This window comes from Caretta caretta, chromosome 9 (assembly GCF_965140235.1).
Source record: "Caretta caretta isolate rCarCar2 chromosome 9, rCarCar1.hap1, whole genome shotgun sequence".
Classification (NCBI taxonomy): Eukaryota; Metazoa; Chordata; order Testudines; family Cheloniidae; genus Caretta; species Caretta caretta.
Genome location: NC_134214.1, coordinates 5,589,795 through 6,093,096, shown reverse-complemented (window position 1 = coordinate 6,093,096; position 503,302 = coordinate 5,589,795). Strand labels below are relative to the sequence as shown.

Genomic DNA, 503,302 nt, shown 5'->3' with positions numbered 1-503,302 from the left:
ACTTTTGGCAATCACAGCATCCCCTGGCGAGGAGGTCCATAGGTTAGTTGCGCACAGTGTGAAAAAGAGTGGAAGGAAAATTCTGCTTTGGGCATCAGAAGCCAGCTGACAATAGAGAAAAGTCCTCTTGCCCCGGAATCCTGAGCCCCTCAGACACTGGGAGGAGGAAGAGAGAATGAGAAATGAACAGCACAACCAACTGCACACAGTACATCAACCCTCTTCCTGCTGTGAATCCTGCCCTGATAACTAACTGAGCGACCCCCAGGGTTTGTTAGTATTATTATAGTAAAGCTGCTAGAAGCTTCAGTCACGGACCAGGACCCCATTGTGCTAGGCGCTGTACCAACTCAGAAGGCAAAGATAGTCCCTGCCCCAAGGAGCTTGCAATCAAGTATAAAGGATGGATTCAGGCAAATGGGGCAACAGAAGGAGAGAGGCGGTGGTCACAACACACCAGCAGCCTAACTGCTGTCAAAGCTTTTTGTAGGCCTCCTGGCCTCACAGCAAAGGGGAGTTTTGAGGGATTTGAAGGTGGAGTGCAACTGATACAACCTGACAAGGTGCAGGAGAAAGACTCCTGCGTGTGGGTGTGATGGGACTGGAGGGCAAAGAGGAACATACCTGACAGAAGAAAGGCGAAGTGCATTAGTTCATCCAGTTGGTACTATAATATATAGTACACATATATAGTTCATGCCACAACCTTTGTTTGAAAGGAATTAAGGTTAGGTGAGTGGGACATCCTCCTAGCCAAAAGCCTTAAAAGCAATGACTTGCCAAGTTACAGGAGACCTTCTAACTGTACCGTACCACCCACACAGCTACCCACACAGCTTCGGTCCACAAACACTGACAGACTATGCAGCCTCCTCACAAGCCACTCCAACAGTGCCATAAACACACAACACATTAATCCCCCTCCTGTAGAATGCAAACTCTTACTCACAGGGTCGGCAGCATTAGCAAATGTTCAGTACTAACCCAGGTGCACACACCAAGCGTGCGGGGAGGGAGGGGGAGGGGAAGTACCACATCTAAGTGGAGGTTTTGTGTTACCAAATATAAAGCCCCAGTTGTGAGTGGTGAAATAACTGTAGTGGACCTTGGCCGTGACGGTTGCAGAGGCGAGCTCACTGTGATCACTAAGCATACAAAGAAGTCCTATTCACATGAACGGACATCAAGTGACACACAGCCAGGGGAGAACATACCCTGAAGTTTGCAAAATGGACAAATGTGTGTCAGCTGGGCTGGGAAGCTGCATGGATCAGCATCAAGGCAGATGGGATTCTCATGCTGCTTTTCCTTGATAAACAGGGCCACTCACAGTCCTAAGAGAGCCCCCGGCAGAAGGTGCAATGCTAATAATTTACAGGGCTTCCAGTTGACGGGCTGACACCCAACACTGTATGTTTAATGAGCCACATCTGATTTGCAAAGAAATTGGAATCTATTTAGCCACCAGTGGCTATGTGCAGTCCTCTTTAACATTACAGAGACAGGAAATAATGGGAGGGTGGAGCATTTACTTTCACTCCACAATGATAGTCCAGCCAGACACAGACAAGCTAAGAGGAAGAGTCAGGGCAGGGGTGCTCAAGCTGGGGATGAAGGTCCCAACCACCCTGCCATTCCCTGTTGCTAAATGGGAAGGCGGGGCGGAGGATGTCCCAGTATAGACACGGAGGTCATGCTAGGGAAGAGGTTGAGAACCATTCAGTTAGGGGACTAGGTTACATTCTCTCCCTACCAATGACTGGTGCCAGGGAAGCCCACAGCGAGTGTGGTTTGATGATGTGGCTAACTGGATGGGATGTGGTGTCACCCTTCTCTGGGATGTGTGAAGACAGCAAAACATGGAGAAAGATCACTGGCCAATGACTCGCCTGGGTTGTGTTCACTGTGATGTGACTTTATGGTGCTTTGCACTCTGAGAATAATAAAAAAATACATACATTCCTTACATCAGGCTGGCAAAGTCCCAAACTTTATAAGGTACTGTTCCACCTCAAAGGCCTGCCCAAGATGTGAAAGAATCAGTGGTTTAAACATTAGGCATGAAAGCTCTCAGGTCACAGGAATCACCAGTTTGGGGTGTGGCAATGACGTCACCCCTTCCTTCCTCCAGTGGAGTTCCATGACATTTACAGAAGGGCTGTAACATTTATGGCTGCTTGTACACCCTGACCAGCACCATTTCAGTTTGCAAGCATGCTGGCTGCAGGGCCCCTGCTAAAACAAGGGTTGTGAGCTGTGACAGGTTGGATCACAGAAACCCCCTTGGAAACTACCACCTGATGTGTCTAGACTACCTCTAAGCCTGTTTTCCCTGCCAGCTTGGGACTTCAGTCCCTTGCCTGATTTTAGCCAGACAAACTTGCCTGCTACAAACACAGACCCAAGTCTGAACCATGTCCCCCACAAACTGCAGACTTAACTGAAAACAGCTTAAGAAGTGTTCCTATCTCCAGCACTCAGATACCCAACTCCCAATGGGGTCCAAATCCCAAACAAACCCATTTTACCCTGTATAAAGCTTATACAGGGTAAACTCATAAATTGTTCACCCTCTATAACACTGATAGAGAGAGTTGCACAGCTGTTTACCCCTCTCCCCCCCTGGTATTAATACATACTCTGGGCTAATAAGTAAAAGGTGATTTTATTAAATGCAAAAAGTAGGATTTAAGTGGTTCCAAGTAATAACAGACAGAACAAGTAAATTACCAAGCAAAATAAAATAAAACACGCAAGTCTAAGCCTAACACAGTAAGACAATGATTACAGATGAAATCTCATCCTCAGAGATGTTCCAATAAGCTTCTTTTACAGATTAGTCTCCTTCTAGTCTGGGTCCAGCAATCACTCATGCCCCAGTAGTTACTGTCCTTTGTTCCAGTTTCTTTCACGTATCCTTTGGGAGTGGAGAGGCTACCTCTTGAGCCAGCTGAAGACAAAATGGAGGGTTTTCCCAGGAGCTTATATAGTTTCTCTCTTGTGGGTGGAAACCCCTCTCTCCCCCTGTGTAGAATCCAGCTACAAAATGGAGTTTTGGAGTCACCTGGGCAAGTCACAGGTCCATGCTTGACTCAGTTTTCTGCAGGACGTTCCCAGGAAAGCTCAGATGTGGGTTGGTGCCTATCAAAGTCCATTGTTAACCAAGTACTCCCAATTACTTGAATAACCCCTTCACTCTATGTTGACCACATCTCCCTTAGGTGTTTTCTACAGCAAACACTTTAAATACAAGCTATGCCAATGCTCATAACTTCAGATATAAAAATCATACATGCATACGAATAGGATGAATACATGCAGAAAAACATAACCTTTGCAGAGATATGTTACATGGCATATCTAGCATAAAACATATTCCAGTTATGTCATATTTACACTCATAAGCATATTTCTATAAAGCATTATGGGGTGCAACATCACATGAGTACTTTGCACCATCACAACCCTGCTCCAAGCATACTTTCTTCCACAGGGGCTTGCCCCCTGAGTTAGACCAGAAAGAGCTGGCTTAGCCCAGGTGAGTCATAGGCAAGTGACTCGTGAAAGTAACTTAATAATTGACAAACACTGATAAAGAGGGGAGAATCTTAACTAGGGATCACATTCTGCTGTCATAAGACCATATGTTGACCTACTTCATTGACAGCAAGGTAACCCACTTCTGAAAAGAATGGGCCCTGTACTAAAGCTATACAGGTTTCAGAGTAACAGCCGTGTTAGTCTGTATTCATAAAAAGAAAAGGAGTACTTGTGGCACCTTAGAGACTAACCAATTTGTTTGAGCATAAGCTTTCGTGAGCTACAGCTCACTTCATCGGATGCATAACGTGGAAAGTATAGAAGATCTTTTTATACACACAAAGCATGAAAAAATGGGTGTTTTCCACTACAAAAGGGGTAAACACCCATTTTTTCATGCTTTGTGTGTACAAAAAGATCTTCTATACTTTCCACAGTATGCATCCGATGAAGTGAGCTGTAGCTCACGAAAGCTTATGCTCAAATAAATTGGTTAGTCGCTAAGGTGCCACAAGTCCTCCTTTTCTTAAAGCTATACAATGAGATACAATCTAAAAGACAGGAATGGCCTTTATTTAGAGTTTGTGTAAGGATTTGTTTTCATTTATTTCAAGTCTTGTCAATCACCCTTTATCTAATCTGGTGTAGATACAGTACATTCTGTATCTAATACTACAGACTTTTAAAACAACAGGGAACAATCATAGGGAACAGCCACATAGCTGGGGCCCCCTGGATTTCACTTTTTATTGCTAGATTCCAGGAACTCCATACCCAATACCTAATTTATTATAGTTTTCCTTTCGCTGAAGCAGATAATGGGGCAGGAAGGAGATTGACTCTATTTAGGGATGAAGCTGGGGGAAATGTATTCTTTCCCTCCACTCCCCCACTCCATAGCACCGAGGGAGGTGCTGTGGGAAGCTGGGATCTTATTCCAGCAGTGAGTCAGGAAGGAAAGATCTCTAGAAAGAGCCCTGTTGCTGAGAAGAGAACCAGCGGTAAGGTCTTCTTCTTTGCTCTCCAGCCCCGGCAGGAGAGAACCATGCTTTACTGTTTTGCTTTGGATTTTGACTGATGAAAGCCCTTCTCTATTGAAGTTTGGGCCTTAAAGGGGCAGGGCATTATTTATGCCGACTGATGACAAAGCCCCCTACCACGCAAAGGTGTTTAAATTGTGCCTGAGTATGCAAAATAGTTTCTTGTGCCATTCGAGTTGGCTCACATGAAGCTAAAAGAATAATCCTTATCTGGAGTATGAACAATAATACCTAGCTCCTATGCAGCTTTTCAAATAGTAGCGTCCAAACCCTGACCTGTTCTGGGACAATAACCCCTCCAGTTGGAAGCTCTATGGTTAATGTAGGTACATCCTAGACATAAAAGGCAAAAGAATCCATACTTAAATTGGATGAGCATCACTAATTATTTTTGCTTGGCAACAGATACCTGGTTTATCTGAATAAAAAAAAAACCACTTTTCAAAATGAAAGTGTCTGTAAAGCTCCAGTTCTTTTTTTATGCTCAGCTGTAATTCCACAACTCATTTTGTTTAGATGTTCCGTTGTCACTATGTTCATAGGAAATGTGAACATAATCCACCATATCCAAACAACTGTGTTTACATTTCTCTATTCATTAACAAAGGTAAGCTCTAATTGCCAATGCAGTTTTCTCTTCCTACTCATTGTTTTTAAAGAGACAGAACTAGCTCCTAACAAACAGAGTTTAAAACAGGTACCGATTTAGTGGTACATTGCAAGTGACTTCCATGTAGCTCAAACTAAATCTTTTCAGTGGTAGGACCCAAGCAACCATATCAAGGGTGCTTCTGAGGCCAGGAAGTTGTAGACAACACTGGTCTTTTCCCAACTTGTTAGCAATTGGAAGTGAGGTCCTGACTAAAGCTAGACACTGAACTAAAGAGATATGATCTGCACTGTTATTCCCATCCTGGATCTCTCCTGAGGAGGGAAAGTTAATCTGACCAAGAAGTCCTTGGTTCCAGTTCAGGTTTATGGACCATATGAAAGTAGGTTTGTTAGCTCTTCTCCTAGGTCCTGCTGTACTAAATTAGTTGGAATATATGGACTAAAGGTGTTAACACCCAATCACTGTCCAATATTTAAACAGTGTTAAACTAGGATCCACTGTTTGGTATGCAGAGAACTCAGCCTGCTTAGTGCCATGGCAAATATATAATTCAATTCATGCCAAAGGGCAGAAGTTTATTGATTGAAACACACAAAAGGAAAATAATCCAGAGGAGGTAAAGAGCACTGCCACTGAAATTAATAGTTTATGCAAAACAAACAATCAAAACCTAGCAAAGTCCCTTTTTGGAGACAGCGGATATTGGTTAAAGTCTCTTATTCAATCCGTCAAACAGTGCTTCTTGGTGGGGAAGAAAGGTTTAGTGCTTGTTGTTCAGTTTTGAATAGGGAATAATCATCACTTTCCTGCTTTAGAGAAATCGAGGACACAGACAGGGAGAGAAGACATAGGAGAGTAAGGCTGGGGGAAATTCAGCTTTTGTTGATGTTCTTGGAATACAGAGTGGCTGGTCGGGCACAGATGGATGCTGGCAGGTTGGCCATGACAGCTGTTGCTCTGGACCCTGGCTCACCTCCTGGGTCAGGGGCATCATCTGGTTGGTCTGTTCAGTTCCTCTCATTCACTGGTCCTTCTCAGGTTGGGCAATGCTGGATGGGCTGTCTCGTCTCACCAACCTGGTGCCGGGCAGTACAGCTGATTTCAGGATCAGGTGAAAAGCCGAGAGAGATAACACAGAAGGAAGATGGGGGGCAAACAGAAGTACACAAGGGAGGGGAAGACAGAGCAGGATCTCACATTTATCAGTTTGAGGTCCTCGCTTTTGCAGCACTGATGGTCAAGTGTCCCTACTGGAGTATCCGTGTGTCCCTACTGGAGTATCCGTGTGTGGTATCAGGCAACAATCCTTCCACTGCAGCTGCGGTGATGTCAGTAAGGTTTATTCTCCCCTCTAAAGTCTCTTTAAGGGCCCCCAAAGAGGCGATGGGTGGAATAATCCATCCACTCATTATTTTGTCCACCAAGCAGGCCTAATTTCCAACACACCGATTTTGGTTCATTGATTTCCAATCCTCTGCTCCTCTTGTTCACCAGTCATGACCTTAACACGGTCCTTCCGTGGGATCGGACGATCATTTCTGTTTAAATTAATTCAGTCAGTCTATCTCCTTCTCCTATCTTTTTTAAACATTTATATCAAAGGTCATTGTAACAATTCATAAACCTTTACCTACTTTTCAGCAGTTAGGCTAACAATTAACAAAGACATGGTCTCGGCATATCTGGCTGTGGGCTTGATTCAGTCCCATTGATCTCAATGGACAGTCTTTCCATGACTGTCGCTGAACACAGAATCTGGTCCTAATGACTCTGCTATTCTTCCTTCTCCTTCACAAACAAGCTAACACGCAGGTTCTAAGAAAATCACAGCGACTGCTTTACTCTCCATTTGTACAATAGGATTCCGAAAGCTGAACAGAATTTTCTCCCTGACATTCCATGTGGAGCCGAATGAAAGTCTGATATTCCTTGTCACCTTTGTTTTGCTACTGAAGAGGAGTAAAGTCTTTATCAAGGTGAAAATCCGATCAAGAGGAATGAGCTGGGACTATGCCCTATGTCCACAAGCAGAGAGAAAGAGGGGACCATGTAGTCATAAAAATGGAACAAACTGAATTCTTAAAATGAAAAGGATCCTGTGATTAATCAGATCCTAGTGCTATGTGTTGTTGGATTCCACAGCTGTTTATTGTGTCCAAACCCACTTTGTATATCACTACCCACAGCACAAAATCCCCTAAATCCTGCAGTCTCATAGGCTTCAAAAACTCATTGAGTTGTGGAAACAGTTTGTTCCCTTGGAGAACACAGGATATGCATGCAGCTGTTGCAGGCATGCTGAGCATGAATGAGAAAATCTAACATCAAAACATGAAACAGAAAGAGAGAAACCCATGTGGGGTTGAGGGAGGCACACGGGGATCAGATCCAGAAGAAGGAGCCCACATAGAGGAATCCATATGCTAGGCAGAGCATTGTGAAAAGGACTTTGATGTCAATTTTATTCCAGGAACGGAATTCTGCAAGGAGAGATTTTATTTTATACTGCAGAGGTGCCTGCTGTAAAAATCTAAAAACACACCACCACCCATAGCCCTCATCAGCTGGTGGTAGCAAGGGCCCATCACCCTGCTACCAAAATGGAAAGCAACCCACTGTCACCGGCTTAGACTGTGCACCTTGTATGTAATTTAATGCAAACACAGCAGAAAGGCTTCAGATGTTCTCTCCCTCCTGACCGAAGGACTACATTGTTATACGCCCTTCATACCAGTCTGTACTCCCAGGTCATGTTGTACCTAACCAGCTCAGAAGGTCCTTCAGGGGCCACAGATGGGATCCAGACAGATTAGGGGTTGCCAGGGGTTAGCTATCAAAAACTAGTGGATATTCTGAAAGTCACCAGGCACCAATGACTTTAGCCCCTAATGAGCTCCTCTCCTTCCCACTAGACACCAGCCACATAGCCCACACCATCTGCGCTCACTGGACGCAATCACATTCAACGTAGGAAATCCATTTCAGTTAGAGCCATATAAGGCCCTGGAAAAATCATGCTAAACTCATAGTCTTAGTCCATATCGGCGGTTATGGACCAGCCAGGCTGCTTCCAAAAGGACCAGTCATTTCTGCACAGCAGCCAAACCCCACAGCATAGAGCTCTCCCCTCTCCCACAGCTTCTCTTTTGCTCTGTGTGTGGCCACAATTCTTCGCCCATGGCCATGTCTTCCCCCAGAATCATGGTACTTCTGCTAATGCCCTGAAAAGCAGGCCATAACCCAACTTGTGAGGGGAATTCATTTTATAGCTGAACAGTTGAGTAATAAACTCAGGTGTCCTCACAGGGCAAAGCCTTACTTTTATTAGGGTCATGCAGTGGTTTCAGAGCATGGGCTCCCTTCACTTAACGTAGGCCTTTCGCCTCATAGGTGTTGACAGAGTGGTCAACACTCGCAATTTTATGGTGAAATTCATGATACCGTGAATAAGAGACTTTAACCAATATCCTTGACAGCAAGGTTTGAAGCCTGGCCTATCAGACCCCTAGCTTAGGCCTCCTGAGTTCAGCAACTAAAGGAGGACTCAACACACTGCTTCAGAGGGTGACACAACTGTGCTAGATGCCAGGATCACCACGGACATCAGGAATCCTGGTCTGGGGAGAAAACACAACACCACACTTAGCCTTGGTTTGGGGAGAAGAGGGTAGCTTATTGGTTTGAGGCAGAACGTGCTTTTATCATCCTATCTGAAAGGCAGTGTGATGGCACAGCTAAGAATTGGATCTCTTATGTTACCATGAGTCTGGGTTCTGATTCCCAACCGCGCTTGCGGTGTAATCACTCTGTTAACTGTGAAATGAAACTGTAGCTCATACTTGGATGCCTAGCCTTGATTAATAAGGGTAGAAGGGAACACAAACCAGTCGGCAGAGGTGAGATCTGAACTCATGGCTATTGCCTCCCCCAGTTCAGGGAACTTCCCCATAGCTTACCTGGGTATTTGGTGGAGGAGACTAGTGTCTCTCTGCCTCCTCCAACAGAGGCTTTATACCTGCGGGTGTGTTACATCATCAGTACTAAATGCAACTACTCCCATCCCCCAAGCACCTACACGGAGCTTCTGCTGTCTTCCTGGAGAATCTGATTGGTTTGCAGTCTCCACCACTGACTCCCAGTGAGCCCATCCCTGGTGAATGGGATAAGCTGTGATGGAGTTTGGCTGTGACCAAATAGCGCCCCTGTCCCACTTGTACTTGCATTGCCTCTGGCCTGCGGAGAAAGCCAGAACTCCAGGCTGTCGGAACAGGAAGCTGTTCACCTTAAAGAACGCAGACTCCTTAGCCATACAGGATGTGGGAGCAGCCCAGCACTGGTGCCGTCAATGGGACCAAGGCTGAGAGAACTCCCTGAAAACGTTCCTGTCTGGGGCACTATATGAAAAGGCCAAGGGGTGAATGGACCTTGCCCCGTCGTGTCAGTACACAGTGCTGGATCGATGGGGAGAGGGATTTGGCAAGGTTTTGTTTGGAGGCAGATAAAGCTGGAGCTGCTTAGAGTCCTGGGCACGGGCCCCTTTTTGATCCACGTTAGGAGGTTAACAGGTCAGCGAAACCTAGCAGGGTGATTGTGCCTGAACGGAGCAGCGAGCCCTCCTGTTCCCTTGGGACGGTGCAGCCTTCGCCAGGGTACGTTGAGAGGGTGGAGCAGCCTGATCCCAGCATTCAGAAAATTGTGCTTTGAAGGAATCCTAAAAGTTAGAGGGAAGAGCCCTATTAGCTCTCCTCTAGTCCATCACCAGCTGCACCCCCTTTCTCTCCGGCCTCCCAGACACGCACATGCCCCCCGCCGGTTCACACAAAATGCTGCTACAGTTTGAACCCCCCCCCCCGGCTCCCCCTCTGCTACCACATCATATTCAAGCTTCTCCTCACCGCCTGCAAAGCTCGGCAGAACTGTGCCTCACCCTGCTTACCCAGATCCTCACCATTGCCACCTCTGCTCTGGCAGCAACGCCAGCGTCATCCGCCCACACGGGTCAGCTTCTCTCAGACATCTCCGTGCCTTCTTCCACACTGCCCCCTGCGGCTGGTCCAGCCTCTGTGACCTCCTCCTCTCTGGATTTAAAACCCTCTTGCAAACCCCCTTCTGCTGTGCTACTCAAGGAACTGAGCTGAACTCAGACCATGAAGCCCAGGACACTGGGAAGGGTGACCTTTCTCTGTCAGCGGCCTGCAGGGTGACCTTGGACAGCAGTTCCTGTTTTTTAAAATTTCATGATTTTTTGGAGCTTGACTTGTGAGCTATGAATGCTTGGAGCTGGTGATATTAGCTGGCACTCAACACCCTCCCATACCTACAGAGATTCAATTCCTTTCAAATTCAAACCAACCATAAGAAATGAAACGTGGGAAGCAAATGACAAGATGCGCCACTTCAGGCCAGAGAGTTTCCTCCAGAATAATCAGGGCTGCTTTTGTGTGACTCCCAGAACCGTGCTAGGTGCATTACAAAACATACAAAGGTATGTCTACATTGCAAAAAAAACCCAAAAACCCCACAGCAGCAAGTCTCACAGCCTAGATCAGCTGACTCCGGCTTGTGCTCTGGAGCTGAACACAGCAGTGTGGACGCTCCGCCTGAGCTGGGCTTTGCAACCTGGAAAGCGGGGAGGGTCTCGGAGCCTGGGCTCCAGCCCGAGCAGAAACGTCTACACTGCTATTTTTAGCCCCGTAGCTCAAGCCCAAGTCAGTTGATCCAGGCTCCAGACTCACTCCCATTGGTTTGTTGTTGCTGTGTAGACGTAGATTCCAGACTGAAGAGTTCATGAGTTTAAAATAGACCCAGATAATGATACAACTAAACAAGAAATCACGTTTTTTGGCTGTGAAATATTTTAAAAAATATTTAATGTTTGATGTTAAGGGTTTAAAATAAATATTTAAGCAGCTGTAAATATAAAGAAGAGTCCACTGTCATTACATAATTCCTCACATGAAAACTGTCCCAGGACATTTTGTCTGCCCTGCTGTAAGTGATAAATGGTTTGAAGTTTATACATACACACAGGCATGCAAACAGAGAATAAACTCCAAATTTTAATGTGTGGGGTTTTTTTGTTGTGTAGTTTTTTTGTTTTTGGTTTTTTATTTTGGTGGCAGTTCAGATCTTAGCTGGATACAGGAGCTGTAAAAAAAAAAGAGAGAGAGAGAGACAAACATTAAGTCTCTAATGCAAAAATGCATAATTTGTAACAACATTTGTATAACTGCAGCACCTAGGAACCCAGGTATGGGCCCGGATCCCACTGAGCTTGGTGATGTACAAACTCTGAACAAACAGACTCTCCCTGCTCCCAAAGGGATTATAATCTAAGTATAAAACAGAGAGGACAGATGGACACAGACAGAAAAGGGAGACAAGGAAACAGTGAGACACTATTAGTCAGCATGATAGGCGGAGGTGTCAGTCCACCAGCAGTCCAACTGTTGTCAAGTTAATCAATTAATCATAATTAGAGCTGGTTGGGAATTTTTCAATTAATTTTTTTTAAAGTGTTCACAAAAAACCCCACCCTGAGATCCCAGAACAGTCAATAGGCTGGGGTTCGGGCACTCAGCTGAGATTGGGGAACCCAGATACAGGTCCCCGTTCTATCTAATTCAGAGCAAAGACTGGAACATGAGTTCCCCATCCCAGGTGAGTGCCCCAAACCTCAGACTACTACTGGCTATTTTGGGGTGGGAAGGGGTGTTTATGTAGGTTTTTTCCCTCCCTCTTTTTGTGTGTGAAAACTTTCAAAAGGTCTCAGTTTTGTCCCAGTGCAGAATGGGAAAATGTCTGGAATCTCAACATTTTATGGGGAAAGGAAAAGTTTCCCAGCCAGCATTAATCATAACCTCTACAATACACCAGTGAGGATGCAACTATTCAATGGGGTTACTTGATATTAGATTCAAATCACCTACCTCCCACAGTGCCTCTTCCCTCCCCCTGGAAAAAAAAAAATCTAAATACCTCCCAGGGACATTCTCCATCAGATTATACCAAACCGTAGGCAAGTTGCATCACTCCTAGTGTCTATTTAACATGATCATTGTACACATGGTGAAATCAGTTTCTTTCTATGGAGATAAACTCCACAGAGGGGGTAGTGTGTACTTGAATGTGCTAAACACAGTCCATTTTACTTGGAGCAGGGAGTTCACAAACCTGCACTGTAGGTACTCCACGTTACACAGGAACCTAGCGAAACTGATTCACACAAAGCCACATATCAAGATGCAAGATCTCTCTAGACCAGCTAGAGCACCCAATCACCATAGATACAGCCGTACCAAATTCAGGTCCGCTTTGGTCATGGGATTTTTAAAATCGTAAATGTCATGGTTTCGGATCTTTAAATCTGAAATTTCACAGGGTTGTAACCATGGGGTCCCAACCATGGGGGGCGGGGGAGGCGGGGGTGTCACAAGGCTATCGTCGGAGGGTTGCAGTCTTGCCACCCTTACTCCTGTGCTTCAGAGCTGGGCATCTGGCCAACATCCATGGAGCTTCCTGAAGCCAGGGGAAGATCCCCGAGGTGGGTCTGAGCTGGCCCTGAGAGTGGCCTGTGCCGGGGAAGAGAGAGTCCTGTCCCTCCCCCGCCTGTCCGGGACTAGCAGTTGGAGCTCAGTGCACAGTCGCAGCCCCCAGCTCTGCCTCTCCCTGACTCCAGGCCCCGTGCTCAGGAGTTAAAGGGGCCACTGGCTGGCTGGCTGGCTGGGTGTGTGTGTTAAAGGGGCCTCGGGCTGGCTGTGTGTGGGTGTGACCACGGGGCCCTGGGCCGCCGCCCACTTGCCCACCTGTAAGGCTGGGCCTCCCTCCCTGCCCCCCAACTTGACAACCCCCCCATACCATGCCACCTTTACTTCCGCGCTGCTGCTGGCAGCGATGCTGCCCTCAGAGGTGAGCTCCCTCCCGGCCAGCAGCCGCTGCTCTTCAGCTGACCAGCTCTGTGAACTCTAGTCTCCTCTAAAATAGCCAGATTTCCTGGGGGCGACCAGATTTCATGGTCCGTAATGTGTTTTTCATGACGGTGAATTTGGTAGGACCCTAACCATTTATGCTGCTACTTTGCCACAACTTTTCAGAGCTCTGCCTCCCCCCTGACTTCTCACGGCAGCTGCACCATGCAAATCAAAATTCTGCTGATGCACAGGGATGGAGGGGACCTAGGAAGCTGATGCAAAGTCCTCTAAAGTCCCTGGAGGACTTGCCATTGATTTCAGAGGGGGTCGGATCAGGCCCCTAGCATGCAGTGTAACAAACAGGGCTTGGCTTGTCGTCGTCTACCGGTGGCCCTGAGTATTGGTGTGGAGGACAGCCTGGTAAATGCCACCCTGCCAAGGGTTAATGGCAACAGAAATACTGTAAGGTGAACTAAAGGGAAGAAAGGGACTGTTGCTGGATTGCTGGAGCAGCAGCTCTCCCTGCTGACAACAGCATGCTCAGAATCTAGCTGCTAGCACGAGTTTTGTTATCCCATCGAGGGGAGCATATATGGCACCCCAGGGATTTGCGCAGCATTGCAGGACTGTGCGCGTGGCCTGGGGAGGAAGGGGGTGTCCTATAAAGATCTGTCTGGCCTAGGGTTTTCTATAGCACCATTACCACAGTATCTAAGCCCCCCCCGCTCCCCTCCCACTGCTCTCCCCATCCTCCTTCCCCCAGCCCAGCACAGCCTGCTTGCAGTCCCAGGCAGGGCGGAAGGGGAATTTCCAAACTTCTGCCAGGGGAGAGTTGTGGGAGTGGGGAAGGCATCTCAGGCAAAAGTATCTGCAGGAGTTGGCCTGCCTGGGAGCACTCCTCCAACAAGTATGCTAGGAGCAGCCGGTGAAACGGGTTTGCTCGTGCAGTAGCAGCATGTGGATGTTGCTATGAAGGGACGGGCTGAGATGCACCCACCTTCCAGGCACATTGCAATGCGGCCTAAGGGAGCCTGTCCTCATACCGTCTTTCATATCCTGTGTTGCACACACCCAAGCTGAGTCGGATGGTAACTGGATCCTGGGGAGTCATTTCTGGGGGGAGGGGAGGAACACAGTGTAAATGCCGCTGGCTTGGGGAGCATCAGCCGCAAGGTTGGGGCTGGGCCGAGCATGAACCACTGAGCAGAGGAGCCTGCGACACGCCTTTGCAGAAGAGCCACACCACCGTGCAGCCTCTCCCACCTGTTCTTCCTCCCAGCGCATGCTGTCGCCAGCAATCCCAGCTTCTCAAGTGGATCACAGAGGGGATCCAGCCAGGCTAAGGGATCAGAAGGGACTCGCTGGCACCTATGTGAGGACTCTCCGGTCTCGAACCCAGGCCCCCAGACAATCCTCAGATGGCGACCTGCACCCAGCAGCTTGCTGGTCCCAGAGTGTAGGCTGGTGGACCCTCGCTCACCATAGGCCCCACCCACGAAGCTCCCAACGGTAGGAGACGTCCAGCCTCTCAGATTGGCGCAGACTCACTATTTAAGGCAGGAGGTGGCACAGGAAGTTGTCCAAGCAACAAGGTGAATCCCTGGCATGCAACAGGACCCTGCCTTCTCCACTACCTTCGGAGCCCTGCCTTGCTCCTGTCCTCTAGCCTCGACCCAGATCCCTGCTGCTACACTCCCCCCCCACCACCACACCCCCCAGCTTGATTCCTGACTCAAGCCAAGGGTCAGAGCTAGACTCCCCATTCTGTCCCCGCCTCTGACCTCCGCTTTCTGGCTCACGATTGCCAGCGCTGACCGCCTACGTCCCAGTTTATGACAGCACCCAGCTCTCTCCGACCTGCTGGGCAATGACTGAACGTCCCCCCCCAAACCCTACTCAAACAGAGCCCGACCTACAATCCTCCTCGGCACTGATTTAACATGCCCCCTGCCCTCACACCAAGTAGGGCTGGTGGACTGGGGCAGGTTGCCCCTATGTAAAAGGCCCAGACATTTATTGACACCACCACATAGTTCCCCAAAAACCCACGGACACCGACTGGATAGCCCCTGAACCAAGACTTTTTCCTCAGAGCTCTCACACACATGCAAGATGCCTCCTCTCCCATCTCCTACTCAAGCTCTGTCTAGCACATGAGCTCAGCTTCCCAGAGCTGCTTCCTCCTGTCAGTTAGCAACAAGGAGCAGCAAATCTACAGGGCTCCGAGCCATGCAGCTCGAAAGAGCAGCTCCTGATGTACTTTCTTGAAGGCTCTCCTCAGGCCCTGCAGCACCATGGGTTGCTGAAAGGGATACGGCGGTTCCCCTTCCCCAGTCTAGTTTCCAGCTCATGTGCCCCCCATGCCCATCCCAGCCTCCCAAATACCGCCTTGCTCAGCTCCACCCTGGATGCCCACATCCCTGATTTTCATGTCTCTCTGGCGTGTCTCTTCACTCCTAACTCTGCTTTGATCTCTGCTTCCCCTCTGCACCCAGCTCAGACTTCCACATTTCCTTCCACCCACCTAGCTCTTTGTCTCTCCTCCCCAGCAAGACCTGCTCTTAAGTCCCCCTTCACATGATGCCTAGCCCTGTGTGACCTCCGACCCCTCCAGTACCTTCTTGGCCCTTCAGAACTTCTCTCAGGGCTCTGCAGGCAGCTCTCTTGACCTCCAGGGTCCCGTCTGGCTGGCCTGGGCTATAAACAGCTGCTTCCACCACCAGTTCCTGGAAGCCACCATCTAGCAAGCACTGCATTCTCCTTAGCGCCCCTGCCGCCCGTTCTGATTCCACCTGCTGGTGCTGCAGGTCTGGCTGGATCATCACCAGTACCAGAGCAGCTGGCATGCAGGGAAAAAGATTCCTTAAGTTCCAGAGTGTTTCATCCAGGTGTTCCCACTGCATGAGCTGCCTCAGCGTGGCCGATTGCCAGAGCATGAAGACCAGCTGTGGTTGCATCTCCTGCTCTTCCTCCTTGATTTCCTCCTTCCGGTGGAGTTTGGCCTCTAGGTCAATCCCTCTGAAGAGCGCCTGGGCAAAGTCCATCTGCACAAGCGGGACTGCCTCATGTACATCGTCCATCTCCATCACTAGCACCTGGCCGTTCCGCCTGCCCACAGTGTCCAGCAGAGTCAGGAACTGCCCATGCACTGGCTCTGCCGGGGAGCACACAGGCATCTCCCCTAGCAGCTCCGACTCCATATCTTCCTCTCAGACTACAGCGTCACTAGAATGGCAAGTGGCTTGTTACAGGGAGCGTAAGGCAAGCCTATGCCAATGTTTCTGTGGGAGTGGAAAGTGTGTGCAGAGAACAGCTAAGGCTCTGTGGGTCCCAGGCCAGGTAGACAGCTCACCCTAGTTCAAGCAGAGCACATAAAAACAGCAGTGTGAACATTACAGCATGGGCTAGCTGCCCTAGCCCAAGCCTGCCCAGCTAGCCCAAGTCACAACATCTACAGTGATTTTTAGCATGCTAACTCTGCTTGAAGTAGCCTGAGTCTCTTTACCTGGGCTGGGAGACTTGCTCTCAGCTGCGGTGTAGACATGAACTGCTCACAAAGAAGCAGGTTAGATATTGTGGGTTTATTCGACAAGGGATCAGAATTCTTGCAAAGCGAAGAGGAAAAATAAGAACAAATGGGACCTTTCACTACAGGAGGATCCAAAATTGGTGTCATTGGCCATTTTTGCAGTGAGCAACCCAGGCCGTTGGAGGTGCAATGCATACTGTATACTGTATACACATCCTCCCTGGGAGGCAGAACAAAGAGGAATTGCCAGTCCAGTTCAGACAGGAGCTTATCCAGCACAGTATGTGATCACCAACAGCGTCCAGGAACAAATACTGCAGCAGAATAGGCTAGAATCCAGGTGATATGAAAATATGGAATAACTCAACCACTGGGAAGTTTCTTACTAACTTCTTATGGCTGGAAGCATAACAATCTCTCCTCCCCGGCCCTCCCAATCTAATGGGGCTTGCTCATGTCATCCATATATCAGATCCTGGTAAACTCTTGGACTCTGGTATCTTGTGGGAGAGAATTGCACAGGTTGTGTTTTGCTTAAAAGAAAAACTATCGGTTTTAAAATTGTTGCCTTTCAGCTTCCTTAAATGTCCCGTTCTCAGAGTAAGAGAGGCCCGCCAGGGAGAGCAGATTTTACCTTCTCTGCATCTCTACGTCCCCTCCTCCTCTTTGTTGCCTCTATAAAGATCTTAAACTTCTCACTCTCCCCTCACAGGCCACACATCTAAACATGATTTGTCACCTCTGACCAGCTTTAATTTCTGCTGTATCTTTTAAAAGAGATTACATTTAAATAGCTTGAGACACAATGAAGAGCCCAGAAGTTCTTGCTTCAGGGCCTCAGACAAGGTGAAAACTGGCTATTGTATACACTATGCTACCCTGCCTCCAGAGGCAAAGGAGGGGAAGAGAACATGAAAGACTTTCCCCTAACAAGGGAGGTTGGGAGAGACAAACTCATACTTCTCACACCAGAAATAGACCAGAAGGTGAATTATACACATTGTGTCACTCACCAGGAAAAAGACATATAATCGATATTTAATAGATTAGCAACAGTTCCACTGCCAGATTAAAAAGTCCCTGATTCCACAAGCATGAACAGAGGGCTACATTTCACTAACACAATGTGACTGAGTATCAATTTTCAGCATCTTAAACAGGATTAATGTACCTGTTACCTATGGCCAGTTCTAAGGTAACTTACCTGTGTTACCATCTAGAGAGGAAAGCTTTTTCTAAGAGTCTTGTAATCAAACTGTTTGCAGTAGGCAAATTTGCTGCTCAACTGTATGTGGATTGGCCAGGTGATCTCTGATGTCACAATCCCACCCTTTCCCAAAATGACCTGTTACTCTTGAAATCAAACTTAAATTATTTAACATCTGTATTATGATTAATGCCTAGTGGTCCTGACTTGGGGCCCTATTGTGCTAGGCACTTTACAGTGACAGCTTCTGCCCCAAAGAACTTACAATCGGTTTTCTTCCCTGCATGTTTAACAAACCCAGTCCTAAACATACATGAAGTAAAGTAAATGCAGTATATTGATTTTAAGCCAGTTTTCAGAAGGGAGAGAGGTAAATAGTGGTGTCTCCCAGGGGTCTGTACTGAGACAAGTCCTATTCAACATATTCATAAACGACCTGGAAAAAGGGGTAAACAGCGAGGTGGCAAAATTTGCAGACGATACAAAACTACTCAAGATAATTAAATCCAATGCAGACTGCGTAGAGCTGAAGGGATCTCACGGAACAGGGTGACTGGGCAACAAGATAGCAGATTAAATTCAGTGTTGATAAATGCAAAGTAATGCACACCAGAAAACATCTCAGCTATACATATAAAATGATGGTGTAAATTATGTTACCACTCAAGAAAGAGATCTTGGAGTCACTCTCTCAAAACATCCACTCAATGTGCAGTTTTCAGAGTAGCAGCCGTGTTAGTCTGTATCCACAAAGAGAAAAGGAGGACTTGTGGCACGAGACTAACACATTTATTTGAGCGTAAGCTTTCGTGAGCTACAGCTCACCTCATTGGATGCATACGGTGGAAAAATAGTGGGGAGATTTTATATACACAGAACTTGAAACAATGGGTGTTACCATACTGTGATCAGGTAAGGTGAACTATTACCAGCAGGAGAGAAAAAAGCCTTTTGTAGTGACAATCAAGGCAGGCCATTTCCAGCAGTTGACAAGAACGTGTGAGGAACAGTTGGGGGGAGGGGGGAATAAACACAGGGAAATAGTTTTACTTTGTGTAATGACACATCCACTCCCAGTCTTTATTCAAGCCTAAGTTAATTGTGTCCAGTTTGCAAATGTCATTACACATTACGGTGTGTATGGTAACACCCATTGTTTCATGTTCTCTGTGTATACAAAATCTCCCCCCTGTATTTTCCACTGCATGCATCTGATGAAGTGAGCTGTAGCTCACAAAAGCTTATGCCCAAATAAATTTGTTAGTCTCTAAGGTGCTACAAGTCCTCCTTTTCAATGTGCAGCGGCAGTCAAAAAAGCTAATGATGTTGGAAATCATCAAGAAAGGGATGGATACTAAAAGAGAAAAATCCATGGTACACCCATACCTTAAATACTGTGTGCAGATGTGGTCGCCCCATCTCAAAAAAATATATTGGAATTGGAAAACGTACAGAAAAGGGCAACAAAAATGATTGGGGGATGGAACGGCTTCCATATGAGGAGAGATTAATAAGACTGGGACTTTTCTGCTTGGAAAAGAGACGACTAAGGGGGGATATGATAGAGGTCTATAATAGGCAGCAAGTTTAAAAACAAAAAGTATTTCTTCACACAACGCACAGTCAACCTGTGGAACTCCTTGCCAGAGGAAGTTGTGAAGGCCAAGACTACAACAGGGTTAAAAAAAGAACCAGAAACCCAGTATGGCCCTTATGTTCTTAAATAAGAATTTTTTCTTGTTAAAAGTCTAGCGGATAACCAATATCTCACAATCCTGGAAAACAGCAAGTCAAGACTTGTGCAGAGGAAACATGCATTGTGGTGATGGAGAATGAAGGGATTTCAAACAGGTGTGTAACTAAACTACATAAAGTGGAAGTAAGTTAAGAGGTAGGTGAGAACCAAAGAGGATTGTTCAGGGGTGCTAAAGTCCTGTTCTTCGTGAGTATCTCAAGAAGCCACTACATCTTTAAATGTGAGTTGAACCAATCTGAATCTTGGCAAATAAACTGAGTTCTGTATTACACGTGAAATTACAAACTGTAACTGTACAGAACTGTATTATCTACATCGATTTGTCAGAAGAATCATCAACCAGTGCAAGAGAAACAAAACTTTGAGCTTTCATTTTAGTAAGCAGGCAAAGTGTTTTTCAAATACTGTATGTAAGTTGCATTTGTTTTCAGTTTACATGCACAATTTTGAGATGTTAAACTTTTATTGAAGAGCACTTAGATACCATGATGGGAGTTACAGGAAAAAAGCCACAGGTAGATAACAGCCATTCATTGTGATCTATTTTCATTTAAGAGGTAATTTTCTCTTTTGATGCTTTGGTCAGTAACAAATCCAATTCCTCCCTTTATCATCTGCTATTACTAGGCCATTGTCCTGTTTTGTGGATTATGTAACACTTGTAGAAACAACTGAAAGTGAACTAGTTATCCCCCACACCAGCTGAAGGTCATAAGAAATCATTAAAAACAAAATATACAAAAAGGAACAATTTCTGAATTTTATTTTTAGTAAAAATTTAGATCCTAGATGGATACAGCATCTGAAAAACAAAAACATCAGGTTAGATCTTGTTACTAAACTAAAATGTTAACACACATTTCTAATTAATCATTCTCTAAATACCCATGCAGATAGCTAGGAGTCTGCATAGAGAATTCTTTGACAGGTTACTGGTCTAGTGGATGGAGGGAAGCGGTAGGTGTGCTATCTTGATTTTAGTAAGGCTTCTGATACGGTGCCACCTGACATTCTCATTAGCAAAGGAGAAAAATGAGGTCTATACAAAATTACTGTAAGCTGGTGCACAACTGGCTGAGACCATTCTCAAAGAGTAGTTACCAATGGTTCATTATCAAACAGGGATGTGGTATTTGGGGGTGGGGTCACGCAGGGGCCTGGTACTAGTCAATATTTTCATTAATGATTTGGATAATAGATTACCCAAATAAATATGCTTATATAATTTGCAGGTGACTCCAAGATCTAACTATAATGGTAGATAAGCTCCGGAATAGGCTTACAAGGCAGGATGTGGAAGCCGCACCATTGGAGGCTTTTAAAACAGGTTGGCCAAACACCTGTTAGGAATGGTCTAAATTCTCTTGGTTCTGCCAGAGCAGGGGGCTGGACTAGATGACCTCTCAAGATTCCTTCCAGCCCTACATTTCCTGAAGTAGTGATGATTCCACATCAGGGGTGGGCAAATGTTTTGGCCCGAGGGCCACATCTGGGAATAAAAATTGTATGGCGGGCCATGAATGCTCACGAAATTGGGGCTGGGGTGTGGGAGGGGGTGAGGGCTCTGGCTGGGGTTGGGGCCAGAAATGAGGAGTTCAGGGTGCAGGAGGGTGCTCTGAGCTGGGGAGGGTGAGTGGGAAGGGGTGCAGGCTCCATCTGGGGGTGCAGGCTCTGGGGGGGGGCTAGGGATGAGGGGTTTGGCGTGCAGTAGGGTGCTCTGGAGGGGGATATGGGCTGGGGAGTGGGAAGAGGCTCAGGGGTGCAGGCTCCGAGCAGTGCTTACCTCAAGTGGCTTCCGGAAGTGGCGGCATGTCCCTTCTCTGACTTCTAGGTGGAAGCGCTGCCCCATCCGCAGGCACCACCCCTGCAGCTCCCATTGGCTGTGGTTCCTGGCCAATGGGAACTGCAGGGCGGCACTTGGGGTGGGGGCAGCTTGCAGGCCCATGGCTGCCCCTAAGGGTAAGGGCTGGAGGTAGGCAATGCCGCTGCTTCCGGGAGCCGTGTGGAGCGGCCTGACGCTGCTCCCTGGGGCAGGCAAGCCCCAGACCCTGCTACCCAGTGGGAGCTCAAGGGCTGAATTAAAATGGCTGGCGGGCCGGATTTGGCCTGTGGGCTGTAGTTTGCCCACCCCTGTTCTACATGGAAGAATGAAAGAGCACAGAACATGGCTCAGTCTTTGGCAAGTGCTCTTTGCAGGGGTAGCCCATGCACAATCTTCGAACCTAGCTGGGGGAATGAGAGGATAACTGCTCTCTTTTGCCCAGCTGCAATGAAGGATAGTACTTGTGCTCCTCCTACAGTGGTTTTTCTACAGGATAATGAAAGCTGAGCAGGGTCACATCTCACTCTGATACTGTTCTTGACAATATCATTAGGATGACAGTGTGTACAGGAGCAACAGTTTGAGTGGTGAGAGACAGCCAGCCAAGGAGGAGGTTATCCTGGAGGTGCATGGGTAACAGCACATGTGAGTTTTGGGTCCATGACTGGACTTGGGAGAGATTCATTTAGTCCTCAGCCAGAAGCAGGGCTGATATGGTGAGGGCATTTGGGGAAGATAAGGGAAAGAAAAATAAAGACCCCAGAACACCCTGACCCAAATAAAAGGGAGAGTGGACCAGGAGACTCGGGAGAGAGGAGAAGAAAGAATTAGATGTACAAAGTTTGAGGGAGAGGGAAAAGAAAGCAAGAGTAAATAATCTTTGAGGGGTGATTACAGTGAAGTTAAACCTTTCCCATTGCCAGAGTACAGGTCCCAACATGCACCTATGACAGGCCCTGTGGAAGATGCACACTGGAAACAGGGGAAAGGGAATTTTTGTATATTTCCCCTCCACCAATGTAACATTTTCTCAGTGTTCTTTGAAAATCTTATATCCCAAAAGGTATAATTTAGTTAAAATAAAATTATCACTATAGGTTCAAAGCTGTTAGGAAAAACTACTCACCACTCTGATTCTGTGCCCAATGGCCTTGGCAGGAAGGTTGGACCGGAACTTGGCACGAACCATGCCACTGTTTCCATGGGCACGTGTTACTTTCCCCCAGATCACTCGTGTTCTGTTGGGCTTCCCACCAGGAGTCACGGTATTGCTAACAAACAGAAGACTGTTAACTCCTGGGCATTCCACTCCAAACCAAGTGACGGTCTACTTAAAGCAACAGTGGCAGGTTAAAAACATCATCTTTTAAAAGAAGTTTCATTCCCTCTATTGTCATGGCTCCCTTGGAACGGTCAAACTCAAAGTTTAGAAACATTTATTTGATCACTCATAATGCAGATTTGCTTTCATCCACGCTGGGAGAAACGCACATTTTGAAGAGATTTTTTGGTGATCTCATTAGCGTGAGGTTGTGATGTTTGGATTGCAAATACAGTAGGGCAATGGGTTTAAACCCAAATATAAAAGCACGAAAACATGTCTGTACATTTGCCCCATCAAGTTGTGGGCGAACCTAACAGTGTCCCTTTACAAAACATCCTTCAAGCAACAGTATTCTACCTGGCTTATATGAAGTCAGTAATTTACAGAATTAAATCAAACTAAATAGATATAAGCCAGTTGGCAAACTTGTTGAGTTGTGTCCACACAGAGATTTGCACCAGTTTAAACTAAATCAATTAGTTAAACCAGTGCAAGTTTTGTGTGTAGATTAGCCTCCTATCTTAGATTTACCTTTCAGAACTGCTATGTCTGGGATTTGCAGGCTTCAATCACTCCCCCCTGATCCATTCCAAACACTGTATCTATTTCCAGTACTGGTACTAACTGGGGAAAGTATTCTGCCTAGTGATTTATTGGATGATTTGCAAATAACTAGAATATATATTCACGCAAACAATATTACACATTAGAATTCTTGATTATCACTACAAAAGGTTTTTTTCCTCTTCTGCTGGTAATAGCTCACCTTAACTGATGACTTTCGTTAGTGTGTACAACACCACCCATTGTTTCATGTTCTCTGTGTGTGTATATATATATATATCTATCTTCCTACTGACAGGTTTCAGAGGAACAGCCGTGTTAGTCTGTATTCGCAAAAAGAAAAGGAGTACTTGTGGCACCTTAGAGACTAACCAATTTATTTGAGCATGAGCTTTCGTGAGCTACAGCTCACTTCATCAGATGTTGAAGTGAGCTGTAGCTCACGAAAGCTCATGCTCAAATAAATTGGTTAGTCTCTAAGGTGCCACAAGTACTCCTTATCTTCCTACTGTATTTTCCACTGCATGCATCCGATGAAGTGGGTTTTAGCCCACGAAAGCTTATGCTCAAATAAATGGGTTAGTCTCTAAGGTGCCACAAGTACTCCTTTTCTTTTTGCAGATACAGACTAACACGGCTGCTATCAATAACCTTAGTGTTCACTAGCTTTAAATTCACATATTAACAATCTAAACCACTGGGAGCACAGCTTAAAGCCATATGCAACGGTAATTACAATTCACATCATGTAATAAGACTCTAACCTATCCCCAGACCACCGGCAAGAAAAATCAAAACCCTCACATGGTCCAACCCACTTCTGTTAAAACACAAGAAGAGAAATGCTTCACTCTGTGTGTCTGGCAAACTATCAAAGGGGAGAAGAGGGCTTCCCACTAAGCATGCCCTGATTCCCTCAATCCTTTTAGATGTATTAATGTAGAAGTTATCAGTTTGAGTGACTCCTGTGACTTTAACTGTAGAGGAAAAGGAGAGGTTTCTAAGATGTCCAGGTCCAAATCAGAACCTTGAATTGCACTCAGAAACATAATAAAAGCCAGAATGGTCTCTGGAGCACAGGGAAAAAGCACTCGCTGTTTGAAATATTCTAAATGGGAAACCACATTCTGCACTAGCTGTGCCTTAAACCAGTGGTTTCAACCTTTTTTCATTTATGGACCCCCCTAAAAAATTGCAAATGGAGGTGTAGACCCCTTTGGAAATCTTAGACATAGTCTGTGGACTCCCAGGGGTCCGTGGGACCACAGATTGAAAACCACAGTTCTATGGTAACACCTTTTTGTGGACCCCTCACACATAGTCTGCAGACCCTCAGGGGTTCGAGCACAGGATGAAAATCACTGCCTTAAAGTAATCTAATCAGGAAATAACAAAAGCACAGATATCTGCATCAAGGTCCACATCAATAGAAAAATTCAACCTGCTATGCAAGTAGAGAAGGGAATAACCACAAATGTATCAAACCTACAGTACTTCTGGGGCATCCATCAGCATAGTAACAGCAGCAGCAATGATGGTGATCAGTTATATGCACTCCCAGAAGCAGATGAGGATTGATTAAATCCCTTCAGGTTACAAAGCAAACCCTCACTGAAGGGGATGATATTAATTCTGTCACTTAAAGCACTGAAGTACAACAGTGAAGGACACTTCAGTCCAGTCCATTACTGATTTGACTTCAGTTCACACCAGTATCCTGGAGGCGAGAAGACTCATGTCCAACCCATCACTCTTACCAGAACCATTAGTCTTCTAACCCAGCATTTCTACAAGAGCAATCATACTGATGTTTAACACATTATCATTTAATAACTGAATTAATTTGGTACCTAGAATTGTGAAAGTGAAAACTAAATCCCCAAAACTGAACCCTGTCTTGCACGATTCTACTTGGCCATTTTGTTTGTTTCACCATTATCATGGCAACAGGTATGCAAATACATTTATTGTGGCCTGATCAATTTTTAAGACAATTTTTACAAGTCCTATTTGGCATAACAACAAGGAGTTCAGCTACTTACTTTTTAGCTTTGTATACATAGGCGCATCTCTTGCCCAAGTAGAATTCAGTCTCATCACGGGCATAAACTCCATCAATTTTCAGAAGGGCAGTGTGCTCCCTCTGATTTCGGAGGCCACGCTTATAGCCAGCAAAAATGGCTTTGGACCACAGTCTAGGAAATATTGAGCACATTAATGAATCACCAACCACTAAAGCGTACTGCAAGTGAATACGTTTTCTGAACAAAACTTTCTGAAATAATTAGATATCATGCTAGTAGAAAGCATACAGGGGAAAAAGGAACAGTGCTTCACTTGAGCAAATACCCCCACATTCACAAAGTGCAGCTTCTTTAGCACAAGACATCAATTATAAAAATCCTGCACTAGCCTTCTCCTTCCTTCCTTTTTTGTACTAGAACCATTTCTAAAAAACGTTATTTTCATTTTTTTAAACACACAAACACTTGTTCCAACATCCCAAAGGGATAGACAGTATATTCCATACATGGAGAAATAGATTAAGAACTTGGGGCCTGCTATCCCACAAAAGTCACCATGTCAAATAACTTAGTTAAAATGTTCTCTTTCAACATGGTTAAATCATAACTGCATCCCAGCATCAACGGGTGGGAGAGAACATAATCGTGTCCGCTGTGACCAGTCCAAGTCTTTAGCACAATTCAGGACACTTAAAATATGTTTAAGGTCTTCAATATTGATAAATGCAATAATACACATTGGAAAACATAACCCCAACTATCATATAAGATGGGGTCAAAATTTGCTGGAACCACTCAAGGAATAGATCTTGGAGTCATTGTGGATAGTTCTCTGAAAACATCCACTCAATGTGCAGCAGCAGTCAAAAAAGCAAAATGTTGGGAATCATTAGGAAAGGGACAGATAGTAAGACAGAAAATATCACATTTCCTCTATATAAAACCATGATAAGCCCACATCTTGAATGCTGTGTGCAGATCTGGTCACCCCATCTCAAAAGGTATATATATTGGAATTGGAAAATGTACAGAAAAAAGCAACAAAAATGATTGGGGGATGGAACAGCTGAGGAGAGACTAACAAAACAGGATTTTTCAGCTTGGAAAAGAGATGACTAAGGGGGGGATATGATAGAGGTCTATAAAATTGTGATTGGTGTGGAAAAATTAAATAAGGAAGTGTTATTTACTCCTCCTCATGACACAAGAGCTAGGGGTCACCAAATGAAATTAATAGGTAGCAAGTTTAAAACAAACAAAGGGAAAACAAAGGTTCTTTACACAACCTGTGGAACTCTTTGCCAGAGGATGTTGTAAAGGCCAAAATTTATAACAGGATCTCAAAAAAGGAACTACCTAAGTTCATGGAGGATAGGTCCATCAATGGCTATTAGCCAAGATGGGCAAAGATGCAAAACCATGCTCTGAAGCGTCCAGTCTGTTTGCCACAAGCTGGGAATGGGAGACACAGGATGGATCACTTGATGATTACCTGTTCTGTTCATTCCTTCTGAAGCTCTTGGTATCAGCCACTGTCAAAAGACAGGATACTGGGCTAGACAGACCATTGGTCTGATCCAGTATGGTCGGTTTTATGTTGAGAAACTATGTTTAAGCAATTATACTATAAAGGGGTTTCTTAACTTAGTTACTTTTAAAGTAGAGATATGTCCAGGCTACACTTAACTCCATAACCAAACTGTAACACAGGTAATTGCATATGCAGTTTGCATCCATGAACAAGACAAGTAGTTTCCAACTGTAACACAATCAGCAGGTTGCAATCAGATTCTAACAACTCTTGACGCACAGACAGGCCCAATTACTATGTCCGTGTGACCTAATTATCCAGTCCTTCTTCCTCGGTCTGTGCAGAGCACTCTGCGAACTGCAGTGCGCTGTGCAGCAGCATGGGATAAGCGTCAAGATGTCTAAGAACATACTGATCCAGACACAACTGTGCAGTGTAACAGGCCGGGCAAGATTTTCTAGCTGACAGATGTTTGGGACGGGAAGAATAGTATCGATCATGACAACCACATCACAACGGAGGGTCAGAGCTTAGTGAGGTTTAACACAACACGCTCTACAGCTGAGATGGGGCTAGGGAGAGGAAATGTGTGTGATTTATGAAGCCCGCCCCCCCAGCCAGTGTAACGTGTCCAGCGACAATGAAGGAAGTTTTCAGAGCCCATCGCTCACCTTCCAGACATGGTGTCGTCCTGAAGTCCTGCTCCCAGCAGGCCTGCGAAGCACAAAAAGACTTTAGCCGCCACACTCGGGAATTTAGCACCAAGCGGCTGTATGACCCCCCCCCCGCGGCGGCCGGCACGTCCCTCGGGATCCCAGGCTCCCCCACTAGGCGGCTGGAGAGGGGAGCAGCACCAGGGGCCCCCAGCTAGAGCCCGGCCAGTTGAGGGGGGAACCCAGCTCTGCACCGGCCGCCTACGTTAGCCAGGCCAGGCCCCCACCCCGCGGGCCTTATCAGGGCAGCAGCCCCGCGACGTCCAGTCAAGCCCCCCGGGCCCCTCTCGGGCGAGTGAGAGCCGGGAGGCGCCGGGTTCGGAGCCGGCTCAGCCCAGGGCCTAGCACCATCCGCCCCGCATCGGCTTCATCCCGCCGCCTGCCCGCTCCACGCGCCCCCCGCTCCACAGCCCGGCCCCCGCCACACCTGCCCCCGCCCCACGGTGGAGGGAGAAGGCCGCTTCACCAGCCGCGGGACCTCCGCTCCCGGACTCACCCCCGCGCCCCCGACCCAAGATGGCGGCGAAAGGGAGAGCGGCCGCCAAGCACGCCGGGATATGAAATCGCAAGGACCCTTTAGGCGACCCTAATACTGCCTGACTAGAAAACGCTCGGTGGAAGGGTGACTAGACTCCAGCGACGGCCCCTCCATCCCTCTCTGCCCCTTTCTCCATAGGCAAAAACCCTGCGAGGGCGTGGTTGAGCGGCTATGCCTGACAGGCACCCGCTAAAAAACAATCTGGAGGATAGGCCCCCTGAGTTTGGTGGTTGCTATGGAGACCAGCTCTGTCCAGCCTGAGGCCTCTGTGTGAGTCTCTCCTGATTGTCGCTGATAATAGACCCCCCCAGTGGGGGGAGGGGAGAGAGCATCCCAGTGCAGGGCCCCCCCGGGTGGAGGGCTGTGGGGCCCCTGGAGCTAGAGAGCGGGCAGCCCACCGGGAGCATGTCGAAGCCCCTTGCGGGGGGGGGGGGGGGGCATGGGGTCCCCCATGCTGCCCCTGGCCCCAGGGAGCACAAAGGCCTGTAGACCTCAGGCTCAGACCAGCCAAGCCGACCCCTCCTGTTGAGTGCCCACGCGGGCAGTCGTTTCTCCCCCGCCCTGGGGCTGCCCATGCCACGGCCATGGTGGGTGCAACTCCCACTCCCCCGCCGTTAAACACAGCCTGGAAACCTCGGGGATGGGTTAACAACGTACAGAAACCAGGCACCAGTAATGGAATGAACTGGAAAGGGGGCAAAGTGCAGCCGAGCCGAGGCAGTCCCAGCCGCGGGCAGGCCACGGTTACGATGGACAAACGGGCAACCGCGGAGGATTAAACCCCAACTGGCCGGTTTTAAAAAGAGGCCTTTAACCCAGCGAAGAGAAGCAACTAACAGCGGCTGGGTTGAGGGGCAGCTGGGGGGTGTAATACAAACAAGTGCAATAAGATGTGCATGAGCCATCACGCTGATCACTCTGCTTGTGTGTTGTGCCCGCAGCCCTACCTCTGTGTTTGGTCTTTTTTTTTGGCGGTGAGCTCTTTGGAGAAGAGACTGTGTCTTCCTATGCACTGGGACAGCCCCTGGTGCTTCTTCAATGCTACTGTAATAGTAAATAACTTTAAAATTTACTTTTAATCCTTTGTTTAGATCTGGATTGAGGATTTGGGATTCATTGGAACAAAAGGTTTCAGAGTAACAGCCGTGTTAGTCTGTATTCGCAAAAAGAAAATCATCGGATGAAGTGAGCTGTAGCTCACGAAAGCTCATGCTCAAATAAATTGGTTAGTCTCTAAGGTGCCACAAGTCCTCCTTTTCTTATTGGAACAAAAGCACATTCTTAAGTGTTTTCCTGAATAGGAATGGACTTAAGCATGTGCTCAGCTGTTTTCTAGAATCAGGGCCTTGTCTCTGACATCTATCATTTCCCCCATGCAGCTAATGCTATTGTATTAGTGTAAAATTATGAATTCGTGTAAAATTTTGAAAAGTGCCATAAGTGACTTAGCAGCCTAAACTCCATTTTCAGAAGTGACTTTTGCTGAAAGTTTGGCTCCTAAGTGACTAAGTCACTTTTGAAAATTTGATTTAGGCTCCCAAGTAGCTCACATGCTTTGAAAATGTTAACCAACTCTATGATAGACCCCTCACTCCTGGGGGCTGAGGGTTCAATCTGAGAAGGTGCTGAGCCCTCTGGCTTTGATGCAGTAAAGTACTTAAACACTCAGCACTTTGCAAGATTTAGCACTATTAATGACATTTTAAAAAAAAGCACTGGAGGAACTGTTTCAGGCATCTGATAATATGATGTACTGTAGAGCACATTTGCCAGCTTTGACTGTGTTCACAACTGCTCCCACATAGGGAACATGAAAATCAGTGATGTTCCCTTTGCCAAATCCTACTTATTTTGTCAGCATCAGTAGGTTGAGCCCTAGAACCACTGTATCTTGGAGAGGATCCAGTGTGGTGAGGTCCAACTATGCTGAAAATGCTTGCCTCTGTGTTAGCATGCCCTGATAATATGATTCCTGCAAGAGTTCGCAGCCACTGAACTCCAGGTCAGCTGCTGCTCCTGGATTCCCTTCACAGGGTTCTATATTAGAGATGGAGCAAGGAAGTTAATGCTGAAGGAATTTGTATTAATTATTCTTATTTTAACAGCACCAAAAAGCATGCTAGATTCCTCTCTGTACAGCCAAAGGATGTGATCCCTGCCTTTACAAACTTAACTTACCTGAAAAATCCCACAGGTTTCCAAGGGGGTTGGTGCCACAGAGAGTGGCTGTCCCTGAAGTCCTGTCTTCACCTATGCTATGCAGGCTAAACTCTATGTAGGAACTTCTGCAAAGGGGGCTCTTCCATGCTCCCCCCCCTCAATTCCACTAGGTTCTCATCCCCTCCAGCCATGTATCAATATTTATTTTTTAAAATCAGCAACTTGCTTTCTGACACTTGTAGTGCTAGTCAGGGTGCTGTACAGCCATTGGCCAATAAAAGCGAGGGCTTTTCTTATTTAAGCCTCAGCTGCTATGTGAACTCACCAGTCTGACTCTGCCAATATGCTGGCAAAACACAGTGAATTAGGGGTCAAGTGGCAGCCCCTGCTTTGAATTTCCTCACTGGTACCCATGATTATCATCACTTCTTAATCGGCTGAAAGGAGCATTTCAGAGTGATGCAAGGTGTTTCCTGAGTTTCCCACCCCTGCAGCTGTATCAATCTACCAGGTGGCAGGATGGAGAAAGACATGACTACAAGGCTCTCACCTAGCAATGTGTGGGCTGTAATCCCCAAAGGGGTACCGGGCCAAACCATTTATATTGTTTTTTTTTAATTATTTCCAAACTTCCCCTCCCTTTAGGACAGAAGGGAGAGCATATGATAGTTTGCTCATCACCCCAAAATCTTGGGGGAAGCTCTGAGTCTCTTCACATACCTTGTCTTTTCTTGTAATTAAGATTTGATCAAGGAGTTCGGTTGAGTACAATAATTAGTGTTGATGCCAGTGACTGAATCAGGATTGTCTTTTCTGTGTGTATAGCTTTAAAAGTTGACTTCAACTAGAGGAGCTCCTTATTTGTAATATTTCTCAGTACACCAGACAGTGGTTTCCTCTACATCTATAATAGAACATAAACCCTGGCAGAGCTTACTGGTTTGGCACCAACATTTGCTGAGTATATGGATATACGAGGAAGCATACAGGAGGAACAAAGACAACATTAGGCTTTAGAGAAACATTACATTCCAGCTTTAAGTTTTCTTAAAAGGCATTAATATCTTGAATTAATTATCTCCTGGATAGAAGTTGCTGATGGGGAGGAGGTGAAGCTATTAAATTCTGCCTTTGTATCAAAAGAAGTCAGTTTTTCCTACAAGAACCTTCAACTATTTTATTCTTCTTTTAAAATTGCTGGCATAATAATCTGTCACAGCTCTTTCACAGAGAATCTTTTGAACCGTATTGTCATCTTTGTGGCTGCACACTTTATATAAACCAGATGCAAAGGGACTCGTCTCATGTAGTTTAGACCCAAAATTTCTGAATATGAATATAAATATGAATATGAATAAAACACATTTTTAATTTAAAATATATCTCTACCACAACATTGTACTAGTGCACGTTAATCCAAAGGGAAACTATCTAAGGCATTTATAACAAGCAAAATTCAGTCAGAGGGACTTGTATTTTCCACTTCTTCCTTGGATTACTAGTTTCTGAGTATAAGAAAAAAAAAATTTTTTTTTACACTAACTTGATTTACTAGACTAATTTCACTGTCAGAGTTAAATGAAAAGAATAAACAAACATCATTAATGATGACAAGTAGAAATCAGAGTAGCAGCCGTGTTAGTCTGTATTCGCAAAAAGAAAAGGAGTACTAGTGGCACCTTAGAGACTAACTAATTTATTTGAGCATAAGCTTGTGAGCTATCGCTCACAAAAGCTTATGCTAAAATAAATTGGTTACTCTCTAAGGTGCCACTAGTACTGCTTTTCTTTTTGACAAGTAGGAAGTATTTTGACATTCTTTGTTTTAACAATCTAGGTCATATCAGTAACAGTTGTAAAGGCATTTTTTAAAATGTGATTTCTTTTGACAGTGTTCATTTAAGAGACAAAGCTGAAACAATCTTGGAACCGTTAGTGATTATCTTTGAGATCTCCTGGAGGATGGATGAGGTACAGAGGATTGGAGAAGGGCAAACATAGTGCCTGTCTTTAAAAAGGGGAACAAAGAGGACCTGGGGAATTATATAGTAGTCAGCCTAACGTTGATACCTGGAAAGATGCTGGAACAAATTATTAAATAATCTGTTTGTAAGCACCTAGAGAATAATAGGATAATAAATAATAGCCAAATGCCAAACCAACCTAATTTCATTCTTGGATAGGGTTACTGGCCTAGTGGATGGGGGTAAACAGTAGACATGACATACCTTGATTTTAGTAAGGCTTTTGACACATCCCACATGATATTCTCATAAGCATACTAGAGGAATATGGTCCAGAGCAGTGGTTCCCAAACTTTAACAACCTGTGAACCCCTTTCACTAAAATGTCAAGTCTCGCGAACCCCCTTCTAAAAATGAATATTTCCAGGGATTTTCTCCTTTACCTGAATATAAATTATAAAAGCATTGATCTTGCAAATATAAAATTTGTTTTTATGACACGCTTATTATACACTATTTATTATTATTTATCATTACAGTATTTTTATTACATTATGAAAACGGCAACACTCTTCCAAGATCTCACTTTCATAGCTTGTATCACTTGAATAAGTCTGTTATAAGACAAGGCTCCTAGGTTTCATCAAGGAGTATCAGATGTGAAACAGCAGGAAGGGATTTAAGAAGCCAACTCAGAGTTCCTCCTACACAAGCGTTCAGGTCTTGCGCAGTCCTGGCAAACAACGCACGGTACAACAAAGCTTAAACTTGTTCTTCATCGTAATTTTAAAAACAACACTAGCTGCCTATTTAATTTTAAAAACAGCAAAACATATCCACCTCCCTTTCCATTTCTTCTAAGGAGTCTTGATAAATCTCCTCAGTGTGATAGATATGCTTGCTTTGATCTGCTTAGCTCTTGGAAGTCCAGGGGCTCCAGGCTGCTGGCCCCGTACTGCCCAGGGTCCCTAGGGACAGCGCTGTCCACCATTATGGAATTTTTTCCCGAGAACCCCCTGTAACATTTCACGAACCCCAGTTTGGGAACCACTGGTCTAGAGCAGTAGTTCTCAAAGCCGGTCCGCCACTTGTTCAGGGAAAGCCCCTGACGGGACGGGCCAGTTTGTTTACCTGCCGTGTCCGCGGGTTCGGCCGATCACGGCTCCCACTGGCCGCTGTTTGCTGCTCTAGGCCAATGGGGTCTGCAGGAAGGGCGGCCAGCACGTCCCTTGTCCCGCACTGCTTTCTGCAGCCCCCATTGGCCTGGAGCGGTGAACCGTGGCCAGTGGAAGCCACAATCGGCCAAACCCGCAGATGCGGCAGGTAAACAAACCAGCCCGGCCTGCCAGGGACTTTCCCTGAAAAAGCAGCAGACTGGCTTTGAGAACCACTGGTCTAGAGGAAATTACTATAAGGTGACAAAAAGAAAAGGAGTACTTGTGGCACCTTAGAGACTAACCAATTTATTTGAGCATGAGCTTTCGTGAGCCACAGCTCACTTCATCAGATGTTTACCGTGGAAACTGCAGCAGACTTTATATACACACAGAAATCATGAAACAATACCTCCTCCCACCCCACTGTCCTGCTGGTAATAGCTTATCTAAAGTGATCAACAGGTGGGCAGAAAAGGAGTACTTGTGGCACCTTAGAGACTAACCAATTTATTTGAGCATGAGCTTTCGTGAGCCACAGCTCACTTCATCAGATGTTTACCGTGGAAACTGCAGCAGACTTTATATACACACAGAAATCATGAAACAATACCTCCTCATGATTTCTGTGTGTATATAAAGTCTGCTGCAGTTTCCACGGTAAACATCTGATGAAGTGAGCTGTGGCTCACGAAAGCTCATGCTCAAATAAATTGGTTAGTCTCTAAGGTGCCACAAGTACTCCTTTTCTTTTTGCGAATACAGACTAACACGGCTGTTCCTCTGAAACCTATAAGGTGACAGGTTTCAGAGTAACAGCCGTGTTAGTCTGTATTCGCAAAAAGAAAAGGAGTACTTGTGGCACCTTAGAGACTAACCAATTTATTTGAGCATGAGCTTTCGTGAGCTACAGCTCACTTCATCAGATGTATACCGTGGAAACTGCAGCAGACTTTATATACACACAGAGAATATGAAACAATACCTCCTCCCACCCCACTGTCCTGCTGGTAATAGCTTATCTAAAGTGATCATCAGGTGGGCCATTTCCAGCACAAATCCAGGTTTTCTCACCCTCCACCCCCCCACACAAATTCACTCTCCTGCTGGTGCTAGCCCATCCAAAGTGACAACTCTTTACATAATCAAGTCGGGCTATTTCCTGCATAAATCCAGGTTTTCTCACATCCCCCCCACCCCCATACACACACAAACTCACTCTCCTGCTGGCAATAGCTCATCTAAACTGACCACTCTCCAAGTTTAAATCCAAGTTAAACCAGAACATCTGGGGGGGGGGGTAGGAAAAAACAAGAGGAAACAGGCTACCTTGCATAATGACTTAGCCACTCCCAGTCTCTATTTAAGCCTAAATTAATAGTATCCAATTTGCAAATGAATTCCAATTCAGCAGTTTCTCGCTGGAGTCTGGATTTGAAGTTTTTTTGTTTTAAGATAGCGACCTTCATGTCCGTGATTGCGTGACCAGAGAGATTGAAGTGTTCTCCGACTGGTTTATGAATGTTATAATTCTTGACATCTGATTTGTGTCCATTTATTCTTTTACGTAGAGACTGTCCAGTTTGACCAATGTACATGGCAGAGGGGCATTGCTGGCACATGATGGCATATATCACATTGGTGGATGTGCAGGTGAACGAGCCTCTGATAGTGTGGCTGATGTTATTAGGCCCTGTGATGGTGTCCCCTGAATAGATATGTGGGCACAATTGGCAACGGGCTTTGTTGCAAGGATAAGTTCCTGGGTTAGTGGTTCTGTTGTGTGGTATGTGGTTGTTGGTGAGTATTTGGACACAAATCAGATGTCAAGAATTATAACATTCATAAACCAGTCGGAGAACACTTCAATCTCTCTGGTCACGCAATCACAGACATGAAGGTCGCTATCTTAAAACAAAAAAACTTCAAATCCAGACTCCAGCGAGAAACTGCTGAATTGGAATTCATTTGCAAATTGGATACTATTAATTTAGGCTTAAATAGAGACTGGGAGTGGCTAAGTCATTATGCAAGGTAGCCTGTTTCCTCTTGTTTTTTCCTACCCCCCCCCCCCAGATGTTCTGGTTTAACTTGGATTTAAACTTGGAGAGTGGTCAGTTTAGATGAGCTATTGCCAGCAGGAGAGTGAGTTTGTGTGTGTATGGGGGTGGGGGGGATGTGAGAAAACCTGGATTTATGCAGGAAATAGCCCGACTTGATTATGTAAAGAGTTGTCACTTTGGATGGGCTAGCACCAGCAGGAGAGTGAATTTGTGTGGGGGGGTGGAGGGTGAGAAAACCTGGATTTGTGCTGGAAATGGCCCACCTGATGATCACTTTAGATAAGCTATTACCAGCAGGACAGTGGGGTGGGAGGAGGTATTGTTTCATATTCTCTGTGTGTATATAAAGTCTGCTGCAGTTTCCACGGTATACATCTGATGAAGTGAGCTGTAGCTCACGAAAGCTCATGCTCAAATAAATTGGTTAGTCTCTAAGGTGCCACAAGTACTCCTTTACTATAAGGTGAGTGCACAACTGGTTCAAAGGCTGTGATCAAAGAGTAATCAATGGTTCACTGTCAAACTGGGAGGGCACATCTAGTGGAGTCCTAAAAGGGTCAGCCCTGGGTCTCTTACTAGTCAATATTTTCATTAATGACTTGGATAATGGAGTGGAGAGTGTGCTTATATAATTTGCAGATGACACCAAACTGTGAGGGGTTGCAAGTACTTTGGAGGACAGGATTAGAATTTAAAACTACCTTGACAAACCGGTGAATTGGTTTGAATCCAAGAAGCTGAAATTCAATAAAGACAAGTGCAAAGTACTTCGCTTTGGAAGGAAATATCAAATGCACAGATACAAAATGGGAAATTACTAGCTAGGCAGTAGTTCTGCAGAAAATAATCTGGGGGTTTTAGTGAATCACTAGTTGAATATGAGCCAACAATGTGCTGCACTTGCAAAAAAGGTTAATATAATTCTGGGATGTTGTGCTGAGACAGGTCCCCACCCCCATCAGCAAATAATTAAAGAGCTTCTCAGGGCACAATCTGCTTCAACCAAGTACACCTGTGAGGCTTGCAAAGCCTAGATATGGGTGGGTTCTTTAAAAAGGAAGATGCCAGGTCACTGTAGGGTGGATAATAATATATGGGGAAAAGGACTGCTGCCAGTAGAACAGAAACAAGCATTGGTGATGCCAGTTAAGAAACCAGGCAAGGTACATATAAGACCTGATGCTTATAAACCTATTGCTCGCACATCCCATGTGGGGTAAAAACATGGGGAAAAGTGTAAATGTAAGACTAGTGGAATACTTGGAGAAAAATGATATTCCTGTCTAACTGAGGTACAAAGTGGTTTCAGAAAAGGAAGATGCAGAGTTGACCATATCATGAGACTAGAAACTGCTTAAAAAAGCATAAGGACTTTGAACTTTGTGATAACAGTCTTCCTGGACATTGAATAAGCATTTGGCATACTAGAGGGAAGACGTCCTATATAAACTAGCCAAAATTGGAATAAAAGGGGAAATGGTTTGATGGATAAGGGAGGGCATTTTTTAGTTAAAATGGGAACAGCTTTATCAAAAACCTACAAGCTTACAAATGGAACTCCACAAAGGCGTATTTACAGCCTTGTTTTGTTTTCCCTTATGATAAATGACTTCCCAGAAAGCATGCAGATGTCTGTGCTATATAGACTAAGCATAATACACTTAAATTAGATGGGAAAAGACAAATGAGGTACTCCAAAGAATTTCTAAGTGGGGAAATGATCGGGGATTTAAATTCTTACTTGCAAAAATTAAGGGAATGCCTTTAACCAGAAAGAAAATTAGAGAAGTTTGGAACTTATTTCTTTACGGTGAAAAAATTCAGATCGTTCAAAAGGTTGTGGTCCTAGGAGTAGTGTTTGATAATAAATTAACTTGTACAGGTCACAGACAATATCATACAAAAGTGTAAAAGTAGGATGAACTTACTCAAAAGCGTAGCTGGAAACAAATGGGGTGCAGATAAAGAAGGTATTGATGATGATAATGATGTACAGAGCATTGATCAGATCAGTTTTAGACTATGGATGCCAAGCTTTAGGTTCAGTCTCAAAAACAACTCTTAGGCCAGATCTACACTAAAAAGTTAAGTTGACCCAGCTACATTGCTCAGCGGTGTGAAAAATCCACAAAGTAGTTAACCCTCAACCTAATCCTTGGTGTAGACAGTGCTAGGTTGACGGAAGACTTCTTCTGTCGACCTAGCTACAGTGTCTCGGGGAGGTGGATTAACTATTACAGTGATGGGAAAACCTCTCCTGTCTCTGTAGTAAGTGGCTACCCTGAAGCACTACAGCAGCACAGCTGAACAGCTATTCCCCCATTTGTGGATTTGGAACTGCATGAAAAAACACTTATGACCAATAACATTTCTGAATTTATTTATGAAAAATGGGACCAGCTTTGCAAAGTCTATACAGATGGATCAGAAGATGACAGCACGAGTAGAGTGGGAACAGCCTTCTGTGTTTCTAGTTTTGGAATCCAGAAATCTAAAAGACTGTTGAATTATGTGACCACACTGATGGCTGAACTAATAAGGATAATGTTGGCACTAACCTGGGTAAAAGATGTGCGACTGAACTGCACTTGAACCTGTCAGGCATTATGACAATCGGAATTTGGAAAGCAGAAATGACATAAGTGAAATAATGTTCCTAACTACAGAAATAATGCAAGCAGGTATCTGTGTAACAATAGCATGGATTCTGGTATATATCGGAATATCTGGACATGAGAGGGCTGACAAAGCAGCAAAACAAGCTCTGAAAAAATGAGGAGGTAGATATTAAGATACCTTTAAATAGACAAGAATTCAAAAGTGTGGTAACAAAGGAGCTTGCGAAGGAATGGAAAGAACTATGGACTAACGGGGAAAAAAAGGACTTAAGGTTTTAGAATGTATGATCAAAAATTGAAGATAATACCATGCTCCACAGTCATGTTAGGAAAAATGACATAGTCCTTTTTAAAGGGCTAACAGGTCATTGTGCCTTGAATAATAAGTTAAACGTATTAAAAAGAAATAAAGATGGGCTGTGTAATGTGTGCAAAGCCAAGGAACCTGTCGATAATGTTCTATGGCATGATCTCCAATATTTTTATGCACAAGATCGCTTTTTGAATTTAAGTGCAACCCAGGATCTACCCCATTCCTTCCCCGAAGCCCTGGCCTGCTCACTCCATTCCCCCCCCCCCCCCGTCACTCACTCTCCCCCACCGTCACTCACTTTCCCTGGGCTGTGGCAGGGAGTTGAGGTTCGGGAGAGGGTGCAGGCTCTGGGCTAGGGCCAAGGGGTTTGGAGTGTGAGAGGGGGCTCTGGGCTCAGCCTTGGGCAGGGGATTGGGGTACAGAAGGGGGTATGGGGTGCTGGCTCTAGGAGGGGGCTTAGGGCTGGGGTGCAGGCTCCCGCCAGGCGGCACTTATTTCAGGCGGCTCCCAGTCGGCGCCACAGCGGGGCTAAGGCAGGCTCCCTGCCTGCCCCGGCCCCACGCCACTCTCAGAAGTGACTAGCATGCATGCCCCTGAAGCTCTGTGTGCTGCTCCTGCCTGCAAACACCACGCCTGCAGCTCCCATCACGCAGTTCCCCGTTCCCAGCCAATGGGACTTGTTGGGGGCAATGCTTGCAGGCAGGAGCAGCGCACGGAGACCTCTGCCCCTCCCCTTCGGGACCTCGGGGGCGTGCTGACCTCTTCTGGGAGCAGCACATGGCCAGGGCAGACAGTGAGCCTGTCTTAGCCCTTATGCTGCCAGACTTTTAGTGGCCGGAGATCGCAATCGACTGGCAGAGGCTCCAGGATCGACCAGTCGATTGCGATCTACGGGATGGTGACCACTGTTGTATGGCATTGTGGAAAATATTCTATAGAAAGTAAGTTTCTGGATGAAAAATTGAGTCAGCCCAGAATCAAAGATTTTTCCCTACAGGGACTAGTGAGAATGTCAGGGAAATGCAATAGTGCAAAAAAGCCTTGCTGTAGAAGGATATTTAAAAAACCAAAACTTGGCTAAAAATGAATGAAGAAGGTGGTGGTCAGAGCTTCATATGAGGAGGCTGCTGTGTCAAAACACTAAAGACAAAGTGCAGGGTGGTACTTTGTAGAAGCAGGACTGCAACTCAGAGCTTCCTGGCAGCGGGGGTAACTGACTGGGGAAATGGGTTGGCTTCCCAGGTCCTCTCAGAAAGGAGAAGGGCTGGTACTTTCCTTTGACTTCCCAAAGGCCTAGGACGCTGGTTTTTGTGGGCTGTGGAAGCAAACAGACTTTTTGTTTGGATTCCTTTAGCTCCCCTCTCCCCTGCAATTTGCCTTGAACAGCACAGCTGGAGGCCTGAGCCTAGACTGAAAGGCAGGGGCAGTGCCCACCCTCTCCCCAAGGGGGTGCTAGAAAGGTATAGCCTACTACAAGTGTATAAACAGGAGCGTGCTAAGACATGAGAGAGAATTGTTTCACTCTTCTCGGCATTGGTAAGGCTTCAGCTAGAGTAGCGTGTCCAGTTCTGGGCACCACACTTTAGGAAAGATGTGGAAAAACTAGAGAGTCCAGAGGAGAGCAACAAAAATGCTTAAAAGTTTAGAAAACCTGACCTATGCAGAAAGGTTAAAAAAACTGGACGTTTAGCCTTGAGAAAAGATGACCAAAGGGGGACCTGATAAGTCTTCAACTACATTAGGAATTGTTATAAAGAGAACTGTGATCAATTGTTCTCCAAGTCCACTGAAAGTAGGATAAGAAGCCATCCACTTAATGAGCAGCAAGGGATATTTAGGTTACATATTAGGAACAACTTTCTAACTCTAAGGGAAGTTAAGCTCTGGAATAGGCTTCCAAGGAAGGTTGTGGAATACCCATCATTGGAGGTTTTTAAGAACATGTTGGACAAACACCTGTCAAGGATGGTCTAGATCAATGGTTCTCAAAATAGGGAAACTTGTTCAAGGAAAGCCCCTGGCGGGACACACTGGTTTGTTTACCTGCGGGAAGGGCAGCCAGCGCGTCCCTTGGCCTGTGCTGCTTTCTGCAGCCCCCATTGGCCTGGAACGGCGAACCATGGCCAGTGGGAGCCAAGATCGGCCGAACCTGCAGACGCAGCAGGTAAACAAACCGGCGTGGCCCGCTAGATGCTCTCTCTAAACAAGCGGCGCCCCTAGTTTGAGAACCACTGGTCTAGGTATTGTTGGTCCTGCGTCAATACTGGGAGATGGACTAAATGACCTCTTGAGGTCCCTTCTAGCCCTGCAGTTCTATGATTCTGTAGAGTCAAACTGAAGATGCCATCAGGGGCTAGTTAAACCTCCTGGAAAGGATTAATATCTTCAAGGAACATACTCCATGAAACAGAATGTCAAGAAACAGACAAATTAAAAATAGAGGGTCCTTTTACTGCACCCCACCTTTTGTGACGCTGAAAATGTGGTAGGCCTGAGCTAACAAATTATATTCATCTTCTGCCTATTTGAAACTAATTTCACATTCTAAAATTATTACAGTTTCTTCAAGACAGGAAGTTGCTGAAGAAAGTAACTCACTCTAACTCCAGTGCAGATACAGAGTATGGCTGAATCTAAACCTCTTTAGAATTCATAGAGCATAACAGTGCCTCAACCCTATTAATCACAGGTCTGATCCATTTCCAGAGTGTGCTTGCAGACTGGGATTATAATGTTCTGCAGACTTTGAGTGTTTGTTCAAGAGATTTTAAACATGGCCCAAGTCCAACAGCAGACAGAGAAGGACTAGTGGAGACTTCTATTATTAGACTTTATTGTAATACCCAGAAGGCCCAATCAGAATCAGGGTCCTATTGTGCTAGGTTGCTGTACAAACAATCTCTTTTGTGTGTGCGCGCATGCATGGTGGGGGTTTGTGGGGGTGGGAAAGAGGGTTGTAACATGGACCAGAAGCTTCTATTCAAATACCAAATAATAATTCTGGAAACTTACTTAGCAAAAATAAAGTTTGCATAAGATCTTGACTGGCATTTGTTCCTTTTTCTTTAAAAATAACCTGCACAAATTAATAGTTTAAATTCTATGAGAATCTCAGCACAATCATGTTTATTTTGCCTTTTAAAAAACCCACTGGCTGCAAAAAGCTAAATCTAAGACACATTCCTCCTGTTTTATTGTTAAAAGGGATAGCGTGATTAAAAATCCTGTGTATGTACAATAAAAATGTCTTTACCTATGTTACAGTTTAGATGACAAAGTCAAAACTGAAATCGCTACTTTTCAAGCTACTAACATACTTTTCTCACTGTTTATGGTGATGTTTACTTATGTATTTTGCTCAGCTTGGACAAAGAAAATAGGCTGGTCAATTTCCATTTAGCTTCAGTGTAGTCTAATGCTGTGTTGTTTGATTTGCAAACGTGGCATGGGAATGCTGATTTGTATATGAACATACTTTTTCCATTTGAATTGAAATAAACTTGTTCAAGATTTCAAAAATAGGAGGTGAAAGTTAATTTCCTCAGTCCATACGTAGGCTCTTGCCCTGATTTTCAAAAAGTGCTGAGCTCCCAGCAGCTTGTACTGAGGTCAATGGGATGAACCAAAAATATTCCAGGTAATGATGAGGAACAGTTTAAAGCATAAGTTGGCAAAAGTGCAGCCTATAGAGTTCAACATAGCTAGCAGGCACCTTCATTTTGAATATGGATGGGGAGTCTACAAATCTCAGCACTAAATGCTCCAATCTGAGCTGGGGGGGGCCAGGCCACTTGACCCAATTTGGAGCATTGCGCTGTAGGATTCAGGCTGCCCAAACATAACTAAGATGAGGGTGGCTGTGAAACTATTTTGTTAATGTGAGTTAAGGCTCCCACTATGTTCAAATGCAGCCCTTAGGGGAGCATGATTTCTGGGGTAATGAGTGCAGGATAGGCTATACAAAAAATAGAAAAGAGATGAAAGGCTGCAGATTTAAGGCTATTTCAGTATCTACTATTACTTAAACTGCTGTTACGAACTCCACGCTGTCTCTCATTGTCGTCACATGCTGTGCTTGTTCCTTTTAGCAAGAACATGGCAAATAAAAAGATGGAAATATTCTCCCCTCTGGAAGCTGTGCAAATCTGTGCTGTGCTGGAGGACTGTCTTGATCAGCTTGCTATTCTTGGATATATTATGCCAGTTTCCTATGAGGGCAGGACAGACATCAGCAATGTAGGTGCCTCAATTTTTTTAAATGCTCTGATTTTCCTTCCTGTCTTTATGCTACAACTTCTTACCTTCTTTTGACTCCTCTTAAAAATAAATGTTGATATATTTTCATTGTAAAGTGCCCCACAGCCCGTGAGAGAAGGAACATTCTGTTTGCCAGAAGCTGGGAAAGGACGACAGGGAATGGATCACTTGATGACTACCTGTTCTGTTCATTGCCTCTGGGGCACCTGGCACTGGCCACTGTCAGAAGACAGGATACTGGGCTAGATGGACCTTTGGTCTGACCCAGTATGGCTGTTATTATAAATGCATCATCTTGTTGTTCAGCTGTAGACTGATTTTAATACTTATATTTCAGTAGCACGCAGAGGCCCTAATAAGGATTGGGGTCCCATTCAGCTAGGCACTGCACGAACATAAACAAAAACATGATTCCTATGCCAAAGAACTTACAATCTAAGATAAAAGTCAAGATGCAAAGGAGTAGGGAAAGGAAAACGATCAAGCATAGCTAAGTTGTATATACCTATATGCATTCTCTTTTTAAAAAGCAAAGAAGAACAGGATTTTCAAAAACACTCAGTTCTGATGTAATTCTGCTCCCATAGAAGTCACTAATGAAACTCCCATTGACTTTAGGGGGAACAGAGTTGGGCCAACACTGAACATTTTTGAAAATTCCACCCTAGATCTATAACTAACCAACTGCCCCTCAGTCTAGAGTCATTAACTGGCTGATTTCATATTAGGCATCACAGCATAAGTGGGTCTTGAGGGGAGATTTGAAAGAGAGGGCAGCTCAGAGGGGTGTTCCATGCATTAGAGGCAACCTAGTGGAAGTGCTGAGATGTTTTTGGAGAAGGAGGCAGTTGCAGGGGATGGTAGAGTGGCGAATGAGGTGATAGGACACAAGAGTGGGCCTAACCACCTTGAGAGGCAAATAGTTTTCATATCTGCTATCACCTCAAGAATCTGAACATTTACTGAAGGCAGCAGCCAATTTCCAGGCTGAGCAGTTATGAAACTTTTCCTTATGAGTAAGGAACTCAAAATAATTGAAGCATTATGACTGAGGTGGCATAAACTACTGGAACTTAGTTTATCTGGTCTAATGCTGCTTCATTTTATTCTACTCACTATGCCTAAAGTATCAGCAGAGAAAGAAAGAGGAAGAGTAAAGTAAAATTTAATTTTGTATAGCAGTCCTTTGTCTCTTATCTGTTTTCAAGAACAAGAAGTCTATTATATGGTGACAGAGAATACTCAGGTTTCAGAGTAGCAGCCGTGTTAGTCTGTATCCGCAAAAAGAAAAGGAGGACTTGTGGCACCTTAGAGACTACCATATTTATTTGAGCATAAGCTTTCGTGAGCTACAGCTCACTTCATCGGATGCATTGAAGGAGCTGTAGCTCATGAAAGCTTATGCTCAAATAAATTTGTTAGTCTCTAAGGTGCCACAGGTCCTCCTTTTCTTTTTAGAGAATACTCAGAATCTGAAGTGTGTACTAGATTCAGAGCCTGACTAATGCTTAAGCCATACAGTAGAGGGCACTCCTTCCCTGAAAAGAGATCTATGGACTAGATCCACCTGTTCCCAGATATGAATTCTCATTCACTGAATAGCGTGAGGAAAGCTTCTGATGTATTAGCAGTGAACGCCCACAGAGAAAACACATTCCTAAGGATTCTAGGGGGTTTTCTCCTCCTGACACACACGTTCAGTTTGTGATTGTGTCAATGAAAGTCACGCCCAATATAGAGAACAGCGATGTGCTAATTCCATTGCTCTGTGATTTTGTCACTGTATCCCATCCTCTATTTTTCAGTTGTAAATTGTCAGTTTCATTTCAAGGGACCCTATCTTCTGCCTAGCACTTAGGCATGCTATTGCAGCTGTAGAAGTCAATCATAGTTATGACATTTTATATAACACTAATCACAGTGTCAGCTGATAATTCATTAACTTTCTCAGTCAATGACTAGGGCGCACTGCTCCATTTCATGTGTCCCCCCAGACGAATGGAGTGTTTCCATTTGCTGAATTTAGTGCAGTTGCCTCCTACACTGTGCCACAAAAATAAACTTCTAGCTGACTGAACAAAAGGCACCTCATGCACTTTACAAATTCTCCATCCTTTAGTAATTGAACTATCCCAGGGATTTTAAGGTACCTGTCAAAGTGCCTGTAGATACTACATTACATTAAAGCAGTTTCTTTGCCACACTCAGGTTTTTCTGGAGTTCAGTCACTTAAGAGATTGAGATTCAAGCTATTTTAATATTGTTAATTTAAAGTAATTTTTTTTATTTGCACCTGTCTGTATACATTTAGTGTATACAATTTATATACCTATTCACACAAATACACATACACACCTCAGCTGGTTAACTGCCCTAACTCAATGGAGCTATGATAATTTACATCAGCAGGGGATCTCTGTTTGTTTTCCAACTCACACCTTAGGCTGCCCTAAAATATCCAAAATGTTTCCATATAGCTTGTTACGAAGGTAGCGGCCAATATTTTGAATTTCCCCTCCTGATTCTTGTTGTATTTACTCCACCACACAAAACCGCTAAACAAACACATTCACCCAGCACTTACACTTCTATTAAGAAGGCAGCACAACGCACAGTGATTGATATAGAAATAAGGCAGGCAGGCAAGCTCTAGGTGATGCTGGTGGCAATTAAATGAGAAATAGACGACAGGGTGACCCTTCCTCTCTCCTCAGTCTTCACCTTGGTCCTTGTCCTGCACCAGCCTTTGCACATGCTTAATTTTACACACTTTGAATAGTCCCATTGACCTCAATGGGCCTATGCTCCTGTGCTTAAAGTTAAGGAGGGATAAAGGTCTTTGCAAAATCAAGCATACATTATAACTAAGTAAAGATTGCATTATTTTGGATATCAGACTCCCGTCTCTTTGGTGTGTAATTTAATACACTCTATCAATGGCTGTAGGCATGATTCTAATCTAGTTTACTGTTTAATCAACTTTTTCCTCTTCTGTTACATAACATTGCAGAGTTTTTCATTTCTCTTCTGTCCCTTATGCACATAAATCTCTTTTGTTCCCTTGTAGATTGATGCCCAAGAAATTAGTGAAATCACCAAGAGCCAGAAGGAGTTGGGGGTTAAGTTTGAACAGCTCATGTCAGCAAAGTCAGAGAACAGGCCAACAGTTCCCTCTGAGTCACTGAAGTTCACAGAACTGGGGCAGCAGCTGCAGGAGACAAGTGGAGATCTAAAAAGGGCCAATCATCTTTTTAGTAGGGCTGCAAAACAGAGTGCTGTGTCCTCCGATAACCTCAGAAAAGTTCAAGCTGATAGGTGAGTGATCAGAGAGGACTGTGGCTTTTAATGAGAGGTGGCAGATGACAGACCTGAAGACTGTGAAGTCCTTCATTTCTCTCCAGAACAGATAGCAGCAGTATACGCTTCCCTTCTCCTCCTTGCTAATGTACTTCAACCCTAACCTGGAGGGAATAGGGAGTTTAGTCTTCAAGACCCTGGCTTCTGCTTAGACTGACAGCAAGGAGGCCATTTACTGTGGTTTGGGAACTAGGATACCTATCCATCAGGGAATGGACTGACACTACCAACTAATTTCTCAAAGGTTTGCAAAGTATGGCCTAGCGTTAATGACTTTTGGTCACTTTAATAGAATCCAAACTGATGACCTTTCAATAATTCATCCCTGGAGCCATCCAGTACTGGTGTTTGAATGTTTGGAATCAAGGTTTCTCTAGCAAATATTAGTTTATTAGTGAAATTAGTTTAACAGGCTGAGCATTGTCTCTTGAGCTCAGTCAATTAATGTCTCGTCTGATGTCACTGTAGCACTGTTACTACTGTGCACTCGATCCTGCTTTACAGAACAGCTAATGAACACCAAGGCCAAGATTTTCTTAAAAAAGGGAAGATGATAATAGCCCATATTTTAGGCTCCTAAGTAGATGGCTTGATTTGAAAGAGTGCTGAGCACATAGCAGCTCATTGATTTAAGGAGTCTAACATTAGGTGCATATATTAGAAAATCTTGGCCTGTATAATTAAGCAGCAAAGTCAAATGAATGAGTTCAAGGAAATTCAATGCAAAAAAATTCCCAAATGAATGCAAAATTGCCACTGAGAATGTAATCACATATTCATCAGGAAATTCTACATGCTGGTAAATTGTAAGCTCTTCAGGGCAGGGACCATGTTTGTGTAAATTTCTGTACAGCACCTAGCACAATGGGTTTCCATCTTGAGTGGGGCCTCTTAGTGCTACTGTAATATAAAAGTTAAATGATAACTCAACCACACTGTATGTTCTTAAGGCATAAACGTAACTCCTCCACCATTCTACACAATATTCCAGATGCACAAGTGGGAGTTATAGTGGGAAACCTAACTCTGTCTACACCAAAGGTTTTGCTGGCATGGGTAAGGGGAGTGATTTTTTTCGCACTCCTAGCCATTATAGCTATGCCAGCAAAACTTTGTAGTGTCGACGAAAAGCCTTGGATTTGGTGTAAGAACCTGAACAGAAGAGAAGCAGGACATTACGTTACTGTAACTTTTTTAGCAGTGAACAATAACAGGGTCTGTATGTTTGAGCCAGGGATTGAATTGCCAGAAAATAACATCTTTGTCTAAGCTGCTGTTGTGTTCCTCGTTCTTGTCGGCAGGCAGTATGCGAGCGATGTGATTGCAGACACTTTGCAGGAAATGCAGACTTCAGGAACGTTTCAGAGCCTGTTGCAAGCTGTGCAGAGAGAAGAGGAGAAGAAGTTTAACTTCTACACCACCATCATCAGGTTAGGGTTGTGTTAGGCATTTTCCCAGCTTCAATCACCACTGCTCCCGAGTACATGTTCTCATTTACAGTATACAAGAGAACACAGCTTTTTCCATCTGAGCATTGCTGTGTACTTCATAAACATTTACTACATTATATTTAGGGAGAGAAGTCACTTCTGGGCCTACTGCCCTGTCTACAGTGAGAATGCCCCCTCCTGCCCATGTCCTGCCACCAGAATGCTACTGACATGCCCCCTGCCTCCTCTTATGCTACTGGGGACTGGGAGCACAGAGATGGCAGAGCTGCCTCCATCAGCAGAGAGTTACCTTAGACAAGGAATTGGCACACAAAATTGCAAGCCCATTAGCAAGAACTTATAATGAATCTGTAAACTCAGGGGTTGTACCGTATGATTGGAGAATTGCTAACATAGTTCCTATTTTTAAGAAAGGAAAAAAACGTGATCCGGGTAACTACAGGCCTGTTAGTTTCAAATCTGTGGTATGCAAGGTTGTGGAAAAAATTTTGAAGGAGAAAGTAGTTAAGGACATTGAAGTCAATGATAAATGGGACAAAATACAACATGGTTTTACAAAAGGTAGATCGGGCCAAACCAACCTGATCTCCTTCTTTGAGAAAGTAACAGATTTTTTAGACAAAGGAAACGCAGTGGATCTAATTTACCTAGATTTCAGTAAGGCGTTTGATACCGTGCCACATGGGGAATTATTAGTTAAATTGGAAAAGATGGGGATCAATATGAAAATTGAAAGGTGGATAAGGAATCGGTTAACAGGGAGACTACAGCAGGTCCTACTGAAAGGTGAACTGTCAGGTTGGAGGGAGGTTACCAGTAGGGTTCCTCAGGGATCAGTTTTGGGACCAATCTTATTTAATCTTTTCATTACTGACCTTGGCACAAAAAGGGGAGTGTGCTAATAAAGTTTGCAAATGATACAAAGCTGGGAGGTTTTGCCAATTTAGAGAAGGACCGGGAAATCATACAGGAAGATTTGGATGACCTTGTAAACTGGAGTAATAGTAATAGGATGAAATTTAATAGTGAGAAGTGTAAGGTTATGCATTTAGGGATTAATAACAAGAATTTTAGTTATAAACTGGGGATGCATCAATTAGAAGTAACAGATGAGGAGAAGGACCTTGGAGTATTGGTTGATCATAGGATGACTATGAGCCGCCAATTTGATATGGCTGTGAAAAAAGCTAATGCAGTCTTGGGATGCATCAGGAGAGGTATTTCCAGTAGGGATGAGGAGGTTTTAGTACCGTTATACAAGGCACTGGTGAGACCTCACCTGGAATACCGTGTGCAGTTCTGGTCTCCCATGTTTAAGAAGGATGAATTCAAACTGGAACAGGTACAGAGAAGGGCTACTAGGATGATCCGAGGAATGGAAAACCTGTCTTATGAAAGGAGACTCAAGGAGCTTGGCTTGTTTAGCCTAACTAAAAGAAGGTTGAGGGGAGATATGATTTTGCTCTCTATAAATATATCAGAGGGATAAATACCGGAGAGGAAGAGGAATTATTTAAGCTCAGTACCAATGTGGACACAAGAACAAATGGATATAAACTGGTCATTGGGAAGTTTAGACTTGAAATTAGACAAAGGTTTCTAACCATCAGAGGAGTGAAGTTTTGGAATAGCCTTCCAAGGGAAGCAGTGGGGGCAAAAGATCTATCTGTCTTTAAGATTAAACTCGATAAGTTTATGGAGGAGATGGTATGATGGGATAACATGATTTTGGCAATTAATTGATCTTTAAATATTCATGGTAAATAGGCCCAATGGCCTGTGATGGGATGTTAGATGGGGTGGGATCTGAGTTACTACAGAAAATTCTTTCCTGGGTATCTGGCTGGTGAATCTTGCCCACATGCTCAGGGTTTAGCTGATCCCCATATTTGGGGTCAGGAAGGAATTTTCCTCCAGGGCAGACAGGAAGAGGCCCTGGAGGTTTTTCGCCTTCCTCTGTAGCATGGGGCACGGGTCACTTGCTGGAGGATTCTCTGCTCCTTGAAGTCTTTAAACCACAATTTGAGGACTTCAGTAGCTCAGACATAGGTGAGAGGTTTTTCGCAGGAGTGGGTGGATGGGGTTCTGTGGCCTGCATTGTGCAGGAGGTCGGACTACATGATCATAATGGTCCCTTCTGACCTTGGTATCTATGAATAAGTGTAATCCACTGGTGAGTGTGTTACAGGTTCCCCTCTGTAGTGATCTTCAGCAAATAGGAGTCTGTTACAGCCCCAAGTACAGAGCTTTAGCTCAAGCTGTAGGTCGTGCTTTTTGGCTCTGGAGGTCCTCAGTTCAATCCCACGTGTATCAGCCAAGCTGGCAGCTCTCACTTGATGGGAATTCACCACCAGCATTTTCCACTGTTTTAAGGCCACTTTGCTCTGTGTAGCAAACAGGAGGCAATGCTGCGATTTGCATGGGTGAAGCTTACCTTGATTTCAAGCAAATGTAAGCACCAGTCGTGCACACCGTGGCTTTAAGCAGCTACAGTGGTGGTCACCAACAGCTGTGATCAAGGCAAATCCCCAGTGCAGAAGAGGCCTACGTGTGAAGTGTCTAATTTCCTCAAATGGATACTTGCTGCATACAACAGTTGTCCCCTATCTAAAACTAGAGGGATCTATTCTGCTTCCCCATGCAGTGGGCAGAAGAAAAATGAGTGGTGATTGTCTGTGGAATAACCATCAGATATTTCAAGCAGAAAATGGACAAATTACTACACCTGAAAATGGCATCTCAGTTTATTCTCCACCCATTAGACGTGTCTAATCAGTGCTAAGGGTTCACCTTCCTTTGCGCTTTTTTGGAGTGAGCCCTATATGTCTTCCAGTAGAACATGGCTTCTGGTTTTTGGTTTTGTCCAATCGATAAAAACATCCCAACACCAATAAACCCCAGAAATGGTTACATGTATCTAAGGGTTTGTCTAAACCCTTAGTAATGTGGACTAAAGAGGTGTGATTTCTAAAGCGCACCAATAAGTTGTGGATTAATCGGTCTGTGTAGACACTAAGGGTTCCTTAGTGCGCTTTAAGGTAGTGCTGTTTGAAACAGTACTATATTAAAGAGGACTAGGGAATGTTACAAAGAGATTATTTATTACAGTATATACAAAAGCCCTGAACCCCCCGGATTTCTGGACATCTACAGAGAAATCTAAGTTTGATTTTTAACTGTCAACGTGTGCGTCTAAAAGTAGTCTTATGGAATGTATGTTGGAGTGTAAGCTCTTCAGGGCAGGGACTTGCCAAATTGCTTAATGAATAAAGTGCCATATGCACCCATGGCCCTGTATGGATATTAGATTATAAGCATAAAACCTTAGGAAAAAATCGGAGTGACAAGAGCCACGGTAACACAAGCTGGAAAGCTACCGGCTATACATGTTAAGGCACAGATTCTGTTTTTTTCTTCTTTTGTGAAGGGAAAGTGGGAAGCTTGTGCAAATAAAAAAAAATTCAAATTGCCCATCAATAACAGAATGTATGCCTGCACCAAAGATGACCGTGATTTTGTTTTAAAATGTAAACATCTTTGTCAATTTTGGTGTCCATACATCTCCCCTTACTGATTTGAGAATTTGAACAGGTTTGTTTTTTAAAATATACTTTTCAGTTCACCCTTAACAAAAATAGTCTTATAGAAAAACTGAAGCCCGTGTAATCTGGAAATGGGCAGTGATTAGGGACATGACCCTACATTGAAATTTGTGGGATTTTAGTATAAAAGCTGTCCCCAAATAGTAAGATTCTTTCCTCCATCCTCTCAACCAAATAAATCAAGTCTTTGTGGAATCTGTACAGGCTTCTGTTGGAAGAATTCTACATTTCTTGCTTCATTCTCCCAATCAGTCCCACCTGTCTGGCTCAGCAGTGGTACGTGAGCTATGCATACATCACTGCACTGTGGATTTATTTACCATGTCATCAGCTCTACAATCACATCCCAGTTTGACTTTCAGATACATAGCCTCCCTGAAGCTTAAAATGGACAGAAAATTGCCTATTTGCCAACCAACCAAGGAAAGATGGCTCACCCTATGGTACTGCAAAGTCCTGGGGAGCTTTCCAACCTACAAGCTCTCAGGGCAAGCAGGAGGAGCAGGGCTGTGTTTTGTAAGCTGCAACACTGCATCAGAAGGGAGGAAGTTCCCTTCCTGGGGAAAGCTAACTCTACTTTCTCATTCTGTGTTCAAGGAATGTAGGTTTTCCCTCTTGCTTTTTCCTCTAGGGAGGAGGAAGGAAGGAAGGAGATAAAGTCCCTCCAGAAACAGCTACAAGATGTCAAGAAAGAAAAGGATTTAGAACTTCAGGTAAGAATATTTGAGATGGGCAGCATGCTAAAGAGGAAATGTTTTACTGAGCATGCCCAGACTGGGACCTCTCCTTCCTAGGAGGTTCACAGTCTCCGATGAAAGGGTGTGAGCACACATGTAACATTCTCTCATTTGGGGGCAGGCAGGAAAAATATAAAGAAAACAAGAGCGAGTATAGCTACATCACCAGTGTTCTGGGTGTTGAATGATCGTTAATTACTGTTAAAGCACCAATCAGTGCTGTAGAGCTATAATAGTCTCTTCCTCAGGAAGTTTACAATCTAAGAGAGACACAGATCAGATCTGAATGCAGTGGGAAACCCAGAGGATGGTGTTAATTGGGATCGGGATGGCATAATAATCACAGGGATTGGTATTTGAAGGCCTAGTAGAATAAGTAGGTTCTAAGGAAGGAGTTAATGAAGATGGTGGGGACATAATATTCTGTGATAAAGGGTTGATCCAGGCATAAGGGAGAAAGCATGAAGAGGAGAGAGTGAGAAGGAAATGAAGGGAGTGATGCTGCTGCACACTGATGGAGTGAGGGGTGTGCGAAAAGAAACCAGCAGAGATAGAGGCAGAGCCATGCAGGGCCTTGAAGGCAAGGACAAGAATCTGACACTGTGAGGAGGAGGTAGCAGAGAATCTGTATAAAAGAGTGATCTGGTTGAGTGGCAAATGAGGGTCATTTTATCGACAGTATTCTTGATGGACTAGAGGTGAGCGAGATGGAAAACAGGGAGTCCAGAGGGGAGGACTTAGCAGTAGTTGATCCAGGAGATTACTTGGGTGTGGAAGAACATTTGAAGTTGAAGGCGCATTGAGGAAGGGCTTCTTTTTATAAAAGTTGAAGAGGAAGAAGCAGCAGGACTTGGTGAGAGCCTAGATGCGCATGGAAGAGCAAGAGCCACTGAAAAATGCCCCCATGGTTGCAAGTCTGACAAGGATGGTATTGGTATAGGAGAAGAGAAGGTTTGGGAGGAAAGACGAGGAGCTCAGATATAACTGTGTACAGTATGGGGAAACAGCAGAAACTTCAAACGTGATATCAATGAGACAGGAAGAAATGTTGAAGTGAAAAGTAGATTTGAGAGTCATCAACATAGAGGTGCTAGAAGAGACAAATGGGGGCAGATGAAATAAATAAGTGTAGGAGGAAGAAAAGGAGGCGACAAAAAGAACCCAGGTGAACCTTGTAGAAAGGAGGAACCACTGAAGGCAATATTGAAGGAACAAATGGTTACAAGGTAGGTAGTGAACCAAGGAAGGACAGACACAGGAGGTCAAAGGTTTTCCAGGAGAAATGGAGAGTGAGGATTACTTTTCTAGAGGATTTCAGTGTCTTCAGTTTGGCACTACGTCTAAAGGAATCTGAGGTCAGAGACTAGTCTGCAAAAGATAGATATTTCTAGATATAGAATTTTTATAGAATAGATATTTCTTTTCTGTTGCTGAAACTGGGACTCAAGCCTATATCCAGGCCCTAAGGGGGAAAACGGAACAGCTTAAAAGAAATGTTGACCTCTGTTTGGCAGTTAAAAGAAATAAATTAGTTGTTTCATTTGGCCTCAGGCAGTGTGGCAGTCACCTGAAGATTATATTTTGTCCATTTCTTAGCACATGTTGTCTCCTCCCATTCCAATTCAGGACCCCCATCGGGTAATGCTCTCCATGCACTCTACCAACATAAGGAGCAGAGCTGGTGCCAAAGTCAGTGCTCTAGAAGCCCAACTTACGCATGCTGTTCTGTTTTAATGTAGTTTCCACAGCTCTTTCCAGCGCTAGGAAAAGCGCATCACCCGCTGGAGCTTTCTTTGGCCTCAGCTTTGTTAAACTTTTTTGCGTTTGGTGTAGGTGATGATCCTCTGTTTTTCAGCCTTTACCTTCTGATCTTTGAGTACCTCCCTTCCGTCTTTGCGATCAGCCTCACAAAGTGTGGCCTGCAGTCATTTTATTTCCAGCTTAAAGTCCTCTTACTGGGTTTCCTTATAGCTTGATCCTTGATAACAAATCAAGCTGAAGCTACTTTCAAATCCTGCTTTCCTCCCATTGCTAAAAAATGACCTGCTCTGATTAGGTCTCCTGGGAGAATGATTTCAATTCATTTCATTGATGAATTTCTGACAGGCAGCTTTAACTGAGACTTTAATGATTTGGCACATTGCCAACTAATTAAAAAAAAAAAGCATATTGATTATGGAACATTTTGAGCAGCGACAATAGATGGAGGTAGGGCCTAAAGCCCCCCCTGGCAGTCTCCAGTCTTTGGACTGAGTGTGAAAGAGAAAACAGAAGCAAGCAGGTACACTCATGGATTTAGAAAACAAAATTCATTGTTCTGAGTGTGTTCCTTGTATGTTCTTCTTTTGAGCTGTGTTAGCTCTTAACAAGACACTAATTAATAACTCACAGGGCTATTTTGCTGTTTTTCTCTCCTAATTCTCTGTAATGAGTCTCAAATATTCTTCCCCACTGATTTTGTCCTTTTGGCAAACATTGATTCCTCATTCACCTGTATTTCTAATAGAGCTGAAATTAACAAGGCTCTTTTTGTTCTTTCCCTTTTCTTTGTGCACCGGCATCATTAATAACTTTAGTTCAGCTCTAGGAATAAGATTTATTCATTTAGCTATAGCTGCTGCAGTGGTCACTTATATTTTGTAGCTTTTTTTTTTTAATTTTTCATTGATGAAGTGGTGATATTCTATACAGATTATGATGATTAATTATTGAATGCCAAAAACTGTGCTTATGTAACCTTAAGGTTGCACAGTCAGTATCCAAAAGTCAGGCAATGAAAACTTTTAAGTTCCAGCAGCGCTATTTACACATCCTGTAGATTTTACGGTATACATTTTGCAGCAATCAGTAATATAGTAGACTACATACCTTTAGCAGAAAAACAATAATATAATGTTTTGTGTGCAGGAGAGTAGGTTAACATTTTGATTGGGTACTTAGCTTTTATTCATTCTTTTCTGTATAGGTTCTTATACCATGCTCAGCACCTTAATATTAATGCAGCACTAGAAAGTGCCCAAAGTAGCATGACCAACATTTGTCACGTTTGTTCTCTCATCCTCTTGCAGGGAAGAGAAGTGTGTGCAGTGTAGTAGTTTGTTTCAGAAATTTTTACAACCCCCACCCCCATGTGTTTACCATAGAGCAGCCAGGTCATGGTAACTTGCCTCGAACTTGGAGTGGAAGGTGGTGAGGTTTGTGATGGTCCTTAGTTCCTATGGGAGTTCACGCCACAATCTTGGTCTGGACCCTGAGAAAGCTCTGTCCCCTGTTCTGCAACTCCTCATTCCTTGTGGTTATAGCCTTAATGTTACCTTAACCATTTCTTGGATTTAATTTCCTAATGCTTTTTAAAAAGGAAAAGAAACGATCCAGACTGACGTGTCTTACAGACTTCACAAGCTCTGCTGGCTTTGCTTTAGGAGTTTGCAATTTCCTTAAAACAAGTATGCATTTAAATAATGGCACACACAAGCACAGTATTCCTCTATCTACGTATACACCTGTATAGAGTTAAGGAAATTTCCTACTATGCATGCTCAGCATGGGCCCAGTCCAGAGCTCATTTAAGTCAATGGACAGGCTATTATTGACTTTGTTGGGCTGTGTTGGCCATTTTCGCAGGGCTGTCTCTTTGGTAAATCAAAACAAGTTTCTTTCAAACCATAGAATGACCCTAATCTTCAAGGAAAGCCTGATCCATGGCATGTTTCAAACTTCAACCCTTTTTGGTATAGTCCTGTTCTATAGAAGAGTAGTTAGAATGTGTATATAATTACAGTGGGGCAAGTATGTGTTTCAATTCAATGTGTCGGTTTTAATCCATAAGGCCTTAAAATGGTTTGAGGGCTGCTTACCATAGTGAACCCAACTCTCTGTGTGATCCTGCTGCAGTTGCTATCAGTGGAAGGGTTCGAGCTGGACTTCCATTCCAAATGTTTTAGGGGTCTGCAAAAGGAAAAAAGGTTGAAAGCCACTGATAATGCAGCTATGTGACAAGCTCCCTCTTCTGTCTGCTGGAAGCACAACAACGCCCCCACCAGCTGCATTGTTTCATACGGAAGAAAATACAAGCCATTACCAGATAACCTTGGTATATTATGGAGCATAAATAGGTCCTGTCTCTGCTTGTTATAAAGTCATTTGTCTCAAGTCATATGACAGCATTTGGGCTGTAAAATGATCTTTGGCCTGAGAAACCTTAAACAATTATGGATGCATGACTTTAACACACACACAAACCTCAGCCAAGGGCCCTAATTATCTTGAGCCTTATATCACAGTTTGCTTTCCCTCGCTATATCTGATGGGAGGGTGTGCGTGCACACTTTCCCTTTGAGTGTTCCAAACTCTTCTGAAAAGGGACTCTCTTCAAATGACTCATGCGGCACTGGCCTTTAAACACAGTGCTATGGAGCAAGCTGTTTTCTGGGGGATCTTCCCCTGTTTACACAGTTAGGGAATGCGGTGGTGCTTGAGAGACAAGATGGGAGCCTTCAAATCACTTAAATAATACCAGCACTTCGGTGTTTCAGCTTCACCTGATGAATGTTGAATCCACTGTAACATGACAGCAAGCAAACAGGAAGAATCTGGTTGAGTAATCAAAGGCACGTGGCACAAGAAGTAGAACCAGATGCATTAAGCTCAGTCTTACGTAACTGCAAACTAGTCTGTTATGACCTTTTGATTCTTAGCACGTCTTGTGCTTTTCATATTAAAGAGAATTCTCCTTTAGTTACGATCCTGCGTTTCTAATCTTCACGGGTTACTCCGAGAAACCAAGTAAAACTAAAAAGCCCAATCCTAAACTGAATCATTCTTCAATTCCCCAGTGCGTTCAAACATCTTGAAACACACTCAGCCACAGACGTCAGCTCAGTACCTTTCAACTCCGGAGTCCCTTCTGCCAGGGGACGCGCTCAGACACAACTTGCAGCTGAAAATCTCAGCTCTCCATTGTAGTGAGAGTGCGCAGGGAAGGGATGATAGCACATAGCCTGCTACTTTTCCTCAGCACTCCTTACTCACCCAGCGACCATGTGCCTTTTAACAAAAGTTATACTGTGCGTCCTGATCAGCTTTCAAAGAAGTAGTGGCCCATATGAACAGAGCAAGAGTCAATTTTCACCTGTTCTTAAATTTGCTTTGCAATTGTTTAGTTTTTCAGGTTACATGAAAACTTCCATGCAAGGAGCCCAATATGCTGTGCAACTAAAGAATTAAACCGTAGCACTCTCACAACCGAGATGTCATTTTTTTTTTTTATAGATGGGAAACCGAGGTACAGAGGTTGTGACTTGTCCAAGCTCACACAGTGGGTCTGTGGCAGAGCCAGATATAGACCCCAGTTCAGGAAACTACTTAAGCGTATGCCTCATGTTAAGCCATTGAAATCAATGGAACTACTGAAAGTTATGCAAGTGCTTAAATACCTTCCTGAATCAGGGCTCTAGAGGCCAGGTGTCCTGGTGACTTGTCTGTCACTGCAACCTCTAGATAGATAATCACCCTTCCCTCTTTGTTTGCTGCCTTCTATACGGTTGGTTAAAAATTAGGTTTCTCTTTGAAGCTCATGTTGAACTTGGACATCGCTCTGGGGGAGAGTGAAGCCTTCAGCCCTATGATTTTGAAACATGTGAGGTGGGACACAGGTGAGTTTACCTGGAGTAGTGGGCACAAGAAATGGGGAGGTGACTTGCATTTTGAAGCTTGCTTTTGTGCCCCCCCCATATGCCCCTCCCTCCCGCCTATTCCTCAGAACCGGAATGAGATGATTGCATACCTCAAAGATCAGCTTCAAGAGATGAAGGCCAAGACAGACATGGAGAGCCGCTATGTGAAGAAAGACACAGAGCTCCAGATCTACCAGACCCAGAAAAAGTGCAGCAACGCAGAGAGTGACCTATTAAATGAAATTGAGGTAAGCACTGTCTTTAGGCCTGTTTGTAAAGCATCTCCAGCTAGCAAGGCGAGAGCTGGCTGCCTGCAGATTGCATTGCCACCAAACAGCCAACATGTAACTCACCATGCAAAGAGAGGTTTGTGTTTTACATACGGGTGGCACAAGTGTCTCCGTCTCACCCACCACCTTGACTCCTGAAGTTAACAATAAGACAGAACTGGGACTCGGTGGGCAGCGCAGAGCTGCCGAGTGCAGCCTCACACTCTCATGGCTCTGGCAATGTCGTGATTGTACTACCTCATCGTTAGGTCATGTTTTCCTCCTATTCTCTAAAACCATGTGGTGGTGTTCTCTGTAATTACAGGACAAGGACAAAGCTGGTCAGCTGCAGGTTTCCACTGTTGATGACCTCAAACAACCAGCCACTTCTAGTCAGCTGTGTAGGGAGGGGACAGGCCAGAGGCTGCTCATTATTTTACCAAGCTCACAACAAATAATGGGGCTGATGGGATGGCTGTAACCATTAGCACTGGTAGGTGGCTGCTATGCGTGCCCCCTGACAGGAGAACTCTACCACAGGAAGAAGTGTCTGGTTGGAAGGATCCCCCATTCCAAGAACCCATCCCAAGGGTGCAGGTTGCAGAGATCACCCAGCAGTAGAATTGCTGCAAGGATTTAATGATTTCTGGATGAGTCCTCAGGCAGGGTCTCTATGCACATGTATACACAGTGTGTGGCATGCCCATACACACTCCTCCATTAGAGGAGGCTTGCAACTGGAAAAAAATGGCCTCCTGGCTTTGTCTGCCTCCTGATGGATAAGAGGTCTGGGTGGTTTTTAAAGATAAAAGGGATTTCTTTTCCATTCATTTTTTTAAATGAGATGTTCAGGTCCTGTCTAGGCTGGAAGGTTCTATGGTGCCTGGACAACTAGTGAAATGATGACACGACAAGAAGCAAGCATGAAAGTTGAACATTTGAGAGGGGAAGGAGTTTTTAGATAAACAGATGTTAACAAAAAACAGTCTATCTTCAGTGCCTAATGAACACTCAGGAGAAAGGATGAATCTTGAAGAGACAGCACGCCAGCCCCTTCAGTTCAGGTGTGAGAGCTAACAGTATACTGCATCTTCAAGTCAAGTGCGATATACATATATATTTTTACCCCTCGATGCCTCATCTCCCTCCCCTCAGCTTTTGGTTTTCTGCACCCAGAACGGAGTACAAAGGAGAGAGCAGCGCAGAGTGCATGGGGAGAAGGGCTGACTCAGGCTATGTCTACACTACAGACCGCACAGCTGTACCGCTGGAAGGTCTCTATGGTGGTAGGATAGAGCTCTCCCGCCGGCATAATTAAACCACCCCCAACGAGCAGCAGTAGCTATGTCGGCAGGAGAGCCTCTCCCTCTGACATAACACTGTTCACACTGGGGCTTGTGTCAGTCCGGGGGTGTTTTTTTCACACCGCTGACTGACGAAAGGGCTAGTGTAGACAAAGCCTTAGTTCTGGGCTCCCAGTGGTAGTCGCTAATGAAGGGATGCAAGTGGAAGAGCGGCTAAGGTTTTGTCTACACTAGCACTTTTATTGGTAAAACTTCCTTTTGGTCAGTGTTGGGGGGAAAAAAGACCCCCCCTGACTGACAGAAGTGCCGGTGTGGGCAGCGCTATGTCAGCAGGAGATGCCCTCCTGCCAACATAGCTACTGCCGCTCGTTAGGAGTGGTTTAATTATGCTGGCGGGAGAGAGCGGCTACACGGGAGACCTTACAGCGTCACGGCTGCAGTGGTATAGCTGTGCCACGGTCAGCTCTGTAGTGTAGACATAGCCTTAGATCCTCAGAGCTGGCCGCACTATCGCTGCTGAGTCTTGTGAGCTGTGCTACTGGGCTCTGCAGTGCTGGGCTCCGCCCATGCCACCGGTGTGATTCGGCTTTCTGGAACTCCGCCCCAGGGCCATAGCCCTAGGAAAAGGAGAGGCGAGTGAACCCAGCACCAATGCTGCGATAGGTGCTGGAGGATGGAGAGCAGTATGGAAGGCAGAGGGTGAGGGGAGAATATGATGGGGTGCACCAGCGAATGGGAAAAGGACTTGACTTGCTGATCGCAGGTGTAGGAGGCTAGTAAATGTGTTTTCCCAGGGCATCAATACAAGCCCAGGGCTGGCTCCGAGGAGAGGGGGCTGATTGTGATGTATGCACAGTACAGGTGCGCCCCTCTTCCATGATGCTGGACATGCCTTAGTGCAGGTATCTGTGCACTTCTAGGGCTGGGGAAGCTCTGGGCCAATGCTCCCATCTCCATGCCATGTCACTTCCCTCAACAGCCAATACCACATCACCATTTTGATGCTGCTAATCAGCTCCCCGACCCGTTCGTTCCTGGAGTTCACTCTCTTACATAGAACTGGCTTTTTACTGACACTGCAGCGCAAGGGCCTGTCACTTTCAGAAGTGCTGTCCATTCACCACTACAAGCAGTCGCTCACCGGCGCACCTCCTCGCAAGGTATGCGTACATGCCTGCCAAGATAGCCTCTGACCCGTTCTGTCTTTATTGATCACAGATGCTGAGGATCAAAACTGATGAGGAGATTAGAGTCCACATGGAGATAGAAAATTTCCTCAGGCAGCAACAGATGGTGGGTGACTCAAATGTTTTCAATTAGCACTTAAGGCAGCAACTTACAAAACATCACATGAGCTTATTCCTATGGTAGCAATTAGTGTCTTAAGGAAAACAGCTAATGTCCATCTACTCCTCAACCAGCTTCAAGACTGTTATTGGAATTACCATTTGCCCTAAAAACATAACACTGGTTACCTGAATTTTGGATTATTTTAAATCAAAACTGAGATAGGACAGATTTGTTCATCCAAACAAATAATTTTTGTTTCTCCCCGCACCACAAGATGTTCAGGTGATTGGGCTTTAAGTTGAAGTACATTCATTGCAAACAGGTCAGACGTCCAGCAGCATCATGAGCTGGCGTTAATACATGCAGTATAACTACAGCTTCACAGGCCCAGGTATTGCACGTGTAAAGTAGGACACAGGGGACAAGGAAAGACATTATAGAAATCATCAATCTGTTTTTGCTTTATCCTAGCCTAGGTAGGATAAATGTCAATTCACAACTCTTTTGATAGACTCAGGTAGCACACAATCCATAATGTCTATTATATTAATTCAGGTTGCCCACGATCCATAATGTCTGTTGTATTACTTTATACAGAAGAAAGGACCCAAAGAGTCAAAGGTGTTAACACGACCCTGAAACTGTTTAACATTAAACAGCATTGGACAAGGTTCAGGGTTTGCTCTATAGAGACTTCAGCCTGCTTAGTACCATGGCAAACATGCCATTAAAATCCTTTATAACCTTTTATTAAAGATACAGAAAAAGGAGGAAAAGCAGTTAAAGCATTTGAAATGTAAGGTATTAAGTAAGGTTTTAATTTTAGCATCCCTTGTTCCCTTCCTTTAAGCTGTAGAGAGTCTTTAGAAGATTTGCAAAAAGAAAAGGAGTACTTGTAGCACCTTAGAGACTAACCAATTTATTTGAGCATAAGCTTTCGTGAGCTACAGCTCACTTCATCGGATGCATACTGTGGAAACTGCAGAAGACATTATATACACAGAGACCATGAAACAATACCTCCTCCCACCCCACTCTCCTGCTGGTAATAGCTTATCTAAAGTGACCACTCTCCTTACAATGTGTATGATAATCAAGTTGGGCAATTTCCAGCACAGATCCAGGTTTTCTCACCCTCCGCCCCCCCCCCCCCCCCCCAAACTCACTCTCCTGCTGGTAATAGCCCATCCAAAGTGACCGACCACTCTCTTTATAATGTGTATGGTAATCAAGGTAGGCCATTTCCAGCACAAATCCAGGTTTTCTCACTTGGATTTGTGCTAGAAATGGCCCACCTTGATTATCATACACATTGTAAAGAGAGTGGTCACTTTGGATGGGCTATTACCAGCAGGAGAGTGGGGTGGGAGGAGGTATTGTTTCATGGTCTCTGTGTATATAATGTCTTCTGCAGTTTCCACAGTATGCATCCGATGAAGTGAGCTGTAGCTCACGAAAGCTCATGCTCAAATAAATTGGTTAGTCTCTAAGGTGCCACAAGTCCTCCTTTTCTTTTTGCGAATACAGACTAACACGGCTGTTACTCTGAAACCTGTCATTTTAGAAGATTTGTTTCCAATAGAGATAAGGAGGTGTTAGTACCGTTATACAAGGATCTGGTGAGAGCTCATCTGGAATATTGCGTGTAGTTCTGGTCTCCCATGTTTAAGAAGGATGAATTCAAACTGGAACAGATACAGAGAAGGGTTATTAGAATGATCCAAGGAATGGAAAACTTGTCTTATGAAAGGAGACTCAAAGAGCTTGGCTTGTTTATCCTAACCAAAAGAAGGCTGAGGGGAGATATGATTGCTCTCTATAAATATATCAGAGATAAATACCAGGCAGGGAGAGGAATTATTTATGATCAGTACCAATGTGGACACAAGAACAAATGGATATAAACTGGCCATCAGGAAGTTTAGACTTGAAATTAGACGAAGGTTTCTAACCATCAGAGGAGTGAAGTTCTGGAATAGCATTCCAAAGGGAGCAGTGAACGCAAAAGGCTTCAAGAGTAAGCTTGATATGTTTATGGAGGGGATGGTATGATGGAATAGCCTAATTTTGGCAATTAATTGATCTTTGACTATTAGCAGTAAATATGCCCAGGGGCCTGTGATGGGATACTAGATAGGGTGGGATCTGAGTTACTACAAGGAATTCTTTCCTGGGTGTCTGGCTGGTGAGTCTTGCCCACATGCTCAGGGTTTAGCTGATCACCATCTCTCGTTCAAAATGATCCCACCACTACCACCATGTCAGGGTTCCTTCCCCACTCTGAACTCTGGGGTACAGATATGGGGACTCGCATGAAAGATCCCCTAAGCTTATTCTTACCAGCTTAGGTTAAAAACTTCCCCAAGGTACAAACTTTGCCTTGTCCTTGAACAGTATGCTGCCACCACCAAGTGTTTTAAACAAAGAACAGGGAAAGAGACCACTTGGAAACGTCTTTCCCCCAAAATATCCCCCGGGGCTGGAGCACTCATGGGGAAAAATTGGTGGATGCTCTGCAGCCACCAGCAGCTCCCCATCCGGCCCCCTCACCCCAGCTCACTTCTGCCCCGCCTCTTCCCCAAGCGCGCAGTGTCCCCGCTTCTCCCCCTAGCTCCCAGTGCTTGCCGCTGTGAAACAGCTGTTTTGCGGTGGCAAGTGCTGGGAAGGGGTAAGAGGGGGAACGCGCTCAGGGAAGGAGTCTAATAGGGGGAGGGACTTTGGGGAAGGGGTTGGAATGTGGGCGGGCAGGGGTGGAGTCGGGGCAGGGTGGGTTGAGCACCCACTGGTGCTGGGAGAAGTTGGCGCCTATGCTGCAGACCACGAGTGGCTCAACACTAGCTCCAGGATTTTGGCTCTTTGAAGGGTTGGGGTATGCTGAGGAATTGCTGTGCTGTGTAACGTCAATGTTACTCTTACAGAAAGACGGCAGACTGAGCAGACGATAGAAAGTTTTCAGTAGCATTACTAATCCTTCCTGGTGCATTCTGTCCGCTGTGCTAAATGTCAGTCTGTCTCCCAAACAGAAGTTGGAAGAGAAGCTAGAATACTGGATGGAGAAGTATGAAAAGGACACGGAATCTAAACAACAAGAACTGAACACTCTAAAAGCATCCAAGGCAAATGATTTAGCAGCACTGCAGGAACTTGCCAAGCAGGTATGAGATCAGCAGTGGACTAAAGGATTCAGTGAACCAGCATGTCACTGCCCAGGCAGCATCCCAAAAGCTGGGCCCTGGGCACTTCCCCACCCTCACTCTTTTCATTCACCCAGAACAAGGGAAGAGAACTATGGGGAAGAAAAGATTGAGTAACCATGGAACTGTTCAATTGAACGGGCAGGAACAACCCAGCAAGTGGTGTCCGGAGGGAGCCACAGGGGGCATAAATCCTCTGTTCTCTACAGGTGACTTTGGTCAAGAAATGCCATTGTTTGTTGTTTTTCCTATGGCCGTTTTGGATGTAAGAGAGTGGCAAGTAATTGAATGGCTATTGTGAGGGGCAAGGGAGGACAAACTCCCTTCCCAATGTGTGCCTCATCTTGGGTCACACAAGCCATTGCTAGGCCAGGGGAGAGGGGCTTCGTGGAATTTTAACACGCTTGCTTTCATTGCCGGCGACCGCTGGCTGCTGCAGACTAAGGGCTCTCTCTGAGAGCTTGTTGGCTGTCCTACAGTTCGGACTATGGGGGCAGGAAAAGCAGAGGCACCGAAGCGCTCGCGTAATTCCCTCCTGTGGGCGTTAACTAAAAGGTTCCTAGTTCTAATCAAATCACTAGAAAGGACATATTGTCGGTGTTGTAATGATGCTCACTCTGAACCATGGTAACACCCTGTTAAACAGAAAGCGCTGATGACAATATTCCTGCAGAATCTCTCTCAACAAAAGCTCACTGTGGAAATGATTGTTCTGTTTCCAATATTTACATGGCAAGGATTTGTAAACATGTAAAAACTTCCTAAATAAGTAGTTAAAAAAAGGTTCCTAGTTCACATTAACATAGTCCTGTTGAAGAGGGTTACACTAGTGCACACTATTTGTCCCCACCCCGGTAGTCAGAACTGCGGGGCAGCGTGCACATAGCTTAAGTTTACTGAGTTCTAAGCGCCTGCTTGTGGAGTTAGAGGACACTCAACTCCTTGCCCCATCGAGCAACTCCTCTTCCATTCTGCATGTAAAACTTAGGTCAGTTGTCATCCCTATGTCCCAATCATTCTACCACATCCCCATGTGCTTGGGGTGACTTCCTACCAACACCTGTTCCACGAGAAGCCGCACAAGACACACTTTCTGCAGCATAACATCAGGGGGTTCGATAAGTTCAGGCAATGAAAGGTTTCAGTTAATGGGGCAACTTACTGCTTTACGATGGGGAACACAGTTATACGCAGCATTTGCACTGCAGAGCTGGGACAGCTCACAGGGAAAGGAACCGAGGGAGAAAGGCCCGTGGTTTGCACATCAGCCCCCATGGAGTAGCTGTGAGGGACAAGCCTTGTACAGGGAGCTCCAGAATTCAAAGTCATCATGATGCCCTCAGTCCATTTCTAAGCGAAGCATGTTCTAGAGCGTCTCTGTGCATTTCTGCAGTGCCGGTTATTCGAACAAGTCATGATTGAGGATCGGGTGGAAAAGGAGGCAGCAAGAAGAAAGGTAGAACAGGATGCGTTGGAATTAAAGAGCGTCAAGAAGGTAAAAGGGAAAGTGCTACCAGTGACATGGCTCATTAATGATCTGTATGCGAAGTGGCTCCTTTCAGTCAGCAACACGTAATAAAGGGTTTGGCCAGCGTGGCCTGGGATTAGCAAGTGCTTCCATTGCGTGAGGAGAAGAGAGGTGTCTGCTGCATGTCCAAGCTGCTGTTTGTTCTCCCCACCCTTCCAGTCCCTCCCTGGGTAGAACAGCCACACAGTTAATAGCCACCGACCGAATCAGGAAGGAAATAAAGGGGAAAAGTCTTGGCTCCCAGCGTGAAGATTCGGGGGCCTTTTGTCCATCACACCATGTGTGCAGCAAGGATGATGCCACAGAGGGAGGGCTGCAATGTAATCCCTGCCCTCAGTGCAAGAACCTCACCCCACAAATGCTCTGTGCGTGCTCAGCACACAGACTATCCCATAACCTAGTGACTACGCAGGCCAGGAAGTGCAAGGGAGGAGCCCAGCCTGCTACAGCTTAGGACATTGGTCCCTTTACAGCAGGTGCCACAGTCTACAGCGTACCTGGCAACCTTCTTGCTTTCAAGCTGCCTCACACTGGCCTTTCACGGGGTTTGTTGCAGGGTCACTGGTGCTGGGTTTTTTTAATGTGGCTAAGGAAAGTAGCATTGAAGTACTTGCTGAGAACAAGTACGGGCATGTCGGACACAGTGGGGGCTGGGAGTACCAATTACACGTGCAGTCCCAGCCTAGGTGGGCAACTGCGTGTGCACATGGGACTTTTTGAAAATGCGGCCCCAAGAGCTAATGAGAGACGAATATTTAACCATGACCTGCAAAAGGAAGGCAGGTGGAGTTGGACCCATTGTTAGCTTCTTTAGGACAGGTTGGGTTTTAAGCATTTCTAATATAAGGCAGACAAAATCCGGAACACTGAGTCTGGCCTTTTCTGCTTTTGCTGGAAGGACTCACTGGGGTCTCCTCTGCTCTAGCCTTTTACTTGAATAACACACTGAGCTAGCAGCTGAACCGGGTGCAGCCCGTAAGCTAGCGTACGAAGCAGCTAGTCTATAGTCTAGACTGCGTGGAAGTCTATCGAGGGGTTTTCTGTAGCGCCCATCACCTTAGTAGCTAAGCACTTACAGTTGGAATGTTTCCAGGGCAAAGGGTTGGTGCACATGGAGCCCGCTCCAATAGCTCTATGCTGAGGATAACGCTGGCAGCTGACACCGGGCTGCTGGCCTAGGAGAAGCTGGCGGACAGCAGACTTAGGGTGGGATCCAGGTTCAGACACTCCCAGTGGGTGCCTCTGGAGTAGGCTGGAGATCAGAACGTGTTGCAGAGCAGTATTCCCTGGCACTCTCAAGTTCACAATTTGGATTTTCTTGTAATTTTCTTACATAAACATATCAGAAAGCCCGTCCCTTTTCCCACAGCACTGAGCCGATGGGGCGGCATGTTGCGATGGCAGCTGACTTCCCCAAGACCAGCTGCTCTGAACAGGGAAGTGTCTGACTTGCTTTGGAAAACTAACTCTCCCTCTTTCCTGTTTCCAGCTACAGGCCTGGTGGAGAGGCACAATGGTTCGCCACAACATCGGCCCCTATAAGGCCATCAAGAAGCCTAAAGAGGACGAGACAAATGGCAAAGACAAAGGGAAAAAGGGAAAAGCTGGAGCTAAGAAAAAGTGATGGCCATAGAATCCTGCTCTCGTTAGACTCACAGGGCCCTGGAAGCTTTGGACTCTCATCAGGGAGGAGCACTGGCTTGTGTACACAGAGTAAGAAATAAAGCATTCAGCAGAGTTCAGGGCCAGGGCTCTGGGCCAGGCTCGAGTTTGTTTTCTTGACAGGAAGGAGTTTAAGATGAAGTTTCTTGCACAAAGGTCTGACCTCTCCAGCTCAAGGTAACTCTAGAGCTTAGCAACCAGCTACTAAGATTTTTAACCTGCACTGTGCTATGCACACACGTTATTCCCCTGAGAGCACAGGAAGCTGGAACAATATGGCCCTCAAGATTTTTTGCAGCCTTAAACTAATTAGTCATCTGGGTATAATTCACACTGTTCACAGGCTTGAAAATGCAGCTGTTTTAGAGGCACTCTGCACTCAGAACATTCACCACTTCTCCCCGTCACTGCGCTGGCAGCCGTCCAAGTGCTAGCATCATCTGGGGGCACGCGTCCTTCACCACCGTTTTGGCTAATGCGGCTCAGAGCAGGTCTAGACGGCTTGGGGGCAGTCACTCACATCTGGTCTTGGGTGGCGCTTCCATTCTTAATGCCAGTGCTAGAGCAATGGTGGCAGAACTGCTGAAGAGTCTCAGTGTAGAGGGAGCCTTGTTCACGGAGTGTTTGTGTTTCCATTCTCACAGTCCTCCTGCCAGAAGTCACTATAGCCCTGCAGGAGGTAAGGAAAGAATCATGCCCTAGTGAGGGTGGTAATGGAATGTCCTTGGTACAGAGCAAGACATCCTTTGGCATCTGGTGCCCAAGAGCTGCTGCTCTCAAACCCCAGAGTGCAGTGAAGTGATGACAGCCTGGCTGTTACCTTGAAAGAACTGGGGGTCGGGGGAAGGTGGAGTTCTGCTCTGTTATCCGAGAGTCCTCTCCCCGCTGTGGGTCGCGTCCTTTTAAATGAGATTGTACTGCAATCAGTGTACACAGTGGAAACAGCCACGAGCGCTATCTACACAGTGTAAAACCGCTGAGGGGGGTCGGGATTTTTGAATACTCCCACACTTTGAAAGACACGGATCAGAGCACACAGAATCGGAATGAGGCTGTTTTCACTCTGAGACCATTTAAGAGCTGTATCAGGAGCGTGTGTAGCTGTCCAAATTCATTCATATCGAAGAGTCAAGCTGTGCCAAAAGTTCTCTTAAGATCAAGCAAAATTACTTCAACTGCAAGTGGCAAAGCTGTTTGGCTTTGAATTCTGAGAGCTCAGTGGTGGCTGGAGCCTGTAGTTTATTCTGCCTTAATAGATCATGGAAGTGACTGTCCGTAGCTTTCCAAAAATTCACACACTCCAGGCAAGCTGGAGTTACAATCATTGGCATCATTACTCTTTCAGTTTATCAGGAAGAACTCCCTTTTCAGTCACTGATCCCAAATGAGTCTTCCTTACTCCACACTGGGGTAGGAATGGGCACCACTCTTGTATGATGTTTACGTCACACGTCTGCAGCAGGCGCCTCATAGCAACCACTGCAGTTAAGTTTAATTTTATCTCCCCCTTTCCACGCGCTGAGAACATTTTGAAACATTTCATTTTGAGGCTAAAATTTTCCAGGCTTGGTATGTGCTGACAGGTGATTTTTTTGTGAAGTTTGAGCAAAATCCCTTCAGACATTTGAGTTCTAGAAAAGGAGGGGAAATGCACTTTTCCTGTTGTAAAAAAAATCCTAGCCACACGTTTAGACACAGCTACAGCACAAACAGCTGACGTTTGAAACACAGCATGGGCAGAATGTTGAGTCAGGATCAGCGCCTTCGCTTGCTTTGGGGCAACAGCACATGAAAATAACGTTGAGTGAAAAATCACTTCTCATTCTAAGGACATTGTCTGTTCCGAAGCTTCACTTCTGGGTTCCGGTTCCTTAGCATGAATCCAGTGGAACTGCCCTGGCTCTTGCAAGGTTTTTGATCCTTGAGGATTACTGTAGTGGGGTATACTGCAAGCCAGTGATATCACATGCCAGGTGCTAGATGTAAATTACATCCAAAGACGCCATTTGTGTGACCCAGCTGCAGTGAATTATGATGCAAACTGGAAATGAGCAGTAATGATGGTTATGAAATTATCCAGTTATCACTTTTAGTGAAATGGTTCTGACTATCTCTCAAAAGGGAAAACATGCATAAATACCAGAATCCACTCAAATTATAACAGTTTGTTTCTGAAATTAGGAGGAAATTTTACATGTCAGTTAAAGGAACAACAACATTGGGTTCATGTTCATTTATGGCGGGTAAATGGACCCTGAATGGTTTTCATCAAAAAAGCATCCATCCTCTCCCCACACTTTGCTGTTTCTTATCAAACATACCCTAGGAGACTCCACGGTAACTGGAAAACTAATACAATTGAAGAGTGAAAATTAAGCAAATGAGAGGAGAAAGGGTCTTCAGTCAGACTGCTTAGAAGTTGGAGTTTTACCCTTGTTAGCATTTATAAATCAAACACACTTGATTTTGTTAACAACACTCCTGCCTCTCAGCTGAGCGTAAGAGCTCACAATACACAAGGAGCTGCAAGAGGTCCACCAAAAGCAGGGGAGATCAGCCTTTACATTCATATTTTTCTAATGTTTCTAATGTAAAAATGGAAAATTTTGAGAAAGTTCAGACCTCCTCTGTACATTTAAAGGACATAAATCTGATCAAGCATCTCTTCCAGTTAGCCAAATGCTTAGCAGCCCCCCAGGGCGGCTGCCTACCCATTCTCCACTGTTTGGAAGGTAGAACTGGGACAGGCTGTGGCAGAGAGGGCTGAAACACTGTCATAGGGCTGTAGGGGGAGGTGACTGTCATCCAGGTCTCACAGGAGAGGAACAGAGCTCAAGCTCCGACAGGGCTTCTTACAAATTCCCTCAAAGCAGCTGCCTTCCCAGCTTCAGAGATGATATCCTGCTGGGAAACAGACCCAGAGGAAAGTCAAATGGGCAAGTGGACGAGTTGAGGTGCCCAGAAATGTAGCCATGTAGCATCGGAACCTGGAGGTGCGCGCAGCTTGGCAAAAAGCAAGCTCGAAGCACCCGAGGGCCGCCAGGTGCCACGAATACGAGTGGATGTTCTGGTGGCTGCACACTTGCGTTACACACAGGCCTGGACTTTGGAAACTTCCCAGTCATTTGGAGGGGAGGAAGTTCTGGGTCTGAGGGTTAATATTAGTGAGGCGGGTTTGTGGAATGATTCCAACGAAGCTCCATATTTGGAAGATTTGCCTCAAGGTAGATTTGTGGGGACTTAACAGCGTCAGTTCCCTCACGGTGACTGTCTGATATGTCAGAGTGAATCTCCTTAGGGGAAGCTAAGGTTTCCCTCAAGCGTCAAAGCCAAATGTTGCTAGGTTATAACTCCAGCAAAGAAGGTTCAAAACCAAAACGACCCCTCCAATTTCTGCTGGAAAAAATTCCAACCCTGTAATTTTAATTGGAGAGATGAAAGGAATGCTGCTGCTTTATGGCTCAACGGACCAGCGAGCCCAAGTATCACCAATGGAGAGCAAATGAAGCAGTGTAGCTCTTTGAACTGGGGGGAAGTATATACTGCATCAGAGCAGAAAGGATATGCTGACTCGGCTAAAAGACTGTTTCGCCTCTAAGCATCGATAGCGACTAAAGGTGCTTAATTAAATACTGTAGTCAGGGGAGCTTGGAAGATATAACGAGCTTCTCCATGATCCGTAAACAAACCCATATGCTTTACAGCCATTAGGTGCCTTGTGCCACGAAACAGCTGCAGAGTCAAGCTGTTTGCGTCCATACCATAGCTATTTAACAATTGTTGGCCTCTGCACTCTCATGTACCTATCTGCTGTGCACAGAACATGCTGCTTTCTCTGGTGACTGTCTTCCATTGACAAAGATGTTAATAAGCTTAACACCCAATTCCCACACAAACTAAAAGGCAGGAATTAAGATTGCAGGCACATATTAGTGATTTGAATTAGGGCTGTCAAGCGACTAAAAAAAATTAATTGTGATGAATCGCACTGTTAAATAATAATATAATACCATTTATATAAATATTTTTGGATGTTTTCCACATTTTCAAATATATTGATTTCAGTTACAACACAGAATATAAAGTGTACAGTGCTCACTTTATATTTATTAGATTTGCACTGTAAAAATAAAACAGAGTTTAAAAATACAACAACGGTTAGAAACCCGGGAAATGAACGGATAAGGCTGCATGTATCTCAGAAAGCAGCCAGTAATTTTGTTGCTATTAAATTATTATTACACAGGTGGATTCTGGAAACAGAATCCACATCAGAATCGGTGACTGGGGCAGACGACTGAGGTCAGGAAATCCCTTAATTTCTAAGTTCTTTACTGAGATGGGTATTACCCACTTTTTTCAGACGTGAAACCTGAAGCCCAGTGAAGCGGCTTAACCAACGTCATACAGCAAAGTAGTGGCTGAATGGCTCAGGATGGTATTAATCATGGGACAACACGCAGTGTCATTTTTAGGCTTCTTGATCAAATTCAGCCTACTTTAGTAAGTAGCTGCAAGTTACCATACAATGACTTTTAGGCGACCTATATAAAATGACATGGAAGGTCTCCATGTAGTTTTCAGCAGACAGGTATCTACGGCACAAAACCACCACCACACGGCAGCCATCCAGACTGTTACAACTCAGCAGAGACCTCAAGGACTAAACGAAGGGTCCACTACTGTATTCTCTCAGCCCAGCAATGGCTCCCCAGGTTCAAGTGAAGAACAGGACACGGAGAGGAAGATTACACAACTGCTTACCTGCAATACTCATCTGTAGATAAAAATGGAGAACTTCACTCTTCAGGGCTGCCAATTCTGTTGCTTTACTCAGCATTAAAGTTCATCAAAAAATTAAAAGGTTTTAAAAGAAATGAAGCCGAGAAGTTCTTGGTGCAAGGAGAGGAAGACTTCCTATTGCTGGGAAAAGGTTATCAACGCTTCACCTAGAACAATCTAGAACTGGTGCATCCCTGTGTCTTTAATTTATAGCCAACTCTGCCTGTGAACTCTAAGGGACCGCTTCTCCACCACTTGTCTACATCCCCAACAATAAGATGGATGCTAGATGGACAGAAGATAAAGCACCTGCCTTGAAAGTCTTACAATCTTACATGTAAAAATGGAAGGAAATACAGTGCAACAAAGAGCTGCAAGAGTGAAAGATGGAGTCCAGCATGGTTCTTAGTAGAGTCACCATTTTTGTTTGGATTTAGCAGGGGAAGATCAGGCATCCAAACCTAAAACTTCTCCTTGTGGAAGACTAGGGGGAATAGACCTTCTGGAGGAAGTATGTTTTAAGGAGGCACACAGAGCAACAGGTGCAGGCCTCATAGGGCAGTCAAGAAGAGATGCCAGGGATAGAGGGCCAGAGACAGCATGGAGAATGGACTGTGGTATAGGAGGTCAAATTAGATGATCTGGTGGGTAGTCCCTTCTGGCCTTAAGCTCTATGACTGACTGACAGAGAAGATCACACAAGGGGTGATTAAGTCATGAGGATGGGGCAGAGCAGACGGAGGTCGGACCTAAGCAGTACAGGGTCTTGAAGGTGAAAACACGGAGCCTGAAAACCGATGCAAAAGTCAAGAGGGAGTTGGTCAAGGGATCAAAAGAATGGACCTGGAGTGGGGGACACAGCTGATGTGGTAGCATTGTGGACCAACTGGAGATGGAGTGGGAGGGAGAGCAGCATGTATGAAGCAAGGCAGGAAGTTCTGTGGCTGCTAGCAACTTTTAGGCCTCTCGCTTGTTTGCTGTAAACTCTAGTTATGAGGGAGGAAAGGAGGAACAAACATTTTGTGCCATCAGAAAAACTTTCCTATTATTGAGGGGAATACTGGTGCAAACTTCACAGAATTTAAAACTAGACAGGATAAATAACACGAGAACGTAATACAGAGAGCAACTGTGCACTGGCTGTGGCTCACAGCCCACGTGACCTAAAAGTCTTCTGCAGTTTCCACAGTATGCATCTGATGAAGTGAGCTGTAGCTCACGAAAGCTTATGCTCAAATAAATTGGTTAGTCTCTAAGGTGCCACAAGTACTCCTTTTCTTTTTCCACCACTAACCTCTAAGAATGAATAGGGCAGCTGATTCTGAGGAACACTAGTTACCCTCAGGGGGAGGGGCTAGAAAAGCTGCAGAGAAACAGGTTCTGATTACATCTGCTGAAAGAAACGTACTGAGTGCAAACATACGCAGTCTCCTACTCTGGCCCGGAGGTTGTTCGTTATGCTGAAAGAACAATTTTTCCTATACCAGGCTCCTAAGATGACCAGAAAAAAATTCCGTCCTCTTAATAAATATGACAATTCAGAAAGTAAATCCACACTTGATACACAGGAATTGACAATCACTGATTCAAATATAAAAATATAAGGAGGAAGAAATATTTCAGTTCATGTAGGTTTTAAAACTTTATTTCAAATTACCCAAGTATTTGGTTTTATATTATCAGTGTGTTAGAAGTTCACACAACTAACAGCATACAGGCAATTTAAAATAAAGTACACAATATTCTGGCATATTTATACTTAACAGTCTTAGAAATTATGGAATGTATTTACAGACATACAAGTATAGGTGGGAGCTTTAAAAATCCTTTACTCTATTAATTACACGTTTACAAGGTTTTCAGAAACAAAATTAGATTGTAAAACAGAATATCTATACAAAGATTTTTTTAAATGTTTAAATCCACCTTAGAATTCCTCTGCTTCTAAAACAAAAATGTCAAAGAACCATTTAAAGTCATAAAAGGGTAAAAAAATCACCAGTTACCACGTTACTGCTAAGAGCAACAGAATAGTTCTCAGTGCTGTAAAATGTTGTCTAGAAATTAATAACCCAGCAAGGAAGGGGCTTTCCTAACCAGTTTCCCCTGTCACTAGCTCCCAAGAAGGAGAAATCAAAATCCCCTATTTCCTGACCAGATCATTCCAACACCGTCAAGGACCATTAAGTGCCAGAGCCATTTCAATTTCTATTTCGTAACATTATCGATCCTCAGTTTTCTTCAGTGCTTAACAAGGCTTGTGTAAGGAACAAACATACTAGCAAGTGCTTAACTCTGAAATGGATTTTTCCCCACCACCAACGCCCCAAAAGGGAAAGACTACAATTGATACTAGCTTTAGCACACCAAATGAAATCCAATGTGTTTTCTTTAAAATATTTTTTAACTGGCTATAACAAAAAGTGCACATAAATATACCAAAAAAATCCCATCCCATTTCATTACAACAGAAACCAGAAGTGTTTTTTGGTATAATCCATCAAGAATAAACCATATCTTGAAATTTCAGATTTGGATTTTCATCCTCAATGTCTGGTCAACGTTTAGTGTTTGCCAGCATGAAAACACAAAATTAAAGAGTCAAACTAACATGACCACACAAATGTGTACTTGCTAGAGTGAAATGTTTGTTTAGAACTGTAAAGGAAATAGGAGCATACACCTGACCAGGCATACAAGCATAGTTGCTGATGTAAAATTCGGCTACACACACGGTGTGTGCAACAGTGGCTGATTTTACAACACACACTGAGAAGTGGCCATTTACTGAAAGTCAGACTCAAACTCCAAATTGTTAGTTTTCCAAAAATTAACATTTATGAAATGTCCAACTTCTACCAACATGAATGCTGTTACAGTCAGTTTCCGTAAGTCCGGGAAGCTGGGCTGGAGCAAATAACAGACTCTCACAATTCCACATTAAGTTTAACAGATTTCTTACAGTGAATAAATCTAAATATTGCATCCTCCTTTCGATCTATTAAACAAAACCTAATACCCAGGTACAGAGAATAAAAAGTATCTAGTACTGAGAAGTCAGATTAATTTGTTACTCCCCTTTAACAATGACTTGTAGACAACCCATAAGGAAACATTTATGGTCTATGGCAGAATTGTCTATATCAGAGTTTCCCAAACTGGGGGTCAAAACCCACAGGGGGTTGCAATATTTTGAGCCATCAGGGAAGAGGGGTAAGGAGCAGCGTGAGGGAGGCAGGGGCTCTGGAGGGGACATGCGTGGCATCCAGTCCCGCTCTGCCTGCTGGGCCCTCCAGCAAGAACCCATAGCATCTCCACTTGGCATTGCTGGAAGCCTCGAGCCAGCAGGGAGGGGAGGCAGGGAAGCTGCTCATGGTCCCATCCTGGGGTGCATGGAGCTGGCTGTAGAGAGGCTAGTCTCTGCTGCTGGCAGAAGAATCCAAGGAGTGGTGGTGCTGAAATGAGCCCCCCAGCCTGGCAGGGAGCTGCAGCACCAAGGAGGGACGGGGAGTCTGTGCTACCACCAGTGATGGGGCAGGGTGCCCAGTCCGTGTGCTCTGCCTGCTCCACACTGCAATGACAACTCCCTCCCAGGTACCCTGGGGAGTGGGCGGCGGGGGAGAGTAGGGCTGGCTGTGGGGCAACCCAGGGTTGAAAAAATGTGCCCTCCTCCCAAGAAATATCTGAACTGGCACCACTGCTTCAGGAGATGGGGGCGGGGGAGGTCAGGAAAAAGTTTGGGAACCACTAGTCTATAATGTCAGCGGTGAGATGCCAGAAATCTACATCCCCCATTCAACAAATGGCAGAGACTGCAGTAAAAAAAATTCTCCTTTCACTGCCACATAATCCTTCAAGGACCAGTTCTGTCCGTTGCAAGCCTTCCCTTGGAACACGGTACTGTGAAACACAGTCTACACCATTTGCTGGGGGAAGGTGTACCTGTAGAGAGCTGCTCTCTTCCTTTTTATGATGCACGTTACTGGCATACTCAGATCTTCCAGAAACCAAGACAGCCACTTACACATTATGAAAATATTTTCCCTTATCAACCGTACGACTCTAGTTTTAAATATCCTTCATGTGTTTTTCTAGACCTATGGTGTGATCAGTGGTGTCAACACCAATATGAAACAAAATACGTCCTTATGCGAAATCATTGGGACAACAGTTACCACAAGCTACCCATGAAATAATTATTAGGCAAACAAATCAGAGTGAGAATGGAATGACAAATCCAAAGGGAAAATTCAGCTAAGCCCAGACTTCTGTGCTTAAGTGTTCCCATGACCAGGCTTATTACAGCAAAGAAAACTTTTAACTAACCTTTTTTCCATTTCTTCTGCCCACTTCATCCCTTCTGAAAACCTCTTGGTATTACTGGTTCACTAACAATACCCCAGAATGGAACACCACAAATACCAGAAGTCTCATTCACACCCTGTGCAATCCATGATAATGGCAGAGGTGTCTTCTGGGATTACCCCAGGAAATATCAAGAGGATTTCACTGTGGGAGAAAAGGATTTTTAAAACATTACTATATATAAAAGTTACTGCAGAGCTGAATGTGACCCAGCCTCATCAGGGGGGCCAAGGCAGCACAGAAGTCTGGACTTTGTCAGTCACCTTTAAAGTAACATGCAAACCTTATTTTCAGTTTCCTGTTCACATATTTTGAATGTCCACTTTTTGGGGAAAAGGAGGTAGGCAGAAGGAACAAAAGGCAGTTTATACCACTGAATGAACTACAAGAAAACATACTTTATTAACACATTCTGTCAAACCCACCCACAGAAATTTCCTTTTGCAAAAGACTGCCACTTTGAAAGCAGAGCTAACACACAGAACCACTCTGGGAATTCAATAATCTCATTCTTTCCTACAATAATTTGTTCCTACATAACTGGAGTCTTCATTGGTGTAAGGGGGTGGCTGTGTGTTGTTTTCAATTGAAAACAGAATTGGATAACAGATCTCTAATGGATGGTTTCATAGCTCATGATTATTTGCAGTGGAATGAAAATAGGTACATGATTCTTCATAGGAAAATCTTCAATCATTATTTGCAGCAATTCGAGCCATAGACCAATTTAACATTACTGTTTAGTAACCGAGTCCCCATGATGGGTAGGAGAGGGCATGAAGGGTGGTAAGATGTTTTCCACTGAAGTGGGAAAGATTCCAATACAAAGATAGATTTATAACCAACCGAAGCTTAAAGCCAGCAAATATTTTGATTTAATAACAATATTTGAACAGGGTTAGGGCTTAGTATCTCTCACTGCCATGTCTGTTCCTTAGGGAGGTAACAAGCAGTATGGGTATCCCTGGGAAAAAACCAACAGCACTATATAGTTATATTTTAATATTGAGGACATGCCAACCCAGAGTAAAAAATCCATTTCAGTCTTGCTTTGAGAAACTGAGTATCATCAGCTTCAAAACACAGTCTTAACCTGTGATCTTTATATGCAATGGAAAGAGCTGGCGTTTCTTAGAAGCAGGGAAAACTCTCTCTGGGACTCATGGGGAGGACAAGCAGTCTCCATCACTGTGTCGCAATGGATACATCCCCTTTGGAAATACATCCTAGTAGGAATCTTACAGCTTTTCAGACTGTATATATAAATCCCCTGAATCTACATAGTCAGTTTTAACAGATGCTTCTCAACAACCAGAGAAAGGAATTTCCCCCAAGAAAAAACCTCACTTTATAAAGGGGAAAAAATATTGGTAAAAAATTAAATGGAAACTGGTGTGATCTCCAAAAAAAGTGGAGAAATGAAGCAAAACATTCCTGTCAGGAATCACAGAAGCTAATTTCCTTCTTAGAGCAGAGCTCTGTGTGTTTGGATACACTGCACCAGCAGTAAAGTCTTCATGTTCTTCTGCTTAGCCAAGGGAAACCAAAAGGTCCTGGAGATCTTTACGCAGCAGACAAGTGGTGATGCTGCTGCTTTGGGGGTGCAAGCTCCAGAAGTGCGTGGACTGTCACTGCTACCTGTGTCAAACCTTTCTCTTCTAAAATATGCAGAGGCAAACATAATCGCTCCTAAATGGGACAAACACAACAAAAAGACAAAAACAAAGAAAAGGGATGAAAACCACTTAACTGAAAAGAAAAAAAATGCAAATTAAACAAGCGGAAAGAGACTGAAATATGGAATGGTATGGACACCTAAACAAAAATATCTATGGAAGTAAATCTTTACCTATGGATAAGCCAGCTGTAAATGTAACAAAAGTACAAGGTAACAAACCAGCAAACTCTTGGACAATCATTTTGTTAGTTTATTCATCAGCACTCATGAAAAATATATGTACAAATAAGGACAGTTTTCGGGGACAGGTGAGAAGAGGGAAACCGCACATTTGCCCTTACCCCACTCAAATGATATCACTTGATGAAATCAGAATTGGACTGACTCTGGGGAGTGGGGCCTTTATTTCAATCTGGTAAACATGATCACAGATCAAGAGTACAACAGGAATGGTGTTTACATTTCCGTAACACAACAGGGATGTGGGGAATCCTCACAACACTGTCGTGTTCAGCTACCAGATGTGAATACGCAAACACACTTTTTAAAGCTTTTAACAAATACTGAGATACTAGCATGTGCTTTGGAAATATTGTGCAATAAATCTGGGAAGTATCCACATGCTTAATAGCAGTTCTTCTCAACAGCAAGAGATATATTATCTGCACGAAAACCCTCTTAAAACAACACACCACACATTTGGTCTGATATTTCCTACTAGACACACAGCAGAAAGCCATGCGAAAGAAGAAAACAGAAGAGCACACAAGTTGTTTTATGGCAAAATAGGGTCCTGTTTATATGCATGATTGATTGGCCTTCAAAAAGGATTAGGGCTGTCAATTAACCACAGTTAACTCATGCGATTAACTCAAAAAAATTAATCGCGATTAATCACACTTATAACAATAGAATACCAATTGAAGTTTATTAAATATTTGTGGATTTTTTCTACATTTTCAATATTGATTTCAATTACAACACAGAATACAAAGTGCACAGTGCTCACTTTATATTATTTTTGATTACAAATATATGCACTGTAAAAATTATAAACAAAAGAAATAATATTTTTCAATTCACCTCATACAAGTATTGTAGTGCAATCTCTTTATCGTGAAAGTGTAACTTACAAATGCAGATTTTTTTTTGGTTACATAACTGCACTCAAAAACAAAACAGTGTAAAACTTTAGAGCCTACAAGTCCACTCAGTCCTACTTCTTATTCTGCCAATCGCTAAGACAAACAAGTTTGTTTACATTGACGGCTTCGTATTTACAATGTCATCAGAAAGTGAGAACAGGTGTTCGCATGGCACTTTTGTAGCCAGTATTGCAAGGTATTTACCTGCTGGATATGCTAAACATTTGTATGCCCCTTCATGCTTCGACCACCATTCCAGAGAACATGCTTCCATGCTGATGATGCTTGTTAAAAAAATTAAATTTGTGACTGAACTTCTTGAGGGGAGAATTGTATGTCCCCTGCTCTGTTTTACCCACATTCTGCCATATATTTCATGTTACAGCAGTCTCGGGTGATGACCCAGCACATGTTCGTTTTAAGAACACTTTCACAGCAGATTTGACAAAACGCAAAGAAGGTACCAATGTGAGATTTCTAGCTACAGCACTCGACCCAAGGTTTAAGAATCTGAAGTGCTGTCCAAAATCTGAGAGGGATGAGGTGTGGAGCATGCTTTTAGAAGTCTTAAAACAGCACCACTCTGATGTGGAAACTACAGAACCCAAATCACCAAAAAAGAAAATCAACCTTCTGCTGGTGGCATCTGACTCAGATGATGAAAATGAACGTGCATCAGTCCGCACTGCTTTGGATCGTTATCGAGCAGATCCCATCATCAGCATGGAAGCATGTCCTCTGGAATGGTGGTTGAAGCATGAAGGGACATATAATCTTTAGCGCATCTGGCACGTAAATATCTTGCAACGCCAGCTACAACAGTGCCATGCAAACACCTGTTCTCACTTTCAGGCGACGTAAACAATAAGCACGCAGCATTATCTCCTAAACATTTTAACCAACCTTGTTTGTCTGAGTTACTGGCTGACCAAGAAGTAGGAGTGAGTGGACTTGTAGGCTCTAAAGTTTTACATTGTTTTATTTTTGAATGCAGGTTTTTTTTTTTACATTATTATGAAAGTTGAACTTACAAATGTAGAATTAAGAGATTGCACTACAGTACTTGTAGGAAGTGAACTGAAAAATAATTTGTTTTTTACAAGTGCAAATATTCGTAATAAATAAATAAATGTATTCTGTGTTGTAACTGAAATTAATAAATTTGAAAATGTAGTAAACAACCAAAATTTTTTAAAATAAATGGTATACTATTGTTGTTTAACAGTGCGATTAAATGCAATTAATTTTTTTAATCACTTGACAGCCCTAAAAAGGATACCTGTTAAAAGTGCTGTTCTTACTGTTAAAAATAATACAATGAAGAATTACCAAGAATATTTTAAAGGCAAATATCCTCAATATAGGAATAAAAAAGGGTCGTTCTTGAGCCATCAGTTATTCATCTTTCAGACACTCTTTTTTAATAGAAGTCACCTCAGAAAAGCACCCTTATTAAGTCGTAGTATTTAAAAATATCTAGTGTGGAATGAGCTTTCAAGGCATTTACGGAATTGTATTGTTGTGTGTATAATCTGAGTTTAGGGCCTGATCTTGCAACCAACTCCACAGAGGCTCTCTGCCTGTGCTCAGGCAGAATCCCACTGACTTCAGTGAGGCTTCATGCAGGGGTCCAACCATGTAGAGTCAAATGCAGAATCAGGTCCTTGCATTTCTACTTAAAAAAAAAAAAACTGATACCCCATATTTGGTCACTCTATAAACCCCTGGAGAATCTTTATACATTTCTGTACATATGCACATGGCAAGCTGTTTTTCTACACTGCTTGCATCTTCTGTGAAGACTTAAAAAAAAAAATCTTCAAATTCTTGGCAATGTGTGAGTGATCAGAGCCTGGACTCCTCATGTGGAGACCTTGAGTGCAACCCTGAAATTCTTGAGGTAAGACAGGTACCAGACTGACACCTTTAAAGTTCCAATAAACAAGAGACTAGAAAGAAGTACAATTACCAATAAAATATCTGTGGATTTCAGCCTTTTAAAAATATATAAACACAGGGAAACGATTTGGAATGAATCCATACCACAGAGATAGACAAAAAGGCTTAAAACTGGAAGGCACCGTTATTGTGAACCCTTTCAGTTTTTAATCACAGTGTTCATTAAGAGAAGTTATTATAGGCAATTGAGTTAGTTTTAGTCCATACCAGTAAACAGTGCAAAAACAGCTCCAACGGTCAATTTTTTAAAATAACTGTAATCCTGCCTTTTGTGGGGGAAAACAAGCACGTTCTCCTCAGGCAGAATTCCCAGACAGGAATGTTCTGTGTCAAATCACAATGTGATCTGAAAAGGAGGCAGGCAACTCCCATTAACCTACTCTTAGGTTTGTTAGCCCAACTTTTATTACAAGGCTCAGCAGACCATGCATATTAAAAAAACATTTTCAATGGCAATTACAGCATTTGCAACTCAGCTATGTATGATGCAGTGCTTCAGACTTACTACTGTGTTACTACTGCTGAAACACTGGACTGCAGCAGCTAAGATGGGTTTAAGAACGGTTGACCATATTTTCTTAGGATTAAGAAGAATTCATTGAAACACATTCAGAAAAGGACATCTACACTGGGGAGACATGGTCTCTTGCACACAGCGTCAAGAGTGCCCTGAAGCTTGAAGACATTTTGGAACTCTGACTTGAATCAAGTGGGAGGGTAAAATGGGAACTCAGTCTAAACATTCAATAATTTAGCAGGAGAGATGTGCCAAATCTGGATTAAAAACTAGTCTAATGGGTTCCAGCCTTTGTGGGTAACAATCCATGTACTGGGCTAGGACTGCAGCTGAACTGATCATTGCCACTACTGTGGTTGGTCTAACCTGGAACAGAGCTTATGCGGCTCCAAATGCCACTCTTGCCAACATGACACTGATTTTTAAAGGAGTCCAAGCTTCACAGGAAATAATAACTCCCTTCCCCACATGGATGCATGGCAGGGGTGCACTGGCACCCAGCACGGAAGCTCTTCATCTAGTTCGGGAAGAGGCAGGTTGAGTACAAGTTACAGAAATTTGAAGGACGACTGATTGAGAAGCACCAGGCTAGGTAACAGTGCCCAGAAGAAAAAGTAAGGAGTGAGCTCCATGTAGCGGCTCTGCAAATAATGGAACAGAATGGATCAGTGTCTAACTACTTTTGTTGACAAACCCTGAAGGAAATGGGGCTCTAATATAGAGTTCACGTGACAGTCCCATTAAAACAATAGCAAACAACAGAAAAAGGCAGATAATTGGTTTGGTGTCCAAAGAAAAAGTTGGATGGACTTTCTCTGCTCCTTTTAACATCCGATTTATGGATCACAGTCTCCCTGAGAATGCATGAAAGCAAAAGAATGCAGTGTGCAGCCGAAAAATTCTGAAAACTACCTGAGTTTTGCAAACCAATGAAGAGTGAATATGTTATTAGAGCTTTTAGCCCACAATTCTATGATGCAAAGATTCTGATCATGAGGAGGAGGAAGAGACTTATGGAATAAGGTTGAGTTTGAGCTCACACCAATCAAGTGGCTGCTCCAGAAGTTTGCTATGAGGACCACAGTAATATCCCATGATAGCTCATCTTCTACCAGGAACCAGATTTTTCCCAGTGTGCATGAAAAAGTTCAACTCCTCTCCAAACTCCAGGCTTGATGTATTAGGCTGTGTGTCCACTGTGTCGCTGCAGCTGTGCCATTGTCAGGTGCGCTGTGTGGCTGCTCTTTTTCGCTGGGAGAGAGCTCCTCCAAAGAGGGGCAGCAGCTTCATCCCACCAACGAAGCGCTGCCAAGCCAGTGCTTTTCATCGTTAAAACTTTTAGTCATTTGGGGTGTGTTTTTTTACACCCCTGAGCAGCAAAAGTTTTAACGAGGCAAATGCCAGCGTAGACAAAGCCTTGGTAAGGTGAAGCGGCTCAGGATTCACGGTCAGCCTAAGTGCCTATTTTTAGGCTTTGTCTACACTACACTACTACACTATATTTGGTTGGTCAGGGGTGTGAAAAAAACCACACCTCCTGACTGACATAAGTGTCACCGGCAAAAGTGCTGGTGTGGACAGAGCTATGTCGGCAGGAGACGCTGGTTGGGGGTGGATTAATTACGCTGGCAGAAGGGCTCTCTCCTGCCGGCAAAGAGCGGCTACACGGGAGACCTTACAGTGGCACTGCTGTAGCGGTATAGCTGTGCCTCTGTACGCTCTGTAGTGTAGACAGCGCCTTAGTCAAATGAGATGCTATTCAGAACCTAACAAGACAGGAAATCCAAGACTTTAGCAAAAAGGGTTAAGGAAACAGGCTTGTAAAAAAACACTCTAGTCCTGATAAAAAGAATCATGGGCCACGTCTCCTAAGACACTAAGCTATAACAAGGCACAGTGACATGTAAAGAAAAAACAATACTTTGCACATGTAGAGATCACTTTTCATCAGAGGAACTCGAAGCTCTTTATAAATGCGGGTGGTATTCCCATTTTACAACTGTGGAAACTGAGGTACAGTGGAGCTGTGATTTTCCCATGTTACACAGCCATTCAAGAGAGTTGTGACTAGAACCCAGTGCACTAAATCCTAGTCCCTTACTCTAGCCACTGGACAATAATGCCTCCCCTTGTAAGCAGAATGCTTGCTAAACATCACACAAATACAAACTTGTAACAATGTCACAGATTGTCAGGTGGGTGTACCAAAGAGCATTTTTACATTGTACATGTCAACTCTGACTGGTTATCAGAAAGAATGCACTGCACTTATCCAAACAGTTCTTGACAAAAACAAAGCCTTTACCAATCGCTGAAGTGATGTAGCAACTCAGCAGCACCACTGTCCTTCAGCTAGAGGAAAAAGACCCAGCGATAGAACATACAGAGTGTTAGCATTAGAGTACAGTAAAATGCCGCAAAGCCCCCAAGCTGGATGGGAAGAGAGACAAGAGTGGATTCTTCTGACTCTGTCCCCAGGGAAAGAAGAGTTTCAACTGTCCTTTTAACGCTGAGGTTTAGCTGAAGAATGTCAGAAGGGGAACAAAGATTGTCCTGTCCAAAGTGTGTGAGCAGGAAGGGAAAACAGACAGAAAAACAGAATCAGTTGATCAACCGTGTAAGTATCCATGAAGCAGTCAGTCATCTGATATCTCAAATACATCCAACAATTTCAAAGAGTAAAATGCAACTGGTTAATTCACACAAAGGAATATGCAAGACTCCTGTTCTAAAGAACTGCCTCCTTATATGCATTTTGCATTCAGTAGTGTGTCAATCTGTCTAGTTTAAATATATAATAAAATCTCTTCAATAAAACAGCTAACAGTTGTCATAAGTCTTAGTTCAAAACAGTTCTATCTTGGAAGTCAGAAATAAATTGGATAAGGTATTCTTAAACTACCACTGGCTGTATATGAGTCTTCACGTTCTACATACTTAATCCATACTTTTTAATTAGTGAAATGATTCAAAACGGCACAAACAGAGCAGATTATTTACCTGTAATTGATCTCTGAATGTAGTATTCTGCATAGATACCGAATATTTGATCACATGGCTTAAGTGTTCTAAAATTATCAACATTTCCGGACCTTTCACCTCCCTTCAACATAGGCATCAACTGTAAGCAATGATGGATAGGTGCGAATATAGCATATCATAGTGTCCAACTGTCAGTTTCTTTTGATCCAAGACCGCTAAGTCACACAGTCTTTTGTAACTATTCCACTGGAATACTGGAATATGAGTGTGGCTCTACGCAAGATACTACCTTTAGAGAACAATAATTACAGGTAACTAGTTTGCCCTCTTAAAAGGTAAGTATTTCTACATAGGTCCATACTTGGAGACATCCTTCTAGTTCTGTAATCTCAGAATTTAAATGAAAGGAGGCACACACAGGCATTTTTTCAATAATGGTAACTAGACTGGCATTCTCATGCAGACATCCTACCTTCTCTGCTCAGGGGCAGAGGAGACATGTGAGGGTAAGTTAAGAGTTCAGGTGGGGAGTCACTCAGCTAAGTATTCACAAAGGCCTTGTTCTTCAGGAACTCTAATTTGAAGCTCAATGCAGGAGAAATGAGAACATAATAAGATTCTAGGTAGGTCAGTCTTGTCTGCCTCTGTGCACCTGCATGTACCAAGGCAGATCTAGCATAATAGAGTCCATACCATAGACTTGCATTCAGTGCACAGACTTGAACAGTGTAGTAGATATGACCTACTATTTCACTTGTCCTCTCCCGTTAACTCCATGGAATGTGAACTCACTCTGAGTGAGACTGACCAAGTGAGTGATTCTGGTTTACTTCAGGACACCTAGTTAGTGCAGCACTCCAAAGTAACAGTGGGTCCCTCACTGCAGGGGTCCAACCTCATGCACTAATGAGCCTTAAGAGATTAAGGGCAGCTAAATAAGGTTTTTATCCTACATTTTTGATGGCTCAAGGCAATCAGCTGTAATACATCTTGGAAGTGAAGCTATCAATGACTTAATCCAGGCAAATACTGCTTTAGCAGTGACTGTCCAGGAATCACTTTTAGAAGTAGTTATGAGTCCTTGGGTCCATTTTTCCCTTTCAGAGAAGTCTTTCCAAAAGCAAACAGGATAAAAAAAACATGAAGCAAAACTGCAACATGAGTTCTATCACTTACTTTGTAATGTAAGGAAACATAGCAATTAATGCAACAGAGAGAAAAACAGCAGCAAAACAGAGCAAGTAGCTATTAAAACATTAAAGTAACCTTTGCACTGAGATCAGCTGGTGTTAGAAGTGAAGTGGGGAAGGAGGGAAAGAGAAAGAAAAGACAGTTGGACTATGATGTGCTATATTGTATATATATATTTCCATCTCTTCGCTCTTGCCCCAAGAGCAAATGTGCAGTGTTTTGGAAGGTGAAGAGGAATTCCAGAAGGTACTAGAGCTTGAGAGCAAGAACATATAACACAAGGAGTGGAGATCTATGCACAGATGACTACCCAGCAGAGAACAGACCAATATCATGGTTTCTTCTTAGACAATCAGAGTGGTCACATAAAATAACGGAGCAGTAGGCTTTGCTCTGAAGGCAGAACAGAAACCTTGGTACTTGGGGAAAAAACACTCAAAACTATATCTTTTAAAAAAAATTTTAAAGCCTCTTGGATTAACACCCAACATATGGTCTCAAGAAACCTGAATGACGTTTTTTCAAAAAGAAAAGGAGTACTTGTGGCACCTTAGAGACTAACCAATTTATTTGAGCATGAGCTTTCGTGAGCTACAGCTCACTTCATCAGATGTTTACCGTGGAAACTGCAGCAGACTTTATATACACACAGAAATCATGAAACAATACCTCCTCCCACCCCACTGTCCTGCTGGTAATAGCTTATCTAAAGTGATCAACAGGTGGGCCATTTCCAGCACAAATCCAGGTTTTCTCACCCTCCACCCCCCCACACAAATTCACTCTCCTGCTGGTGCTAGCCCATCCAAAGTGACAACTCTTTACATAATCAAGTCGGGCTATTTCCTGCATAGATCAAGGTTTTCTCACATCCCCCCCACCCCCATACACACACAAACTCACTCTCCTGCTGGTAATAGCTCATCTAAACTGACCACTCTCCAGGTTTAAATCCAAGTTAAACCAGAACATCTGGGGGGGGGGGTAGGAAAAAACAAGAGGAAACAGGCTACCTTGCATAATGACTTAGCCACTCCCAGTCTCTATTTAAGCCTAAATTAATAGTATCCAATTTGCAAATGAATTCCAATTCAGCAGTTTCTCGCTGGAGTCTGGATTTGAAGTTTTTTTGTTTTAAGATAGCGACCTTCATGTCTGTGATTGCGTGACCAGAGAGACTGAAGTGTTCTCCGACTGGTTTATGAATGTTATAATTCTTGACATCTGATTTGTGTCCATTTATTCTTTTACGTAGAGACTGTCCAGTTTGACCAATGTACATGGCAGAGGGGCATTGCTGGCACATGATGGCATATATCACATTGGTGGATGTGCAGGTGAACGAGCCTCTGATAGTGTGGCTGATGTTATTAGGCCCTGTGATGGTGTCCCCTGAATAGATATGTGGGCACAATTGGCAACGGGCTTTGTTGCAAGGATAAGTTCCTGGGTTAGTGGTTCTGTTGTGTGGTATGTGGTTGTTGGTGAGTATTTGCTTCAGGTTGCGGGGCTGTCTGTAGGCAAGGACTGGCCTGTCTCCCAAGACTTGTGAGAGTGTTGGGTCATCCTTTAGGATAGGTTGTAGATCCTTAATAATGCGTTGGAGGGGTTTTAGTTGGGGGCTGAAGATGACCGCTAGTGGCGTTCTGTTATTTTCTTTGTTAGGCCTGTCCTGTAGTAGGTAACTTCTGGGAACTCTTCTGGCTCTATCAATCTGTTTCTTTACTTCTGCAGGTGGGTATTGTAGTTGTAAGAAAGCTTGACAGAGATCTTGTAGGTGTTTGTCTCTGTCTGAGGGGTTGGAGCAAATGCGGTTGTATCGCAGAGCTTGGCTGTAGACGATGGATCGTGTGGTGTGGTCAGGGTGAAAGCTGGAGGCATGCAGGTAGGAATAGCGGTCAGTAGGTTTCCGGTATAGGGTGGTGTTTATGTGGCCATTGTTTATTAGCACTGTAGTGTCCAGGAAGTGGATCTCTTGTGTGGACTGGACCAGGCTGAGGTTGGTGGTGGGATGGAAATTGTTGAAATCATGGTGGAATTCCTCAAGGGCTTCTTTTCCATGGGTCCAGATGATGAAGATGTCATCAATATAGCGCAAGTAGAGTAGGGGCTTTAGGGGACGAGAGCTGAGGAAGCGTTGTTCTAAATCAGCCATAAAAATGTTGGCATACTGTGGGGCCATGCGGGTACCCATAGCAGTGCCGCTGATCTGAAGGAATACATTGTCCCCAAATGTGAAATAGTTATGGGTAAGGACAAAGTCACAAAGTTCAGCCACCAGGTTAGCCGTGACATTATCGGGGATAGTGTTCTTGACAGCTTGTAGTCCATCTTTGTGTGGAATGTTGGTGTAGAGGGCTTCTACATCCATAGTAGCCAGGATGGTGTTATCAGGAAGATCACCGATGGATTGAAGTTTCCTCAGGAAGTCAGTGGTGTCTCGAAGGTAGCTGGGAGTGCTGGTAGCGTAGGGCCTGAGGAGGGAGTCTACATAGCCAGACAATCCTGCTGTCAGGGTGCCAATGCCTGAGATGATGGGGCGCCCAGGATTTCCAGGTTTATGGATCTTGGGTAGTAGATAGAATATCCCAGGTCGGGGTTCCAGGGGTGTGTCTGTGCAGATTTGATCTTGTGCTTTTTCAGGAAGTTTCTTGAGCAAATGCTGTAGTTGCTTTTGGTAACTCTCAGTGGGATCATAGGGTAATGGCTTGTAGAAACTCGTGTTGGAGAGCTGCCGAGCAGCCTCTTGTTCATATTCCGACCTATTCATGATGACAACAGCACCTCCTTTGTCAGCCTTTTTGATTATGATGTCAGAGTTGTTTCTGAGGCTGTGGATGGCATTGCGTTCCGCATGGCTGAGGTTATGGGGCAAGTGATGCTGCTTTTCCACAATTTCAGCCCGTGCACGTCGGCGGAAGCACTCTATGTAGAAGTCCAGTCTGCTGTTTCGACCTTCAGGAGGAGTCCATCTAGAATCCCTCTTTCTGTAGTGTTGGCAGGGAGACCTCTGTGGATTAGTATGTTGTTCAGAGGTATTTTGGAAATATTCCTTGAGACGGAGACGTCGAAAATAGGATTCTAGGTCACCACAGAACTGTATCATGTTCGTGGGGGTGGAGGGGCAGAAGGAGAGGCCCCAAGATAGAACACTCTGGATGACCCAACACTCTCACAAGTCTTGGGAGACAGGCCAGTCCTTGCCTACAGACAGCCCCGCAACCTGAAGCAAATACTCACCAACAACCACATACCACACAACAGAACCACTAACCCAGGAACTTATCCTTGCAACAAAGCCCGTTGCCAATTGTGCCCACATATCTATTCAGGGGACACCATCACAGGGCCTAATAACATCAGCCACACTATCAGAGGCTCGTTCACCTGCACATCCACCAATGTGATATATGCCATCATGTGCCAGCAATGCCCCTCTGCCATGTACATTGGTCAAACTGGACAGTCTCTACGTAAAAGAATAAATGGACACAAATCAGATGTCAAGAATTATAACATTCATAAACCAGTCGGAGAACACTTCAATCTCTCTGGTCACGCAATCACAGACATGAAGGTCGCTATCTTAAAACAAAAAAACTTCAAATCCAGACTCCAGCGAGAAACTGCTGAATTGGAATTCATTTGCAAATTGGATACTATTAATTTAGGCTTAAATAGAGACTGGGAGTGGCTAAGTCATTATGCAAGGTAGCCTGTTTCCTCTTGTTTTTTCCTACCCCCCCCCCCCCAGATGTTCTGGTTTAACTTGGATTTAAACCTGGAGAGTGGTCAGTTTAGATGAGCTATTACCAGCAGGAGAGTGAGTTTGTGTGTGTATGGGGGTGGGGGGGATGTGAGAAAACCTTGATCTATGCAGGAAATAGCCCGACTTGATTATGTAAAGAGTTGTCACTTTGGATGGGCTAGCACCAGCAGGAGAGTGAATTTGTGTGGGGGGGTGGAGGGTGAGAAAACCTGGATTTGTGCTGGAAATGGCCCACCTGTTGATCACTTTAGATAAGCTATTACCAGCAGGACAGTGGGGTGGGAGGAGGTATTGTTTCATGATTTCTGTGTGTATATAAAGTCTGCTGCAGTTTCCACGGTAAACATCTGATGAAGTGAGCTGTAGCTCACGAAAGCTCATGCTCAAATAAATTGGTTAGTCTCTAAGGTGCCACAAGTACTCCTTTTCTTTTTGCGAATACAGACTAACACGGCTGTTCCTCTGAAACCTGTTTTTTCAAAACTAGATTCTTAATGCACCTCCTCATTCTGCTTGACAGAATCAGAGTGAATCCAACTATATGAACTTTATCTCAATCACAGTAAGTGAAACGTACTCTTTGCAAACCATTATTGTGACTTTATTTTGCTTCCTGAAACAATGCAAAATCAAATCAGCTCTTCATAGTTATATGTACCTTACATGTGAACCTACAGTACTAAACTTGACACATTTGCATTGTCCCCAAAGGTTTCAGAAAGATCTCTTTTGTAAAGTAGTATACAATACAGTATACCTCACAATACAGGAATAGGAGGGGATTTACCTGAGGCACACCAATCTTTCTGCAAGCTTCCAGGAAATTCTCCACATTTCGTCTGCATTTTGCCATTGTTAGCTTAGGCTGCAAAGAAACAGGAGAAGAAGGCATACAAAGTTTTTAATTGGCAGGATTTTTAAAAATAAAGCTTTTGGGTTAAATAAACGACTAATATAGCTGCAGTCCAAAAACACATTATGATGACATAAGCTTATCTAACTTAAAACAGAGCTCAACATTTCCTTAGAAAGGCAGGCATGAAGTGAAAAGCTAACTCGTGAAGTGCTGAGATGAACATTTTAATGGAAAGAGTATTTTGATCTGTGCAAAATATACACACAAAGTGTTATAAAATAGGCTGCACATTTGGTGTCTATTTTGAGTGGCTGCAATAACCTAATCTTAAAAATACATTTAGAATAAAACATCCATCCATCGCTCCAGTACGGTGACCTTTGAATTTCAGAGTAATTTTATGATGTGAACCAACCTGGAGCCTATTCTGAGTTATTAAGTTATATACAGGTTTAAAATGTATTTCAGTTAAAGAGGTACAAAAAGAGCCAGATGAAACCAGAGAAAATGGAAACTGCTGCCTAAGTTCCTTACAAGTGTGTTTCATGTGGTTAACAGCAGAGTTCTAAATTATATTTATCAGATTCTTCTTGAATAATGGGTATTTTCTGGTAAACTTCAACACTTTTACACAGACCTTAACTACTGGAAAAAAAATAGACTAGACAAACAGAAACAAGACATAAGATGCCCCTTTTCTCCCTTGTGCTGGCTACCCACATTGTGGGTAACAGCGGACCGGGCAGCTTCTGTGAGGCTAATATTCCCCCCTCTAAGCAGGTGGGTGGTAAGCTGGTGGAGCTTCGGCTCCACACCCTCAATGTGCCAGACAGCACAGCTGAGCTGGTACAGAGGGGTAAATAATCTGTGCCAGGTTGAGGGTTGATGTAGATTTCCCTCTACTAGAGTAATGAGGAAAAACAGAGAGCATATTATGGCTGAGTCACAATATAACCCCATTCCACTCTCAGGCCACTGCAACTATATGCTGCCTCTTACTCAGGGCTTGTGGCAACGCCATGATTTAGCTCACAATGTAGACTTGGAACCATCCAATTCCACAGAGGACAGGGCACAGAGAATATCTTCATTATGAAGTGAGTTTACTGAATAGCAGCTATAGACATCCATTTTTCGAGGATTCTGTCATCTGCCTAAAATGCCATCATATCTGTTTAGTCTGTTATCTAAACTATGGGGACATCTGCATGATCAAACAAGGCCACAGGAGACAAGCCGTAATGATATGGTACGCAGTGCTGTAAGTGCCAGTTCGAGTTTTAACACAAGTACTGTCTCCAAAATAAGTCAAAGCAAAACTTAACATACATTTTTCAACATTTTCCCCAGTGACTCCCTTTGGTTTTCTTTCTTTATTTATATGGTCATTCACCTTGTTTTAAAACTGTAACAAGCACAAAATCTGCCTTTATGAGAGCAAAATGCACATTATATATTCAAAATACACTTGTATATTTCAAGTAGGCAAGAGCCCACAGGGGGTGGTGTCTTGTATAGCCCTGTTGGAATCTAACTTATGAAGCACACCTGTGGGTTTGCTACAAGCAGTAAGGGAAGGCAGACAATTTCCCATGCTCCACTGATCTTCAAGTTGTCCTTTAGGTTGCCTAAAAAGACTCCAACGAAATGAACAAACTTGCCACAACAACAGGATCAATACTGTAAGTGACTCCTCTTCATTTCCTGATTCTCATATCTTCTCTAGCCACATGTGGTATTTTGGTGGTACACATTTTTAGTTGCCGTTGATGAAGTTATAGATACAGGTACTTTTCCTGCATTACTTTCCAAAACTTCTAAAGCACTGTCCAAAATGTTGCAGTCAGGCAACACAGAAGTATCTTCTTAAGCAATTTCTATTGCTGGGTGTACTTCCTGCTACAAACACTCCCAGAATACACAAAGATTAAGTTCCTGTCCTACTGTTCCCACAAGTGTGTGTCTGGGCTTCTATGCGTTGTGCTCCAGGGACTTTGAACAATCTGATCAATATGCCCTATCAAAATTCCTAAGAGAAAGAGTTGATGGTAATTTAAGTGGATCCAGGAATGGGAGTCTATTCACGTCAATTGAGATGGAATTCCGATTCCCTATTTCTTTCTTATGTTTTCTGTATTGTGTTGCCACACATCCATTTAAATGCTATATATCCCAGCTATCTGTCCTTTTCTGTTTCTAAGACCTTTTGACCCTCTGAAATACCCTGTTTTGGTTCTCATATTGAATCCTGCCTTTTGTTTTACTAAAATATAAAGTTCTCAAGTCCTATAAGTAGTTCAAATAATAAAATATGTGTTAGAAGTAACTATTTAAAATAGACAAACACAAATGTCACTAGTTTTTTATGACTTTGTTACACATTCTGCTTAGGCAAAGGAGACTGGTATTTTGTTATCTCTGCCCAACATCAGAAAGAGATGTTACATGTAGTCCTCACATGGACTATGAAACACTATGATGGGACCCAGACAACTACAACACACTGTTACATCTTTGTATACTTACTACAGCAGGAGAGGGGACATGGATGCTGGGAACAGATCGAGGCCACACATGATTGGCTAAGTGGCAGAGAACAACTCCATCAGTAAGAGCTGCTCCAAGATCACTGGGCAAAGACACTTTTAACCGTGACTCAATATTCTACAAAAGAATGAAAATTATGTATCACACAAAGCAAATAAGAATACAATTAAATGATTAAATACAGCTGCTCTTCTCAACCTTATTTATTCTGCAGCACATTTCACAAGAGCAGAACCTCTCATGGATCAACAACCCTCTTAATTCTCTGGGGCTTGGTTCTCAAAAGGTTTCATTCTGTGGACCACCAGGATTCACAACTGACCACAGTTTGAAAGCTACTGAGCTAAAAGACAAATGGAGTTTTCACAGTGCAGCACATGGAATTAAAATCCAGCAACGGAGATAAAAAGAACGTTACTCAAAATCGATGAAAACCACAAATCCCAGGGTGAGTAATCAAGGTCCAAGAAATATATTCCACATCCTCCAGGTACTCAGAGAGTAGATGTACTATGAAAATAGTTGTCTTAAAGTGTAGGAGTGGAATGTAGTCACCAGAGGCAAGAGATAATATTTTCCCTGCAAAGGAAAACTGAACTACTACATTTAATCAGTTTAAGTTATCTTAAGCAGGAAAAGGCAATGAAGTGTAGTGGTTACACGAGAAGAGAACAGGGTTCCAATTCACGGGTTCTATTCTGGTCTCATTCAATATATCATTTGCAGTCAAGCTGTAGCGGTGTTGGTCCCAGGATATTAGCGAGACAAGGTGGGAGAAGTAATAGCTTTTATTGGACCAACTTCTGTTCGTGAAAGAGACAAGCTTTCGAGCTACACAAAGCTTAGAGCCTGCCTATTTCATTCAGTGTATGACCCTTGGCAAATCACTCTTCTGTATTTCAGTTTATATATCTGCAAAATGAGTTTGGTTTTACACTTAAAACTAGGAAGTAGGTTGTGAGGCTCAAAATATGCAAAGTCCTTTCAGATCAACAGATCAAAGGAGCTAGAGCTACACATCAGTACAAAATATTATTTAGAGAACATGCTGGGTTATGGTTTCCTTTAAGTCAGGGCTGGGCAAACTACAGCCCGTGGGCCGGATCCAGCCCGCAAGCCGTTTTAAGCCGGCCCGCGAGCCGCACCTCACAGCTCGGCCCCGCTCCGGCCAGGGCGCTGGGTCAGGGCCAGACCATGCAGCTTGGCCCCGCTCCGGCAGTCCGGCCGGGGCGCTGGGTTGGGGGGCCGCACCAGCGGATAGGCTGCGTTCCAGCCAGGGCGCTGGGTTGGGGGCTGCACCAGCAGCTGGGCCCCGCTTCATCACTGGGTTGGGGCCGGACCACGCGGCTCGGCCCTGTTCCGGCCTGGACGCTGGGTCAGGGCTGGACCATGCAGCTCTTCCCTGCTCTGGTGCTCCAGCCAGGATGCTGGGTCGGGGCCCCATCATGTGGGTTGGACCCACTCCGGCACTCCAGCTGGGGTGCTGGGTTGGTGCCGCACCACGCGGCTCAGCCCCACTCTGGTGCTCCAGCCAGGGCACAAGGCTGGGGGCTGCACCATGCAGCTCCCGGAAGCCACGGCATAGCCCTACTCTGGCTCCTACGCGCTCCAATGGGAGCTGCAGGGGCAGTGCCTGCGGATGGGGCAGCCGCCTGGCCGTGTCTCCGTGTAGGAGCCGGAGAAGGGACATGCCACTGCTTCCAGGAGCAGCTTGAGGTAAGTGCCACTCAGAGCCTGCACCCCCCTGAGCCTCTCCCCACACCCCAACCCCCTGCCCCAGCCCTGATCCCCCTCCCGTTCTCCAAACCCCTTGATCCCAGCCCGGAGCACCCTCCTGCACCTCAAACCTCTCATCCCCAGCCGGAACCCGCACCCCTGCCTCAGCTCTGATCCCCCTCCTGCCCTCCAAACCCCTCGGTCCCAGCCCAGAGCACCCTCCTACACCCCAAACTCCTCATCCCCAGCCCCACCCCAGAGCCCAAACCCCAATCCCAATTTTGTGAGCATTCATGACCCGCCATACAATTTCTATTCCCCAAAGTGGCCCTTGGGCCAAAAAGTTTGCCCACCCCTGCTTTAAGTTCATGAGTGGAAGAAAAAAATCCATTCCGGTGAAGTGCTTATATTCACTACTGTATTAGAATCAGCATTTACGGAATGGGTAAGAAGTCTTATTCCTTGACAAAGTCTCAAACAATTACAACGATAACTTACATTTTTAGGTTTCAGAGTAGAAGCTGTGTTAGTCTGTATCTGTAAAAAGAAAAGGAGTATTTGTGGCACCTTAGAGACTAACAAATTTATTAGAGCATAAGCTTTCATGAGCTACAGCTCACTAGTCTCTAAGGTGTCACAAGTATTCCTTTTCTTTTTACATTTCTAGGTAGCTTTCATCCCAAAACATTCCAAACCACTTTACAGACACTTCTAAGAGTCACTTCCTGCACTACAGAAATGCAGCCATTGCTGGGGTGAAACACCGCAGCAGCATAACAGACCATAGCATTTTTATTATTTATTATGTGTACTGTGGTTGTGTAGTGCCAGTCATGGACCACAACTCCACTGTGCTAATTTCTGTACAAACACAGAACAAAAAGACAGTCCCTGCTCCTTAGGGCTTACCCTCTAAGGGCTTGTCTTCACTACCAGGGTAAATTGACCAAAGTTACGTTATTCCAGCTACGTGAATAAGGTAGCTGGAGTCGACGTAGCTTAGGTCAACTTACCCTGGTGTCTTCACTGTGCTGCGTCGACAGGAGACACTCTCCTGTCGATTTAGCAGGTCTTCACTAGACCCGTTAAATCGACACCCGCTGCATCGATTGCAGCAGCATCGATCTACCTGGTAGTGAAGACAAGCCCTCAGTATAAGACAGGAGACAATAGGTGGATACCGACAGATGGGTAGTAAAACGAAACATGATATTAGGTAGCAGTCGTCTGAGCATACCAACTGCCTAACCATTACCAAGCTTTTTGTAGGCATCATGGCAAAGGAAAGTTTTAAGAAGGGATTTGAAAGAGGACAATGAGGTGGCTTTACGGATGTTTACAGGGAGTTCCTCCCAACTGGGAGGGGCAGCCTGGGAGAAAGCACAAAGATGCTCTTTAAGTCTTCAAACAAATGGGTGATGAACGCTGGCTTCATTGGCAATCAGGTGGGAGTGGACAACTTGACAGTGTATAAGGAGTGACATTACACAACAGGATGAAGATGAAGACTACTGTATCCAACTGGATTTTTAGATTGTGAAGTTACTAACATTTAATCTATCCAAAACACTATGGTTGGCACTGGTTAAATGAAGCAAGTCCAAAATAACGAAGAAACATTTGTCGCATACTTGCAGTGAATTTGCTAAAATGCTTGTACACTAGTTACTGCTAGTACACACCTTCCGCAGTTGCTCTGTTAGTTCCAACTCTTCCTCACGTTGCTTGGAGTTCTGCCTTGCTCTAGGGTCTGTAGAATCATTAGGAGGACATGAGGCAGAAGAGGGAGATGAAGCAACAACTAGAAAAACCAGCATGAAGGAAAGTGACAAACTGAGTTTGATTGGGAGGTATTCCTTTAATGCAGTATTACACATGCACAGTACGCAAGTTTGGGTATAGTACATTGCTATTCACAAATTGATTTCCTTCATTTGATTATTAATCTAAGCAAGGCTTAGATGCTGTTAATTTTCTTTTGCCCAATAAACACTTGCATAAAAAGGATTAATTTTAGATAGCTGAAATGTAGCTTTGTACAACTTTCATCAATCTTACTACAAAGGTATGAATTCTGGTATGTACTACAGTACAATGCAAAGTCTATAAAGCTGCCTTTGTCACTATCAAGGGGCTTAATAAATAGCATTACAATAGCCTCTGTATAGGTGAAAGTATAAATCCAGGAGAGCACAACACTAATCTCCCCACACACACACTCCACAAATTTGCACACCATATTCTTTGATATTTGCTAAATTTATTTATTACCAAGACAAAAATACAACTTATTACAAATCGACTTATTACAAATAGGACTATAATGGCTTATTCTAAGAAAGTTTAGCGACTGGTGTCCACAGATAGGTCTCTAAAGCTAATTTCCTGAGAATAAAGCTACTGCCGCCAAGATAATTCAATTGTGCACAAAGTGGTTAACATGGAAGTTAATATAACTTTGTAACAGTCCAGCTTCTCTAGCTCTATAACCTACCTTTGTTAATTTCATCCCTTACAGCTGCTCGGAAAAGGAAACTCTCAGGTCGCTGGGAAGGGTTTCTATAGGAAGGAGGAGCAGCAGGGCCAGGATACAGAGAGGAAAGATGGACTGAACAAATGTGGAAAGGCACAGGAAAGGAGAGGAGGAGAAAGAAGTAAAAAGGTTACGAGTTTAATAGGAAATGGATTCAGCACTGTAATAATTAAAAGAACAAAATAAAATTATAACCTAATGACAAGATGAATTACAGCCATGCATGATAAAAGCATAGGGCAGAAAGAGGCATCTTCAAGAACACTTGCATGCTAAGCACATTCCATGCACTTTTACCAACAAATTGTTCCATTTTGTATTTAATGTGTCATTAGGGCAACGCCAATGCCAGAGCCTGGAAAATGTGGAGCCCCACCACTTCCCACAGAAGGTGCCAACAGCTCTGTGCTCTATTTACTTCTGTGACTCAAGAGAGAACTTAACAACAAATCAGACCCACAGACAGAGCAGTCCAGCTTATGGATAGGAATGACATCCTTAACAGTCTACTTATGCAAGCAAGCAATTTAACCTATTTTAGCCCTTCTTTTTAGACTTTTTGCACCTCTCTCCTGTTACCTGTTTGAGTAGTAGGTGAACCTGGTGATATAGTAGATCTGTCATCACTCTGTGGACAAATAAGTAAAACAGCATTAATGATCCTTATTGAGACAGGCTACGACTAGCTTTTCAGAAGTTACCATCCACCTAGACACATTTCAGAAAAAAAAAAAATAAGGGAAAAAACAGCCTATTGTTAAAAAAAGATGTACAATAGGCACTTATTTTGCAGAACTGATGGAAGTCGTCTTCTTCAAGGAATAAAATAGTGAAAGAGGTATTGCTTCCAGAAAGGACAGCGGCAGTGCTGTGTTTGAATATTTTTCAGGGTGGGAACAGGGACATTACCTGTTTTTCAATTAAATATCATGCAAAACATGCAAGACAGCAGCTTTGATCCGAATACACAGCCCACTCTAAATCTCTGCAGGAGCAAAATTAGTATTAATTGAATTTCACTCTCCTGCCCACCCTCGGAGTAATATTGTAGTTAGAACTAATGAAAGTGCTGATTAAAGATGAGTTAATGATGGATTAATGATTTCTTGTGATTAAGATTTTTTCTGTTCAATATAATAAAGTTTCTATAGCAGATGACGATGTACAGGATAATCATGATTTATGGTAAGAGTAAACTTGTAAAGAAAAAAAGCAATGACATTTCCAGTAAGCTACAAGTCAGTAGATGTCTTAAGGGGAGATAAAATAGAAGAAATGGTGACAAGCAACAAGAATCTAAGAATCAGTCCATACAGGGATTGAAACCCTGCTAGCTACTGACATGTTTGCATGGTTTAGGCTCACTGAAGACAGGACCAAAAGCTAAAGGAACGTAAAACTTACTGCAGTTTAATCAGGTTAGTCAAGTTCATAACCTCTGAATTTCAGATTAGAAGCTGACAGACTAACACATATTAAAACAGAATTGTGGATTGAGTTTTTTTTGTTGGCTTTACTGGTGAATAATAGCTAGAGATACCTTGACAGATCTGAAGGCATTAGGCAGGGTGGTAGCATAGCCCTCTTGATTCAACCCTGACAGCGACTGAACACAGAAAGAAAGAAGGCAGTACCAACGTTAGCGAACAGTTGACAGGATGTGCCCGGGCAAAATGCACCAGTAAGATTAAAAAGTGCAGGTACTTACAAATGTTCAAGTGTTGCAAAGGTATTAGTGGGAAGAGATAAAAATGCCAGAAAATTTATTTGATAAATCTAAAATACAATTAAAATGTTCTATCCTCAAAAATATTAGTCCATTAATTTGAAAGATGGGATGTTTCATTTAAAACAAGAACACAATCACATCAAAAGCAGAACTAAGAACAATCATACTGGTAGAAAGCTCTTCAGTCATATACTGCACTGGTTACCACACTAACTGACACAGAAGCCACTAATCAGAAGGAACAGATTTTTGTACACTTTCAAAATACAAACTTCATGTTGACTTGAATAGGTTGTTTTCCTATTAACTTCATGAATGTGCAGAAAACAACATCACCTGATTGGCTCCAAGGCACAAGAACAGTACTGTGCCTATAAGGAAACACACACCAACATCTGATTATTTTCACAATGAAAAATTTAAAAAGTGATATTTGTGAGTTAAAAGCAAGCAAGGTAAATAAAATCCTAGAGACAGAAACTAAGCTATCAGAGAAGATGTCCGAAATGAAGCTTTTCAATGCTTTAGTGAGAAAATTGCCATAATATTTTAATAGATGTCAAAGAGGCAGAAGATGAACTACGCTTCATGTTTACACAGTGGTTCTTGCTTTTTCCTGGTAGAAGTTTTTAAACCAACAGGTGCAGCTTGGGGACCAAAGTCTCGAAAAGCAATATTTGGTGCCCTTATGCTGGCTAGCTATGGATCCCTCAGCTGTTACGACTGCTCTCAAATATGTGCAATGAGTGTGATGAAAAGGCTATGGCCTACATCATCTGCTAGAAAACAAAGGAGAGTCGACATAAAGACACACTGACTATACACCCTGACTGCTAAGTCTTGCCCATGATTCAACACACAATGGACCTGTAGCGTGTCAACACAGCAAGTTATAGGGGAGTCTGGATCAGGCACAACAGTTTCACTGTGGTTCTACCCAGTCCTACATTTTCCTGCACACATGAAATGCAAACTCAGAACTGTGCCCTCAGATTTTAAGTGGCACGAACTAGACTATATTCTTCAAGTTATTAGAGAGTATACTCAAAGCAGCACAGTTCAGGAGCTGGATGAGAAAAGAAGGGACCAGTACTTTCCAAAACTGCTTTCAAATAATACTTGAACATATACAAAACAACAAAAGGTTACTACCTCCAACAACCATCTAGGTGTAATGCACACATACTTGTTTGTTGAAATCTTAACATGACTTACCACACTGCCCCTTTCGAAAAAGAGACAGTAAAAAGTCATCTCTTACAGAAGGTATTTGCAGGACCAGCCTTAAGCACAAGTATCTTGGTAGCCTTAGGGGCTCACAAAACAACTCCCTCACCACATTAATATAGTGTGGGGAGGAGAAGGGGTGTTGTGAAGCCTGGTTCTTGCCTGGGGCACAGTTGACAAAACAAGTAAAGAACCCACAGGCTTTTAAATAATGCCTAAAGAAAGGGATTTCCGCAGGCCCACAACATTAACTTAACACTTTGTTTCTATAAGAAAAGATCAAGTCATCCCTGACACAGGCTAACAGAAGGGCTTATACACAAATCACACACCCATCAGCAGGCAAGAGGGAGGAAACAGTGGTACACAAAAGGATAAGACAGCCACAACAGTAACACACTGCATGCTCTTCACCTGTTTGAGAGTCCCCGGCCTTCTTTTAATGGTAGCGGTGTTATTGTCAATCTCAAACACAAAGAGAGGCTCAAAGCCATTCTGTCAGGGATAGCAGAGGAAAGAGAGAGGAAAAAGAGGAGGAAGTAAAGTGAGACGAAGAACCATCTTGAGATTCAAAGACAAAGGAACCAGGATACTGGTCTTGGTGACAGGCTCAACAATTCATTCCTAAAATATACTGCTGTAAACTTTTCACTTGGCCTCCATGCTCAACTCTTATTACTGAAATCACAAGAACTTCCCCTCACTAGGACTAATTGCAGCATATAGGGATTGTACAGAGCAGATTCAAAAGAAGAACTGTGCCCTAGATGAATCAGGATATTACAATTTAATGTCTGTATTATGGGTGAATTCAATAATTAAGTATTTAAATACTGAAAAGGACACCCTCTGTCTGATAGTTAGAAAAATCAAAAATACAAGTTACGATATGGCTAAATCCTGCTCACTTTACTCACACAATTATTACTGCACTGCCGTAGTGCTTACAGGTCCTAATTGTGGATCATGGCCCCAACGTACTAGGTGCTGTACACGCAATGAAAAGATGGTCCCTGACCCAAAGAGCATATGATCCAAGTATAAGATGAGACATGACAGGTGAATACAACAAACAGGGTGAGGGCCCAGGCAACCGTGAGAGGACAAATACAGTAAAAAGCAGCGGTCACAGAACAGGTTGAGACCTTGGTATTGTCAATGCAAGTAACCTCAGTTACAGTCAATGGGACTACTTTTGTGAGTAAGGCAAGCAGGATTTGTTTCTACTGTACAATTGACACATGGATAACAACCCCCTTTGACCCCACTCAGAGAACACCGATTTCTCACTCTCATATTTTAGCAAACTTTTAGTCGGTCTAGCTGAAATGAATCAGCAAGATTGAAATTCATCACAGTGTGCACATTTCCGATACTATGGCCTAACTCCACTTGTCATGGAGTCACCTTAATTCACACACATTTAGAAGAAATATACAACTTATCTGTACTACTGTAAGTGCTTACAGGAATAGTATGTGTATCTGTGCATTGTGAGGACAACAGACCTTTATAAAAGGAGAGTGTACAAACAAAATAAAGAACTACAGCTGAAAGTCTACAGCTTTTCACAGATCACAAAATTATGCAAAGTTTATCTTTACAGCAACCATTCTCATGAAGGGCAACATTTACAAAGAGGCCCAAGGAATATATGGTGTGAGACTTCAAAAGAAAGCTGCAAACTTAAGTACCTTTTTCGTTACCACTTTCTGCACATGCAAGAAGAGCATAAAGGGGGGAAAAGCAAACAAACAAAGTTTTCCAATCAACCTGTAGGCATAGGTATGATCATTCTCAGTTCCTTACAAGCAGCTGAAACCATTATTTAGAGCAGCGGTTCTCAGACTGTGGGACAGGACCACAAAGTGGGTCGGAACCCTGTTTTAATGGGGTTACCAAAGCTGGTGTTAGATTTGCTGGGGCCTGTGGCTGAAGCCGACACCTGAGCCCCACCACCCAGGGTGGAAGACCACACCTAGGGGCTTGAGTCCCGAGCAGCGGGGCTCAGCTTACAGGCCTACACCCATCACCCCGCTCGGGGCGCTGGGGCTTGGGTGTGCTCAGGCTTCAGTCCACCCTCCTGAGGTTGTGTAGTAATTTTTGTTGTCAGAAGGGGGTCATGGTGCAATGAAGTTTGAGAACTGCTGGTTTAGAACAAAAGAAAAGCAACGTCTCAGTTTGCAGAGCTCTGACGTAATGAGGGAAATGCCAAACAAAAGGCCTTTATTATAGTTCTACATAAAACTCCATTGTGTTTAAAATAGAACACTAATCCCATAAAGCAAGAGTAATTGTTAGAGTCTCCACTAGAATAAAATTATGTACTTTCAAATAAAATTTATCTGCAAGTTCAGAAGTGCACAATAATTACTTAGGTCAAATTCACTAAGATCCATATAATCATGCATAGTTTTTTAAAGCAGAGAAAATAAAAGTAATGTTTATTCTTCCCAAGTCCACCTAGACACAGTTCAGGAAATAAATATAAAGGAAAGAACAGCTATCAAGAAGTGGGAATGAAGCATGTAATGCTCTCTGCATATCAGTGGAAGAAGTATGGAATGTACAAAAGCTAGCTGTGAAAGAAAAATAAATTTGCATTTCCAATCCCTAAAGCGGGTGAAAGTGACAGATGAAGCCTAACTAGAGTTAAAGTAGTTTTAACTCCAATGACAAACAACTCTTCTGGAGCAGACTGATAACTTGCCCAATAGCAAATATCTATTCTTTTTTAGAAACAGTACTGTTTTATAAATGTACATGCTACATTTTATGAAATTTCCATGGCTCAATGTTTCAATTACTCATTAGAAAAAGTTTTCCTGGTTTATATAATCAAAAGGCATAGGTATGATCATTCTCAGTACAAAACAATCTGCAGAACATGATGAACAGTTCATCAGAACTGGTATTTTCAGGCAAAGAGTACTGAATTATTATAATTTAATAATTCTGCAAAATAGTAAAAGAAACAGAATGGGGAAACCAATTGATTTAAAAAATTCCCTATTAGCCTGCCTGTTACTTGGTGACATATACAGATGTGAACATGAGTGAAGATATTAAAAGAAGTCCACAGTGATGAAAGTCCCATTTCTGAAATCTCCATGTGGTTATGTACAGCATATAAAATATAGTAGATTAATTTAATACCTCACCAATAGAACAACAACATCAAATAGAAAAGATTCCCTACAATATGCCTTATAAATATATTCCAAACACCTGAAGTTCACAAAAACTGAATATCAACAACTGAAGAAAAATAACCTTTTCTGTTTAGTCCCGTCCCCCGATTATACAAGAATAAGTAAATAAGTAAAATATATTCTACTATCAAGTTTCAATTCTCCTGAGCTGCACTTGATAACCTTGCTGTACGCAGGAAAACTCAGGCAGAGAACTGAAGGATATGTAATAAAAAAATTAATCTGAGGCATGCAGTCATGCAATGGCAGGCAGATCTGATGCATTTTCTGTAGGCGATGAAAGGAGAAAACTACTGCATTAACTCAACTCTTTAGTTACTATGAATCTCTCTAAGGTACTATGAAAGGAATAGCATAAAACATGAATGAAGTAGCTCTATTGTTTAAACTTTTTTAAAACATCAAGAACTGGTGATTTTATACACACTTCCACCAATAAACAGTGAAACAGAAACAAAGAATAATCTGTGACTTGTGAACTTCCTCTTCTGTTACCATAGTCTATGATGACTAAGACCCTATATCCAACAAATCAGACAATGATTGGTAGGCAAACAAGATAAGGCAGGAGGACACATCTCCAAGCTTTATATTAATGTTGTGAAACTAAGTGTTACGTAACGTGCAGGTGAGCCAAATAGAAGGATGTACTAAAGTTGGACTGGTTTCAGAGTAACAGCCGTGTTAGTCTGTATTCGCAAAAAGAAAAGGAGTACTTGTGGCACCTTAGAGACTAACCAATTTATTTGAGCATGAGCTTGGACTGTTGGACTGTTAATGAGGTAACACAAGAGACAAAGGAGTGAGGTAATATTTTTATTGGACTAACTTCTGTTGGCGAGAGAGACAAGCTTTTAATTTTACAATGAGCTCTTCTTCAGGTAACACTGCATTTTAGAAACTGTTCTCCAGCAACAGTTATATCATTACACTCTTATTAAAATGTTTAGCTTTTGCAAACATGGGAAAATTTCAGGGTAATAACACTGGATGTATAGCAGCTGGAAGGCAGTGCAAATGTGAATTCAGTAGTATCAGAGTTCATAACAAAATCACTTTGCAGAGAAGATCATCATGTTTTATGCTATTCAGATTAGCTCTAACAAATCTACCTAATCTGAGTGAATCATAACATCATGCTAACTCTATGTTCTAGTTTCTGTCACATAAACAGGCCATTTCGTGCAGGGTTCTTACCACTAACAAGGCACTATCATCAGTGTGCTGAGACCTTCTGGATGGAAAAGGACACTGAGGAGGTGGGAGAGATGGAGGAATGTCAGAAACATACAAACACAATGACATAATATACAAACTCACACAAACATTCTGGAATATGGTGAGTTCCTTTATCTTGATAGCATTTTGGGGCAATTTTGCTATACTGTTTACAACGCAATATAGTATGTGTAACTAAACAATAGAAAATGCATTAATATGTAGTCACATGATCTGTGGATTAGAATGTGTTCGTACCAATTCAAGAACGAATTATTTTATTTTCTGTTGCTGTTCTTTTCCTTACTATGGAATTGCAAGGGAATCCTTAGAAAATACTAAAAATCAGAAGATCAAGTAAGAAAGGAGGAAAAACTATTTAAAACAGTCCAGTTTGCATAATTTTCACATGAAATAGTCAATTGGAAAATGCTTCTCAACTAATTTTTTGCATACTGTAGTCATTACAGCTTCCGATCAGATTAATACTGCCAACTAAAATTATCTTTCAATAGGACAAAAAGCTATTTTATTACTCTGCAGAACTTTGATGTGGAAAAATGAACAAATGCCATTAGATCAGGTCTGCTTTTAAGCCAGGATCTGTGTCAGCACAGTGTGAGACCATTTGAAAAAAAAACCCAAAAACTCAAGTATAATTTAGTTATTAGAATTTAGGTAATAAGAAGAGCAAAACCAAAGCTGGTATTATTTACTGGTAACACAAAAAGTTCTGATGCTTCATTTTCAGGGGGTAATTAGTAATCTAACGATAATGAAATATGTAAAGAAACGGAAGAGAAGACACTAGGACAGAAATGACTGTAACACAGAACAAGTAAGTGCTTATGTTAGTACTTCCAATAGAAAGTTAATTAACCTGCCGCACTGCTTCAAGAAGAATCTTAAATGTAACATGAAGTGTATTATATATAAACACGAAAAGCACCCAAAAGCAACACAACAAAACACACAGAGCACAGAGGAATCATACATGAAAAGGAAGGGAAAATATTCCACAATAAGCAACAAAAAGAAGAATTGTTGTTGTTTAGCTCCTGCACAGTTTTCTTTAAACTAACCACTGACGGTTACATCACAAGCAACAAACCGTTTCAACAGAGGGTTCTAAAAATCAGTGATAAAGTCAGCCCACACATTAATACATTTTGCTGCTCTTACCTCACTATCCAGAGGACTTTGCTTCTGAGGACTCTGGGATGCCTTTTGCTGCAGAACAATCAAAGGAATGAGTTAATAGGAGTTGATAGGCAAGCATAAATTAGATAACAGGAATAAAAGAGCAGTATTTAGAGGTGTTTTAAAACACTGGAAGCCTTAATTTTAAATAAAATAGGCACTGAGGAACTTTCAAGTTTTCACTAAACTAAACTTAGTGAATATTCTCAATCTAAAACTTCTACTTCATTTTTAAAACATTTTAATATTCAAGTTATACAAAAAGCCCAAAATATTTTCCCGAACAGGAAGTACTTAGCTGAAGATATCTAATTGCTCATGAACAACAATGTTTTCATTCAGTTCTCTTTAAGTCTAGCAACGATTGTTCTATGAGAGTCAATTGTTTTGGGCACTTGTGTAAGCTCTTTAAACAGTTGTAATGACATGACATTGTTAACAATCATATATGCTACAATTCTGTGGAATTTTAGCACAAAAGCATGGATATGAAATACATCAAGTCTGAAAGGGAGCGGGGCTTGCATCTTTAACAAAGACAGCTCTTCTCCCAAGTGTTGCAAAGAGTCTGAGCTAAACAGGTTTTAACAGAAACCAGAGTTTTGAACGGTCCACTAAAATCCCTTCCTTAAAGTAGCTTCATACAGTACAAAGACACAAAATGACAATCTTCTTCGCTTGCAGGTCATCCCTAATCATAAAGTATAACTGTAGCATTTTCTTTGTGATAGCTAGAGCTGAATGTGGATCATAACAGCAGTGGGTTGAGCTAATCAAGGACACAAAAATAGATCTAAGGTGCGGAAATTGGTTAGACCACAGTCCCCTCTCATCTGTACAACCACGTCCTCATCTTCCAAATCTCTCCTCAAAGCCTACTTCTTTCTACAATTTCTCCAACAAGGCTAACCTTATCAAATCTAAATTAGTGAGAAAAGTGATGAACATAATGCACCCTCTGTGAAAACAAGACATTTCGTAACTGTAAACCTCCCTCTCCTCATTTCCTTAATATCATCTCTCCCTGCATCAAGCTATAGTTAAAACTTAGATTGGAAGTTTCCAGGAGCAGAGACTATTTCTTTGTTCTCTCTGTAAAACACACTTATGGCGTGATATACCAATGTTAAATAATAATTAGAACTCTGTCTCTGTCATGGAGGTCGCAGAAGTCACGGATTCTGTGACCTCCATGATTTCTACAGCGGCCAGCTGCTCAGGTGGCCCTGGGGACAGCCACACCGGCCGCTGCTTGGACGGCCCTGGGCAGCTGGCCCCAGGGACTGCTTGAGCAGCAGCCGGTTCAGCTGGCCCTGGAGCCACCTAAGCAATGGTCCTGGGGACAGCGGGAGCAGCCACAGCTCGGTGGCCTCAGGCAGTGGTCCCAGGGGCGGCTGGAGCAGTGACGGGGATGTGGCCTTCTTGGGGGCAGCCAGAGAGGCTACTGCTCAGCACCCCCTTCCTCCCCCTGCCACCGAGCAGCGGCTCCTCCCGGCCTGCCTCTATAGCCGTCTCTTCCTCAGAGCAGAGGCTCCCCCCAGCACCCCCTAGCTAAGATTGAGTCACGGGTATTTTTAATACAAGTCATGGACAGCTCACAGGCAATAAAGAAAAATTCACAGCCCCGTGACCTGTCCATGACATTTATTAAAAATACCCATGACTAAATGGCAGCCTTAATAATAAGCCACACAATTCAATTTGTGGAGGATCCAGGAAAGGTACATATTAGACATCAAGTAAATACTAAAATGACTTACTTTGACAAAGTCAAGCACAGCATCCCTCTGGATCTGTTTCGTCCTCATCCTGTCCTCCTCATACTGAAGTGCTGCAAGCTGGGCTTCTCTCCGAGTGCGCTCCACTACGTGCTCTCGCCTTCGGTGAAGTTCAGCATCTGTATGAGAGATCTGGAACAAAATAATTATCCACTGCATAACAAAAGAAATGCATTAAGCTGCAAGACTGAAGATAGGTGCAAAGGGAGCAGTGGGGAGATTACAGAGCTGCAACACATGTTTCTGTGGATCAAGTGGGTAAAAGCAAGTTAGTTTGTCAAAAAAGAGAAACACACTCAAAAGAATAAAGCAAAGGTGTACAGTGTATTACCTGATTGTGGTTGCTGGACAGAGACAGAAGGTAAGATGAATCAGCTGGGGCTCTGATAAACAAAAAGACAGCCATACAGAGAATAAGTATACTTCTCTCATTAAATTAAATCATTCTTCACACACCAACGGTCAACAATGATAAGATATCCTAATCAACACTGGATAAATAACTATGTTTTGTAAATTAACACACAAGTTGTTAAATCCAACTGCAGCAATAACGATCCTATATCTAATAATTTCTTATTATATCACAGACAATGGACAGTAGTTTGTGTCACAGTTCCAGTGCAAAACCAAAGTCCTTTTACAGCTGAAAGTGTATTGACAATAGTGTGAAATTTGGCTTATCTCAGAACTATATTCAGAACTTAATAACCACTATCTGACAGCTTTCAGTAAGTTACTTATTTAACTGTCTTTAAGACCTTTTTAGTTCAACCCCATATCAAGAAGCAATTATCAGGCCTATTATTGAGGAGATACTTGATTTTAAAACAGAAATCACATGCTTCTTTTCACTACCTCTCTGCCTTGTCCACATAACTCCTTTGTCCTTGGTGTCGCTCTCTGTCCTGCATCAAGCTTAGTGTTTCTGGTCTTCGTAATTCATCAGTATCCCTGAAAGTAAACACAGATTGGGAGGTTGGTTATTGATGCATAGAAATGGCAAACAAATGTAACTTTTTTTCTAATTATCAGCTGCTTATAAAAGTAAATGACTAAACAGGTAACTTCCGATAACATTCAAGACTAAATTTAAAGATGACCAAAGCAAGGAAGTTCAGATTTAAGGCTAGGCTAACAACTGTTGTAATATATATATAAAAGCACTCTAGTAATATCACTATTGAGTGCAATGATTTTAAAAGGTGCAAAAAGATGGAATTTCTGTTTTAACGCTGACTTCTTGGGTTTTGGAGTGTAGCTAACTCTGGGAAGAGCATTAGTTAAAAAAAAAGTCAGTGAGGAACTTCATTATTCTCTCTCACACTTTTAGAACAAATGTGTTCAGTTCCTTGATCAAAAGATTATTTTTTAACAGTCAGTGTTGCAAACTCCATCTGAGTCCTTTCTGTCTCATATACAAACACAGAAACAGACATCTGTAAAGACCTTAGCTAATAATTTGTTTGCTTGTAAGTGAGGGAGAACAGAACACAACTTGAAACGAATCAATTAAATTAAGTGTCCAGTAACAGTGTCAGTAACAAAAGAAGGTATAAGCAAAAAGCATCTGAGTTTTCACTATGAATTGTTCTCTGGTTTAAAACATAAGGCAAAAGATTTTTTAAAACAGGCACTTAAGTAATATACGCAAGACATACCTCCTCAGGTACAAACAAAACTGAGCACGCAAAATATGCAGTTGCATGGGCAAAACAGGTAACTGCATTCAAATGGGTAACTGTACATGTTCCACAAGGATGTATTTTGTGTACACAACTTAAGATGCCTATTTTTAAAATTAAGCTCTATATGTAGGATACTATACGTGATGCACCCATTACTGTGTTGGCTGGCAGGAAGAGCACTGTGTCAAGCGAGCAACAAAACGCAAACTCCATATGCAGATCTAAGTAGCACATAGCACTGCTGAATCAGGAACTTTTTACAGACTGCACGCTTGTGCAAGCTATATTTAACTAGCTACTCTTAAGATGAAGTCTGAATTACGTCTAGCTTTACAAGGGCTTTAATGGCTCCAGTGTGCTTGGGGGGGGGGAGGCTTCTTGCCAAGGCATTTACAGAAAATTGTTGTGGGAGCTTACATGGTTGGCACAAGCAAAATATTCCAGTACTATGAACTTCATTATACAAAAAAAAATATTGATTAATTTTGCATGGTGATTTTTCCTTAATTTTGGAAGCAACAACAATATGGTCTGTTTTTTTAGTATCTTATTAAGAATTCTATTTCACAGCAGTGTAATGAGAATGTGCTGTAATTTAGTTAGATGCTGGATTACAAGCCTCTGCTTAAAAATCGGCTGCCGCCCCGAGTTAAACTTTGAAATCATCTGAACCCTATTGAACTATATAATTTCCTTTATTGTCATTGCAGACTGCCAAGATTTGTATACGTAAATAGAAGGTCTCTCCTGTCTAACTAGACTTGTCTTGTCCTATTTTCTTCAGCTGTGTCATGCAGTCCAATGTTTGTGAAGTCTCATAAGTTATTTCCATGTAAAACACAAATCAAAAGGCGGGTAAAAAGAGTCTTTCAGACCAAGTCATCATTTGTGGAGAAGATGGCAGGCTGCTCTATTATTCAGAGTTTACTGGTGGACACTACAGGGTAAGGAATGCTGACACATGCTGAATTAGTTACCATCTATGATGTCAGTACAGCTGACCCACTAATTGAACATGCACACTAACCGCATGAATCAAAATTCCTTAGAAAAATCTATGAAGGGTAGTTCCTTCCCATGTACATTAACAGCTTTTGAAAAAAAATCTCTTGTTCTTAGTTTCAGTTTCCCTATAATAGCCAGAAGAGATAGGTCCAATTTAAGGGACTTGCCAATTCCATTTCAAAAATTTGCTTCTAGTTAGCGCATACAGAGTGAAGTATCCAAAACCAGTGTGTGTCTTACTCAGAGTTTCTCAAATGCGGCCACCAGGGGCTTCTCTTGTGGCCATTGCCTCCTGGGTGAGGGGTTACCCTTCCCCAGGGCCACCAGCAGGGGCTGGTCTACGTTCCCTTCTGGAGCCACAAACACTGTAGGAGCAGGCGGCCAGCGTGAGTTTCCCACCTTCCTGGTGGGGCTCAGGCTTCAGGCTTAAGCCCTGGGATGGTGGGCGACAGGCTCTGGCCATACAGCAACAGGCTCCATCCCCCAGCTGCAGGAATCCAGGCTCACCCCCCACACATCGCCCTCTGGCCCCCGCTGCCTCCTCCAGTCCCTATCTGTGCACCAGGGCCCCAGGCTCCTGCCCTGGGCTCACCTCCCCCATCTCCCTTGACCCCCCCCCCCCACTTCCCCATCCAGGGCTTCATTTGTCCCCCAGCTTGCCAGGGCTGAGTAAGTAAGTCTAAAAAAAGAGCAACCAAAAAAAAAAAAAAGGCAAAACATGCAAAGCACCTTATTTGTGTTTCTGTTCTGTTTAGGTCCAGTAAAGAATAGGTAACTGTACATTATTTTTAATTATGGAGTCTGCAAAAAAAACTACATAAATTACAAATGATTTGGACACATGTATGTGCAGATTTATTTGTTTTTTCTAAAGTTAATTAAGTATTTTAGGAAACACTGTCAGAGCAGCCACCAGAAAAAGTTCGTGGCCGCACTCTGATGCCACCCAAAAGTTTGTTGTGAGACCCCCTGCTCTAATATTACTATATATAGCCAAAACGATTTTTATCCTGCAAGTCAAAAAACAAAACCAACAACTTTCTGCTCAGTCCCTGCATACCCAGTTTTAACCAAAAGCAAAAACCGCTCAGTGACCTATCAAAACTGACAGAACCTTAACTTCAACTGCATTAATGAGGCACTATAAATACACTGAATTATATTTCCTCTCCTTCTGCTCTTGTCTCTGGGCATCCTTCCATTTGACTCCCTAAACCTGAAATACTCTTTATCCTGCCCACCATGTTACCATCCTCACCAACTCTCAGTTTAACACACACTTCTTCCACAACTAGTATAAACCTTACTATTCCAAACGTGACTATCCAAAAAATTCTGTGTAACCCTCAAGAAGCTTGCGTCATTAATTCATTCCAAACAAACATATGATTTTATTGATGTAATCCTTGCTTTCCTTTCCTTCTAATCTCCCTTCCTCCATGGCATTTGAGATTTTGTCTATACTAGAAAAGTGCACTTGTTTCATTTAAAAACTGATCTAACTAAACCATGGAAATGCCTCATATAGATTCACTTAAACCATTTTAATCCTTGCTTATACTGATTTATTTTAAATTCAGAATTTATATAGATTTAGCTTGCATTGATAAATTGCCAATTTAAGCTAAAAATTGATATTAGCATGAGTTAAACCAGTTTAAATGTATTGGAATTTAAGCAGATAGATTTTTAAGTCACTTTAGTTAAACCTGTGAACTTTTGTACTCTAGGCAATATTTTTGTCACCTTACCACATCATTCCTCATTTTAACTAGACTGTAAGTTCCTGGGAGTGGAACAATATCCCGTTTGTAAAGTGTTGCACATTTCTGACTAGGTAGTAGAAAACTGCATCCACTGTTCAATGTCACTCAATGCAATCTGTAATGTCACTTTCAGCTACAATTTCCCCAATCTACAGTATTTTAGCAAGAGAAATGTATGCTCTTCTGCCAATCTGGCCTACTTATGAAAAGAAGAGAAATGTTTATGCAGGTATAAATATCAGCCACAACTTCAGAGTGAAATCATGTGTTGGTTTCGAATTATCATGTAGATCGTAAATATTTCAGAGTAGGGCACCTATCTTACACATCTATAAAGTATCATGGATGCCACCGGCACTATCATGAATAAAGGCACTTTCATCAGGTTCTTCTACCTATTTTGATGGAAGTATCGTCTTGTATCTTCTGTTCTCTGAAAATCTCTGATGGGTACTGGCTTTACTGGTGAGCCCTAAGCAAAACAAAACAGAAGACAATGAAGTTAGTAATGTATCCAGAATGCTGTATGTGCAAGTCTATGAATTTCTATTGTACCAAACTAGGTGTAGGTTCCATCAATTTGTCTAGATCCAAATGTGTGATTACTGGTCATTAAGATGTCTGACAAAGAAACAAAATAAAACACAACCCATGGAAGATATTGGAAATGACGCAGAATCATTTTTGTACCTTGCATATAATTCATTGAAAGTTGAACTTCAAAATTAAGCATACCTGTTGATAAATTATAGTATAAAAACAGAACCAGCAGGCTATGTGGATGTATAAAATAACTAATGTAACTTATAAGTTGTATGGTGTTGGAGACCAAAGTACACATCTACAGTTTTAGCATACTCTATTCCAGGCTCTTTCAGACAATAAGATTCAACAGCTGGTGTTCTGTGATGATACCATATAGACAAACCAGAGAGACAGGAAGGAAAATGTTAGGAAAAAGTCAGAGGAGCTGAATGAAAACACTGGCTGTTCAGTTTTGGATATTAAGTCAGTCATCCTTTTGGGAGCAGGAGTATATTGCCCTTGATGGTCAGTTTTATAAAACTCATCTCAAAATCCATCGGTATTGCCAAATACAGGTATTCAGGGCTAACTTATTAGTACTAATTCACATACAGATGAATCATAGATTCATAGAAATGTAGGCCTGGAAGGGTCCTCAAGAGATCATCTAGTTCCTCCCCCTACCTGGCCCCCTCACCGAGGGAAGATCAAGTATACACAGAAGTGGGCACTGATATACTGAATATAGTTATCTACCCCTTAAAATAGATTAAACCCACTAAAGTGAGATCCTAAAATGTTTTTGGTTGCTTTACCGTTAGAATTAAAAATAAATAGGTGAGCTTTATAAATTAAAATGGTACTCATGTTAGTTTATCTCTAGGATGAACCAATGCATTTTCACTATTAATTTTTAAGAGGTTGTTTAATTTTGTAGAAAAGTTTATTTTGTATCACTAATCTCGCTCCATAAAATTCACTTCTCAATGAACATTTCAAACGGTACACTGTCCCCTTGACTTGATATTGTGTTTGTGGCACTTGCAGAATCAATATATTGTCAATGGAAATCTGGGTCACTGCAGATTTCACTAATGTAAGTAGGGGAATGACAAAGTGGACAAAAATAAGGACACAATTTAGGACTCCTAAAGAGATACTGACAAAATAAAATAAAGGAAATTAAGAAAGATCTTTACCTCCTCAAAGCATTAAAACAACTTATGAAGGAATAGATACATTTTAATTTGAGCACAATGTGTATTGCTTAAGTGCTTCAAGCAAGGTAAAAGATTATCTGAAACAGGTTGCTTATGCAGTATGTAAGATTACCTTTGTGCTGAGACTCCTTTACACCTACACACAGGGGGATGAATTTAGATTAGCATGACATAGAGAAGGAAATATCACATTGCTTAATGCTTCCTGAATTTAATTTTTGTTTTATCCAGAACCTTTACAATTTTCCACTTCCTTGTGCCCAGACGGTCACAGCAGGGATCAGTTTCTCTTGCCTTATGTATAACAGTAGATGCGATAACCAAAACAAAGGAGTTTTCCAGTTGCAGGGAGTCATACAGTTTTAAAGAAACAATCATGGAATTTTGGTCAAGTGCACACTAATCTATATTCGATCACAAGGTACTACAATTAATCAAGGTCTCAAGACAATTGCATTGTAACTGTGTCGGAGTGATCACCCCTCCCCTCAATGCTATCATTAGGAACTAGAAAAAGAGCAGTAAAAGCAGCAAATAGTAACAAATGATACTACAAAATATGTAGCAAATTAGGGGAAAGCAAATAAGAACCACTTCAACCCATTCTGGTGAAATGAGTGCTTGTGGTCTGACCCACAATGCAACTTAAAATGCTGCTGCTGGACTAGTGAGATCGCTCAGATTTCTGAAGTGTGCCATTCCAGCTCAAATACCACAGACTGCCTTTAAAACAGCAGGCCACTCAAGGATAGAAACAAAAAGTACATTGTTCAGGTTTGTCTGCAATGACGACAAAGAATATGGTTTTTAAGACAAAAAAAAGCTATAACCTAAGGATGCTTAGTTTTTAGCCATTTGTAATCAATTCTCCTAACAGGTTTTTAACAAACTTTAATTAGCCCTATTTATTGCCCATTTACTGTATCCTGGGATTGACCTCATAAAAATACTGTGTCACACAGTTAAACACGGAATTTTTGCTCAAAACTTTGTGGATATGCATTCCCAGTTTGTATCCCTGGTGATTTTACAGAGCATTACTCAAGATGTTAACATGGAGCAAGCCATCATCTATTACAAAATATCAGACTTTATAGCAAATCCTCTTTTTCATTTAAAATTTGCAATTACAAGGGATGCCCAGTCTGGTAAATGTATTGGCATTTAATTTACAATCCATAGGAAAGCCCCACCAAATTAACATAGCTGAAAGATCCCTATAATAAGTCCTTGTGCTGGCAGAGAGCAAGACATTTGCTATGTTTTGACCTCAAACAAGACAGCATTTACTAGGTATTACCAAATGAAGGAGACATGAGTGGTTGCCTGGGTGCAAGCATGTATGGGAAGCATCAACTTTAATATTTTCTGAGGGAAGGGTTCCTTTGGGAACCCCATTTACTCCCCCCACATCCTGCAGGAATTTTGCCTTTGAACAGAACTCAATACAGCTGCCCGTAGAACCATTCTGAGTGTCTGAGCCAAGTGTAGTTTGTAGCAGCTCAGGACTCAAACTCAGATCCTCCACAAGGCAAAGCTTGTTGCTCCAAGCCAGCTGTCACATTGTGTACCAAAGTAAACCTCTACAGACAAGAAATATTAACACCATCACAAAGACTTTCATTGGTATATGAACTTAACTAATTTAAATAAAAGCACCACCTCATGAGAGATTCGCCGTTGTTCAATATATGCCATGAACTGTGAGCTGAGGCTCTCTGACTCCATGCACTTGGGTTGCCTCACCTCTTCCTCTTCCTCTTCAGTGGCACAGCTATCAATATAGTCAATCTGATCCAGATCATGTTCCACTAGACACACATACACAAAGGAAACACCCAAAATTAGATGACCAGTGGTAGAAAAAACATAGCAGCAGTCTCAGCAACTAATGTCTGATTTCACTTTTCCTCCACCTGGGAAAGCTTAAGCTGACATCTTTTGAGTTATGCCTGGTTCACTAATATTTGTTAAATGTCAGATTTTGAAATAATCTTAAACAGATTTAAAATCAATGAGGAAAAATATTCCAAATGTAACAATTTAAAAGATATGATTATATGTAGTTTCTTAATTATTGCAAAAACAATGTCATACTTCCCAATTCATTGTTAACAAAGGCCATTGGCTACAATTTTTACTTCTGTATCATGGACATATCTGAGAAGCAAGCAATTACCAGCAATTTACAACCAAATAAACATATCATTAGAGTATACTGATTAATTTATCTAGGCTCCACTTCGCTGCATACTTCCTCATTAATAAAGGCAGCTGAGGAGAGCCTAGGTAAACACTTGCGCAATATGAAATGTCAGACTCTAGACAGAGTCTGATGACAATAAAACAGAGAATAGCGTGACCAAGTTAATTGCATGAGGTTGCTTTAAATATGAAAAAGGTATGTGGTAAAGAAACAGACAACAAAGAAAGCAATACAAAAAAAACCTCAGGCTACAGACATTTTATTAACCAAAGAGGAAGGAAGGAATTAAAATCAGGGAACCACTGAAATTAAATGAGTATGAAGCACAGGGTACAGTTCTGCTCTCATTTCTGCCCATGGCCATGTTGCTATCTGGGGCATTTTTTATTCATCACTGCTTTTGTAGGTTTCTGCCCACGGATTTCAAGTGTCATGACATTAAACAAACAGCCTAGTGAAAAGCACTGTGCTAACAGATCGGACATCCAGAGTCAAAAATACCCTGAGGACTTCCATCTCCCTTTCTCCCCGCCACCCTTCCACACTAGGTCTTCATGTCCCACACTTCATCATCTCTTATCAGAAAGCTCGTGTTAGCACAGATGAAGATGACATGGGGAAAGAGAGGTGATTAAGAGGGGGGTCTAAATGCAGGTGTTTTGAAAAGGATATCACTCAGGATGAAATGGCAGGCACTAGTTCAACTCAGATTACCTACTTCAAACATTATTGCTTCCTTGTTTTTAAAATCCTGCAAAAACTTGCTCCTGCCTTTCCCCCGTATATTATCACTCTCTATTCCCCATTCCTCCTTGTCTAGAACAGGCCTCCTTTGCCTCACCACACAATCTGGCTACTGTAAGTGCTAGAACCATCTCCTCTGAAACTCCAGCCATCCAAAACAGCTTCCCTGGATCTTTCTGCCTCATTGAATCTCCACCTCATTTAAAATCTTAAGTGAAAACCTCTTTTCTCCCTTAGCTATTTAAATTTAATTTATCTCACTCTCCATTAATATTATTTAACAGCTGTGTTAACTCTAAAGCATAATGAAAGACCATGTGTGTGAAAAACCAGTTAACAAGAAGTTGATACCATAAGCAGGGCTGGTAGCACTGTTTGGTACTAAGGCTGCGAGACGCTTCCTATGTAAAATCTGTTTTCAGTTGTTCATAACTTTGCCAAACTGTCTTTACTGAAATTTTGCATGCTGGGTGTCTACCACAGGGGGAAGAAAATTAATTTTCAGACAAAATGGCTCAGCCGTTTATGAGAATGAGGCTAGGGAAAAATATATTGCAGTAGAAGGAAGAGATTAGAACAAGGACCTGGTGGAGAGAGGGAAGAGACTGAGACTAGTGGATGGAGAACTGGGGTGGGAAGACTGGGACTGGCTGGGAAAGGAGATTGGGACTGGGAGAAGACTGAGATCAGATGAGGAGCTTGGGGAGGAAGACTGGGACTGAGAACCAGTGGGGTGGGGGGAGACATCTGATGTGGAGCCAAGGTGGTGGTGGTGAACTGGGAATGACTGAGAGAGAGACTGGGACAAGAAACTGGGGGAAACACAGAATAGAAGAGGAACCTAAGGAGGGAGAATGAGCTGGGGAATATGGGTGAAGAGATATTCTTGGAGGCCAAGATGGAAGAGAGAGAGAATTCAGAGAAGAGAAAAGGAGCCCAGGATTACCAAGTCTGAGGAGTGGCAACTGACTGAGTAGACAAAGAGAATAGAACCGGCACAAGAAGCCAGGGGTGGAGAAGAGACAGGCCTGTGATAGGCACGGGTTGGAGGGGAGACAGCAGAAGGAGTCATACTGGGAGAGGGGGGCCGGTGAGACACAGAAGGCTCTGTGCCCGCTAGAGAACACCCCCCTCCAGAGCCTGGAATGGAACCCAAGATTCTTGAGTCTCACCATTCCTCTGCTGTTAGCAAATAGCTGTGAAAACCACCGACAAAGTGTCCCATCCCCCTCTAGTGCTGGTCCTCACAGAGGATGACAACCTCCTACAGTTATCAGTTACTCTGTCAGCTCAAGTGGCAGAGGTCTGTGCTCCAGATCTAAAGATTCCAATCCTGCAGATGACTCATGAGTGTGTCAATATCATGAAAAAGCAGCATGTGATCACGTAATTAAAGATGGTATCATAATGCATACGCAGAAAGGGGCTGAATTAAGGTTGCACAAGCAACCTTACCTTCGGTCTTTTCTAACTTTTCAGTGCTTGATTTTGGAACCCTAATAATGTTCTTTAAATGTAATTTGTGTGTGCAATTATAAATATATTAAGCCCCCACCACTTCTTTCCTTTAAAACAGCAAATTACCTATAACTGCCAAATATACATTTTGGAGCTTCAGTTATAACAACCAGCTGAATAATTAGCTATCAAAGACTGCTATTTACCTCCACCATTAGTTACAACAGTGCTCCCTCGGTTTTCCTGGTACTCTCTCTCTCTTCGCAGTCTCTGCTCTTTAGTGATCTCTGCCACTCGCAGAGGGAGGTCTGAGAACTCATCTGTAGGCTTTATAAAACAGACAAAAAAAAACAACACACTCTCATCCTGAGCATCATCTTTCAGTTAGTTTTCTAACTTGAGCCTCCACTCCACCTGTCCTGCTGCATTTTGCTCCCTAAAACTATTAATTTAAAAGAGACACAACTGAAATGTACTGTTTTTAAAATAAGGTCGATTTAGGACCTCTCTTCCATGAAGAGTCTGTCTATAGTTTTAAATTTATTTTCCCTCTGAAATGAATGCATATGCTAAAAACATTCCAGGCTGGATTTTGAAGGCCCTTGTAAACACCAGGCTAGGAGCACAGTTCGCAAGAGCACCCCAGGCCTGGGTTGCAGCCATTTGCACAGCCTCCCCAAGAGGACAGAAGAAGCTGGCTCCTGTTTCTTCTTCCCAGTACCCTTCTTCCTTGGAGATCAGGTCTTGCTTCTTCTAAATGGTAAAGCGACAATCTATTTGGCCATTTGAAAAAGCTACATATAAAATCTTATTTGGAAAATCTGTGTTCATTTAAAATCTCTGTTTACCTGATTTTATTTTAATGAAACAGAAGCTCTTGAGTAATGGATAAAGATAAGCTATGCTAATATAATACAATAAGTAGCTCATCTTTTGTAAGTTTTCTTATCACTTGTTTATATTAATTCATTTCTACAAAGTGCTCTTCTGTATTTTCTCTTGGGTTTACACTTGTATTTTGATTTTTAAAATGTTTCAATAAAAAATATTAGTAAAAGAACAAAAGATTCATTTAATATAAAAATGGTGCTAATTCTTTTTCCAGGAAATCAACAGTAATCTGTGAACTATGGAAATTACATTTTTTATTATACATAAGCATCACTCCTTGAATATTCTTCCAAATCTATGCCTTCATTATTTGTTTCCTGTACAAGTATTGCCACCCAACAAAAATAAAGCAACTACACTTACTTCGTTCCCTGACCATCTTTTGTCTCCGCTGTCCACACTATTGAAACCAGAATCTAGTGCTCCATACGGACGACTGGAGTACAGTTCCTCATGGCTGTCAAGCAGATAATTTTAGTCACTATAACATAAATGTCACTGAAAAATTCTTACTCGTGACAGAGCTGAAAATGGAATTAACTATTAAGCAGAGCTGAGCGGTGTCCACAACACGTTAGAAGTTGTCACATGGCATTCACCATGCATAATACTTTCTAAGAGGGTATATTCTTCCAACTACAAACATTCCCATCTGTTAGCCAGCTGACATGATGCAGCTGCCTTATGCTTTCAAGAGCTGATCTAAGCTTATGGCCCAAACAATTCTGACAAATGGTTTTTTTGTTGGCAAACTGACCTATTAAATTCTCCTTTAGCAAGTCAGTTCATTTTATGTTACTCAGGTGTTTTAGTTGAATGACTCTTCCCAACCCCAAAACCACTTTTTCCCCATAGGGAATCACACAACCATACATTTATTACACATACATAGAAACGTATAGGAATGAGCATGCGCCTCTTTTAGGAGAAGTATGACAACAATCAAAATGTATACTTAATGCATGATACAGAAAAGAGATGTATAGTTAATCTAAAATACTCCATAAAATACACCACACATTTCAAATGAAATATATCACCTCTTGAATGATATACAAATTTAGTTTTAACTCATTAAATTGACTTGTCAACGACTTGCCTAGACACAGACATTACATATGTGCAATGAAGGGATGAAAATATAAACCATAACATAAGGGGCTGTATGCTGCTTTTCCTGCTCTAAGTGGGTACAGAGACTACACAGTTCAGCAGCGTGGCCATCACAGATGTTGAATCTGGCAACTGCTGCAGATAGCTACAGCAGCAGTATAACAATGGGACTTGTCTGATCCACTGCAGATAGCATTTCACAACGGATCAACTGTCCTGCTGGCACTTGATGCCTGAGGGAAAACTGCAGCAAACAGCAATTACTGCATAATACACTAGAAAGAATTTCAGGAAGCTGATTGCTCCACACAAGCATAGCTAATTGTAGGTCATTCTCTCACTAGTATTGATCTCTAGTTGTCCCTCTGTTTAAAAATCCCTCATCCAGGAAACAATTATTTTTAAATGACTGTTATTACTATTATTTATGCAGCACCAAAGAGTCATGGTGCTTTACAGAAAAAAGTGACAGGCTACAGTCCTGAGGAGTTTGCAGTCCTAGTTAGACACAAGGGGTATGTTTACACTGCAATTAGACACCCATGGCTGGCCCAGGCTCCTGGAACTCAGGCTAAGGGGCTGTTTAATTGCGGTGGACATTCAGGCTCAGGCTGATGCCCTAGCTCTGGGACCCTCCCACCCCGCAGGGTCCTAGAGCCTGGGCTCCACCCCAAACCTAAATGCCTATACTGCAACTGAACAGCCCCTTAGCCCGAGCCAGCTGGCACAGGCCAGTCATGGCTTTTTAATTTCTGTGTAGACATACCCAAGGAGAGGTTTCAGAGGAACAGCCGTGTTAGTCTGTATTCGCAAAAAGAAAAGGAGTTCTTGTGGCACCTTAGAGACTAACCAATTTATTTGAGCATGAGCTTTCGTGAGCTACAGCTCACATCACAATGTGCCATAATGGTGGTTCTTTGAGACGTGTGTCCCTGTGGGTGCTGCACTTCAAGTGTGCTTATACCACTTGTGCCTTTGATGGGAGATTTTTGGTAGCAGTACCCATTCAGGCCAGGCATGCAACTCTATGCTTCCTTATGCCCTGCTCTGAGAATACATAAGGCTACACAGGTGAACTGCCTTCAGTTCTTTCTCCACTGCCAAGTCCCCAGAGGAAACTCCAAAGCAGAGGGGAACGAAGGCAGGTAACAGAGCACCCATACGGACACACACAGTGAAGAACTCGTTACTGCACAAGGCAAGCAACTTCTTCTTCTTTGAGTAGTGTCCCTCTGGGTGCTCAACTGCAATTGACTACCAAACAGTTCCCCCAGCTGCACGGGGGGCTCTGGAACCAAGTCCAAGATTGAACACAATACAATACAGCATTTCCAATAGCAGCATCTGATCTAGAAGACTGGACCACTGCATAATGCTTGGAAAAGATACATATGGAAGACCAAGTGGCAGCCTTACAGATGTCCAGAGCAGAAACATTCTTGAGTAATGCCGTAGAAGTAGCTACAGATTTTATGGAATGGGCCAACGCCCTTGAAAGAGCTGAATATATGAAGTTATAGCACAAAAGGACACAATCAGAAATCCACCTGGAGTGTCTCTAAATCGCTGTGCCTTTAGATCTATCAGCAATAGTCACGAACAGTCTGCTTGACCTCCTAAATGACTTAGCCCTTTCCAAATAAAAGGCTAATGCACGTCTAACATCCAGAGTGTGTAAAAAAGGCCTTCACTCTGGACTGATGAGTCTTTGGGGGGAAAATGGATAATCTCGTTGATATGACGCTCATATGACACCTTAGGTAAAAATTGTGTGTGTGGATGTAACAAAACACTGTCCTTGAAAAACACTGTAAATGGAGGATCTGCCATTACAGCCCCTATTTCTCCAATCCCACAAGCAGAGGTGGTAACCACCAGAAAGAGAAATCTTCTGAGATAAATTAATGAGGGAAGAGGTAGCCGTTGGCTCAGACGGGGGCATAGGGCATCAAAGTACTGCATTCAAATCCCAGGTAGGAATGCGTTTCTAAACTTGGGAGAAAGTTTCCCAATCCTCTCAGAATCTTACAGTTGCAGGATGGGTGAAGAGTGAGAATCCCTCAACTGCTGAATGAAAGGCTGTTACCGCTGCCAAGTGCGCACTGATAGAGCTCATATAGAATCCTAACTTTTTCAACACTAGGAGGTAATCAAGGATGATCGAGGGGGAAGAATGAACAGGTACAACACTTCTGGACACACCACATGCTGAATCTTTTCCACTTGTGGAGGTAAGTGTATTTCGTGGAATCTTTCCTACTGTTCAGCAATGCCTGTTGCACTTCCTTAGAACAAGTCAACTAATGTCTCATGACGCATTGACAAGCCAAGCTTTGAGGCAAAGTATCTTCAGGTTGGGATGAAGAATGCAGCTGGCATCCTGAGAATGAAGACAAGGAATGGATGAGAGTCTGACAGCTTGACAGAGGGCTAGGTGAATCCGGTAAGGGTACCATATCTGCTTGAACTCTGTTGGGATTACTAATACAATTCTGGTTTTGTCATGCTTTATCTTCTTGATCACTTTCAGAATCAGGAGTGTTGGAGAAAATGCACATGGAAGGCCTCGTCCATGGAACGAGAAAGGCATCTCTAAAGAGAGAGGAAACCACTCCGCCCCTTAAACAAAAGGGTTTGCATATCTTGTTGGTCACAGTGGCAAAGAGGTCTATTTTTGGAACTCCCAAGTTCAAAAAATGTTATTGAGAATCTGAGGATCCTACTTCCATTCATAGTACTGGAAAAAGTGCCTGCTGTTGTCTGCTAACCTGTTTGTAGTTAAGGCAAGTTGCTGAAATAAGTTTGCAGTTGACTGTCCACCAGTTCCAGAGCTTTATTGTTTCAGTACAAAGGGAAGGGTACCTGGCCCATGCCTCTCAGCTGATGAAGAACGTACAAGCTATGTTGTCCATGAGAATCTTTATGTTTTTTTTCCTGATTAAAGGCAGGACATAGATACAGGCATTCCTGAGTTCCCTCTGTTTGAGGCAGTTGATATGTAGTTTGTCTCTGTTGGGCAGAGCATTTGCCCTGAATGGTGAGGGTCCCCAAGAGTACTGTCCCAGTTCATCATAGATGCATCCATTGTTATGATGATAGAGGGAGGAGACTGAACAAATGGAATCCCCATGCAGACATTGTCTAGGACCCTCCATCACTTGAGTGGAGACTAAGACCTGGCGAGGAACCGACAATAACTTGTTCAAGTTGTGTTTGGAGTATAAACAATCTTGAGGTAGCCCTGGAAACATTGTAATGGTATGTGCCAGACTCCATCTTTGAAGGTGAAGGCTGCTATATGTCCAAGTAATTGAAGACAACTTCTTATTGATGTCTGTAGGCTGATTTAATGTTTGAGAAGATTTCCTAACATTGAGCATCTGTTGGAGAGGAAGATAAGCCCCGGCTGGTGTAGCATCCAATGAATGCCTGTGAACTCTATTCTTTGTATGGGGCTCAAAGGGGATTTCTAGATGTTGAGCTTAACCCTAGATTGGGGAACAAAGATCTCATTTTCTTTACAGCATCAAAAACCTCATTGTAGGACCAGCCCATGACCAGCCAGTCATCGAGGTATTGACAGGAAGCCCTCCACATGACTACTGCTGTAGAGCAGCAGTGTTGGCTGCATCCAATAAGGCCTTTAGCTTTATTTTAGTTAACAGCTGACGCTCGTCAATAATAGCCTGAAACTGGTCACACTCCTCAGCCAGCAAATGCTCAGTAAAGGTTGTGAATTTGGTAAAACTTGAATGACTGTATTTAGCCATGACAGCTTGATAGTGTGTGATGCTAAATTGAAGAGTCACAGATGAGTAGGTCTTTCTGCCGAGTAGATTAAGGCATTTTTGGTCCTTATCATATGGTGTGGTCTTTGCACAATGTTGTTTGCCATGTTTTTTCACTGCCTCCACAACCAGGGAGTTCAATGTTGGATGGGTGAACAGAAATTCAGAGTCTCTAGCTGGGACATAATATTTTTCATGGGCCCTTTTACAAGCTGGTGGAATCATTGCAGGGATCTGCCAGATGGATTTGGCAGGATTCAGAGCCTCATTAAGAGGCAGAACAACTCAGGTGGAGGGAATCCATTGGAGGATATCTAGGAGCTTATGTTATGACTCTCTGACCTCTTCCAAGGGATCTGGAGGGAATCCGAAATGTGCTTCATTAACTCTTGCACGTGTCTGAAGTCATCAGTCATAGTTGGTTGGAGAGGCATAACCGCTTCATCTGGGGAAGATGAAGAAATATTTGTTTGGGGAGAAACCTCTTGATCTGTCCTGGCCTCCTGCTCTTCAAAGGATTCTTGTGCCTGAGGTAACAGAAGAAAAGCAGTTGGTGTACGGGAGCATCTCCCTGTATACTTCGCATGAGAGAGACTAGGGGCATGTGACAATTGCAGACGATTTGCAGCCCGAGAAACCCAGTACCACCACTGGAGAGGTCCGAAAGGCACTGGGGGTGGTATCCATCGGTTCTCAAACCAGGTTGGGGGGACAGGGGTCCATCTGTGGTACAACTCCCCACTCTTGACAAAAGTGTCAGGATGGAAATTCCTTGTCTGAAGCGTCAGGGAACCCTGGACTGAAATATCTGAATTGGAGGAAAATTCCTCCTCTTCAAGTGGGGGAGTCCCAACACTCTCTGAAGGCGCTGGAGAGTCAAGTGGTACTAAGAAAAGGTCCCACTTCAGTGACCATGCTTGTCTCGGTACTGAACCTTTCGGTACCAACTAACAAAGGAGATTCCAGCTCCTCCGAAACAAGTATATCCTTTGAAAATCTGAACTCTTGCAGTACCAGGTGGATTTGAAGAGTGGGACTGTTGTGAGTACTGAGGCCATACACTGCTCTGGTAAGTTCACTCGAGTTCAGTGGTTCTCAAAGCCGGTCCGCTGCTTGTGCAGAGAAAGCCCCTGCCGGGCTAGACCGGTTTGTTTACCTGCCACGTCCGCAGGTTCGACCGATCACGGCTCCCACTGGCCGCGGTTTGCCACTCCAGGCCAATGGGGGCTGCGGGAAGGGCAGCCAGCATGTCCCTTGGCCCGGGCCACTTCCCGCAGCCCCCATTGGCCTGGAGCGGCAAACCGCGGCCAGTGGGAGCCGCGATTGGCCGAATCTGCGAACGTGGCAGGTAAACAAACTGATCCGGCCCGGCAGGGGCTTTCCCTGCACAAGCGGCGGACCGGCTTTCAGAACCACTGTGCTCTAGTTGACGTAGTCAGTACTGATGTGAGGCCTTGAGAGGTATTCAGACCACATGAGAGGCACAACATCTTCCCAGTACTGAGGCAGTCTTAGATGTCGATGGTACCAAAGGAATTTTGGGTAACATTCTCTTAGAGTTGGAAAGCTTTGATGTTGCAGTATCCTGCTTGTGCAGCACTGAAGGTCCCAGTATCAAGGCATGCTTGTTGCCCCTTTTCTCTGCAGAGCCTGGAGCCCTATACACAGGATCAGTACTGAGAGGGTCTGCAGCCTCAGACATACCCAGGGTGGAACATGAGGTCTCTGCAGCGGTCTTGCATTGCAGTGACTGAGGTCTTTTTGAGGTTGATTCTTCCTGTGGAGAATGACTCAGTTTTGTATGGGTTTTCTTCATGGATTTACCTTGGGTAGATCCAGGTGAACGTGACGAAGTTGACGGGGCACTGTGTTCACTCAGCAACTGATGTCCGGAGGGGGAAGGGTGTATCTCCTGGCCTGGACCTGAGGCCAACTGGAGGGAATGCTCCATCATTAAGAGTCTCAATTTTAGCTTCCAATTTTTTCTTGATTCACCCTTAAATGCAGAGCATATGGAGCACTTTTGTGGGACATCAGACTCTCCCAAGCAGCGGATACAACAGGAATGGCTGTCGCTGACCAAGATGCACTCCTGGCAACAGATGCACTGTTTGAAGCCCAGAGATCCTGGCATACCCCAGAGCAATGACGTCTAGCAGGGGAAGGTCCCCCTCCCAAAACGGGAAAGGGATCAAGAGAAAGATCTCCCAAATCCGTAAATAAAAAGTAAATAAAATAACTAAACAATAAAATAAAGACAGGTAACTCCGCTAAGAGATTTCAAAGTAACGCATACTAATGCTCCATCTCAGGCCAAGGCAGTGGAGAAAGAACCGCGGGTGTTTCGCTCACACAGCGCTGTACAGCCTTAGAGCGAGGCATGAGGAAGCACAGGACACGTGTGCGGGCTGAACAGACACTGCAACCTAAAATCTCCAATTCAAGGAGAAAGGGGTGTTAGCACACATGAAATGGAATGCCCATAGGGATGTTACTCAAAGAGGAACTAAGGGATAAAGGATGAGGGAACAAGAGCTGCAAAAGTGAAATATGCTTATTTTTATGTACACATCTGCAAAAGCATCCACAGGCAGACCCTTAACCCTATACAAAGCCTCATTTAAGCTACTGGGGCTCTGACTCTATGGACAAATGTGCAGGATCTAGCACTATGTTTGTTCCTCTGAGTCTGTAAAAGATTTAAGTCATGTACTAAAGTCTGGGGATGGTATCTGGAATGAAGGCAAGAATGGAACTCAGTGATGCTAAACAAAGTTAATATTCACATTAGGGATCCTTCAGCAACAAAGATGGGAAGGGAACCACACCTCACTTCTTTTGGGTGAGAGGAGAAAAGAATAATCTTGAAATTGCTCTATGTAGTTAAAAAAAACCCTTTGGATTTTTAAATGTATTAGCTGTGTCATGCCTTTTGTTCTATAGAAAGAGTTAACAATGCCTACAGTGGCCCCAGGAATACATAGCTATAAGACACTGTAGTCTACTTTTAAGGCAAAAAAAAAATCCTAACAAAGTACTCTGCATTATACAGACAATAGTAATATTGTTTTTCAATTAAAGACCAGCTGGGGAAAGAAAACTTCAGGTAGCACATGTAACAGCCTACATAGTGACCACATTCAAACCAATAATTCACAACATCAAAATACTGGATTAAAACCACTGTTTTTTTAGAAATTATAAAAGGAAAAATAAAATGAGAAACGGGTTCCCACATGACACACTACAATAATTCCATTTTAATCATGACTACATCAGTATTCTGAGAATCTAAAGAGAAACCAATTTTGCACTGAACAAGCACTTAAAATTGAAGAAGATTAAAATTCAATAGTTAAAAATCAAACAGTATTTTTCCTTTTGGATTACATTTTCTTCATATTCTATCCCTCCTATTCAATTACAGTTTTTGAAAAATACTTCATCACTGAGACCGTCTGGTAACTCAGAAATTCAGTTACAGTTCACAGTTCCTACGCTCTCCCCTACTTCTGAAAACAGAGGGTTACTGACTGCTCAGGGCTTTATATGTTCATTACAGACAACAGCCTTTAAGAAATCCTCAGAGACTGCAGATCCTATTCCTCACTGACTAGCTGGCTAAAGCAGCAATAATTAAGCAACAAGACAGTGGGCAGTACATTTTTACAGCATGCTTGGGTTCCAATGCATAAGGCATGACGCTGAAAGTAGAGTAGCTAACCACCTGAGAAGTGCAATAATCACTTTGAAATGCAGTGTCTAAAGTACCTTTTTGTAATGAAAATAAATGTAATCCATAAAAATAAGGGGAACAAGATGTGCACTGACATGAAGAGATCATCACTCGCAGTCAGAGTTCTGAAGTCACATTGTAATACATGCATATACTTCAATCTCCTTTCTATCCACGGAATATAACTACCAGACCCTTTCAAAACAATCAGTACAACTGATTCCTACTCCAGAGACCCATGTATCAGTACTTCAAACTTTTATGTCTTGCATTCCAGACTCACCCTCCCTACCTCAACACTGAACCTAGTGCTAGGCTCCTGCGAGGCACTGCTGCTGCCTTCCTTCCATTCAGTTATGCATGATCCAATGTTGAGCTTGAGTGCTCCACATTTCAGTCACACAGCTAAGAGATTGGTCTAGAACAGCCCAAAGGTTAAAGGTCACATAACAGGAGTCTAAAGACACTGATCGGTACAGTCAATATCTTATTCTGGTAAACAGATACAATTGTCTGAAAGACTGGGAACCAGTTCTCTATTGAAAATGGTAGTAACAATTAAATAAAGCAATAGTTTTAAAACCTGGGTAAAACATAGGAGAGAGCACTGGTATTGTGTTTAGGATAACTTTACATGAGTCCAAAAAAAAAAAAAAAAAAAGGCAGCGTGGGCCAGCAGCAAAATTCTCAGTTAGAAATATTTATAGATAAAGAAGCCAAAATTTTCTCCTGGCAGAATCTACAATGATTTAGTGCTTCTGATTTCACTAGCAGCACTACAAGTTTGTCCACTTAATCAGAGAATTTTACATTTGTGTAAAACTTCAGTGAAATTACTACATGTGACACCTGCATTATTCTTATGAATACTGTATGTGACTGTTTCCCTCTTCAGTTTTGTACTGCTGCCTACTTGAACGCAAAGGTTAAGTCAGACCAGAGCTGAGGGTTGGTCTAGGCAGGAAATGCAACAAGGACCAAGGCTATGTCTACACTGCAGCTGCGAGGCGTAATTCCCAGCTTGAGTAGATGTATATGTGCTAGCTCAAGCAGAAATGCATAAAAATAGCAGGTTTCAGAGTGACAGCCGTGTTCGTCTGTATTCGCAAAAAGAAAAGGAGTACTTGTGGCACCTTAGAGACTAACCAATTTATTTGAGCATGAGCTTTCGTGAGCTACAGCTCACTTCATCGGATGCATACCGTGGAAACTGCAGCAGACTTTATATACACACAGAGAATATGAAACAATACCTCCTCCAACCCCACTGTCCTGCTGGTAATAGCTTATCTAAAGTGATCATCAGGTTGGGCCATTTCCAGCACAAATCCAGGTTCTCTCACCCTCCACCAAACAGAGCTAGCACATGGAAGTCTACCCGAGCTGGGAACTACACCTCCCAGCTGCAGGGCACACATAGCCTAAGAGAGAAGACAGCCGCAGGCACACGCTTTCAAAGAAGTCCACTCCAAAATTCCACCCCAGAAGGTAAAGCCACAAGGCCTGACACCTGCTGGGGTGCACTCAGTGAAACCCTGAGAAAGGACTGTCATGCAGTTAGCTTGGTAACTGTCACATTAGCTTTGAAACCAGCTTTACATCAACTCAGGTTTAATTCCATGCTTTTTCAAATTGCCCAGGGTCACTATATAACCTCCACAGAGCAAAAGACAAAGGTCAGGTACATATATGCTGATTATTTTTAGTTTTTTCAACAGCCTGTGAAATCGCTGACCAACAGCTCTGTTGACTTGCCTATGGGCATTAACTGGATTACACTGTATTGTGCAGGAGTTGTTCTGTTCTTTCATCTCAGAAATTCTAGAAGAAATTCTGACTTTGGGCAGCAGCTCATCTTCTCCATTGGCTCCTTTATGTTGGTTCCTACAGAAATCTATTGTCTTCCACGCATATTTGCTCAATATGCATGTGAAGCCACTGTGGGAGCCACTAAAAGAGACTGGTAAGTGATATAATCAGTACATGAGCAACAAAGAGTTCTATGCCATCTCTCTTATCCACTTCAGATATATCTACTTTCATGGTGCCTGGCAGGGATGGAGACACGGACAAAAGCAAGCCAGTCCACACATGCTTGAAGTAAAATTGACCATCTGGAGGAGGCACTGTGAGTGGGTTCTGCCCAAGCTTTTATATTGGTACTGTGAATAATGGTAAAATATGTGAATTCTTTCATTACATGAAATGAAAATCTTTTCAATAAACACATACTCTACTTATCGATCTTATGCTTTTCAAAAGAAAAACTACACTGGAGATCAATAGCTTTAGATACAGTTGGTTGGACTGGGCAATTTATGTCACAATGAAGGTGCCCTAATTTCCTTAGCCTTTCTGAATACAGATGCTCCTTAGATCCCTGTATCAGCTTCTTTTTTGCAATATGCACTTTATTATAATAAGAAACTAAGACAGCATTATAAATTTAGCTAACAAAAGACCTAAATAATTTTAATCTAAACAGTATTCCAAATGCGGCCTCACCAGCGTCACATACTCTGATTTATATGCCACAACTTTATTTGTCTCAAATAGCACCTGATTGTGCTAGGTGTGATTACTCTCTAAAGAGACAAGTGACTTTCAGAAAGCGTTCATGTTGACCCCATCTGTAAAGGTGCTTACCAAATGTGGATTCTAGACTTGATGAGGAGCTGTCTGTTGGCATAAAGTCTCCTTCATAGGCCTTTGGTACAACTGCACTGGCTTATTAGATTTATTTATTAATCGTGTTCAGCCCATGGTGCATGTTATAGATATATATTTCCTCTGGCTCAGTGTTAGTTTGTCTGATCACTGAGAATATATTCTTTTTCTTCTAGTTAGTCTCCTACCTCATTACTTTGCTTTTCTCTAAAATGTGTAGTATAAATATATAGTGTACTCCTACTTTTCACTAGACATCTTAATTTAGAAGCTGATGTGGTTGACTGTTCTAATACCTGTTTCAGAGTAGCAGCCCTGTTAGTCTGTATTCGAAAAAAGAAAAGGAGTACTTGTGGCACCTTAGAGACTACCAAATTTATTTGAGCATAAGCTTTCGTGAGCTATAGCTCACTTCATCGAATGCATCCGATGAAGTGAGCTGTAGCTCACGAAAGCTTATGCTCAAATAAATGTGTTAGTCTCTAAGGTGCCACAAGTCCTCCTTTTCTTCTTTCTAATTCCTGAGTTACTGTATTAAGCATTTGTGCCAAATGAAAGCCTGCCAAGAATAAAACAGTTTACTAAAGGGGTGGGATCAGCACTTATACCTGTAGTTACAGCAGAACAGTTATACAATCATGTACAAAAGATTAAAAATCACAACAATGTTAGACTGTAGTAGATATTGGGAAAACCCTAAGATTTTATTCAGTAAAAACATAGATTAATGTCTTAAAAATAGAACTTCCTTCTACCATAGCCTGAAGACACCAAACTTTTTTTTTCCCTCAAGAGTGTGTGCCCTTTAGCACTGGCTGAATTGTGATAATACTTCATTTTTCCTTCTAAACTGTCTTGACTGGACTCCTGCTAGAACGGCTCACAGGGTGACACACACCACATTGTTCTTCAAGGCCACAATTATTGGTGAAATGTACACTAACCAACAATCAGTGGATCTAGTTTCTGCCTCTTCTGAATTCAGGAGAGTAGACAAGTTTTCCCCAATCCACATCAAACAGAATATGCACAAACTTACCAAGAGCCAAATCCTATGGGCCTCCTATCATAATCAGGCAAGTCTTGAGCGATCTTGCACGCTTCTATGTTCAGGTATTTAAATATGTGGATTTTTCCTTTTATGCATATCTACAAAAAAGGAAATCCATAAACATATTGAGCACTTTATTTCATCAAAGCGCTGTACAGACATTAACTAGCTGTTGTGAATAATGTATTACTCAAAGGTCAATAAATAAATGCTTATAACATCCTTACAGCTCTTCATCCATTTTTTGAACCTTCCCCCATTACAAACAACTGCATTGAAGTGTCACAGAATATATGTATAATAAAAAACTGGAAGCTTTTTCCAAAAACATCTGGACTCTGTGGAGCCCTTTCTGTAAACTTGCTCATAATGGTTTATCATGTCAATGATCTTCTCTGAACAAGGAGCTATATGTATTTGTAAGGGGTAAAACTTGGAACTACAGCAGAGGCATGCAAACCTTGACCAACCTAGGTGGCAATGGCAGCTTGCCAAGAGACAGGCCTAATTTGAATCAAGTGAAGTCACTTCTAACTCCCTTCATCTTTAATATGGAGGTAGAATCTATGGAAACTATAAGTCACAGCACTTCCCACTCTGATTCAGAGGAAGCAGGTCATTCCCCAGAGCTATACATACATATTAAAGATGAAGTCAGCCATTGACCACATTGTATTTAGCCTGCAAGCTGCATTTTGGGCAGGCTGCCGTAAAATGAATGAAAATGCATTGCACTTTTAGTTTCCCAGTTCACTACTTCAACAGCAGAATGGCTCAAAAATGTTTTTTGTTCATAGCTCTTCTTCTCCCCCAAAGCTTACTCTGATCTAGAGCCACTTGCTTATTTTACTTATACTGTACAATGAGAATTTTATTCAAAAGGTTAACAAAGGAATTCCTACAGTAACCACATACCTACTACCAGCAGGAGAACTAAATTAAGGGAAGTGGAAGAGTATTTCTGCCATGGGTTTCTTTAAGATCTCTAGAGAAAATACAGGTTCTTTAAAATCTTACTGTTCACAAAAGAAAGTTTTAAACCATTCAGTTTCAAATCTCATTTTACATCCTCTAGTGAAAATAGCAGACATTCTAATTCCAAATTATAATTCACCTGTGCAGGGGGTGACTGTAGCGGGTTGTTGTCTAGTGTGATTGTCTGAAGATGCCTGAGGTTCCGATAACAAACAGGGATTGTTGTGATTTTATTGCAGGAGAAATCTAATCGAATCAAAGACAATTCTGCAAGTTCTGGAGATAGAAAACAAACATTCAATCTAGTAGATATAATAAACAATATGCTTACTACTAGCTCTTAGGAAAACAAGCTTTAAAAAGAATAAAAAAGTGTCAAAAATCTCAGTTGTTACATATGACAGACTTTCATCCGCTGATCTCACCTTCAGGTAAATGCACCAAATGATTTCTCCTGATGTTCAGGTCACGCAAAGACTCCAGTCTGCCAATCTGTGGAGGTATTGTCTGTATTTCATTACAGCTCACATCCTGCAAAACAAAACTACGAAGTGAGACACTGTTTTGATACTGTTTCAGAGTAGTAGCCGTGTTAGTCTGTATTCGCAAAAAGAAAAGGAGTACTTGTGGCACCTTAGAGACTAACCAATTTATTTGAGCATAAGCTTTCGTGAGCTACAGCTCACTTCATCGGATGCATTGAAGGAGCTGTAGCTCACGAAAGCTTATGCTCAAATAAATTTGTTAGTCTCTAAAGTGCCACCAGTACTCCTTTTCTTTTTGCTTTGATACTGTCAGCCTGTTTAAATAAATCCCAATGCTAGCAGGCAATTCCTGCCTTCTGGTTTTGTAGGTGTATGTACATTAACTCTGACAGGCAGTGTTTTATTTATAAACTTGAAAAAAATAAACACTTTTATGACACCTAAGATTGTCAAAGTGCTTTACTAACATTCATTAAGTTTCAGCACTGTGACAAAGTTAAGTATTAATTATCCCCATTTTACAGATGGGGAAACAGAAGCACAAAATAATTTTTTCAGTGTCCCAACAACAGCAGAGCAAAGAAAAGAATGAACCCAGGAGAAATGACACTAGATCATAAAAGCTCTTTAGACAAGTGACACATTATGGAAAAAGTGAAGGTATAATGATATTTCCATGTATAGTAAGTTAGCAAACTAGCATGTTAGTGTACATTTCTATCATTCCTCCACAGATTGTCCATTTCCCATTCCTCCACAGACTCTGAAGCAGGAGAGCCTGGAGACACACTACCTGCCATGTACTTTATCTGGATATTTTCAAGGGCCTATCTCAAAACCTCTATGCAAATTTACAACAACATTTAGAACATACAAAAGGATAAAATACATACTAAACTGCCAGTACAAAAGCCAGCCCAGACTAAATAACTCACCCAAAATAATATTAACCTCACACGCATCTGGGCATTAGCAGGTGTATGCAGCAGACAGCCAGGGAACAAAGTGAGAAGCTCTAGTAGAGCTATGTGGTGTAGCCCTTAGCTCTACCAGTGCACCTCACTTCTCACTATTTGTCTTTTACCGAGAGCCAAGCTTTTAAAAAAAATCTCAAATGTACACACACATGAGGAATACTCAGAGTATATCATTAAAGAATATATGCTTGTAGGACTGAAACGTGCACATGCGAATCCCTTATGCTTAACAATCTGTCCCACCTTGTATTTAGCTCAGATGCTCTGCTTACTTTTTCCAGGAAGAAGAGCTCTGTGAAGCTTGAAAACTTGTCCCTTGTACCAACAGAAGCTGGTCCAATAAAAGATATTACCTTGCTGTCCTTGTCTCTCCCATTAAAGAATACACGTACTTTTGTAATTATATGCCATTCCCAAATATGAGTTACACACTTATCAAGATTCCATTGCAATTGTCTCTAACATGTCAAGTTGACTAGATTGTTTTTTAAATCCACAAGTTTCATAAACACACTGAAAAACTAAATTAAAAGCTGAAGTATTTGAAAAAAAATAAGATAGCTATCTGTATAGGAGCGACCAATTCCCACCAAGAATATCCCTGGGTGGCAGATAAGTGGAATGTCCTGCAGATACGCAGGACACCTGCAAATATTCAGTAAGCCATTGCAGACCAACTGGCGACATGTCTCAGGATGGGTAGCTGGTGGCATGGCTACCTCTATAAAATATCACTCCCTAAGATCAGGACAACAAGACGAATAAAGACTGCCTTAAAATAAGTTTTGCTGGGGCAGGGGAGGCTAGGAGAAATAAAATTCCAATTTCAAGCCTAAGGTATCAGGTTTGGACAGCTGACCTGTAAAGCTCATCCAATAGACACGTTCATGAAAACTGATGTCCATGTCAAGTGTACCTCCGAGGGCTAGGGTGTTCCTCACAATTGACATCCAACAGCCTTGTCTGACTGTTGTAATTTGGCAAAGGTTGCTAAAGCTAAAGAAGTGAGTGAGCCAGCCCAGATCCACTCTAGGACAGCTGGAAAATGAAGTAAGTACAGTAGAACTTCAGTGTATCAGGGCAACATTTCTAGCTAGAGCTTTCAGGCATTCATTACAAATACTAGAATATTGTGTCCAGTTCTGGTGTCCACACTTCAAGATGGATCTTATGATGTGAATCTTACGGGGGTTAATCTGTTCAGCTTATCGAAGAGAAGTGAGAGGTGACCTGACCACTGTGTCCAGGTATTTTTACATGGAAAAGTTATCGGCTAGTGGGGGATTTGCAATCTTGCAGACCAGGACATAACAAGATCCAATGGCTGGAAGCTGAAGTTAGACAAGCACAACCTTAAAATAAGCTGCAATTTCCCAGCAATTAGGATAATTAAACACTGGAACATCTAACCAGGGCTGGGGGTGGACTCACCATCACTTGAAGTCTTTACAATGAGATTAGGTTTCTATCTAAAATACTGCTTTAATCCATAAAGCATAGACCACCTACTAGGATCATTTGGGCATACCCCACCTAACCAATTCCCTGAGACTGCAGGGGCGTGGGCATTAGTGGCACCTAACTCTTTCCTGTTCTCTGCCTGTGGCACACAACAGTTAGTCTCCTGAGGACTGAAATGCTTTAGTCTAACTCAAGTTACTGGGCTCAACACAGGGGTAACTGGGCAAAAATAAATGGTCTGTGATATATAGCAGGTCAGACCAGATGATCTATTGGTCCCTTCTGGTCTTACACTCTATGAACAAATAATGCCATATATATCACCACTCGCAACTGTCTCTACCAGATACGGAGAGATCCTGGGACATCAGACACTAGCTATTACAGGACTGTATACTCTTATTTATAGGATAATATGTGTATGGCAGGGAGCCTGACTCACCCACACGGAACTTTTACTTGGAATGCAGAATATATGATAAATTAATGTGGATGTCTTAGTAGCACTGTATTTGTTTAAACAAAGTTCCATTCTGATTCTATCTTAGGTATTTATCTAGACCCCATTACTGTTGTATCTGAGCACCTCACAACCTTTAAACTGTATTTATTCTCATAACACCCTAGTGAGCCAGGGCAGTACTATTATCCCCATGTTACAGATGGGGAACTGAGGCACAGAGAGACTTGCCCAAAGTCACACAGGAAGTCTGTGGCACATCAAGGAATTGAACCTGGTCTCATGAGTCCTGGACTAGTATCCTAATCACTGGACCATCCTTCCTCCCTCAGTTGAATAAAGCTATTTCATCTCAATGAAATTTAAACCCACTAGAGCAAATGATTTATAAATTAAGGACTGAACAGCAATTATTAACAATAAGTATATACTCACAAGCTCTGTCAGGTGTCTGAGCTGTCCAATTTCTTCAGGTAGTGAGACCAACTTATTATTACTTGCTATCAAAACTTTCAATGGTAGACTACACATGTGTACTGGCAATGTTGAAAGCTGGTTTCGACTTTTGGGTAGGAAAAAAAAAAAAGTCAGAATACGGGAAGAGACCATTTACCAATTTTAACACAACATAAGAGAATCCCCAAATCACGTACTCTATTTTGACAGGATGTAAGAGCATCCAAGTCAGTTTCGACACACATTTATAGGTGAGCTGGTAGCTCGCAGTTTCTTCTTTACACATCTTTCTTATCCTTTGCTTTACCAAGATGTGTTGTAAACAGAAGCTCTGAATCTGGTACTACTCCTGGCAGATGGGGAGATAGGGCATTTTTGTAGGAGACTTTTAGGCTCTGGAGCTTACTTCCTCTTTCAGAGTCTCGTCATATTTATGCATCATGCAGATACCATTTTCTTATTTTTTTACTGCGCATTAGCATGTGGGGAACAGCGTAGGGTAGAATCAGCATATTACTTGCTCAGTAGAAATGTTAAGTGTGTGTTTTAATTATTTAATTTGTAATAGGGCCAATTATCATGGTGATAAACATTTAAGAAATCCTTGTCACAATGAATTTGGACATGTTACAATGCAGTATTTGACACATCACAATTTATGACCATCAAAGCAAACATGAGGTCATGTAACTGGACTGCAACCTCAGTGAATGAATCAGACAGGAAAAGGTTGGTTTATAAAATGAGAATACTATGATTTATTTGTAAACGGAAGCAATCAGACTGGAAAATGACTAGAAAACTAGCGAAAAGTTAATGTTACCTTAAGGAGATTTTAACAAGATATTAAACTCAAGTTTATTAAAATATGGCATTGTTCTTCTAGTGTGTGGAGTCTAAATTTCCCACTACAAAATCCTACTCCTGAGCAGTACATGAACTAATGTCAGCTGGTATCAAGGGATAATAATTTGAAATACACCTGTTGGAGATCACAGCAATAGGAAATCCATCTCTGACTCACATCCTATTCCTACAATGCACATCATAAAGCAAAAAAGGAAGATAAGCAAAAAGTAATTGGCAAAGGGGTAACACCAGATATAATGCAAAATGTTTTTGTTTTTTCTTAACTAGTACCATTACTAGTTTGTGAACAGGGGTTCTGCATACCTCTTAAAACATTGGTTTTAATAATGCAGGTTGCAGTATAGAGTTGAACTTCAATAATAGGCTACAACACGGTTATATTACAGGTCAGGAAATTAATTTTTATTACAGGTAGACATATGTATTTATGTTTTGTAAAAAACTGTTTAAAAGCTACCAGAGCAATGTACTCAAAGGAAAATTCCCTGTACTTTATTAGAAGTTGCAATTAAATACTTCTCTTTCTTGGTTTCAGAGTAACAGCCGTGTTAGTCTGTATTCGCAAAAAGAAAAGGAGTACTTGTGGCACCTTAGAGACTAACCAATTTATTTGAGCATAAGCTTTCGTGAGCTACAGCTCACTTCATCGGATGCATACTGTGGAAAGTGTAGAAGATCTTTTTATATACACACAAAGCATGAAAAAATACCTCCTAACACCCCACTCTCCTGCTGGTAATAGCTTATCTAAAGTGATCACTCTCCTTACAATATGTATGATAATCAAGTTGGGCCACTTTCAGCACAAATCCAGGTTCTCCCCCCCCCCCCCCCAAACCCACTCTCCTGCTGGTAACAGCTTATCTAAAGTGACCACTCTCCTTACAATGTGTATGATAATCAAGGTGGGCCATTTCCAGCACAAATCCAGGGTTTAACAAGAACATCTTCGGGGGGGGGGGGGGGGGGGGGGGCAGGAAAAAACAAGGGGAAATAGGTTACCTTGCGAAATGACTTAGCCACTCCCAGTCTCTATTCAAGCCTAAGTTAATTGTATCAAATTTGCAAATGAATTCCAATTCAACAGTTTCTCGCTGGAGTCCGGATCTGAAGTTTTTTTGTTGTAATATCACAACTTTCATGTCTGTAATCGCGTGACCAGAGAGATTGAAGTGTTCTCCGACTGGTTTATGAATGTTATAATTCTTGACATCTGATTTGTGTCCATTTATTCTTTTACGTAGAGACTGTACAGTTTGACCAATGTACATGGCAGAGGGGCATTGCTGGCACATGATGGCATATATCACATTGGTGGATGTGCAGGTGAACGAGCCTCTGATAGTGTGGCTGATGTTATTAGGCCCTGTGATGGTGTCCCCTGAATAGATATGTGGGCACAGTTGGCAAAGGGTTTTGTTGCAAGGATAGGTTCCTGGGTTAGTGGTTCTGTTGTGTGGTATGTGGTTGCTGGTGAGTATTTGCTTCAGGTTGGGGGGCTGTCTGTAGGCAAGGACTGGCCTGTCTCCCAGGATTTGTGAGAGTGTTGGGTCATCCTTCAGGATAGGTTGTAGATCCTTAATAATGCGTTGGAGGGGTTTTAGTTGGGGGCTGAAGGTGACCGCTAGTGGCGTTCTGTTATTTTCTTTGTTAGACCTGTCCTGTAGTAGGAGACTTCTGGGAACTCTTCTGGCTCTATCAATCTGTTTCTTCACTTCCGCAGGTGGGTATTGTAGTTGTAAGAATGCTTGATAGAGTTCTTGTAGGTGTTTGTCTCTGTCTGAGGGGTTGGAGCAAATGCGGTTGTATCGCAGAACTTGGCTGTAGACGATGGATCGTGTGGTGTGGTCAGGGTGAAAGCTGAAGGCATGTAGGTAGGAATAGCGGTCAGTAGGTTTCCGGTATAGGGTGGTGTTTATGTGACCATCGTTTATTAGCACTGTAGTGTCCAGGAAGTGGATCTCTTGTGTGGACTGGTCCAGGCTGAGGTTGATGGTGGGATGGAAATTGTTGAAATCATGGTGGAATTCCTCAAGGGCTTCTTTTCCGTGGGTCCAGATGATGAAGATGTCATCAATATAGCACAAGTAGAATCGGGGCGTTAGGAGACGAGAGCTGAGGAAGCGTTGTTCTAAGTCATCCAGAAAAATGTTAGCATACTGTGGGGCCATGCAGGTACCCATAGCAGTGCCGCTGATCTGAAGGAATACATTGTCCCCAAATGTAAAGTAGTTATGGGTAAGGACAAAGTCACAAAGTTCAGCCACCAGGTTAGCCGTGACATTATCGGGGATAGTGTTCCTGACGGCTTGTAGTCCATCTTTGTGTGGAATGTTGGTGTAGAGGGCTTCTAAATCCATAGTGGCCAGGATGGTGTTATCAGGAAGATCACCAATGGATTGTAGTTTCCTCAGGAAGTCAGTGGTGTCTCGAAGGTAGCTGGGAGTGCTGGTAGCGTAGGGCCTGAGGAGGGAGTCTACATAGCCAGACAATCCTGCTGTCAGGGTGCCAATGCCTGAGATGATGGGGCATCCAGGATTTCCAGGTTTATGGATCTTGGGTAGTAGATAAAATATCCCAGGTCGGGGTTCCAGAGGTGTGTCTGTGCGGATTTGATCTTGTGTTTTTTCAGGGAGTTTCTTGAGCAAATGCTGTAGTTTCTTTTGGTAACTCTCAGTGGGATCAGAGGGTAATGGCTTGTAGAAAGTGGTGTTGGAGAGCTGCCGAGCAGCCCCTTGTTCATATTCCGACCTATTCATGATGACAACAGCACCTCCTTTGTCAGCCTTTTTGATTATGATGTCAGAATTGTTTCTGAGGCTGTGGATGGCATTGTGTTCCGCACGGCTGAGGTTGAGGGGCAAGTGATGTTGCTTTTCCACAATTTCAGCCCGTGCACGTCGGTGGAAGCACTCTATGTAGAAGTCCAGTCTGCTGTTTCGACCTTCAGAAGGAGTCCACCTAGAATCCTTCTTTTTGTAGTGTTGGTAGGGAGGTCTCTGTGGATTAGTATGTTGTCTTGTTTTTTCCTACCCCCCCCCCCCCCCGATGTTCTTGTTAAACCCTGGATTTGCGCTGGAAATGGCCCACCTTGATTATCATACACATTGTAAGGAGAGTGGTCACTTTAGATAAGCTATTACCAGCAGGAGAGTGGGTTTGTGTGTGTGGTGAGGGGCGGGGCGGGGTGGAGTGAGAAAACCTGGATTTGTGCTGGAAATGGCCCCACTTGATTATCATACACATTGTAAGGAGAGTGATCACTTTAGATAAGCTATTACCGGCAGGAGAATGGGGTGGGAGGAGGTATTTTTTCATGCGTTGTGTGTATATAAAAAGATCTTCTACACTTTCCACAGTATGCATCCGATGAAGTGAGCTGTAGCTCACGAAAGCTTATGCTCAAATAAATTGGTTAGTCTCTAAGGTGCCACAAGTCTCCTTTTCTTTTTACAAGACTTTGAGTATAGTTATTTTTACCATTTCCCCCACACAGCCAGGCTTTTAGCCATTTACATGGGTCTTTCACACAGCAATAGGAGAAAGAAGAACATGTAATGAACAGGTGCTGGTGTTTGTACCACTAGTGCTAATAATAGTAAATACCCTTTCATTTCTATAGAACTTTCCACCAGAAAATCTCAAAGCACTTTACAAACATTAATCAATCAATCAATACCCTTATGAGGTAGATGTCACCATTTTATAGATGAGGAAAGTGAAGCACAAAGGTGCAGTGACTTGCTCAAGATCACACAGTAAGCCTGTGGTAGAGCTGGGAACAGAATTCAGATCTCCTGAGTCCCAATCCCGTGCTTTGTCCACGAGATCATCTTTCCTCTTTCATTACTTATAGTACCCAGAAAACTTAATTTATCATCCAGAACCTCAAGAGCTGTCATTTAAAGATCCCATAGGAAAGAAGAGAAAACAAAAAACAAATCCTTTCACATTACAGACCTGCATAAAAAAATAAAATGGAGAGAGAGCAAAAGGAATCCAGACTAGTTAATGAGGACAAGTAGGCAATTTATCTTTCCTATGCCCTCAAATCTACAATACTGGCCAGATGGGATATGTTTGAAATCACAAAGAAGGAGCAGTGGCTGCCAAGATTTGAAGCAAGCAAGCACAAGAAGATTTCAGGTAGTTAACATGAATCCAGAAGTGCCAAAAATTAAGATTACTACTATCTGATGTCTCCTCATTGAGGTAATTGGTAGAGACTGGTCCAGACTGGTGAATCTGATGGCATGTAATATCAAGACACACAGGTTATATACTAGGTATGTGTTATCTTCTAATGCTCCAAAGGTTGCAAGAATCTATAACATGGATATTAAAATCAAGATTTAAATGTGATGGTACCTGATATTTAGAAATGTTAAAGACTGTAGGTTCAGGATGGCCTCTGGGATATAACGAATGCAGTTCTGGTACAAGTTAAGGCTCTCAAGGGAAACAAAATGACAAGCTTCTGCAGGAAGCTCCGAGAGTCTGTTCCGTGACAAATCTGGAGGAAGGGGAAAAAAAAAAGAAAAGAAGAGAGAAACAATCACCAAATGACCTTTGACTGAGTTCTTTGGGTCAGGAATTGTATCTTTGCACATTGTGGGTGCTATAAATATAATATAATAATGGTCACCAGCATCAAGTCTGTAAAAGGTGTGTTATGACAAATCATGTAGTTACAAAAAGAAAAGGAGTACTTGTGGCACCTTAGAGACTAACCAATTTATTTGAGCATGAGCTTTCGTGAGCTACAGCTCACTTCATCGGATGCATACCGTAGTTACAGTTTCTGGGGTTGTTTGGTTTTTTGTTTTTAAGGGGGAAAAAGGAAAATCTTGTGTTTATAAAGACCAAAGGACATAGCCCAGAACATATGGCTTCCTTATACACCCTAACTCTTAACAATAATGTATATGTATTACCAAAGGCAAGAGAGGTTGTTTAGTGTCAGTCCTAATTTCCTTTAGAGAACCTGCCTGTTTAACAAACTGCATGACATTTCACCTCTTCAATGTCCAAACAAGGGCAAACATTTACCAAAGCAGAGCTCTCTAGTCAGCCCAAACTATTATTGTGCATGAGAAAAAACAAATTTAACATCATTTTATGTATTAATTGTGAATTATAAACCATGCCCACCCTAAAGTCACGTCACACTAAGGTTAAAAGAAGGAATACGAAGCTTACAAGGTAAACTGAACCATAGCAACTTTTTTATCCACATTAGGGCCAACAGTTCCTATTTCTTTAGCCTTCACAGAACCCACCCAACAATGCAGTCTATTCTTGAAAGCCTGGCAAATCAGATAGGCCTCGCAATGTGTCGTGAAGGTCACTTTCAAAGTAGAGGGGCCCCCCTTACTGAAAATCCCCTGCCATCAGATTCTTCCGGGCTGAACCTGGAGGTTGTTTAGCCTGTGTGCCTCTGCTTATCTCAACTGTGCATCTCTTATGATGAGAGATGGCTTCTAAGGTAGACAGGACCCAACTCATTAGAGTTTTATACATCTAAACCATTACTTAAATTGTACCCAGAAAAACTGGAAGCCAGTTCAGGTCATAGAGTCCAGGAGTAAAGTGCCCCCTCATCCCCTGCCTCCGAAGGAAGCACTGCTATTTAAGTAGGTCACTACATTCTGTGCAAGCTGAAGTTTTAGAATGGTCTTCAGGTAGAACGTCATGTAGAGTGCATTTCAGTAATCCAATCTCAAGGTATGATTACGGCTAACTGTAGCAAAGGCCACAATAGATCTAAAATGTTGCAGCCTTCATGATGTGCAGATGGGAGAAAAAGAAAAGTCATGACAAATCTGCTAGCTTGACATACAATTAAAACACCAAGACTGTGAACTTAAGTGACAAATGGCAGACACACACTCACATAATCAAAGGAGATGGAATAATGGAATAACTGCTGCCCTTTCCTTCAGCTGCTTCCCATAGTCTAAAAGCATAACCTTAGTTTAAACTAGGTTGAATATCGGAGAGCTATGATATCAGTCATATTAAATCCTAATCTTGATCAGACATTGAGTGAATCACTCAAATACACATCCTGATCCAATAAAACTGAAACAATGCTAGGGGTATCACACACCCCACAAGTCTCTCCCTAACAGCCTCTCATTGGGCAGCTGGGGCAACGAAGTAGAACCCTGAAGAGGCTTGCAAGTGAATCTTTGGGATAAACATGTCAGGAAAGATAGGAGTCACAAATTAGCAACTCCATCCATTCCTGTAGGCTTGTCTTCAATCGTATCAAAATATGCTGATAGACCTAATATAATCTGCAAAGACATCCGGTTATCCACTATGAGAAAGATCAACCAGCAAGGCAACCAGTGCACTGTTTGCATCATATCCAGGACTAAAGCTAGACTGATTGCGGTTTACAAAACTGGAAGACTCCAGCTACTGTGAGAATTACTACTATTTAACTTTATCAATAACATTCCTCCTTCCCCCGCCATCTCAGCTGGGAGATTCAATACAGGGTGGTAACTGACATTCTTTCAGTCAAGAAACAAATTCTTGAGCAGATGTCAAGTAAGAGATGTTGGCACCCTACTTTCTCAAACGGAATTGACAATAATGGAACAGCTGCCTCTACAGTGAGGAACAGGTCCAATTCACAGGTTGTTGCTCAAAGTTTTTCCAGCCCCTCCAAAACCAGGCTGAAACTCAAGCAGGAAAGACTCCTTATTTGTCCCTGCCTTCCTTCTTCCATCACTCTCTCCATCCATGGTTCTACTACCAAGGGCGAGAGAATTCACAGCTAAGATTCCTTAAAATCAGACTGAACTAGCTTGAGCACATCTCATTGTATGCAATAGTTGACTCTGTACCCAAGTGGATACATCCTGGATTAACCATGCTCTTCAACACCTGGAACAGTTCAGATGTTCAAGCATTTGTAGATGCTAATGGAATCAAATAAACTTCTCTATGCTTCTTGCACCGTCATAGCATACAATTTCAAAAAGTCTTTATGCCATAAGCAATCAGACTCAGCACAAGACCTCTCCCAGTGATGCTCTAGTCCAGCAGCTCCCAAACTTTATTGGTGCCCGTACCACCTTCTCAAAAATTGCTGTGAAATGAATGATGGAACATCAAGCTCATGTACCACCAATGATTACAAGAACCACATTTTGGGATCCCCTGCTCTAGACATTTCCCTTTCCAAAAGTTCTTGTTCTTTTCTCCCACAGTTTGTCTGATTCACGGTAGCATTCCTTTTTGAAAAATGATAGCAAACAAGAAAGAAAACTTGGCAAAAACTATATAACTGCTACAGATACATAAGACTCTGTATTACCCAAAACTATCACATCCCCATTGGGAACCCTTCTGCTCCAATACTGTACTAAAACGTAACATGAGAAAAGCTATTTCCAAACAAATAAAGTATCTCAACACAACAGAAAAATACCATAAACTGGGCATTGAGGATAGCCAATTATGTTATTAGAAATCACTAAAATCTGCAGTACACTAAAAATATTTTAGATACACAAATTTGCCATATGCTAAAGCACAACTGCACTGTGACATTCATAACATATGAAAAGAAAGGAAGGTCAAGTTGCCTCCAATTATTAAAAAAGTTCAAACAAGAAATAGGCGCAGAGTATAATTAAAAGATATACAAACATGATACCTGTTTAAATATCCACTCATTCCAGGAGCTAAAATAGCTTATGTCCACTCTAGTTCCTTCAAATAATTACTACAAAATCAATGTCACCTACAAGGTTTAAGACTTTGTTCATGTTTCTTGGGCAAACCCACCACCGCCACCGATCCCACTGTCATTATCTCAATCACATACTCAACTCCTTCCAACACACATTTATTTCTTTCCCTCCTTCACACAGATGTGCTGTCAAGAAGATTTTATTAACCATTTTAAAAAGGAAACAGCTCTCTCAATTAACAAGTCTCATTTTCTGGCAGAAGAGGCCAGGCAAGAATGAGTTTGACAACTGACATAAGAAGTCTCGATTGATTTTGGTTGCATTTGAATTTTACTAACCAGCATTTAAAACAAATCAAAACAGGCTTTATTTTGTTGTTCAGATCACAAGCATATGAATAAACAGTACAGAATACTGATGTTCTGAAGAGCTTTGTTTCCGTATTTTCTGAAGGAAGAAGTCATTGCAAAAGCACGATTAAGTGTGAAGAATAAGGAATCTTGCAAAATACATTCAATGTTAGTAAATTGTATATAAATTAGCATAACAGAGCCACCAAAGCATGTGTAAAGCAAAGGCTTCACATTTTTCAAACAAGGCTTGCCTAAATTTAGTGTAACTTTTACAACTCTATATATCTCAGCACAGTAGGAATTCAATAGAAATCTGATCAACTGGATTTATTTTTACAAGATCTTCAGAACATAATTGAGTTGAGGTAGAAGCATGGACTCTAAATCATCAAAAGAAGGCCTGATTAATTAAAGATTAGTTAATGGGGCAGCAGCAGTTTTACTCAAATGGAAGTCACCAGTTTGCCATCCTCTGCTCCAGGCTTGCTTTACAGAAAGTCTAGAAAGAGCCTAGGCAAGAGCAGAAAGACATCATATATTGCGAGGGGAGAAAGGCACTGCCACAAGAAGAGTCCAAGATGACTGTAAAATAGGAACTGCTTAATTGGACCAAGCACCTCAAGAGCCTGACAGAGGAAAGGTTATAGCAGAAAATCAAAATGACCATTTGTGAATGTGAAAACTGCAAATTAAGTGTTTCACGGGCAAATTATGAAGGTCCAACAAATGTACATACAATACCTCTTAATTTAAAATTCCAGTTAATCCAAGCCAGCTCAGTGCCCCCACCTTCTTAGCTTTGTCAATTAAGTGGAATTTTGCATTTTGTATGGTGGCGTCATTAGTCTAATTGGCAGATTCCTCTGAAAACTACCCTCCCCCGTCTGGAACAATCAGACCAATAAATCATTTAGGCAATACAGTAGTCCTATTCGGAAACAATTTAACAAAACAAAATCCCTAAGTGAAGAGAATAGCTCTAGCAAAAACAGGAGAGAAGAGTTATAAAGAACAATGAAGTGACTGGTCATACACGTATTAAAGTTGATTTGCAGCATAGCACTTCATGGTACATTTCAAAAAGGGAAAAGTGTGTATGTATAAGAACACAGACAAAGGCTAAGGGATTTTATTGGGGGAAAAAAGTGTCCTAAAATCTCATATATTCTTCTTCTGCTGAAGAGGACATAAAAATAAAGTGGAAGTAGCACTAAAGAAACAGAGACTGCAGAAATTTCATTGTCACCTCTAATCTGCACATCACAAAATTCACACAAACAGCTGGCTCCCCATTTCTCAGCAAAACTTTTAATGCCAAAGTGTTTTAGGAAGGCCTTGTTATTACTGAGACCTCAATATTTTTACAAGACAGACTGTAATACTTCTACTAATACAATAGTTTCATTTATTAATTGACAATAGTCAAATTAAGCAAACAAAATATATTTTATAATGCATTATCTCTACCTAATTTAATGTTTGTTCACTTCCTTATTTGACAAAATTCAATAATATGTAATAAATACAGTCACTGATATAAATTAGTGAAGTTTCACTACTCATCAATTCTTCTACAAGAGATCAAAGAGCATCTGCTCAACAATTATTGAGAGTGAATGTATTAGTTAAATATGGACTACTGTACTTTGGAATGGGAATTACTTTTATTCAGGTTGACCTTTCATGGATTAGAATTGCTGTTCTCATAAATCTGCCGTACAACAGGATCTTGTAGGTTGCTAAAAATAGGTCAGTTTTCTGGGAAGATCATGTGGGACTTTAGCAAAAAGGAAATGTTCTTTGGAAACTAAGTTCTTTGTGAAAGATAAAAACCTATCCATATCAATAAAAAATAAAGTTTCATAACAGGGTCAGACTGATAGTGTTTTCCATATTAATCAGGGTCTTGTCCTGAAAGGCAGAAAATCCAATTTTACACGTGACATGCAGACAATATATTTACAGTTGCTTCACGTATATTAGATAAAAGCTCTCACTACATTCAAAGAAGAATAGCATAAAGATACCAAAATATTTTAGTGCAGGATGATTCGCTTCTAAGGGCAAGAGGATGGTCTGCTTTGTCTAAAACATCAGCATACAAGAATACATGCAGCAGTATGTCAGGCAGTTCACAAGCATTCTCAAATAAGTCTAGTCCATGGGTTCTCAAACTTCATTGCACCACAATCACCTTCCAATAACAAAAATTACTACATGACCCCAGGAGGAGGAACTGAAGCTTGAGCTCACCCAAGCCCCACCACCCCAGGTCGGGGGCCAAAGCTCAAAGGCTTTCAGCACCAGGCAGGGGGCCTGTAACCTGAGCCTCACTGCCCAGGGCTGAAGTCCTCGGGCTTCAGCCCCAGGCAGTGGGGCTTGGGCTTGGGCTTGGGCTCCAACCCCGGGCTCCAGAAAGTCTAAACCAGTAGTGGTGACCCCATTAAAATGGGGTCACAAACCACTTTGGGGTCCTGACCAACAGTCTGAGAACCACTGGTCTAGTCTAAAGTGAACAACCCAAGGGACACAATGCTATAGACACTATAAACAATAAAGGTAAGATGACAAGAGCTATCATTTCAGCAACCAAAATGTATATATGGTAGATGGCTAGTACAAGGGAACAGGGGAAATAGCAGGATGAACAAACATCGAAAAGGAAACACAGTATAGTAGTTCTGTGAGGAATTACATGTTCAAAGTCTGGAACTACATTAAATAACTTTGGTTCCCTCGTGTTTACATCTTTTAAGACCATGACTGACTCAATATTTCCACAATGGTGACAGTAATTAGGAACAGACCCTACTGTTACCAGCTTCTCATAAAACATTAATGTATAACTTTCATGCACTAATTGATGTACTCTGTACATGAATTCAACTGTTGATCTGAACAAACTCATTTGTGACCATTTCCCCAAACAGCCAGCCTGCTCCTTTGGGGATTACCTTCCTAGGTTATAACATCCTCTAGATTGGTCACAAATTGTTCCTTTTGAAGAATATCTTGATGTTTGACAGTTCAACTTTGATACAGTATCTTTAGAACAAAACTATCAAATCCATTACTGAAATAATCAATTTTTTTTGGTCCAGTTGTAAATAAACATGGATTTTTTGTTTATTTTTAATTCTTTCTACCACCTTGGAGGATCATTGGGTACAGTGAACTGTGTCCTTAATAAGATTTTTATGGATTATTTTTATAAGAATATGAAACAAAAAAGAAGGAGTGCATAATCCTAACAGGATGAATATATCCAATGGTATGGCACCAATTCCTCTCTCTTGTGTAAGAGAATGGGAGATTACTGTTCTGAATGTTATAAACATGATTTGGTAGGTCTCAAATGTGAGGACACTGTTTTTTGGTCTCTGAACTCACCCACTCGTGAGAGTCAGTCTGAGAGCTATTCAATCTGCTAGAACATTTTCCTTTACCTTACAAGCATTAGGAAGGTCTCAACTGACAATATCCAGTTTCACATGTGGAGGATTTCCTGACACAAGAGGACTGATCTCATTTCTTCCTGCTTTCTTCATACTGCATCAATATTTTCAGTATTAATGCCTATTTTTTAAAAGCAAAATCTAACACTAACACCTTCAGTCTATTCAGAATTTCTCTCCCTGACTCAACTCCTCCCCACCAATCCCTCACAAGCCTGAACTTTCTTCAAGTGCTTTCGTACCAAGGTTAGACATATCACTTAACATCATTTAGGATGAGAGACTCTGCAAGTTCTTGACATTTATTTGAAATGGAATTCAAGGCATGACTGGGAGAATCTGACAGTGTTTAACCATTCATTCATTCTTAGTTCAGCTCATTTTGCCAAGATATTGCACAGGTCTGAGTGCAATATTACACATCACCCATGCTGCAATACATTAACAGTAGTCACACTCAATGTTCTTCTCAAACGCAGAATTTTTATGTCTCAGTAACAAACTGACAAATGGCCTTTCATTTTTAATTTTCAGTTGTAGATGTTTCACAGTGTTAGAAAGACAGGATTCACACATCTGGTCTATTTGTGGTAGAAATTGTGTTCTTGTTTTGGCTGGAACAATTTCCTTGCTCTTTTTGCAGATGGCGGGTGTTACATATAAATCCCTGATGTGTGAACTGACCATAGAAAAGGAGGATTGAAATGGGCACAAATACCTGTTACTAAATCTCCTTTTAAAACTGCTAATATTGGTAATGGTAATATTGATGTTTATTCATTTGGGGCACTCTTCCAATATTGGTAAATCCTGAAGGACAACTGAGAAACAGAAGTGTTAACTTGGAATATTTGTTTTGGCTTTAAATTTCTCTCTCCTCCATTTAGACTCTTGTTATAGAATATTCTACAAAAATATGTTTTGTTTTGAGTTATTGTATTTGATTTTTTTAAAGTAATCAGTGTTAATGGAAACAGTTTCTGCTGATTAGGAGCAAAATCTGACCCACATTAGAACAGCTGGAGCTTTGGACCGGATATTTGTATGTGGCAAAAAATAACTAACTACAAGCAGGGTTGTAAACTTAGGCCCCAATCTTGCAAGCTGCTCCATATGGGCAAATCCCTGCCTCTGCACAGAGCCCTGCTGAATATATAAATTGCCATACTAGTTCAGATCAGTGATCCATCTAGATCGGTGTCCTGTCACTGACAGTGGCCAGTATTAGCTGCTTCAGAGGAAGGAACAAGAAACCCTGCTGCAGGCAGTTAGTAATAATCTGACCACAAAGTTAGTGACTTCAGTGGTTTATTCTGCAAGCATATATTGTATAATTACAACACAGTTAGGTGCTGAATAGAGCAATGTGTAATTTAGAAATAATTATATTTCTCTCGTGTTTCAATTAATTAGAACAATTTTATACTGGCTCATTTATGAATAGGTGTTGACCATAAATATAATTTAGTAATAAGCACACAGCACTTTATATCTTCAAAGTACAGTATTACAGAAGACTGTCAGGTCTGCTATAGTTAGGTTAATACCAGCTTTTTGTTTCAAATAAATACTAATACCTCCTCCCACTACTCAGAAACTAAGAGACCATCTATGCAGTAGGAACAATTGTGCTGGGGAACATGATGAAAACATGGTAGCCAGCCCCCACCACCTGGTTAAGATAGTTCTATCTCTGCTGGAAGATTGGATTGAACTATGCCTTAGCTGCTTTTGGGGACTAGCATTTTGTAATCATATGCCTCCAACATGCTGATACCTACAGCATTATGGGCTTTACGTATTAACCTTTCTGCCTCACTTTCCTCATCTGTAAAACAGTGTAAGTGATTTGTCCAAATGGAAACTGCAGTAATGCTGTAATTGGAACTCAGTAGTGACTAGCTCCAAGTCCCATGATCAGTCCTCTATACTACAGTGCATTAAAAATGTATTGTCTAATGTGCCAGTCATAAATTTAACACATATATACTTTTAGATTTTAAATAAGTATTTGCTGGTTTACCTTATCAAAGGCAGAGCAAATAGTGATTTTTATAATTTGGCTAAATCATAAACCTTTGAAAAATAAAAGGAGTACTTGTGGCACCTTAGAGACTAACCAATTTATTTGAGCTGTAGCTCACGAAAGCTCATGCTCAAATAAATTGGTTAGTCTCTAAGGTGCCACAAGTACTCCTTTTCTTTTTGCAAATACAGACTAACACGGCTGTTCCTCTGAAACCTTTGAAAAATAATCATTTGTACATGTGAAGCTTGCTAGACTCTGGCTGTTAAAGCAGTGTTTCCCAAATGATGGGTTCCAACCCACCAGCGCGTCACAGATGGGCCACCAAATCTATAGCTAGAGTAACCCATCCCTGGGCCCTAGGCAAGCATGCACTTCTCCTGGTCCATTGTAGAGGGGAGGCCCTCTCTGCCGTGGCAGCTCCTGTCCCAGCTTTTGACATCATGGAGAGATGGTAGGCCAAATCTGAGTGGTGCTGCGACCCCATGCGCCAGGTTCAATGGCTGAAGCAGGAAGCTGAGCCTAATCCCATAGGAGAGGAGCCGCTGCTGTGGGGCAGGCTCACTCTTTGACCCCCTACTTCCTGCTCAGGGCCTCTCCTCCACAATGAGCTGGGATTAGATTGCAGTGCTGGTGAAGAGGGTGCATATATGTAATGGCAGATCCAAAAAACCAACCACCCTCAAACAAACACAAAATGAACAAAAGTCATCTTAGTAAAAAGTTTGGTAACCACTGTGCTAAAATCTCTGAATATTCTATTTACACTAAGCATGCTCTAGACCTCATTGACCTTTCACTACATAGAAAATGCTCCCTGGCCCACACAGCCTGAACACCAGACAAGACACAAATAGCTATTCCTTTAAGTCAGGGGAAGGAATGCTGAATTGGAAACCATGGGAAACTATGAGTTTTAGTGCTAGTTCTTCTGACTGGCATAGGTGCTGGAACTAGGAGTGCAGCAACACCCCCTGGCTTGAAGTGGTTTCCATTATATACGGAGTTTACAGGTTGGTTCAATGGCTCTCAGCACATCCACTATAAAAATTGTTCCAGCACCCTGCTGACTGGTGTTAATTCTGTGCCCTCCACAGCCACTGTTGAGCAAAACCATACACTCCTATCTTAGGAGAAAGGCAAGCAACATTGTCCCAGTGGGGTAATCAAGAAGTTGCACCATCTCTTCAAGCAGAGCTGGGAATAGACCATTGTCTCTAATATGGCAAACCCAAGTCTCATACATATTGCCATGCTGCCTTTCACAATTAACATACTGTATCTATGACCTTGAGAGACACCCACTCACACCTGAATATCCAGTAGCGCAGTGGTGAGGGCATTCACCTGGGCTATTGCCTATCCTGTGGGGAGGATCTTTCTCTTTTTTCATAAAAATATTCAAAAAGTCTCAGCTTCATTTCATATCAGAACAAAGACAAATTTCAAAACCTCCATTTTTGTGTGTGTGAGAGAAGTGGAATTCTTGTTTTCTGACCAGACCTACTCATTATTAAACCAACACGGTGTACAAAAATGAATAAAGGTAAGAAGTCTCATCCAATTAGGCATAGATACAGTCCTTTACATAGCGTTATTATGGAAAACTCTGCAATATCCAACACCAAAAGAGTAACACATGGATGCAGTTTCAACATTAACTCTGATTTTCCTTCTTTTTGTTGTTTTTAATCATTTTAATGTAGATTTTTCTGTGGTATAACCTCACATTAGTGAAAACCTCATGGGTGTTACCGTGAAAAATACTAAATACTATATGTCACAAACATATATTTTATAGCACATACATAACGCAGTTTGAAGATAAGCTGTAGTTGAAAGTGGAGAATGCTGTTCACAAAGTAACTAATTCAGCCATCAATATGAATACCCATAGTAGAAGAGGTAAACATCCCAATCAGAATCATAACTCAGGAGAAATGCTATTTCTCTTCCTTGCGGAATAATAGTTTTCCATTGTCAAAAAATAATATTGTTTCCTGTTTGCTGAAGGAAGAAAGGTTGAATGGGATCTACATAACAAAGCTAGAGCAACTGTATAACTGCTGGCAAGCACAGCAGGCAAGGGTATTGAACTGTGGTCCTTATAAGGAAAAGAAAACTGCTAAAAGTTGTTAGACATCATTTGCTTATGTTTCAGTAGGCCCTGGAACAGGAAAACCAGCAACCTGGATGAGTTGAACAGTTCTGCAGAATTTTACTTTTCACTCAGGTTCCCTTACATGCACATTTAAAACAACACACACAGAGCTTTCCTTAGACTAGCACAATTATTTTATGGATGTGGGCAGGGCTTAATCCCAATCTTTTGCTCCCTAGGGATGTGTGTTTTGCACAGGGAGCATGTATCCTTTAAGGGTGGGGAGTGGGTGGAGCAAAGAAAACGTTTCAGGCTCAACTGCAACAACCCCTTCAAATGATTAGGGTGCAGAGTTCAGTAGCACCAAAAGAGATTTCTGAACAAGAAAGATGGACGATCTGAAAGCTGGGCCTCAGGAGTGGGCTACCTAAAGAACAGGATACAATAGGAGAATTTTACAGGTGAAATTCTAATTTGGGGCTTTCAGCTGCTGCCCTTCACTATAGTATCTGAGCAGAGTGACATATCAGACCATCCTGAAAATGTTTTTTAGGTCTTGAAATGATACAACAGTGACAGCTTAATTGATGTGGAGATGAGTATTAGTAGTGGAGAGCACAGATTAACCCTAACCTTTCCTTATGAAGGTTGAAATTACAAAATTTAATATTTGCTGTACCTCCAGGAATTGGAGCTTTCTCTCATGGAATTCCAGAAAAACCTAGTTTAATAGTTTCATTCCTTTCCCTCACTGAATATGGCTCCTAGCCAACAGTCTGATGATTTTTTTTTGTCTTCATACAGCAGTAAAACACTGAGCCAAGTTAGCTAAAATAAGATGAACTAGGAGAAGTAAATTGAAAGAAAGCTTCACTGTGAAATGAACCGGGGTCTCAGGTTCACAAAGGCTGATTATATAAGAGAACAGGTTCTTTTCTTAGATGGAAGGCTGACCTGCAGTCCTTCCTGTTATTCACTGCTATTTGCTGTTACTTGGGCATAAAATGACTGTAAAACACCCATCTCAAGAAAACAAGCTCTTAGACCTCCCCTACACACAAACTTGCAACACTTTAGTTAAAGCAGTGCAACCCCCCGTTGTAGACCTTCTTATTTTGGTTTAAAAGTGGCTTATTTTGATTTGTCTTAAATCTATTCCTAATCTATTTAAGATATATTGAAATAAGCCTAGTTTAAACCAAAATGAGAGGTATGTCCATAGCTTTTTGGATCCATTTAGTGAAATGGATTTAAAATTATACCTTAAGTTAAACTGGTACAACTCTGCATGCAGACAAGTGCTTAGCCTTTCTCATAAAGAAAATATAAAAAACAAGTGGTGGGGGGAGGGAAATTATTTAATAATGTCATTTTAGCCAAGAATTTCAAGGAGTAAATTATTTGGAAACGAATACCAAATTGAAGTTCCTATTACTGCAAAATTCAATTTTCTTTTAGCCTTAAACTACCATCATATCAAAAACTTGAAGGAGATTAAAATCATCTTGGTTGGTAAGAGTTTTGCTGCAATTGCATTAGTTTAGAATCGAACAAACTTTTATCAGGTTTTCTAAAATAGATTTGAACACCTCAATTCTAGAATGCTTGACATGAAAATCTGCATTTAAAATGTAACCCTTGTCCTTCAAATACTTTCCACCTCATCTCTCCTGCACGTGTTTTCCCTTCCTAGCCTATTTAGAATACAAAGTCCTCGGAGCAGGGACCTATTTTTCCAATTCATACGCGCAGAGCCATTGCACAACTAAGATATTATAGAATGAATACTAATAAGTGGATGCACTCCAAGTCTCACATGACAAACAGTGATCTCCTCCTGACTTCTCCTTCTGTGGGCCTGGGCTGCTCTTAAATGTCTGCCCCTCCCTTGGCCACTCTATCCCGAGAATCCCCCTCACGTCATCCAGACCCCCGCCCCATCTCCCCAACCACATTATCATTTCCTATGTGTTCCTACAGCTCCTCTCTTCCCCAGACCCACCTCAAGAGACCGGCTGCCCCCATGACTCTGCACCAGACCACAAGATGATATGAGGGCAGGGTGGGCTTGGCAGTCACTCCATAATCACTACCAATATGCTTATGATTGAGATGATGTGGGTTTTTAAAACTCATTTCCACATATTTCAGTTCCTCGAGGATATAAGATGCAATTTCCCTAATACAAGGAAATCAGTGTTTTAAGGCTGAATTCAGCCTTAATACACTGAAGACCACAATGGTGTTGTGAATGGCCCAGATTAACCCTCCCCCTTTGTAAACACTTCACCTCTACCCAACTGGTTAGAGTGCTGTTTGCTCAAAAGTCAGGCTCTTTTCACATGCACATTTTGTGTAAACACATATGTTTTTGAGGAGATATTAAAATCGACAATGGATAGTCAGACTGCCAAGGAAAAGTTTCAGCCAGAACCAAATTCCAAAATCTTCCTATTAAAAATTATGAAGAGAAACCATCCAGGACTGCATAGCAAATGTAAAGGTCCTAAAAACTAACTGTGAAATTTTACATGAAAGGACCATGTATTTATACAAAAAAACCAGGCATTAATGCTTAGTTTTAGAATGTAGCTCTATGTGGCTGCTACCCGGGTGTCTCCACAATTATGACACTACAGGATACTGCTTATCAGTCTGCATAACTCGGTCACCAGATCTGTCTCATTCCATTGCAGACACTAGCAGATGTCTTCAACAATATGGTATTTTACGGAGGGAAAAAAAACCTAGCAGTCAAAAGGCTTATTTATGTTCTTTTAATGGACTCCTTGAGGCCATCCCACATGCTGACATCATTCTTAACAAACAGAGCCTATTATGCTTTACATACACAATGCTGCCATTTCTAACAGGACAATTATTGCCAGAATGCTAGAAAAAGCTGAAAGTATGCCAAGTCATCTATATAATACAAGCCACTTCAATGATGAGACATAAATTAACAATATAGGATATGTATGAAGAATATCCTGTGTCAAACAGAGACATGTCCAGAGGAGGAGATATAACTAAGGCAATTGCCAAAGCATATCAAATAAATGTAGACTCTGGAAGCAATAAAGGTCCCCTTCAATCTAAAGGACACAAGGACAGATTTATGCAGTAATCAACAAACTATGGGGTCAGCTCCCAAAGTTTAGTACCACATCCTCATACAGAATATTTTAAAATTTTAAAATTTAAATTTAAATTTTTTTAAAATGCTATAATCAAAATAATTGCTACATTCTCAATAAAACACTGAATAGACTTACACCTATCCCAGTGGTTCTCAACCTGCAGCCCAATCAAAACACATGTGTGGCCCGTGTGAGATCCTCAGGGCCATACAAGTAGTATATATATTGCGTGAATGAGCCCCACATAATGCACAGAGAGTTGCTTATGCGGCCCACAATGATAAATAGGTTGAGAACCACTGTATCCTTTCATAAACATCCAATATTATAACGAACAGTTAGCAGCATACATCACAAACAGTGACAATCTCCTTTTTAAAACATTACTGATGGTGGGCTTTAAAAAAAAAAATCCTTGTTTAGGAGAACAGATGATTCAAGGCCTGATTTCACCTCTGGGAGAAATCAAGCTCAGAACAGAATTGTTACCATTGGAGCTGTTTGATGCCCCACGTGAAATGGGTTGATGGTGTCACTTCAGCTAGGATTCCATGCCACAAAAAACATGACTGCAATTAGAACAACTGGTTCAACATAAAAGGTCAAGGAATAGAAGAATAAGGAAAATGAGAACTCTAGACTCATTGCTAAAGATGCTCCCTTGAAGTCAAGGTTTTGACACACTTGGAGTGATGAGAGGAAAGACACATGGGCTATGTCCATACTCTGCTTGCTCTGTAGATAAAGGACTTCGGTTTCCATAGCTGTCAATCAGGCACCTTTCATGAGTACTGTTTTCACTACTATTCTAGTTTAACGTTATAAAAGCAAATTAGAAATAAAATAAAATACAATTCTTCAAATACTTTTTTAAAACAAAAGCCCAGAGTAACACTCTTGAAATAGAAAATTGGAGGGGAATTAGTTCATGCATTCCAAAATATGACATCAGTATAATGACTCTAGAAAAACATACTAATGATCCTCAGCAACCTGACACCCCATTGCAGGTCCACTGCTAGAGAAATACTAGACTGTGCTGCAACAAAACAAGGTTTCAATTTACAAGTGAGCTATGGAATTAAGCTAGAAGAGAGAGGAAGTGTTCAGTAAATGAACAACTCCCCCCCCACAAAAAAGTTACTTTAGGCTAAACAAGACTTATCACTTCAATGACAGCAACTTATATTTAGACCAGATGAATTTTTGTTTTTTACTTGTCATTTCAAAGCAGAAGTTATTCAACAAAACCTATTAAATTTACTTTAACTAAAATGTCACATGACAGACATGAAAGGACAGTAGGAAAGGACAGCTATATTGGCATTTATCAAACACATGCTCATTGTACAAGCCTCTAAACCCATACACAACTTTAAAAACTGAGAGTGAATACCAAAAACTTACGAAGTAAACAGAAAAATCCTAGATTCAGTATCAACTCAAATAATTCAAGGAGTACTTGTGGCACCTTAGAGACAAAACCAACAAATTTATTTGATCATAAGCTTTCGTGAGCTACAGCTCACTTCATATCTGATGAAGTGAGCTGTAGCTCATGAAAGCTTATGCTCAAATAAATTTGTTAGTCTCTAAGGTGCCACAAGTACTCCTTTTCTTTTTGCGAATACAGACTAACAAGGCTGCTACTCTAAAACCTGTCAAATAATTCAAGTCCCATCCAAAACCTCATTCAGACAGACACCTGTATAAACAGATAGCGAACAATCTCAAAAAAAAAAAAAAAATTGGAAAACCTGGGAGGTAGGCGGGCGCAAGCCCACCCACTGCTAAAGGCCCCTCTCCCAGCCTAGCGGGAGGGACTACTGGACCCAGGGACAACTGATTGTGGGGGACAACTAATGAAAAACAGGGAGCGGAGTGAAGGTCAGAGGTTCAAAATGAGAATACCGGACGGGGATGCTGAGCAGAGAACCCCAGACAGCGCTCACTGCTCCTCAAAGCTGTCGAGGGAGCCAGCGGACGCTGCCCAGTGGAACTCTGCCCGGATGCGTGAAACTAGGGAGGAACAGAAATAGGCCCCGCAGTCGCAGAGCACCCTCTCGTCCAACATTCTCCTCCTGGTATTATAGATGGAGACTTTGGCCAGAACCAGGAGGAGGTTGACGAGGAGGCCAACAATCTCAAGCTCTGGTGGACCAACAGGGAAGTGAGTTCTAACACCAAAAATGCTATGAAAAAAATACGCTAGAACAATTATCCTGGAATTTAAATCAGTAGATTTAATAGGAATGTCTCTGCTGATCTTAGCTTTCAGAATTCTTCATGGAAAGAGAGATAATCTTTGAGTTAGTGAAGGTCCAGGTAATTTCACGTTTTAAACCAACTCCAAAAGCTTTAATTGTACTGAGAAGTAAAGAAGAAGCCAGTGACCATATGCAGCATAAGGGAAACGTACTCAAGATGATTTGCACCACTATGCAAGAGTTTAGAAGGCAACATTTGTAAACATATGCAGGCATAACATTTTAAGAGATTAATGTTATCAAAATTTAAAAATAAATGTGGAAGTACTAGATCTGACACTGAGAAAGCAGATAAGGGTAAGGAAAGTTAAGCAAATCAGAAGATTTAACTAGATGCTTTATGAACAAAACTGTTCATAAACAATGGACATATGAAATGAAGAGTGACATTCTTAACTTATACTTGAAATATGACTGAACTTTTGTTCCCACAAGTAAAGGATTAGATCAATTCAAAGATGTTTAACATAGCCTCACTAAAAGCACAAACCTATTTCTATTAAAATAATGTCTGACTACTAACTGAGGTACATCAAACAAGCCTTAAACTATAAAGCAAATAAAGACAACTTGTAAAGGAGTCACCAGAAAATGAAATTTAAAGCAAGAACAGAAACACAACAGATTAATATTTATACAGTGCATTTCACCTGATAAATTCCAAAACTACAAACAAGAATCCATTCATCCCCACTAAACTGAAACTGCTTTCAGAGCAGAAACAGCTATTTTAACAGTGAACAGAAACACTGTAGAAAACTTTTAGTACAGGAAGTGAAGAACCCTGTATTCCATTTACGGCAGGGATGGCAGTGCTCAGTAGGCTGAATGCAATTACTTAAATTGGAATTGGGTCAAAACATCAGGGTTTAACATCTTTGTGAACAATGGTCAAGATGTCAGTTTTACAAAAACACTGAAGGAATAATCTTTACTCTCTCACTGACCAGGACAAAGTGGAAAAGCTCTCATGGTGAGCAAAACTCTAGGCAACTGTTTCACTCTTGCTGCTCAAGTGAAAATTTCACTTTAGTACCCTAGCAAAGAACAGAAAACACCCTCAAGCTCAGGGGTGGGCAAACTTTTTGGCCCGAAAGCCACATATGGGTATGGAACTTGTATGGTGGGCCATGAATGCTCACAAAATTGGGGTTGGGATGCAGGAGGGGGTGAGGGCTCTGGCTGGGGGTGCGGGCTCTGGGGTGGGGCCAGAAATGAGGAGTTCAGGGTGTGGGAGGGGGCTCTGGGCTGTGAGGGGGAGAGGGGGAAGGGCTCCGGCTGAAGGTGCGGGGTCTGGGGTGGGGCTGGGGATGAGGGATTTGGGGTGTATGAGGGTGCTCCAGGCTAGGACCAAGGGGTTCAGAGGGGCGGCAGGGGGCAGTCAGGGGCAGGGGTTCTGGGAGCCGTCAGTGGACAGCGAGCAGAGGGGGTTGGATGGTGCAGGAGTCCGGGGGGGGTGGGGGTGTTAGAGGACGAGAAGCGGAGGAGGGGACGGGGGACGACAGGGGCGGGAGCCGGGCCACGCATGGCCGTTTGGGGAGGCACAGCCTTCCCTAACCAGCCCTCCATACTATTTCCGAAACCCGATGCGGCCCTCAGGCCAAAGAGTTTGCCCGCCCCTGCCCTATCCCCTGGGAGGTGGGTCCCAATGTTTGTATTTGCTTGTGGGGTTAGAAGATACCCAGTACATTTTTAAGCCTCCCAAAGACTAAAGTATAGGACGGGGAGTTTGGAGACTCAGGTACCATTCCCAGTTCTGTCACTGACTCACTGCACAGTCCTGGACATCTCATTAAGCAACCTGTGCCTCAATCTCCCCAGCTCTAAAATGGCCACCTTTGTCAACCAATTTGAGACACTTAAATGAAAGGCACTGTTGTGTGCAAGTTGTTTTCCTCTCGCACCTGAAAGGACACCTCCAGTATCCTTGTGCTCCATCATCATATGGGAGGCATTGGTTCAAACAAAAAGTGCCACCTCATTAGCCACAAAAGCCTGCAATCCATGGATAGTTCTTAGAAGTGTCCCATCCAAGTATTGATCAGCCCTGACCCTGTTTAGTCTGTAAAATTGTATGCGATTACATCATGCGTGGTGTTGCTTCAAACTCTTGTTTTGTGTGAAGTAGCAAACATAAAAGTGTCCAAAATGTTCTAACAAACTAGTACTACCGGTAGTAGCAAAATTAATTTCTGTACTACAAAATTTTAAAAATTCAGCTTTAAAAGAAGGAAAGTGACCTGTGATTTTATTCATTTTTCCTGGTATGACTCAAAACTACAGAATACAAGCCTGTAATTAGATGTGTTTGTATGATCATTGTTTGGCTTTTGAGGTAGACACCTTTCTCTCTGAACGTATCAGACACGACCACAGATCACCTCAGCATTAGCAGCCAGGAAGCAGGATGTGCCAGTCAAATGAGGAGAAGGAAGAAGATATGTAGAAACAGGAAATACAATGGTAAAAGATTTCTTTATGCAGCCAGAAAAAAAAAGTCAATGGGGAGAGAGATGAAATTCAGACATTTCAGTTTGTTTTGACTACAAGGATATTGAATATGAACTTTTGTTTCTCTCTCTTGATGTGGTACAAAAAATAGAAAGACACAAGATCTCCAGTGCACCGACATATTCAGAGTTTGACAGTATACTCAGATTAGTGAGAGGCGCCGCCTTAAGCTATCAGTTTCTCATCAACTGAACCTTTAAAAAAAGGAGTGAGAGCAGTGTTACTAATTCTTATTGTTAAAGACAACAGTTCACATATTAACTGCTTTTAAAATGATGTAGTGCTGACTTCCTCAATGGGCAGACAGGTAGCTCAGTGCCTCTTCTTTTACCTAACAAGAACACAGTGAAATTAATTTGACTCTTGTCAGTTTCCAGACTGCCATTCAGATCCTTGCAGGCAGCAGTGAAAACTGCCAAGAACCACATTAATATCATGCTGCTGCTGTTTGGGAAAGCTTTGCAGAAGCAAGCACTGAAGTTATTCATGTGGGGAGAACCAAACAGAGTAATTTTATGGAGTAGAGGTACTGGAGTAGAATTGAGACCCTACCTCCATCCCTGCAGCAGCAGGAAGTAGAATGCAAGAGGTAGGAAAGGAGAGAAGACAAGTCTCCTTTCTAGCAGCTAGAGCAGGCCAAGTTTTTAAACTTTCAGCCTAAATTGAATCAGACACCCAGAGCTCTAGCCAGAGGATAATATAAAAGATGGAGCACCCAAGCTCCCTGGTGAAAATCACATCATCTTACCCATTCCCAAGAGCTAACAGGGCTTGGAGATTGGTCCTTTATACAGGGCACTGTCCCTGGACCTAATCTGGTGCACTTTCACAAATTTCATAACTATCACTGGAAAATATACACTTCCAGTTATTAAGTGTTCCATATATTCAGGGCTTGAACAAAGTAATTGTATATTGAAGGGACACAGTCAATTCAAATGTTCATTTCATGCATCTGAAGAAGTGGGTTCTTTACCCAAGAAAGCTTATGTCCAAATAAATCTGTTAGTCTTTAAGGTGCCACTAGACTCCTCGTTGTTTCAATCAACTCAGAAGTCACACTTCTGTCTGAAAATCTAACTACTGTTAGATGTAACATCTATCTTACTAAAACTGAAATAAGAATGTTTTCCATTTAACTTTGCACACCTGACAGCATTTTGTGTTTGGTCCGTTTCCCTATTTTCCTTGTATAGTTTAAGTTAGTCAGTTTGCAATTTCCATTCTTGTTTTACAGGTTAAGAGAAGAAACATGTTTCAATAATAGGAAAATACAACTGTAAAAACAACAAAATTTGGCATCAAGATTCAAGGCAGTTATAGTACATGAAACTATCTTTTTAAAACTAATTGGAAGTTGTGTGTCATATTAGCAGAAATATTCTCTTGATTTTTTTTTAAATGGTAGCTAATCCACTTTTCTAGAGTAGCACTTCAGAGCAAATGCATATAAATTACACTGTATTAGCTAAAATTTAACAGGTAAACCAAGGTGCCCCATTTTAAATTATATTTATAAAAGAAAAGATAACATGTTTTAAAAGTTATAACCATAGGGGTAGCCTAAAATTCCTCCTTACCTGTAAGGAGTTAAGAAGCTCAAGTAACCTGGTTGGCACCTGATCAAAGGAACGAATAGGGACCAAAGATACTTTCAAATCTGGGGGAGGAAGAAGAGGCTTTGTGTTGGGGGTTGTTTTGTTTTTTTTGTTTTTTTCTGTGGGCCGTTCGCTCTTGGGACGAAGAGGGACTGGACATCAATCCATGTTCTCCAAATCTTTCTGAACAAGTCTCTCATATTTCAAACTTGTAACAGTCAGGCAAGGCGTATTAGTTTACCTAAAGCTCATGCTCAAATAAATTGGTTAGTCTCTAAGGTGCCACAAGTACTCCTTTTCTTTTAGTTTACCTTTGTTTTCTCAACTTGTGAATTTTCCCTTTGCTAGAGGAAGGTTTATCCCTGTTTTGTTGTAACTTTGAAACTAAGGCTAGAGGGGGTTCCTCTGTGCTCTTTGAATTTTCTGCTACTCTGTAAGGTTAACTAACAGCCTAAGTTTACAGAGATTATTCTTTTACCTTTTTCTCTTTAAATAAAATCCTTCTTTTTAAGAACCTGACTGATTTTTCCATTGTTCTAATACCCAGAGGTCTGGGTCTGTAGTCCCTTTGTAACCAAATGGTGAGGATATATGCTCAAGCCTTCCCCAGGAAAGGGAGTGTAGGAGTGGGGGAATAGGACTCCAAGTGGTCCTTTCCCTGATTGTTTGTTAAATCACTTGGTGGTGGCAGCGATCCCAAGGCAAGAAAGGGAATCTGTCCTTGGGGAAGTTTTAACCTAAGCTGGTAAGAATAAGCTTAGGGGGTCCTTCATGTGGGTCCCCACATCTGTACCCCAGAGTTCATAGTGGGGAAGGAACACTGACAGTTACATACTAGTGCACAGCCATAGTACTTTATTCATACTCAAATCCTGCACTAGAAGGTATTCAAAACAATTTAGCACTTATACTGCACTTTACAACTTCAAAGTCCTGTACAAATATTAACTAAGTAATAGCCCTAAACACAATTCTTTTCTTTCCTCTGAGCAGTATAAAATGGTACAGAAAAGCAATTTAAACTATACAAAAACATACAGAGCATTTTAACTTCACAGGGAATAAAGCTTTTGGCAAGAACAGCTATTTCTAATTATTTATTTCATTACTGTTATTGCACTTGGGCCTATATGAAATCGATGAACTGAGATGACCTCACATCAAGTAAAGACAACACGAAATGTGAATAGAGTAGGAAGAGCATTAAAGCAGGATTACCTACAATGTACTACATCCAACACTATTTTCAATTTCTGAAATACTGAGTTTTTAGAAAACACATTGTGTGGAGGCGTTTGTGGCCACAAAATTATACCCTTAAACGAACCTACAAGATGCAAACCCAGGGTAAAACTAGATTACAGCATTCATAACAGACTTTTCATTATGGTCACCATATACATGCTTCAATTTGCAAGGCATATGAAAATAGAATTATAACAAGATGGAGTAAACCAGATTTTTAAAAATGAAAAAGGTATAGGGCAAGTAAATTTTAAAAAAATATATTATACCATATCACAATCAGCCACAGAGTTCTCAAAACAACTGAAATGCAGATGTGCTTCAACAATCTATTATACTTCGGGCCTCTGCTACTAACCTTTTCCCCAGTGCTATACTTTTAATTCTGTCAAAATACAAAAAGCCAAACCCAATACAGATATAAAAATTTTGGCGCTACTCCGTGTATGTCATGTGACTCTCAAAACCATATCTTTGAGTATTATAAATGAGTTATCAAAGCAAATTGATATATTATGTAAACAGGAAGCTATTAAAGGGGGAAAAGCCTTCTGACTTTATAGGAACAGAGCAACTGCCATACTGAATCAAACCAATAGACAATCTAATCCACCTCTAATTCTACAGATTTGAAAATCTGTATGAAAATACAGATTCAAGAATCCGATATTCCAAACCAGAATTGTGTTTCTTAACCCCGATCTAAAAAGAGAGAATAGAAAGATCCTAACATTTTCAACCAGAACTCAAACAGAATTACTTAGTATTCAAACACTGACAAAGTTGTAACCAAAATTCTCTGCATCTTATTTCAAACCATTTTTGTACAATGTATAGATGTAGTTAGATAATACTGTATGAGTGGAGTTAATAAATTGAGAGAGTCTACCTTCAACACAAAAATCTTTGGAAAAATGTTTCACAACAATTGCAAGAACATACCAAAACCAGATGTAAAACAGATGTGGCTTTAATCATTGTATGAAGCTTGTAGTTTAATGCAGTCCTATGATAAATGACATGACGGCACCTTTTACTGAAAATGGAGCTCAGCAAACTCATGTTTAAATCAAAAACAGTATCCTCAAGGAGAACAGAAACTTCAGAAGGCAGACCCATATGCGCCATTTTGTGTGCGTGGAGGGGTTGGAGGGTACAGATCAGTGGTGGCCAACCTGAGCCTGAGAAGGAGCCAGAATTTACCAATGTACATTGCCAAAGAGCCAGAGTAATACATCAGCAGCCCTCCCTCCATCAGCTCCACCCCATCCCAGCACCTCCCACCCACTGGCAGCCCCACGGATCAGCACCTCCCCGTCCCTCCCTGCACCTCCTGATTAGCTGTTTCGTGGTGTGCAGGAGGCTCGGGGAGGGGATGGGAAGGGGTGGAGTGGGGACAGGGCCTGTGGCAGAGCCAGTGGTTGAGCAGTGAGCACCCCCAGCACATTGGAAAGTTGGTGCCTGTAGCTCCAACCCCAGAGTTGGTTCCTATACAAGGAGCCATGTGTTAACTTCTGAAGAGCCGCATGTGGCTCCGGAGCCACAGGTTGTCCACCCCTTTATAGATGTTTCACACCGTTTACTGACAATAAATATTTTCATTAAAAATGTACTGAATAAGTATTTCTGTGCTCTCTATTGTGATATCATCATCTTCGTATTTCTCAGCGCTGCTTGCTTTCTCCTCGGTTGTTTAGCAAATAATCCTGTGCCCATAACACCAGTTTGCCATTAGAGAAATAACTGATATCAATCTCAGGATTAGGATGTCAGTGGAAAAAATCAAACAGGAGGCAATAAACTCTAAGGCGGCAAACCCCTGCAGCAAAAAATAGTTTTATAATTAGTAGCGATATTAAGGAAAACCAAGATTAACATGGTAAGCATAAGTTGCTCATTCTACATTGAAAGATTTTTCCCACTCTCATTGAAGAACTAGCAAATTTAAGCATCAGTATAAGATAATTAAGGTAATCTAAACCTTCCTTATTCCCACACCATTTATAATCATAACCATGATAAGGAGTACTTGTGGCACCCTAGAGACTAACCAATTTATTTGAGCATAAGCTTTCGTGAGCTACAGCTCACTTCATCGGATGCATACTGTGGAAAATACAGAGGATGTTTTTATACACACAGACCATGAAAAAATGGGTGTTTATCTCTACAAAAGCTTTTCTCTCCCCCCCACCCCACGCTCCTGCTGGTAATAGCTTATGTAAAGTGATCACTCTCCTTACAATGTGTATGATAATCAAGGTGGGCCGGAAATGGGTGGGACTCGACTAGAAGAAATTCAATAGTCCTGGTAAATAATAATAATGGATTAAGCAGGGTTAAGTTTCCACTTGTCCCATCACCACCCAAAAATTAATTATCTGGCTTAAAAAAAAAATCTACCAAATTTCTTTATAATCATGCAATTTGTTTCACCTTTTAATATGTTGACTGTTGAGAATTTGAAAGAGCAACACACACAGCACTGAGGCAACAGTTATCAAAGCTCAGTTTAGATGGACAGGTCATGTTATCAGAACAGGTGATGAGAGGCTCCCGAAATATGTCCTCTATGGAGAACTGAAACTTGGAAAGTGCACAAAAGGTGGTCACCATAAATGCTTAAATACAGCAATAAGCAGACTCTCAACTTGTGCAGCACAAATATTGATAACTTTGAAGACACAGTCAAGGATGGATCTGAATGAAGAGCAACTATCAATAAAGGCTGTAGGTAATTTGAGAAAGACTGATGCAAAAAACTGACTGAAAAAAGGCCAAGCATCATTCAGAGTCTTCAAGGGAAGTCCACGCATTCCTATGTGACATCTGTTCATGACCTTGCTCCTGGCAGATCAGACTATACAGCCACAAGAGAATATATGAGATGCCGTGACATCATGATCAGGTACAACCACCATACTAAATGAAAAGCAAACTATTTACAAAAATAAAAATCTGAATATTTTCTTGCCAATAAATAAGGATCCATTTCTGAGGTATAAGCCAGTGTTATTTTGCATAATTTCTGATGGCTTTAACGAGTTCTCACTCCAAGAAAATAAAGGTACTCACCAGCTACCGTGGTTTGAGTTTATTACTTTTGCAGATTCCCACTTTAAAGTCAAGTGCACAGCTTCCACAAATGAGGATTACTGAGGCAACTCTCAAAGCAACAGTATTACTTCTGAATATAAACAAAAAGATCACCTTTCCCCAGACAATAGGGTTTTACTACATAGGAAAATCATTCACAAATTATAACAGCATGAAAAGATAAAAATATTATATTTACTTAATTTCCCTCCCTCCCTACCACATACTGAAACAGACAAGGCAAAGTCCAGGATTTCTGGAATTGTGTGAGGTAAGAAAAGAATTGCTCTAACATGTTCTTTTACAGTATTTAAAAAAAATCAGAAGTGTCAGATGTCATTAACCTCTAGTTTTCATGAAAGACCAACTTCACTCTAATAACACACCAATGAACCAGTAATATTTATCTTTACAGAACTAGAGGTAAATTAAATGGTCTTTAACTAGGACATTTTATGTTCAGACACCAAAAATCAAAGAGACGATATGAAACATCTGCCAGTAATTCCTATGAATCTAAAATACTGCATGCTTTCTTACAGCCCTCTGGAGTACTGATTTGGCAACCCTTGTGCCTCGATTTATTGGAAATATATTTTGCATTTACGGGTTGGGAAGCCATGTGTTTTCCAAAATACTCAGCAGGAAGTAATTTTGGTGAAATCTTCCCCCCCCACCCCCCGCATAAGTGCATTCAAATGTGGGTTATAGACTTGATAAAATTGGGGGGTGGACAGAAAACTGGAGGCCAGAGGGGCAGGGGCAGACAAATCAGATGAACAGCCAGGAGAGGAGAACTAGTCTGTATGGGAGGAGGGGGAGAGACACAACACTGGGAGGACGGCAGACTGGGACTCTGCAGGGAGACTAAGACTGACTGGGCAAGGAAACTGGGACTGGTATGAGAAGCCTAAGGACTGGGACTGGATAAGCAAGGGGAACGGAACTGTGACAAGGAAGCAGGAGTGGGGAAAAGACAGGACTGGAACAAGGACAGAATACAGGGGATGGAGCAGAAGACAGGCAGAAAGGTCTGTGCAACCTTAATGCAGCCCCCCTTTGTGCATGGGCATTATGATACAGTCTTAATTACATGGTCACATACTATTTTCCCCCCACAGGACCCTTGCCTCATTCAGTGCACAGGATGGATGGTGTTCAATTAATGAGCAGCTATTCAATACTGTATTTTCTCTTCATTGTTCAATGTGCAAATCTGCTCTGGGGATGAATCAGGGTTACGTAATGAAGTAGGCTGTTGTCTGTAACACACCTGGCTCATTTGTTGCAGAAGTTGGAAGGTGTGCAGTGAATGCAGCTGGGGATTACAGGTAGAGAAAGAAAAGGAGTACTTGTGGCACCTTAGAGACTAACCAATTTATTTGAGCATGAGCTTTCGTGAGCTACAGCTCACTTCATCAGATGTTTACCGTGGAAACTGCAGCAGACTTTATATACACACAGAGAATATGAAACAATACCTCCTCCCACCCCACTCCAGCAGGACAGTGGGGTGGGAGGAGGTATTGTTTCATATTCTCTGTGTGTATATAAAGTCTGCTGCAGTTTCCACGGTAAACATCTGATGAAGTGAGCTGTAGCTCACGAAAGCTCATGCTCAAATAAATTGGTTAGTCTCTAAGGTGCCACAAGTACTCCTTTTCTTTTTGCGAATACAGACTAACACGGCTGTTCCTCTGAAACCTGTCATTAGGTAGAGAAAGGATGGTCTCATGGTCAAAGCAGTTGAATGTTGCCCTGAGAAACTGGATTCTACCCCTGCCTCTGCCACAGAATTTCTATGTGATGCTTGATAAGTCACTTAAACCAATCTTTTCACAGGTATTCACCAACTATGTGCTGTCTATTTTCGGGGTGCCTCACTTAATATCCGAGGGTCATATCTGCAGAAGTGCTGAGCACTCAGAGCTGGGCTTTGACATATTAAGTGCTATTTAATTCTACATATTCTGAAAAATCAGGTCCTAGGCATCTCAGATTGGGCACTCAAAATCAGTAAACACATTTGACCTTAATCTTTCTGTGCCTCAGCTCCCCAGCTGTAAAATGTGAATAATACCCTCAGCATCTCACAGCTGTGGAATAAATTAATGTTTATGAAGCATTCACTATAGTGATGAGTGCCAGAGAAAAGCTGACAAGGAAACGAATAATTCTGTTTTCAGCGCAGGGTTTGAATAGCATGCAGTAAATAAAGTCTACAGCCACACACTGAACGTGAGGTGAAGACAAAATATCGAATAGCTGCTTGTTAATTAAGGACTGTCTTCCCATACACTGAATAAGACAGGAATCTTGTGCAAAAAACAGCATGAGATCATGTAATTAAAGACCATATCATATGGTCATATCATATCATATCATACACATATGCACAAGAGATATGAATTAAAGGTTGCATAGGCAACCTTAATTCTGGCATTTCCTTAAGTCTGAATGCTTGACTTTATAATCTCAACAACCCAATATCTTTTCTGCAAAAACTAAGAGAAGCTCATTTCCCATTAAACTATTTCTCTTCTGAGCAGGCAAGTTTTGAGAGCATTACATGGTCAATGCTTTTATCCTATGTGGGATGAGGAGTAAATGCTTTAAGTTACATAACAGTAACACTACTGATTGGTGAAGGATCATAATTCTCTCTCCTTAAAGACACCCCCAGCCTCTGAAGGTAGAAAGGAAGATGATGGCATGAAGGGAAAAAAAGTTGTTTCAGAGTGGAAGCAGGGTGCTCTTTCCCCACTTCCACAAGGATATATTAAAAAAACACACTTGTCGACACTATGCAAAGCTATTTTATAAAAAAGAACACTGTATGATACCACTAAATGGCTTCTCTAAATACCTATAATTTAGAGATCTAAAGAAATATTTTAACTGAATTTTTAGCCCACATAACCAAACTGTAAACCCCTAAGACGCATTTATAGCATGAATGTCGATAATGAACACCAATGGTTCAAGGAGAAAGTATACTGCACAGCCCATAATCTTCAAGTAAATGCATAGCTACAAATTCAGGTGGTTTGGCTGATATCATAAAGCATGAAATTCCAGCATGATTAATTATTAAAGAGAAGAACCCCTAAATAGAGTTACACCTTGTAAACTATCACATCACATTCTGTTATTTTTAGCACATTCAATATAATTTGTAAAGTTTGCCACACACCTCTAATTCTTTACTGCTGTTTTCTGTTATTGAAGAAACCAATTATGTCAGCTTCAGTCGAGAGCTAAACCATCAGTTTAAAATTACTTGCTTAAAATAATTTATTTTGCTGAATGGGAGCACATGGGAGCCAAGTCTGTCATCAGTAGAATGCCACTGAATTCAACTCAGTTCAAAGAAAAGCTTTTCCATTTAAAGTCTCATTGGCCCAAAACCTAGAGCATACAAACTGTAAAACAATGTGCTGATCAAGAAACTTACAAGAGATTAACTGTAAACGGTTACAAAATAACGTAAATATTCAACGTGTAACTAACATAAATTTGCTGCCTTCAAGCATAAGTTCAATCAAAGAGGAAGGGGTGTTGGAAATAGAATGAGGGGAACATCAAGGGTGACCAGATTGCAAGTGTGAAAAATCAGGACGGGGTGGGGAGGGGTAATAGGTGCCTATATAAGACAAAGTCCCTAATTTCGAGACAGTCCTAATAATATTGGGATGTCTGATCACCATAGGAACATCCACACAATTTTTTCCTATCCTCTTGATATCCCATTCAACATGCTTGCAGGACTAAAGCATTCTCATACCAGTTTTACTACCCCCAACCTTTTTCCCCCCAACATGGTTGTCCCATTACTTCCAGTAACGTATCTATAGCATGCCTGTAGATAGCAAGTACTTGATCATGAAAAACCAGTTTGATATATAGTGGTACGAAATCTTAAAGGACAGCCTAGAATCAAATATAACTGGGAAATGGAGAGGAGTTTATTAGAAGACTAGATTTTTTTAAAAGGTCAGTTTAACAATATACAGAAGTGAGACTATTATTATTTATTATTGTACTGCAATAGTGCCTAGGAGGCCCAGGCAGAGACCAGGACCCCAGTGTGCTAGCCGCTGTACAAACACACAAAAGATTGCCTCTGCCTCAAAGAGTTTAGACCAGTAACGCAAAGCTTAACTCTCTAGTAAACAGTAATATGATCAGGATTCATTAAATAAATGTGCCAGTGTACATTCAAACCTCACATTTCACTTTTCTCTTCACATACCACTTAGTGTAAAAAAGGAGAAATTAAGAGAACTAAGACAAAGTTACTGAAACATTATCCTGGGTTATTTCTGTTAGCCAAGACCAAGGATCCAGCAGTCATGTCTGGAGTTCAGACATTATCCAGGGCACCAGAAATTGGAAGCATCACAGAAAGCAAAGACTGGGGAGCAAGCACTTTGCACAATTAGAGACCCTGTTGATAGCAACTGGAGATCAGATCCCAATGTGACCATATTCAAATAGCTAGAGTCTTGTCCAAAGGCTATGCAGCCATTGTTGCTAAACTGCTAGGTTTGGGTGAAGAAGTAGGCTTCTTCCTCATCTCTTCTCTCCCACAACCACTCTTAGAACCTCTGAACAAAGCAGTGTTCAGGTCTTGCTGGGGATGGGTGGGTGCGTTTGGTCCCAAGAGTCTGAACTACTTTCATCAAATGGATTGCTAATTAGGGAGCCTAATGAAGACAATTCAAATTGTCAATATTGTAAACTATTTCATTTTAGCAGAAACATCTAGATATTTGGATTTTAAAGAGTTATATGGTATAAGGCCAGAAGGGACCATCAAATCATCTAGTCTGACCTCCTGCACACCAGAGTTCACTAAAACTCGCCCTGTTACCCCTAGGTTGAGCCCAATAACTGGGATTCAGGGTGGATAAAAAACAATATTTGTTACTGGAAAAAAATTTAAAAGAAAACAGAATTTGTTCCGTTTTTTTTATTTTGTTATCGAAATAAGAAATTTTTCTTTTTAAAAATAAACATATTTTAAATGAAATCTGAATTTAATACAAAATATGTTAAGGCCTACACCTATACTATATCAGCTTAAAACGTATAAATATGCTGAATGCTTGAGCCTCTATCAAAAACTATGAGGTAAAGGCTGCTTTTCTATATAAAGAAAGAATGGGGGGGGTAAATCTAACGTTTAAGTTCAATATTCATAAATATGGCACAATAGCTCATGTAGGACTTGTTTAGTTTAATAAAAATTAATTTTGTGTGATGTTTTGTGTGTTTAATTAAATTCCAGTTACCATCCTAATGCAGTTTAACACAAAACATTAGCAAAAAGTTAACTATCTAGTAAATAAGCACTATACCATTCACCATTTTCTAACACACTAAAAAACATACAATTAATAAGCCTGAAAATATTAAGCTATATAATAGCTTAAATAAATGTATGTAGTTATAGTGAACTCTCCAAGGTAACAAAAAGATACACCAAATCTAGTGTAAAGGATTTAATACAGTGGTCCCCAAACTTTTTATCTTGTGCCCCCATTTATGGAGCTGGGAGTGGGACCATGGCTCCAGGAGCGGGGGGATGCGGACCAGGATAAGGGGGCTGAGGCTGGGGCCACAGCTGGGAGCGGACCCTCAGTCACGGGGCTGAGGCCTGCAGCCGCAGCCGGGACCCCGGGCTGGCAGGGAGCAGATCCCCCAGCACACAGCCAGCAGCAGGGGCTAGAAGCGAAACTATGCAGTACTCCCTCTCCGCACCCTGTGGGGGCTGGTCCCGGCCCCAGCCACAACCCCTAGAACTTTACTCCACACCCCCGGGGAGGGGCATCCGACAGATTGAAGACCGCTGATTTACTACTAAATCAGCATGTTTTAATGGTCACATCAACCAATGAGAATCCACCTTTCTTCAGAAAATAAAGGAAGTACAAACAGAAACACTGATTTAAATTGTTTATTTAAATTGAGGTTTTCCACATTGTGATTTAGAATCACTGATTCAGATTGCTTTGATTTAAGTCAATCCACCCTGCCTGAATTAGACTCAAGTATTACAGCCATCAGGAAACTAAACTATCATTTGCCAAAAGTAGAGAACAGGAGAGACTACGGTGCACCAATGCCCACGCCTGTGCAATGTCAGGGAACGGATTTGGTGAGCTATACCCTCATAAGCTTAGCATTGTGAGCACAGTTTGAGTAGAGATCCAGCACTTCTTCCTCCCAATCTGAGCTCATCTGAACTGAACAGTATTATGAAATGAATATTCATGATATAATAACCCAAAGGAGTTTTATTTAAAACAATTATTTAATTTTAGTAGGGTTATGACACTGGTTTTGTGGCTTTAAGAATAAATATTTTTGCCAACATTTCTTAACTACATGAGCCATACTGAGTTTCTCAAGACATGTTATATTTCATTAGATAATCTCATCTAAAATGTCAGCAACTGATAAAACTACTGTGAAGACACCCTATAGAACAGCTGTAGAACGAAGCCAATTACATTAATCCGCCTCAGTGTATGTAACCTTATAATGTATAGAAGTGTGTTTTGCTAACATTTTAGTCCTGTTTCTTATATTACCAAAATATTTTCCCTGACTTTGTTAATGATATACCATTTTAAAAGGTGGCCCTGACGCTGGACAGATGTTACTGGATATCTGGTCAACTGTTTGCAAGTGAAATTGCAAAGACACACTGGGATAGAGATTGCAATCACATGGGCTAAATTATGTTTTGAAAACGGCATGCAAAATTATGGTGCTTTACAAATTAGTAACATAATACACTCAATGACATTTCTTATTACTTGTGTCATTACACATGTAGTTTGGGCATGACCTGCAATTACTTCTAAGGTAAGACAAAACTTCTTGAACAATCACTGAAAGACAATATGTTATTGTGTTTACACAGTATATTAAGAATCTCAGAGTGTAAAAATTTTCAGTGTTTATTCTTTATAAGTAAATAGGAACATCTGCTTTCAATTTACTCCCCAAAAACCTATCAAACTACCGGTAAGGGACCCATGTTTATTCTGTGGTAGCACATCTTCTCTTTTGGAAAAGTTATTAAAATGTTACAAAACAAACAAACAATCTGGTAGGGTAGCAGTCTCAAAATATCTTTACCTTAAGTATTGGTTTAATACATAAAACAGTGTGAGAAAATTTAACCAAAGTAGTATTGTGCCATCACATCCATTATTTATTTGTGGTTTACTTTTGGATGTTAGGAAATAAAATGTTAACTGCCTGAGTACAGCTGATCTTGAAACTGCTTGAAAGCAGGTACAGTAATGAAATTTATTAACTTCTGTTTCCAAGGTGTTTTTTAGCTCAAGACTTGGTGTGAATCATGACTGCATTTACTACACTAACATAAAACCACTATGACATTCACCCAACCCATGTACAGAATTGGGAAATATAATAAATTCATAGTTTTATACGAACTGCATCTACTATTCTGATTAACATTGCTTGAGAAACAACAGGGTTTTAAAAAGTGAATTAGGGAGTCACGGTTTCATAGAACCTTGCTTTTCACAAAGTATAGCAGTAGTAAAATACATTTGTTTTAGGACTTCTTCCCATTTACAGTATAAAAATACCAATTTCAAGACTTACACTGACTATCCAAGTAAATTTGATCTTACAGCTGTAATCTCTACATCCTAAGACTCCCCCTACTGACCCAACTTCTTTTTTAGGTTCACTTATATCAGATCTTGCAGTCAAGCCCATTGAACCCGTGAAGATTCGGCCTGGTCTATACACAGTTTTTGTATGGTATAACTATGTCAGTTAGGGGTCCAGTTTTTTAAAACCAATATAGTTATACTAGTACGACCCCCTAGCGTGGATGCAGTCATAGCGATATGGTGCTTTATACTGGTATAGATTATTCCTCTTCCTATATGGTAATAAGTTATACCAGTATAACTGCATCCACACGAGGCAGGTTTACTGCTTTTATCTCTTTCAGTATAGTGAAACTCAAACTTTTGTGTAGACAAGCCCATACACATCTTTATACAATGTGAGTAGTCTAGTCTTATTGATTTTAATGGAACTACTAACAGCACTTAAAGTTAAGTACATGTGTAAGTTTTTTTCAGGATTGGGGGCCTTAGCTGTACATCTTCAAGGTACAAAACTGTGTTTTTTAGGTACATGGTGCTCCCAGCAAACTATGAGTACTATATATAAGTAGACTCCACATGACTGTAAATAGAATTAAGTACGATTTTCCACCCAAAAGAAATTGATGTGAGACGGAAAAGACAGAAATTGAAATAAATTTATACTGCGTGCACAACTGATATTCAGATGTTAGGAACAGCTGTATGATATTTTTCTCCCATATTCAAGCCTCATCCAAAACAAAGAATCATCATAAAATATGTTCCACCAAAAATGGAAGAAGACACCTGTAGTGGCCTTCCCAAAATAGATTTAAGCACAGCTTCTCACTCAGGAAAAAAGAAAATACACAGCTTTCCATTCACTATTTAGAAAGTTTCATTGCTCATTGTTATGACGATGCATGAAGTGTATGGTGTGCGTTGCTATTTATTAGCATTTACGGTTCTTGAACAATTACAATGCAAATATTAATCACAATAGATGGGAACACTTGTGGAAACAAGAATTCCCATAATTGTTTTTAAAAGTACAATAAATGAACAGCATTTTAAACAATAAAAAGGACAACCCCTTAACAGATTTTTCAACCTTATTCATTAGTCGCATTTATACATACATACTAGACAACTGAGCATTCATTCTCTGATTATATTTACATACTCTTCCATACAAGATTATTATGGTATGAATAAAACAAGGAACATTTTATCTGTCCATTGAGGTATATTAATTAAATAAACAAGCCAGATTTTTCCTGAACAGTATGGCTTTTTTATTACTATCTGTAATTATCCTTAATTATTTTTTCCCAAATACGATATGGCATACAGACTATAAAGTTAAACCATGTAAAGAACCACTTGGAAAGATTTAAATAAACTAACACCCTGTCAACACAGCCAATACACTTGTGAATGTACTTGATAGATTTGGAAGTTATTTAAAATAAAACACAGTACAGTTTATTTTTAGCTAATGTCCTTGGAACCAAGGCACCACAAACTAATTTTACAGAGAAACAAGGAAGAGATTAGCTCAAATATCAACAATGAACAAAAATGAATACATAAAAGAAACTGAAGTTGAAGGCTAATAGCATGGCTGAAGCCTTCCAAGATTAGCTGAGATATTCTTTATACAACCAGACAGTAAAATAAATGTAGGGAAAATTCCCCCGTATAATGCTTTAAGAAAACACAAGTTCTACATTCCAGGTAATAACTTCATAAGCATTCCTTACATAATATTCCTTGATATGCCTTTCCCATCCAATATTTTCATTATTTTATCCAAAAAAGACATGTACAAGACAAACATTTTTGTCTGAAAAGGTTTTGCCTCTGGCTACAAGTAACATCTAAGATTATTGGTTTCAGAGTAACAGCCGTGTTAGTCTGTATTCGCAAAAGGAAAAGGAGGACTTGTGGCACCTTAGAGACTAACCAATTTATTTGAGCATAAGCTTTCGTGAGCTACAGCTCACTTTTGGTTAGTCTCTAAGGTGCTACAAGTACTCCTTTTCCATCTAAGATTATTGTAACTGAAAGAGAACAGAGCAAAAAGGATTTTTACAGGTGCTTCACTTAACACATTTGACAGTGCAGTCAGTTTCACTTGTCAGTGTGAAGCTTTCCCACAGCCGTAGAAAAAAAGTTGTTGTTTTTTTTTCTTTTTAAAGCAACGTGAGATTATAAAACCACAATACTCAGCAGTGGGGCTCGGAGGACCTGTTGCTACTTTAGTTCAGACACGATTTCCTTAATCGGCATGTTATATAATTTTAACATTAGCTTTAATAAAAAAAAAAATTAAGTCTAGCCAATTAAAAAGGGACATCAACGCCTTGACATATAAAAGCAAGCCGAACAGCCCTGGCGAGCCTGACAGCTCATCGGGCTGGCAAGATACTCGTGACTCCTCCAAGCCAACTCGCCCACTCTCGAGGGCGTAGAGTCAGGCCGGGGGGGGGAGCGGCGCAAGGGCTGCAGTAGGCAAGGCAGCTCATCTACTCCGAAGCGACTCCGGAGCGGGCCGCGCCCCTGCTCCAGAGCCCAGCCCAGCCCGCGCCCCGGGCTCCCCGCACTGACCCGGCGGCTGGGCGAGCAGCCCTGGCTCGCGGGCCCCGCCCGGGCGGCGCTGGGGGCAGGGCGGGGCGGGGGTGTGGCGCGCGGAAGATGGCAGTTACGGTCCCTCACCCGGCCCCGGCCCCGGCCCCGGCCCCGGCCCCGCGCTCACCGGCCTGCGTGGTGTCGCTCAGGTCGTGGTTGGCGGCGCTGCCCCGCGGATAGTCCCGCAGCTTCCTGCCGCTCAGGCTCAGCGCCCCGCTCACCGCCGCCTCCTCCAGGGCCCGGTCCAGGGCCCGGCTCCACGAACCCGGCCCACAGGGACCCGCGGGAGCCCCACACGCAGCCGGGCTCCCGCCCGGCATCACCCCCGAGCTGCTCTCCACCGACACCAGCACCACGGCCGCCATTTCCCCCAGCCGCCGCCGCCACCACAGAGCTCCGGCTCCGCTGGGCAGTGCGCAGGCGCGGAGCCCTGAGCTGTGGAAACGAGCGCGCATGCTCGGAGGACGAGGGCGGAGTCCACTACACCGAGACTGACAGCATGAAGAGGGCATGCACGGCTGCATCAAGCCTCTGCGCTGGCCGGCAGCTCAGTCAGGCGCTCTCTCGGCCCGGCTGGGCTCCTAGGGCTCTGCTCCCCCCCCCCCGCGAGTGGCCGAGGATCCCGTCCTTCCTCCTCCGAGAGGCACCCTAGGGAACCTCTGTCCGCCCCCTCAGGCATGGAACCTGGGGGGCCGAGCAGGCAGGGTGCAGCTGTCCGAGCAGGCCTGGTCCACTGCACTCTTCTGTCTCCTCAAGGTGGAGGCCTCCCTGAGACCGGTGCTGCAGAGGGCCCTAAGCAGATAGGCCCTGCAGTTAACCATTCAGTGAGACACAAAAGAGGACACTTCACCCCTCTCCCAGCTATGCGGCCACGGTGGCTGCATACAGCATAGCTAAGCAAAAGTAACCAAAGCAGAGACGTTTAAAGCTTTTCTTTCAAACAAACTGAGGTGCCAACAGGCACTCCTGACCCCCAGTGTTGGGGTCCTAGCCATAAAACCGATAGTGCTTATGCCTTAAGCCAGGAGCGGTGCTGTCGGTGCAGTTCTCTAGTCATAAAAACACTCAGACATACTCACCCATTTTGATTCAGGGCTGGTGTACACTTCACATTTAGATTAACCTAGCTATATTGCTGAGACACGAAAAGAATTACTCCAGTAAGGCAGCCGCTGCCCTTTGCCGAAGGGGTTACCTACATAAATGGAAAGGGTTGTTCCGCCAATCTAGAAAGCCTTTTCACGAGGGTGCTATACTAGCATAGCTGCAGCTGTAATGTCCATAGCATAGAGATGTGCTGAGAGTACACTGATTTAACAATGAGGTTTCGTATAGATTTAGGCCACAGAAAGTATTTCTGAGTCATGGGCTAGATTCTCAAGTATAAACAGGTACAGCTCCACTGGAACGAGCAGAGCTCTGCTGGTTTACAATAGTTGAGATTATGTCCTAGTGTTTTTATGCCAATATGCATCTGCAGGTCTTCTATAGTTCTTAGATATGAACATGCAATCTCAGAGACCCTAGGTTTTGCACTAGGCTGCTCTCTCAGGCTATGGATCAGGAGCAGGGATTTTGCTACAAGATTCTTTGCCTCTGGCACGTTAACTCCCAAACACTACAAAACTCACTGTCCTTATATGGCTGCAGTTATTTTTGGAATTACAAATTTAATGCAACTCTGTACTGGAGAAATGATTACATATCCCTTTTTTCACAGGCAAAGATTTCTGCCCAGGTTTTAACACAGAAAAGCAACAGGTGTTAGTTTGATGCAAATCCTAAACCTTTGCTCTATCAATGTTCAAATCCAATGTTCACAGTCATTCTAGCCCTTCAAAAAAAAAAAAAAACACCAGAGGATAAGTTTCAACACATACTTGTTTAGCACCTATAGGTATCTGCAAGTAACTTCTTCCACTGATCTAATGATATTTGGTCCACAAGCTTCAAAAAAATAAGGGGGGAAGGCAGTTCAGGTGAGGCAAAGGCATTGGATAAGGTTACTCAACTACATCCTCCCAGGATGTCACCACATCCTCCCAGCCTGCTTCTATTGGTGGGAATTCTGAATGTGAATAAGGTGTGTTTCTTTGTGAACTAGGGATAAGTGGCAACCCTTTAAAACACTTTTTTCCTTTAAGGTCTATCCCAGTCATAAGTCAAAAATAAATGACTCATTTCATCACTATAATTTGATGTGTCTGCCCAAGAGCTCACCTTGATCTTTCAGGAAGGACAGATATGCTACTTTGCAATAAAAGCCAATGCATGTGTCTCCTCAGATAATATCTGAGCAAGCTCATCATTCAGGCCTTAGCTGGTAATGGTAAAGCAGGGTATTTAGATAATCCAGGGGCTTGGCCAAGTACTCACTACAGTTGAAATTTTATCAACCCTATCTAAAGGCTATGTTTTGTCTACAGCAGGAATTAGAAGTGGCAGTTTTACTGCAAATTTAAGCTCTTGCTGGCATCTCACTGAAAAGTGACCTCATTTGAGACTGAATGGGAATCTGTCAGGGACAAACATGCTGATCCTGTAATGCTGGTTTAGATTAAAGTTTATCTTCTGATTAGTGAGTGAATGATACTAAAGCAACATGAAAAGTGGTTTATGTGCAGATGGATCTTCAACTGGCAGTGTGTCACAGACTACATCACTTTTCAGGTAGATAGTACTTGCTAATAGAAGGCTCAAATGTCAGTTTTAATTAACATATTCATCAAATGAAATTCAGAGTTCATACCATACAGCAGCAAGAAGCGCTTGTCACAGCTCAGGACGTAGGCTGACTCAAGAGTGCAGATTTCTTTATGTTAACCTTCTGTATGTTTCTTGAAACATTTAAGAGCTACAGGTAACAGTACTGAATTCTCCTTTGTGTGATATTCAAAATCTGCATAATTTATCAATGTACTGGCCAAAGGTTTATAAGCAGGCACAAAATGTGAAACCTGTAACATTTTATTTTAAAAAACCAACAAACTTCAGAATAGATCCAAATGTAGTAACTTCTCCAAAAAAATATCAAAAGGTACAGTGTAAAGCCATCTTTCTCATTAAATACAAACTAGCTTTTCATGATGCATTGCATCAATGTTTTGCATCTTTGTTGTATCCTGGTACACAGGAAATGTATGCACTGAAACAGGATGACTAATACCACATTACCTAAATTCTAACAGAAGGACTTTTTTCAACAAAATTTCTACTGGTAATTTAAAAAACCTTAACATTCATGAAGTTTAATGAAATTTTTGCTAGGTACGTTTTCAAAGTTAAAAATAAAGGGTTAAGTACTGAACAGTGTCAAAGATGTATTTTGACTTTAAAACTGCTACATGAAAGAAAGCCCTTCCACTGTCAAATGCTCTCAATGTTAAACTCTTGGGTAAACAACATGTTTACTCGGAATTTCAGAAAAAGTGCAAAGAAACCACTTTTAAATAATTGAATCCATAGTCTTCCAAGCAAGAGTATTAAAACTACTTTGCACCATAGACATTTGTGGATGCAGCAAGCCAACAATTCCTTTTATCTGGCTATATCCAAGTCCCATTGCTATGAAACAACTGAAAATCCACTAGTTTATGGAATTAAAGGTAATTTTACCTGTACAATTTTGAACAGGTGCTTTGTTTCCCTTAAGGGTGTGAATGCACAATGAGGATGCTCCAATTTGGCCATCATCCTACAGATAATTATGCACATGCCTAGCTTTTACGCATGCTAGCAGTCTCATTGAAGCTAGTGGGATTACTCATGTACATAAAGTTGAGCATGTGCTTAAGTCTCTGCAAAATGTAGGCCTCTTCTCCCAGCAATTTTTCCCCAGCTTCAATGGCAGTCAAGATATTTGACTTTATTTCAGATCAGGCTAATCCTGGATTTCTCTTTGGTATATACAAACAGGTGCCATTTGATAGTTTATCTGTGTGGCTACTTCTTAAAAGACTGAGAAAACCATTTAGGGGCAAGGTATATGACATTAAAACCCAGAGTCTGGGAGGGTTAGGAAACCAAGCTTGTTACCCTTTCTTATATGAAAGTCAGTATTTACCCTTATAAAAGAGACACCAAACAAAAATATTGCATTAAATTTGTGAAAACCTAACAAAGGAACAGAAGGGTAGAGTTTAAACAAAATGCAAGAGAAAGTTCCATTTACTGAGGAGGCAGATACAATATGAACAGCTGCAGTACAAGCTTCTCCCACACTGCCCAACCCTGACTTTGAGGGACCACTTTTAAGGATGAGTAGTATAGTCTTCATGCCTGTTAAGTATCTGGCCTCTCTGACAGTGGTTTTACTTTTTCAAACGACGATGCAAAAAATTTAATCTCCAAGGGGAAAAAAAAAAAAACAACTTGTGTCAAAAGCACAAAGAATTACAACCAAACCCCTATGAAGGAAAAGGAGGCGGCTATGTCTTGAACAGAAATACTCACACTCAGGCTTTATGCCAAACTGCAATCTGGATGGAAGCTTTCTGGCAGACTCTGTGCCCCTCTGAAAAGAGAGGTTTGTAATGGAAATGTTGACACAATCTTCACTATAGCAGGATTTGAGGAGCAGATACTGAATGTCACTAACAAAAATCGTTAACTTTTGCCTGCCATTTGTACTTGGGCTGTGAGGGGAACTGAAATAAGTCTATTGCCTTGATCACCAGCTGGGGTTACACAAAATCTGTTCAGATCAGAACACAACACCACTTACCAAGCCGATCAGTTGCCCCATTTTTGCCTAAGTCATTGTGTCTTTTTACTATTAAAAGTAAAATCAATAAGGATATTTAGTTGTGTCAGCATCCTAACAAAAAGTCTGGAGAACTTCAGTGACGTATGCTATACTCTTCTGACCACTTTCATCCCAGTTTCTCAGATCGGTGGAGTCTTTATATATGTGTCCTTTCCACAGCCTCTAACCCACTGTTACGAAACGGCTTCCTTTGTTCTGAGACAGGGCTGTTCTTTGTTCCTTGAGGATCCCAAAGCGCTCATTCAAAGTCATTCCAGTCTGTAAAACAAAATCATTTCATAATAGAGCTTGCAAAATATCAGACTGATCTGTTACAATACCAAAGTTAGGACAATGAGTATCACCCCTGCCTAGTTCTGCTCAATCAGATTTTTTTTCATCCATACTGAAACAGGCATCTAAGGGTTGTATGGAAACAAATACTGAAGATTAATTTATCTTGTTTTCCTTCTTTTGCAGTATTTAAAAAAAGATGAGTAGAATATATTAACTCTATTTATATGAGATTCAAGAACATTAATGCAGGTCAGTAAAGCTGAAAACAGAACTTTTACTACACAGATCTGTTCTCCATACATATTAAATTACATCTGCGAACTTCAGTGACTAATACAGGTTTTTACTATTTTACACTCCTGTTGTTTTCAGACTCCACACAGTTGAGAGAGCAAACTGGATTCTATTCTAGCTAACAATTCACTTATTGCACTTTGTTCACAAGAACACTTGCAATATTCATTACATGCGATTCCCACAAAGCAAGATTTGATCTGGAATCACTGAAAGTCATACAACACAACAACGACATTTTTATGGGGTATTGTCCCAGTATGATTTTAGTTTCACCACCTGTGACATTGACGAGTTACCACCAGTCTGAACTTGTACTTTTGTATTTCCTGATATTCTGAATGTCATTCCTCACCCCCACCCCTTATTTAGTTTTCCTTTTCACTTAAGACACAGCTGTTGCATAACTTTAGAGTGATGTAATTCAGTCTAGCAAATTTGTTAGATACAAAAAGCCCAAATTCTGAAGCCATAAAATGGCACAATTTTGTTTTCCCAAAATGTCAGATTTTGATGTGCTCCACTCTGTAGACCGGGGTGGGCAAACTTTTTCACCTGAGGGCCACATCGGGGTTCCAAAACTGTATGGAAAGCTGGGTAGGGAAGGCTGTGCCTCCCCAAACAGCTTGGCCCTTGCCCCCATCCACCCCTTCCCATTTCCCCCCTCAGAATCCCTCACTCATCCAACCCACCCTGCTCCTTGTCCTCTGACTGCCCTCTCGCGGGACCTCCTGCCCCTAACCGCCCCCCCCCCCCCCGGAACCCCACCGCCTATCCAACCCTCTCTTCTCGCTGTCCCCTGACCTCTATCCACACCCCTGCCCCCAACAGGCCCCCAGGGACTCCCACACCTATCCAGCCTCCCCCTGTTCCCCATTCCCTGACCGCCCCGACCCCAGAACCTCCACCCCATCCGCCCCTTGCTCCCTGTCCCCTGACTACTCCCCAGAACTCCCTGCCCCCTTACCATGCCGCTCAGAGCAGCACGTGTGGCAGTCGTGCCACCCGGCCAGAGCCAGCCATGCCGCCAAAGTGCTGACGGCACAGCGAGCTGAGGCTGCAGGGGAGGGGGGACAGCAAGGAAGGGGCTGGGGGCTAGCCCCCCCGGCCGGGAGCTCAAGGGCCAGGCAAGATGGTCCCATGGGCCGGATGTGGCCCGCGGGCCGTAGTTTGCCCACCTCTGCCGTAGACTCAGGAGCCATGGCACTGCACATAAACAAAAAACAGTAACTAAATTTCCAAGGAGATTTTCTTCAATTTTATACATATGCAAAAAAGTTTCTGAAGAGTCATTGTTTTCAATCCTCATCTGAAGTTGAATTAATCAGATTGAGCCATCTGTGCTGTGCAGAAGACATGACCAGGGGGGCGGGGGGAGGAGATGTTCCCTGTTGTCTTCTCAATTTAGGAATATAGTGCCCTTCATCCAGGAACATCATAATGCTACACAACTATTAAGCTTTAAATCCTATGGGAGGTAGATAGGCATAACAGATTTTTTAATAGGAGGACCACGGAGGTTAGGTACTTGTCCAGAGTAACACAGCAAACTAATGCCAAAACTGAAAGCAGAATCAATAAGCCTAAGTACAAGTCCCCTACTTTAGCCCGAGACAAGTCTATTAACAAGGAGCCCCACACCTCTTTTATTTATAATGTTGAATCACGCCAAGTAAGGGTTAGGAAACAGCTTTTACCTGTTTTCCAACACTGTTGATATCAAACTGCAAAGTAACTCCTTTGGGAATCTTCTTCTCTTCTGGTTGCTCCTTGTTCATTAGAAATGGGGGCATAGGAATACGAGTTAACCGTGGCTTCTGGGAACTGAAAGAAGACTATTTTTAAAATGGCACATTGAATAAAGGTTGATGTAACAATAATCAGGTGTTACTGTCTACAAAGATGTACTATGAAAAGACAGGAGACCACACCTCCAAGTAAACTGCCAATACCGCAACAGAAGGAAGAATTATTAGAATATGGTTGAAATACTGACTGGATAGTTGGGAATGTTTGATTTCAAGGAGGCAGAGTATAACCATTCATCCTGTCACTGAAAACTATCTATCCGCAGATTAAATGGGCTAAAAAGCAGGGAGGGAAGAAGAAGAGAGCCAGTATTTTAAAATTAAATATTTGCATATTTATTTTAAACCTCTAGCACTATTGATATATAGTGATTCTTTACTGTCAATTTTACAAGATTTAGCTATAAAGAGCAAGGCTGGTGCAGTTCCCTTTTGAGGATAGGTACCTCTGACCAAAGGTTTGCTCAGAGTTCTGAAGCTGAACACTAAGAATCTTAATATACAGCTGTCTTGTCCAATTTACAAAAAGGAACACAAGAATGTCTGTCTGATTTAAACTCAATTCTACGGTTATCTCTACAAACTAGGGAGGATTCAAGTACCAATTCCTGGACATTCAGTCATTCAAGACTTGGTGAGGGAAGGAGAACTCAGCCTAGTTATGATGGGGTAGAAGGTGTAGGTGAAAGTTTATCCACTTAGTAATTCTAAACTGCCACAAAAACTTTTCAATTTAAGCCCACACCAAGCTCCTAACTGAGGAACCTCAAAGTGCATTCCAACAATTACACATTATCTGAACACAGATTGAGAAACAGAAAGGGCCTGATTTTGCAAAGCTTCCATAGACAGAACTCCCATTCAAGCCACTGGGAACTGTAAGTATGAAGAACTTGCTACACTGGGCCCAGACACAATACCTGGAGTTATGAAGGAAGAAGATTGTTTGGAATGTTCTACTCACACTGGGGATGGGATTGCTCCAGGGTTGTCAATAGATACAGTCAGAATTCCTCCATTTGTGGTGGAAGTTCGCCATCTAGTTTGAAAGCATAGGAATCACTTATGCAGGCTGAAATTCCAGTGTACCATTTGGGCTTCACATGAAACGCACGTTCCTGACTAGCCACTATTTTTAAAAAGTCTGTCAGAACTCTAGAGTTTTCAGAGTATAGGGTGGTATACCAAGACTACATACAACCAGGCACAAGCTACACATCTATATGGACCACTAGCAGACTGAGCACAGGCCTTTGAAGCCACTAAATTGTCCAACTATTCAGAGCAGCTCCAGATGACATTGGTGAAGAGTGCCAACACATAATCCACCCTAGCATTTCAATAATTGCTAGAGCAATGGTGGAAGTTTCTGAAAATATTGAGTGCAGATAAGACCAGGTAGGTCCATCAAATCCAACAGTGAGTCTGAAATTCTGTGACACATGCTGCTCTCATATGAGCTGTCTATTCTTCCTACTATAGCTTGCAGCAATCCCTTTTGCTTATCCATGAAGAGCCTGGGAAGTGGAGATTCCGTCTTTCCTCAGAGACATGTCTATCTTATCTCCCTTTTCACACGTAGGCCTGGAAAATGGCTGGTCTCACTGATTTTAAACTGTTTTACAGGCTCTGGATTTATAAATTTGGTACAGTAGCTGCTACATCGACAGGAGGGGAGAAACTGCTGTCCTATATAGAGCCTAAATTAAAGTTTTAAAATGATAGAGCCTTGGGAGCAGAGCTTATTTAGTAGCTCTGAAATTGGCAATAGATCCCTCATTCCTGGGAGCATCTTCTGCAAGTGATCCTTCCAGTTAAACGAAGAGTTGCTGTAAAAGCAGGAAGGTAGGCGGGAAGAAGGGAGAAAAGGATGAAAAAAACTGTTTCCCACCAAACACATAGTACATCATCCAAATTCACGTCACTACTCAACTCAGAAGCCCACAAGAGAAGGTTCCAGTTGCCACAACAGGAGCAAGTTAGAGTACTCTGGATACAGCAGGACTAAAGCAAAGCAGTTTAAATAAATAAAAGAGCCCTTAACTGTAGCTCTTCAGCTGAAATATGACACTTACTGGCGAGTTCTCTTTGTTGCCTGGTTATCCAGAAGTTCTTCTACTGGCTGCACTTGTGCCTGCACCTGAAAACACAGAAAGGTGTGTACAGGATTTGAATACTGTTACACTTCCTGATCTGGCAGCGTGAGGTTTTAAAACAAGTATCTATGAACACATCCAAAAGATGTATACCAAAAACAGACCTACAACTGTTCAACTGCAGACAGTCACCTTAGGCCCCAGAAACTCATATTCCCTTAGAGCATAGGCAATTTTTATTAAGGGATTAAAATAAAATATATTTGCCAAAAAATGTAACCCAAAAGGCAAGACACAGAGGAGAGAGATTTTATCCAGAGTCATAAGGACCAGACAGGGTGGAAGCTTACCCACACACAGGGTTGGAATAGAGGAGAGAGATTCACAAACTGGGATGTGGTGAAAAGAAACTTACTATAAAAGAGATTCTTTATCTAACGTCACTGAATCCCCCTACCAGTCTGCAGTTTTATCACATTCGGATTGTGTTTTTTAATCTCCCCTGCTGCAATCTGAAAAATCCTCACTAAAGCAAGTGACTCCACACTGACCCCTGCATCTGTGCAGAACCCCACTGAAGTAAGTGGCGCTCATGTGTACCCATGCAGTGTCAGTTGCAGTTAGGGCTCAAACATATAAAGGAAAAACTTAAAAACCACTTCTCTTTACATTCTTAGTTATTTGACTGTTACTTATGAGGCTGATGGTTATACATATTTATTGTTAAACCATATAAATCTATATCAATTCATGATTTAAGGCTAAACAAATCTGCAATTCTGAAGCTTACTGCTTTCCATCCTTCAACTAAAGGCAACTTTAAAAGCCCATACATAGCTTTAAACAATTTACCTTCAAGAAGCAGCTGCAAGTTTGCCACTATCCTGAAATACACACCCCAATTCCATGCACCTCAGAATGATTCAGCTGTTTTTGGGGTACAGAAAGACTCACATACTGCTCTACAAGAAATCTTTAATTCAAGATGGGACCAGGTTGTTCCTGGAATGGTAAATATATGGTTCCAAGACCACTTGAAGTGTTGTCTTTTCAGAGATCAAATAAAACACATCAAATGAGTTTATTCAGAGTTGATCTAGATAGTCTGATCCATCAAATGGGGGGCTGAGGAAGAAAATTACATTCATTTTAGAATCTAGTGCACAGTATTTATTTTATTTAAGAAAATTTTTACTGTACCTTCAGCCCCCTCCTGAAGAGGAAAGTTGCTTGACGCATGTCTTTCTGCTGGTTTAGTTTATTTCCAATTCTGGCAAAAGTGGATGGTATATTACTCCTGTAACATTTTACAAAATAAAACCAATATCATTATCAAAAACGTCTATGGACAGCCAATTTTTAGAGAAAAATAGAATACTGTGGATAATGGAGTAAAGAAGCAAAAGTCTCATATTCCCCAATGCATCACTAAGAAAAGTCACACCCTAGCTTCATTTAGAGACTGAGCCTTTCAACTTTGTTTGTCCCAACTAAATATTTAAGTGGGATAGAGCGGGTTTATTAAATCTACATTTTTCTTTTAAAAGACACATGGAGTTGTCACAACTACAGGGAAAACCGCACCTCAGACCACTTTTTAGTCTCTCTCTCAGGTGCTCCCTTTAGGTGATAGGTCTGGCTTCCTGCACCTCATTTTGAATGGAACCACCCAGTCCAAACACACTCAGACTGGATCTCTGGCCTACAGTCCCCCTGGTTCCCAAGCATGTTAATGACACAGGGGTAACTTAGGTTCGACACCTGTAAGAGGTTCTCTCTTCAGGAACCTTTGCATGAGCACAGAAACAGTGTCTTCAAAATAAAGCATTATTTATTCATTCCTCAAAAGGTATTTAGGAAAATGGGCTAACAATGAAAGTCCTAGATGCATGCCTCCTTACCTATGCTTAACCTTTCTATTCATAGCTCAGGGACATCCAGCTTATCCCCACATCTCAGAGTTGATTTGGGAGAGCCCACCTGTTCTGCTCAAAGCTGCGTACTCCCGCGTCTCTGTGACCATCAATCTAGGCATCAGTTTTTCCTCTGCTGACAACTGACTTCCCCTTTTTCTCCCAGGGTTGCATTGCTCCCTCTGGATGTGGAGGCCCCCCCAACAGGTCCAAAGTGAATGGACTCAGAGAGGCTCACAGAGAGAGACAGGTGTGCTGAAGGCTCAGAGGTGTGGTTGCAGGAGGAGGCAGTGCCTAAGGCTTAACCCCCTGAGAATGTGACCCCCCCAAGGAGGGCTGTCACACTGAAGGAGGTTCCTCCCAGAGACCGTACGGAGCCAAGAGAGCATGGGTCCTGTGAGTCTGTGACAACATGGTAGCAAGGATGGTTGGCAAATGCACCCTGTAGACGATTAGCAGGTAGACAGCAAACTCGTTGCTTTGGTCACAGCATCAAAATGAGGGTAAGTTACCTCTCCCATGTGGAGATGGGCAGGGACTAACCCTGGGTCCCACACTTGCTTGGCTACCTTGCTTGTAACAGCAAGCAACACACCATATACAGTACTTTGCAAATATTAATCCTTCCAAAACCTGATAATTACGTAGGGGAAACGGAGATTCAGTGCAAAGAGGTTAAGTGGCTTGCCAAAATCTACACAAATCTGTCTAAACTGGTTTCAAATCAAGCATTCCCAGCTCTCCGGTCTTGTGCCTCTCTGCAATGTGTCCTGTTTAAATGGTGTTCCTTGAGAGATTAGTATACCAATATAAGTCAATCTTTTAATTTAGCTCTGCCCTCTATAGAGAAAACTGCCTATTTTTAAGTGAGAGATGAATGATAATAAAATTGTTAAAGTTGTTTTACCAAGTTATTATGCTCTAATTGCCAAAACCATTTTGGAAGACAGTAGCAGATTTTTTGTTTTTTTAATGATGGAAATCTGAAGACCTCCAAGAACATCTACTAAGTTACTTACTCCTGAACAAAATGGGGCGATATGGAAGGGGAGGAAGGAAATCAATTGACGAACAAAGATTAGGTTGATTTCCTTAAGTGGAACCAGCCCAGCTCTCTAATGAAGTGTGTGATACATCCAATATTTGGATAGAAATAGAAAGTAGTCTGAGAAATATTCTACCCTAAAACAAAAATTTAGCCTTATGCATCTCATGACTCCACAGTCCACATATTTAGCATTTCCACTTGAACAGGGCAGTAGAAGTACCTGGTTTATTTTGGCCGAAACCAGAGAATCCCTGTCCACATACAAGAGTTGGATGGACAAACCCCCAAGTCATTTGACTCACAATAGAGTGAGACTACACAACATACATTTTACGCTGCAAGTTACTTACTCTCTTGCAGCCTTTACATTAGAAGGCCCTAGTCTCAATGGAAAGTCTACAATTTTAAACATAGTATTCAAAAGGTGAAACAATAAGTGTTCCAGGTATCCCTAAACCTCTGACTGCCAGGAGCTGGGACTGGACAACGGGGGATGAATCACTCAATTGCCCTGCTCTGTTCATTCCCTCTAAAGCCTCTGCCACTGGTCACTGTCAGAAGACAGGGTACTGGGCTAGACAGACCATTACTCTGACCCAGTATGGCCATTCTTAATTTCTTAAGTGAGCCAGACAATTAATGGGATTCACACCAGTAGCTATGGGACAAGGTTTAATATTTAGTATGCACAATATTGCCTTGTGTGGTAAACTGTTTTTATAAGGAAGCATAAGCCACACTTATCTGCAGTTTAACACTACATTGGAATAAGTTCAGAGCAAACAAAGCACACTATAGTTTTCATGAAACCGAAAATGGTAGTAGATCCCGTAAAGGGTCTTACAGTGAGAGCTAAGTGACTTAAATAAGATGAGTCACTTTTAAAAGATACCTGAACCTAAGATTCCATGTATTAACCATTTTTATAGAGCTGGAACACTTGAGCTACATGCATATTAAATGAAGGTAAGTACCAGGTGTAAGTGAAGAGAGCTGCTCCCTAACAGTTCCAGGAAACAACTGATCCCATCATCAGGGAACACAAATCAGGGTACTGCATGAGGGCTACTAACTGTACAAGATTCTATCCTACTACTGCTGCCAGTCTTAGCTCTCTTGGTCCCAAGTCAGCACTGCCAGAAACAGAACTCCTCATCATTATCGAAGGGATGAGCTGGAAAAGGCATCTCAAAACAGCAGTTAGAAATCTCACCTCCTGTTTAATGCGACAGGCCTCCTGAGAGCTGGCATTTGTTTTCTCTGCAATTCAAAAGGCCTCTGAAGGGTCATTTTCCTTTTCAAGACTGGGTAGTTTCGCTGTGTGTTCTTTAAAAATAAAAAAAGAATTAAATATCCAAGTAATAGTTATTTAGATGGTGCCCTTTCACAACTCATTCAAAGTTAATGATATCAATCTAAATCAGTGGTTTTCAAACTCTTTTTCTGACGACCCAGTTGAAGATTGTTGATGCCTGTGACCCAATGGAGCTGGGAATGAGGGGTTTGGGTTGTGGGAGGGGGCTCAGGGCTGGGGCAGAGGGTTAGGGTGTGGGGGTGAGGACTGCAGGGTGGGGCCAGGTATGAGGGATTCACGGTGTGGCAGGGGTCTCTGGGCTGGGGCAGAAATGCAGGAGAGAGTCAGGGCTCCAGGCTGGGGGTGCAGGCTCTGGGGTGGGGCCGGGGATGAGGGGGTTGGGGGTGCAGGAAGGGGCTCTGGGTTTCGGGGGGGGCGCTCAGGACTGGTGGAGGGGACTGGGGCGCAGGGTTACCTCCATTGGCTCCCGGTCAACGGCAAAGAGGCAGACTTCCCACCTGTCCTGGCACCGTGGACCACACTGCACCCCAAAAGTGGCCAGCAGCAGGTCCGGCTCCTAGATGGAGACGCGCAAGCAGCTCCACACAGCTCTCGCCTGCAGGCACCGCCCCCACAGCTCCCATTGGCTGGGAGTGTGGAGCCGGTGCTTGGGGCAGGAGCAGTACACGGAGCCCCATGGCCCCCCTGCCTACAAGCTGGACTTGCTGCTGGCCGCTTCTGGGGCGCAGCGCAGTGTCAGAACAGGTAGGGACTACTAGTTTTTACTGGATGGCCACCAGGGTCCCTGGGTGCTGAGCAAGGCGATTCAGTGTCATGCATTCCCAAACTTTGAAAACCACTTATCTAAATGTCTCATGGATTACTTCACTGAAGCTGATGGACAGATTTACACCATCAAGAGAATTACCTCTTTGTTATTAAGATTACTTATTCCCTTCCTCCAAGCCCTCCCTCACCAAAAAAAGTAGTCATAATCTAAATTTGACCATCTGTCCAAGACCTTGTTACAAGTTGTAATTCGGAGAATATACTTAAGCATAACTTGTATACCTCTGAAAATATACACTACAAGCAGTTCTAGGATCCTTAAAGAGTCACCATGGTTTCAGCAAACTTTGTTAGAAGATGTTACATCAATTCAACCATACTTTCCTTAGTGTTGATTCTCCATGTGTAAAACACTTCCCTTCCTCTTATAATTAGCTTGCTGCTCCTCCTGCCTGAGTCCTTAAGAATATCACCATCCACTGTGATGTCAAGGATCACTTCCATAATTTTGATGAATTCCATATTCTAGCATGCTTGCCACATGAGACGAGCACACCGCCTGGCCTAAGTCAACTCAAAATTAGAACCTTGCTGTTAAGTTTAAAAAAAAAAAAAATCTACTACATTTGTCAAAGACTTGGTATATTCAGTCTTGGACCTGTGCCAGACTATTTCTGCTAGACCAAGCAATCAGTAACAGATTTAGAGTCTGCTACCTCATGGACTACCAGAACTAGATACAAGTTCTGTATGCCATTGTAGAGAGAATCTCAGGTTTCATATGGCAGTTTTTTTCTGTTCTTAACTTTTGCACATCACAAGTAAGCAGAGGTTAACAGTCACATTCTAATTACTTTTGTTACTCCCCCACCTATACTTGTTCTAGGATTTTAATCACTTCAGAGATGATTATTCCAAAATGCCTTCACTTCATATGATACAAAGCATTATATTCTGGCTTTAAGTGTTTGGGATTATAGCTCTAAACTCAAATCAGATCTGAAGTAGGGTGAGGGAAAAGCTAGATAGTATTCAGAGTTAGCATTTAAAATTAACATTTTAATGTAATGTTAAGGGCTAGAAACATTGTTGTAACAGTATAAATGCATTCAGGTCTAGTAAATCTTTCAAAGAACTGGTCTTGGACATGTTATCATGACAAGATTTGCAATACCTAATTTAACACAGATGTGTTTTACCAGATATTTGTGTTACCATTATACTATAAATACATTTAGATATTTTAAAACTAGTCATTCTAAATCTTTTACAGTCTGCTTGTCACACTAATTATTCACTTCTTACTTTAGGAATAACTCTCCCATTGCCAAGCACGGATAGTTATACAAGGTACAAAAATTATATTCCTACCTTCTCACTAAGTGGTTGTCTGTTCAGAGGACTAATCCCTCCACGTGAACCTAGCACTTTCCTCGCTGCCAAGCCAGTTATAACTCCATAGGGACGCTTCTTCCCTGTTGCCCTCCTTCTGCGTCCCAAATGGTTCTTACTGAAACCTACAGTGGAAAAAAGAAGCACTACTAAACTGTTTCAGAAAGACACCATAGCCTATAGCCTTGGGCACATGATATTCAGTGACTGCTAGCTACTCAGTTACAATGTAAGCTGTGAAACAGACATTTTCAAAGCATGGGGCATGCTGCCCTAAGGGGGTACAACAAGGTTATGGGGGGGGGGGGAGGATGCTGAACAAGTGGGTGGGGTTCTATGCAGATTGTCTCGCCAGGATCAGGCTCCCTGCCCATCTTGCTCCCCCTCTGCTGCAGCCACGAAGTGGCAGTCACCCTCTTCTGGGGAGGCAGACACGGACTCTGAGTGGGGGGCTGCAGGCTGCACCCTGGGAATACTGCCCTTTCCCTGAGAGACAGAGACCCCTGCTGGCCCCAGCCCTTCAGCACAGCCTGAGGGCACAGAGCCCCATCCACGTCCCCTAATGGATAAAGCCTGTGCAGGGGAAGCAGACAGGACCATGCTGAAGGGCTGGGGGCAGTAGGGTATTGAGTCTGGTGGAGGGATGGGCAGTACTCATGGGCTGCAGCCTTCTCTTCCCCTCCTGACCCCGGCCCTTCAGCATGGCCTCATTTGCTTCCCTGCACAGGGGGAAGGGGGACAGGCAAGGAGCCAGGTCCTGGCAGCCAAGGCCACCTGACCACTATAGAGAATGGAAGGCTTCCTTAACTGGTACATGGTGAGTACCCCCACCCCCTATTGTACCATTACTTAAAAAGAGGGAGACATGCATGGGACATCAATCTCTGAAGAGGACACAACAAAAGAGTTGGGGAACCTCTGTCTTAAAGCAAAAGTTATTAGCCTCATGTTACAGATAATGATACTACATCACATAAGTCAGTTCAAGGTTGGCCTTAAACCAAGAAGATAACTGAACCAACTCCCAATATGGACCATGCAGTTTTCCTGCACTTCATTGATCCAGCGTGTTGAGAACTCTATGGCAGAGACAATCAATAGGCCAAATCTGGACTGCCAGATGCTTTTGAATGGACCCTGCAATCTTTTAAAAGATCACAATAATGATAAGTAAAAATTATTTTCTTCTCTGGAGTCTGGAACTTGACTATACCTTGACAAAAAATAGACTACTCCTACTCTATAGCATTTGTCCAGAAACAGTGTTGTAGGATGAAGATTCCACTGTTGGGTGCAGAGTTCCAGGGAACCAGCAGCACCCCATCCGGGTCTATAAACAGTAACTATAACAGACCATAGCCAAACAGCACAAAATGGCATATTTTTATTTCAACTTTCTGATCATACAGCAAGCAACAACAGTTTGGAAAGTCCCAGCTTATATAACAGGAATTACACTCAGGTGCGATCTACACTGACAACATCTACCATCCTCCACAGCAGGATTCTAACAGTTTGGTTTTGTGCTATAAGTGAGACAGAACCACATTTTAACCATATTCTTAAACAGCATTACACCCTGCAAAGACCAAGATTAATAGGATTTGAGAACACAAGTTGGTCTCCCTTCTACAGTAATGAACAAACCATGCTCTGTTTTTGCTCTGTTTTAAAGGGGAACACACAGACTGTTATAAACATGTTCAAGGACAGATTTTTCAGTATATAATGGACTGGACATTAGAAACCAGAGGTAGATCCCTTCATTTTAGGTCAGCAGCACCTAAAATACTGTAGGTTTCAGAGTAGCAGCCGTGTTAGTCTGTATCCGCAAAAAGAAAAGGAGTACTTGTGGCACCTTAGAGACTAACGAATTTATTTGAGCATAAGCTTTCGTGAGCTACTAAAGTACTGTAGTTACATCTGACCAAGGCATGGAGGATTGTCTCAAAGTGACTTCCTTCCTATTAGAAATGGTATGGAAAGCAAAAAAAATGGGTGAAGATTTTTTAGACTGTCTTCCACTAACTTCTTCTGCTCACCCCCCATCCCCAATCTCTTGCTCCTCTATCCTTGATGTCCTTCTGAAGAAGCTTGACAGCACATTAAAAGACCTCCAGAAGCTCATTTCTGCTATTCTGCCCATGAATAGCAAAAGATCTGCTGCAGCATCATTCACCAGGTTCCATGTATTCCATGATTCCACAGTTCCAGTTTACTGCAGTATCCACCCCTTGCCTCAGAATTATGCTCCAGAACCTAAGATTTCATTTAAAGTTTCCAGTCCTCATGGTTGTGAAGATCACTTTGAAAAAGTGAAGTGAGTATAATCAATGCAGCAGCTCTTCTTAGTCTGCCAGCTTGAAATAGCAGGTCTGGGATGTATGAACTGTCCTACTCATCTCAAAACTTGCATTTCACAATCATTTTCAATTTGAGCACTAATTATTATATTGTTGATTATTGCATCTGATGCAGCTTTGGAGATGAACTTTGGCTGATGTATTAAGTACAACACTGGACATGGAATATCGGCACTTGGCAACATTTCATATGAGGCTTTTCTTCACGATATTTTCCCCACACACATATCTCTAATTCAAGATATTTAAACACATTTCTAAATTACACAGTGAACACTCCTTACACATTTGATCCAGGCTACCCGAGTAAAAAACCTGAGGCCTGAAACAGACGTATGAGGGAGCATCCACGCTAACTTTTACAAATGTGTAAAATACCTTGAATTAGGGGTAAAAAAAGTATAGTAAAGGCCATAGAAGCTGCAGCAGAGCATAGCAAAAAAGGAATTAGATTCAAGTTACTAAGGAATTCACAGTAAGAAAATGTTTAGTCAATACGTTCCTATTTTGGTTTCAAAGGACCTAGGCAATGAGAAATACCCAAGAACCAGATGTGACAAATGAGAATAAGGTCTAATTTTTTTTTATATATTGTGTGATTTGATTTCACTGTTCAATTCAATTAACTGTCTGAATGCAGAGAGTTAAATCAAAGGAACCTGTAAAACGTTTGTTAAAGAGCCAAGCAAGAAAAGTAATACAATGAGACAAAGAAGAGCCTCAGGTATACAGCTTCAAAGGTGTGTTGACATAACAATGGTTTTGCCCTTTCCAAAGCTGAGCCTAACATCAAAGAGTAAATTAAATCCTTATAGAAGCTGAAAGATACACAGACAGACAGTTCGGTGAATGGCCAGAGAGGCTAACTAGTGTGTCAGTGAAAAAGCGAACAGGCTGGGAAGACTCACTCAGAGACAGAAAGAGTATAACATAAGCCGGAAGTGTGTTTCTCCCAATTCAGAAATGGGGAGTAAGCCGGACCTGCCTGAGTTCTGGATAGAGAGATTAAGTTTAAGGAAATGTGTGTAGGACTCTTGTTTTGTATTGCAGCCCTGTGCACTTTGTACCTTTGGGTGGAAGAATAAATGCATTGTTTTGAAGAAGTTGTTTGTGAGACACTTTGATCAGCTGCTGTCCCACGCTCCCAAATTTGGACCCACTGAAGTAGTCTTGGTTGATATCCAAAGGGGCCGTAACCCAGATCCTAACCTAAGAGTGAGAGAATTGCACAATTCCACCCCGGGAGAGATAGGCTCAAGGCCTGACATCTGTGGGGGTGCACTCAGACCCAAAGACAGGACAGTGGCGCTGCTGGTTCAATTTAACAGTGTCAATAAAGATGAATTAAAAACAATTATTGCTCTATCAAGGCAGAGATATGATATTTAATATTCTGGGAATAAAGACCCCCAAAACAAGATCAGTGAATGGCAACAGTGCATCAATGCCTGAACAATGAGTCAATAAATGAGTAGCTGTTGATATGCTTTGGAGAAGAACTGTTCAGAGCCTTAAAAAGCATCCATGTGAAATGAGTAGGGCTCATTTCCCCACTAGAGGTGATCCTGTCTAGTTGTACAGGAAAGAAAAGTTAGAGCTGATTTTTTTGAGAGAGACAGATTTCAAATCTGAAAAAGTTCTGTGACATTTGCTTTTTTTAAGCCAACTCTAGTAATAGTGAATACAAGCCAAAGAGAGCAGTTCCCCAAGAGACTACGGGACTGTCAACGTAACTGTATTTAAAAGTCCAATCTGCATTATTAAGTGCCATTTAAGATACTTGTAATATTTTCTGTTCTAATTTTCATGTTTGCTGTTAACTTTTTCATTTAGCACAGCTTGGTCAGCGAAAGGAGGCTAGTATATTTATGATCAATTTCCAGTCAAAGATACTTACTCCTTCTCATGCACTTTATTCCAATATTTGGGCTACAAACACAGCAGAGGTGCATTTTTAAAGATTTCCAAACAAAATTTATTTTAAACTAACAATCAATTTTATGAGTTAGGTTTGGTTTTCCTACAAAGCCTATGTTTTGGGACTAAAACACATAACCCATTACTCACACACTATACATACTTAAGTAACAAATCAAACACACATCAAACATTTTTGTATTAGCAATTGTCTCCTTTAGTTTCTTACTAAAATTCTGCTGTATCCCTAAGAGACAGCTGCGAGCTTAAGTTAAATTACTTGCTACAAAATGAAAAAATGCAAGTGAAATTTTTAAATGCCTCATAATTCGCTTTAGTGCATCATCAATCAAAAGCTTATTCTTTCATTAGAATTAGACAGTTTAACTTTGTATAGCTTCCATTATCCACAATGCTAAGAAGGTACAAATAGTTACCTTTCAAACCACCAGTGTCACAGCCACATGTCTAGTTAGTGCCTCAGGAGCATCTGAATACAGTCTACTGGAAACATTCATCACTACCAATGAAATCTTTAACAGAATTAGATAACAATGTAGACTTAAAATTTTCAACTGTACACCTTACCTCCTCTTCACTGCCCTCTTTCCCTACACCTCTAGTCCACTGTAACACTGTGGACCTGCAAAGTGAGACATGGCAAGATCTTGTGAACAAAGGAGGAGCTGGAGCAGCTTCTCTCTCAAGCACTCTGATCTGTCCTTTTGTGCATTCTGGAGAGTAAAGAACTCAGATTTCACTAAGTCTCACTTTGCAGGCTTGCTGCATAGAGGCAGTGTCACAGACTGGAGTAGGGTACTGAAATGCAAGATATGTAGATAGCAGTTGCCTTTGTGAAAGGTCTGATAGGTAGATACAACTTAATTAATGTAACAGTTTGGTTCTGGTTTACAGAAAGTTTTAGGGATTGGCAAGGACTCCTGGTTTCTCCACCTACAAACCCTGACCATTGTGATATCCCTCTCTCCCACTCCTCAGAAGAGGGTTAGAGGGATGTAGTTCACAATATACTGTCAATACAACTTCCAGGAGAAAGCCGAGCCAAGAGCAAGACTCTCTGACTCCTGGAAGGAGTGCAGTACAGCCACAGCTCCTTTTTTCCACAGAAATCTAAACACTGAGCCCACGTGGAAGCACTGACACAGAAAACTTTTTTAAGCGGATCACAAACTAGAGCTGAATTATAACTTTAAACTCCACACATGACAGCATTTGGAAGAGACTGAGTGAACTATTAAGTCAACCCATACTTTTTCATAAAGTACAAAAAATGTTGCTACATGGCTTTACTTAGTAGGTGACATTTCACTGCACAGTAATTATGAGAACTGTGTTGTATTTTTGTAAAGTACATACCTGTCTGCTGTTGGATTCCCCACCTGGTCCCCCTCATCCTGAACTGTCGAGTTCCATTCTGTTGAAGCCTTCTGTTCATTTTGGGGGAATACTGCTTTCTCTCTTCTTTCTTATTCAATTTAATTATATCATCTGTAAAAATAAAGGTTTTATGATACACTTTAGACTTAAGTATTTTAAGTAGCAATAAAATCTTAGGTGCTTTCAGTTAAGCCCTATAGCCCTTACTCAGGCAAACTCCCAGGGTCAGTCTTTTAGGAATAATTCTCAATGGGAGAGTAAAGATGGAGCCAGGGCTACTTATTTGGCCCTTCAGATTTATTGGTGGAGATGTCACCTGCCACTCACTATTCTTTCTAGTATTTCTCTTGCATTAGGTTCTCTAAGACCAATAATGAACATTAAGCTATCCAGTAAAGACTCAGCAGTTAGTAGTGCCCAGAGAGTGGCACCAGTTTTTCTGCATTGTACAATTTTTTACATTGATAAGTTACTATTACAGTCAAGTTGCACTACTGTATTCAGCATAGATATACGAAATCTTCATTTTTTCCATTCTTTTAAGGGCAACAATATTCAAAAAGCCTTACTCTGGGCTTCACAGCATTACTCTCATGCTACCGTTTGAATAATTTAAATTAAACTTTCTCCTAAAACAATAGCCTCATTATACAATGTTTTGCGGAATGCATTTATATATATATATATATATACACAATATAGTGGCTATTTGCGGAAGCTATTAAAGTAACCCAAGTTCTGTAGATCATTTTAATAGCTGGAAATACGTCAAGCATACCATTTTTGGGCTAACTGTATGGAGGAAACAGAAAAATCTACTTCTCAAAAAAAAAAAATCTGTTTCAAATGAAGTGTCCGGAAACACAGTATAATCAATCATACAAAGTCAGAAAATACCAATATTCCAGAAATATTACTTCTATAATACTGCCTGGTCTATATATTTTATGCTACATGTTACAATATTTAATCAGAAAAAAGACAAGATACTATGACATTCATACAAAGCAGCCCAGTTAGCACTGGAATTTTAAGCTTCCAAACATTTATTTAGTCCATTTTAAACACATTTTAAAGCAGATGACCCACCTACCACATCACTTTAGGAAATTTAAAGTTTTAAAAAAAAAGACAACATATTAGACTGCAGAACAACTGACAATTCAAGAATATCTTTGAAAACACACAGACTAAGCAGGTGAAATAATATCTTATTTCACCAACAGAAATTGGTCCAAGAAAAAAGCTTTAGAGCTCCATAGAGCTCTTCATCAAGAATCATGAACTCAGGCCTTGTCTGTACTTACAACACTGCAGTGGGGCAGCTGCACCATTCCAGCGGTTAGTGAAGATGCTGCCTATGCCAACGGGAGAGCTTCGCCTGTTTGTGGTACTCCACCTCTGCAAGAGGCAGTAGCTATGTCAACAGAAGCCCTGTCTACACCAGGGTTAGGTTGGTATAACTATGTCGCTCCACACCTCGAGGGATGTAGTTATACCAACATAAGTTCCTAGTGTAGACCAAGGCTCAGGCCAGGTCTACACTACAGACCTGTCAGTAAACTACATTGCTCAGGGTGAGAAAAATCCACACCTCTGAAGAACATAGTTATACTGACATTAACTCCTCTGTGTAGACAGCGCTATGTCGATGAGAAAGCTCCTCCTGTCAACAGAGCTACCGCCTCTCAAGGAGGTAGATTAACTACGCCGACAGGAGAGCTCTCTCCTGTCTGTGTAGGAGCGTCTTCACTTAAGCACTACAACTGCACCAATACAGCATTTTAAGGGCTTGTCTACACTACTGCTCATATCGATATAATGTACATAGCTCAGGTGTGTGAAAAAGCCACCCCCTGAGCGATGTCAGTTATATCAACCTAAGTCCTGTTGTGTACAGCAGTACGTTGGCGGGAGAACAGTTACCACCTCTCACAGAGACAGAGTTATTATGCCCAAGGATGTAGTGCTTCTAGTGTAGATTAGCCCTCGGGACAGACCTGGTCTTCAACAGAGACATGGGGTTTGTGTCTCATTACAATAATCTCTAATCCACTAACTCTCCTTCATCCTATGACTGCAGACATGTTAATTGGCCACTTCATTTTGAATGGTTTCTTGCAATCTGTTCCACCGACTTCCTTCGGAAAAAATAAAATCAATCTAGGAAAAAAAACTAATTTTGTCTTCCATCATGCTTAAAAGTAAGCTTGATTCTTACAACACGACCATTTGTTGCTACAGAGAAGGTTGTGAATTCCCTAACAGTGCACTTTGGAGATACATTTAAAAATAAGAGAATGACCATGATCAGATTAATCTGCCTTCATTAGTGAGGGAGACTGAGCAAAGATTAAAAATTGCAGATGGTTCAGAGGAATAATCAAAATAAATTAGCAAACTAAAAACCCAGCCTCAGATCAGTAGCAGCATAATATGCGAGCATCAGAAAGGGTTTTAAGCTTTATTGGTGTTGGAGCAGAGACAATTAACGAATTTTGACACCATGACAAATATGGGATTTCATATAATCCATGATCCTGCCAACCCTACAACAGATTACATGCCTTTAGGTGAGGGACAATTGGAATGAATGATTCTATTTTCATGTAAATTACCCCAGTAAGAAATTAAACTGGAGACTAGGGAAAATATGAGGAGAATAATTTCCAAACAAGGTGTCACCCCATGATGGCACATTAGCAGTACTCTGTAAACTATTGCTATTGACACACCCATAGTAAATCATTACCAGATAAAAAACTGGACCCAAAGAGAAAACATTAAAGTGAGACCAGAATGAAACAAACTAGGCAACCAAAATAAGTATCTCCCCAGAATCAGTGTGTATCATAAAACACTATACACAAAAATCAACCCCCTATCCTCCCACATTCCTACCTTTAAGGGAGCCCTGAACCAGTGTTTTATAAGTTTCGCCCAAATGAAGGACTGGGTTAGTCACTTGGCAAAGCCCACTTGATGTGCAATAAAAATGGGCAAGTTGTAGCCACCCTCATATTTTAAGGTGACCCGCAAAGAAGTTTTTGCATCTTCATATTCATAAAGGCAACATGAAGTTGTCGTCCCCGCCCCCAAAGAAAATCTCATTTACATAAAACAAGTCAGGTCGTCTTCTCCCCAGAATTTTGGGAAACTTGATGGTTGGATAACTAACAGGATTAAGACATCACAGATTCAAAGTAAAACTGAATTGAGAAAAGATATGAATTCTTTTAGGCAGAGTGCTTAAACTCAGCTGTTTTGGTTAACTGCAATTAAATCCAAAGTCTCCTTAAGAAAAAGAAAAAAGCTCACTTTGCTAAAGCCTGAATACCCTGACCACTTCAATGGTGAGTTCACCTGTATTTCTGAGGCTCTGCCAATGGGTCAAGCACCAAAAATAGGCAAGGCTGGCCATTGCTAAGGTGAGAGATCCAAACAGCAACTTTCCTTCTCTCAGGGCTCCTTCCCCACTCTGAAGTTTAGGGTACAGATGTGGGGACCAGCATGAAAGACCCCCTAAGCTTATTCTTCCCAGCTTAGGTTAAAAACTTCCCCAAGGTACAAACTTTGCCTTGTCGTTGAACAATATGCTGCCACCACCAAGCGTTTTAAACAAAGAACAGGAACCACTTGGAGATGTCTTCCCCCAAAACATCCCCCCACACCCTACACCCCCCCTTTCCTGGGGAGGTTTGAGAATAATATCCTAACCAATTGCTTACAAAATCATCAAAGACCCAAACCCCTGGATCTTGGAACAATGGAAAAATCCGTCAGGTTCTTAAAAGAAGGGATTTAAAAAAAAAAAAAAAAAGGGTAAAAATCATCTCTGTAAAATCAGGATGGAAAATACTTTACAGGGTATTCAGATTCAAAAACACAGAGGATCCCCCTCTGGGGAAAACCTTAAAGTTACAGAAAACAGGAATAAACCTCCCTCTTAAGACATGGAAAATTCACATAAAACAGGTTTCAAAGTAACAGTCGTGTTAGTCTGTATTCGCAAAAAGAAAAGGAGTACTTGTGGCACCTTAGAGACTAACCAATTTATTTGAGCATGAGCTTTCGTGAGCTACAGCTCACTTCATCGGATGCATACTGTGGAAACTGCAGAAGACATTATATACACAGAGACTGCCGTTTCCACAGTATGCATCCGATGAAGTGAGCTGTAGCTCACGACAGCTCATGCTCAAATAAATTGGTTAGTCTCTAAGGTGCCACAAGTACTCCTTTTCTTTTCACATAAAACAAAAGATAAACTAATCTACCTTGCCTGGCTTACCTCTACTGGTTGCAATATTGGAGACTTGGATTAGGATGGATTAGAGAAGATGGATTTGTCTGGCCTCTCTCAGTCCCAAGAGAGAGCAACCACGTAAACAAAGAGCACAAACAAAAGCCTCCCCCCCAAGATTTTAGAGTATCTTATTCCCCAATTGGTCCTTAAGGTCAGGTGCCAGCCAAGTTAGCTGAGCTTCTTAACCCTTTACAGGCAACAGGATGTGGCCTCTGGCCAGGAGGGATTTTTTTAGCACTGTATACAGAAAGGGGGTTACCCTTCCCTTTATATTTATGACACCTTCTATGGGGGGCAAAAACAGGCCTTTATATAATAACAAAAAAGGGGCACAAGTCTGGCTCACTGCACTGGGCCTAGTCCCCCTCCCTGAATATTTTCCTTTGGAGGGCATGCCGGACCAGACCTTCCTCCCTTGGGGGAAGGCTGCCTCCCCCCCCTTGAGCCAATGGGCCTGAGTGGGACCCCCAGGTCCCCAACCGCTGTGCAATGGGTCCCACCCGAGGCCAGCGGGGCTGAGCCACCGGCTCCCCACCCCCACAGGGGAAGTGGGCTCAGGCGCTGCCCCCTTTCCATGAAGCAGGGAGGGACTCGAGGGACCAGGCCCAACCGCACCCCCCAACCCGCCTTGGACCCGCTCACCGAGCGGGCCCGGCCCAGTGCGCCCCCCCGCCCCTGTCCGTGGTCGGGTCCGTGCCAGTCACACGCTGTCCGGTCCGCGTCCCCTCCCCCGTCACACATGGTTCGGTCCGAACGACTCCCCGCCCCCCAGCCCCGGCCCGCGCCCCAAAGGCGGCGGCCTCGGGAGGGGCCGAGGCGGCCCGGCCCGCGGCTCTCCTCACCCAGCGACATGTCGATCTTCTCCAGGCTCTCGCTGCTGGCGCTCCGGGCCGCGGCCGCCGCCGCGGAGAACCCCAAAGGGGTCGCCCCGACACGGAACCCGTTCATGGCCGAGCTGAGAGCCGCCTCCCGTCCCTGACTGAGACAACGGCCGCCCACTCTGCGCACGCGCGGTAACATCCGACCCCGCAGCCGGAGCTGTGGCTCGCGGGCGCTCGCGCGATTAGACGGGCGCGGGCGCGGGCGCGTGCGCATTCAATAATTCGCGGGGGGGGGGGTCTGCGCAGGAGGTCTAGTTCCTCCGGGAAAGACCTGTGGTCTCAGCCTCAGTACGCCCTCTGTAGGTCAGGAGGAGAACGCCAACCCAAAGTAGGCTAGTGACTTCCCAAGGGGCCCATGTGTAAACACCCTCGCATACGACTAAAGACCCTGTGCAAATGCCCCGTGAATGATTAAATACCGCCAATCCAAGCACACGCCTTTGCATGCAAGTAAAGATCTCCTTGCTTCAGTGCAACTACTCCCACATGTCATTAAACTGCCCAAATACCATGTGCCCTTGCCCCAGTCTGATCCCAACTGAATACTCGGGTGCAAATATCCTTGTGGCCAATTAAGTGCCCTAACACACAGCTAAATAACCCAGTGCACTTCTATATATACCTACCTCTGTGTGCATGCAAATATTATATATCCCCATTGCTCTCTATTAAGGTTTATTAATCTTGCTAAACTAATGAATCATTAATTAAATATTAATTATTATCATGAAAATGGGCATTTGTCTAGTGGTTAGGTTAGAGGACTCTCGGACTCAAGGTATGTGGATTCTAGTCCATGCTCCAGCTTCAACATCCATCCACTGGATCACATTATACCTTTCCCTGCTAAATTGATGAGCCCATTTTTAAATACTTGTTCCCCATGTACATGGTTATAGACTGTAATTAAGTCACCCCTTAACCTTCTCTTTGTTAAGCTAAATAGATTGAACTCTTTCATTCTATCACTACAAGGCAGGTTTTCTAATCCTTTAATCCTTCTCTTGGCTCTTCTCTGAACCCTCTCCAATTTATTAACATCCTTCCTGTACTGTAGGCACCAGTACTGGACACAGTATTCCAGCAGTTGTCACACCATTGCCAAATATAGAGGTAAAATAACCTCTCTACTCCCACTTGAGATTCCCCTATTTATGCATCCCAAGACTGCATTAGCTCTTGTGGCCCACAGCATCACCCTGATGGCTCATATGTTCAGCTGATTATCCATCATCACCTCTAAATCTTTTTCAGAGTCACTGCTTTCGAGGATAGAGTCTCCTAGTTTATAACTATGGCCTACATTCTTTATTCCCAGATGTATACGTTTACATTTAGCCATATTAAAATACACATTGTTTGCTTGCTCCCAGTTTACCAAGCTATCCAGATCGCTCTGAATCAGTGACCAGTCCTCTTAATTATTCACCACTCCCCCCATTTTAGTGTCATCTGCAAACTTTATCAGTGATAATGTTATGGTTTTTTTCCAAGTCATTGATAAAAATGTTAAATAGCACAGAGCCAAGAACCAGCCCCTGCAGGACCCCACTGGAAACACACCACTCAATGAAAATTCCCCGTTTACAGTTACATTTTGAGATCTATCAGTTAGCCAGTTTTTAATCCATTTAATAATATTGTTGTGAATTGGCTAGTGTGTATTTACACCACTTCTTTCTAGTGAATGGATTGCTCAGTTGTGTGTGATAGGCCCTGTATAGCTAATGACTAATAGAGAATCTCCTTTAGCTCTGGTGGGGGTGATGGTGCCCATGTTCCTTGAAGATCTGAGTTCAGTCTCTGCTGTTACTGTGAAGTTTCATGTGCTCAGCATAGTGATAGATGTGAAGTCTTGGGGGCCACAGATTTGGTGTTTTACTTACCGTCTTCAAGTGGTTGATGATAAGTCGGGGTTGTGAGTCTTAATTCATTCATGTTTGAAAAGTTCATTTATATTCTCAAAATGGATGGTGCCATAGAATTACCAAGCCAAGTACTAATGTTAATATTACTAAATGTCATATATTTTATGTAAAATTGTAGACCCGATTTCTGTGTTGATATGGTGCTGGGATGGGGCACTGGCTGGTAGTAGCATTCATCAACACTAAGATACAAATGCTTTGTTAAACTCATGACAAATAAGTTAGCATCAAAGGTGGCAAAAGCTGTTTGCCCAGATAACAGATGGAAATCACAAAACTCAGACAGACTGCACAACAGCTATTGATGGCTCTTATTATCCAGACCAGGAGGCCAGCTGTCTAAAGCTGGACATATACAAAAGAAAATTGAACAAAGGTTTGATCTGAAGGAAAATGAACTTCATCCTCTCAGTGCCCTGAAATGGACAAAGTCTTTCAGGGGTCATTGAGGGGGTGAAGCAAACATTAGGTCTTGTATTTATATCTAGATTTCATGAGTGTGCAAATGGCTACCTAAGTGACAGCTAAGAGGAACTGCATAGTGCTGCTGCTATAATTATGGAGAACTAATCTTTAACCTTATAACAGGTTTAGCTCTATCCCAGACTGTATTTCTATGGTCTCTTCCACCCCCAAACCATCCTTAGCATAGACTCTGGCAATGCTATTGAGAACAGTAATGTTTGTTCTTTTACATTTACTGGAATTAGGTTGATGTGTATGGATATTAGCCCATTCCAATCAATTTGTAGTTGTTTGTTGCTTTTTTAAATCTGCAGAATTAAGATCTTTTTAGTTTATTATGGGGATGAAGATACTGTGAAAAAAAAATTAAAAACTGGGCCCAATCCTGAAGTCCTTACTCAGTCAAAACTCCTCATATGAAATCTTCATCCCATTGAGTCAATGGCAAAACTCACATTAACTTCAGTGTGGATACATTTCACCCTGCTGACTTCAAAAAGCCTCTGAATGAGAATGTAGGACCCAGTTCAGCTCCCACTTCATTGAGACCTGTATTGGGTTTTTAAGATCTGATCCAGAGCACACTGAAGTCAATGAGAGGCTTTCATTGATTTCAAAGGTACTGAAACAGCCCTTTCCTAAAGATCTCTGTATCTAATCTAACCCATAGTGTTATGTTGAAAGGTGTCTTGCTTATAAATTGATGTATAAACACCAAGGTGAAACTCTCAATAAGAAGAGTTAAAATTGCCATGCAATAAACTCACCCAAAGAATTATGAAAGCATATTCATAATTCGTACTATTTAAGTTCAGAAGCATTAGATCATCTAGTCTGGCATCTTGTGTAACACAAGCCAGAGAATTTCACCCCTGTATTGAGCCCAATAACTTGTACTTGATTCCAGTGTGAAGCGTATATTCCAGAAAGGCATTCAGTCTTGATTTAAAGACATCAAGGGATGGCGAATACACCAAAGCTTGTTCCAAAGGACAAATGATAACATTTATTCTAGTTTTTATAATCTGGAGTAGTCTTTCCTGGATCTCCCTGTCTAGCAAACTCCCCATCTCATGATAAAACATCTGTCTTTTCCTTTACCTCTGCATTTTGTAGTTTATCTTTTCCATTGTTTTTATTATTTAATATAGACAAAACAACATTTTATTATTTACAAGGTGTCTATTTATAGTTTGCATGGAAAGATACCCCCAAAAGAGCCTGATCCTACAGATTTTATTGACATGAGCAGTCTCATTGACTTCAGTGGGACTAGGTTGCAGGCTTGAGCCCCAGAATTATGTTACACTGTTTTGCATTTTTCTCAGTTTAAACAATGAAACCAGACTTATCAGTTTCATTTGCATTTATAGTCAGTTTCACTGGGCATGATCATATAACCCTTGCTCACAGGAACAGTTTCAATTACTTTCAATTTTCCATAATATTTTTACGGTGACAATCAGTAAATATACTGATGCTCTGGTACTGCCTGTGATATGCACCCTGCAAATTTTACAGAAGGGATGAGAATAGAATAGGCCTGTGTAACATTTTTCTTGTCTCACAAAATGTGCTGGAAGCTATATTTTGCTGGTAGCAGTAATCCCTATGGCATTGTGAGAGTTCTAGTCTCTTTCTTGAGTGCCTTCTAGGGAGTTTCAGAGTAACAGCCGTGTTAGTCTGTATTCGCAAAAAGAAAAGATGGAGTGAGCTGTAGCTCACGAAAGCTCATGCTCAAATAAATTGGTTAGTCTCTAAGGTGCCACAAGTACTCCTTTTCTTCTAGGGAGTGTTATTATTTGTATTACAATAGCATCTAGAGTCCTGTAGCCTCTCAAATCACTTGGAAGTATTAAATTTTATGACAAGTGTCATAAATATAAAGGGAAGGCTAACCACCTTTAAATCCCTCCTGGCCAGAGGAAAAAAACCTTTCACCTGTAAAGGGTTAAGAAACTAAAGATAACCTAGCTGGCACCTGACCAAAATGACCAATGAGGAGACAAGATACTTTCAAAGCTGGCGGGGGGGACAAAAGTTTCTCTCTGGCTGTGTGTTGCTTTTGCTGGGACCAGAGCAGGAATGCAGGTCAGAACTCCTGTAAAGGGCTAATAAGCAATCTAGTTAGATATGCATTAAATTCTGTTTTGTTTAAATGGCTGATAAAATAAGTTGTGCTGAATGGAATGTATATTCCTGTTTTTGTATCTTAAGGTTTTGCTTAGAGGGATTCTCTATGTTTTGAGTCTGATCACCCTGTAAGGTATTTACTATCCTGATTTTACAGAGGTGATTCTTTTACTTTTTCTTCAATTAAAATTCTTTTAAGAACCTGATTGCTTTTTCATTGCTCTTAAGATCCAAGGGTTTGGGTCTGTGTTCACCTATGCAAATTGGTGAGGATTTTTATCAAGCCTTCCCCAAGAAAGGGGGTGTAGGGTTTGGGAGGATTTTGGGGGGGGAAAGACGTTTCCAAGTGGGCTCTTTCCCTGTTATATATTTGTTAGATGTTTGGTGGTGGCAGCAATAAAGTCCAAAGGCAAAAGGTAAAATAGTTTGTACCTTGGGGAACTTTTAACCTAAACTGGTAAAAATAAGCTTAGGCGGTTTTTCATGCAGGTCCCCACATCTGTACCCTAGAGTTCAGAGTGGGAAAGGAACCTTGACAACAAGTAACACAATAACTCTTAGAATATAAACTCTTCAGGTCTACGACTGAGTCTTCCTATGTGCATTGACAGTGGCTAGTGTGACCTGGATGCTAGCAGAATACAAATAAATAAAACATAATAATCGCACATGAACAAGAGTTACTGAAAAAATAAAAATACAGAAATCTTGGGTCTCTGAAAGGGAGGGAGCTATAGCACATCAAGCAACTTCACAGCCATATTTGGAGTTTATCCCCTATGATCATTCGATTATTCCCAATCTGGTGGTAGTGATATATTTTTCCTTTCTCCCAGAGTTATGCACAGCTCCCCTCATCACTTTTTAGAATTTTTTTTATATTTTTGATAATTTTGTGAAATTATTCATCCCATGCTCTCTCGTACTTTGGGCAGTGGAGCAGAAAATGTCTTTACATTCTCTCTCTGCTGTTACAGTTGTTGTACAGTCATTCCACTCTGGGTTGCATTGTGCTTTGTCTGTTTCCACCACTAGTTTCTGATCACTCATTCTATATTGAGTAGGCAGATATCTGAGTCTTGCACATTTCACTATGATACAAGGAGTACCAGCTCTAGGCACCAGCAAAGCAAGCATGTGCTTTTTTGCTCCGGCAGTTGCACTCTTGGAGCTTGGGGCTGCAAAAAACCTAGAGCCAGCCTTGGATACAACAACCTGTTAGTGTGAAAATCGTATTCAGGGGTCTGTAGCAACCTAGTTTGTAGTTTTTGATCTCTTACATCCAGTGAATTGTCTATAGTTCAGGTTTTGGGCTAGGCTAGGGTCTTGAGAATCAGTGTCAGCTAAAGTTGCTTGCTTCACTAGTCTGATGATTAGTGTTGCTGAAGCATGGGAAGCCATGGGGGGGGGTGGATTATGTTTTAGCTGCAAGCATTTAGTCATGTAGCAATTCAAACGGGAGAGAAATGTCCTGTTTTGGTTGAAGTAGCACCGGCCGTGGACTGACCGTTCTGAATACAGCAGCGATAGAGTTTTTGTATTTGAAATAAAAATCCTGTTCCATAATCCTCCTGGCAAAACGGAAAATCTCTGTGCAAGTATCTCCGCTGGGCAATTACATAACTATGGGCAAACAGTCTGAAGGCACGAGAGACCCCGCTGCAAAGACCCTCCCGCGCCCAGCTAATCCCCCCTCCTGCACAGCTCAGTGTTGCAGACCCTGGGTCCCTGCCCCGCGTGCTCAGACGAGACTCAAACCGCAGTGCATGCTGGGAGCTGTAGTTTCGTCGGCGTGGGGCATGCTGGGAACTACAGTTCCGAGGCGCTGCGTGCGAGGGGAGGGAGGGGCGGCCGTGTGGCGGGCATGCTGGGAGCTGTAGTCGCCCTGTCGCGGGGCGTGCTGGGAGCCGCCGTTCCAGCCGGCGGGCGGGGGCGGCTGCGGCTGGGCCGGCCGCGGGGGTGGAGATGGAGGCTGCTGGCGGGGGCCGCCCGCGCTGAGGCAGGCGGGCCCCGGCCGGCATGGAGATCGGGCGCGGCGGGGAGCAGGAGGCCAGCAGGTGGGGGCGCGCTGCGGGCGGTGACCGGCAGCAGCAGGGACGGGGGTAGCGTAGCTGGTTCTCAGCTGGGGCGCGGCGGGATGAAGGGGGGGCGGTGGGGTAGCGGGGGCACGGCGGGGGTGGGGGGCGGCGATGGGGTAACAGGGGCACTGGGGGCGGGGGGCGGCGATGGGGCAGCGGGATGAGGGGGGCAATGGAGTAGCGGGGGTACGGCGGGGTGGGGGGGCGGCGATGGGGTAACTGGCATCGTGGGTGGTGGGCGGTGATAGGGTAGCGGGGGGCGGTGGGGTGGGGGACGGCGATGGGATAGCTGGGGGCGGCGATGGGGCAGCGGGATGAGGGGGGCAATGGAGTAGCGGGGGCATGGCGGGGTGGGGGGGCGGCGATGGGGTAACTGGGGGCGGAGGGGGGCAGTGCGGTAGCTGGGGCACGGCAGGGGTGGTGGGGTGGCGATGGGGTAACAGGGGCACCGGGGGTGGTGATGGGGTAGCGCGGGTGGTGGGGTGGGGTGGGGGACAGCGATGGAATAGTGGGGGGTAGTGGGGTAGCTGGGGGACGGCAGGGGTGGGGGGGCGGCGATGGGGTCATTGGGGGCGGAGGGGGGCAGTGCGGTAGCTGGGGCACGGCAGGGGTGGCGGGGTGGCGATGGGGTAACAGGGGCACCGGGGGTGGTGATGGGGTAGCGCGGATGGTGGGGTGGGGTGGGGGACAGCGATGGAATAGTGGGGGGTAGTGGGGTAGCTGGGGGACGGCGGGGGGCAGCGGGATGAGGGGGGCAATGGAGTAGCGGGGGTACGGCGGGGTGGGGGGGCGGCGATGGGGTAACTGGCATCGTGGGTGGTGGGCGGTGATAGGGTAGTGGGGTGGGGGACGGCGATGGGATAGCTGGGGGCGGCGATGGGGCAGCGGGATGAGGGGGGCAATGGAGTAGCGGGGGCATGGCGGGGTGGGGGGGCGGCGATGGGGTCATTGGGGGCGGAGGGGGGCAGTGCGGTAGCTGGGGCACGGCAGGGGTGGCGATGGGGTAACAGGGGCACCGGGGGTGGTGATGGGGTAGCGCGGATGGTGGGGTGGGGTGGGGGACAGCGATGGAATAGTGGGGGGTAGTGGGGTAGCTGGGGGACGGCGGGGGGCAGCGGGATGACGGGGGCAATGGAGTAGCGGGGGTACGGCGGGGTGGGGGGGCGGCGATGGGGTAGCTGGGGGCGGCAGCGATGGGGTAACTGGCATCGTGGGTGGTGGGCGGTGATAGGGTAGTGGGGGGCGGTGGGGTGGGGGACGGCGATGGGATAGCTGGGGGCGGCAGGGGGCAGCGGGATGAGGGGGGCAGTGGAGTAGCGGGGGCACGGCGGGGTGGGGGGTGGCGATGGGGTAGCGGGGGCACGGCGGGGTGGGGGGCGGCGATGGGGTAGCGGGGGCACGGCGGGGTGGGGGGCAGCGATGGGGTATCCGGTTCACAGCTGGGGGCACAGGTTGGGTTAGTGGTATTGGCACATAGCAAGGGTCAGTCGTGGGGGAGAGCCAGTTGTGTGTGTTTGTAACTGGGGCATGGCATGTGGCAACATAAGACTGGTGTGTGTAAGGGCAGGCATAATGTCCCTCGAGTCTGGCTCAGCTCGGAGCCTGCCCTGACCCCCGCCTGGTTTGTGTCACACACGCTCTTTGCCCCACCCTGTGTAAATGCTCTGGCTGAGTCAGGAGCAGTCAGGGCTAAAGAAGTCTGGCCAGAGCTGTCTGCACGGGTGAGATGAATACCTGATGCTCCCTAGGTTCCAAAGACAGCATCTGGCAAGTCTCATTATTTTATTACGAGCTGTCCTTGGATGATCAACCATCCTATTCTAATGATGACCCTTATTTCCAGTGTCTAGTCAGGGTCTTGGTTTGGGATTACGTCTCGTTCGGTCCCTGGAAACTGGTTGTGTTGCTTGGAAATGTTGCCTATTTTAGATGTTTAAAATAAATCCTTAACCTTAACCTAAATACTTGTCAGAGCAAGGCCTCCCGTGTTCCGCTGCAAGGTGGGCCTTGGTTCTGCAGCACTGTGGTGCCATACGCTGGTAGTTAAGTTAAAATAATGCAGGCTTTTAATGTAAGGACAATGATTAGTCTAATCAGTCAAGTACACAAAGCCTTCTACGTTATTTACTTTGAAAATAAATTCCATTTGGTTAATCCAATCCCCATGGTACTGTTGAGTTTTGGATTGGCAATGCAGAACTGGGTTATAGAAACTGACAGATGCTTTAGTGGATATGTAGGGGACAGTTGAGGCTGTTGGCATCTGGGGCAAGTGTTTGGAGGTAGTTTCTGATAAGCCCATTAGTTGGATGTGTCTGCTAATATTATCAGCAGTGAAAAAGTTAACTGCCATTTAAACGGTAATCTAGGTTTTGAAAGGTTTCAGAGTAACAGCCGTGTTAGTCTGTATTCGCAAAAAGAAAAGGAGTACTTGTGGCACCTTAGAGACTAACCAATTTATTTGAGCATGAGCTTTCGTGAGCTACAGCTGAAGTGAGCTGTAGCTCACGAAAGCTCATGCTCAAATAAATTGGTTAGTCTCTAAGGTGCCACAAGTACTCCTTTTCTTTTTAGGTTTTGAAAGTTAACCCATTGAGATGAATGGGGCTATTCCCACATCTCTGAGCTATTATTTCACACTTCCAGGAGATTCTGGAAGACACCCTGCATTGATGACATTTTTCTGAGTTTTGTCCCTGACCAGGAGGGACAGAAACAACATTTCTTGCTTCTAATGAAAGCTCAGAGCCTGAAGTGTTGAATTCCCATGCTATGGAATAAACGGGGATGTAGCAATCCCCAAATGGTATGTTAGAAATATATAGATAAAGATGGATCACAGTGCAGCCTTGTGATTCTCCTTGGGACTGTTATGAGTCCTCGAAAGCAGGTACATGTGACTGTGAATGAACTACAAATAATGCCATGGTGGGCATCCCAGAGTTCACTTCAGTCCCCATCGAAAGAAGAGGGCATTGTCTCTTCTAGAGCTAGCGCTGTGGTGGCTTGCTCCATTGTTTGCAATGTACATGCAATGGTATGTGCTAGGAAGGGTTCTGGCATGTGCCTTGTGCACCATCATCTCACTCTTTGCTAATGAATCCAAGTCTCCGCTCTACCTGTCATTGCATTTGATTGACGTAGTTGTTGAATATGGTACATGATTGATATTGCAGGTGGAGGGAGAAGGTTTTGCTAGGTTCAGCATCCTGCCTAGGGTCATAGACCTGTTAGGTTGCGGCCAGCAGACGAGGGTGATCTTCTGCCTGCTTTTTTTTCTCCATTTGTCCTTGGGGAGAGAAGAGAGCAAAGACTTCACTGAAGATGTCCCATCAAAGAGCAGGATGAAGGCTGATGCTCTCCGTTAGCCAGTCAGTGAAATGGTACTCAGAGCGCCTTGGGAGAGGGAGCAGATGTTCTAAAATGATCCAGGCATGTCATTGGAAACCATGGAAAGACCATTGATAAAATGGTATAGTGTTGAGAGTTAAATGTGCAGATGTTCTGTTAAACTTCTGTGTTACAGAGAAGGGGCAGGGGGAATAACAGGGCCCAGAGAGAGAATCCTAAGGGGGAAGCCGGTGGGGAGCAAGGAGACAGCTAATATTGCGAGAACAGCATGGAAAGCCAGTCTCTGCCTTTGGCCGGCTGCTTGCTTTCAGAAATTTCATGGCAGGGGGAAGGTTACAGTTAATTGGGACCACTTGACAGCCACTTCCCAGCAAGGATTGTCCTTCTGGGTTTTATTTGTAAACATAAAAAGAAAAGGAGTACTTGTGGCACCTTAGGCTAAGAACATGTGCTCTGTACACTCCCTCTTCTCTCTCCTCACATGTCCAGTTGGTGATTTAAAAGGGAAACAGCCAAAGGGCTTTCTGCATTTTTTCCCCTTCCTTGTTCCTAAGATCTTGTTGGAGGCTTGAAACTGCAATCGCTTTCCTTGCTACTTTGTTCTCCTCAGTCCCTGTTTGTTATTGTATAGGGTTGCAGATCATGATTGTGGTGGCACCCGAAAGGCCCACTGTGCTAGGCCCTGTACAAAATATAACAGAGATGGTCCGTGCCCTAAAGAGTTTATAATCTAACTAGGTTAATGCTGTGCTGGTCTGTTGATGAGGTTGTTTGGTTGCATGGGATTAGTGAAATATTTGATATTTGTTCTAACAAACAATACATTTCAGAAACTCCTGTGAGCTGGAGTCTCAGTCCAGGGATCCCTGTGTGAGTTGGGGTCTACTACACAGTTGTCCATGTCACCAAAACCACAGCTTGCACCGGTTGTGTTATCCTCTTGTGGGGTGCCTCAAGAGGAAATCAAGGACTGAATTGGCCATGGAGACAGGACTGTGCTCTCTTTCCTAGGTGATTCTTGCAGTTTGTGATTAAGGCTTACGAGGGTGGTGCAGAAGGTTTGTCGTATGATCGTGTCTCTTCCGGGGTACGGGGAGAACTTCAGTCCCCAGAGCTGTCAGTCTGGCATCTTGTACCAGCCCCAAAGTCACCCTGAAACAATGAAACTACTTGCAAAGGAAAAACAAAGCATTGAATCTGTAATTTCTGGAGACACCAGCTGTGCTGCTGCCCTCGTTAATATGGGGGAAAGGCTTTTGCAAATGAAGTGTTGAGCAGCAGGCGTGTGTGCTGTTTGCAGGTAAAGTACAGAGCACATGGTGCTTCCAGCTTCACTACCAATTTGAGTATCAGAGGTACAGTGCCAGCAGATCTGAGGCATAATTTCCCAGCGGGCCTCCTCTGCCCTCTGTGGCTGGTCCTGCATGAGCCTGTTTCCTGAGCTGAGGAGAATAGGCTTTCTTTGACTTTTTTTTTTTTTTTTGCTGTTCCCTGTTGGTATCAATAACATGACAGAAGTCTGCTTCTCCACGCCCCCTTCCGGAAGTGCCATGCCTGTGTAAGGAGCAGGCTGCGTGACCCACAAAAACTTCCTGTGTTTGCAGCTTGGTTTCCTAGACGACAGAGTTCAAAGCACACTGTTAAATGATTGTTTTGCAGGCCACCTTTAAAGTTGAGACAAAGTGACAGCGAGCATGGTGTTGTCCCGCTGCAGTGCCCACAAACTGATCTCTGAAATTTGTCAAGACAGATCAAATGACTTCCTCGGGCAGAGAACAGTGTTCCAGTAGCCATGTACTTGTGAGATTCTCCTTATTGAATATGATGGCTCCTGCAGCACATTTGCTGCTTAAAGGACACATATGCCTCTGATTTAACCTAGTTTAAAATTTCTACTCTGAAACTTTAACTGTTTTGTTTTTTAAAAAAATCCTTCTTTACTCAGCAGCACAGCTCCATGAGTGTGTTCTGAGTCACTATGCTGACTTCATTGACAAAAATACATTTTTGCTCCTTCTAGCTCTGCGTATCCAGCTTAGCCCTGGGTCAGCGTGTCAGATTCTGTTCTGACTCCTGCATCGTCAACTGCATTGTTGACTTGAGTTCCAGCTGCAGAGCTGGATTCTGGCCTCAGTTACACCTGTGAAACCCTACTGGTCGCAAGGGAAGGGCACAGATGTGACTCAGTGTGGCCTCTGGCTGTCAGAGGCTTTGTTACTGATGATAATGCACCAGCTAGGAACCCAGGTGTCCAGGTTCAGTCAGCAGGGCTGAACCAGCCTGACAGCACCCTTTTATAAATTACGTACTTCAAGTAAAAGCAGCAAAGAGTCCTGTGGCACCTTATAGACTAACAGATGTATTGGAGCATAAACTTTAGTGGGTGCATGTAGTGGAAATTTCCAGAGGCAGGTATAAATATGCAAGCAAGAATCAGGCTAGGGATAACGAGTGCTATTACCAGCAGGAGAGTGAGTTTGTGTGTGGGGGGGGGGGGGGGAGGGGGGGCGGAGGGTGAGAAAACCTGGATTTGTGCTGGAAATGGCCCAACTTGATTATCATACACATTGTAAGGAGAGTGATCACTTTAGGTAAGCTATTACCAGCAGGAGAGTGGGATGGGAGGAGGTATTGTTTCATGGTCTCTGTGTATATAATGTCTTCTGCAGTTTCCACAGTATGTATCTGATGAAGTGAGCTATAGCTCACGAAAGCTTATGCTCAAATAAATTGGTTAGTCTCTAAGGTGCCACAAGTCCTCCTTTTCTTTTTACCTAAATCATGGTATGCTGATAAGACAATACAGGGTTGCATGAAAGTAGTTGTAATGATTGTTCTGTAGTGCTGTACCGCATTTCTGTCTTTCCCTTGGATGGAGGAGACTCTGATTTGTTACAGATCCTTCCTCATATTTGTAATTAAGTACAGTAGTTTCTAAAATAAAATAAAACCCTCTTTAAACTGATCCCAGTACAGGAATGCTAGAAGGCTCCAGCATCCACCTACTGAGTCTTGCTTTCTGCACGTGCCCACTTGGAATATTAATAATGTGACACATTAGTATATGTCTGTATATTCCTATATCCATCTGCAGACTCCATTTGGTTTTGTGAGTGCCATTTTCATAATAACCTATTCCGTGCCCTTTGCTTTTGTACTGTAGTCTGGGACACCCAGGAGGTGTTAGAAGGAATCCTTACACCTAGCAGAGAGGCTAACAATAGGAAAGCCATCAAGAGTCACCAGCCTAGATGGTTCTCCATTCAAATGAGTCCACTCTAGAAGAACAGGCAGGCTGCAGACAATGGGAACAACTTTTCCCAGGGTATGGCTATGCTACAGCAGCACAGCTATGGTCATGGTGCTGCCAATGTAGAGTAGATGTTTCCTCGATGGACAGAAGGTTTTTTTCCATTGATGTAGTTACCAAACTTCGCACCTCTTGATAATCTATACGTTATTCCCTGATAACCAGAAACTTCTACTCTTAAACTCTGTTTTCTTTTTATTTTAACATCATCTTAATAAAACTTTAAAATCCATCTCTCCAAGAGGGGGTAGCTAGGTAGATGGAAGAATCTCCTGTTGACCCATCCGCATTTATGTGGGGGATTAGGTAGACCCCCTAAATAAGTTGCTCAGGGCAGAACCATTTTTCACAGCCATGAGTGACCTGGTAGGTCGGGGTGGGCAAACTTTTTGGCCCGAGGGCCACATCTGGGTAGGGAAATTGTATGCAGGGCCATGAACGTAGGGCTGGAGCAGGGGATTGGAGTGCAGGGTGCGCAGGAAGGGGCTCAGGGCAGGGGATTGGGGTGCAGCGGGGGTTCAGGGCAGGGGGTTGGGGTGTGGCAGGGGGTTGGGGTGCTCAAGGCAGGGGGTTAGGGTGTGGGCTCTGGCCTGGCGCCGCTTACCTCAAGTGGCTCCAGGATGGCAGCAGTGCATAGCGGGGCTGAGGCAGGCCCTGCGCCTGCTCTCGTGCCGCACCGCTCCCGGAAGTGGCCAACATGTCCTGCAGTGGCTCCTGGGGGTGGGGTGGGGTGGGGTGGGGCAGGCAGCTGTCACGCTGCCCTTGCCAGTGGATACCACCCCCGAAGCTCCCATTGGCCACAGTTCCCCATTCCTGGCCAATGGGAGTTGCAGTGGGGCGGTGCCTGCAGGCGAGGGCAGTGCACAGAGCCCTCCGTCCCCCCTCCCCCTCCTTCAGGGTCCGCAGGGATGTGGTGCTGGCCACTTCCGGAGCAGCACGAGGCCAGGGCAGGCAGGGAGCCTGCCTTAGCCCCACTGCACCACGGGGCTGGCAATCCCACGGGCCGGACTGAAAGCCCTGTTGGGCTGGATCTGGCCCCCGGGCCATAGTTTGTCCTCCTCTGTGCTAGGTGGATCTATCTTTTTAAGCATAGACCAGGACCCAGTTTGGGAGGTGAGCCTGGAGCTAAGCAACCGATCGCCTGACAGGGATTTTGAAGCTGCTTGGGGGTCACTTGACAGAGAGGGCCAGAACATCATCTTGAGCTGGGGGCTCTCTCCTCATCCATCCATCAGCTAACAGCAGGAAGGCTGAGCAGGAGAAGTGGGGTGCAGGAGGTCCTGGCACCCTGAGTGGTGAGGACACTGGAGGGAGGGCTTTGCATGCAGGTGTTGGTTGGTTTTGCCTAGGTATGTGTCTGGTGCGGTGTCTGAGGGAAGTGTCTGGTCTAGATGGTCCTTTGCAAAGCCTGTGCATTCTTTTGCTTCAGCTGTCACATGGTGCCTGTAGACGTTTCTGCACAGGTGGGACTGTGGGGAGGGGTGTGTTTAAGCTGTTGGGGAGACTTAGGGGTTCAGCACTGGTCTTGGTGCCCAGGGCATCTGAGCCGTGGGGGTCCCATATCCCAATGAGGGCTAACAGACAAGTAATCTGCACCCCAGGAGCGTGTCTGAGAGGCCAGACTAAGGCTGGCAATTGAACGACCAAACTTTTGTTGTTCAGAGGTGCTAACCCCCCCTCCCCCACCCACCCACTAAAAGGCAAAAGTTTTGCTGTGGCAAGTGTTAGTTTGAACAGCGCAGCTCCTGTCGACAATGTGAACACCGCTTGTTGGGGGTGGAAATATTTTGTCTGCAAAAGTGCCCGACTTTTAGTGACACAGCTGTGTCGCTAAAAGCTGTGTCGTGTAGACAAAGCCTTAGAGACAGCATCTTGGTGCTGCTCAGACCAGCTGGGCCTGGAGGCACACAGGATCCAACAAATGAGTCCAGTACAGCGGCCTGGCTTGTGTCCCAAGTGGGAATTCAGCCAGGGCTGTAACAATAAGCTGTTAGAAAAATACCCATTCTGATTAGCTGATCATCTCTTGTACAGTGCTGGGTACACCTGTGGTGCTCTGGAAATAAGAATCCAGCCTTTCCTTAAACATCTTGAGCTGTAGCATCAGGTGCTGTAAATCAGCCTAGGTCTGACTTGAATGAAGCTTTACCAGTTTACACAGGCTAAGAATTTGGCCCCCAGTTTTTACTCTGTGTATATCCCACTGTGTGCCGTCATCTTGTGACTGGTGTAGTAAGTTGGAAGTTCTTTAGGGTAGGAATATTCTTTAGTCACTGTGGCAATGCCATAGTACTGTATATAAATAATAAACACTGCTGGCTGCAGAGAGACCAAAGTCCACTTACCTGCTTCCTGATATCAAACCTGTATCATTGCCTCCTGACCTACCCCTCTCTGCTGCTCTCTCTGGAGTGAGATCATTCAGGAGTCTTGCCTAGATAACTTGACGTTACTTTCTTATGTGTCATTTCCCAGATTTGGTTGGAATGCTTTTACAGCTCTGAGAAATTTGTTTGCTTTTCTGGTATTGATTGAATGAGCCATTCTTCCAGCTCAGTCTGCTTTCTCCCCTCCTGCTCACGCCAAGTCACCTACAGGGCCTCCCTCCTTCACTATTTGTGAGAACACACCAGTTATCCTGATAGCAGGCTACAGCTACACAAACAAACGATTTCAGGAACAGGCTGAACCGAGAGCAAACTGTATGAGTCTCTGCAGAATTGCTCAGCTGTTTGCCTGGGGAGCATGGCTGGCTGTGATACTTGATCACAAAATATGCATTAAATGTGATATGATTTCTAAAGGGGAAAGTCCTCTCCTGAAATGTGACCCAGGTAAAGTTCCCCTCCTCTTTCAGGAAGTAGATGGCTTTTTTTCAGAGGGCTGGGAGTCCCCTGGGAATTTTCTAGGGTTATTTCAACACCCCATGCCCTTGACCCAATAGGGCTGGGCTTAGTTTTCTCTGGCACCTATTGGTGCTGCTCTGAACATCTGTCAGAGGGGGGAGAGTAGAGAGAAGCTGGAGTGGAAACCCATTCAAATGGGGAAGCGCTCCATCACTGCAACACTCCCCAGGCCTTCCTGCCAGGCTCAGCAAATGAGACTCTGAAGCAAATCTCCGACACTACAGTCCTTACAGGAGTTAGGAGTGTTATCCTATAGGTCCAGACCAAACTCCAATGTGGGTAGCTCAGTTCTGCCTCTCTGAATTCCCCATGCATTTGCTGTTGGCTGTAGAATTTTTAATTTCTTATCTTAAACTGTTGTGCAGTGTTGCTGTGTGCCGTTACAGAGATGACACTTCTCAACCCAGAGGTGGCTGCATTTTCAATGATGAGCAGATTCTTGCATGTCTAGCTTGTGAAGTGCTTTGGGTTGAAAAGTGCTATACTGTAAAATCATTGAGGAGTACTTGTGGCACCTGAGAGACTAACAAATTTATTTGGGCATAAGCTTTCGTGGGCTAAAACCCACTTCATCGGATGCATGCAGTGGAAAATACAGTAGGAAGATGTATATACACAGAGAACATGAAAAAATAGGTGTTGCCATACCAACTGTAATGAGACTAATCAATTAATGTTAGTCTCTAAGGTGCCGCAAGTACTCCTTGGGTTTGTTTGGTTTTTTTTTGCTGATACAGACTAACACGGCTACCCCTCTGAAACCTGTAAAATCATTGTCAGGAGATCAGAGATTTTAATGCCTATTTCTCTTTCATCTTTCTACCAAATAATTTCCTACCTTTCCCTTTACATCTGTTTTTGTTTAGCTGATTGTGGTTTCTTATGTGTATCTTGGTTCATTGACACAGTGCCTTAAACAAAACGACCCCAAAACTCCAAGGACGAATTCTGTGTCAGCAGAGAACAGTGACTCCACTCCCTTGGAATGCAGTTGTTTTACCTTTGGAAAAGATGTGCCAAGGCAGGTTTGCATAAAAAGGGCATGGGGTTTAAACACCTTCCCAAGGCTCTGATGTGTAGTGGACACACCCCTGCAATATGTGCGTGTTGGATACTTTTTATAGCACAATAATAACAACTAAAAGGGAGTTTCCTGGAATCACGAGCTGTAAGATCTAAATTCAGACTCTGGCTGCGCTTTCACTCCCACTTCCCCAATCTGACTGAGGCCTGGAAATATCCCAGAGGTGACAGAGCAGCTGCTAGGTTAGCACAGATCTGTGGCTAGAGGCCTCTGCTTCCTTCCCCTGTCAGTATGCAAAGCAGGCTCACCTGGTGTGTGTTGAGACAGAAATTTCTGTGTAAATTTAGAAGAATGGGTTGGTGGGGTGCTTTTTTAAGCTTTTTACTGTCTCTAAATGAGCCAACCAGTTAGGATCCAAAGAAGGAGGCTGGCCCTGGAATCTGGTTTAGAATTCGCTCTCTCCCCACAGTCCCAGCTGAGTTAGGCCCTGTTTTCTTTTAATAATTTTTGGAAGCTGGGGCTAAACTGTCTGACAGCTAGGCTGCTCTTAAGGCAGCTTGGGGGCCAATGAGAATCAAGTGTAAAGTCAGGGGCTGAGAGCAAACGTTACGTGCGCACTCAAGTTGCTGGATTTGTCTGTGTATTGTGTAATATTTAGTAACCGTATCTTGTGCATAGGCATTCCTGTGCCAGCTCAGACTATTGGTCTGTCTGGACTAATGTCCTGCCTCTGGCACTGGCATAGATCTGAGGCGTTCGGGGAGTTGTGCAGCTCTGTACTTTTTAAGGGTGGGCTAGAATGCCGTCCTGCCTCTCAAACGCCATCAGCTTGCACCCTGAAACATGAAATACAACCAGCAGGAAATCTTGAAGCTCTGAGTGTATTAACATGCATGCTACGTTTTATCCTGTTTACTGTTTCACCCCACTAGGAACAGTCCTTCAGCATGCTTTACAAAAACTGCCAAGTGACTGTACTACGAAAGAAAGAAGCTTGCATTAAGTGATATTGGAGAGTTGTTCGCATTGGCTGTTAACGTCACTTTAAGATCTTTGGGGAATTTCTGTGGCACAATCCTCTGACACAGGTTCTGCAGATCATTGGAGCACTAGTGTTGAGTAGAGGTTTTTACTGTAAGACGAACTCCTCCATCCTGGTTAGATCTTGATCCTTTCAAATGCTGTGTGAGCTTGTCGTTTTGCATGTCTTTGAGAAGCAACTGGTCCTGCCCTTAATTCTTGATGAATTACTGCTCTGTCACTGAGGTAATGTGCTTGCTGTTCCTTTCCTTATCAAATGCCCTTGGCAAAATGAATAGGCCCTCTCAGCAATTTAAACTGACAATAAACAACCAGAGGAAAGCTCATGCTCAAATAAATGTGATCGTCTCTGAGGTGCCACAAGTCTTCCTTTTTTAAAAAAAATTTTGGGCTTGTCAGAGAAGGCCTGGAAGAGAGCTGAGTGTTTCTCTCATCTGCTGATTCACTGTAAACATAACCAGTGCTGAGATGATAACGTAATAGTTCCAACAAAAACGCTATTTGTGTCTGAGAAAAAATTATTTTCAAAGGTTCAAATATCAGTATTTTGCTTTTTAAGACAGATGTCCATATCTATGCTGCAAATGCTGCCTCACATTAAAAATGCAAGCCTGTTAGAAATCTAATATATTTTTCATTGTTTATCCTGCTTTTTCACTTTTTACATTTTAATCAGCTTAGGCAGTGAGAATAGATAATCACTTCATTGCTAAAAGAAAAGGAGGACTTGTGGCACCTTAGAGACTAACCAATTTATTTGAGCATAAGCTTTCGTGAGCTACAGCTCACTTCATCGGGTGCATCGGATGTAGCTCACGAAAGCTTATGCTCAAATAAATTGGTTAGTCTCTAAGGTGCCACAAGTTCTCCTTTTCTTTTTGTGAATACAGACTAACAGGGCTGCTACTCTGAACACTTCATTGCTTGTTTTCTGGTCAGTTTCACTTTTAGAGTCTCCTCCTAGCATGTGCTGTAATGCCTGGGTTACAAACCCTGCAGGGACCTGTTTGTTGGGATTTCTGAAATGTCTGTGGCAGCGTTTCAGTTGGTGTATAGTTCTATGAAAGATTGCTTTTACAGAATATCATTTGAGGGCTAAATATGAACTGATTGAGCCTTTGGGACTAGTCTTTTTATTTAGTTTTTTATGCATTCAACAAATATTCCTCAGTACAGTTGTCTCTTGTTTACTTAGGGATTTATATTTCTCAGGCAGAGTTGTCTAAGGGCTAATGCTGGGGATCTTGGAGTCAAGTCACCTGGGTTCCATTCCTGAAGTTACTACTGACTTCCTGCATGACTGTGGCCAACTTCTGTTACCTCCCTGTCCCCATTTCCTCATCTGTAAAATGGGGGTGTGATGAGGTGCTCAGTGTTTGTGAGATGCACTGTGGAAGTAGTAAGTTACCCAGGATGTGTGGCTTACATTCACCTGGATTGGAACACAATTTCATTAAAAAGTTTTTTTTAAAAATCTCCACTTGGACTCAATACAGAATTTAGGGACTGAGAGAGCCGTTCTTGATATTGTCCTTACTGTAGAGCTGGACTTAGCCTACCCATCTTCTATTTAACTGTATAATTATTATGTTTTAGTCACCTGATCCTGGAGTTGGATTACGAAATTCCCATTACACTTGCATATCCTTTGAATGATCAGCAGATACCATCCTGAACTCCTCTCTCATGGTGTTTCTGTGCAGAAGAGACAGTGTCTCCCCCTGGAAGTGCTCAAGCACTAGATTGCATTGAGGGCTGCATGCAGGGCTGAGATCTGTAGATAGCATCAGCATTACAGGGAGGTAGCATGCAAACATGACCCAGCACAGATGGAATCTGAGTCAGCTTTGGCATCCATCTTTCTTATGCAATGTTCTGTTGTATTGGTTCCCTCCAAGCCTGCAACATCTTGCGTTCAGTAGACTGTGCAGGCATATTCATGAGTGGAGCAGTCAATACACTAGCTAGAGTCTAGTGAACTTAAACCCTCGGGCAGGAGGCCTACAGTACAGCAGTGTGTGTACAGATGCCCATGCCATGCCGGCTTCTAGATCTCCTACCCAAAGGTTTTAATTTCACCAGAGCCCAGTTGGGCAGCATTTAATTCTGTTGTCAGGCCACTAAACTTTGATCGATTTGAGGGGAACTAACTGGCACTGTGTGTTCTTTTGCATGTGCAGGAAGGAGCATTGGAAACTGCTGGGCAATTTGAAGACCACAGTTGAGGGATTGGTGTCCAGCAACAACCCGAACGTCTGGTCTAAGTATGGCGGCTTGGATCGGCTGTGCAGGGATATGCACAGCATCCTCTATCACGGGCTCATCCACGACAAGGTAGGGTTTTGCATGTGGGGCAATCTGGCGTTTGTCACCACGTTGCTGTTCTAACAGGTGGTGCTTTGATTACTGAGACAGTCCTTTGGTCGGTGACTTCTGGAAGTCACGAGTGAGATGATCTGTAGTGAGCCTTATTTGCATTGAAGCGGCAGGCTGATGGTTTTATTAGCATCAAGTTTGCAGGGGCTAAAGCTCTGAAGGCGGGATTGTTTTCTGCAACAGGGCTGAAAGTCAGGACTCCTGGGTTTTTATCTCCTGCTCTGTCACTGATTTGCTCTTTGACCTTGGGCAAGTAATTTCCTCTCTTTGTGCCTCATATTTCCCGTGATGATCCTGCCCTACTCAGAAGGGGATAGGGAAGGTTAATATTTATACAATGCAGTGAAATCCTCTCATATGGGTAAATTGTCAGTCTGAACATAGGAAGCCATCAACCCAGGGAATGGTCTTGCCTCAGGCTTCATCACACTACGGAAAACCCCTGCAGCTACTGGATTTGGGTGCCTGTCACTTCACCTCTCCTATCATTTCGTGCCACGTTTTGCTAAGCATTGGTGATCTCTGCTGTGAAAAGCTGGCCCCACGCACCCATTTGTTTCTGCCTGTTGGATCCCCCAGCAATGACAATGCTGAATTTGTAATGAGGCAATCTGGTAACATGGAACTGAAATGTGGGGTCTTGGGCAGGGTTGCAGCTTCTTAGCCTGGTCTGGGAGGAGAAGCCCTATTCCTTAACGTTCTTGATTATTGGATAATAAATCACTCTCTGAGTCCTGCATCCATACTTCACACAAACATGATCTCTCTTGTTTTGCCCTCACTGCTTCCTGGCTGCTGTTGCTTATATCAGTGGTCCTGGGGGACTACGAGCAGGTTTCAGGGGGTTCTCCAAGCAGGGCCAGCGTTGGACTCGCTGAAGCCTAGGGCAGAAAGCCAAAGCCCCCCCATGGTGCTGAAGCCTGGGACCCTGAGCCCTGCCACTGGGGCTGAAGCCAAAGCCCAAGCATCTTCGCTTCACGGGGGGGCCCTGTGGCATGGGACCCCAGGCAGTTGCCCTGCTTGCTATACCCTAACACCAGCCCTGGCTTTTATATGGAGAAAACCAGTAGTTTTGGCAGAGGTAGGCCAGGGAGTTTTTATAGCCTGTTGGAGTGGGCCTCAGAAAGGAAAAGATTGAGAACCCCTGGCTTATCTGGATCCATTCCCTTTACCATTGCTGCTCTAAAGCCAGCCTCTTCTCTCCCTCCTTGCCCCTGGCCCCAAAAAGATTCTTTGCATTCAGACAGAGCCCTGAGACTGTCTACCCCTCTGCTTACCATTTCCACCCTGCAGTAGTTTCTTCTTGAATATTTGCCCGCTGTTGGCACAGGTGCAAATGAACTTGGGTGGGTGATCAGCAAACCTCGAAATAACCTGCTGGCTCTTGATTTGTGGTAGATGCACAGTACTTGTTTTAAGGAAACACACTTCAGACAGACCCTGTTATTCATTGATTACACAGTTGGAATAACTGAATGCTTTCAGTGCACTGGGGGTTGTTCATGCCCAAGGATCTGTGAGCAGTTTAGATGTTGGATCTACTTAGCAAGAGCAAGTGCCGCCCCCCCCCCCTTTTTTTTTTTGGTGCTTTTATTACATACGAAGAAGGTTCTTTTCCCATTTGTTTTTTGTTATTAGAAGTAACAGGACTTGACTTTCCTTTGAGAAATTGGGATTGCGACATCACAAGAGACTGAATGGATAGTAGCTGGGGAGGCGGTATTGAATCTGACTCTTCCACATTGTTTTCTGGTCACACTTGTTTCATTCAGACTCCTGACACACCAGGGGAGAAGCACTTTTTGGGAATGATTCAACAGTGACCCTACCTACTGGCTTCCAGTTGAAAATAAATTATATCTACACACATGCACACTGGAGAACTAGGGTGGGAGTTTTTTCAGCCCTGGGGGTTATATATTTTTATTGTATATAAAATAAAAACTCTGTCTCCAGGGCTGAGAACTCTCACCCTAATACTCTAAAAAAAGAAAAGGAGTACTTGTGGCACCTTAGAGACTAACAAATTTATTAGAGCATAAGCTTTCGTGAGCTACAGCTCACTTCATTGGATGCATGCAGTGGAAAATATAGTGGGGAGATTTTATATACACAGAGAACGTGAAACAATGTGTGTCACCATACACACTGTCAGGAGAGTGATCAGGAAAAGTGAGCTATTACCAGCAGGCGGTGGGGACGGTGGTGGGGGACCTTTTGTAGTGATAATCAAGGTGGGCCATTTCCAGCAGTTTACAAGAGCAGGAGGAGGGGAAATAAACAAGGGGAAATAGTTTTACTTTGTGTAATGACACATCCACTCCCAGTCTTTATTCAAGCCTGTCTCCCAAGATCTGTGAGAGTGAAGGGTTGTCCTTCAGGATAGGTTGTAGATTCTTGATGATGCGCTGGAGAGGTTTTAGTTCGGGGCTGAAGGTGATGGCTAGTGGGGTTCTGTTATTTTCTTGGTTGGGCTTCTTTTCCATGGGTCCAGAAGATGAATACTCACCAGCAACCACACAACAGAACCACTGACCCAGGAACCTATCCTTGCAACAAAGCCCGTTGCCAACTGTGTCCACATCTCTATTCAGGGGACGCCATCATAGGGCCTAATCACATCAGCCACACTATCAGAGGCTCGTTCACCTGCACATCCACCAATGTGATATATGCCATCATGGGCCAGCAATGCCCCTCTGCCATGTACATTGGTCAAACTGGACAGTCTCTACGTAAAAGAATAAATGGACACAAATCAGACCTCAAGAATTATAACATTCAAAAACCAGTTGGAGAACACTTCAATCTCTTTGGTCTCTCGATTACAGACCTAAAAGTGGCAATTATTCAACAAAACTTCAAAAACAGACTCCAGCAAGAGACTGCTAGAATGAATTTGCAAACTGGATACAATTAACTTAGGCTTGAATAGAGACTGGGAGTGGATGGGTCATTACACAAAGTAAAACTATTTCCCCTTGTTTGTCCCCCTCCCCCCCCCCCCCCCCCGACGTTCTTGTTCACTGCTAGAAATGGCCCACCTTGATTATCGCTACAAAAGTTTCCCCCACCCCCTCCCGCTCTCCTACTGGTAATAGCTCATTTTTCCTGATCACTCTAGTTAGAGTGAACACCCACTGTTTCATGTTCTCTGTGTATATAATCTCCCCACTGTATTTTCCACTGAATGCATCCGATGAAGTGAGCTGTAGCTCACGAAAGCTTATGCTCAAATAAATTGGTTAGTCTCAAAGGTGCCACAAATCCTCCTGTTCTTTTTGCGGATACAGACTAACATGGCTGCTACTCTGAAACCTAATAGTCTAGTTTTCAAAAAAAAAAAAGAAAAAAAGCCCAAAACTCAGGGAAGAAAACAATTGATATTTTTGATATTTCTAAGATAAAACATGTTGTTGTGGGTGGGAGGGAATACCGAGGCCACTTTTATACCTCTCCTAAAGCAGTAGCACATGGCATAAACAAAAAATATTTCCTTTGCAACTGATCTTTAACAAGAAGCGTAACTAATAAAACGGGATAACCTCTCCAAAGAAAGCGGAGACAGACCTCAACTGAGAGCAAATGAAATATGCCATCCTAGCAGCATGCTGCATTAAATTTCAAGCCTGCTTCCTAGCTGCTTAGCAGTGCAGGAGAGCCCATTGATGGCTTGCAATGTTAGAAGACACACAATCTCTGCTGCTTTGTTTGCCAGGATGTTTTTGTGTTGGCCTCTGTCCCTCCCTGAAGTTAGACTCCTTTTGCACTGCTGTCTGGTCAGAAAGCTCTTCCCGTGCTGCTGTTAAGAAAGAGAATACTGATAACAGTGGCTTGTGCAATGTTGAACTTGGCAAAAATTTCAAGAGAACAAGTGAAGAGAGGCAAGCATGCAGCTTAACACTGCAAACAGCATTCAAATGTCCCCGTTCCCAGATTTGCTTTATCTTGAAAGCAGCTGGAATTTGGGGAACATTTCCCTCTGCCTCTGAGCAACCAAGCCCACTAGCTCTCTTTGGTTGGGACCTTACAAGAGTGTTGTACTCTCCTTGAGCCTGTGGGGAATAATTCTGATTGTCGCACAATTGTGTTCCCAGGGCTGGTGTAGGGGAGTAGAGTTCCACTTTAATCCAGAAGAGCCAGGGTCCTCATTTCCCTCCTTCCTGTCATGAAAGCTCACCCCTTAAATTAACCATGGCCCTGTTGCAAGGAGATGGGACACTGTCCCTTTAAGACACAGATCTTAGCCTTAAAATTAGCCCTTTCCCCTGGGTTGCGCAGTAGAGCACAGAAGCACGAAGCAGGTGGTGATGGTGGCCATGAAGTAACCAGGCAGAGGTAAGGGGGAGAAAGGTCTGATTTCACGCCTGAATCTCTCTGCCTTGTGCACTCTGTCACCCTGGGGCTGGTGTAGAGAGGAGGATTTATTTGGAACGTTCCCCGCACTGCCTCACCTTCCTCATGCTGCAGCCTATAACCTGCACTGCCTTCCCAACAGGCAGAATGGTGATACGCTCCCCATTACTTTGGTGTGGCGTCACCTTGGCGCTGCATGGAGCTAACAAGGTTGTTACTTTGCAATGAGCCCCCTTGGAGTGGCCGGGCAAAATTTCCTCTCTCCTGCTTTGTTTTGCTGGACTCTGAACGACTCTGCCCTCCCAGCTTGGATTGCGCTTTGTTTCGCCCTCGATGTGCTAAGGGTCAAATATGCCCAGGCTGCCAGCCCAGCCTGCAAATAGGTGGGATCTCTTCACTGCCAGTCCTCTCCTCCAGCTGCTTTCCTCCTGCACTCTTCTGCCCGCTGGAAATCGGAGGACAGCTGGGCCGTTCCTTGTCCATCTGGCAGGGCAGGAGGTGCGTCTGGCAGAGTGTTTGGCACCTGGGTTGTGAGCAGTGGTCCAGGTGCTAGTTCCCAGCCGCCTCCTTTTGTTGGGCCCCGGCAGTAGATTAATGAATAACCCTCTCCCTTTCACACCAGACCGCCATGCAATTGCTATGCTTTGCCTTTTTTCCTCTCCATATGCTTCCTCTCTTTTTACTTCCCCTTCCCCCCCCCCCCCGCCCCCTCTTGTTTTGTTGCTCCCTGTGCCTGTTTGCAAAAAGGCTCCAGGCTGCTGAGTGCCAGGGGAAATCTACTGCTGGTTCTTCAGGGGCCCCGGTGGGCAAGATGAGACCCAGACAGTACCAGTGCGCTGCTCCTGCAGCCCTGTGCCTGAGTGTCGCTCCTGTGGCCAGCTGCGTGAGGAATGGTTTGCTGCAAGAGCAGGCAGAGGGATAGTTCAATAAGCTGCTCACCACTCATGTTTGCAGTGGGGCCTGAGAGCTGGCTCTAGGGTCATGCAGATCCTGGGTCCCGCTGCTTATCTCCTGCCCTGTGTCTCCTACAGCAGATTATTGCACTCCGGGGTGGGAAATACGAAGTTACTCTGCAGTTCACAGTCATTCGGTGGAATGTGCTGGCACTGAAAGCACTGGGTGTCCTACTGGCATGGCTGACTCGTTCACGTCCTGCATGTGTTAGGAAAGGGTTAATTAGATAAGGTATGTGTGTCTGTCTATTATCCCTCCCCCTCCATATATATATATGTGTGTGTGTGTGTATAAGTTACTTCTATCGCTCGCATCATGGAAGTAGCTGAGAACCTCACAAGCAATGAGTTTATGCACCCCACCTACCTGTGAGGCAGGGCAGGGCTATTATCCCCATGTCACAGATGGGATGAGGCATAGAGAGACTTGCCCAAGGTCACTCAGGAAGCCTGTGACAGGGCCGGGAATTGAATCCAGGTCTCCCAAGTCCCTAATGCTGCAACCCCTAGGACACCCTTCTTCTCTCTCACCCACATCAATGCCTGCGAGTGACTCGTGCTGTCAGCTGAGCGGTGCGGTGACCTCACGAGAGGCTGCCGAAGGTCGCATGAACTGCGCTGGTCTCTCAGCACCTGTCATTATTGTGGCGGGGTTTATCAGGCGGAGTCTAACTGTGCGTTTTCCGGGCAGGTGTACTGCAGGCAGACAGATTACTGGCAGTTTGTGAAAGACATCCGCTGGCTGAGCCCGCACTCTGCTCATCACGTGGAGAAGGTGAGTTCTGGCGTGTTTGGGATTGGAGGACAGGGCTGGCTTGGAGATCTCAAGGCTGTTGCTTTCCCTGGCCAGCAAAGAGTGACTAAGTTGCACAGTTTGATTCTCACGATTAACTGAGTGACTGAAGTGTTAGGCTGCGGTTTGCCTGCCATGGAGCAGCTGGGACACCCTGGCAGTGGAGTTCGCTTCCTTGGAGTGATCCTCTTGTCTTGGTTTGACAGATTGAGGGAGGAGACGTTTTGTTATAATCCCTCTATCATGTTTAATTTGTGAGTGAACTCAGTGCCCCTTAAACTAAGGGGGATGATCAAAAGTATGCAGCCTCGTATTCTGTACAAGCTGCATCCCAGAAGGCTTGACAGAGTTCAATTCAAGACCACGGATGACTTGTTGTCTATGAGAAACAGGTTTTTGGTCTCTCATTCCTGCAGCTCCTTCACTAACTGCCACCACAGCTGGCACTAATTGCCCCTGCTTTGTCCTAAACTCTTCATACAAAACCCAGAACAGTGTCACGTGCTTTGAGGTCACATATATGGCAGGGCTCATCTGCATAGCTCTTGATAGACAAAGGACCATGTCCTTCCTCCAAAGAGCATGTGGCCTCAGCTGGGACCAAACACGCTGAGAGATGGGGATAAGCACTAGGAGGGCAGGGACTACAGCAATCGGACCGTACCGTGGTTCAGATCAGGAATGCTTCGTCAGTTCTGATGATGTTGTTGCTAAGTGGCAAGACTAGGCCTCAGAACAAGTCAAAGATGGGGCTTAAACTCTGGACAGTCAAGTGTAAAAGTATAATGAGGCCGGCCAAAAAAGAATTTGAAGAGCAACTAGCCAAAGACCCAAAAACTAACAGCAAACATTTTTTTAAGTACATCAGAAGCAGAAAGCATGCTAAACAATCAGTTTATGCTCAAATAAATTGGTTAGTCTCTAAGGTGCCACAAGTACTCCTTTTCTTTAAACAATCAGTGAGGCCCCTGGAGAGCAGAGATGCTAACGGTGCATTCAAGGAAGACAAGCCCATTGCAAAGAAACTAAACAAATTCTTTGCATCAGTCTTCACTGCAGAGGATGTGAGGGAGATTCCCACACCCGAGCCATTCTTTTTAGGTAACAAATCTGAGGAACTGTCAATAGAGGAAGTTTTGGAACAAACAGTAATAAGTCACCAGGACCAGATGGTATTCACCCAAGAGTTCTGAAGGAACTCAAATATGAAATTGCAGAACTACTAACTGTGGTATGTAACCCATCATTTAAATCAGCTTTTGTACCAGATGACTGGAGGAGAGCTAATGTGGCACCAATTTTTAAAAAAGGCTCCGAGCTTAACTTCAGCACCAGGGAAATTGGTTGAAACTAAGAAAAGAATAATCAGACATATAGATGAACATGATTTGTTGGGGGAAGAGTCAACATGGCTTTTGTAAAGTTAAATCATGTCTCACCAAGCTATTTGAATTTTTGTGGGGGTCAACAAACATATGGACATGGATGATCCAACGGGTGTAGTGTACTTAGACTTTCAGAAAGCCTTTGACATGCTCTTTAGCAAAGTAAGCAGTCATGGGATAAGAGAGAAGGAACTCTCATGGATCAGTAACTGGTAAAAGACAGGAAACAAAGGGTAGGAATAAATGGTCAATTTTCAGAATAGAGAGGGTTAAAGAGTGGTGTCCCCCAGGGGTTGGTACTGGGACCAGTCCTATTCAACATATTCATAAATGATCTGGAAAAAGGGGTAAACAGTGAGGTGGCAAAATTTGCAGACAATACAAAATTACTCAAGCTAGTTACGTTCAAAGCAGACTACAAAGAGTTACAAAGGGATCTCAAAAGACTGGGTGACTGGGCAACAAAATGGCAGATGAAATTCAGTGTTGAAAATATAATTCCAATTTTATATATATATATATATATGGTATAAATTAGTTTTTACCATTCAACAAAGGAATCTTGGAGTTCTCTGAAAACATCCGCTCAGTGTGCAGCAGCAGCCAAAAAAGCTAATAGAATGTTAGGAACCATTAGGAAAGGGACAGATAGGAAGACAGAATATGTCATAATGCCTCTGTATAAATCCATGGTATACTCACGTCTTGAACACTGCGAGCAGATCTAGTTGCCCTGTCTCAAAAAAGATGTATTGGAATTGGAAAAGATCCAGAGAAGGGCAACAAAAACTATGAGGGGTGTGGAACAGCTTCCGTATGAGGAGAGATTAAAAAGACTGGGACTTTTCAGCTTGGAAAAGAGACAACGAAGAGGGGCTATGAGAGAGGTCTATAAAATGTTGACTGGTGTGGAGAAAGTAAATAAGGAAGTGTTATTTACCCCTCATAACACAAGAACTAGGGGGCACCCAATGAAATTAACAGGTAGCAGGTTAAAAACAAACAAAAGGAAGCACTTCTTCACACAAGGCCCAGTCAGCCTGTGGAACTCATCACCAGGGGATGTTGTGAAGGCCAAAAGTATAACTGCATTCAAAAAAGGATTAGATAAATTCACGGAGGAAAGGTCCATCAATGTCTATTAGCCAGGATGGGCAGGGATGGAACAACATGCTCTGAGTGTCCCTAGCCTCTGTTGGCCAGAAGCTGGGAGTGGATGACGAGATGGATCACTCGATTGCCTGTTCTGTTCATTCCCTCTGAATGGAGCCCCTGGCATTGGCCACTGTTGGAAAACAGGACACTGGGCTAGATGAACCATTGGTCTGACCCAGCCTGGCTGTTCTTATGTTCTTATTGACCTTTGTTGCGCAATTCCCTCCCAGTGCAGCTGTTTCCCTTGTAAATGTGCTGGCTTGGTCAATAGCTCCCCCCGTCTGTCAAGAGTGGATGGTTACAGTGCTGCTGCAAGACAACTGTATGCCGTCAGTCAATGCCTGGTGATAGGAAGTTGCTGGATGGCCCAGTGTCCGCTACTGAACCTAAGATTGGCTTTCCAGGTTTAGCAGACACCGGTGCATTGCTCTCGTGAGCCCACTAGTCTCTGTCTGACTTGACTTGTGTGTGGTGTCCATTTCCAGTTCATCAGCCTGCATGAGAAAGGCCAGCCAAACGCAGATGGTGTAAGTCGTCGAGCCATAGCAGAGCTGTGGCTCCAGCACAGTCTGCAGTTCCACTGCCTCTCCGCACAGCTGAAACCGCTGCTTGAGAACAGACAGTACATCAGGAAATTCTACACAGGTAAACAGCACCGTGGAGACAATCTCCTTCCCCCCATGAGGATATCTAGGCATGCCCTTCTCTCCAGCCAGGGACACAGGCTTCGGTAGCACATCGAATGCTGGGATGGGGGAGGGTAGGAAATTCTGTAGCCCAGAGGATGCCAGGATGTGAGGGATTCCATAACGTGTAATTTGAGGGTGGATTAAGATTCCTTATAGCACTGCTTGGGATCTGTCCAGTGGTCCTTGCAGTCTAGGAGCCTGTTTCTGGCAATGTCCAATGCCAGGTCCCGCCTCTAAGCAGGTGGGGGCAGCAGGGATACAAGGTCTGGTTTTGTTCCTGAGCCGCCCTGTGTCTGTCTAGGTTGAAATTAGAGCTGGCTGGGAAGTATTTGATGGAAAGCTTTTTTGTTGGAAAATACCGATGCATCAGAACCCAAACTCTTCACGGTGAAGGGTCAGTTTCGGTGAGTTGCCCATTTCAAGCATTGGTCAGAATTGTCAGGATCCCATTTTGCCATTTTCTAAACAAAAAATTTCATTTTTGACTCAAAATGACTTGTTTAGAATTTTAACTTTTATTTGCGGGGAGACGTGTTTTAAAATAAAGGTAGAAAACGGAACGGTGTGACCTGATCCACGTTTTTTTCAGATTTTTGGTTTGCAAAAATTGGAGACTTTTTGACTTTTCATCCCAATTTGAGAGGGGAAAATGGTTTTAAATGATAAATTCTGGCAGGACAGGAAAACTGTTTCCCACCAGCTCTAATTCAAAGAAAGGAACCAAAAGGCTTTGGCATAACAATAGCCTCAAACAGGAAGATCCCAGTTCAGGATTGGCCACTGGATCTGGAGTGCGGCCTTTTCCAGGGACTCTGACCCTGAGCCCTGGGTACCAGCTTAGTCACTGACGCCTTTCCAATGGATATCAGTGGGCTTTATGTCCGCCACTGGCCCTTTTTCCATGGACTTCAGCCGGCTTACGGCACTTTCCAGGTACTCTCTGAGAACCTGACTGACCCGGCAGTGCCCAGCCCTGCCTACTTCTTGTTCAGCCATGAGAGAGAATCCCTTGCCTGTTGATAATAGATACTAGGACAGCCGTGGCCATGAGGTGGGCCCATGATCTTCCTGATCCCAAATGATTATGCCCAGATGATTGTCATCTTATCCTAGCTAGCATGGCAGCAGAGAGACTGTTCTGCAATTGTTCTGTCTTGCCGCAATGGAGCTGGCCAAAGCTCTGGCTCAGGGAGGGACTGGGAGGTTGTCTCCAGTGTCATGTATTAAATAATTGCGTAGTCCCCTTTGCATCACACCACAAATCCCTGTCTGCCAAGGGTAGCAGCGGGGTGCCATGAATCTCACCAGCGTGACCAACCTTCAGCTGCCACTTCCTTCCAGACGCTGCCTTCCTGCTCAGTGACGCCCACGTCACAGCCATGTTACAGTGCCTGGAGGCTGTGGAACAGAACAACCCCAGACTTCTGGCTCAGATTGACACGTCCATGGTGAGAAGAGCCCCTGCTTTGTGTCCGTCTCTCCTTGGTGAACGGTGACTCCCTCGCACAGTGTCTCACGCAGAGCACACGCAGCCCCTTGGAGGAGGCTTTTACTCCTTGGCTGGGGTTCTTCGCAGAAGGGGCGAGAAGAGAAATGGGAAACAGCTGATTAGGAGCTGGCTTCTCTGTCAATGATGCCTGTGTGATGTTAAAGATGGGCTGCAGTGGGCATGGGGCTGTCTTTGTTTAATGGAGTTGGACATTCAGGGCACACACTGGGCCATGTCCTGTTTTGATTGGCTTCCAAGAGCCACATTTTAGTGGGGGGTGGTAGGAACCAGTCAATTCTCTGAAAAGATCCTTGAAGTTCTAGGTGTGTGGGTTTCCTAGGGATTACAGGTGGAATGTGGTGTGTGTTACATGTTCAAATCGGGGCATAGTAACAGGAACCAGGACTGCCACTGGGAGGACACCAATGGACTGAAGTATACAGTCTGTTGGGGAGAAGAAGCGTTCCGGAGCCAGGAGAGCTGGGTTTTATTTGTGCCTCTGCTGCCACTGACTTCCTTTGTGGCCTTGTGCTGGTCACTTTACCCCTTTGCTAGTTTCCCCATCTGTACAACAGGGTGAACAGGTCGTCTTCCCCCCTACCCCCCCATGTTCTCTGCAGAGAGCTTTGAGGTCTCCAGATGAGAAGTCCTGGTGACTGTTTAATAAACTGTGGCTGTGTTCTCTCTGCTGGATGGAACAGCAGGATTGATGGCTGTGTGTGCGTCAGGTCCCTCCGCTGGCCCTGGATCATCACACTGAGAGCCTGGTAGTTTCCACATGGGAGCCTGCTGCTTAATTGAGAACAATGGGCTGGTTCCCTGTTTTACTATGGCTTTTTCACCCTATCGTAGAGAGCTGGCAGCATCCCACCTGACACCAGAGCTGCAGCTGTCCTCCCCGTTTAGTAACAGGCACTCATGCTGGGCATTCCTCGTTGATTCCTCTTTGACTCAACAGTTGCGGCTTTCAGGGCTCTGAGTCCACTTCCCTTTGTCACTTAACACTGTAGCTCTGGTTTATTAACAGTGCTGCATCTGTTCAGTTTCTCAGAAGGAGTGAGGCCCCATTGCCTGTGACGAAGAGTCAAAGCCTGACAGCCCTTCCTGGTTCTGTGTGTATCCCTCCTATGGACTATACACAACACAGGTACTTCGGATCCTTCTCCAGTCTGCACCAACCAGCCTCCACCAGCATGTCAGGTAATAGGAGTGGGGGTTCTGTGTTCCTGCTGCACGTGGGAAGCTCAGAATGTGACCCACTCTCTTTTATACAGGGTCTGTTTGCAGAGTGCATAGTTCAGGATCGATCTTTTCTCAAAAGCCAGGCCCTGCAGTCCTGTAATAACATGTGCGTGTCACTCAGGCTTCCTGAGCAATCCTACTGTAAACTACTGTAGTGTTGATTGGTTATGGGATTGACTAATATTGATAACCCCTTTTAAACTCTAGTGTTAGACAAAAGTCGGAGCTCCATGGCTCCTCCAGCATTTGAAACATTAGGGCTAACACCACCAGGTGGGGTTGCATCATTGTTGGAGATCTGAGAAGCATGGAGGGAACAAGGATCTCTCAGATAGAACAACCCAATTAACATAACTGTGCATAGATTGCAATGGTTAGCGAAAACCACGTCCAGCCCCTACATTCCCGATAACAGTCGCGTCTCCTTCTGGAAGCCTGAAGAATGGTGGAGTGTCCGGCTCCTGTGGAGGGTCAGGAAACTGACCTCCAGCCATTTGCCAGCTTATACTGATAAGAAGTTATGCATATGCCCACCAAAACTTATTAATATGCATGAGGGTTAAAACCCCTTATGTCCATCTTTGGGACTGTCACCCTGATAATACTGGGGGACTTGTCACGTGATAGGCCACTTGGATAGTTCGTCTTTCAACTTAGTAACATTTATGTCCCCTTATCACCATAGTAACAGTTAATTTAAGGAAATCTCTAACAGTTCACTTTGGCTACCAAGGGTCATCTCGTGGTGTCTACTGATCTCTTCTAGTCGGAATCATCCAAACTCAGCAGTTATTATTCAGAACCTCAGCATACAAACATAGACACAAGCTCAGCACATTTATTATTAACTTACTTATGCTAATGTATCTTTATAATATGGCTAATTTATTGTAAAGCCTAATTTGGCTAAGCTAAATATCTGACAGGCCTTAGTCCATAGGTTTCTTGCATTTCAACTTTAAATCTTAAGCTGTTTTTTTTTTGTTTTTTTTTTTACCTGTTACCTAGCAGGAATTAGTCTCTTAGATTCTAGTGTTTTAATAGATTAATTTATTAATGATAAGTTACGCTCCTGTGGCCACGCAGAGCCCTGTCTGTCCAAGCAATTGACAATAACACATCAGGGTGTGCATATGCATGCCAGGACTTCCCAAAAGTACCACACAATAAATGGTAGGTTTTGTGCCTGGCCCTCCTGCACCAACCAACAACAGTAAACCAGCGTTCCTGTGTGTCCCAGCCTTCCTGAGCAACCCTGCAATAACACCCCAGTGCAGTGGGTGGAAATTAAGCTTCAGTGAGGACATGGGCCTTGGTTTTCAGCTTCCAACAGATGCCTGGGAGACCAATGGGAGTGGTGGGGAGGAAGGGATTTTTAATAAAACCAGTGATCCCTTGACCGGGCCTTCCTGCGCTGGGTTTGTTAGTGTGTTGAGCCATGTGCTCATTGCCCTCATCTGGGCTGTGGTGCACTTGTGTGTGACCTCTCCCTCCTGCCTCTGTCCAGACAGGAGACCAGCAAGCTCCTCCGTGTGCAGCAGCACGAGCCCGCCTCTGGAAAATGCCCTGTACAACGTATCCCTCTTGCTGCCTGAGGACAGGTCCCCTCAGGGCCCACCTGGCCTCCCCCGGCTCAGTGTTACCTCCCCCAGAGACTCCTTCTCTTCGGTCAGCGAGATGAGCACCAGCACCGTGACCAGCCAGAGCGAGGACCCCTGGGCGGGTAGCCAGGACGACGCCCAGAGCGACGCCAACGATGGGCCGGAGTATCTGGCTATTGGGAACCTGGGGCGACCGGGCCGGGCCTGTAGCAGCCAGAGCAGCACTAACGCCACCAGCAGCAACAAGAGCAGCAGCTCCAACCTGTTCTCATCCAGCAGCTCCCAGAAGCCGGAGTCCATCTCCTCCTTGGAGGACCAGGGTGCGAGCAGCGGCAGCAGGGGGATGAGCCTCTTGCGCAGGTCCAGCTTTTCAGAGGGGCAGACATCAACCCCCCAGGGGATCCTCAAGAGAAGCCATGCACGCTCGCACTCCGATACCAACGTGGCCTCTGGGAAAACTCCTGGTAATGGTGGGGCGGCGTTTAGGGAGGGATTCGGTGGGTGGGACATTGATCTCGGGGTGAGAATTCAGTGGGCATCACCATCGGTGTTGTGCACCGTTAGGGGGTGATATGAGCACTGGGCGAGGAGGAAGGGAACGAGCTAATTAAAGGCCTTGCAATGTTCTCTTCCAGTGGAGCCTGGGGATCTGAAGTTAGCTGCTGGACTGGCCTTGGGCGATGCCTGGAATAGGCAAGGAGGGATTGCACGTGCAGCTAGCTGGGGAAGTCCAGCCTCTGCCCTTTGGCTTATCCATTGCACAGAGAGCTCTCTGCACTCCCAGAGGCGGAGAGGGAAGCCTCCTACCTCCCCCAGCAGAGCTCTGGGACCCAGCCCTGAACGTCCAGCCTGCCTTGGTGTCTAGCTTCACTTCCCTTGGTCAGCTGGCAGAAGGTGTTGGCTTACCCATCTCTCTCTGCCTCGCTAAGACTATGGTGCTAACCTAGCCGCCCCCAGAGGGACTCCCTGAACCTTCTCTCCAGGGTCTCATCCGGACTACAAATAGGGCCTGGCTGGGGACTGGGTCCCAGAATGCAGGGACAGCCCTGTGTTGTAACGGTAGAACCCTCGTCTGGTTCAGTTGGGAGAATAGACTGGGTGCATACGTTCCCTGAACAGCTCCCCATTGTGTGGGTGAGTGCTGGGCCTTTTGGGGCCTCTGTGGGTGGGTACTGGGAGGCCAGCCTGGTTCCCAAGGGGATGCCCCTTCAGGGCTGAGGTGCTGCCTTCAGGTAGAAAATGGGGCTCCTGTCTTGGTGAGTAACCAGTCTCTCTCTCTCTCTCTCTGTTTTCTCTTCCTTCCGTAATGCTCTCCTCTTCCTCCTCGCTGTCTGCCCAGGAGGCCTCAGGGATATCACCATTATAATAGAAGATCCAGTGGCAGGTTTGGGAGCCAGTAGACACCCCCTCATCAGTGATCATTGCATTGAGTTCAGGATTTCCATTATCACATTGGTGTCAACTTAGAAAAGCCTCTCCTTCCCCAAGTCGCTGATGGCTCCTTCCCCTCTCCTTCTCCGAGTCGCTTTGAGGGAGCCCCAGGTTTATGCATGAGACCTAAATGAGGATCCCTGCTTGGTTTGGGGCCAACAACATGCTGGACCAGGAATTGCCCCTGGCTTCCCTGCATGGCACTGTGTGGCGTTTTCCGATAAGCCCCTGGATTGGCTCCTATCCTCTCCTCTTCGCTTTGGAAACCAGGCTAGATCGTACGCCTTGTGCGGGGCTAAGAGGTAGGGAGGGATGGCCCATACTGCTGAATAGCGCCCAGTGGAAGGATATCGGATTAGCCGAGCTGGGAGCAGCATTTCCCGGGGACGTGGTGCTCTCAGTACCAAGCACTCGGCTTACAGCTGTGGTGTAGGGCTCAGATCAGACGCTTGGGTTCTATTCTGGGCTCGGATTTGCTGCATGAACTAGGAAAAGTTGTTTTATGACCTGACTTACACAGAGTTGCATGTGCTCAGTATCTCGGCAAACCAGGCCACTCACCTCTATGCTTCGGGTCGCCTTCCCCTCTGTAAAATGGGGATAATTCCTTCTGGGACATAGGAAGGCTTGAACCGTTAATGTTTACATAGCCCTATGAGTTCCTTGGCTAGAAATACTGAGGATAGTATCCGAGCAGTCTGCAAAGGTGTCCCAGGTGGGGCGTACTGGCAGATGCACCAGGCCGGGCCAGCTGTTCCTACGGAATCTCTGCAAGATTCTGTCCCCTCTCAACCTTGCTTGCTGCAGCTCTTGCTCTCCATGGAGCTGGCAGGTTAAGGTGCCTGGCTGCTGTGGGCTCTCAGAAGACCTGCCTCAGCTTGCTGTTTAGTGGCGCTGCTTGTAGCGGGGTGGACACCGGCTTGGGCCCAGAGTGGTTTAAGACAGCCCTGGGAGAGGGCTGGGGCAGGGGAAGAGCTGGGCTGATTGGCAGAGCAGCCGCAGCTGGGGGCCACGCCCCAAACAGACCCAGCGGGCCTTATAGAAGCCAGGAGCAGAAGAGCACTCTCTCTCTAGCTCTGAGAGGGAGGGACCTGGCTGCAGAGACCTGAATAGAGGACCTAGTTTGGAGCAGGGCTAGGGAAAGGCCAAGGGAGCCGGGGAGCTCTGGCCTAGGAAAGCCCCAGGCTGCAGGCCTGGGAAGGTCTATTAGGTACGGGGGTTGCAAGGGGCAGCCACGGGTAGGCAGAGGCAGCAGGTCCAAACCCAACCTTGCCTGTGATGAGTGGCTCATACTGCAGTCTGCCCCAGGGCGCGGGGTCTAGCTGGTGACTGGCAGGAGCCTATGACTGAGGCGAGGTAGGGATAGTGGGTGGGGGGTTCCCCTGGGAGGGGAGGACCCAGAACTGTGGGGTACTGCCAGGGGGCAGCACCCAGTGAAAGGGGCACCAGGGTCCTGGGAGGGACACGGGAGCCAGCAGCAAGGCGAGACACCGGCCTGAAGAGGGCGCTCCGGAGGCTGGTGAGCTAATTCCCAGAGATGGACCAGCAGGAGGCGCCGCCGGTGAGTCGGCGTCCAGTTACGCTGCTGCTGCTCCGAGAACTGGCAGCCCCCCTTGGGTTTGGAGATCGGTTCCATGCACTGGGCCAGGCAGTGGCCCTGAGGCTGTTTCTGTGCCAGTTTTTGAAGGTTCTTTGCTCTGTGGCAGATGAGTTCTTGGAACCTTGTGCTTGAGCAGGGGTGGTCTGCTGAGTTCTCGGGATCTGCAATGAGATGTGGAGCTTCTTCCCCAAGAGCACTGGTTCAAATCCCATCCAGGTCAGGTGTGATCACCTGAAAGCTGTTTTGTGGCCTCAGGGAAATGATTTGGTCTCAGCCCAGTTCCTGGCAGCTACTTCCCAGCTGGCGCCGATCAGTCTCTGGAGACTGAGCTCCCTCACACCAGGGGTTAAAGTGTGCTTACTGGGCAGCATGGGGGGGAGCTTGCCCAGCAGCTGCTTGTGCGGCAGTGCGAGCTGCTCTGCTGGTTGAGTTGACATCAGTGGTCCCTTCCCTGTTCCCAGTGCCTGGAGCTATTGCATGTTCCACATCACACATGTCAGTCCCATTGCTCTCCCCTGTTCCCTTGTGTGTGTTCAGTCATCATTTTCATGCCAGCGACAGCCGAGGGCTTCCATTCTGAGATCAATCAGTCCTCAAGTCATTTGGTCTCTGCAGCAGCCCATCCGATCCCAGGGGCTGGCTCATGGTGCTGCAGCCTCCCACAGGTGTTCACCTCTGATTAGGCTGGCTAGAGGCAATCCCTCAAAGAGCTCTGCCCCTGTGAGGACGTGAATTGCGTCACATGTGTGTGCGGAGGGTGGGGCGCCGGGTGCACCACGTGTAGGTCACCTTCACATCCCTTCCGTGCTCTGCCAAGTGCAGCGGTCGGAGTCCTTAAGCCCTGGCTGCTGCAAAGTCAGGGACTCCAATGTGCATGGAAGACTCCATTCTCCCCAGCTATAATCAGAGGCTAGAGGGAGTTGGAGATCACCTCCTTCTGCTGATTTCCCACCCCCCCACCCCCAACGTTGTCCTAGGCATCCTCCAGGACTGCAGAGTCCCCAGGATCCCATTGCTCTTACCCTGGTCACTCGCCCTGTGGCCCAGCAGGACCGTCTGGTGGTTCCTCTCTGTCAGAGGGAATGCTGCTGAAGGCTGGGAGGCGCAGTGTGCTCCAAACAGGCTCAGTTAATTTCCCAGCCCTGCCACCACAGGTGCAAGAGAGCAGGGCATCCTTTGTAGTTCTGCCCCTGTCCCCTGCCGCATTAGCTGGCGGAACAAATGAACTCTGCACTTCCCAGGCTCTTGCACGCTGTCCCATTGACCCTCTCTGGCGGCCCTGTTGCGCGCTGGAGGAGCTGCCGATCCAAGGGAGGAGCAGCTCTTGGAGATGAATCCTGCCAAGCTGGTAATTGCTGTCTGTGGTCTGCCAATTTGCATTTTAGCTGCCTGAAGTTCCTCGCCCCGGGACTGCCCCCTCCTGGAACTGACCTGGATACAGCATAGCTCTCTGCCCCCTTTCTCCCTGGAGACCAGCTGACTTAACTCTTTTCTCCCCACTTTGATTCCTTTTCTATTTTATATTTTTTTATGGTATGTTCTTGTGACGTCCCATTTGCTCCCTTCCACTGTGTCCCGGGGGGCTGGGGTTAATCACCCGGATGGACCCTTCTGCTATTGACGAGCATCTTTGCTCTTGTCTCTCTTAAAGAATCCCAGGGTGACGCCTCAAGGATGATGGGTCATGTCTCTGGTTCCACCCAGAGCAGCGAAGTGAGCACGCCCAGCTCCCTCTACATGGAGTACGGTGAGTTGAGCAGGGGGTGAGCAGAAAGGGTTAACCACCAGTACGGCTGGGTTCGGGTGCTCAGTCCTTGTACGTTTGCGGGACAGCTTTTGACTGTGCACACGTGGGGATTTGCTCACGAGCGTGGTGTCTTGTGCGTGAGGCCAGTGCTCTGAAATCTCTGCGTCTCTCTAAATCTAAGAGCGGCTGGTAGGGGCTGGGGAGGAGAGTTGAGTGGCCCAAGGTAAGCAGCTGTGATCTCTCACTAGTAGGGATTAGGATGAGACTTTGGGATCAGCTGTCCCTCCGCAATCTGCCTACTGTGGGGATCTTGCCCCTTCCTCTGAATACTCTGGGGGTGGTCACTCTCGGCGGCTGGATGCTTGACTGGCTCCAGCCACGTGTCATCTAGTCTAGCAGTACCTGTGTTAAGGCCAGTATGGTGCCCCATGTCCCTGGGCTCCCTGGGGCCGTGTAATGGAATGGTGCCTGCTCTGATCTCTGACTCTTTAGCATTGTGGGTTTGCAAAATGCCCCTGCTTCATTTGCTTCTCTTATGCTTTCCTAGATGCTGGCCAGTACCTGAGTTCGGGGGAAGGGATGTTCCGAAGACCCTCGGAAGGACAGTCCCTGATCAGTTACCTGTCTGAGCAGGACTTCGGCAGCTGTGCAGACCTGGAGAAGGTGGGAGATAGCAGGGGAGTGATGCAGGGGGATATGTGTTCCTTGGTTGCTGGGTCAGTGACTCCGGTTCCACTGGCTAGCAGCCCTACCGAAAAGCCAGTATTAGTGCCGTAGCATTTCCAGCCTTAGAGCTGCGCAGAGAACTCGCCGGTCTACTGTCACACTTCAGTTTGCTCTTTGGTGTTGATCGCTCGGGGCTACCGTGCAGCGTGAGCTTATCGCAGCTTGCTGGGGCTCCCTCCGCTGCTGTCTTCCCTGAAGTCAGTCCGCTGTTTGCTCCAGCCTTAGGCAGTTGGGAAGTGGTGGGGTTCAGGTGTAAGGATCACAGAGCGTTTTACCCTCCGAGTGCAGGTGAGGAACAGTGACGCTCCTCTCTATAAGCCCCATAATGTTCCCTGGCCGATGTGATCCTCTGCTTTTAACTGTGCAGAGCCACAATCTGCAACTAGTGTTGAGTTGGGAAGAACCAAAGCCAGCTGCTCTCTTTGGGTGCTGTGTGACCCACAGATGGTGGAACTTTGGAGAGTGGGGCTGTCCCAGTGGCAGGGCTAGCTGCACCTCTATCCCCTTTCTCATTCCTGAGTGCACCCAGCTTCCGTCATGGGCCTCTAGCCCTCTCGCCTGTCCCAGGGAGGAATCCCCCTCTTAGACTGGGACTCGCTCACAGGGCCCTGCATACACCAACTGCCCTGAAGGCCCAGCTGGGTTTCACGCTCTTGCCTTTCTTTGTGCTGGGCACCTGTGACCATGAGAGTGACCCCAGCCTCCTTAAGACCAAGTGTTTTTTCTTAGTTGGAATACAACATGAGAGACAGAGAAAAGGATTTAAAAATACCCGACACACATCTGTCACCCCTAACGTCCTACCATCCTGTAATGGCGACCCAGGCAGGCCTAGCTTCTTCAGACACCCCTCCAGCTTCATGTGTCCGAGTGTGTCTCGATCTGGATTTTCCCTTTGCCCCCAAGAGAGTCCTTTGAAAGCCAGCCAGGACTCTTTGTTCTCCAGTAGGCTTCTCTCTGCGTTGGTGGGCTTGGGTCCCCAGTCAGACCGCTCCCATGAGCTATGGGGGTCGAGCCAGAGTTGTCAGAGAGAATAGTTCTGGCATCATCCCTCAAGAACTCTGAAGTGGGGTCTGATAGGTGACCATCTTGAGCTGTCTCCTTCCTGTCTGGATCCAGCCGGTCTCCTAGCACAGTGGTTCTCAAGAGTATTGGATCGCGCCCCCGCCGCCTTTGTGTGTGTAATAGTTTACCCCCCCGTCCGGCACACCAGTACATATATCAATTAAAAAAAAAAAATCAACATGCAGCTCTCAGTAAATATTATGAACAGCGAGGCATTGATTGAAACCGCGCCAGTGATTCACTGTGAGAGGAGCAAAAGCAAAGCTGATTGAGGTCGATGGTCACAATTAAATGCATGCACCGCGTCGTAACATACAGTCAGCCGCGACTTGTATAATGCTGTGCAAGCGTAACCGAAATCTGTCCAAATGCATCGCACCATCCAGAATCAAATGCATGGCACCATCTGAGGACCTGATCTGTCTGGAGGAATCCACTTTGCTAGTTATTTGTTGCTGTGGGTAAAATGTGCAAAGTAAGGTGTTTTGGGGGGTTTTTTTTTTTGGTCCCCTAAAGCTTCTCACGCTCCCCCAAAATACATTCCGTGCCCCCAGAGCGGGGCCTGCCCCCCAGTTTGAGAACCTCTGTCCTAGTAAGAAGCACTCAGAAAACACCAGGTGAAGGCAGAGTATTACAACAGGGCACTCCATGTGCACAGGGCTATGGACTCAAGAAGGCTTCTGGCCTGACTGGAGGGGCTGGATTCCTTGTGTTCATTAGGAAGTGAAGTCAGAGGTGCCAACTTTCCAATGTGCTTGTGGGGTGCTCAACCCCTGGCTCTGCCCCAGGTCCCGCCCCCAATACACCCCTTCCCCCAATGCCCCGCCCTACCTCTTCCTGCCCTCTCCCTCCTCCAAGTGCGCCGTGCCCTTGCTCCTCCCCCCTCGCGACTCCTGCATGCCATGAAACAGCTGATCGTGGTGGGCAGGAGGCACCGGGAGGGAGGGGGAGGCGCTAATTGGTGGGGCCCGCTGGGGGGCTGTTGGGGGGCTCCTGGTGGGTGCTCAGCATCCACTATTTTTTCCCCCCATGGGTGCTCCAACCCTGGAGCATCCATGGAGTCGGCGCCTATTAGAGAAGTCTTCCTCTACTGTGGGAAATCCCAGATAGCCTTCTCTACAGGTAGGTTCTCTACTGTGGGGTGTAGGGGATGTTGTAATGCTGCATTGCGGAGAACCTCAACTTCCCGGCTCTCTTGCAATGGTTTGGCCTCTGCCTCCCAGGAAAACGCTCACTTCAGCATCTCTGAATCACTGATCGCTGCCATCGAGCTGATGAAATGCAATGTGATGAACCGGCGGCTGGAGGAGGAGGAAGAGGAGAGTGATAAGGAGATCCAGGAGCTCAAGCAGAAGATTCGCATCCGGCGCCAGCAGATCCGCAAGAAACACGTGCTCCCTGCCTACCGGGAGGTGGGCTCAGACAGTGAGTGCTGCTTTGGGGGCCAGGCTGGGGAGAGCAGGGGCTCGTTACACCATTGCAGGGACGGACAGGAATCAGGCACCAGGGGGCTGTGAGAATTCACATTACACTAGCTCTGAATAGATGGTGACTCTAGAGTGGAGGGCTTGCTGTCACTGGGTCTGTCTGGGTATTTATCATGTACACACCATGGTGGTGTCAAAGTGTAGGACATAGCTTAATTCTGGGTCCGTGCTGGCACCCCCGTCACCCAGCACTACCCGCCCTAGCCAACTCCTCTGTCAGTCCTCAGTGTCGCACTTAAATTACCTCTGCTGACTTTGGGGCTCTCTCAGACCTTCTGCCTTTTGCCCCTCCAGGCTTCGTGGCTACAGACAGCGAGTCCCAGTTCAGCTCCCGTGACTCCATGTGGCTGTCTGACTCAGGCTCAGCGGAGGATGTGGAGGAGTACGAGATAAGAGGTAAGATGGGGCAGCTGTACCAGATGGAGATTTGGGGCCAATCTCCTCCTTGGGGTAACTGTGCTGAAGTCAGTGGGGAGGAGCACGTCCCTTTGCATTTAGAGATTGCCATTCTCGAGTAACGCTGAACTGTGAGTTGAGCTGGGACCCCAGATTCCACCCCTGGACTGCAGTAAACTGATTCCCTTTGGGTAGGTGGGCTTGTGCGCACATAAAGGCTGAAGGATTTGCCTCTGGGAGCTCTATTAGAGTCTTAACAAGCCCCTCGTTTGCTGTGTCGCTGGCTTCCTATGAGAGGTCCCTTTCACGGGTAAAATCCTCCGGGCTGGGAACGGTCAGGCTGAGGTTGGGGAGCTAAAGGATTTGAATGCCCACCTGTGCTGTCCTGCTCTTCCCACTCGAACCAGCCACGGACTGGACGAGTCAGTCTGGGGACTGTCTGCTACCGTTCTTAAACTCCGTCTTTCTGTAGCAGGGGCAATGGGCTGTGTACAGACCCTGACCTCCAAGGTACTTTGCCCACACACAGTCAGGCTGGCTCCCATGGCCCAGAGTGCTCCCTGCAGGACACAGGCGCCAACTTCCCCTCTAGCTGGGGGGGTGTTCGACCCCGCCCTCCCCCCAACCCCACTCACTGCCCCCACTCCACCCCTTCCCCCAAGTCGCTGCCGCTGCTCTGCCCTGTCCCGCCTTTTCCCTGCCTCCTCCCCTGAGTGCGCCCCGTCTCCACTCCTCCCCCTCCCTCCCGGAGATTCCTACACACCGCAAAACAGCTGTTGGTGGCGGGGAGGAGTTGTTTAGCGGGGCCGCCAGCAGGTGAGAGGCACTGGGAGGTGGGGGGAGCTTGGCTGCCGGTGGGTGCTGCTGAGCAGCACAATTTTTCTCTCCATGGGTGTTCCAGGGCTGGAGCACCCACAGTCAGTGCCTATTCTGCAGGAGAGCTGGCCTTGAACCCTGTCCCTCACCTCCCTCCTGCACTGGTCAGGATAGACACTCCTTGTTGCTCAGCAGTGCCCCTTCTGGCTGACTTTAAAGGTGCATTAACCAAGCACTCTCCAGTCTTCACCTGGGACAATGGTGGATGGACTGGGAGGTTCAAAGACCCCTGCGATGGACACCCTCCATCTTCCTGCTCCTCTCTTCATGGGTGTGGATAGCATAACCCCGGTTTGGCCCCCTGTAGCTCAGAGGTTTGACTTGATATTGCAGTCCAAGGAGGGTGTTTGAATGCTGTCCCTGGATGTCTCCCAAAGGGTGCCAGCAGGCTCTGCTCTCTTGTCTCTGTGTTGATACCCTTTTTCTATGGCCGGGCCGAGCACTGAAGCGAAATGTTTTGTCATCACCATATTATGCAGATGGTAACGATGGATCTAACCTGATTCAAATGTCCAAGAACGGCCTGTCAGTGTCAATGGCTTCCTTGTTTTCAGGTAGTAGCCCAGAGTGCACTGTGCCGCGTGCGTGTCTGTGTGTGTGCGCTTGTCCGTGTGCCTCGCCTGGGCCTGTCATGGGCCCACAGGGAGAACAGAGGCTCAAAAGCTGCGGCTAAAACTGAGTTCACGCTGCATCAAGCAGGCAGGCTGCAGCCCGGACACCAAACCACCAGCCCCCAGCTCAATCCACCAGCTACTATGCTTTTGCTATTTCCCGTCCCAGGGCTCTGTACGGGTAGCTGGCTCCTTGTCAGCTGCTCTCTAGAATTTCTCTGCGCGCTCTCCATGCACGGGCCTTTGGGAACAATCAATAATGTCATCTGAGTGGGAAAGGGAAAGGAGCTGGCGATGCATGTAGTGGATGGCAGACAGGTGGGAAAAATGTAGCAAAGGTCTCAGTTGCTTGGCTGCTTGCCCAGGCTCTGTGTTGCCACATTACGGTGGCACATTGTGATGTACCTAGAACATCAACAGAGGTGTGTCTGGCCTGGCAAGTGAAACAGCAGAGCAGTGGTTCAGTTTAAAAGTGCTGCAGCCATTAAAGGTAAAGCATTGGCCACGTAACTACTGTAACCCGAGAGAGGAGACTAGAACACTCTACTGCATAGAGACTAGCTGTCCTTTAAAATGTAGCTTCCCTACAGCTCCCAGCCCGCTGCGATTCCAAGACAATAGCTCTGTTGATCAGAGGTGTTAAAAGCCTTCTCTAGGGACGCAGGCGCCAAGGCGCCAGACTCTTCATGCGCTGGGAGAGACAGAGAAAGCTGGGGCCTTGCTTTTAAAGTGACGGTACTATCCCAAGAGCTTTTCTCCGCCAATGCAGCACTAGTGAAAGGCTGACACCCTCTGTAGCCTTGAACTGTGGTATGCAACCTATCATTTAAATCCGCTTCTGTACCAGATGACTGGAGAATAGCTAATGTGACGCCAGTTTTTTAAAAAGGCTCCAGAGGTGATCCTGGCAATTACAGGCCGGTAAGCCTGACTTCAGTACCAGGAAAACTGGTTGAAACTATAGTAAAGAACTTAATTGTCAGACACAGATGAACATGATTTGTTGGGGAAGAGTCAACATGGCTTTTGTAAAGGGAAATCATGCCTCACCAATCTACTAGAATACTTTGGGGGTGTCAAAAAGCATGTGGACAAGGGGGATCCAGTGTATATAGTGTACTTAGATCTTCAGAAAGTCTTTGACAAGGTCCCTCACCAAAGGCTCTTAAGCAAAGTAAGCAGTCCTGTGATAAGAGGGAGGGTTCTCTCGTGGATTGGTAACTGGTTAAAAGATAGGAAACAAAGGATAGGAATAAATGGTCTATTTTCAGAATGGAGAGAGGTAAATAGTAGTGTCCCCCAGGGGTCTGTACTGGGTTCAGTACTATTCAACATATTCATAAATGATTTGGAAAAAGGGGTAAACAGTGAGATGGCAAAATTTGCAGATGATACAAAACTACCCAAGAAAGTTAAGTCCCAGGCAGACTGCGAAGAGCTACAAAAGGATCTCACAAAACTGGGTGACTGGGCAACAAAATGGCAGATGAAATTCAATGTTGATAAATGCAAAGTAATGCACATTGGAAAGCATAATCCCAACTACACGTATAAAATGATGGGGTCTAAATTAGCTGTTACCACTCGAGAGAGATCTTGGAGTCATTATGGATAGTTCTCTGAAAACATCCACTCAATGTGCAGCAGCAGTCAAAAAAAGTGAACAGAATGCTGGGACTCATTAAGAAAGGGATAGAATCATTAAGAAAGGGATATTGTCTCTCTATAAATCCATACTATTCCCACATCTTGAACACTGCATGCAGATTTGGTCGCCCCATCTCAAAAAAGAGGCATTTTGGGTGGCAGTGTCCAAAGCATGTCATATTTGAATAGGAAACACCTAGGTTGGAAGATACCATATTTGGAGTGGGGAGAGAGGGCAGAGGGGTCCTAGTTCTGGCACCTCAGCCTGCTGGGGAGGTGGGGTTCAGATTTGAATCCTCCCGCGAGATGCCTGCTGAACGCTGCTCACCCTGGCTGCATGTGCTCGCCCTACAATGCTCAGACAATGCTGAATGTGTGCGCCCCCTGTTTGCTTGGGTCTGTTTTAGCCTGGGATCTCTGAGCCATTCCATAAGGACCGAGAGAGGCTGGTTTCCTCTCCCATTCGGGCGGCAATTTTGCTGTTTGGGGAGGCCACTTCCTCTCTCTCTGTAGCTGCAAACCTTCGGTTGTACCAGGTTGTAGATAACATGGGTTTCCTAGTCCTGAGTGCACCTGCTGCTTGCAGCGGGTATCAGACTGGTAACTGCCTGGTGCTAAAGGTCTGACTCCCACTTATGGCTAATCCTCTATCCCGGACTCTCTGTTGACTCAAGTCCAGAAAGATACTTGAAGGAGACACTTAAGATTTAGCCCAGCGTTTAACACATCTTGAGATGCACTCCTGTTTCTTAGGTTGTGAGTATTTGTGATCAGGGCCTTTGTTGTCGTACCCTCTGGTTATACAAACAACTGTCCTGATCCTTTGGAAAGCCTCACACCCTTTCCCTTCCCAAGGACTGTCCCATGGAGAATCCCACCTTCCCTGCTGAAAAGATTCCAGTGCTGGTCACTCTGGGTTTCCCTACCAGGATGTGCTGCCCCTCTGCTGTGCCTTCCTGCTCCCTCCTTCAGAGCTGGGACTGAAACTGATGAGTCCGGCAGCAATCAGCTCCCATATTTCAGTATCCAGCCTACTGGGGGAAGAGGAGTTGAGAGCCGAACCAACAACTACACACCCATTAACCAGACCCAGCTGCCTCTCTAGGTCTCCTCTTACCCTCCTCGATGGGGTCCCTATGGATTTTGCGGGTTGGCCTCTTTCCTGCCTTGATCTATGATATTTTCTCCCCTTTTCTGTAAATTCTTTGGTGTTAAAACTCAAGTTTCCACCCATAGGGCAGTCCAAGCCTCCCTAGCCAAGTCATGCCTCATGCGGCTCGTGGGCTTGGCAGGACAATACAGACAGGAGATGCAGAAGTCAACATTGTTTTTAAGGCTGACTTGGGTTTCCAGGGATAACGGGACCAAATCCAGTCTGGGTGTAAGCAGGATTATTCTCATGACTGGTGGGAATCGTACCCGTTTACCTTAGGGCTGAATTTGATCTTTAGTATCAAGATGTTTCACCAGCCCCCTTCTTGGGGCTGGGGGCAAACCCCAGAGGAGTTCTGCTGCCTTCCCTTCCCAGTTCAGTGTAACCCCGCAAAGCTGCGAAAGCAAGGAGACTGAATTGCTGAGTGGCTGTGTCGGGAGAGACACAGCGTCTAGTGACCACGTTCCACCATGTTTAAACACTGTTGTATGGTGGCAGCCAGACCAGCTCCTAGAATTCTTTGAGCACGTGAACTGAACCTTGAATAAAAGAGAACCGTGGTCGTCATTATTATGGGCTCTCAGCTCGTCTTCGACAAAGTCCCTCACTAGAGAAGGTCCGGGGATGAGCAGCGAAATGCCGCCATAGATCAGGACTGGCATATGGACAGATAGCAAAAAGTAGGGATAAGTGGTCAACTGTTATCCTGGCCAAGGGTTAGCTGTGGTGTAGCCCAGCCCAGCTATGGGTCCGTGGTCAGCATTTATTAGAAATCTGGAAGAGGGCAGTGTGAGCAGTGTGGTAGCAATATGCACAGATGCTACACCTGGATTTAAGTTCCTCCCCTGTAGGGAGGAAACTGATCCTTCTTTGTGGCCCGTTTGATCCTGGGTGCCTCAGCAGAGGGTGGCCAGCAAGGCTGCTGACCACTGCCACGTGGTTCTTTTGACACTGACCTGTGTCCGCTGGGAGATGAACTCGGGCCTCCAACTCACGCCACGTGGGCTGCTGACAAGCCATTGGCGTACAATCCGGGTTGGATTTGAACCAGAACAATAGCAGTGAATGGCCTGTGTCCCATCGCCAGTCCCTTGCAGTGTTAATGCTGTTCAAAAAACCTAATAAGCTACTAAATTTCATAACTAACCCCAGTGTCCTGCCCTTCTAGCCCCAAGTTTGTATGTGTGTGGATTTCTCTAAGTTCTGTAATCGCTGGTAGCTAGTGTGTGCCCTGTACAGACCGTAACATTTCCACTCTAACCCCACTGTAGTTTCATCTCACAGCCACAGGTTCTTCTCTCTCCCCGGTAGATTGACCAGGTGACTTTCTAGCTGCTGCTTATTGTCCCTGGTAGAAATAGGTGCTGTAGCTCACATGCTTTTACAACCGTGTGATGGTTTTTAATGCAAAACTGCTTAGCCCTTTGTTTAAAATAGGAGTAACTCTCTGCTCCGCCCTCTCTGTTCTTGATGCAGATGCGGACATCAGGCGGGATGCAGCGTCTAGCAGGAAGTCTTTCCTCTCCTCGGAATCCATGTACGTCCCGTCCATTCCCGTCCATCCCCCCCCTTCTTCCCCCCCCAGAGTGTGAGTCTTTGATCCTCGCCTGGGCTCAGTATGCTCAGCTTTGGGGACAGTCCTGTGGGGAAGCTGGGCAAATGGAAACTTAAGTTGAATGCTGAGGGGTTTGGGAATCCCTGCATGAGGGACCGATCCTGCATGCGTTGGGCATGGATTAGATTCTACACAAATAGGCCTCTTCTGTCACTGACTCCTCTAATAAGCTAATGGTTAGCGGAAGGAGAAGAGGCTGGGAACAGGAACCACAGCGAATTAGGAAAGACAGCCCAAGGTGATGGGGACACATACATTCCCTACCAGGCTCCCAGTCAGACCTGAGGTTCACCCCAATCTCCCACCACGCCATTCCTGTTGTCTTACTTGAAGTCCTGTGTTGCAGTCACCATCCTTACAACTAGGAGCTGGACAGGACTCCCCATCAATGCTACTCCTAAACTGGCCAGAGGAGGCACTGTTGAGTGGCTGAAGGCATTCCTCCTCCCTAGGAGACTGAGCAATCTGCTGCCTCATTACTATTCCCAGCTGAGGTGGAGGATGGGTCATCACAGTCCCTTGGAAATCTCATTGGTCTGTTAATCTCTGTCAGCTTTCCAGAGGGCTGGTGGCAGGGCCCCCTCTGACTGTCAGATGCCAAGTAAAACTAGGCCCTGCTGGCAAAGATCACGTCACTTTATACTGTGTGTTCTCCCATGTCTTGTCCGGATTCCAACTTCGTTCGTTCCATTCCACCTCCCAACTCCCCTGCAGTTTCTTTGATGCCCTGTCCCAAATTGCTGGGCCCTGTGTGCGTCCCACCCCAGAGGTAGCAGCGTGGGACAAGTGATTCCTGTATGTAGTTTGAGACAATATTTTCCAAGAGGAGTCGTCATTGTTAGTGCAGACTCTCACAAGTGGGGCTGGGAGGGTCACCAGTCAGAAGACCCAGGCTTTGATCTCCTTTGCACCCTGGCTGGGGGTGGGGGGTTATGCCCCGTCTGTTGTGGTGCTGATCGTCCTCTCTTGCTGTGCAGATCCCACTCCTTCCTCCATTCGAACTCAGCGGAGGCCGTGGCCATGGGCCTGCTGAAGCAGTTTGAAGGGATGCAGCTCCCAGCCGCTTCTGAACTGGACTGGCTAGTCCCAGAGCAGGATGCCCCTCAGAAGGTAGGTGTGTGGGGAGGGGCCTTGCTGGGGCAGTCGCACTGATGCATAGAGGGCGCTGTTTGGGTGTGTGAGGACGGAAGCTGGATGTGAAATCAAGGGGATTCGTTTAAGTCTAGAGGGCAGAGAACCCACTGCCTCCACCAGCGAGGGAATCCTTTGCACGAAGCTCATATCTGGTGCTTTCTGCCAGTCCTGAATGCAGGGCTGCAGCCGGTCTCCACCTCGCCATGGCTGTAGAAGAGGAGGGAAGGCACTGATCACGTCCCTCACGTACTCCCAGAGCTGCGTCCCTTCCACACAGTTGGCTGCAGTGCTGCCAGGCGGGTGCCTTGCACTCTGCTGGCTCCTGTTGTCCTTGTATATGAACAGGGAGAGCAGGAGGACAGGGATGGTGGGGATGATCCAGGGACCAGCCAAGGATCAGCACCTGGAAGCAGCACAGAGTCAAGAGCAGTGGCCCTCGGCCTTCACCGGCAGCCCAGGGGTGTTGCCCACGCAGCACCTTGACGGGTTGTTTGCTGTTGGTTTGCAGGGCCCGAGACGGTCTCTCAAAAAGCTCTTTAAGCGCTGCCAGTGGTACAAGAAAAGGCAGCTCTCCAAAAAGCTCCGGCGGGTACGTTGGGAGTGGAGAGCCTGTGTGTGCGTGGGGCACAAGTCACTGAGTGTACTAACCGCTCGGACGAACCCCCCCCCATGGGGCATGGGGCAGCATGGCCGTGGCTGCCCCACGGTGGGGCGACGCGTGGCTCGGTGTGGGGTGTGGGAAACTCAGCTGACCGTGGGGTTTGTTGTTGACGCTGTTTGAACCCTCCGCTGGGACCGGCTGGAAGACGGGTTAGAAAGCGAGCGATCTCCATGCTAACCGCAGCGGCAGATAGAGCCACTACAGCATGGGCAGGCGCTGTGCGAACTTTCTCATGTAGCCAGGGCCGGATTAACCTTCTGTGGGCCCGGCGCCAAACATATTTGTGGGCCCCCATGGGGGCAGTGCAGCCTGGCCTGGGGAGGTCAGTCCCCGGAGCGAGGGGCCAGCCAGAGGCAATGGGGCATGGCATGGCAGGGGCGGCCCCGCTCCACCCAATGCGAGGGCACTATTTACAAACCGGCAGTTGCCAGATGCACAGTGGCCTGCCCAGCCCTGTGCTGCCAGCATGCCCCTTCCCCTCGGGGGCAGGCCCGTGCCAAGCCACACAGCCCCCCCCACCCAACATCCCCGACCCCCTCTGGCCAGAGCCACCCCGGACCCACTATGCCGAGCGCCCCGCCAGACCCATCCACAAATGCACAGTGCCCTACACAACACCAGCCCGCCCACAGCCCCACTCCCTACTGCCCCAACACACAGATCTTCCCTGCCCCTTCACAGCCCAGCACCCCCCCCCGACCCATTCCCCCACACCCTGCCTCCCGACTGCACTCACCGGCCTGCTGGGAGGTGACGGTCTGCCGGGCTGAGCCAGCAGTGCAGCCAGGGCTGGTCCCAGGGCTGGAAATCGCTCCGTCCCTTCGGGAGTGGCGCAATCAGCCAGGCCAGGGCCTGCCCCAGCCAGGCTCCCTCAAGATGCACTTGTCTGGAGGGGCCCAGCCAAGCCCTCCATATTGGCTTCCTGCCCCACCCCTGCCACCTGGCTGAGACTGGCCAGGCTTCTGCACTAGTTTCAATCAGCTGAGCTCCAGGGAGATAGGTGGAGCCACACAGGTGGTGGGAAGCAGAGACTGCCCGGAGCCAGAGGTGCACTGGGGTCCGGCCAGGGGGCTGAGAGGAGCAGGGGGTGGGGCCGGAGGGCAGAGAGGAGAACTTGGCTGGCCAGCAAGCAGGTCAAGAGGAGCAAGTGGTGGGTGGGGGAAGCCAGTGGGGTCTTGGGGCTCAGTGGAAGCGGAGCAGGCTGGGGCCCCTTCTGAGCATGGGCCCAGCTCCATGGAGCCACTGGAACGATTGTAAACCCGGCAACGCATGTAGCCCCTCAGTCTTGACCCCCAGCCTCTCCAATTCTGGGCTCCCCATACCCAGCTCTGCCCAGGCCCCTCAATCCCAACCCACAGGCTGTCACTATTCTAGTGCCTAGGCCTCTGCTGAGGTAGACGCTGCCAGTCCTGCCAAACCGCTCCGTTGTGGGGTACTGAAGTTGATCTCCAACTGAGTGCCAGCGGGGCCCCGTGACGGGAGTAGAGAGGGTTTCGGGGGCGTTCTAAGAACCCCGCAGCACTGTGCGTGGTGTAAATGGCAGGTCTGTATGCACTAGTGCTGCCCCGTGGAGCTGGTGTGGGTGAACCTCAGGCTTACACAGAATCCCCGCTGTGTCACGGATCGCTGCCCTGCCACCCCCAAGCCGAGCAGTGGTCCTGCTGGGCAGCAGTGCATTGTGGGGTTTGACTTTCTGACTACTCATAAAGACTGGCCCCCAGCCACTGGCCCCAGCACAGTCTTGTCCGCCTGAGCCAGGAGGTTTACTGTCACCTGCTTGGTTTTCTCTAACTCCGGGTGGCTTGTGGGGCATGTTCTGTTGTCCTTGTGCTGCAGGGCTCCTGTCCTCTGGCTGGTGTGGTTCTGCTCTCTAGTTCCCAAGCAAGTCCCCTTGGGGGTGCAGCTGAAGAGCCGTCCCTGATGTCCGTCTGATCAATCCGTCACGGGGCAGAGGCCATCTCAGCTACTGCGCTCCGGGTCATCACCGGGCTCACCCAGACTGCTCAGGGGGTCAAGTAGCCAGTCTGCTCCCCTCCGCTGCACTCAACAAAGGCTGCGGCAGCTTGAGAGTGGCTGAGTCAAAGCTGGGCCTAGAGCCCCAGAGCATAGAGCCTAGTCAGTCACGGTGCTACTGCCCACGGCCATCTCTGCTAGCACGTGACTTCATCCTGCCCTGGCAGGGATCTAGGGGCTCCGTATCCCCGATGACCCCAGCTCTGCTCCCCCTGGCTTTGAAGGTCACCCCAGAGCCCGCTGCCTTCCCCGGGCTGAGGGTGGTACTCTGGGGTGCTGTGCAGCCTGGAAGCTGCCCTGTTCTCCCTCATAGCTGTTTCTGTCCCCGCGTGAGCTCTGCCCCTGTCAGACCTGCTCGGCCCTTACAAACCCAGGTGTGATCCTCATCCTGGAGACCTGACGCCTCTGGTACCCCCTGGAGTGGCTGCTGCCTCCCCTCTGGGGTGTCCTTCTCTTTGGGACAAGTGCAGAGCTTCATGCTTTGTGGAATGTAGCCTATGCCCCAGTGAACCCCCAGCACTGACATGCCGGCTGCTCACTTTGGTGAGAGCCCATGAAGCGTGCCCTGCTCACAGAGAGGCTGGAGCGGCGCCCCATAATGGTCTGGGGACAATCTTGCAGCATGGGGGATACAGAGAGACTTGGGGTGATGGGAAGCATGTGGAGGAGAGTAGGGAGGGGAGGTCCAGCCAGGGTGAAAGCGCCAGGCTGAGTGCGGAGCACTGCACCCCCGCCGCCACCGTAGAGGCTCTCGGCACTTCTGAAGAAGGGGTACCAGGCCTCCGGACATGCAGGGAGAGCAAGCATGCTACTGTACGTGCCGTGATAGCCCAGCAGCAGAGCACTCGGATTGGACGGGAATTGTTCTCCAGCTCCCCTGGGAGTCCTACGATTCCTGGGGGTGGGGTGGGGGTGCGGGACAAGCACACAGGCAGTTTCCCCAGGGATGGCGCTGGAGTTGCCCAGCAGGGCAGACCGGCGTAGGCCTCTGCAGTAAAGTCCGGTGTCTGACCCTCTCACCTGCCTCTTGCAGCTCCTGCCAATTCCGGACTCTCTGCCCATCTCGCCTGACGACGGAGAGCACGCCGACATCTACAAGCTCCGAATCCGGGTCCGCGGGAACCTGGAGTGGGCTCCCCCCCGGCCGCAGATCATCTTCAATATTCACCCAGCCCCAACGTAAGGAGCTGCGTGGGCTGCCCTGGGGGCTGCCCATCCCCTCTGGTCCCACAGAGGCTCTCCATGCCCCTAAGATCCCTCTCTCTGCTTCTCCTCTTCCCACCCCGATTCTGCATCCTTCCAGCTGGGTAGGCTTGGGCGAGTCACTCCATTCACAGCTCAGTAGCTCCACTTCAGCCATCTGGATGGGCTGCTGCTCCTGCCGTGAGATGACGTCTCTGCCCCCCTCCAAGCTCCTGTTGTTTCAGACCTGGACTGGGAATTGAGCCCTGCTTGGTGCGATATTAACCACTAGGCCTCCAAGCCTGGCGCTGTGTGTGTGTTAAATGAGACCTGCCCTTCCCCTTTTGTCACTGTGCACTCACTGCTCTGTGATAGAATTACTGTAGGACCTCCAAAAACACGCCAACAGTGCAAAACGGCCCCAAGCACTGCTGTTCCAGGGCCCTGTGTGTCCAGCCCCCCTCTGGTGGTGTTCAGGGTACATGGCACTGAAAGGACATTTGCGACCCACATTCCTGGCTGCACTTACAATAGATCCCCTGCCTGCGTCATAGCGGGGGCATGAGAGGGGCCCACCTGCCCTGCTGAGATGTTGTCCGAATGTGCATTGCCAAGGAGATGTCACTACTCCCTGGCACTTGTCGCTGATGCCTGCACCCCGGTGCCAACTGCTGTTCCTTTGCCTGGCAGCTGCCTTGTGCTCTTGGCTGGTGTTGAGTGACTGGCTGCTGACACCTCGCTCATCAGCTGAGGGGCGTGCGGGGAGCGTTCGGATCCACAGGGCGCAAGCAGGTGAAGGCAATTGCAGTTGGTGCTGCCCAGCCCCTGCACCACACACACAGATGGGAGATGTGTCCATCCCCCCTTCGCCAGTAGCTGGGCACTGGCTCTTGCAGCTTTTGCCATATCCTGCTGAAACCACAGGGTAGCTTCAAGGCCGATCCAGCCACCTGGCTCATTATTTATCTGTATGATTGAGGCCCCTAGGCGCCCAGTCACGGGCCAGGTGCTGTACAGACACAGAGCAAAGTCAGCCCCTGGCCCCGAGAGCTCATGCTCTAAGCTTACGGTCTCAGCAGATCCACTTGGCACTCAGCTGCTGGGTGAGAGGGGAAGCCCTAGTGGTCTCTGCCCAGCAGCCCTGCTGAGCCACGAGAGAGCTCCAACACACGTCTTCTCTCTGGGCAGGAGGAAGGTGGCTGTAGCCAAGCAGAATTACCGGTGTGCAGGCTGTGGCATCCGGACGGACCCCGGTGAGTGCTGGAACTCTGCCCGGGACAGGAAACTAAGCCTCCCCAAGGGCGGGCGCGGGGGGGCGGGTGCTGCATGCAGGTGAGACAAGAAGGGACAATAGAGACGAGGAGTCAAATGTGGGGAGGTGCAGATGCCAATGAGCTGGGGGATTGTGGGGGTCTCAGCGCAGGGCACCTTGGAAGCTGGTGCAGCTTTCAGGCCTGGCATGAACAATGAAAGAAGACAGAAGTGGGGAACGGAGTTACCAATGGACAGAGCCTGAATTCACAAGTGGCCTTGTAACTAACATGTAGCTAGTAGCTGAAGAAGAGGAATGGGTGATAGGCTTGCAGCTGTGCTCACAAGCACACTTCCTAGGGCGTGGACGGCTCATGAGCCAGACAGGGACTGGCTCACCAAATTGGGAAGCCAGTCATAGTGTGATGCAGTGCTGCATGTAATGGGCACGTGTGAATCTGTTTCGGAATACGTAGATCTGATTTACGGTGATGTATTTTGGAGCTGTGGGGCGTCCTGACCCCGGCCCCTGCTCCTGAGCCTGATCACCTCAGGCGTAAGCGGCGTGGAATGCCAGGAAAGACACCTCCGTGACGAGTCTGGATTCAGATGGCGGGTTTGGATTCCAGAGAGCTGGATAAAGTGTTCTCCCATAACTGGACGGGGTGTTCTGGATAAGCCGAGCAGAAAAGGGGTCGGGGAGTTCCAACATCTCCCAGTGAATGAGTCTGCCCTGATTGGCAGCATTTCCCATGGCAGGCTGTCAAAAGGGGAGCCTGTGTGCTACGATGCCCTGTGGATGGAACAGCCTGTTCCCCCAGGAGGCCATGGGGCGGGGCAGGGCAGGCAAGGGGTGGCCAGTCTGCCTCTCTGAAGGTATTAAAGTCCCTGGTCTCATCACTGAGCAGCGTCAAGTAGGTGAGGGTGGCTTCACTCATTTGGATTGGTCCGTTCGCGCTGTGGAGCCCCTAGTGTCTGCTCTGATCCTTCCTCTTCAGTTCATGTAGTGAAGCTGCTTTACATCAAAATCCCAGAGGTGATTGGGCTGAGGGGGCCTCATACAGACAGCTGCCTTGATACAGCATTCACCTGCTGTGTGTTACCAGTAGGGGCTCTGAAGCAATAGCTTGCCCTAACCGTATAGCCAGGGATGGCTACATGTGATTCATAGGCCGATCTGGGCCTCCTAGACTGCAGGGAGACCACAGACCCCAGCATGCATTAATCTGAGCTGAAAAAGGTGCCTTGTCTGTGGGGCCATTTCGGGTATGTCTGCACTGCAGTTAAACACCCACGGCTGGCCCATGTCAGCTGAGTCGGGCTCACATGCCAGGGCTGTTTAACTGCAGTGTAGAGGCTCGGGCTGGAGCCCAAGCTCTGGGACTTTGTGAGCCCAAAGCCCGAGCCCCTCTGCCCAGCTGGGCAGAGGTTCAACTCCCTCTCCGGTCTGCCAGATTACATCAAACGGCTGCGGTACTGTGAGTACCTGGGCAAGTACTTCTGCCAGTGCTGCCACGAGAACACCCAGATGGTCATTCCCAGCCGCATCCTGCGTAAGTGGGACTTCAGCAAGTACTGCGTCAGCAACTTCTCCAGGGACCTGCTGAGCAAGATCTGGAGCGACCCACTCTTCAGTGTGCAGGACCTCAATGCCGCTCTGTACCGGAAGGTGAAGGCTCTGAATCAAGTCAGGGTAAGGCCATGTCCTGTGCTTTCCAAAGGAGACCGAGTTCAGCCTTCTCCTGAGGGGCAGGTGTTGCTCCCATCCGTGACTCAGGGAGGAAGACCCACAGGGTGGGGTTTCTCAGGGTGGGGGCATCGGCGCCTTGTGCGGCGCACGCTATCTCCTGCTCTTCTTTCATTAGTGGGCCAGAATACCTAGCTGCTGCTGCTCCCTACCCTTCTATATGGGGCCTCTTGTCCATAGCTTTCAGAGCATATAACAAAGGTGGGTAGGTATCCTCTCCATTTTACAGTTGTGGAAACTGAAGCACAGAGAGCTTGAGTGACTTGCTTGCGGTCTCCCAGCGTGTTGCTGGCAGAGCTGGGAATAGAAGCCATTAGTCCTGACACCCAGTCCTGGGCTCTACCCACTGGAAATGCTGCCCCTCACGCCTGCTTAGAGGAACCTCTGCAAGTGTCCAGCTCCAGGCAACCTTTCTGCTGGCAAAACCTACCTGTTTGTCATTCCTTGTAATGTCCCTTTAAGGGGCCTGGTGAGCCACGTGTGGAATCTGATGTTCCAGAAGATCTGAACTAAGGAGGGAAGAGACTGTTACTCGTTGAGGCCAAGTCAGGATTTCTCTAGACTTATCCTGTCGGAGTGTGGCTGATAGGCAGATGTTTCAGAGGGAGGCTTAAAACTCCCATAATGCGTTTCCATTGCACATCTTGTTCACTGTGCAATAGTACATGGTGGAGAGGAATTTCTTCCTAACCTCCAGCTGGGCTTCAGTTTATGCCTTGAAACATGAGGATTGCTAGCCCTCCTGGTTTTATCCTAGCCATTTAACTGCTTCAGTGCCCAGAAACCCAAAGCTGGCCGTCAGCAGAAACAGCTTCACAAGAGCATGAGTTGAAACAGACTAGAATGTTTGGTTTGGTTGAGGCCTGCAGTTCTGTTTAATGACAACTTTATACTCGTGTGTTTGTTTTTTCCCCAGCTGTTGAGAATCCAGCTGTTTCACTTGAAGAACATGTTTAAGACCTGCCGACTAGCTAAAGAGTGAGTACCAGGGCCCAACCAGAATTTAACTTGCATCGGTTTCAGTCTCTCCTGGCTGTCTGTCGCTTGGCAGCTTGACATGTTAGCTGCTGCCCAGACCTCTGCAGGGTGGGGTCTTTCAAGGATCGTGGCAAAATGTTCAGCAGCATCGGCGATCAGTCCCCCCGCTTCACCCCAGTCTCTCCCATGCTCAGCGCTGTGGCAGGCCACCTAGAAGCTTCAGTGCGTGCAGCACTCAGAGCAGGCCAGGCACAGGTGGGCCCAGCAGTTGGGTGTGCCACTACCTTCCGTTGACGTTTGTTGGAATCATAGTATCCTAGAATATCAGGGTTGGAAGGGACCCCAGAAGGTCATCTAGTCCAACCCCCTGCTCGAAGCAGGACCAATTCCCAGTTAAATCATCCCAGCCAGGGCTTTGTCAAGCCTGACCTTAAAAACCTCTAAGGAAGGAGATTCTACCACCTTCCTAGGTAACGCATTCCAGTGTTTCACCACTGAGAAAGAAGTGTTTGAGACTGACCCTGTGAACCGGGACCAGGTCTCCCCTTGGGCTTCCTCTGCGTCCCTTTGGGATCCCCCACTTCCCAAAGGCGCTGCACCCTTCACCGTGATGCCTTGCATGGCAGCTATCACCTCTCTGGCTGACAGTGACTGAGTCGGGCTAAGCGGTCGTGAGGGGTCACTTGAGCGATGAGCTGCCCCTCGCTTGGCACAAAAACCCAGCGGGCCCTAGGAGGTGCTCCGATGGCTCAGAGTCAGCAGAGACACGTGCCTTGTCGTAGCAGGCTCTGCCCTCTGGGTGCCTCTTGGGCTTGCCTGGCCCCTGTAGAGGGGAAAGGACAGTGGCTTTATCAGGGATTGGAGCAGCCCGAGCACCCTAATGGGGACCCTGCAGCTGAGTGGGACGTGCAGGTGTCGGCTGGGACAGAACCTCCTAAACTAGAACAGCGTGCAGCAATAAATTGGGAGGCAGACACTACTGCTGGGTTTCCTAGGGCCCTGCGTGGAGGGGGTGGACTCTAGAAAGTGGTGGTGCCCACTTGGGGGTGGGGAGGCCGAGCAGTGGGTCGCACAGAGTCATTGGCCCAGTGAAGTCGCCGTAGTTCTCACAGTCTGTAGAGCACTCGCTCGCTGATGTGTGGTGCTAAGCTCTGGTGTCTCCACCCCTGCAGGCTCCTGGATTCCTTTGACTTGGTGCCAGGTCATTTGACGGAGGATCTCCACCTCTACTCCTTAAATGACCTGAATGCCACTAAGAAGGGGGAGCTAGTTCCCCGCCTGACGGAGCTCATAAAGGCAGGTACCCTGCACGTTGAGAGATGCATGGTGGGTAATTTTATCATCTTTTTCACTAGAATGTTTTTTATTATTACTGGATTAGACTTTACTGTATAAACAGCCAAGGAGCGGGATGTGGATTTATAAAGGCAGCAGCAGGATCTCCAGAACAGCTGCTGAGGGCAAATACATTTTGTGTTAGCTGTTACCCTCTTCCAGTTAGTTTCTCATATGGTTGTTATCCTGTGTGTGTGCAGAGGCGTTTCCGTAGTACAAGAGATCGGTGTTGAAGAATAACACAGCTGATTGGTTCAGTTTCAGGAAGAAGCTGCAGTTTCCCATAACCCGCAAAGCACCTATTGCTGTCTCCATCTCTGCTTTACAAACATGGGCTGTATTCCCTCTGAAATGCATTGGGATGTGCTTTGTCACATTCAGGATGGGGAGGCAGCTTGACTGGTGGTTAGAGGAGAGCACCGAGAGTCAGGACTCCTGGGTCCTACTTTCAACACTGCCACTGATTTGCTGCATGACCAAGTTGTGTCCCAGTTCTATGCCTCAGTTTCCTTACCAGTAAAAACAAGAAACTTCCCTACTTTGCAGGGGAGTGGCTTTAAGATTCTCCGATTGGAGGATGCTGTATAGTCACAGTAATGGTATCCAGCGTACAGAGCACCTCCCCTCTTGGCATACAGCGCCCCATGTAGCCTGGCTAAGAGATCTGTGGTCACCGTCACCACGGCTGTGGGGAACAGCATGTGAACTGCATCCCTGGCAGCCTGAACAGTTGGGCATTTCCCTCCACTTCATTCCCAAATGGGCTGGACATGTGTGATCTTACAGAAACAGTCACTCTAACAACATGTTTAGATGCAAAAGCCCTGCATTAAAACAGACTGAGTGTCTGGGTGAAGAAATACCAAGTTGTGAGTTTCCAGGCAGCTGTGACTGCAGATAACAAACAGAAATAGGAAGGGATGCTCCAGTCTGCAGGGGAAGAGGAATTTGGGGGGCACTAGTGTGTCTAATTTTTTTTATTAACCCTGTCTTTGCTGATCCATTCGATCATGTTGCTGTGCTTGTGCTTGTTTTAACTATTCCCTTTTCTCTGATGAATTTGATTTTAAGAGATGAAATTTAAACCCAGCTTAAATGTGGGGAGGGATGAGGTGAGGTTTGGAGATGGATCCCAGCAGGGCCTGAGATGTAACGTTTGCTTTCATCTCCTCCCTCAAGGCTGAGCTACACTGCAAAAACAACAGTGGGAAGTTGGCTACAACACATTTGAGGTGGTTAGAACACTGTTGCATTGTTTAGTGTAGATGGGACCTAACCACTGCCCTGAGCCCTGCTGCAGCCCTGATTTCTCCAGGACTGTCGCCAATTCAGGGTCCCGTGTACACTCAAGATGAAACCGTGTTTTAACTCTGTCATTGGCAACTGTGGTGTAACTGGTTCCTCATTTAAAGTGTTTTTTGTAGGGTAGATATGGCCTTAATTTTCTGTATGAAAACTCAGTGTGATGGGTGACTTCACTAATTGTCTTTAAAAACATTCCAGATGGGACATTCCAAATGGGTCGCCTTGAGTTGCAGCTGTTGGCTGTGTGGGCCACCCATGTGAAGGCAGCAGTGCTAGTCACCTCCTGTGGACACGTGTTTGGGGCAAAAGACCAGAGAGGCTGCATTGGCCTCCGAGTTTTCAGTCCAAAACTGAAAGAGGGTCCTTTTCCTGGAACTCCCAATCTGACTGGGAAGTCAAAGGGGACAAAAATAACTGGACTGCCACTGGTTTAGCAGTGTTGTGAGTGCAACCTACTGCACAGACGACACTGTTGTGGGTGTGTTTATGGTACATCTTTTGGTATAACCGCTGTACTTGCATTGTATTGTGGTAGCATTGACAATACTCTGGCACAGCCCATGTACACAGCAAGAAATGGGCGTTGCCCCGAAGCGCTTGCTGGTATGTGTGTAATCTAAGAGATGCAGACCGCCCGGTTCCTCCACCACCACCCAGCAGACAGGCAGCCCTGCTGCTCTGAGATAGTGCCATCAGCCAAGCCTCCTGTGCTACGGGTACGCTTTTGGCCTAGGGCATCTCGAATAGACCATGTCTCCAGGCCCCTGGAAAGGTTGGAATCTCGTGGAGCCCAGCCTAGCTTGTAGCGGGTGAGAGACCAGCTGCACAAATGCCGTTCTAGAAGCTGGTGTCGTCGCATCCCGGCAATGGAACGAGCCTCTGATTTCCACGTTACTCTTGGCTCGAGATGTCTCTGACTTTGCCAGGGAAATCGGGCACAATTGCCTCTTTTCCAGGGCGTTTCTTCTTCACTCCTCTCCCCTTCTGTTGTTACAGCTGTGCCAAGCCAAAGGCTTCATCTGTGAGTTCTGTCAAGAGGAGGACATCATCTTCCCCTTCGAACTGAACAAGTGCAGGACGTGTGAAGGTGAGACTCTGGCAGGCGGGGTGCTGGGAGCCATTGCTGGCCCTGGGAGTTGGCTGGGCCGGGCCCGTGACTGCTCTGGAGACTGAGCCAATACAGACCAGGCAGAGTCAGGAATCACTGCTCTGCAGCATTTGTCCAAGGCTGTAACAGCGAGTGCCTCAGCTGCCTCCAAGCATGGCCTTTCTGCATGCTGCTTGTTTAACATTTGTCCAGCCACCTGGCAGCAACCCATGTTCAGCCTACGCCTCTGACCTGGATCAGCACACAGCTGACTCTCTCTAGCCGGTTTGACATGCTCCCTTGCAGCGTGGCCAGAACCGTGCCTGTGTATCTGGGGGTGGCCAGTAGAGTGCACTGCACCCAGCGCACTGCGGGATAGCTGCCCACACTTACGCTTGCACAGGTGGGCAGTGTGCTAAGCGGGGCTGCACGAACTCATTTCCATGGTGGCTGCAGCCTGCCCTACAGCTTGTAACTGGGTCAGATGCATGACACGTATTTGGAGTGGGCACAGGGCTCCATCTTCATGGCCATTCTGACTTTGGTGCCTTTAAGGTTATCAGCCAAGGAGTCCGGTAACCACAGCGCTTTGGCCATGTGGCGCTGGACTGAGACTATGCAATCATTTTACTGAAGCCCCCACACCCTGTAGTTGATAACTGCTTTTGGTCACTTCGACCTTTGCTGATGACCACATGCACCATAGCACCGTATCCTGGCTCCAGTCTTCTGAGCCATCCAAACCGCCCTTGGCAATCTACAAATGTGGCCGTCTCTTTAAAATTAGACTCTCTCTTGCCGCCAGTGTTTTCAGTGAAGGCCTTTTGTTTAGGGTCACCATTTCCTTGGCAGGGCAAGAAACCTTTGGGAAAGGGATGAGATGCAAAGTGCAATTGACCTAACATTGCTGTCCAAAACTGAATGAAGTGCCCCGAATTACTTAGTTTCCAAGTGCATGCGGTGGGCTGGGCGCTTTCCAATCATGTGGGCACCATCCCTACTCCAAAGATCTTTTTGTTTAAGAACCACGTAAGAGGCGAATTAGTCAGAATTGTAACACCTTGAGATTTGATCTCAACATGCTCTGTCCCTGTCAGTGACTTAGCATTCCTCCCGTTGGGTATGGGCAGGCTGTGCCCGGAAGGGGGAGCATGCCGACGCATGCCTGTGCTCATGGTGTTGCTTTCTCTCCCTCCCTCAGAGTGCAAGGCCTGCTATCACAAATCCTGCTTCAAATCGGGCTGCTGCCCCCGGTGTGAGCGCCTGCACGCCAGGAGAGAGCTGCTGGCCAAGCAGAGCATGGAGTCCTACATCTCTGACTACGAGGAGGAGGAGCAGCCGCCAGGGGCAGTGGCCGCAACATGAGTGTGGTGGCGGAGGGGGAAGAGGAGACCAGCGGATGTATTTGTGTGTGTGGCCTTCATCACCAGAGACTAAACTAGGGACTAACCTGACTCTTCCACCGTAAAGGAGCCTGTGGGAGGGCTGTATCATGGGAGATCTCAGAGCAGCTGGCCCTCACGCACTGACGGTATCGGCTTGGTTTGTTTCAAGAGAGCCGGTTTCTTTTCTCTCTACACAATGGGTTTGGGGACAGCGGACTCCGGACGCTAGTTCTTGCAGTCGTGACCCTGCCAAGGTGGACACGCTGCTGCCTTCCTACAGGGTCCGGCGGCGAATCCTGTCTGTTCCACACTCGGAGCGCAATGAGCGATTGTATGCCTGGGTGCTCCACCTGATCCCTTCGGGAGGAGCTCAGCCAGCAGACTGTGTTAGCCAGGAGCTGCGCTGTCCTCCCTGAAGCAGGTTCTTGGGGAGCTCCCACCAGTTAGGAGGTGAAAGCTCCTGTCCAGCTCAGCCCTCCAGGGGGAGTAACTGGAGTCCTGCTGCTCCCTAGGCTTGCTGCATTGGGGCAAAAGAGAAGGGGCTTTTGCCAAGTCCTCTGCCTGTAACACACCATATCCTTTGCTGCTGATGTGATCTTTTTAACAGTCCCTTATTCAGAACTGATATGACTTGATTTGGGGGTGGGGGGAAGACGAAGCAGCAAACAGCGCCTTGTCCTCTGCCTGGTGGGAGCAGTCACTAATGGCGGATACCCGCTGGGCTGGTAGATCAGGCTAGGGCACGCGGACTGTAGGTGACAAGGGAGTTCATCTGATTTTTCCCTTAGGCCCGGCCCTGCTTTAGCTGCATGCAGGCTGGAGGAGAGATCTGTGCCAGTCGCTGTTGGGATCAGCCACTTTCTCCGCTATTGATGTTCGGTTCCTCAGACTGTGCCTGGTGCCGACGGAGCCCTCACCTGCTGGGTGAAGGGCTGGGCTTGTCGTCCCAGAGGCGTGATTGCCACCTTTCCCACAGCGCAGGTGCCGGGAGATCGCCCTGTGCCATGCAGCAGGTGAACAGGGGGCTCTTGCTCTTCGGGCCGGAAGGCGGGGAGGCCACAGACAATGGGACAGCTGCATGCCCAGCATGGGGAGATGAAACACCTTAGCTGAGCCGGAGGAAGCAGCAGGTCTGAAGCCGGATTCTCTCTGCTGATCTTGGCAGGAGTTGAACTGCTACGAGTGTGGCTACCGAGTGCTCCTGTCCCCTGGACTGGGGGCAGTGTTCGCCCGTGTCTGTCTGCTGGGGGGACTGAGCAGTTACGCTTAGATCCGAGACCAAGGGTCAGTTTGAACAAAGCCAGAGCTCAATCCCTGGGTGCCAGGCGGCGTAGGGGCTCCTGCACCAGGCCCGGGGGAAACCCGCCCGCCAGCGCCTGGGAGAGCAGGCTGTGTGTGCGATGGTGCTGCCCCGCCCCTGTAGCCTTGAATGCTCAGCTTGCCTTGTGGCGCTGTGAGGACCCCATCCTCACTCAGGCCAATGAAGTGTAGACAGGCGTCTTAGCTAGAAGCAAACATCTGGGACCACGGGAGACGTGGCAGGGGCAGAGGCCTGGATCTCTGCCATGTGCTGGGCACTCAGATGACTCTACATGACACTCGCCCCCACTATTTCAGAGCTCGATGAAGCCACAGTCGGTCTCAGTGGAGCCTTTCTCCCATCCATGCTGCACCCTCAGCATAAGGTGTCCTCTCTGCAGTGGATTCTGGCCGTGCCCCTGTTCCAGACCTTGGCGTTGGTGCGTTGGGCCTGCCAGTTTGTGCTGGGCTCCCCTGATGCTGTTCTGTGACATGCACCTGTCTCTCCTGTCACAGGCACCCTCCCGCTAGCAGTCCAGTACCTGCTGGATCGAACGCTCGGGGAGGCAGACAGTGCAGCTGCTGAGCAGCCCCACGCTTCAGCCAGCTCCCTTGGCTTTAAGATGAGAGCTGCACTTCTCATCTCCCTGGATCGGGTGCCCTTTGGAGTGACTGAGTAATGAGCATGTTTAGCAGGACGGCCAATAACCTGGTAAAGGAGCCACCCCCAAGCGCACTGGGTAGAGCTGGCCTTGTGATGTGGAGCGCCCTGTAGTCGGGAGATTAGCCCAGTCCAGAACTTCTCCCCAGTACCCCATGCTCCTCACTCAGTGCCTCAACCAGTTTGTTCTACTGAGCTGTGTGTTTGTGTGGAGAGAGAGCCTACAAAGCATGTGGTCTTCCACAGTGCCCACTGGCTGCCCCCTGGCCCAGCGTTCCTCAGAGCTGGTATCTGAGATCAGGCCCCCTAGCAGGTGTAAAGCTGTTCATTTGCCATCCTGAGCCCTCCCCCTCCCCCCGCTCGAGAGCAGGTGCCCACAGCCAGCTCCTCTTCTCAGTGTATCATTTCAGTTGATCTTTGTGTATATTGGGTTATTTTAAGTTGATCTCTGTTAAAGGCAATTGCTCCTGTCTTTTAAATGAGCTGCTCTCGTTTGAGCTGGTCACTTAGGGCCAGATTTTAAAGCTATTTAGGTGCCTAACTCGTGTTGATTTCAGTGGGAGCACGGCACCACACATCTTTAAAAATCTGGCCCTTAGTGTCCATTGCCAGCAGTACTGGGAGGCATTTTCTGCCTGGCTGGACTGTCCAGCATAGACAAATTGCACTCCTCCAGCACTTCATGCTAGTTCCTGGTACGGGATGTCCTGATGCCCAGCTGAGCCCGGGCAGAGTTCTGTGGTGTGGCACAGATGAGCAGCGTACTGGTAGTTGGTGTGATTTAGGGGAGCGTCCAGAGAGTCTACAATGTGGCCTGCAGGTTCCTTCTTCAATATGGAGATGCAGCCTGTAGCAACTCCCCGTTCGGGTATTCAGTGCGCTCTCGGGGCTGCACACGGCGACTGGACATCTTTGCACACTGGGGCTTGTGATCTCTGCAGGTAGCGGCTGATCTCGGCTCCGGTTTATGGAAGATGGGTGTGCCCCCGTTTTCAGCGCGGCCTTTGTCTGGGCACTCCATGCAGTCATGTACATCGAAAGGCGCTGTTCGAGAGGTGGGGAGGTTGTGTATTGCCTGGAAGTGGGAGTGATGGTGGCGACTCTCCCTCAGCTCCTGCCCTGATTGGTGGCTGACACGTCGGGCTGAGCGCAGGGCAGTGCTGGGGTTCTAGCCTCTCGTGGACCTGGCCCCATTCGTGCCAGCGGTGAATCCCTGGGAGAGCTGCAGAGGCTGGGGCCGAAGTGAAACAGGCTGCAAGTGCCCTTGGAAGGAGGGAAAACTGCCAGGGCCGTCTGAGGGCAGAGGAAGGCTGGCTGCATTTGGGCTCTGTTTCAGACAGGATGCACTCGAGGAAGCAGCCTCTCCTCCCCCCTCCCCCCCCCAACACACTTTTGTCAGTTGTGTAGGTAGGTTGGCTTCCTTGCAGCTGCTGCTTCCTCTCCTGCTGGGGGGCGGCAGACAAGAACTTGGGTGGCTCTTAAAGCGGCAGCTTGGTGGAACTGCTGTTGTTTCTCCAGGTGCAGGGCATTGGGAGGTGGGCATTGAGGCTGATGGTGGAACTAGGTTCGGATCAACTGTTCAGTGAGAGATCTCAATACTAAACGTATCTGGAAGCCAAGGAGCAACTGCGACAAGGGTGTTACCCCACGGAGCAGGCAGCAAGGGTAGGTGGTTATACAGGGCAGGCCTGGGTTTTGGCAGGTGGTTTAACAGAGCTGAGAGTGCAGGAGCTCTAGAGGTGGTAAAGTCCATGTAAAGCAGAGACACTAGCATTAATATCCCATTTCTGCATCAGAAGGATGGTGGGATCAAAGCCCAGGGCATCTGTAGCTTGCCCAGAACTGACCTGTTGCATGTGCCTTAACTTGAGAACTGACAGTCAGGGTCTGCTTTGTGAGCATACTTTGATCCCCCCCCCCCCAGCTGTATTCTAAATGCCCAGCCCAGCGATCAACTGCCCTCCTGTTTGTCACATGCGTGCCCAGTGCCACCTCCTAGCTTTCAGCCTAATAACGCCGCTATATGCCACTGATGGCTGGCAAACTCCAGCTGGCTTCGAACTTTGCACGCGCTGTGGCTGACAAAAGCCGATCCCGTCCTATGAACTGCAGGATGATGATTCTCACTGTCCTACAGCCGTCAAATCCCTCCTTTAGTGTCAGCCGTGCCTGGTCTGAGACCTAGCCCTACTGTCCAGACCCTTGGTGGTGATGGCTGACGGACCGATTCCCTCCCATGTGCCGGCTCTGACCCAAAAGAACAGGACCTTCTATGTTTTGTTTTGAAGCACTTTAACGTTGTGGGGTGTTTCCCTGGTGGCTAAGCTTCTGGGCGGTTTCTAGAAGCACTGATTCCACTTCGAAAGACAGTGAGTGGATTTGTGGGTTTTGTCCCCCTTCACAGTGGGACCTTTCTCGCTGAGACGGGGACCCCGCCTGGGAATTCAAGACAGCGGAGGGTTTTAATGCAAAATGATGCACAACACTAATGAAGCTGCTACTGACCCATTTGCCAAGCTATTACAGTACTTACCACTGTAAATAAGCGTAACTGTGTGTGTACAGGCTCTTTGTAAATACAGAGAAGGGTCATGATACTATGTACATGATATTCAATTGGATTCCTCTCTGCTGTATTATTGTACAGCATACCAACAACAAATGCCGTCCCTAATAAACTAAGTTAATAAACGCATCATTGGCTGCTCTTGCTTGACCTCAGCTGTATTGGAGTTTATTAAAGCTGGCTGAAAGAAAGAAGTACAAAGATCTTGCTCATAAGAGCCAGGAAAGCACCAGTGCTGACTTCCCCAGAGTGCCGCTCACCTGCTGTTTGCATTCCTTTCATTTAAAAACACAGTGATGGACAAGTGAAAAAAAAAACCGAGGCCAACTTGCTGCTGGAAACCAGGGATCTACAGGCTGAACCTCTCTGGTCTGGCACCCTCAGGACCTGACGGGTGCCGAACCAGAGAATTTGCCGAAGCACGGGAGGTCAATGCAGAGTGCCAGCGGGTCTCCATAGGCGGGGGAAGTAGGGGTGCAGAGGGTGTTGCAGCACCCCCAGGCTTTGCGCCCAGCATGGCCCCCTGCCCGGGGATCCCACTGCCACCCAGGCTCTTGGCTGCTGGCCCCCCACCCAGGGGCTCCGATGCTGGCCCCCCTGCTGCCAACCCAGGGTCCTGGCTATGGGGCTTCACTCCGGGTTCCACAGCCACCCCCAGCTATGGTCCCAGCCTTACCCCTGTCCATGCCCCTCACTACCCGAGGCTGGGACTACAGAGGCGTGGGAGGGAGGAGGGGGGCAGAGGGGGAAGCTTGGTGCCAGCGGATGCTCCACACCCACTAATTTTTCCCCAGGGGTGCTCCAGCCCCTGTGCCAGACTACGGATGTTGCTGGACCAGGGAGGTTCAACTTGTAGGTGTGTTATTAAGCAGGATCAGGCCTGGTTACGATGTGGTGGGTGACCAGCCCAGAAAGCCAAGCGATGCAGGAAGAGATGTTCTAATTTACCTGCAAGTCAATATTCCAGTGGGATTAAACCCCTGGCCCGATGCTGTGCGGTTCAGGGTCGGCTGTATAGGTATGTTCTTGGCTTTACCTTTGACCCAAGAGTGCCCCCTAGTGTTCTGGGTAATGTTAGCACTGATGGGGGAAACGCTACGGCAGGGTAGACGCACACATGCAAAGACCTGCGTTTGTAACGGTGCGAGCTCTGAAAACGGGACCGAAGCAGAGCGCGTAGTAACACGCCACAACCTCGACGCCTGTGAACAAACGTGTGCTGGTCTGACCGCGTCTAGGCCTCTGTGTTTCACGGCCTCGTGCAGCACTAACGGCTGGGGGTAGCCAGCGGTGCCCGACTATCCCCTTCCCTAGAGCATCTCGGGCAGTCAGAGCAGCCCCAGGCTGGTGGACCGTCGCGCTGAGCTGAGCTGCTGCTTGCTAAGCTTTAGGGCAAGGGCTGGGCAGCCCCAGTTCTTGTCTTCCTCTGATCCCATCGAAACTCTGCTGACTGCTGCAGGAATGACACAGACACCAGGGCTGGGTGTGGTAAGGTTTACGAGACAGACCCTGCTGCAAGTCACTGGGCTTTTAACAGTCACTCTGAAAACCCTACTTGCTTGCTGCCTGGGATAAGACAAGCCTCCATGTCTGCATGTGGTGGGGCAGGAAAGCCCCTAGAGGTAAGGCAGCCCGTTGAAGTCAGTGTGTTTTGCCAGGGAGCTCCCATCTGAGACCCTGCCAGCAGCGGTGGATTTGCTCCGAGATCCCCCTGCCTCTGTCAGCCAGCAGCTCGTTCTAGACGCAGTCAGTTCGGAAGTGCTAAGCTACAAGCCCAGCGTGCGAAATGCTGCTGTTTTCCATCCCACAGCTCTAAGAGCCAGGCCTGTCTACCTGCTGCATGCAAGGGCTAGACTGGAAAAGGCACAGTGTCTCTCCTCCCCCAGCAGTTGGGGTGGTTGGCGAACCTGTCCCCCCTCGAAATATCAAATAGCTTTTATAGCTGCCATAATTGCTGAGCTGTCCCCGGCTAGTAGGGGGAGGTGGCACATCTGGGGCTGTGCCAGAGAAAACTGTGGGCATCCCGGGAAAACCTTGGGCTGGCTGCCCCAGCTCCCGGCATGATGCCCAAATCACTGCCTTGGAGGCCTGTAGGGAAGAGGTTGAGCAGCACCCTGGCAAGGGCAGCAGAGTCCCTGCTGGCTCTCGTCTCAGATGCTCAGGGGTTTCAATGGTATTTAGGGGAAATGCAAACGTTGGAAGGCCCAGCAGAGAACCCCCCCACCCCCCACAAGCACCAGCCATCCTGCTTTCAGCAGGAGTTGCCCCCGGCAGAGCTACTGGCCCAGTTTGCGGGGATCGTATCTGCGCTCGAACTGCCCCACGTCGAATTTCCTCTTGCAGCCGGCGTAGTTCATGTAGCGGATCTTCCCAAACACGGCCCGCTCGGCCCAACCCTGGTCGTGGATCCCGCAGATGGACCACATGCAGCCTGCCAGGCACAGAACCCACAGTCAGGTCTCCTGTACCCTCCTGCACCTCTTCACAGGCCCCCAGGAGCCTGCTACAAGCCCTGGCAAGGGAGGGATACAGGGGTAGGGGCTGTATGAGGGAGAGGGAGCTGGACAGGCTATGTGGGGGCAACTGGGGGCCCTTTAACCTGTGTAAGGGGACCTTGGCAGCCCCCTCACAGCCAAGCAGACAGGATCCCCCTCCCCAAGCTCTCAAGGGTTTCTCACTCCCATGCGCTAGTCACTAACCTACGTAGCCGTTGGGATCCCGGCCGTCCAGCTCATAGCGATCGTTGAGGTAGATGGCGAACTTCAGGGCCTCTTCGGGGGAGCGGGTCCACTCCAGGATTTTCTTGGCCCAGTACATGCGTAGGAACCCGTGCATCTTCCCCTCGTGAACCATCTGGAGCTGCAGGGAGGGGGAGAGCCCAACATGAGAGCCGCAACCTCGCCCCAGCAGGAGAACCTAGGCTGCTCGGCGAGGGAGAGGAGGGAGGTGAGAACAAGACACACCTGTGTGGAATCTGGGGTGAAGAGTGAGGGGTGGGGCCTGCCTGGACCTGGCCTCGGCCTCAGTTTCCTATCTACCTAGGAGTTTTATGGCTACCTTCCTCACAGTCTCCCTCAATGGAGAGAGCCAAGCTCTGGCCTGCAGGCCCCACCTGGCTGCTGGAGCTCTCTGCCCTGCGTACTTGGCTGGGGAATATCTGCTATAACCCATATTCAAAGGGCACACGCTGGCCAGAGGTGCAGAGAAGCAGGTGTGCTCTATGGCCGGCTCTGTTATGGGAACCCACCAGGACTGGGGCTGTTTGGGGTGCTCGGTGCTAACACCCAATGGATCCAGGAGGGGAGGCAGAAGCTCAGGCTGGTTGGTACCTGGGCAGCGTTCCAGAGCGGGTCGTGCGTCTTCCCCTCCTCCAGCTGCTTCAGCTCGTAGAGGTGAGACCTCTTGTCTTGGGCGTGGAGCTTCAGGGTGGTTTTGGCCCAGTCGTACGCACCTTCAAAACATAACGGTCGGACTGGAGAGCACGTAGCCTGGGGAGCCAGGCTCCCGAAGACAGGGACTCTGGAGCCGCTGGGTGATGGAGCCGCTGGGCTGGAGGCTCCAATCCTGCCAGCAGGTCTGGGCAGAGGCAGGACTAGCTTCCCCCCCCACCAGTCACTCCCCACGCACCAGCGTGCTCTCGCGCACTGTGAGTACCACCGGCTGTCGCTCCCCCAGGGCACGGGCCACACGTTACCTTCCACCTTGTCGTAGTTTCTGTTGTAATAGCAGAAGTTGTCGGCCAGCTCCCTCCGGACCACGGCCTCCTCGGTGAACCCATCCACCGACTCCTTGTACCGACTGCGGTATTTCTGCACCTCCAGGATGGCCCGCTGGACGGAGACCTGGCCTGTCCGGGAACGGGGCGGGGAGAAGAGACAGGGAAGCAGAGAGGGCGTTCGGCCGCTGAGCCCTGTACTCTCCGGCTCCCACGGGAGCTGGCGTGCTGCCGGCCTGGCCTGAGCACGTGGGATCGAACGCCAGAGCAGCATAGGATTAGCTGGCACAGCCCCAGTACCCATCCCCCTTCAGGTGCACGGTGTTTCCTCCGCTGGGATTGATCCAGTTCATATAAATATCTACAGCTAACCTCAGTGCAGCATGAAACACCAGCAGCCAGGCCTTTGTACCCCCCAAGCTGCCATGGGGCTCAGAGACCAACTCAATCAGCCCCAAGGGAGAAACCTGGACCAATGCTCTTCCCTCCAGCAGCCCGGATACCGTTCTTAACCCATCAGGGGACAGTCACCAAGGTGAGGAAAGCGACTGAATTAAACCTACAGGAGTTACGGCCCCTCACTAGCCATCTCTCCTTGGCCCGGGCCACTTACCTCCCTCCAGAGGCCATACTGTGCCCGGAAGGGGTAATTACCTAGATCAGTCAAGACTGTTGCCCTTCAGAGCTACGTGGGTTTCCAGGGGCCACTCACCAAAGTGGAACCACGGCGAGAGGTTGCTGAGCGCTGCCCTGGTCGGGTTGTTCCGGTCGGTACCGAAGGATTTCAGCCGCTCACCTATGAACGACTCCAGCATGGCCAGCCCCGCGGCCGTCCCCGGCGTCGCCCACCTCACCTCCTTCACCGAGCAGTCCACCTGCAGGCTGGCGCGGCAGGCGCTCCAGTCTATGGGCTGCACAATTGCAAGGAGGCTTTAGCCAAGCTGCAGATGTTCCCGCCCTGCCCAGGATGCTACGGCAGACAGGGCCGGTTCTGATGGCTGCTTTGGATCAGACAGATCCTACCCTGCCCCCCCCCATTACTAAATACACCCTGGCCATAGCTTGCTGATACTCCATCTGCTTTTGGTGAAGCTAAGGTTCCTTTAAACCCTACTGCACCAGGGAATTGGAAATTGGGATTTCTGATCTGTTCCCAGCTCCGCCACTGCCTTTGTGTGACTCTGGGCAAGTTACTTCACCCCACAGCCTCAATTTCCCTTCCCCCCCATTGTAAAATGGAGATCACGCCCACATTCCAGTGGGGTTTGAAGCTTAGCTAGTGTTTGGGATGCTCTGCTGGGAGCCGCCTGGGGCGTGCGGCTAAAGGACTCCAGACGTTACCTCTGCCGGGGCTGTGGGCGGGAACGGGTGCTTGATGACGGGAGGGAATTCCGTGAGGAACTCGGGGAGCCGATCGTGGATCTTCCGTCGAATTGTCCTGGCTCCGTACTCCTGCTTGTCTGAGGTAACCCAGCACGGGACAATGTTGTGAGCATCAACCTGGAAAGCAGCCGGCGAGCTGGGAATAGGCAGGCTGCACGGGGGATGAGAAACATGACGCCCCCCCACCCACACTCTGACCGAGCCCTAGATCCACCCAAACCTTCCCATGGCTTTGTTTTTAATTTCAACTCCCCCTCCCTGCCCGCGATCAAGCTAACCTTTCCCTGCAGTCTGGTGCTGGGCTGTGGGGCCTGGAAATGAAAGTGACTAGAATCAGGCCAGTCTAGGAGCAGGAGGAGATGCCCACTTGGATCCAGCCAGGGCTCCACACACCATGGTCTGGGGAAGATGGAGCTCAGCTGCATAACAGCTCGGCCGGTGATTTTTTTTTTAATTTAAAAAGAGTCTCTTTTAACAAAAAAACAGGTGCTGAATTCAGCAGAGCTGACCCCACCCCAAAGGGCCTTGCGTGTTTCTCTCTTGGCCCAGACATCTGCCAGGAACCTGCTCAGTCCCAGATTGATTCTCGTGGGGAATACGAATGGGGCATTTGAGGTGAGGGGGAATTTCTCCCTGGAACAGTACTTGTAAGGCATTACTCCCTGCGCCTGCAGTCACCAGCTCTGGGCAGTGGCTGCGTGTCCCCATGAAGGGGGATGGCCCCAGTATAATCTCATTCACTCCCCCCTCCCTCCAACTCCCTCCCTGCCCCCAAACTTCTGACTCCGTCCAAGATACACTTACACGCTCAAAAACCTTCCAAGCGTCAGAACGAGTTCCCCGCCCTGCTGCCAATTACCTGCTTGAGTTCCACCCCAGTCCCCAACCTTCTCTAAAGCTGATCTTGGGACCACAGCAGCACCCCGCTGTTCAATCTGCAGCGACCAGCTCTCGACGCTTTCATTCTGCCTCTCAGCCCCCTATTTAAAGGGCTGGGAGCCAGCTGTTAGCCCTGCTATTAACACCACCGCCTTGAGATCACCTGCCAGCATGGAGAAACGGCCTATGTACAGAGCCCCCAGCCCCACGCTCCCCCTCCCCCGCAGCCCAGACCCCCACCTGTACAAACGGCACATCTCCCGGGAGCCTCTCTTTGACATCTTCCACCCACTGCATGGGGACACGGAGCGGGGAGAAGTCTGTCACCACTCCGCCGAGGCCACGGTCCGTCACGAAGGCAGGCAGCACATCCTTGGCAAAGCCGATGAGCAGGTGGAAGGGGATGTCCAGCTCCTGGCACTCCTGGAACGAAGGGAAAGGCTCTGTGAACATGGGGCAAAGAGCCTGGTTTCTATAACTGCTCCTCCAGGCCAAGCTGCCCAGCGCCACCCCAGCTGGGCTCCAACCAAGAGTTGGGTGCTCCACGTCATTCGCTTGCAGCACCCAATTCCTTGGGTGGCTTTGCTAATCTCTGCTTACAGTGACAGGCTATAAAGATCCCAGGGCGGGCTGGGTCCCTGCAATTGGCGTGACTTTGCTTTCCAGACAAACGCTTGGTGTTGCACAGAGATGTTGGGCCTGCGAGCAGCCCTGTAGAGCCAGGAGAAGGGAAACGATTCCAAGTTCAACTCCCCTCTTCCCCCATGAGAGAAGACAGCGCTGGAAAAATCCCGCAACAGTACTCTTGGCAAGATCGGGCCCTTCGCTCACACTGGGACATTGCTGAGAGCCGCACGCCTGCCCCCATTACTGTGTGTCCTAGGCCAGCGCTCCGCTCCTGCTCTGACCCTCCCTTCTATGGCATTTCCTAAGCAACCGGTACCTCGGCCACTTCCTGCAGGCCTTTCAGCATGAAGCCGAAGTGACGGATGGTGGCCTCCAGGAACTTGGGCACCAGGCAGAAGCAGACATGCAGAGGGAGCTGCTGTTTCAGGGCCAAGCGCTGGGCGTACAGGAAAGCCCAGTTATCTGGAGAGAGAGAGAGAGAGCACCTGACTGCATTCGATGGACACTTTGCATTACTACAGAGAAGCCCTGCCAAATGCTCAGCCCATGGCTCAGGCCCAGAACTGGGAGCCAGGAGACCTTGGCTTCACAGCTGTCTTGCAGGCACCGAAATGAGCGGAATGTGCCTCGGTTTCCCCATCTGTAAAAGGGAGCTATTGATACTGACCCACCCGTGTAAAGCCCCTAGCAGAGTTGAAGCCGAAGCCAAATCCATCTCTCCTCAAGCCCACCCCTAGCTCACGGCTTGGGGGGAGCTGAGCTACGGGGGCGGAGATTCGGCTAAAGCCACAAACTCCAAAATAAAACCCACGGAGAACTGGTGCCCGGGTAAAGAGAAAAATCACATGCTCTAGCCATGAACATTGCCGAGGGGGCTTCCCAAAAGGAATCCTACTAGGCCATGATGCTGGACGGGGAGCCCAGCACTGTCTGCATCAGTTGAGGGACCAGGGATCTCAATTGGCACCATCAAGGTCTCAACTGCAAGAACTTGCTCTAGGGGCAAGGGGGAGGGGACAAGGGCTTTGACTCCCCATAGACTTTCACGCCCCCCGTGCTGCATCCTGGTCCCGGGATGGATCGTACCTTGCACCCTCTGGTCTCGAGACATCCAGTACACAACGCCCTTGGCGGCATCCTTGAGGTCGGAGCTCTCTGAGACCAGGCGCACTCGCTTCTTGTTGTACTTGAACTCCTGCACAGAGGGGGCAACCCGCAGCCGCGCCTGCCGCACGGCTTCCCCCAGGCTCCCAGCTCCTCCCCCCTCCACCGCCTCCCCTTCCTTCCTCCTCCTCTTAGCCACGGTCAACGCCTCTGCCCCACTGGGCTCTGCCAGGACCTTCCGTTTGCCTTTCAGCTGACTATGGGGCACCGCAGCAGTTCTAGTCCTCGCTGTATCCCCACAGCCAGCAGGACTGGCCGTGGTGGCCTCCCTGCCATGTGCCCGCCGGTTCCTGCTCTTCTGAGACATGCTCGCTGCCGTCCTATGGGGCGGGCACAGCCCCGACACACCATGCAGTCTCCAGCAGCCACACCAGGCAGCTGCAGAGGAGCCGACTCCAGCCAACCTTCCCAGCAGCAGCTTGTTGGCGTGAAACTATCTGTGGGCAGAGAAACACACACCTCTTTGTAGGCCTCTCCTTGGAACTTCTCAGTCGAGACAATCGCTCGTATGTTTCCCTGAAGCCTTCGGGGGCTATTCGCAGTTGCCAGTAGGCGTTCTGTGCCCCCAACAGGAATCTAATACCTTACCTTCCTTATAGCGCCTTACAGACTCCGATCCCAAAGCACTTCATCAACCGTACACAGCAAGAATCAGTTCCCCACTGTGCAGTGGCAGCCACCTCTGTGTTGGAACACGGCCGCTAGTCTGATTCCTCCTGCATAGCTCCAAAGGTGGCTGCTCAGCCCCGCCATTGAACATAAAAGCTCACAAATTCGATGGGTGGAAAAAAACCAAAAAACCCTGCTGCATATCTTGAACTTGCCTGATGAGAGACAGACCTGGCCCCCAGCCACCCTCAACTGCAATAGGTGTAAAAGCTGCAGAGACTACAGATCGTGGCATGTTACACTCCGGCTCAAGCCCAACAGAAGGCCCCTGAGGGCCCGAGGCAGCAGGCTGGGACCTGGCAACTGCTGCAGAGAACTCCTGACTTTTTGCTGTCTCCTGGGAGTCTGCATGTTTGTTTGTTTTTAAGTCCCAGCTTCTGGAGTCATGTGATTATGGGAGACTCTCCGCTTGCATTAATAGAAAGGGGGGAGTTTCCAGCTTTTGTGATTGCAGGGAAAAGCTTGAAAAGATGGGCTCTGGGGTCTCCAACCCCAGCAGGCATAGTCCCAGAACGCCAGCGATGTGCTTCTTTCATGTCTCATTATTTCTAAATTGCTTTCATCATTTTTGAGGGTGTAACTGATGGTTTTTGAGCGGTTGGGGTGGGGGACACTGGAGCAGCTCTAGCCCCTGCTACAAAATTCATCTTTAGAACAAACTCCACACCCCATGCTGCAGCCGGGACTGGTAGGCCCGAGCTTGTGTACCGGGGGTGGGATTCCGGAGTTGCTGCTAGGGAGGAACTATTCCTGCCCCCCCTTTCTCTGGAACAGCCTCCCGCCAGGGCCTTAATCCAGATTAGTTAATCTGCTTTCAATTCACACTCATACTTTAGTCCTGCCTGACTCTCACTGATTTAGACTGTGCCCGTCCCTGCCAGGTCTGGGCGCCCAGGCTGGGGCAGTGAGACCCACGGCGGGCTGCTGCAGGTCCCGAGGCTTGGGGAGCCCGTGGGCACGGATGTAGCAGCGCAGCCTGGGATGGGCAGAGGGCCAGAATCGCCCCCTTGGCTGAATTTGCCCATGCGAGCCCTGGCCCGGGGGCTGCTTTGGGGTCAGCCTCAGGACAGGGCAGTAGGGACAGATGCGGGGGGGGCAGGGGGTCCCCCCCTATCTCGAGTCTGTGCAGGAGCAGGGACCCGCTCCCCTCTCCCCTGCATCCTGTGGGGCAGGGAGCGTGCGGGGGAGCCCGGAGCCCCCCTCTAGCCCGCCTTGCCCCGCAGCCTGCCCGGGGACAGCTCCCGCCCGCCACCCCCTCACCTGTGCGGCGGCTCCGGGGCCCCGGAGACCCGCTTCCCGGCCGGCTGCAGCGGCTGCTCCGGGCCCGTTTACACAACGTGGGGCGGAGCGAGCGGGGCGGAGCCTGGGAGGCGGCCCCAGAACCACGGTGTGGACGGGGACCGCTGGGGCGGAGCCCGAGGCAGGGGGCAGCATCTCTGGGGCGGACCCCCCGGAAGGGTGGGGGAGATCGGGGGGATCTCTAGGGCGGCCCCCCCCGGAAGGGTGGAGGGATCTCTGGGGCGGGAACCCCCGGAAGGGGGGGGAGGATCGGGGGAATCTCTAGGGCGCCCCCCCCGGGAGGGCGGGGGGTACCCGGAAGGGTGGAGGGATCTCTAGGGCGGGGCCCCCGGAGGGGTGGGGAGGTCTCTGGGGCTGGGGGGACCCGGAAGGGTGGGGGGGATCTCTGGGGCGGGGCTGCCCGGAAGGGTGGGGGGGTTTCTGGGGGGACCCGGAAGGGTTGGGGGGGTCTCTAGGGTGGGATCCCCCCCGGAAGGGTGGGAGCGGGGTCGGGGGGGATCTCTGGGGCTGGGGGGACCCGGAAGGGCAGCATTGAATCCTGCAACACTGTCTTGTGTAACTTGTTACATGGCACACGTGAGAGTTGCCCGCCCTCGCCCGGGCTAATCCCGATTTGGCGCCGGGCGGGGAGAAGCCCCGGTCCCCACTGAGCCAAAGCGTAACCCCTGGATATAATGGAAACCTGCTTTGGCCCAGGACTGCCAGGGCAGAGGACACGGATCTCCGGGCCTGCTGTACTTATGGGCCTGCCTCAGCAGCGGGATTTGGGGCCCCAGTCCCAGCAGCATCCCCACTTCCTGCCTCCCGCTGCCCTGGGGCTCTTTCCCTCTGCTGGGGAGCCAAGAAGGAGCGGGGGGGGAGAGTGTAGGGGGGCGACAAGGAGGAATAAAAGAATAATGAACGATTGTTAACCATTTGGGCAATTAATTGAGATTCACCCCCCCAAAAAAACAAAAACAAAAAACCCTGCCTGTATCCTCATTTCTGGCTCCTGCATATTTATGTAGTTCTAAGTCATAATAAAAACGTTACCATACTACATCTTACATTACTTATTCAGGATTAATATTCAATGAACCTGGCTAAAGATTCTGGCTGGGGGGTAGGAGGGTGGAACCGTCTTCCTCTGGGTACATTAAAAAGGGGTGAGCAAATTTCTAAATACCGAACCTATTTGTGGTGCTTCTCTCGTGGACATGGTGTGAAAACTTTTCCATTACAAGGACAGTCCATATGTCACGGTACCACAATTCCGTAGAAAGTGGAGTTCCATTTTTCCAGTCATGGCAATTCAAAGTCTAGCTGCTAACAACAGAAAATTGTTTGCAGTGTTGTTGTAGCCATGTTGGTCCCAAGATAAGAGAGAGACGAGGTGAGTGGGGTAATATCGTTTATTGGACCAACTTCTCTTGGTGAAAGGGACAACTTTTTGGGTTCCAGCGAGCTCTTCTTCAGCTCTGTAAGCTCAAAAGCTTGTCTCTTCACCAACAGAAGTTGGTCCAATATTACCTCACCTATCTTGTCTCTAACAATAGTAAAGAAATTACTTTGTTGTTCTACTTAAAATGTAGATCCTTTTGTGGAGCCTGAAGTAAGCAGGTCAGGGGAATCTCTAGGAAGCCGGCATTTTGTTACACAATGAATCTCTTCAATAATTTCCTCCCCAAACTCTCTCATTTCTGGACACAACCTCCACATGTTCAGGTGTGTTCCCTTTTCCCCTCCAACAGAACACCTCCCTAGTTACAAAATTATGATGGCTCTTAACAGGAGGGAAATGCCATCTATACAGTAATTAATAAAAATGTTCTTGATGAGGTACATTCACATTACTTTTGAAATCATTTGAATGTGACAATTGATTAGTTTTCCACTGAATGCATCCGATGAAGTGAGCTGTAGCTCACCAAAGCTTATGCTCAGATAAATTGGTTCGTCTCTAAGGTGCCACTAGTTCTCCTGTTCTTTTTGCGAATATAGACTAACACGGCTGCTACTCTGAAACTTGATTGCGAAAGCTGCTGTCACAGCCACCCCCAAACCAATGGAAGGCATGTTAGTTGGTATCTTCTATTTTTTCAATGGACGTGCACAAGGAAAAGAAGAATATGATCAAGGACAACTCAGCTCCACTACTGATACTGGTCAAACATGGTGGAACTAGATGGCTAACTCTTCAACCCGCTGTAAAGATGCAATATCCAAGGGAAGCCCGTTCTCGCACATTACAACAGCAGTTCTGAAGTGGCGAAGCAAGGCAGAGTTCAGCATGTTGCTTGTTACTTAAAAGATGCTGAAATGGTCTCTTTTAGGAGCATGCCCTGAGTGGTGTAGTGGCATCTTCTTTTCGGTGGAAGATTCCAGGGGGGCCTTTGAATGGGAGGAGAGCATGTGTCTTCTCAGGAATCTCCTGAACAGATCTGTGGTGTTAGAGGCAGTAGTAACCAGTGCTGCTGATATTTCCTCTCTGGACTTCAGGGACCAAAACCTCCAGAAGGAAGATGGAAAGCACCAAGACTAAAATCTCCCTGTCAGCCAACCCTGATCTGGATCCTCTTCCATGGACAAGGTTTCATAGTGGGGTGAAAAAATTCCAAGTTGCAGCCTGCAATAAGTTGGTGGAGAAGCTTCCACTGCAGGACCAAATTGTACGGGATTTAGGGATGCTGCATCCTGAGATGAAGTTTCCCACGTTGGTCTCCTCAGAAGGAAAAAAGAAGGTCTGCCATGAGTGGAGAGGATGGTAGAATGAGGTTGCCTACAATGGCATATGGCCCACCTGCAACTGCTGTTAGCAAATATCTCCAATGGCTGGGCACTAGATGGTGAAGGTGTTGAGTTACTACAGAGCATTCTTTCTCAGGTGTCTGCCTGGTAAGTGTGACGATGTGACTCAGCAGGGAGGGGGGAGTGTTGACCTGGGAATGTGCCCTGGGGATGGGAGACCTGAGAGCCTGTCACCTGAGCCAGGAGGGGGAGGGGGAGGTAACACCTCTGCCCAGGAATGTGGACGGAGACTGCAGCAGGGAACCCGCTGGGTGGGTTTAGTTTTCAGTTTGGGGCTGGGGAGAGGAACACAGGGAACCCCAGGGCTGGGGTCTAAGCTCCCTGCTCCCCCAGAAGGACGTGATTGAGGGGTCCTGGTTGTACCCACAAGCTCTGTTGTGGACTGTGTTCCTGTTGTCCAATAAACCTTCTGTTTTACTGGCTGGCTGAGAGTCTCAGTGGATCCCAGGAAGAGGGGTGCAGGGCCTGGACTCCCCCACACTCTGTGACAGTAAGTCTTGCCAATATGCTCAGGGTCAACTGATCGTCCTATTTGGGGTTCCCCGGGTCAGATTGGTGGAGACCCTGGGTGGTTTTTTTTTTGCCTTCCTCTGCAGCATGGGGCGCGGGTCACTTGCTGGTTTGAACTAGAGTAAAGGGTGGATTCTCTGTAACTTGCAGTCTTTAAATGAAGATTTGAGGCCTTTCAGTAACTCAGCCAGAGGTTCTGGGCCTATTGCTGGAGTGGGTGGACGAGATTCTGTGACCTGCAGATGTGCAGGAGGTTAGAGGAGAGGATCATGATGGTCCCTTGAGGCCATAAAGTCTATGAGGGGAATGCATTTCAGGCAGACTGTTGTTTGAGTTCATTGTGTGGTGGAGGCAAGTGTTTGTGTTGAACAAAAGCGGTTCACAGGAGAAGCATTCCGCACATCTACCAAAACTGATCAAAGCTCTCTTGACTCTGCCCTATGATCAGGTTAGCGTCAAACGAGTGCTTTCAGAGCTGCGTAGAAATAAAACAGCGTTCTGGGGGTGTATGTCCAGGGAGCTGCTATCTGCATGTTCGTCCGACTCCTGGCTGCCGGGCGGGGAGCGGGACAGAGCGGCTTCTGCCTGAGAGAGCCTGCCTGAGTGGCGGCCTGCTCCCTGCGGCTGCCGGGGCCAGGGGACCAATGAGCTGGAAACATGCCAGGGCGGAGAGGGAGGCCCTGCTGCCAGGGACCGGGGCTGAGAGAGCCGGAGCCTCCCTTCCCCCGCATGCTGCGCTCTGCCCTCTCCCCCAGCGCCTCCTGTCCCCCGCCGAACAGCTGATCAATGGGTGGCTGGTGGGTGCTGAGCACCCACTATTTTCCCCTGTGGGTGCTCCGGCCCTGGAGCCCCCACGGAGTCGGCGCCTACGCTCTTGCTCACTTTGCTTTATCTCAGCAGGGCCTGACTTGAGTTCAGACCTTAAGCCTTACAGCAGGCCTCATGTCTCGGGCTCTCTCTTTCTACCACCCCTGGTAAAGAAATCTGAAGTCCAGGATTCACAGTAACCAAACTGAGTCCTCTCCACCTGGTCCAAACAATGCAAAAATGCAACTCTCAGCCCCCTTCATCCTCCATCCCCTATTCCACCTGTCTGCTACAGCCGGGGCATCTTACCTCCCCCAGGAAGTTGTGCCCAGGGCCCTCGGCTTTGTTGCTCAGGAGAGAACTGAGTGTGGAGCCAAGGGCTGCTCCCCCAACGAATTCTGCCAGCCCTACGCCATCCTTTGCAGTGCTGCTAACACGCAGCCTGTCTGGGTTTTGTTGCATTGGTTATTTCAGGGAGGTATGGGCAGAGAGAAAACACGGGACTATGCTGCTTCATTTGCCCTGGGTCTCCTGGCCCCGCCTGTCGGGTCTGAAAAGGGAGCATTTATTTTGGCCGCAGATTAACAGAACTAGTGATTTTGGTGCATCCGTTTGTGGGGGCCCAACTTGGGACATCTGAAAGGGAGAAGGTTCAGAAAACCAGGCTGCCCTTGGTTGACCACCCAGAAAATGAAGGCATCCCCAAATTACCGCTCCCTTCTGAGAAATCAGACGGCTAACTCCGAGAAAGAGCTGGGAGAGTGAAAGGAAGAGTGAGAGAGACGCTCTGAGGGCAGACAGAGGAACTGCAGCTCCTCATCCCGGTCGGTTCTCATTTCTCTGGACCGTGCTACTCTCTTCTTCCTGGCTGGGGCCCAAGTCTGTACCAAACTCCAGCATCCAGAGAACAAGTCCAACTCCAGGTGCTTATGATTCTTCTTTCCGTTGCAACTGATACAAACAGGATGGCAGGTGTGGTTGCAGGCGGTCTGGGTCCTACTTGCTGTGTGACCCCGAGCAAATCCACAGGACAATTTGATCCTAAGCGGCCATTGATTTGGAGAGCCTCCGTTTTTGGTAACCGCCTTATGACATCTTGGTCCTGATCTGCAGAGGGGCTGAGCACCCGCCCCAGTCCCCCTGACCTTCTATTGGGAGCTGAGGGCACTCAGCACCTCTGACAGTCACACCCGAGGAGGGACACCCTAAAAAATAAGATCCCAAAATCTGAGGCCACTTGAAAATGCTGCCCTCAACTGCTCCCTGCCTCAGTTTCCTTAGCTGTACATTAAAGAGACTGATACTGGCCCACTTTGGTGACAGAGCCAGGGCCAGACACTGCTTTAGAAATGCCATGAAGGGTGTGACCATCACGAGGAAGAATTCTTAAGGAGTGAGAAGATCTGTCCTGTCCAAGGGCCGTACCTTATGCCCTGGATACACGCAAACATAAACACAGCTCTTTGTTATGGGTACCTATTATTTTGTGCTTACAATGAGGAACCTGAGAGGCCTTAAAAGGAGGGAAGGTTGTTTTCCATGGGCTAGAGCAGTAAAGTGGAGGACAGGACTCCTGGGTTCTATTCCCAGGTCTGTTACTGACTCACTGCATGACCTTGGGCGAGTCACTTCGCTGCTTTGTGCCTCGGTTTCCCCATCTGAATTGCAGCAGGTTCTGAACATTCCCCAAAGTTCCAGAATGGTGGGAAATTGGCTTTTCAGTCCATTCAGTAGCCACGGGTCAGCCACAAAGCGAGGAGCAGCTTCCAGACCCAAATGTCCCGGCAATTCAGACACTTTGGTTCTGTGTGACCTCCACCAATGACCTTGATGGGCTGAGTGTCAAATGCATCTCACTTTGTGTGTTACAGGGTCTGAATAGGAGAAAGAGGAAATAGAGGGGGGAAAAACCCTCGGTAGGTGTGGAGCGGTGGCTGCAGATTGCCTGAGGGCCAGAAGCATGAAAGTGGTGCTAGCAGCCCAGGGAGATGCCGTGTGTAGCGCCGATTGTCATCAGCTGTGGGAATGAGGAACTTGTGCAAGGAACAGCTCTCGCTGTAACAACAGCTTTCAGTCATGAGGGGCAGTGGGGAAGTGATGTCTGTAAACACCTGGGGGGAAAGTCCCCAGGCTGGGCTCACTGGTTGGCTACAGGCTGCCGCCGGCTTTGCGAGCAGTGCCCTGCAGCTTCCGCACTCATGGAGCACCCCAGAAAGAGCCCCGGGGGACAGGTCCCCAAAAGATCTGAGCACCGGCTTCCCCGGGCTCAGCACCCGCACTCGGGGCCGGCTTCCCCCGGGCTCGGCGCCCGCACTCGGGGCCGGGTTCCCCGGGGCTCGGCGCCCGCCGTGGGGCAGGAAGCTGAGCTCCCCTTTAGGGTGCGGAATAAGGACTGCCCTGCTTGCGGGTGTGGGGGGGAAGGGAGCAAGGCAGGGCCGGGCAGGGGAGAGCTGGGGTGGGGTGTGGAGGTGGTGCTGTAAGGCGGCTTCTGCTAATACCTTCGGCGAAGCGACAAGCCGTTACTGGCAGCTTTGTAACGTTGACGTGGGTGTTTGCGGCAGCCTGATCAATGACTCACACGGAAACAGAGGGCAAACGCGGGGCCAGATCCTCAGCTGGCGGAGATCGGAGTAACGTTGACTTCACTGCCGCCGTGCTGAGTGACGCCAGCTGAGGATCTCGACCCCTGTGAGTGGAGAAGCCACAGCTGCCTGCAGCATCTGTCAGAGGCATTGCCCTAGGGCTGGGTAATGAAGTGACTGGAATAAAGGGTACCAAGCCAGTGTCACACATGCACTTTGTCCGGGGCTCTCATACTCCTCCATGTCCCCTTTTAAAAAGACAGTCGAGATGGAAACAGCACAAATTATTTAATAAGCCCCCACCCCCCCTTGCCCTGCTCAGCGCAGGCCTCTTCCCTGCTTTGTCCTGGCTAACCAGGGCATCTCCCCCTCTTCGCTGGCTCTCCCATCTTGGAAATCTACACGATGTTCAACCACAGGCTTCCATCACCCGGCTTTATCCCACCGCTCTCTCCCGGCTGTTTAGCCCCTGCAGACACAGGAAGGTGGCTCTCGGGTCGCCTCCCCTTTAACCGTCAGCCAACAGCACAATCTTTTCGGGTGGGTCTTCGCAAAGTACCTGAGTCTCATCAACTCCCTTCAGTGCTTGTCCAGGCTCAAGCCACGTCCACACTAGCCAGGTTTTGCTGGCATGGCTATACCAGCATACCGTACCACCAAAGTACCCCAGTGTGGATGCGGCTTATAGCAGCAAAGCTGCATTTCTGCTGGCATCGCTTATTCCACCCCACCCCCCTCCAAGTGAAACCAGCTAGACCAGTGAAAGCAGAGGTTTGCCAGGGTATGTGCGTCTACACCAGGCACTTCTGCTGGCACAGCTTTCGGGGTGGAGATCACCCCAACATAGCTGTGCTGCCAGAAGACTGTGGTAGAGGCATGGTCTCAGATCTAATCTTTCCCCATAAGTTGGTCCCTTCAGTTCCTTTGATGAGTTTCTCTGCACTCCCTCTAATATTTTGCATGAACGTCGCTCCTTTTATCCAAGGACAAGAGCTGGTCAGAAAATATGGCGTGTGTGGGTGTGTTTGTTTGTATTCCCTGTGGAATTTTTCAAACTTTTTTGTCGAAAAATACTTGAAAACCAAACCTGTGGGGATTTTTTGGCAACTGAGCATGGAAAATATTCAGCCGAAAACTGCCCCAAACCGAAAATATTCAGCCAAACCCTTTGAAAACCAAATAATTCCCAGCTGAAAACTGCCAATGTGTTTCAGTGTCCCAGTGTCGAGGAACACTGATCCGGGCTGGGAAAATTTGTGTGGAGTCAAAGACCCAATTTTCCAGAGAAGAAAAGACTTGACCTAAAATTTTCAACCAGCCCTCCTGAGGAGCTCAAGACATTCTAAAGAGGGGGAAACTGAGGCCTGAGGTCACCCAGCGAGCTGTCTTGTCTACGTCACAAAAGGACCAGCAAAGCTTTCTAGTGCGGACACAGCTTTTATACACCCACAAAAGTGCTTGAGCTGCTGTAGCATACACAGCAAAATAAGCCCTATTGGGCTTTTGCCAATATAAAAAAAGTCACCAAAATACCAGATTCCGGACATTATTAGACCAGCAGTAGTGTCTAGCATAGACCTGGCCTTGGTAGCAGAATTGGGGTGAGCACCCAGGTCTCCTGGCTCCCACACTGCTGCTGCAGTCACTCGTAACTGGCCACGCTGGGCACATACTGGGATACTGATGTGTCCAGAAATGCACCCCAGGGCTCGTTAGTGCTGCATGGAGCAGGGTTCTCACTCCTCCCCCTCTTCATTCAGTCCTTTGTAAAGGAAATTTGCCTGGGGGGGTGGCTCAGGATGGCCCTGCGCGGGGTGTTGGTGCTCCACCCAGAGCAGGGATGGTTTTAAGCCTGGCGTTTGATTAAACTTAGTAACCAAAAAACCCCATTGCTGTCCTGTCCTGCTGTGTGTCCTTTCAAAGCACTACAAGCCCCCCTCAGCCGACCTTCAGTCCTTAAAGGGACAGGGCACAGGCGGGGGCTCTGGAACAATTTGTATAGTGGGGATGCTGAGCACCATTGAACCAAACTGTAACCCCTGCATATGATGGAAACCACTTCAAACCAGGGGGTGCGGCTGCACCCCCAGCACCACTGGTCCTAGCACCTATGGGCACAGGTGAATCTAACCTCGCCGTTCCCTCATTTGCGCAGAATTTGCATCTGGTGACAGGGCATGACCTGGCTCATGAAAAAGCAAGTCGCTGTCAGGGTCAGGTGCCCGGAAAAAAAACACCTGAACACTCCACCTCCAAGTGAAGCGAACCAGGAAACCATGTTGCTAAAGCAAACAGAGGGTGAGGGCTCCCAGTAGGCGACTACCAGCACAGAGCAGACTCCTGTTCCTAGCCCATGCAGGCAGGGCACGCCGCAGATGTGCTAAGATGGGCTGGCAAGGTTCATGGGGGCTGGTTTTGCTCTTGGGCTTTCTGCTGCACTCTGGGTGGATCCTGCAAGCGAACACTGCTGGTAAGGGCTAAGTCTGTGTTACCTGTTTTATCTCAGTAGGGCAGGGGGGAAGAGGGTGGTTACGATATTGACCAATTTGTATTGCAGTGTTCAGTGAGCACATTAATTCTGCACATTCCAGAGGGGTTGTTTTCTGCCCTGATCTCTAATGCACCACTCTAGAGACAAGATGCTGCCTTTTTGTTTGCTTGTTCTTTGAGAAATTGGCTTTTACTGTTTCCTTCACACAAGCTGAAGGAGGCAACATGTAATTAACCACGAGAGAAGCTAGGGTGGGATAGAAAACAGAGAGGCTAGGCCAGGATCCAGGACTACGAGTGTCTGGAATATCACTCGCCTTGCACTGGAATATTAGAATAAAGGCCTTCACCACAGGGGCCCTACAACACCATCAATCTTTCTGTCTGCTTCCATAGATGTTACTCCCTCTACATGTATCCCACAGCCATCCCCTTCAGGGAATTCTGCACCAGTGCAGGGGCCGATTCTGATCTCCCCAGGGTAAATCCGGAGTAACTCCACTGCAATTTGTGATGTTACACCTGGGACATGCGATCCGACCTAGGCTTACGAGGGTAGAACATCAGAGCCGAGATCCATCCTTGTGGCTATGAAAGCCGAATTCCCCCTCCGTTTCCTTTCTGTTTCTGTGCTGAAGGGATTGTTTAAACAGGAGCTCGCACGTCTGCGGCATGCTCTGAGGGAGCCCGTCACAGCGAGGAGGAAGGAAGAGCTGTCATTGTGGTTATTTTTGTTAATTAAAACCAGCGGGGCTGAGTCTCTGCTCGGGCGCACAGCTTTGGCACCAGCACAGGTCCACCGACCTTAATGGAGTCACTCCTGATTAACACTGGTATAACAGTGAGAGGCAAAGCCGGCCCAGTTTCTTGAATTCATCATGATAATAACACATAGCAACTTTTGTACTTTACAAAGAAGGTCAGTATCACGACCCCCATTTTACAGATGGGGAAACTGAGGCACAGGGAGGGGTCGGGGGAGTAAGAGGTCAAAGGGCTCCTTCTGTTGGCTGACGTGACACCCTAGATGTAGCCCCAGTTTATGTATTTATTTGTTTCCCAGTCTGTGTATCTTGGTGAACCAGGCGGCAGACCTTGGGGAGAGCAGCCTTTGATTAAAAACTGCCTGTGATATCAGTTTCTAGGTCCTTCTAGGAATGCAAAACGGAGCTGGGATTCCCACAGGGGCCGGCCGTGTCCTCCCCTCTTTACACAGAAGCCAGCCCTGTGTTTCTCTGCAGCCAGCACAATGGGTTTTCCCCCCCAAAACAGCCTCTGAAGTGAATTGAGTCCCTGTCACCAGGGTCTAAATTACTGAGGACTGGTCCTGGCTGAGAACACAGGTGCTGATCATAAAAATGCAGCATTGAAAATAAGTCCTCCGAGTACGGTGTCACTCCGCGGCCACCCGCGCTGCTACGACCAGCCAGAGGTGGAAGTCTCCTGGGCCGCACTTTGCCTTTCTTTGCTGGCTGCCTGTTGCGGGTGCCTAGCGCTGGCTCAGTGGTGTGAGGTGTCTGAGGAGGAGGAAGTATCAGGCAGGCAAGTTTGGGGACGTAAGGAAGTGACACAGTAACAAAGCGGACACAACACTGACGACATAGCGGTGGGTGGCTGTGTGAGCTCCAGAAACGTTCTGGGCGCTTCTGAGGGGGGACCTGCCCAGCTACCACCAGCAAGCGGGAAGGCTGGGGCTGGTGCCCCCCGAATCCCAGAGCGTGAGGAAGTTGGGCACCTGAGATAACATGGAACCCACCCCAGAGGCGGTGAGGTCGTTGGGCCATGCGGGAAAAGCAGCAGGCCGATTGTTGGCCATCTGGGGAACTTCCCAAGGCTGGGAGGTTTGCAGCCTGTTAGTCACTCAGCAGAGCTGCGTTCTACTGGAGGATGACAATAAAAGGGAGCGCGCGGGCTGCCGGGCTCGCTGCGGAGGTGATTTCAGTCATTACTGGGAGAGCGAGAGTCTTGCCCCGTTGACTGTTCACATCTATTTACAGCGGCGGGGATCACAGGAACAGACCCAGAAGCTCCAGCACCCTCCCCAACAGACCCTGCTACCCCAGCGCCAAGTGAGACCCCAGCTCTACCGGCCACCATGGCAGCAGCTTCGGCCACTGGAGCAGCGACTGTCTCTAGCCAGCATGGTCCAAGCACAGCCGCCGAAGCCACCAGCCCTGCAGCAGAGGCCAGCCCAGCAGCCCGGGCTGCCCTCACACCATCTGAAACCACCTTAGCGGGCAGCACGGCGACAGACGAGAGACTCACGGCAGCCCCACTCAGTTCTGTGACAGCTGAAATCCCCAGTGCAGCCGCAGAGACACGTGTCCATTTTACCCTCCCACCGGCTGGAACCCCTGCTGGTGCGGCCACCACCCCAGCCGCAGAAACCACCACAATGGTCACCCTCGCGATGGGGAACACAACCGGACCAAGAACGGATCCCACTCCCGGAGCAATGACAAGCACAGCCTATCCCTTCTCTACAGCAGCTGCATCTAGGTCTACGGCAGCAGGGACAAACACAACCGCACAGGATACCCCCCCACGGGTGCTAACTACACCGGTAGTGGAATCCACACCAAATGCAACCCCAGCTTTACCGACCACCAGCTCGGCAGCAGAGATGGCCAGAGCCAATGCTGCCATCAGCCAGCCCGGTGGAACCGCAAAGACAGCGACCCTGACCACAGCAACCGAGGCTGTCCCCACGCCAGATGACATGACACCCATGGCAACTCTGACCAGCGCAGGAGAAACCTCCCCAGCAGATCCGACAACCACCACACACCGTGAGACAACTGCAGGAGGAGAGACACTCACAACAGCCTCTGTGGTCGCCATGCCAGACACAACCACAACTCAAGGGGCTATCCCCACAGCGACAGAAACCAGCCCTTCACTGAGGGTGAGTACCAGGGCTGCTGAGATCACCGCACCAACGTCTGTCACCGCGTCCACGACGGAAACAGCATCAAGCGTGGGCTCCAGCACAGAAACCACTCCGGCGGCCAACAGCCCCACTGGCGTGTCGCGTACTGCAACGAGCGAGAGCACAGCCCCAGGTCCTCACACCGCGGCAGCAGAAAGGGGAACTCCAACAGGCACCGTGAAAGAGACACTCACCACCGACAGAACAGCCAATGCCGCAACGGCCGGCAGCTCCACGGCAAGAAGAGAGGTTCCCCGAACAGTCCGTGCTACCGCCGTCCCAGCTGGAAGCACGACGGTTAAATTCCCAGCTACAGCTAGCCCCACTGCGGCCGCACCGAGCAGCAAGGTGCCCCCGGGTACCACTCCCGCCACTCAGAACTTCAGTGCAGCTCCAAGTAAGGGGTGCAGCTTCCAGAAGTAAGGGAGGTGCTGTGCCGAGATGCATGGCCAGCCGTCTGGGAGAGGGAGGCAAGGATGGAGCAAGAGGCAGTGTCGGGACTGGGCCGGGAGGGAACCAGGTTTGAAGTAATGGGTATTTGAATATCAGGATGGCAGGGTTTCAATGTCATTGGAACGTGGCGCGGCTGGGTCTACGCAGGAAAGACCCAATTGCGTCAGCCCCACAGAAGGTAATAACGCAATCCTGCTCCGGGGGAGATCAGGCGTTACAAATGGGCCACACCAACGGCCGCCTTCGGCCCGAGGTTGGGCCCTGAGTGCAGCTTGCGCAGCCTCTGGAACGCAGCACTCAGCGTTTATACCAGCTTCCCCGTGACCACGGGCGTCAGGGGTGGCTGGGATTTCCTGAGCTGGCATAGCAGGATGGGTTTGTGCTTTCCCCTTGGTACCGAGCGGATGGAATATGGGTTTCTCTGTAGCCAGCACCAACGGGAGTCTGTTTTTCAGACAGCCGCACAAGCCATTCCGAGCCCTGGCCCCCAGCTCACAGCCGGGCGCGGCGCTCATCCCGCCAGGCAATAGCAGCACACAGGACAACTCCACCCCAGTCCCCCGCCACCCCCGCTCCTGCTGCTCGCACAACAAAGGGCCTTCGGTATGGAATGAGTGTAAATATTCCCCTGTATTCCTGCAGGACGAACTTCATCCTTGGGCAGAAGGGCCGTGACCTGGCCTAGGTGCCGCTTAGGGCTTTTCAATAGATCTTAGTGAGCTTTATGAGGTTCAGGAGCCCTGTGCCGGACCTCTGCAGAGGAGTGAATTTCACCCTCCTCGCCTAGTCCCGTGGAGCTGAGCTAGCTTGGTGCGGCTGGCACGGGAAGAGGTACAGAAGGTATCTGGAGTGTTTGCCTGGGTGCATGATTTCCAAAAAGCCGGCGTGCTGCAAAAAAGCAAACCAAGCATTGGACAGGTAACCACTGCAGGGCCTTGTTAGCCACCAATCACAAGGGGGCACATTCATGTGCTAGGTGAGGGCTTGGGAGAACCCAAACAAGGACATGTTGTGCTGTGGATAAATGCTTCCACGCCGGGAATGGCAGAACATGTGAAATGGGAACCCAGTGGCATGGGGGATGATGTCGGAGAGGCAAGGGAGGAATCTGGGAATTCATTTGTGTTCTGAAAAATCATCATCCTACAAGTTCTAATAAATAAAGACTCCCCTAGAGTATATAGCCAGATGGATGTGTGTACCCCATCTGGGCTTGGGTTCTCTGTACAGAGTTTTGTCAATTTCTCTGACCTTTATTATTTGATTACTAATATGGTTTGAGAGATGGAAGGTGTGTGTAACACTCCTCCACCACCGGTCATCAGCAGGGTTTGAACTCTGAACTGTCCACTTGAGGTAAAGGAATAAGTCCATTAGCTGGCAGGAGTAGTAGGTTGTTATCCTCTAGGTGAACCAGCCACTGTGTGGGGCGAGGAGGGGCACACCACTAACTTTACAAGTGTGCTACATTTCAGCTATAGTTTATTACATTCCAGCACAGATTATAACCCTGAAAAACACATTGTCTATATGTGGGTTTGTCTACACATGAAAATGAATACAGAATAAACTAGGGTATAAATTAAAGCAGATTAACTATGCCTGCTTAATTCCCTGTGTGCTCTCATTCCAGAATCAGAGTGTCTTATTCCCAAGTAGCTGAATCCACTTGCAAAGAAGGCATTATTATTCTGGAATAAGAGCACCCACCCATAGATTTAAGCAGGAATAATTGCATGTAGACAAGCTCTGTTGTGGAGAGGGGAAACTCAGAGGTGGAGGTATCAGAAGCCGAGGAAGAAGTGGCAGGTTTATGCTGGTTCTTTCCTCAGAGACAGGACTTACAGAAGAAGGAAAATGCTTGGCTTTTCGGAGCTGGGCTCCCCTCCATTGCATCCAGCGCAGTATCTGCATGTCTCTGCAGACAGCACTGATGGCAGCTTTCTTTTAAACAGCCACGGAATCCGCCGCTAGGCCTAACTCCACGGCCCTGCCCTGGGTCCCAGGTGTCATGACGGAAGAGCAGAAAACAGCGCTGCCCACCTGCCACCCTCCAGCTGCCAACGCAAGTAAGGGCTGTAACTGCTGGGGGCAAGTCCTCATCCCTGCTTGAGTGGCCGGGCTGTGTGCTGGCAACCGAGAGAAAGGGATCCTCTTGCCAGGCCACGCCATGGCAACTGCGGCATCCTCGGAGCCTCTGCTCTTGAATGGCTAGTGGATCTGGGCAGCCGCAGGCCCACCAGCCCTGCCCCCTGCTGATTCCTCTCCCCTCAGCTATGGGAGGTCTGGCAGCGAGTGCTGCACCCCTGACAAGCCCGACGTTCCACAGGTGCCTTTGTAGTTTGTAGTTTTTAATCCCCCTCCCCCAGATCAGCTGTGCCATAAATTGAGAGACCTTGTCTCTTGCTTTCTGTGCACAAGGAGGTCTGTTCTCCAGCCGGGGTCTCCGGGGATTCCTGGCCAAGGACCATGGGCCAGGTCTCGAGCTGAATGTCCAGCTTGCTGTTCCGGCCTGTCTTTGGGAGCCGGAAGGGCGTTCCGGTACAATGGCTTATGAGGGGTTGGTCCAGGAGTCCCCGGAGTCCTCACCCGCTGCCTGGATGCGATAGACAGTGACACACAGAGCCTGTGAATCGAGGGCAGAGCTGGCCCAAAGCAATATTCCCTCTAATTTTTGGCAGGCCGTGTGCGCAAAAAATTTCTTCTGTACACATTTTTGTGCTTCTGGGAAAATTTTTGAGCACACGGTGTTTCGCCGTGTGCGTGGGGTTTAGGGTCTGTGTGGGCGTGCACACGCCCACAGCTTAGAGGGAACAGTGGCCCAAAGGGTTGGTTTAGGGATTAGAAAGGAGAGGAAGGGTGATCTTGTGATAAGGCATCGGGCTGGCTTCAATTCCCGGCTGTGCTGCAGACTCCCTGTGTTCCCTTGGGCGAGGTATGCAGGGTCTGCAGGGTCTGCAGTTAGACACCCGCAGCCAGCCCGGGCCAGCTGACTCGGGCTAAGTGGTTGTTAATTGCGGTGGAGACATTCGGACTCCGGCTGGAGCCCAGGCTCTAGGACCCCATGAGGTGGGAGGGTCCCAGAGCTCAGGCTGCAGCCCAAGCCTGTCTACACTGCAGTTAAACAGCCCCTTAGCCTGAGCCCCAGGAGCCCGAGTCAGCTGGCACGGGCCAGCTGTGGGTGTCTAATTGCAGTGTAGACAGACCCTGAGTCTCTCTGTGCCTCAGTTCCCCATCTGTACAATGCTCTTGTCTATTTAGATTTGGGGCAGGCTCCTTCTCATTCAATAAGTATGTACAGCACCTAGCGCTATGGGGCTCTGATCTTGGTGGGGGAGTCTATATACTACTGGGATGGAAATTCTTGGTAACCTAATAATAATTTGCTCTCTCCATTCCTAGCTGGTGCTCACATCTTCCTATCGGTGGGACTCACCACTCACCTGAACCTCAGGGAGCCCCAGGTTAGGCGTCTGGTTTTGTCCAAGGTGAGATTTGTGAAACCTGACATCTCTAACACAGAATGTCAACGCAGCGTATGAAGTAGGCCGCCAAGGGGTTTGCCTTTAAAAGCAAAGGTTGAAGAGTTGGGGCTGAATAGCCGCTAGCACTGTAAAAAGATGCAGTCCATGGTCCAGAGGAGGATTAAGGTTTCCTGGGATCCTGGGCCAGAGCAAGTGGGGAACCCCTCCCCACCCCTTCTGCCTGCGGCCCTGCCCACAGCCCCACCCCTTTCCGCCCCTTCCCCAGGGCTCACCCTTGTTCCACCCAGGGTCCCCCCCACGCTGCCTCCCCCACTGCAGCCCCGCAACCCCTTTTGCTCCTTTCTCCTCCCCCACACCCCACTGCAGCCCCACGACTGGAGAAGCTCTGTCCCTGCACCATGGCCCTGGGGCGCAGTGGGGAATGAGAGCTCCTCCAGTCCTGGGGCCACAGCAGGGCTCCGGGTGCTGAGGCTTCCTCCCCTGCCCCCCCAGCTTCTGTAGGGGACCAGGGTCAGGGTGCTCAGGCTTCTCCAGCCCCGCCTGCCCAGTGCTTCTGCCACAGAGTGGGGTTGGGTGCAGGGGCTTTCCCTGCTGCCCCATGGCTTCTGCTGGGGAAAGGGTTGGGGCATGCTGGGTGTGGGCAGGGGGACGGGGGGGCTTCCCGCTTCCCACGGCTTCTGCCAGGGACAGGGTCAGAGGCTGCTGGGGGGGATTTTCCCGCCTCTCCTGCCCAGTGCTGCTGCCACAGAGCGGGGTTGGGACACGGGGGCACTGTTTTAGCACTATCCTCATGCTATGTGGGTTTCATCCCCATGCTTTTCCCCGCAGCTTGAGCAAGAGCTAAAAATGAAGTTCACATGCACCGAGTTCAATGTCCTCTGGAAAGGAGTCCGAGAAAAGTGAGCAGTGACTCTGCTGGCCCCCAAGGAACCGCCGGCTTCGTGTCTGGGTACCACAGTGAGCGGGACAAGGCCCACGACACGAAAGGGGACCACGCGGCTGCGGCTACCTGTGCTCCTCAACTCCGGAGTGGAAACCGGAAGATACAGGTTTAACCCCAGGAGAAGAAATCTCTCTTCTGCATGCTGAGACCTCAGGCTTTCTTATGCCATAACCCTCCTGGACTCTGGTTCTCAAAGGCCAAAGCCCTTGGGAGATTCCATAGTCAGTAAGAATTCAAAAAAGAGGTGAATGCCCTTTAAAGGTCCCAGTGAAGATGAAAAATGTCAAGTCTGGAGATTTCCCCTCTCCGTCCTCTCTTCCTGTATGAAAGGAGCCAATGATTTGAATTGCAAGCTCTTGGGGCTGTCTCTGACTATATATATGTACATCCTAGCACCATATCTCAGTCGCAGCCACTAGGCCTTGCTGTCATATAATCAATAATATTGGGATCTTGTGGGCGAACAGCGAGTGGAGGCTCTGACTGCTGCTGCATTGTTGGCTGTCCAGGTGCAGGCGAATCCTGCGAGCCCAGGGTAAAAGGAATTGTTTTTTCCAAGTTATGTTTATGTTTTGGGTTGTATTGACCCTGGACCCAGAGAAATGGAACGGGTCACCCATCAGGGACCAGAGAGGCTAACCTCCCTCCCAGGACGTGTCCCCAGCCCTGCTGCCTTCACTTTCGTTCTCTGGAATAAATTCTTGGCTGTAAGATCTGGGCAGTTGTTTCCGTGGCTCCCACCAGCCCCCGGGGTGGATCGGGATGTTTCTCTGTCTGTTTCCAGAATGAGTCGTTATCTGGCAGGTGGTGGGCTGATGGGCCTGGAGATGAAAGTCTTCTGTCTACCACTCAGCTGGAGCGAGGACTGCATCGGTGAGAGCTTTCCCACACTGTCCTGCCAATGTGCCTCCCTCAACCATCCTCTGGAACAGAGAGAAAGGTCTTTGCAACCCAAGGCAATGTGCAGTGAATGCTAAGCACCGCATAGGGCTTAAGGGCAACTTAAAATATAAGTAGGCCTAGTGCGAACCCCCCAGAGAGGAATGAATTTCACCCCCCCTAGTCATTAGCTCTCTGCCTCCTTCCTGGGCCCAGCCCTTCCAAACAACAGTAGCAGGGAAATGAATAAAAGAAAAATCTCTTCCTTGTTCCTCTTTGGCAGTGAACATTCAGCCATCCTGGCACGCCCGGGGAGTGTCACTCCAGCAATGCGCTCTGTGTTAGCAGCAGGAGCTCCGCAGGGCAGAGGATGGCCTCACCCTTTATTCACCCCCCTGCTCAATCATTATTCCTCCTTTTTGACCCCTGTTTTGCATTTTTCATAGTAGTTTGCTCCTCCTGACAGCTGCAGCCCATCCGCTTAGCAACACAAGCCACTGTGAGCACACTGCTTAGGGACTCTCTGCAGTGGCTCCCCACTGAATGCAGAGTCCATTTTACATCTTTGTCCTGATAGTTAAAACCCACCCTGGTACTGACCCTGGCTACCTGGGAGTATGAAGGAAGCAGTGATGGAAACCCAGTTCTGCAGGGTCCTTTGCTGGATTTTTCCAGTCCCAGCTAAGCAGTTTGTCCCCTCCCCGAGGCAAATGAAACTAGTAATTCATTAACTGGTCAATCAGCCAGATAAAATCACACTGAAACAATGATTAGTTCGAGCAATTTTTTAAACCCTCCCCTTGTTTTAACAACTCCAAAAAAACAGAATTTTGGGAATTTCAAGACCAAATCAAATAATAATTTTTTTTTTATTTAATTCCTGGCCTAGCACTGGATTCAGACTGGAAATAAGGTGTAACGTTTTTAACCGCGAGAGTAATTAACCACTGGAACAATTTACCCAGGGTCGCAGTGGATTCTCCATCACTGGCAATTTTAAAATCACAGTTGGATGTTTCTCTAAAATATCTGCTCCTGGAATAATCTGGGGGCCATTCTCTGGCATGTGTTACGCAGGAGGTCAGACTAGCTGATCACAATGGTCCCATCTGCCTTGGAATCTAGGAATTGTCAGTTACACTCTGGCCCCTGTGAGCTGCTCGGGCAGAATAACGGGGCCTCAAAGAGGACAGAAATGGACCCTGAAGATACACTGGCGGGTATAGAACTGAAGACTAGTTTCATGATCTCAGAGAACCCCAAACCAGGGCATAACAAAATGACCATTATCACATGATTTGGGTGGGCAAATCTCTTTACCAGTTAATAATTGTATTTGTTATATTCTTCTTTGCCCTCACCCGTGAAAAAGCTTGGACTTACTTTATTGTATAATCTGATAATGGTTCTCTACTTCGGCTTAGTTACTGTTCTTTTCTTTGTTATCTTTATTAGCTGTTTTAAAATAATTTTAAAAGACCACTCTGGGCACAACTGGGTGCGATCTGGGACGGTCCCCCTGCCATTCCCCCTTCAGTTCTGCCCCCCTCCCCCATCCTGTGCCCAGCACAGGAATGGAGTAACTGAGGACTTGGGGTCCTATTCAGTGAAGTGTGCGTGTTCTCCTCGGCTAATATGCTGAACTTCCAATGCTGATCTGAGGAATTCACCCTCTTATATTTGTGGAGAGAGGGGAGCCCCTAAAAGAAGCTATAATGACTTGCAAACTGATTGGGCTGGAATAAAACCTTACCCAAGCATTGACCAGATCCCAGGAGCATGAATCTTAGCTGAAGTTAAACAAATCTCAGTTAAATTGTAGGTTCTTCCCACCCCTACGAGTGGCCTGAAATGCTGAACGTGGCACTGCTGGATGCTGCTGCAACACATGATCAGCCATAAGGAGACGGTGAGGGGTCACATATAGCTCAGTACGTGGACCATGGAGCTGGTAGGATGCATCATATGTTCTGGGCACCAGTCGCACACTGGCAGCCCTACCCATGTGTGTGTCCAGCGCCTGGTTTCCCCCCTTTGTTGGTTTGCCTTTCCCTGTCTGTGTGCAATGGGTGTGCAAGGACCCAGGAATCATAAGGATGTTTGGCCCTTCGCGGACGTATGGGGACTGACCCTATTTTTCGTCCCGTGTGGGATTGTGCTGCTGGTGTGTCCCAGTAGGAGCACGTTCAATACGGTGGCGGTAAACTAACAGCAGCTACACCCATATCTGCGACATCTCTGCCCATCCTGCACATGGACCCCACTGGCCTTTTTCCTTTTCCAGGAATCCAGGAGGTGTGGGCTGGGTGACTCCCCATTGTCACGAGACCGAGACTGGTGTTGGAGCGCAGCTTCCCAGCGGGAGACAGGACAATGTGCCTGCAGCTCTCGCCATTGTCACCCGCCAGAGAGGTTCTCGCACATTGCATTTTGCACACCACTTCGGAAACCATTCCCCTGTGGACCCCTTCTGGTCCCAGTCCCACACCGGCCGTGCAGAGTTCTGTCTGCTCTCATGGTCCTGCCAGCCACGAGAGAGGTCTCTGCAGACCAGCAGTGGTCCTTTCTTAGGCCATAGTCTGAGCATCACTGATACGCCTCATCAGATACAGTGGTGATGGGAACCAGGTGGGTGGATGGACGGATAACAGGGCTGATGCAAGTTGGGTTTCTCTTCCAACCTCCAAGCCCAGGGAGCAAAGCTGCTGGTTCTGATTCTCTCCCACATCATGCTGCATATATAAAACACAGAAGACCCCCTTATGTAAACTGAGGCAGAGCCTGTGTTCCCAGCCAGGAGCCCGGCTAGTGCCCTCTCAGAGACTAGACTGCTCACCTGTGTTGTTTGCACTCTCTTTACCTCCCCCCTACCTTTAAAGGTAAACAGCTCCGATATGTGGGCTGGCCCTAAGCAGTACGTTTTCCAGGGCCCTGCGCTAAGTAACACATAGAATCATTGAAGTGTAGAACTGGAAGGGACCTCGAGAGGTCGTCTAGTCCAGTCCCCTGCACTCAAGGCAGGACTGTGTATTATCTAGACCATCCCTGACAGGTGTTTGTCTAACCTGCTCTTAAAAATCCCCAATGATGGAGATTCCACAACCTCCCTAGGCAATTTATTCCAGTGCTTAACCACCCTGACAGTTAGGTAGTTTTCCCTAATGTCCAACCTAAACCTCCCTTGCTGCAATTTAAGCCCATTGGTTCTTGTCCTGTCCTCAGAGGTTAATGAGAACAATTTTTCTCCCTCCTTCTTGTAACAACCTTTTATGTACGTAAAAGCTGTTCTCATGTCCCCTCTCAGTCCTCTCTTCTCCAGACTGAACAAACCAAATTTTTTTCAATCTTCCCTCAGAGGTCATGTTTTCTAGACCTTTAATCATTTTTGTTGCTCTTCTCTGGACTTTCTCCACTTCATCCACATCTTTCCTGAAATGTGGCATCCAGAACTGGACACAATACTCCAGTTGAGGCCTAATCAGCGGGGAGGAGAGCAGAAGAATCACTTCTTGTGTCTTGCTTGCAACACTCCTGCTAATACATCCCAGAATGACGTTTGCTTTTTTTGCAACAACGTTACACTGTTGACTCATATTTACCTTGTGATCAACTATGACCCCCAGACCCCTTTCCGCAGTACTCCTTCCTAGGCAGTCATTTCCCATTTTATGTGTGTGCAACTGATTGTTCCTTCCTAAGGGGTGTAGTTTGCATTTTTCCTTATTGAATTTCATCCATTCATTCATGTGGGGTTCTATCCAGGTTCCACCCCATTTACACCTTCATCTCCCACTTCTCTGTGCTCACAGCATCCTCCCTGGATGCAGGGAACCTCAGGCTGTGGAGCGACTGGAGGTTGTGATTGCGTGTCTGTGTTCTCCTCCTTTGGGTGTTGGCCAGCCCAAGAAGAGGATTGCCAATTTGTCTAGAATTATATGCAGTGGAGTAGAAATAAACAAAAAGTTTATTTGTAGGGCTGTTGATTAATCGCAGTTAACTCATGCGATTAACTCAAAAAAATTAATCGTGATTAATTGCAGTTTTAATCGCACTGTTAAACAATAGAATACCAATTGAAATGTATTAAATATTTGGAATGTTTTTCTACATTTTCATATATATTGTATTCTGTGTTGTAATTGAAATCAAAGTGTATAGTATTTTTGATTACAAATATTTACACTGTAAAAATGATAAACAAAAGAAACAGTATTTTTCAATTCACCTCATACAAGTACTGTAGTGCAATCTCTTTATCATGAAAGTGCAGCTTACAAATGTAGATTTTTTTTGTTACATAACAAAAACAAAACAATGTAAAACTTCAGAGCCTACAAGTCCACTCAGTCCTACTTCTTGTTCAGCCAATCGCTAGTTTTCTTTTCAGTTTCAAGTTGTTTCAGTGCTTTCCCATAAATTTGAATGGTCGCCCATTGTCTTTCCCTGGCTGGACAATAGATGGGTACTTGACATTGGTTTTGTGTAAACAGCTGGCTTGGAAGCACACACACACAACCAATAAACAGAGCTCCTAATGCCCATCAAGTTGAGATCATTACAAGCTTTCATAACAGACTTTATTTGATATCTATTTGTACATAACAACGGTGTATGCAACCAGTTGATTCAATTGCTTATTTTTTTGCTTTCAGACCTGCTGTCCTCTTCTGGAGGTGTCTGATTGTTACAAGAGGGCTCCTTTGAGCTCTCCTCATTCTTGGCAGTGTGGAGCTGGGCAGTGGAGGATCTGGCCACTGGCGTAGGGAACCAGTAGGTTCTCTTAGCATTAGACGTTCTTGTTAAACCCTGGATTTGTGCTGGAAATGGCCCACCTTGATTATCATACACATTGTAAGGAGAGTGATAACTTTAGATAAGCTATTACCAACAGGAGAGTGGGGTGGGGGGAGAGAAAACCTTTTGTAGTGGTAAACACCCATTTTTTCATGGTTTGTGTGTATAAAAAGATCTTCTGTACTTTCCACAGTATACATCCGATGAAATGAGCTGTAGCTCACGAAAGCTTATGCTCAAATAAATTGGTTAGTCTCTAAGGTGCCACAAGTACTCCTTTTCTCTTAGCATCCAGCGATTTCTGGAGTTCTCTGCTGTTGAGTCTCTAAGCTATCAGAAAGGTTGCAAACAGGGTCAACAGGGTCCTGGTGTGGGGTTTATACTAGGGCTACGTGACCTAATCCTGAAGCTCTGCCTACACCTTGGAAGACCTCCAGGAAATTAGTCCTCCCACACAATGTCCCACTGGACTGATTTCGATGGCTGCTGACTCCATAACTTTGGACCCCAGGTCATGGAACAGATCCAAGGCCGGTATAATCAAGCCAACCTGCGTCACAAAGGAAGGGAAAGATTCCAAGGGCTTGCTCTGGTGCTGGACTCAGAAGGTGACTACTCCCACGGTTTGAACTGGAGCCAGTGTGTACCAGCGGCCGCTCAGCGTGGCTCCTGGGCACTCAGGGATGCTGAGCAGAGAGAAGAGATGGCTCAGTTTTCCAGTGATCCTTGTGCCCCTTGGCCTGGTGACGCCTCTCAGCAAATCAGGGCGGGTCAATCAGGATGTGCAGCTGCAGGTCAGCTAGTGGGCCCAGGCTCAGCTGCAGGCCAACATGCCTGACACCTGCTCTGGGAAGGGGTATACAGCCGGTGCAGCTAGCTGCAGCTTGAGAAAAGCACCGTGCTCCCGACGCAGCCACATCCTGCCGGCAACAGCTGGCTCTGGCCTTTTGCCGCAGCAGCAGGCCTGGCTCCGTTCACAATCTCTTTCAGAGGAGCGTGCTGCTCACGAGAGCCAGTTAATTGTACCAAGACCTTGCTGGGGGCTCAGTTCACAGGCTGCTGCTTGAGCTCAGAGGCCAGCCGGTAGCTGCCAGCCTCTCTCACCAGGCTGCTGAGCTGGTTGTTGGGAATTAATAAGACGGGTGCTGAGCAAATGCTGGCTGCCTCCTGGATCGCAGGACTGTTGACCAGAGAGGAGACAGTCTCCAATCCCTCCATCGCTGGAGCAGGCAGATGCATGGGAAGCTTATTAAGGCCTGGAGGGGAAACTGAAAACTGGTCACCCCAGGCGTCCTGGGGCAATGCCAGGTCACCAGGCAGCTGGAGGAGTGGAGCTGGCGTGAAACATCGGGCCAAGGTGCAGGTATGGCAAAGGGTCCAGTAGGAGCTGTCAGAAGTAACCAGCTAACCCGAAGGAAACAGAGCCCCCATTCGGTCACAGGGATCCGTGCATAAGGATCCTGCAGCTGGTCCTGGGCGCTGGCTGATTCACGTCCAGTCCCGCCTCGGGGGACAGGGGGCAGCGCAAAGAGGCGGATACCTCCTTTATGTGCCCTCAAACTGTGGCCTGCCGGGCACTCAGCTGGTGTGGAGAAGCAATCAGGTGGTGCCAGCTGCCAGCAGCCGCAAGGGCTCACCAGAGTGTGAGTGTTCTGGCCAGGCCCCTTTCCCCTGGCCATGCCCCCTACGCTGGCAGGCTGGGAGAGAGCGACGTAGAGCCGGCCACACTGACCCTCAGTCTGGCATTGCTCTGGCCGCAGATCTGTGTGCTGGCCTTCGTAGACTGCTACCAGGGGAATCCAAATTGCTCCTCCCAGAGCCTGCATGGAGGCTAGCCACAGCCACTGCCCCAGTCTGGGGGCACCTAGGCGCACTCTTGGGGTGCAGACCCTTTGTCTAGCAGCCTATCCTGCGAGCTGGAACCTGCTATCCAGTTGCCTAGCCCCAGGCGCCAGGCTGGCTCTTCAGACTCCCCTGTACTTAAACACACCCTCTCCCAGAGCTCTGGGGTACTGTGGAACCCTCCCAGAAGGCAAGAAGGTGGCAGTTGTGAAGCAGATAACAGGCACACACACACTTTGCACAAATCTGGCACATTATTGCTCTTTTATTTCATCCTATAAAGCACAAGAGTGCATGGATCATTTAGTAAACAACGGACCTCCTGGCTGCAATGCCCCTCACTAGCTCACCTTTCCCTGGGAAGGCCTTGGGGGCCCAGCTGGGCTCAGGAAAGCAGGCAGGTTCACCTGCCCCATGAGCCTGCTACATGCTGGGTTGCTTCTCCCTCATGGAGACTTCTTCCCCACTGCTCCCTCTTCCCGTGCCACTCTCTGGAGTTTGTACGCTCCCCTCTCCACACCTGGATTCCTTTGTTCCATCTTTTGGTGGCTTTCCACTGCTCTCCTCTTCCTCCCCCGATCAGAGGGGTAAGGGCTGCTCTACACTATAAAGTTAGGCCAGCTTAAAAATTTCCTGCCCGGTGCGATGTAATTAAGCTAACCTAACCCCTGGTGTAGACACCGCTGGGTCGAGAGAAGGATTCTTCCATCAGCCTAGCTACTGCCGCTCAGAGAGGTGGATTTCTTCCGTCACCACGCTACAGTGCTGCTGTGGCATTTCTAGTGTCGACTTACTCTGAGATGAAACTGGTTTTCCAAGGTTGCAGTTACTCTTTAGCATCCTACTGTGACCAAAGTACCACCCTCAAATGTGAAATACCTTCTGATTGTCCTCAGGCTGAGGAAGGCATGCCTCTCGACTGGGCAAGACATAGAATCCTAGAATCTCAGGGTTGGAAGGGACCTCAGGAGGTCGTCTAGTCCCACCTCCTGCTCAAAGCAGGACCAATCCCCAATTTTTGTCCCAGATCCCTAAATGGCCCCCTCAAGGATTGAACTCACAATCCTGGGTTTAGCAGGCCAATGCTCAAACCACTGAGCTATCCCGGGCAGAGAGACATTCATGATACAGCCATTTTGATAGAAACACGGTGTAATGTCAACCAGAACTTGTAAGCTGAAACAGATCCTCAAATTTGTCACGCCTCTGCCCCAGGGGACTCTCCAGCTGGCTTGTTCCAATTACAATGACTGTATGGCTGATTTGCACTGTTGGTGTGGTGCAAACCAGCCTTAATGATGCTGAGGACCTGGCCCACAGACACCCTGGTCATCAGTAAGGATCAAACTGGGTCCTTGGCTACCAACAGCCCAGGCCCCTGTCACTCGAGCTAACAGGGCACTTGTCTGGCTGAGTGAGCAGTGACTTGCCAGAGAGACGTGCTCAGATGCATTAAGTCAGTGTATTGCACACACCTGGCCCTGGGAAAGGCTCATCCTGAGAGTCTGAGGTACGCGGGAGTTCAGGTCCCACCTAGGGTCCATGGGTCCATTGCACATTCATCTTGGGCAGCCTGTATGGCACTTATCACAACTTTAACAAGGCTGTTACACAGAACGTAGCAGGATCTATGGTTAACCCAGCCCTTTCCAGTGCATTGGCAACCATGCTCAGTGCTATAAAACGATGGGGCGAGCCAAGTGAGATGTGCTGTAATCTAAATGGTATTGGAACAACTGCTCCATTCATTTGCTCAAAGGTTGCTGATGTTCTGTGTATCCCAGCTCAAACAACACTGACTAGTTGACAAGGCACGGTTGAGTTTAGAAATCTCTGTCAATAAATCCGCCAATAGCATTTGGACAGATTGTGGTTAACGTACATAGATTCTAGTCTAAAGACCATCAATAGGTGTTGTTATGACTCCGATTCAAAGCTATTATCAATCTTTCTTTACCCTACACAAAATCCCTTTATAGTTCTAATACCAAAGAGTGCATGCCATGCACTGCTGGATGGTTCTGATGCCTCTAGATCTTTACTCAGCTTCCTCTTTAGCCAGACTTTAGTTCCCTCTGGCATGCAGCTACATTTCTGTTCTACTAACCATTAGTCCTCAGTGCTAGTTTGATGCTAATGGGGACACACCAGGGTACTTAAAATATTATGGCATAACTTTGCTAATATCCGCTCAAAACCATGTTGTAATGTTTAATTATCCCTTCATTGTACTCCTGGCATGTTTCCTCCATGCTGTGCCCTTCCACTTGTGCTAAGCTTCTGGAGCCAGGTCTAAAACGACACTCCGTAGAACATTCAATTTCTTTCCTGGAGTGCCAATTTGTGAGGCTTAGGGACTAGATGTAGGTGACTCTTAGAAAATGCTGCAGAGTTTTGCTTTCCCTCATCAGCTCTGAGCATCATTGTCCATGTCACCAGATGGAGTTCTGGCTTATTTTGTTACATGTTTGTTTCACATGAAAGTAAGCGGAAGGGACTCGGAGGGGTTTCCCTCGGACTAGTTGCAAATGCAGGCATGAGCAGAGTGATTGTCTGCAGGTTGCTGTCTGTGTGTATTAGATCCCGAAAGCCAAAAGACCGTGACAGAAGTAGTGCATAAAGTGGGCCAAAGAAATACCTGAATCCTCTCATCCATTTCTCCTTGTAACAGAAACAACCCAGTAAGACCTGAATATTGGCTGGCCCCTTGGCCCAACAGGGGCAAAAATCACTATTTCCGCACTCTGCCGGTGGAACCCACCTGTTTGCTATCTGCAGCTGTTTGGAGAAGCTTGCAGGCTTTGCCAGCGGAGGAGGTTGTAAGCTTCTTGGGTGACAGATGGGCTGCAGCATTTAGGAGCTTTGGATTTAGTTGGCTTTTAGAGAAGGGAAGGTATTAATTCTTCAAAGGTAAGATTTCCCCCCTGTGAAGAGAAGAAGCACAAGTCCTAGACACCACCGGAGCCTTTCTTAACTGCCCCCAAAGAGGGCTTAAGTGGTGGTCTAGGCCTTGTACAGGCCCTTTGCAAAGAGGTGAATTATACCCTAAAGAGTGTACTTGTAATTTCCTACTTGTATCCATAGGCTTTAAAATCTCCTCAACTGATTTGCTTCAAGACTGTCTTGTTTTTAATACCCGAGTGAGATCTGCAAAACAATGAGATCTGTAAAACAAGACAAGTTTGAAGTGCCTTGCTTCTGCTGTTTGAGCTGTCTGGTTGGCACAAAATAGGAAAAGTGCAGTTTCCTCCCACGTGCCCTCACGTAACTCAGAAGCAAGCTGATGGGAGCAATTTTCCTCACACTTTTAAAAAAAAAAAGTTAGCATTGGGCTGATGCCAAGATTGGAAAATTCCAGTCTCAAAGGAGCACGAAAAATGTATGCACTACTAAAAAGAATGGAAGCTGGAATTCAATCTTACTGGTACCAGATCTTTTTCCATCCCTCATTAACCTTGCATGATTCTAAACTGATATCAGCTCACTGTGACATTTGTCTATATGTCCATTCATAAGCCATTTCCCCATTATCACCTGTGTCAGATTTCATATGCTGGTAACATGTGGCCCTTTCCTAGCTTTGCAAATGGGTTTGAATTGCTCTTGGCATTTGTTCCAAGTGAGCGGAGAGCCCTTAATGATTTGCAATCTGTGACCCCATCAGCAATGCTAATGGACCGCTCCGGCACTGGTGGAAGTAGTGTGTTTATACTACCAGCTCTCATCAACCGTGATGTGACTTCACTTGGCATTTCCCTTCCAAGTGCTGCGGGTTTCAGGGCAGCTGGCCAGCCGATTGGGTGATGCTCGACTCTAGGGACAACCTAAGGCACTGCTCCCCGGCAGACTGTCCTGGGACACAACGTACTAATTGTTTGTTGCTTACAACACTAGTAATGACACCTAGCAGCAATCACTTTGGGCGCTTGGAGGTATTTACGGCTAGGAAATGCATCTAATCTCTTACGACAGTAAATGATACTTCGATACTCTGCATTTACACGCCTTTCGTCCAAGGATCTCAAAGCACCTTACAAATGGGGGCTAAGTAGCATTACTCTGTTTATTTGTGGGGGAAACTGAGGCACAGAGCGGTTATGTGACATAATAGAGAGTCGGTGCCCCTACTGGGGAATCAAATTCAGGTCTGATTCCTCTCTAGCCCTCTCTTCTCCTCCTGCCTCTCCCAACAAGCCCCAGGAAACCTCTCCTTATCTTAGATGTCTTCTCAGGTGGCGGTGACAATGTTGACCGGCTCCTGACTTCTCCTGCAGTCTCTAGGCGCTGGGTTGCGCCTCTTTGGGTGTTGGGTGAGTTCACCGGTGTTGCGAGCTGCTGTGAAGTCTGAATGGGTTTTTGAGGCAAACATTTTGAGGCAAACAGCTATAGTGCTGTGCTGGGTGTGTTTGCCATGCCCCCATTCATCAGACCCTGTGGTTCACAGCGCTAGGGCTCCTCATGTAGGGGGCTGAATGGTGGTACCTGGTGATCACAGGCATGGCACCTATGTTTTATTTTTGCACGGGTGTCTGGTAATTTCATCTCCTCCGAGGGTTTGCTGTGTGGTGTCCCTTATATCCTTGGCTTGCTGCCCCTTGGTGACAGGCATGGTGGTTGCTAGGTGTGAATTCAGAGCGTGGGGAGCGGTGTAATGTAGTGGGTATGGAAATGGATTGAGAGCCAGAAGAGCTGGATTGGATTCATGCCTCAACACTGGCACCATCAGGGACATTTGGTGCGCCTCTCTGGGAGTGTTGGGTTCAAATCCCACTTCTACCAGCATGTTTCATTAGCGATAAGTGATGCAGCGAGCAGGCAGAGTTATAGGAAAAGGATCTTCATTGAGCCGATGTGGAGGCCAGTGGTACGTGCCAAGAAGCCTGTGTTTATCTAATAGCAGCCTGGTTCAGCTTGTACCCTCTGAACTCCAAGTGCTGCACCAGAGTTGGGCCCCCCTGGAGCCTGATCCTCTTTCTCCAGTTCCTCTCTTCATGCTAAAGTCACAGGGAAAATACCTTCTCCAGAAGGGCCCCAGTGATTCCTCCCTGGTGGAGGGAGTGAACTGCCCCAAAGGCAGGTGTCCCCCACCCCATTTGAACGCTGGACCACTGTAGCATGTCGTTATGGTAGGAAGGAGCCAGAACCCCACCGGCTGCATGTGATGCATAGCACAGTTCAGAGCAGACTCTCTCCAGAGCCCAGCAGCCTCAGCTAGACCTTGTATGTAAAGAGTGGTACTTGCTGGTGGGTTAGTTTTCCCTGGCCACCATAGACCTTGGCCCAGATTCACAAAGGTATTTAGGTAGCTAACTCCCATTGAAACCAATGGGCGTTAAGCTCCTAACTAGCTTTGCCTCTGGCCCATGTTCTAAACTGGGTCCTGTGGCCCTACTATTGATTTGAGCCTGGTTAGACACCCCCTACTCCCAGGGGCAGCTCCTCGTGGGGGGAGGTTGGAGGCGCAGGGCTTTCATACCTGTCTCTGATGCAGAAAAGGGGGTGAGCGGGCTGGTGGCAGGCAGAATTTCAACCAGCCCCCCAGGGTCTGTCTCTTCCCTTACATCCCCTTCCCAGTGTTCAGGGCCCCTAAACGGCCACCCAGGGCACCACGCCCCCGCCAGTCATGTTCTCCTGCGGTGTCCGCAGTCGCCCGTTGGGTAGCATGGGCACCCCTGGTATGCTTCTCAGCCCTGTGTGGTAGGGACCCAGGCGGGAACTCAAAGCCAAGTGCTGACGCTCGGACACTTCACTTTATTGCCGGGCACTCATGTGAGAGCGACAGGAATGTGTGTTCTCAGGGGCTGGCCAGGAACATGTACAGTAACAGGAAGCTATTGGGGAGGGGGTTTTCGGGTGGGGGTGGTGTGGGGGAAGAACATGAGGGGGCACAGGGTGTGATGCAATCATTGCAGCCCGCCTTCTTTTGTCAGCCCCTATAAGTAGCCGTGGGCGGGAGCCAGGGGATTGCACCTGTTTCATTCCAGCTCCCGGAGGACAGAGGGAGGAGACCTGCATCTCCCATTAGCTACCTTTTCCCTAGCACACTTCTCCGCCTTCGCAGATCGTACTTGTTGGCGCGCTTCACTGAGACATGGGGATGTGGAGACCAATCCCCTGGACCTTCTTAGGCTGCTGGGTGTGGATTCTACACAGTAAGTCCTGCGTTTTGCTCACTCGTATGTGTTACTGTAAACTGGATCAAGCTGCTGACACAAGCTCGCCCGGCCTCAGAGACAGGGAGGCTCAGAGGCAGAGATTGTAAGAGACTATGGCCTCTTGGTAATGTCTGAAGCTTTATTAACAGTACTCCTGCACTTTTATACCACAGTCTTTCATGAGAGGGGAGACAACTGCTTTACACAGGTAGGTCTCCTGATAGCTGGGGAAACTGAGCCAGGGAGAGTTGAGAATAGAACTTGGGCCTGATCCTGAGATCTGCTGGTCATTTCCTCCAAGGTGCTGAGAACACAGGAGTTAAGGCAGCTCCCTAGTTTGCAGGCGCTGTGCAGCATCTTGCAGGATCAAGCCCAAGAAGAGGGTGAATTAACCTGTTCTCCTTAAAAATGGCATTTGGTCCCAGGTGTTTCTCTGTAAACCCAATGCATTACAGAGGCGTTCTTTGACTGTATGCCAAAGATTTCTGGCAACAAGTTTGTGCTTTGATAAATCAGCCCCACCTCCCCAACCAGAGGGAAATATGCAAGAAGGTACAAATGACAGGCACAGTAATACCCATGTGTTGCCCTTTGCAGAGAAGCTTCCATCAGAGGATGTGAAAGTACTTGACAAACGCGGGGATGTGTTGTTGTTCCCATTTGACAGCTAGGGAAACTGAGCTAGGGTAAGTCCCATAATGTCCTTCTCAAAGAACATAAGAACGGCCATACTGGGTCAGACCAAAGTTCCATCTAGCTCAGTATCCTGTCTTCGGACAGTGGCCAGTGCCAGGTGCTCCAGAGGCAATGAACAGAACAGGTAAACATCAAGTGGTCCATCCCCTGTCTCCCATTCCCAGCTTCTGGCAAACAGAGGCTAGGGACACCATCCCTGCCCATCCTGGCTAATAGCCATTGATGGACCTATCCTCCATGAATCTATCTGACTCCCTTTTGAACCCTGTTATAGTCTTGGCATTCACAACACCCTCTGGCAAGGAGTTCCAGAGGTTGACAGTGCATTGCGTGAAAAAATCCTTTTTGTGTTTGTTTTAAATCTGCTACCTATTCATTTCATTTGGCGGCTCCTTGTTCTTGTATTATGAGAAGGAGTAAATAACACTTCCTTATTTACTTTCTCTATACCACCCATGATTTTGTAGACCTTTATCATATCCCCCCTTAGTCGTCTCTTTTCCAAGCTGAAAAGTCCCAGTCTTATTAATCTCTCCTCATAGGGAAGCCGTTCTATACCCCTAATCATTTTTGTTGCCCTTTTCTGAACCTTTTCCAATTCCAATATACCTTTTTTGAGATGGGGCGACCACATCTGCACGCAGTATTCAAGATGTGGGCGTACCCTGGATTTATATAGAGGCAACATGATATTTTCTGTCCTATTATCTATCCCTTTCTTGATGAGTCCCAATATTCTGTTTGCTTTTTTGACTGTAAACACCCCGTCTTCTTGTGTTAACGGGAGCGGCATTGCACTGCTCTGCAGCTTCCTACGTCAGGATGTTCCATCCTGTTACAGATACAGTCTGAGCCTTCCTTAGAGACACTCGCTAGCATCTCTGGAATGCGTTGCGTCCCGTCTTGTCGTCAGTGGCACTGATGCTTGGGGCCACGAGCTTTGAAGCCCTGAGTTCCAGATGTATCATCTCAACGCAGCGGCTCTGGTGTGCCTGGAGCAGGCTGGAATATGGGCAGTCATTGCGAACTGACTGGGTCGCTGCGCGTGCTGGAAATGCACTAGGCCTGCAGAAACATAGCGCCTCCCCCTAATGAACCCGGCGGCTGCAGATAAAATAAGCAAAAAGGGGGTTTTAAAAATGCCTCCTGCCACTAAACATTCCTGCACATAGAATCACAGACTTTAAGGTCAGAAGGGACCATTATGGTCGTCTAGTCTGACCCCCTGCACATCGCAGGCCACAGAATCTCACCCACCCACTCCTGTAACAAACCCCTAACCTGAGCTATTGAAGTCCTCAACTCATAGTTTAAAGACTTCAAGGTGCAGAGAATCCTCCAGCAAGTGACCTGTGCCCCACGCTGCAGAGGAAGGCAAAAAAACCCCAGGGCCTCTGCCAATCTGCCCTGGAGGAAAATTCCTCCCCGATGCCAAATATAGTGATCAGCTGAACCCTGAGCATGTGGGCAAGACTCACCAGCCAGACACCCAGGAAAGAATTCTCTGTAGTAACTCAGATCCCACCCTATCTAACATCCCATCACAGGCCACTGGGCATATTTACCGCTAATAGTTGAAGATCAATTACTTGCCAAAATTAGGCTATCCCATCATACCATCTCCTCCATAAACTTATCAAGCTTAGTCTTGAAGCCAGATAGGTCTTTTGCCCCCATTGCTCCCCTTGGAAGGCTGTTCCAGAACTTCACTCCTCTGATGGTTAGAAACCTTCATCTAATTTCAAGTCTATAAACTTCCTGATGGCCAGTTTATATCCATTTGTTCTTGTGTCCACATAGGTACTGAGCTTAAATAATAATGCACATAAAATCTCCCCTCCACCCAAATAAATAAGCCGTGTGCTGCAGTTTACCTGTTGGTTACCCTGTGAACCAAGGGGCACGCCTGGGTCTGGGGTGGGGTGGGTGGGGGCAAAGTGCTACTCAGCATGGCTAAGGGCAGCAGGATCAGGATCTAGCAACCTGGCTTTTAACAGCTGTTAGGCAGGACGGCATCTGGCATTCTCCCCAGGAGCCTCGATTGCAGGGTCCCTGTCGTAGGCTCCCGGGTGGCTGCCTGGTCACAGCAATGGCACTGGCCGCCTAGAGAGGCACCCATATCCCACTGTGGGTCCCCTAGAAATTTGCCTATAGGGGACATAGCATCGAGAGCGTTCCCTGAAGGGGGCCCTCCGTGGTGTGTCCCATCCCGGCACCCTCAGGCAGCTGCTCACAGCTGCCAATGATTCTGGGACAGAGATACCCCCCCACTCCCCCCGGCTCTCCCTACCCACCCACACATTCCACCTCCCTGCCCCAGGTCCCCTCCGAACCCCCAGTCCTATCTACCGTTTGTCTGCTGGAGTGCCAGCTTTTGTCCTACCCCATGTCACCTTCTGCCCCTCGGAACTGTACCCATCGAAAGGCTTAGAGGGTGGCACGGTGCTGGGGGCCTGGATGTTAATGATCTAGGTGGGGCTACGCAGGGCAGTGCTCTGGCTGGCGTACAAGCAGCGTGGCATCAGTTATGCAAATGAGCGACTATGTATTCAGCACCTCGCTCCATCCGCACCCTGCATGCTCCTTCCGCCTGAACAGATCCACCTACGCGAGGAGTCTGGTTGCACCATGACCAGTCAATAGACTAGCCACACAATACCTCTGCCCAGCTGCTTGGAAAATGCCCCCGTCCTGTACTAACCTCTGCAGGAGTGACTGGCTTTCTCACCCCTTGCAAGTCAACTTCCCTAAAACATCTAGCTGACGGCAGCGCCCAGCCTTCTCCTCACCCCCCTGAAATCATCCCCCTCTTAAAATACCTGAGAGATTGAAGCACATATTCAGACTCCTGGAGGACCAAAGATACCCTGGGTTGGCTTCTCAGCCCCTTTTGCTCCCTTTACATCACTCAGGTGGGGTAAAGGGAATGTGTAACAGGCCACAAGTCCTCTGCTGGGTGGGGGAGTCTCTGGTAGGTGTAGAGCCAGCGTAGCCAACTCCTTCTCCTCCCTCTCCACAGCCCCCGGTGCAGGAGAAGGTGAGGGGGAGTGACCATAACTCTCTGGCTAGTCCCAGCTGGTACGTGGTTCCCTGGGACTGTTCTGCGCTAAGATGCACCTTGGATCAGGCTGAGACTCAGGGAGTCCCCCAGTTCTGCTACCCCCAGTGTAAGGTGGACAAAACAGGGAACTTGGCCTCCTGAGTGTTTTGGGAAAACAGCTGTTCCAGTCTGGGCTCCATCCTTGCAGTGAAGTTTGCCCCAAATTTGGCTTAGGGTAAGCAAGGTAACATGGGTGATAAGGGTCATATTTTGAAGGCTTTATACAGCACTTTCCTGCACTGTAAAGACATTAACTAATCGGTCCTCACAGCATCCCTCTGAGCTGGCTGTCACTATTTTGCTCTGACAGAGAGGGAAACTGAGGCACACAACTAGTGGTTGATGGCCTGCTTTTCCAAGGGGGTGGCCACCCTCAGCTTGCCAGCAGCAGCAAAGCAAGGAACTGAACCCAGGAGTTCAGGCAATTCGGGGAGGCTGCCATGCTCGCTCTGCTGCTCAAAACCAGCAGGCTGCCCCCCCAAGGTGTCAGAATGGCGTTGCCAAGATGCCATTTGCTCATAGAAGAATGTGCCAGGCCAGGCCCATTTTTAGTAATCCTGGGGGTGGATTACCCTGGGGGGTGCGCAAAAGCCTGAAAACACAGGAAACCAATGGCAAATGTGTGACCTGCTGCCCCTGAGGGAGAAAGCACCTTATGTGGATTCCTTACCTGGCAAACGGAAGTCTAATTGAATTAGCATTGATGCCCGCTCAGTGTCTGAGCCCTTTCCCGGGTGCGCCAAAAGAACCCTGTTCTGTAGCATTGTCCTGCACAGAGAAGCAGTGAGTCGTTTGTGAACCAAGCTGGATTTATAACCAAGCTGCTTCTTAGAATTGCTTACGCCTTTGTTTCATCTCCTCCAGCCTGCGCAGATCCGGGGCCCACCTCTGCTGTCCCAGCTCCTCCAGAGAATGAGCTCACCCCTGGAGCCGGGTCTCCCCCAATGGCGGAGCGCGGTTTGCTCCGTGCTGCAAGCCTGGCAGCCCCGGAGACAGCAATCACCTCGGCAGCACAAGCTCCTCTGTCCCTGTCCGACATGGCGGCCAACGCCGGCGTGACCACGTTGCCTGGAGAAAGCGCCATTTCAAGCGGCCACGCCAGCGAAGCCGGCTCCTCCTTTCCGGCAGAGGTAGCAACAGCTAGTTTGGTGTCAGCGGTGAATGGGGACAATGTAAATTCTGCCCCTGAAACAGTGTCTTCCCCGCCAGAGCCAGGGGCCAGCGGAAGTGAAGCAGCCGAGATCCCGACAGAAGAAGCAGAGACTTCAGCGAGGGCGACAAACCCTTCGCACGCCTCTTCAGAAAACGGGACAGTTGCCACGACTCCAGCAGGAGAAGCAGCCATCACGTTGGCCTTCTTCTACTCCAGCCCAACAGACCCTCACCCGACCCTCTTCTTACCTGCCGAGCTGGAGGTAACGAGATCCGTTCCTGGCGCGCTCCCCAGTGTCACCACCTCCTCTTCTCTCTCTGCAGCTGCTGAGAACGGGAGAGCCACACCCGGCACTGGAGGGGGACCAGAGGACTTGGCATCCACTGGCACTGCTGTGTCCAGTGGAAGGCCTCTTTCTCCATCGGTGGGAGAGACGGAGTCAACTCGTGCAGCGTTCCAGTCTCCTGCCGCCCCTGCTGCTAAGGCCTTCGTTTCAGAGACCGAAAGCCCAGGGCATGATGGAGCTAGTGCTCCGGCATCCCCAGATCCACCGTCAGAGAGCAAGACAGGACAAGGAACATCTGCACCGGCAGGGGAAACATCCCCACCTGCCTTTGTAGCCGGGAGGGAAGAGGTTGGGTCATTAGGACCCGCAGAGACTGAGAGAGAGGGGCTCCCCCGAAGGGCGTTTTCTAGCATTACTGGTTCTGCTCACCCGGCTTCAGAGAGCGAGAGAGTTACTGCCCCTGCAGCTCCGGAAGGAAGAGAGGAAACCCCAATATCTGTGATTGATACCCAGAGCCAACCAAATCCCTTGCCCTCTGACGCAGAGCAGAGTCTGGCTAACACAGAGGAGCTACCTACGGGAGATCCGGGGGCTTTGTCCAGTGCCAGAACTTCCCCTCATTCCTTTCTAGAGCCTGGGACGGTGACAGCCATACCTACGCCATCGGGAGAAACGGCCCCGTCTGCCATCCCAGCTCCCAGTGACATCCCTGCCGAGCCGTCCATTTCAGAGAGTGAAAGTACAGGATCCTCCTGGGCTGGATTCTCTGGTGCTCCCAGTTCTCCACAGGCCCCTCCAGACGCTGCAGTAGGGACAGCCCCTGTTGCTGCTGGGGCAGGAGAGGAACTGGCAAACTCTGCCCAGCCTAGTGTGAAGGGAACACCCCTTGCTCCATCAGTCCTGGAGTCTGCGTCACCCGCTGCAGCAGCCAAAGGTCCTGCGGGAGTAAATGTTTCTGGAGGCTTTGCCAGTGGGGTAGCTGCACCCTCCAGTGCAGAGCTAGCAGCCAATAGGTCAGCGAACGAGGCAGCCACAACATCTCACGCTGGCACCTGGAGTGAAAGAGATCCCTCGCCCCGGGGCGCAGAGCCAAATCCAGCTCCCATGGGCGAGCTGCCAACCGGAGAACCCAGAGCGTTGGCTATGGATTCTCCTCAGCCATCCTCGGCTCGGGAGACAGCCCTGGCCCCGGCACCCTCAGAAAACGGAGAGGATATGGCTAGTCCTGTATCTGTGGCGCATGGAGAAACCCCGATTTCCAACCCCTATCTCCAGAGTGTGACAAATCCCTCACCCTCCGTCCCAGAGCTGAGTCCCGGGGACGCAGCAGAGCTGCCTTCAGGAGAAACAGCAGCCGTGGCCAAAGCCGAAGCTTCCCCTCGTGCGCCCTTAGGATACGGGACCATGCCAGGCAGACTCACTCCATCGGGAGGAACGTCCCCACCTGCCTTTGCATCTCCCAGCGGAGCCCTGGCTGAGCCGGAAACGACGGGCGATGCAACAAACGGATTGTCCGGTGCCCTCAGGGCTCCCTGTCCAGCCCCCACAAGGGAGACGTCGGCAGCCAGCGAGGGAACGTCCGCGCCCGTCTTTGTAGTGCTTGGGGACCCGGCCTCTCTCCCCTCCATCTCACACTCACCGGGAGGCCCCAGCGCCATGGGTTCTGCTCCTCTGTCTTCAGCTGGCGAGAGAGAAGGAAGGGGAGACGCGGCTGCAGGCAACGAGGAAACCACCACCTCTAACCCCGATGGCCAGCCTGCGGAGGCGAGTCCAGCAAGCAGGGCAGAGCTGCCCCCGGGAGAAGGAGGTGTCTCGGCCAATGCTGAGACCTCCCCATATTCACCCTCAGGAGATGGGGGAGCCACAGGAATACACGCCCCGTCAGGGGAAACATCCCCAGCTGCCTTTGCCTCTCCCGGTGAAACCGCTGCTGGGCCCTCAGCTCCAGAGGCTGCACGGCCAGATCCTTTGTTTTCTAGTGCCCCGGTGCCCATCCCTGCCTCTCCTGAGGGGCCGACAGTAACTGGGCCCGCTGGCGTTACGAAAGAAGCAGCCGTCTCTGCCAGTGACTCAGGAGTCCCTGCAGCATTACCAGGACTGGAGGCACGTACCGGGCAATCGCTAATGACGCTACGCCTGGCCACCTCTCGTGCTCCCTCTGCCACGGGATCCCACTCCCCTTCCCTCCATGCGGAGAAGGGGAAAATGCCCCCAGAACGGGGGGCTAACCTGGGTTCGGCTGGTGCACCGCAGGTGCCAGCTGCCACCACTCCAGCACTCTCCAGAGGACGGGCAGAGACACTGTTCCCCTTCTTGGGAACAACAGGTATGTCACGCACTGATAACTAGTGTCCCCAGATGGGTTCATTTCAGGCAGTAGCACGTCGTGGGTCTCCCGAGCTCAGGTCTGGGGCACGTGGGGAGACCTGGTTTCCTGGGCAGTGTGGGACAGGGGCCCCCGGGATGGCAGGTGGCCAGGGTGGAAGCCATGTTGGTTTTGTGGAGCTCAGTTATGGAGGGTTACTTAGTGTCTTCTGTGAAAGCCCCAGGTCCTAAATGGAAGTGAGGAATTCAGCGCTTGTGATAGGAGCCTCATAATATTTACTCACGTCTTTGATCTGTACTTTATTTGTGCCTAGCACCTCGGAAACAATGGCCGATACCCCACTAGGCCTCTCCCTGTCAATGCAGGTTTGGGTAAAGCCTTGATCTCCGAATACTTTCACAGCCTGCTTTCCAACCTAGCCTTTCCCTTTTCGCTGCTGGCCCAAATAACAGAGTGCTGCTGAGGCTAGTTATGTATTTGACCATCTGGCCACGTGTCAGGTAGTCGAACACCTAAGTTATATCATTTGTGCCTGTAATAAGTTGCAGAGGTGTGAAAACGGGCCGTAAAAACCCGACTTGTGACGTAAACATCGAGGGTTCTGAGTGGCGTGTGATTTCCCCTCCCAACTCCTGAGATATTGCTTTGGTTGTGTCAGCAGCCCTTCGGTCCGATACTAGAGCAGGGTCTGACCAGGAGCGAACAGCGTCTGTTTCAGCTGGGGCCAGAGAAGCCACTACAAGTGGTACAGGACAGTCAGCTACACGTAAGTCACCTACCATGGATTTCTGAGCAAGAGACAGATTTCTGCAACCGAACACGACCTCCACTGTCCCTCTGATGATTTACCCCCATACAATAACGCCTGCTGCTCTGCGGCTGACTCATTGCAGCATCGGGGTCCCCTCGGACCCGAATCCTATGGTCTAAGGAACCCGCCTTAATTCCACGCTGCTTCCCCTGCTCAAACCAGGTCTTTTGGTCCCCTGCCATCTGCTCAGTCCCTTTGATATTTGAAAATCTTCAGTGAGTGAACTAAAGGAAGCTGCTTGTAATCATTGTGTTTTAGTTACAGCTGTGCCACTGTATCCGTATGGAGCAAAGGAAACCGATAAGCAATTCGTGGAAAGAAGAATGGATTTTAACTCCCCTGTGTTCAAACCCGAGATTGGGTTCCCACTTGGGAAAACGCTGCGTGATTCCCTATACGTGAGTCTAAATGAGATGTGCACTTGGCCAGTCCTTTGGAAACGGACAAAGATCTATTGGAACTGGCACAGTGTATTAAGATTTTAGCTGGTCGGGGATAAATGTGGGGTTTGTTTCTTCATTTTCAACAAATGTGGATTAATTTTTGTAGAAATAAAAATCATTTTTATTGGTGGTTGGAAAAACTATTCCTTGGATTTTATCTCCCATGTCTGGGCCAGGGGTGTTTTCATGGGATTTAGAGGATTTATTAAGATCAGAGTCACTTTCTAATTAAAAAAAAAAAGTTTTGCAATGAAGCAGTAAAAAATTAAACTATAGTGGGGGCTCCCTTTTCCCCCAGTGCCTGCACGGCATCTGGCTCAGTGCGGGCCTGGCCGGTGACTGGATCTGCTAGGCACTTCAGCAATATAAACAGCGGTAATAATGATCGAATACACACTTCAGTTAGGTCTGATCCCCAAATCCCCTAAAGTCAACGGGCGTCTTTCTATTGACTTCAGTGGACTCTGCAGCAAGCCCATAACTCTCTGTCTACACAGCAAAGGAAAACCCGCAGCTGGCCTGTGCCAGCCGACTTGGGCTCATGGGGCTGTTCCATTGCTGTGTAGATGTCTGGGCTTGGGCTGGAGCCTGAGCTCTGGGAACCTCCCACCTTGCAGAGTCCTAGAGCCCAGGCTCCAGATGGCTACCCAGCAGTGAAGCAGCCCCGCAGCCCAAGCCCTGCGAGCCGGCGTCGGCAGGCACAGGCCAGCTGCGGGTGTCTCGTGGCTGTGGAGACAGACCCTGTGCCTCGTTAGGCATTATTTCATCTCTCCCGTGAAGGAGCTAATGTAAGCAATACTGTCGTTTAGTTTACAGACAATGGACAAATCATTTTCCCAGCCTCGGACAGTGACGTGTTCCCGTCTCCAAACCCACCTCCCGGAGGATTTACTGGCCATGAGAAAGTACCAATGGTCGCTGTGTTTTGGGCTAACGCGGATTTCTCCGAAGGCGTTGGCACCATGTTTTACCAGGTCAGTTTTTACACGTGGTGAGGCCCAGCGAGACGTGCTCAACGGCAGGCTCAGTTAGGCTGCCCTTCTTCGCATTATGCAGCATATGATTTAGCAAGTCGTTGGATAGCCTGCCGCCGTGGAGATGACCGAGCAGTGGGGTTTACAGGCCTTGCCAGATTCAGCAGTTCCTGCTGGTCCCCTAACGTCTGAGTCCATCCTCACTCGGCATGAAATTCGCCCCTTTGCAGAGGGTCTGCGTAAGGCCTAAGCATCGTTTAAGTCCTTAGTCAATGGGAGGAATGCATGAGTGAGCCGGGGGGTTCCGGTCGCCTTTGATACCTTCGCATGCCTAATGCTAGTTCTGCACTTCCCTGCCCTGGAGGTGTAACATACCTGTGCAAAACCCACAGGAGTTTGTTACTCTGGATTCTGCCGAACACCCGTTTGTCCAAGACGTGGAGGCCAAGATTCGGCGATACCTGAAGACTTCGTACTCTGCAAAATGGACCCTTAAGATCACCTGGGAGAAGGCCCCGGCCTTTCCAGCACGGCAGCCTGTCACTCGGGTAAGTGGCCACATGGGCTTCAGGAAGCTATTGTCAAAGTGGCTTCCTGCCCCGTACCTCCCAGTCTTGGTCAGGCCTAGGCTGCTGCATTGTGTCTGTGTCCTGTGATACACGAGGCATATTTAGACACCCCCGGCAGCTTTTCTCAAGAGCGCTGTTACTTCTGGATTGGTCTGGATCGATTTCCAAATGTTCTGGGGAACTTCTATGGGAGGAAGGACGATTCAGTGATTAGGATGCTAGTCTGGGACTCGGAAAAGTTGGGTTCAGTTTACTGCTCCACTACACAGGTCCCATGTGACCTTGGGCAAGTCCCTGTCTCTCTGTGCCTCAGTTTCCCATGTGTAAAATGGGACAGTACCTACATTAAACACTGTGAAGTGCTCAGATGCTCGTGACGAGGGCCAGATGACCTACGATAGACTGAGTTTGTGAACTTAGAGCGGGCATGAATTCAGAACCCATGGTACCATTACTCCTGTGCACTCGTTGGGAGAAGCAAGTTAACTTTTGAGTGTTTCACTTGAACATTTATCAAAGATAAATTCACCCCATGCATGAGACCTATGCAAAAGAGGGCTTAGGTGGGTCTCTAGATAAAGCTCCCTATGCTCACTTTTCATTGAGACACCCTAAGTAATATAATCTTTCTGTTTGTTACATGTTCAATTGCGTATGGAGCTGATCAAAAACTATCACATGTTGAAACCAATTTTTAAGTTTTTTGTTTCAAACCCTTTGAAATAAGCCCGTTTTTTGGTGATCTGGAATTATTTTTCAAAATATATTTTCAATTTGGCATTTATACACATTTTTATTGGAAACCTTTTCAAAGTGGTTATGGGAAGCTTTGCTTGACCAAAAGAGCTATTTTCAGTAAATTAAAGTGTTTGACAATTTTAATAACATTTTTGATAAAACCTTAGACCTAAAATGTCACAACGCTTGTTAGAGAGCTTATTCCTTCACTCTCCCACTTCCCTGTCCTTCTCACATGAACAGAGAGCAACAATACCCGAAGTCCAAAGGTGCAAACAATTTGATGTTTATTGGGGTGAACTTCCAGCAACCATGATTCCAGTTTCCTTCCTTAGTGTCCCCCTTCCCCGCTCTGACACCACAGAACCTTACGCCTGTGTCCCTGTTCCCATTTCCCCACCCCCATTCCCTGTTCCCATTTCCCCCTTTAGCAAAACATGATTCCAGTTTCCCCAGCCCCATTCCCTGTTCCCATTCCTGCCCTTAGCCAAACATGACTCCAATTTCCCCACCCCCATTCCCTGTTCCCATTTCCCACCCACCCACTTCCTGATTGACTGCAGACTATATGGTAAAAGCGTGAGTTCTGCTTAGCTATACCTTAACCAATCATTATCTCTGAAATTTAACTAACCAATCCTAACATATTGTTAACATGATTAGCTAACCAATTATATCCCACCACCTTAATTAGTTTACACCCAGCAAAATTAATTATACAGCAGACAGAAACAATCACAGAACCAGACAGAGATTATACAGACAAACAATCGCAAAGTGGGAACTATAATGACAAAACAATACAGAAGTGAGGATTTCACATCCCAGCTATTGATAAGTGAGTTCTTGCCAGGCAGGATGCTATCAAACTACGTTTCCTTTCACATCTTCTAGGCACTTCCCTTTCTCTGGAGGCGATCGGCATTATCAGGACAGGATTGTATCCTAACAGCCCAATAGCACCTTATTTCAATGGGACTAGTTTGGAATGTGAGGAGGTGACCGGTCGCTTCCCAGCTTATGGCTGCCTCTGCTGCTTAGCCAGACGCCTTAGCCTCAGCACAGGGCCTCAGACTATCACCGTAAGAGAAGGCCCTTACACCGGCAGACAGTGATTTTGATTCTTTCTTTTATACCTCTATAACTAGCCAAGTGATAAGAATACACTTAAATTCTTAGAGTACAGGCCTTTACAGACAGGCCTGAATATCTATATCCTAACAATGCTTTCCATGAAAAATAAGAAATGTTGACAATGTTTGGTGGCCAAGTTTGCTTGCCCATTCTTTGGTGGCCTGTGACACTTATTTCGAGAATTACACCTGTTGTTGCTTCCTGTGTCAGGTTTTTATTACTGCCATGCTTTCCGGGAGTTGCACAGATTCACCCTTACGCCCCATTGTCAGAACAGAGAACTCCTCGTTAGCATTAGTGCTGTTTATTGTCTCTCACTGAATAGTGATTTGTACCCCCTCGTTTACACTTTGTGGAACACAGCCCCTTCTTCCTTACCCGCGCACTTTGTGTTTCTCTAGACAAACACATACCAGGCTGTCCTCACCACGGATGGAATCAAGTCTTATGTCCTCATCCTTTACCAAGATGGCGGCATGCAATGGGATTACACCAAGATGGGTTTGACCAATGTGCTGATGGGCTACTCCAGGTGCTGTATGCTCACTCCTCTATGGAGCCATTAATTCGAATCCCAATTACCCTTTTGCAGCTGGGTAACATTGCAACCTCAGAACTACCATAATGTGCCATTGACCGTGCCCTTCTGTCTCCCGAGGGTGTTGTGTAGTTCAAATCCAGGCGACCCCTTTGAAGGCTGAGGATTTACAAATATAACTGAGCATTGGGTGTCTTGTGAACTTTGGACTGATCACAATTAAGGGATCTGTCCATTGCTTTGCTGGCAAGTTAATGAATGAGAGAGTCACTCCCGGCTGTCTCTCTCCAGATCCAGAGACCAGCACAGGCTTTCAGTCTTTTAGTCTAGATGAAGCCAAACAAGTCCAATACGACTCAAAGTCAAGTTCCCCTGGGAGAAAGCAGAGTGTGTGTGTCTCCTCAGTAACAGGCTACACTCAATGGCGGCAGTTCTCTGCACACTCCGTGAAACCTTAAAAGCAGCCCTACCCCGCCAGCAAAGGCATGGAAGCTTCAGAGCGTTCAGCACCACAGCTGCTTCCTGGCGAGATGGCCATAGGCTCAGCCCTGTGCTCTGTGAGTTGGGGGTGCTTCTCCGTTGATCAGCTGTGTGCCCCCATCCCCCCTGCGTATGAGGTGGGCGATGGGATTGGCAGGCCGGGAGTTGTTCCTAGAGAACTTGCTGGGGCTGGTGTGGAGAAGAACCCTGCTCCTGCCAGGAAGGGTGATGTAGGGTTTGCTTTGTTGTTCAGCGGGGATGGATTTTACCGAAATGATGATCTGACCCGAAGGCCCCCAGCCGCCAAATATCGCCCCGACCAGGTCAGAGGCTACAACACAGGTACGGGCACTGCAGCCAAAGGGTTTCCTTCTGCTGCTGAGTGGAGATAGGCAAAGACTGTGCCGAGGTGAGAGATTCCCAGGTTCTCCCAGACGCTCTGGGTGAACTCCTGGCTCTCTTGAAACCAGGGCAAAACTCCCAGGGCTGTCAGTGGGACCAATCTTTCACGGTGAGTTACTGGTCCCTGATGAACCGCTGAATGGCCACCTGGACGTTCAGCTAACTCCCCAGGAATGCCCCTTGCGCGGTACTGGACCCAGGCAGACATGCCCCTCAGGACTGGCTGCGCCCATGGCCTGTTACTTTGCAAACCGGGGATGATTCCTACGTCCACTCACAGTGACAGTGCCTAGCTGAGAGACCATCCCCAGAGCGACCGCGATGGTGCTTTCAGACTCGGAGCGTGAGTTTCTGGAGCGTTCCAATGGCGACATTCGGAGGCTGTAACAAGGCCCGGGTTACCACCCCATTTCAGAAAATATCACCAGTTAGTCTCCTGTATGGTCAGAGCTGTCCAAGAACTCAGCTTAGTCAAGTCTCTCTCTGCCTGAGCGAGTACAATCTTGCTGTTGACTCAGTAGAAGGCAAAACCTGTTGATTGTTTTTGCCCTAGATCTGCGTGGGCTGTGGATATACAGTCTAGCCAGTCATGTGCGTGTGAACTACAGACTGAGGTGTCTGGCCTGGCTTAGCACCCAGCAAGATCCAGCGGGTTGGAACAAGGATCTGCCGTCCTGCCCTTGCTCTCTGCGACATGGAGCGTTGGATCGGCACTACCGACAGAGCCGAGGAGGTGGGGTATGCTGACAATGCCGGGGCCAGATGGGCCTGTTAGATCTAGTCCTCACCACGCTCTGAGCGAGGTTAGCTCTAACACGGCACCTCCGTTCACTGTGAATGAGATGGACTCATGGCTTCTCCTTACGAGGCTGTTACGGGTTAGTATGGAGAAAGCTCCTGCCCCGCAGAGAGGGCCGGACCTGCTCGTCTCCATAGAGACCCAGCAGCCGAGAAGGGGTGCAATCCCCCCAGTACCTCTTCCCCTGCAATGACAGGGAATTAGTTACGTGGACCCATCCCTCCCTAAGCAATGATCCCAGCTCAGCTCTTGTGGGGAGAGAGAATCCCGGTTCCTGCCAGCGGGAATACAACTCACCATGGGTCCCAAGCCCATTGAGGCCCCAAACTCTGTCCCCTGTAGTTTTGGGCTGTCTTCTCAAGAATGGTGCTTAGCCATTTTATCTCGTTTATCCTCAAAACACCCCTAAGGGCAGGCAAGCATTGGTAATTAACTCTGTACACAGTGGGGAGACTGAGGCACTGCAGGGTCCATGAACCCTCTCTCCTGCTGTGATCTGAGACAGGTAAAAGACAGGCCACACCCAGCCTGTGTGCCCTGCACTCTACCAGGCTACTTTGTCTGGGATTTAGCCTTTGCAGGTGAATTGATACTGTTTGCTCACGTCTCCCCTTTGCGAGCGAAGCATTGCCTAGAGAGGCTTGAAAGAAACAGCAGCAGGAAATTCACCCAGCTCCAACTTCACTCGGTCCCTCTATGTGTTTACACGGTTGTAATTTAATGATTCTGGGGTGTGTCTCCGCCCCGCCCCCCCTTACGTTTGTTGCTGCAGCGTGGGTGGACCCTGGAATCACCACAGCCCGCAGCAGCCACGATGCATAATGAATTGACCCGGGCTGTGATAAGGGGCCGTCAAAGGTCCTGAATGCCCAGTTAGAAACCAGGTATTGCTGGATATCCCCATTGCATGGTGAGCTGGAGAATAAATCCCGACACAAGAGTATGTGAGTTCAGGGGCTCAGAGGAGCTTTGTGGGAACTGGCTTGCTAAGATCCTGAGCCAAAGCCTGCTGAAATCCAGGGGAACCTTTCCATGACTTCACTGGGCTTTGGGTTGGGCTGGAAACCCAGGGGCTGCACTGCCAGGGAGGCCTTTTGTGCTGCACGGCTCCGGGGCTGCCGCGCAACTGGTGGGTTGTTGCAGGTTTGGCGGACGACCGTGTGACGATGCTGTATCCAGCCTCCCCGAACCAATACGGCGCCGGTGTCCGCTGTCTCTACAACAGCCAGAACGAGCTCGTTGACGGGCGGCAGGAGAGATCCTGGAAGGACTCACGCCAAGTGTCCCCCGACCGTGGTAAGCGCGTCTGAGGAGTTTTGGCAACTGGCTCCCCCGTCGTGCAACGGGAACCACGTGGGCTGGGCCTTCCTCAGCTTTTCGGTGATTTTTCCACGGAAATTAAGATTTTTCTTTGACTGTCTGGGTAGCTGTGAGGCCAGTGGGTGCCTGCCCAGTGCAATTCCCAACCTGTTACTAACTGGTCCACACCAAGTGCTGGAGGCACGAGACAGGGCAGACCAGGTTGCAGCGGGATCGGCGTATTACTAATATCAGATCCCGCTAATGAGAATAATGTCACTAAATTGCTCTGAAATATGAGTTCCCGGTGTTTGACATTTTTTCACTCGAAAGGGCTTGGGGTGGAGTTCCTGGGTTAATTAAAATGCCCTCTTGGCTCTACTGGAAGAGTTAGGTGAGCAAAGACTGCAGGATTGGGCCCCCCGCGCTGCGTCACACGGCTGATTCGGCATTTGCCATTGCCCATAAACAAGGCTTATGAACCGTTTTAACTTCTCTGCACATCAGCTTTTGTCAGTTTGTCTGCTAAGGGAGGAGCGACGCGTGGGACCCAATCCAAGAGCCACTGACAGAAATGGGGCGTTTTCTTCACTGACTCCAAGGGGCATCGGATTCTGCCCAGTTTCCTGGCAGATGTTTGTAACTTTTCCCTGCGTAACACTGTGCTGTAATTTCCATCTCCAGATGCAGAGTTAAAGTTGCATGACTGGTGTTGCCGGCAGGCGGGGAGCCCCCAGCTCTGTGCTAAGTACAGTCAGAAGAGACCAAAGATCAGCTGTGCTGGATACAGGCTGCCAAACCAAAGTGAGTTCCTGGAACTGGGACGCAGGGAGTGCACCTGTCATCTGCCAGCTTAGGCGTGATTTTCCTAGGGGCTGGGGGCTGAACGTTAATGCACCTTTGGCCAGTTTAACAACAGCCAGCAGCAAAAGCTAAAAGCACTCCAGAGAATCCGTGCATGGGTCGCTTTCTGTCTCCACCTTTATGTTATTTTCACCCCCTTGTACTGAGTTCTCTGCACACCTGGTGTCAAGATTTCCAAGCAGAACCCACTGGGCCAGGTGAGGATTTTTACAGAATCTGGAGCTGGTTGGCTCTATGGGTCTCAGCTTGTATGGTTGTACTTTGGACATCCATAGGACAGGGGAAAAGGTTGCAGTGAAATGGATCTCTGTGTAGCGGGCCAGCGCCAGGCCTATGCACTACTGAAGTGCCACAGGGAGAAATTTACACAGTGTAAAACTGTTCACGCTCAGTGTTTCATGCCTTCTTCTTGAGCTGGCTACTGTTGAAGCCCGGAGACTAGACTCAATGGGTCACTGCTCAGAGCCAGTATAGCAAGTCATATGCTTCTTGGTAAAAGCTCTGATTTCTCCTGCACTGATCATGTTATTAGACCAGGATCCCAGCTTGTTAATAAGCTGTCACAATCGGAGGATGCTAGACTCAAGTGAGAGTAAAGAACAACACAATGCCAGCCCACACCATTTCCTCTCTTTCTTTCTCCAACAGCAAGGTCCTCAGAAGAGGCAGAGAGCTATTCCGAGGAAGGAAGAGGTGAGCACACTGGGCGGGGCCGGGCTTTGCGTTCCTTCCTGCACCCTGGTCCCCTGGCCCGAGAACTTTCTTACTAGCTGAAAGCAGGCAGAGCAGCTCGGAGAACTGGGGAGCTCCAGCAGCAGGCAGACGTGGAGGAGCTGATTTGTCCAGGGTGCTGAGCACCTGCAGCACCAGTGAAAGCCAACGGGAGCTGCGGGTGCTGAGTGCAGGGACTGGATTCCTGCAGTGCCCCACCAGGGCCTTTGTTGTTTTATGGGGCTTCCAGCCCCAAGGTGTGCAGGGAGCAAGGGACCCTCAGCGGAGGGAGCTGCATTTCCTCAGAGCAGAGGATCTGTCGGTATAAATGTGCCTGGTCGGTTTTGCGAGGGGGGCAGTAAGTGAGCAATTTGTGTGGATCCTAACTGTGCTGCCCCATCGGTGGTAGCTCACTAGCCTTGTTCCCTGGCAGCTGTGGTCATTGCTTTCGCATCCTGGGCTCTGGCTTTTGTGATACACTCCCCAGGGGCTGGGCCTGGGGCTAACGCCCGTTGAAATCAATAGGAGTGATGCACCTAAAGAAGCTGGATCTTTCAAGATCCGGGCCTGGTTCATTCTCTCCAATGCGTTTGCCATGGCCAGGGAGACAAAGAGCCGACAGCTGTCCCGTGTTATTGCACGATCCTCTCATTTTCATCAACTCCCCCCCCCCCCCTTGGCGAGAGGAAACGCGGGTCGCGCTGATTTCACTCGCGCTGGGACGGGCGTCGCTAGTCATGTACGATTTCTGTGGGGTTTGTTCACTGACTGGTCTGCAGCTTGGAAGCCTGCCAGGATTGTCCTGGCATGAGCAGGACAAATTTTCGCACATGGGTGTTGTTCTGCAAGCCGGGTAGCGAATGTCCCATTTCAGCCACCTCCGTGCTGCTGCAGGTGTGGGTCTAGGCTCGCTACGTGAAGGCAGTTATGCCATGGGCCAATGTCCGACACTTCAAGCTAGGTCCCGCCATCTTCATTTCAGGCCTTCCAGTAAACGACGGTTAGGTACGCCTGCTGGTGGTGTTGTTTCTTTAGCAGAAGCCCCTGGCGCTTCTTTTTATTCGTTACAGATTGAGACTCCATCTGCTCCAGGCCTTTGGCTGTTCTCCACGGCCACCCTCGCCCCTGCTTCGCTAAATGGGACCAGTAAAGAACCCGTAACACGATGTGAGATCTCCTCCGTGGAGTGTAGGGCTGAAGCGTTCCCGATTCGCAGAGCTGGTGGGATGCTCTGGGGGGGAAATCCGGCAGGTTTTGTAAGAGGGCGTCCGTGTTACCCAAAGAGCAATTCCTCTTTGCAAATAAAGACTTGGAAGAGTATTCGCACCAGTGACCGTGTGCCAGCAGTGTGCTCGGAACACGCAGTCCGACCTGGTGGTGGCCAGAACGCCGACCATCGGGGTATTCGAGCACCAGCGTAGGGGGTCACCCGGGCCCGTGCCCATGGCTGGGGAACCTGCTACGGGGGGAGGTCGCTGGTGCGCTGTGGAATGCTTTTCTCTGTGGTGGATCACCACTGAACAGCGTTTCAAAGGGAGTGAAAGGAAGAGCGAGAGGGGGGCTGCTGGCTGCAAAAGGAGGGAGCTGCAAGCAGAAGGGAAGGAACCACAAAGCCAGGAGAGCCACTTAACCTTGGACAAAAGTGCTGCTCCTGCCGGACTGGCTCCTGTGACTAGTGCCAGTGACATCAGGCGGCTGGAGAGCGGGTTGTTGTGAGCGTTTGACAGTCAGTAACTCTGGCCCGTGGCACGTTTCTGCTCCCGGCTGGGCTGAGCAGAAGCGGGGAGTTGGGCTCCAGGGCGGACACGCACAATAAATGGGAGTGGCGCATAGGCCTTGCGAATGGCACCCGGTAAGTCCTCCCTCAGCCCTGTTCAGAGGCCGTCAGCGGTGTGGGGGCTCTGTGGGGGACATCTGGGCCCGGGTGAATTTCCTCCACAAGAGGAACAAGTGCCCCAGCCGGAGGCCGAACAAAGGCCAGTTGGTGACAGGGAAGGGAGGTAAAGTCAACGTGGGCACATGGGGCAGCATTTTCACAACGGGGCAAACTAACCTTTGCAACAGCGCCCCAGGAACGTGGCTGAGCCGCCCGCACTTGACGGCAAGCCTGGACGTCTCTTTCGAAGAGATCTGCTCTCGCGCTGCCAGAAACGAGGGGCTGGATGGAGGAACCGCGGGCTGGAAGCCTCTGCCCTGGGTTACACAGCTCCGACAAGGTGATCAGCCCGGTGCCGTCTGGCCTGGGAATCGAGGAGGCCCGACGCCCGCCCCTACGCTAATGGCCAGACCAGGGCGCCAGCGTTTTGACTGGCTGTGTTGACTCACCTACAGGGGCGGGAACTCCGCATTCCCTTTGCGGCGCTGGCCTTGCAAAGCAAATACACCCTCACTTCAGCAGCACTTCAAACCTCCCCTCGGTTTGCTTCCACGGCTGGGACAATTTGGCTGGGAAAGGTGGGCACAGTCCCCTGGGCAGTCTGCAGCCCTGGCACTAAGCCAGCCCTGCTGGGAGTGAGGACTCATGCAGTGAGGACTCAAGTCCGTTCTCCACCCCCCGCCCCCCCCCCCCATTCACTGGGGCCTGGGATCCAGCCAGGGCGTGGCACACAGCCTGGGGCCCAGCAGATCAGGGGTGAGAGTACTGGGGGGTGGGGGTGGGTTTAAGGGCACAGGCGGAGGATTTCTATAGCCCACCAACCATGGCCCATAACACGCTTCACAGACATGGATGAGCTGGGACACACCCGTACCCTCATTGCATGCTGGAGAAGGGGAAACTGAGGCCCAATGAGCGGCTGGGACCTGCCCAAGGCTACTCAGCAGGTCAGAGACAGAATGAGGACCAGAACCCAGGCATCCGGGACCCTGCTCTGCTCACTAGAGCAGCCCGTTTGTTTAGCGGAGGGTGTGTGTGTACCTGATGAGCCCAATTCAAGGGCATTAAAGGGGCAGCAGCAGGTGATGGTGGGCGACCCTCAGCCAGGGCCCTTTGCTGTGCATGTCAAAGCGAGTCTCAAACTCTGTCCAGGCCGGGGCCACGTGCAGCTCCCCTGCACTCTAGCTGTGGGGGGGCAGGGGCAGGGCTGCCAGGGCAGACCCCTTCTGCAGGGAATGGTGGGTGGTCACAGCAATGGCCCCAGGTGCAAGCAGCCCTCGGACTCACCTGGACTAGCTTCCTCCGCAAGGAAAGGGCATCCCAATGCCCATGGTCACTGCCCCCATTTCTGTGTCAATGGGCCCAGCCCCCCCTCCCTCTGCCCATGGACATCGCCCCATCCCCGTGTCCTCTGGCACTATCCCCGACGATGCCCGTGGGCATTGCCCCAGCCCTCTGGCCCCTAGTGTCCATGGGTGCTGGCCCCATTCGTGTCTGTGGGCCTGCCCCATCTCTTTGCCTCCCAGATAGGGCCCATGGGCACTGCCTCCAATCCCTCTGCCCCGATCCTTGCACATGCAGCCACTCTCCCCACCTCTCAGGCAGTGCCAGTGGGCTCTTCTCCCCCCCGCGTGCTTCCCCTTTGGGTCACTGGGCACTGTCCCATCGGTGTGATGGACGAGGCCACTAATATGGGGCGGAAACGAAGCAGCCTTGGGGAGGAATCGGATGGGGGCACAAAGTACTCACCCTGGGGCTGATGCGGGGGTGGCTTTGGCCCCACAGTGAGCTCTGTGCCCTAGGGCACCAGGCCTGGGCTGGGCTCTCTCCCCACGCTCCTCCCCTAGGTTGGGCAGAGGCATGGCTGGTGCTTGATGAGCCAGTGTCTGCCCTCGCCCAGCCCTGCCAATGGAGTGAGCCCAGGCTCCCCGCCTGCTCTGCCAGTCAGTCCAGGGCTAGGCGGCACCAGGCTGAATGCTGACCCCCTGCCATGGAAGGGCCGCAGGGGCTGGTCTGCCCTTCTCCTCTGGGCCTGTGGGCCTGCTGCAGGGCTGGTCAGCGGGACGTTGGCCCTCGCCCGCGGCAGGGTGCCCTCCGGGCCTGGCTCCTGGTGCTGCAGACCCCGGGAAGCATGCAAGGCTGAAAGGGGCCTGTGGGTGATGGCTCGTCCCTTTTGTGCCAGGCCTGGGGCCGCATGGAGCTCGGGAGAGAAGAGCCAGGTCCAAGGGGGGCAGGATCTGTGCTGAGTGCTGCTCTCTTGCTCTGCGCTCCCTGGCACCGGAGCCGGGGGCAGGGAGGCCGCTCCTGAGCCCCTTCGCTAGCCAAGGCCCAGGGGCAGGCAGGGCGCAGTACACAGCTGGGGGGCACCGGGTTCCTCTCCAATAGAATATTTATATATATATTAAAATTACATTTCTCTTTACAAAACAATTCCCCAGCGAGCTCCTGGGTGACCCCCAGCGGGATCCTGGGGGCTGCCCCTCGCCAGTCCTGAGCCCCTGGTCAGGCTCTCAGCCCTGCTCCTGGCTCTCCAGCCACGCTCTGGCCGGCTCAGTCCAATGTGGGGGGAAGGCACCCCAGAGGTGGCAGGTGCCCGCTCCAGCTCTGACTCAGCTTCCCGGCCTGCCGCCGTCACCGCCTGCAGGACAAGGGGAGCAGGTGAGCTGGGGGCCCAATCCTGAGACACAGCGGGCCCTCTGTGCTCACAGGGGTGCCCCACAGGATCAGGCCCTCTGCAGCTGGGCCCTGCTCTCTGGGTCTGAGCCCCACCGGCTGCCTGGCCAGTCCCTCCCTGGGCTGGAATGTGCCCTTCCTCCCCACAACCATGCTGGGCAGCAGGCTCTGCTCCGGGCCACCCAGTCCCGCCTGCACAGGCAGCCGCGCTGTCATCGGCTGGCGCATGTGCTGGGGGCCCCACACAGCTCCCAGGGAGGGGCTCCCGCAGGCCGCAGGGGCAGAGCCTGGCCCTGAGCCCCTGCTCCTCCCCTGCTGGGCCCCACCCCCTGGGGAAACACAGCTGTGTCCGTTCCCCCGTCTCTCCAGCCCAGCTCTGCCCGCACCCTGCCAGGGATGGGGGCTGGGCTCCATGGCCAATTCCGAGAGTGGCGTCCATCCTGCTGGGCGACAGCTGCAACTCCTTTGGCAGAGGTCACCAAGCAGCCACGGGATGGAGCCTGGCCGGCCCGGGCAGGCCACAGCTCCTGTGGTGCCCCCGGAGGGGCCCAGCTGTCGGGTTACAAAAGGGGCATCCCCGAGAGCTCGTGCTGAGGCTGTGAACCCCTGGGGTTCGCCATGCCAGCGCAGGGGTGGGACTGGGGCAAGGGGGTGGCCTACTTCTGCCTGGCGGCGCTGGCGGGGTCCAGCAGGTGGCAGCTGGCCTGCTCCAGGTTCCAGTCGAACATCTCCAGAACCCTGTGGCACTCCCCCCTGGTCTTCAGGCCCAGGCAGAAAAGGTGCTCCACCTGCAAACCACAGGGCACAGAGGGTGAGTAGGGGGCGCCCCGGGCAGCGGGAGGGGTAGGGACGCTGTCCACGCAGAATCCTGACATTCCCCAGGAGCTGGGCCAGCCTGGCCCATGCGCAGAGTGTGTGTGTGTGTGGGGGGGGCTCCCCTGTGCTTCTTCATCCCCGCATGGCGGGTCTGATAGGCAGACACGGTGCCGGCGGTGGCAGGGGGCTGTGCTGACTGTACCCAGGTCGGACGGGAGGGGCATGACCTGGGCGCACGTGCCCAGCTCTGCTCCTGGGCCCTCCGGCATCGAGCGTCAACCAGTGTACGAACAGCACCCCTCTGCCCTCCCCCCCCCGGTGGGATCAGGCCACCCCCAGCGGGGGCGCTCCAGGCTTGGTGCCGTCACACAAGCCAGGGCTCAGGTCCTGCTGCCCACCCAAAAACCACGGCCCGTCCCTGCAGGCACTGCACTGCTCCGGACACGGCCTGCGGGGTGGGGGTCCCAGAGCTGCCCGGCCCCTGCCCCGTACCTTCAGATACTGGATGGCCCGCTGGACGCTCCAGCCGTGGTTCTGCAGGGCGGCCTGGCACTCCTCGGTGGTCACGCCGTGCACCATCTCTTGCACCTGTGGACACAGCCCGTGAGCGCTCGGTCCGGACAGGCTGGCACTGCCGGGGGCTGGGAGGGAGCCGAGGGCTCGCAGCCCGTTGAGTCGGGGGGAGCTGGGAGCTCTGCCCAGCCCCACTGAAGAGTCTGAGAGCAGCACGCCGAGGGCAGGGTGGGGGCAGGACTCCGGCCGTGGGCGGGTGGGCAGGCTGTCCTTGGGCAGCTCATCCCCCTCCGCACAGGCTCCTGGGGCAGCACGGGGCCCAGGGCTCTGGTGGCACTGACTGGGAGGGGCTGGTTTCATATGGCCAGGGCAGGGACGCGGCTGCAGCAGCCGCCTCTGGGCTCCCCAGACGTTTCAGCAGCACCCAAAGGCTGCGTTACGGGCGTCAGTAAGGATGCTGGGGGAAAGCAACCAGCACAATCTGTATAGGTGGGTACAGCTGAGGTGCCCATCCTCGTGGCGCCTGGGCCCCAGCAGCAATGGCAACGCAGATCGGCGACATGGAGCTCACCCAGTCTCCAACCGTTTGGGACCATCAGCCACCCTCACGCCCCCGCTGGGCAGCAGCTTCACCTCAGCCCCACTTACAGATGAGGAAACTGAGGCACACAGGGGCGGGAGAGACAGTGACTTGGCCAGGGTGACAGTCTCAGTGTCAGGAAGAGAACCCAGGAGTCCTGAGCCCCGCCCACCTGCAATGGCTGCGGGATACCCAGGCTGGGTCAGCGGGGAATGGCTGCCCTCTTTGTAGCAGAACGTCCCCCGCAGCCTGTGGCTCCCCCCAAGACCTCCCCAGGCCCCACTGGGCAGGCTGCTCTGTGGGCCCCAGCAGCGAGAGGCTGCAATCTCATGCTGGAACAGCAGGTGGCCCCCCAGGCCTTCAAGGGCAAGGACTGGGCCCCGCTCCAGACAGACCCTGCAGCACTCGCTAGAGACAGGGCCTGGCCTTGGGGCTCCACCAGGGGAAAGGGGGTCACCCCCCACAACCCACGAGCCGCAGGGGTTGGGGAGGGAAGCGTCTGAGTCGTCCCACCCCTGGCCCCGGCGGTCTGCTCCCCAACATGCCGTCCGGCGCTGGTGCAGATCTCCTGCTCTCCGGCCCAAACGGCTGCTGACCACGGACGGCTCCCGGCTCCGTATCTCCGAGGCACAAACAGGAAAACGAGGTGCAGAGAGCGGGAGACACGGCCCCTCAGGCCGCCAGCGGAACCCAGGTGTCCTGGCTGCCAGGCCCTCCAGCCAGGTCATCCAAGCCCAGCCAGGTCCCAGCCTGTCCGTCCCCCGTCCCCTCCTGGGCAGGGATCTCCAGCTGCAGGGGCGTCTGGGTCAGGGGGCCGGCTCCAGCCCGGCTTGTCACTCTCATGCCCTGCCCCCCCGCAGGGGTTATTGGTGCCCTGCCCTAGAATGGGCTCAGGGGGCGGCTGGATCCGCGGGCGCGATGCGCCTGGCTGCTGCGGGGCCAGCAGCAACAAGCTGAGCTCAGGAGGGACCGAGCTGTGTAGCCCGATCAGCTCCAGGGCGCAGAGCCCAGCACAGGGTCTGGGGGCACTTAAGCCAGGGTGGTGCCCAAACCTGCCAGGGGAGACACTAGTGATGCAGGCTGGGTAGTCCTGCCCTGAGCAGGCAGAGGGCAGAGCGGGAGCGCCCTCTCTTTCGGGGCTCCCGGCAGCACGTCACACCAGCCGTTCCCAGGCAGGGTGGCCTCCCCCTGCCCCGGGTGCTACTTTCCAGTTACTGCACTTCGCTGGGCAGAGGCAGCCGTGCAGCCCGCCCTGGCACTGGGGGGCAGCCAGCCAGAGCTGAGCCCACTGGTGCCCTTCATGTGACTGTCAGGCCTGGCGTGCCGGGGTCGGTGTCTGCCCCACCAGTACATGAGGGGCAGGGGCACATGGGGTGGAATCACGCAGGTCCAACCAAGCAGGATCAGCCCCAGAGAGTTCACTGCCTGGGCACTGGAGCGGGGCAGGCTGGCTCTGACATTAGCGATGGCGAAAGGGGCTGGAGCCTGGATCCCACTGAGTGGGTAGGGCACAGGCATCGCACCCCACGCTGCCCCACAGTCGGGCACCCACCTGGTGCGCGCCTGCTACGTGGAAAATGCGCAGGGTTCCCCCCTCTGAGGGGCTCGGCCCGTTCGCACCCAATTCATTTGCCTGCCCCCCTCTGGGAAAGGGGCCTGGGGAGAGTGGGGAAACTGAGGCACGGCAAAGGGGTAGGATGTGCCCCAGGTGAGGCAACGAATCTGTGGCACAGCCCTGCTCTCCCAGGCTGAGCAGAGTCAGCTTCCCGCACTGGCCCCTGGGCTCTCCCCCTGCTGCGAACTCTGCGGGGCAGGGACGGCCTCGACCCACACCAGAGCTGGTGCAGCGCTGCAGCTGCTCCCCCCGCGGCCAGGGGCAAGGCCCTGCCGTCGCTCGCAGGCTGGGCCCTGAGCTGGCCCCACCCCACACTGGCCCCCTTCGCCAATCGCCCCGGGAGGAGCCACTCACCAGCTGCACTTTCTCGGCGGCCCGGCAGCCGTCGCTGCTGTCGTAGACGATGGTCTGGACGCTGCAGGAGGCCCTGAGCGCCCCCCGGGGGCCGGGGTTGCTGTTGTTGGCCGAGCAGTTGGACTGCTGCACCCTGGGCCGGACGGCGGCGGTGCTGACCACGCGGGGCGCCGGCTCCTCAGGGCTCTGGGCTTCCTTGAAGAACTTCTCGTACTTGTGCAGGTAGGCTGGGCGCTCGGGCAGCAGGTAGTAGTGGGTGTTGCTCACCTTCCGGCCGTCCTTGACAATGGGCAGGATGCAGGGGCCCCTGGCGCTGTCCTTGTCCTGCGCCAGGATGACCTTGGGCGTGGCGTACTTGGGGTCCGAGGCGAAGCTCTGCGTGGTGGGCATGGCCTTGCCCGGGGAGGTGGAGAGGCAGGCGGCCAGGGCCAAGGGGGAGCAGAGGCTGGCCCTTTGCTGCGGGGAGCCCACCTGCAGCGCCATGGGGCTGGGAGTCCTGGAGGTGGGCTGGGACAAGGGGTCGCGGGGCGGGATCTGGGGCGGCCGGTCTTCCTCACCCCCCGAGGCCGGGGACAGCTCCCCCGACCAGCACCCGGGCTCGTTCCTCCGCAGGGGCCGGGGCGGGATGGGCACGCGGGGCGGGATCTGCGGCTTGTCCTCGCCGGGGCCCTGGGGCACGTGCAGCCGCTTCATGCACTCCTGCTGCAGCTCCTGGAAGATCTCGGTAGTCTGCGCCAGGCTCGGCTGCTTGGCCCCGTGGGGCGGCAGGAAGAGGTTGTCCTCCAGCGGCGCCGAGCCCCACTCCCCCGCCGCCTTCTCGTCCTCGGCCCAGGCCGGCCGCCCCGCCAGCCCCTCCGCGCTGTTTATGGAGCACACCTCGAAGTCGGTCTCGTCCTGGGCCACGTCGTCGTAGGCCGGCGGTGGGGGCAGGGGCCGTGCGTCCCAGTCCACCACAGGGGTGGGGTGGAGGGGCCGGGGCAGTGCCTGTGTGGGGCTCTGGGGGGGCGTCTTGTCCAGCAGGGAGAAAGCCTCCATGGCCAGCCTGGCGAGGGAGGGGGCGCCCAGCTCCCCGACTGGCGAGGGGGTGGTGGGGGAAGGCTCGTCCCCAAAGTCGATCAGTGGTGCCTCGCCACAGTAGGTGACCCCGCCCTTGGCCCGGCTCGGCTGCCGCTCGCCCACCTTGGTGCCCGACACCCAGGCCGAAGGCTTCACCAGCTTCAGCCCCTTTGGGGGGCCCGGCTTCCTCAGGCACAGCCGCTTGAGGCCCGTGGAGAGGGAGTCGTCCTCCCCACTGACGGGGTCGTACGAGGGCTCTGGAACACAGGGAGGGGGAGATCTCAGCACCGCAGGACGCCCATGGGCCAGGCACTGATGGGGTGACCTCCGCACCTGCCCAGCATGGGAACAGGCCCTGCTGAGGGCCCCTTCTCCAGGCAGTGCTGCGCCCGGCCTGGAGCCCTGGTGGGAACTCTGGGCCCCTCCCCATCTGGATCCACATTGCGGGAGGAGGAGATGGTGCTGCTCCCGCCGTGGGGCTTTCAGGGCAACTGCAGGGCAGTTTAGCATGTGCCTGAGAAGGGCTGATAGTCCCAACCCACAGGCCCTGGCCATCCCAGCCGTGGGCTCCCCAAACCCAACTCCACCAGCGCCCCTCAGTCCTGACCCGTAGCCCCCTGCTAGCCCAGCCCTAGGCTCCCCACCCCTAGCTCTGCTGATGCCCCTCACTCCCGACCCACAGCCCCCTGCTAGCCGAGCCCTGGGCCCCTCCTGAGCACAGGCTTAGAATCACAGAATCGTAGAAGACTAGGGTTGGAAGGGACCTCAGGAGGTATCTAGTCCAATCCCTGCTCAGAGCAGGACCAATCCCCAACGAAGTCATCCCAGCCAGGGCTTTGTCAAGCCTGACCTTAAAAACCTCTACGGATGGAGATTCCACCACCTCCCTAGGGAACCCATTCCGGTGCTTCACCACCCTCCTAGTGAAACAGTGTTTCCTAATATCCAACCTCCCCCACTGCAACTTGAGACCATTACTCCTTGTTCTGTCATCTGCTGCCACTGAGAACAGTCTAGCTCCATCCTCTTTGGAACCCCCTTTCAGGTAGTTGAAAGCAGCTATCAAATCCCCCCTCATTCTTCTCTTCTGCAGGCTAAACAATCCCAGCTCCCTCAGCCTCTCCTCATAAGTCATGTGTTCCAGACCCCTAATCATTTTTGTTGCCCTCCGCTGGACTTGCTTCAATTTGTCCACATCCCTTCTGTAGTGGGGGCCCCAAAACTAATACTCCAGATGTGGCCTCACCAGTGCCGAATAGAGGGGAATAATCACTTCCCTCCATCTGCTGGCAATGCTCCAACTAATGCCCAATATGCCGTTAGCCTTCTTGGCAACAAGGGCACACTGCTGACTCATATCCAGCTTCTCGTCCACTGTAAATCCCCAGGTCCTTTTCTGCAGAACTGCTGCCGAGCCAGTCGGTCCCTAGTCTGTAGCGGTGCATGGGATTCTTCCGTCCTAAGTGCAGGACTCTGCACTTGTCCTTGTTGAACCTCATCAGATTTCTTTTGGCCCAATCCTCCAATTTGTCTAAGTCAATCTGGACCCTATCCCTACCCTCCAGCATATCTACCTCTCCCCGCAGCTTAGTGTCATCTGTGAACTTGCTGAGGGTGCAATCCATCCCATCATCCATATCATTAATAAAGATGTTGACCAAAACTGGCCCCAGGACTGACCCCTGGGGCACTCTGCTTGATACTGGCTGCCGGCTAGACATGGAGCCATTAATCACCACCCGGAGAGCCCGACAATCTAGCCAGCTTTCTCTCTACCTTACAGTCCAATACTGTAGGAGACGAATCAAAAGCTTTGCTAAAGTCAAGGAATAACACGTCCACTGCTTTCCCCATATCCACAGAGCCAGTTATCTCCTCATCGAAGGCAATCAGGTTGGTCAGGCATGACTTGCCCTGGGTGAATCCATGTTGACTGCTCCTGATCACCTTCCTCAGCACAGGCTTCCCGGATGATGGGCATGTGAAACTGACAAGCAGCCACTGGGGCTTAGGAAGGGAGGCCACCAAAATTCAATGTTCACTCCTGACCCACGCAGGATCCGAACCCAGGACCACCATGTATTTGCCCTCTACCTTGCCCTCCTCAGTCTCTCTGTTTAAGCTTTTCCTGGACCAGGTATCCCTGAGCTTTGCCCTAGAGGTCTAGGTCTGGGGTCAGAGCTCGCTGCATACATCCAATGCCCCCTACCCCATGTACTGGTCTCTGCTCCCCAGGGGCACACTCCTGGAGGTGCCAGCTCTCACCGCAGCCCCTGCCCGCCTAGCGGCCTCCCGCCTGCTCTTTCTGCCTCCAGCCCAGCCCAGAGGTTAGTACATGCAGCGGAGTCCAGGCCAGTGAGAGCCTGAGCCGGACCCTGACAGGGTAGGGGGGGTTCGGAGTCGCCAGCAGGTGGGAAGCAGAGAGGGGCCTGAGTCACTGAGCCGAGGGCTGGTCCCACGGGGAGCCCGGGTGTGTGTGCCAGTCGGGTGTGTCTGGTGGTGGGAGAGGCCAGGGGAATCCACCAGCCTCTGCTGCAGCCGGCCAGCTCAGCCGAGAGACGAAGGACTGAATGGGGCAGGGAGCATGGACTCACCTCTGGCCCCTAGAGGGGAGCAGGGCTGGGACACTCCGAGCAGGGCCATGCGGGGAAGCTGGCACTGCCCGCGCTCACACAGGGCGTGTGCTCATCTGTGTCTATGCGCGGGGCTGGCTGGCAACAGGGCTCTCCTTGTGCCCTGTGTGCCCGCACTGGCAGGCACCCCATTGGCACTGGCATCTCGGCGCAGGGAGCCAGCAGCTCCCCGGCCGGAAGCGCCCCGCATGCCCCCGTACCTGGCAGAGAGGAGTGAGGAGAGAAGAGAGAGGACAGGAGCGGAGAACGGCCCAACTTACTCGAAAGGAGGATGGCCGGCTGTGGTGGCCGAGGCGGTGGCTTCCCTGCAGCAGAAGAGAGAGGCCCCAGAGGAAAGAGGAGGGGTTAGCTGGCAGAGCGCAGAGGCAGGGAAGCCAGAGGAAGCTGGGAGGCAGCTGGTTTAGTAATGGAGCAGGTAGCAGGCAGGACTGCCAGGGCCCAGCAACACAGCTGGCCGGGGATCCGGCTGGAACAGCTAACGCCGGGTTTCTCCGACGTGGCCCCTGACTCTGGATGCCCCACTGGAGCCAGCTGGGCGGGAGCCCCCTCAGCTCCACCTGGGTCACTGGGAGCGGCGGGCATGGGGCACTGCAGAGAGTCAGGGCCAAGCGGTCTCCAGCTGGGCACCCAAACCTCAGGCAAATTTTCAAGGGTGCCCAAGCATTTGAAGCCCGTCATGGAACCGGCCCGACAGGCCAGGCCTGTGCCAGGGGCCTCCCTCCTAGGACCCTTAGGGCTTCAGCACCACCTGAACACAGCAGGGAAGGAGCGACCCGCTCCGGGCTGGCAGCTGAGCTCAGCAAAGCTGCTCGACAGTATCGGACAGGAAGCAGAGGCCTGGGTCCTGCTGGAAGGGCAGGAGATCTGGGGCGGCAGAGCGGCGGGAGGAGCTCTGCCGCCGGCCAGGGCTCGGGGGCCGGGACTCGACTGGCTCCGCCAAGCGGCCACAATAGAGCCATGGAGACGGTCGAGCGCTGGGGAGAGTTTCCCTTGACAGAAGGGAGGAAGGTCTAAGGCCGGCAGGAGCAACACGCCCGCTTCGCTGGGCACGCTCGTCCCTGCACCCATGCTCTCCTCCCCCTGGCACCACGCGGCCAGGGAGCCCAGCCGGGGGCTCCTACTGCAGCTGCCCTAACCTAAGGGGCAGGAGCGGCCTGTGGAGACTACAGGTCCCAGCAGGCAACAGTGCTGGGGACAGCAGGTGCCAGGGTCCCACAGAGCATTGCATGCTGGGACTGGTAGTTTGAGGTCCAGGACCATTACGGGCCATGCGGCATGGGTTGCAGGCATGCCTGTCTGGGCAGTGCCCGCAGCAGGATGGCAGCATGGCTTACTTTTTGCCCGGCCCGGGAGCTGGGTGGGTCTGGCTGCGTTCAGGTCCACGCCTAGCACATCGGGAGGGTCCATGGGGTTTCCCAGGTACAGCCTGAAGGGAGAGAACATGCAGGACGGTCAGCAGCACGCCCCGCACCAGGGGCTCACCACCCCGGTGCTGTGGGAAGCCCGGCCCTCGGGCACTCCTGGCACCCGGCCACATGACGCTGCCCCTCTCAGGCAGGAGCCCAGTCCCATCCCGGCGGCTCAGGGCATGGTGGCTGAAAGGTGCAGCCTGTCTGCAGGGCCTCCCAGGGCGGGAGAACCACGTGGCGGGGCATGGGGGGCTACTCGGGTCTCCCCTGGGCTGGCCCCAGAGACCAGCACAGCCCGCTAACCCCTCCCGGCCGAGGAGCTCCCATTTTGCCACTCTTGCCCCTCCCAGGTACTGACTGTGGCTGGCCCTAAGCACGGCCAATCCCCAGCGGCTGGCAACCCCCACCCATGGGGCAGGGCCAGATTCTCACCCCTGGGTACAGGTGGGGGGCCGCTAAGGGATGTGGCCACGGTCAGACAGAATGTCAGTGGCAGAGCAGGGGATCGACGTGGGGTCCCCAGAATCGCAGCCTCTTGCCATAACCACAGGCCACCCGGCCTCTTCCCAGCCTTGGTGCATGTGTGCCCCAGGGGCCATACACTCAGCTCCCATGACAGCGGAGGTCTCCGCCGTCCAGACCCCATGGGCTGCGCCCCATGGCGGCTCTGCGGGGCTGAGTTCCGAGGGGATTTCACACTCCCCTGGCCCCACTCAGACCATCTCCAGAGCCCTTTCCCCAGCTCCATCCTCATGGCCAGGACCCCAGGAGCAGCCAAGGGCCAGGGCACAGGGCAAGGCCGGGGCCAGTGCCCAGGGATGGCAGCGGCAGGGCTGGGTTCTCCCTGGGTGAGCTGTGCCAAGCAGGGTGTGGTGGGAAAGTGCCAGGCGAGTGAGAGGGAGGGATCCGGAGGCCTGGGCGTAGGTTCCCTCTCCCTGGGTACGTGTCAGCCTGGGTGCCACATCCCCATGCTCCACACCTGGGCAGGGCAGTGCAGGGCTCCTGCTGGGCAGGGCCTGGGAAAGACTTGGGGGAGATGCAGAGGGTGATAAAGATAAGCAGCAGGGCGGGGAGCTTAGTGCCAGAGTGCAGCCAGGCAGGGGTTGGGTATGAGGCACCGGCAGAGCTGTTTACAGGGGCCCAGGGCTGGGCTAGCAGGGGCTGCGGGATGGGATTGTGGGGCACCGGTAGAGCTGGGGTTGGGGAGCCCAGGGCTGGGCTAGCAGGGAGCTGTGGGTCGGGATTGGGGAGCACCGGCAGAGCTGGGTGTGGGGAGCCCAGGGCTGGGGTGGCACGTCGCTGCGGGTCAGGATTGGGGGGCACCAGCATAGCTGGGGGTGGGGAGCCCAGGGCTGGGCTAGCAGAGGGCTGTGGGTTGGGATTGGGGGGCACCGGCAGAGCTGTGTACAGGGGCCCAGGACTGGACTAGCAGGGGCTGCGGGTCGGGATTGGGGGGCACCGGGAGAGCTGGGGGTGGGGAGCCCAGGGCTGGGGAGGCAGGTGGCTGCAGGTCGGGATTGGGGGGCTCCAGCAGAGCTGGGGATTGGGAGTCCCGGGCTGGGCTAGCAGGGGGCTGCGGGTCGGGATTGGGGGGCACCGGCAGAGCTGGGGACTGGGAGTCCCGGGCTGGGCTAGCAGGGGGCTGCGGGTCGGGATTGGGGGGCACTGGCAGAGCGGTGTACAGGGACGCGTACCCAGCCCCAGCCATCACCACTTATTCCATGCCGGCCGTGAGCTGAGGTCAGGCGGCACGACCCAGCTCCCCAGGCACCACGTCCCCACCGCCCTGCTCTCCGGGCCGCCCCCTGCCTGGCGGCCTCCCTGAGCCCGAGAGCCGGATGTGGGCTGGCCGGAATCCAGCTAGTGCGTCACGACCGCGGTGCAGCCTGTGCAGTGCGGGTGGTGCCAGCCTGGCGTGGACCCTGGGCACATCCTCGGTTTGCGAGACCAGGCTGCCAGGCCCTGTGCCAGCTGGCCCAGCTTTTGCTGCACAGCCATACCCCAAAGGAGGGCTCCTGTCCACGCTACAACGTCCCAGGTCACAGACCACAACCGGGCTCAGACGGGATCCACCCGCCGCTGAGCCCCCCCGAGGAATTCAAGCCAGTGTTAAGAATCCCAGCCGGGGCGGGGGCAGAGGCTGCTTTGTGGGGATTTGAACATAATTCTACAGCCACCCGCTGCTGCTCCAGGCCTCCGCGGGAGCCGGCTCGCTGAGCTGAGCCTTGTCACCAGTTTCTGCACCGCCCCGCCCCACTGAAGTTATTGGCATTGTGCCTTGGTGGGAATGGGAACCAAGAGGCTATAACTCTCCTGGCACGACCCCTGGCATGTCTCAGACATCCAGAGAGCTGGACAAGCATGGGGGGGGGAGGGGGAGGGGAACTGTACGTGCCTCTGACTTTAAACCCACTGTCCTGATTCCCCAAAAGAAGCTTATTTCTTAGAGCTCAACGGGATCTACAAAACAAGCCCAGTTTGACCCCCAGTAGTTGCATCGTTTCTCTGTGTCACACACGGGGATGTAGGGTTTTTTCATGGACACACAGAATTCCAAAATGGCAGAACCAAAACTGAGCAAACGTCTCCCCGGAGCCAAGAGCGAGTATGGGCAACATCACAGACTTGGTTTGGAAATCTGTGAGCAACCACGAAAGGGAGGTTTTAACAGAAGCTGGAACTAACATGTATGCTATAATCATGCACAACCAACAGGGAGAACTTCCCACCTCACTGAAATGCAGCCACCTCTGGAGTGGAGCGAGGCAGCTGTTTAACAGCTCAGAGCAACACATGGCAGTTTAGGGCCCACTCCATTAGAAGGGAAAGGGGTTCCTCAAGGACAGGCCTCCCGCCGTGCTCACACAGCACCATGACCCCAAACTCTCAGGCAAAGGGCCCAGGGGAGCCAGGAGAGGTCTGGACACTCACCTGGCTGATAGCGCCCGATGGGGCACAGCAGCCGGTAGGGTCAGGGATCCGCGCCTCCTGCTGAATTGCCAGCTCCTGCTGCCCCCTGCCCAAGCGCTGGCGTGCCCGGGCCCCGCCCAAAGCCCCAGCAGGGGCTGAGGGAGATCAGCCATGCACGTTAGTACGAAGAGAGGGGGAGGAAGTTAGACGCCACCAGCTATGCGGCCCCCACGCGGCACGATTCCTGGCATGTCCCCTGGTGCCCAGGCTCGCTGCAGGCTCCTCAGCAGATTGTGCCTCTTCCGGGGGGCAGGGAGGGAAGGGTCGTGGACAGGGTGGACTGGCCTGAAGCCAGAGCAAACCAAACAGCCACACGGGCCCCCCACGTCCCCTCAGGCTCCATGCCCACAGAGGGCAGGCGACTCGCGCCCCCCACCCGTCCCTGCACCCGGGGCCACGGGGAGTGGAGGAAAGGCAGAGGGAAGCAGAGCAGACGGACGTGGTTCTTACTCATCGATCTTATCGGGGAAGCCCCAGCAGTGCTGGGAGTTGGTGTCTCCATGGCCAGTGTGGATGAAGCTGTTTTTTAGCGGCTGGCTGATGTCGTGGGCCGACAGCCCTGCCACGGAGGTCACTGTGTTTCGGGGGAACTGCCCCACTTTAAGGGTCCTCTTATTCTGACCCCGCCACCAATAATTCTCAGCCCTAAGGAACAAAAAGGCCCTCGTTACTGACACGAGAAAGCGTCCAGCCATGGCCAGCGCTGCCAAGAGAGACTCGGGCACTGGAAAGGTGAGCACCGCAGGGCCCTGCCGGGACGCACAGCCCTCCTCGCGCCGGCCAGGCTTGTCCCTGCTTTGCACCCAGGGCTAAGTGACTCACCCAAGCTCACCCGGCCAGTCAGTAGCAGAATCCGGAACAGAACCCAGGAGTCCTGAGTCCCAGGTCCCAGCTTGGACCAACTTGCCCTGCTCCCCCCACGAGAGCCAGGAGCAGAACCCAGGCGTCCTGGTGCCCAGTCCGACACGCCCTCTCTGGCCCTGGACTCCATGGGATCACTTGAGGGCAAGGAGAGCTGTGCACAGGCCAGCCAGAGGTGCGCAGGTGGGGGCGTGTAATGCCGACGGGCAGGATCTGCCCTGCCCTGCCCCTCAGGCTGTCACCAGCCTAGCGGAATCATTGTACCCATTAGTGAAATGCAGCCACCTCTGGGGTGGAAGGTGGCAGCTGCTTAGCATGGCACAGCAACACTACACTGCAGGGCAGTGAAACAACAGAGGGATTTTGGGGAACCGTGTGCCAACACCCCAGGTGGGGTTTGGCCAGGACACTGGGCTGACGCCCAAGTGCCCCAGAAATTGCTGCGGGATGGTCAATGGCCACTGCTGGTTGGGACCTCAGATTCCAATCGAATCTGACAGAGGAACAAGCAGCAGCCCTAGGACCACACTGGGGTGCTGACTCTGAGGGGAGAATGCCCCCACTGAACTGCCCCCACGGGACCCCCTGCCGACCCTCCGCCGCTCCCGGCAGCGCAGCGCCCCCAACGACCCTCCACCGCTCCCCGCAGCGCAGGGCCCCCAACGACCCTCCGCCGCTCCCCGCAGCGCCCCCAACGACCCTCCACCGCTCCCCGCAGCACAGTGCCCCCGCCGACCCTCCGCCGCTCCCCACAGCGCAGGGCCCCCGCCGACCCTCCGCCGCTCCCCACAGCGCAGCGCCCCCGCCGACCCTCCGCCGCTCCCCGCAGCACAGTGCCCCCGCCGACCCTCCGCCGCTCCCCACAGCGCCCCCAATGACCCTCCGCCGCTCCCCGCAGCGCCCCCAACGACCCTCCGCTGCTCCCCGCAGCGCAGGGCCCCCGCCGACCCTCCGCCGCTCCCCACAGCGCAGCGCCCCCGCCGACCCTCCGCCGCTCCCCGCAGCGCCCCCGCCGACCCTCCGCCGCTCCCCGCAGCGCAGGGCCCCCGCCGACCCTCCGCCGCTCCCCGCAGCGCAGGGCCCCCGCCGACCCTCCGCCGCTCCCCGCAGCGCCCCCAACGACCCTCCGCTGCTCCCCGCAGCGCAGGGCCCCCGCCGACCCTCCGCCGCTCCCCACAGCGCAGCGCCCCCGCCGACCCTCCGCCGCTCCCCGCAGCGCAGGGCCCCCGCCGACCCTCCGCCGCTCCCCGCAGCGCAGCGCCCCCGCCGACCCTCCGCCGCTCCCCGCAGCGCAGGGCCCCCGCCGACCCTCCGCCGCTCCCCGCAGCGCCCCCAACGACCCTCCGCCGCTCCCTGCCGCTCTCCGCAGCGCCCCCGCCGACCCTCCGCCGCTCCCCGCTGCTCCCCGCAGCGCAGGGCCCCCGCCGACCCTCCGCCGCTCCCCACAGCGCCCCCAACGACCCTCCGCCGCTCCCTGCAGCGCCCCTGCCGACCCTCCGCCGCTCCCTGCCGCTCCCCGCAGCGCCCCCGCCGACCCTCCGCCGCTCCCCGCAGCGCAGGGCCCCCGCCAACCCTCCGCCGCTCCCCGCAGCGCAGGGCCCCCGCCGACCCTCCGCCGCTCCCCGCAGCGCAGGGCCCCCGCCGACCCTCCGCCGCTCCCCACAGCGCCCCCAACGACCCTCCGCCGCTCCCCGCAGCGCCCCCGCCAACCCTCCGCCGCTCCCCGCAGCGCAGGGCCCCCGCCGACCCTCCGCCGCTCCCCGCAGCGCAGGGCCCCCGCCGACCCTCCGCCGCTCCCCACAGCGCCCCCAACGACCCTCCACCGCTCCCCGCAGCGCAGCTCCCCCAATGACCCTCCACCGCTCCCCACAGCGCAGCGCCCCCGCCGACCCTCCGCCGCTCCCCACCGCGCCCCCAACGACCCTCCGCCGCTCCCCGCAGCGCAGGGCCCCCAACGACCCTCCGCCGCTCCCCGCAGCGCAGCACCCCCGCCGACCCTCCGTCGCTCCCCGCCGCGCCCCCAATGACCCTCCGCCGCTCCCCGCAGCGCCCCCAATGACCCTCCGCCGCTCCCCACAGCGCAGCACCCCCACCGACCCTCCGCCGCTCCCCGCCGCGCCCCCAACGACCCTCTGCCGCTCCCCACAGCACAGCGCCCCCAATGACCCTCCGCCGCTCCCCACAGCGCAGCACCCCCGCCGACCCTCCGCCGCTCCCCGCCGCGCCCCCAACGACCCTCCGCCGCTCCCCACAGCACAGCACCCCCGCCGACCCTCTGCCGCTCCCCGCCGCGCCCCCAACGACCCTCCGCCGCTCCCCGCAGCGCAGCACCCCCGCCGACCCTCTGCCGCTCCCCGCCGCGCCCCCAACGATCCTCCGCCGCTCCCCACAGCACAGCGCCCCCAACGACCCTCCGCCGCTCCCCGCCGCTCCCCCTGCTCTCCGCAGTGCAGCACCCCATGCTGAGTCTCCGCCGCTCCCCACAGCGCAGGGCCCCCAACGACCCTCCGCCGCTCCCCACAGCGCAGGGCCCCCGCCGACTCTCCACCGCTCCCCGCAGCGCCCCCAACGACCCTCCGCCGCTCCCCGCAGCGCAGCACCCCCGCCGACCCTCCGTCACTCCCCGCCGCGCCCCCAATGACCCTCCGCCGCTCCCCGCAGCGCCCCCAATGACCCTCCGCCGCTCCCCACAGCGCAGCACCCCCGCCGACCCTCCGCCGCTCCCCGCCGCGCCCCCAACGACCCTCTGCCGCTCCCCACAGCACAGCGCCCCCAATGACCCTCCACCGCTCCCCACAGCGCAGCACCCCCGCCGACCCTCCGCCGCTCCCCGCACGACCCTCCGCCGCTCCCCACAGCACAGCACCCCCGCCGACCCTCTGCCGCTCCCCGCCGCGCCCCCAACGACCCTCCGCCGCTCCCCGCAGCGCAGCACCCCCGCCGACCCTCTGCCGCTCCCCGCCGCGCCCCCAACGATCCTCCGCCGCTCCCCACAGCACAGCGCCCCCAACGACCCTCTGCCGCTCCCCGCCGCTCCCCCTGCTCTCCGCAGTGCAGCACCCCATGCTGAGTCTCCACCGCTCCCCGCAGCACAGCGCCCCCAACGACCCCCCCACTGCTCCCCGGAATGCAGCACCCCTGCCGACCCACCAGTGTTCCCTGCTGATCCCCCTGCTCCTCGCAGCACAGCGCCCCCACCAGCCCCCCCATTGCTCCCCACAGCGCAGCACCCCCCGCTGAGTCTCCACTGCTCCCCGCAGCGCAGCACCCCCACCGCTCCCCGCCGACCCCCCCACCGCTCCCCACAATGCAGCACCCCCACTGAGTCACTACTCCCTGCTGACCCCCCGTCCCCCCAGCATAATGCCCCAGCCAACCCCACACCGCTCCCTGCAGCGCAGGGCCCCCCGCTGACCTCCACACAGCACCCCCTACTGAACCCCCCCACTCCCTGCAGCACCCCGCCCCCCGCTGACCTCCACACAGCACCCCCTACTGAACCCCCCCGCTCCCTGCAGCGCCCCCCGCTGACCTCCACACAGCACCCCCTACTGAACCCCCCCCCGCCCCACAGTGAGGACTGGAGCCAGCAGTGCAGAGCGCCCCCGTCTGAGCCCCACCCCTGGCAGCGCAGCACCCCGAGCATCACGCTGGGGCCAGTTCCCGCAGCGCAATTCCCCCGTAGTGCCAGGAGGGGGTGCCGGGCTCAGCACCCCCCAGTGGAGTGCGCCCCCCCAACTGGCCCACCAACATCACCCGTCCTCAGCAGCAGCCCCACAAGCCTCCGGAGGGGAGTCACGGGGGGAGGACACAGAGCCCCTTGTAAAGCTTTCCAGGCGGGGGCAGGGGTATTGTCAATGACAGGGACTGAAGCACCCCCCCACCCCCGCAGATCCCTGGGTCCCTCCCCCGGCTGCTGAGGGAGGGGGCGCCGGGATCCCTGCCCAGGCTGAGCCTTGGCGTTTCCTGGAACTACCTGTGACTCACGGCAGGCCCGACTCAGCCCTTTTCCTGTTTACCTCTGAGCCCGCGGCTGGTGGCCCTGCCTGCCGGCCCAGCCCCGGCTCCGGGGCCCAGGATATTACTCAGCGCCGGGACCCCTGAGCAAGCTGCTGGCACCAGCGCCTCCTCCCTCGCCTGGGGGGGCTGCTCCCCGCCAGGGCAGCCCTCTGCCAGGCCCCCGTGGCTCTCCCCGCTCCTTCTCCCCCTCCATCACCCCAGCCACCTCTGCTCCCCGAGGGGCCAGTGCCCTGTGGCCAGGAGCCCACCCCTCTGCTCTGACACGCCCCGCTGGGCCCGTCTAGTGTCCCCCAGCCGGGACGCTGGGCCCAGCCCCGAGGGTGCGAAGTTCGCAGCCCTTCATGTTTAATGCTGGGGAGAGAGGGGGGCCTGCACACTGGCCCAAGCAAAGGAGAGAACCTAACGGGCTTTAAGGTAGGTCCTGCTATATTAACTGGGGGTCTATTTCCCTCTGTGGGCTCTGGCTAGGAGCAAATGAGTTTAAAGTAGGTCCCACTGTATGTACAGCCTTCCAGGGCCTGTGGGGACCATTCCCCTGAGGGATGGAGCGGGTCTGACAACGGACAAAACTCGTGTCATGCAGCTGGCTGCTGTTCTCCCCTCGGGGACTCCCTTTAGCCCTACAGGCTGATAGCTTCTGATTATCATATGGCAGAGAATCCCCAAAGAGAGGCAAGAGGGTGGGGGTCAGTTATCCCACCATTCACAAGCAGAGAAACTGAGGCACAAAGTGGGCAAGTGGCTTGTCTAAAGTCACTTGGCAAACCAGCAGCAGAGGCAGGACTAGAACCCTGGTCTCCTGGCTCCCAGTCCCGTGCGCTTCCCACTAGATCCCCCAGCTTTGGGCAGGGAAGGCTGGCCCGATGCACACGGCCACAGGGAATGGCGGCCGGTTGGGAGATATCTCCCAGCAGCGGCTGGTTTCGAGGCCCTCGCAGCACACCCCCGCGGGCAGCAGCCTTTCCCACCCCGCCAGCCTCCGCCTGCCGCAGTGCTGGGCCATCTCCTGGGTCCCAGCTCCCCAGGGCGCGGCGGCAGGTGGTGCACGAGTGACCCCCAATACCGAGCCCGTCGGGCCTGGCCCGAAGCTCCCGCAGCTGCAGTGCCAAAGCACGAACTGCGCCTGTTCGGGCTGGTGCTTTGGGAACAGGACGATGCCACCTGCTGCCACCCAGGTTCCCCGATTCCCCACGGTCACTGGTCCAAACCACCGATGCCAATGGTCCCGTGGCAAAAGCAGCACTCAGTGACTGGCATTGCAAAGATGTTTCCCTTCCCCCGTGTCACTACTTCACCCTTCCCGCCGCCCAGCATGGCCCGCCCCTTTCACAGGGGAAACTGAGGCACAGGTGGGTTGAGCAGTGTGCCTGCCCCCTGCTCCCCCAGGGGGTCACTGCAACAAGAACACAGACCCTCCCAGTCCTGGTCCTGGGCTCTGTCCTCTAGCCCCCGTGGCCTCTTTCACAGCACACGCCAGGCCCCCAGCCCGCGCTCACCTTAGCCCCCCAGACCCTGCCGCAGCAGAACCCCAGCCCCAAGCCACCGGGCAGTGGCCCTGGACAGCCTGCCTTTCACCTCAGACGGGTCCGTCGGGTCTCCCAGGGAACGAGGCGCGCGCCGAACCGGCTCCTCGCTGCAGGCAGGCAGCCCAGCCGAGCCCCGCGTCAGGGCCAGCGTGCTCCCGGCGTGTGGCCCAGAGAGCGTCTGCCTGAAAGTGGCTAAACCCGCCAGCTCCGGCAGCTGGAACGGCTCAGCCCCGGCCCCAGACCATGATGCAATCGGGGCGGCGTGCACACACTGGTTCTGCATTAACTACACCCTCCGCTCCGGCTCCGCTGACGAATCCCTCCCTGCAATTAAACTGCCAGCCCTCGTGCAAGAGTCATCGCCAGTCCCTAAAGACACACAGTCCTGCCTGATTCATCCCCTCTGCCGTGACGAAAGGCATGGCCCCCGCAACACAGGCTGTTGCCCTCGGGAGAGCCCGGGTGGGGTGGGATCCCCCTCCTCGCTCTGTGAGAGGAGCAGGACGGGAGGCTGCAGGCTTGGATTCGGGGGTGCTTGCAGAGCTGGAGGGGAAAGCTGGCAGGATTCTGTGTCTACACACACACACACGTGTTCCCGCACAAACACCCCCTGGGTGGGATACCACCAAACACACTGCGGGGCTTTGTAGTTAGCCATGGCCCTTGGGCTGCACTCTGCCTGTCTTGGAGCAGGGCCCCCTGGTCCCGCTGGCCCCCCCCCATGCTGAGACCCTCTGCACCTGGTTCCGATTCTGCCATTTCAGAGCCCTCGGCCCCTCCACCAGCCACCTTTCCCAGCCCCCCAGCCTGCCCCCAAAACCCTTCGCTCGGTCCCGAGAGCTCAGCACTTCTGGAGGGTCTCCAGATGCCCTGTCCTCTCTCCAGCCCTCCGCTGGGGGGCCATCTGGGAATGAAGGCCTGGGATGTGCAGCACCAGATTCCCTGGCACGCCCAGAAATGGGGGCTCTTGACCCCTGCCCCTTGTGCCAGCACAGACACAGGGCAGCGTGGGGCCAGAACAGCAGCAAAGCAGATAGGAAGCAGGAGGCTCCTGGGAATTAAAAGATCCTAGCTCTATTCCGGTCATGATCACCACTATGTGCCTCAGTTTACCCACACATAAGCCACCGATCCAGCGCGCAGGGGGCTTGGGGCATCCAGGACCCTCTACGCTGGGGCTAAGGAAGGAGCAGCTGTTCTCTCCCCTTCCCATCACCGTTGCTCAGTTCTGGGAAGCTGTCCCAGTTTACCCCTGGCGTGGCTTCCCGCTCCGGGCGGCTCAGATAACTGTGAGCAGCGGGAGTGGCCGCGGGGGTGGGGGCGTGCGTGCCGAGGGCAGCGCTCCGGCTGCTCACAAGGGAGGGCAAACTAACAAGTGCAGCAGCACCCAGGGAAGTGACTCACCCAGAGCTGCGGGGGACGGACAAAGGCAAAGGCAGAGCAGTGGCTTACAGCATGTAACGGGCGGGAACGGCCCTGGGCACCAAGCCTCCCTCTCTGGGCTGATCCTTCAGCTCCGTAGCCAAGGGACAAGCCCCGGAGACGGGCGGGGCCAGTGCCGCTGGGACGGTCTCTGACCTGCCACTGCGGGTGCTCGCAGAGACCCTGGGGCTTGCTTCTCAGGCACTCTGCGTGCACGGCACGCAGGGAGTGGGGTCAAGTGGTCAGAGCAGGGGCGCCGGCAGGCAGGACTCCTGGGTTCCAGTCCCAGCTCCGCCACTGACTTGCTGGGGGACCATGTGCGTAGCCCTTCCCTTCACTGGGCCTCAGTTTCCCCATCTGTGGCAGACGGAGGATCCTCGCACTGGACAGCTCTCCCCACTCTGGAAGGGGGTTGGAGGACTCAGCCCCTTGCCGTGCACCAAGTGGCCCCGACTCCCGGTCCTTAGCTTAGCTGCCCGTCACCCCAGCCCAGCAGTGCCTTGCCCCGAGCTAGCTGGGAGCAGCCGGAGGGAGAGGCCCAGGGCAGCGCAGCATCACCCCAGGGATAGCTCAGTGGTTTGAGCATTGGCCTGCTAAATCTAGGGTTGTGAGTTCAATCCTTGAGGGGGCCATTTGGGGCAAAAATTGGGGATTGGTCCTGCTTCAAGCAGGGGGTTGGACTAGATGACCTCCTGAGGTCCCTTCCAATCCTGATATTCTATGTCTGTATACCAAGATGACCAAGGGATCAGGGCAGCCGAACCCTGCATGCAGACAGCGCCCACCACAGCCTCAGCCAGAGCTTAGCACCTGCAGCCCCCTGCCCCTCCAGCTCTGCCATCGCCCCTCAGCCCCGACCTGCAGCCCCCCTGACTCCCCAGTTCTGCCATCGCCCCTCAGCCCCGCCCTGCAGCCCCTTGCCCCCCCCCAGCTCTGCCATCGCCCCTCAGCCCCCTGCCCCCCCAGCTCAGCCATCACTCCTCAGCCCCAACCTGCAGCCTGCCTGCGATTCCAGCCCTCAGCCCTTGAGCAGACACAGCCTGTCATGGCACCCGACGCAGCAGCCTGGGGACACACAGAGCCAGGGGACTAGGCTGGGCCGTGCTCCCTGGGGACACAGCTGGGGTCAGAAGCCAAGTCTGGCCAATGACAGGCCAGGACCCCCCCATCCAACCACGGGCACTCAGCGCATGGAGGGAAGGGGGCTGATGGGAGCAGGGGGCGGTGGGGGGAGGCGCTGGCTGTGGAGCCGCCCCAGGGAAGGGGGGGCTGAGAGAAGCTGGTGGGGGAGGCAGGGGGGACGCCGTGGAGCCACCCCAGGACTCTCCAGACGATACCTGCCCTCGATGACTGTGATGACGTCGTTCATCTGGATGTGCAGCTTCTCTGGCTCCTCCACGTCCTGCAGGGCTCTCATGTCCGTGGGCTGGGCCTGGGAAGGCAGAGAGCCGGGGGGTGAGGGCTGGCAGCGCCAGGGTCCCCCCCAGAGCCGTCCACGTTACGGCTGGGCCTGACCCACCCCTCGGGTGAGAGCTCACAGCAGGAGCCTCTGCCCAGAAAGGCTCTGGGCTCCCTGGGCCGGGCCCGTTGCGATAGCCAGACACCCAGATCCAGAGTCCTGGGCCCCACGTGGCCAGGCTGGTGACAGGCCAGGAAGCAGCCACTTGCAGGAATGGAGCCAGCTGCCCCAGCCAGCCCGGAGCCAGGCAGCACCCTCCCTGCCCTGGCTGCATGGGGCCAGGCTGCTCGCTGAGCACAGGCCACCCCTATGGCCAGAATCTCCCCGAGAGAGCTCCGAACAGTGAATCTGCAACGGGGCCTGCTCCCTGCTCTCACCACCAGGCCACACTCCACACGCCATGCTGAGCAGGGGAGGGGAAGTCTCCAGGCCAGAGGTGCCCCCAGTTGGGCACAGCACGCTCCTTGCCAAAGGCCCACGGGGTGCTTGCCAGCGGCCAAGTCGAGTCTGTCCCCCACCAGAGCTGAGGCTGAAGGCTGGGGGGAGGGCAGCGCAGCCTGGCCACAGCTTCCATATGGAGACAACGGGTCCAGCATGCACCTCTCCCCGTCAGCCTGGCCGTGCCCCCCCCGGGGGCACGTCACTTCCCCATTCCCCCCCCAGCTCTGCACAGCGCAGGGGCCTGGCAGGGAGGGGCAGAGACGGGGGAGCTCTAGGGCTCCTTCCAGCTGGCTCAGCCAGGACCTGTGGGCCCATGGGCCCCACTCTGCACCTAGGCCCAGGGCCTCCCGAGGCCCCAGACTCCCAGGAAACCAACGGGGCCGGGCCCCGGAGTTCTGAGCAGCTTGGCCCGTATTTGGGCTCCCACAGGAAGGGGCGCAGCTGGCAGCACTTCCGGCAGGAATGGGATTTGCAGGGGCTCGGTGCCTGGCGCACAGCTCCAGGGAGGACACCTAGGCCGGGTGGCACAGAGGGGCATGGACCCACGCAAGCCAGGGCCAGCCGCCCCTCCGCCCCCCACTGCCTACCTCCAGCAAAAAGTCACGCAGGGCCACGAAGGTGGGCCGGTCCTCGGGCTTGTGTGCCCAGCATTGCAGCATGACATTGTAGATGTCCTGAGGGCAGTCCTCGGGCCGCGGCAGCCGCTCGCCCTCCTTGTCAATCTTGTGGAGGATCTGCGGGCATGGAGGGCAGAGGCCGCGGTCAGTGTCGGGCGGAGCAGAGGGGGCTCAGGCAGCCATGGCAGGGGGCTGGACGGGGTTACACCTGGCAGAGGCGGGAGCGGAGACTGGCCAGGCGCAGGAGGAAGACTGCCCGACGGGGGCTTGGTCGAGGCGCTGGCAGAGGCCTGAGGCTTGCAGCATGTAACGGGCGGGAACACCCCTGGGCACCAAGCCTCCCTCTCTGGGCTGATCCTTCAGCTCCGTAGCCGAGGGACAAGCCCTGGGGACGGGTGGGGCCAGTGCCGAGGGGACGGAGGCCCGGCCCTCCCCATCAGCGAGGAATCCTGCTGGGCGAGCTGCATGGATTAGCCGTGGGGATGGACACAGCCTGTCTGGGTCAGGTGGGGGGCACAGAGTCCCCTTCTAGTGTGACTGATGGGCACCAACCCACCAGTGAAAGCAGGAATCAAACTGCCTGGCTTGAAGGGTGCCCCGGGACAGGCCGGGAGCGGGCACCTGGGAGTCAAAGAGGGTGGGCCAGGGGCAGGCGCCAGCCATCAGAACTGAGGGGCCATGGACATCCTAACCACAACACTCCTCCCTGCCTAGGGGCATTGGGGCCAACATGCTTGCCCCCCAGCCTGGAGACCCCGTTCAAATCATGCCCTAGCTTCCAAGCCAAAATCCATCGGGCAGGTCTCAGCCCATTCCCATTTCAGGGATCTCTGATGAAGAAGGACCAGGGATAGGCTAGCAGAGGGCTGTGGGTCAGGAGTGAGGGACACTGGCAGAGCTGGGTGTGGGGAGCCCAGAGCTGGGTGTGGGGAGCCCAGGGCCGGGCTAGCAGGGTGCTGCGGGTCAGGAGTGAGGGGCACCAGCAGAGTTGGGTGTGGGGGGCTAGCAGGGGGCTGCGGGTCGGGAGTGAGGGGCACCAGCAGAGCTGGGTGTGGGGAGCCCAGGGCTGGGCTAGCAGGGGGCTGCGGGCCAGGAGTGAGGGGCACCAGCTGAGCTGGGGGGGTGGAGCCCAGGGCTGGGCTAGCGGGGGCTGTGGGTCGGGATTGAGGGGTACCAGCAGAGCTGGGTGTGGGGAGCCCAGGGCTGGGCTAGCAGGGGGCTGCAGGTCAGGAGTGGGGGGCACCAGCAGAGCTGGGTGTGGGGGGCTAGCGGGGGCTGCGGGTCGGGATTGAGGGGTACCAGCAGAGCTGGGTGTGGGGAGCCCAGGGCTGGGCTAGCAGGGGGCTGCAGGTCAGGAGTGAGGGGCACCAGCAGAGCTGGGTGTGGGGGGTTAGCAGGAGGCTGTGGGTCAGGATTGAGGTGTACCAGCAGAGCTGGGTGTGGGGAGCCCAGGGCTGGGCTAGCAGGGGGCTGCAGGTCAGGAGTGGGGGGCACCAGCAGAGCTGGGTGTGGGGGGTTAGCAGGGGGCTGCGGGTCAGGAGTGGGGGTTAGCAGGGGCCTACGGGTTGGGATTGAGAGGTGTGACGAAGTGGGACTGTTCTTAATGTTTCCTCTGAATATTGTGGGGGTGCCTCAGTTTCCCCTATGCAGTTCTTAAGTGTCTAGGTGGTGGGATAAGGGTGTATGATTGTTGCAGAGCCCTAGAGGACAGGTGTGTGCAGGGGTCTGGACACAGAGAACGGCCCTGTTTCCTGGCAACTGATGGCCTGGGCCCTTCCCCCCTTCAAGGTGAGAGCTAAAGGGTTGGAGAACAAAGGAATCAGATGCCCTCCTGGCCCGGGAAAGGGACAAAGCCCGGAGGAAGGGGGACTGGAGGGAGTTTCAGTTTGGGGCTGGCTGGGACATGGAGTGAAGTGCAGACATGGTTGTCTGGCTCACTGCCCCCCAAAATGGACCCAGCTGAGGGGTCCTGTTCTCTGCACCTACAAGCTCTGTGTTAGACCACGTCCCTGTCGTCTAATAAACCTCTGTTTTACTGGCTGGCTGAGAGTCCCATCTGACTGCGGAGTTGGGGGGCAGGACCTTCTGGCTTCCCCAGGACCCCGCCTGGGCGGACTCGCTGTGGGAAGTGCACGGAGGGGCAGAGGATGCTGAATGCTCCGAGGTCAGACCCAGCAAGGTGGAAGCCGTGTGAACTGTGTGTCCTGCAGACAGGCTGCTCCCACAGAGGAGACTTCCCCAGAATCCTGCCTGGCTTCGTAGGGAGCAGTTCCCGAGCATCGCTCGGGGACTCCGTGACAAGGGGCACCAGCAGAGCTGGGTGTGGGGAGCCCAGGGCTGGGCTAGCAGGGGGCTGTGGGTCAGGAGTGAGGGGCAACAGCAGAGCTGGGTGTGGAAGAAGCTCAAAGTGCCTATCCTGTCAGGCGCCCACAGGCACAAGCCGGACGTTCCCCGGCAGGCTCCCTCAGGGGTGCAGTGCGTGTGCCACCAGGGGAGAGGAGCCCCTGAAAAAACTCCCTGGGATCCCCAGGCCTCAACGCCCCCTTGCTCTGCGACAGCCCCTCCCTCCTGCTCTGCCGGAACGGCCCTGAGACGCCACAGCTCAGTGATGCCAGCTGGGCCTGAGCGATGCTGTCAGCGCGAGGCGCAGAAATCCCCATATGAGGGGGCAGAGGGCGTCTCCCCTCCCCAGAGGGGCCAGGCCCAAGAGTGCAGGCCCCAGGGCACGTGGCATGGGGCTGTGCTAGGTACCTGGCTGCCGCTGAGGCCGACCCACGGCTCTTGCCCGTAGGTGAACATTTCCCAGAGAGTAACCCCAAACATCCAGGTGTCGCTGGCGTGCGAGAAGGTGCGCGTCTTCAGGCTCTCCGGGGCACACCTGCAGAGAAGGGCTGGCAGAGTTACTGACGCCCCCGCAGGCGGCCCCATCCAGCCTGGCAGAGTGGGGCTCCCTGCTCAGCTCCAGCCCTCTGGGGTCCCCCCACACAGGGGCCGAGGGCCAGCCAAGCCAGCTGCCCCCCAGGACGCCACTTCCCTCTCCCTGGAAGGGGGCTGGCAGGACGCCCAGCTGGAGGGACAAGGAGGCGTGGGGGGGTGAGCCACCCACAGCTAACAGGCCCCAGGCACTGAGCTGTATTCTGTGGGCAGGCAAGCTGGCAGGGGGGTGCTGCGAGAGAAATGCACACGGCGGGGGCTCACCAGGCGAAGGGCACCTTGCGGTGCTCCTGCATGACGTAGTGGTCGTCGTTCTTGGGCAGCGCCCGCATGAGCCCAAAGTCGCCGATCTTGACCAGGTCGCTGGAGGCCAGCAGGATGTTGCGGGCAGCCAGGTCGCGATGGATGAAGCGCTTGGACTCCAGGTAGGCCATGCCCTTGGCAATCTGGATGGCGTACTGGCACAGCGTGGAGATGAGGAAATGGCCCTGGTTCTTCCGCAGCCGGTCCAGCAGGGAGCCCAGCGGGGCCAGCTCCGTCACCTGGGCAAATGGGGCAGAGGGGTTGAGTCAGGCCCCAGCCACGGAGAGCGGGATGGGAGGCAATCCATGGGGATGGGCTCCATTCCTGTGGTGCCATGGGGCTCTGCACCCACATAGCCACACGCCAGTCTATCCCTGCCCCATGGTGCCACAGTGCTCTGTGCCCACACAGCCACGCGCCAAGCCTGGGGGTCCATCCCGCCTGGAGGAGCCAGCCCTCAGCACCAGAGAGGCAGTTGCCCCCCCAGCTATTCCCTTGGGACTGGGCCGCCCGGGGGGGTGAATGCCCCCACATGCTCTCACACTCACCATCTTCATGGGGGGTGAGAGCACCACGCCATAGAGCCGGATCAGGTTGCAGTGGTCCAGAGAGTGCATGGCATTCACCTCCCGGATGAAGTCGTCCAGCGCCTCTGGCTGGCTCAGCACATCCGTCTTGAGACACTTCACAGCCACGGTGAGCTGCGGGAAAACACAGGCCAGTGAGGTCCCTGCAGCAGCTCCCACCCCAGGGGACCAATTTGCTCACCTCTGGGGTAGGCCGTAGTGGCCGGCATGCAGGGGATGGGTATTCACACAGTCCCCCAAGCCTCCCTGCCACACCCCAGGCATGGGAGCGATGGGGAAGGGGGTGGCACTGGCTGCAAAGAGCATCAGCCCCAGCACCGCCTCAGGCTGGGAGACTCAAAGGCAGGCCCTGCATGAAAGGAATTAGTGGTCCCAGTCCAGTCTCTAGGTCCACATGACCCCAGGTGGTAACAGGGACAGATCCAGAGTGGAGGGCAGAAGACTGACCGTCCCGGGCCAGGCATGAGGAACGGTGTTGGCACCCAGGGGGTGGGCGCCCTGGCAGGGGCAGAGCCATCTGCAGATTCGGGGGCTGGTAGGGGTGGATGGTGGTGCTGGGATCCCGACTCGATGCCGATGGGGAAACTGACCAGCCTGGATTCGCTGCCCCAGCCCAGCGAAGGGCCTCAGTCAGGCAATCCTGAGTTAGCCCCATTTCCTGCTGGGATCACGCAGCCCCTCGGGCCGTGTACTGGGTTCGCCCTGCCGTGCTCCGGGTCCCTTACCATCTTGCCAGTGGGCGTGCCCCACTCGCCGCGCCGCACAACGCCAAAGGAGCCATCGCCCAGCTTCTCGAAGAGCATCAGGTCCCTCTCGCTGATCAGGCAGGTCAGGGCCTGCTGCCCCTCCTCGGCGGGCGACGGGCTGGAGAGCTTGGGGAAGGGGGCCTGGGGCTGGAGCGGGAACTCTGCCTCGGGGCGCTTCCCGCTGAACACCTGGACAGACAGACAGGCAGAGGCATGGGTCACAGGCATGTGGGCTTGGGGGTGGAGAGACACCACCAGTCAATGCCCCGTGATTCCGCCAGCATCAGGCAGTCCCTCTATGCACACCGGCCTCTGGCCCCGACATCAGGCACTGCAGAGCCCACGGTGGGAGGAGGGTTTAGGGCAGCACCTTTATGTAGTCAGAGCAGAGGATTGGGAGGGTTCGGACTCCTGGGTTCTACCCCCAGCTCTGACTCACAGCCCCGCTCTGCGCCTCAGTTTCCCCATCTGTAACAGCAGCACTGACCTGTCTTTGTAATGGAAGTCGAGGGCCAGCATGCTGAGGGAGGGAAAGGCAGCCCAGGCTGGCGCGTGGGCAGAGCCAGCCCAGAGGTGTCAGGTCCCAGGGCAGGGATGGGACAGGCCCTGGGGCAGGGTCAGAGCCTGCTATGGGACAGGACAGCCCAGAGGAATGGGAGACAGCGGTACGAACAGACCCAGCAGCCTGCTCCAGCCCCGTAGCACACGCCCAGGCCTGAGGCTGTAAGGTCTGACCAAGCTACTAACACCCCTGGAGTGGCATCACACCAAAGCCCTCGCGGGAGGCAAAGGCCGGGGAGGCTTCAAGCACTTCTCTCGCTCTGTCCTTGGCAGCTGTTGTCTAGTGCCCCTCACCCATGAATCCATGGCACTTCACCTTCCGTCGCCCTTCTGAGCCCACCAATGCAGCTGCCTCTGGGGTGGAGCGCAGCAGCCGTTGAACAGCACACACAGCAAAGCTTCCCAGCAGTTTGGGACAGGAAAAGGAAGACAGCATATCAGCGGAGTCAATGCTGACCCTGTGCTGAGCTGGGGGGTTGTGCTGCCGTGCCCCAGTGGGGGCGCTCTCCCACCCGAGTCAGTGCCCCATTGCGAAACTGTGGGGTGCTGGCCCCAGGGAGCGGCATGAATGACTCAGCAGGGGGCGTTGCCCCCTCCAAGCTAGCACGAAGCCCAGATCCCCAGTGGGGTGTGAGGAGATGCCCTCTTTCAGATGAGCCGTGGCAGGGCGCTCCGGCTGAGGCAGCCCCCATCGCGCTGATTGCCCCGGGGAGTTTCAGCAGGATGCGGATGCTCGACCACTTCCTGTCCCCAGCTGCCCAAGTGCTGCTGGGTGCTGATACACAGCTGCCACGCTCTGCCCCAGAGGTGGCTGTATTTCCCTACTGACAGCCTGTGCTACTGCTGAATGGGTGCCAACCCAGCACTTATCACGGGGCCGACGCCAGGCTCCATGCTCCGGACGGCCCCAGAACGCTTTCTACCCCTCGGTCCCATGCTGCTGACCCTACTGGGTCCTCCTCTGGTCTGTGCCCATCATCTTGGCTTGAGACCCAGCTCTCCACGACAGGGACCACCGCCCTTGGTGCGTTTGGCACAGCCCTGGCACAACGCCAGTGCCACGGACGTGTGGGTAAGAACAAAAGCAGGGTGCAGGCCACGGACAGCGTGGATGGTGCCCGGGCAGAGCGCTGGCTGAGACGCCCATTTGAGTCAGGGGGCAGCACCTTGGGCCCCCCAATCTCACGTGGCTGGCACCAGACTGCACCCCTTGGGAGACGACAGACTCGCTGCACCCTGAGGGGACTCTCCCGGGCACCGTGTGGACGCAGCACCGGGCAGTGATGCATATTCAGCTACTTAACACTTAATTGGCTTCCGGGGGCACAGACTGATCACCGGGGGAAGGAATTTCCTGCCTGCCCCTCGGGCAGAGGGGCGCTCACCAACGCCAGCACCAGCCCCAGCCAGCCAGCTCCCACAAACAGCCAGCCAGCCAGTGAACTGACCCTCCGACCCGCAGGGTGCCCCGTGCACGCTGAGGGGCAGCCAGTCGCTGCCCTCGAGCCCGGTTATTGCAATCCACCGCCTCGTGATCAAAGGACCCTGCAGCCTCTGTCAATTTCTCTCAGCCACCCACTTCTTCCAGAGCTAATGCCAGGGCTGGGAAATGAGCTCCCAGCGCAGCCCGTGCACTTGGAGGGCTTGGGGCACGTCACAGAGCCCTGGCCCAGAGCTCCATTTTCCTAGAACTGGCCCCCCTCCTCCCAAGCAGGATTCCCCCCTGGAGACGCAGGCCCTGCTTCCGGCCAGCTGTGCGGCCCCACAGATAACGGCAGGACTACATTTCCCAGCAGGCTCTCTGCCGCCCACTTCTTTCCCTTGCTCTCCAGCAATTGGCCGAACGGCTCCTGGCTCCAGCCCAGGCAAGGGTTGCCAACCCTCCAGGATTGGCCTGGAGTCTCCAGGATTTAAAGATTAATCTGAAATCTCCAGGAATTCATCCAACCAAAATTGGCAACCCTAGCCCAGGCTGTTCCCCTCTGGGGATCCCGCAGAGAGCCTGGCTCAGGGTGAGCGGGTGTGAGGAGCTTCCCTACCCCTCAAAGCAGGGACACAGACAGCGGCGAGGGCTGTGGGAGGCAGCAGATGGCAACGCCGCTGGGCATCTAAAGCCACCGGGCCAAATTCCAGCCTTCACTGCCCTGCGCCCAGCAGGGCTGCGCCGGTGTGTCTGGGGCACTCTCTGCAGCCTCAGGCCAGTCCCGCGGCCGCTCTGCGTTTCCCCATCTGGGAAATGGAGCTGCTGGTGCCAGGGCTCTCACCCGTGAATGGCCCAATGCCCCCATGACACCAGGCTGCTGCATCAGCTCCCCGCTCTACATCCCACTCAGCCTGGTGCCCCGGGGTGCCCCTTCCCAGGCGTTACCTTGCTCATCCACGACTTGCGCTTGCATATGGCTTTCCTGCGCTTCACGGCTTCCCACAGCCGCCGCTGGCCTGCAGAGACAAAAGGATGGTCACAGAGCTCACCGTGCTCCCTCCTGCGGCACCCCTCCGCCAGCTCCAGAGGGGAATCTGCCTCCACCCCACCCCAGGATGTAAGGCCTTTGTCTGCAGCCGTATTGTAAGGCTTAAAACCTAAGGCCTTCCTCTGCAGCCAGATTAAAAGAGCAGCCATTAGCTAAGAAGCAGGAAGTCACATCCTCACACTCCATTGTTTTAATATAACAATGTAATACCAGGCTGTTAAGAAGGAGATCCTGTCCTAATGGCACCTACTATCACCAGATAAAGAAACAGATCTTAAGATGGTTAAAGAAAACTTAGTTTGATAGCATCCTGTCTGTCAAGAAATCACTTATCAAGAGTTGTGGTTGTGAAATCCTCATTTCTTTATTGTTTTGTCATTATGGTCCCCACTTCTCTATTGACAGGTTTCAGAGTAGCAGCCCTGTTAGTCTGTATTCGCAAAAAGAAAAGGAGGACTCGTGGCACCTTAGAGACGAACCAATTTATTTGAGCATGAGCTTTCGTGAGCCACAGCTCACTTCATCGGATGCATATCGTGGAAACTGCAGCAGACTTTATATATACACAGAGAATATGAAACAATACCTCCTCCCACCCCACTGTCCTGCTGGTAATAGCTTATCTAAAGTGATCATCAGGTGGGCCATTTCCAGCACAAATCCAGGTTTTCTCACCCTCCACCCCCCCACAAATTCACTCTCCTGCTGGTGCTAGAGACTAACCGATGCACCCGATGAAGTGAGCTGTAGCTCACGAAAGCTCATGCTCAAATAAATGGGTTCGTCTCTAAGGTGCCACAAGTACTCCTTTTCTTTTTGCGAATACAGACTAACACGGCTGTTCCTCTGAAATTAGTCTCTAAGGTGTCACAAGTACTCCTGTTCTTTTTTAGAGAATTTTGTGTGGGTAACAAGGACAGCCAGACCCCCGAGAGGACCGGGAGCCCTGCTGGAGAGGTGTTAACACTACAACAACAAACCTGGAGCACCAACAACAAAGCCATGTGATCGGGGGGGGGGGGGGGGGGGGGGGAGAAACACTAGCAGAGAGAGATGCAGCGTGGATTGCATGATTGCAAGTGCGGGGGAGGAGGGGACCAGCAGAGACAGATGCAGCGCGGATTGCACGTGTGGGGGGGAACCAGCAGAGACAGATGCAGCGCGGATTGCACGTGTGGGGGGGAACCAGCAGAGACAGATGCAGCGCGGATTGCAGGGGCAGGGGGGGACCAGCAGAGACAGATGCAGCGCGGATTGCAGGGGCAGGGGGGGACCAGCAGAGACAGATGCAGCGCTGATTGCAGGTGCGCGGGGGGGGGGGGGGGGACCAGCAGAGACAGATGCAGTGCTGATTGCAGGTGCGCGGGGGGTGGGGGGACCAGCAGAGACAGATGCAGCGCGGATTGCAGGTGCTGGGGGGACCAGCAGAGACAGATGCAGCGCTGATTGAACGTGCAGAAGGGGGACCAGCAGAGACAGATGCAGCGCGGATTGCACGTGTGGGGGGGAACCAGCAGAGACAGATGCAGCACGGATTGCACGTGTGGGGGGGAACCAGCAGAGACAGATGCAGCGCGGATTGCAGGGGCAGGGGGGGACCAGCAGAGACAGATGCAGCGCGGATTGCAGGGGCAGGGGGGGACCAGCAGAGACAGATGCAGCGCTGATTGCAGGTGCGCGGGGGGGGGGGGGACCAGCAGAGACAGATGCAGTGCTGATTGCAGGTGCGCGGGGGGGGGGGGGGGGACACCAGCAGAGACAGATGCAGCGCGGATTGCAGGTGCTGGGGGGACCAGCAGAGACAGATGCAGCGCTGATTGAACGTGCAGAAGGGGGACCAGCAGAGACAGATGCAGCGCTGATTGCACGTGCAGGGGGGGGTCCAGCAGAGACAGATGCAGCGCTGATTGCACGTGCAGGGGGGGGTCCAGCAGAGACAGATGCAGCGCGGATTGCACGTGCAGGGGGGGAACCAGCAGAGACAGATGCAGCGCGGATTGCAGGTGCTGGGGGGGAACCAGCAGAGACAGATGCAGCGCGGATTGCACGTGCGGGGGGGACCAGCAGAGACAGATGCAGCGCAGATTGCAGGTGCAGTGGGGGGACCAGCAGAGACAGATGCAGCGCGGATTGCAGGTGCAGTGGGGGGACCAGCAGAGACAGATGCAGCGCAGATTGCAGGTGCAGTGGGGGGACCAGCAGAGACAGATGCAGCGCTGATTGCAGGGGCGGCGGGGACCAGCAGAGACAGATGCAGCGCAGATTGCAGGGGCGGCGGGGACCAGCAGAGACAGATGCAGCGCGGATTGCAGGGGCAGGGGGGGACCAGCAGAGACAGATGCAGCGCGGATTGCAGGTGGAGGCGGGGACCAGCAGAGACAGATGCAGCGCTGATTGCAGGGGCAGGGGGGGAGCAGCAAGGGGGCTTGGGAGGAAGTCAGAGGTCATACACACCAGGCCGCCCCATGCCGATCTTCTCCAGATCCTCATTTTTGACGTACTCGAAGTGTGAGAGGCGCGTGACGTTGAGGTCATCGCGGATGCGCAGGAAATACTGCTGCAGCTGCACCTCGGCCAGGAGCTCCAGGAGCCAGTCTGTGCCCTCGTCCGACTCCATGCCACAGGGCAGCGTCTGCAGAGACCAGAGAGCGGGGTTAGGGGGCAGCCTGCGGCTCCGGGCACCGACTGCCCTGTCTCAGCCCACGCTCCCCGATGGAACCTGTCTCCCCCGAACGGCTACCTGGGCCCCCGATGGAGGCATCGCTAGCGTGGGATGTACTGCTCAGTCCCAAGCCCTGTATGGCTAATAGTGGCTGGAGCGTCTCCGTTAGCTGCGCCAGCTGAAGCAGCGGCCGTGGGCTGGTCATAGCGGCAGCAGCCACGTTGCTGAGCAGCCGGGGATGGGCACACTTGGCCCTACTACGCGCCCTGCCACAACCGGGACGGGCAGAGCCGGGGGACAGGAATTCCCGGGGACCAGATTTTGCTCCTGGAGAAGCCAGTGAGACTTTGGCCATCGCCTTGCCCAGGGACAGGATCCGCCCCAGAGCCAGCAGGGCTGTCCCAGTGCCACTGGGCTGCCGAGGTCGAAGCAGAGCCTGGGACAGACAGGGAGAGGGGATCTGCGGCTATACAAGGCCTTCAGAGGTACCAGGGCACCCCACTGCCTGCACAGGGCCGCCCAAGGCGCCAGCGGCTGCTGGGTGGGCTATGGGGGAGCACTGCCAGCTGGCCCCCCTCACCACTCAGCAGGACATGACATAAGGAGCCATATGAAAGTCCCCTTCCCAGCAGCCCCCTTCACCCCAGCCGGTGGCTCGGCTTGGCTCCTCCGCCACTGGGATCTGACCCGGCAGGCCAAGGCCCTCTCCTCCTGCCAGCCCCATGTGCCCGGTGTCCGGGCAGCACCTGGCGTCTGGGGGAGATTTCACTCCAGAACTGAACCCCATGATGCATGACTGCCCAGGGGACTTTGCTGCCCTGGGGAAACCCAGTCCTCGGTCCTGCAGTGCCCAGCCCATCAGTCCCCACCCTGGCTGGGACCCCGGGCACGACGGGTGCCATCCACAAGGGTGTAAGAGGCTGCTCTGTCGTTCCCAGGCAGGTGCCCATGAGGGCAGCCCAGAGACCCAGCGCTAGAGAATTAACGAGCCACTCGCCACCCGGGTGCAGAGAGGACAGGCCAGCCCTGCCCCGTGCCCCCCACCAGGAACCAATGGGAGCCCCGTCACCCCGCCATACGTCAGCCAGGCACCAGGGAGCGGCTCACTGCTCCCTGTGCCATGCTCCTCGTCTGCAGGGCACACAGATCAGATGCATCAGTGCAGGCTGGGAGCTGCTGCATTCCCCCTGCCCCGGCAGCGAAAGCCCCGTGCCCACCGGCAATGCCCGGGAGAGGGGAACCCTGGCTGAGACGTGTGCTCACGGGGAGAGCTCAGGTGGTGGAGCTGCTCTGGGCTGGCATGGGAGCACCAAGCTTGCCAGGCCAGTCTGTGCCCCCTGCAGCGCACGGAGCTCCCCCGAAGTGGGGGGGGGGGCAGGGGGGAGCCTGGTTTGAAATCCTGGAGTCCCAGGGTTCATGGAGGGTGGTGGAGAGGCAGGGCACACAGCGGGCAGCATTTCAAACAAGCTGCAGCTTGTGCTGACCTGCCATCAGCTCCTGACCCAGCCGTTGGGGTGTGAGTGGGCAGAGCAGCCGGGGAGGGGCCAGGAGGTTTTGCTGCCCTCCCCAGCGGCCAGATGGTGCCCATCGGTGTCACCCCCCTGCCCTCCGAGCGAAGCTCCTGGTTATCAATAGCACAGAGAGCGATAAAAGCAAAGCTGCGTTAGGCCACTGCAGCTGGCAGGGGTGCCAGGCTCTCACCCCGCTGCCCACCAGGGCTCAGCACCCCCTGGCACCGCCGAGGCACGGCACGCCAGCCAAGGCACGGGTGGATCTGCTTCCCGTGCCCATGTTTGGGATGGAAACTGGAGACGGCAGGTCTGGGTTATAAAACAGAGCGTGTGCCCCCTCCCACCCCGATCCTGGCCCTCCGGCCAGTGGGGCCTGGGCACATGAGCATGGACGTCCCATGTGCCCTGGTCCATAGACAGGTTCTGGCTTCCCCTCAAAGCCAGTGTGTCCCTGGGCCTATCTGTCTGTCCGTCCCTGGCGGCGTCTGTCCACAGCCAGCTCCAGTTCTCCCATCTGGCTGCCAGCTCCGCCTCACGAGCAGAGGGTCTGCCCCCCGTTCTGAGTGGCAGGAAAGGCTGGCGCTGCCCATGAGGCTATGCAGGGACATGGCTCATGGGTGGTGCTACATCTTTGTGTTCATTGAGGGGGACAAAATCCCCCTGGCATGCTGCGCCCCCCAAGGCCGTCACAGGCCAGGCCCAGGGCAGCGCTCAGCTGGGCACCCCTTCCCCATCCACTTCGGCAGCATGGCTGTGCTGATCCGCACCCAGCACCGATGAGACCCCCTTGGGGGCCAACTCCCAGAGCAGGGTGACCCCAGGCTGGCTCTGCAGGGGCCCCGAGCTCCCAGAGGGGACTGTTCCCTAATGTTTGGAGAGGAAACCTGCTACTGCCCCTGGAGGTATGGGCTGTCTCCCCAGTGCTCCTGTCCGTACCCCACACACTCTGACATCCGCTCCAGAAACGACATGGCAAACCGGGAAAGCACCAGCCTGGCCTGAGCCAAGCCATCGGGGCTGCCCCTGTGTGCCCCACACCCATGGGCCCCTCCAGCCCCAGAGCTCAGCTGCCCTGCAGTCACCATGCTGGGCAGAGCTCTTCAACGACTGACGGCCCCCGCTGCAGATCTGCCCTGTCCAGTCTCCTTCACCCGCTTGTTCCATTTCCAGACATGTGCCTCCCACCTGCGCTGCCCTTCACGCCACCCCCGGACACGCTGCCCTGCGGAGAGGCTACAATCCGGCTGGCTGCGTCTCCTCGCTCCCCAGCTGAGCTCTTCCACCAACCTTGGACAACCCATGCTGCCAGGAGAACCCCTCCTCTGGGCACATGCAGCACCGCGGCCACGGCCTCCCGCTGTAAGGTCTTTGGGGCAGGGCCCACCTGGGTCTGTGCAGTGCCTGGCGCCATGGGGGGCTGGGCCATAAAATGACCGAGAAGCAGAAGACAGGGTGCTCCCTCCCTCCCTTCCAGTGGCACCCAGCACTTCGCCCCCCTCCCACTCCATCCCGGGACCCTCCCAACTCTGTTTGCAGCACCTCCAATCGGGGGGGTATCACTCCAGGCCAATCTGAGCCCCCTAACACAGCCCCCCCCCCACCATCCACAGACAAAGCCCGGGCCTGGGGCTCTGTCTCCGGAGCTCTTGGGTTACAGCCAACAATTAAAATTCCCCGCAGTATAGTCTGGTCTAAAAATACGGAGGGTGGGTGCGGCCGGCAGCCAGCCAGGGCATGGCCAGAGTGTCCCAGCTCCCGTGGGTGGGGGGGCATTCGCCTCATTGCCAGCTGGGGTACAGCCCAACACATGTGGTGAGGTGCAAGGGACACATGGAGCAGGGAGCCCCAAGGATGGTGCCGGGCTCCCTGTGGCCGGTAGAGGGGGGGCGTCCGAGCTCTGCCCCTGTGAGGGGGAGGGGCTAAGGCTCTGGGCGGCGTCAGACCTTGTCGGCCAGGCTGGGTTGTGTGCCATCCCAACCACAGCCCCCCCATCCAGCAAAACCCTGCCACGCCACCCGCAGCCCCCCAGGGCTCGGCTCACGCTCCGTGACATGCAGCGGCCAGGACAGAGCAGCCCCGGGATGAAGGGGCGGGATGCAGATCCGACGCGTCAGGGGGCTCACCCGTGGGAACCGAGCCGAAATTGACTTACGCGATAGACCCGGAAGCGGGCCAGAAACGGGAAGGAGCGGCGCAGCACCTCGAAGCGACGCATCTCTCCTCCACCACGCCGGGCACCGGTGGGAACAAGGGGCTGTTGGCTTGGGGAACCCCTATTCTCTATGCCCCAGTCACTCACGCGAGGGGGACCAGGTCAGAGGAGAAGGGCCCTTCCAGGATTCCCACCGGGGCCTCGGGCATTACACGGCTGTCACTGGTTCCACGAGGTCCGGTACTGGCGGCAGGCTGGAGCTCCGGGCTGGGTGAGGGGCTGCCGTCCCTGTGTGCCCTGCACAGCCTGGGGAGCGCAGCCGCAACCTCTAGACAGAATAAAAGGATCCCGCCTGGCGAGAGGAGAACCACACGGGAGCCTGCGTGGGTGTCACCCCAGATCAGCCCCTCACGGGCTCTCTGCGGCACCCCGGCCAGCCCGCTGCCCCTGTGCCATGCCAGGTGGGTGGCAGTCTGCCAAGGCCCCGCAGGCACGCACGCTCGGCTCCACCGCGTGGGGACAGCTCCTCCGTAAAACCCAGACGGTGGATCGGTAACCCGGGGAAGCCACAGTGGCCAGCTGGAGCGCAGCGTCACGATACGGCTGAATCTGACATCCGCGCGGAGGGGCTGCGAGACATCAGCAAGCCTTTGAGCCACGCTTTAAAGGCTTCTCTGTCCAAAAAACCGGAATCCTCCCAGGGGCACCGCTCTCTGTGGCCCAGCTCTGTGGCCCCTGCAGCCTGTCCGCAGCCGAGAGGCTGTTCCTGCTTTCGCGGGCCGGACACTGCAGGGCTTGTGTGTGTGTTTGCCTTGAGCCCACCCCCCTCGCTCCGCTCCGGTCCACAGTGGCTGGCTCCCACCCTCTCTCCCCGGCCGCCAGCTTGGCTGGAACAGAGACTCGATGGTATTTGCAGGGAACACTTTTTGATCAGCAGCCAAGAGGTCAGATTTAACTGCGGGCTGGAGAGGCTGTTTCCGGTGGGCCTCTGGCTCGGGATTTCACACAGCTCCTCAGTCTCCTGCACTCTTGCTTAGCCCTCCAACAAGGCACCCTGTCTACAGCCTCCCCCGTGCATCTCTCCACGACACCCCCCTGCCCGCTCCCCCACGCACAGACTGCACTGAGGAAAGGAAAATCTCGGCCCGCTCGCAGCGACCTGGATATCCGAGCCGCAGTGTTCACACTCCCCGGAGGGTTTATTTTCGTTCGCTTTGGCCAGGCTCGGAACCACAGTCCAGCTCATCTCCTCACACCGTGATCCCTGCTATTCAGAAGCCAAGATGACTGGGAGCCAGGACTCCTGGGTTCTATTTCTGGCTCTGCCATAGAAATGCTGCTTGGCCCTGGAAAAGGCTGTATGCCTCAGTTTTCCCATCAGGAGAAAGCTACTAACCCAACTGGCAGGCCACGTAATTAGCGTGCCTCCAAGGAAAGGCATTCATGGGCCCAGGTACCCTGGTGATAGGCACATGCGAAGCACTATTAACAGTTCGTAAACACCCCATGTCAATGTGGGAATCTCTCCCCCAGACGTCATTGAGATCAGCCCATTGCAGCCTCATGCACTAGCCCTCCGAGGGCTCCAGGAGCCCCCAGGGTTTTGACGTGAGCCCATGTCTGCTCTCTGGGTGCACACAGTGCCCGACCAAACGGTGCCACGCACAGAATCTCTGCCTGCGGCCAGGGCTCTGCAGTGCACGGTTCGGCTGCCCCAGCCGAACCGAGAGACAGAGGTTGAGAAGGGAGGCCCCTAGTCCAACCCCTGAACTAACCATTGCCCACCAGGGAGTGCACAGAGGACAACCTGATGTAGGAAGGGCCAGTGGGTGGCTGAGTCACAAGAATCCCCCCTTCTCCCCCAGGCAAGTCCCACATGTCCAATAACCCCCAACCACCACCAGCCTCACGCTGCGCCACGGGCCTTCTCCACATTCTTCTGCCCCAGGGCCGTCTGGCTAGGACCAGGGCCAGAGCCACCATTGCTCCACTGACCTCCAGTGAGATAAGGGGAACTCCATGCACCTCCAGTGCTCCCGTTCTTGGGGAGTCCGTCAGCTCCCATGGCCCATTCCCAGCCCCTCTATTGGCAACACCCCGGTTAGGTGCCATACATACAACGGGGGGAGGGGTTGGGGGCAGGACACAGCAGCTGGGGGATGAGCCTTTAGGGCCAGGTTCCAGGCTCCTGCCCAGTGATCCCGAGGGAAGGAAGCAGAACATGCTCCAGAGAAACCCAGTCTCGGCTGAGCCGTCAGGGGCTCACGCCACTAACGGGGAGCCAAGCGCTATTGGCTTTAACAGACCTGGAGCCCAATGGCGAAGAGAAATCCCCCCTCCCCACTGTAGGGCTGTTCAGAGGCCAGAGCAGAGCCTGGGAGTCAGCAGCCCTGGCCAGGCACGATGCCGCTGTGTGCCTCAGTTTCCCCCTCTGGGGATCATGGCAAAAACCTGCCTGACAGGAATTAGCTTGGCAGATCTTGCTCTCAACTAACTTCAGTGGGAACAGGACGGGGCACTCGGGCTGAGAAGTGCTTTGAGATCACAGGGTGAACGGAGCTATAGATCCTCTGACAGTGCTGCCAGCTTGGTAGCAATTTCTCTTCTCTGCCCATACCCTAAGCAGCTCTCTAAGACCAGGCTCTGAGTCAGGGCTGAACCCGAGCCCCCTTCCAGCCACACACAAACCCATCAGGCCCTGGGTCCGAGGACCCTGCCAGGGGGTGGGTCAGAGCCCGAGGCCTGCCGGATCTGGAGTCCAAGCCCTGCCATTTTGCAGTGTGGACACAGCTGGAATTGCGGAGCTGAGTCAGTATGGATGGGATAGCATGGCTGGGAACCTCAGGTTACAATGCCAGGAGGACGCACAGGCTGGGAACTCCGACTCCCAGAAGCCAGCTGTACAATGCCAGGTGGATGTCCCCAGGGAGGGAAGGAGGCAGGCCACTGCAGGGTGGGACCACAGGGTGGGACCCTGTGGCCACAGGCATGTGGCTGCCCTGGGCCTGCTCAGAGTCTGGGAGCTCCCATGAGACAGCAGAGTGGGAAGGGGGGAGGAGAACATCCCTTTAGTCCTAAGGATGGGCGGGCGGGGGGGGGGAGTGGAGCTAGAAGTGAAGGCTGGCTTCATGGCCGGGTGTTAGCAGGGCTGGCCCCAGCTGCTCTGGGTACAGGGACAGCGGGGGTGAGAACAGCACTGGACGGCCCCCTCTGGAGACAGCCCAGTGCGCCATGCACATAGGCAGGATCTGCCCCGTACGGCTGCAGAGAACAGGGCAGCTGTCAGCCCTGCCGCCGTCAGGCCCGCACCGCCAACAAAGTGCCCGGCTGAAAGACTGGCCCCCACGGCCGGGTAAGCCCAGCTAGCCCCAGTTCTGGGCACTCAGCATCACCAGCAAAGGGGATCTCGCAGCCCATCCCCAGCCCCCGCCAGCTGGATGGGGCTGGTCCCTGCTTCCCTGAGATTCAGCCTGGGGGCCCCCCTCCCAGCCCTGCCTGGGAACTCAGCCAGGTCACGCCAGGGAACGTCTCCCCCTCCCCAGCTGCATGCAGGACCATAGCAGGGCATTTCCTGTGCTCCCTGCCGCCCCGCGCACCTGCCAGATGGCTCAGTGTGGGGGCTTGTCCCCGGTCCAAGCCGGGGGAGCAGCACTGGCCTGGCTCCCTAACACTGTGTCCTTGTCTTGCCCACGGTTCCAGCCGGTCCCGCGGGAGAACAGCTGGCTGAGGGCGCAGCCAACAGCTCCATGGAGATCGCTGGTGCCGTGAGAGAGAATAGCCCAGGCTCTGCCCTGCCCTCCTCTGCCCTCACCCTGCAGCCCCCCAGGGCCTGTGCACCTGGCTGCGGCCCCTGCTCCGGAATAGGGGGGCTGCTTTCCGACCACTCCTGCGGAAGCTGGAGGGGGTGGGAGGAAGAGAGCTTGGCCCAGCCGGATTTCCCCAGATCAAACACCTGGTAGGTTTCATACCCCTCGGCCTGCATCTTCAGCACCCGTTGCCAGACGTGGGTCAAGGATAACCTCGTCCACAGCACAGCGCCCCCTGGCCCTGCACTGGGGCCAGTGCCCCCTGCTGAGTCCCCCACCCTGCAGCACAGAGCTCTCCGGCACTACACTAGGGCCAGCTCTCACTGAGGGGAGAGCGCCCCCTGCTGAGCCCCCCACCCCGCTCTCCCCCACAGCACCCCTAGCACAGCACTGGGGCATTGGGGCCGGTGCCCCCTGCTGAGGCCCCCACCCTGGTCCCTGCAGCACAGCGCCCCCTGGCACTGCTCTGGGGTACTGGGGCCAGCACTGACTGAGTGGCCAGCGCCCCCTAGTGCCAGGCTGGGGAACTGGGGCCAGCACTGACTGAGAGGCCAGCGCCCCCTAGTGCCACGCTGGGGTACTGGGGCCAGCACTGACTGAGCGGCCAGCGCCCCCTAGTGCCAGGCTGGGGTACTGGGGCCAGCACTGACTGAGAGGCCAGCGCCCCCTAGTGCCAGGCTGGGGTACTGGGGCCAGCACTGACTGAGAGGCCAGCGCCCCCTAGTGCCACACTGGGGTACTGGGGCCAGCACTGACTGAGCGGCCAGCGCCCCCTAGTGCCACACTGGGGTACTGGGGCCAGCACTGACTGAGTGGCCAGCGCCCCCTAGTGCCAGGCTGGGGTACTGGGGCCAGCACTGACTGAGAGGCCAGCGCCCCCTAGTGCCAGGCTGGGGTACTGGGGCCAGCACTGACTGAGAAAGCTCCCTGCCGTGTCATTGCTCCCAGCAGCACGTTGATGGCAGCCGAGAGCACCTAGCCCCTTGCAGGATCAGCCCCCCAGCTCCAGACTGCTCCTCTTGTCCCCGGCTGGGTCTTACCCATGGTGCTTTGCACACACGGGGAGTCGCTCGGGGCCGTGCTCAGGGTTTGACCATCCCGTCCGCAGCTCCCCCAAACCTAGCGCAAGAGCTGGAGCGACAGGCACCTCAGAACCGAGTTGGGCTGCCAAGCCAGTTGCCTCTGCGCCTGCCCCCCAGGCCCAGCCCTCTTCTGTCCCCACGGGGCACCCTTCCCTGGGGCAGCTGCAGCTGCCACCTGGCCAGGCAGGCGCGGAGCTGTGAGCTCCCAGGCGGGCCGCTGTCAGCAGCAGTGGGCTGAAGACTTTGGGGCTGGCACTAATTCCCACACACCGGACTCCCAAAACTGAGCCCCCTCCCCCCCCGACCCTTCCTTAGCAGCCTGCACGGCTCATTGTCTTCCACGCACCGCTCGCCTTTTGCGCACACAGACAGGCTGGCGTTGCTCTTCGCAGTCTGACCCCCCGCCCCATGCTCCGCTGAGCCGGGAACAGTTAATGGAACATGTGCGCGGCCCCCTAGGGGCACGGCCCATGTCCGGGCCCGGCCCTCAGCTGAGGCGCTCTGGGAACTGGGGCCCAGCGAGCCGGGGGAGGCCCTGCACACGGGGGGAGCTGTGCGGCACTAGGCTGGTAGGAGGGTGCGTCCATACTACGGAGTGGGCGTTAGCGACTGAGGCACTGTGCTAGTCAGCGCCAAGCCCCGCTGGAGCGAAGGGTTTCCCTGCGGGGATGGGCCTGGAGGTTGGGGCAGCATCCGCGTTATGACTCAAGCCCCGAGACGCAGGGCAGCAGGTGGCCAGTGCGGCTCAGAGCAGCTGCCCCCTCCCCCCACACAGACGCTAAGAGCAGGTGCAGAGGGTCACACATCACACGGCCCTGCCCCCCCCCCACTCTCCAAACACCACCCCCAACCGCTCCACCAGAGCCCCCCAGGGCTGCCCAGTGCCCCACGCTGCTGCATGCACCCTGCCCCACAGCGCTGGGACAGCAGGTCACATTTGCACGGTGAGCAAAGGAGGAGCACGGCTAGGGCTGAGGCCCGCACTTGTCCCCAGACCAGAGAGGCCCAGCCCCAAAGCCACAGCACGGTCGCTGCCCCTCTTCCTAGAGATGGGGGTATCCCCTAGGCGTGTGCACGGGCCCGATGCTGCCAGGGGCTGAGTGCCTCCACCCCCAAAGCTGCAGTGGGAGGCGAGGAGCAGGAGCAGGCCCCATCCGAGCCTGGAGGGGATTTTCAGCCACATTGTGTGTGGGGAGGGCAGTGGGCCAGGAGCGGGGGTCTTCTGCTTCCCCTATTACACAGCGCCCTGCAGCTGTGGCGAGGGGCTCATTGGCATGCAGGCCCAGGCCGCGCTGCGGGGAGCGTGGCCAGCTCAGGGCTGCCAGGCACCACCATGCCAAGGGCAGAACAAGGCCAGCCCCGTATGCAAGGGACTCCCTCTCCCCCCAGGGCCAGCACGCTGGGGGGGCACAGGCTGGCACAAAGGGGGGCTGGGACACAGGCTCCCAGCTGGCCCCATGCCATGGCCACAGAGGAGAGTCTCTCTCTCCGACCCCTGGTGCGCCAGGAACCTGGCGTGAACACACTGCAGCTCTGCACCCGCAAACATGCCCGCCAGCATCTGAGCCAGTGTCCTGGGCAGCTGGCAAGCCCCAAGCCTCAGGTTACACAGAGGGCAGACCTCCTATCCGCCCCCAGGCAACAGAGGCAGCGCAGGCTAGTGGGCAGAGCAAACGCCTGGGAGGCGGGAAAAGAGGACAGGGGCCCAGGGAATTGGCAGCCTTGGGTTCAATTCTCTGCTCTGCCGGACTCCCTGAGTGACCTTGGTCAAGTCACTCTGTGCCTCAGTTTCCCCAATAATGCCCCTGCTCTGCCTCCCGGGGTGGGGGGGGGTGGCGGAGCTGACTGCTGTGGGTCTCTGTCAACCGAGCACAGCCCTGCTGATAAACTGACCTGACGGCGGGTGAGCAGCAGCGCAGTGGGGAAGGGGTTAAACACAGAGTGCAGAGTCAAATCTCTGCCCTGGCCCAGCCGGATTCCAGCCCGGACGATGGGAGCTAGGAGACGCCGGAGCCAGGAGCCCTCCACAAGCAGCCAACTGAGGGGCTCCCAGTGGCAGCACCCTCCCCAACCCACGGTAGTGCTGAGGCCAGGCTCTGCTCGCCCCAGGACCTCCACCGTGCTCCCACGGCCTGACGCCAGCCACGAGCAGCTGCGCAAGGGAACAAAGCAGGGCCTTGGCCGCTCTCGCCCGGCTCCAGCTCAGTGTGGACAGGGCTACAGCTCCCAACTATTCACCAGCTCCGCCCCGTGCTGCACAGACCTGCCCAACCCCCCATAGCTCCCAAACCACCAGCCTCTGCCCCCCAGCAACAGGGACAGCCCCGATGAACTGCACAGGCCCCATCCTCTCTCTGGGCCCAGCCACCAGCCGGCAACGCCATCTGCCCCCACACCTGGGAACCCGACAGGTCCTTCAAGAAACCCGGCTGCTGGCTGCACTGATGGCCCTGGGCTGTGATGGTATGAGACCTGCCCAGCCCTGACCACGTGCTCAGCGTTGCCCCATGACATCGCCCAAAAGGTTCACCAGCCAGAGTAGCACCCCCCTGCCGTGTCCCCATGCCGCTCATGGACAGAGCCCCCCTGCTCCCTGCCATTCACAGACAATGCCCCCCTGCCAGCACCCTCCCCACCGCATCCCCCCTGCCATCATAAACCCACCCACCCCCTCTAATGCACTCCACATACCCACTCCACACCACCCCCTCTAAACATTATACTCCTTACATACACCCCTCCCTTCCCTAACACCACCTCCCAATTTGGTCACATCCCTCTACACAATACAACACCCCCCACACACTGCCCTTCCCCCCACCTCTCCAGAAGCAGGAAGGCTTGTGGGTCCCATCACCTGCCCAGCTGAGGGGCCCTGGTGGTGGCAATGGTTTTGCAGAGCATAGACTGCAGGGGATGGGGAGGGGGCATTTCCCATCCTTATTCCAGAGGCCCCGTGGGCAGCCCTCAGTCAACGCAGCCAGCCTGCGACAGCCCAGGAGAGATGTCCAATGGCAATGGAGGGGCACCTGCTTATGGCAGGGGCTGGCCCTGGCCCCCACTGATCCACCACTCCGGGATGGCTGGATTCATTCTTTGACCTCGGGTGAGTCCCGCAGGCCAGAAGCCGGCACGTTCACAGGCTGGCCACTGCTTTGCTGCTCCTATGTCCGGGACTCCCACTGGGCCTGACTCTCTGCAGTGCCCAGCACCCCAGTTCCCAGCAAGCGTGGCTGAAGCAGAGGGTGCTCGGCAGCCCCGAGCGCACCCCAGGGTGCTGTCTGCTTCCAAAAATACTGGCCTAAATGACTTGCCCACGGTCGGACGGCAAGTGTGGGGATAGGACCCAGGAGTTCTGAGCCCAGCCCCATTCCTTCAACCACTAGGCAAAACTCCCTCCCTGGGTGAACAGGGCCAGTTGCTTTAGGACACACCCAACACACAAGAGGAACAAGGTTCCCCCCCAAGCGGCAGTCGGACCCGCTGCCCAGCTGCGTTTGCTGGGAGGAGCGTGAGCAGGTGCCGGCCACCTCACCCCACACAGCCGATTGCCAGTGGCCGGCACCTGCTCAGGCTCCTCCCAGCAAACGCAGCGGGTCCAACTGCCGCTCGGGGGGGGGAACTGGGAGCCCACCAATGCCCCGGTGCCCAGCGACAGGACAGTATTTTCTCCACTTCAGCCAGACGAGCTCCAGACATTTGTGGCAATTGGCAGGGGAAACACGCTCCCATCTCGCCCTGCTTAGAGCTCGTTGGCATGGTGTGTGGATACAGCCTGGATCCAACAGCACACACTGGGCCACACACACCCCGGTGCTGCTCCAGTGCGCCCAGCCCGGCCCAGGAACAACCCAGCCCTGCCCATTTCCATGAAACAGCTAGAAGACTGGACTTGGTCCAAGACCGTAGATGCAGCAAGCTGGTGACCCAGCTGCACGCGACCTTAGCATCCCCCCAGGAAGGGTGCGGGGTCTTGTGACTGCAGCCCCCATCCCCACAGCTCTGAGGACACCCCTGCTCCACACGCCCACCTGGGGTGCTTGCCAGCAGGGCATCCATGCACCTGCTGCCCCTTGAATCCCATGCCATGCTGCCCACTCTCTGCCTAGAACGGACCAGCCCACGGCCAGGGATCCAGCCCCTCTCAGCGTGCTCCCTTCCCCGGATACAGCACAGTGCCAGGCCCGGACTGGTCCCGGGCTGGACAGGGCAGGCTGCAGCCCCACACGGGAAGCCGACTGCCTCCTTCCAAGGCAGTTCTTCACCTGTGCTTTAGAAAACAGGGGCCAGAGAGCACCAGGTCCTGGGCTAGCTCCCCACACGCTGCCCACTCCTGTACCTGCCCCCCCTCCTGCTGCTCCTGGGCTGGTCCCCTCCACCCACTGCCTGGCAGCTCACCTCAGTCCCAACCCACAGCCCCCTGCTGCTGCTGCCACCCTGCACTCCCCCGCACCTTGATCCCCCGCCACACACATCCCTGCCAGTGCCCCTCAACCCCGACCAGCAGCCTCCTGCCATCCCAGCTCGCAGCCCCCTTCCCCCAGCTGCACCTCAGTCCAGACATGAATCACACTGCCAGTTATGCCAACCCATGGGGCAGTTTGCCCTGTGCCAGGCTAGGAAAGGCCCAGATTCACGGGTGCTGGGATCCATCTGGGTCTGAGCACCAGCCAGCAGTGGGGAGGGCTGGTGCCGAACTGGCCCAGCTGCTGGAGGCCAGATCCAGACAGTGCCCCGGGGCAGGGAGCCCTACCCCTGCCAGCCCCCCTCCTCTCACCCGGGAAAGCCAGGCTGCACCCAGAAGCCCCTCACCCACGTTTAAAAGAGGAGCCCGCCTCGCAGGTCCCCGCGGGATAGGGAGCCGGGCCCCCGGGTTCTCGCTTGCTGCGGCACCTTGGCCGGGTCACAGCCCCTCGTTGTGCCTCAGTTTCCCCAGCTGTTCAATGGGGAGAACAGTCCCCCGGCTTTCGTGAAGGGCCGCAGCTGCACAGTGCGGGGCTACCAGCAAAGCCGCGCCCGAAGGAGAGGGCCCCCCTGCCCCACACCATCCCTGAAGGCCCAGCAGCCGGCCCCCGACGCTCCAGGGGTTCGCGCCTCGGGGGATACGGCCTCCCGCTGCTACCCCAGGGCCCGGCAGAACCAGGCTCGCCCCCGGCGGCGCCCCGCTGTACTGACCCTCTGGCCCGGCCGATCGCCCCGCGGGCCGGCTGCGGCGAGCGGAGCCCAGCGGCCCCCGGGGAGCCGGGCGAGAGCGCGCCGGGCGCCTGCCGCATGGGGCGCGGGGATGCCGGCGGCTGCGCTCAGCGGGGCGCCGGGCGAGGGCGAGGGCTCGGAGCGGCCCCGGCCCGGCGGCGGGGCAGGGGACGGGGCCGGCCAGGCGCATCCTCCCCGGCCGGGCTGGGCCGGCGGCCTCGCTCTGCACATGCTCCCGGCCCCCAGCGGGGGAAGATGGCGGCTCGCCCCCCCCCCCCCCCCCCGCCCCCCGGCCGGGCACGGGCCTGGGCCTGGGCCTGGAGCTGGGGCCGGAGCTGCGGGGAGAGGGGCCCGGCCCATGACCGGGGGGGCAGACGGGGGCGAGAAGCCCAGCTGATGGGTGGGGGGGGCAGGCAGGCAGGCCCTGCTTGGGGGGGGGCAGGGCACGGCACACCTCGGGGTGGGGTGGGGTGGGGTGGGGGGGAGACAGGGGCGCAGAGGCCCAGCTGATGGGTGGGTGGGTGGGGGGGCAGGCAGGCAGGCAGGCCCTGCTTGGGGGGGGGGCAGGGCACGGCACACCTCGGGGTGGGGTGGGGTGGGGGGGAGACAGGGGCGCAGAGGCCCAGCTGATGGGTGGGGGGCTCACGGGCAGCCCTGCTGTGGGGTGGGGTGGGGTGGGGGTGGGCGAAGATAGGGGCGAGAGGCACAGCCTAAGGGCTGGGGGGCTTAGGGGCAGCCCTGCTGGGGGGGAGGGGGAGATAGGGGAGAGAGGCACAGCTGATCGGTGGGTGCAGGCAGGCCCTGCTGTGGGGGGGAGAGGGGGGCAGGGCATAGCCCGGGGTGTGTGTGTGGGGAGGAGATGGGGCGAGAGGCACAGCCTAAGGGCTGGGGGGCTCAAGGGCAGCCCTGGGGGGGGGGATAGGGGCAAGAGGCACAGCTGATTGGTGGGGGCTCAGGGGCAGCCCTGCTGGGGGCGGGAGACAGGGGAGAGAGGCCCAGCTGATGGGTGGGGGCAGGCAGGCCCTGCTGGGGGGAGGGGGGCAGGGCACAGCCCAGGGTGTGTGGGGGTGGGGGAGACAGGGGCGAGAGGCACAGCCCAAGAGCTGAGGGACTCAGGGGCAGCCCTGCTGGGGGGCGGGGGGGAGACAGGGGCGAGAGACCCAGCTGATGGGTGGGGGCAGGCAGGCAGGCCCTGCTGGGGGGCAGGGCTCAGCCCGGGGTGTGTGTGTGTGAGGGGGAAGACAGGGGCGAGAGGGACAGCCCAAGAGCTGGGGGGCTCAGGTGCAGCCCTGCTGGGGGGCAGGAGATAGGGGAGAGAGGCCCAGCTGCTGGATGGGGGCGGGCAGGCAGGCCCTGCTGGGGGGAGGGGGGCAGGGCACAGCCCGGGGGTGGTGTATTCTGCCCGTGTGGGACATGGGCCACGTGGGTCAGGGGGTGTGATTCCCTCCATCACTGGTTAAGCCAAGCCTGCCCCACAGCGGAACCCCAGACATCCCCTATGCGTGGGGCTGGGCTGGTTTATAAGAACCCTTCACCTGCTTGCAAGGGCCCAACCTTGGGCATCAGCGGCCCAACCCAAGCGCCCAACCCAGCCTTGGCATCAGTACAGGGAAGTGAACGTATTCCAGACCAGAGCAACCTTCCCTAGTACACAGCTCTGCCCGCACTCCTCAATCCCAACTCGCAGCCCCCTGGTACCAGCCCTGGGATCCTCCCCCCCACAGCTCTGTCAGCACCCCTCAATCCCAGCCCACAACTCCCTGGTACCAGCCCCGGGCTCCCCCCACACAGCTCTGCCCGTGCCCCTCAATCCAGACCCCCACCCCCTGCTGTCCCTGCTCTGGGCTCCCCACACAGCTCTGCCAGCACCCCTCAATCCCTACACCCAGGCCCCTGGTACCAGCCCTGGGCTCCCCGCACAGCTCTGCCCACGCCCCTCAGTCCTGACACGCAGCCCCCTGCTGTCCCAGCCCTGGGCTCCCCACCAACATAGTATTTCAAAAATAAGGGACTGTTTTCTTAGCACCCCTGCCCCCTCATATCCTCAAATTAATAATACCAACACTGAGCGGGACTCACCCCCATTCGCCAGGGGTATTTCCTGCAGCGCTCAGCAACTCCTCTTCTTGTACAGATGAAAAAATAAGGACCCTTGTAATACGGGACTGTTCAGTGGGCAACCCTGCCTCTAGCCCCAGCTCTGCCGGTCCCCCTCACTCCCAACCCCGCACATTCCAGTCTGGGTCTCCCTCAGAGGGGACAATCAGGCAGCAGGGCGAGGCCCCCACCCTCCCCTTTGTTTGTGACCCAGCCAGGATCTCAGCTCTGCCCGGGGAGGTGAAGGTCAGCATGTTAACCCCTTGCGAGCCCAGCTGCAATAGCCACCACTGCAGAAGGCAGAGGCCGGGGGCGGGGGGGGGGGGAGCAGCTGACCCAGTGGCGCTTCCTCCCAACCTTCCCACCCTGGGCCTGAGCCCGTTGACACCAGCGCCTAGAGGTGCAGAGCGCCCCCCCCCCCAGTGCCCAGCCCAGCTGCAAACCTGCCAAGCACCCAGCAAAGGTGCAGACCCGCTGCCCAGCCCCCGCCCAGCAGCCAGCTAGCCGCAAACCCACTGGACCCCCCAAGCACCCATGCCCCAGCACCCAGCCCAGCCCCAAACCTGCCAGACCTTCTCCCAGCACCCAGCCCAGGTGCAGACCCACCAGGCCCCCACGGCCAGAGCAGGGGAAGATGCTTTGGCCAGGTGGATGCTGCGGGGGGGCCCCAATCCTGTCCCTCCTCATGGAGAAGCCTGGCTGTTCACAGGCCCCCCCCAGGCCAGCCCACCTAGGCCAGCCTCAGGGGACTGAGCCAGGGGATACAGAGCCTTCCCCTCGCAGGGCCAGCGGAACGGCAGACCCGGGGGGGAGGTGACTTGGGGGCCCAGGCAACAGCTGCCTGTCTACCCCCAGAGCCCTGCTCCCCACTATCCCTGGGCTGAGGCTTCAGTCGAAGCCCTGAGTGATCCTCAGAGCACCCGCTCAGGAAGCTCGGCCTGCACTGTCCAAGGGGGAGAGGGATAGCTCAGTGGTTTGAGCATTGACCTGCTAAACCCAGGGTTGTGAGCTCAATCCTTGAGGGGGCTGTTTAGCGATCTGGGGCAAAAATTGGGGATTGGTCCTGCTTTGAGCAGGGGGTGGGACTAAATGACCTCCTGAGGTCCCTTCCAACCCTGATATTCTAGGATTCTATGAAGCTGCCCCATGTCCAAGGCCAGCAAGCCAGCACCCCTCCCAGCATGGAGCTCCCCCTCTGCCTTGGCCCGGCCCCATCAATACCCTGCATGGCTGGGGACAATCAATGCCTCTGCGCTCCCTGCCTGTGGGGCGTAGTCCCTCCCCACACCTACCCCCAAGCCTGGGCCACACTTCAAAGACTACCTTCAATCTGGAGGTATGCAGGGGTTTGCCCCACTGGAACAGAGACATGCTCTCAGTCCAGCCCCCGGGCTGCTCCGGCGGCCAGTGCCCATGGGCGTGATCCCTGTGCCACATGATGCCACCGGGGTGGGGAGATTCCTCCTGACCCCTGGCTGCAGAGCGGTCGCTGCCCTGAAGCCTGGGGTTCGATCCCTGTTGTGTCACTGCACGGCCCTTTTAAAGCACCCTTGCCTATGAGTGAAGTGGCGCGAGCTTCCCCCTCCCCCATTTCCTCCCCCAGGGCAGCCTGACTCACCCTCCTGTGGAGGAAGGTGTCTCGGCCATGCAGCTCCCAGCTTGGCCAGAGGGGGTCGCTCAGGAGCTCTCCCTCTTGCTGTGGGTCTTGTCTACATTCGGCAGACACCAGCTATCGGCCCAGTGGGGGTGGGGGGCTCTCATACACCCCCCCACTCGCCTTGCTGCCTCACTGTCCATGTCAGGGCAGCCCACAGCCCCCCACAGGGGGCTTCACCCCAGGGGGCGTTTGGAGGGGACCCGCCCAGCCCAGCCCCAGGGAGCTCGGCGATTCATTACAGCCCTGGGACGAGTCTAGGAGCAACTGCAGCATGGGAGATCCCTGGGCCCGGGAGCCTAGAGCCCAGGCTAGCGGGGCTCCAGCGAGACAGCGGGGGGCCGCACTGGCAGACATCTCTGGACTTGGGGTTGGGGGCTGAGCAGAGGCAGGGCATCCTGAGGCCGGGGAGCCAGCAGCGAGGGAGGGAAGGAGGTGGGTGGACAAGGCAGGGCAGGAGCCCCATTGCTAAGAGTGCACGAAGCACCGCACGAGGGGCAGCCTGTCCCCCTGCCCCCGGGGGGGGGGATGGCCAATGGGGAGCTGGGAAGAGCCAGGCTCAGGGGCCTTTCCTCTGCACGCCACCCAAGGGCGTCCCCGGCCCAGGGGTGCTAGCAGGCAGGTGGCATGGAGAGCACCCCAGCGTGGGACACGGCTGCAGCACAGCTCCCCGGTCTCCTCCCCGCATCCCACAGGGCTGAGCTCACCGCTCAGCCAGGGAAGAGCCCTGGGGGGGCTGTAACAAGCTGGTGAGGCGCATCCTGCCTGCACGTGTGTCACGGCACTGGCATGCCAGACAGCCATGACTTACACGTGTGCTATGCCAGCTCTGACCTGACAGGCAGAGCACGGGGACGGACACATCGCCTGCCCGGCTGCCAGCGGGGTCTACTATCGAACACCAAGTGAACATGCCGCAGCCTGGCAGAGCAAACGTCCCCTGCACCCAGCTCCTCCTGGGGGCAGAGGGTAGCTCGGCCCCTGTGGCCCATTCAGCTGAGCCCCTCTACCGACGGTGCCCATGAGGGGTCCCTGCAACGGGGGACCCAGATGTCCCATCCCACAGCTAGCTCCTACCCACGCGGAACTTGCTCCCACGGCAAACCCAGAAGAGCATCAGCAGAGGGCCAGCTCCTCCCCAGACACCCACCTGCCTGCCTGCCACCACTGGGAACAGAGATTCATTCACTAGCCAGAGGCAGCCGCAGGCTGGGCACTCTCCAGCCCCCGCATAGCCCCGGCCCCATGCCCCAGACACCACCTCGCACCATCCGCCTCACATGTCCTGTCCCACACCGGTATCTTGTGCACAGCCCACCCCCTGCCTGCCACGCTTCAAACCCCACTACTCATCACACAGCAAATGGGGGAGCACCAGGATAAGATTTGTCTGTTATACTCCCGCCCTGGTCACTATAAACCCTCTGGGTGTCACTCACTTGAGTGGGGGGGGGAAGCTGCTCTCCTGGCACACTGGGCAATGCCAGCAACCCAGCCTGGTCAGTTTCAGGCTCCATTCACATCCCAGGCAGTGGGGGACATTTAAAATCCCCAGCAACTTCCAAGTGGTTGCGGGCAGGGGATCCCCTCGGATGGGTGGCAGGGAGCTCGCGGGCAGAGGGCTTGGGGCAGCCTGCACGTGGGGGCTGGCGCATCGCCACTCACCTCCTGCATCTCGCCAGCCAGGGCTGGAGTCCCAGGGCTCCGTGGCATAGCCGGCCGGCGTTTGTTTACAGTCTGCCACTCTCGGGTGGCTGGTCACATGGCAGTGAGCTCAGCAGCTGGAGCAGGCCATTCATTCCCGGGGCAGGGCCAGGCAGAGTTTCAGGGACACTCCCCAGGGAGCCAGCTCTGCCACGAGCCCTGCTGGTTGGGTCACCTCTGGCAAGTGACACCCACAAGGCATTGGCGAGTCACGGAGCCGGGAGTCAAAGGGACACTGACCTGCGATGACTCCACCACCCGGTCCCAGCACACGGGGGCAAGAGGGAGCCATGCAGAAGGAGCCCCAGTTGCCCGCAGTGACACGGGGCCAATCCCACGCCCGCCTTAATAGCCCCTGGAATGGGCCCTCTGCCTGCGAGCTCCCGGCCACCCGTCCGAGGGGACCCCCGACAACGGAGCTGTGCCGGCCTGGGAGGGCGCTGCTGACCTGCTCCTATGACACAGCAGGGGTAGGCGGCACTGCCCTGGCTCCGGCAGCCCCCCATACCCGCCCCTTGGAGGTGCTCCATGGATCCACCCTGCCCCCTCACCCTCCCCAGACCCCAGATGCCACAGGCCCCACAACACGCCAACATCCCGTCGTGGCACCCAGCGCCCCACTGCTGGGAGGGAACGGGCACCTGGGTGAAGAGCCGCTGGCTTACAGAAGCTGGGTCCCCGCAGCCCCCCGCACTGAGGGGTGCCCCTCCCCGTGGGCCATGCTGATCTCGGTGGCTTGGGGGACTCCCCATGGCACAGCAAAGGCACATGCAGACAGTCCCCCCCCAACCCCAGAGTCCCCCCCACAGCCCATATGGCACACAGGCCCCAAGGCACTATCTGCCCCACAGCACGAGGGGAGCTATCCCCCCACCCACTGCCGCTGAGCCCCAGCAGAGCTCCCGTGTCTGTTAGAGGCCCATCCCCCGCGCTGCCGGTGGGCTGCCCTGCCTCGTACAGCTCCCCGGGCACATGGGGAGGGGACCAACCCGGCCATTTGCCAGGTCCCCCACACAGGAAACAACAACAGCCGACAGACAAGTACCCGCTGCTCCCAGGGTGCTAGTGTGGGTAACCACCCCCCAGCCGGGCCCTGGGCAGCCACGGCCCCCAGGGATGCTGCCCCCCCCCCCAGAACAGTAGGGGCCATTAACGTGTCACCGGAGCAATGATTAACGACCGCACTGCTGCTCCCAAGGGGTGCCGGAAGAGCCAGGGCAGTCCAGCCCCCCGGGGAGAGCCCTGCACGGAGGGTACGAACCCCAAGGAGGGGGGTGGGGGAGCAGGCGCCAGGCCACGCAGGTACCAGGGAGAGGGGCTCTAAAGGGGTTAGATGGAGCCCTGAGCTCTGCGCTGTGGAAAGTGGGCGGGCGGACAGGGCACGGCCATGACCCGTCTGCACTGCGCAGCACTCTAGGATCCGCCCCGGCGCCCCATTCCCAGCAAGTCCCAGTGCTGCGGCTCAGCAGCCCTGGCTACGCCCACCCGGGAGCTATGGCACATGCAAGCCCACGGCCCAGCGCCCCGTCCTGAGTGTGGGGCGAGCCGCCAGCGGGCGACGGGGAAGAGGGGAGAATGCCCGGCACCGTTTCGGGCTCCACGTCTATGCCCCTTCCTCTCAGAGCAGCCAGCTTGGTGGGTCGGAGCCTTGGCCCCAGCTCCAGCACAGCACTAGGGGATGCTGTGGGGCAAGCAGTGCAGAGCAGGGGGAAGTCTGGGCACGCCAGGCAGCAGCTGGCAGACTGGGGAGGCTGCATTCGGCGCACAGCAGAAGGGATGCAATGCAAGGCGCGACACAGACTCTCGGAAGAGGCTGCAGGACGCGCCACCGCTCCTGCCAGCCAGGGCGACAGAGGAACCTGTTCGCCGAGGGGAGGGCTGCAGCCCACCCTGTGCCCCCATCCACACCCAGGACAAGCCAGCCCTAAGCCGCCTGCCTCCCTCAAATCCCTTCCATATGCTGAGCTGTATGTGGCAAGGGCCCAGGGGCTGGCTGGCAGGTCCGGTGCCCCTCCCTTTGCCTGCAGAGGGACCGGGAGACGGGTTTCAGGGCACAGGCAATCTTCACAGCAGATTAGTCTGAGGGGATCCACATGGGGGGGGGGCGGGGGAGAGAACGGGACATGTCCTGGCCCCCCATCCTCCCTACAGCCCGCAGGCCAATGCCACGTGGGACCCCGTGCCTGACACAGAGCAGCCCAGATCTCAGATGTGGCTGCCCAGCCACTACCCAATGCCCCCTCTGCTCCCCACCGGAGCCAGCAGGGAACGCTAACCCCGAGCTGTGCCCTGGCTGGCTCCAGTGGCCGGGAACAGGTCGGGTGCCTTGCAGCTGCAGGGGTGGCCGGCTGTATCCCAGCTGAGTCCCTGACCACCCTTCTCCTTGCTGGTGGCCACTGCAGAGCGGCCAAGGGCTGGGTGGGCCCCGAAGACTGGCCCCCTTATGTGGCGTAGGGTCCCTCCATGGCGGGGCTGGGTGAGGGAAGTTTGCCCTGCCATTGTCCCTGTCCTGTGCACCATCAATCCAGCCCCAGCCCCCAATAACGGGGAGGGAGCATGCATGAAACTGTACTGCTCAACTGTGCGTCACAGGCCCCGTATTGCAAGTGGTGATTCTCCCTTTGTTTGCACAGCAGGGGCCTGTGTTTCTGGAGCAGGAGGCAGGTTTCCAGGCAGCGCAGTGGCAGCCACGAAGCTGTCCTGACTTCTGGGCCTCAAGTGCAGCAAAGCCTCTGAACCATCACACCGCTCCCAGGAGAGGACACTGGCTGGATGATTTTCTGTGGCTACAGAGAGTCATTGCAGCCCAGCACCCAGCCTCACCCACCCAGCCACAGCCCCATCTATGTCTGAGCTTTGGGTTTGCTGGTTGGGAAATACCCTGATGGGCAACAGTTCCTGTGGCAAACGCTGGGGCCAGGATGCTGTCAATGGGCTCAAGGGGGGGGAAGACTTTAAATCAGTTGTTCCCACCCCCTTACTAATCCCAGGTGGTTTGTTCACCCTGCCTCTGCACAGCAGCGGGATCAGCGCCTGGGCTCCTGGAGCCTAAGCCGGGGGGTTCCAGGAAGGGATTCATTGTTTTAAGGAACAGCCCAACCCTCCCCACACCCCAAGTGCAGCACCCCGCAGCAGCGCCAGAAGCCAGGCCGTGGCTCAAGGAGGCAGCCGGTCTGAGAGGCGGAAGGGCAGCCAAGGCGGGAGCGAGTGGGGTACGTAGATCCGGTTCTAGGGCTCTTTCCCAGTCCAAAGTGCCTTGAAAACCTGTGTACGTACAGGAGGTCGTCTCCACCACAAGGGTGAAACACAGCAACTGCCCAACAGCTGCAGAAACCATGGACAGAACAGGAAGGAAAAGACACTAACGAATCAGGAGCAGTCTAGGGCTCCAGGGCCGGCCCTGTGCCACCCAGCATGGCTGCCCGGACTCCACGGCAGCAACAGGGACAGAGCTCAGACCCTCCTGCTCCAAAAACCCAGGCCTAAGGAGACTCTCCATTAACTGTAAGTAGTATGGGGGCTCTGACCCACAGCGGGGCCATTCTAATTCCACCCTGTAGTAGGCTCCGCAAGGTGTCAGCCATTCACTAGGATGCTGGAGCTGCAGAGGAAGTTACACAAGCAGCCAATAACTTCAGGGGCTGGCACCTGGCCAGCGCGCTGGGCTCGCGAATGCGCCCTTGCAAAAAGCGGCATCTTTCACCACAGTCAGTCGCGGCCAGCTTTAAATCTCAGCCAAAAGATGGACCCTCCAATAGCATGGTACCCCCCACATCGCATGGGGGCCAGCCCCTCCTGAGAGTGCCCCCCTACTGAGTCCCCAGTACCCTGAGAGCACCCCCACCCCCCACTGCCTGCAGCACAGAACTCTGGAACTGCTTGAGAGCGCCCCCTACTGAGCCCCCAGCACTGAATGAGAGCCCCCCAGGAAGCCTCCCCACTACCTACAGCATAGAGCCCCCTGCCACTGCCTGAGAGCACCCCCTAGCATTACACTGGGCATGGGGATGGCACTGCCTGAGAGCCCCCCCCCCGTCACCACCTGAAAACGCCCCCTACTGACCCCCCCCCCCACTCCCTGCAGCAGAGTATCCCCGGCACCACATGTGAGCACCCCCTGGTGAGCCCCAGCCCCCCTGCTGCCTGCAGCACGGTGCCCCTTGCCACCGCCTAAGAGTGCCCCCTATTCAGACATTCCTCCCCCCCCCGGCTGTCTGCAGCACAGCATCTCCTGGCATCAATCTGGGCATGGGGGTCAGCACTGCAGAAAGCCCCTCCCTACTCAGCCCCCAGGCCCCATTCCCCGGAGCACAGCACCCTCTGGCATCACACTGGGCATGGGGGCAGATACCGACTGCCAGGGGAGCATGTCCTGCTCCACTCCTGGCCATCCAGCATCCCTGGCATCACCCTAAGGAGAGTGGGCCCCCAAGGAAACTCCCTCACAACACCCTGAGCAGCTGGGTTGCCCTCAGTCATGGGAGATATACCCACATATGAACCAGGCTCCCGAGCCCAGCCCTGACCCCAGCCTGCAGTGCTACGGACGGAGCAGGACAAGCCAACTGGCAGGCAGGGATGCGGCGTGAGTCACAAATGCCGCACCAGGAGAGCCCAGGTGGGGGCAGCTGGGAGCCAGCCCAGAGCCTGAAAACAGGCAATTCCCTCCGGTCCAGAGCTGGGTACGGCACCACCCTGGCACAGAGCTGGCTTCAGCTGGGCACCTTTCTGCTTGGCCACAGGAGAGCGCACTTCACTCAGTTTGTGATACCGTCCCAGGCACCCGACACCAACCCGCCGACGATCGGTGGAGGGTGCGGGCAGGGGCTGGGGGGCCTTGGCAGAGGTGGAGGGGAACCAAACCCCCAGCCCAGAAAACAGGAGCGCTGCACTTCCTTCACCCACCTGAGCAGCTAGCCTGGCCCAATCACACCCTGCTAGGCCCAGGACCTGCTGAGAAACAGGCAGCAGAGAACCCCAGCCCTGCAGGGACCCCCAGCCCAGAACCTGATCTCAGTTACACCAAACCCCTCCATATCCACACCAGTGTCTGGTCCTGTGGGCCTGGCAAGATCGCTCCCAGCCGGCACTGGTGCTGCCGGCCCGTGAGTGGGGACAGGCCTCTGGTGAGCGCGGGAAGGCTGGCAGTGCAGTGCAGCGGAGGGCCCTACCTGAGGCTCGGACGCTGCTCCGTCTGGGCCTTGCGGTCCTGCCCCAGGGGACTCGTCAGAGGGCAGGGGGGCTCCAGCAGCGTTGGGGGGATATTCCGGGGGGCCGGGAGGGCGTCCGTTTTGGCCTCCCACAGAGTCTTGAGTTGTACAGAGGACTGAGGGGGGCTGAGTCCTAAAGCGCCGATAATCCTGGCCCATCCGCCTCCAGGGCGCGAGATCCCAGGGGGGGTCCCAGCACGATCCAGAGGGTGGCGCCCTGCGACTTGCCAGCGCGTCCGTCCAGGGCCGGGGCCTGGCTGCTGCAGCCCATGGGCTCAGTCTGGAAGAGAGAAAAGAGGTCCCAGTCTCAGGGCACATCTCCTCCGGCCGGGCACAGCATCACGCTACGCAGGGAGGGTGCTGCCACCCGGAGCCACCAGGGTGCAGAGCGAAGTCACTGCCTGGCCGGGATGACTCCATGCCAAAGCCCCCACCCCCCTCCAGGCACCGACCCCAGAGGGAAACCAGCCCCGCAGGGGAAGTGCCACCCTCCCATTTGAGAGGAGACCAGGGACTGGGCTCGAACCCAGCACCTGCTCACTGGCTCTGGTGGAGACAGGCAGGCAGGCTCCTTGCAGCTGGCCCCCGGCGTGCCCAGGTGCCAATGCAAACAGGGAGGCCGGACGTGCCATTCTCTGGGACAGGGAGGGGGGATCCCAGAGTCAGGGACCCTTCCAGCTCTGCCCAGGGCAGAACATACAGACGGGGTTGCTAGAGCACAGCTCCCCATGGCACCGGGGCAGAGCCAGGCCATGGGACCCTAGTGGAGAGGAATCAGGATCCCTCTTTGAGCGGCCCCCAAGATGGATGCTGTTGTTCCCCCCACTGCCCCCAGAGCCCTGCTCTGCCTGGCCAGTCGGCAGCCCTGGCACGCAGCCCCTCTGGGATGGAGTGCAGTCCCATGCACACCACAGGGGAGGAAGGGAGCACTGGCCCCCACCCCTGGGACGCGGCCTGCCCCAGCTGTACCCCTACCTTGGCAGCCCAGCCCAGCCTCCAGCAATCTCCCTGCAGTGCGCGCAGCTGGCAATGGCCGAGGCTCTCCACCCGCCTTTGAGCAGCCAGCTGGGCCCCAGCCCACGGGGGCACCGTTGGGGCGGCGGGAGCCTGGCTGTAAGGCCGGAGGCTGCAGCCAAGGCCATGGCTCAGCTGCCGTCCACAAATGGCCCCGTGCCCTCCCCCATCAGCTCCCAGGGCCTGGGAGTCAATGAGCTCATTGTCCGGGGGATGGAGGGGGGGCAGAGCTACGCTCTGGCATTTGCCCCTGACTGAGTGGGTGCTCACCCCCCTCCCCCCACATCAGGGGCTCTCACGCAACCCCTCTCTGACTCAGGGCCCTGGCTGGATCAGCTGGGACGTCCTGTCCCTGCTCCCAGTCCTGGGGGAGCCGGCGTGTGAGGAACACGGAGCCGTGTCTCAGCCACCCCCGCCCAAGCCAGCACTCAGGGATCCTGCCAGGGCGCAGCCAACCCACATCGGGGGCCTTGAGAACAGGGAGAGGAGGGGACTAGCCTGTTCCTGGCAGTAAAGGGCCAAGAGGTCTTGTTAGAGGGAAGAGATGGTCTGCTCCCCACACCCAGCTCTGCCGGTGTTCCCCACTCCCAACCCACAGCCCCACCACTATCCCAGCCCTGAGCTCCCCTGCTGCTCTGTCGGTGCCCCTCAATCCCGACCCGCAGCCCCCTGCTAGCCCAGCCCTGGGCTCCCCCCCAAACTCTGCCGGGGCCCCCCACTCCTGACCCGCAGCCCCCTGCCAGCCCAGCTCTGGGCTCCCCACCCAGCTCTGCCAGGGCCCCCCGCTCCTGACACACACGGTACAGGATGAACCAGAACCCTCCATGAGCTCCTCAGTCCTAGGCAGACTCAGCATCTCCCCCCTCACCCCCCACGCTCTAATGTAGCTGCACCAATTACTGCTGCTGCTAATTAATAGGCCCATTTCCTCCCCTGCTGCTGGCTCCTTTGGACCGTGTCCAGAAGAGGTGAGAATCCCACTCGGCAGCCAGCACCAGCCACCGCGCCAAGCTGTTCACTCCGGCCCCGGAGCTGTGCTCGCAGCACAGATGCTGGGACTGCGGCATGACAGTCCCCAGCCGGGCGAGGGAGATCTGCCCCCGGGAGGCTGCACGGGGGCCAGCGGGACCCCGTGGCCAGACAGGAGCAGCCTCTCCCAGGAGCAACACCGGAGGCTGCAGCTGACCCAGCAGTGGCAGGGGGGGTCTCTGGGCCAGACACTCACATTCACCAAGAGCTTCTCACGCCACAAAACTCCTCTTGGCCCAAGCCCTCCCCCCCGTCACACAGAGGCCCCGGGGCCTGAGCTGGATACGGACTGGGCCCCGCAGCGCCACTGATGGGCTGAGCCCCACAGCGCCCCCAGGAGGTGGGGATGTCTCGCCCCCACTCACCACGTGTGAGCCGGTGCACAGGTCAGACAGTCAGCACAGCGTACAGCACCTGGCACCATGCGGCTGCTGCACGGCTCAGCCCAGGTCCCACAGGGTGGAGCAGGGAACACCCCAGTCCCCTCTCCACCGGGCCTCCTTCCTTCCCTCTCCCAGGGCAGGATCAACCCAAGGTTTCTGACTGGTACCAGCTGGGATCCAAATGCCTCTGGGTGCATTTACACAGGGGTGGCCCCTGGCTATTCACCCATCCCCCAGGCAGGAGGCCCCACCCACAGGAGCCTGAGAGGGGCCAGAGGAAAGGAAATGAAGCTGCAGAGGGTGGAGATGAAAGGCCCCAGCTCAGTGCACATGTGCTCAGCAATTAAGGCTCTTAAAGGGACAGTGTAACCCTAGGCAGTCAGGACCACGGGCCCACTGTTGGTGGTTCCGGGCTGGATGCACACAGGGCCTTGGAAGGGGCTGGGGAGCATGTGGGCCAGGGCACTGTCACGTGCTGTTCAGGGCATCCAGACAGAGAGCCCTAGGGATATGGCTGCTGGGGGACAAGCCCCAATGGTGACACAAGAGCCTCAAACCCACCATCCAACTGCCCCCCCATGCAGCACACATGGACACTGGGGGTACCAGCAACATCACATGTAAGCCAGGGCCTTGGGCGCTAAGCCACAGGTCTCCATCCCAGGGCGCAAGCTGCAGGGCAGGGTATGTATCCTCACCCCCGACCCTGCCGCTAGAAGGCAGTTGCCACCCACACCACCCACTGTCTTGGAGACACAGGTGGCTGCAGGGGGGCAGAGGGGACCGGTCAGATAAGGCTTGCCTTGGAGTGGGCCAGGAGTGCACAGCCAGGTGCCAGAGGAATGCAGCACCCCCGGAGGGGACCCTGACCATGCTTCGTGGCACTGCCCCCCATCTCACCATGCCCCGAGTGCCCTTACCCCAGTTCCACTCACTTCCCTTCCCAGCAGTTCCAGCTGCAGCCCAGCCCAGGAGAGCCATGTACCCTGGGCCTGCCAAGCAGCAGAGAATCCCAGAGCCCCCTCCAGTACCCCAGGCTGGTGGGAGACCCCGAGGGCAGAGAAGGCTGGTTCGGCGGGCACAGCCTCACCCTGGCAGGTATCTGTTCCCCAGCAGCTCTAATCTGCCCATTCCCACCAGCCACAGCGGGAGCGTCAGGGTGTTCAGGGCAGAGCCTTGCATCCGGCTCTCCCCCAGCCAGCCCAATGCCAGCGCCCGTTCAGCAGGAAGCCAGAAGATCCCTCCAGCCTTCTCCCACCCAGTCCCCGCAGCCATGGCTTCCGCTATCATGTCAGCAGCCACCCAAATGACCCTGGAACATGCCAGGAAGGGGGTTGTGGTGTCTCAGCTCGGTGGGTATGGAGAGGGCTGGGGGGTGGCTCCCCCTGCCCCCCAACAAGCCAGGCAGTGCAGGGGCTCCCGTGGGCACCCACGGGGCTATGCCCAAGGGAGGGGAGTGGAAGTTGCTACACCCCCTGGCCCCGGCAGCACTGGGGAGCAACCCAGCCCACGCAGCACCCTGCAGCCCAAGGCCAGGCTGGGGGAGCCATGAGCGAGTGACCAGCACAGACTCCACCCACCAAACCCCCCAGCTCCCCTCTCCGCCCACCCAGGGGAGTTCAGACCTGCTCCTGCACCAGCCGACCTGCCCAATGGCTCCGCAGCACCAACAGCCCACGTCCCCGGCTTCCTGCCCACGCCGCAGCTGCATGGCGCTCAGCCACCTCGCACCGGAGGGGGAGTGCACCTGGCGGCCCGGTGGGGGGAGGGGCAGGGATGTGCCACACCTGGAAATGGGGGAGCAGGGGGGTTCTAAGGGATGATCACAGCCCCCGGCGTCTGCTCTCTCACCATCCCTGGACGTGCTGGAGAGGGAAAAGCCCCGCTAGGTCCCATCTACAGCATTCCCTCTCCCCCCCCACCCCATGGTACTGCCTGAGCCCCTCCACTGCTCCAACTACGCGTGTTCCCCACCTGGCTGGAGCCTGCGGCCCCACCGACACTGGGAGACGGTGCCCGTGTAGCATCCCCACTACTGTACAGCTGGCAACCGGCCCCTAGAGCGCCTGCGGCCTGGGCACTGACCGGCCTCTCCCGCACCGAGCACAGGGAGGGGCAGGGACCTGCTCAGGGTCACAGAGAGCCCAAGTCTGGCCTTCCCCCCAGTCAGCCATGCCCACTGGGGGACGCGCACTCCCCTCCTAGACGAGGCGGGACAGTGGGCCCAGGCAGAGACCCACATATACTCCCTCCCCCCCAGCAGCTCACATGGCACAATGGGCACCGGTGGGCTCACTGGCATGGCTTGGCTCTGGTCCCCTCACCTCCCAGCTGCCTGTTCAAATTAGCCTGGGCCAGGCATGCCCCAAAGCTGCTGTGGCCTGCCAGCCCGGCGACGCAAGCATGGACGGTGCTTGGTGGCTCTCAGCCCAGCTGGTCACAGACTAGTGACCACTGCACATTGGCACCCACAAATGGCTGCCAGCTGCCAAGGGGGAGCGCCCAGCTGTGGGGGACCACCGACAAGCTGGGCGGTGCAGAGGGCTTTGCCAGCTAGATCCTCTGGGGCCGTAGGTGGGAGATGCTTCCTCCTCCACAGCCCAAAAGTGGAACCTTTGGGGAGCAGAGAGACAAAACCCCCTGGGCAGGCAGCTGCCCTCAGCAGCACTAGAGGGCAAAGGACACTTTGGCACAGCAGGGCCCCTGGGGAGGGGATCAGAGACCAGAGCGCAGGGGAGGGAGGGAGCGCAGGGGAGGGAGGGAGGGAGCGCAGGGGAGGGAGACCAGAGCGCAGGGGAGGCCTCTGTGCCGGAAGCAGCATGCCGGGGCTGCTCCTGGGAGCAGACGCATCCTATGGCGCATGTGGAATGGCCACCCCACCCCAGCCTAGAATGCCAACATCTGGCATGCCACCAGCCACATCTGGACCACCACCAGCCCCAAGCTGCCTTCTCACTCCCCTGTCAGCCCCTCTGCCAGGGTGTTCCAGGGGAGCAGGGGCCAGACCGCGCCTGCTTCGCTTCCCACTCGCTGCCAGGGGGAGAAGGGCCCCTTTGTCTCTGCTCCAGCCCCGGGAGACAGAGCCACAAAGGAGCTTTCTGCGGAGATCGTTGTGTGAAGGGCAGAGGTGCAAAAGGCCACGAGGGAGAGAGACAAACCCAGAGCCCACAGGGGGCTACAAACCTCCCCGGGCTTGCCTCAAGAGAGTAACCTCCACAGCTGGCCCTTCACAGCCCGCCAGCTGCACATGGCGGTCCATGCATGGCTGTCAGCAGAGATGGTCCGGGACACAACCCCATGTCCCTAAGCCGCAGTCGGCCAGAAGCTGGGACTGGATCACTCGCTTGCCCTGTTCTGTTCATCCCCGCTGAAGCATGTGGTCCCGGTCCCCGTCAGAGACAGGGTGCCAGGCTGGAAAGACGGTTGATCTGACCCAGCATGGCCGTTCTTATGCCCTCTGATCCTGCAAGGTGCTGGGTGCCTTCGAGTCCCAGCAGCTTCCCTGAGGAGCGAGGGCACTCAGCACCTGCCAGCACACCATGTGACAGGACATCTATGAGGGCCATCTCCAGGAAGAGAGGGGAAGGCTCAGGTGGGAATGGAGGGGGGTGGGGGGAAGACTGCTGGGCAGTCAGTTGCATGACAAGCACATCTCTCCTCTGGCAGCCAGAGTGCCCTAGGCATGCAGGGTTTGCCAGACCAGTCAGAGCACTGGATCACCTGACCTGCTGCCAGCAACACACGCTCCAGGGGTGGGAAAACAGGCTCATGGTGAAGCAGGACAATTGTGCAAGGCTGCACAAAGGGGCAGGATTCCTGAACCCTGCACCCACTGGTCCTGAAGCATGGGGCTTGCTCACCCGTACCTTAGCTTGCTGAACTCCCCTACATTAGCGATATGGTTATCCAGCTGTAGGCTCCAACTGCCCTGAACCCCACCGACAGTCATTTCCCTGCGTGATCCCTTGGCTTCTCACCCGGCCCTCGGCTTTGGGGCTTCACATTGCAATGGCTACACGACTCCACTGAAACAAGCCAAATCCCAGAAAAAGTCACTTCCTTCCTTACGTGTATAAATGAGTCAGTCTCAGGCCAGCAGACGGGACCTTTACGATCCTATAGTCTGACAAGCTGCGTGGCACAGACCAGAGGCTCCCCCAGCCACTCCTGCAGCCAGTGCAGTCGCTTGCAGCTGGGCTAGAGCAGACCTTACAGAAAGCATTGACCTGGCCCCTCCTCTCCCCAGCCTTTGCAGAGATGCCCTTAGGCACCAGGCAGGGAGCTGGTGGTTCCAGTCTCCAGCTCCCCACATTCAGATTGGGCCTCTCTGTTTCTAAGGGTCAGGGGAAACATTTCAATTCGCACGCAGGTGCTTGAGTCCAGCCTGCACTCAGTGGAGTTTCTCTGCAATGCCTTAATGCTAGAACACAGCAACCGACTGACTCCAAAACGCCCTGGCACATTCCAGGCATCAAGGGGCAGAACTCCCCCGATCTGCAGAGAAGGGGGGGGAATTGGAAAGCTAGACAGGGAAGTGGGGATGCACAGAGCCCTGGTCACCTGGTTAACACGCCCCTCAGCTTCAACCCCCTCTAACTGTCTACAGTTCAAAGCACCAGTTAGTGGCTGGTTGCCATTAACGCCTTCCCGCATAACACTCTCCTCCCCAAACTCAGCTCTGCTGATCTTGCCCACAGAGTGAAACTCTTGACATCCTGAGTGATGCAACTTCCAGAAAGGAAGGAAAGAACTAATGCTGAAGGAGGGGGGTGAATAGGGGACATGAGGTAGACAGAGCCCCGGACATGTAACAGAGGAGGGAATGAAGGCAACATAGAGCCCATGACCCAGGGGCAGACCAGGGGACCCTGGTATGTGGAACGGGAATGGAGGGGAGACTCGGGGGCACAACCCCTGGCATGAAAGAGGAATGTGGGGCCCGAGGGAGTCCCTGAAATAGAGGGGGATGGGAGGTGGCACACATGGAGCTGGGGGGAAGAAGCGATGCAAGGAGCCCTTTGTGTGCGACAAAAGCTACAAAGAGTGTTACTCTCTAGAACAAAACAAACCCCTTGCAAAGCAAAACAGAGGCTGTTTCCCTCTAACTCTCTGATCTGGCCGGTGAATGATTTTCAATAGTGCAGTCACAACAGGACACAGCTTTTGAAAATAACCTTGCTGGAACCTTGAACGCGACCAGCCAGGGGTGTGTCAGCAGCGTGCATGCGTACGTGCACACTCACACACACACTTGCACAAGCCGTGTGCACACACCCCACATGCCACTGCACAAGCAGCGTGCACGTGTGTACATGCACCCCACACCCCATTGCACGAGAAATGCATGCACACCCAGCATGCCATTGCGCAAGTAGCACACACACCACTGGACAAGCAACGCGCATGTACGGACAGCCGCGTGTGCTCACACCCTGCATGCCACTGCACTAGTGCGCACACACACCCCCCACACACCATTGCACAAGCGGTGCACACCCACTAGACAGCTCCAGAAAGACTAACTCATCAAATCAATGCAGCTAGACATGCCCCCCAGCTCAGGCCTGCCAAACAGCCCGGCAATAACTCTCCGATGAACTCACAACAATCCTGGGCAGCCCCCAGTAAGCCCGCGTGCACAGAGCTGCCTTGGGAGCAATGCTAGCAAGCAGCGAGAGCAGCCCAGCAAGAGCTTCCAAGCAACCCTACAGTAATACACACGCAGGAGCAGCATAGGAACAGTCACACTGGGTCAGACCAAAGGTCCATCTAGCCCAGTATCCTGTCTTGCAACAGTGGCCATGGCCAGGTGCCCCAGAGGGAATGAACAGAACAGCTAATCAGCAAGTGATCCATCCCCTGTCGCTCATTCCCAGCCTCTGGCAAACAGAGGCTAGGGATACCATCCCTGCTCATCCTGGTTAATAGCCATCGATGGACCTATCCTTCATGAATTTATCTATCGTATACACTCGTTCATTAGCCTGTTCGCCTATAAACCGACCCCCCAAGATGGATAGGTAAAGATAGTAAAAACTGTATGACCCTTTCATAAGCCGACCCTATATTTCAGGGATTGGCAAACTTTGGCTCCCGGACCGTCAGGGTAAGCCGCTGGCGGGTCGAGACGTTTTGTTTACCTGGAGTGTTCACAGGCACGGATCCCCTCAGCTCCCAGAGACCGCGGTTTGCCGTCCCCAGCCACTTCCCGCAGCTCCCATTGGCTGGCAACAGCAAACCGCGACCACAGGGAGCTGAGGGGTTCCGTGCCTGCAGACGCTCCAAGTAAACAAAACGTCCCGACTTGCCAGCGGCTTACCCTGACAGGCCGGGAGCCAACATTTTCCAACCCCTGCTATATTTTAAAAGCTGGCATCACAAGAAACACTCAAAAGTTTTGCTAGAATTATTTTAATGTAATCTAACAAAAAACCTGTTATAACAACTGAACAAATATGTATTCACCTTCAAAATTACAGTCAATATTTAAAATCAGTAAATGGATATTTAAAACAAGTAACTTAGAACAATACGAGACTTTAAAAAGTCTTAAAATCCTTGAAAGTCTGAATCAATCTCTGATTCACCAAACAGTTCATTAAACTCAGCTTCAGCCACAGCTGCACCTGTATTTTCATCGTAGATGTCGGCAGTGTCGTCTTCAGACTCAGATTTCTTCTCATCATCAGCCTCTGTTGTGTCATCATTAAATTACGGCATCATCTTCTGACCCGTTGAGTACATTGCTCATACAGCATTTCCTAAATGATTTTTCTATCATTTCCGAGGGAATGGACACCCATGCGTCCTTGATCCACTGGGAGACCAGATTGCTTTCAGGTTTCATAAGATTCCCACCTTTTGTCAACTTCGCCATGCCTGAGCACATCCATTCAGACCACATTTTGCATAGCTGGTCTTTAAAGGGTTTGTTCGGGCAGACATCAAGCAGTTGTAGAACTGAAGTTAAGCCTCCAGGTATTACAGCCAAAGTAGTTTTCATATTTTTGGCCACATTTTTCACCTCATTCGTCTTGTGTACCCTGAACATGTCCCAAACGAGCATAGCAGGTTTCTTGAAAAGTGCTCCTGGTCTCTTATTCCACACTTTTTCCAGCCATTCAATAGTCCCACTTTCATCCATCCATCCCTTTTCGTGTGCTCGTACGATGACACCAGCAGGAAATTTCATGTTTTTAGGCAAGTTTTTTCTTTTAAAAATAAAAACAGGAGGAAGCTTTTGATCAGTTTGCCAAACACGATAAAACCACGGTAAAATGGATTTTTTCATGGCCAGTGGTTTTAATTAAAACTGTTTTTTCCACCAACACCAGTTACCGGTCTGTTGCTCGGGAGATCGAACGTCATCGGTGTGTCACCCATATTTCCTATTTGTTACAGTTCAAATGCATATTCCTTTTGAAATTTTATAATAAACCTTTGGAAAGATTCTATTTTTTCTTCCAGATCTCTCAGCAGCTTTTGCGCTATCATGTTCGCTGACGAAGACGGAGACTATGATGGTTCATGAAGCGAGTACACCAAACCGCTGATGCGACAAACATTGATGGCTTTACTGACTTGTATTTGTCATCTTTCGACATTTGCAGAGCACGCAGATGAATTCCAGTTCTCGTGACAATGTACCCATCTTGTCAACATTCAACATCCCAATTAGATCTTTCTCCAGCTCAGGAAATGAAGCGCACCTCGTTGGTCATTTTTTCTTGCTTCTTGGCATGTCTTTGTTTTATTTTTTCGCCATTCTCTTACTTGCTTCTCAGGGATTCAGAATTCACGAGCAGCGGAGCAATTGTTGTTTGCATCTGCATATTCAACAACTTTAAGTTTGAACGCTGCATCATAAGCAGACCTTTTTCTTTTGATTTCACCGTTCATTTTAAATACTAGTATGAAAATAGATTATTGTTATTGTAGCTATAGATTTTGTAGGACTTTATATAGGAATGTCACCTGTTTTATCAGTGTCAAATTATTATTGTTCTTTGTTTATTTCAAAGCAGCCCTGTAGATTGGCATGTCTGTGGGAATAACAGGCTATTTCAATTTTATTCGAGATTCCATCGATTCTGCACGTTATAGTTTCATATTGGCTCAAGACTTATGAGGTCCTTTGGTAGAAATGCATGAAGAGATCAAATTACACAGCAGCGGACTGACACCAATGCTACAGTACTATCGTTCATTGTATTTTTCTGATTGGCTGGTAAGGCAGAGCATTTTGTGGAACGCATGGGTGAAATGTCACGCAGATCTGCAGCACTGCTCTTTTAGTCTTCCTTTCAAGCCAACCTGGTCCACTAAACAAAGCCTTTGCAACTGTAAAAAGGCTGCAGTATTGACATCAATAAATGGGTCGGCAAACTTTGGCTCCTGGCTGTAGTAAGATGAGGCCCTGAAACAAACTCTTGTTTCAGAGGCCCAGTCTGAGGCCTGAAGCCTAAACCAAAGTACTTGCAGGCATTGCAAAGCAAAGGCTGGGCTGTGAGCCAGAGGCAGGCCCCACTCACAGAAGTTGGCAAGAAGAGGGCTGCTAGAAGCAGGTGCATCCACACAAGTGCTAATAAGAGGAACTTGTGCCAAGATGGCATCAGAACACTCCTCAGAGATAACAAGGAACAGGCAGGTGCATCTTAAAGACGTGGTCAAAAGGACAACATGTTGGATATATTTGTTTGAACCAACATGTAAGAGGGGAGAATAAAGGGGCTGCACCTCAATACGTCAGGAGGGATGAGTAATCTGTTCTGCACCTGTAGAAGAATGGGTCTGAAAGGGCACATCGTCATCCAGCCTAGGGGGCAGTGGAGTGTCCCGCCACTGACTGAGCTGTGTCCATTGCCGGGGGCACATATTCATAGTATGTCCGGTAGAGTCTATAGGGAACTATTACTGTGCTTCGTTTGACAATAAATCTGGTCGGGTGCCTTCGTACCTTACTGGAGTCTGTGGTCTTTGGGGGTTCTCTTGGGGTCTGCTGTGTCAGCGATCTGCACAGAGCTGGGGCAGCACACAAAGGAAACACGCACACAGCCGACTATCATCATCATCATCGAACAAGAGCAGAGCACCACACCGGTAGCTATTGACCACACCGGCCTGTCAGGGTAAGCCGCTGGCGGGTCGGGACATTTTGTTTACTAGGAGCGTCTGCAGGCAGGGAGCCCCTCAGCTCCCTGTGGTTGCGGTTCGCCGCTCCCAGCCAATGGGAGCTGCAGGACGTGGCGCCACTCCCAGCTTCTGGCCAACAGAGGCTAGGGACACTCAGAGCATGTTGTTCCATCCCTGCCCATCCTGGCTAATAGACATTGATAGACCTTTCCTCCATGAATTTATCTAATCCTTTTTTGAACCCAAAAAGAAAAGGAGGACTTGTGGCACCTTAGAGACGAACAAATTTATTTGAGCATAAGCTTTTGTGTACTTTTGACCTACACAACATCCCCTGGCAATGAGTTCCACAGGCTGACTGTGCATTGTGTGAAGAAGTGCTTCCTTTAGTTTGTTTTTAACCTGCTGCCTATTAACTTCATTGGGTGACCCCTAGTTCTTGTGTTATGAGGAGTAAATAACACTTCCTTATCTACTTTCGCTACACCAGTCATGATTTTATAGACTTATATCATATCTCTCCTTAGCCGTCTCTTTTCCAAACTGAAAAGTCCCAATCCTATTAATCTCTCCTCATACGGAAGCTGTTCCACATCCCTAATCATTTTTGTTGCTCCTTTCTGAACCTTTTCCAATCCCAGTATATCTTTTTTGAGATGGGGCGACCACATCTGCACACAGTATTCAAGATGTGGGCGTACCCTGGATTTATATAGAGGCAACATGATATTTTCTGTCCTATTATCTATCCCTTTCTTAATGATTCCCAGCATTCTGTTCGCTTTTTTGACTGCCACTGCACACTGAGTGGATATTTTCAGAGACTATCCACAATGATGCCAAGATCTCTTTCTTAAGTGGTAACAGCTAATTTAGACCCCATCGTTTTATATGTATAGTTGGGATTGTGCTTTTCAATGTGCATTACTTTGCATTTATCAACATTGAATTTCATCTGCCATTTTGTTGCCCAATCACCCAGTTTTGAGAGATCCCTTTATAGCTCTTCACAGTCTGCCTGGGACTTAACTATCTTTAGTAATTTTGTATCATCTGCAAATTTTGCTACCTCACTGTTTACCCCTTTTTCCAGATCATTTATGAATATGTTGAATAGGACCAGTCCCAGAAGAGACCCCTGGGGGACACCACCATTTACCTCTCTCCATTCTGAGAGCTGACCATTTATGCCTACCCTGTGTTTCCTATCAGCCCACCACAGGAAGCTGCACAGCTGTGCAGAACCAAGCTCAGACCCCTGAATCAGCCTCTCCAAGCCTGGATTGTAAACTGGAGACTGGACTCTTCTCCCCACGCCAAGAGGCACAGAGGAGCTATCCGGGGCAGAAGACAGGTGACTGGCTGAGCCCGAGGGCTATAAACAGGCTCCTTTATCTCCTCTAACCTAAGCCCAAATCCAGGCCTTCCTGCACAGGAGGGGAATGGAAAGCTTGGGGCCAAGACAGTGCCGTGGTGTCTGAGCTCTGCCCCAGCACTCACAGGAGCCAGCAGCACCCTTCTCTCAAAGGAACCCCGAGGGCGGGCGGACGAGCAGCAGCGGCTGGGCCTGCTCAGGGCTGGCTGCTATTTCAGAGACTGATCCAGAGGCAAGCTCTGGCTTCAGCGGGAGCGGGAGCAGGCCTGAGACGGAGCTCCCTGCGCTAATGGCACTGGCATAGCCACTGATTAACGCGCTCAGCACCTGACAAGTACACAGCCCCAGGATCACCCTGCTACAGGCGGGAAACTGAAGCACGCGCAGGCAGCAACTTGACGGAGGGAGTCTGTGGCAGAGACAGGACGGAACTCGAGAGCTTCTGGCTGCCAGGACTGTGCTCAGGGTGCTCAGCCAACCTCCTGTGCACGGCACAGCTTGAGCACAGCTGCAGGACTGCTGCCCCTGTGGGGCCCACAGAGAAAGCAGGGCCAGATCCTGGTCCCACCCCAGTGCATAGAAATGCCCCTTCCTCACAAGGAGTCCCGCAGGAGCAGGATGGGGCGGGCCAGCAGTGGACATGGACACGGACATTCCCTCTCTCTCACCAGTTCATTGCAGGGGATCTCAGCCACCCTGCCCTTGCCAGGTTGACTGGGAGCAAGGCCCGGTGAGGTCCCAGCTGCAGGGCAAGGCAATCCTGCTATGGAAGAGGCCAAGAGCACAGTTAATTACCAGCAAAGTCAAGAGAACCAGGCAGGAGAATGCAACACAGCCAATGAGCGCCCCCTCCATCCTTCCCTCTCCCCGCTGGACTCCTCCACTCTACAGGAGCGAGCAGCGTCTGTAAGGTCCCTTCCAGCCAGATTCCAACACGCTGTACACGCTACAAATTGCTTCACTCACCACAGACATGCAGTCACCTCTGGGGTGGAATGCGCGCTGTTTACTGGCCACCCAGCAACATTGCGCAGCAGTTCATAACGGGAAGCAAATAGCTCCTCCCAGTGAAGCTGGCGGGGGACACGGAGGGATGCAGAATGGAGCATCCTGGCTGGATCCCCATTAGCTGAGGGTGCTGCCGTCTTGCCCGAGGCACGGTGCCTGCCACAGGGCACCTGAGAGCCAGTGAGCAAGTCCCCACCCCTCCAGAGGGCTTCCCCGGGAGGAGGACCCTGGCGAGAGCCAGCCTGGTGGCCAGCCAGAGCTGCACCCCACCTGGAAGCTAACACAGCCTGGCAGCAGGCGAGGATTTATGGCCCTGCTGTGGGAGCCGTTCTCCACTGTGGAGCCTCACAGCAATGGGCTGGGAGCAGCTGCACAGGAGCAGCCGGCCTCTGTTTTGGCGGGATGTTCTGGGTGTCTGGCTCTCCTGGTCCAGTCCCCGCACACCGAGGTGCGCACGCAGGCCCGGGGACCCAGCTGCCTTTCCCAGGATAGGCAAAGCGCTCGCAGGGTTTCCACTCGCAGACTGAGTCACTCAGCCCGACACCCACACGCAGCACCCTGGGCGCAGCCACAGAGCTGCCAGCTGCCGAGGAGCCAGAGAGAGGGGAAATCACAGAGACGGGCAGCGCGCCAGCCCGGAGCCTTACCCACAATCCCCTGCCCGCCTTGCCATGCACCCAGAGCCTGCTCCCCAGTCCCGGCCCAAAGCACGGCGCTATCGAGACCCAGGCCAGTGAGGCCTGGGCAGCTCGAGGGATCGGTACCAGGTCACAGAACCTGGTGCTGACCTGAATGCAGCCCAGGCTAGCAGCTCTGGCTGTCCACCCCCCTCTGTGAAGCAACCTAGCCTCCAGCTGTTCCTAGCAGGCAGGTGTCCACACTACCAGCAGCCCCTCACTGGCAGCCTCAGCGGAGGGGCCAAGGGCGGGATGGGTCCAGGTCTGCACTGCGCCGGACAGACACCAGACAAGCTGGGGTCGGCAGCTCCCTCGGATTTCAGTGGGAGCTGAGCAGTACCCATGCCAGAGCTGAGAGGAGGGAGGGCTGAGCCAGCTAGGAGAGGCTGCTCGCAGTGGGGCTGCTGGAGGTGCAGCCCATGGTATTTTCAGTCCCAGCACTGGCATCGAGCTCGGCGTGATAAGAACAATGACCTCTTGGAAGCAAGTGGGAAAAGCAGAGCCCTGCAGGGGAGATTAACCCAGATCAGAGGCACCCAAGGGGGACGGGCCCCCAACACAAGTGCGGGTCTAAACACCCTTGAGCTTCAGGGACCCAACCTGCAGCCAGCACCACCATGACAATCATCAGCCCCCTAGCTGTCTACTTCAGCAATGTTCCAGCCACTCTGCCAGCACGGTAATTATACGTAGTTAACACTTGCACTGTGCGTGCCATCTGCACACACCTAAGTGGCAGAAATGATCATCCCTGTTTCACAGGTGAGTGAATTGAACCTCTGAGCAGATCAAGGACTTGCCCAAGCTAGCGGCAGAGCTGGGGAGGGAACCCAGGAGTCCCGAGTCCCCCAACACCTAAGGGATCTGCCAAACCCAGTCAGAGGAGAAATGTTCGCAAGAGTGTTTCCCCATGGGGTTGGTAAAAGGGAAGCAGCAAGCCGGGCCAGCATGGCCCGATCAGTAGCCGTATTAGTAGGAACAGGAGAAGAGAGGCAAAGAAATTCTGCTTTGGGATACGCGGATAGTGTCTCTCTGAAATTCTGCTCTACGCCCTCTGGAGTCGGGAACGCAGTCCCCCTCCCCGCCTTCTGACCCAGCTCCCTTGCTGCTTGACCCCACAGCCTGAGCGCCTCTGCTGTGGTACAGCCAGCCCCTGAGTCCCCCAGCTCTCAGGTGGGCTGGCTACTGCTGTTATTTCAGCCCTTGGGACAAGCTATTTGTGAGTCCTCTGGGGGCACTTCAGGGAGACAGCTGGAGGTCCTACAGCCACTGGGAAGAGGAGGCATGCCCCACCTGGCCCTCCCATAGAGCAGTACCCAGGGAAAGCAGCAGGGCCTCTCCCTACCACAGAGGAAGGGTTTTGTCCAACGGGTGGCTCAGAGCACTGGGGAGAAGGAGCACGTGGGGAGGGTAAATGTGTGTCTGCAGTAGCCCAGGGAAGAACTGCCCTGTCTGTCTGCAAGTATCTGAGAAGTCAAGGGAGTCACACAACGGTGTCAAAGGCAATTCAGTCTGGGGCTGGGGTTAACCCTTTCCCTGAGACGGTGACATAGACAAGTGCCCCAGAGCAGCTTCCTACACAACATTTTCTCCCGCAGCAACCTTCCTGCCCTCTCAGCTAGCAAAAAGAAAAGGAGTACTTGTGGCACCTTAGAGACTAACCAATTTATTTGAGCATGAGCTTTCGTGAGCCACTGTAGCTCACGAAAGCTCATGCTCAAATAAATTGGTTAGTCTCTAAGGTGCCACAAGTCCTCCTTTTCTTTTTGCGAATACAGACTAACACGGCTGTTACTCTGAAACCTCTCAGCTAGCAGTTTGTCCTGGGGAAGCAGGAAGGTCCAGCTACCAGTTTCAGCAGGGTTTAAGTTTTGATTTTTGAAAGGGTCTCTAGCCTCTATGGCAGAGGATGCCACCCCAGCATGGCCCAGATCCGAGCCTGATACCGCATCATCTGCCTGAGTCTGCAGACAGACAGCTCCAGTGCAGCTCAGAGTTTTGCCAAGCAGGGGCAGTGTGAAATAAACCCACCTCCAGTCAGTTTTGCACCTTCTGTTCAGAATCCCCAGGGCAGCCATGACATTGCACAAATCCCAGCCAATTCAGGCACTGGAGTCGCGGTAGCCACAGGGGAGGAGGGCCTTAGCAACAGAGGCCAGAGGAGGGTCAGAACAGCCTGGGTGGGATTGAGACGACCCTCCTTCCCCTTCTAGCTGCCAGTGTGGGGCTGGAAGGATTTCAAATTTGTCAAACAGCCACTAGCCAGCGGCTGCTAGGTAAGAGGGATCCTCAAGCTGGGTTCTGGATCAGCCCGACAGAAATCTCAGCACCCTCTCCTGTCCGAGGGATGGTGCACAAGAGTGGGAGGGGGACCGGGCTTCCCAATGGGGCCTGGTCAGTGGCCCATCACGTTTCACGCCAGCTGGCTCGGTGCCTGGTAGCCTTTCTGAGCTTTGGACAGGAGCGTCAGGCTGCATGAAGGACAATGGCTGCAGGTTTCCTGCATGGACATGGCACAGATGCAGCAGTTTGCATGCGCATACAAGGGAGGGATGCAGTGATAGAGCAGTTCGCAATCACACAGTATTTATTCTAGCCAAGGGCCTCTGCCTTCCCACAAATATGGGTGTCGTTCAGTGCCCAGATCGTGACAGCCCCGGGCCTCTTTCTTGTTGAGCCTTTCCACCGCGGCAGCTCCAATGTGCAAGTCATCAGTTTCCGCCCACAGTAACTGGGAGAAAAATTGAGCTCTGCCCATTTCCCCTCAGACAAGGGAAACCAGCTATGAGGGAACCTACAGGAAACCTTGTCTGAAGGGAAACACACTCAAGGGGTCATTGTGCTGCATGCCACAGTCTCAAAATCCACAGTAGCAGGACTTGAACTGCTCCTTGTCGCCCAAACTAAAAGAGAATTCAGTAGTGTGGGGCCTATGACACACAGATGAGCTGTCCTGACTCCCTCCAGCACAGGCCAGTGCTGCACACAGACATGCTAGCCATTCACTAGGCGCTTATTTGCCTAGGCCAGACACTTCCCGTGAGCACATGCTCCCCTTCCACAAGCGGCCCCTGGGCATGTGACGAGAACACACAAGGGAGAGCGCTGCAGATTTGTGGGGACACAGGTCTTCAGCATTCCCTTACCTGTCAGTTTCTACCTCCAGTTCCTGCCCTCCAGACTCCACACCGTCTCTCACCGCTGCCGTACTCCTGGGCTGGATGCGGCCCTGCCACTGTACCCACAGGGCCACCTCCTTCCTCAGCTGCTGCACTGCCAAGCTGCCAGGCTGGAGAGGGTATAAACTGCCAGGCTCACTGCACGGGAAAGGCGCTGCTGCTATTAAATTCCAGGAAGGCCAAGCTGGCGGCGAGGCTGCTGTATTGGACACTGCCGGGCTCACTGCACAGCACTGCGCAGGACACTGCCGGGCTCACTGCGCGCCGCCAGGCTCACTGCACGCTGCCAGGCTCACTGCACGGGAAAGGCGCTGCTGCTATTAAATTCCAGGAAGGCCAAGCTGGCGGCGAGGCTGCTGTATTGGACGCTGCCGGGCTCACTGTACAGCACTGTGCAGGACACTGCCGGGCTCACTGCACGCTGCCGGGCTCACTGCACGCTGAAGGCGTTGCTGCTTCTGCTATACTCCAAGCTAGTAAAACGCTGCTGCTCCATGTTGCCAGATTCACTGCGTGCTCCAGCAGTTGTTGGCATATGTGACCAGGAGCACTGCATGCAGCTTTACAGTGCAAAGCTCACTGTGTAGCAATGGGAGGGTGCTGCTGTTTGGTGCCCAGGCTCGGTGCGTGAACGATGAGGGTGGCGTTGCTCCTATACTCCTGGCCACCCAGGCTGGCAGTGGCATTACGGCTGGGACTCTCCAGGATTCGCCCCTCCAGGCTCCTCCTATGGGGGGATGCTCAGCTCCAGGCTCGCTGGCAAGGGATGGCACTGCTAGGCTCCTGGGCTCACTCCTCTCACGCCCTACACCTGTGCTGCTCGCCGCCTCCCCCGCTGCGGCTGCTGCTGCACATCCAGGGTCCTCCCGGCTTCCTGAACACCTGGGCTCAGCCACTCAGGCTCCTGAGGCTGCTCTTGCACCCCGCGCCCGAGGGCCTCCTCCTGCACGCCCAGCCCGAGAACCTCCTCCTGCACGCCCGGCCTCAGGCCCCCTTCCTCCTGCAGGCCCCTGACAAACCCTCCTGTCTCCTGCTGCTCTCCCTGCTGGCCCCCCTGCACTCCTGGGCTCGCCTCCCCTTCCCCTTCCGGCTGGTGCTGAACCCACGGGCCCTCTCCCCACTCCTGGGGGGCTCCCAGGGCCACACCCCGCTCCTGGGGGGCTCCCAGGGCCACACCCTGCTCCTGGGGGGCTCCCAGGGCCACACCCCGCTCCTGCACCCCTGAGCTCACTGTCCCCTCCTCCTGAGGTTGATACTTTACTCCCAGGCTCCCCTCTTCTACCAGATGCTCCTCCTGTAACCCCAGCCTCACCCCCCCCGGCACCTGTACCCGCACACTTGGCCTCACCCTAGCTGCCACCCGTGCCCGTACTCCTGGCCTTTTCCCTCTGGCCACCCGCAGCCCAAGCCTCTCTCTCACTGCCACCCGCTTCTCCCGCACCCCCGGCCTCTCTCCCACTGCCACCCGCTTCTCCCGTACCTCCGGCCTGCCTCCCACTGCCTCCCGCACCCCTGGCCTCTCCCCCACGGCCGCCCGCTGCTCCCGCACCCCCGGCCTAGACTCTCTGGTCACCGACTGCTCCTGCGCTATTGGCCTTGTCCCCACTGCCACCCACTGTTCCCACACTCCTGGCTTCACCTCTCTGGCTACCCACTGCTCCCGCACCCCTGGCCTGGCCCCCCCAGCCGCCCACTGCTCCCGCACCCCTGGCCTTGTCCCCCCAGCTGCCCACTGCTCCCGCACCCCTGGCCTGGCCCCCCCAGCCGCCCACTGCTCCCGCACCCCTGGCCTGGCCCCCCCAGCCGCCTGATACTCTTCCCCCAGGCCCAGAATCCCCCCTGACTCCTGCACCCCTGGGCTCACCCCTGACTCCTGCACGGCTGAGCTCAGGCCCCCGGACTCCTGAACGCCCCACCTCAGCCCCAACTCCTGACAGTGCCACTGCTCCCCTGCGCGCACCCCCTGCCCCCTGATGGTGCAGCTGTTGTGCTCCTGACTCCCCCTGCTTCCTGCCCCCCTCAGACTTCCCCCACACCCCTGGGGCTCCCCTACCTTACTGCTGCCCCCCTGGGGCTCCCGCACCCCCTGGGGCTCCCCTACCTTACTGCTGCCCCCCTGGGGCTCCCCCACCCCCTGGGGCTCCCCTACCTTACTGCTGCCCCCCTGGGGCTCCCCCACCCCCTGGGGCTCCCCTACCTTACTGCTGCCCCCTGGGGCTCCCCCACCCCCTGGGGCTCCCCTACCTTACTGCTGCCCCCCGGGGCTCCCCCACCCCACTGCTGCCCCCCTGGGGCTCCCCCACCCCCTGGGACTCCTCTGCCTTACTGCTGCCCCCCTGGTCCTCCCCTCCCCAGGGCTCCACCCACCCCACTGCTGCCCCTCTGCGGCTCCCGCACCCCCTGGGGCTCCCCCACCTTACTCCTGCCCCCTGGGGCTCCCCCACCCCTGGGGCTCCTCTGCCTTACTGCTGCCCCCTAGGGCTCCCCCACCCCTGGGGCTCCTCTGCCTTAGTGCTGCCCCCTGGGGTTCCCTCACCCCACTGCTGCCCCCCTGGGGCTCCCCCACCCCCTGGGGCTCCTCTGCCTTACTGCTGCCCCCCTGGGGCTCCCCCACCCCACTGCTGCCCCCCTGGTCCTCCCCCACCCCCTAGGGCTCCCCCACCCCACTGCTGCCCCTCCGCGCTCCCCCTGGTGGCGCAGCCCCCCGGCCGCACCGGGACCCCCGGGCCGGCTGCTCCGCAGCCTCCAGTCCCCGCTCGCAGGCGGCTCCGGCCCCCCCGGCCTGCGCGCGCCCGCCCCACGGGCCCGCTCTTAAAGGGGCAGGCCCCGCGCTCGAGGAGCGCGCCCGGCCCGCGGGGCCGAGCCGCGGGGGGGGGGGGGTCCCGGTCGGCGCGAGCCCTGGGCAGCGAGGGGTTAACGTGGCGAGCGGCCTGCGGCAGGGCGGGGGCGGGATGGAGGTGGGGGGTAGAGGGGTGCGTTGGGGGGGTTGGGAGGGGATGTGGGATGGATGGGGGGATGGGTGGGTAGAGGGGTGTGTATGGGGATGGATGGGGGATGTGGGATGGGGTGGAGATGAGGGGTGTGGATGGGGACGGGTGGGGAATGGGTGGGTAGAGGGGGATGGGTGGGTTTGGGGTTGGGTGGGTAGAGGGGTGTGTGTTTGGGGATGAATGTATGGGGGTGGGGGTGGAATGGATGGAGGGGTGGGGGGATGGGTGCATAGAGGGGTGTGGATGGGGACGGATGGGAGTGGGGGATGTGGGATGGGGTGGGGATGGATGGGGGGATGGGGTGGAGATGGGTGGGTAGAGGGGGATGGGTGGGTTTGGGGTTGGGTGGGTAGAGGGGTGTGTGTTTGGGGATGAATGTATGGGGGTGGGGGTGGAATGGATGGAGGGGTGGGGGGATGGGTGCATAGAGGGGTGTGGATGGGGACGGGTGGGGATGGATGGGGGGATGGGGTGGAGATGGGTGGGTAGAGGGGTTTGTATGGGGATGGATGGGGGGTGGGGGATGTGGGATGGGGTGGAGATGGGTGGGTAGAGGGGAATGGGTGGGTTTGGGGTTGGGTGGGTAGAGGGGTGTGTGTTTGGGGATGAATGTATGGGGGTGGGGGTGGAATGGATGGAGGGGTGGGGGGATGGGTGCATAGAGGGGTGTGGATGGGGACGGATGGGAGTGGGGGATGTGGGATGGGGTGGGGATGGATGGGGGGATGGGGTGGAGATGGGTGGGTAGAGGGGGATGGGTGGGTTTGGGGTTGGGTGGGTAGAGGGGTGTGTGTTTGGGGATGAATGTATGGGGGTGGGGGTGGAATGGATGGAGGGGTGGGGGGATGGGTGCATAGAGGGGTGTGGATGGGGACGGGTGGGGATGGATGGGGGGATGGGGTGGAGATGGGTGGGTAGAGGGGTTTGTATGGGGATGGATGGGGGGTGGGGGATGTGGGATGGGGTGGAGATGGGTGGGTAGAGGGGAATGGGTGGGTTTGGGGTTGGGTGGGTAGAGGGGTGTGTGTTTGGGGATGAATGGATGGGGGTGGGATGGAATGGATGGAGGGGTGGGGGGATGGGTGCATAGAGGGGTGTGGATGGGGACGGATGGAGGTGGGGGATGGGGGATGGGGTGGAGATGGGTGGGCAGAGGGGTGTGTATGGGGATGGATGGGGAATGGGTGGGTAGAGGGGGATGGGTGGGTTTGGGGTGGGGTGGGGATGGAGGTTGGGTGGGTAGAGGGGATGTGTTTGGGGATGAATGTATGGGGGATGGGGTGGGGATGGGTGGATAGAGGGGTGTGTATGGGGATGAATGAGCAGATGGATGAATAGAGGGGATGTGTTTGGGGGGAAATCGGGGTGGGGGATGTGGGGGGGCTGGGGGATGGGTGGGTAGAGGGGTGTGGATGGGGACGGATGGGGTGGGGGATGTGGGTAGAGGGGGATGGGTGGGTAGAGGTGCGTGTATGGGGATGGATGGGGAATGGGTGGGTAGAGGGGAATGGGTGGGTTTGGGGTTGGGTGGGTAGAGGGGTGTGTGTTTGGGGATGAATGTATGGGGGTGGGATGGAATGGATGGAGCGGTGGGGGGATGGGTGCATAGAGGGGTGTGGATGGGGACGGGTGGGGAATGGGTGGGTAGAGGGGGATGGGTGGGTTTGGGGTTGGGTGGGTAGAGGGGTGTGTGTTTGGGGATGAATGTATGGGGGTGGGGGTGGAATGGATGGAGGGGTGGGGGGATGGGTGCATAGAGGGGTGTGGATGGGGACGGATGGGAGTGGGGGATGTGGGATGGGGTGGGGATGGATGGGGGGATGGGGTGGAGATGGGTGGGTAGAGGGGGATGGGTGGGTTTGGGGTTGGGTGGGTAGAGGGGTGTGTGTTTGGGGATGAATGTATGGGGGTGGGGGTGGAATGGATGGAGGGGTGGGGGGATGGGTGCATAGAGGGGTGTGGATGGGGACGGGTGGGGATGGATGGGGGGATGGGGTGGAGATGGGTGGGTAGAGGGGTTTGTATGGGGATGGATGGGGGGTGGGGGATGTGGGATGGGGTGGAGATGGGTGGGTAGAGGGGAATGGGTGGGTTTGGGGTTGGGTGGGTAGAGGGGTGTGTGTTTGGGGATGAATGGATGGGGGTGGGATGGAATGGATGGAGGGGTGGGGGGATGGGTGCATAGAGGGGTGTGGATGGGGACGGATGGAGGTGGGGGATGGGGGATGGGGTGGAGATGGGTGGGCAGAGGGGTGTGTATGGGGATGGATGGGGAATGGGTGGGTAGAGGGGGATGGGTGGGTTTGGGGTGGGGTGGGGATGGAGGTTGGGTGGGTAGAGGGGATGTGTTTGGGGATGAATGTATGGGGGATGGGGTGGGGATGGGTGGATAGAGGGGTGTGTATGGGGATGAATGAGCAGATGGATGAATAGAGGGGATGTGTTTGGGGGGAAATCGGGGTGGGGGATGTGGGGGGGCTGGGGGATGGGTGGGTAGAGGGGTGTGGATGGGGACGGATGGGGTGGGGGATGTGGGTAGAGGGGGATGGGTGGGTAGAGGTGCGTGTATGGGGATGGATGGGGAATGGGTGGGTAGAGGGGGATGGGTGGGTTTGGGGTTGGGTGGGTAGAGGGGATGTGTTTGGGGATGAATGTATGGGGGATGGGGTGGGGATGGGTGGGTAGAGGGGTGTGTATGGGGATGAATGAGCGGATGGATGAATAGAGGGGATGTGTTTGGGGGGAAATCGGGGTGGGGGGATGGGGGGATGGGTGGGTAGAGGGGTGTGGATGGGGTTGGATGGGGTGGGGGATGTGCGATGGGGTGGAGATGGGTGGGTAGAGGGGGATGGGTGGGTAGAGGGGCGTGTATGGGGATGGATGGGGAATGGGTGGGTAGAGGGGGATGGGTGGGTTTGGGGTTGGGTGGGTAGAGGGGATGTGTTTGGGGATGAATGTATGGGGGATGGGGTGGGGATGGGTGGGTAGAGGGGTGTGTATGGGGATGAATGAGCGGATGAATGAACAGAGGGGATGTGTTTGGGGGGAAATGGGGGTGTGGTTGTGGGGTGGATGGATGGGTAGAGGGGTGTGTATGGAGATGGATGGGTGTGTGTGGGGATGGATAGACAGGCACACTACTAGGCCAGTGTTTTTTAACCCAGGGTCCGCAAACGAAGTCTAAAGGGTCCGCAACAGGTGACTGAGAAAATAAAAGAAAAGGAGGATTGGTGCCACCTTAGAGACGAACCAATTTATTTGAGCATGAGCTTTCGTGAGCTACGGCTCACTTCATCGGAATGCATGCAGTGGAATGCATCCGATGAAGTGAGCTGTAGCTCACGAAAGCTCATGCTCAAATAAATTGGTTCGTCTCTAAGGTGCCACCAGTCCTCCTTTTCTTTTTGAGAAAATAAAGTTTCTGATCCTGTTCAGATATTCCGGTTTTCTGAGCAATCAAAAGTACGCGCGCACCCCCACCTACAGGCCAAACTCTGAAGTGTTGGCCGTACCATAGCAGCCAACAGCTTAGCGCCCTTTCTGACGCTGCGTCAAATGCCTTGTCCTGCACCTGCAACATTTCCAGTTGAATTCTGTCTTTAGACTGACCCGAATTCAGCTATGTACACAGACGAGGGGTTTCCAAGGGGGGCCGCCCCTCCATTCAAAATTGCCAAAGGAGTCCGCCAATGAAAAAGCCTGGAATCCACTGCACTAGGCTCTAGGGACGGGTGCATAGAGGATGGCTGCAGAGACAGAGCTGACCTTGAGAGACAGGCATGCTCACTGAACACACGTGCTGCCTTTCTCTTGCTGTCTCTCCCTCACAGACACATACCCCTGGCGCTGAGTGCCCTCCGCCCCCCTAGTCCCTGCTTGTTGGGCCTGTTCCTCCCTGCCTTTGTTATGGTGCTGAAGATGCTGCCCAGAGGCAGGGGCAGCCAGAGGGAGGGTCCATTCGTTCCTGGCTGTGCGCCCCTTTGGTTAGCATGGATACTGGGCTGGTAGCCATGGTGAGGCGCTGTTCTGGCCACTAGGTGCCAGTGATGCTGGGACGGAGCATTAGAGCGTGTCAATGACACAGATAAACACAGAGCAAAACCAACCTCAGGGCTGAGATTTTGTTTTGATTTGCTGGGGTGCAGCCGGCAGGCAGGGCCCTGGCCCGAGGCAGCAGGACCTTTCCAACCCCCAACCCATCCCCAGCTATGGACCCCTGTCCTCCCTACATGGCATGGTTGCTTGCCACACCCGCGCCCACCAAGGACCAGATCTTCAGCCAGTGTAAATCAGCCTCTCTTCACTGGTGCTTCACCCCCGCTAAAAACGAGGCCCAGTGTCTGTTCCTGTTGCTGCTAGCACTACTGAGAGAGAGAGAACAGGAGAGAAAGTTAGAGAAGAGATGGGCTCAGTCCGCTAGCCGCTAGCCCAAGGGGTTGGAGGTGGGAACAGCCTGGAGAGAAGCAGGCCTGATTGCACCTGCATGGACGGCTGCCTAAAGTGCAACCTTATCCAGTGGCAGATCAACAGGGAGCTGTTGGGACCAAGCCCGAGCCTGCGCCTGAAGAGCAGAACCAAGCACTCAGGAGCTGCCCATTGCTGCCTGCATGGCACGCTCATTAACTCCTGCGAGGCAACTGGAGACTGGGCAAGTCCCTCCCAAGCACTTCCCCTCTGCCTTTGCAGTCGACTGCCACAGTCGGTTCCAACTGGCAGCTGGAAGACATCGAGCCAGACTTGTTATGTTTCACAGCACGTACATGTGTTAGATAAAAACATAACTACTCTTGCTGGAAGGCTGCAACATACCATGACTTTATTTCCTAGAATGCAGAATGTTAACACACAAGAACTAAAAACAGAGACAGACAAAGCAGACTGCTCCCTGAAACAGTGAGGCACAACTCACCCCACCTTTACCCTAGGCCAGCTGGCTGCAGAATGACTGATCGCCCTCTAGCCTGCATGCAGAACCAGGAAACCCCTTACAAATGGCCGCGGCAGCCTACAATTCCAACCCACTTTTCAACGCCACAAGACTCCACTCTTGTTAACCCAGGGTAAATCAGGAGTAACTCTACCCATTGCAGCCTAGTCACTCTGGATTTGCACTGGCACGGCAGAGCAGAGTTGGCCCTGTTCGTTACTTCGAGGGATTAAAGGGCTGGGGATTTGGAATGGGGCACATCCCTGGATCCAGGCATTGTGCACGGCAGGGCCAAGTCTTTCCGCTGAGTCCAGCCAGCTTTGGATCAGGCCTCAAAGGCCCTGAGAGGAGCAGATCCTTCAGGCTTGGTTGCAGGAGAAATTCCGGTGAGTGTGCAGACCGTGTCGCAGGTTCCAGGGCCTGACCCAAAGACTGGCAGTTCCCCCAGAGGATGCTGCGCTGGTGAGCGGTGTCAGGCTGAGAGCCCTGCATGACAGGCCTCTTTCCAGCACCAAGTGCTGCTCAGCAGTGAGCTGGGCCTGTGGGGAGGGGCTGGAGCTGGGAGACCTTGGCTCTGTTCACCCCACGGCTGCCCTCCCCAGCCCCCTCGTCAGTTGAGCTGTCTGCCCTCTTGGGGCTCTTCACTCCTCTCTCCAAAGCCTGGGACAGGGGTGGCTGCAGCGGGGTCCCCTCCCACTTCTAGGCTTGGCCGGGGGGGGGGGCAGCCCCTGGGGTTCTTCATCCTCCTCTGCCCCTTCCCAGGCCAGGGGCTGCAGGGAGGGAGGAGGAGAAGCAGAGTCCACATCCTGTCCGCATTGCTCACAGGAGAGGGTGAGGGGGCAGGACCACCCTGGGTGCTGGGCTTCTCGATCCCCCCACCGTCTGGCAAGTACGGGGTGCTATGGGGGCGGTGGAGAGAGAGCGCTCCTCCTACAGCAGCTCTGACTGGTTCTTCAGCCCCAGGCAGGCAGCCAGCCAGAGGGCTCAGATGTGTCAGCGGGCTACAGCTCCTCCTCACACAGTGGCCACACGGGCTCCAGCCTAGCCCAATCCCGTCGCTGCGAGAACACGGCCAGAGCTGGCGAGTGGCGACGCCATGCGTGGTCCTGAAAGCATGGCCGAGCGCGGCCTTGTGGTGCGTCCCTATGAGAGTGCAGCAGGGACATTGGAACGGCACCTTCCGCCCCATGCGGCAAAGAGCCCAGCCCAGCCCAGCGCATGCTGGGACGGCAGCGAGCCCAGCCCAGAGCATGCTGGGACGGGGCAGGACCCAGCCCAGAGCATGCTGGGATGGCACGGATCATGGCCCAGAGCATGCTGGGACAGAGCAGAACCCAGCCCAGAGCATGCTGGGACGGGGCAGGACCCAGCCCAGAGCTCACTGGGGTGGAGCAGGACCCAGCCTAGAGCTTGCTGGCAGGGGAAGCAGGGCATTCAGTCTGAGCTGTGTGAGAGCTCAATCCACTCCTAGGTGAGGCACCTGCCTCTGGAGTCTCAGGGCCCCAATTTAAGGAGCTGCCTGGGCCCCCTGATCCAACGCTGGTCACCGGAGGGTGAAGTTGATGGTTGTCCGCACCACACAGCCTGCCAGCTTTCACCCTGGGGCCACAGTGGGCAAGGTCCTCAGCCATGGGGCTAATGCAGCCAGTGGGATTGTGAGTCTGGTTTTAATGCTGCTTGTGAAATTTCTGGAGGGTGGAAACAGAAGGAGCTTTCTTTTGCCCCCTGCTCAGGGTGTTGGGCATGGCCCTGCAGCGCCCCCAAAGCCTGTGTGTGGAGGAGAGCAGGATCGGGCCCGTTGTTACCACCCCTCCCCCCGCCGAAACGCTAGGATCCTGATGGGGAGCTACCGTTCCCCCAGCTGCAGCCTGCTCGGTTACAGTGCTACCCCAGTGCTGACGATTGCAGACCCGGCCCAGCCTGCCAAAGGTTCCAGCAGGCTCCCTGGCCCTCCCGGGGCTCCGTCAGCTGGGCCGACATCTCCACCTTGTCACCCCAGCACTGCCCCAACTTCTGGCCACGGCTCCCTGGCAGGCTGGGCGAGAAGTGAGGCCAGCAGGGCCTCATGGGGGTCCGGGTCAGCGGCCTCATGGGGAGTTCAGAACATGCAGTTGGAGGGGAGGGAGGGCTCTTCAAGACCTGCTCAGCACTACACAGCATCTCCTGAGTGGCAGAGGCTGCCTGGCTCCCCAGATCCCTGAGGGCTTCCTCACCCAGACCCCACACCGTGCACCCCGCAGCTCAGCAGGTCTCCTCGGGCAGGCTGCGGGCCCAGGCCTTATGCTCCTGGCTCATGCTGTGTGTTGGCTCTCGTCAGACTGCACTACGGCTCCCCCGGCTGCACCCCGGGGATGGTGCCATGTGGGAGATTTGGCCTTGGGACCCAGCCAAGATCCTGCAGGCTCGGTCATGGTCTGGTGGGAGTCCCGGAGCAGACCTGGCTAGGACATGTCGGAAATGTTCCCCTGCTCCCCGCGTGCGGTAACTCGGCCGCCTCTCGAACCCAGCTTGGCATGTCTTGGCTCCAGCCTACCCAGGCATGATCAGTAATGCCGCCTTTATAAGCTCGGCCCTTTACAACTCTCACCGCGCTGACGGGCGCCTGCGAACGGCGCTGCGCGACCAGCCAGCCGGGGCTGTTTGCCAGGCTAGCTACCTACCACCCGCTGCCCCAAAATGCCTGCCTCTAGCGGAGCAACCCCAGCCATTGGGAGGACCAGCGCCACACCCAGAGTGAGCCAAACCCACTGGGCCGCAGGCAGAGCAACCCCCTCACCCTGCAGGGATGAACAGAACCGCGCCATGCCATACAGCTGCAGACAGCACCTCTCTGTCTTTGCACGCCCAGGAGGGTTGCAGGGTGGGGGGACAGATTAGACAGATCATTTGGGTGATGTGTGATTAATCAGTATAATGCCCTATTTGTATTTATTTGTAGCGGCTCAGAGCCCTAGTCATCTCAAAGGAGGCTGAAAGGCTTGGCTAAGGGGCCAGAGAAGGCTCACGCCCCCCAGCCGGCCCCCAGCGACAGGGGGGGCTAGTTACAGGTGAAGAAGCCAGGGGGTCTCGACGTGGCTGCAGCTGGAGTCCAAGCAGCGGGGTGACAATGCCACCTGGAGGACAGAGCGTGTCCAGGCAGCCCTCCTGGGCTGGGTTTCCGAGGCTGAGCTGGGGGCCCCGGGGGCAGGTCATTTTGGAGCGGCCTGGCTGCAGGGTGCAGAAGCGCTCGGGCTACACGTGCAGACAGACAGGCCGAGAAACCCCTCACGTCAAGGGTCCGGCCTCACTCCGCTCGGTCAGGAATTGAGCCCCCCACCGGCTGTTTTAACAAAGCGTCTGCATGAAGCAATTCAAGGCCCAGGGGCCGCCAACCTGGCCGCTATCGGGCCAAGGCCCTGCCCAGGGAGCTGCAGGCCCCTACGCGAGCTGGTAGCAGCCTGGCAGCTGCCCTCTGGCAGCTCTGTCCCCTGCTGCTTCTTCCCCGCCCTGTGGCTCGGCAGGGGACACCTCAGAGCCCACTTCCTCCATCAGGGAATGGGGCCACTATGGCCAGGACACCACTCCTACCCTCCAGGCTGCTGGAGGGCGTGGAAGCCGCTCCCTGGGAGAGGGGTGATGGGAGAAGTGAGAGGGGCCCCAGTTCTAGCCCAGCTCTGAGGTGGAAGCGCTCCGCGGGGAGATGGGTGTTGTGTGGCAGCATCTGGAAAGGGCCAGGACGGTGTGAGGGGCTAAGCAGGGAGCCACGTAAGAGCCTGGCTGTCCTTATGCCCAGCACAGCAGGAACAAGCTGGTTGCCTTGTGTGCGAGGACAGAACTGGGCAAAGGGAGCCCGCATCTGTGTGTTTTGGGATGGTGTATGGCCCCGAGCCACAGCTCCACAGGTGCCTCTCCCAGCTCTGGCTGTCCCTTGGGGCTGGGTGGGGGTGTGAGGGACAGAGACTGGTCACACCTGTTCTACAGGCAGGGCATATCCTGCAGCTTGGCCGGTGGTTTTTCCCCAAGTGCCCAGCCGGCACTCTGCTGTACAAAGGTAAGGCCCCTCCAGGCATGGCGCCTTGCCCTCAGCAGGTACTCCACCGCACCAAGGTACAGAACATCCCGGCCTGGCCTGCAGCTCTCTATGCCAGAGGCAGAGTGAAGCCCTCAGCACATGAGCTCCTTGGGGCTAGCACCCCACTTCCATCGCTGCAGCTCCAGCTCCAAACACTGGGCCAACACTGAGTTACCCACGTCCAGACAGGGAGGGGCAAGGAATTGGCCCCAGGGGTGCCAGGAAATGTTTGCAGAAATATCTAGATCAACTTCTAGATCAACAAAATGGTGATTCTGGAGAACATCATCAGCTTGGCACATTCTGGCCCCATATGGTGACATCAGGCTGCGAGTGGCTTGGCCCTTTTCCTTTCTCTCTCTGTACCATGGGATCCGTGTGCCCCTTTCATGGGTGGCGAAGAACTCCTAGTATTATCTAGCAACCATGGTACCTCCACAGCTGGAATACTGCGTGCAGTTCTGGTCACCCCATCTCAAAAAAGACATATTAAAACTGCAAAAGATGCAGAGACAGGCAACAAAAATGATTAGGGGTGTGGAACAGCTTCTGTATGAAAAGAGGTTAAAACTTGGAAAAGAGACGACTAAGGGGGGATATGATAGAGGTCTCATCTCAGCTGAGGAACGTGGCTACCACCTCCTCTCTTCCCTCTTGGTCTGTCTTACCTTCAGGGTGAGTTTCACACACCCCAGCTCCATGTAGAGTGCCTACCACCATGGAGCATCAATGGAGCACAACCGCCCTAGAACTGAGTAAAAAGCCGATGCATATGCAGGCCGCTGTCTAGTTTTCATGCTGATACTTCCATGCAAACTTTCAGCGGGCTTTGTAGCTGCCCTCCCTCTTTCCTTGACGGAAGACAACAGGACTTGGCTTCAACAGACATGCTATAAGCACGTTCCAACCTTTCACCCAGAGGCATTTCAGCTGTGTACGTGACATGTACTAGCTCCAGCAAGAAGCTACTTAAATAGAATGCGTGTTAGTCACCTTGCCCCTGGCCAGGTGAGCCTCTCATGGCCAGCCAATCATTTCGAAGACTTAACAAAACTTCAAAGTAATTGAAAATGGGTATCGATGGCTTAGCTGAAAGCCCCTGGGGGCCTGTTCTCCAGTATTTGACTTTTGCCTCTATTTTATTTTTTAACACAAACTGGGGATGTTGGCTGCCTTCAATGAACAAGACCTTGGGAGCAAGCAACCAGACTCCATTCATTCAGATTGCTAATATTACCTCATCTGCTCTGGATGCTCTCCACCTACCTAAGGCCTTAAAACGGTTAGCTAGTAAGCATGTTTCACACACTGAAAGCACATTATGAAACTGTTAAGTAATTGGCTTTTAGAAAACCCGAACTTACCTCGTGAGCCGGGGTGGTGGTGGTGGTGAAGCGACAGTACGGACATTGCAACCAGGAGGTTAGCCCTTGCTCCTACCTGCTCCAGGGACAAACCGTGCAGGTGAGAACAGCACTCGCATGGCTATGTGAAGCGGACCTGGGAGCTTGATGGCGCAGCACCTTCTGCCAAGAGCTGGCGCTGCGTTTACGAATGCTCAGAGAAGACGACTGTTCCTCTGGCTTGAGAGAGCTCTTCCCAAAAAGCTGCAGCGTTCAGTGCCAGCCTACGCCAGAACCAGCCACTCTAACTTTCATGGTGTGGACCACCTGAGGCTGGCTCCCCTTCCGTTCCCATACCTAGTCCCCATGGTGACTACACCTCTGCTTAGACAGAAGGGTAATCAGGGAATTATTTTGCAACCAAGCAGCTGCCATCACATGACAAGCCCAGAGACCATCAGCGGAGCGTGGACCACACCTCTGGGAACTTCTGCTGGAGATCAATCTGACTGTTAAACAGCTGAGGTTTGGCTAGCAACACCACAGTCACGGGTCTGCCACTGGCAACTGATTAAACCCACTTAGAGCATGCCCTTGTTTACGTGGCACGAGTAGCACGTGAAGTTGGTATGGAGCAGGCAGATGTTGTACCAAGACCAGAAACAGGTTTGCCACATGGAGGAATTCCTGCCAGGCAGCTATCAGTACTTAGCGCACCCCTGGGGAACCGACACAGAAGTGCAGCACATGGGCTTCACCTACACCATTACACCACGGCATCTAGGTTACCCCTCCAGCCTTGTCCAGACTTGAAGTTTTACGAACATAGCTATGTTGACTAGGCTTGTGATCTTCTACCAACATAGCTATGCTAGAAAAAGCCCTAGCGTAGACACAGTTATATTGGTATAGCTTATGCCAGTATAAGCCCTTGTCTACTGATAACTGCTCACACTAGGGGTGTTGCAGGTATAGCTACACTGGCAACATCTCCGAGTGTAGACAAGGCTGGGGGGAGAGCCCACCACCAGCTCTTGCCCCTCCACCTGCTCTTCCCAACCAAAACCAGAGTAGGTGCCTAGGTTCCTAGATGCTTGTACCACAGCAGGCTTCTCCAGGGTGAGCTGGCTTTGAAGGTGCCTATTGAACCCTAAATGTACTAAGCCCTGTATCAAGCTGAGCCCCTATGCCCCTCAAGACCCAGGTCTTTCCATACATGACACACCCCACAGCAAGCCGCGCTGCTTGAACTCGCGCCCACCAAACCGCTCCTCAAACTCGCATGCTTTGTGAACGGTAGGACGTTTTTACTAAAATGAGGGTAAATTTGGTGACATACAACGACAATGGGGAAACCAGAGAAATAAGGTGGGTGAGGTGATATCTTGGACCAGCTTGAGTTGGTGAGAGTAACCAGTCACACAAGAAAAGAAGCCTGGTCTTAAAATGTTCCCCAAAAGTGGATGTGCCAGTCATTAGCTGAAAAGAATTCCTTTGCAATTTCAGATATCTTCACTCCATCCGCAGTGCGTTTATGCGCATACGAAAGCATTGGATTGTGTAAACGTTCTTGGGTTGTCATCATCCTGAGAAAGGTCTTCAGTTTTTTTGCAGTGCAGAGAAGCTCCGCTCAGCCATAGTGGTCAATACTGGTAAGGTGAGGAACAATCGCGACAGTCAATGAACTTGAAGAACAAAAGGTCAGAAGACAGGACAGCAATGACCACATCAAAGTTCCCATGTTGGGGATGTTAGTCATGTTTAGCGTCGGAACGTGCTTATTGGCTGCACCAATCAAATCTGGCAGAGTCCTCAGCTGGTTTTGTAAATGAGTGAGGGGGTGAGGTTATTTGCCTTCCAGTACCTTGAGTTCTTTGAGAGGTTTTGGCCTAGACATTTCCCCTAATTGTGAGCTCGACTGTCAAAAGTATGTGGAAGTTCATAAGATGTCACAGTAACATGTGAGAGAAAGTATAAATGAGGTTCAATGACATCACCACTGGGCCTCTCTCCTTCCACACTGACACTGAAGGAGGCAACAAGAACACTGGGAAGACTGGCCCCAGGCTGAGAAGGAAATTCAACCTGTATAATAAAAACTGTAGACTGCCTGGAACATCTAGTGGGGTGAGAAACTGCTTGATTCAAATCTTGCTTAGTTTGTAGAGTTTAGACTGCGGTTTTATTTTTATTTCTTATATAACCAACACTTATCACTTAAAATCTCTCTTTCTGTAGTGCAAGGGTTCTCAAACTGGGGGTCGGGACCATTGTTCCCTCTAAGCTGTGTGTGTGTGCACGCACACAGATCCTAAACCCTGCACACATGGCGAAACACCGCATGCACAAAAATCTGTACAGAAGCATAAGAATTTGCACAGAAGAAATTTTTTGCTCACACAGCCTGTCAAAAATTAGAGGGAACATTGGTCGGGGCCCCTCAGGGGATCGCGAGGTTATTACATTGAGGGGGATGTCGCGAGCTGTCAGCCTCCACCCTAAACCCTGCTTTGCCTCCAGCATTTATAATGGTATTAAATATATAAAAAAGTGTTTTTAATATATAAGGGGGGGTTGCACTGAGAGGCTTGCTATGTGAAAGGGGTCACCAGTACAAAAGTTTGAGAACCATTGCTGTAGTGTGACAAAGCTCTGTCCTTGTCTCCGTGGGTCCCGTGTTTCCTGGCAGATTTCGCTAGCCTCAGAGGCTCACTGTGACCCTCCACGTAGCCCTTCTCTCTCTAGAGAAAAGGGTTACAGACTATTGAGCCATTTTCATCATAAGCCAGCGAGGGACGTGAGGAGAAGCTATCCTCCCTTGCACAATCTCTATTGTCTCTCAGTCTCAGTGATTAATTGGGGGGGGGGGAGCAAAGGGGGGGCCTGGGCCTGCCCTCTACTCCAGGCTCCAGCCCAGGGACCCTAATAGTATCAGCTATGGTAGCTGACTTTTTAGAAACAGGACACATACAATTCCCTGGGCTACTTCCCCACAGCAGCCCCCACTTCCTCATGATCCCCTTCACCCTTACCTCAGGGCCTCCTTCCTTGTGCCTGATATGGTATGTACTGCTCAGTCTCTCCAACAGCACAACTTCCTCCTACAGTTCGTGACATGTGCCCCCACGTGACTAACTGGGAGGCTTTCAACTAGTTTCAGCCAGCCCCTGATTGGCTTCAACTGTCCCAATCAACCTAGCTGTCCTCCCTGCCTTCCGGAAAGATCTTAATTGGCCCCAGGTGTCTTAATTGACCTGGAGCAGCTGCCATTTGCTTATTCTGTTAACAGGGATTTGTTTAGCCTGTGGCTAATATATTTGTCTCCCATTACTTTACTATAGCCATCTGGCCTTGCCCCGTCACAGTAGTTAATACACTTATTCTAATGTTTTATCCTTACCAGTGAATTTGTCTAAAGTGCTTGGGGAATCTGCTCAGATTACAAGGGCTGTTGCATGCCCACTACCCTTTGATGGAGCGGAGAACTAATTAATGAGCTTGCACTGCCCAAGGAAGTCTTAAGCAGTGTAAGATGGTACATTACCAAGGTGCAAGGCTGTGGAGATTTGCTGGTGTCTCTATACAGTTCATGAGCAGCTTAGAGCATTAATGCAATTCAGCTGGGAGTGTGTCCACATGTTGATTGATGGCTGAGTGATCACAGCACCTGGAGTGGTTTACTGCTTGTCATTAGCATAGGATTGTGAGAGACAGCCCAAGCTGGAGAGTTAAGGGGGCACAGCGGTCCCACAATTTCAGGTTGTACCCCATGGATCCTGTCACAGCCACCTCTATCAGCTCTGGCTGAATCCCTTAAATGCTTTAACTATTTTTCCTTCTTTTTCTGTACTTTTAATAAAAGAATGTTTAATAGTTTGTTTGCCAGGGTACTAAGCATGTTGAGATCTCTGTATACCAAACACTGAACCTTGTTTAACACAGTTTAATATTCAGCCCATATATTTAATCCAAATTAATACAACAGCTCTGGTCCAGGAGACTTTGATTAGCAGTGTCTGTGGGCCCCCACCTGTGCACTACACAACCTTATGCTCCAGAGCTGGTATACAGGGAGGGATGGACCCTCTGCCTCTTCAGTTCCTTCTCAACTACAAAGCCCAGAAGACTGTGCAGCTGAGGGGAAGGAGGGCAGGAAGTGAACACCCATAGGGACAAAACATCTTGAAGAACTCACGTTACTGTACAGATAAGCAACCTCTCCTTTGGATTTATGTCCCCATGGGTGCTCCACGGTAGGAGACTGCCAAGCAGTGACTCAACATGGAGATGGGCACTGAAGAGGCTGATCGAAGGCAGTTGGGAGGACAGCACCACCAGAGCTTGCATCCACCTTGCACATGGGACGGATAGCATTTGGCAAATGTGCGAACTGAGCACCAGGTTGCAGCCCGGCAAATTTCCGCTATGGGAATGTCCGTAAGGAAGGCTATAGAACTGGACAGAGCCCCGGTGGAGTGGACTGTCACTGTGGGAGGGGGATGTGGCCCGGTGGCTTCATAGCAGGCTGGGCTGCAACCAGATACCTACTTTGATAGAGTCTGCATGGAAATCAACTGGCCCTTCATTCTTTCAGCAAAGAATACAAACTGGCTGGGGAAAGCCTCACTGCTTCTCGCCCTGTCCAGATAGAAGATGAGCACCCTCCTAATGCCCAAGGTGAGGAGACTAGCCACTTCTCTTGAGGAGTGAGGGCTGGGAAAAAAGACTACTGGCAAATAGGTATCCTGACTGATACAGAAATCTGATGAGATCTGTCATAAATATAAAGGGAAGAGTAACCACCTTTCTGTATACAGTGCTAAAAAATCCCTCCGGGCCAGAGGAAAAACACTTTCACCTGTAAAGGGTTAAGAAGCTAAGGTAACCTAGCTGGCACCTGGCCCAAAATGACCAATGAGGGGGCAAGATACTTTCAAATCTGGAGGGGGGCGGGGAACAAAGGGGTCTGTCTGTCTGTGTGATGCTTTTGCCAGGAACAGATCAGAAATGCAAGCCTTCCAACTCCTGTTAAGTTAGTAAGTAATCTAGCTAGAAAATGCATTTAATTTTCTTTTGTTTAATGGCTGGTAAAATAAGCTGTGCTGGAGGGAATGGATATTCCTGTTTTTGAGTCTTTTTGTAACTTAAGGTTTTGCCTAGAGGGATTCTCTATGTTTTGAATCTGATCACCCTGTAAGGTATTTACCATCCTGATTTTATAGAGGTGATTCTTTTACCTTTTCTTTAATTAAAATTCTTTTTAAGAACCTGATTGATCCAAGGGTTTGGGTCTGTGTTCACCTGTACCAATTGGTGAGGATTATTCTCAAGCCTCCCTAGGAAAGGGGTGTAGGGCTTGGGGGGATATTTTGGGGGGGAAGACATCTCCAAGTGCTCTCTTTCCTTGTTCTTTGTTTAAATGCTTGGTGGTGGCAGCATACTGTTCAAGGACAAGGCAAAGTTTGTACTTTGGGGAAGTTTTTAACCTAAGCTGGTAAGAATAAGCTTAGGGGGTCTTGCATGCAGGTCCCCACATCTGTACCTTAGAGTTCAGAGTGGGGAAGGAACCTTGACAAGATCTTTGGTAGAAATTGAGGATGGGGACACAGCATGACCACATCATAGTAGAATGTAACGCTGGTGGATCGGCCATGAGCTCTGAGTTCTCCCACCCTTCTGGCCAAGGTGCTAGCTACCAGGAATTAAGTCTTAAGGGAGAGATGAGGGAACAAACAGGTGTCCATAGGGTCAAAAGGGGAGTTCCTTCAGGCATTGAGGACCACTTTGAAGTCCCATGGAGGTGTGGGTTTCAAATATAAGAAAAGAAATGAGGTAAGCCCTGAAGGAATCTGGACATGGTAGGGCAAGCAAAGGCTGGAAGGCCTTCGATAGGCGAATGGAAGGCCGTAACTGCCAGGTATATTTTAACAGAGCTCATGGATAGTCCCTGTGTCTTCGATTCCAACTGCGTAACTAGGGCTCCTCGAGAAAGGAGATAGTGGCAGGAGCACCAGGAAAGGAAGCGCTGGCTGCCAACTCTGCAGGTAAGCTTTGCAAGCGGAAGGATTCCTGCTGTTCATGAGTACAGACTGGACCTCAGCCGAAGACTCCAATTCTAGACCCATCGAGGAGCCAGGCCTTGAAGCTCAGAGATATGAGCCTGTGGTGGCTCATGGGGCCTGAGCTGTGCGTCAGGAGATCCGATCCGAGGGGGAGGCTTGGAGGCATCGCCGCAGGAAGACGAAGTGGATCTGAACACCACCCTTGTCTCAGATAAGAAGGTGCTTGTTGTACAGGGGTCTGTCCCCACAGGCGCCGCCTCGCGGTTGGGCTCTTCTGTCTTGGCACCCCCTGGTGATAGTTGCTCTGGCCCTGCAGCAGTTCGCCCCCTTCTGTAGCTCAGTCCTCCAGCTAGGCCACAAGCTGTGTCCATCCCTCCCAGGGCATGGAAAGGGGCCAACGAAAGGCTAGTTCTGCTGCCCTGCAAGGGGCTTCAGGCTTCACCCGGCCAAAGTCCTGGACCTTCTAGGGTAGAGGATCAGAGGGCTAAGGAACAGGCAGCATTCATCTCTCAAGAACAAATCATGCTGCACCCAGATTTCCTTCACTAAGTCAGTAACCCCGGGAAAGGAGGGGGGGATGCAGTAGACTTGACAGACCTTGATTTTCGTCAGCTAGCCCTTGATACGAGGATGTCTGCTGGGGGAAAGAAAGTCACTGATGAGACTTAAGATGTCTGAGGAGTCCAATCTGTGCTCTACAGGTTTTTTCCACACACGAGAGGCGGTTGCTTGGAGAGCGCACAGCTCCTGGCTGGGATGCCGTACCCTTTCCTTCCTCCTCTCCCCTTTCTCAGCCTCTTCAGCAAGGTGAGTCTCTTCAAAACAGGCTGCGGCTTGATGTATGATGCAACGCCATTGCACCCTATTGCCAGCCAGCGCTTCTCAATTCGTGGGGTCACTGCCTCCCTTCCTAAGATACACTACTGATTTTAGTAAGGCTGTTGACAGCCCCACCTGACATGCTTGTAAGTGAACTATGGAAATGTGGCCTAGATGAAATTACTGTGAGGTGGGCAAACAATGGGTTGAAAGCCCACACTCAAAATAGTTACCAATGATCTGCTCAGCCAGGAAGGATGTAGCTAGTGGGGTCCCACAGGAGTCAGCCCTGAGTCTGGTACTGTTCAATATTTTCATTAGAGGCTAGGAGAAGAAGAGTGGAGAGCACACCTATAGAACTTGCAGATCACACCAAGCTGGGAGGGGTTGCAAGCAGTTCGAAGGACAGGATTAGAATTCCGAATGACCTTGACAAAGAGAATTTGGTACCCTGGAATGACATGGAAGCCAGATGTTTCATGGGGCCTAGGAGGAACCTAGTAACCTTGCCCCTGTCAGGCTCCCCTGGCCAAAACAGGGACAAGCCAGAGCTTCTTGGTGAGGGCGGTGGCACCTGCCTTTGGACAAGTCCCCTGGACTCAGGTTGAGCTGAAGGCTGCTACTGTCTTGGCCAACAGCTCTAGCACCAGAGCTGGCTAGTGAGGGAATGTGACCAAATAGGACCAGGAGAGCAAAGGCTGCCTGTCTGCCATGGCAGGTACCTGCCATAGCAGTCACAGCTGTAGCCCCCAGAGGAGCTGCTGCAGAGTCCAGGCTGTACTGGTTGCTGACACCTACCAGGACCAGGCCTGTGAGAGATCAGTTAGGCCTTTCCCTCCCCTGCCATCAGAGGCCTGGCCTAACCAGGACTTCTCCCTGCACTGGAGAGGGTGTTTATGGCCAAGGGGAGGCCTGGGCCCTCCTCTTCATTGTGCCCTGGGGCCACACCAGTCTATCATGGCAGGGAGGTACCCACCTTCATCCCTGCTCATCAGCCCTGCCCTGGACAGCCAGCAAGTGCCAGATGGGGAGAGCTGGTCCCCAGCCCGAGCCCAGGCACCATAGCAGCTGCTCCAGGTCTGGCTCTCACCCCCCACACTATGCATGCAGCGTACGGGGCAGAAGCATGGATCAGGCCCCCCCTGCAAATATTTCCACTGCACGGGCACTGCCTCATCCCATCCCAACAGCAAGCTAGAAGCCTGCCTGATTCTCCCTGGGGAGGAGAAGGATGAGATTTCAGACACTCAAATCATCAGACTGCGGTAGGGGAGTAAGCCAGAAACAAAACTTACCACAGCTCTGGGCCAGGGTGAGTCTTTGTTACAAGCTACCAGCCACTTCCTTGAGCACATGTCCCTTCCACTGAACCTGCTGCTCCTTGTGCTTATGCTGGACAGGGTCCTTCTTTCTCAAACTTGTGTCCTGTGAGAAAGGAGGCTAGAGACAGGGTCTCTTCTCTCTCTCCCCCAACTAACATGGTTAATGGACCCTCAACTATCTCCAGTATCCTGGATCTGGCTGGTTTTACTTGATAGGTCAAACCCCTGCCTGCAAGGTGGTTGTTTGCCAGGTCCCAGACACTCCCTGCGTGATTCCACTACTCACATCAGTACAGGGACATTGTCAGTGGCACAAAGTTTTACCTAAATGTTTAGTTCTATGCAGGTGACAGGAGAACAGCTGTCGTCTGGAAGGAATGCATTTTTCCTATATATAATCCCCACCTGTTGAAATGTATTCCTGTGCCAGATACAGGACCAGGAAATCCCATTTCCAGCTTTTATCTCCATCTGTACTCTTCCTTCCATGGGGTTTGGGGGGAAGGGGGAAGGAGTTTGGCAACAGCTGTTCAGCTATGTACATCAGTATGTTAGACTCCAGAATCATGACTACTTGCTCCCCTAGCAAGAGGGGGAGGAAGCAGCAGCCCATTGTTCATGTCCAGCAGTGAGGGTGGAGGGCAGGCAAGGCTGGCTGCCAGCCTGAGCCCTGGTCTACACTAGGACTTTAGGTTGAATTTAGCAGCATTAAATCTATGTAAACCTGCACCTGTCCACACAATGAAGCCCCCCCCCTTTTTTTTTTTTGACTTAAAGGGCTCTTAAAATCAATTTCCTTACTCCACCCTGACAAGTGGATTAGTGCTTAAATTGGACTTGCCAGGTTGAATTTGGGGTACTGTGGACACAATTTGACAGTATTGGCCTCTGGGAGCTATCCCAGAGTGCTCCATTGTGACTGCTCTGGACAGTGCTCTCAACTCAGATGCACTGGCCAGGTAGACAGGAAAAGAACTGCAAACTTTTGCATCTCATTTCTGGAAACTGAGAGATAGCTACCCACAGTGCAACACTCCGGAAGTTGATGCTTGCCTTGGTACTGTGGAAGCACTCTGCTGAGTTAATGCACTTAAAGCATTTTCTGTGGGGAGACACGAATATATAAACACAATTTCTAAAAGACAAACTTCTATAAATTTGACCTAATTTTGTAGTGTAGACATACCCTGAGAGGTCTTAGCCTGGGCAGGTAATTGCCCCACCTATAGCATTTTGGTGGAACTGCAGCCCTAGTTTGCTAGATCCAGTGCATGGATGCCTGATTTTGTTCCTGGGCACAAAGAAGAGTGATTCAGAATCTAAGGCTGTCCTTGATGTGCGTTTCAGCCACCTTACCATCCAGGGTATGCCAGGCTACAGATCACCCAGGGCCCCATAAACTCAACTCAGCTGTTGATCTAGTTTCTCCCCCTTGGCCAAAGTTGCTACAATACAGTTATATGAAGTTTTCTATTTTGCTGCAGGTAGGCACCACAATTCCTCAGCAACTTCTCCGACCAGGCAGTTTTGCAGTTACATTGCACGTTTCCTGCATTGTTCCATGGAGTCAGGCAGCCCATGGATGGAAGAGCCAGCTGTGTAGGAGCCAGGAGGTTGTGAGTAGCTAGAGCTAAGTAGCTGGGCACACCTGCAAGGAAGTCAGTTCTTGGCAGAACCTCCCAGACTGTCAGCCACTAAGCCCCACATGTGAAACAATCAAAAACCACCACTGAGAACAATTTGTTACTCAGATCATCCAATAGCCATAGGTGTTTGGATAGCGAGGGGAGGTATTTCATGACTGTAGCTGGGGAATTTGGAGCCTTTATAGCACTAGGCACATGGCATTGTTTATAAGTCACTGTGCTAAGCAAAGGACAGTGAACTGCTATAAATAGCATAGTGCTTTAGGTGGATTATTAGGAGTCTAAACTGGCCTGAGGAGAGGTGGTCAGTATTTTACAGTCACTGATGAGATTGAGATTCAGAGACAGTATGGAAGCTTTCAAGTTTTATGTTTTATTTAAGGAGAAGCAGGTAATGCAGGAACAAAGCAAATTAATCTCATCCCAAAGTCAAATTTTAGTACAAGAGCAAGAAAGTATGAATGGAACCTGTAGTAATCAGTTACGACTCATCTAGCTACAGGACAGAGTTTTATTCGTGTGCTTAGTAGCAGGCAAAGTTTACAGAATCTAAGAATTCAAGGTGCATGCAAGTGCTATGGCAACTACTTCCAACCACAACATGACTTTTACCAGTGAAACAGGATTGAGACTGAGTGCCACAAGGTCACCTTGTAAGTAGTATCAAGGTTGCTGTGGATGCCATCAGAGCAGAAAATTTTAGGGTATGCACTTGAATTTAACTGTCTTATGATGGCCAGGACCAACTTACAACAAAGCTCATTAATGGAGTCTCAGGGCTTGTTTAAGCCTCAAATTGCAATAGCTACTCTTCCCCATCCCTGAGCTGCCACTGAACAGGTCCTGTCTAAGTTCTCTGCAGATTCAGCTCCAGCACAGGGACCAGGAGTCTAGACCAGTTGTATTTAAGTGGGCCACATGGAGGGCTCAGACCAGCACCCTATTGTAATGGGGCAGGGAGATCTGCTTTTTTGCTGCAGCCAGAAACAGCAGCATTTAATAGAACCTAAATAGGCTTGAGGAACTTACCAGTGAAGTACTAACATATTGGAAGGAACAAGGAAGTCTACTTGGTCTTTGATTAGTGAGCAGATGGGGACCCCCTAAAGCCTTGCTGTCTGCTGAATTGACTAGTCTCTAGTGATGCTAGGTAGATTGAAGTACAAAATCAAAGTGCTTAGATATGCCACAGTGAGACTGAATGTAGCTTACTAAACAGTGGAGTTATCAAAAATCCAGCACTGTATCAATTCCTCAAGCCTTCACAGTCAATTCCCTTCACCTTTCTCAGATAGGTCAAACAGCCTTATTCTAATATTTGCTAAATAGTCAGACCCAGCAGTCACATAACTAGATTATAGCACAACTTGAAACAATTTAACATACAAAGTGGGTTTAAAAACATTCAGGTACAGAATACACACTAGCATTTACATCTGCAACACAGGAAAGTGGAACTAGGATTGCAGGAATTTGAGGATACATGTTAGATACTAACCATCAAGCTCTGTAGATGTCATTGCATGATAAGCATAAGAAAATTATGGGAAACACTGTTCCCGATAATTACATACACCCTTAGTGCAACATATGGAGAACACTGCCTCCGATATAACACTGTGGTAGGCAAAAACTACCTTGTTCTTTATACATTATGGAAGACACTGCTCCCGATAATGTGAGTTAGGTTTTCATGATACATAAGGTACTGGAAATTTTGCAGCAAAGCTGCCATGTGATTAAATTGCTGCCTGATCTTAGAGGTACAAGTCTGCATTTGTGTACAACACCCTAGGCTTAACAAGGGTTGAGCCAGGGCTATGGTTAAACCCTATTAATGCATCCTTAAAGGTCTTATCTGCCAAGCTCAGAGGTGCTTTTCTTGCACTATCAAAGCCTAAAGCAGGTTATGGAGCTGCACTCACTGCACAACTACAGAGGTCATCAACTGAAGCAGGGTAAGAGAGAAGCCTGACCTCTGGGCTAGGCAGCAAGTCCAAGGGAGGCTTAATTGCAGTTATTTTTAATTTGTTTGTATCAAAAATTTAGGGTTTTTCAGGAGTCACTTTAGAAATGAGCGCTTTTAGTACCAGATTAAATGCTTATGCAAGATCTCCATATCTGAAAGCCATGGAAAGCTGAACTGGTAATTTTCTAATAGATTTAAGCTTCATGGACCATTGCTTCATTTTAATATTTGAATGCAAAATTCCAGTATCATGTTCGATTGTAATAGCAGATGCTGCTTTTATTCAAAAACGACAGTATAACTGTCATAATTATGGAAGGCACTGCTTCCGATAATTATCTTCTATAAAAAACCACACCATTTATAGTGAACTCTGTCACTGATAAATAAATAAAAAATAAATAACTCAGTACCAAATGAGAGCCTTCCTGTGAGTTTTGCCAACTTACTTGGCCAAACAAAAATTTGGCAAGCAAGGACTTGATTTCATGAAAGTCCTCACAGCAACAGGGTCTGAAGTGTCAGCTGTAGCCATCCAGAACTATTGGTTACCATGTGGTCCCTTTTATCTGAGGGACTGAGTGAGGACACTGAAGGGGCATAAATTATTTGGATTTCACCTCCCCTTTGTGATGTAAGTTTCTGTAAGGGGTTAGTCTTTAAGTCACCTCTTCCTGGAAAGCCAAGATGGTTATTCACATGGTAACTCATGTATTAGGATGGCTAAACACTTCAGAACTTCCTATTTCAGCAGCTAAGGGCTACTACTGTGTGAAAAAAAATCAGTTTTACTTGAGGTCAAGGTGTCTTCACAGCCCCAGAAGGGAGGCTGGAAACACTTATGAATTTCCCCATAAACTGTTACAAAGGCCCATCTTCTGCCCTCACTAACTTTAAGACTGACCTCAAAAGGGAAAGCCAACATTGTCTACCTGAGAGTTTTTAAAGGTACCTCCCCACTCAAAAAGGTACCAATTTAGTTTTAGATCAGAATTTATATTTGATTAGACTGTCTTGCTTTAATCAGTCTGACCTGTTTATTCTCAAGCAGGACAGAAAGGCAGCACCACAAGCAGTAGTGTTTAGTGAGCATAGATTGAGATCCCTGCTTGAACAGCTGCTGGTGAAGTTTCCCTATCAAAAATCAAATTTGGAGTTTTACTTGATCAAAATGTAAGTTTCCAAATACCCTGTCAATAGATTTAGTGTAAGTGTTCACTAGGTCATTAAGAAAGAGTGGGGTTCCCTGTTTTTGTACCCCAGCATTAAGGTTGATGCATTATGCATTTAAAACTCATTGTCTATGTTCCAAATGTCACCAGATAAGGCATTAGCAGCACCCTGAATAGTCCAGGTTGCCAGAGCCAGTTGGTTCTTGAACAGGTCTGGGTTAAAGGCACTTGGGTTGGTCTTCCGGAGGCTCAAGTGATCCAGCAAAGCTGACAGAGTGTGGGAACCAGAGCCAAAGAAGATATGACGTAGAGGAGTATCCTTTGGAGACACGTATGGAGAAAGAAAGTGGTACTCCACCTTAAGAGGAAATGTAAAATTTAGAACTGGATATTGGACTGAATTCTGGCAGGTGTCAGTTCTTGCACTGACATAAGTGGTGAAGGGGCCAAAAGCCAGGGATTATCTAGGAGCTGGAAAAATTCAGAAGTGGGTTCAACAGCCTCTTAGTGTTTGTTAGCTAGCAGCATCTAGACATGTTTCTAGGGGAAGTGAATTAAGAATTTACCAGGGCAGTTGCATGGGGCCAGATAGGCATTTCCTAATCCAACAGTAGTAAGCATGAAGTGATGGCCACTTCATAAGTGCAGGCCCTCACCCAGGAGGGCAGCTCTGCCTCTTAAGGAGATGTACTCTGTACCTGCAGCCACAACAGCTAGACCAGTCACTGGGTATAAATCCAGTGGACTTTCATTGAGTCCAGATATACAACTAAACCCTTCATGAAATGCTCACTCCACTGGATACTGGACTCCTTTGTGGAGTGAGTGAAATCAACTCTTGTAACCAAGCTCAGAATACTTACTTTCATGATGCGGTCATTCACCAAGCGGCAGAGGAGCTTGTTGTTAAGGTCAGTGTTTCTGAAGTCTCTTGTCAGCGCAGCTGTAGCTCGACTGAAGTCACCACGGGCAGAATACAGCCACTGAAGGGTCAGATTCATTCCCTGGTAGGGAGAAGAATTAGAGTTAGTAATTTTACTACCGATTTATTGGAGACAGAGTTGGGAATCTGAGTTGGTACAAATCTTAACCAGAGACCACTTTGAAAGACTGAGGGCATGGCCACACTAGAGTTCACAGTGGTGTAGCTGCACTGATGCAGCTGTGCAAGCTCTCTAGTGTAGCTACACTAAGTGGACAGGAGTGCACTCTCCCATCAGCTTTACTGTTCCAAAGCAGTGAGAAGCTCTCCTGCAGACCTAGTGCTGTCCACACCAGCACTTATGGTGGTGTAACTTGTCACACAGGGGTGTGACTAAATCTCACCTTTAGACATAAGTTCTACTGAAAAACTGAACTATAGGCATAGCCTGAGTTACTGGTAGCTTTTTTAGGCTGAACATTGCTCAAGAAGTTTTTAACTTAGCAGCTATACCCTTCAGAGGCCCTTTTAGAAGAGCCCTTCCAGATGAGGATGTATTCAGTCTGGGCATGTGACTGCACCACTGCTAATGGTAGTTGGCTCATTTTGCCAGTCACTGCAGTGGGGCTTTTGTTGGCAGCCCCAGGAATTGAATTGGCAATGCTACCCTCTCAACCCTAGCTTATCAGGTGGGGATAAGACACTGGCAGATTTCAGTGTTTAGGGTTAGTGGGGGAAACAAGAAACAACTTACCTTAAAATTAGTTAACTTACTTTTATCTCTTGTTTATATGGGCTAATCTTCACTATGAAGTTGAGCAATTCCTGGTTGTATTGCTCATAGTCCAGGTAAAGTTGGTGATCATGTGTCATCTTAATAGCCATCTGGCCAGCCACTTCTGTAGCTGTCTGAAGCAACTTGTCCAGCTGAGTTACAGATGAGGCAAGTTTGCTCCAACTGTCCTGCTTGGTGCCCATGTAAGGATATCCTTCATCCTGCAAGGCAGAAAGCATTTGCACTCTGAATTCTTACTTCTAACCCTGTTTTTAGGGCATGTTTCTCTAGCTGTGAGTTTTACTCTCCTTGGCTGTACTGTAAGCAGTACTAGACTGACCTGTTATCTGCAGTCACTTCTCTTCCCTCCCATGCTGAACTTATTTGGCACCTCTGCCAAACGCTCATTCTGCCCTACAGAAGGCCAAGCTGAGGGATAGGGAGGTGTTACTTGTATGCATGCCAGCCCCACCACTTTGGGTTGAAGTGGGCAGCAAGCAGCTTTGCCAAGGTTTCCAGTCTACTGGTGACCTGCTACTACTCCACAGCACTGCAGCTTTACCAACAAACTCAGATGTCAGCCACCAAGGGATGTAAGGGCTCTCTGCAAAGTAAGGAATACCCAAGTTCCACTGGCAAGAATACCTGCAGATGTAACTTCTTGTTTAAGTAACCACCCAAAGAATATCATGAGAGTTCCAGCAAACTGCATGATCAAATATTTGCAGAAGCATTAATACAGGTATCAAAAGTTGATAAAGTTTGGCTATGTAGAGCTAAAATTTGAACTTTGATAACTGACTTCTCTGCTCAGCTAAACTTTGAGTTATTCCTATAGTATGTAGAACAAGCAGGTAGTTATTGTGTTCCAGTGCTATTAATTCTGGAGATAGCAATGAAACATGGGACATCTGGGTAGACAGGAATTCTAGTTCTATTCAAAAGAGGCTTTTGTGTAGGTTTGTTTAGAAACTCACATCATTAATATACAGGCCTCATATCTACATACAGGAAAGTAGATCAAGCAGTGTCTGGAACACAGGGAAGCCATGGAGAATTGTTTAGTTTATCATAATTTAGTCTACTTAATGTGTGACCAAATGGCTGAAGGAAGAGTAGAATTTAAGTCTTGAGTAGTTGAGGAAGTGTTTGGATGAGAGCCAGAAACAGATATCTAGTCTGGAAGTAACGGCTCTACCTCTTGGCCACCCATGTACTTTTAACAGTCTGATCTTGCCTTCCATTAAGGAACTAGGAAGCTGCTCATACAAGAGATTGCATTCACTGGCTAGAAGCCAAGTACAGAAATAAGATAGTATAACCCTACAGCTGTGCTGCCCTGAGGTTAAAGTTGACCCCACTGTTGAGTTCAGCTTCCACATTAGTCCAGGAGGTGGTAAGAAGCCTGAAGCCCTGGGAGCAGTGGAATCTGCCAGGAGTTGCTCCTTGTGCTCTTTGGCAGATTCTAATCCACTGATGTCAGTTATGATAAAACTACTAGATGGAAGATGTCATTAGCACATGTGCTTGATCTAGTTTCATCTTATCAGATCAGCTTTAGTTCTTCCAACTAGCTAGATCAGGAGAGTCAAACCTATCACAAGTTTACTGTTAAGCTTCCTTGCTAAGCTGTATTTACATTCTTACTTCATTTGGCAGAGGTTTACAAGTACAAAGTGACTTACATCATAGAAACTGAATGAAACGGCTGGGATTCCTGCATATGCTAGAAAAGGGAAAGCTGCATTATCCATACGAAAGGGAACACTGCAATGAGAAATATTGGCATTGTTACTCAGAACTGTAGGTTACCCAATCCAATGTTTACAATAACTGAAGCTTTGAGCTAAAAACAGATGGCCACACCTGGCCAGGTGGCACAAGGGATTCCTGTTAAAGAAGTGGAGCACTAGCAAGCCAGTTTCTGCAGTCCCATAAACACCAGCATCTCCTAGAAGGGTGTTCTTGGAACAGCTGGAAAGCTAGATTGGATATGTGATCTAGTTTGAACATGACATTCCAAACCAAGTAGTGTACTAAACTATTGCACCACTGACATGGTAATGAAGTCATAATGATTAGGAGGCTGTCCCAACGGCTTGCTGTGGTTCAAGGATTTGAACAGAGTATCAAATTTAGAGCTAAAGCTAGAGCGACTGCCTAGTCAGTATTCCTATATGGGGGTTTATTAGGAGATTAATTTGGGGGGGTTCAGAGAGGTTAGATTAGCTTTGTTGCTCCAGATGAGCTTTTTGAAGTTACTGTTCAAAGATGAGCAGGAGACTTACACTTTTTTGGTCCAGTCAGAACCAATGTGGTCATACAGACTTCTATTTTCTGGATACTTCACCTGCAATAAGGTGCAGAGTAAAGTTACTATCCAAGTAACTCCCTGTATACCTGGATCATGGTTCAGATTAGCCCAGAGAGACTAGGACTCACCTCCATCATAGTCTGCTCCACTATTTTGTACAGCATTGGGCTGGCAGAAACCCTGAAGTTTCTTGAACCTGTGATGGTAGAAGTTAGAGATTTGGAACATGTTAGCCAATGCAAGTATGAGATTATAGGAATAAAGTTGTATCGTGGTTTCTCTTTAGCAGCAGTAATGACTTTCAGTGCTTTAAGACACAATATAGTACATGAGCAGCATTAACCCAAAGCACCCAATGTACCTGCTATTCCAATTACTGGGCACTGGTAGCTTCTTTGGAAAAAACAACACACACACTTAGCCTTGTCATTTTAGAGCTTCACATTGGAATGGTTTTTGACCGGTTCTAATTTTAGAGTTTTGTAGATTTGCTAACCAGAGAGCAATAGTTACCTAAAACTGCAGCATCCAGGTTGATGTATGCAAAGGCTTTGGTGTGCAGTGTGGCAGAATAACCCTAAAATGGGAGAAAACAATGCCTGTTAATAGGCAGTAACTTTTGAACTGTAGTAAAAGCAGTTACAGACAGAGGTATGCTCTGATTAATTTTGATCAGATGCCTTTTACTTAGTTACCTCCAACCACTCAGTGGCACCAACAGCTCCAAATTCTCCTGCACTCCAGCTGGCAAAGACAATGCTTCTTCTGGGCTTATAGCCACCTTTAAATAAGAAAAAGAATTGAGATCTGGGCTCCATTACCTTATGTAAGGTTTTTTGGTCCCCCCCCACCCAAGCAGAAAGTGTACTTGGGCTTAACTGTTTCATGGTTTACCTGTTTTTACCATAGAAGAAATTGCACGGGCAAGCTCCAGCAGCATGATTGTTCCCACACCAGCCTTTGCTGCTCCAGGACCCCAGGAATCTCGTTGGGCTCCAATCACAACATACTGATCTGCAAAGAGGGCAGGAGTGATGAGATGCAGCTGTACTATTTCAGAAATCAGTTAGAACCAAAATATTTTGGCAAAACACTTTCCTACATGTGATATATGGAAGAGTAAACATTTTGGCAAGCTGCATGCAACCTTTAGGGAAAAAAGATTGAATTTTAAGAAGGCTCTTCACTAGCTCAGCATTAGGGCCATTCATGAACAGAGTCTGGTCATGTCTGAAATGACATTCAGCTCAGAGCCAAGTGTACAATAGAGGAAGATTGTTGGAGGTTCCTTGTAGCAGGATTTAAGGCAGCTAAATTCTTCTGTTATGCATGCTAGTTCTGATTAGCTTAAAAAAATTACACAGGCTAAGGAAAAAAGGTCTTTAGATCTGGTATAGTGCTTAGATTATCCACAAATGCAAAGTCATAAAATATATATAGTACATATTCAGCAATAACCCAAATTTAGGTGAATAAATTTAAACACAGTTCAGTAGTAGCATCCAAGTATTTAGGTACATCACTCAAGAAAAAAGTTAGAGAATTGGTTGTGGAAAGCAAATCTAGTAGTGAGTGAAAATTGTCCCTCAAAGAGAAATGAGTACTTGTGGTTGTCCATTTAGAAAATTTCCCTCATGGATTATCTCAATTACTTTCCCCAATGTGCTTATCAGCACTCCAGCTCAACTTTCCTGCTATTGAGGATGTTTGGTGATGGGACATTATGTAGATGTTCCTTGATCACCTGATGGTGTCTGACACCATGAGTTAGTGCATTCAGCTGAATGCACTGACTGATTCTGCATTCTCACTTGCTTGTTATGGGGTGCCATATGCCCAGGGCTTTGGGGATCAGTGCATGTGCCTGAACCTGGTAACCCTTTGCTCTGGCCAAAACCTTGAAACCTGTTTATTTCTCCACCTTTTGAGCTCAGATGGAGCAGAAGGCCAGGGTCCTGTTCAAGGCCACCATCATCTTCTGGTCCTCACTGAGGACTGGCTGCAGTTGGTTCCAGGGATGGTGTTCATGTCCACCTTCCCTACAGGTGGTGGGATGGTTCTGACTAGGTGATCCTGAATGGTGTTATGCTGTAGCTGCTAGGACCTGGAATGGGGCTTGTAGCTACACAGGATGCGGGGTAGTCTCATTGCATAGCTGTGCTTCCTGCATGGCTTGTCCCATTCCCATGGGAGATGGCTGTTCAGTGGAATCCATTTGGGCTGGGCTCTGTGGATGAACCTAGTTGGCAAAAATTAGGTGAAGCTGCCCCCAGGGAGGAAGTGGCTGCTGGCATCCCACTTGCCTGTCACTTTGACTGTCTTGCCCTGGTTCAGCTTCCATTTTAGGTTTTCTATGTATTGGCAGCAGATAGCATCCTTCAGGTCCTCTCCAACATCATTCTAGCTTTGGAATGATGCTTGTGCTCTGCATGCTTCACCTGTGGCACCAGGACTCCCAGCTCCTGGCATTCCCTGCACCATGTCTAACAGCAGCCAAATATGCTTCTCCACTTGTGGGCATGTGTCCACAGCAAAGCAAAGTTTCCCCCATCTCTTCCAAATTTGCCTTCCAGTGAGCTGCTCAGGTAGGTGGCAACATCTGGTTGGTGGGAGTCCTGGTGATTTGCTTCTTGATGACAGCAGGAAGTGTTATACAGGAGGTTCCCCACCATGGCGTCTAGGCACATGAGAAGGCATGACTGATCACTGCAATGAGGGATGTTGGAGCTGCCCTGCCTGACAGATGTACACCAGTTCATTGCTGGTTCTCTGGGGAAGAAACATCTACTTCACTAGCTGCCTGATGGCATTTGCCTTGTTCAGAGGTACTTTTGCTATTACAGATCCCCTCAGGACAAAATGATATGGCAGGGGAGATTACGAAGGTGTTTATCTTCTGCCATGGTGCCAGTAGGGAGGAACTGATCCTGGCCACATTTTGTAGGATCTCCGATATCCTCAGGAGTCTGCTAAATGCAGAAACCTGTGGGTGTGCCAGATGTTGGTAGGCTTGCTTGTCCAAGGAAGATCATGGGTTCACTTGGGACCTGAAGTGGTGTTGCCCAGACCAAGTCCCTTCTCCCATTGATATGCAGGGATGTGCATTTCCTAGCATCGAAGTGGAGTCCCATCCAGTTGGCAGTCTGGCTGGTAATGTTGAGCATTTCTTGCAGACTCTCAGGGTTGTGTGATCAGTCTCACAAGTGCTTTGGAGCAAGTAGTCATGTGTATTTACAGTGCTTGGAAGAGTGAGGCTCAGATCCTGATGGGGTCTTTTGGCATTACAAACTAGTCTACCAGACCTGTAGACTTATGAACAGGGCCTAAACCATAAACTGGAACATGCACTGGTTTGCATAAATTGGTTTAAAATCCTTTTAGTTGGATTGGTTCAAATGTGTGTAGACAATGGGAAAGTTTAACCAAACTATTACTAGGTGCAAGACCACTTAGCTAGAGAACTTGGGAAAGTATCATTAAGAGGCAGGCCAATTCAGGAAGTAGTGTGCTTACTCCCCATGAGTGGTATACAAATCAGTTCTCCCACATTTATCCTTTGATTTTCAATGATCCTGTGTTATGGGGAAAGGTTTTCATTTTGCCTGTTATCCAGTGGCCAAGTAAGAGAAAGTAGCTATTTGCTTAAAGATCTCCATGTAATAAGGACTTGTTACACACTTTACTTATTCAACAGTAAGCCAAAGAAGTTGAAGTTCAGGACTCCCCCAGCCCATTCTCCCATGTAAGTTATGCCAGTTACAGGCTAAACTGGCTTCTAAATGAGGCCAGCCTATTCAATGAGATTTTAGTAACAAAGCTTTACCTGGTTCATCAAAACCCTGGATAACGCCAAAGATGTTATGAATTTTTCTCTGTACCATTTGATTGTTTACTTCAAGTGTCACTTTGGTGTTCTGTGACCTCATTTTGTAAACTGAGAGGCTACCTCTCCACTCTTCAGAGGGTACTTCTCCATTCATTTTCCTGGGAGGGGAGGAAAAAATCAGATACTTTTACTTCATTGTCACTTTTAAGCACCTCATTCAGAGCCTTACTATGGTGGAAGTTAGTGACACTGGCAAGACTAGTTCCAGATTTTAGCTAACTGCATGCTGGATTAAGAGTGCACTGCATTGGTGCAATACTGGGGAAACTCCCAACCTCAGACTGAGAAGCATACCACAATTTTCACATCGAGACATTTGTTTAAAGCCTGCATTTAAGCAATGCTATAGGCCAAGGTTTATATAAAAGATACCAGGAACAGTGGATACAGGACTCCATTTGCTGAAACAGTCAAGAATTTGGGAGTCCTATATTGATGAAACTGTACAAGCTGTAGCTCAATATACACATTGTTAGATGACAGGAGGAGAGCTCTGCTTAGAAGGACTCCTAGCAATTTCATTGATTACTCATAGGGATCCAATTGAGTTACTGACCCTTGGTAGAACACCTGTAGGCAATATTACCTGAACAAATTTCCTGCAGTAGCACTAGAGATTGTTTGGACAGGAATGCCTGGGAGTCCAGAAGATTTAGCTGGTGGGAACTGAGTGTGGTTGAATGAAGGGAAGCCAGGGGTGAAAGGGTCACCTGTTCCTAGATGAGCCTGTCAATGAAGGATTGTGTGTTATATGCAAGATACACATAATAGTTTAAGGTCTGTAAGAGTGAGGTGCTAGAGGTCTACCTAGCAGTATTGTTGAATACAGCCACTCTTGTATTTGCAAAACTACAGCTGTCCTTTGTCAATCAATATGGCCTGGCATCAAGGAACCATTATGGTTAAGTTTACATAAGTGGAGAATCATTTCTAGAGGCATTATGCAAGAGACAGCATGTTTGTGTTCTCTAGGCAAGCATGCTATGCAGTCTCCCTTTGCATCTTCTAGAGGGAAGCCAACCAGTGTTCACCAGTAGTACTTACATGTCCAAAGAGAACCTCATCATTAGGGAGTTTGTACTCAGCAGGATCAGGGTATATCAAGACACCTACTGCATTCAAGCCTTCAGCATTAGCAACCTGGAAGTGAAGGTGAAATTGATTAAGCTGAAGAGTCTGTGCTATGTTAATGTTACATGATGGACTCTAAAGGACAGAATCAAGGTTGCTTAGTGCAACTTTAAAATGTAACCTCTTGTCCTTACACTAGCATAAGTCAAGACTGTTACACAGGACTTTGCTGCCTCAGTGTCCAGCACAGACCTCCTCTGGAGATGAAGCAGGGTTATGTACTGAAGGAGACTTGTCTAATATAGGACTCTTGTTTTCATTTTTTGAAAAAGTTCAAATGTGTGTAATGGATTACAGGAAAGGAAGGGATAGTGGACTAGATGGACCTTTATTCTGACCCAGCATGGCTGTTATGCAAGTTATTGTTAAGTGGCTTGGAAAATTGGATTCCATCCATGCTTCTGCCATAGCTCCTGTGTGATGCTGGGCATATCATTTAACCCAGTCTTGTGTGGTCACTGGTTTTATTTTTTGGGTGCTTGCATTGAGAGCCTGGTGGGGAATTTGCAGAAGCACTATACAGATGAGTGCTGTAGAAAAGCCCATGCTGAACTTCCACCTTCAGAGTAAGGTTTGAAGAGTATAGGATAACTAAGTTAAGGCGTTACTAGCTGCTCATTAACTGAGTACTATCCACCCTGGAGCAGTGTCCTATGGAAAAACAGGCTCATTATGGTAGTCTAATTACATGCCCACATGGGGCAAAATTAAGGTTACAAGAACAACCTTGGTGCGCTTGAGTGGGCAGACTACCCATTTCTCCCCTAGCCTATGGGCCTGCCCTTCCTTGTCCTGTATCTTCCCCATCTCTGGCTCCTGATCCATTACTTCCTTCCCCACTCCCTTATCTAGCTTGGGCCAGTGACTACTCAGTCCCAGGTTCCTTCTCTGGGCACTCAGCTCAACCCATCCCAGTGCTTTTCCTCTCCACTTCAGGAGCAGCTTCTTCTATGCTGCCTGGAGCTTAACAGACAGGCTCCTCTACTCCATTCTGGTGCCTGGAGCAGCTCAAATCTGCTATTACAATGAGCTCTACTCATCCCAAGACTGGAGCATGCCCAACATGGACAGAATCTTTGGCCAATTTAGCTGTGAAGGTCTAGTGAGATTCTAGAGAGCATGGGCAAGAGTTTCAATACCTTAATGGACCAAGTCTGGTCAGCTTCTGCAGGAGATGGCAAAAGGCACACTGACCAAGGCCACCTTCCTGTCAAATTTTAAGTTCCTGCTCCCAAATATGGAGCCACTAGAGTATCTCAAAGTGAAGGTCAGTTTCTTTCCCAGGGGGTAAAGTGTTTCATTGGTCTCTCATGAGTGGCTGAAGTTGGTCACTTGAGACAAGGTGGCATGGAAAGTTTCTGCTGAACTTCAACTGTTTGGGCTAAGCTGTAAGCCACTAAAACAGGGTCTTCTGGCATTACGAGACCCTGGAAATCCTCTTCCCATTAGATGCTGGGAATAGACAAGGGATGGATCATTTGATATTGCCCTGTTCTGCTCATGCCCTCTGAAGGAGCTAGTATTGGCCACCAGCAGAAGACAGATTACTGGGCTAGATGGACCATTGATCTGACCCAGTATGGCTGTTCTGATGGAAGCGTCACTCAGTCTTTATAGGCAATGCTACCAGCCCCACTGAGAAGAACTCCAGAGTGTTTAGTCACTAGGCAAGTGATGAGGTTTACATTGCCTACTGGGGGGGCCCACAGAGTGCTCACTATTCTCTTGCACTGTAACCGAGTTAACTGAAGCAGGCTACTCCTTCCTGCAACTGTGGGCCAGAAGTAGTGGCAGCATGAACAATTTTTGCCAGGCCCATTCACATGTCAAGGAGGTACACTCCTCCTCTCCCCCAACCCCTGCAGCATTCAAATACATCTGGACTAAGCTAAAGGCTGATCTGACTAACCTGAAGATGACAGTTCTAAATACTAAAAAGTGTCCTAAGTTAGCTAGATGATCTATGATCACACTATTCAGAATAGGAGCCAAGAGCTGTTACCTACCTTCTCAGCAAAAGAAATTTTCCCAGCTCTAACAAGGACCACAGATCCATTTACAGGGGTATCCATCTTATTTAGTTCCTGAAAGTCCTCTGCCCGGCCATAGTTAGCATAGACTAGTTTACCCTGGAACAAATAAGATGTAGTTGCAGCAGTCATTGATAACTCACCTAAATCTCTCTAAAGCCATGGGGCCTGGACCACTTGTCTTATTTACAGGAAGATAATGAGAAATCTGAACTCATGCAGCAACTTGAATGTCCTAGCTTCAACCAAGTCTCATGCATTCAGCAGCAAATTATCTGGGTTCAAGTTATAGCAACTCCCAGCTGTTAGACCACCAGCTTTCTGGTCAGAGGTTCCCCCTGTTAGAGGGTGATCAATTGTTCTCCATCTTCAGTGAAGGTAGGACAATAGTAATAGGCAGTGAGATTTAGTTAGACTAGGCTACTTCTTCCTCCTCCCCAATATCTAACCTACAGTTAGTTAGTGCTGGAATAGGCTTCCAAGGGAGGTTGGGGTATCCCATCATTGGGAGTCAAGAAGAGGTTGGACAAGCCTGTCAGGGATGGTCTAGGTATTTGGTCCTGGCCCTAGCACAGGAGGAGACTTGACCAGATGACCTCTTGAGGGCCCTTCCAGTCTTACTTTATGATTGTTCTTGAAGAGCTCCTGGATGGGCCCCTAGCCAGGAACCCTTGAGGAGGGAAGCAGCCACCAGCTACTGCAGGCCTTGGTGATGGGGGGGGTTGAAATGGGTTTATGGAGATCCCTCTACTCACAAGGGGAGTTGCAGGGCACTTACCATAAGTGGTATGAGAGAGTTTAGACAGACATGCTCATCTTGGTGATGAGCCAAGTGTTATTTACACCTATTAGTAAATATAAAATCCAGGACCAGAGTTTAGTTTACTAGGTGTGGGTGTGATGGTAAGTTCAAGTTCTAACTTTGAGAACTCTTGCTTCATGGGCTGGAGCTTGGAAATACTTGGGCCATGTCCTCAATGGTAAGCCTCAGGAGGGACTATTCTGCAGAGCTGTTCTGCCTAATAACCAGTGGTTTTACTCCAAACCACCATATCCTGGTCTGCTTGGCTGTAAGTGAAGCAGTAGTCTTGTGTCTCGGGGTGGAAGCCAGACACTTTAGAATAATTAAGAATGAAGTATTAAGGAGCCACTAACAGTTCAAGTCTCAGTCCTAGAGAGTGACTTGTCCACAAGTGAGATTAACTGACAAGTCAGTTATCCTCAGTACATTCAGACTTGTTCTTTTAAAAAGTAGTTTGCTATTCAAAGCTAGATAACTTACTGTTGCTGTTGCCCTTGCACTGTACGCCACATATCCATCAGTAATTTCCTCTTTTGTTGCCATTTCAGTTGAAGACTCAATAGTCACTTTATTTGGTGAGCTATTAGACAGCAAGAAACAGCATTAAGCAGAGCTAAAGTACCAATTCTAAAAATGGCAGATTAGCAAGTTGTTAGCACTAGCCATTTACTATTTGATTATTCTGCTTAAAAATAGTTTTACCATAGAAATATGGTTTGGAAGTATAAATCTGACATTTATGTTTAAGTGAAATGGTGAGACCTTATGCTACTCCCCAATGTATACAATAAGCATTAGTTGTATATATGGCCCATAAAGCTAGTTTAAGCCAAGCTGCACAAAGCCTACATTTAGATTATAGTAATGACCTTCTAGGTGGTGATGTTTGGAGTCATTAACCCTGAAAAGGGATGACAGGTGCTTGTATGCAAGTGTTGAGTGGAGAAAGAATTAGGCACTTAGTGGTCCCCTAAGTATCCTAAGTTCACATATGTGAGCAGTGTAGAAATTAGGGATTACCACTTTCCCACTCTCCAAGTATGCCTTCCCATAACACTAAGGATTTGAGCTGATAGGGTCTTGCAGGCCAAGACAAGTTTATGACTATAGCTACAGGATCTATATGACGTCCCAACAGAAACAGGGCTGTATTAACTGACAACTCAAGAGGCTAAAGACTCATGCACTACTTTGGTAAAAGCAAGTCATTCTATGACAAGCTTAGTTCTACAGTTTAGCATTGTGACAGATTTTTACTAACTGTCTACTTCTGTAAGGCAGGCTTTTAAAAAAGTTTTCTGGACTCTGAGGCACCCCAGTAGCCACTACCACAGGCGGTAGTGAAATCAAGAGAGACTTTGGCTTGGATTTCCCCTCAAACAAGGTTAGCTGGCCTGAGAGTTAGAGACCTCAAACATTTGCTCTAGCTGAAGATTTTTATGGTTGAACTAGTAAGATCCATGCCTGAAAGAATAAAAGCAGCTTACTGTCTTTGGCATATTAACATACCTGCCCTGGACCTGCAGTGTAACGTAGTGCTCATCATTCCAAACTTTATCCAGTTTGAAATCAGTTAACTGACCATGAAGAGCGATAGCAAGACTTTCATCTGTTTCAGAGCCAGCTTCATAAGAGGTCAGCTTCCTGGAATGGAAGGAAAATGTAAAGGCACAACAGTTTGAAAACCAGCTACCTAGTACAATGCCAGGTTGTGAACAAGCCACTTAACTTTTTAGCCTAGAGCACACTCATGATTGTAACTGAGGTGGCAAGAGTCTTCAGTTATTTAACACTTGTTCTACAGGAACAGGTAGGTGGTTTCAGATTAGCAAGAGACTCAGGATGTGAAACAGACAGCTCTGACTAGGACTTTGAAGGATGTTACCTGATATTGTTAAATTTTACAGCTCTCAGCTTGTTTGACAGCATCATTTTGAGATCCTTCCAGTAAAGGACAGGTTCAGTTTTAGGCTCTTCCATGTACTCATCATTATCTTCTGGGGAAGGTGTAATGGCAGGGTTTCCACATGCATTACTTCCATCTGAACAAGTGCTAGTTGCCTGCATTCTCCCACGGTAACTCAAGTAGCCAATCAGAAACCCTAGGGAAAAGAGATGTTTATACACTACAAAGCCATTAAAAAACCCGAGCCAATGCAGTGTTAACTCAAGCCCCTGACTGTATTCCAAGTAGTTGAGTTTTATTGGGAGACTAACCTGTTCCTATGCAAGCTTTGGAAGTTTATAAACTGTACCAGCTTTCCTAAGTTTCACCTTAACTGATTCTATATTTTAAGATACAATGTGGATAGAGTATCCTGTACCCTACTGATTAAATTTATACAATGGGTCTCCAATACCATTCAGGTTTTATTTAGCTGCATTTGCTTTGAGTTTGTATTACTGTAACAAAACTAGTTATTGGGTACTAAAGCAGGAAGTCCACATCTTCCTTAAGACCTACTTGATCTTCTTCCAACATTAATGCACCTATTGTAGCTTTGTTCCTCTGTTAGCTGAGGAACCACTTACTAGTTTCCTCATAATACTGCTTGCCCTTCTTTGCTTTGATAAACATTAAACTCCAGATTTGCAGTAAAACAAACAGGTATTCACACCATCAGCCCCAGGAATGAGGTACAATAGAACCTCCAGTCAGTTCTTAACTCTGGTCAACCACACCTCATTTGGAACTGGAAGTACGTAATCAGGCATCAGAAAGCAAATATAGTACAGAACTGTTAACTGTAAGTTTAAAAAATATTTGACAAGGTAAGGAAGCCATCTGTGCTTGTTTAATTTAAAATACAGTTAAAAGCAGCATTTTTCTTCTGCACAGCAAAGTTTCAAAGCTGTATTAAGTCAATGTTCAGTTATAAATTTCTGAAAGAACCATACTGTTTTGTTCAGTTATGAACAACCTCCATGCCTGAGGAGTTTAACAGATTCTACTGTACTGTAGTCTAGATGGTCTACTGTAAGATGCACACTGAAGAATCACTATAACAGCATAGTGTGTCTTGGTACTTCTACTTTGTAGAATTCCTTTCATCTTACCAATTAAGAAGAGGAGGCCTCCTGCAGCAACCTTGCACCAGAGGTTTCTCCTACTATTCCTGGGTTTTGCTACACGGCTATGAACATGGTCAGTCATTCCATTTTCTCCAACTTCCTCCTCTTCAGCCAGTTTCATTTCCACATGACTACTGTCTCCATCCATTTGACGAGCCAGACTGAAACGGGTGTATGACAGCGGCCCACCTCCAAACTAAATTGGAAAGAAGACAGATGAGTGAGAAATATGTGACTTGATACCACACAAAAAGCCTACTATATTGCTTGTTACAATCTGGGATTTGTGTTCATTCCAGAATACATGTAGAAGATTTTATTTATGTAGGACCCACTCTAAAAGTCAATGGTTTAACTAGTTAGTGATTAGATCTGTCTAGAGTCACCAGATTGGACATTTGCTGTAAACCCACAAAATTGGGATCTTCACATTTAACTCTGCAGTCAACCTAAACCTACTAGTTAAAGGTAGTGTTCAAGAACGTCAGCCATCTTTTAAAGTTTTTATGAAAAAGGGAGTTCAGGACTTTGATAAAGTGCTGATAAGTAAAACCTCTAAGGCAGCTCTGTTTTAGGTGTTGACACCCACATCTGCTCTAGAGCAAGCACAGGACTAAGAACTCATGTTTTGACTTAGACTTTAGATCATGATGGTCCCTTCTGACTGTAGTCTGATCTCCTGGATGTTGCAGGCCAATGAACCTCACCCACCCCTGTAATAGACTCCTAACTTCTGGCTGAGTTGCTGAAGTCCTCAAATCATGGTTTAAAGACTTAAAGTTAGAGACTCCAACATTCACACTAGTTTAAACCTGCAAGTGAACCATGCCTCAGGCTGCAGAAGAAGGCCAAACCCCCCCAGGGTCTCTGCCAATCTGACCTGGGGAAATTCCTTCCTAGCCCCATAGGGTGATCAGTTAAACCCTGAGCTAGTGGGCAAGGCCCACCAGGCAGACACCTGGGAAAGGATTCTCTACAGTAACTCAGAGCCCATTTCATCTAGTGTCCAGTCTCTAGCTGTTGGGGATTTTTGCTACTGGCAGTCACGGATTGCCTACAATGGCATGTGGCCTGTCTTCATAGCATCCCCTCCATAAGCTTATCAAGTGGTCTTGAAGCCAGTTAGGTTTTTGCCCCCACTGCTCCCCTGGGAAGGCTGTTCCAGAACTTCACTCCTCTGAAGATGAGACAGTTGCCCAATTTCAAACCTAAATCAGATGGCTAGTTTATATCCATTTGTTCTTGTGTCCACACTGGTGCTTAAGTAACTCCTTTCCCACCTTCACCCCCCTTATCAGAGCTCTGTTTCACACCACACTGCCCCCTACCAGTCTCTACAAACAGCAGGAAAAAATAAGACCCACAAAATTCAACTTACTGCTCCCTCTAGGTGAATGCAAAGGCAATTATCTAGAGTCCTTTTGCTTAAAAAAAGGATTAGACTTCAGGAGAGTGCTCCTGCCAACAAAGCTGCATTCCCACTGCCACTTGCAGTGGCAAAGCTTATCTTTCAGGGGTGGGGCATGAAAGAAAAGTTGGGTCAACAACTTGGCAGTATAGACAAGCCCTTACTTAGTCTGTATGAATTCTACACAGAAGTCAGTTTCCCTCTGTCTTACATCTGGCCATTTTTAGCTTTCCTGGTGAAACTAGGTTTAAAAAAAATCATATCATTTTGGCAATTTCTAGCTGATGGTGGTTCCTCCATTCCCACCACCAATATATTATAGTTAGAGTGACCAGTGACTTCATATGCCCAACTCGACACCATGGGGTGGGGGGAAGGAGGAAGAACAATTACCTTCTGATTTCAGATTTAGGTCACTTTGACTAGGGGCTTTTGGGTGCTCAACCTGAAACTTCACTCTTGAAAAAACCATGGCCTAAGATCAGCTAAGATAGGAAGAAACTCAGTATCTAAAGATTGACATGTAATATTTTATTTACTTGCTCCTATCTTAACTTTCACCATAAGCAGTGTTCAGACTACAACAACATTACTAGACAGGAAATCTTACCAAGTTGGAGATTGCTGATCGAGCATGATCCATAGTTTCTTGAACTAGCTCCCTCCAACTCCTTGACTGAAACCTAAAATTTCAAAAGGCATGTACACATTAAAATTCCTATCATGCACATCAGGCTCACCAGCATTACTTAAATCTGCCAGATGCAATACTGTGTTATACCACTTTAGAGCTATGGCAAAAAGTTTGTAAGTGATTATGTAGAAGTAGCTTCTTTCTATATGAAGTATTTCTGGGCCTTCATCTTAACTACCACCAATGTAGTTATTCAGTTTTGCCAAATACCATGAGTTGCAAGATAATCCAGGTGAAGCTAAATGTGCAATATTTGTTCTGGTTTGTGTGCTGGAGTGGTGCTAAGGTCAGTATTAACAGTGATGCCGTGCCCTAACCAAACTACATCCCCTCCCCATTTGAAGACTTGGTGTGGGGGAAGAAGGGAGGAAACAGTGATTACCTCAGCTAGCTCTAATGGGAAACTCCCAAGTTCAGTCTCTTAAAGTCCCCAGACCTCAAGTTCAAGAAACAAGCTAAAGTTTCAGTCATCTATTTTATTAACTAAACCTTATAGCTAAGAAGCTATGTGTTTTAAGTGTAACCTTTGTAATTGCTACACAAAAACTAGAATATATTCACAAGCTCCCATCCAACAAGTAATCCTTACAGCCAAGGCCAGGACGAGTGGTTAGTCTTAAGTCACCTTTTGTTTTGGAACTGTTAGGAAAGCAAATCCAATATTTAAACACTTTAGTGAAGGGATTACCATGGCAGGGGAAATACCAATGTTTTTGTATTGGATTCCTGGTGATTGACAATAGTCATAGCCACCATCTGATCTAGATATCAAGTCCATCCCCACTACATTTTATTGGTGGAAGCATGCTAAGGAAGCATCCCTACACTTCTTTTGAAGTCCAGTGCCTGGCAGTGAGCATGTGGGCTCCCAGAAGCCAGACTCAGAATGGCACCAAAAAATAGTTTTTCCAACACCTAGAATAGTTCTCAGCCACTCCAGATTGTACCCCTTTCAGGAGTCTGATTCATCTTGCATACCCCAAGTTTCACCTCACTTGAAAACCACTTGCTTACAAAAAAAGTCAGACAAAAATACATGTCTCAGTACACTATTACTGGGGGGGACAAAAACCCCCAAAACTTGTTTTGTCTAATATTTTAGAGTTTGTTGACTTAGCTAGCACTTTTTATGTAGCCTGTTGTAAACTAGGCAAGTATCTAGGTGAATGATGTACCCACCAACCCCCCAGAAGACCTCTGCTAGGGTATGTGTACCCCAAGTGGAGAATCATTGATCTAGAACCAACTAACTAAACTTAAGGTTAAATAAACCTGTTCCAAAGATTACACATGCACATCTTATGTGCTGGAAGTGTTTCACAACCCTGGCATTTTTTGCTAATGGAATGTAATAAGCAAATTGTGTTGTCCTGCATTGTACTGAACATCTCATGATGCCCTCTGGAAGGGAGTGCAAGGTAAGACTTATCACTAAGGTTAAGTTGTGTCCTAGTTATTTTTGGTAAATTCAGACAGGTCATGGGCAACAAAAAAGTTTGCAGAAGCCTGTTACTTGTCTGAATATGAAAATAAAGGGGGACCCTCTGCCACCCTAAGGCATGGAGCTAACAGTTCAAGCAGAAAATGTCAGAGGCCTCTGAAAGTCATGGAACCTGTGACTGACAGAAATTTTATCCTTAATCATTTACCTGATAGAGCTGTAGCCTAAATAAATTTTAGGCATGGAAGTTATTTGACTCTTCCTCCATCAGCCTCTCAATGGGAATTGCAGGTGCAGATGTTCCTAAGCATTTTCTATTATAAGACCCCATTTTCAGTTGCTTGTAACTTTGTCAAACTAAACATTTGGCCTGAAATCTCCAGGCCAGACAGCATCAGGCACAGGCTGTTTTAACAGTGGAGAAGAACGGGAAGGGAGGTGGGTGTGTCCCCCATAACCATTAGAACGTCTCTACAGAAACTGGAATTAAATCCAAGAGTCATTCTTCTGCTGTCAGAAGATAACATGAAGCACACTGGCAAAGCATGATCCCTCCAGTGACTTGTCCCTAGAGGATAGTAGCCTGCCACCATAGCAGTCACTCAGCTAGCATAAAAGGACTGCGCTGACCCTGCTGATGTTCCAACTGGGGTGGAGTGTCAGTGGTTCCACATGATGCAATTTTTGGATTTTATTGTTAGAGATTAGGGGTTAAATGCTAAACTGAAAGAACATTAAGGATGAGGAGTCAGCACTTGAGTTAGGAAGTGTGAGAATTAAGGTTGCCTCTGTAACCTTAATTTGACTCCCCCTTGTGCACACATCATGTAATTAAAGACTGTATCAATTCTAATTTTCTAGATGACCCCTGTATCACTCAGTGTATGATAGATAGTGCCCTGGGAATCAAGGCTGTGTAGTGAATGAGGTGGTTGTCTATAGTACCCTACTTCATTTGTTGAAAGTAGGAGAGCAGAAGTATGGTCTTATGGGTAAGCTAGTTAGAATCCAGTTCTCCAGGATGGCATTTATCTCTGCATATGCCAGTGTTTATGTGATGCTGGGCAAGTCATTTAAAACCAGACTTCACAGGTCACCATTAATTCAGCATATCTGCAAAAGCACCTGAAGTCACATGCTGTTTTTATAGCCCTAAATATAGTGCAAGTTCAGGACCTAGGTGTCTCAAATTGGGCATCTAAAGTTAGTCAAACCTTCTGATAATTTGGCCATAAACTCTGCACTTCAGCTCCCCAACTGAATTGGGAACACCAGCACCTAAACTCAAAGGGATATTCTGAGTTTGTTTTGTGAATCACTCAGATACTATAGTGAGAGCACCATACCTACAACCATGAGGAGGTTAATCTAGTATCTGCTGCCAGGTTTGGATGGCAGATTAAATGTCACTTTAGAAGTATTCTCACTTAACTTATGGCCTAAACTACTCATTCACAGAATGAGGCAGGTGTGCTGTAAAAAACCGCATGTGATTATTATAGTGCATTTATACAAGGAGCCAAATTAAGGCTGCATGGGCAAATTTTGGCCTTTCCTGAGTGCTTGACTGAGCAAGCACAGTTTTTAGTAAGAGTTTTGCTATCACTTAGTACGAGTTTTAATACCCTCATTATTGGGGGCTGACAGATAAACATACTGCCTTCCCAAGCTGACAAGGAGTTTTATTTGATAAGTTGACTCAAATTCATTCGTTTAATTTGAATGAGAATTTAGCTTAGTTAATAAGTTATAGAAAATAGGAAGTATTACTTGATGTTTCTTCCCCAGATGTCTCATCTTAGAGCTTAAAGAACCCTAGGATGCATAAGTGACAACTCACTAAGTGACCATGTGGTGGCCTATAGAACCTGTTCCCTTTAGCCAGATATATTTGCGTCCTGTTCAAGAATCACAAGTTAACTCCAGCAATGCCAGTGCACAACAATAATCCACAAAAGACTGTTCATGCTTCAGGCCAGGTCTACACTACAGACATAAGTTGATGTAACTTCATGGGAACTTTTCACACCCCTGAACATCATAGTTGCACCAACTTAACTCCTGGTTTAGACAGTGCTATGTCAACAGGAGAGCTGCTACCATGGACACATCTACTGCCTGTTGTGGAGCTGAACTACACTGACAGGAGCAGCTCTCCCATCAGAATGGGTTGTAAATTCATGTAGACTGTGCATCAATGTAACATGAGCTGTGCATTAAGGGTACACTCAAGCAGCACTAATACCCTTCTGTGGAACTGAAGCATCTTAACTCCATTTTGAGATGAGGCACGCCGGCCAAAAGTCTGATTAGCCTATACCAATCCCACATCCAGAACATCTAAATCTTGCGAATTCTTTCTGCAGATTGCCTATCCATTCACAGCTAGATCTCTTATCGAGACATGGTACGATGAGAGTCTGGATTACTACAACATCCACTTCTCTGGCTTTGACACCTGCAGTCTTACCCCATTCAAGACACCAGCTGCAAGGATTTCCTCAATCATTTTGAGCATCTCACCCCCTTCTGCAACCCTCTACTGGCTCCTCCTTCTCCATCACAAACATAGCTGCTTAGTTTTGTTCTCAAATCCTTCACATCCTGTTCTTACTGTACTCAGTCTCTGGAGAAATGGTCTGAAGTAAATAGGATTAAATCCAATAAGGACAAGGGCAAAGTACTCCACTTAGGAAGGAACAATCAGTTGCACATATACAAAATGTGAAAGGACTGCCTAGGAAGGAGTACTGCAGAAAGGGATCTGGGGGTCATAGTGGATCACAACCTAAATATGAGTCAGTGTAACCCTGTTGCAAAACAAAACCACTACACATTTGGGATGTTATTAGAAGGAGTATTGCTAGCAAGACCAAAGTAATTCTTCCGCTCCACTCCAGTAGAGGCCTAATCAGTGTGGAGGAGTTGTGTACAGTTCTGGATACCACATTTCAGGAAAGATATGGACAATTGGAGAAAGTCCAGAGAAGAGCAACAAAAGTGATTAAAGGTCTAGAAAACATGACCTTTGAGGAAAGATTGAAAAAACTGGGTTTGTTTTGTCTGGAGAAAAGAGAGGGGACATAACAGTTTAACACATAAAAGGTTGTTACAAGGAGTAGGGAGAAAATTCTTCTTAACCTCTGAGGATAGGACAAGAAGGGCTTAAAATTCAGCAAGGGCAGTTTAGGTTGGACATTAGGAAAAAAGTTCCTAACTCTCAGGGTGGTTAAGCACTGGAATAGATTTCCTAGTGAGGTTGTGGAATCTCCATCATTGGGGATTTTTAAGAGCAGGTTGGACAAACACCTGTCAGGGATGGTCTAGATAATACTTAGTCCTGTCTTGAGTGCAGGGGACTGGTCTAGATGACCTCTTGAGGTGCCTTCCAGTTCTATGATTCACTATTAAGATACTCATTCCTGCCTCTGATTGGCCAGTGATGCCAGCCTTCTTCACTTGCTTATATCTTCAAACACCTTCATGCTTTCTCCCATGCTGCCCCCTCCCTCTTGGGAGAAGCTCCCCACAAGAAAGCTACCTCACTATCCTTTAAATCCCTCCTTAGCTATGATGCTACAAGCATCTGGTCCTGGTTACTGAGACCACCATCTGTCATTCACCATCTCCTTGTACTCTTTTTGGTCTATATTACCTGCTGTAATGCTTTATACTGATTGTTGCATTTAGCACAATAGGCACTGGTCTATAAATGGAGCTCCTAAAAGCCACTGAAATATGAACAGATAATCCGGGGGTGTACATCCAGGTTTTTGCTAGACACCCAAGAAACCACAGTTGGCTTCAAGTCCAGAACTGGACATTACCCTTAACCACTTCCCTCCGTCAAGTGGAAAAACCCATGGCAAACATAGGTCCCTATGTACTGGCCTATAAGTGCTACATGAACTATGAAGCCAAGTCAAGATAACTGAGCCAAGTCAGTAGTGAAGTTTTCCTACAAACATGATATCCCACCCTATAGGCAGTGCTCTGCTGCTGCAGCCACCTAGATAACTGTTGAAGGTACCCCACCTTTCAAGTGAATGACTCCACAACTTCTAGGGAAGAAGCACAGCAAATATCTTGTGCCGTGACACAATGCCACCACCACATTAGTGCAGCAACAGTGGAAGTACTTTGGTCAGTCAAATGCCAGGGTGACCTAGACCTGCTCTGACAAGGTTAGACAGCTATAGCCTGCCTGGACTAGTACTACCTCCAGCTGTCCTTACTGCAATATACAGAAATGCTAGTATAGCCTACAGGTTTCAGAGTAGCAGCCCTGTTAGTCTGTATTTGCAAAAAGAAAAAGGAGGACTAGTGGCACCTGAGAGACTAACCAATTTGAGCATGAGCTGTAGCTCAGGAAAGCTTATGCTCCAATAAATTGGTTAGTCTCCAAGGTGCCACTAGTACAGCCTAGAGGCCACAGGCTAAGGAGGCTCCTCACCAGCCCTGACCTCCCTTGACAGTCCAAAAACAGAGCTGCAGAAGTACAAAAGAAGGGGTGAAATAATAATACCACCCTACCCCTCACCACCACCCTGCCACGAGATGGCAAAACTCCTCTCTCTCGTCGACCTCAGGACACGAGAGAGAGATGCCGGCTGTGACAGGAGCCATTTTGCCATGCTCCACGAGACCACGCCAGGCCCGTCTTCCAGCCGGCGCAGCGCCAGGCCGCGTGGACACTAGACACGGGGCTCAGGCAGAGCCTGGCTCGGGCCGCCTCCGGCCCACGGAGCCGCGGGCGGCAGCCTCGCAGGCGCCGGGGCCAGGCCGCGGGACGTGCCCCGTTTCAAGGAGGGGCCAGAGCCAGACACCTGGTGACGGGCTGCGGCAGGCCCAGGGTGACCCCCGCCCTGCGGGGAGCTCGCGGCCTAGGCCGCCCCGTGAGGTGGGGGGGGGGGGGGCAGGCCCAGGCAGAAAGGGGGCGGGGGGAACTGCCCGGCCAGGAGCGCGGCAGGGACGCCGGGCGCCGCGCCCGCGAACGGCGGCCCCGGCTGCGCTCAAGGTCACCGCGGCCCCAGCAGCCCCGCGGGCCATGTGCGCGGCGCGGCAGGCAGGCGCCCCGCCCCAGCCCGCGGAGCCCACGCGCCGCGTCAGGAACTGCCTCCCCCGCCGCCAACGGCCGGGCGGCCCCGCGCGCCCACTGCCGAGCCCCGCTCTCCCACGCGCCCAGCCCCGGCCGCCCCGCGCTCACCCGCCACAGCTCAGCGGCGGCCGGGCTCGCGCCGCACGTAGGCAGGGGGAAGGGGAGGGGCCGCTTGGGACTAGACGCGCCCTGAGGGGCCGGCCTCGGCTCTCCCGCCCGCGTCAACTGCCCGGCCCCGCGCGCCCCGGCCGGCCACTCACCAGCTACTGCTGCAGCCGCCGTCTCCAGCCACCCGCAAGGCAGGGAGGGAAGCGGTGCCCCGTTTTAACCGGCCGCCGGCCAATCAGCCGCGCGGAGCGGGGTGGAGGAACGCGGCGTGTGTGTGTGGGGGGGGGGGGGGGGTGAGTGACGTGGACACGCCCCTTCCCCACCCCCCTGCAACCCGCCGCCCCCGCCTGTCGCGCCCGGAGCGGGGGGGGGCTTTGCCCCTCTCCGAGATGGGGGGCGGGGGGCGCTGGCGGGGGAGACACGGAGTGAGACACTGGGTGTGCCACGGCCCGGGGCCTCCCCTCTGCCACCCCCAGGGCCCGGGGCCTCCTGTGTGTGCCACCCCCAGGGCCCGGGGCCTCCTGTGTGTGCCACCCCCAGGGCCCGGGGCCTCCTGTGTGTGCCACCCCCAGAGCCCGGGGCCTCCCCTCTGCCACCCCCAGGGCCCGGGGCCTCCTGTGTGTGCCACCCCCAGGGCCCGGGGCCTCCTGTGTGTGCCACCCCCAGAGCCCGGGTCTACCTGTGTGTGCCACCCCCAGGGCCTGAGTCTACCTGTGTGTGCCACCCCCAGGGCCCGGCATCTCCCCTCTGCCATCGCCATGTCCCAGTGACTCCCGTGTGCCAGGCACTTCATCTCCTGTGTGCCAATACCACAGCATGGCACCTTGCTGTGCTTGAGCCATAGCCCAGAACCTCCCATGTGTGTGCCAGCGTCACAGGCCAGTACCCCCTGTGTGCCAACGCCCTGGCCCCGTGTCTCCCATGTGCCAGTGGTATGGCCAGGCGCTTCGCCTCCCGGGTGCTAATGTCACGGCCCTGCACTTCACCGCGTGTGCCAACGCCAGGCCCGGCAGTTTGCCTCTCATGTGCTAATACAATGGGCTGGCGCCTCGCTGCATCTGCCAATGCCACGGCACGGCACCCCACTGCATCTGCCAGTACCGTGGCCCAGCGCCTTGCCTCCCGTGTACCAGCGTGGCGCGGTGTGTCGCTGTGTGTGTGCCCACACCAACGTGCCCTCAGCTTACTGGTCTCTCCCTTCCCCACCAGCAAAGGGTCCATGTGCCACCCCACGCTAATTAATATGACGGTTTTACAGAGTCATTTAAAAACACTCGACCCCTGCCCCCCCCCAGGTACGTTTTTCTGTTATTTTATCATTTTTCTTTCCATACTCAGCCCACGGGGGTGTGAACGGCAGAGCTACCTCACGTGTGGCAAGTGGAAAATGAAACTAAATGGCACATTAAACCAACACGGCAGCACAAAAACTGGCTGGGCCAGTCAAAAACCCAGCCAGGTGGCAACCCTGCTTCATGCTCGCCTGTGCCAATATCAATATGATGCATCGAATGCCTCCGACACACCTGTGCCAACATCACCGCCCGATGAACCAAATCTCCCGACGTGCCGTTGCCAGCCTCACTGCCCAGCACACTGAATCCCTTGACACACCCATGCCATCATGATGCACTGGCTCCCACATCAATCCCGGCATCAATCAACCTATATGAAATCCCGCACTGCCAGCCTCAGTGTACTGCAATTATGTGTCAGCCCCTGCAAAATCATGTGATTTGCTTTAAATTTATGAGATTTAAAAAAAAAAAAAATTATGAGATTAAAAAAAAGAAATGAGGCTCCTGTTTGGGTTTGCTTTGAGCTCTCGGAGTGAAGAGCCCTGTATTGGAGCTAGATATTATTATTTTTTGCCTGCTGGTTTTTGAGCCTTTAAGACACCCTCAGGTCACATTTTCAGCATTTTACCGCGACTGTGAGGGTTTGAAACGTACTTTTTTTTTTAATGAAAGCTGCAATTTCCCCGTAACCCTTTGCTTCCAGGAGTGGGGCTTTAAGGGAAATACATTGTCGGATTCATGATAAAATGGTGAGAGTTGGCAACAATTTGGGTTGTGCTTGCCTCTCCCCGGGTCACTGGGGCCCGCTTGGCACATTTTCCTGATCTGGGTGCAGGTTTTAGACTTGCTGGGCACAGCACTTTCCCTGAACTCTGTTTCCCAGCTTGGCATTGCTGATTAAATGATTTTGCAATCATGAAAAAAGGGAAATAATGGGAGGTCTGCGTGGGATGGAGGTGAATATCAGTAAGGAATGAAACATGCCCCTCAAAGCTCAACAAAGTGCAGCAGGTTTTTTACAAGGATAATAACCATGTGAAGGGATGCTGCCAGCATCACATTTTGCTCATTGCAGCAAAAATCACATCTGAGTATTTTTGTTAAATTCTGAACGCCTGCTCTTTTTTGTTGTTACCATGTTTGCTTTGTTTTGGGTGGGTTGTTTTTCGTCCCCCACTCCTGTCAGAGACACACACAAGCACCAGTGGCCAGACAAGGCATTTCATTGGGTATGCACAAGAGCAGCCAGCCCTCTGCACTGCACAGATGCCACTGGGAAGCAGTCCAAAGGGCAAGTGTCTCTCCTACCTCTTCTCTCTGCCCTGGACTCAAGCCCCTGTTCATGGCTGGGACTGCTCCTCTCTCCCCAACTCCATGGAGGACTCTAGGGATGGAATGGAAGATTCTGCTGCTTTCCAGCCTGTTGCTGTTCCCCCTAGCCCCATGGAAGGGTTCAGGTGAAGGGGGCGTTGCAAGCAAATGACCCCATGCCTTGCCCCCTCCAGGCTATGGCTGTTTGATCTCCCACCCTGTGGAAGGATGCAAGAAGGCCAGAAACGGTTTCTGAGCAGACATCCCTTCCACTCAAAAGGGAAATTTAGGGAGGAAGAATTTAGATGCCTGACTTGGGAATTTTGAGCAGGGCACCAGAATTAGCATCTCTGTTCTTTCCTAAAGGAGCCATTTTGTGACCAGGTGTGATCTGCGCATCGGTTTCTACATCTCGTCTAAATGATGCCATCTCCAGCAGCACCGACCTCCTTAGCACCATGCTGCAGCATGGATTTGTTACTACTGCCTCAAAGAGTGACCAGATTTGAACTTGCTTCATAGCCTCGGTGGTTTGGCTGCTGGATACTGAAAATCTCCATCTCACAGTAAGATTCATTATTAGATTATAGTGATACAACCTGGATTAGTTAAAACAACATCAAGAGAATACAGTTTAGACAGAAGACATTAAAATCTACAATGCAGACAACTGCCAAGGTAGAGGTCAGTGTTCTTTGAACCATGACTGCAAAATCTACCCATGTCATCCTCCTTTTTCCACAGTCTGGACCCGTTGCTTTCCTAGTTTTCAGCTTTCCCCCTTTTTCTGACATTTATGGAAACCTGTGGGCCTGCATGTACCATCTGGTCAGTGTGCTTTATCTCTCGAACTTCTGAGTCACCAAAGTGTGGTCCAAAAAGAACAGAAATAGAACAGAGCAATGTGAAACACAAGCATAACTGCTAATTTAATTGGAAAAATATGAGCAAACGATCAATGAAAACACTGTATAGAAAAGTGTGAAACCCGGTTTTGGGCACAGCGGTTACATGATTCAAAAGAAATACTCTTTAGTAGGGAGAAATAATGGGTTCCTTGGCCTTTTTACATGTGGACATAAATACCATATTGGCCAAACTGTCAAGGCTGTGAGAGAAATGTGTGATGCCTTGGATTGCCTGTTTGTGGGAAGAGATGGTGCTTACACAGATGGAATTTAAAGGATTAGGTTCTTGGGAGCAGAAGAATGGGCTGGTGTTAAGTGCATAAGGAAGCAGTGGACCTAGTGGTCTTCACAAATGATAGTTTTCCAACTTTTCTTCTTATTTTTTTATCCCATCTATGGGGCTAGAGAGCAGTTTATATAGCAGGGGTCAGCAACCTTTCAGAAATGGTGTGCTGAGTCTTCCTTTATTCATTCTAATCAAAGGTTTTGTGTACCAGTAATAAGAATCCATGTGATCCATGCTGAGCTGCACCCCCTCTTGGCCCTGTCTGCACCCCTCACTGCCCAAGGCTGGGGCCAGAGGGCCACAACTGTGGCGGCTGCAGAGCCCTGGGCCGGCGGCCGGGAACCCAGGCCAGCAGGAGAGCCCCCCAGACCGGTGGCCAAGGACCCGGGGCCGGCAGCGGGCTGAGCGGGACCAGTGGCCGGAACCTCGGCTGGCAGGGAGCCAGCGGCTGGTACCCCAGGCCAGCAGCAGAGTCCCCCGGACTGGTGGCCAGGACCCAGGGCTGGTGGCCGGGCTGAGGGGGCCAGTGGACAGAACCCCAGCTGGCAGTAGGCTGGCGGCCAGTACCCCAGGCCAGTAGCGGAGCCTCTGGGACTGGTGGCCGGGACCTGGGGCCAGCAGCGGGCTGAGCGGGGCTGGCGGATGGAACCCCCAGGACCGGTGGCCATGACTCGGGGCTGGCAGCGGGCTGAGCGGGGCTGGTGGACGGAACCCCGGCTAGCAGGGGGCCGGCAGCCGGTACCCCAGGACAGCAGCAGAGCCCCTGGGACTGGTGGCCATGACCTGGGTCTGGCAGCGGGCTGAGCAGGGCCGGTGGATGGAACCTTGGCTAGCAGGGGGCTGGCGGCCAGTACCCCAGCCAGCAGCGGAGCCCCTGGGATCGGTGGACATGACTTGGGGCGAGCAGTGGCTGAGCGGGGCCGGCGGCCAGAACCCCGGCTGTCAGGGAGCCGGCGGCCGGTACCCCTGGCCATCCGCAGAGCCCCCGGGACCAGTGGCCATGACCCGGGGCTGGCAGCCGGTACCCCAGGCCAGCAGTGGAGCCCCTGGGACCAGTGGCTGGCATGCGGGTTGAGCGGGGCTGGCAGACAGAACCCCGGCTGGCAGAGGGCTGGCAGATAGTACCCTAGGCCAGCCACGGAGCCCCCTGGACCGGTGGCTGGGAGTTGGGGCCACCAGCAGGCTGAGCGGGGCCAGCAGATGGAACCCCGGCTGGCAGGGAGCTGGCGGCCGGTACCCCAGGCCAGCAGTGGAGCCCCCGGGACTGGTGGCCATGACCCAGGGCTGGCAGCGGGCTGAGCGGGGCCGGCAGATGGAACCCCAGCTGGAAGGGGGCCGGCAGATAGTACCCCAGGCCAGCAGCGGAGCCCTCGGGACCGGTGGCCAAGACCCGGGCAGTGCGAGTGCCACTGAAAATCAGCTCGCATGCCATCTTTGGCACGCGTGCCATAGGTTGCCTACCCCTGGTATATAGCATGCACTATGTGCACAATTGTGTGGTCTTGAGTACAGGGAAAAAAGCTCAGACAAAGGCAGAAGACTGGTCTCTAAATTACGTGGGCTGAATTGGATATCTGGGGACTTCTTGCGTTCTGATGCTAAGGGACCCTTAAGACTTTAAGGTGTCCTTTTAGGGCAGGTTTAATGTCCCCAAGTGTCACCAGAGCAGTGTACTATAGGGGCTATAGCATGGGTGAGTACACAGGTGCTGGAGATGGGCGGAGGAGGGGAAGAGTCCCCTTTGGCCCATGAGTAGAGCTGGATGGCAAAGAGGTGGTATGAGTCCTGTAGGGTCTGGGCCAAAGCTGAGCTAGTGGCGTTGTGACATGGCGCACAGGGTGAGGATCTGCTCTCTGCTTCCATGGGCCACTCTGACGGTTCATAAAAGTTTATATCATTGCTTTCCCACCGAGTAGTCTTTGCTCTACATATCATGGTGCATTGTAAACAATCTGCGGTGTATTTGTGGCTATGGGGAAGATACACATGAAAGCTCCAAAGGGTTAATTAATTCTGCAAAATTGCTAGGTATTAGCATCCTGCTCTCAGGATCACTGACCAACCAAAGGTCGGATGATGTAAGTCATTTTTCTTGTGTTTCACTGGGAAAATGTGATTTCAAGCTGCTTGCAGAGGTGTGGAGTCGGGGGGAATTCTGAAATGGATAGAATTTTGCTCCTTGTGTACTTGAAGTTAGCACTTAGTAAAAGGCGACTCTAATTTTTTTTACAAACAGGGTGGTGGTGGGGAGGTGTTGGTCACAGACTTGCAGCAGTGACTGTGAAAACTATCACTAAATTGACTAAGCCAAATGATCTAAGATCAGGCATTTGTGAGCATAGGTTTAACCTTTGGGTACATCATTCTGCACTGATGACAAAATGTCCATTTCGTTTTCAAACCCAAGAAACTCCACCCGTTCTCGTCATTTTGAGAAACAGAGGGTAAGAAGAGGGTAAGAAACACCTTTAGTTGTGTGGTGTGAAACAAATACAGAACTCTTTCACTTCTGATATTAGCAAGTGATTTTCAAAAGTATTTTATGGGTAACACATATGAAGGGCTAGATTTTCAGAACAGAATGAGCAAAAATATGTTGGCAATTGATGAGCCTTATTTACATTCAAAATTACCACGATGACACTTGTAGTTATTATTTTAGGTGCATTACAATGGTGCTGAGAGACTCCAATTGAGATCAGGACCCCAATGTGCTAGGTGCTTTACATATACATCAGAAGAGATAGCCCCTCTCTAAAGAGCTTACAGTCTAAACAGGCAGAGGGGTGGGGAAAAGAAAGTATTATCTCAGTTTTACAGATGAGGAGCTGAGGTAAAGAGACATTACGTTATTTACCTGTGAGCACAAAGGAAGTCTGTGGCAGAGGCAAGAACTGAATCCCGAGTTCTTCAGTCCCAGTACAACGCCTTAACCTCAAGAACCATCCTTGGTCTCTGCAAACTGGGTATTTGTGAACGCATATATCTAGTTATGGATCTAATTGCTCTTTGTGCATGCATATACCGGATTTGCATGCACAATTACAGTGTGTGTATGCAAATTAGGTGTGCAATTGTGCATGTATTTTTGTGCAAGCAGTTCCAAAAATCTGAGCCATAGTTCCTTCTGTTTTCTACGAGTGGTGCTTCTGGGCTTGTCAGGAATACAGTACCCACAAACTGGAGAAAAAAGTACTTGAAACCACAAGCAAGGCAGTGGGGCTTGTCTCTGAAAGGCAGCCAGCCATGTAGTTGAATGGCTTTTCTGTTTCATTTCTAAGAAACCCAGAGGAGAACTGGATGTTACTGCAGTATTTGACAAACTGTAGGAAACTGCTTTGAAACGGCAGCTTCAGGTCATATATTTTATGCTGATTATCTTCTGTATGACTCAGACAAGCAAAAGGTCAATGAATCAGAAGTGAAAAAGAGAGACATTAGTGTCTAAAGGGTGAACAAATTAAGATTATTTTTGTGTAGGACTTCAGAAATCCCCCAAGCCCTCACCTTCCTCACCATGTGTGTTTTTAATAGTAAATGCTTACTTCATGCTGAGGATAGATGGGCTGTTAAAGAAATAATACTGGCGTATGCAGATGTCCAATGATAAAAGACACATTTGAACTAGCAAAGGGAGATGAAATGGAAGTGAAGAAAATACATTGGGTTCAGTTTGCCCATTCAGTCACATCCCATTGCTTTACTATCAAAATGCAGTGTGAAAATCTAGTTTGAAGTTGCTTCAGTTTGCATACAGGTAGGATTACTATGTGTGGAGAGCTACAATTTAATATCTGATCAGCTAAGCTGCATTCAAATGCTTGATGAAGTTCTTTGGGTGCAGAATTTACACTGGTGCGAAGGAGCAGAACAACACCTGTGCACTGTACTTCTTAAGCCCTTTTTGTTCACTGAGGACCTGGTGCAGCTCCCATGGGAGTCATTGACTTGAGTGGGAGTTGGGTGAGGGCCTAAGGGCTTCAGTGGGGGGACGCGTGGGCAGAAAAGGAGGAATGTGAGTGAATTTTTGTTGTTAGTTATCTTTCTCAGTAGGCAGTTCTGCTTCAAAATGCAGCTCAAAGGCAAGATTTAAATCGTAAAATGTAGTAGTTAAAGATACTCACAGAGGCAAATGCAAGACACAGGAGAAATGCATCGAAGAACAGGGAGGCCTGACATCAATGATGCATGCAGTGTAAATGACACTATAATTCTCGACTGCTTTTAAAAACGTACAGATTGTACAGTGTAGTTTTGCATTGTTTTGTTGGCTTGTGTAGCTCAGTGTGCATGTAAGTGTTATCTGCCAGTTTTAAGCTGTGAGGGAATTCTTACACCCAGAAATACTCCTAATTATAGTCTTTCTACTACCGTGTGCTAATGCAGTTTGCAGGGGTGTGTTGGCCTTGCTGTGGGGATATCTTTGCCATCAGTTATCATTCTGTTCTCAAAATTGTTGTTAATTACTCAGCTAGTCATGTGCAGCTTCATAGCAATCCACAGATACTTATCCTGTAACTGCAAAAACAACGAGGATACAGACTAACATGGCTACCACTCTGAAACTTATCCTGTAATTGTGATTCTGAACCTCTTCCATACCAACACCCCCTTTTTTGAGACCCTCTTGGAACTCCTCATCTAGCCAGGACCTCTTTCCCATTTAGCAATGTGGGAATCATAGAATCCTAGAATATCAGGGTTGGAAGGGACCTCAGGAGGTCATCTAGTCCAACCCCCTGCTCAAAGCAGGACCAATCCCCAACTGAATTATCCCAGCCAGGGCTTTGTCAAGCCTGACCTTAAAAACCTCGAAGGAAGGAGTTTCTACCACCTCCCTAGGTAACCCATTCCAGTGCTTCACCATCCTCCCAGTGAAAAAGTTTTTCCTAATATCCAACCTAAACCTCCCCCACTGCAACTTGAGACCATTATTCCTTGTTCTGTCATCTGCTACCAGTGAGAACAGTCTAGATCCATCCTCTTTGGAACCCGCTTTCAGGTAGTTGAAAGCAGCTATCAAATCCCCCCTCATTCTTCTCTTCCGCAGACTAAACAATCCCAGTTCCCTCAGCCTCTCCTCATAAGTCATGTGTTCCAGTTCCCTAATCATTTTTGTTGCCTTCCGCTGGACTCTCCAATTTTTCCACATCCCTTCTGTAGTGGGGGGACCAAAACTGGATACAGTACGCCAGGTGTGGTCTCACCAATGCCAAATAGAGGGGAACGATCACGTCCCGTGATCTGCTGGCAATGTCCCTACTTATACAGCCCAAAATGCCATTGGCCTTCTTGGCAACAAGGGAACACTGTTGACTCATACCCAGCTTCTCGTCCACTGTAACCCCTAGGTCCTTTTCTGCAGAACTGCTGCCTAGCCATTTGGACCCTAGTCTGTAGCGGTGCATGGGATTCTTCCGTCCTAAGTGCAGGACTCTGCACTTGTCCTTATTGAACCTCATCAGATTTCTTTTGACCCAATCCTCTAATTTGTCTAGGTCTCTCTGTATCCTATCCCTACCCTCCAGCGTATCTACCTCTCCCCCCAGCTTAGTGTCATCTGCAAACTTGCTGAGGGTGCAATCCATCCCATCATCCAGATCATTAATAAAGATGTTGACCAAAACTGGCCCCAGGACCGACCCCTGGGGCACTCTGCTTGATACTCCTGCCAGCTAGACATGGAGCCATTGATCACTACCCGTTGAGCCCAATGATCTAGCCAGCTTTTCTATCCACCTTATAGTCCATTCATCCGTCCCATACGTCTTTAACTTGCTGGGAAGAATACTGTGGGAAGACTGTGTCAAAAGCTTTGCTAAAGTCAAGGAATAACATGTCCACTGCTTTTCCCTCATCCACAGTGCCAGTTATTTCGTCATAGAAGGCATTTAGATTAGTCAGGCATGACTTGCCCTTGGTGAATCCATGCTGACTCTTCCTGATCACTTTCCTCTCCTCTAGGTGCATGGCAGGAAGGGCAGGGTGGTGGTGCCCCCCAAGCTGAGACCCCATCTCCTAGAAGGAAGCAGTAATATACTAATAGTGAATTCCATAATCAGATATTTGTTATGGGGAGTTATGCTGTAACCCTGATATCCAACCCGTGGCTGTCGATCCAGGTCTTCAGGGCTCCATCTGCGACTCTTGGGGCAATCAGAAGTTTGACAGAGGTGTGCACTGGTCACGCAAGTGCTCTCCATACTGTTGTAGTTCCTACATGGCCCCCTAAAGGAACGGAAGGAGAGTGAGACCAAGAGATAAGGGCTCAGAACACATGCTGATGAGCATGCCTTCGTAGCTCCTAGCTAGGTAAGAAAACGCCTGCCCCCATCAGCCCTGCACCCCACTAAATCCTCATGATCATAGAATCATAGAATCATAGAATCATAGAATATAAGGGTTGGAAGGGACCCCAGAAGGTCATCTAGTCCAACCCCCTGCTCAAAGCAGGACCAATTCCCAGTTAAATCATCCCAGCCAGGGCTTTGTCAAGCCTGACCTTAAAAACCTCTAAGGAAGGAGATTCTACCACCTCCCTAGGTAACGCATTCCAGTGTTTCACCACCCTCATAGTGAAAAAGTTTTTCCTAATATCCAATCTAAACCTCCCCCACTGTAACTTGAGACCATTACTCCTCGTTCTGTCATCTGATACCATTGAGAACAGTCTAGAGCCATCCTCTTTGGAACCCCCTTTCAGGTAGTCGAAAACAGCTATCAAATCCCCCCTCATTCTTCTCTTCTGCAGGCTAAACAATCCCAGCTCCCTCAGCCTCTCCTCATAACTCATATGTTCCAGACCCCTAATCATTTTTGTTGCCCTTCGCTGGACTCTCTCCAATTTATCCACATCCTTCTTGAAGTGTGGGGCCCAAAACTGGACACAGTACTCCAGATGAGGCCTCACCAATGTCGAATAGAGGGGAACGATCACGTCCCTCGATCTGCTCGCTATGCCCCTACTTATACATCCCAAAATGCCATTGGCCTTCTTGGCAACAAGGGCACACTGCTGACTCATATCCAGCTTCTCGTCCACTGTCACCCCTAGGTCCTTTTCCGCAGAACTGCTGCCTAGCCATTCGGTCCCTAGTCTGTAGCTGTGCATTGGGTTCTTCCGTCCTAAGTGCAGGACCCTGCACTTATCCTTATTGAACCTCATCAGATTTCTTTTGGCCCAATCCTCCAATTTGTCTAGGTCCCTCTGTATCCTATCCCTCCCCTCCAGCGTATCTACCACTCCTCCCAGTTTAGTATCATCCGCAAATTTGCTGAGAGTGCAATCCACACCATCCTCCAGATCATTTATGAAGATATTGAACAAAACCGGCCCCAGGACCGACCCTTGGGGCACACCACTTGATACCGGCTGCCAACTAGACATGGAGCCATTGATCACTACCCGTTGAGCCCGACAATCTAGCCAGCTTTCTACCCACCTTGTAGTGCATTCATCCAGCCCATACTTCCAGCTGGAACTCAATGGACCGTCTGCCTGTGCACTGGCTCTGTCTGCGTGGCAGTGCAATGCCACTGGGATTCATGTGAATACTTCCCCTGATAGGTTATTATTAGGGGAGTGCTCATGTGCTTCAGTTTAAGCAAGTGTGGGTTAAGGATTGGGGCCTGTGACTGTAAGCTCTTTGAGGCAGGGACTGTATCTTCCTGTGTGTTTGTACAGCACCTAACACTAACTAAGGGGGCCCTGCTTCTGACTGGCACCTTTGGGGGCTACTTTAACAACAACAGTAATACATAATGAGGCCCAAGGCTATCGTTTTACCTTTATGCCGGCTCACAATTACCGGTTTGGCACTGTAGGGTTGTACTGGTTTAATATGCTTGGGATGCATAACATTGGAAGAGTCACTCATGATGGGTGTTGTGCTTCCAGCATTAATGTCTGTGTGTGTCTAGAACACTGCCGTCTCCAAGCAGTGCTGTAGATTTTAAATTGTCCCTTTGAATAACAAACAGCATAGAAACAAGAAAATCCCCTGTTCTTTCCCATCGCCGATCATTTCCTTTTATTCTCTAAAAGAGGAGGGTGATAAAGCTGCACTGGTTAAAGACTTGTAATAACCTGAATACACTGTGGCTACAAGTGACCTTGGCCTTAGGTGTGTTTACTTGTTGGGTGTGTCCATTGTACAGCCTTAAATGGGCTGTACAGAGACCAGGGAAGAGAATGGTTGCAGAGTCCCAGATGGGATTAACCAGGAAGCCAGGAAAGGCAGAAAGCTCATGCTCAAATAAATTGGTTAGTCTCTAAGGTGTCACAAGTACTCCTTTTCTTTTTGCGAATACAGACTAACACGGCTGTTCCTCTGAAACCTGTCAGATTACTTCTGATCATCATTTACATTGGCTGCATTTTCAAGAAGCTGGATGACAAACTATCCCATTGAGATTTGCTAAACTGATTCCGCTCCCTCCTTTGTTCACTGCCTCTTGCCACTGCCAACCTCTGAGCTAGGCTTAACTGGGTGAAGCGACACAGTCACTTTTCCATTTCTTCCCCCTCACTTCCCAGTAGTAAGAGGCTCCATGGACCCCCAAGTTCTTGGCACCTACAACCCGGGTTGAATTAGAACCAGAGAAGTGACTATGTCTTGTCAGGCTTTGTGGTTACTCGCTGTCTTATAACCGAGGACTGTGGTGCTCACAGGGCTGAGATAGGCTGTGTTGACTTTGCTCACCACTCCAAGGTTTGGATCAGGCAAGGAGTGGGGCCCTCTTAGAATCATAGAGGGAGAAGACAGAGCCGTGCCTGTAGAATTTTCCACAGAAGACACCCATACAGGTTCTTGTGTGGCAATCAGCATCCACGGTAAACCCTTCTTGCTTGGGTACATTTATTAATGACTGGCTAATGTCTCCTCTTCCATGTATTTTTCTGAGTAGGTGGGAGGTCGACGGTGAAAGCTGGGGGGTCTATGACTAGGTTGTCCAGCTCAATTTCCATTCTTTTCACTAGTGTCTAATTTTATTTACCAAGGGGCTGTTTTGACTTTGGGCACTTTATAAATGATTTAAATAAATGAAACAAAAGCTTGTTCAGGTCTGCAAGTCAAAACACGATTATGCTGCGTGCCAGGCTCTGAAAAGCAAGCTGCATTCTCTCTGGCTTGCACATCATCCTCTACAAGAAGGATCCTGGAATCAGAATATAGCTGCACTTGATTTTCCTGGTGCCTGAGGCAGACTAGAATCCAGGTCCCACTTCTCAACTATACTAGCCCTGCGGGGCTGGCCATAATAATGACATTTAAAAGCACACTAAGCAGATGAGATTTGGAAAGCACAGAAGGAGCAGATACAGTATCTACAGTGACAAAAGCTGCTCTTTTTGCAGTCCCTTTTCAGAACCCAAATGAGGTCTTTTATAGTGCACTCAGTTGCACTTAGATACAGGATAATAGCTTTGTTGTAACACTTTGTCCATCAGTTTAGTATCTCCCATTCCAGTGCACTTGACAAACATCAGTAGTAAATCACGCAACTCCTCATCATGTGTGGGGTAGGGAAGTAGTACTAGCCCCATTTTACAAATGGAGAAACTGAGGCACAGAGTGGTCTAAGTGACTTGCACCAAGTCTGTGGCACAGCCAAAATTCGCAGGCCTGTGCTTTAACCATTTGACCTGCCTTGCTGTAGTCAGTACTTGAATTAGCCTGGGATAGATGGGTGTATGCCAGTATTTCCAGTGCAGTGATTGCAAAGAACAGGAAAAGATGGAAAAGGGAAAAAAAATAGGAGAGCTGGAGCATATCATCCCTAATGCAGTGACACTGCATTTCATTGCACTTATCAAAGCTGAAGCTTTCCACTTCTGTCCTCTCCCTTCCCTTCACACACACACTCACTCTCTCACTTCACTGACAGTGGCTTTCCTGTTTCTTTCTGCATGCTCTCCCTCCAGGTAATCATTCTGCTGTCGACATTGGTAAAGGAGGTTTTTTCCTGCCAATGCGATGCAGTTTTGGAAGAGGGAATACTAAAACACCTAGTATTTTATATGAGTATAGCACTTTTTGTTTCAAAATGATTTACTTACATAGCAAGCTGATCTACATGGGTTGCTTGATCTACCACTGAAGTCTAGCTTCATAAACGCACACAGTCAGATTACCCCACAGTAGAGTCAGGGAGTAATGAACATCATTTCCAGTTGAAATTTCAAGGATAGTTTAGAGAGGTGGACTGTAATTACCTGAGTTGGAGTTTAATCAGGGCACTGGGGCAAACACCCTCTATAACATTCCTTGCAACCTTTCACAGTCAGAGTGTTGCTGTACATCTCACTTGAAGAGAGACACAATACTCAGAGCGCCACAATGGAGTTTTGGTTCAGAATTGATTCACAGGGAGCTGCATCACATACAGGATCAGTAACTGGGGCTTCCTTGGAAATCAGCCATCTAAGTACTGATCAAGCCCAACTGCTGGGTTTGGAAGAGTTGAGGGGATTACGCTGTATTATACATCAGTACAAAAGTGAGGATACAAAGCCATGTACCCATTTTTTCCCGTCCGTTGACAAGTATGTAAATACAGGTCTCAGTGTTAAATATCAAACCTTTTGTCCTTCACAGAGTCAGTTCTATTTAGAGCATGATATTTGTTAGCATGCTAGTTCCACAGTTTGCAGCCGAGATGCCTTTCTTTTCTTGCTTGAGTAATTTTCTGAGCCAGCAGCACTTTACTGCTCGAAACAATGAGGAAAAAAGGAAAGGAAAAGACATTGACTAAATTGTAATGTGTCTAATTTATTGATTTAGGAATTACAGAGCTGCAACCGATTGGCAGTTGAACCCTTTAATTCCTCAGAGCCACTGAAGCAATGTATTTTGAACATGGTCACAAGAGTTTCAATCAGCATCTTTGCACATTTGGTTGAAATTTCCCGACATTCAAATATAACTTTGTAATCAGCATTTTGTTTGGAATTCTTAACTTTTGGCACTGAGTGGAAATATTCCCAGCGCCCCACTCATAAAAACATACTTCAGTTCACTAGAAAGGATTTTTTTTTTCTGCTTCAGTGGAAACGTTACCTGTTATATGAAATTCATAGGTGAGCTAGACGGTTTTGTATAAGCATTGCAGTGTTCCACCTACTGTTGCCAGTTTCTGTATGTCCAGAGAGTTTGCAGCTGGCGTCCTTTGTTTTATTTCTTGCAGTAGGAATCAAACACAAGTTCTGCAACATTTTGGAAGCCTGGTTGTAAGAACCAGTCTATCAGAGTTAAAATAATTTGCTTAATTTCCTGGTTTGGTTTTACAATCTCGTGTGAAAAAAGTGTGTTTACTCTATCCAGTATTAGTCACCTAAATCAGGACTTAATACTAAATGGTCTCGCACAGCACCAGAATGTTTGCTAATATCTCAACATTTTATTTTTTACATTTCTAAGTTTTTTCCCCCCTCATTAAGAAAACAAACTGGCGGTACTAAGACCTCAATTCATTTCTTAAATTCTCTCCAGTGCAAAACAGGGCTTATCAAAGGGGAACTTGAAAGTCTGGTGTTGTAACACGTGATTGTAAAGAGGATTAAGTTTTATAGAAGGGAATTCATTCCTGCATTGATAAAGAAGGAATTAAACAGATCTGAAGCTTGATATGGCAGTCTTGAGCTAATTTTTCTAAGCTGGCCATCAAAAGCACACCCATAAAACGTACACATGTGCCTGTTAAAGAAGGCTTAACTCAGCCTCCAGTTTTGTTGGAATTATTTGTCAATGACAAAAATAGGGCAATGTGTAAAAGTCAGGACAACCGCATTTATTAATCCCAAATTAGCATGCACAAACGTAGATATGCATATGCAAAATGGGTCGTTATATGAGAAAATGGTGACTTTTGCATGCAATTACACATTTACACTCACACATTCAGGGCTTGAACAGGCTCCATTTTGAGATTTAGGCCCGTGTTGCATTAGCAATGATAATTAGTTTACAGAACAAACAGATGTGGATTAGAAGTCAGCTCTTCTGAGCAGGGACTGTCTTTTGGGGTATGTCTACACTTAGAGTGCTTCAATAGACACACTCACTACAGTGGTAGGAGGGGTTCTCCCGTCACTGTCCTTAATCTGCCTCCTGGAGAGCTGGGAGTTACGTCAACAGAAGAATTCTTCCGTCAACCTAGCGCTGTCTACACGGGGGCTAGGTTGGCATAGCTATGTCTCTTAGGGGGGCGGATTTTTCAGTATAGACCAGCCCTTCAGTCTGTGTTTTTGCAGCGCTTAGCACTGGGGCTCCTAGGTGTCCACAGTAATACAAATAAATAATAATAATAATAATAATGAGATGCAATTGTGCTGTTAAAAGTGTAGAAGGATCCTGAAGAAAGCTGGACTTGTTGTTTAGACACTGGACTGGGACTGGGGAAATCAGGGTTCGGTTCCTGCACAGGCTTTGTGTGTGACTTCAGACAAATCATCTGATTGCTTAGTGCCCAAGTTCCTCATCTGTTAAAGGGGATAATAACCATTCCTTTGTCCGTCTTGTCTATTTTGATTCAGGGCAGGGCCTCTTTATATGTTTGTATGAAACCTAACCCGAGACCTTGATCTTGACTGGTGCCTCTAAGCCCTAATGAAATACAAATAATAATAATAATTAATAACTCATTTGTCAAACTTAGAACCCAAGCCAAAATTACGAGGTTTGGATTTATAACAGAGCTTTCGAGGTCTGAGGTTTGTCCTGAAGACCCAACATACACAACACAACCTGAATTTTAAAAAATAACTCACTGGAGCTGCAAATACATTGGGAAAACCATGTTTGCTTGTTGGGCAGCTGTGATGCAGGGACCTCGTGATGCCAACAGGCAGAGGGCACAGGCATTCATAAGGGTTACAGGGGTCCCCTGGCACTGGTATCTATATACTAGTTCACTCAAAGAGTGTCATGAAAGTTCTCCAATGAAAGCCTGCATCAAACTGACCCCTGTAATCATTGCGACACATATATATGGATAATATGTAAGGTGTCATATAGAGATACTGATCATTATGCTCTTAAGGTCTGTGACTTGGGGCTGGTGACCAGCAAAGGTGAGAAACAGGTTTCTTTCAGGCAAGAGATGTTTGTCTGTCTGTCTGTTCACACGTAAATTGAGTGTTGTATGGTTCACAATGGGCACCCACTTACAGTCTGAGCAAAATGCTAATCAAGTGAGTGCAATGAATGGTGTGGAGAAAGTGAATAGAAAAGTGTTATTTACCCCTTCATGTAATGCAAGAGCCAGGGGTCACCCAATGAAATTAATAGGCCTCGGGTTTAAAACAAACATAAGGAAGTACTTTACATAACACACAGTCAACCTGTGGAATTCATTGCCAGAGGACGTTGTGAAGGCCAGAAATATAACTGGGTTCAAAAAAGAGTTAGATAAGTTCACAGAGGATAGGTCCATTGATGGCTGTTAGTTAAGATGATCAGGGACAAGTCCCATGCTCTGGATGTTCCTAAATCTCTGACTGCCAGAAGCTGGGACTGGATGGATCACTCAATAATTGCCCTTTTCTGTTCACTCCCTCTGAAGCATCTGGCCCCAGACACTGTCGGATGACAGGATATGGGCTAGATGGACCATTCGTCTGACCCCTCAAGGCCATTCTTATATTCTTATGATCAGTGTCTTCACGGGAGATCCTAGACAGAAAAACACAAGCAGTGGGGGAGTTGGGTGGAAGCAGGGTTGTGTGTGCAAGTGGAGACGATGGATTTTTGAGCTATAACTGTAGAAACAGAAATACTCAGCATCTTTCCACTGAGAAAGCAAGACGGCAGCATGCTTGTTTCAGGAACAGAAGATCCCAGCCAAGCTTGCTGCTCTATGCTGGAAGGTCTTGGGTGAGCTTTTGCTCTTGATGATACAGCTGTGCCTTATTAGTTAAGTTTAGGCTCTAGTATGCATGTGACGTTTTTATTTTATTTGGAACTCTTTGTTTCCAATATTTCTGCTCGCCAGCATTTGAAACTCGGTTCTTTGTTAAATAAACGTACACTTGCTTTCTCTATCAACAAATCTCTATGCTGTGAGTTAAGCGGAGCCGTCTTCTAAGGTGTAACTGGTAAGCTGGGCTGTCCTGTTCCTTTGGGAACAGAGGGGCTGGGAATTCTCTGAGTGTCCAGTGGATCGGAGGCTGGCCACTCCAGAGGGACGTTCGGAGGACTCAGGGTTGGTGTATGGCTATCGCCTGTACCAAGACAGTGAGGCCTTCAGCCTGGAAGGCAGCGCTTGTGTTGCCAGAGGCTGCTGGTGGATCTGACCCACAGCAGGCCCAGAAAGGCTGCCCCACATTAAGGGCAGGTGGTAGCGATGTTCCTCACAACCCTGGGTAGTCACAGCAACCACATTTGAGAAATGAGTCATCCCTGGACAAATCTCCTAGCCTGTGGTGAACCCTCTGGATAATCCAATGAGGATGCTGACGCACTCTAGAGCTGTGGTTCTCAGATCATGGTCTATGGACTCTTCCCTTGTGAGCTGCAGAATGAGCCTTGGGCGATATTGGAGGAGGAGCTAGTCTATGGGAGGAGCTTTTGTCTCACCAAGCGGGTCACAGAATAAATAAATTAATGGGGTACCGTAAGCCGTGTTGAGCCCCCTTTGGCTGGCACAAAATGGTGATTTAAGGGCAATGGAAGCATAGCAAGTCAAACCGGGGAGCTCCTTGGAGCTCTGAAGAGCCTAGAGGTGTGGAAGCAGGAAGGGGAGTGAATGCTTACACATTCTGAAGAACTGGCCACAGCTAGTAACAGTCTTTTTAAAACACCATTGAGCTTTGCATTTCTCTGTCCTGTATCAGCCCCTATCAGGGACCTTGTCAAGGCCTGTTTGTGTTAGATGGATTGACCTTCTGCTCAGAAATTGTCCTTGGCTGGGAAGATCCCGAATTATATGGCATGTATTGGGTGTTAGCCTAGAAAAATGAAATGATAAGAACATGCAGCAGAAAGTAAAGAATTTCTTGTTGAACTAGTTGTGAGAGATTGTTACTCCTCTCAGGGCAGGGGGAACTGAGCCCCCTGCAGCGTCTCACAGGAGGAGTTCAGCACCTCACAGGACTGGGACCTGCAGTTCTGTGCGGCTACCAATTTTCCAAAGTTGCCACGTCTCCATATGCAAACCTCACATGCTGCGCTCATGAAATTTGAGTGTTTTAAAGGAAAAGTTGATGCTTGGTGTCAGAGACAAGCTATGTTCCCAGAGAGTCGTTATCAGTGGTTCACAGTCAGGCTGGAAAGGCATAACAAGTGGCGTCCTGCAGGGATTGGTTCTGGGTCCAGTTCTGTTCAATATCTTCATCAATGATTTAGATAACGGCATAGAGAGTACACTTAGAAAGTTTGCAGACAATACCAAGCTGGGAGGGATTGGAGGTGCTCTGGAGGACAGGAATAACATTCAAAATGATCTGGACAAACTGGAGAAATGGACTGAATTAAATAGGATGAAATTTAATAAGGACAAATGCAAAGTACTCCACTTAGGAAGGAACAATCAGTTGCACACATACAAAATGGGAAATGACTGCCTAGGAAGGAGTACTGTGGAAAGGGATCTGGGGGTCATAGTGGATCACAAGCTAAATATGAGTCAACAGCGTAACACTGCTGCAAAAAAGCAAACATCATTCTGGGATGTATTAGCAGGAGTGTTGTAAGAAAGACACAAGAAGTAATTCTTCCACTCTCCTACACGCTGATTAGGCCTCAGCTGGAGTATTGTGTCCAGTTCTGGGCACCACATTTCAGAAAAGATGTGGACAAATTGGAGAAAGTCCAGAGAAGAGCAACAAATATGATTAAAGGTCTAGAAAACATGACCTCTGAGGGAAGATTGAAAAAATTGGCTTTGTTTAGTCTGGAGAAGAGAAGACTGAGAGGGGACATGAGAACAGTTTTCAAGTACATAAAAGGTTGTTACAAGGAGGAGGGAGAAAAATTGTTCTTCTTAACCTCTGAGGATAGGACAAGAAGCAATGGGCTTAAATTGCAGCAAGGGAGGTTTAGGTTGGACATTAGGAAACACTTCCTAACTGTCAGGGTGGTTAAGCACTGGAATAAATTGCCCGGGGAGGTTGTGGAATCTCCATCATTGGGGATTTTTAAGAGGAGGTTAGACAAACACCTATCAGGGATGGTCTAGATAATATTTAGTCCTGCCATGAGTGCAGGGGACTGGACTAGATGACCTCTCGAGGTCCCTTCCAGTTCTACAATTCTATGTTTCTATGTACGTGTAGGAAACACAATACAGAGCCCAGGTTCTGTGGTGCGCATTCTCAGCACAGTCACGGAAGAGCAGAGGTCTACTGCAGTAGAGTTGAGGTAGGTTGGCTACTTTAACTGGACTTTTGACACTGTCTCCCACAGTATTCTTGTCAGCAAGTTAAAGAAGTACGGGCTGGATGAATGCACTATAAGGTGGGTAAAAAGTTGGCTAGATTGTCGGGCTCAACGGGTAGTGATCAATGGCTCCATGTCTAGTTGGCAGCCGGTGTCAAGTGGAGTGCCCCAGGGGTCAGTCCTGGGGCCGGTTTTGTTCAATATCTTCATAAATGATCTGGAGGATGGTGTGGATTGCACTCTCAGCAAATTTGCGGATGATACTAAACTGGGAGGAGTGGTAGATACGCTGGAGGGCAGGGATAGGATACAGAGGGACCTAGACAAATTGGAGGATTGGGCCAAAAGAAATCTGATGAGGTTCAATAAGGATAAGTGCAGGGTTCTGCACTTAGGACGGAGGAACCCAATGCACAGCTACAGACTAGGGACCGAATGGCTAGGCAGCAGTTCTGCGGAAAAGGACCTAGGGGTGACAGTGGACGAGAAGCTGGATATGAGTCATCAGTGTGCCCTTGTTGCCAAGAAGGCCAATGGCATTTTGGGATGTATAAGTAGGGGCATAGCGAGCAGATCGAGGGACGTGATCGTCCCCCTCTATTCGACATTGGTGAGGCCTCATCTGGAGTACTGTGTCCAGTTTTGGGCCCCACACTACAAGAAGGATGTGGATAAATTGGAAAAAGTCCAGCGAAGGGCAACAAAAATGATTAGGGGTCTGGAACACATGACTTATGAGGAGAGGCTGAGGGAACTGGGATTGTTTAGTCTGCGGAAGAGAAGACTGAGGGGGGATTTGATAGCTGCTTTCAACTACCTGAGAGGTGGTTCCAGAGAGGATGGTTCTAGACTATTCTCAGTGGTGGAAGAGGACAGGACAAGGAGTAATGGTCTCAAGTTGCAGTGGGGGAGGTTTAGATTGGATATTAGGAAGAACTTTTTCACTAGGAGGGTGGTGAAACACTGGAATGCGTTGCCTAGGGAGGTGGTGGAATCTCCTTCCTTAGAAGTTTTTAAGGTCAGGCTTGACAAAGCCCTGGCTGGGATGATTTAATTGGGGATGGGTCCTGCTTTTGAGCAGGGGGTTGGACTAGATGACCTCCTGAGGTCCCTTCCAACCCTGATATTCTATGATTCTATGACTTCCATAGTTGAAAAGGTCTGGGTGTCTTGTGTGTTTAACCTTAACTCTGCCTACAGGCCCCAACCAGGATCAGGGTCTCACTGTGCTAGGCCGGGTGTGGAATAGATGCACAGTAAAGCTGTATGGTTATCCCAATTTGACATAGCAGGACCCCAGGCACACAGTGATTAAGTGACTTTTCCAAGGTTACAATAGAAATCTATGATGGAGCTGGATACTGAGCTCAGGTTTCCTTACTCCCAGTCCAGTGACTGAACTGCAAGGCCATTCTTCCTCCCCCAGGGACGTTCTTGATCTCCCGGATATACTGCTACCACCCTCACTTCACTTTAGTGTGATAGAGCCCTGTGTGTATACACTCAAGAGGCAAATTGGCACCATTAGACCAACTCATTTGTGTGCATTGATCTTCTTCCATTCTGCTAATGGAACTAATTAACTAGTGGCCTTGCAGTGGGTGGGCCTGCAGGAGAAGGAGATTAGATTGCCACACACACACTTGTTAGCCTCTTGCCTTTGTCTTGCTGGCTCCGGGGCAGACTAGCAGGACCCTCCCATTATCTGATTGTATGCACGGCAGTTATGTGCTGTGCTTGTATTTGTTCTGATAAAAACAGAGCACAGCAATGCCTTCCTGCTTTTATCTCACAGGTCACAGTGTCCTGTCTAACTCCTGGAGCAGTGGGGGGGTGAGGGGGGTTGGGTAAACCTTGAAGGACTTTACAAACCTCTCAGACTATTTTGTGAAGTCAGCAAAGTGAGTTCAACATGCTGGGATCGAAGCTCATGCCCAGCGTCCCAACCGAGGATGTCGGAGTGGGTCTGCAACTGGGACAAAACACATTTGACAGGCCCTACGTGAAAGACCTACCTACGGGGATGAAGAGCTAGTGTCATTGCTTAACAAAAGGGTTTCAGTCTTGGACACACTTCTCCAGCAAGGATGGGGCCTAGACGACTTGGGGTATTGATACTTAGAGACAAGCAAGTTTTTTGTCTCTGGTTCTCCGGATCAAATCTGGCTAGGGTTTGCAGGGGCTGAAAGTTGACCATACTATGGTGACAGTTTAATACCTTGTATGAAATGAATGTGTGGTCTCAATCCAGTCCCTATTGCAGGCATTCACATCCCTGCCACCAATTGACAGTCTCAGCTAAGGACTAAGAGGAGCCATATAGGCTAGAGTCTGCTCTCTCCCCTAGAGATGGTCCCTCTGGGTCAGTATTGAAAGATATCAGAAGGGGACAGGATGAGGAAGCATGCATATTTGCATCCCAGGCTGTGGTTAATCAAAGAACTTCAGTTTCCGGGGCTCTAAGTGCCACAATTTTCATCAGCACTGAAAAATCGTCTTCGGTTGAAGCAGCCAATTCTGTTAAAGCCTCTGCAAGTGTTTAGCTCTTGAAAAGCTCACAGGGCATGTACATTCACTTAAAAGGAAATTAAGCTATAGGAAAACAATCTGTCATGGAAAAAGAAAAGGAGTACTTGTGGCACCTTAGAGACTAACCAATTTATTTGAGCATGAGCTTTCGTGAGCTACAGCTCACGTGAGCTGTAGCTCACGAAAGCTCATGCTCAAATAAATTGGTTAGTCTCTAAGGTGCCACAAGTACTCCTTTTCTTTTTGCGAATACAGACTAACACGGCTGTTCCTCTGAAATCTCTCATGGGAAAGTTATGGCTAACAAGTTCCTTGCAGTTGCAGTGAGACGCACGGTCAGCTGGGAATTCTGCTCTGGTAATTGCAGTCAGACCGTCCCAAAAGAGAAGGTGCCTGTCTGAACAGTTCTGTAATTAGCAATTTATTTATTACTCTGGTAGGAATTTTTCTTCCTACCTGGAGCAAGTAAAAGCTTGACTAGTTCACTGTGTGAACACAGTATTTAGTGCCCTTTCTGGTTGATTTGAAGCACTACTGAAGCCATACCAAGCTCTTGGGTGGAGGAGTCGCTGAGGAGTGAACATAGGCTTGTGGAATGAAAAGGAGAAAAGGCCTGCCAAGCCGGCAGCAGAAAGAGCACGGAAAGACTGGAGCTGTGCAGTTCAAAGCTGGATTTCTAGGTCAGGCCCAAACTACAAAGTTTGGACCCAGATCTCAAGCTTTTAATTTGATTACAAGTTTCCAGTTTGGACTTATCACTGTTATATGCATAGGTGTGAGGAACTGTCTTTGTGCAAAGTAATGCACATTGGAAAACATAATCCTAACTGTACATATAAAATGATGGGGTCTGAATTAGCTGTTACCACTCAAGAAAGAGATCTTGGCGTCATTGTGGATAGTTCTCTGAAAACATCCCCTCAGTGTGCAGCGGCCGTCATAAAAGCAAACAGAATGCTGGGAATCATTAAGAAAGGGATAGATAATAAGACAGAGGATATCATATTGGATCTATATAAATCCATGGTATGCCCACATCTTGAATACTGGGTGCAGATGTGGTCACCCCACCTCAAAGAAGGTATATTGGAATTGGAAAAGGTTTGGAAAAGGGCAACAAAAATGATTAGGGGTATGGAACAGCTTCCATGTGAGGAGGGATTAATAAGACTGGGACTTTTCAGCTTGGAAAAAAGATGACTAAGGTGGAGGGATATGATAGAGATCTATAAAATCATGACTGGTGAGGAGAAAGTAAATAAGGAAGTGTTATTTACTCCTTCTCATAATACAAGAAGTAGGGTTCACCAAATTAAATTAATAGGCAGCAGGTTTAAAATAAACAAAAGGAAGCATTTCTTCACACAATGCCCAGTCAACCTGTGGAACTCCTTGCCAGAGGATGTTGTGAAGGCCAAGATTAAAGCAGGGTTCAAAAAAGAACTAGATTGGGGTGGCCAACCTAAGCCTGAGAAGGAGCCAGAATTTACCAATGTACATTGCCAAAGAGCCACAGTAATACGTCAGCAGCCCCCGCCCCCCCGTAGCTCCTCCCACCCCACTCCCGCCCACCGGCAGCCCCACCAACCAGTGCCTCCCGCTCCCTCCCCGCACCTCCTAATCAGCTGTTCCATGGCGTGCAGGAGGCTCTGGGCGGGTGCGGGGAGGAGCGAGGGCATGGCAGGCTCAGGGGAGGGGGTGGGAAGGGGTGGAGTGGGGGCAGGGCATGTGGCAGAGCCAGGGGTTGAGCAATGAGCAATCTTTGCCCGGCACTTTGGAAAGTTGGCGCCTGTAGCTCCAGCCCCAGAGTCGGTGCCTAGACAAGGAGCCGCATGTTAACTTCTGAAGAGCCACATGGGGCTCCGGAACCACAGGTTGGCCACCCCTGAACTAGATAATTCATGGCAGATAGATCCATCAATGGCTAATAGCCAGGATGGGCAGGGATTGTGTCCCTAGCCTCTGTTTGCCAGAAGCTGGGAATGGGTGACAGGGGGCAGATCACTTGGTGATTACCTGTCCTGTTCAATCCCTCTGGGGCACCTGGCATTGGCCACTGTCGGAGGACAGGATACTGAGCTCGATGGACCTTTGGTCTGACCCAGTGTAGCCGTTCTTATGTTCTTTGTTCTTGTGAAAGCCTAGATCGCATGAAATTCCCCTGCTTTTGTTTTTCATTGTTTTTCAAGCCACAGGCCAAATTCCCAGAACATCTTGCTGAGGTTTGCAGCATTTCCCATGAATCTCTGGGACGGGTCTGACCAAAGCCAGGCTGGTTTCTGGTTGTCGACTGCAATCCTGTGAAGCTGATCTGATTCGAGTAGTTCAGATGGGAAACCCAGTGGGGCAGTCTGAGTTCTATTGTATTTGATTTTCAGGGGTTATCTGTGTTGTATGCAATGCTCTTCTTTAGTACAGTACCTCTAAAGGCGTGGATGGAGAGCTCATGGGCATGCCCGGCTCCCCTGGCATCAACAGGGACTGTGTGTGCTCAGCCGCTCACATTGGACTTGATGAGCTACAGCTCTGAATAGTGCAGAAGGGGTAGTGTGGAGACACAATCCTTCCCTAAGCACCAAGGAACACAGGATAGAGTGTATGCCATGTCCTGCCACCCCTGCAATGGTGCAGTGAACATCCTCTTCCCTGCCAGTTAGCTCAAAGAGCCAGTGCCAAGGGCAGGGGGATGGGATACTGGCCCTATCTCTTCCCTGCCATTTTCGGGACAGTTTGTGTCCACGGGAAAGAATAAAGGCTGGGAGGAGATGAAGGGACAGTCTGGCCCAGTGTGCACTATATTGGGTTTGAGGGTACATGTGTGCAACCCCAAGGAGCCACACTCTGGCCCACGTTTTCCATTCCTGCGTCAATGTAACCCGTGCACATATATCTCCAGCTACATCAATAGCTAACGTGGCTTGCAGAGTAAACTTGGAGGGGGCCACCCTGTGTGATAAGGGAGCATGTTGGCTTTGGAGATTAACAACAAATGTCTCAGCGCTATGTGTGTGGCATTGCCAGCTGCCAGGAGATTCCTTCGAGAGACAGTTGGTGGTTGCTGCACCTGAGAGATTGCTGTCACTTGCAGACACCAGCCTCAAATGTCAGCATTAATCTGCCTGAGTGTTACTAGGTTAAGGCAATCCCTGGTTTCATGGTGTTTGATTGCACAGATGTCTTCTCCTTGGTGGCGTTCCTCCTTTGAAATCACAGCTGGGGTAATTCAGGGCAGCTGCCTGAGAGCCTTTTGTAGCCTGGAGATTTCCCTCGGTGGGATTAATCGCTTGCTGCTACATCTGAAAGAGAAAAAGGGACTTTAATTATGCTGGGATTAGCACAGGCAGGCTGAGCAAGCACTCGGAAAAGCAGGAGGCTCACGGTGGCCTGGCACGTGTCCCTTATTTATGCCACCAGTCGCTCTCAAGCCCGCTCCCAGCTGGCACCATATTGATCCTTCCTGTTATGGGCTCTGGTGTCAGAACCCTTTAGCAGCAGCCACTAGAATGAAAATGTTGGGGAAGTCTGTGTTGCAACTAAAAACCTGCGGCCGGCCCGTGCCAGCTGACTTGGGCTTGCGGGGCTCAGGCTAAGGTGCTGTTTAATTGCAGATGTTCGGGCTGGAGCCCCGGCTTTAGGACTCTGCAAGGTGGTAGGGGCCCAGAGCTCAGGCTGCTGTCCAACACCACAAATAAACTGCCCCTTCGCCTCAGCCCCGCCCGCCGCGGGTGTCTAATTGCAGTGTCGACATATCCCTTGTGCAAGCTAATATACCTTTATGGCCGGCTCCTTCCTAATGCTGAGTGCTCTCGATTTCCCAGGGACACACATGGGAGTTGAGGTGCTCACTTCCAGGCCAGATCAATTTATAACTCAGGGTGAGGCCCACAATAAGGATGTCACATACTCCCCCTTTCTAGTTAACATAGGTTCTTAACACGGAGGATTAATGTACAGTTCTGTTTGTGTCATTAGGATACTAGGAGGGAAGATGAAAGGAAAATCTACCGAAGACCCCGACCCAGCAAATCCTTACTCATGAGAGTAGCTTTATGCACCCAGATAGATCTCCTGACTGCTCACTTCCATTGACTTCAGTGTGGCTGCTCCCAATAATAAAGTTACTCACAGAGGTAAATGTTTGCAGGATGCAAACTCATGGCCATGTAACATTACTGTCCTTCAGCTTTGTCTGCACCACGGGGGTGAATGTTGCCCCCATGTTAGCCATTGGTGGCCAGCCACTGATGCAGCGTCAGTGCAAACGCCTAGAGTGAACTAGAAAGCAGGGTAACCTGCATCAGTGCAAATCACAGCTTAGCCTGTCTGCCCTATGGGGTTTGCCCCAGTGCAGTTCCACTGATGGTTGAAACCAGGGCACCTCCCCACCCCCTGGGGTAGGGAAGACTTTAGCAGGAACTTGAAGAACTGTAATAATTTAGGAGCATTTTAAACTGGGGGGCAGTCAGAGCAGGACAGTTGGCAAGTCTGAGGGCTGAGTTTCCCGGCAAACTTTTGCACAACACTGCAGACTCAGGCTCACCAGCACAGGAGTGGAGTAAGCAATGCCTTCCTTTTGGAGGAGTAGCACAGATAATTCAGTCATGTTCTAAGTAGCTCTGCAGCGAGTCACATGTAAAGTATCCTCTTATGTGCTGTGCAATGCCTGTAGAGTGGCATCTCAAGGGCAAGTCTTTTGCGCTAGTGGAGGGGTGTGAGAGCCAGGGGAGGAGGGCTCTGAACTTTCCTGGAAATGAGAGATAAATGGCATTGGTCACGGCCAAGTTGATTTCACAGTGCTGCTCTTCCAGTTATTCTGCCCGGCAACAGTCCCTCTATCCCAGCCATGCCTTGCTCCTGCCAATTGTGCTGAACTGCCAAGTGAAGGAGTGATGAGGTCAGATGCCCACCTTGGACTAGACAGAGCCCTCTAAACTCACTTCATTTGTGGCCTAGATCAAGTGTCACAGACTCCCTGTCGTATCCCTGTGTGCACGCAGCACAGCTGGGGTGCAGGTCTCCCAAATCGGCACCTTAACCATTTCTCCGAGAGCTTACATTTTATGGGCAGCAGTTGCGTCCTTATTTTGACTATCCTTCATCTAGTGTCTTCGTTTGCACTGATTTGTGCATGCTCCTGGTATTTCTATAGCTTCCCGAAGAGCAGCGGGTATTGCATATTATTAATTTCTCAGAAATAATAAAGAAGCAGGCATGTGACGTTGCACTCCATATGTTTTATGGAAATATGCTGACGAGTGTGAATATGATGTAACTGGAATATGCTTTATGCAAAAGGTCTCTTGTAAGGTATCATAACAAAAGTTATAACCTACTGAATATATTCCTCCTATTTGTATGCATGTATCATTCATGTATCTTGTCTCTGAAGCTAGAAATATGTAGTATAACTCTGAGGTCCTATTGTACTTATGCAAAGTGTGGGCCATTAACGGTGGTTTAGAATCTTGATGGCTCCCACTGAGTAGGACAATTGGTTGTAAACAGTTTATTTACCTGCATGCCTTCCTGTGTATGTATGGGCCGACCCAGAAAGAATGGAGGCTGGGGTCTTACATTGACATGTGACCATGTCGCATGATACTGGAATCCATCTTAATCCTTGTACTTTTCCATGATGAAGTGGGGGTGGGGACAAGCACAGACAAAAGATTCCCACCTTGTACCAAAGCTATACAACGGGGTTTAGCAGGATAAAGAGGGTCCCAGTCATGAGAAAACCCCTGCTTACCACCTGAGATGTCTGCTGAACTAACAAGGACTGTACCGGGGAAAGGATTGGGCCCAGACTAGAAGGAGTCTAGTCTGTGAAAGAAGCTTATTGCAACATCTCTGATGGTGAGATTTACCTGTAATCAGTTTCTTAATGTATTAGGCTTAGACTTGCATGTTTTGTTTTATTTTGCTTTGTGACTTACTTTGTTCTGTCTGTTCTTACTTGAAACCACTTAAATCCTACTTTTTATACTTAATAAAATCACTTTTGTTTATTAATAAACCCAGAGTAAGTGATTAATACCTGGGGGAGAAAACAGCTGTGCATATCTCTCTATCAATGTTATAGCGGGCAGACAATTTACAAATTTACCCTGTATAAGCTTTATACAGAGTAAAACGGATTTATTTGGGGTTTGGATCCCATTGGATGCTGGAGACAGGTAACCTGCTGAGCTGTTTTCAGTTAAGTCTGCAGCTTTGGGGGCATGGATCAGACCCTGGGTCTGTGTTGCAGCAGGCTAGCATGTCTGGCTCAATAAGGCAGGGTTCTGGAAGTCCCAAGCTGCAGGGCAAACGGGCTCAGAGGTAATTTCAGCACATCATGTGACATTCCCAAGGGGATCTCTGTGACCGAACCAGTCACAAGGGGGGCATGTGTTGTCATGTCATGAGCATTTCATGTCATGTGCATTAATTTTAGTCATCTGGAGGAGAAAGGCAGTCAGGCCCTGGGAGAACTCTGGGAAGTCTTTGTTTCCTGGATTGCAAGCTCCCTGGTGCAGGAACAGTCTCAATTTGTTGGTACAGCTCCTAGCACAACCGGATCTCGCTCCTTGATCGGGAGCTCACTGCACTGCTGTAATACAAATAATACTTACTACATGCATGAGAGAAGCTTGTTTACTAATATGCCAGCCCCATGTCTTTAATGGTTATATAATTTAGGCAGAACACTTGTCGAGCCTGCATAGCAAAATATTATGCTAAACTATACCTTGCATTAGGCACTACAAGCAGCTCCTTATCAGATCAAGACAAACCGCACAGACGGTTAGAACACAGTAATTTCTGCCCAGAGGCTGCACATGCTCAATGTCCCCTGCTTTGGGGGAAATTGCTTCATTCATAGAGCCAAGCACCTGAATTACCGTCTGCAACAGTCTCTTCTTTTGCTGGAACAGGATGTGCTCTAAACGAAATAGAGGCGAGCGGACTGTGCAATGGCTGAGGTTCTTTTTCTAAAGTCCGGGAAGCTCCAGCCACCACAGCCATGGCCACAGAGCAAGGCCCTGAATAGAAGAGAACCTCAGCTGCATGCAACCGGGGAGAGCTCCCACGGGATAGCAGCTGTGTCTTCAGTGGGATTTTAGCTTCTAGGATAGCTGCACTGCAGCAACCCTCCAGTGTAGATACAATTTACATCAGCTCAGCATGATTCCAAGCCACGATGAGTTGCCCCAGTGCAAACCCCCATGCACAAGTGCAAGTTGTGTCCACACACAGAGTCTGCACAGGAGGCTAAAACCCGAATCCACTTAAGGCTGAAAAGCAAGGCAGAGAAATGCATTCCTGCACAGTGTTAGCAGGTTCAGGAGGAGTGAGAAGAGTTTGCAGCTGTGAAATGCTCGTGATTATTGTGTTTCAGGGGCAAATGCAGGATGAATAATCCTAGTTTATGGAGCGTGGGCTGGGTGTGCTGACATGCCGAGGCTTATTTCATGTTCATTTGCTTTTGGTGTATCTGGGTGCATTTCTGAGCTGTTACATCAGATGCTTTAATGATCTCCAGCAGAGCAGAAGAAAAGCAAAGACCATCAACAGCTTTCCTCATTGCTGGTGAAGTGCAGGGAGCGAAACTTAGATACCACACGGTGTGAGCAGTGGCTAAGCCAGCTGTCCCACGCCAGCCTGCCATCGGAGCTCCGTCTAAGGCTGAGAGACTAGCTCAGGGTCCATTCACTTTAAGCCTCAGTCTCCCCACTGAGCCTGCCAGCAAGAGAGCTAACTAGTGCCCATTGTGGCAGTAAGTTTGTGATGGGCCTGTAGGTGCCACTGAACAGCCCTGCTGACCTGGGCTGGATCTGAACCCCTGACCATGGGGCAAAATCTCATTCCCCAGGCCCTGAATTACCCAGCCAGGAAATAAAGGGCCGAGGTCCTGCTTCTTTGTCTTTGAGAGAAGAAGGGCAGCAAAGAGCATTCTGCCCCAGCTGGCACCAGGCTGCGCAGAGGCCCTAGAGAAGGATGTTTTACTACTGATGGTGAGAAGATTTCACCAGCTTGATAGGAGCTGAGACAGCACTACCCATTGGTAATTCACTTGCATAGCTTCTCTGGCCGGAAGGGAGCGTTTTGGTCATCTGCTCTGACCTCCTGGGTCACACAGGCCATAGGACTTCCCTGAATTCATTCTCATTTGAACAATAGCCATCTTGGCTTAAAAATTGCCAGTGATGGAGAATCCACCATGACCCTTGGTAAATTGTTCCAGTCGTTAATTACCATTGGTGCCTTATTTCTAGTCTGAATTTGTCTAACTTCAATTTCCAGCCTTGTTAGACCTCTGTCTGCTAGATTAAAGAGCCCTCTATTATCAAACTTGTGTTACCCTTGTAGGTACTTATAGACTGTGATCTAGTCACTCCTTAACCTTCTCTGAACCTCTTCACTGTATCAACATCCTTCCTGAAATGTGGACACCAGAACTGGACAGTGTATTCCAGAGCAGTCACACCAGCGCCAAATACAGGGGGAATATGATAACAGGAAGCTTCCTAATATTTGCTGCCGATGAAGAATTAAGGAAAATAGCTAAACTACTCTGCGTCTGAGGGTAAATAACACAGTGCTCATGGTCTGGATTCTGTCACTGTCAGGTGAGGTACAGTACATGGGGGCAAAGGAAGGGGCTGCAGTTAGCCTTGAGTTTCATGGCTTTTTTGGTCTGTTGCAGATGAGCTTGTGACATTTTTCCAGATTCTTTTGTTTTATCTGTGGTATTTCTTTCCTGATCTCTGTTCCCTTTTCAAGTACGCCATCGCTTCGGAGCAGATTACACATGTCTTTGGGACAACAAGTCATATGCCAGATTTCCACAGGTGAGTCCAAGGGAAACAGGGGGGAGAAGCGGGAATTATAAATCACCATCATTCATCTCCTGCCCCATCGTAGCTGTAACACAACTCGTCCAGTTGCTGAGCTGAACTCAGGAAGTCATCTGAGTCCTTGAGAGAGGTTCTGTGACCTTCCTAACACCACAGAGCTTAGCAAAACTCCCTGTTCGTGATCTCACCTTTGTAATTGCACGCTTGCATTCTGGACTCTTTAGCCTCGGTGTTAAAACAATACGGACCATCCAACTGAAGCAAAATGCTTGTCAGGATTCAGAGATGGATGAGACAGTTATGTGACTGACATTAGCCTCTGGAGTTACAGAGACCAAAATGACAAGGAATCTCAGCCCTCATGCTGCAGAGCATAAGGGGATTAGCAGATGAGATCAGGAAGAAATTCACTCACTCCCATGTGGTAAAGCATTGGGCATTTCAGTAGGTGCTTTATGTTTTCTTCTAAGCATATTGTAAAGCTGCCGGCAGTGACTCGAGCGTGAGTACCAGTCTCAGGGCAGACTGCCAAGAAGCAGGGCACAAACACCAAACTGGCTGTGAGCTCTATACTTAGATTTCACTAACCAAGTGTCAAGTGTAAATTCCTCAGGCGTTGTAACAGCCTTAACATGGAATGACAGATGGTCCCCTTGCGTTCTCCGATCTGTCTTGCCACCCTGCCTTTGTTATGGATGGTCCCTTACACCAAGAATCACAGCAACATTCAGGTTACTCTGAGTCCCAAAAAACCGGTCACTTATCCCAGGTCAATTGCACCTTAGATCTTACACCAAAGACAATGCTTGTAGCCAATCCTATAATAAAGTATGTACAGATTTATTAAGTAGGAAAATGAAATGAGAGTTATTTACAAGGTAAAAGCAGGTAATCATAGATACACAAATGAGTTACATTCTTAGCCCTGGTCTACACTAGGAGTTGAGGTCGAATTTAGCAGCGTTAAATCGATTTAACCCTGCACCCGTCCACACGACGAAGCCCTTTTTTTCGACTTAAAGGGCTCTTAAAATCAATTTCCTTACTCCACCCCCGACAAGGGGATTAGCGCTGAAATTGGCCTTGCTGGGTCAAATTTGGGGTATTGTGGACACAATTAGACGGTATTGGCCTCTGGGAGCTATCCCAGAGTACTCCATTGTGACCGCTCTAGACAGCACTCTCAACTCAGATGCACTGGCCAGGTAGATAGGAAAAGGCCCGCCAACTTTTGAATTTAAATTTCCTGTTTGGCCAGCGTGGCAAGCTGCAGGTGACCATGCAGAGCTCATCAGCAGAGGTGACCATATTGGAATCCCAGAATCGCAAAAGAGCTCCAGCATGGACCGAACCGGGAGGTACGGGATCTGATCGCTGTATGGGGAGAGGAATCCGTGCTATCAGAACTCCGTTCCAGTTTTCAGAATGCCAAAACCTTTGTCAAAATCTCCCAGGGCATGAAGGACAGAGGCCATAACAGGGACCTGAAGCAGTGCTGCGTGAAACTTAAGGAGCTGAGGCAAGCCTACTATAAAACCAGACAGGCGAACGGCCACTCCAGGTCAGAGCCCAAAACATGCTGCTTCTATGATGAGCTGCATGCCATTTTATGGGGTTCAGCCACCACTACCCCAGCCGTGTTGTTTGACTCCTTCAATGGAGTTGGAGGCAACATGGAATCAGGTTTTGGGGACACGGAAGATGATGATGATGAAGTTGTAGATGGCTCACAGCAAGCAAGCGGAGAAACCGTTTTTCCCAATAGCCAGGAACTGTTTCTCACCCTGGACCTGGAGCCAGTACCCCCCGAACCCACCCAAGGCTGCCTCCCGGACCCGCCAGGCGGAGAAGGGACCTCTGGTGAGTGTACCTTTTAAAATACTATACATGGTTTAAAAGCAAGCATGTTCAATGATTAATTTGCCCTGGCATTTGCGGCTCTCCTGGATGTACTCCCAAAGCCTTTGCAAAAGGTTTCTGGGGAGGGCAGCCTTATTCCGTCCACCATGGTAGGACACTTTACCACACCAGGCCAGTAGCACATACTCGGGAATCATTGTAGAACAAAGCATTGCAGTGTATGTTTGCTGGCATTCAAACAACATCTGTTCTTTATCTCTCTGTGTTATCCTCAGGAGAGTGATATTATTCATGGTCACCTGGTTGAAATAGGGTGCTTTTCTTAAGGAGACATTCAGAGGTGCCCGTTCCTGCTGGGATGTTTGCCTGTGGCTGATCAGAAATGTTCCCCGCTGTTAGCCATGGGGAGGGGTGAAGGGCTAGCCACGTGGTGGGGGGAGGCAAAATGCGACCTTGGAACGAAAGCACATGTGCTGTGTATGTAATGTTAACAGCAAGGTTTACCCTGAAAGAGTGTACCCATTGTTCTATAAAATGTGTCTTTTTAAATACCACTGTCTCTTTTTTTTTTCTCCACCAGCTGCATGTGTTTCAAGGATCACAAGATCTTCTCCTTCCCAGAGGCTAGTGAAGATTAGAAGGCAAAAAAAACGCACTCGTGATAAAATGTTCTCTGAGCTCATGCTGTCCTCCCACACTGACAGAGCACAGACGAATGCGTGGAGGCATACAATGTCAGAGTGCAGGAAAGCACAAAATGACCTGGAGGAGAGGTGGTGGGCTGAAGAGAGTAAGTGGTGGGCTGAAGAGAGGAAGTGGCTGGCTGAAGAGAGGAAGTGGCTGGCTGAAGAGAGGGCTGAAGCTGAAAGGTGGCGGCAGCACGATGAGAGGAGGCAGGATTTGATGCTGAGGCTGCTGGAGGATCAAACTAATACGCTTCAGCGTATGGTTGAGCTGCAGAAAAGGCAGCAGGAGCACAGACCGCCGCTACAGCTCCTGTGTAACCAACTGCCCTCCTCCATAGCCTCCTCATCCAGACGCCCAAGAATGCGGTGGGGGGATTCCGGCCATCCAGCCACTCCACCCCAGGATTGCCCAAGCAACAGAAGGCTGGCATTCAATAAGTTTTAAAGTTTTAAACTTTTAAAGTGCTGTGTGGCCTTGTCCTTCCCTCCTCCACCATCCCTCCCAGTGCTTCTCTCCTCCACCACCCCTCCCAGGCTACCTTGGCAGTTATTCCCCTATTTGTGTGATGAATGAATAAAGAATGCATGAATGTGAAGCAACAATGACTTTATTGCCTCTGCAAGTGGTTGATCCAAGGGAGGAGGGGAGGGTGGTTAGCTTACAGGGAAGTAGAGTGAACCAAGGGGCCGGCGGTTTCATCAAGGAGAAACAAACAGAACTTTCACACCATAGCCTGGCCAGTCATGAAACTGGTTTTCAAAGCTTCTCTGACGTGCACTTCGCCCTCCTGTGCTCTTCTAACAGCCCTGGTGTCTGGCTGCGCATAACCAGCAGCCAGGCGATTTGCCTCAGCCTTCCACCCCGCCATAAACGTCTCTCCCTTACTCTCACAGATATTGTGGAGCGCATAGCAAGCAGTAATAACAATGGGAATATTGGTTTCGCTGAGGTCTAACCGAGTCAGTAAACGGCGCCAGCGCGCTTTTAAACGTCCAAATGCACATTCTACCACCATTCTGCACTTGCTCAGCCTGTAGTTGAACAGCTCCTGACTACTGTCCAGGCTGCCTGTGTACGGCTTCATGAGCCATGGCATTAAGGGGTAGGCTGGGTCCCCAAGGATAACTATAGGCATTTCAACTTCCCCAATGGTTATTTTCTGGTCTGGGAATAAAGTCCCTTCCTGCAGCTTTTGACACAGACCAGAGTTCCTGAAGATGCGAGCGTCATGTACCTTTCCCTGCCATCCCACGTTGATGTTGGTGAAACGTCCCTTGTGATCCACCAGAGCTTGCAGCACTATTGAAAAGTACCCCTTGTGGTTTATGTACTTGCCGGCTTGGTGCTCCGGTGCCAAGATAGGGATATGGGTTCCATCTATCGTCCCACCACAGTTAGGGAATCCCATTGCAGCAAAGCCATCCACTATGACCTGCACATTTCCCAGGGTCACTACCCTTGATATCAGCAGATCTTTGATTGCGTTGGCTACTTGCATCACAGCAGCCCCCACAGTAGATTTGCCCACTCCAAATTGATTCCCAACTGACTGGTAGCTGTCTGGCATTGCAAGCTTCCACAGGGCTATTGCCACTCGCTTCTCAACTGTGAGGGCTTCTCTCATCTTGGTATTCATGCACTTCAGGGCAGGGGAAAGCAAGTCGCAAAGTTCCATGAAAGTGCCCTTACGCATGCGAAAGTTTCGCAGGCACTGGGAATCGTCCCAGACCTGCAACACTATGCGGTCCCACCAGTCTGTGCTTGCTTCCCGGGCCCAGAATCAGCGTTCCGCCACATGAACCTGCCCCATTAGCACCATGATGCCTGCATTGCCAGGGCCCCTGTTTTGAGAGAAGACTGTGTCCATGTCCTCATCACTCTCGTCACTGTGCTGACGTCGCCTACTCACCCGGTTTCGCTTTGCCAGGTTCTGGTGCTGCATATACTGCTGGATAGTGCGCATGGTGTTTAATGTGCTCCTAATTGCCCAAGTGATCTGAGCAGGATCCATGCTTGCCATGCTATGGCGTCTGCACAGAAAAAAGGCGCAGAACGATTGTCTGCCGTTGCCCTGACGGAGGGAGGGGCAACTGATGATATGACTTACAGGGTTGGCTTACAGGGAATTCAAATCAACAAAGGGGGTGGCTTTACATCAAGGAGAAACAAAAACAACTGTCACACAGAATGGCCCCCTCAAGGATTGAACTCAAACCCCTGGGTTTAGCAGGCCAGTGCTCAACCCACTAAGCTACCCCTCTCTCTGGTATTTCAGGCAGGACTTCATGGAGGGAGGTAGGGAGGGGGGAGCAAATGAATACAAAACAAATCTGGTCTATTTCTTGTTTTGATCCACTCCATCTATCTTTTACATCTTTGGCTGGCAGCAGACGGTGCAGAAGGACTGCAAGCCATCCACATCTCCTGACTGCTCAGCAGAAGACGGTGCAATAGGACTGCTAGCCATCCACACCTCCTGCCTGCTCACCATAAGATGGTACAGTAGGACTGCCTGCAGGACTAAAGAGAATGACCTGGTCGAGTCACTCCTAATTTAGTCCCTGCACCCATGTCTGCCGAGGCGCTCCTGACCGACCTTACCGAGGTGGCCAGGAGCACCTTGGACACGATGACGATGGTTTTCAGGCCTCTTGCACCGTCTGCTGCCACAAGGCAATGGGTTGCTGCTGCTGTTTAGGAATGCAGTACCGCGTCTGCCAGCACCCAGGAGACATACGGTGACAGTGAGCTGAGCGGGCTCCATGCTTGCCTTGGTATGGCGTCTGCACAGGTAACTCAGGAAAAAAGGTGCGAAATGACTGTCTGCCATTGCTTTCACAGAGGGAGGGAGGGAAGGGGGGCCTGATGACATGTACCCAGAACCACCCACGACAATGTTTTTTGCCCTATCAGGCATTGGGATCTCAACCCAGAATTCCAATGGGCAGCGGAGACTGTGGGAACTGTGGGATAGCTACCCACAGTTGGTGTGGGATAGCAACACTCCGGAAGTCGACGCTTACCTTGGTACTGTGGAAGCACTCCGCCGAGTTAATGCACTTAGAGCATTTTTGTGTGGGGACACACACAATCGACTATATAAAAACGATTTCTAAAAAACCGACTTCTATAAATTTGACCTAATTTCGTAGTGTAGACATACCCTTAAGTTTCAAAAGGTAATAGAAGCTTCTATAATCATCAAGCTCTCTATGTCCTTTAGGGCTACCCCAGGCTAAGGACTGGGGACCTCTTGCTTGTGCCTAGAAAGCTGATGAGAGGAATCCACTTAGGCTGACCAGACAGCAAGTGTGAAAAATCGGGATAGAGGGTGGGGGGTAATAGGCGCCTACATAAGACAAAGCTCCAACTATCAGGACTGTCCCTATAAAATCGGGACATCTGGTCACCCAAAATCCACTTGCATGACTCGTCTTCACAGGCAGGAGGGCAGAACAACCAGTGCCTTTTGGCCTCTTTAACGTCCCACAATTGTCTGGTGTTGATGGACCTTTCCTACTGGGCAGGACACCCATCAACACCTTCTGTCAAAGATCAGCCCATCACACTAGTTAATGTCTTTCTCTTGTCTGGTGATTTACATAGGATCACAAAACAACTGCTCAAATATTCCCTTACAATACAGATTGTGACAAAGTTCCTGCTCTACCTTGGTGGGTCTTGCGCTTATTGGCAGATTTGCTCGCCGTGGAGCTTCATGGCAGCCCTCAGCTTGGCCGTTTTTCTGAACCCACAGTCCAGGTCGACTCCTCCTGTGTCTGACCAGGAGTTGGGAGGATTTGGGGGGAACCCGGGCCCGCCCTCTACTCCGGGTTCCAGCCCAGGGCCCTGTGGAATGCAGCTGTCTACAGTGCCTCCTGGAACAGCTGGGCGACAGCTACAACTCCCTGGGCTACTTCCCCATGGCCTCCTCCCAACACCTGCTTTATCCTCACCATAGGACCTTCCTCCTGGTGTCTGATAATGCTTGTACTCCTCAGTCCTCCAACAGTCCGCGTTCTCACTCTCAGCTCCTAGCGCCTCTTGCTCCCAGCTCCTCAGACGCTCACCACAAACTGAAGTGAGCCCTCCTTTTTAAAACCCAGGTGCTCTGATTAGCCTGCCTTAATTGATTCTAGCAGATTCTTGATTGGCTGCAGGTGTTCTAATCAGCCTGTCTTAATTGTCTCCAGAAGGTTCCTGATTGTTCTGGAACCTTCCCTGTTACCTTACCTAGGGAAAAGGCACCTACTTAGCCTGGGGCTAATATATCTGCCTTCTATTACTCTCTTATAGTCATCTGGCCTGACCCTGTCACATGATGTTGTGAGTGAGATTAATGCAGGCAGCAACTGACAAGCATTCATTAAAGTCTAAACACTTTCTTTTCATTCTAACCCCTATTTTAACAATCCTAGCACACAGGTGAGCCAGACTGATTCCAGCTCTGAAGCTGGCAGTGTTCCACTGAGACCTGGGGACTCTTGCATGAGCTGTCCCCTGGTCTGCCAGCATCACACGTTGTGCTGGGCAGTGCAGTTTTAAAATTTCTGCCGAAGCAGCTGACATTAAGAAAGACAGGAAATGTGGCGCTTGATTGGGTACTGGTCTGAAGTGGAATCTCCATTGGCTGTTAGCAGTACAGTGCCTATGACACACAGATGAATAGTTCTGATTCTATCCAGTAAAGGAAGCGATGCACCTGCCCACTCTCTCTCTCTCTCTCTCTCTCTAGCTGGTTTGTTACATTACGTTCTTGCGGTGATCTGAGAGACAACAGAAGGCTTGACTGCGAGGCTAGGAATTGCCTGCTAACCCCGCCAGGCTAAGCCTGGCACAGTGAACAAATGGGCTTGGGTAACTTTTGGACAACCCTAATAACTCACTTGGTTTGTCTGTTCCGTAACTGTGGAAAAGTTTCATTATCTTTGAAAACTCGTGGCGAACCGGGGAAGTCCCGGATGACTGGAAAAAGGCTAATGTAGTGCCAATCTTTAAAAAAGGGAAGAAGGAGGATCCTGGGAACTACAGGCCAGTCAGCCTCACTTCAGTCCCTGGAAAAATCATGGAGCAGGTCCTCAAAGAATCAATCCTGAAGCACTTGCATGAGAGGAAAGTGATCAGGAACAGCCAGCATGGATTCACCAAGGGAAGGTCATGCCTGACTAATCTAATCGCCTTCTATGATGAGATTACTGGTTCTGTGGATGAAGGGAAAGCAGTGGATGTATTGTTTCTTGACTTTAGCAAAGCTTTTGACACGGTCTCCCACAGTATTCTTGTCAGCAAGTTAAGGAAGTATGGGCTGGATGAATGCACTACAAGGTGGGTAGAAAGCTGGCTAGATTGTCGGGCTCAACGGGTAGTTATCAATGGCTCCATGTCTAGTTGGCAGCCGGTATCAAGTGGAGTGCCCCAAGGGTCGGTCCTGGGGCCGGTTTTGTTCAATATCTTCATAAATGATCTGGAGGATGGTGTGGATTGCACTCTCAGCAAATTTGCGGATGATACTAAACTGGGAGGAGTGGTAGATACGCTGGAGGGGAGGGATAGGATATAGAAGGACCTAGACAAATTGGAGGATTGGGCCAAAAGAAATCTGATGAGGTTCAATAAGGATAAGTGCAGGGTCCTGCACTTAGGACGGAAGAACCCAATGCACAGCTACAGACTAGGGACCGAATGGCTAGGCAGCAGTTCTGCGGAAAAGGACCTAGGGGTGACAGTGGACGAGAAGCTGGATATGAGTCATCAGTGTGCCCTTGTTGCCAAGAAGGCCAATGGCATTTTGGGATGTATAAGTAGGGGCATAGCGAGCAGATCGAGGGACGTGATCGTTCCCCTCTATTCGACATTGGTGAGGCCTCATCTGGAGTACTGTGTCCAGTTTTGGGCCCCACACTTCAAGAAGGATGTGGATAAATTGGAGAGAGTCCAGCGAAGGGCAACAAAAATGATTAGGGGTCTGGAACACATGAGTTATGAGGAGAGGCTGAGGGAGCTGGGATTGTTTAGCCTGCAGAAGAGAAGAATGAGGGGGGATTTGATAGCTGCTTTCAACTACCTGAAAGGGGGTTCCAAAGAGGATGGCTCTAGACTGTTCTCAATGGTATCAGATGACAGAACGAGGAGTAATGGTCTCAAGCTGCAGTGGGGGAGGTTTAGATTGGATATTAGGAAAAACTTTTTCACTAAGAGGGTGGTGAAACACTGGAATGCGTTACCTAGGGAGGTGGTAGAATCTCCTTCCTTAGAGGTTTTTAAGGTTAGGCTTGACAAAGCCCTGGCTGGGATGATTTAACTGGGAATTGGTCCTGCTTCGAGCAGGGGGTTGGACTAGATGACCTTCTGGGGTCCCTTCCAACCCTTATATTCTATGATTCTATGATTCTATGATTCTATGAAAAGCTTTTGTGAAAAAAATGAGCTGGTTTCCCTGGCTTCCTCTGAATGCTGAATGCTAGTGCTGAGCACTTACCCACTGCTTTCCCTCTTCCACTTGCTGCGGCAGGATTCACGGGTGAAACCCTCACGATACTCCTGGTGAGTCAGTGCTATGAACCTCATTTTACAGATGGGGAAACTGAGGCACAGATCAATGCTATGACATGCACGAGGCCACAGATGGAGACACTGTCAGAGTGGAAGTAGGACTCAAGGGCTCGTCTGTGGTGTTTATGGAGGTGCAAGGAGGCAGCCCAAAGTCTCTTCTGTTCATTAGGGGGTGTATGTTATCTCTAGGGTCCTACGTAACGAGTAATATATTAGGACTGCAGCTTTTATGAATCAATTGCATAAGTCACTTGTCATTCAAGAGTGTAACGTCTTGTTGGCTGGGAAGCTCCGCAACTGATCTCTAATCACCTAAGTGAGGACAGAGCTGCACTGCACTTAAAAGCCGGGGGGTAGATGAAAGTGGGGTGCACGCACTGTTGCTTTTTGGAATATGCTAACACACAGCTATACATGATCTCAGATCACGGCCAGGCCCAGAGTGTTGTGCTCTCTCTATAAGAGTGGAGATCAATCAATCAATCAAATGATTACATGCCATTTTTAGGTTTCAGAGTAACAGCCGTGTTAGTCTGTATTCGCAAAAAGAAAAGGAGTACTTGTGGCACCTTAGAGACTAACCAATTTATTTGAGCATAAGCTTTCGTGAGCTACAGCTCACTTCATGGGCCAGATCATCAGCGAGCGTAAATGGGTGTCGCCCCATTGATGTCAGTGGAGCAATGCCAGTTTGCACCAACTGAGGATCTGGCTCATGTTGTCGAAGAGAGGTGAATTTTTCACTCTGCTGTGCTTGAGCCATGAAAATTCTCTTAGTGGAAATGTGCTGTGGTGACTCTGGGGGTGAATTAATTCTTCCGAAGAAATGGGGGTTTGGGGGGCATCATCCCTTTTTGCTGATTTTCCCTTTAAAAGTAGTTTGGGTGCTTTGGGGGCACTTTTTCTTTTAATCTTCAGCATTTTGATCTGAAGCCTCCTTGTCCGAGACAGACTATAAAAATAAAATGGAAACCAAATAAACCACTCCCAGCCCCAGTTCATTTACCGGGTATGTTTTTTACACCCTCGCTCTCAAGAAATAAAACCATCAGCCCCAACATATAATATTTCAGGTGGCTAAGGAAGAAAAAGACCTTCTGTTTTTAAACAAGGCACCTTTGATTCAGAGGCTGGATTTCATTGAAAGAAATCTAAGGGGTTTAACTTTTACCACCTCTGAGATAAACGCTAACCTTCAGAGCGGGGAACTACTTTCTATGTTTTTTTTGCAAGTGTGAACTGAGGTATGAATGCATAGATTTCAGGCATTGCCTCTCCCTCCTCAGGGGGATCCAATGAAAGGCCTTGCAATTAACAAGACTGTGTTTTAAGGACACAATGCCTTCAGGACGCTGCAAAGCTCCTTGCTGAATGTGCTCGCGGTTTCATTTCAGACATTTCAGACAGGAGTAGCACAACACAGGAAATGGGCTTCTGAAGGAAAAGCAAACAGAGTTCACCAGGGAGGAAAAACCAGCGAGGAATTCCAAACTGTTTTATTATCCAGGACACACGCAGCCTAGCTCATTGCAATGGGAATTTAGGATCATGTAAAACATACATTCAGCTTTAAGAAGAGGCATTAGAAAGCTGTTAGATTTCATTGCTCACCGCCTACCTGTGCAGCTGTTATCGTTTGCTGAACACCCACGTGCTAGTTCTATACAGAATATGTCTACACCGCAGAACCAGGCGTGACTGCCGCACCGGTCGGCATACCTGTGCTAGCTTTCATCTAGCTAGAGTGGGTAATAACAGTAAAGCAGGGATGGCCACCTCAGTCCAGGCCTGCCTGGTACCCTGGCTCTGTACTCAGCCTGCACTGATGTCTGGTCCACCACATCTTCACTACCATTGTTACCCTTGTCAGCTAGATTAAAGCCTTATGCTACAAGCACACCTGACGGTGTTTGACAACCCGCAGACAAATAAAATAGACAAGGGCTGACGGTGCAGGTCCCCAGTCCTGCAAACATTTCCTGTGGGCGTAACTGAAGGATGGGAGTTGGCCTATGGACTTCAGTGTGAAGCCTCGTGTATTTCAAGTTCAGTTAGAGTATGTTTGCAGGATCAGGGCCTTAGCGGAGAGGTGATGAGACAAAGAAAGAGACACAGGGAGGAAACAGGCCATGCAACAGCACCCAAGACGGGGAGGCCATGGTGTTGGTGGAGAGACTCCCCACTACGGAGGGCTTAGTGAGATCCATGTCAATATAGCTAGGAGAATTCACCTAGGAAATTTGTCTCAGTTCTCTGAGGACAGGACAGAGTGGCACCACATGGATGAGTGAGGAAAAACCTTCTGGGGATGAAAAGACGTAATCCCAGAAGCACCCGTACTGAAGTATTTTCAGATGAGCAAAGAGCCTAAGATCTCAGTCGATAGGCACCCCTGTGGGCCAGGATTATGTGGGTGTTGTACCCCCATCACAGGGCAGCGGCCGGTGTCTCCTGACTCCAGCAGCTGTCCTTACAGGGGCCGTGATGGGAACAGGGGTTATAGCTGTAAGATCAGGAGTTGGCTCGGAGCACCCCCTCCCAGCACTCAGGGAGGAACAGGGTGGTCCCAACTTGGGTTGTGACCCCCAGGCTGAGAAGCTGCTGTAGCGAGAGATTTTACATAGTTGCGTGGCCTGCTGACGCTGAGACAACTCTTAAATATTTCCTGCTGGTGCCTATGTATTGCGATTTCACTTCTCCACGGCACGCCCCTGGCAAGTCTCCAGTGTGCGCCAGGCTGTGCCCTGCAGGGCTGTGTTTGTTACAGTGGATATAGCGGTAGGACCTGAAAATGAATCAAGCCCGTTAGGGCTGCAGCAGAGACCTCTGAGTAGCTGTCTAACTTCACCCCAGCCCTTCGTGACCTGTGTGCGGCGGAAAGAGGCGTAAGGACGGACGGTTTGCTTGAATTTGGGATTTTAGCCCCACGGCTGGCCTTAGTGGTATCTAAACCCCCCTCCATTGTCCATGCTTGGGAGCTCCCAGCTGGCCTCCTGAATCTCAAGGCAGTCATCCCTTAAGCCCTGATGTTTGGACCCTTTCTGTTCTGGCGGGTTGGGCACCTTCCTAATGCCAGTGCTAAGCCTGAGCTACAGAATTCTGATCTGGATCTGGGCCTGGCACACCCCCTCCACCCCCCAGTGTTCTGCAGAGCTCGGAGCTGGGGGCTCAGTCCAGACCTGTCTTATGAGAACAGCTCGGCCTGCTCTTGTGGTGCGGGATGGCCCAGGTGGGGCTTCTGCTGGCAGCTTTTCCCCGAAGTGAAGCACTAATTTGGTTATCGAAGATCCCCTGCAAAGCAGGCTCCCTGCTTATGCCCCGGATGGGGACGATTGACTCAGCACTTGTCAAGGGCACCAGAAATCTTTAGGTCAGAGCCTCTCTGTTTAGTCCCGACCAAATGACCCCCCTTGGTAGTGCCTCAGTGGCCATTTGCCTAGCTAGCGAGGGCTGAGGCTGGCAGCAGGAGGAACCAAAGCTGAGCCCATCTGGCTTCAGCAGAAAGCATTGCTACACCCAGGGGAGCCCCCCCAGGCAGGTCCCAGGCTTGCAAAGCAGAATTCAAGCCCTGTTCACACCTGCACAAAGGCCCACTGGGGGCCATTCAGGTGACGATGACACTTGTGTCAGGTTGAAGCTAGCACAGGATCACTGACAGCAGCACTGGAAATGCCAGCTCCAGTTATAAATAATACTTGGCACTTCTCGAGCCCCTTCCAGTACTGGCACGCAAGGCATGTTGTTGAATTAAGCCTTGCAACCTTCCTCACCTTTACACGACAGGTCAGTATTATTACTCCTGTTTTACAGATGGGGAAACTGAGGCACAGAGGCAGTCCAAGGTCACCCGGGGAGTCTGCAGCACAGCTAGGCTCTGTGTATGGTAATGACTAGACTGTGCTTCCTAACTGCCACTGATCCCAGAGGGGGATGGACACCCACCCCCTACCCCCAGGATTCTGCCTGCAGACTGTACATCCAGACATGGCTGCCTCTGAGACCCCACCCAGCTCCTCACAGAGAAGGCCAGAAACCCACTGCAGGAAAATGACCATGTGGGTTCAGTGCTGCTGATTCGAACGGATGGTGCGGTTTCCTTCCCAACCCACTACCCCAGTGCCGATGGGCAGTTTAAGCCTGGCATGTATGAGCAGAAACCTGTGTTCTCTGGAAACCCTGCTCCGAAAGTGACAGGCGGTTCCTGGCTGAAGTGAAACTGGTGTGCAATGTGTCTGTTCGCTCAGCCACCTGGATGGCCCTCCCCAGCTTGCAGGCCCTCACTTCCTTTCCTGTGCCATATCTCCTGGGAGCAGCTGGTCAGATTCCAGAAGGGGCCCCGAGAAAGTCATCTGCGGGTAACACATGGCCCCCGGAGGAATCATCCGGCCGTATCGCTCTGCTTGCAACTGGGCAGGGCTCGTTATCGGCAGGAGAGTGGGGCTGGATCCAGAGCGCCTAGGAAAAGCACCACCGTTCCCTGGAACTGAGCACACTTGACCCCCACCCCGGCCTGTGGCATGAGGAGATTGTGACGGGTCCTGCAGTTGCTATCACACTGCGGTGCCAGCTGTGGCTGCAGGGAGGCCTCCCTCCGCAGGGCCGGATTCTGCTCTCGCCACAGCGCAAAGCCGGGCGACGCGTCTCTCCCCGGCCCAGCGGGCTCAGAGAGAGGCGGTGGCCAGAGCGGAGCCCTGCATGAGGGAATTCGCTCCCCTCTCGGTCCAAAACAGCCCGACTCAGCGACCGTGGCCCCTCATTTCACACTGTAGGGCCTGGGTGTGCGCAGGGGGCTGAGATCCCAGGCTGCCTCCTTGAGTCTGGAGACGCTGCTGATTTGCTGTTACTGGGTCATTAATAAAATGAGATGACGGGCCCCCAGAGCTCCGCAGAGGGGCTCCTCTCCGCTCTGTGTCAGCAGTGGTACTAACCCAATAAACAGACTCACTCCAGAGTGACCCTGGCAGGACTGAAAGCAGCAGCTGGCCCTCCGCCCCTCTCTCCGGGAGCTTGTCACTTCCCCGCCAAGTCACCCCCCCGGCCAGCCAGCCAGCCTCCCTCCAAGTGCCAGGAGCAGTAAAGGCCGGGGGGGAGGGGGAGATGGCAGAAACCACCTCGCACTGTGGGGTGCCCATCCCACCTCCAAGCCCGAATCGGGCTGATGGTACCTGTGCATGTTTAGAGGGACCAGTGGGGCGCACTGCGCACGGAGGCCAGCTTCTGCTGCTTCCTTAGGACTCGGGAGGACACCCCACGTCTCTGTGATCTGTGCAGATGGACTCTGTGCAATGCCAGACGGACTCCCGGGCCAAGTGCCCCCGGTGTAACAACGGCCCCAGTACAATGACATGGGGGTGGGGAGTGGATTTGCATCAACTCCATGTCTCCTGTGACAGCTCGACCCTAGCTCCTGCTCTCGCTCATTGACACTGGATCCCACCCATGGC

At 49.4% G+C, this 503,302-nt stretch overlaps 12 protein-coding genes across 50 annotated transcripts; 5 read left to right on the top strand and 7 right to left on the bottom strand.

Annotated features, from left to right (window-relative positions):
• Positions 1-11,230: 11,230 nt before the first annotated feature.
• On the bottom strand, positions 11,231-16,531 carry LOC125642831 (uncharacterized protein C2orf72 homolog). The gene is made up of 3 exons (XM_048864686.2): positions 15,721-16,531; positions 14,101-14,216; positions 11,231-11,340 (listed from the first exon to the last, which is right to left on the bottom strand). The coding sequence occupies exons 1-2, from the start codon at positions 16,301-16,303 to the stop codon at positions 14,125-14,127; spliced, it is 675 nt and encodes a 224-aa protein (XP_048720643.2). The 5' UTR covers positions 16,304-16,531; the 3' UTR covers positions 11,231-11,340; positions 14,101-14,124.
• Positions 16,532-20,341: 3,810 nt separating this feature from the next.
• On the bottom strand, positions 20,342-28,152 carry RPL35A (ribosomal protein L35a). 2 transcript variants are annotated; one of them, XM_048864693.1, is made up of 5 exons: positions 28,070-28,152; positions 27,532-27,574; positions 25,348-25,500; positions 22,544-22,688; positions 20,342-20,397 (listed from the first exon to the last, which is right to left on the bottom strand). In XM_048864693.1, the coding sequence occupies exons 2-5, from the start codon at positions 27,540-27,542 to the stop codon at positions 20,374-20,376; spliced, it is 333 nt and encodes a 110-aa protein (XP_048720650.1). In that variant the 5' UTR covers positions 27,543-27,574; positions 28,070-28,152; the 3' UTR covers positions 20,342-20,373. The 2 variants fall into 2 exon arrangements, with proteins under 2 accessions (XP_048720650.1, XP_048720651.1); XM_048864694.2 differs by having other exon boundaries at positions 28,001-28,097.
• A 75-nt stretch (positions 28,153-28,227) lies between these two features.
• On the top strand, positions 28,228-66,785 carry DRC9 (dynein regulatory complex subunit 9). Of its 4 annotated transcripts, none has more exons than XM_048864674.2 (11): positions 28,228-28,381; positions 42,472-42,619; positions 45,708-45,955; positions 47,299-47,427; positions 51,682-51,763; positions 57,360-57,441; positions 57,499-57,710; positions 60,254-60,328; positions 63,349-63,480; positions 64,913-65,014; positions 66,537-66,785. In XM_048864674.2, exons 1-11 carry the CDS (start codon positions 28,347-28,349, stop codon positions 66,669-66,671), a joined length of 1,380 nt encoding a protein of 459 aa, XP_048720631.1. In that variant the 5' UTR covers positions 28,228-28,346; the 3' UTR covers positions 66,672-66,785. The 4 variants fall into 4 exon arrangements, with proteins under 4 accessions (XP_048720631.1, XP_048720633.1, XP_048720634.1 ...); XM_048864675.2 differs by lacking the exon at positions 28,228-28,381 and adding an exon at positions 41,862-42,020; XM_048864676.2 differs by lacking the exon at positions 60,254-60,328.
• LRCH3 (leucine rich repeats and calponin homology domain containing 3) lies at positions 55,651-177,015 on the bottom strand. Of its 16 annotated transcripts, none has more exons than XM_075132067.1 (23): positions 176,558-177,007; positions 141,024-141,168; positions 135,765-135,891; positions 132,372-132,477; positions 132,086-132,222; positions 130,960-131,069; positions 118,980-119,073; positions 117,932-118,052; positions 114,980-115,128; positions 111,968-112,044; positions 107,972-108,067; positions 107,445-107,496; positions 107,096-107,245; positions 105,318-105,365; positions 104,115-104,168; positions 100,120-100,200; positions 98,290-98,355; positions 97,329-97,377; positions 96,711-96,824; positions 95,899-96,017; positions 92,480-92,617; positions 89,885-89,962; positions 55,651-55,735 (listed from the first exon to the last, which is right to left on the bottom strand). In XM_075132067.1, the coding sequence occupies exons 1-23, from the start codon at positions 176,952-176,954 to the stop codon at positions 55,688-55,690; spliced, it is 2,556 nt and encodes an 851-aa protein (XP_074988168.1). In that variant the 5' UTR covers positions 176,955-177,007; the 3' UTR covers positions 55,651-55,687. The 16 variants fall into 16 exon arrangements, with proteins under 16 accessions (XP_074988168.1, XP_074988165.1, XP_048720617.2 ...); XM_075132064.1 differs by lacking the exon at positions 55,651-55,735 and adding an exon at positions 73,121-77,545 and having other exon boundaries at positions 176,558-177,004; XM_075132065.1 differs by lacking the exon at positions 55,651-55,735 and adding an exon at positions 79,660-83,708 and having other exon boundaries at positions 115,064-115,128; positions 176,558-177,015.
• Positions 177,016-179,381: 2,366 nt separating this feature from the next.
• FYTTD1 (forty-two-three domain containing 1) lies at positions 179,382-203,188 on the bottom strand. Its single transcript, XM_048864682.2, has 9 exons — positions 202,932-203,188; positions 197,763-197,894; positions 192,085-192,230; positions 189,844-189,956; positions 186,870-186,966; positions 185,649-185,713; positions 184,538-184,612; positions 183,463-183,589; positions 179,382-181,453 (listed from the first exon to the last, which is right to left on the bottom strand). The coding sequence occupies exons 1-9, from the start codon at positions 203,182-203,184 to the stop codon at positions 181,358-181,360; spliced, it is 1,104 nt and encodes a 367-aa protein (XP_048720639.2). The 5' UTR covers positions 203,185-203,188; the 3' UTR covers positions 179,382-181,357.
• Positions 203,189-209,429: 6,241 nt separating this feature from the next.
• Positions 209,430-270,332, top strand: RUBCN (rubicon autophagy regulator). Of its 6 annotated transcripts, XM_048864636.2 has the most exons (22): positions 209,430-209,553; positions 223,387-223,540; positions 229,583-229,666; positions 232,710-232,869; positions 234,255-234,361; positions 235,446-235,602; positions 237,152-237,709; positions 238,585-238,629; positions 241,928-242,023; positions 242,571-242,686; positions 245,038-245,239; positions 245,596-245,697; positions 247,053-247,127; positions 251,461-251,521; positions 252,577-252,709; positions 256,441-256,586; positions 257,778-257,842; positions 259,295-259,533; positions 260,504-260,565; positions 261,738-261,891; positions 264,202-264,292; positions 265,494-270,332. In XM_048864636.2, exons 1-22 carry the CDS (start codon positions 209,516-209,518, stop codon positions 265,655-265,657), a joined length of 3,009 nt encoding a protein of 1,002 aa, XP_048720593.2. In that variant the 5' UTR covers positions 209,430-209,515; the 3' UTR covers positions 265,658-270,332. The 6 variants fall into 6 exon arrangements, with proteins under 6 accessions (XP_048720593.2, XP_048720594.2, XP_048720596.2 ...); XM_048864637.2 differs by lacking the exon at positions 238,585-238,629; XM_048864639.2 differs by lacking the exon at positions 247,053-247,127.
• A 17-nt stretch (positions 270,333-270,349) lies between these two features.
• On the bottom strand, positions 270,350-279,990 carry LOC125642824 (deoxyribodipyrimidine photo-lyase). Its single transcript, XM_048864672.2, has 10 exons — positions 279,901-279,990; positions 277,894-278,408; positions 277,124-277,269; positions 276,421-276,603; positions 275,260-275,418; positions 274,631-274,829; positions 273,898-274,050; positions 273,533-273,654; positions 272,903-273,062; positions 270,350-272,634 (listed from the first exon to the last, which is right to left on the bottom strand). Exons 2-10 carry the CDS (start codon positions 278,276-278,278, stop codon positions 272,480-272,482), a joined length of 1,662 nt encoding a protein of 553 aa, XP_048720629.2. The 5' UTR covers positions 278,279-278,408; positions 279,901-279,990; the 3' UTR covers positions 270,350-272,479.
• Positions 279,991-288,925: 8,935 nt separating this feature from the next.
• LOC125642704 (uncharacterized) lies at positions 288,926-302,797 on the top strand. Its single transcript, XM_048864397.2, has 5 exons — positions 288,926-289,095; positions 291,113-292,441; positions 294,453-294,566; positions 295,900-295,985; positions 296,811-302,797. Exons 1-5 carry the CDS (start codon positions 289,011-289,013, stop codon positions 296,883-296,885), a joined length of 1,689 nt encoding a protein of 562 aa, XP_048720354.2. The 5' UTR covers positions 288,926-289,010; the 3' UTR covers positions 296,886-302,797.
• Positions 302,798-310,393: 7,596 nt separating this feature from the next.
• MUC4 (mucin 4, cell surface associated) lies at positions 310,394-329,247 on the top strand. 2 transcript variants are annotated; one of them, XM_048864627.2, is made up of 13 exons: positions 310,394-310,592; positions 315,256-318,156; positions 318,818-318,922; positions 319,226-319,365; positions 320,220-320,384; positions 320,777-320,932; positions 323,227-323,357; positions 324,097-324,185; positions 324,799-324,978; positions 326,188-326,340; positions 327,028-327,147; positions 327,856-327,900; positions 328,989-329,247. In XM_048864627.2, exons 1-13 carry the CDS (start codon positions 310,532-310,534, stop codon positions 328,991-328,993), a joined length of 4,251 nt encoding a protein of 1,416 aa, XP_048720584.2. In that variant the 5' UTR covers positions 310,394-310,531; the 3' UTR covers positions 328,994-329,247. The 2 variants fall into 2 exon arrangements, with proteins under 2 accessions (XP_048720584.2, XP_048720583.2); XM_048864626.2 differs by having other exon boundaries at positions 318,815-318,922.
• Positions 329,248-332,165: 2,918 nt separating this feature from the next.
• Positions 332,166-408,683, bottom strand: TNK2 (tyrosine kinase non receptor 2). 7 transcript variants are annotated; one of them, XM_048864628.2, is made up of 17 exons: positions 407,197-408,683; positions 389,394-389,712; positions 364,816-364,993; positions 362,259-362,329; positions 359,309-359,518; positions 358,545-358,697; positions 357,958-358,235; positions 357,511-357,637; positions 354,730-354,876; positions 353,580-353,674; positions 344,864-345,058; positions 341,369-341,460; positions 340,235-340,339; positions 336,346-337,658; positions 333,776-333,871; positions 333,128-333,255; positions 332,166-332,432 (listed from the first exon to the last, which is right to left on the bottom strand). In XM_048864628.2, exons 2-17 carry the CDS (start codon positions 389,589-389,591, stop codon positions 332,426-332,428), a joined length of 3,393 nt encoding a protein of 1,130 aa, XP_048720585.1. In that variant the 5' UTR covers positions 389,592-389,712; positions 407,197-408,683; the 3' UTR covers positions 332,166-332,425. The 7 variants fall into 7 exon arrangements, with proteins under 7 accessions (XP_048720585.1, XP_074988159.1, XP_074988160.1 ...); XM_075132058.1 differs by lacking the exon at positions 407,197-408,683 and adding an exon at positions 390,408-390,465 and having other exon boundaries at positions 340,295-340,339; XM_075132059.1 differs by lacking the exons at positions 340,235-340,339; positions 407,197-408,683 and adding an exon at positions 390,408-390,464.
• A 13,142-nt stretch (positions 408,684-421,825) lies between these two features.
• TFRC (transferrin receptor) lies at positions 421,826-457,483 on the bottom strand. 6 transcript variants are annotated; one of them, XM_075132053.1, is made up of 20 exons: positions 457,364-457,483; positions 450,481-450,553; positions 448,448-448,658; positions 447,276-447,492; positions 446,900-447,034; positions 445,871-445,970; positions 444,565-444,687; positions 442,472-442,567; positions 442,014-442,153; positions 441,365-441,525; positions 438,436-438,555; positions 438,237-438,322; positions 438,055-438,118; positions 437,670-437,737; positions 437,516-437,577; positions 436,913-436,994; positions 435,227-435,448; positions 434,394-434,534; positions 428,717-428,846; positions 421,826-422,189 (listed from the first exon to the last, which is right to left on the bottom strand). In XM_075132053.1, exons 2-19 carry the CDS (start codon positions 450,511-450,513, stop codon positions 428,745-428,747), a joined length of 2,163 nt encoding a protein of 720 aa, XP_074988154.1. In that variant the 5' UTR covers positions 450,514-450,553; positions 457,364-457,483; the 3' UTR covers positions 421,826-422,189; positions 428,717-428,744. The 6 variants fall into 6 exon arrangements, with proteins under 6 accessions (XP_074988154.1, XP_074988155.1, XP_074988156.1 ...); XM_075132054.1 differs by lacking the exon at positions 428,717-428,846 and having other exon boundaries at positions 421,826-427,239; XM_075132055.1 differs by lacking the exon at positions 428,717-428,846 and having other exon boundaries at positions 421,826-427,236.
• A 176-nt stretch (positions 457,484-457,659) lies between these two features.
• Positions 457,660-491,880, top strand: LOC142068292 (uncharacterized). Of its 3 annotated transcripts, XM_048864225.2 has the most exons (5): positions 457,660-459,258; positions 460,187-460,386; positions 488,686-488,753; positions 490,018-490,619; positions 491,200-491,880. In XM_048864225.2, exons 4-5 carry the CDS (start codon positions 490,217-490,219, stop codon positions 491,748-491,750), a joined length of 954 nt encoding a protein of 317 aa, XP_048720182.2. In that variant the 5' UTR covers positions 457,660-459,258; positions 460,187-460,386; positions 488,686-488,753; positions 490,018-490,216; the 3' UTR covers positions 491,751-491,880. The 3 variants fall into 3 exon arrangements, with proteins under 3 accessions (XP_048720182.2, XP_074988158.1, XP_048720183.2); XM_075132057.1 differs by lacking the exons at positions 457,660-459,258; positions 460,187-460,386 and adding an exon at positions 487,546-488,531; XM_048864226.2 differs by lacking the exons at positions 457,660-459,258; positions 460,187-460,386 and having other exon boundaries at positions 487,546-488,753.
• Positions 491,881-503,302: the final 11,422 nt, after the last annotated feature.

What these genes read in the sequence shown, in the direction of transcription:
- LOC125642831 (XM_048864686.2), bottom strand. Translation starts at nt 16,303, where the DNA reads ATGGAGTCGGAGCTGCTAGGGGAGATGCCTGTGTGCTCCCCGGCAGAG. An exon ending in AGTTCTGAAGGGCCAAGAAG is followed by an intron (nt 14,217 to 15,720) that starts GTACTGGAGGGG and finishes CCCTCCCCCCAG; the next exon opens with AAATGACTCCCCAGGATCCA.
- FYTTD1 (XM_048864682.2), bottom strand. Translation starts at nt 203,184, where the DNA reads ATGCGCACGCGCCCGCGCCCGCGCCCGTCTAATCGCGCGAGCGCCCGC. An exon ending in GAAGATCGACATGTCGCTGG is followed by an intron (nt 197,895 to 202,931) that starts GTGAGGAGAGCC and finishes TTATTTTTACAG; the next exon opens with ATGATATAATTAAATTGAAT. An exon ending in GCAACAAAGAGAACTCGCCA is followed by an intron (nt 184,613 to 185,648) that starts GTAAGTGTCATA and finishes CTTTCAAACTAG; the next exon opens with ATGGCGAACTTCCACCACAA.
- RUBCN (XM_048864636.2), top strand. Translation starts at nt 209,516, where the DNA reads ATGGAGATCGGGCGCGGCGGGGAGCAGGAGGCCAGCAG. An exon ending in TTCCTCTCCTCGGAATCCAT is followed by an intron (nt 251,522 to 252,576) that starts GTACGTCCCGTC and finishes CTTGCTGTGCAG; the next exon opens with ATCCCACTCCTTCCTCCATT. An exon ending in TGGCATCCGGACGGACCCCG is followed by an intron (nt 257,843 to 259,294) that starts GTGAGTGCTGGA and finishes CCGGTCTGCCAG; the next exon opens with ATTACATCAAACGGCTGCGG.
- TNK2 (XM_048864628.2), bottom strand. Translation starts at nt 389,591, where the DNA reads ATGGGCCAGGATTATCGGCGCTTTAGGACTCAGCCCCCCTCAGTCCTC. An exon ending in CGCAAGGTGCCCTTCGCCTG is followed by an intron (nt 357,638 to 357,957) that starts GTGAGCCCCCGC and finishes CCTTCTCTGCAG; the next exon opens with GTGTGCCCCGGAGAGCCTGA. An exon ending in GGGCCATCCAGTATCTGAAG is followed by an intron (nt 333,256 to 333,775) that starts GTACGGGGCAGG and finishes TGTGGTTTGCAG; the next exon opens with GTGGAGCACCTTTTCTGCCT.
- LOC125642824 (XM_048864672.2), bottom strand. Translation starts at nt 278,278, where the DNA reads ATGTCTCAGAAGAGCAGGAACCGGCGGGCACATGGCAGGGAGGCCACC. An exon ending in AAACTACGACAAGGTGGAAG is followed by an intron (nt 273,655 to 273,897) that starts GTAACGTGTGGC and finishes TATGTTTTGAAG; the next exon opens with GTGCGTACGACTGGGCCAAA. An exon ending in GGATCCCAACGGCTACGTAG is followed by an intron (nt 272,635 to 272,902) that starts GTTAGTGACTAG and finishes TGTGCCTGGCAG; the next exon opens with GCTGCATGTGGTCCATCTGC.
- TFRC (XM_048864213.2), bottom strand. Translation starts at nt 450,513, where the DNA reads ATGGATCATGCTCGATCAGCAATCTCCAACTTG. An exon ending in GTGCAAGGGCAACAGCAACA is followed by an intron (nt 444,688 to 445,870) that starts GTAAGTTATCTA and finishes TATTTGTTCCAG; the next exon opens with GGTAAACTAGTCTATGCTAA. An exon ending in TTTCATTCAGTTTCTATGAT is followed by an intron (nt 435,449 to 436,912) that starts GTAAGTCACTTT and finishes TCTGCCTTGCAG; the next exon opens with GATGAAGGATATCCTTACAT.
- RPL35A (XM_048864693.1), bottom strand. An exon ending in TATGTATACAAAGCTAAAAA is followed by an intron (nt 22,689 to 25,347) that starts GTAAGTAGCTGA and finishes TCTGTTTGTTAG; the next exon opens with CAATACCGTGACTCCTGGTG. An exon ending in TTGGGCACAGAATCAGAGTG is followed by an intron (nt 20,398 to 22,543) that starts GTGAGTAGTTTT and finishes TTTGTTTTTCAG; the next exon opens with ATGCTGTATCCATCTAGGAT.
- LOC125642704 (XM_048864397.2), top strand. Translation starts at nt 289,011, where the DNA reads ATGGGCTGGCAAGGTTCATGGGGGCTGGTTTTGCTCTTGGGCTTTCTG. An exon ending in CCCTCCAGCTGCCAACGCAA is followed by an intron (nt 294,567 to 295,899) that starts GTAAGGGCTGTA and finishes CTCCATTCCTAG; the next exon opens with CTGGTGCTCACATCTTCCTA. An exon ending in GGCGTCTGGTTTTGTCCAAG is followed by an intron (nt 295,986 to 296,810) that starts GTGAGATTTGTG and finishes TTTTCCCCGCAG; the next exon opens with CTTGAGCAAGAGCTAAAAAT.
- MUC4 (XM_048864626.2), top strand. Translation starts at nt 310,532, where the DNA reads ATGGGGATGTGGAGACCAATCCCCTGGACCTTCTTAGGCTGCTGGGTG. An exon ending in CGCTGCGTGATTCCCTATAC is followed by an intron (nt 319,366 to 320,219) that starts GTGAGTCTAAAT and finishes ACTGTCGTTTAG; the next exon opens with TTTACAGACAATGGACAAAT. An exon ending in GGTCAGAGGCTACAACACAG is followed by an intron (nt 324,186 to 324,798) that starts GTACGGGCACTG and finishes TTTTTGCCCTAG; the next exon opens with ATCTGCGTGGGCTGTGGATA.
- LOC142068292 (XM_048864225.2), top strand. Translation starts at nt 490,217, where the DNA reads ATGAAGGACAGAGGCCATAACAGGGACCTGAAGCAGTGCTGCGTGAAA. An exon ending in AGGCGGAGAAGGGACCTCTG is followed by an intron (nt 490,620 to 491,199) that starts GTGAGTGTACCT and finishes TTTCTCCACCAG; the next exon opens with CTGCATGTGTTTCAAGGATC.
- LRCH3 (XM_075132060.1), bottom strand. Translation starts at nt 176,954, where the DNA reads ATGCAGCCGTGCATGCCCTCTTCATGCTGTCAGTCTCGGTGTAGTGGA. An exon ending in CCCATAGGATTTGGCTCTTG is followed by an intron (nt 119,074 to 130,959) that starts GTAAGTTTGTGC and finishes TCTGCTTGACAG; the next exon opens with CCATGAGGAACTGTACTCCA. An exon ending in GAAAGATTGGTGTGCCTCAG is followed by an intron (nt 83,709 to 89,884) that starts GTAAATCCCCTC and finishes CACTTTGGACAG; the next exon opens with GACAATCTTTGTTCCCCTTC.
- DRC9 (XM_048864674.2), top strand. Translation starts at nt 28,347, where the DNA reads ATGGAGACCAGCTCTGTCCAGCCTGAGGCCTCTGT. An exon ending in AGAAAAGTTCAAGCTGATAG is followed by an intron (nt 45,956 to 47,298) that starts GTGAGTGATCAG and finishes TCTTGTCGGCAG; the next exon opens with GCAGTATGCGAGCGATGTGA. An exon ending in TTCTACACCACCATCATCAG is followed by an intron (nt 47,428 to 51,681) that starts GTTAGGGTTGTG and finishes TTTTTCCTCTAG; the next exon opens with GGAGGAGGAAGGAAGGAAGG.